General features: G+C 47.5%; 4 protein-coding genes and 1 pseudogene across 13 annotated transcripts; 2 read left to right on the forward strand and 3 right to left on the reverse strand.

The window, feature by feature from the left end:
• Positions 1-5,038: 5,038 nt before the first annotated feature.
• ADARB2 (adenosine deaminase RNA specific B2 (inactive)) lies at positions 5,039-369,254 on the forward strand. Its single transcript, XM_089906613.1, has 10 exons — positions 5,039-5,165; positions 261,950-262,036; positions 270,479-271,356; positions 334,756-334,870; positions 345,604-345,772; positions 347,527-347,678; positions 355,072-355,240; positions 363,604-363,785; positions 366,794-366,972; positions 368,069-369,254. Exons 1-10 carry the CDS (start codon positions 5,066-5,068, stop codon positions 368,243-368,245), a joined length of 2,208 nt encoding a protein of 735 aa, XP_089762739.1. The 5' UTR covers positions 5,039-5,065; the 3' UTR covers positions 368,246-369,254.
• Positions 369,255-385,227: 15,973 nt separating this feature from the next.
• Positions 385,228-444,387, reverse strand: WDR37 (WD repeat domain 37). Of its 9 annotated transcripts, none has more exons than XM_022554489.3 (14): positions 444,211-444,383; positions 433,332-433,509; positions 429,519-429,615; positions 426,106-426,201; positions 425,743-425,807; positions 422,308-422,443; positions 421,315-421,386; positions 417,231-417,275; positions 415,029-415,105; positions 403,927-404,167; positions 402,630-402,771; positions 391,167-391,301; positions 390,599-390,713; positions 385,228-387,705 (listed from the first exon to the last, which is right to left on the reverse strand). In XM_022554489.3, the coding sequence occupies exons 2-14, from the start codon at positions 433,467-433,469 to the stop codon at positions 387,574-387,576; spliced, it is 1,491 nt and encodes a 496-aa protein (XP_022410197.1). In that variant the 5' UTR covers positions 433,470-433,509; positions 444,211-444,383; the 3' UTR covers positions 385,228-387,573. The 9 variants fall into 9 exon arrangements, with proteins under 9 accessions (XP_022410197.1, XP_089762741.1, XP_022410196.1 ...); XM_089906615.1 differs by having other exon boundaries at positions 403,927-404,164; positions 444,211-444,382; XM_022554488.3 differs by lacking the exon at positions 444,211-444,383 and adding an exon at positions 443,769-443,906.
• Positions 444,388-447,617: 3,230 nt separating this feature from the next.
• On the forward strand, positions 447,618-450,239 carry LOC111164683 (isopentenyl-diphosphate Delta-isomerase 1). 2 transcript variants are annotated; one of them, XM_030763977.2, is made up of 5 exons: positions 447,618-447,972; positions 448,272-448,444; positions 448,570-448,662; positions 449,105-449,235; positions 449,876-449,963. In XM_030763977.2, the coding sequence occupies exons 1-5, from the start codon at positions 447,824-447,826 to the stop codon at positions 449,894-449,896; spliced, it is 567 nt and encodes a 188-aa protein (XP_030619837.1). In that variant the 5' UTR covers positions 447,618-447,823; the 3' UTR covers positions 449,897-449,963. The 2 variants fall into 2 exon arrangements, with proteins under 2 accessions (XP_030619837.1, XP_022410213.1); XM_022554505.3 differs by having other exon boundaries at positions 447,639-447,972; positions 449,897-450,239.
• A 2,766-nt stretch (positions 450,240-453,005) lies between these two features.
• On the reverse strand, positions 453,006-471,803 carry GTPBP4 (GTP binding protein 4). Its single transcript, XM_022554504.3, has 17 exons — positions 471,696-471,803; positions 470,629-470,799; positions 468,620-468,723; positions 468,399-468,535; positions 467,040-467,140; positions 465,785-465,877; positions 464,986-465,177; positions 464,840-464,905; positions 462,458-462,547; positions 461,859-461,969; positions 460,178-460,255; positions 459,845-459,896; positions 459,289-459,389; positions 457,293-457,490; positions 456,258-456,323; positions 454,520-454,663; positions 453,006-453,620 (listed from the first exon to the last, which is right to left on the reverse strand). Exons 1-17 carry the CDS (start codon positions 471,741-471,743, stop codon positions 453,468-453,470), a joined length of 1,905 nt encoding a protein of 634 aa, XP_022410212.2. The 5' UTR covers positions 471,744-471,803; the 3' UTR covers positions 453,006-453,467.
• Positions 471,804-536,789: 64,986 nt separating this feature from the next.
• LOC115803944 (U6 spliceosomal RNA) lies at positions 536,790-536,885 on the reverse strand (annotated as a pseudogene).
• Positions 536,886-542,920: the final 6,035 nt, after the last annotated feature.

Genomic DNA, 542,920 nt, shown 5'->3' on the forward strand with positions numbered 1-542,920 from the left:
GCTCAGGAGGGTTAAATGCCTTTTCCAGAAGTAGGCATAGTGCACAGATAAGTAGAACGTGAAGTCTGGTCTGGTGGTAGCAAATTTAGGATCTTTTTTTCTCTTTACCAGTATTTTCCAAGTATCCTTTAAACATTAATACAGAACTCAGGTGAGTTTTAGCTGGAAGATATACTTTGGTAAATTAAAATTTGTGATATTGACCAAGAAAGAAAACTCTGTATGCCAAAATTATTTGATCTAGGAGCTCACCTAGAAATAATCAGCAATCAGCAGCACATGGAACTCTGAAAAAGTATCTTTGCAAATCTGCTGTATACCAGGTTCCTTCAGGAAATTGAAAAGAATGCATTTGGTGTTCTCTCAAACCACAGGCATGCCTGGGAGGAGAAAAAGAACAAAGGAAATGATAATTCTAGTAGCAACATTGTATAAAGAGCATTCTCACATTCAGAGCTCTCTTCTGTGCCCAGACCTCTCCACACCCCTCCCCTTCTTGCCAAGTTGCTTCCACACCTTGGATGAGAATAAGAATAAGTCACAGCAAGTCATCCGGATGTGTTCTTTCCTAGTATTTGCAGGTCTCATGCCCAACTTCTTTAATGTGAGTTATTTAAATTGAAGAACAATGGCTGAAGATGAAAGAGTAAAAAAGCCCTCTTATGCTATTTCTCTGTTTGTGAAAAGTAATGATTTAGTGTCGTAGATGACGATGTTGTGAGTCAGCAAACATAGATCCCTCCAGGTAACACTTTGTCCTGCTATTTTCCACCTGGGGGAAATTGTCTGATGGGGGAGGGAAGATTAACTGAAATTTGGATGCTAAATAAGTCCAGTTTGTTTCTGTGGGAGTTATTTGTTTTTGGAAATCTGTGAGAAGCCAAGTTAACAACACTTCTAGCTGACTGGAAATGCAGACGTTGTGATGTATTAAGGAGAGAAGTCGTACGTTGGTACCAACCACCGATGCTGAGTCCAGGAGTCTAGCGGGGACACACAGGAAGGGAAAGGGGACTTGCCTTTAGGTGAGAAGGTGCAGTTACTGTGACCCTGTGTCCTGGCACAGGCCTCAGGTTCCTCTCCTGCAGAAATGGAAAGTCAGATTGTCCGTGTGAGTGTGAGTTTTCTGATCTGTGTTCTTCCTGGAATACATTGGAACGTTCTAGACGTCTTGGGTCTGCCTCTGTCTAGTGATATAACACTGGCCTAGACTCTGCCGCACGCTGAGCCTCCATGACCTCAGGGGGACACTAGGATGATAAGGTCTTCCATGTCCATACCCCAGGTTTGTTCTGAGAAGGAAAGGTAAACAGGGCCCTTGAGAGCCATCAGCACACTCACAGGTCCCTGCGGCTGTACTCGGCACCAGTGGATGTCCCAGTGCCACCGGCTCCTCACTCACACCGTGCACATCTGTGTCTGGATGCCCATCTAGAAAGAGGTGTCCAGATACAGATGTAACGATACACGTATATATAGAGAGAGCTGAGTTATTTCTGTATTTATAAATCACACACACATATACGCTCACTGAAGCTCAGAATCACTATTTCACATATTTTCAGCTCTCTCCAAGAAGACTTACAGAAGTTCACAAAGTTCCTGGGTCTCCAACTCTAGCATAAAAATGAGCAGAGGAAAGTGGTAAAAATCACAGTTGGAATGATCCCATTGAGAGCCTCCTTCTAACCTCGGTTAATTTGGGCAAATTTCCTAAATTTTCTGAGCCTCAGCTTCCTCCTGGGTAAAAGGAGGATTTGAGAAAATCTAACCAGACTCAGTATAAGCTCAGTAATGTGTCTTGAACCAGGGGCAGATCCGATCTGGGCTGGCTCCATGTGGTCCATGTGCTTGGACCACAGACCCGGCACGGGGGTCCCCTCACAGCTCGTAGGGCCTAAGGAGGGAGAGACATTTGAGGAACGAACAAAACCACCACCCAGAATAGCTATGCAATTACAGTCCTGATAAGACCCAGGATGGAAATCCTGGGGTGCTGGGAACAGCCCACGGGGACCCCATCCAGCCTTGACTGAAGCTACACCTTCCTCAGCACAAAGGCAGTGTCGGCATTAGGATACCGCTTCCCTCCAGGCTCTGCCAGCCCTCCCTTCTGTCCTTGTCCAGCTCCCCCGCACAGATACATGTGGGTCACATGTGACTGTCTGGGCAGCCCCGAGCCTGCTGGGGCCCCCCACTCCCAGCTCTTTGTTCAGGCTCAGACGGGCTGGAGACACACACCAGCAACATCTCCTGATGGCCAGTAGGGTGACTTGGGCGCCTGATCCTCTTCCAACTTCTGTGCAGCGTTTTAAGCTGCCAAGCTGTGCTGAAGTGATCTAGAAACAGATAAAAGGCAAAAAAGGCTCATAGGAAGACTGTGAGCACTGATCACTTCCTGCCGTCCTGTGTCAAAAAGTGTGTGATCCTGAGCCTCTTGTTCAAAGCCTTTCCTCCAAGGAGATACAACTTTATTGCTGCTGCTGGGCCTTAGTGTACCCTGCCTTACCTATTATGCATGATCTTATGCAAAATAAATAAAAAACAGAAAATAGCACCTACCTATGCAAAAATAACATTTGCATAAATTATACCCCCAAAATAACCAAGTTGGAGGGAACTTTAAGAAGGGTAAAGATTAGCCAAGATTTTGATCTTGACCAAGTTTCAAATCAGGATTTAAACTAAGTGTTGAAGTCCAGTTTTAGATTTTGCTGCCTTGACCAGCCCCCTCCCCAAGGTTGGAAGCTGGATTCTCCGATAACCACACCCACTCTCCAACAAAGGGGATTCAGTACACCAGAGCCTCGTAGGCAGCATCTTTGATGATGGGATGCGAGGGGGCCCTGATCAATGCAGACAGGCTGGAAGGTGCAGCTGTTCGTATTTCTCCCCAAAGCATTTTCCCTTGGCTTCTGAACTCAGGGACTGGTCTTTGGCAAAAGCCTATATAGGGAAACTCTGGGTTAGTACAGGTGTATTGTGGAAGCTCAGAGGTTCCACAGGGGGAGTCCTACAACTGTGTTTCCAGATAACAGTTGATGCTCTCCAATACCTTTTATGCCACAGAGAATAAGTAGGCGGGCAGTGCGCTTTTCCAGCATTCTCTAGAAATTAGCAGCAGCATTGAGCTGTGCTGTCGGTGGAAGGAAATGGCTGAACCTGGCACATAGAGGGACCCTGGTGTGACTGCATTTATCAGCCTGAAATAAGCCAGACAGTTAAACTCCTAAATGGAAAATACACAAGCCCCTGCTTTCTGAGCCCGACCTGTAATAATGTGCTCATTCTTTCAAAATTATTTATTGGATTGATTTACTAAATAATCATAAAGTGATTAGTATGCACCGGTCACTGTTTATACTGATTCTCAAGGATGAATGAACCTGAGAGGCAGCTTTGTGATTACCCCCATTTCACAGATGAGGAAACTGAGGCATAGTTTACATCACTTGCCCAAAGTCAGAGCAGTGGGGTTAGGATTTGAAATCAGATGCCCTCCTCTCTCCCTCTCTTCAGTGAGAACTGAGCCAGGATCCAGCAGCTCACCACATAGCAACATATCCCAACATTCTGATTGCTTCCAGCGTTCCTTAGAGAGAGTATTGTTACCTCATAGAAAATTATCTGGAAATTTCTAGGTCCATAAGGAGCTTGAAAATGGTGTATGTAAAGTAGGAAATAGAAGTATCTGTGTGCCATTTTCACATCATCGTGTTAATGCTAATGACTTTTAGAGTGGATTTTTTCCCAAACCGTTACTATTATAATTAATGGCTTATGTGATTTAAATGCAGAATGCAATGACGATGGCTGGATTACTTTCCTTTTTATATTTTACTTTAGATGTTTAAGGTTGCATAAGCATAGTCTTGAAAAAATAGGATAACCCTGAAAAAACTGTTCAAAACTAGTTCAATTTGCAATCCATCTCCTTGTAAATATTACTTTCTTCCAAATGTTACATTTGGCAATAAAACTATTAGATGAAAGCCCTCTCTGCCTTTCATTTCATTGTTCCCTAAATAGAGCAACCTACTGAAATCCCTCGCTTTAAAAATCAGACTCAGATCCGAACACCTACGTCTTATGCAGTATTTCTCTTGTGCAGAGGTAACAGCCAAGGGATATGAAGGAAGAAGCAAAACAAGCAAACAGACAAACATGCAGTTTCTGAAAAATGAATACCCCTAAGAGGCTGTCTCCCGGGGAACTGCAAACCTTAGCCCCTTTCTGAGGAAGTGAGAGCTTGGTATTTCTTAGAGAGAGACTTTCCCCTTGACACACAAGCATTATAACGGATTCACTAGTTAAAAACTGTTTGGTTGGAGATACGGTCTCTGCATCTTTCTGAGCGCACAGAGGGGTAATGCCCTGTCCCTTTGGTCTGAGCAGGAAGCCTGGATCTGGGGTAGATTCCTCTGCAAGCTGCCCCTCAGGCTTCTCCCTGAGAAGCTGGCTCAGCCTGCCTGTTCCCTCCCTCCTGTGCAATCTCCTTCCCTCTGCATGGGTCCTGGGCAGCTCCATCCGTCCAAATGGGAGCTGAGTTTGCAAGCTGACAGGGCATGCACAGGGCTGGTGGTGCTGATGTCAGAGCCAGCAGACAGTTGTGATTGGGTCTAATTAGACTTTGCAGCAGCAAATAGACAAGCTCCCTGCGTGATTGGCTTCAAAGTGGCTGGTGCCAAACAACTAGCAGAGGTGCCAAAGTAGAGCCCTGCATTTGGAGCCCAGATCAAGAGAGGCTGCCGGGGCAGGAGGAGGGGGAAGAGGAGGGGGGGGGGCCTGGGCTGGGCGCACCTTTCCTTCGCGGTCCCTCCGGCCCTAGAGCGCTTTGGTACTGGAGCTTAGATCGCGGCTCTCAGCCCAGCTGGAAACAAGTGACAGAGAACAATTAGAGAGGAGGGCGGGCGGGAGCGCTTGAGTGCTCAGTCCTAAAAAGTGAACCTGCTCCCTGATTTGCAGACGCATTTACCGGCGGCGGCGGCGGCGGGCGACAAGAACAGGAAAGGTGAAATTGTTTAAGAAAGGATTCCTGCCCTGTTCCACTTACCGGGTCCCAGCCATGGCATCGGTCTTGGGGACCAGCAGAGGGTCCGGAGGGCTGAGCAGTCAACTGAAATGCAAGTCCAAGCGGAGGAGGAGGAGGAGGTCCAAGCGCAAAGGTAAGGAGCTGGTTTTCTGCGCCGTCTCCCGCGAACTCTCCGCGCTGCGCCGCCTCCTCTTGTCTGTGGGCTTTGCCTGTTTCCAGCAGCTTCACTTCAGGATGCTGGTGGGATGTCGGTCGGTACAAAGCAGAGCGCTCGGCTCTCGAGTTAAGATCCCTTTGTAAATGCCGGGGCTTCCGCAAGCCCAGAGAGGGTGGCGAACCAACGGAGCAGAGGGCTCAGCAAAAGGCAGAGGAGAGGGGCTGAGGACGGGGCTGTTCCTTTGACTGGAGTACGGGCCCTCCCTGGACTCGCACTCCCTGGCCGCTGGCCACCTGCACTGCCTCTGACCCTCGCAGAGGCAACGTTAGCTCAGGGGCCAAAGGAAACCCTCTCTTAAGCCAGCATCCCTAAGAACGAGGGACGGGACCTCGTGCCAGCTTTTCCATGCAAACTGTCTTGGAGGAAGGAGTGGGCAAAACCCGGGAAATAGCGTCCCTTCGTTGGCTGACAGTTTCTATTTAGAGTGGTACCCGTTGTTTTGTAAGCACGAGGACCTGCAGAGAGAAACAGGGCTTATCTGGGGGGAATAAGCAGAAATTAATACATGAAAAGAGAAACAGGCATTACAGCTTGTTAGAGGTGAGAAAAACTGCAAACCAGAAAAGGAGAAAAAGCAGCCGATGACAGGTTGCTCCTGACACACCATCGTGTCTGTGCCTGGTTCCCGATCTGTTTGGAGAGGAGCCACCTGAAGTTAGTCCCATCAGTAGCCCAGGGCTCCCACAGGGGCTGGTGCACAGCCGGCCCAGCTCCACGGAGGAGGCCGGTCTTGAAATGTCATCCTAGCCGGTGTCCCTTCCATGGGAGGGTGGAAGGAGCCTTCCAGGGCTGCCAGCTCTTCCCCAGAGAGGAACTTGTTATCAGCAGCTCCTTATCATGAGTCTGCAGGAGAAAGTTCAGTTCTTACTATTTGAAATGAGGCGTGTTTTTTTTTTTTTAAGTGACCAGAGAGCCATAAAGAACAGTTGAAAAGACACAACTAAAATGTATCAGATTTTCCGGTTTCTCTGCTGGAGCGTGCAGAGTTAGATGTGGTTGAAGTTGTAAGTCCTCTCCCAAGAGGACTTCTGCCCCATCTTTTCCTAACTGCTCTCAAACAGTCCCTGAGTCCTTCCCGACTTCTTCCAATAATAGAAATTAGCCGGGCGGTTTGAAAACATAAATGCCAATAGCACACAGTCGTTAATTATGATTGTATGTCAGGGTGGCAGGGAGCAAGGCGACAACTTCCCAGGAAGGTTTCAGAGCCTTCCATGTCAAAGGGGGTGATTCTGTCATTCTAGTTTAACTCTTGAGCTGCTAAAATGAATGCCAGCTATTCACTTTGTTACCTGAAAATTTCACTCTGAAACAGATCTGTTAACGTCTTCCAAAAATAATGCTAACAGAAAGTGACAATGGTATTGAAAAAAATCACAGAATTTAATAATGAATATAAGTTTTAAAAGAGATAAAAAGGAAATGTTCTCTTGTGTACTTCAAGAGTTCTTATTTTCCAGTCTTTTTATTTAGTATATTTAAAACTGAAAAGCATGGAATAATATTTTGCAATAAAACAAAACCTATAGAAAGAAAATATAAGCTGATGGACATTTGTGCCTTTCTCCAAATTCATTTTTTGTACCTTTAAAAGTCAGTCATGCTGGCTCATAAGGCATTCGATTTCGGAAGGGAAGACAAGAAAATCTGAAGGAGGACTTCATTGGCTATAAACTTAACTATGACAATTCAAAATAAATTTTATATGAAATATTTATATGCTTTGTTTTCAATATACCAAGTCTCTTAATTTTTATAGCCAAAAACTGAAGTGGGAAAGGGTAATCAGGATGTGTGTGCTAATTCCTGTTATGCGTAAATTTATCCGTGGGGTGAAATTTCCTATGGCATCTGCCGACAGCTTATCATGGTCTATGAGTCAAATCAAACTGCTAAGTATTCACTTTTTAGGGGAAAGTTAACAGTGTAAGTGTGTGTGGTCAAACGAAAAGAAAACAGCAATGACAGAGCACTTTAAATCTTTATTTGCGTTTTCCTGGGAATAGATCAGTTTGTATATAATTCCCAGTTATTACGGATGCTTTTTTTCCCTCTTCTATCAGGACAATAGTGAATTTAAATTATGTTCTAATATCCATGAATCTTAATAACAGTAATTGAATAGCATAGCCTCAGCTTTTAAGCTTATCTAATAATAAAGCTCTATATTTGTCACAATTTAAAATCCACACGTGTATGGGTGGCTGTTAAGGAATTTTGGTAAGGCTCTACTTAGTACTAACTAAAGCCACTGATTGTGAGCACAAAGAAGGAGTTCCTTTTGTATGTGAATAAATAAATTAAAATAAATGTTCATTTTTTTGGCCAATGACAAGTGTATTTCCACCTGTTCTAATGAACAAGAGTCATTTTGAAGCTGCATCATAACTTTTAGTTTCCTGGAGCTGTCAGCCGAAGTACTATTGGCTGGCTATATGTATTCTCTAAAAGTGGCTTTGTTATGATTTCTTTATTATGCTTTTTATTGTCAAAATCTATGGGCTCCGAAATAAAAACTCTGTCGCTACAGTATAAGTGTGGAATTGATACCATACTCCCATTATTATTAACTATGATCCAGAGTCTCGGAAGTAAATTTTTTTCCTGTAGGAGGTATTTTTTAGTCACCATACCACACAGAAAGTAGTTTATATCATTAAAAGTCAAAAAAAACCTAAAAATCAAAATAAAACTTAGTCACAGAATATGACTTTGGGTATTACCTAGCCGAGACCTGCATTTGTCTCTCAGATAAACTTTCAAAAGGATACTGAGCAAGCCTCCCCACCCACCAATCCTCCTGTTATTTTATTAGGAACCAGTGCTGTCCGTTTCTCTCCATGTGTTATTTTTTAGTTGGGACTTTACCTTAGAAATTATTTATGAATGTTTTACGTTTTCTGTACAAACAAGAAATGTCAAATTTTAACGTTTTTATGGGGAAAAACAGGCAGTTAAAAAAAAATCTGTGAAAAGGACAGAGTTTTTTTTTTTTTACACATGTGGTTAAGGAGTGTTCACCTCCCCTGTAACATGTGAGACCCGTCAGTTTATTCTGCTTCTATTTCATGCAAAGGCTCTCAGAAAACCCTGGCAGCTCTTGTAGTTTAGGAGAGTTGACTGCTGCCTGCCCACACAAAATACCCACTTAGCTCATTTCTCTCGGAGAATTCTAGGAGACTGTGCTCTGCTTTACAGTTCTGGGTAAAATTATGTGGGGTGATTGCACACAACCACGTCTGTTATGTGGTTGTATTAGAGAAATGTCTGCCTGTATCACGAAAGAATTGAATGTGTGAATATTGTAAAAGGTATATACTTTAACCCTAGATAATAAAGGCAAAGGTTGAAGGGTTCTTAAATTAGTATCAACTCAAGCAGGTAGCACAAGAGGCAGCATCATCAAAATAGTGTAGTATATAAAGATAAGTCACTTAAATTTTTATCAGTTAATCTCTGGACCGTTGGATACCTCCAGGGTAATATGCCTGAGGAATTTCATAGGTGTATTTTTAATTATTAAAATAGTATATGTATTCTCTTTTGTTTCTCTTGATCTTTCTTTGGTGAGAGTAGTTTTCCAAAAAGAAGCTGTGTGTTGGCATGAAATGAATTTTGTGAATAAAATGTTTTTAACATTTGACCCATGAGTATATACAATGTATAAAATGACTGAAATTTCTGGAAATAAAAAAAGATTGCTCTTTCAATACAAACATATTAGGAAATGGATTGGGTACTGATACTAATTCAGTTGGTTCCAGGAGGTAAACAGGAAGACAAGGTTTTAAGTGAAGTGCGTCAATCATTAAAACAGAGAAAGGGAGGGAACTTTGGAGAACTATTTTAAATGCTGTAGAAACAATCATTTGGTAACTCGGTCCCCTTGAATTCAGCATCAACACACCACCTGTCTTTTTGAGGCATTTGACGGCAAACTAAGTTAATGCTTGAATTTCACGTACTGTTCCAGGGGGATCAGTTACACAGAGTTTTAGAAAATTGAGGGTGAATTTTGGAAGCTAACACACGGGTAAATCTCTGCAGAAGTAAGCTGATGAATCATGAGGAGGTAGGAGTGGCCGGTTGCTGAACGTGGGGAAATGCAGATAAAAAGTTGGCAAAAGGAACAGGATAAGTAGAGCAGATGGACTGCAGACACAGGCTTGTTGTGAAATGGAATTCCGTGCAAAGCTAATGAAATACAAAGATGGGCCAAGGATGAAGGTGGGAGGCTTGTGGCTCTCAGCCCCCGCAGCGGCAGAGTAGCTGGCGGGTCTCATCCTGGCTGCTGGGGACTTACTCCTGCATCACAGCCGAGCGTCCGTGCTCACCACTTGCCTCGCTCGCCCACAGCTCCAGAGGAAGGGCTGGATTAGGTGATAAAATTAAATTGATGAAACTGTTCGCCATCCTCTAATTATGTGAGGGCTTCTTCCTTTCTCTTTTTAAAATTTGTATTAGTACTTCTGGTTTCTAGTGACCCGTGTAGTAGCAGTAATTTGAGGTTGCTTCAAGGGCATTAGATATGATGAGTGAACTTGAATTTAGAATAAAAATATGAGGTTCATGTATCCATAGCTAAATAGTGGTGATTCGGTTATTGCAGAAGTGCTGTCCCAGAAGAGCATTATGTAAGGAAATGCAGAATAAGGAAATTGCATTTTTCTTTTCTTGAGGCATGGAGAGACAACTTATGCTCTGAAAGCATTCAATGTTCAATTTAAAAACCATAGATGTTTGTAGTTGTGTGTGTATACCTATATACATATATACAGAGTGAAGACAGTGGAAACATTTGAGCATTTTTTATGTCTGCCTGCTTTTTCTAAAATGCTAGAAAATGAAAGCACTGTTTTTGTAATATGGACAGTTTTGAACAACTCATAAACCCAAAAATAATTATACTACTCTGTTCTTCATCATTTAAAAATATTATCTCTAAATGCTGCACTGGTAATGGAGCTCTTAATTACTAGCAAACAAGATTTCTAAAAGGATAAATTTTCACATGATAAGCAAGATTTTAAAAGCACTTATTTTAGCCATTACTAAACTGAATAAAGAAAACAAGGTGAATGTCAAGTGAAATATGAAAAGCACGATGTGCTTCACAAAATAGTCAAACTGTTGAGTGTTAGCGTATCCATGAGCTTATACATCACGAGAAAAAGCCACACAGCCATGTACTGCCTGAGCGCAGCAAAGACCTGTTTCATGTTGTCGAGTCTCTGTAAATAGTGAAGCCAAATTAACCCGTCTTTTCAGTTAAATGGTTCTCCTGCACTGAAATACAGAAATACATGCTGTGAAATACTGGATTATGCAAAGAGAATTGTTTATTCCTCGCTATTAATATATTATAATTCCCTTAAGAATGTATCACTATCAAAGAAAGGGACATTACTTTCAGAAAGAGGGGAAAACGCCTGCTTAATTCTTGATCCACATGTGAATCTGATACCCTCCTGTGGGACTCCCAGAAACAGAAGGGGAGGGCACACTGAGAAATTTAAAACCTAGACTCTTGTACTTGCATATGTGACTGCCTTGGTTCCAAACATCCCTCTTGGGTGATTAAAATTTTATTTCCCTGTTTATTTTATTTAAAAGGAATGGGGACGGGGGCTATTGCCTCTGATTTCCTGATGTTTAAGCAACATCACAGCAAATGTAGCTCTGAGAGCCCTAAACCTCCATCCACAGATTTGTGAGTGAATCCATTTTCCCGGGAACCATATCCAAGAAATGGCAACCTAGAAGTGGAAATGTTTGCTTTTTAAGCTATCAGTAATTTTCCCCAAAATAAACTTGGCCACTTGCAAAGACAGCTGATTTTTTTCTTAAGAATGATAAATATTTGAAAATAAAGAGTTAATCTGAGTGCCTGAGTTCTCTCCATACACTGTGGACATTTAGTCATCTTTTATTATAGTTACAGGTGTTAACTATGAAGAGTAGCAGAATAATTTCATTTTATTATTTCATGGATGGGGAATGAATACAACTAGCATCTGGTTTCTGGTAAGAAAGTAGCTAGTAAGTGTCCCTTTGTGTCATAAAACACACACACACACACACACACACACACACAAATTCACTGTCATCTGTTTTAAATTATGAAAATTATCAAGTTAATGTTAAAAATTTTTTAAATCTCAAAAAGTAGCAAGCAGGTAATATAAATTTTATGTTCATACTAAAGAGGGCATTTTATGCTTGATTAAGAAATAGTGTCCAATAAATGGGACACTTATAATGATCAAGAGTAGCATTTAAGATGGAAGGGACATATCAGGTGACTTTTAGATTTTAAGACCTTTTTTTTTTTAATCCCTAAGAGATGAAATTTTAAAAGCTTTTTTTAAGCTGTGTTCACGTAAAATCACAGGACTGGAGGTGGCTTCATGTGGCTGCTTTGATGCAGAGAAGGCAGACAGAGGAATCCTGCTTGTATACCTACTAACACAGCCCCAACGTGAATAGTCACAGGGGCTGTGCCCTGCAGCTAAAAAGTTCCAGCTCATGTCCACACCGGCTACTATCAAAACCTCCCAGGACTGGAGAGAGAAGCTGGTGTGTAAACAAAAGGTGGAATAGGACAGTTATCATTTCCAGTGTAATTACCTGTTCACTTTAGCTAAAATCTGGTTACCCCCATTCCACTAAGCGCTTTTATAATGGTGCCCACAGAGAACTTTCTCACAAAAGAGATCGAAGCTTCTTTCTGCTGCTGTTTCACCATTTGAATGATAAATACAGCTAATATTGCTCAGAATATATTAGCCATCCTTCCTTTCTGGACTCTCTACTATACAGAGGTGACTCTTACATCCAAATGTTAGCTCAGGGCTGCCAGGTGATCGCACATAATAGAAAGTGTTCCTTTAAATACTTCAACTAGGATGTGCTTTGGAGACTTTTACAGATTTAATTAATCTTTGCCACTCCATTTATTTGAGGTGAAATCTCTAATTCTTGTTTCCTACCACCGATAGGCAGAAGATCTGCCTCATCATTGTATAATGTCTTAGGTGATTTCTCAAATATGGCATGAAAATAGGACAGAGGGGGACCCAGTTCTCTGAAACTGGAGCCCAAGTCAAATACTTTCTCTGTTAAAATCAAACAAAAAGTGGGGTGGTTCTGTTTCTCAGAAGCAGGACTTTGGAATCATGATAAAGTAGCTCACAGTGTACACCTAGGACACCAATAATTGATTTTAAAACTATTTTATCAAAGTCCATCGGAAGTACACAGATGTCCTCTCTTAAAAATTAATGCAACATTTCCTAAAAGTTTAATTGCTTTTGGAAAAGTCCAATTTAATAAACGTGACAGAAACGTCAGCAAAATAGATTTTGACCTCCTCTACCCCCAAGTCTGGCTGCGCTCACTCATCCCTGTCTGGAACAGATGCTCCTCCTGCATTTGGCTTATGGCTGTGGAATCTGTGTGTCCTTAAAGGAAACATGCTCTCTTTCTAGTAGACTGTGCTCGGACAGAAACGTAAAGGTGCACAAGCTCAGAGACTGCCAGCCATGCACAATTTTAAAAGATTTTTTTATAAGTTTGGATGTTGAGCAAAACAATATTGCCTTTTACTATTCCTTAGGTGAATAAAAGCATGGGAGGCCTACTTTAACCACAGACATAAAGATATTTTATTTGTGTTTTAACTCTAAATATTCACACTATGGATGAAAGTTTGTAAAGGACCATCCGGATTCTAACAGAATTCTAACAGAAAGTGACTTTTTAATTCAAAACATATGGTTCAAGGAGAAATTTTTTTAATTCAAATGAGTCCATGCTGCTAATTTTCTTTCTAAAGAAGAAGTGAATTTGAAATAAAAATCATTGCTTTGTCCCTAGGTTAAATAATAGCTTTAAAAATACTCTTAAGACAGTAGAACAGGAAATACAGTAACTTTGACAGCCCTTCAACGATACTGAGCTGAGAGCAAATACTATCCCCCTGACGGTGGCTTTGGTGGCAGCATGTGTGTCACTGTACCAGCCCTTCTCAGAGCTGCAGGGGGGTCTATTCAGGGCTGGTTGAAATCCAGGGAGATATTTTCTTCTTAAGCATTTAGTACGATAAGTTTATTCATTTTAGATCTAAAAAATGTGGAGTTCATATCATTTTATTGTCGTCACTTGAGAAACAAGTATTTTTTAGTGAAGTTAAATTTATTTGGGGCTTTTGTATGTAGATAATGAATAGAGTTCAAGTTATTAAAAATTGCACTTTCTGTAGACTGTTAACATGTACATATAATATATACAGATGACAGACTCAAGATTTAAAATACATATAAGCATTTATTGAAATAATGAATATTGAGATATTAAAAGATTCTCCATCAGCTGTCTGGAATAGCGGAAGTCTAATATATACTCATTTTTAGATAAACATTTAAAAAATTAAGTATAGAAAAAACCCTGAGAGCATAAGAAATAGTGAAAAAATGAACTTGGTTGATGATCATGCTTTTTAGTGTTGAGAAAAACATCATATTTTAAATTTTAAAATTTCTTAAAAATGTGAAATAAATCTTTTTTGTCTTTTCCTCTAATAAGACTTAATCTATCCCCTTACATCATAAAATGAGAGAAACAGAAACCATGGTGGTATGAAAGGATTTGAACAGAAGGAGAGGGGACAGGAGAGAGAGAATAACTTACAGATCTCTTTCTTCCTGCGCTCTGATCAGAGTTCATCTTCCTGCATATTTTCTGTATCTTCCAAAACAGAGAGGGCTCTTGATTGAAAAGTAGGGGACGTGAGATCCAGTTCTGCTCTGTTTGCAGTTTGCAGTTTGCCTTAAACATTGCATATGTATTCAAACAAGGGCTGTATTGGACCTGTGTGAGTACCTTTTATTCATTTGCAATTGTGTCTCCTTGGGTGCCTACTCTGGACTGGGCAAAGAACTAGGAACTAAAAAGATGAAAGAAAAAAATTCAACAGTGTCCTCCTTCTCTCTGAGCTTGTATTGAATTTGGGGATATAGACACACAAATGTAAATAAAATCAGGGAACAAAAACAGACCACCAGGACCCCAACATAGTATTAGGTCCTATGGGAATTTTTTTTAATACCCAATATTAGCATATATTTTACAAAATTGAATTTCTATTGTATTTCTTTTATCATTGCAGGTGAAACCTCCTGTATAAAAACTAAATCATTAAAATATAAACTCCTGTAGGTTTAAGCCTTTTTATCCCCTCCGCAGTGTCAAAACATAATAGCTGCTCAATTAAAATTCACTGAGAAAGTTGATTTCATTTTTGAAATCAGTTGTTTAAAGAAATAATCAGAATGTAGTAAAAGGGAGGCTTTTCTAAGGAGATTGGGTACAGATCACATGAGCTGCTACAGTTTACAGCAGGGAGCAAACCACATGAGGGGTGTGAGTGGGATGATATTCATGTTACCTTGGGGGTGATGACCGCTAGGGAAGGATGTGGCTTCTCCCATTCTTGTTTTGTGGAATTGTCTGAAGGTTTGATTGGCGGGCGTTTGTCTTTGTGCGTGGTGATTTCTCAAGGGGCCAGATGTACTTGTGTGGTCCCAGAAATTAGCACACAGGCTCTCTCATTGTACACCATCAATAAATGGTTGTTGCAGAATCAATTTATAAAGGGCACTGACTGACTTATTTTTAAGCCATTGCTATGGAAATTTGAATGTATTCATTCAACAAACATTTATGGGACATCTTTATGTGTCAGCCATCGTGCTAAATGGCAGGGATTAAGCAGTCACAGAAGCTCTGGAAAATGTTCTGAAAGAGCCAGACGGCACATCTGAACATGGCCCTGGCTTCTCCATAGTCCATGCTGAAGAGATAGTGCACAGTCCCCCCGCCGGAAGCTGGGGAGGCACATTTGCCAAACCAGCCCCACCAATGATCGTCACGCTCGTGGGCGTTCGTGTGGATGGGGTGAGGTGCAACCCTCAGACCCAGACAAATTCCCAAGGTGCTTCTCAGTGAGACTGGTGCCCCCCTACCCTTGACCCTGAGGAGTTCTTCTCCGCCTCTCCGTCCTGTACCTGCAGCTTGGGCACAGAGGCACACCCCCTCCTGCCTCGTGGGTGCACACGTGTCCTTGAATCGATCCTACCTGCCACCAGCGCCCGGACTCCTCCTTCGAGACAGGACCAGGCACCACCCCAAACTCAGCCACCATCCTGCTTCTCATTTCACAAAATTCCATTCTGTCCTCATGGCTGAGGGTAAACATTGTGTGCATCTGTGTAGTTCAGAAGTCTAGCACCAAGCCTGAGAAAGTGAGTAAACCAAGCGTCTAACTTGTGGGATGGTTGGCGTCTCTCTGCCTGGAGGTGATGCAAAGTAGGTACAGGGGTCATCCCAGCAGTCATAGGAGGCATTCCCACCGCCATGTCCACTCAATACTGTGGACACAAGATATGTTGTGGAAAAGATGAGCCATTGATCCTGTCCCTTGTTTGTGTGTAGATAGCATGTTTCTTGGTCTTTCATATCTCTTACCTATTAGATGACCTTGGAATGATCTCTCTCTCTCTCTCTATTTCACATACATTAATTAAGCAGGTGACGTGTGTATAGCACTAGGAGATAAAATTCTTTAGTGCATGACTTACGTGGTCTGCTCACTTTGGCTACAGTGATGCTGGCTGCACTAGTTAGGACTCGATATTTATCTATAATGATACTTAGGAAAGTCTCCAAACTTGAACATCAGGGAAACAATAAAAAATGCAAGTTGATAAAATTGAAACCATACAATGGATTGAATGCTACATCCCGTTTGTATATATTTGTAATAAAATAAATAGGAACTTGGTGTGAGATACTCCTGGTGTGACATCACTGGACTCCCTGGTCCAGGAGGGGGGGGATGTTGAGTTTACCCACATCCCAGGAAAAGCGTATGAACTAAACATTCATGAGCCTGGATGTGTCTATTTTACAGAAAGTTAGCCTCACCCAAAAGGTTAACAAAACACAAGGGAGGACAAGTCCTGAAAGATTCATTTAGTTGATACTCTGCTCTTGAGCTTTCAACAAGATTGTCTTGATTAGTCACGTGTAAATTAGCTCTGCTGAGGCCATTCAACCGACTGCCCATAGACAATGGGCCCATTTGGCCCATAGACAATAAGAACTAAAAATTAGTCACTAATATTTATTGAGCACTTAACACTGTTCTACTCCAGAAATTTCTCTCTGCTGCACCTACTTATCTATAAAGTAGGAACAATATCTGAACCATAAGATTGTGAGATATATAAATATATATTTCACATACATTCACGTACATATATGTGTGCATATATATACAGTCATTCAGTGATTAGCAAAACATCTTCATATTTAGGTGACCTATAAATGAACCTTTAAGATAAAATGTAGAATAGAGGAGTTTTTTTGTACTTATCAGTCTAAGTTAACCATACAAAAAAGTCTACATAGAGAGTATATTAGTCAGCTAGGGCTGCTGTAACCAACAGCACAAAAGAAATTTATTCTCTCCCAGTCCTAGAGTCTGGAGATGGAGGTCAGGGTGTCAGCAGGGCTGGATTGTCCTGAGGCCTGCCTCGCGCTGTGTCCGCACATGGTCTCCCTCTGTGTGTGTCTGTGTCCTCATCTCCTCTTCTTATCAGGACATCAGTCATATGGGATTAGGACCCACTCCAATGACCTCATTTTACCGTAATCACCTCGTTAAAGACCCATCTCCAAACACAGTCACATTCTGAGTCCTGGGGATTGGGGCTTCAATGTGTGAATGTGGGGGGGACAGAACTCAGCCCGTAACAGCAGAAAGCACTGTTCTTTTTACATTTAGAGACATTTCCTGAAACTAAAGCACACTGTTGGGTTATCAGTGCCCTCTTTCCAGAAGCATTACCTCCACCTCAATAAGGGCCAGAAAATTCATGTTCCATTTTCATCACCATGATATCTCTAGTATATAAACCATAAAATCTCTGGTGGATGAGAAATGCTTGTAGAATTGGACTAACGTTAGACTTGATTAAATAATGTCCAGAATATTTTTTCTTGATTATTTTGTCATGAGTGTTGCCATCTGATCTGATGATGTAAACCTACGTGGATTTTATTTTATTCGGCCTCTTGTGTCCTCCTTTCCTGCCCCGTGAAGATTCCCATTTCTACTTAAAGGTAGTGTGAACCGTGATGTTCCGAGGAGGGTTCTCTTCCACAGTGTAAGTGGTGGGAGGATCCCACAGATGCGTGCACACACACACATCCCACGGAGGGCTCTTTCTCCTGCTTGACTAGAATCGCCCTGTGCCTTTCTTACTGAGAAGTTAACTAAAGATCCTCTTTATTTCTGGATATTTCTGGATGAGGGGAGTGAGACTCCGAGACAAGTGGCTACTGCCGAGAGCTGGGTCGTGAGAGAAGCTGAATTGGATCCTGTGGTTTTCAATCAGATGCTCTTGGTGAGGACCTGCCGTCCTGCTGTGGAGTTGAGCATGCAGGTCCCTGGAAGGAGGGGACTTTGAGGGTGAGGTGACGTGGTCTCTGGGAAAGAGGGGCTCATTGCCACTTGGGGACCCCTGAGCAAACATCTCAGAGAACGTCACCAGTGCCCGTGAGTGCCGTGGCATGGAGCGTGACGTGGAGCATGACGTGAGGCACTTGTGGGGTCTGTGCTTCCCGTTTTCACAAAGATGCTGAAGAGCATGAAGCCAGCTCATGATATCGTAATGTGTGTGAGTGTGTGTGTGTAAGAACATGTGTTTGTGGGCATGTATTTGCATATATGTAAATACATACATAGAGAGAAATATTTATATACAACTGTGCTTTCATTTGCTTAAATAGCCTCAGCAACACAATTAATCTGATTTGAAGGTTAAAGAAACCCTTAGAGATGGTTCAACCAACTCAGACATTTTTCATTTTTATCTTCATGTTTCAGATATCTAAATAATACAAATTTGCTCCACAATAAATATTAATTGTTGTACAAGGCCAAAATATTCAACAACTACAATGAATTAATATTAGAGGTGAGGAAATTTTAAATTCGAGTTTTAAAAATCAAATACAAAAATAGAAAGCCCTAGTGCCGTACATACACAGCACCTGCATACACAACCACTGCCTACACAACACCTGCATACACAGCACCTGCATACACACCTGTATACGCATCTGCATACACAACATCTGCATACACACCTGCATACACACCTGCATACACAACTTCTGCATACACAACACACACAAAAAAGGTATGTCTAGATGAGCACACCGTTTATAGTGATACTCAAATTAGTTAATCTTTTGCGGTGAAAATGAAGCCCATTCTTCACTCAGTGTAACCCTGGAACCAAATCTGAACGCTCTAAAATGTTCTCATCATACTTAAATACACTTTTTGTTTACTGTGCTCCTGGATTTAAAAGGAGAACATTCTGAGCTACCTTGTGTGTGTCTGTGCTTGTGCACAGGGTATTTTTCATAAACTTTCATGTATAAAGGATACGTTTAATGTTCTCATTGCCTAGATTAAACTAGCTCAGAGTCTGCGCTGTCTGTACAAAGTCAAAATCAGCTTGAAGCCACAAGTAAACATATAGATTCTGTTTCAAATTCACTGAGTAAATGGATGAAAAGTGGATTACAAAACAAATTTGGGTAGAGGATAGTCAAATGGGACATCTGAACTCAGCATATGATTACTGATCCTGGAAGTATCAACTTTGAAACAAGACAGTTAAATAACGGTGACCCTCATAAGCAAGCAGACTGTTCCCACAATGTAACAAAGGAATATTAGCATTAAGGGAATATATGCAACTCCACTGGCACAAATGGACTAAAATTGCTCTTCCCATCTGTTCAACGTCTTATTTATAAAATCATTTTACATAAACACACACAGGTAGATTTCTGGGCTTGTAAAATTTCTTTGTAAACAAACCACCAGTTCTTGGTGACATTGTGTTTATAACTGGAGAATGAATCTGGATCCCTTACCTTCAGCAGTGAGAATGAGAGGCTGCCTCGTGCCACTGACTTTGAGAGGAGAGTGGCCTGAGCAGATTTCTTTAGACCCCTCCCCGATCATTTTGTGGAACTGACGGAGGCTCCAGACCCCGACCTGGAGGGGTCAAGGGAGGAGCTGAGGGTGGATAAAAGTACAGGCTATGTCCAATGGAAGGGCCTCTGAGCCCCCAGCCCAGAACAGGTCTGACACGGATGCAGCATTTCAACAGCATCATACCTGGGATTCAGGTTACGTGTGGCAGGCAGTGTATGCGGCTTAAACAGACTGAACTTCCCTGCTGATGGATGTACCAACCATGCATAAAATTCCCTATTTGCAAAAATATCTTCCAACTCCCAATTGACTTACAATAGAAGTTGTCCCTAATCTGAGTGTCTCCACGTGTGTGCATGTGTGTGTGTGTGAGAGACAGGGTGGGTGCAATTGTGTGCCTTTGCACACCATGTCACAAATATGGAAAAAGAAAAGCCAGGTCACTTAGTATAAGTAGAATCTTTACAGATAAAAAAATGCATGGGCAAATTTAGAAAGTACTCTGATAATGAGCTTATATTTTCAAAGTTTATTTTCAATACTTGTTCTTTCCTAATTCTTTTACATCAACATTAACATTTGTTGGTCTTCAAACACACCGTAAACTTTCGCCTCTTGCAGTATTTTGGTTCCTTTTCTTCTCTTGGTTGCCTTATTTTTTTAAGTGACTTTGCCTTTTTACGCAAGTTGAATGATAATGAATCAGTTACCCTGTAGTGGTCAGTCTTGAAGCTGAGGCCCCTCTGAGCTGAAGAAGGTAGAAAACTTGAGCTTGAAATTTAGGTTTGTTCATTAACGACTTCCTGCATTTCATTCACATGAGTGCTGATTTTTCTTCCAGTTATGTTCATTGTTTTCCTTATCAAGTTTCACAAAGGTACTACGCTTTTGGAATCACTTTCATTAAATCAATGGGAAAATCAAATGGATAATGTTCAATGTAGACTCGTTTAAGGAAAATAATGGATGCCTTAAACTTTCTGATAACCTTGCAAATGGAAGCATCCATGGTGAGCAAGTGTTGCCAAGAGACCAGGCACACATGAGCCAAAAAAGAGCAATCTATACACTGTTCATCACTCCTCTTCTTTTCATTGCTGTCTTAGCTGCTCTTAAAATGTGTTTTCAGTGGACTGTCAAGCCTTCGCCAACTGGTTGTTAAGGAGGGCACTCGTGTGCCCAGGTGTGCCCAGGTGGTGCCTGTGTACACCTGAGTGTAGGACTGATTAGACATGGTTCCCTGTTTCACTCGTGAAAGCATCCCGACTTAAGACGGCTAACCACGCAATCACATGCCCCATAACTTATGAAACAATACTGTTATTATTATCCCACTGCTCCTCAAAGACCCCCTCAAGACATCCTTCCCTCCTTTGTTACATTTTCCTGAGCTATGTATCACCATACATTTGTGGGTGTGATGTTCCTGCTTTGTATCTGTCTAATTCTCACTAAACTACAGTGTTGCTCGCATGCCACCCTGAGTTTGCATCCATGCCAGGAGAGACTGGAACCATTTCTAAGCAGGACTTCAGAGCCGGGGTGCAAGCAGAGAGCCAGTGCAGTGAGCCAAAGTCCCCGGTGGAGGAGAGGAGCACAAGGCGGGGGGACCACACCCATGATGCCCACGGTCAGGTGGGTCCACTGCTGGATGCTCAGCTGCCTCTGGTCCAAGAGCTGCCCCTTGTCACACCCCTCGGCAGCCTGACTCAAGGGGCTCCAGTGGCTGGACATCAGGCCCCCACGTGTACATGCTGGCGTGGTTTCTGCCCCAAAATCACTGAGAAATGAGACAAATCTTACATGCAAATGAAAAGAGCTAGGAGATTTTCCAAATATAAATCCAAAAACAAAACGAATGCAGAAAAGCACACCAAACCCAGGTGGAGACACAGGAAATGTTGCTGTGTAACACCTGTGTAGTGAGGCCATAAGTAAAGGATATGAGCAGAATCGAAGGAACATGTTTGACAAAACACACACGTTAGGGAATTTTAGGTGTGCTCTCAATTCCATATGTCCCAGTGTGAGTTTAAAAGACTTGGGTATAGCTTATAGTTATCCAAGGCACACGTGAACTTTGAGGTAATTTTCTAGACTTTAAAAAGTGATTATCATTTTATTTTAATATTCTCTACATTTAGATCCTTGACATCCATAAGAAATATATACTCAGAGATTTGTGAATCTTAAGTCTGCCGAAGCAGGTCCTTTCTCCCATGGCGCAAAGTAAAATCTCCAAGTGAAGTTCCTTACAGCGTGTGAGATGTGTTGTTGTTTTTTTTTTAAGTTTGGGATATTTTGATTTATATAAATGTAGCAGGTTGGTTTGCTGTGAGACTTCTCAGAGTCCAGTGCATTTTGAGAACATCCCAGGCAAGGAGAAGCATACAGTGTTTTCTAAACTTATTTCAACCTTGAAAACTTTGGGGGACAAAACATTAATATCTCAGCTAACACCAGCACACAGTGGGATAAAGCTTAGGGAATGCCCAGATGACTGAACATTACTGAATGTTTCACAGGCTCCTTCACAACGGACTCTGCCGCTAAGTAATCTGTGTAACGCTTTTGAATTTATGTAAAATTTCTATTTTCTTCCTAAGAGCCATACATTTCACGCCTTTATTACTGTCACCAGCCATATTGGACGTATGCTGACCAGATTTAGTGTTCTTGTCTGTACTCCAGCGGGATCTAAGTCGCCTTCCTGGCAGGGAAGCCTGCCTATTTCTGGGACCCTGGCAACAGGACTAGCCTGTGCGCTGGGGTGTGACACAGCTCCCAGAACCATGGACCTGCGGTGGCTTCTGCAAAGCAGAATGGGCAGCTGACCTCCTTGACGGCCATGTGACTGTCCAGGAAGGTGCCCAGAGCTTGGTCCAGCAGCTGGAAGAGGAGGGAGGGCAGTGGTGAGGGGGTCCTCGACCCAATGTCCAGCCTCCCAGTTCTGAGCCTTCCTGAGCACTGCCTGGCTTTCTCAGCCCCTGGCCCCGTCCGTTCACTTCTAATAAAGGCTGTTTTTTCTTAAAACTAATGGGTTTAGTTTCAACAGCTTATAAATAAGTACTAGCACATTATTTTCTTTTCAGGACCTTTTTAGAATAATATAGAAAAGCAAAAATGGAACCCACACTGGTGAGAAGTGGCTGTTAAGTCATTGGCCGGGTCGCCTCCAGCTCAGTTGTTTTACTCCTGGTCAGCATTCTTTAGGAGACGATTGAATTTTAAGATTGTGATACTTGCACGTTCCTACATTTCCTAGAACTTCGGAGTCAATTTTCACCCACAATTTTAAAAGAATTCTATTATTATATTTACTATGAAATAACCTTTAATGTTTCTCAACCAAGTAATCAAAATCTATTATTCATACAGTAAAAGACACTAAAGTGTATTTAGTGGCTTTAATTTTATTCTTAAACCCTACTTACTTTCAAAAAGAATATTACATAGTCACCATAAAACACAGAGGTACAGTGGACCTTTGCAGATAAAAATATACTTTCAGATTGAAAAGAACAGTCTGGGGAGACAGTATGACTACTGTAACTGAACATGAGATAAAGTGCTAAGCTTCCTGGTAGCCAAGGCAAAAAGGGAAAGAGTTAGAGACTTCTTTTCTAACAGAAGCAATCAGCTCAGGATGACAAACCACATGAAGAAAAAAATTAGGTTATTTGACTTGGGAAAAAATGGGAGAAGATATAATGTGCAAATTTCAATGAAGCATCTGGTTTTTAAGTAGCTGATTCCGACGGACTGTCCAGGCAGAGCCAGCTCTAAACATGTACCCAGCATCACTTCATAGGGTTCATGCTGATAGGGTTGTGTCAGGACCAGAAAAGCAAGAGAGTAAGTACCCAACTGAATAAAATCCAGCTCAAGTTATTTAAATAAAAAACGTAAAAAGTGGGTTAGGACCCAGACCTAGCTTTTGCATGTAAAGCTGAATTTTGAGGATCCCATTTTACATTCTGAACTGGATGCCCACCCAGTAAGCCAGCAATGAGAAGCAAAGGCCCAGCAGACTACAAATGCTCATTAGGTGAATTATCTTACTTTTGGTTTTTAAAATGAAACAAAGATTAGCAATTTGCCTTTAAAAACTTGTGCCTCAATTCTGTTTGCTCCTCACGCCCATTTCTGGATTGAGGGGCTCACACCTTGCTTATGGAGGTGCTTCATGGTGCCAATCATAAACTCAGCCTGAATTGTGTGAACCCCTCCTCCCAGAGCAAAAGTGACCTGGACCCTGACCTCTGATGCTTTCAAATTCTGGCCTCCAACTGTATATAGAAACTGCTTAAATTTTCATTTTTTTTAAAACTACCGCGATAGCCCAAGGAGAACTTTCCTTCTCTTAAATTTCCTACACACATACTGCTTAGCCATGTCATGTAGTTTTTTAAAGCAGTGGAATATTTTTACATTGAAATCATGTAGATCTCCTTATGCAAAAGAAAGCGCTCAGGTTTGTAAACCCTTAGACGTCTAGGAAACACGTTTTGTAAACCACTGGTTGACCAAGCATTGGACCCTGATGCAACTTGTAAAGTAGTTACCTTTTATAGTGTGTTCCCATGCTGCATCCCCCAGCTAAGCTGTCTCTATTTTCTTATGGAAGCAAGTAAATATAATATGATGATGGCCAGCTTGAAAATGACAAAGAGCATGACTCTTTTCTCTCCTTGTTCTCCACGAGATCTGGAGCCCAGAACTTCACCGATGGGGGGTGTTCAGTTAATGTGCGTACATTGAATTCTAGTCCACCTCCTTGTGGAACAGACTTCTGCACATAAGATGCTTAGGTTGACCTACAGTCTCTTTACATAAAGCCTCACCTGAAACACTTAATTCTCATTTCTTTCTGGCCAAACAAAAGAGCATTTTTGGCCTTAAAAATGATCCTTAAAACCTACCAGAAACTGAAGAAAACCTTGTAACGTGGTCTCGCTGTGAATATTTACACACATGCGGGACTTGCATGCCTGTGTTTAGGCACTTCTAAGTGCCCTGTACCTTCACAAGCTTCATGCCATGCTACTCACTCGTCAAATTGTAGACATCCCAAGAGCAACGTGGCCTGATGTGATTTTCTTCCCTAATTCTGCACACAGCCAGGACAGGTCTGTAGGTAGGTGAGTTCTGGTCAGGACCCTGGATATTTTGCTGGGACTCTGTGCTGTTCAGCTCAAAGCTTCTGTGAAACGGATCAGCCAGTGTTGACCTGCATCACCACCTGAGTGACCTGCAACCTCTGCGTGTGTGTCCTCCTCCAGGTCCCCAGGGTCCGCATGGCCCCCAGACGAGACTCCCACCTGCCTCCTTCAGCTCCACATTTTCCTCCAAAGGCCACTTTCAAAATCTGATGTCAACCAGTTGACACTGGAAACGATGTGATAGACTCTTACAGGGAGTATAAATGAAAAAAAAGTACAAACGGAAAATGCATTGTCACAAGTAGGGGGCTTAAGTGTTAGCAGGAAAACAGTTTTTGCCCAGTGCACATAGTAATGGTGGTGCTCAGCAGCAGCAGCAGCAAGACTGAGCGAGATCTTTCTGGAAAGGGTGAAGGGGAGCCTTCCCAGTCACACTGGTAGGCAGCCACCAGCTCTGCAGGCAGGAACCACACAGCATGCTCCCACCAAGGGCTCTTCATGCCCGCTTCTTCATGCAAAACATGCACAGAAAATGAAAGGAATGAATAATGTAATGCACCTGGTAATTTCTTACCTTTGTATATAAGAGTCCTTCAAACATAAGTAATTTTTGCTTGTATAAGAGCTGTGTGAATTCTTTCCAAATATATTAATTTTTACAGGAAGAGAAAGAGTTGCATTTCTGCTTGGAAAATGGCCAGTTTGCATAAATCAACAGTTTTGAGCACGTGTTGTGTGTCAGGAGCTGTGCAAAGAGTCAGTTACAAATAAGAAATGAGTCGCTGTCACTTAGGGCTCTGTCCTGGAGGGACTCGGGTGCATGAATTTTAACCATCTGCTTTAAACACGACTTACAGCACTATTGTTCTGTGAATTTTCTTAACGGATCTTAGGCATACATAATTTGGAAATTTCTTTTATTTGTTTTAATGGGTATATTTTCAGCAAAAAATCATGGGCAGTTTGAGAATCCTGGGAACCCAGAACTAAACATCAGTCTGACATGAATGGGGGCGCGCCCAGAGAAGGTCTCTAAGCTGGACTTTCTTTTCTGGATGCATTTGGAGGCACAAAGCACAGCTCAGAGTTGTATGAAATTCTAGGTGGCTGCAGGCAGTCTACCACCATCTGGAATCATCCAGAAATGCCAGAACCACCATTCCTATTCCTTACAAAGGTGGAATCTACACATGTAAATCTGCAATGACATGGGCAGAGAGGAAGCAGTTGTTTTCATGAAAAGAGGATCACACTCCTCGGTTTCAGAGCCCTAGTAATTAATGGTCACAGCCCCCAATTATTGGAACCTATAATACAAGACAGAACTGAGTTACTGAGAAATTAAGTAACTTGATTAAGATGATAAACTGGTAGATTAGCTCTGAACGTCTCCAGATTTCTTATCGCTGGCGCCTTTCTCCTCTGTCAAGTGTGGGCGGGCACCCTAGTGAAGGCTCCCTGTGATGAGGTGTCCTCCATCAGAGAGCAGAGTGACGCACACCTGCTGCTTAGCCGTGCTGACAGGTGCTCCCACCACTCCTGTGACCTCCCCGGCGGTTCCAGCTGGGCCTGGGCTGAGTCCTCTCCAGGGGGCTGAGTGCGTCCCCTTCCCGGTGAGACCTTGGTCCATCCTTGGCTTCTCACATTGACAGTGGTAACGCCAGCTCCCGTGAAAAGAACAGGAAGCGGGACAGACAGATGCAGCTATAGCTCTAAGACAGGAGCCATTTCAGGGAGCTGGTGAGCCCTGGACTGGCCAAGGCTCAGGTGACCACGCTGCCTCACAGCCACTGTCTGAAATCTCCCCGAGAGTTTGAGAGAACTGACTTCCAACACCGTGGGATGCTGCACAGAGCACAAACGTCTTTCCACACTTGCGCCGAGGTGTGGTGGTACCCAACACTGCAGCCTCCCCGGGCCGTCAGTGGAAGAGTCTCGGGAGCGTGTTGAGAGCCCTGCTCTTCTCCACATGGTCTGAACAGGTTGAGAAACGGTATCAGGAGCAAAGCTGAAGCCCCGATATTCTCTTTATGGCAGAAAAAACAAGGCTGGAGGGAGGAACAGGTTTGATTGCCAGAGTGGACGGCTGGGGACCGACGAGGAGGTGGTCGGTGGGCTCAGGTTCTCCTGGGGTCCGGCCCCTGGAAGTGAGGCAGACGATCTCATCACCCCCGAATTCAATGGGTGCACAGGTCTCCCCTCTTCCCCCAGGGCTGGAGTGAATCAGGCTGAAGGGACCTCTCCTACACCCACGTGAAGGTGAAATTTTCTAAATATCATCTTATTTGTACTGATCCAACCTCTTGTCTGCGTGCCAATCACAGATACAGTGTTCATGTGATCAGCACCAAACACAGAAATTCATATGTATTTTTCTTCTAAATAGTAACTTTTTAGGAGAAAGGATGATAATTATCCAAGACCCAGGATGCCCTTGGTGCCTAATTTAGTGCCTTGGGACACTGTCGTGGACCCAGATGATTAGGACTTAATATTAAGATTCAGAGATGACGAGGAGAAATACAGATGTACGCTTCTGGTCTGAGTATAAAGGACAATAAATACTGTTGACATGGGACAAGTTAATAACTAGTATAAATCAGGGATGACGAAGACACGGACTGCCCAGAAGCCCTCCAGTCTTCCTTCATCTTCTGATGGACGATAAACCTCCATACTCAGGGTGTGAAGGCCCAGGACGTGCTGTCCTCCACCAGACACCTTGGAGAGGAGACGCTCTCAGGAGAGCAGCACGTACGTAAAATGACCGGGGAAGGAGAAGGCCACAACTTCTCAAATTAGCATAATTAGTAATTATCTCTTAATAGCCCCACTTGGCTTCAGAGACTTGGCACTTGAAATTCTGCTTAAAGTTCAGTGAGAAAAAACAAATTTCATGCTGAAATGTCTGAGTAACACAGCTGAGCTGCCAAGGTAATTGTCTGCTTGAGGTAAAGGGAAGGAGATGAACAGGTGCACACCTGGGTCCTCCCCTGTAAGAACCAGGTATGCAATCACACCTATTTTGACAGAAAATACCAAATCTTCAGAATGCCCCCCAGTCTCTCTTCCTGTCTTTGAAGATACTTTCAGAATTTTCTCTCCCCGGGTAGCCCATGTCACCAGCCAGGTGCTAAGAACCATTCCATCTAATGAAACATAATATCGCTTCCCTTAGATCAAAAGTCTGTCCAAAATAAAGGCAGCATGGAAAAGAAAAATAAAATAGGAAGAAAGAAGAAACAAACACATCAATGTCATAGTCAGCAGCTAACAAATCTTACACCTTTCTGTTTGTCTGTTGGAACTCAAGTCCAAATAAGAGCTAATAACCCTGAAAGTTAATGTGTCTACAGCAAGGAAACAGATGGATTGTTTCTAATTCTATGAAGACATGTTTGGCAGGACATAGAAAAGAAATATTTACAGTTTTTCACAGCTAAATAGCATCTTTCTTTAGTCTGGGCAAGGAACACTTTGTGACTTGTCAAATCAATCTTTTGTTATTAATTAGTTGTAGTCATTTGTAGAAAGTCCACACTGTCACCTTATGAGGTTTGAGTGATAAACCACTGGACGGAGGGTTCAGATAGGAAGGTAAGTGGGTCTCCGGTTTGCAGCTGTGGCCGACACTGGTGCAGTACAGGAGCAAGAACCGCCCAAGGGATGTCATTCTTAGGTTAAGAGATCAGTGGTGTCAGGAGGTTGAGGGTGAAAATGATCGTCAGGATCTGAGACTGCTTCTTCTCGTTCCTCCATGGTTAACACGTTCCCCTTGACGAGTCCTCCTTCGATAACCTCAGTTCTTTCCTCTGCACTGTTCATAAACTTAACCTATTAAAGAGCACAGTTAATCATGTCACTCTGTGGATTCAGAATCCTCAGTGGGTTCCCCTTCCCAACTGATCTGACTCAAACCCTTGTTGGTGGGTCCAGGGCTGCACAATCTGACCCAACCATCCTTCCCCAAGGACATCTCGTCCCCATGTCACCCTTTCTCCATCATAGTCAGGCTTCTGGTGCCTAGCACACTATTATATTTATCAAATAGATAAGTTTTCAAATGTCCAGTATGTGGCCAGGCTTAGTGGATGCATCAATGAATAAAACAGAAAAAAAAAAAAAAATCCCAACCCTCTGGTAGTGTTCTGCCTTTTGGAAAATTCTCTTTTCTACCATCTCTTGCCTGACAATCTTGTACCCTCCTCTTGGGGTTTAATCTAATTACTGATTCTTGGTTTAAATATTTCATTGACTCTCCAAGGCCACACATTTAACTAGGACACTGGCTTTACAGGATTAACCACCTTGTGTTCTAATTATTCTTCTGCGTGTGGTCTCCCCACTGGGTTGGGAGTTCCTTCGGATGCTGTATTCTTTCATCACGGTGCTCTCAACACCCAGCATGGTGCCTGGCAAGGAAGAGGCATCTGTACCAATTTCACTTCTTTGTTGGCAAGCAACAGAAATCCAATCTAAGTAACTTAAATGAAGAATTTGTTAGAAATGTTCTGGGGGTACAGAGATCAAAGGGTAGTGAGATCAAAGCTGGAGGCGAACAATCGGAGCTCAATAATAATGACAGCTACCTAAGGCAGCTCCTGGGATGGACCACCAGCCATCAATTTTGAGTTTCCGTCAGGGGCTCCAGATGCTTCCCATTTTTTGGAGAAAGAATCAGGTTGGTTTAGTGGGATGAAGTACCTACAGAACAAAGGAGTAAGAGCTTGCTGAGGGACAGATGGTGCTCCACCCAGGAAGGAGGGCGCAGAGCAGGCATGAGGCAGGCTTTTCCTACCCCTGAAAATGGTGTTGTCCCACAAAACAGCGTGTGTTGTATTTAGCTCACCAGATAGTATGCTCAGAATAAAAGTCAAAATCATATTATAGTGAATGGGTACTCCTCTGTGTTTTAATGTTTCCTTTCTCTCTGCATCAGATATCCATAGTAAAGAATGGAGCAAAACACAGTCATACACTTCACCTGAACTGAAAGGTGAAGGATGAGCTATTAAACGTGTGTTACCAAAACACATTTAGATGAAACGTATTGTAACACCCTCCCCCGCTCAAAGCACGCCTTGAGTGTTGGCTGGATGGACCTAGTGACTCCCTCCTAATGGACGGGATGTGATGGAAACCATGGGGGAGGCCTCTTTGAGAGTAGGTGACAAAGCAACTGAGACTCCCACCCCCATGGTCCTCTCACTCCCGCTCTTTGGCAAATCGGCAGTGGACACGGGAGTGACTTTGGAAGTGGATCTTCCTCGGTCAGGTCTTCAGATAAGCCCTGAGGCAGAGGCCGAGCTGAGCTGCCCTGGGCTGCTAACCTGTGGGAAATGAGACAGGATGAGTGTCCTGCCAGTCCCCGGCCCCCACCATCCTACTGTCTGTCTATGTGGGTTTGACAACCCTAAGTACCTCATCTGAGTGGAATCTTACAGTACTTGTCTTTTTTTTGACCGGCGTCTTTCACTCAGCATAATGTCCTCAAGGTTCATCCATGTTGTAGTGTGTGTCAGAATGTCCTTCATTTTTACGACTCAGTCATACTCTATTGTATGTATGTATCCCATTTTGCTTATCCATTTGTCCGTCAGGGGATACTTGGGTTGCTTCCATGTTTTAGCTGAATAATGCTGCTATGAACACTGGTGTAAAAATATCTCTCAAGACCCTGCTCTCAATTCTTTCGGGCATTTACCCAGAAGTGGAATTGCTGTGTCGTATGGTAATTCTGTGTTTAATTTTTTTAAGAACCCCCATACTGTTTTTCATAATGGCTGTACTATTTTACATTCCCACCAGCAATACACAAGGGTTCCAATTTCTCCACATTTTCATCAACACTTGTTATTTTCTGAGGCTTTTTTTTTTTTTTTGGTAGTAGCCATCTTAATGAATGAAGATCAATGATGTTGAGCATCTCTTCATGTGTTTCTTGGCCATTTGTGTATCTTCTTTGGAGAAACATCTGTTCAAGTCCTTTGCTTATTTTTTAACCAGTGTGGGTTTTTTTGTTTTGTTTTTGAGTTGTAGGAGTTCTTTATGTATTCTAGATATTAACTCCTTATTAGCTATGTGATTTGCAAATATTTTCTCCCATTCTGTGCCTGGTCTTTTCATTCTCTTGATTATGTCCTTTGATGCAAAGAAGTTTTTTTTTTTTCCTTTGCTCACACCTACTCTTTTTTTGTCTTTTTGTCTTTTTTAATAGATCCTTATTGGAGTATGATTACTTCACAATACTGTGTTAGTTTCTGTTGCACAACAAAGGGAATCAGCCATATGCATACACATGTCCCTCCCTCTTGAGCCTCCTTCCCATGCTCCCCATCCCACCCCTCTAGGTCATTGCAAAGCACTGAGCCAATCTCCCTGTGCTATGCTGCTGCTTCCCACCAGCCAACAATTTTGCATTTGGTAGTGTGTATATGTCGATGCTACTCTCATTTCTCCCCCAGCTTCACCCTCCCACCCCATGTCCTCAAGTCCATTTTCTATGTCTATCTCTTTATTCCTTTCCTGCAACTAGGTTCATCAGTACCATTTCTTTTTTTTAGATTCCATATATATGTGTTAGCATATGGTATTTGTTTTTCTCTTTCTGACTTACTTCACGCTGTATGACAAACTGTAGGTCCATCCCCCTCGCTACAAATAAGTCAATTTCGTTTCTTTTTGTGGCTGAGTAATATTCCATTGTGTATATGTGCCACATCTTCTTTATCCATTCATCTGTCGATGAACATTTAGGTTGCTCCCATGTCCTGGCTATTGTAAATAGTGCTGCAGTGAACATTGTGGTACATGTCTCTCTTTGAATTATGGTTTTCTCAAGGTATATGCCCAGTAGTGGGATTGCTGGGTCATATGGTAGTTTTAGTTTTAGTTTTTTAAGGAACCTCCCTAATGTTTTCCATAGTGGTTGTATCAATTTACATTCCTACCAACAGTGCAGGAGGGTTCCCTTTTCACCACACCCTTTCCAGCATTTATTGTTTCTAGATTTTTTGATAATGGCCATTCTGACCAGAATGAGGTGATACCTCATTGTGGTTTTGATTTACATTTCTCTAATAATTAGTGATGTTGAGCATCTTTTCATATGTCTCTTGGACATCTGTATGTCTTCCTTGGTCAAATGTCTATTTAGGTCTTCCAGCCATTTTTTAACTGGATTGTTTGTTTTTTTGATATTGAGCTCCATGAGCTGTTTGTACATTTTGGAGAGTAATTCTTTGTCTGTTGTTTCATTTGCAAATATTTTCTCCCATTCTGAGGGTTGTCTTTTTGTCTTGTTCATGGTTTCCTTTGCTGTGCAAAAGCTTTTAAGTTTAATTAAGTCCCATTTGTTTATTTTTGTTTTTATTTCCACTACTGTAGGAGTTGGGTCAAAAAAGATCTTGCTGTGGTTTACATCAAAGAGTGTTTTTCCTATGTTTTCCTCTAAGAGTTTTATAGTGTCTGGTCTTACATTTAAGTCTTTAATCCATTTGGAGTTTATTTTTGTGTACAGTGTTAGGTAATGTTCTAATTTCCTTCTTTTATATGTAGCTGTCCAGTTTTCCCAGCATCACTTATTGAAGAGGCTTTTTCTCCATTGTATGTTCTTGCCTCCTTTGTCATAAATTAGGTGCCCATATGTGTGTGGCTTTATCTTTGGGCATTCTATCTTGTACAATTGATCTATATTTCTGTTTTTGTGCCAGTGCCATACTGCCTTGATTACTGTAGCTTTGTAGTATAGTTTGAAGTCAGGGAGCCTGATTCCTCCAACTCTGTTCTTCTTTCTCAAGGTTGCTTTGGCTATCCAGGATCTTTTGTGTTTCCATATGAATTGTAAAATTTTTTGTTCTAATTCTGTGAAGAATGCCATTGGTAGTTTGATAGGGATTGCATTGAATCTGTAGATTGCTTTGGGTAGTATAGTCATTTTCACAGTATTGATTTTTCCAGTCCAAAAACATGGTATATTTCTCCATCTGTTTATGTCATCTTTGATTCCTTTCATCAGTGTTTTATAGTTTTCTGAGTACAAGTCTTTAGCCTCCACAGGCAGGTTTATTCCTAGGAATTTTATTCTTTTTGTTGCAGTGGTAAATGGGAGTGTTTCTTTAATTTCTCTTTCTGATTTTTTGTTGTTGGTGTATAGGAATGCCAGAGATTTCTGTGCATTAATTTTGTATCCTGCAACCTTACCAAATTCATTGATTAGTTCTAATAGTTTTCTGGTGACATCTTTAGGATTTTCTATATATAGTATCATGTCATCTGCAAACAGTGACCGTTTTACTCCCTCTTTTCCAATCTGTATTCCTTTTATTTCCTTTTCTTCTCTGATTGCCGTGGCTAGGACTTCCAAAACCATGTGGAATAAGAGTGGTGAGAGTAGACATCCTTGTATTTTTCCTGATCTTAGTGGAAATGCTTGCAGTTTTTCACCATTGAGTATCATGCTTGCTGTGGGTTCGTCATATATGGCCTTTATTATGTTGAGGTAGGTTCCTTCTATGCCAATTTTCTGAGAGTTTTTATCATAAATGGGTGTTGAATTTGGTCAAAAGCTTTTCCTGCATCTACTGAGATGATCATATTGTTTTTGCTGTGTCCCATAGGTTTTGGGTCATCATGTTTTCATTGTCATTTGTTTCTATGTGTTTTTTGATTTTTTGATTTCTTCAGTGATCTCTTAGTTATTTAGTAGTGCACTGTTTAGCCTCCACGTATTTGTGTTTTTTACAGTTTTTTTCCTGTAATTGATTTCCAGTCTCATAGCGTTGTGGTCAGAAAAGATCCTTGATACGATTTCAATTTTCTTAAATTTTCCTAGGCTTGATTTGTGACTGAAGATGTGATCTGTCCTGGAGAATGTTCCATGTGCACTTGAGAAGAAAGTGTATTCTGCCACTTCTGGGTGGAATGTTCTCTAAATATCAGTTAGTTCTATCTGGTCTATTGCATCATTTAAAGCTTGTGTTTCCTTATTTGTTTTCTGTTTGTATGATCTGTCCAGTGGTGTAAGTGGGGTGTTAAAGTCCCCTACTATTATTTTGTTACTGTTGATTTCTCCTTTCATGGTTGTTAGCATTTGCCTTATGTATTGAGGTGCTCCTGTGTTGGGTGCATAAACATTTATAATTGTTATATCTTCTTCTTGGATTGATCCTATGATCATTATGTAGTGGCCCTCTTTATCTTTTGTAGCAGTCTTTATTTTAAAGTCTGTTTTATCTGATACGAGTATTGCTACTCCAGCTTTCTTTTGATTTCCATTTGCATGGAATATCTTTTTCCATCTCTTCACTTTCAGTCTGTATGTGTCCCTAGGTCTGAAGTGGGTCTCTTGTAGACAGCATATATATGGGTCTTGTTTTTGTATCCATTCAGCCAGTCTGTGTCTTTTGGTTGGGGCATTTAATCCAGTTACATTCAAGGTTATTATCAATATGTATGCTCCTATTACCATTTTCTTAATTGTTTTGGGTTTGTTTTTGTGGGTCTTTTTCTTCTCTTGTGTCTCCTGCTTAGAGAAGATTCTTTAGCATTTGTTGTAAACCTGGTTTAGTGGTGCTGAATTCTCTTAGCTTTTGCTTGTCTGAAAAGCTTTTGACTTCTCCATCAAATCTGTATTAGATCCTTGCTGGGTAAAGTAATCTTGGTTGTAGGTTTTTGTCTTTCATCACTTTAAGTATATCCTACCACTCCCTTCTGGCCTGCAGAGTTTCCACTGAAAAATAAGCTGCTAACCTTATGGGGATTCCTTTGTATGTTATTTTTTGATTTTCCCTTGCTGCTTTTAATATTTTTTCTTTGAATTTAATTTTTGTTAGTTTGATAAATATGTGTCTTGGTGTGTTTTTCCTAGGGTTTATCCTGTATGGGACTCTCTGTGTTCCTGGACTTGGGTGACTATTTCCTTTCCCATGTTAGGGAAGTTTTCAACTATAATCTCTTCAAATATTTTCTCAGACCCTTTCTTTTTCTCTTCTTCTTCTGGGACCCCTATAATTTGAATGTTAGTGCATTTAGTGTTGTCCCAGAGGTCTCTGAGATTGTCTTCAATTCTTTTCATTCTTTTTTCTTATTCTGCTCCTCGGAAGTTATTTCCACCATTTTGTCTTACACCTCACTTATTTGTTCTGCCTCAGTTATTCTGTTATTGATTCCTTCTAGTGTATTTTTCATTTCAGTTATTGTGTTGTTCATCTCTGTTTGTTTGTTCTTTAGTTCTTCTAGATCTTTGTTAAACATTTCTTGTATTTTCTCAATCCATGCCTCCATTCTACTTCTGAGATTCTGGATCATCTTTACTATCATTACTCTGAATTCTTTTTCAGGTAGATTGCCTATTTCCTCTTCACTTATTTGGTCTTATAGGTTTTTACGTTGCTCCTTCATCTGTGACATATTTTTTTGCCATCTCATTTTTTTTTTTTTTATGAGTGGGATTGTGTTCCCATCTTACTGGTTGTTTGGCCTGAGATTTCCAACTCTGGGGTTTGCAGGCTATTGGGTAGAGCTGGGTCTTGACGCTGAGGTGAGGAACTCCGTGAGACCTCACTCCGGTGAATATTCCCTGGGGTCTGAGGTTCTCTGTTAGGCCAGTGGTTCGGACTTGGAGCTCCCACTGCAGGAGCTTCAGCCGGACCCCAGGCTCGTGAACCAAGATCCTGCAAGCTGCTGGTTCACCTTGGAGTTCCTCCCATCTCCTTGGCTGTCAGAGTCCCTCACCAGTGGCCAGCAGGCGCCCTAGTTGTGGGGAGACGCTAACTCCACATCTTCCCACACCACCATCTTGACTCTGCCTACCCAAAGATGTTTTTAAGTAGTTCAATTTGTGTAATTTTACTTCTGCTGCATGCACTTTTGGTGTCATATCCAAGAAATCATTGCCAAATTCAGTGTCATAAAGTTTTCCCCTATGCTTTCTTCCAAGATTTTTATAGTTTTAGGTCTCATGTTTGGGTCTCTGATCCATTTCGAGTTAATTTTTGCATAAGGCATAAAGTAAGGGTCCAGCTTCATTCTTTCATATGTGGATATCTAATTTTCCCAACTCCATTTCTTGAGGAGATTGTCCTTTCCCCACTAAGTATTCTTGGCTCCCTTCTTGAAAATCATTTGACCATATATGCAAGGGTTTATTTCTGGGCTCTCTACTTTTTTCCATTGGTCCATATGTCTGTCTTTATGCCGGTACCATACTTCTAGGATTACTGTACCTTTGTAATAGTGTTCGTTTTTAGGCTGCTACATAATTAGTAACACAGGTTATTAGTCACACAGCAATAGACAGTAGCAAACAAGCAAAATCAATGATGGTTTACTGAGTCCTACCCACTGGCTGGACACTGCTTCTTATGGTTGAGTGCCATATGAGATTTCCACTAATGACCCGTGCTTGGCCACACTTAGCAAACTTTGGATCCAGTTGTACACTAGCAAATAACAAACAGTGGTCAAATGATTTTGGTGGACTTAATCTTTCCAAATCCTGCTTTAAATCTAATGCCCCTGGAAACCCTAGCTCGGCCTGCAGCCCTGACCCCTCTTTAATTATCCTTGTGCCTTCAGGGTCTATCCCTGCTCTCCACCCTCTGAAAATTTACCACTCAGACAGGAGGGTTTGTCTCTTTTCCTTTTAATTCATGTATCTCAAGAACCTAGAGCAGGTCCTGGCATACAGCAAGTGCTTAATAAATATGTATAATGAATCAATGAATATATCTGCTTTGCCATGCATTTCACCATCTCATATTCAAAATCACTCTGCATCTGTTTTTTGTTTTATTTTCTCCTTGTTATAAAATTACTGAAGGTTCTTGCAGAAATTTATGAAGATACAGAAAAGTACTGAAAAGAAAATTAAAAATAGCTTTCGCCCTGATGTGTGAAGATAACAGCAGCTAATATTTTACCAAATCTCCTTCCAGTCTTTATTCAAAGCTTATGACTTTGTAGCAAGTGGCTCACACCTTGTGGCCTGCATTCAGTCTGCATTTCAAAATTAACCGTATGTACATTTCATGATCATGAAATACTCTTCTGAAGGAGCAATAGTCAGAGTGAGTTGAAGTTCAAATGGATCCTATGGGCGGAGGGAGGGAGGATCAACCAGAACACCACAGGACCAAGTGTTTACTCCCAAGTACAAGCCTAAGGCTGGAGGGAGCCCCGGCAGAATATCTTACAGGGCTTTAGCAGGAGAGGGGTCACCGGTGTTCAGAGATGTTGGGAATAGAGGAACTGTCTTTGTGGATTAGCAGCCTCTGTTAGGCCAATCTGGATTTTAGTCAAGAGGGCTGGAGAGAGACAGGGAAGGGGTGGCGGCACAGAGGAAATTTCTGGGTCCCACCAACCCCAGGGTCTCAAGAGAGGAGAGAGGTCAGGGTCCCAGGGTCTCCTTTGCTCATTTCCCTGCCCCTGCAGCCTTCGTGTCAGAGAAGAGTTAGAAAACCTGCATGACACTCCATATCAGGAGACTGATTTATCATCCACTACTGTCCGTAATTCAGCGGACTTCAAACATGCTGCTTTTACGGAGTGCGCTGCAGTAATTAACCACCCGTGCTGAGGTCCTTATGTGTAAAAGCTTTGCTGCTCTTCCAACTCTGGATAGTAGGCATGTTTATTCTATTAGGTGTTGGATTCTCAGGTCTGATTACCTGGGTGATACCATCTCTCATTCTCAGTTAGAGGAGGGGTGTTCAAGGCCGGGTGATGCCTGAGCCCGATGTCTGCTCCCCTCCTCCCTCTCTCCGTCTCTTCCACAGCTTCTTCCTTTCCCCCAGCCGCACACATCCCACTTCACACGATAGAACGTATTAGGAAGTGACTGGTCTTTCAGAGGAATGGGGTCCTTGCATGTTGCAGGTGGTGGTGTATAAATCCCTGACTGATGACGTTTCTTGTTTGAAATTACTCCAGCATCATCCTTGACCAAATGAGGTGTTGAAAAAAGAAAATTTGAGAGAGAGAGAGAAGGGTCATGTGTCCCTTAAACAATTTTAACTTCCCTCTCTAATTACAATTAAACAAATTTTCTGCTCCACTTTTAACCCTTTCACAGTTGTGCCTTTTTCCAACATTAGAAATTGCTTTTTAAATCAAGTTTTTCCTCATACATATAACCATTCCTAACTGCAGTGTTAGCCAATGGCTGTTCTAGGGCTTTAGGGGGAGAATGTTTGAATCCTGCCACGTTCCATGTTGTGATTCTGACAGGAAATGGGATCCGCACTCCCTGGGAATTGGGAGGATGAAGCTTGTCTGTTTGCCAAGTGGGCAGCTTCCCCTGAGGCTGGAGGACCACCCAGCCTGCTGGGGAGAAGGTGGCATCACTGTTGGGCTCCCCTGGGCGCCCCGCCCTCACTAGGGTGGCCCTGCTCAGAGGAGGGAACCCAGGGGAGGGCCAGCTGCCCCCAGGTATGCGGGTCCCACAGACCCTGCTCTTTCAGGGGACAGTGGATTCACGCTCCCCCTGCAGGGCTGCTGGCGCCTCCCTTTGCTGATGTAGAGATGGAGGCTCAGGCTCGGGGAGTCTAACTTTTCCCAGGGTCCCAGCTTGCCTGAGCCGCCTCCTGACTAGATCTGGTTTTCAGTCTGTGGCACAGAATCCCAGAGGTGCTTTAGCTGACACCCAAGGTCTGTGACCCTGAAAATCCCCTTTGCCCTCACTGCCCTGAGAGTGGAGTGGGCCGGCCGCCCCCCATGTCACCCCTGCTCCTAGCAGCTCACCTGAGAGGGGCCCCCCACGCACACTCTGGTCTGCTGTCCAGCCGCCAAGGGCACATCTGCTGCTTCACCTCCGACTTCACCACCCAGAAGCCCACTGACCCTCCCCTCACTCTGCCAGGCCCCCTCCCGCCAGGGCCGCATCTGCCTTCTAAGATGGGCTGCAGTGTGGGTGTGCTTGGCCCATTTCTCTGATTGTCCAACACACACCTTTTTTTCAAAATATCCTCAACAGGACTGATGGATCTGAGCATTGATCAAGGTTCTGTACCCTGCAGCCCCACCAGGTACCACCTCTGCATTTGCCCCCCTGTGCTCTGCAGGCAGGTGAATCCTCCAGGACAGGAAAGTGCAGTAGCCACTGAGGGTGGTCTGTGTGCAGAGCTCATAGGCCACTTGTGTCCAGTTAGAGACCAAGCAAGTTAAAAATCAGCGTCCAGGAGACAAAAGAAGCATATGCAGTGTTTAACTCCATTGACACTGCGAAAGATGAATTGTGTACTCCACCTGACAGTTTGCAAGACAGTGAATCAGCTAAATATCATGTTACTCTAATTAATATATGAAATGGTTTGCTATTCACAAGGATGGATTTCAAAAGCTTCGTATTTCATACCAAGAAGTGAACCTTATCAATACTTCCTTGTAGCTAATACCTGTAAGAAGACTGTACGGAATATAGAGAAACACTTACTCTTTGGATTAAATCTGAACAAAAATATAATTGCTCTAAGAATAATCAAATAAATATGGGGAATTTGCATGCTGTGTACCCCTACAAGATATCTATTAGATTAAAGTAAAGGCTCTGAGAAGTCCTTCAGTGAAGAAGGGCTTCATCTTCCCAAGGCTCTTTGGCTGAAGAGTCATTTCCCTGTGCAGCTCTGGCTGCCACCATGGATGGGAGCCCCAGGGCATACACCTCGGGAACCATCTAGAGTGGGCGGGTACTGCTGCGTCGCCAGCCTGCTGAGAGCAGAGCCTCAGCTGATGATCAACTGTTTGAAAATAATTTTGGAAGAATAGAGACACTACACATGCAAGAATTCATTCTTCAAAGGGAATTTCCAAAAATGTATTATTTTAATATTTTATCAATAAAACTAAATATTTGAGATGACTTTTAATTTCAGCTTTTACTATTTTTCCTCTGCAGTGATGGTCTCAGGTCAGTATTGCCCAAGGGCCATCATATTAGCACTTAGGCTTTTATGACACGTATGTTCCATGGTACAAAAGTCAAGTACATTAGCGAATGAATGAATTTCACCATAATTTATAAGATTTTTATCACCTGTGATTCTGCCAGTATTTTTTCCTTGAAAACAGTACTGCAGGTCGTTCTAAACTGAAGTAATTCCAAATGGTTTCCAGTAAGAACAATATCTTAAATTATTTGGTTTGCTGACTTATTGTTTTGAGTTATATTTGTATCCTGTTACTAAATGGGAAAGATGACAAAAGTGAGGGAAGAGAGAATAGGAGGGATTTATGGGAGCAGTTCATCGGCTTGCAGGTCTTCCTTTGGTGCCCACTTTGCACCATCACGATAGCCGAGCGTTTGCCCTGGAGCCTGGGCACAGCAGCCTTGAGGAGCCACTATCTCCCCAGACCGCAGCTTCTTCATCTGGAAAAGGCTTAGCAAATCCCTGGAGAGCTCGCCCTCAGTGCTGGTGAGTTTCAGCTGAGTCAGTAGTGACACCCAACCCTGCTTCACTAACAGGGGACCTTCCAGAGACTGAGGACTCTGGGACTCTGACTCCATTGGGTCGAAATAAATGAGAAAGAAAGAGGGGAAATGTACTGACAAGCAGCTTGGTCAGCTCAAGAAGCTGTGGATGCCTAAGTCTTCGGTCTCAACCAACATACTAAAATATAACTCAGCTGCTTGGGGTGGGCAAATAGAAGCTGGAGATAAAATGCTTCAGTTCTGTGACTGCTGTACTTGGGATGTATTTTGGATATTCTTATCCCAATAGTCCATTTCCTTGTTCTCCATTTCATGTATTTGTTTGTTTGTGTATTTATTTATAGTTTTAAGGTGGGAAAAAAAGCTGTGTAGCCCCCAGCAGCCAAGCAGAGGAGCATTTGCTTTAGAGAAGCCTCAGTAGAAAGTCAGATGACTGTCGGACACATAGAGTATCTGAGGCATAGATTTGTCCCAAACCTCTTCCCCCTGTCCCCCACCACCTTTAATTGCTCTCGTGATGTTGACTATGTGCTCAGAAGCTGTCAGTGTTTTTATCAAGATCTTCCTGCTGGGTCCAAAACCATCCCCACTGGATTTGGGGATCTGAACACAGTCGTGGGGAGTATCTGCTGGCCTGACTCAGAGGTTGTCCGAATGCAGATCCAAGGCCAGGGGACTCTGTAACCCAGCAGATCTGGGCACTCGCCCACCAGCCACACCTGGCTCGTCTGTGCCAAGGGCTTCCCACCTCTGAGTGTCTTGGGGGTCGTGAAAACCAGTGTGGGGGAAATGATCACACAAAGTCATCCCATGTCGCAGATTTAATCGTTCCATTGGAAAGAGCCGAGTCTCTGCTATTAATCCTAAAAGCTGGCACAGAGCTTCACGTGATGCTTTAGAATTCTAACTCTCAGTGGAGTCACTCTTACGCGTTGCCCACCGCTGCCCTCCAGTTACGAAGGCCTTGGCTGCTGAGATCAAAGGGTCAGTCACCGAAAGCTAATGGGGCTCGATTCATTCCTAAGAATATTCTCCTCACAGAGCCTCACTGTCTGCGGGGCCATCTGCGCACTGGGGGTGCAGTCGTGACTGCAAGGTTTCCAGCAGCTGCATTAAGAGGAAGAAGAAAGAAGGAAACTAGTTTCAACAGTACATTTTCTTTAGCCCAATATATACAAAGATTATCCTTTCAACATTCACTCAGTATAAAACATTATAAATGTGATGTTTTATGTTATGTTTCTCATATTAGTCCGTGAGAGCTGTAAGAACAAAGGCTCCGAGGCAGAGACACAGTGAGTTCCAGGACTAAAAGGCCAGTGTCTTAGTGAGCTCGGTGAACATAGCAAGTGCCACAGAAGGGGCGTAAACAAGAGAAACGCATTGTCTCCTAGTCCTGGAGGCTGGGGTCTGAGATCAAGGCGTGGGCAGTGCTGGTTCCCCTTAGGCCTCTCTCCTTGGTGTGTAGACACCAGCTTCTCCCTGTGTCCTCAAGTGGTTGTTACTCTGTGTGTGTCTGTGTCCTCATCTCCTCTCATAAGGACACCAGCCGTATGGCATTAGGGTCCATTCTAGTGGGCTCTCAATTTAACTTCATTACCTCCATAAAGGTTCTGTCTCCAAATGCTCACCTTCTGAGGCCCTGAAGGTGAGCGCTTCACATATGAACAGGGGCTGGGGGTGGAGATGCACACAATTCAGCCATAACAGCCAGAGCGTCTGGGGCACATGTACCCGGATGGGAGGGGAGGTAGGCAGGGGCCACACGCGCCAGGTTTCATCCAAGAGTGTTGAGCAGCCAGGGTCAGATCTGCAGGAAAAGATCCTCTGGCTGCTGCGTGGAGAAAGGCTGATGAAGGTGGGGACTGAGACGAGGCCGTGGGAGAGACCCCGGAGAGGACATACCTCTTTGTGTTTGTTGGGCAGGAGGGATGGCATGTCCAGGAGTGTGGCCGGCGGGCCTGGGTGGCACTGCAGGTGTGGGGCATGAGCAATCGGGGTGACGGTCGACGTACAGGTGCAGGACGAGGCACCAGTAGGTGCTCTGCTCCGTCCCGCTCCCTCTCCCTTCGGCTTTTCTCTTTCCATTTCTTTCCCACTAGCACTCAGGAAACCCTTGCCTGTTAGAGAGACAGGAAACAAGAAACCATCTCTGATATTCTGACACTCGAGATTGAATCCTGGCATGGGGGCACTGCAGCTTTCCTCAGGACCTCCAATTTCCACCCCATCTGCACCCACATCCAGGGCCTCTGTGTCTAACACCAAAGCCTTGGATCAGCTATACCCACCACCCCAGACAAGTCGTGTTTACTGTCCTGAAGCAGACATGTTGTCAGTTGCCAACATCCAAAACAGCTTGTTGGCATTTAATTGGATCTCAAAACAAGGCTTTCCGGTGCTGTTTCTTCTGCAGGAATCACCCCTGTGCTGAGACTCCAGCAGTGCTTGTGCTCCTGGGGGCTGGGCCTCATGCTGCAGCGTGGCCCCGTGTGGCATTCCTGCAACTTCCCAAAGGAAGTTAGTCTCTCATTTGGTTTGGCATTTTGTGGTGCCTTTTGTCCAAGAATAACTAGCATACTCGCATGCAATGTTTCGTTTCCCTCTCACAGCCACCAACTGTTTGTATCAGTCTTGGGTTAGCAGGCTTTGTAAAGGAAGTTTCTTTCTTCCTAAAATCATTGTTTCTTCAGTAGTGGAGTTTCCAATTGCATTTTTCAAAAAGACACTTGAAAGACGTAGGAAGGGAGACAAGTACCTAATTGCTGTGAATGTTACTCAGTGGTCAGTTCAACTACAGCAAAACCCCAAACCCACTTAACCTATGACTCAGCTAGTCCATTTTAACATGTATGAGCCATATTTGCACGCATGCACATACATGCAACAAACGAGGTTTCGAATGAGTGTTTATGGCAGCATTTCTTATGAGGGCAAAATGCTGCTGAAGATGGCCTGAATGCTGTCAAGAGGAGATTTTAGTGCACCCATAGCATGGATTCTGATATACATAGGCCATTATAGACATATCGTGGATTTTGGTGTACACATCCCATTACGGTACAGCCGTACCGTAGATTTGGGAAACATATGCCATTATGGTCTAGTCGTACCCTGGATATACATAGGCCATTATAGCCATATCGTGGATTGGGGATACATATCCCATTATGGTACAGCCATACCCTAGATTACGACGTGTGTCCCTGAAAACAGTAGGGCAGGTCTACCCATGCTGATGTGGAACGTTCTCTTAGTGCGTTGTTGAGTGTCTTGTAGGGATGCCTCTTTGTATCACATGTCATGTGACTCTAGATGACCCTGTGTCCTAAAGGACTCCAGGGAGGGGACACAAGACACTGTGGGCATTAGTTCTAGGGTGAGGGGTGCTGAGGATGTGAGGTGCTTACTCTTCTATGTATAGAGATACTTTGATTCTTTGTGAATATGTTTTCAATTTACAACTAATACATTTTTTACTTTAAAATAATTTTAAAGAGTTATCCATCCCTCCACGTTGGTAACAGGAGTAGAAATAGCACAAAAGCTTAGAAGAACATTCTGTGATGTGGGAAAGGGCTTGGGAGCCAGCGCAGCGAGGTTACAGCAGAGGCAGTTTCCCTCTTGAGTTGAACCGGTAAATTGGAAGCTGCAGCTTCTCTCCAGCAGCATCATCTAATGAGAAATCACCCTCAGTTCTTTTCCATTTGTCTCCTTGCAGGAGAGGGAAGATTGAGGGAGAAGGGCTGACGGGGAGCCAGCATCGGGGAGAAGGGGGGAGGGTGTGGAAGGTTCCGGCTGCGTCCCTGGCTTTCACACCCCCTGCTCTTCTCGAAGCCCCCAGAACATGCTTCTTCCGAAGGGCATGTGCCTCCGAGCCGGGCCCAGGGCTCAGCATCTGGGTGACGTGTCACCTTGGGGGAGGCTCGGCCTTCAGGGCGCGGAGTGCCTCTGCTGCTCACCGGTCTCCAGCTCAGAACCAGACCCCGCCGGACTGAGCAGCGGCAAGGGCCGAGCGAAGGCGGCAACGGGGGACCACCAGGAGGACCCCGCGGGGTCGCTAGCGGGGAGCCCAGACCAGGCTGTGCAGAGGGCGAGCAGGACAGGGCCTTCTGTGGCCATAGCGCCAAACCCACCTGCCTGCAGCTTCCCCACAGCCATGTCGCCCCAGAATCCCACTGCCTCACATCCTCCTGGCCTCACCATCGGACAGCCCGGCACCTTAGGGCTTCGTGGCAGTAGGAGTAAGTTACATTGTTCCACTTAAAGTAGGTTTGGCTTTGAGATATTCTTCTACTGCACCTTAGAGTCATGACACTAGGAGCAAAGTACCATCTGCTCAGAGCCTTTTTAAAGCAGGCTGTGAATCTAAATGACACATGTGACATGCAGACATTTAAACCGATCCATTTACAACCGTCACTTCATACCCACTAGGAACTTTAATATTTTCTTATTCCAACGTCATTAATCTGGAAAACAGTAGGGGGTGGCTTTTCTGCCACCAAGTGTCACCCACACCCAGGCCCCCAGGCCTCCCATCTCAACTCCCCACCGCCTGGCCACTCGTCAACTCCAGGTCCAACGTGGACCCTGGGCTCTTTACACTCTTGACAGGAGCATCCTTATCACACACAAAAAATCTTCTTTGACAAAGAGAATGATATTATTATTTAAATTAAAACTTTACACATGTTATGTTGATTATTATAAATTCATTTTATGGCTCAAACCTATAATTTTGCCATCATAAAAAATCAATCAAAAAGAACAATACAAATATTTTGTAGCACCAAAGTTTAAAGCTGAGAATTTTAGCAACTTTTATTTTAGTATTATTTATTTTGTTTTTATTATTACTTTTTCATCAGCCTTACTCTTAGGCAGGCATTGGCGCCCACTGGATTTTGCTAACTTGTTTCAGCCTCCACCGTGGAGAGAATCCTGAGTCTGTGATACAGAGAAGCAGGTGATGGTGGTGGTTTCGTAGATAACCCAGCCTTCCCGGGACTCTCCCTTTAAACAGATATGGGAGGACCCCTCCTTCTGGAGCCCAAACAGCATCAGTTCAGGTGGCATTCAAGTGACCAGGCTGGGGGGAGGCGGGGACCCCACCTTGGGTTCAGGTGTGTCAAATGTACACGAAAAGTAGGCAGTAGGGTATTAATGCACATAAAAAATGATGATAATTTCTTCACTTTAGACTTCGATCATGATGAATTACCTGGAACTTTCAAATGTCGAAGTCCAGCGTGTTTATTGTTTGGGATGATCATTGCGAGCTTGAGCAACAATAACATGTGTTAATGTTAACATTTTATGAATAATGGCATTCTTAACCATCATAGTTAATACACAATATTGTCGTGTGCACACCACATAGAATGGTCTCAGGTAGAACCTCCAAGAGAAGCCATTGCAATGAGAAGCCCGCTCAGCGCAACAAAGAGTAGCCCCCGCTCGCCGCAACTAGAGAAAGCCCACGCCTAGCAACAGAAGCCCTACACAGCCAAAAATTAATAAAGAAATTTATAAAAAAAAAAATTAAAGAGGTGCTGATATTTATAGTTTAAACAACTCAAATCTTCCTCCTGAGTCGCCGTGCTTTCCTCTGCCAAATTCCTGCTGTAGACAGAGGTGAGAAGGTTAGTGCACATTGTAAAATAGAAAACAAGCCTATAGCAAGCACTTTGAGTTATATATTGGGTTCAGTTTTATGAGAATGAGAATGCATTGAAATTCGTTCCAGGTAAAATTTTAAATTTTTCTCAAGGATTAGGCACTTTAAGATAAACCTATTCTTTCATTCTAGGGTCTCTTCAGTACATGCGTGTTGTTGAGAAGGATTCTGCGTCCCTAAACTGCAGCATTTTGTCCCCAAGGCTGATGCCATTTTCTCCTTGTCATCCTCACGGCCCCACCCACCTGTAAACGCAGGAAAGGAGCCTGACTGAGACGCAGAGGGACCTGCTTTCCGGGTCAGCTCTGCTGCCCCTTCACAAAGAACCTCTGTCTGAACTTCCCAGATTGGAAAACCTTTTGGAGAAATCAGCCTTTAGTGTTTGCCAAAACCTGACCAGTCCCAACACCATTTAATACCTAAAAACAAAACAAAACGACAGCTTAGGGTTTATAAAGTAATCAGGAGCGTTTGCCACGGGAGTGGTTAGAAGGGGTAAAAAGCTATTCCCATTTGGACAGATACATAAACCTTCAGTTATGGGGCCAAGAGAAATAGGAAATGTAGAACTTTCTTTCTGCAATCAGTTCTGAGTTCTCAGGCTCATTCTTGGTGATGTCACCCAAAGTGTCTTAAGGAAACTGTCCTTATATTCCATTCACTCTTTCCATTGAGGTACACGCGTGCGCACACACACACGCGCGCACACATGTGTGTACATATATGTATATGCATATGAACACACGTATGTTTTTCCAGCACAAAATTCTACTTTGAATCTTATGACAAATGCTTTACACTTACTGCTTCTCTGAATCTGGCAAATATTTTTAAGGTTTCTTAGAGCTTCCGGAAGCTTTTTTTAAAAAGCCTTTTAGTAGCTGAGAAGGATGGCTTCAGTTTTTCACTTTCTTCTCAAAAAACATCTTGAAAAGAAGCCTATTTTTCTGTCATAGATTTCAGAAGACTCTCTTAGATTCAAGACCTTAGAACAGTGCAGAGGGATCTGACCTCTTTGCTTTGAAGAATCATTGAGAAGTTTACTTCTCTATTTAAAGTCATTAAATTACACTCTTCAGGGTCTTAAAATGCTCTTGTTCCCCCTAAAGAGATGCTTGATTATCAGCTCCTCTTTTTGAGCACAGCCCACGGAGTTCCGGGATTTTGACACGTGGACAGAGGAGCTTCACAGACCTAACTCACTCTGCCTGATCGCTGTAACACAGCCTAGGTCAGAGCAGGGTCCCCTCCCGGGGGAGCAGCCGCCTGCCGCCCTGCAACGCGCCCACGTGCTCCGGCAGCCCTGTTCGCCTCCCCGCATTTCTCTGCTCGCCCAAACCCAGTCCTCGCCTCCACGCTGCAGTTTCGTTAGGGATGGTGTCTTTTTCTCTCTTTTCTCTCCTCCTCTATTTCAAAATAATGATAGTTGTGTAAAGTTAACCCATCAAAATGTGTTGTTATGCTCTGTCTTGACTCCATGCTTTAAGCTGGTGAAGCTTTTCCCCCAACATCTGTGGATCTGAGAACAGATGATCTCCTTCTTGCTTCTGATCCCTGCTGGTCCCACGTGTTGCAGCCAACACCAAGGAGCATCCTGGAGCTGGGGGCCTCTCAGCACTGCATGACCAAAATCAGGTGTAGCCACACTCCAGTGGGGAGGCAAGCTCTGGGTCCAGATGAATGCTCACTCCTTTCCCTTCTTCGGAAACAAATTAGATATCATTAGTGGGGGTCAAGGTACGTTTTCCCTCTTTTGTGTCCTGCTTCTTCCTTCTGGAATCACAACCCAGAGTGCCACCAGCCAGGTCAGTTTGGGTTCCATATGAGAAACAACTTTAACGTTCTCACAAGTAAGTTTAGTTTAGACCCAAGAGGTGCATGAGTCAGAGTGGAAAAGTGAGTTGTACTTGGGATCAGACGTGCCTCCGTAGGAATTCTCGGGCTGCCTGTCTTGTGATGCGATGCTGAGCAATATCCACTGTCTTCATCTGTGAACTAGGATCTAGTGAAAAACACACAAAATTAAGTATATAGAGGTAATCATCTCTGCTTCCACTCTGATAAACCCACGATTAATTGCAACATTCAATGCTTCTGAGATCCAGTTCCGTGGTCCTTTTCCACCCTAAACTATTGGGCCCACATTTCAAAGAGATGTGCCCGTCACTGGCCTCTTCCTCCACTCTCTTTGGAAGGTGATTCTGAGTGCAGAGAAGTCAGTCAGCCTCAAGGCTCCTTCACTGCCCATTGCTCTGCATATCCTTACATTTTAGTCAACACATGCAAGTTAATTTCCAGAATCACATCTAACGCCCTCAAGCCCTCGGGAGATGCCCTTGGCGACTGGAGTTGGGAGGTCCCACCTGCATCCTCCCCGTCAGGCAGGCACGTTCTGAACCCGGAGAAGCAGCCAACTGAAGTGGCTAGGGTTGGGGACCGTGTCGTATTCAAAAATCATGCCTGAGCGTCAACTCCAGGCCAGATGGGAGGGGTGACCAGCCTAGACCACCTCATACTGAATGTTTTTTGGTTTTTTTGGCTTTGGGTCACTTTTTTTGTTTGTGTGATTGGTTGGTTTTTAAGACAGACCTTCATGTGACACCTTCTGTGTATACTTTCCTCTTGAAAATAATAATTCCTTGCTGGGCTGCTTTCTTCATTCACTGCTCATTCGGCAAATTCCCTGACTGTCACTTAGCGGCTCTGGGGAAACCCTGAAGGGAAGCCAGGCCCCTTGGCCCTCTTCTCGTGGCTGAGTCTCTGCCGCCTGGCGTGCTCTGAGCTTCGTGCTGGCGTCTGTCCATCTGTGAGGCCCCGTGCTCTTTTTTAAAATTTAATTTAATTTTATTGTGGTAAGAATACTCAACCTGAGACCTATGCTCTTAAATTCCCACAGTGCTGGGCAGAGATGACGAAGCTTGTTGTTCTGAGGGGGGCCGTGAGCCCATTGGTTAGAGGACGAGCTGTGTTCCTCCGTGCTTCTCCCTCTTCCCGCGGTTACCATCCACTTTTCCACACCTGACTCACCCCCAGTCTTCCTTCATGAGTCAGGTGGTCTGGGAGAAGGCACCGTGAAATCCATTTATATATCTCTGTACACAAGCACCAGAGTGCCTCATGGCACAGAGTCTTTTCTTTGTTGAGAAGAGAGTGAGAGCTTGGTGCTACCACCTCCTGTCCCGAGAAGATCCTGGGGGAACCCGTGCCCCTAGGATGTCCCCACGTGCTCTCACCTGCTGCCCTCTCCCTGGGGTTCAGTTGTGGGGAGGGGTGTTTGCAGGGAAGGCCTCACCCCCAGGCCCCGTGGGTGGGGTTCCTTGCACTGAACATGAGATAAGTGTGATCAGGCACGCTATGAAGGTGGCAGGTGGCCTTTTGAGGTAACAGAAGCCCCTCGTGGAGCCAGGAGGTCTTGGGAGAGGTGACCTCCCTGGAGAACTGCAGGACTGCAGAGCTCGCGGAAACCTTAGGGCCACTGGATTCTATCACCTCATTTTGCAGGTGCAGATACGATGACCCTGGGGCCAAACAATTTGCTCAAAGACACAGATAATTTATCGTGGTACAGACCGAGGACTAGAATCTGGGCCCTAAGTCCTGGTCTAAGGGCTATTGTGGTTTTTTAATTCTGTTACTCTGCCTTTTTAAGTTCTGGACTTTCCTATAAGAGAGAGAAATGAAGTAGTGACCGTCGTAATGAGATTTCTCGGGGCATTTTCTCATGCAGGTTGTTGGGGAAAGAACATGAAGAGTTGCAGAATGTGTTTTGGTGTAGGACAGATGGCATTGGGGTGGTGGATGGCGGGGAGATGGGTCTGGTCTGCAGGGCTTGGACATGAAGTTCGTTTCACTGCTAGTGTGGGGGGAGGCTTTTCCTCCCTGAGCAAAGCCAAGCAAGGGATTTATTTTTGTAAGTCTGGAAGATCAGAAGACCACCCTTCTCACGAGATGGGGCTGCCAGAGCTTCACATTTTTCCCAGTCTGGTGATGCCATGACATCTGACATTTTCCACTTTCTCTTATGGCATTTTTAAGTCATGATTCCAGAAGGGTCCCTATAACCCCTAGTAAATAGACAGCCATCACCATTTGCATGGGGATACCTGGTTCTTCTAGCAAAAAAAAAATCAAGATTTTTGTATGATCAATATGGGTGCAGTCCTCTGTTGTGGAGTTCATGGAGTAGAAAAGTTTTTATTTTTTAAATATATTTGTGTATCCTGAAAACTTGCCCACTGCCTGGTATAACCCAGAAGCACTTGTCACTTTGAGGTACCTCTAGCAAGGCACCCATATTAGTCACTCTACCCTGGCCTGCTCCTCTGGAAGTGCGATGGTCCTGGAGCTGTGGGGGAGGTGATAGGTGGAAGGTGGGCTTTTCTCTAATACAGAGGGGAGGTCTTCGCTCGTTCAGTGCGCCTTATGGGGAACCTTTGGCACAGAATGCTGGTGGGAAAATACAGTTGTCTCTGTCCTTGCTTTAGAAAGCGCAGGTACACACACACGGCACAGCGTGTGTAAAGGAAATGGCCTAGGAGTCCTGGCTGGGAAACGGGACCAGCCCTGGTTAAGATTTCAATAGGCAGAGATGGAAATGGGAGGAGGGGGATGAAGGAAAAGCACGCAGAATCGGGAGAAGGGCACGGAGACGCGGGTTTTGGAAATGACCCAGCACCAACCAGTTTGTGGGATTTATGGATTCCGCACAGGAAAGAAAGCGTAGATGAATGAGTTTCATGAAAACAGAGAGCGGGGCAGACTGTGGAGGGTCCGCAGAGCTGGGCTCAGCATGTGGGCTGAATGTGGTGTGTTTACTGGATGCCAAGTAGCCCCGTGCTCATCGGCCCCTGTGGGGGTCGACAAGGGTGCGGTGGGGGTTCCCACCTTCCAATACCTGAAAGTGGGAGAAAAGTGAAGCTGGGGAAAGAACTGTCCAGCAGAGAGTAAAAGTGATGACATTTGAGTAAAGAGAATGCTGCCCTCCTGGGTCTGATTTCCCGGCTGAGCCCAGGTGATAGAGCCGTGTAGGCATTTCTTAAATAATAGATAATCTTAGTGTGACTTACATGCTGCACGTGAGCTAGAGCAATCTGTGGCTCTAAAATCAGGAATTCAGAGCGGCCAGGGTGGAGCGTGAGCCAAGTATTGTAACTGAAACTCTCCCCTCAGTGGCCATAATGAGGCATTAAGATGAAAACGCTGCAATTAACCGGGTCACACAAGATGAGAGTTTAAGGGTCCAGGAGCTGCACTGGGTGATACCCCATCACCTCGGCTGTACAGATTTCAAGGCAAAATAATAGCACACGGGTAAATCTCTCATCAGTAATTCCCTTTATGCAAAATTCTAATTAGCGCTGCCTGAAAAGACATGTGTGCAGTGATAGAACGGGGAAGGAAATAAAACCTCCTTCCTTGGCTGGGGTGACACACGGCACAGGCCTCCTCGGAACAGGGGCTGATGTAATTTGTCATCCAAACCAGGACACCCTTGAAAGCGAAGGAGGCCGCTGTTAACACTGGTGCCAGAACTACAGGCACAAACGGGGCCCGTCCCAGGCAGCCTGGCCATGCGATCACCCTGCCTCCCAGGATCAGCCGCAGGACCTTTCATTTTCCAAAGGCCTGAGTTCTCTTTGGGAAGATGAAAGAGCAAGTGCCCCATATTTGTTGCTGGGAGCAGCCTCTCTGGAAATGGAGCACAGGACGACCGTTTCCTATTGTTAGACTCACCCGGATCGTGACTCATGGATGCTCGTGGGAGGATGAGGAGAAGGTAGCTGTGTTCAAGCTCAGCGGCTGTAGGAGCGGGAACCCCACTGGGCCCCTGAGAGGACATGAGCTCAGTAGGGCCAGGACCAGGGCCAGTGCTGGAGGGGAGGGGTGGGTGGAGAAGACCAGGCGGAACTGGAGTCCTGGAACACCCAGGGCTGTGGGACCCTGCGGGGAGCAGGTGAGGACAGACAGACGGACACCCACTCTTGGTGCTGGAAGCAGCGCCGCCCACAGTTGGATTTTCCTACAGCTGACGATGCCTCTTAAAAAGAAATGACCGCCCCCCACACACACCGTGATATGTGTGAACTTGAGAACGTGCAGGAGCCCTTGGGAGGGATTCCAGCGGGGAGAGACCCCCGGGGTGTGTGTAGGCTCCGAGCCTGCAGGGGCTGCAGAGAGGACAGAAAGGGAGACGCAGAGGAAGAGAGGGAGGCTGGCATCCCCACACCCTCTGCAGTCACTTCACAAAGAGCTGTGTGGTCTGTACCTCCGCTGGACTCATGTCACACCTCCCGGGTCACCAGCACTGACCGTGAGACCCCCTGGCCTGGGGTGCCCTCTCACCATCCACCAGCTTGTCACCTCCCCCGGGTTTCCTGGCTGCCCTTGTCAGAGACATTTGCAGGAGAAAGTGGAGGAAGAGGCAGCCACGTTTATAACCACTCCATAGGTACCTGCTGTCTGTGAAAAAACAGACTTGTTTCCTGGAAGCAAAAAGTTACATAGAAGTACAAGTGCCTCTGAGCTGGGACCGCCAGGGAGACCCAGGGAGCTGGTGCACTGGCCACCGGATGAATCTGGGGTGTGGGAGAGGCCAGCGGGGGGCCGTGTGGTGGAGAAGGCTGTGGACCAAGGGCATCCGTGTCCCGTGTGCAGGCACATGGCGACTGTGTGACCCAGAGGCCCCTGAGCACCAGGTGGGCTTCGGGAGTGAGAAATCCACCCAGACACACAGCACTGGCCAAAGCCAGTGCTGTGCCCGGGCATCCCCTGATGTACATCTGGGTCTAATCGGCCAATCACTAGACTCCAAGAAGGCGTGTTTGATTCGCGTCTGTGGGGACTAAGCTGTCTGAACGCAGGAAAGTGGGAGCCGCTCGGCGCCTGAGCCGCCACTCAAGGTTGTCAGGACGCCTATGCCTTTGATGCCCCTCCTCGGGGAGGGCGGTGGGGGGCAGCCTGTCAGCACAGACATGGGTTGCTGGGGTCAGTGGCCCTTTCCTGATTAATGAGTGCTTACAGCGTGCAAGGACTTGTATCACACACTGCTGCACAGTCCCTGGACTTAGTGTCGCGATGCCCTGGCTGTTAAAGATGGGGAAGCAGCTCAGGGCACGAGGGTGACCAGCCCTGGGCCTGGGTTCTGAGTGGGAGTCACCACGCGTCCCTGAATCCAAACCCAGCACCTGATGCCAAGGATACCATAGCACAGACGGTTTTGGGGAGCCTTTCTGATTTGAAGGTTCAAGTCACCTTTCCCCGGATCGTTCTAACTGTTGGACTCTCTGGGGCTGTGTTTTGTCTCCTTTACACTGGTCCTGACTTGACCAGTGAGTAGATTGACCTCAGGGACCCATCACGCCCAGGAGCAGTGTCACGGAGCCACCTGCAGACTGGAGATCAAAACATGCGGCCAAGTGCTCGGCACAGATAACTTGAGGCTTGGGCTACGATTTGGGGGCCTTTTACCAAATCCAAATGTCACAGTTTCACATTAGGTTGTAGCAGCTTTGGGTTCTGACTTTCCACTGCAGCCCACTCAGTCTTGGTGAAACCCACCTGATGACAGGTGCCACCACTGTAAAGTGGGCGCCGCTAAAACCCTCCCAAACCCAGCCACGGGGGCCAGGACCACGGCAGCAGGCAAATGCTGCGGCCGAATCTAGAGGCTCAGCTTAGCAGCCGCTCTCAGGGAGAACTCAAGGCCCCCACCCCGGCAGGCATCTAATGATTTTCTGTTACAAGCGGGGGAAGGAAGGCCCAGGGAGGTAAGATACCAGCCCTGGACGCAGAGCCGGGGCGCCGTGAGCGCTGCTACACAGCCAGCTCGGCGAGCGGCAGCAGGTCTGGGCGCACAGGTTTCGACGTTTCTGTTCATATTCTCTGCGGCATGGACGCTGCCTTCTCCCTGTGCAGCTCATCTTCCTATCAAGTCAGGCGTCTCTGATGCAGCCTGTGCAGCCAGAGACCTTGCTGCTTCCTTTCTTTGCTGCTAAAATGTAAAGAAATTACTTAGAAATAGTCATCATTTCATGCTTTTTCTTGTTTCAATGAGTTGGTTTCACAGATATTTCCCTTAAAAAAATTTATGAACCCTCGCTTAGAATGTTCTAAGTCTCAGATTTTGATAGGGAATTGCTGCTTACAAAGTAGCCACATATACACACACACTATAAATATATATATATTTTAAACTAAATACTTTGTAAGTAGCAATTCACTGTATCTACTTTATATATTTTATTTATTAGATATAATAAATATATATGTAAATATATAACATATATAAAATAAATACATGTATGTTTTTAAGCCTAAACATCAACTAATCACTTGTTCTTTATCTGATACATATTCACTGAAAAATATTCACTTTTTTTTTCTAATAGAATTAATGCTTTTAGAATTTAGTTGGGGGTTTCCAGTGCCAAGATTACAGTCCTCTGAAAGTTGCTGGTGGGTGGACTCCTGGCTGGGGATCCTGAGCCCTGGAGAAGCTCTGCCAACAGGAAGCTGCAGTGGCGGCTGCAGGGAGTCCCGGGGCAGGTCCGGCCGCCTCCCTGCAGCTGGTAGCAGCTCTGGATGGTCAGCCGGCACCGAGGGCTGAGCGGCGGGAGGGGAGCCCAAGGTTAAACGTGGGTCCCCGGGCTTCCCTGGTGGCGCAGTGGTTGAGAGTCCACCTGCCGATGCAGGGGACACGGGTTCGTGCCCCGGTCTGGGAAGATCCCACATGCCGCGGAGCGGCTGGGCCCGTGAGCCATGGCCACCGGGCCTGCGCGTCCGGAGCCTGTGCTCCGCAACGGGAGAGGCCACAACAGTGAGAGGCCCGCGTACCGCAAATAAATAAATAAATAAATAAATAAGTGGGTCCCCTCCCTGCCTGGTGACCTCCTGGAGTAATTGCTCTGCATTTCTAGCCCTGAGTTTTCTCATTCATAAAATGATTTGTCTTCAGTAACTTATTTCGTCAAGAAAACCAGACTGGGGCGTGGCTGGATCTGCACCAGCAGGAGGGCAGGGAGGGCCTGGCGCAGAGTCCAGAGGGAGAGGCAGGGCCGCGGGCACCCGAGTCCCATCAGAGGCAAACCCTCCTGGCCGGCGGGGTCTGATTCTCCTCTGTTACCTGCTCAGACAGGCCGTCAGTGTAATCGTAGACCATTCATTCTAGAAATATTCCTTAAGAGCCTGTGTATCACTTGGGCTTGATCTCACTGCGTGCTACAGAACCAGATAGAAGTGACGTGAACAGGAAGGAAGGAAGTTTCCCGCTCACATCCAAGTGTGAGGGGGCCGCGGTCAGACCTGGGGGCTCTGGGACGTCATTCAGAGCAAGGCCCCATCTTCCTGCTGCATCAGCCCCTGAATCAGGCTTCCGTCCTCAAAGTTGGAGCTTCAGCCCTTATGTCAGAGTCCAGGCCTGAGGCCGGGTACACAGGGAGGCCTGAGACGCCCTCCTTGGTCACTCGGTCCCCTTCAGCCTCCTTCACCCGGATCCCAGGTGACGTGCTCCAGTGTCACGTAGGCCATGGGAACGCCGGCTCACAGGAGGCGAAGGCAGTGCGTGTGGGGGGCTGGGAAGCAGAGGACGTGGACACCCAAATGTACTGGGTGCTAACAGAAGAAAAGGCAAGTTTGATGTGGACTGGACCACAGAGACGTTTCCCATCTGTTCTGAGTCTTTAGGGCTGAGGGTTCCCCGTGGCCGCACCATCCCTGCTGGAATCCCACAGACGTGCTGGACTCGGAGCCTCTGAACACTGCAGACCCCGTGCTCCTTGCTTCTGTCTGTGCGTCTGTGGACTGTGTGTGCCCCCTCCGCATGAGGGGGCGGGTGACGGAGGTCTCCAGGCAGCCTGCCTTAGCAAGTCCTCGGCCTTGGGAGCGGGACCCCTTTCCCTACTGGAATCCTCTCCAAGGACGCATGTGGCAACCACCCGGAGGGCCTCCCTGGGCCTCCGCATGGTCCTTCATGGGATGAAGAGTTGTCTAGGGACCCAAAGAGGAAGCTGGCTTGTAAGTCATAGAGGGGCTGGCCCACCACATGGAACAGACCTCTGACCCGTGGAGGATGGTCGCTCTGGAAGCTTCCTCTCTGGAGCCTGGCTGGTCTCATCTAGACCCAGAATACGAGGGCCCAACTGTGGTGCAGCACTCAGGATCCATCCCCCCCGCCCTGCTGGTGGAGGACTGGAGGCAGGCCTGGACTTGCCCCCTCAAAACCTGTCCCCCTCCCACCCCGGAACCTGGCTCAGGATCCATTTCCCTCCAGACTGACACCAAGACAGCAAAGAAGCGGGACCCCAGAACAAAGTGAGAGGTGGGCACAGCAGGCAGGTGCTTCTGTGGTTGCGAGGCCCACCTGGACTTAGAACGTGGTCGGAGTGGAGACAGAACCCTGAGTGTGGGGCCTCTTGTCCATCAGGTCATGGGAGGGTCACGCCCAGCCCCCCATCGCCTCCTGAGACAGTCCTGCTGCCTCACGTTCCTTCCTCACTGTGTTGCCGGGACCGCGCAGCTGGATCTGGGGGCAGAGGACCCCTCTTCCTGTCCCAGTTCCTCCCGGCTGCACTCCAGAGCCATGGCATGGGGGTGGTACTCCCCTGCCACCACTCGCTACAGTCCCGTCACACGCACCAGACCTGGGCTGCCAGGACCTCTCAGAGATGCGTCTTCCTGAACATAACAGAACCGTCCTGCTACATCAGAGCTCCCCTCTGTAAACAGCAAAATGGGAGACATCTTCTGACTTTAAAAAATTTAAGAGATTAAAATGCCTTTTGCCCACATGAAAAAGTATCAGAGACATAAATCAGTCTTTTCTTAGAGAGTCCAAGGTTCATCCTTGAAAAATCAGCTATCAGAAGATGCCACGGGACCACAGACACTGAACCTCTTAAAGTTTATGATCTTTGTCTCTCTGTTGTGTGGCCCAAATTGCAGTTTGTTATCTGAGTTCTCATCCTGGCTTTTCCTATGCTTTCTGTAACTTTTCTCAACCGTAAATAATCAATCGACACATTTCCCTACTATTAATGTGCCTTGGAGTCTCTGCTGCTTCTAGTCAGCAAATTTGAATGTACTGAGAGCCCGGAAACCAATAATCCAAGACTTTTCAATGTCTACCTAAAATACAGGTAACTTATCTCCAGATGTGTATATGAGCGGCTTTCCATTGAACTGAGAAGTTTATTTTGATGTTCTTAATGCCTCATTCAGGATAAACTAAGTCATCATCGTGCAGCTGAATTCTAAAAGCTAGTGTTTTAAGTGTGAAAGGAAATCACACCTGGCCAGCTAAACAGGCAGCAAAGGCTTAAGCCTTCAGGACTATCGCAACGGAGAGAGAGGTGAACTCACCCCCATAGGACCGGACGCTGGGAAGGGGGGCTTTCACGGCGGGTGGGGGATTCTCTATAAACTGGCTCAGCGGGCTTCTTGGTAAAACTGGGCAGGCTTGGCAGAACAAGACCTTGTCCTGAAGGGGCCCTGAGGAGCTGGAGCCAAGTGTGGACAAGGGAACCTTGTCCCTTACGAGTCCAGCACACTGCCCACGGCCACAGGGGAGGCCCCAGTCCACTGTGCGGCTTCCGGTTGTCTGTTGAGAGTTTTAGGATTGTTTTTATGAAAGGTTATTAAGCTGGAAAGATGGCTCTTGTGAAGTTCAAGAAGAGGATACAAATGGCACTCAGAATTCTATCGTCACATCAGAAGTCACTTGGGATAGCCCAGTGCCTCTAATTGGTAGCTTTTGAAGACAATTGAGCAGCTCTCTCCCTTGTTTATCTAAAGGGCTTGCAACAAATAATTTAGGACCTATTTTGAAGCCTGCTAAATGCGGGCTACTTAAACTGTCAAGTATCTTCCAATTATGGTAAACAACTCTTTGAATATTCAGCTGTGAAAACAAGGATCCCTTGGTTCCAGTGGAGATCGGAAAATTGCTTAGTTGGCTTCTTTTAAGTACTCGCTGTTTATAAATGCATGATTTATTTTCCTGGGACTATCTCCAGCATTATCTACAAAATGAAAACGTTTTTATTAGCTAAGATGTTTACAAAGAATCCCATTTGTAATTTGGCGTGCAGTTTTACTTACCCTGTATGATATATGAGTTCTACTTAAACATACCAAATTTGAAGGTCTGTATAGTCCTTAAAAGATAGCTAAATGAAATGTTCACATGTTTTATAACCCTCATAAACATGTGCTTCAGCCCTGATTACCTAAAGAAAAGAGAGAGAGAGAGTCAGATAGATCTTAGGTCTGAGCTCACGGCACGTGACTAATTATCATGTGACATTTAATTTAATGTCATCATCCTGAACTTTCCAATGAGACAAGATCACAAATTAAACTCTGTTTGGGACAATCTAAGCAAATAGTTTTTCACACAAATGTACCTCCTGTAAATGCAATAGCACTTCCTGAATTCAACTGCTAGTACAGATGTTAATTCTATAATAATAATTGAAAAAAAACCCAAACCCTATGTTTTTAGTAGAGTGCATTAGGGGTCTTTTCAGAGTCCACAGAAATTCTGAAGGTGTGTAAACTCACACATCTTTGCCAAAAATACCCATGTGAGCCTTGAGCAAATGGGTCTTAGCAAAGCTGGACTGTCTCTGGGTCTCAGAGGCTTGAGATATTCCACCAGAACGGTTGACATTTACTGATAGAACCTGTCTGCCGTGGATTCATACACTTCCAGTGCTCCGGCGTCTTTGCAGAACAGCAAGCTAAAGAGCAGATTTGGAATGAACGTCAGAAAACTGGGTGTTGTTGAGACTGTTTCCCAAGAAAGACGGGACAGGTAGGGAGACCCCGAGCATATCGGGAGGATGATGGTGTGTGGCCCCCTCTGCACGTCGGGGAACCTAAGCCATCACTCTTCTGTTCCAGGGTTTCAGCTGGTCCCCCCAACTGTCCATTGGCCCAGAACTCACGCTGGACATGGCCTGCCTGGGGTCATCCCTCCCAGGAAGCGCCTCACCCCACCACCTCGATCATCTCCTGGGATGCGGTGTGTCCCTCCTCCTGTGTGTCGCACAGGTGTGACGCCTGTAACTTGACATCCGCTTTTGTTCTGTCCTGAGTTGTTCTCGTCCTCTCCCTTCCCTGAGTCTGGGTCTGGGGTCTGGGTCAGGCGCGGGATTCTGCCAATCTGAGAAGCCCCGAGCGTCAGTGCTGCTGGTCTGATGCTTCCCTTTCTCTTTGGGAAGCAGAGCCACACACAACAGTCACCTCTTGGGGGACCTTCCCCGAAGAAGGCCCCTCCATCCCGCCCTGCCCCTCTCATCACTCCACATGCTCTGCCCCGGATTTCCTCAGCACCAAGGAGTTCAGTTCATCTGTGCTGTTTTGAAGCTGCTGACGCTTTCCTCCATCATGATATGGTCACATGGCATGGGGTGTTCAGCGGGCTGGGGGTGGCTTGGACCCAGCCACTCTCCGTGGAGGGGCTGGCCGTGCCACGCAGCCTCAGGTGGCTCGTGTGAGGGTGACTTCTGGAGGTCTGCTCCAGGTCCAACAGGGCAGGGGGCTCTGCAGTGTTCCCCTGCCCCGGGAGCCACACATCCAAGCCTCATGCTGCTTCGCTGCCCCATCCCCACAGTGATCAGGTACGGCCCCTGCACAATACTTCCCTCCGTGTGCTTTGTGAAGTAGCTGGAAACAGCTGTGAAGCTTTTATGTGTACCCTTACGCAGAGTTTTAAATATTAAGGAAAGATCTGGGGCAATGAGGGAGGAGCCAGGGGAAATCACCAAGATTAGAGATGCTCAAGCAATAGTTACAACAACCTAAGCTTTTCCTTTTTTAAATTATGATTGCACTGCTTCCTGTGGAAGACAGGGAGCTCTTAATATGAGTTCTGGCACCTCTAGGGCTTTTCATGACAAAACACCGGGGCTTCTCCCATGGTGCCCATCGAGGCACTCAATGAAACTTGGGTTCCATGACTGCTTTCCCTTTGGCTCTGTGCCCTCCCAAGCGTATCTATTGTCTTCTTTTTTTCTCCCTTGCTTCTCCCATCTCATTCTAAGCAGTTAAGCCTGCACAGCCCAACTGGGCACAACACTGCCCTGGACAGTGATGCAGAGGCATTTATGGACGTGTTTGTAATGCTGATGTGGGTGGAGAGATCGTCTGGGCGGGAAGAGCCTGGGCTCCAGAGTCAGCAAACCTGAGTCTCAGCTTCCCACCACTGCTTGCTGGTTGTGATCTTTGTAAAGTTCTGTGGCCTCCCCAGTCTTCAGTTTCTTATCAGCAAAGGACAGAGCATAGAAGGTATGTGCCCAGTGAGCCACTGAGATGACTAAAAGAGGTGATGGCTATGGAAATGCCCTGCACAAGGCAGGCACTGGATAGACAGTGACCACTTTTAGTAACTGATTGAAATTCATTAGTGAATGCAGTTCTCTGAGCGTGAGCCCTCTTATAGGGAAGCCCTGAGATCAGCTGTGTGCAGGTGCTTAACCTGGGTCTTTGAAGGATGTGGAGCAACAGGGACTCTCATTCCTGGCTGGTGGGATGCAAAATGGTGCAGCCACTTAGGAAGACAATTTTGTGGTTTCTTACGAAGCTAAACATACTCTTACCATATGATCCAGCAATTACACTCTTTGATATTTACCCAAATAAGCCGAAAACGTATCCATACAAAAACCTGCATGCAAATGTTTATAGCATAAACATAACTGCCAAAACTGGGAGGCAGTCGAGATGTCCTTCAGTAGGTGGTGGATAAATAAACTGTTGTCCATCCAGACAATGGAATGTTTTTCAGTGTTAAAAGGAATTGAGCCATCAAGCCATGAAGGACATAGAAGAAGTTTAAATGCACGTTACTAAGTGAGAAAGCTGCCTACTGTGTGATTCCAGTTACATGACATCCTGGCAAAACTATGGAGACAGTGAACAGATCAGCGGTTGCCAGGGGCTGGGGCTGGAGAGGGCTTATTAGAGCACAGAGGATTTTTAGGGTGGTGAGAATACTCTGGACGGCACTCTCATAGCAGACGTGTATTTATCAGATCCCAGGAGACTGTGTAACACGAAGAGTGAGCCCAAATGTATATTTAGTTGATAATAATGCATCAATATCGCTTCATCCATTGGCACACTGACAAGATGTAAATAATGGGGGAAAGCGTGTGGGAGGGGAGAGGGAGCATACAGGAACTGTCTGTTTTTCCTGCTCAGTTTTTCCTTAAACCTAAGCTGGCTGCTCTAAAGATAGCCTATGGATTTAAAAATGTCTGATTGCCCACTATAATAATTTATTAACTGAATTGCTCCAGTGTTAACTTGAACATACAACTAATCATGTGTGCACTACATGGACGTAAGCTCAGCTCTGCCCCAGTACTTCCTGATGCAGAGATGCTAGTTAGAGATGCTAGTTGGATGCCATCCAACTGGATCAGCAATTCCCAGGTCATCGCCGGGGTCCTGCTGACACTGTCCTTACCTGAACAAAAAACCCACCCAGCCGACAGCCAGGACACCTCTATGCCCGGCGAGGGCAAAGGCAGCTGTCCGTCCATTGAGAAAAGCACTGTCTCCTTCCAAACGGAGTTTCTACTGGGAGGGGGCTGTGCGGCCCGGACCCAGTTCCAGCCCCGGGAATCCCCGTGGTCATGTGGCTACTCATGGGCGGAAAACGAGCAGAATGATGTGAAGCCCCTCCAGGCCGGGGTCTTCAGAAGAATTTTCTTTCTTCCTTGACCAGCTGGAAGCAATGGATTTCAAGGGGCCATAGGTGACCACACAGCTCAACTCACCGTGAGGAGCTGCCGCCCAGATTTGACAGCTTCTTGAGCAAGAAATTGACTTGTTTTAGTTTCTACAGCTGTGGTGAAACTACCACCACTTAGCAGCTTTAAACAAGCCATTCATCACCTCCTGGCTCCATGGTCAGACGTCCGGCTCAGTGAGATGGGCTCTGGGCCTCTGTCCCCTTCCCGGCTCACGGGCCTGTGGCTGAATTCAGCTCCTTGAGGCTGTAGGACTGAGCCCCATCCCAGGCTGTCAGCGGGAGGGGGCAGTCTTTGCTTGCAGAGGTTGGGGATGAACCCCTTCTCATGACCCTGTGACCCCTGTAGCGTGCATCTCTCTGCTTCTGTGGGAGAAGGTTCTCTGCTTTGCTGTTACAGGTGGTAGGTTGGGCCCAGGTGATCCAGACCTGGGAAGATGAGCCGAGAGGATCTTAGGGCCAGGAAGGAGGGGACAGCCCCCAGGACCTAGGCCATCTGTGGACACTGGAAATCCACCTGCTCTATAGCGCAGCTGGGGAGCCAGAGGGGAGGTGCCACACGGACCGAGGGGGGACCTGGGTGGGCCGGTGAGACGCAGCTATACCAGGATCCCAAGTTCAAAGCAAAAGTGCCGAGATCAGGAAGCCAGGCAGCCTGGCTGGGGGATGGGGCCGCTGGGTTCCCTCCTCGGGGTCTGCCATTCCCTGAACGCTCTCATCCCGTAAATTGGATCCAAATGATGGATCCGGGAACCTTGGGGAAAAGCTGTCCTGAGACACCAGCCCTGTCTGGGGCCGCGGCATCAAGCCCAGGAAGAGCTTGTCAGGAGGGCTTTGCTGCCATGCCCGTCACACGTAGATCTGTGTGTCGTCCCTCCAGGCTGTGCGCCATGTGAGGACAGGACTTTCCCTCCGGGAAACAGTGGACACTCTGAGTGTGCTGTGGGAAGGTCAGGAAGCGGGTGGGAGTGAGAGCGTCGTGATGGGGCACCAGGGACCAGGGTTAGGGTCAGAGAAGGAGGGCCCCACCCTCGGAAGGTCTCAAGACCCTGGCACCCAGGTGAAGTGAGAATATGACCCAGCGCAGGGCCGGGCCCTGAGCAGTTGCAGATCTGGTTTCAGTGGGTGAGTTTGCAGAGGACAGAGTGGGGGTTATACAGATTTTAGAGGCCGAGGGTACCATCCTCCTACTTCGTGTGTCCGCAGGATCTAGCAGGCGGTGACACTGTGGACAAGTGGGAGTTCGGACCAGAGGCAGCAAGTGACGGGCCTCAGGGCTCCAGGATTGTTTCTGGAAAAGAGAGACCTTCCACTTTTACCATCTGAATGCGCGTGTCTGTGTGCGTTCAGGTTTCTGCTTTTCTTTTTAATTTTGCGTAGCACCGGGTGTTAAATGTTTTTCTTTAGCCGAGTTGCAGGGGCCTCTGCTCCCTGATGAACGGGGCCAGCTCTCTGTTGAAGGCTTCTCCTCCAGCAGATCTGTCCTGAGTGCTGGCTCTTGCCTTTCACTCTAGACACGATGGGATTTGATAAGCAGGGACACCCTGAGACTAGCCAGTGGCAATGGCCATTACCATTTATTAAGCGGGTGTTGAATGAATCGATCTTGTTATCGCAATGCAGATTTACAGTGCAGTAGGCGATCTGTGCTTCAATGCGTTGTGCTGCGCTGATAAATTAACAGATGCCGATTGATTTTTTCCCTCCAGTCGCCCGTTTACACCTGACAGGCCATACTTTATAGCTGAGCAGTTATTTGAAGTTATAAACATTATAATTAGCAATTTTTTAATTAGGCTGACAATTAACAGGAGATTTGCAAAGCTGCTAATTTGACATGTCCTACTCTCCGTAGTGTTTATGTTAACCACAACTCGAGTGAATTCAATTGAACAAAACCGTGGTGTCTGGAAAAAAATCAATCTCAGAAAAACCTTTTCTCCCCACTTGGTTGGTATCATGGCACTTCAGACAGAAAAGTGGCAATTCAGTGTGATCTCACAAGATAACAGTACAAAGACTACGCTGAACATGGAACAGTGGTTGCTCTGTGATGAGCTGAAGGCCAGGGTACCCAGTACAGAAGAGTCCATGTCAGTCCCAGGACCCTCGTCACCACTGTGTGCTGTGTTGAACTGTCAGAGCCAGAGAGAGACACGGAGAGAGAGACAGAGACAGAGAGACAGAGTGCGGGGGACGGGTTGCACCTCTGGGCCCCCTGGGAACTCCCAGCTTCTCTGTGTTTCCATCAGTATCTTCCAACCAAAGGGAGCTTTCCTGACTGCGCTCTGATTCTGGAATGCTGAATATTCCACCCAGCGTCAAGGATATAGTGCACTACATCCTCAGAAGTCTTCTGAGATCTGTCACTGGGTGACCACTTCCAGCCAAGGAGACGTCACCTGCTGTCGGGCCCCTCAAAAAACTTTAGAGAAAGGAGCTGTATGCCCTGGACGTTGTAGTTTTCTAGGAGACGGGAGAAACCAGGAGCTGAAGAGCTGGAATTCCTTGAGAATTCTTAGTAAGGTGAAGTGAAAGTGTTGCTTCTATTGTGATTTTTAAAGGAGGAAGGAACTTTTAAGCACAAAAGAATATGAATTTTTCAAATTCCATGAGTTATTCTTGCTTTCCTTTCCCACGGCTGAGTCTTACTGCCCATTAGCGATGAGTGCGCCATTAATTAGAATCAGCAGTGCCACCAGAAACGATTTATGGAGGCTGAGAGACACTGTCCGAGTCTGATTAATAGCGTTTCACTGCTTTCATGTTTTCTTGAAAATCTAGATCTGAAGAGACGTGCCACCTGGAGACCCCTTTGGATCTCTCGCCGACACTTTACACGGCGCACGGGCTGGAGAATATCACGCGTGGGGCATGGGGCGTGGAGCTGCCCCGTAAGACCCCAGCTTCACCTGCACCTTCGCTCAAAGCAGATTGGATAGAAAGCACTGCTTCACGGGCACGGGGTTTCTAAATTCTTTCTCCTACAGCATCTTGCTTGTAGCAGGTTGGCTTTGCTTTTCTCTGCCTGACCTGATGCTTCCATGTGGGAGAAACCCCAGTGTCCCTGGGCCAGAGGAGAGCTGAGCCCCAAGCATAATAATACCCCATATGACAAGTGCATTACTTTAAAATTACTAGTTCTAATTATTACAGTTAACTTGATACCAGAGAGCATATTTGTCTAAAGGAACTTAGTTCCAGTAAAATTCTACACTCATCCCACATACGGTACTGTCCAGTCCAGATCTTAGGGTCCCAATGTCAGGTGTAAAGGCCATTCACAAGGCCAAGTATTTCTAATATAGGGAAACAGTTTCGTCCAATTGAGCTTGCTCTGCTTCTCTCTCTCCCTCTCTCTCTCTGTCTCTCTCTGGATCCATGGAGGGGAGGCAGCAGGTGAGCTGAGAGTGATGTCTGCAGAGCCCCAGGGTCTGAGACTGACCGTCTGGGACCCTCAGATAAGCACAGATTGTCCTGAACACTCCATTAACCCAAAGGAAATTGTTTTAAAATGACTTTCCAAGATATTGGTACCCATATGGATGATCACTTGCCTTAAAAAAAGGCTGAATCACTATGTGTATTCTCCTTCGAAGGGCGGGCAGTAAGTAAAACATCCCAGAAATATATTAATAAAAATGCTTAAAATTTTCTACAGACTTTACTCTTGCGTGGGCTCGTTACAGTTATCTGAAAAAGTAAATCTGTGCTTTATTTTATGGGAGGCAGTAGATTTCACACCTCACAACAAGTGTTCCTGAAACCCACTAATTCATAAGCTCGTATGTAATGTAAACATGAAAAACAGGTCTCTTCCCTCCCCGGAGAGGTCATTCGACACCCACAGGACAACTTAGAGCGGAGATGCTGCCTACAACATTCAGGACAGGACGAGTCACCCGGGTGCTGACCAGCGTGAATTCCCTGCTCCGGTCGGCCACGCCTGGGGGAGCATCCGATTAAAAATGCATCCTCCAGCTTTCACTCTTCTTTAATTTCACTAGTGTTGTTTTCCACATCTGCTCTAGATATCGGGCAAAATGCCGATCTTTCACCCAGAGGACGGAGTATTTGAAAATACAGAAGATTTCGGTTGTCCTCTGTTTTGATGGTTAAACAAGCAGGGCATTCTTGCTGTGGTTTTCTGAGCACAAATGGCTAATCGATAGTGAATTCGTTATAATTAAATGTGCACTGCAGAGGTGTCGGATGCTCACGGTGAAGCGCTCACTTCTGATGGGCCCGGTGATCCCCACAAACCAGCCCGTCCACTGTCCCCTGCCACACCCATCCCGTCGGTGCAGGAAGGGGCGCTAACAGGCGCCTGCTCTTCAGGCTGCACCTCGTGTTTGTTTGGAAACCAACCCCCAGTTGTTCTAGGGGGTCCCTCTCAGGACGAGGCGGTCGGATAGAGCAGACAGCCGACGGACGCCCCTGGAGGGAGCCTGTCCCCTGGCCCTCCCGCCGTCCGCGGTCCCCTCCTGCCACCCATCCTGGTCTTTTTTTTTTTTTTTACATCTTTATTGGAGTATAATTGCTTTACAATGGTGTGTTAGTTTCTGCTTTATAACAAAGTGAATCAGTTATACATATACATATGTTCCCATATCTCTTCCCTCTTGTGTCTCCCTCCCTCCCACCCTCCCTATCCCACCCCTCTAGGTGGTCACAAAGAACCAAGCTGATCTCCCTGTGCTATGTGGCTGCTTCCCACTAGCTATCTACCTTACGTTCGGTAGTGTATATATGTCCATGCCACTCTCTCACTTTGTCACAGCTTACCCTTCCCCCTCCCCATATCCTCAAGTCCATTCTCTAGTAGGTCTGTGTCTTTATTCCCGTCTTACCCCTAGGTTCTTCATGACATTTTTTTTCTTAAATTCGATATATATGTGTTAGCATACAGTATTTGTCTTTCTCTTTCTGACTTAATTCACTCTGTATGAAAGACTTTAGGTCCACCCACCTCATTACAAATAGCTCAATTTCGTTTCTTTTTATGGCTGAGTAATATTCCATTGTATATATGTGCCACATCTTCTTTATCCATTCATCCGATGATGGACACTTAGGTTGTTTCCATCTCTGGGCTATTGTAAATAGAGCTACAGTGAACATTGTGGTACATGACTCTTTTTGAATTATGGTTTTCTCAGGGTATATGCCCAGTACTGGGATTGCTGGGTCATATGGTAGCTCTATTTTTAGTTTTTTAAGGAACCTCCATACTGTTCTCCATAGTGGCTGTATCAATTTACATTCCCACCAGCAGTGCAAGAGTGTTCCCTTTTCTCCACACCCTCTCCAGCATTTATTGTTTCTAGATTTTTTGATGATGGCCATTTTGACTGGTTTTTTTTGTTCTTCTTTCTCTAATTGCTTTAGGTGCAAGGTTAGGTTGTTTATTCGAGATGTTTCCTGTTTCTTAAGGTAGGACTGTATTGCTATAAACTTCACTCTTAGAACTGCTTTTGCTGCATCCCATAGGTTTTGGGTCATCATGTCTCCATTGTCATTTGTTTCTAGGTATTTTATTATTTCCTCTTTGATTCCTTCAGTGATCACCTCGTTATTAAGTAGTGTATTGTTTAGCCTCCATGTGTTTGTATTTTTTACAGATCTTTTCCTGTAATTGATATCTAGTCTCATAGTGTTGTGGTGGGAAAAGATACTTGATATGATTTCAATTTTCTTAAATTTACCAAGGCTTGATTTGTGACCCAAGATATGATCTATCCTGGAGAATGTTCCATGAGCACTTGAGAAAATGTGTATTCTGTTGCTTTTGGATGGAATGTCCTATAAATATCAATTAAGTGCATCTTGTTTAATGTATCATTTAAAGCTTGTGTTTCCTTATTTATATTTTCATTTTGGATGATCTGTCCATTGGTGAAAGTGGGGTGTTAAAGTCCCCTACTATGAATGTGTTACTGTCGATTTCCCCTTTTATGGCTGTTAGTATTTGCCTTATGTACTGAGGTCCTCCTAGGTAGGGTGCATAAATATTTACAATTGTTATATCTTCTTCTTGGATTGCTCCCTTGATCATTATGTAGTGTCCTTCTTTGTCTCTTCTAATAGTCTTTATTTTAAAGTCTATTTTGTCTGATATGAGAATTGCTATTCCAGCTTTATTTTGGTTTCCATTTGCATGGAATATCTTTTTCCATCCCCTCACTTTCAGTCTGTATGTGTCTCTAGGTCTGAAGTGGGTCTCTTGTAGACAGCATATATATGGGTCTTGTTTTTGTATCCACTCAGCCAATCTGTGTCTTTTGGTGGGAGCATTTAGTCCATTTACATTTAAGGTAGTTATCGATATGTATGTTCCTATTCCCATTTTCTTAATTTTTCCTTTCTTAAAAGTTCCTTCTCATGTGTTTCTTGCCTAGAGAAGTTCCTTTAGCATTTGTTGTAAAGCTGGTTTGGTGGTGCTGAACTCTCTCAGCTTTTGCTTGTCTGTAAAGGTTTTAATTTCTCCATCAAATCTGAATGAGATCCTTGCTGGGTAGAGTAATCTTGGTTGCAGGTTTTTCTCCTTCATCACTTTAAATATGTCCTGCCAATCCCTTCTGGCTTGCAGAGTTTCTGCTGAAAGATCAGCTGTAACCTTTTGGGGATTCCCTTGTGTGTTATTTGTTGTTTTTCCCTTGCTGCTTTTAATATGTTTTCTTTGTATTTAATTTTTGACAGTTTGATTAATATGTGTCTTGGCGTATTTCTTCTTGGATTTATCCTGTATGGGACTCTCTGTGCTTCCTGAACTTGATTTACTATTTTCTTTCCCATATTACGGAAGTTTTCAACTATAATCTCTTCAAATATTCTCTCAGTCCCTTTCTTTTTCTCTTCTTCTTCTGGAACCCCTATAATTCGAATGTTGGTGCGTTTAATATTGTCCCAGAGGTCTCTGAGACTGTCCTCAGTTCTTTTCATTCTTTTTTCTTTATTCTGCTCTGCAGTAGTTATTTCCACTATTTTATCTTCCAGGTCACTTATCCGTTCTTCTGCCTCAGTTATTCTGCTATTGATCCCTTCTAGAGTATTTTTAATTTCATTTATTGTGTTGTTCATTGTTACTTGTTTCATCTTTAGTTCTTCTAGGTCCTTGTTAAATGTTTCTTCCATTTTGTCTATTCTATTTCCAAGATTTTGGATCGTCTTTACTATCATTATTCTGAATTCTTTTTCAGGTAGACTGCCTATTTCCTGTTCATTTGTTAGGTCTGGTGGGTTTTTATCTTGCTCCTTCATCTGCTGTGTGTTTTTCTGTCTTCTCATTTTGCTTATCTTACTGTGTTTGGGGTCTCCTTTTTGTAGGCTGCAAGTTCGTAGTTCCCATTGTTTTTGGTGTCTGTACCCAGTGGCTAAAGTTGGTTCAGTGGGTTGTGTAGGCTTCCTGGTGGAGGGAACTAATGCCTGTGTTCTGGTGGATGAGGCTGGATCTTGTCTTTCTGGTGGGCAGGTCCACGTCTGGTGGTGTGTTTTGGGATGTCTGTGGACTTATGATTTTAGGCAGCCTCTCTGCTAATGGGTGGGGTTGTGTTCCTGTCTTGCTAGTTGTTTGGCGTAGGGTGTCCAGCACTGTAGCTTGCTGGTCGTGGAGTGAAGCTGGGTGCTGGTGTTGAGATGGAGATCTCTGGGAGATTTTCGCCGTTTGATATTATGTGGAGCTGAGAGTTCTCTTATGGACCAGTGTCCGGAAGTTGGCTCTCCCACCTCAGAGGCACAGCGCTGACTCCTGGCTGCATCACGAAGAGTGTTTCGTCCACATGGCTCAGAATAAAAGGGAGAAAAAGTAGAAAGAAAAGAAAGAAAGAAAGAAAGAAAGGAAGGAAGGAAGGAAGAGGGAGGAAGGAAGAAGGGAGGGAGGAGGGAAAGAAAGAAAGAAAGAAGATAAAATAAAATAAAGTAAGATAAAATAAAGTTATTAAAATAAAAAATAATTATTAAGAAAAAAAAATTTTTTTTAAAGAAAAAAAAAAAACGGACGGATAGAACCCTAGGACAAATGGTGGAAGTAAAGCTATACAGACATAATCTCACACAGAAGCATACACATACACACTCACAAAAAGAGGAAAAGCGGAAAAAATCATAAATCTTGCTCTCAAAGTCCACCTCCTCAGTTTGGGATGATTCGTTGTCTATTCATGTATTCCACAGATGCAGGTACATCAGGTTGATTGTGGAGATTTAATCCACTGCTCCTGAGGCTGCTGGGAGGGATTTCCCTTTCTCTTCTTTGTTCGCACAGCTTCCTGGGCTCAGCTTTGGATTTGGCCCCGCCTCTGCGTGTAGGTCACCTGAGGGCGTCTGTTCTTCGCTCAGACAGGACGGGGTTAAAGGAACAGCTGATTCGAGGTCTCTGGCTTAGTCAGGCTGGGGAGAGGGAGGGGTACAGGTGCGGGGCAGGCCTGCGGTGGCAGAGGCCGGTGTGACGTTGCACCAGCCTGAGACGCGCCGTGCGTTCTTCCGGGGAAGTTGTCCCTGAATCCCGGGACCCTGGCAGTGGCAGGCTGCACAGGCTCCCCGGAAGCGGGGTGTGGATAGTAAGCTGTGCTCACGCACAGGCTTCTTGGTGGCGGCAGCAGCAGCCTTAGCGTCTCCCGCCTGTCTCTGGGGTCCGCGGTTTTAGCCGTGGCTCGCGCCCGTCTCTGGAGCTCCTTTAAGCAGCGCTCTTAATCCCCTCTCCTCGCGCACCAGGAAACAAAGAGGGAAGAAAAAGTCTCTTGCCTCTTCGCCAGGTCCAGACTTTTCCCCGGACTCCCTCCCAGCTAGCCGTGGTGCACTAACCCCCTGCAGGCTATGTTCACACCACCAACCCCATTCATCTCCCGGAGCTCCGACTGAAGCCCGAGCCTCAGCTCCCCGCCCCGGCCGCCCCGGTCGGGTGAGCAGACAAGCCTCTCCGGCTGGTGAGTGCTGGTCGGCACCACTCCTCTGTGCGGGGATCTCTCCGCTTTGCCCTCTGCACCCCTGTTGCTGTGCTCTTCTCCGCGGCTCCGAAGCTTTCCCCCTGCGCCACCCGCAGTCTCCGCCCGCGAAGGGGCTTCTAGTGTGTGGAAACCTTTCCTCCTCCACAGCTCCCTCCCACTGGTGCAGGTCGCGTCCCTATCCTTTTGTCTCTGTTTATTCTTTTTTTCTTTTTCCCTACCCAGGTACGTGGGGGGTTTTTGCCTTTTGGGAGGTCTGAGGTCTTCTGCCAGCATTCAGTAGGTGTTCTGTAGGAGTTGTTCCACGTGTAGATGTATTTCTGGTGTATCTGTGGGGAGGAAGTTGATCTCCGCGTCTTACTCTTACGCCATCTTCCCCGGTGATCTGACTCTGTGATTTTTGACAACTGTTAAGTACCCTGCTAGTGTTGGAAGGTCTCCTGCAGAGGCGGGGGTGGCTGTGGCTCACCACGGGGACAAGGACACTGGCAGCAGAAGTTCTGGGAAGTACTCCTTCCCCATCCTGGTCTTGACCCTCCAGGGATGGAGCCCCCTCCTGAGCCCCCTGCCCCCCCCACCCTGGGCGGAGCCCCACACTGAGACTGAATCGGGGCCACGGCTGTCTCGGATCTACCAACACCATGACATGACATGGTAACGGCTGTGGATCAGCAAGAGACCCCAGAGTCGCGGAGTGGGGCTGGACGGTCCTGGGGATGCGGGCGAGTGCACTTGGGGGAGGAAGCAATGAAACAGCTTCCTGTTTCAGGAAGCTGAAACAGCCCAGGGCAGCTGGAGAAAGCCGTGTGGAGGGCAATGGGGTCAACTGGGAGGACCACGGCCCCTGGCCTGGGCACGTCTGACCCAGGTTTCTAAAGGATCCAGTGGCCTTTATGTTAAGATACAGGGTGGGGGTCAGTGACTCCAGGGCATGAGGGGCTTGATGTGCAGGGGGCTCTGGGTGGGTCTGGAACTGGGCCCACTTGGCCTTCCCGGTGGGCCTGGGGGGGGGGGCGTGGAGGGAAGGCGGCCACTGGGGGGAACCCAAGGTCCTGGTGAAGCAGCGGGAGGGTCGGGCCTCCTGAGCGGGGAGGCCGGCACGTGGGCTGATTGGGGGTCGGCTGGTTGGGTTCTCTGAGCAACAGGCACCAGGTAGAGCTTTTTTTGCAAGGATTTGGGGAGGGGACCACCTGAGGGAGGGGTCTGCTTCTCCCCGGTGACCACCATCTTGCTCCCTGTTACTAGGGAGCTGACTATTCTAGATTCCACATACAAGTGAGATCCAATACCGTTTCCTTTAGATGAGTGTGTACCTGGGCCCGGGGAGCTCAGGAAAGTGATTCCCTCAGTGCCCTGGGAGCATCATCAGGGCTGTGGAGGGCGCCCGCCGTCCAGCTTAGCGTCTCTGCGGGCCTCACCGATGCAGACCCACGCACCCGCACCCCAGGGTGAGCCTGGAAAGACCCCTGTCGGCTGCCTGTGGGAGCCTCGTAATGGAGCCGTCACACTCTCCCATGGCTGGGAGTTCAGTCAGGCCCATCTGGAGGGGCCGCAGAGGGGCTGGCGCAGCTCCAGCAGGCAGAGAGGCAATTTGTCATCCTGCGGCGGTGACCGCACAGGCCACTCCGAGGCCGAGCAGCCAGGCAGCCTGTTCCAAGTGTGACTGTCTGAAAGCTTGGGTCACCTCGGCAGGAGGGAGAAGGGCACGGCTCCCTGATGTCCTTGAGGTGACCTCAACTGGGGAGGCGGGTTCTGAAAGTCAGGCTGGGGCTGTCCTGCCGCCCGTCCTGACACGGTGGCCCATGCCTGCCCCCGTGCATAGTACGTGGGATCTAAGTGACTGCGCGTCAGCCTTTGCTGGAGGCCTCCCGTGTAAAGGAACACGCCCGTGGTCACTGAAGCTTGAACCGCGTGCGTCTTTTCAAGCACGTCGGGTTTTTCCCTCCGTATGGAACAAACGCCAGGCCTGTCTCACTGCAGAGGACAAATAGGGACTAGATATCCCACCTCTGAAAGGGTCTTTGCTGTTGGTCAGGGTCGGGGAGGTGCCAGTTTAATTGAGGAGAGTGAAGGACAGAGCAGACTGGACATTTTATGGGCCAGCAGCACGGATTTGAAACAGGTGGACCAGCAGCCGACTCCTTTATGTTGGGAGGTGATGAAGTTCACAGAGACTTGGGGAAACTTCCATTTTCACATTGTTGGTTTTTTCAGACCTGTGCTTCGAGTCTGCTTTCCCGGCTTATCTATGGGGCTGCCTCTGTCCTTCTCCCCCTGGCGTGTCTTTCCTGCATCGCGACCCCGAAAGCCCTCACGCTTGTCAACATGTGCTCACGGTGTTTCACCCTCTCCTCTCATGGATGCCAGCTGGAGGAAAAGCCAGCTCCCAGGCACCCCCAGCATCCTCCTCCTTGAGGGACCTGGACGGAGGGCAAGTAGGCATGTGATCTAGCCGACAGGCCCCCTCTGTGTCCATCTGTCACTTAACCCCATGCCTCAAAGAATGTGATGGAAGTGGTGACCGTGGAGGGTCCCAAAGGTGTCACAATGCGGGACGCCAGCACATAACTTGGCTTTCATTGTCCACCCACGTTTGACATTGTGAAGGTGCTCAGGGAGTCTAACTATGAAAAGGAACTATGAAAAGGTATTTCATGGGCAGTTCCTATCCACGTGAGCCCTTGACACCCTGAGGATTGATGAGAAACACCTCCAGGCCAAGCCCTTAATGCAGGAGTGACCACCACTCCTCAGGACATCAGCACCCACACGATTTCAGACACTGTCTCAGGTGATTTGGAGAGTAATTATGTGCAAATCACAGATGCAAGAACTTCAGCAGAACTTAATGGGCTATCCTGTCTGTGTCAATATATACTTTTTACGAAGATACAACTGATCCCCAGCAAAACCGTGGCTCAGGGAGCTGGAAAGTGGAGGGGGAACCAGGCCCTGGTGACCAGCCACCTCGTCCAGGGGCATCCGACTTCGTCACGCCTGGCTGCTCCAGGGAGCCCCGCCCTCCACACCATCTGGCAGGCTGACCCTTGTTACAGGATTATTTCTTGCAAAGTAATCAACAGATTAGAATTCCTCCTGCGGGCCTAAGCATGTGAGACACCCACACCATGTGTAAAGAAGCACTTGTAGCTGTAAAATAAATGTAAATGGTGCCAGTGGGTGCACGTTAGCCACCAAGTAAACAATGGAAACAGAGAGAGAAATCATTGTAGATTAGAACAGTCAAGAAAGAGTCAAATGTGGAAGAGGATCGGGGAAGATACGTAGGGGAGGCTAGAAAAGGCGATCTTCTGGAAAAAATTGTGAAACCCAGCGCCGGAGAGAGCAAATTAGGAGTCATATAGGACTCAACAAATCCGTAAGTAGCACCAAGTTATAATATGATCTCAAACTAGATACATACTGGGGATGTTTCAAAGACTATAAGAAGAATTCCCCTTTCTCTGAAACGTGTTGTATACAAGCCAGTTAGCTTGGTTCAATCAAACATGGATCAAAGGTTCAAGCTGATGTGGTTGGTTTCAGTCTGAGATTCGGGCCTGTGACCTAGTCACCGTGTGTCTGGGTACTGTGTTCAGACTCTCTGAGCTTCATCTGAGCACCTGCATTCTCAACATTGCTCTAAGCATCAAATAAAATAATATCCATGTGAAATGCTGCAGAAACTCAACCCGTGGAGACCTAACCCAGCCTGGGGGAAGAGGTGAAGAGCTGTCTGGCGCCTCACAACCTGTTCAGGCTTTCTGAGCCCAAGTGCCTCTGCAGATCGGGCCACAGCAGTGCCCTCCATGGCACACGGCGCTGACTATATGCCCAGGGCATGGAAGATGCTTTTAACACAGAAAGCATGTAAAAAGCACTCAGTAAATGGTCGCCTCTTTTGCACTGAGATACTGGTTTCATTATTACTACTTTGTTAGCGGTTATAACTCTAGACGTATCTTCTGAATGTGATATAAACTTGAAAGGCAACTGAAACAGCATCAGAGGCTGGTCGTGTGGACAGATGCTCCTATCAGGGCTCGAATCTCTAGATCGAAGATCAGTGTGGACCCATTCTTGGGCACACATGTTTTTTCTAGGTTAATAGCTCTCCAGGGAATGCAGCAGTGATTTTAGGCACAATGTGTTTATTTTGTAAAACTAGGGAAGTAGCGTGAGAAAAAGTGGAACAAATATTTCCTAGAAAATAGACTTTTAAAGTAAACTCTTCACCGAATCCTAATGTGTCTCTAGGCAAGTGTGAATTAATTCAGTTTATGCAGAGTCCTGGGGTGGCTGGGGAACAGGCTGAAAATAGAGCGTGCTGTGTGGCCCACCCCACGTCCGGGAGCTTCTGGTTGAAGAAAGTCACTTTGTGCCTGGGTTTGTGCAAAAGGGTCAGAGATAAATCCTGCTTTCAAGAGGTCGTTACTGAGGAAGAGGGATTATTTTAGGAAGCAAAGGAAAGAGTGCAGGACAGACAGGATATAAACCTCATATCATAATCTTCCAAAGCTCAAAAGGCCAGAGAAATTTTACACTTTAAAAAAGAAAAAAAAGCAGCAGAATCTTTTTAAAACTGTAAAAAATATTTTTGGCAGTGTCCTAAGCTTTCTGCTAATGTGCCTGTGTGTCTTTAAACCCAATCTTGTTGGATTTCCCTAAATTATTCCTTGGAGAGAAGGCATGTATATACTCATTTAGAATTTCCTGCATCTACTTAATGGCATTTCAGGCTCATAAATTAGAACTTCCAGATCTGGATACACCCTAAGTAAATAAAATGAAATATCTTTTTTTTTGTTTTCTCCCGGGGCCAGTGGTCGAAGAAACCACAGATAAAGGACGGCAGGTAGAAGCTCCTGCAACCTTGCAGCCCTTTTCTGGGAAGTTTCTACAGACAGCTCCAAAGCTTCCCTTCTTTCTAATGTTCCTGAAAAGGCAACGAAATGAAAAGGCCTCAAACTATTCATTTATCTTGGCGAGGGTCTCTCCAGTTATTTATCTTTTTAAATTATGCCTCAAAAGGAGCGTGGAGCTGCAATAAATAACATTAGTGGTGACAACAGAGGCCACGGGGCGCTGGTGGAACTTGGGTGCAGTTTCCCCTCTGGATTTTCTCCCCTGACATTTTCAGGCACTTTGCATTTCCCCGCCGGCTATCACTGTGCTTGTAGAATCGGGGCGCAGCAGCTTGTCAAAGCCAGCCTGGCTCTGACAGAGGCTGACCACGTGGACTTGGGTGCCCGTCGCCACTCAGGGCCTCATGCAGAACCCTCGCCCTTCACACACCCCTAGGTCTACACTGAGCCTGGAGCACCTCAAAGGACGCGGCACAGCCGCTCCCAGATACTGAAACAAATGAAGAGGAGGGTGGGGCTGCGTGGAGATGCCAGGCCTATGTGAGCAGAGAATTTAGGAACGGAAAGGACTGCGGCTGGAATTGGGAGGAGTCCGGGGACGTGGCCGCCTCGATCCCAGGGCTCTGTTGCCCAGGACTGGAAAGTTCATGTCTCTCTGCCGCGTCTCTCTAAGCTCTGCTGGCCGGCGGGCATCCCGCACCTGAGCCATCTCACCCCAAGTGGGGACCTACTGTAGGTTCGGAGCCCGTCCAGTCGACTAGGCCAGATGAAAAGCCAGGCCGGCAGGGCATCCATCCACTCAGCGATGAGTCCGTCCTTCTACTGGTCATCTTCTTTAGCATCCGCCAGCATCCGGATTCCATGTGCTGAGATTTTCGCCAAAATACCCGTTTCTTCTACATCCGCTAGGCAGGTGAGGCTCCTACTCGACCAGCAACTGGCCTGTATTCTCTGATCTCGTTTAGGTGTGTTTGCAGGGACGTTACGTGCATTTTCTAAAGTGCCTGTGAAAATTAGTATGACAAAGGCACACCTGAAGACTTTTTGAGAGTGAAGCCGTATGTCCTAAATGTAAACAATAATGAAACAAAATGAAAAATCCCAGACCAGAAAGAAGCTTCGATGCCAACGCAACCTGTCACTTTATCTGAGAGTCTGAAAGGCCTCCTGCTTCTGGAAAGTGTGAGCTGCCGGGCAGGGGACTCCACGGAGCTCCGCTGCTGCAGACAAGAAACCCTGCAGGCTCCCCAGCACTGCCACCGACTGTCCCCTCCGCGCTAGCACAGGCAGGACGAGACAGAGCTCATGGAACAGCACCTGGGCCGGCCTGCGCATTTCTCTGTCCCTGCCCGCATGTGCTCTTCCAGCATTTTCAAGGAGAAGCCGGCACCTTCCACTCCTCTGCCCTCGCCCCCTGCCCTCTACCAAGCCCACAGCCAGGCTAGGTGATAGATGGAGACAGCTAAAAAGAGTTTGTTTTGCATGTAACATACAAGCAAGTGAATAATTTCCTCTGTAAGCAAGCTGCCCGGGGACAGGCAGAGCTGGTGGCAGTGGCAGCCGGGGGACAGTGATGGAGTGCTGCTTCCCACGCAGTAAATCAGCAGTGGCGTCGTGTGGCACTGCGTGGCATTGTGTGTTGTCACGTGGCTCCCCAAGGCTGCTCAGCCCAGGAGAGGCACTCAGAGCCCTGGAGGAGTGCCGCCTGCATTTGAAAATTGTGCCGAGCTCCTTGTGGGCGACTCGGAGCTTTGATCCTTGGTCCTCAGCCCGTGTGAGGGGCGTGGTGAATGCTTCCCCACCCCTGCCTCTGCAGTGACCTGGCGGGTGGGGTCCCCTGAGCCGCGCCTCTGGTCTCACGTGGCTGGGCCAGTATGGCCAGTCCGTGGAGGGGTTTCCAGGCTGCACTGTCCCTACTGAGTTCCTGGTCATTCTCAGAACAGGGCTGGGATCCGAGTCAGGTTTCTGAAGAGCTGGTGAGTTAGCCAAGCGCCTCTCCTCAGCAGAAACTGGGAGACAAGAAGGAGGGTCTCTAAGAGGCCTCAGGGCCTCCCTCCCCAACCTCGTTCACGCACTTTCTCACCTTCTGTGAAGCGAAGTCACTGGTGTTTTGGAAATAAACTCACAAGGTAAACCAAGGCCCCACTGTGAGCCACCATCCCGGTGACCTGGCTGTGGGGATGACCTGCGGTTTGTGGTCTGGGAGCATCAGCGTGTGGAGCGCAAGACTCTTGTAGAGTGTGTGCGTGTGCGTGTGCGTGCGTGCATGAGTGAGCGTGCGTGTGTGTATGTGTGTGTGTATGCAGTGGGGTAACAGGATCATTCCCCTTCCACCTCCAGACGGCTACATTTATAGGTTCAAGTGCTTTGTATTAAAATTCTGCAAAGAATACATATATATGTATAACTGAATCACTTTGCCATACACCTGCAACATTGTAGATCAACTATACTTCAATTAAAAAAAAAAACTCTGCAAAAGAGAGAGTTTCAAAAACTACTTTACAAAAATCTTTCATGTCCTGCCTGCAAGATTTTGTTTTTTGCTGTTTCCTAGGGCGTATTTTACTTAAGATGTAGTGCACTGGTTAAAGCACACGGGCCAGAGTTTGTCAGGGCTGAGTTTCAAGTTCCAGCTCTGTGGCCTTGGGGTCTGACACCCTAGTCTCCCCATCTGTAAATGGAGATGATGTCCTGGGGTCAGTGCTGCAGCCCGTCTGCCTCTCACACTTCCGCCTGAAGGTCCGTGAGGCCCCTGGCCACGGGGCTGGAGGTGTGGGAGTGTGTCTGTTGAGGATGCTCCTGAGGGGGCCTGATAGTTTGAAAACCCAGAGGTAGGAGGCCAACTCTGAGAGATAGCTTTTCCTCTTGCATTTGTTTATTTTGTATACATTTTATCAATGTGGTATTTTTACTCTGATCAAAAGATCCGATTGGCAGGAACGTACAATTTGAGAAATGAGAGCTGGGAAAGGCTTAATTGTAACAAATAAATCCTTGAATGCATTGGCCAAAATAGCCATGTGTGACCTGGAGCCCGTTGACCAGTTTCACCAATATTTAATCACTCCCCACCCACGGAAAGTGAAGGAGGCCTGAAATCCTGTGCTCAGGGCCAAGAAGACTCAAAGCTAGAGGGTGTGGGTTCATGGTCCCCATCACTTGCCACATGCCAAGCATTGCTTGGGTGTGTTTGAAACAATATAGACAAAATCCGTGTCCTTTGGGAATTTATGATCTCACCTATGTTCTGACTTTGATTTCCGAGCTTTAGGGCCAAATTCTCAAAAGTGGTCATTAATGACACAAATATGGGGAATGAGAACTTTTGATCTAAAAAATCAAAAACAAACCATAATAAATGTCACATCCACACGGAGGTGAAGTGTATAATGATTTACAACCATCTGGAGCAGATCTTTTAAAGATTTATAGAAAAATCACCTTGGCAGGCTGACTGGGGATGCAAAGTGCGGCGAGGTCCTTGGGTGACCACTAGTAGGACATGTTTGGGTCTGGGGTCTCCCGGCAGCTCTTTCTAAACAAAGATGAGGGCGACACAGGAAACTGCCTGCAAGACGTAGCTCGTGCAGCTCTGCTGACTGTAGACCGTTTCCAGGGTGTAAAGCCCAATAGCTTCTATGCTCCAGAAGGAAATGCAGACCTTTTCTTTCCTTTAAAAAAACACAGTGGTTTAAACAACGCCCTGCATGGGTTTTCAGAACTGATGTCGGGCCGTTTCATCATTTTCTATGAAGTTACAGGAATGGCAGGTCCACATGGGAACAGACCCATTTCCTGGTGTTGCTTTGAGTGAAATCTGTTGGCTTCTGCACCCTTTTGGAGATATTTCATTCCTTGCCAATGCCAATTTAGATTTAAATGCTCCAAGATTATTTTATTGGGCTATTTTATATCAGGCACTAAATAATATAATGAGTGCTTACGTTGGTAACATATGGCTTCCATATTAACTACATATATTTTTTCCTTTGAATATGTATTTACAATTTATTGAAACTTTTCTTGGATATAGCTAATTCTTATCTTTCAGCAAGAATACCTCAGCATAGGATAAAAACAATTAGAAACAATCTTTTTTTTCCCTAAAAGCCTAACTCTTTCTGGGTTCATAGTATGCATTAACTGTAGCCAAGAATAGATTTTAGAATCTTGCTATTTTTGCCAGGCAGGAGTAAAGGGCAGCTTATTCCCTGTCAGTGTAAGCTGGGTTTACCAGGCTTTTCATTTGGATATTTCTTCTTTATTCCTTACTTTCTATTACTAAAGTTAGTCTCCCTTTAAAAAGTAATTTTCTCACTGATATATTTTTCAACTGACATAGACAAGGCAGAAAATAAGAAAGTATTTCTTTTTATAGTTGACTTGTGTTTCAGATCTCCCATAAAAATACGTATTGAAAGTACATTAAGTGTGTGTGTGTGTGTATGCACATATAAAATATGCATACACAGAATATTTCACACAGCTGTATGTGTCCCAGGCAACAACAGAATCTACTCTAGGTTGGTCCTTTATCTATAATGTTTGGTTTAGAGCCTCCACAGATTTTTGCTTTTCTTTGTCAATTGTGTTTGGTTCACACTTCAAGTCAAAATGCTGATGGGCCACTTAAGTCCCTTTAGCTGTGATAAACTTCGAGGTCTGACACCTGCTTTTAACCTTTACTAAAAGGTAGAATTTTTTGCTCATTTGTCACTTTTCACCCACTTTCTTTTAAACATCTCTAGTGATTACCATACTGAAAGGGAAAAATAATATTCCACCTCTCCCTTCCAGCTTGCCCCCTTTAAAGAACTGAGCATTTAAGAGTGAGCTTAGATTTAACCCCGTCAATCTGAGGAGTTAGACTGTGATCATCAACTGTAAATTAGGGAGACAGTTAAGCCGAGAGTCTACAAAAAAAGTCTCTAACGAATTACCTACAGATAGAATAGAGTTCCTCAGGAGGAACTGGAAACCTGCTTGGGAGGTAGTGAGTCCCCCATCACTGGAGGTGTGTAAGTGTAGCTAATGTGCCCCCTCGGCCAGTGGCATCCAAACATTTGTTAGCAGTGGGGTTTGACCATTCTTCTGACCCTGCCGACGCTGGTGCCCAGTGGGGTCCCAGGTTTCACCCTGAGGTAGAGTTGCGTTGAAGGCCCTGTGTTCCAAGGGCACGTCTGAGGATTTGAGGTGGTGCCGGGGCCCCTAATGTTACGATGTGGGACGTGGACAGAGTCGGTGTGGTAGCTACAGCTTCCTGTTATTAGTGTGGAGCAAATACTTCCTCATCAGCCTCCTCTCAGATGGTCCAGGGAGGAGAGGGGGAAACACAGCTGATAAAAGGTAGCCTGGACCAAAACTGACAGGTTCCCAGGGGCTCCCCTGGAGCTGGGGGGCGGCTCAACAGCCAGCGGCATCCACGGGATAGGCTCTGAGCCCAGCTCCCAAATGGCCAACACGGGCAGAGGGGAGGGAAAGCAGGTTGTTTGTAGGACCACAGTCTTATAAATGGGCTTCTCTCATTCTTCTGGAACTTTCTGACACTATCAGACATTTTTGGTGTCACTGCTACCTACCTCAGCTGCAAAAACCCTTTGACCCTAATGAGGGATAACAGCTCCTGTCCCAAAACAGAAACTTACTGAGACTGTCCCTTCCCACCTAGCACACTCTGTCGGGGCAGGTGGTGAAAACAAGGACCCAACACTCCCTGCCAGGTGGGTGCAGGCATTGGGAACACAGGAGAACCTGGTGACTGTGTTAACACATGGAATATGCTCAGACAATGACTGCTTGTTCTGCCTCTCGGCTTAGGGCAGGGCTGAGTGCCACGGCTGTGGACACTGGGTCCAGAGAGGAATGCAGCTCCTGGGAGAACTGGGCACCTTCCAGGAAAACCGGCTGGACCAGGAGACACTGTTTATGGATGTGTCCCCGCAGAAAAAATACTTAATCCAAAGCCTCACTTGCTCCCCTGGAAAAGGATGATAACACAACGAGCTGCCTCCTGGGGTTGTTGTGAGAACTAGATGATGCACCCAGGGCATAAAGAACAGTGTTTGTCCTGTAGTCAATGCTCGGTAAATGTTAACTTGAAATATATATCCTTTACTATAATTGGGCTGAAAAAAAAAAAAGACACTAATGAAAGTGGAACAACAGACTGAAGCTTTGTAAGGTCTCAATTGAGTAAAACTGTTTAAGAAACTGTGCCTTTAGCTACATTCATTATAGCTTTTATAAATGCCATTTTTATATTAATGCTAAAAGATTTATTTGACATCATGTTACTCAAATATATGTACTTTTGGCATTTAAATTAACTTCTTGTCCCAAACTCTAAATGGGGAAATATGTCACCTCTTCTCAAACAATCAAGGCTCATTGTTAATTCAAAAGTTAATGACATTTTGAGGCTATTTCCATATATTGAAGTGTAATATCTACATCTGTCACGCGTCTCTCCTGGAATGATTAAAAGTTGTTTCATTTATATTGCATGTTGAACTTGACAGGGTAATTCAGGAAATATACTGGGGACTGGTGGGAGCTGGAGATGAAACTTTTCATTGCCGTAAAGTTTCCTCCTGGTTAAAAACAACCTCCCGTGTAGAGGAGTAGAAACATAATGTTTATTCGTGAAACCTACCACGTTATAAATCAGTGTTAACTCCAATAAAAAACTTTGAAAATACCCCGTTCCCTGCCCAAACCTCAAAGGCTTGTCAGCTGGTGGGAGGACCCCTGTTTGTCCCTGCTCACACAAAATATTTATTGGTATTCTTTCAAAGACCCAAACGTTTGTCATTTTAATCTCTGTTTTCCCGTCTGGCACCCCTGATACAAATGTCTTTGGAGAAATGGCCAAAGAGCATCTGGACGCATCCTCACAGAAGGGGTCCTGCTTTGCTTGTAGGAAGGGGATCATTTTAAGGGAGAAAATAGTCATTGTTTAGAATTTCTGTGACACAGTAAGCTTCCAAAATAACGACAATAATCTGATTAAATTCTCACAATTGCTCTTACAGATCGCCATTTAAAATTACATATTCCTCTTTATAAAGGTGTATAGGTAGAGTCACACTTTCCTAGATGGAGTAGCTAGAGGAGAACGGAAAATACTTGCTGTTCCATATCCTCATGTAGTGTTACATTTTACCCACAACCTCCACCTGGTCAGGAGGTGACTCACTGAGAGGAGTTACAGCACAGCACCGCATGGAAACGTAACTCGAGAATGACAGCAAAGTTACATGGTACCCCGTTCTAGGAGGGGGCCTTGAGCTTATCCTAAGGGTCCTCTGGTAGAGGACAGAGGTTAACTTATCGCAATATTTTCCATCCTGCATGGATCCTGTTTAGTTTTTTAGTGTCAAGGAACAAATGAATTAGTTGATGTAAAAGTACTTGAAAACTTTAAATTCTAAGTTGAGTGTAATTACGTAAGAAAAACTCTTCCCCATCTACTCTAGGAAAGCACATTTGGTTTTCAAGAATATGTCAGCTTTCGTTAGACTTGAGTTTTTCTCCAGGAACCGGGATCCAGGAAGCACTGTGATTACAGCTCTGGCCAGGGAAGAGTGCCATCCTTAAAGGAGGATGCTGTGAGGGCTGCCCAGGTGGAGGTGCCACTCGTGACTCCTCTTTCTTCCTGCTCTGAAACTGGCAAGACATAGAATCTGAAGGTTTCCACAGGAGCAGAATTTATGTGTCTGATGTTGTGTACAGCAGAGCCATTTGTGAAGGAACCTCAATATTTTTAAATAAGACGGCTTATTCGGCAGGGACCCGCTCTGCTCAGTCATGTCAGGGACACCTTCCTATGAGATTTCAAACAATAGCTTCTCAATAATGAAAGAGTATTAAGTCATCATGTCATTTTTCAGAAGAAAAAGACCTATTCCTTTAAGTGCCAAACGTTAAACAAAAGTGACTAAAAATTGTTGGTTGGAAATTCTTTTAAAATATTATATACATGATATACATAATATATGTATATTCAAATTGAACAAGTTCAAATACTGTGTCTTTAAAGTTTTCTTCGACTACTTTGATGATCTTCTCCCCTCCTAGCGCTGTTGATGTGAGCCGAATGTCCCCACGTGAAATAGGCGTCGTTTTCTCCTGTGCTTTTTAAGCCACTGAGTCCGTTTTCACCAACTTCTTTTTCAGTTTTTCTCCCAGCCCTGCTGTCACTCGTCCCCCTGGCCCAACTTCTGGTTAGCTGTTTCCAGTATGATTTGTGCTGGAAAGCCATTAGCTAATATAAAATTACGCCTAAGAAAGGACCGCAATGCTCCAAGTCCATGTCTCAGAGCGCCCCCCGGAGAAGGGCGCGAATTCCACCCATGAACCTGGAGCAGTTGCCTTTGCACCACCGGGCAGCCTCTGTCTAGTTTTTACTGACTCAGGATTCTTCACAGAGTTCTTGGTCACCCTGTTTGCCAGGCGAGAGGCCTCCCCTCTGGGAAGTAGAGCAGTGCTTTAATAACAGCCCCAGGAATGGTCTAGAGATGAACACAGAGAGGCTTGGAGAGAAGCCAAAGCTGGGTTTGAGGGATGTTTTAGGGAAGATAAGGGGGCCACAATCACCCCACATGACATAGAGGGACATGGAGAGTCACTTTTAAATTCTGGGGGAGGAGTGTGGCCTGCTGATTCTGCCTCCGGAGGACACGGACGTGCACACAGTGGGTGGCTCTGAGCTCACGGTGAGGATTTCCCGAAACGGGATGCCCAGGGTGGGAAGGGTCACAGCAGACCATGTAGGGAGGCTTTTATTTGGAGGTTTTTACACACTGTGGGCAGAATCATGTCTGACTTGGACCTTTCAGGTTGGGTGCTGTCCACGGGTGAGTCTGACAAGAGGACTTTCTGAGAGGCCGTCCTAGGTGAGGGCCCTTCAGATGCTGCACAGGTTACATGTGACACCCACTAAACATGCACAGAATGGACCACACTCCCAGGCACCACGCCTGCCAGGGACCACCCCATCCAGAGCTTTGCAAACAGAAGGACTCCAAAATCTCCTAGTGAGTGAATTCACATATGAACATTTCATCTTGAGAAGTGGTTTAAATAATGAATGGAGATGATCCTTCTCAAGATAACCTGTTAAAATTATGCATAGTTTAACCTTAACAACCACAGGTGATAGAAGCATTGGTGTACGTAAGATAGACGAAAAACTGTAAAGATTCCATAAACTCTCAGTGTACCTTATGATCTTTTCAGTTTCACAAATACACTTAATTTAGTTAATATGTATTGAATCTGGAGAAATGTTTAAGTTTATACCCATCTTCAAGGGTTTAAAAAAAATTGACTTCTATAAATACAGATTGGTTTGCTTAACTTGCATCCAACTGTGACAGCAAATTGTCTAGAATGAAAATTGACCAGAAAAATTAACAAGTGTTTGTTCTGGAAAGTAACTACTGGTTTTTATGAAAAGCTTCTTAGAGCTAGTTAAAGCTGGATTATTAATGAATATTTGCACACTTATATTGCTTTCAGTTAACCAGTATTGGTTGTTCTGGTAATGAAACGAATTCAGTTCAAAGTGTTTTTATTACACATACATCTTTAATTATATCAACTGGAAGAATAGTGTGGGTATTGTGTTGCTTCTAAAGCTCCGGAGGTGACCTGAAATGTTACAGGAAACACAAATGAGTGCAGGAATGTCCCTGAGTGTGTGACAGAATTTGGCAGATTCATCTTTTACAACTGGAGTGAGTATAGCCTGCAAACTTCAGAAGAGAGAAAGTCCTTCCTAGGTGGGGGGCTCAGCCAGGGGAAGAACCTACTAGTTTGGGATCAGGGGCTATGCACTGTCTGATCGTGGATAGTAACTGGGGATCCATCTTAAAGATTCAGTGTTGAGAACAACCAGGTCTCTGAGGTCGCTTCTGTGACCTGCCTAAATTAGATGGGGACACAGAGAATTTCAGAGGAGTGGCCCTGTTGTGGTTTGGTTTGGTTTGGTTTTTACCAAACAGCATCTCCATGTGCTGTGTCTGCGCCCTGGTTTCAAAATAAAACATGCTGAAGTCGAATCTTGTCATATTTGGGTTGAAATTTAAACCGTGCACATGTGTGTGCATGTGTCCACTTTCATGTGCGTTTATGCGGTTGGAAAGCTCTACATTGTGTTTCTTCATATTTATCATCCAAGTTTATGGCCCGGCCCTAGGAGAAGTGTAGAAGATATTTGCTAAAAATCATTACGTTTCTACAATTTATAACTGAAAATCAATAGCACTTCATTAAAATGCCTTTCAGTCCTACTACTGCAACCTCACTTCTCTCTGCAAAGAGCAGGCGTGTTCCTGGGAGCACACACGCCGAGACCCTCCCTAGATCATGCTCACCGACCTCTTGGTAGCAGTTTCCGAAGAGGAAGTTGATCATTTTAAGGGAGAAAATAGTCGTTATTTAGAATTTCTGTGACACGATATGCTTCCAAAATAAAATAACTACAATAATCTGATTAAATTCTCACAATTACTCTTACAAATAGCCATTTAAAATTACATATTCCTCTTTATAAAGGTGTATAAGTAGAGTCACATTTTTCTAGATGGAGTAGCTAGAGGAGAACGGAAAATACTTGCTGTTCCATATCCTTGTGTAGTGTTACATTTTACCCAAAATCTCCACTTAGAAGATATCAAATAACCAGATCTGTCTATCCTTATCGCTCTTCCCATCCATCCATCCATCCTTTGGTCTATAAGCCTATGCATCTGTCTGTCCATCCCCCACCTTCCAGCCCAGCTTTGTGCGATTGTTCACTGGAGTTCTGTGCTGAGCAGACTTCGCTGCATCCTAACACGTACATTGGCACTGGGATGAGAGGAGCTGGCTCTGAGTCCAGGCCACAAGGTCACTAGGACTGTGGCTCACGGTGGCGTAAGAGCGGCTGAGCATGCAATGCATCGGAGGCAGGGACCTTGGGTGGTTTGCCCCCTGCTGGGCCCTCAGATTCTGTCTCCGAGGCAGCGGGTGCTCAACAAGCCTGCAGAATAGAGGAAGGAAGAAAGTAAGGAACGGAGTGAGGGAAGAAAGGGTGGATCTGCATGGCACAGCCTGGGACTCATTCTCGACTCTGGGTATAGGGTTACGTGCATCATAAATCTTAGTTTCTTCGTTCTCGGGAATCAAGGTGTCCCTGGGTGGTGTGTGGGTTTAGAGACCTTCCTCTTGCTGTGTTTTACAGTGGGAGGTGCCCCCACGGAGACACAAGCATTTCCCTCATTTCCTGCACATGCAATTCCCACAGCAGCCTGTGGAAACATGGGCTGACACGTGCCTTAGAGCATCACCTCCTTTGCCTAAAACCGCAGCTTCTGGATGGCACCCAACACTACCCTCCACCACCAGCTCAGGCTTGCTGTCAGCAAGTAAGACCCAGATAGTGAACCTATTTGAGGTAAAGACCAAGGTCGCTTCTTTTGATCCAAAATGTAAATGATCCAGCTCTTCAGGCTGAGGGTCTGCTTTAGCCAAAGCAGGGTGTAAAATGCTCTCCTCCACCAGCCCTCCCACGACATGCGGCGCAGAGGTGAACGATGTCACCAGCAGAGCTGAGCAGCCACCCAGGCCCCGCATCTTCATCCTCTGTCACTACTTCAGGTCAGGAACATGGAGTTATTTCTGTATCCGCATGTGTATTCACCCCACCCTCACCAGAAATGGGCTCCATCAAGGCAGAGCCCTTGTCTGTCTTATTCGAAGACCTGCAATGGCCCTTTGTGAATATTTGCTAAATGCTTGAAGAAAACGGTATCTCCTCTTTCTGGGTTGAAATACGTAATGCCAAACTACCCGGTGATCGGTCGTCTCTTATAAATGGACCGAAACTCCAACCAATAAAACTTAGGACCTTGGCTGGGTGATCCTGGGCATAAAAGTGCCAATAAAGTCCGGGAGCTCCAGGGCAGGAGGGTTGGCACAAGAGGCTTCCTTGGGGATGGGTGTAGATCAAATGCACAAAGGAAGGGGTGAGTGAGTGAGGTCAGCTGCTCGTCCCCCACCTCCCTCCCCTCATTCTCTGGGTCTCGCCTCAGTGTCTCTTCCACCCCAGCCTCTCAGGTGAATTTACTTTATTTTGGTGCTGTTTCATTCGGTGGATACTCAGTGGGTGCTGTGAGCAGGGCTGCTGTGCTGACTGTGGATTTCATCCCAGTCTTGTCCTGTGGATGCAGCTCCTCTGTCTGCCTTCCTGGGGTTTCCACAAGCACAAGCAGACGAACATCGCCGGGCAGGGTTTCCCCATCTCCTCTCCTGAAGTCACTGAAAAGACAAAACTCTCTGCTGTTTCGTGCTAATAAGTTGTGTGTCTCAGATCACAAGCCTAGAGGATTTTAGCAAACAGATGGCAACTGGGGACAGAAGAGCTTGAGGAAGATTTGCAGAGAAGGCGGGGCTGAGCCGGGCTTGCATGGGGTCTGGAAATGCAGGAGGGGACAGGGTAGAAACATCTAGACGTCTGCACAGCTCGTGGAGACAACGGGGCCACACGGGGTTGGGTTGAATGGGGGCGGAGACGAAGTTGAAGAAAATAAATGCGGATTCAAATGTGGACATCTGAACACCGTGATGAAGAGATTCCTGTCAACTCTAAGAGAATATAGCATTATAAGGAATAAACCACAGTTGTTTTAAGATTTTTTAAAAATGGCAAAACACCATGGGAAGAACTCCACTGCGGGAGATAGAAATCCAAGTTCCAGGCCCAGGGTCCCTGCGGACAAGGCTCTGGAGTCGAGGTCTCACGGCCTGGTTTTCTTATGTAAATAAAGGGGAAAGGGTTAATCAGATAACCTCAAAGATCTACACAGAAGCCAAAAATAAAAACAAAAACTAGACTTGCTGAATATAAAGGAACACGTTACTCTTGGACTCTTCGTATGTTTTAGAGACATTTGAAAGAAAATGCTCGTGAATAGCTCGAGCCAGTTCTAATTATGTTTCCTTGTGAAGGAACTTCTCCGTGTCAGTGATGACAACTTCCACTGGGTTCATTGTGAAGACTCAGAACATGTAGATTCTGCACTTTCGTCCTGTACTTGGTACTAATCCGAGTCTCCAAGTCCCTCATGAAACAAAATAAAATCCCAGCTCTTTGCCCAGTGCTCACATGAAACAAAGAAGCACAGGTTGATCTTGAATTAAAGCCCCAGCCTCCAGAAATACCAGTGCAGCACCTTGAACCATGCACAGCAACACCTGGGTACCTGGGAAGGGGTCACTGGGGCCTGGTGGGAAAGAACTGAGAAAAAAGTCATGGACGTAATTTCATTTTCTCCAGATGTATAGAAAGAAACAGACTCACCAATAAACACTCTCTATAACCATCCCAACTCAAGGAAGGGCCAGTAATGAGTGTTTGATTGAGAATGTAAAGATCTTGCTGCAGTATCTCAGGATTTGAATCCCCCCCCCCTTCATTCTGACTTACTTCATAGGCCCTGAGGGATTCTGTCCCACTTATGTGCAGAATGAAACTGGAATCCAAGGTTAGAGTCACTGCTGACATGCAGTGCAATGTTAGAAACACATTTTTTTTTGCCAGCAATGGCCTGGGAAGAAAAAACCATAACTAAATTATTTTCGTGTTTTAAAATATCTGTTCGTCTTTCTATGTACAACAGTGGCTTATTAAATCCCTCCCTGTGCCATCACTGTAGTAGAATTCTAAAATGTTTTGAAAACATTCCTTAGAGCCACACGACAATAATTAACAGCCTAGCAAGTGCTGAACAGCAAGTGGCTGATAATAACGCAGCCTAATGTGGACAGAACGCAATCAATCATGGAACTACCCACGGCGCAGACGATTTACACTTGGCTGTCATAAAGCACTGACGAGGCCCCACTGGTCCTTTACGATGTATGTGTTAAGTGCATACTTTCCCCCTAAGCATATCAGGAAGAGCAGAAGGAAGGCTCTGGGAACTCGATTTCCTGGGATGTTTACTCATATCCCATTACGGCCCTGCTCACCAGCGCTCTCCGAGGATGACCGTCTCATGGAGAATCAGCAGTGCCTCTGTCTTCCCGCGGCCATGGCAGCAGATCCAGCCCAATCACAGCGGGACTGACAAAAGCCTTCCCAGACCCAGAGCCCCACAGGAGAAAGGGTCCCTGCTGATGCAGGAAGGTGGTCAACCTGCTGGCAGTGTTGCCAGGGGGCTCTGGGCGGGCCGCCAGGCAGTGGGATTTGCTCCTCTACATAAAGTTTTCTCAGTGTGTGGTTTTATACTTTGGAATCAGGTCTGTGCAAAGACTGAGATTTAAGTGTAAAGTCAAACTGGTGTGTTAGACACTGGGCTCTGCCCTTTAATCTCCAGCAGACGTAAGAAGGAGATGAGATAGAAAAAAAAATTAAGGCAGAAAAGCAATCAAGAGAAACAGGGAGGCATTTCTGTCCTTAACTCATTGCAACCCTGGACACGCAGACCAGCCCTGCTCTCCAAACGGAATCAAGTGCCTCATGATCTCCAGGGTCCTTTCATGGCTCAGATTCTATGATCCAATCTCCCCAGACTCTAATCTTCAGTAACTTGGGCTAGAATAGCAACCTCTGAATCAATAAATCAATCCACAGCTCAGCTCATCAACCCCTTCTTGTGCACGTCGAGCTGTTAAAATGTATAAGCTCAGCCTGAGTCCTTGAGGGGCTAACAGTTTACTTGAGGGGTTGCCTGCAGGGCAAGAGGGGAGCCAGTCAGATGCACACAGCCCGGGCCAACGAGCACGCACTCGGAGAGGGCAGGCGGACAGGACACGGGAGCTGAGCCGCGGTGGTGGGAGGAGTGGGCAAGGAGAGGGGAGCAGGGCAGGCAGAGGAAGAGGCGCACGGTGGATTGCGATGCATTGCGATGAATGAGAACGGACGTAGACAGCCAGGGCAGACGCTTGAATCTGGTTACGCAAAATACATGATCGGGCAAGTTCAGAATATGTAGTTTACTTCAGGAGCGACTTTCAATCGGTCATAGGAAAGACAGACATCTATGTTGACCATGGCCACCCCCACCTTACCTGTGGCCCCAGCAAGCCATTCCCATTATTCTTCCCTGTTGAGCCCAGGTGTGGCCTCAAAATACCACGAAAGACAGGCAGTCACTGTTGGTTTTGAGTTGAAGTCAGTCCTCCATATATGGATGGCCGCAAACTCCTGTCTCTGGAGCCAGCTCCACGCAATACACAGAGGAGAATTCCCAGGTGGAAGAGAAGGTCAGGCGGTGAAGGGTCAAGACAGACTGAAGACAGTAGGCCAGGTGCAGAATCTTGTTGGAAGTCCAGTCCAGACCAATATCCACACAAGAGAAAGAGCAGGAAAGAGGCATCCAAGACTGAGGGGGGTCGGCATCCCAAGGAGGGGGGCAGGGAACAGCCCGCCAGCTTTGCGGGGATGAGGGGGAAGGCAGCTGGCAGCTAGAGAGGAGACGGGGTGGACAGACAGCGGGACGAGACGTTCGACCTGGGCCGTCTGGGCCCCAGGTTCTGAAGGCCATCATCCAAGATTGAGTCCGCTGTCTGCTTTTGACATTTCTCAGTCCCCTGTCCACTGCCAGCCTACTCTTGCTAAATGCCAACTTGATTATGCTGTGGAACTCTCACTGGCTCCCCGATTCCTAAAGAACATAAGCTTAGACTCATCAGAACACAAACCTGGCACCGACTCCTGTTTCCTTACTGATGCTTGACCCCTGCTGCCGGCGGTCCCTCCAACCCAACGGCGGCCAGCAGTCCAGACCACACTCCCCATAAGCTCATCCCTGCTGGGCCCGCCTGCCCTAAACCACCTCCACTCACCTGTGAGGGGTCCTTTGGTGTGGCTTCACATTTACTTCCTGTGTCCCAGTTACCCATGGAGAAGGCTCGAATGAGGGTAAAGAGGCGACTGAGGTCTCAGTGTAACACCCAGCCCAGCACCTGGAGCCGGGCCTGAGTTAAGTCAGGGCCAAACTCCTTGTCATGTCACAGAAAACAAACTGTAAAAATGTCTCTTGGGATTGGCTCTCAGGACTCATTAATTCTGAATAACGTATAGAAGTGTTTTGCCAATTCCAAACAGACACAGATAAAGTCACATTTTCCCAGAGAGCTCAAAAAAATAATCTAGCTAAAACAACAGTGGGAACAAAAGAGTTAGAAACCCCTCTACGTGTACATTTTTTAACTCTATTTTTATTGAATTATACACGTGTTTTTAAATTAGTCACTTGCCCCTCCTTAAATAAATATAGCATGACGTCTGTCATTTCCACTTTAGATTTTTTTTAAATTTCAAGTCAAGAAAGATCTCAAGTGCTTACAAAAACCATCTTCTCTTCCTAGCTTACTTCCTCTTAAAGTACTTTTTTACCTTCAAAGATTCTGAGGATGAAGTTAGAAGTCATTTTGCCCCTGCATTTTGGTAATGAATAATTATGCTTTCATGCGGTGCATAACTATTAATTAAACGACTGCCTTTTTATTTCAAGGAGTTATTTAATAATTTTTTAATAAAGAGTTACATATGTCAGTCTCTTAAAAACATATCAATCAACGTTATTTTCCGAGGTAGTGAGTTGTCATAACCTTGTGAAGACTCACTGGGTTTGTGATTATAGTCTTCACAGGTATGTGTGCTTTGCCGCTCCAAGAGCTGTCAGCCGTGCCTGGAAAAACAGCAATTCCCAGACTGTCCTGGGCTTGCATTTGGAAATGGCAGGACAGGACAGTGTGACAACTCATGATTGGCATGATTCAAATCACCTGTTGGAAAGCCACTAAAGAAAAGCTAGTGGTGCCTGTAGTTCCACGAGGAATTACGGGAAGAATCTGAAAGAGTCTTTAATGGTTTAAAGTGGAGGCTGTCTGGGTTCCTAACCGTTCCTGACTAGCTGAGTTACCTGGGAAAATCATCTTACCTTGTTGTCCTTCATTTGCATCATGCAGAGGACGAGCTGAACAGTAGTGTCAATCCCGTGGGGCTGCTTGAGGATTAAATGCTACGTTCATCTAATAGGCTCCGTGAGTATTAGTGAGGGTTAGGACCAGGCTTCATCCTCATGATGGATATGCTATACTCAAGGGGACCTTCCGTCTCTCCGAGGAGACACAGTATCCATACACAAAGCAGGAGACACTTCTCTAAAACTGCACATTATTTAATGACAGGGAAGAGCAAAACAGTACAGACTGCAAGTACTGTTGATTGGCATTATTCATGCAGATGGGAGCTGGGGTCAACACAGATGTCCATCAACAGTGAGGGATAAACAAAAGTGGAATGTCTATCTATCCCATGAAACACCAGGCAGCCAACGAAAGGATGGACTTCTGATACGTGCTACACATGGATGAGTCCATGAGTAGGGGAGACCACTGGCTGTGCACTAGCTCTGCTCGTGGAGAAGCCCGGTGGGGAGAGGGATTTGATGCCAAAGACGGAACTCTTTGGTTAGTAGCAAAAATACAGGCTCAAGTGGGCTTTGTGAAATCTGGTTTTGTAACAAGAATGCTCCCCAAATCACAGTTTATATTCTTTCTGAAGTGAAATAGAGTAAGTGGTATTCCAGCGGTAGACTAGAAACAACCAAATGCAATTCACTTGTTACAGAGTTACTGGATACATATCATTTATGTATCATGGAAATTCACCCATATTAAGTGTACAGCTCAATGATTTTAGGAAATTTGAAGAGTTGAGCAACCATCACCACCCAATTTTGGAACATTTCCACCACCTCAGCAAGTTCCTGCATGCCCACCCTCAGCCCTAAGCAACCACTAACCCACTTTCTGTCTCTGTATTTGCCTCCATGGAAGATTTCATGTAAATAAAATCAGGCAGTAAGGGGTGTTTTGCTTCTAGCTTCTTTCCCTCAGCACATTTCTGGGACTCATCCATGTGTAGCATGTATCAGAAGTCCATCCTTTCGTTGGCTGCCTGGTGTTTCATGGGATAGATAGACATTCCACTTTTGTTTATCCCTCATTGTTGATGGACATCTGTGTTGACCCCAGCTCCCATCTGCATGAATAATGCCAATCAACAGTCCCTTTGGTTCCTGTATGTGGCCCTGTGCTTTCATTCCTCTAGGCAGACCCCTGGGTATGGAATTACTGTGTCATATGGCAAATGTATGTTTAATGCTTTGAGAAACTACTGAACTATTTTCCAGAGTAGCTGTACCATTTTGATTCCCAACAGCAATGTGTGAGAATTCCAGTTTCTCCATATTCTATCAAATACTTGGAATTTTATGTCCTTTGAATTAGAGTTATTCTAGTGGGAGTATAATTATATCTTACTGTGGTTTTATTTGCATTTCCCTAATGACAAATGATGTTAAGCATCTTTTCGTGTTCTTATTTGCTTTCTGTGTATCATCTTTGGTGCCATGAATATTCAAAATTTTACTCATGTTTTAACTGGATTTATGTCTTCTTATTATTGAGTTAAAAGATTATAAGTTCTGGATACAAGTCTTTTATCAGATGTATAATTTGAAAATATTTTTCCAGTTTGAAGCGTATCTTATTTCCTTAATGGTGTTTTTTGAAGATCAAAAGTTTCAAAATTTGATGAAATATAATTTTTTGATTTTTTTATATATAGTGCTTTTGTGTTGTATTTAATAATTCTTTGGCAAATTTAAACGAATGAAGATTTTTTTCTATGTTTCCTTCTAGAAGTTTTATATTTTTAGCTTATTACCTTTAGGTCTGTGGTCTATCCTGAGTTGATATTTGTGTATGGTATGAGGTGAGGGTCTCAGTACATTTTTTTGAATACAATAACAGTAGTCTTGGAACCATTTATTGAAAAGACTGTCCTTTAGCCATTGAATTGTCTTTGCACCTTTGTAGAAATTAGTTTCTCATAAATGTATTTATCTCTGAACTCTCAGTTCTGTTCAGTTAATCTAGATTACCTTTATAGTAAGTTTTGAAATCAGATAGTGAAAGTTTTCCAACTTTATTCTTATTTTGCAAGATTGTTTTTGCTACCAGGCCCTTTGTATTTCCATTTATTTTTTAGGATCAGGTTGTCATTTTCTACCAAAAAAAAAAAAAAAACAAAACGTATTCTGGGATTTGAATGAGATTGCATTGAATCTGTAGGTCAATTTGGGAAGAATTGGTGTCTTGCCATTATTGAGTCTCTTAATTAGCAAACATGGAGTGTCTCTTTATTTCCTTAGATCTTCTTTAATTGTTCTCAGCAATGTTTTATAGTTTCCAAAATACAAGTCTTGCACTTCTTTTGTGAAATTTATTCCTAATTACTTATTTTTTGACGCTTTTTATGAAAGGAACTATTTTCTTACTTTCATTTTCAGCTTGTTTGTTACTTGTACATAAAAATACGATTGATGTGTTTATATTAATCTCGTATCCTACAATCTTGCTGAAATCACTTATCATTCTAGTATCTTTTATATTGATTCCATCAGATTTCCCACATAGACAGTGATGTCATCTGCAAATAAACACAGTTTCATTTCTTTCTTTTCATAGCTGGTACCTTTATTTTTTCTTTGTTTTTTTAATTGTATTATCACACTAGCTACACCCAGCAATGTAATGTTGAATTGGCACATGAAAGTGGATATCCTTCCCTTTTTCCTGATCTTGTGGGAAAGAACTCACTCATTCACAGTTAAGTATGACATCAGTTGTAGGTGTTTCATGTTTGCCCTTCTTCAGATTGAGGAAGTTCCCTTCTACATTGTTGCTGAGAGATTCTGTCATGAATGGGTTTGGACTTTTGTCAAACATTTTTTCCTGCATTTATTGTAATGATCAGTTGTTGTTGACCTTTATTTGATTGATATGGTGCAGTGCATTAATTGATCTTCATATATTAAGCCAACTTTGCATTACAGGCATAATCTTACTTGGTCTTGATATATACCCTTTTTTTTAAGGTGCTAGTCAGCTTGCTAATGTTTTGTTCATAGTTTTGCATCCGTACTCATGAGGAATATTGGTCTATAGCTTTCTTTTTTGTCATATCTTTGCACTTGGAATCAATATAGCATGGAACTATTGAATGAGGTGGGAGTTGCTTCCCTCTCCTCTATTTTATGAACGAGTTTGTGAAACGTTGTTATTATTTCTTCTTTAAATGTTTAATGATTCAACTAAGCCTGGACTTTTCTTTGTAGAAAGGTCTTTAATTATTAATTTAATCTTGATACTTGCCTATTCAGATTTTCTTTTCCTTCTTTAGTCACTTTTGGAAATGTGTGCACTTCCAGAAACTTCTTCATTTCATTTAAGATGTTTCATTTGTGGGCATAAAGATGTTCATAACATTCCCTTATGATTATTTTAATTTCTATAGGTTGGTGGTTATGTCCCTTCTTTCATTCCTGATTTTGCTGATTTGTGGCTTTTGTCTTTTCTTTGTCAGTCTGCCTAAAGATTTGTCAATTTTTTTGGTTTTTGTTTATTTTCTATTTCATTAATTTGTGCTCTAATCTTCATAATGTCTTACTTTAAGTTATTTTGCTCTGCTCTTTTGACTTTCTTCGGTCGAAGCTTAGGTTATTGATTTGAGACCCTCCTTTTTTCCAATAGAGGGGTTTAAAGCTTTGAATTGTCCTGTAAGTAACATCTTAGCTGCACCCTACAAACTTTGATATGCAATAATTTTGCCTTCATTCAGTTCAAAAGTATTTTCTAATACCCCTTGTGATTTCCTCATTGATCTATGGTTATTTGGAAATTCATTAACTTCTAAATATCTGGGGACTTCCCACATTTCTTCCTTTTGTTGATTTCTAATTTAATTCTATTGTGGTCGGTCAGTGAACATACTTTGTATGATTTCAGTCCTATTAAATTTATTGAAATTTCTTGTATAGCCTAGCATATTGGCTGCCTTGTAAAATGTTCCATTTCTGCTAGAAAAGAATATATACTCCCCAGTTATTATTTGGAATGTTTATATTTGTCAATTATTTTGAGTTGATTTATGCCATTGTTTAAGTCTTCTATATACTTGCTAATTTTCAGTCTAATTGTTCAATGAATTAGTAATATAGCAAATGTAGCTTTCTTAGGTTTACTGTTTGCATGGTATATATTTTTTCATTCTCTTTACTTTTAACTTATTTGAATCTATGTTGTGTGTCTTGTACACAACTTATAGTTAAATCCTTTTTTATCTCATCTTACAAACTCTGCCATTTTTATTTGAGTGTTTAGACCATTTATATATAATGTAATTATTGATATGGCCAGATTTACATTTGCCATTTTGCTATTTGTTTTCCATTTGTCTCCTGCCTTTTTTGTTTCTCAGATCTCTCTTTGAATGACTGAGTTGTTACTTTAATTCCTTTGTTGACTATTTCACATCATCTATTGCTACAAATGAGTGAGCCAGTGAGTACAGCCAAGAGGCTACAGGTCTTCACAGCTTGCCCTAGCCTGGCAGAATCGCCACCAGCTACAGGGAGAGAGGGCATGTTCAGTTTTATAGCTACTTTTTGAGGGAAGGGTTTGTTGATCTCTTCAATTGTCCATTGCTAGAAGTCCTGCCTGCAATTTATTTTTAGACGTTTTGTTTTTATTGTTGTTGTTGTTGAGCCTGCTGCAATGTTTTCTCTACTAAACAGTGCCCTTATCCTATTTGTTTAATTCATTGAACTACTGTCAGTCAGCAAGTCACAGATTTTAACCACCTCACTTAAAACTTAGTGACATTGATACCTGGAAAAAATGACTCACTGGCATAAAAATTACTTTGAGAAATTATGACAAAATTTTCTGATTGACTATATCAGCATTTCCTATAAGTATATGGGTTTTCAGGATTGATAGAATCTTCTCATTTCCTCTTTAGTTTGTTACTTTTAGAGGATTTGTTTAAAATTTTTGATAAACAATAAATGTTATAATATCCATCAAACAATTATTATCTTTAGTTGTTGAATGATGGTAAAGGGGTGATAGTAATGATGGTGGATATTTTTTTTAAAGAGCTAGAATCATAAGATCTTAAATGAGAAAAAAACTCATACATAAGCCCATTTTTCTTCAAATTTACAGAGAAATTATATGACTGGTCTATAGGCATGTGTTAGAACAAAAACTAGAACTTAGGCACACCAGTGTGGGCAGACAACACATGGCATACCCATAGGGGTAAATAAGGACATTTAATAGGGACAGTTCTCAGAGGTGTCGGGCACACTAGGGGAACTGAGGTTGTGAAGCCCCAGAAAGGGTAACAGACAGAAGCCCTTGCTTCAGGGAAGGGAGGGCGCTGAATCTGAAGCCAGGGAGGTCTGCTGCCAGGGAGAGGAGCCAGCAGGAGAAGCCTGGTCTCAGAGGGAGGAACCGAGGCTGGACAGACAGCTCCTGTGCCCCCCGCCCACCTCTGAAGTAGGTCTGCCTGATGGAAGCTGGATCCAGAGGTGAGACAACCCTGAGGTCAGGCTGCCGGGAAGTGGAGCAGAGCTGGACAGGCAGGTGGGGAGTGCCCAGCCCTGTTCATTCCTTCGGACCCCCATTCATTTCCTTTCTTTTCTTTTCTTGCAAGAGACATTCAAGTTCCCAACACAAGAGAAACACGAAATGTCATCAGCGGAGGTTAGTTTGAGTGACGATACCACACCCGCACTGGGGTCCTCTACTGAAACGTTAGCCACCCTCAGTGTCTTTCCTGTGGTGGCAGCAAACTGGGGAAACATATATTAATCTGCACAAAATATAGTTGCCACCCTCTTCACTTCGAAAAAGAGTACAGAGCATAACTGTGTACTCTCCCCCCACCCCCGTCTGCCACCGACTTTGTAAAACTTGCGTTCCGCTCTGCCAGCCCCCAGCCTGTTAGACACTGTAATGGGCAGAGTGGCCCAAGTTTCCTTCCTGCAGGACTCCATCCTGGGTGGTCTGCCCTTGTTGGACAGTCACCACCTCAGTGGACATCAGAGTGCTGGAGAATTCTGTGTATCCCCACAGCAGGCCTGCCCCACGGCTGGAAGCACTGGGACAGTGGCCTCTCTGCCAGGGGGTTTAGGGACCGAGGAGAGGCAAGTGTACCTGCAGCTCCCTTCGCCTCCCGTTAAGGGAATTGTGGCATCTTTTCTGGCAGACGGACACTTCTGGTCACTAACAGCTCCAATGACCACGCCCAGGGTTGTGGGTTAGGAGGAAAGACCCTTTATGTGAGGTACAGCGGTGAGAGGGGCTACGCCCACCGCTCCACCCACCCCCGGGGGCCCTGAAGCCTCTGACCTATCCTGCTTCCAAGTCAGGTGCCGCTGGGCGATGAGAAGTGAGTGCTGGGGTCTGAGCCCCAGAAGGCACTTCCTCCCAGGAAAACAGCTTCCAGGATAGCAGGTGGTGCTTGGACAGGCATTCCCGGAGTGCATGCCTGCGGGCGCCACGGGCCTCGCAGGGCAGGAAGGAAAGCCATCGCCTCCGCCGCAGGGGACAGGGCAGCCCTTAGGGCGGGGAACCCCACGCCATCTGCTCCCCCCAGAGCTCCCCTTCACCTTATTTCACCATTCCAGCTTCACCCCATCTTCTAATAACAAGAAAATAAAACAAAATATTAGGCCTCAGGAAAAAATTACTTTTATTGTTGCTTGTAACAGCAATCTGCCACTAACCCATCTGGGTAGACGAAGGCTTACAGGGGCCCATCAGCAGCTCTGTTACAAGGCTGCCCATGAAGGAAAAGAGCTCATCAACCCTAGAGGTCTGCTTGTTTGCCTGACCTGAGAGGAAAAGGATATTTTTATAAAATTCTTCCAAGAAATCCTGCAGTAGACACATTTTCTTCCTGCTGACACACACTGAAGGAACCTGCTCTCCTGATGAGAACTGGACAACAAAAGCCCGATGGCTTTTTCGCTCATTGTAAAACCTCGCAGCAACACTTCAGGTTTTATTAACTTTCAAACGTTGATCTGCCATTTAGGAAAATCATTGCTTTTTTGATATTTTCTGATGTTCCACTTAAAGCCATGGCTGAGGTTAAATGTGTTCGTTTTGCCTGGTTTTAAAAGTCTTTAGAAGAAAACAATGGTTTAATGATAAAATATTATTTATTTGCTTTTAAGACTTCAATAAAGTCTATTTTGATATTCTGATAATACAGTATAATCAACTTTTTTTTTAACTTGTCCTAAAACAATAGTTTTACCTTTTACCATTTTAAGTTGATGATATCTGTACAAAAGTACTCATTTTCTTCTCGAGAAGATGGAAACACTGTTCCTCCCTCTTTGACAGCTTCACCGCTTTCAAGCCTGATTTAACGTGTCTGTCTGTGTGTTACACTGATGATGGACATTTAGACTTCAAGGTATAATTTCCAGTAAAGAAAAGTCATTTTATTTCCATCTGAATAAGCACTCTATCATACCAACCAAGTCGAACAAAGTTATTATCTGGCTTTTCGCCAAGGCATGAAAAAGAGAAAGGTCATATTTTTAATAGCTTTGTACTCTATAGTAATCAAATTTGTAAGCCTGGAGAAATAAACTGCTTGAGTCTGTGGGTGCTGCTCAGCGTACTTAACCACTGGTGGGCTGTTCCTGGCGCCCAGCGCGGACTGCAGCTTATCTTGGCTGTGAGCTCAGGACACGGGGCCCTCGTGCTCTAATCGTAAAGCGGCAGAAACCAGCTAATCAGGACATGTCTGCTCTGCTCCACCTTTGAAGACGATACCAGAAGATAACCAGTCCAGTTCCAGCTCGTGGACCAGCAAGATTACAGCACATGAACCTGGACACACTTAGGTGTTAATGGATTACTCAAATCAAAATTAATTAAAACGAACACCTGCTTTAAAAGTGACTTTTGTTTCCGGTGGCTGCACTGTGTTCCTTGAGATTCTGAGCAAATTGCTCCAGGGTGTTGCTGCAGCTGACTTTTCAACTTTCTCTTTGAAATCTCGGCTAATCCTGAGGTTTGAAGAATGGCTTTGTGGATGTCAACAACAAAATAGTAATGATAAGAAGAACAGAAAAATGTGTATAGAGACATCCTGTTGAAGAATCATAAAATACATATTTTTGCTTAAAAATCTTTTCATGGAGTGATTTTGGGTACGGACACACATTTCAATTATGACCAGTGCTTATTTTCCCCAGAGGTTTCCAAGAACTGTGTTGCTGCTTTATAGGTTAATTGTAAGTGTCTTTCCCTGCGTATTTCTCCTTCCACATATCCCTATTCTTGAGATGTTAGTATAATAGGAAAGTTATTTTTATCTCTGGCGTACACATCCTGAAGAGCTGACATCAGACCCTTTATAATTCCAAAACGCTATAGATTTGCTCAAAGTCATTTAATCAGTACGCGCCGTAATAGGTTAACTCTAAAATTCACTCCTTGTTATCAATGGCTTTCATCAAAACTTCAGACACCCCTTTAACTTAGAACAAATTTTCTTTCAGCCACCAGCCACTATAGCCCAATAGTTTAAAATAGAGTTCAGCAGACTTTTCCTCAAGGTCAGGTGGTAAATAGCTTTGGGGGTCGAGAGGCAAAATCAGGATATTATGTAGGTATTTACAAAGCCATTTAAAGTTACACCCACTTAAAAATGTAAAAACCATTGTTAGCTTACAGGTGATAAAATAAATAGATAAATACACACACGCACGCACACACACAAAACGAAACAAAAAAATAGCTGGTTAGATTCAGCCTAAGGGCGTAGCTCGCCACCTCTGTTTAAGTAGAGTCTCAGGCAGGATAACTAAGGGTTAACAGAACAGCCTCTGAATTCAGGCCAACCAGGGCTGCAGTATTGCTCCTGATTTGAACAAGTTACTCAGCATCGTTTGGCTCTTTTTTTCTCCTCTATAAATGAGGACAATAGTAGTGGCTACCTTGAAGCTGTAAAGATGAATAATGTTAATAGTTGGTGATAGCTACCGAACAAGTGCTACCACTGTTGTAAAGTCTTTATTTCAACAAAATTTCATGAGCACCTTCTACTATTTTATGGGTTTTGGCCAATCGTTATTTTGGTGGATGCCTCGCATACCATCCCAGCTGCTGGAAGGTTGGCGGCCAACAGCTCCTGCTCAGTGGACAGCTGCCTTGCCCCAGGGCAGAGAAACGTGAAGATGCAGTCCCCACCCTCAATCTGGACAAGCTGGAGGATGCCCCAGCCCGTCCCTTCCTGCCGGCTGCCCCCCACCCCTGCTTCCTTTGTCCCCCCCGCCACTGGTGACCCTCAGAGCCTGCCTCTGGAACCAGCCTGTGGCCAGTGCTACAGATAATCTCAGACAGAGCAAAGGCCCTGCAGGCCCTCAGGAGGGACTGGGTGATTAAGTTCTGAAAAGGCCTTTCCGTTTCCACAGGCTGGGTTTGAGGAACCTCAGCAAGCCCTGCAGCCCTTTGAGATGCAGCCCTTCTTAATTTCTTGTGATGTTGGAGACAGGCATGGTTCAGCACAGGTGAAAACCGAAAGACAGCAGCCCTCCTGCCCTGTGTGCCGGGCAGGACCTCCTCATGCAGTGATAGGAGGACCAGGCGTTGCCAGGGCTTGTCTTTTTCATTTATCTATTTATTTATTTAAAAGTTTGTGGGGTTTGGGGTTTTTTTTTTGTTTTTTTGTTTTTTTACTAGTGCAAGGATTTCTCCCAGAAGGGAAAGGGTGGATGTGAGAGATACAAAAAAATCTCATTGCTGGGAAAATATATCAAGTCACCTTGAGCTAAGGTCATCTGGAATGAATCCTATCCTTCTGGGCTGAAATTATACCAAAGGCAAAATTATTTTTTTCTCCCTTCCTTCAGCCTAATGTACGTGTCATATTCCTGTCTTAAGACTGTCACACAAGGACGGCCTTGTTTCCAGGGAGAGAGGGACAGGACAGGGCATTTAGGACAAGTGTGGGGAAGAGGCGACAGAGGCCAAGTCCTACCCTGTGGGCCCTCTGCAAATCCACGTCCGGGGAGTGAGGTGCTCAGGGGATGTGGGTCTTGGTTGGTGACGCTGCGAGGGGAGAAAATCAATTATTGGAGAAAGAATATCATCTAGACAGGCGACTTCCAAAGGAAAGGGTGTGGATTTCCCCCTTGGAGCAAATATACTGTGACTGTCTAGGGTCTTAAATTGTTTGTTCTGAGGGTAAGTTGAAAGAGGAACCAGGTGGTACAGGTTTCAGCAGCCCTGGGAGTGCTGGCTGATTTATGGGCCGCGGGCCTGCTGACAGTCCAGAAGAAAAAGGGAAGTCAGCTCCTTTTAACATGCAGTCGTTATATGTGAGCCTCCAAAGTGGACTGAGAAGAACCAATGTGCGACTTTTCTTAGCCTTTTAGGAGAAGAGCTAGCCCATGGAGAAAAGTTTCCTTTTCCCTCTCCTCCTGTTTTTGCTATTTTTCTGGTACGTTTTATAACTTTACAAATAAAGGATTCAGCTTATTTTGTTGACACATAAAAAGCTGTGCATGTTTAATATATACAACTCGATGAGTCTGGGGATAAGTATACACCCATGAAACCATATGATCCCACTTCTGGGTATAGTATCAAAGGAATTCAAATCTGTACCTTGAAGAGATACGTGCACCCCCGTGTTCGTTGCACCATTATTTACAGTGGCCAGGGTATGGAAGCAACCTAAGTGTTGGTTGACAGGTGAATGGATAAAGAAGCTGTGGTGTATATATGATGGAATACTACTCAGCCATTAAAAAGAAGAAAGTCCTGTTATTTTTGACAACATGTGGACCTTGAGCACATTATGCTAAGTGAAATAAGTCAGAGAAAGACAAATACTGCATGATCTCACTTATATGTGGAATATAAAATAGTCGAACTCATAGAAGCAGAGAGTAGCATGGTGGTTACCAGGGTCTGGGGGAGGGGAATTGGAGAGATGCTTGTCAAAGGGCACAAAGTTTCCACTGTGCAAAATGAATAAGTTCTGGAGAATCTAATGGACAGCACAGTGACTACCGTTAATAGCACTGTGTTGTACACTTGAAGTTTGCTGAGATAGTGGATCTTATGTTATGCGTTCTTACCACAGAATCATAATAATAACGGGGGCCGAGGAAACTCTGGGAGGTGATGGACGAGTCTGTGGCCTTGACGGTTGATGGTTTAACACTCAAGGGATTCTTGAGTGGCTTTATATAGCAGGTGTTTTGTTGTTTTTACCTTTGAATCTTCATTATAAGGTTGGAGGCAATTTCCACAAACTGATGGGGACTTAGGATGCCCAGGGACCTTGCTAATACTAGGACACAAGTAGAAAGAGCTCTTGACCTTGAGGAGCGTGTGGACCAGAGGAGTCCACTGATCACTGGAAGACGGCGGGGATGGGGCTGCGAGGCTCTGGCCCCTCCTGCTGGTTGCGGCTGGAGTAGCAGCATCAGCTACAGCAGACCAGAACCAAGAGTAACTTGAGTAAACTGTTCCAGGTTACAGGCCCCTGGTCTCCTGATACTTTTCGTCAGCTTATTTTACCCAGAAAAGCAGCGCCAACTGCTGAAAATGCCCCTCCTTCCCTCCTTTGCAAAGACCTGTGTTGAATGTCCAGGGAAAGCCAAGCACCTGCTGGGGGTGGAGGACAGGGTTGGATGAGGCAGGTTGGGGCCCCACAAACCAGGAAAGGGGGGGGCATGTGAACACGTTACTGAGAAAAACAGACCCTGTTCTACATGAGCCGTGAGCGTGTGTGCAGACAGAGAACCATCCTGGGTAGAGGGAGCCAAGTGCGGGGTCCACAGGGGCTGCGGGAGGCGATGGATGAAACTGGCAGAGGAGGCTCGAGGGGCCAGCAGGAGTGGGCTGCGAGGAGGGAGGGGCAGTGTGTGTCCTCCCCAGTTCTCTCTCACTCAGCGCCCCGCCCCGGGCCCCCAACCCTAAGGCCTGTCCCAGGAGACGGCCTCACAGAAAGGCAACCCCTCCAAAGAGACTAAGTAAGAGGTTTGGGAAGGCAGATAGAATGGCAGGTTCACTCACTGAGATGCCTCCTCCAGCTTGGCTGGCAGAAGAATTGTGCGAAATCACGGGGACCTTGTTTGAGGGTTTCCTTTATGAATCCCGTGTGAAGCCGCACCTGGCTCCACCCAGACCTCCGTTCAGGCTGCTCAGAGGGACATTCATGAAATGAGTATAAGTGAGGTGCTCACCTGCACAGGGCCCCCACCCAGGCAGCCGGGCTTCCAGAAGGACCACAGCCACAACCCAGCCAGGATGAGCCCTGGTCATAAATCGCTGTGCGGTACAGTTCATCACCGTGCAATGGAATGTCTCTGACCTGTCGGCCCCCCCGCTAACAAAACAATCTCAAAAAGGAAAACAGGCAGTAATAGTAATAAAAAAAATCAGCCATCAGTTCAGCTGATGGCTGCCCAAGCTTGAAGGTCTCCGGGCACCTTCCCTTAAATAGCTTAAAACAAAATGATAATAAACGATTGCATTGCACAGCGCTCTGAATGCGCCTTGCTACACTCATAATGAAAAGGGCAGGTGAAGCAGCGAGCAGCCCTGCTATGAATTACTGGCCTTTCAGTGCTGGAGAAGTGTATTTAACCGGACACCTGCAGAGGCTGCTCACTAACTGCACACGTTATAATGACAATAGACACACGAGAGACAAACGCGTTCGAACTACACAACAGCCCTGCCATCCACACAAGCTAGTGTGTGGATTCCAGCCACACCCCTCTGCTTCAGCATCCAGTGTAGATGAGCAGATCCCAGTGAAGTGTCTTTTTCAGTCCCTTTTCACGACTCCAGGCAAAATCCCATGGATTGGCCTTTTAAAGCACACCGTTCAGAGTGCAGGGGACCCGGGGTGTTAAGTGTGACTATGGATCTCTCCTTTGTGAACCACAGAAAGCTAATACTCTGGCTCCAGACTGAAGATTTCTAATAAGGAGTGGAGTGATTTAGTGATTTTACGAGTGCGAGAGAGGAGAGACCGTGGGGCCAGTGTGCAAGCTTCACAGACTTAGAAGCCAAAGGCGCAGACAGGGCTGGGCTGGTGCCTCCACGCCACTGTTTGTGTCGCTGGCAGGGCCCAGCAGCAAACAGTTAACACGAGACAAAGCCCAGTGCGACCAGCAGGTCTCCTGCAACCATCAGCGGAACTAGCTATTATAGCCAATTTAATAGCTTGAAAATGAACTCATTAGTGCTCTTTTATCAGTGGAAAAAAGTCTATTAAATCCGGATGTGTGAAGCTGCTGCACAGAAGCTCATTTCCAACCCGCCTGTGACCTGAACAAATCCGAGCTGTGCTTTTCTGGGAGCAGCGGGGTCAGCCTCTGAGGGGAGCTGGGATTGCGGGGCCTCCCCGGCCCACGCCTGCCCCGGAGACACCAAGGCTCCTCAGGATAACACACAGCGAGTGTTTCTGTCCTTGCTTCTGGCCTCCCGTGTCATCCGCATGCAGCCCAGCAGCTTCTGGAGGCAGCAAAGAAGGGGTGCCGTCACCCAAGTGGGATCTGAAGTTACGTGTAACGGAGGACAGAATCGTCTACAAGGCCCCACGGTTCAGGATAATGCAGCTGGAGATGTGGTCAGCCCAGGGCTTTCTGTGGTCCCTCCCTCCCCTCCCCCTCCCCCTCCCCCTCCCTCCTCCCTCCCTCTCTGCCATCACAACTGGAGAGACTAGGAGGACACTTTTATGCTCTGCTCATTCTCTATTTCCTGCTGGTGATTAGATTTAGATTCTCTTGGACAAACGGTGCAGGCTGAGTGCAGGTGAGCTGACTTCATTAGCACTGGGACGGGGACCCGATTAGCATAAATCTATGGGATAAACTGTGGGGCAAATAGCAAATGTCCCCTCCCCATGTTTCCTCCCCACCATGTCCCACAGACCTTCCGGGCTGCGTGCAGACTTCAGCTCTTGGTTTTAAGCTACACCCTACATGGGTTGCTTTTCATTTGCACAGTCCTGTCTTGTGAGCACGACGACAAATGGTCTGATGGCAGAGACAGTTCCACTCTTCTTTTAGAGCTCCCACAACACGGAGATCTGAGATCACCCCAGCTGAGACAGGGTTAGCCCCTCAGGAGCTAATGACATTACGTCAGGCTGTCATTACGCTGGTGTCAGCGTGAGTGGCAGATCACAGTGTTTGGAATTACCAGGCAGAAGAGACGGTGGAGCTTACAGTAGCCATCGCTTACCTATTAGAAGCCACTTTTCCACTGAAATATCACCCAACCCCATACAGAAGTCAGTGAGGGGTACTCAGAGGGGCCAGAGTTATGAAGCTGGAGGCTGTGGTACCCACTGTCCCTTGTCAAAGCACAAAGACCCACTTTCTGTAATGGATTATCTAATTGCGTATAAATTAAAGGTGCAAGCCAGTGGTTACATGTCTTGTATACAGGTTTTATTGTTGTTTTGTGTTGCATGTGTTTTTAAGTTAACAACCCTCACTGCCCCTTGGAAGGTCCTAAGGGGAATACTTCACTCTTTGTCACCCACCACGGTCTGCTTGCCCCACGTTTGTCACAGATACAAACAAAACAACAGGTACAAGATGGTACAAAAGCACACGTCCTCTCCCTGAGATGGTTGGAGCCTCAAGTCTGACGTGTCCTGCACACATGTGTCGGCTCCTTGAGGCCTGGCTTCCCTCGCTGGCTTCTGCCAGCGCCGTCCCCTTGGGCTGCTGCCGGGGCACCAAGACAGCCCCCAGCCGGTCCCATCCCCACCTACCACCCGGAGTCCCTCCTCTGAGCCTCCGATCCAGAGAGAAGCATGTTCCAGCCGAAAGGACTTGTCCCTTCCTGGCCACCCCATTCATTCTTTATGTTGTTGGGCTCTGCAGCCCACCCCACCCCCCCGCTATCTATCTTGGGGTCTTGGGGGGCGGGGTCTTGGAGGGTCCATCCCATCACCAGTCCAGAGCCAGCCTCCTGCCTAAAAGCTTTGTTTTTTTCACAGACCCCAAACCTCCTCCCCTCCCTCCCCGGGAGCTGTTAAGTCCAGCCGTCCCAGACTACGGAGAGGAGTGGGCCTAAGAGTCCCTGGCCCTGCTCTGGTACCTCCAGTCACCTGGAGGACTTGGTGGGCACAGACTGGGGGCCTTCCCCAGGACTCCAGCTCAGGGGTATGACAAGGTCCCAGGGGACTGTTGAAGACCTCTGCACCCCGAAAGGTGACCACACACAGGGTAAATTTGGCAAATAATGTGCTGTATTCCTCTAGATGTTCCCTAACTTGTCCATAAATTCATGTTCTGGGTCCTTATATATAGAAGCCCTTGAGCATCACCCTTCATGTTACTGAGACATCTCACTGAGCAGGAACCCCAGTCCTCAAGATGAAGGTCCTCCTCAAATGCCAGAATCTCTGGGGTCCTCGTATCACATGGTAGTAGCTGGAGGTTGGCCTCATTATTACTTGTCCAGCTTTACCAAGGTGTAGTTGGCAGGTAAAAGTTGTATATACCCGAGGTACACAGCGTGACGGCTTGATAAACATACACACTGTGGAGTGATCACCCCATCAAGCTGACGAGCATGGCCACCCTCTCAGTCACCTTTCTAATTTTCTCCGTGTAATGAGAACCCTTAGGATCGACTCTCTTGGCAAATTTCGAGAACGCAGTACAGTATTGTTAGCCATTGTCCCCATGCTGTACATTAGATTGGGTAGTTTAAGAAAATGCATATAGTAACCGAAAGCTATTATGACTTTAATAAATAAAGTACATTTTCTCTACCCCAATAGAACCTACATACATTTAAAATAAATTACAAGTCACTGTAGGACTTGTTACTAATTCCAGTTGCAGAGAATTCTTTCTTGGCCAGCAAGGGGCACTGCAATTCCTCGGGGGCCAGGCCACTGGGGTAAGTGACCACCCTGGAGGTTTTTACTGAACCCGGCTTCCTCAGGGGAATCAGATTCACATGGAAGAAAGGCCAACAGGTGACATCTGGGCCATCTCCCCGCACCCCTCAATGCCGCTAATATAAGGGACAATGACATAATTAAGGTAGGAGCAGCACGTAATCCAAAAAGCCTGATTAAATTAGTGGCTGCAAACGTCGGAAGTTTCCTCTAACTCACTGAATGATGGGAAAGAGGCTTACGGGGACCCTGAGGTCACAGAGACAAGGTTGGATTTGCCAAGAAAAAGATGGGAAGGGAAAAAATCCGAGGAGCTGATTTCCCCCTGGGAATCTGTCTGGAAACAGCTTCTTGAACCTGGCTTTCTATAGATCAGATTTCCATCATCTCTACATTGCTTTCCCAATAGGAAAGCTTAATATACTATTTATTAGTATAACTCCATTATATAAATGGGCTTATTCTGCCATTACAAAAATAATTGCATGGAAAATTTGCCTTCTGAATTCTCTGACCATTCTATTTTGCCCTTTTTCTTATCTCAGTCTTCTGAGTTTTAGCTACGATATTGAGGGCATGGCCGAAAGAGCAGATAAAAAATGCCGTGCTTCTTCAGCGTGGCAGAAATGATAAAATTTGGAGGAAAGTGTAATTCTATTCAGAGCTTGATGCACACAAACTTTCTCACCAAATTTATTACTGGAAATGGTTGGACACCTCTGAATTTAGAACCCAGTGAAATATACCAGGTACTGTAGTTGGTTATTAATGTATTATTACATCCTCACTCATTAAGGAGGCATAGACTCAAAGGTGCAGTAAGCTAAAAAGAGGTCAGGATCGATTTATATGTAACAGATCCATGTGGGTTGTTTCCCTCTCATGCTCACAGTGAAGAGAATATACTATGTAGTTCTATATGAAAAAGACAGTTCCACCAACCAACTGCTTAAAAATTAATATTTCTTCTCACAGTTTTTCACATGCCACCCCCATGCTGTTCCAGAAAGGACATTTGGTGTAAACTGATAAAAAGATGCAGACTTACCTATGGACAGTGCTTGTTTTTTCCCTTTTTCCACATGCGTCCCCGAGGCAATCCCTAAGTGTGCTTTCAGATGCCATTATAAAATTAACTTTTGACTCTAGTGTTAAAGAGACGTAGCTGGTGTCCCAGTAATTAAAGACAGATTCACAAGACGAACAGGCAGAAGGGTATTCATGTTTCCCTCGTGTACACGTGGGAGAAGCTCAGGAAAGAGCAGCTCACAAAGGAGGTTAGAACTCAGGCTGCAGGACCACCTGCAGCTACAACCGGAAGACGGGTGAGGGGAGGCCGGTTGAGGGAGGTGACTCGGAAATGTACACCCACGCGGCTAACGTTTGTCACGCAGAAGAGGGTGGGCATCTCCACCGAGACTCCTCCTCCTGGTACAGAGGGGAGACACCCTGACAAGTGGAGGTTTCCCTCATGATTCCCTCCCAAAGGGTAACTTCTGCTCTGTTTTCAGAGTTCCTCTCACGTCTGCTGTTTCTCAAAATAATCCTTATGCCAAAGAGGCACATTCAGGGTGGCATCTCCTGGTCTCCTACAGTGTAACTGCACATATATATGTGTACACACATGTATGTGCACGTATACACATGCAAACATATGTATGTATACGTGTGTCTCTGATTCCAGCAATAGTATTGCCTGACATTTTTTAACAAGCAAAGCTTAGTGTTTCTTGCTTGTTGTCAAAGCTGAAGAGAACCGTGTGCAAAGGGTCTTCCTCCTTGGTCCTGGACAGGGCACCCGGAGGGTAGAGAGGTAATTGGGAAACACTGTTTCTCCCTCTCTCTCTCTCCCTTTCTCTCTCACACACACACACAAAATACAGAATCATTCAGTCTTACGTTTGAGTGTAAACTCCTGCACGAGGGCCACTGGTAAACACTTTTGAATAACTTCACAGAATAATGCTAGTGAGAAAAAAGTCAGCAGTATCTGAAGTCCCTTTTTTGTATTTCAAACGTTTTCAGAGTGAAACTTCCACGAGGGACGAGGGCTACTAGGGCCCCAACTATGGGCGGCTGTCATGCCCCCGCTTCTTAGATGATGTGGACAAGCCATGACAGGACCAAACCACAGCACCTGCTTCACAGAAACTGTTCTGAGCTCATGTGCACCGGCCTGCAGGTGTCCTGGGCACATGGAAAGACTCTAAAACATAATTAATCCAAGCTGACTCAAGCAAACTTGTTTTAAAGCTGTAAAACAATTTTAGAGAGTATGCCACACTGCTGTCCAGGTTTCAAGTAGTTCTACGTGCCCTTTGGGTACTAAGATTTACCCCGGACCTCAAAGATTACCTGACAGACTTCCTTGATTACCTGACTCATGGGAAGGGCTTTCAGAGGCCCAAGAGGGTCAGTCCCAAACCCAGACTTAGCAGTGGCTTTCGGGCCATTGTGCCTTCTTGATAATTTCACCTGCCAAGACTCTCTGGTGAGACTGGCAATATCGACTCAAGGAACAATTCCTGTGTGTGATTTCTGCCTTTGAATAATTGTGACCTCTTCAAAAACAGAAAACCTAACAGTGGTCCCTAAAGAGCACTTGTTATGATGAGACCAAAATGCAACCAGACTGTGGGGCTGTGACATTTTCTGGACATTTTCGTGCAAGACTGTGGCTTACCAAAACTACAGCACTGGGGATAGAGGCAGATAGAGGATTCAGAACACTGCAAAACCTGTATTTTTGTGTTTTTCCTCCCAATGGCTTGTGCTAAAATATTTCTAATTCTAGTGCATGAAAAGAAACTGTGGCCGAGCTAACAAAATAGCATTCAGCCTCACACACTCTCGGTAATTCTCCGTTTTCCTTGTCGATAAAGCATGGGGACCCTGGGCTTTGAGGTCAAAAGTCTCCACCAGCTACTAGCCTGCAGCCCTTTCACAGAGAAAGAACTCCAGCCTTCAACATCAGCTGTAGCAGTGAAAGTCAGGTCAATGTGGAAGAACTCTTGTAAGGATTAAAATGAGATCATAGAAAAAAGGCTGAGGGTGTATACCGCTTCCAGAGAAACTACTACTATTGATGCCACTTTATAGAGCCAGTGTCCTGGGAACTGAGGTGGGATTTGTCTCATTCCCGTAGTACTTGACCCAGTGGTATTTATCTGGAAAGTTCAGAATAAATATTGACTAATGGCTGGTTATTTTCATACCATAGTTTGCCACTAAGTCCAAAATTTTGGGATACACTTTCTTACTGTGTAATTTGAAACAGGTAGAACCACTGATCACAATTCTATAAGTTAATGCAATCACAGAATGTATGACGATTATGCATCCCCCAAAATCAATAAATTTGTGAGTTACAGTGTAAACTACAAATGTGTAAGTTGTAGTATCAGGATCACGCCCACATGGCACTGGGGAGCTGACAGTGTGACACCTGGGCGCTCAGGTTTCCCTGAGAAGCCAAGGAAATCCTTCTAATTCGAATGGTTTTTAGAAGCTGTGGCTAAGACGTTAAGGGACTCTGTTTTCACATCTGTGTCTAATGGGAAGCCTATAAGGCTGGCCCTGCTGGGAGCATGAAGATTCTGAAGCAAGTAGAATTGAGCTATGGTCTGTGTCCCCACCAAATGCCAAGTGCGTGTGTTGAAACCTAACCCCCATTTCTCCACACCCCCTCCAGCATTTATTGTTTGTAGATTTTTTGATGATGGCCATTCTGACTGGTGTGAGGTGATACCTCATTGTAGTTTTGATTTGCATTTCTCTAATGATTAGTGATGTTGAGCATCCTTTCATGTGTTTGTTGGCAGTCTGTATATCTTCTTTGGAGAAATGTCTGTTTAGGCCTTCTGCCCATTTTTGGATTGGGTTGCTTGCCCTTTTGATATTGAGCTGCATGGGCTGCTTGTATATTTTGGAGATTAATCCTTTGTCAGTTGCTTCATTTGCAAATATCTTCTCCCATGTAAACTGATACAGCCACTATGGAAAACAGTATGGAGCTTCCTTAAAAAACTACAAATAGAACTAACCACACGACCCAGCAATCCGACTACTGGGCATATACCCTGAGAAAACCATAATTCAGAAAGAGTCAGGTACCACAATGTTCATTGCAGCTCTATTTACAATAGCCAGGACATGGAAGCAACCTAAGTGTCCATCGACAGATGAATGGATAAAGAAGGTGTGGCACATATATACAATGGAATATTACTCAGCCATAAAAAGAAACGAAATTGAGTTATCTGTAGTGAGGTGGATGGACCTAGAGACTGTAATACAGAGTGAAGTAAGTCAGAAAGAGAAAAACAAATACCGTATGCTAACACATATATATGGAATCTAAAAAAGAGAAAAAAAATTGTTCTGATGAACCTAGGGGCAGGACAGGAATAAAGAGATAGACATAGAAAATGGACTTGAGGACATGGGGTGGGGGAAGGGTAAGCTGGGACGGAGTGAGAGAGTGGCATGGACATATATACACTACCAAATAAACAGATAGCTAGTGGGAAGCAGCCACATGGCACAGGGAGATCAGCTCGGTGCTTTGTGACCACCTAGAGGGGTGGGATAGGGAGAGTGGGAGGGAGACACAAGAGGGAGGGGCTATGGGGATATATGTATAGTATAGCTGACTCACTTTGTTATACAGCAGAAACTAACACACCATTGTAAAGCAATTATACTCCAGTAAAGATGTTAAAAAACAAAAGAACCCCTAACCCCCGAGGTAATGGTGTCAGGAGGTGATGAGGTCGTGAGGGCAGAGCCCCCATGGTGAGATCAGTGTCCTTGTAATAGAGATCGCAGAGCCCCCCACCAACCCCTTCTCTCCTTCCACGTGAGGACACAGCAAGAAGACGCCTTCTATGAACCAGGAGGAGGGTTCTCACCAGACACCGGATCTGCGGAGGCCTTGATCTTGGACCTCCAGCCTCCAGAACCGGAGGCATGGAATGAGAGTTTGCTATTTACAAGCCACGGGTCTGTGGTGTCTGTTAGGGCAGCCAGAGCGACTGAGCAGCCTCAGAGCTGGTTTTGCCCCAACGCTGCCTGCTCACATCCCAAGCCGTCCCCACACTGACTCTCCTAGAATCGCTCCGCCTTGCGCTGGGCTCCCCAGTTGCCTTACCGTGCAGACAGCTCCTCGAGGCGCCTTCCTGCGCGGCAGGGCAGCCGTGTGTCCGCTGCGTTATGGAGGTGAGGGAGGCAAAGGGGAGAGAAGGCACCGACGCCCCCATTCTTCCCAAGGTCTGCCCCTGGGGCTGCCCGGCTTCTGGAGGGCGTGGGGAAGGAGCTCACGTGGGAAGAAGCACCGGGAAAGCGGAGTTGAGGCTGGGGGACCTGAGACAGTGCCCCCCGGGCCGAGCACCAACCTTGTGAATGGCCTTCCCAGAGGGAAGCACCGATTAGCAACTGCGTCCCCAGGTCGTTGGCAGGGCGCCCGGCACACCTGGACCAGCATCTCACCTGCCAACGGCACGGGGGGGGGGGGCGGGGGGGGAGGATGGCACCCCGGCGTCACCTTGGGGCCCTCGGCCATGTCTCCCAGCTGAGCTGTCTTCTTCCCCAGCTTGTAGGTGAGACCAGCACACAGATCCTGTGAGCTCCCCTGCCAGCGGCTGCCGTGAGATGCCATCCCGAGGGAGGGTGTGCGTGACGCCCAGGCTTCCTCTACGCCCTGGGTGTCTAAGATGGAAGGGAGGCCTCCCTTGTAATGGGTTTTTTTCTTTTCTTTGGCTCCGTTTTCTTTGTAACTGTGATCTGTGAGGATTGCGTTAGGGAAAGTTCCTAAAGATGTCTTTGAAATACACCTGGAAGTATCCAAACACAGACAGCAGCCACTGAAGCTGTGTTCAGGGTGGGTGCCCAGGACCGGCCAGCCTGGCCCTCGTGAGTTACTGGCTGACTGAGCGCATGTCTGCAGTGTGTGCGCCCAGGCCCGGCAGAGGGCGCAGGCTCAAGAGGCTGACTGGGAAGGGCTGTGTCAGCGCGTGTGCGTGCGCGTGCGCACACACACAGACACACGAGTCCTCCTGACGACCCTTGTGACCAAAGGTACCGCGATCCCTGGATGACGAGAGCGCTGGGGTCTAAGATGCCGTGTAGACCCAGAGTTACTCAGTAAGCCGGGGGCCAGGGTCCTGTCCCAGAACTTTAATCCCAAGTCCATGTTCTTAAACTGTGATGCAAAGTAAGATATGCAACATATAATACGTAAAATATATGTAACAAATGTAAATGTATATAATGTAAATGTGTATGTAATGCAAACATAAAATGTAAAATATATAAATACAGTATAAAATATATAGTATAAAATATGTAAGATAAATATAGGTAATGACGAGAGAAAAATTAAAGATAAATTGTTGTGAGATTTTCAGAAGCAAGAATATTCTTCCAGCCTGGGGGGTAGGTAGGTTAAGAGGTGTTTATGAAGAAAGTAGGCTTTTAATCAGGTTGTTTCAGAAAAACTGAAAGCACCTGGCCAGGGTGGTATGGGGAGATAGATCATTGAGGGCGCAGGGAATGGTGTGAATGAGACCTCAGCGCGATAAGGCGGGCACGTTGGCGGGAGAATTAGATGGAAAGGAGGCTTAGAACCTGGTCGCAGAGGATCAGGCTGATGACCTTGGACTTGGCGTGGTGTCAACACTAGCCAATCTGCTCTGAGGACCCCAGGCTGAGTGCGTCGTGTTCATGGTTGCACGTGGTCCTGACAGAAATGGTGACAGAGGAACCATCACCATCACTGGGTTATAGTGAAAAGTGAGATGAAACAAGGCTCTGGAACATGGTGAATTTGCTGAGAGGCAGGGTTGTCGGGTGCAGCGCAGCCTGTGATGCGTGGACACACGTGCACTCGTTCAAGCAGGCCATCTGTGCGCTTGCAGTTGTCCGTTTCCTGACTGACCATCCATGTGTGCTCGGTGTTCACGCTGACACTGGATGGCGGAGATAGAGGAAGGCAGTGCATCCACCAGGAGCACCGCCGATGCCAGTTCCTGTAGGTCGTGCTGTGAGTTAGTTAATCCACAATTAACCCCTAATTGCGAACACATCCTCAAATCGCCACTTCTGCGGAAAGGTCCGTTCATTTCCTGCGGCTCCCGCTTCTGAGCTGCTTTGCCGCATGTGGCCTGCCCGCAGCCAGTCCTCATCCCAGCCCCCCTGCTCCTTCCTCCACGTGGCTGCGCGAGACCGTCAGCCCCACGCGGGCAGAACTGCAGCACCCGTGCTCCTGGTACACGGGCCGCAGGGCTACGTGTGTGTACGTGTGTGTGTGTAACTGGTGAGTGAGTACATACGTTCCATCACGTAAGTTCATGGGGCAGCAGCTGTCCAGAAACTTAAACCATTAACCAGAAATTGAGGCGCAATTTGTCCCAAATCCAGCACCCCCTTCAGTGACAGGTTTATATCCGCGGCTGTTCTTGCCGCCGCCAGCTGCGCTCACTGTTGGGAGGAAGTACAGCCGGAAGCATGTGGGCTTTTCAGTACCTAACACATTATTACCGTTGCTGTTATCGTTGGTGACATAAAACTCAGCAAGGCAGCGTGGTGAGTGGGCCCTCTTCCTGCTGTGATTTTCAGGTCAGTTGGGAGGGCCACACCTTGCAAAGAACAGTCTGTTGTGGGACCGAAGCCCACACTCTCCAGCACCTTCTACATCACCTGCAGTGTCGGGGCGTGTGCCTGCGTTACATACGGGATTGTAGGGCGTTGTGGTGGTGCTAACAGTAACAGTGTCAGTGGCCGGAAGGAGTTGTTGTGTGCTTGTGGGGCAGACAGTGCATTCAGCACTTTATAGGTTTTCTCACCTAATTTTCACAATAACTCTGTGGATTGGGATTATCGTCTTCCTCATTTTGCAGATTAGCAAACTAAGGCCATACATGAAGGCCTGCTGATACACAGTGAGGTCATCAGTGGTCTTTGAGGTCCGTTTCCCACGTACCCCTCTGTCCTGGGACCTTTGTCAAGCAAGTCGAAGGTGGTGGAGGATTGCCAGTGCCAAGTCAGAACCTGAGACGTCTAAGGTGTACTGTCTGCTCATAACGCACACTTCCTAGATTCATCAACACAGCTTATTTTTGGTGCTTCTGTTATCATCACCCCCTAAGTCAGGCCGTTTGCCTGCACAGCTCAGGAAGGAAGCGTGCGTCCAACATGGAGACCTCGTGTCCCCGCTGGGCGGCCATACGGCGGTCAGGCTCTGCTCTTGGGGGCTCACCCCCTTCATTTAGCGCGACCAGCATGGGTGGCAGACCAGGAGAGGAGCCGGCTCCGAGGGACGGTGTCCTGGCATCCGGCTCCCTGACGTGGCTCCCCCATCCCACCCGTGCACCCCGGGCTGACCACCTCCTCCCAGTTGCTCTGTTCCAGCCTGGGGACCCTGCTGCCACCTCCTGCCCAGGCCACCCTCTGGGGAGGAAGTGATTGCAGAGTGACTGCTGGGCTCCAGGGCTCCCCCTGCAGCCGGCTCCCAGGGGTCCCCCTGCACCGGTCTTCCAGGAGTGTCCTGCTCCGTCGTCCGAGGCCCCCGCTGCCCAGAAGCTTCTGCAGCTATTGAGCATGGAGCTTGCCGCCAGTGCATAGAGGAAACAGGCCCCCACCAATCTGTAGCACCAAGAAATTCACCATAAATCACTCACTTCTAGATGGGCTCCTTGTCTACTCATGGGCTTACAAGCAAGACAGGGTGATGGGGAATTGCTTTAAAGATGATTTAAAAAAAAAAGCTTCTTATCACAGTCTCCTAAATATTTGCTTTATTTTTGTTATGTACACATATCAAAAAAGGAGAAGAAGAAGAAAGAAAGAAAAACCCAGAGGGCTTGACTTGAAAGGCTTTATTTTCATTCCATTACTGTCATTTGCAGTTGTGAGCCTTCATGAAGGCTTCCAACTCTTCAAAAGAAAGGCATAAAGTATAATCACTTTACGCTGTTTGCTTATATGATCATAATTCCTTACTACTGTGGTTGGTTCCAGTGAGCATTCGTGGGTCCAGCAGGAGGCGCTGCCGTGGAGACAGTTGCCATGGTGACAGTCATATCAGGAGCTCCTCCATCACTCAGGTCTAAGTAGACCCTTCGGTAAATCACGTCTCCCTCCCTGCTGCTCAGTCACTTTCTCTGTTCCCTGAACCACGGGGACATCTCAGCCGTTACAGGAGCTGACAGGGGCCTCTGTCCGGCTGCGTGGTTCCTCGGGCCCTGGCTGACCCTCTCTGTTCCCGGCAGCCATCGCCCCTACCCACACCCCCATCCCCAGTTCCTGGGCCACTGCAGGGCTGATCCTGGGCCGGCTTCCACGCTGCCGAAAACCCCACCTCTCGTGGGTGTCTGCTCGTGCTTCTGCCCAGTTCTTGGCACAAATGTGTTAGTTAAGTGATACCTCCTTCCTGGTGTCAGATTTTCTTCTACCCGCTGGTGTCATGATCAGTGTCATTAAATCACTTACAGGACAATAATACTTTCAGGGAGGCAAAACAGATCCCTCTTTATGTACAGACTTGTCTTTATACTTCAGCTGTTTTGTCCCCAAACGAGATAGATTCATTGTGGGGTTTTTTTTTGTTTTTTTTGTTTTTTTGTTGTTGTTGTTGTGCGCGGGCCTCTCACTGTTGTGGCCTCTCCTGTTGCGGAGCACAGGCTCCGGATGCGCAGGCTCAGCGGCCATGGCTCACGGGCCCAGCCGCTCCGCGGCATGTGGGATCTTCCTGGACTGGGGCACGAACCCGTGTCCCCTGCATCGGCAGGCGAACTCTCAACCACTGCGCCACCAGGGAAGCCCGATTCATTGTGTTTTTAACTTTGTTTTCCAAGAACATGTGGTATAAGGAAAGTAGCTGTACTATTGGAATCCTTGGCTATCACTTTTATTTCTTGTCTAAGAACATCATTGTCATTGAGTACCGCCTCAGACCGTTATTGTCATTTTCAAGTATGGTTTCTTGGAAGGCAAAAATCCAAAAAAAAATGTGTACACCTCAGCTTGTCCCTGAAATCCAATCACCAGAACTACCTGTGCCTAGCAGTCAATGCCCACGCTAAGCGTTCTTTCCTGTTTCTCTGAACAAATCTTAATGGGGTCCCATGGAAGTCACAGCTGCACGTGCAGACAGACCACGCAGCTGCAGACATAAAGGCTCCTACAAAAACTTACCTGCTGGAGGCTTCAGAGCCTGTCACCAAGGGCAGCAGGTCCTAGAATCCAGTGAAACGTTCCTGGAGGTTTGCTCATTCCATCTGTAAGCCCCCCAGAAGTCGACTTCAGAAGTTTCAGAATACAGAGTTACTCCAGTCTCCATGGGTATCTCCAACAGCCAACTTCGAAATCAGTTACCATCAGTACCAAAATGTTTTAAAAATGCTTCACGTGGGATAATTTTGTCTTCTCAGCTGGACTGTAAACTTTGTGAGGACAGGTGCTGACCTGTGCACCCCCTCTCTGTTCCCTCTGGAGTCTTCACAGACCCACTGGATCCCGGGGCAGAGCATAGGGAAAACGGCCCTCGCCCGGAGCAGAGGTCAGGCACCCAGTGCCTGGTTGCACTTCAACAGCCACTCTAGGGCCTAGCCTCCCATCGCCAGGGCAGAAATGGCTTCCAGACCCACCCTCTTACCCCCAGTGGCTCCCCGTCAAGCCACCCTCCACACGATTTCTCTAATATTAATCTAGTGGTTCTGATTCCTCCCAAACTTTCTTATAAGATTCGTGTTTGGACAAAGCCCAGAGCCCGCATCACGTGCCCAGAGGCTTCCCTCCCCCCGCCCTGGGAGCCTCAGGCCCTTCTGCCCCCCATGGGTTGTCTCTGAACTAGGGCCCTCCCCTCTCAACGGGATAGGCCAGCGGTGGGCAGGCCAGCCTCCAGAGCACTTCTGGTCTTTAAATATCATCTTTCCTCTGAGGGCAAAGTCCATGCTTTTTCCAAAAGGCCCTGAGAAGCCTCCCTGCTTTACCAGTGGACGTTACTTCCCAGCTGCAGCTCCCTGGGCCCGCAGACCACGCTGAGCACCCTGTGTCATGCGTGCTGAGTGTGTGTGTCTGTGAGCAGTTCCACCCATCCCTGAGGAAGACTGGCTCACACATCCTCAGATTCTTCCCTACACCCGATTCCCAGCAGGTACTGAACAGTTGGCAGGTGCCTCATCGATGTTGGGGAGGAAATGCATAAACCAGCGAATGGACTAGTCTTGTCACAGGCAGGCCACAAGTTTCCCCCCAGTACAGTGACGACTGAGCCATGGGCTCCCTCATTTTCAGCTTCTGTGACTCTCTTTCACGGGGTTTTCAGGGTCTAAGCTCTGCTGCAGAGTGGCAGAGGCTCTGTACATGTTTCCCACACTCACTTCCTCCTGCTCCAGGGGCTGGAGCTGCTTTAGGTGCTGATTTTGGAAAGGAGTCTTCTGATCCACCCAGAGATGAACAAATGTTTCAGTAGCTTCAAAGGAGTTACTCCCAGAGCCTGGACTGGGTGGTGTTTGGCCCACTTGCAGAGTCTGGGCCATTTGATACATAATTAGCAGCATCAGCTCAGAGGCAGCATTCCTGCCCAAATCCTTTCCAACCAAACTTGGTGGAAAGCTTCAGCTCTTGGAGGCCGAGATGTAAATGGCCCCGTCCCTGAGGGCTTTAGTGAAAAAGTAAAGAGAAGCAAGTCGTGGCTGTGAGACTGAAGCCTGGTACCTCGGCAGGCTGTGCACCAAAAGAGAAACATGCTCATAATTCAGCAGAAAAGAAACGCTGGCCTTTCAGGTAGCAGGTCGCTGTGCGAGCCCCACGCCCGTGGCGTCCAGCTCCATGTCCCAAAGCTCTCAGGGCCCCAAGGAGATGGGGTGGCATTTAGGACCTCCTGTAGATGGTCGAGAATACTCTCAGGGACTATTCTTATGAAGTTTTCCCAAACTGTCCCACCAAGCACTATAGTAGGGAAAAAAAGAGGTAGCGGGTGGAGGTCAAATTTGTGGGGAAAAAAATGCACACAGTAAACCTTCTTGTGAATTCACTCCCATTTGCACGTTGACTTTTCTGAGGAGTCCCACATCAATAAGTGAACAAATAATCAATTTAAAGGAGACTCCTCCAAACTCTTAAAAAGACAGAATCCTCTCCCTTTTTTTAAAGCTGCCACTTAATATTTCACAGAAATAGTGTACAATGGAACATGCTCTGGAAATTATAATTTTTTAATTATCATCACTATTTTTATTTCTAATTGCAAGTTCCCCAAAGGATGCTTAATGTAAATTAAAGAAATTCAAGACTATCACGTGCCCTGGTGTGCCTGGCTCCATGTTGAAGCAGGAGGGGAAAATGAAAGGACGTAACTGGAAGGGGAGCCGTGTGACAAGACAGGACATCATGGAGGCCGGCCGGTCAGGGCCACTCCACTGTGTCAGAGCCAGGGTGGGGGCTGAGCGCGTGGCTGTTATGAAGGATGTGACGCCCCTCCCCGGGCTTCTGATGCTCTCCATGTCTTCTCCTGAGCCTCCCTAGACAGAATCTCCACCCCACCATGATTTGAGAATCAGGGGAAGACAAGAAGGTGTGAAACACAGCATGTGCCAGGTTAGACAGCGAACAGAACATCCCTCCTGGGGCCTCAGAGCACCCCCTCTCTTGGGCTCATGAATGGGGTGAATAATGTTGGCTGGAAGAATCTGATCTCGTGTTTCCCAGGACTAACTGGCGAGCAGATTTTCTTTCATTATAATAATTTATCACTTACAAGATACCAGAGCTACATAGAGATTGCTGAATAATAGATGAAGTTGTGCTGCACCAAGTTTCTGCCCTAAGGGGTTTTCCATGTCGAGGCATCCGTGGAATCATGTCGGACAAGCAAAATGCAATCCTGCTGCCTCCTCAGACAAGATGGGGTGGGATTCCTGGTGAGAGTGTCTGTGTGTGGGGGGGGCGGGTGGAAAGAGACAGAGATCAGAGGTTCGATTAGTGCAGAAGAGAAAACAAAACAGAGCGGAGCTCTGCCTATTGTTCAGACACTGAAGGTAAGAAGGGAGCAGAGCCACCTGCATGGGCGTGGGGTAAAGACCCCGCCCCAAATGTAACCCCACTGCCCGGAGCCCTGAACATCTTTGGGTCCATGCCGTCACCAACAGATGCAAACAGTAGACCCGAATCAGCTGACCCCTGTGCAGCGTTACTAGGAGTAGGACTCCGCTGGAGGAGGAGATGCATTTTTAGGAGGGAGAAAGAAGGAAGTAGAACAGCAAACACCACGCGGAGGCCCCCATGGTTGGAGGGCAGCCCTGACGCGTGGTCAGAGGGTGACGGTTGGAGCCCACATCTTCACGTGGCGTGTCCGGAACCCACCACACTCCCCTTCTGGGCTCACCCGACCCCAGAAAGACTCCCCCCTAACCCCGTGGGGCCTTCGAGACCAGGTTCTCCCCCACCCCACCCAGGCAGTGGTGGAGGAGCCTTTGGAATGGGGTGGGGACCAGCAGACGAGGACGGAGGGTGGGAAGCTTTAAACTCAGGGCGGCCGGTCAGTGTGCGTGGAGGGTGTTGCTGGAGACCACGGGGCCTTGAAGCCATGGAAGGAAGCATCTCGAGGGACTCCTGTTTGCTCATCGCAGTAGACGGTTGGGCTGATGGCCCACAGGGTCTGGAACGGTGATGTCGGTCCTTAAAAATCCCGAGACTTGGCCCACCAATCCTGTTCTAAGTGCTTTTCAGAATTCAGAGCTTGGGAGATTTTCAGATGTGAAGGAAAGTAAAACAGTGTAGGTCAAATGATAGCCCAGTAGAGTTTATGGAACCATATTAATAATTTGTGCATCAGATATGTGAGCATTCTGACTAAGTGGGATAAACAATGAAGAAAATAGCCTCACATCACTTCAGCTCAGGGTTTGATGCCGGAAGAGTTACGTAAAAGTCAAAGATGTGTGTGACGAAAGAATTTAGTTCAGGGCTGAGGATTTATTGATGGTCCTGCTTCTACTAGGAAGCTCCTTCCTCCAGAGGTGGTTTTATTTCTCCCACAAAACCCCCAGGGGCCCCCCGGTTCCTGGGAAGGAGCCCACCTGTGCTGACCAGACGGGCGCCCACCGCACGTGGGGCTGACCTTGCGCCGACCTCCCAACTGATCTCTGTGGGGTCCCAGCATTTCCAGGAGTCCTGGGCATTGGACTGAGGATGAACATCCTGGGCTCCCCCCAGCCTGAAGTGGTGTGGGAGTCATTCATCTCTCAGCAGTGCTGTTTTCTGGAAGCCCAGATGCCCAGGGGAGCCCCTCCTGTACCTGCAGGGAGGTGGGTTCTCCATGGCGTTTTGGGTGGGATTGGCTGCCCCCCTCCTTCAGCAGTGACCACATCATGGGCCCCCCCCAGCCCCATCTGGCCTCCCACTGCTGTGTGGTTCCTTCCCCGAGTCTCCCGGGTCCTGCTGGACCTGTACCCACGTGTTTGTTTCCAGGAACTGTGTCCAGACCCCCCACAGAGCCAACAATTCATCCCCCCTGGGCCATCACTGGTGTCCAAGGTCTGGAGTCCAAACCTTTCTGTAGGGCAGGTGGGTGAGCAGGAAAAGTGTATCAAAGCAACTCACCATGCCAAAGGGGACCAGTGGGGATGCTTTGGGACTTTGGAATTGGAAGTCACCATGTTCTTAAAATGACTGTGATTGGAGGAGGCAGGGGAGCTTCTGTCCAGAGTCAGCCCCAAATCTGGGAGACATGACAGGGTTTTAAACAGGGAATGGAGACAGCAGGGCCCCAGAGTCCACCCAGGGTCCATTCTGAGCCTGTGTTCAGGTTCAGGACACGAGAGAACCACTCACCTGAGCACTGGAGTTGGGCAGGGGTCCCTCCTCAGAAAACCCCAAATCTGCTGTCATTTGGAATTACCAGCTCCAGAATCTGGTCCCACACAGTGTAGAAAGGCAGTTTTAAGTTTTCAGTGTTGAAGGTTTAGAGAAGAAAAGTGAGTCCACTTGCCTGACCCGGAGAGAACTGGGGGGCTCCCGGGTGTCTTCGTTGTCTGGAAGCTTTAACGGAGACGTGGTTTCATGTCTGCTGGGGACACAGCCACGAACAGCGGATCCTGTGGCAGAAAGAGAGGCGGAGCCTGAAACCTACCCCATGCAAAGATCGCCAGCCCTGCGGACACAGTGCTTTTCAAATATTTTTCTTTATTTTTCAAAATAAGCAAGAAAGTCATACACTTAAAACGAATAAAACTGAGCTTTTCTGCTTTCTGGATGATGGTGAAGCTTCAGCAGGCTCTTCTCTGGCCAAAGGGACCCTTGAGGGTCCAAGGAACTCAATTAATACTCGGGAGTCTTCACCAGAAATCATTAATTTTTTGATGTTAAAACCATTGCTTAGGAGAAAACCAATTTTACAGCCAAATTATGTGTAAACAAGAAAGGAGATGAGAACCCTTGGTAAAGAAATCAGTATACTTGTAGTCATGATCATTCTAACCAGAATTTAAGACAAAATCTTTTGAGTGCCAGAAGACAGAAAATTTACAATTCCCCAGTGTAATTGAGTATAATTTTATAGACTTCTTTTTTGTTTTGGAAATTAATTCTTCCATAATAGAGATACGCTGGTTAATTTAAGTTATAATTAAAAACAAACCTAGCTTATATATTGATTTCGTTACATTGTATTTCATTTCTGTTTATTGTTTCACATTTTAACAAGTTAATAAAAGAGCCATTTTGTGTATTCCTTTACACCACTTACAAACCCAAAGTACTGCTTGAATAGAAATCGCATTTGTGCAGCACATTTTTTTCTCCACTATAATAATGACGGTGTTGTTTAACTGATATTAAATAATCAAGGAGAAGCCAGGAATCCAGTGTTTGTTCAGAAGGGAGTCTGTTCTCCTGGTTCTCCAGGCAAAATCGATTCCTGTTTCCATTTGAAAGATGAAGGTCCCGGGGAAGTTTCTAGTCACCTGACAGAGGACTGTGAGTGGATTAATTCCCTGGGACCAGATGTTTACTTGGGAAGGTGAAATCAGGACCATGGCCCCATTTGAGGGCATTTTCTAAATATCCACCCGTGTTAATCTTCACACGTGAAAGTTCTCACTTCTTTCTGAAGTGTCGCACTTCATTCCTGACCGTCCCACCAACTTGTCTGAGTTTCTTAAGTCCAAGACTCGGTGGCCCCAAACTGAGTGGCCAAGGCCACTCCCTGCGGCCGCCCGGCCTCCCATCCCCCCTGCCAGGCTCCTGGCTGTCCTCTCTCTCTCGGGACTGAGGAGTGGGGAATCTCAGCCTGGGTGTGGGTCCGAGTTCCTTTGTGACTCGGTTTTTGATCGTGGCGAGTCTTTTATTTCTCTAGGCCTCCGTCCTCCTCTGGGAAATGCCCCTCCACTTCCTGCTGTGGGCTGTCGTAAAGACCAAAGAGCACATTTGAAAGCCCTTTGTAAGGTGTAAAGCTCTGTACATGCTTAAGACCACATTTGGGTTATGAAGGCCCTGTCAGGATATGAAACGCGGGACACTTGGCCCATCTCATTGTGAGGCATTTTTCACTTACCTCCCGGGACACAGACCTTTCATAGCATTTGAGGTTGAAATGTGGCCTCTGTGGAGGTGAGCTTGGTCACCGGAGTTCTAAGCTGTAAAGCCACAGTTGCTGTAGTTCTGGTGAATCGTTGGGTCTTTCATTAAAACACAGCCCGACAATTACTTGGTGGTGACAGGTGGGGTCCAGCAGCCCCGGGAAAACAAGCGACACTGATCATAAGAGGCAAAGTGGTCTGTGGGCCAGAGAAGCAGGTGAGTCCCCAAGCTGGGACTTTCAAAGAGGACCCATGCTGAACTTTCATCAATTGACAAGCTCAGCAGAGCAGGGGAGGCTCTGGATCGGACCAGGGGCTTTGTAACTGTAAACCAGCCATGAATTCAAGGGCACTTGGTACAGCCTGAGCGCCACCCAAGCCTGGGGGCCGCGTTGGGTGAGGGCAGGGCCCTGACGGGAGAAAGGCAGCACTCGGCTTCAGGGCCGTGAAAGCACCATGGGCGTCGTCCTAGAACTCTGCATCGAGAGCACTGCTCTCCATAAGCGTCTGTGTATGTACTCTCTCTATATGTGTATATACGTGTATCCCTCTCGGTACACATATATACATATGTATACATATGTATATACTGTCATCTATGTGTGTGTGTGTGTATGTCTCGATCTCTAGCTAGATCTACATAGATGTAGAAATATATATATATACACACTTAATACTCAAAGAGATAACCCCTCCAGGAGGTACTATTAAATACTCAGAAACCATCCCCATGAGCAGTAGGTACTGTTGTTCCATTTTACAGACTCGCCCTGACGTTACTAACCTCTCCAAGGCCACAGTCGTGAAATGGAGTCACCGGGACCCAGCTTGCTGGCCTGGGGCTCGAAGCCCTTCTGCTCTCAGGGGAGGTGGCTGACATCCCTCTATGAGTAAATGTAGAAGAAGCCTGGGAATATGAGCATATTGGATGTGTCTGTACCTTCCTCTCAATTTTGCTGTGAACCTAAAACGGCTCTAAAAAATAAAGTCTTTAAAAAAAGAAGCTTTAAGACAAATTTCCTCATCCCAAAAAGGAATACCAGTGAAAAAGTGACTGTACCGGACCCAGATATACCTGCTCTTTTGGAGATACGGGGTATAATTTAGGCAATAAGAGTGCGTTGTCCGTAATAGATGATTTGCCTGTGTGTCTCGTCTGCCAATTGTAAGTCCTTCGAGAGTGGAGACGGTGTTTTTACAAACAGGGAATGCGAATGTCGCTTAGGTGGTGAGAGAGGCTTTCAGAGGGGAGGTGGCTGCCATCGGTGTCTGGACAGGGTTCCAGGTTCAGGGAGAAGAGTCAGCCACAGGAGACCCATGCAGCCCGCCTGTGCCACCCACACAGGGACTCAGAGATCAGGTGCCATGTAGCCGAAGGTGTGGGATAAGGAACATGGGTGATGAGGTTAGAGGTCTGCTGGGGTCAAGGAATTCTCCTTCTGTTGATACTCTTTCCCATATGAGAAACTCAAGACTTAGGTAACCTACTTGCTCTGACTGGAAGTTGTTATTTTATTCTCTGTGAAGACTTTCTGCTCTGTGTAGACATTGGATGCAGAGCATTTGGGGTCCCCTTCGAGCCTATGACTGTATCGAGTGTGACTGAGAAGCATCTGTTCCACGGAACACAGGCAACATCGCATGCACTTTGCTGCTACACAGCAAGCTCTCAGATACAGTCGACACAAAGAGATGATTAACTTCGAGTTATGAATATCCTATAATTTCCCCATGATCATCTTTTTTAAATAAAATTCAGAAGTTACATGAATTAGCTGCAAAAATAAGTGTGTGGCCAGACTGTACCCAGGCCCTTGTCTAAGGAAACTGATTGCTGTGTCTGCTGCCAGGTGTTGCCAGGCTGGGTCTGCAGGCACGTCGTCCCTCTTACCGGGGACAGTGCAGGAATGTGGAGGTGCTCCCTGCCTGACTCACCGGAGGAGCTGGGGAAGGGGCTGGAAGCAGGTGTAAACTGAGGGCCTCCATCCCTCGGCTCGGCCACCGCTCTGCCCTGTGTCGTCCCAGCTCCACCACATCCCTTCTGTGTCCCAGTCACACTCCTGGCCCCATTCACCCTCCTCAGCCGGGCTCACGGTTTCCCTACTGGGACTCCCTGACCTCGAGTCTGATCTTGGGTCCATCGCCACCTTTCCTGCAGTGGCTGGGACCTGGGTGTGTGTGTGTGTACGTGTGTAGGGGGTGCATAGTATGAGAAACAGGGGCACCTTGAGAAAAGCCTTCTTACGAGGGGATCTGGGAGGTTGGCTGCCCTAAAACGTCCCCAGCACCTCCAGAAAGCTTTTCACTAAGGTCACCCTGGGAAATCCTCGATGGCACACATGCCACATGCAACAATACGTGTGACCCAGTGCAAAATTGTACAGCAATACTGTTTTAACTTCAAGTTGCCCTGAAAAGAAACTCTTCGTTTAGGTTTCAGAGACGCTACTAGTAAAGAATTCGTTTTAACATTTCTTAAATTTAAAAACATCACAGTGCATATTTGTTGAAGAAAAATAAGAAAATTTTAGTAAGAAATATTTTTTAAATATTTATTGAAAACTGGGATAAAACTCTACATAATGTTTTGTAGCTTCTTTCTTCTGCCTCTGGGGCCTGGGATGGAGTCCTCTGGGTCACAGCCCATCTGTCACTCAGGGAAACGCATCATCTTGGTTTGCGTTTGTAGCGGGTGGCAGTTCCCATCCTGCAGGGCTGCTACGAGGGCTTTACCTGTTGTTTGCCTGAATTCACTTACCATGGGCCTCCTGGTCTTACTTCGAGGGTGGTGACCCCAGTGCTGGGCAGGGTTGGCCTGGTGGTAGCCTCTTCACTCCTCAGTGTTGCTCCAAGTGCTGTTTCCCTGAGTAGCTTTGTAAATCCCAAGGTGGGGAACTTCGGGGTCATGGGGTGACACCCCTCACAGCCCCTGAGTCTATTGAGGGACCCCGAATGAACAGCAATCTCCCAATCTTCTGATTGCCCCCCGCCTGCCCGCCCGCTGTGAGGGGGCAGGTGCTGGGCTCTCACCGCCTCCCTTAGGTCTCAGAGGCCGGTGGAGACGCCCCACGGCCTCCGTGTCCCAGAGGAGATGCTGAGAGTTGGGGGAGGTTATGGCCCAGAATCCCCCACAGTGAGAAGCAGAATGGGGCCTGGACGTGTGACCCGGGACCTCGTTCCACGAGTGCCACGAGCAGCTCGTCCCCAAAGACCCACATGGGGATGGGACCTATGGGCAGACGGCCTCACAAGACACAGGGCAGCATGGAAAAGACACACAGTATGCACCTGCCTGCTCGGGGTCGCCCAGGGGCCCCGTGGTTCCCAGATCCATGCACACACACGGTTCCCTGGTTGTCCCCCAGCACCGACTGGCATCCCAGGACCACCCCTGGGAAATGCCTGGTCTCCGTAAGATCCCAACAGCGGTTTTCAGGAGCCTCCAGCACCACCTGACCTTGGAGGATGAGACACAGCTCCTAGCGTCAGTGGGGAGGGACCCGATTTGCTCCAGGAAGGTGTGGGGAGGGTACCCCCTGCATAGCGGTGGCTTCTCTAGAAGGATACAGAGATGCCCAGTGCCCAAGTCGGGGCCTCCACTGGGCTGCACAGATGCACGTGACGGATGGGGTTGTCGGAAAGGCCCTGGTCTGGACACCAGATGTGTGGACCCTTCTGGTCCCACCTGTTACCTGGCCGAGGACACCACAGGTGGGAGGAGGTCGGGGAATGAGACCCAGATAGGCCAGCGTCGGGAGCAGAACCCAAAACCAGGACAACTCCAACGCGGGCATTTACAGGTGACCGAGAGCTTGTGATGTGTGTGTCAGGAAAGAGAGAAACAGGTGTCGTAGGGTTTCTCTGATCCAGAAGGTTCTCACTCAGAAGCGCTCTTGCCGTTGTTTTATTTCTCGATGGTCCAGCATCTTCAGGACCTGTATTCCCGTGGTTACCACCTGTGCACAAACGAGTCATCCGTTTCTCCCAACCAAGGGAGTGATCAGCAGTGAGACGACAGAATCAAACCTCTGGCTTTTAATGAGCCAAGCAGCCTGGCTATTAATTTACAGCAGCTTCTGAAGTAGCCAGGGGAATATATTAGTTTTAATTTTTTTTTTAAGAAACAAAACAGCAAAATTGCTCTGTTCATAAAATCCAATCCCGGGCAAGCTGATTCATGAGGGCTGAATTAATTAGCTCTACTTATTAAGGTTTTACTGCTGTTGATTCATCCTGCTCTATCAATAATCTTAATTCACCCACAAAACCAATTCAGTTTAATAACTTGTAAAGCGAAGTTAGGAAACTGAGGTGCCTGTTAAAATATGACCACCCAGAGTTTCTCATTTGGGCTCTGTGTTTCTCTCTGTCAGTGCCGGTCCTGCGTCTCCTACACCCCAGAAAACACCCCTCACCCCCCTCTTCCTCGCCACCCTCCCTCCTACCTCATGGCAGGTGTGACAGGCTGAGTTGTGCCCCCACTAAGTTCATATGTGGAAGCCCTGCACCCAGGACCTCAGAAGGTGACAGCATTTAGAGATGGGCCTTTAAAGAAGTGATGAAGGTAAAATGAGGTCACAGGGTGGGGCCCTTATCCCATAGGGTTGGTGTCCTTATAAGAAGAGGAGTTTAGGGCACAGACATGTGAGGACACAGGGAGAAGATGGCTGTCTATACCCAAAGTAAAGAGGCCTCAAGAGAAACCAGCCCTACCCACACCTGACCTCCCACCCAAACCCTGCTGCCACCCCTGTGCCGCACACCATCCTCTCACTCAAGACCGGGACATCTCCCTCTCCCCAGACTCACTATCCATCCCTCTTGAATTCTCTGGTCCCTGCTCACCTCCCTGGAATGTGTTTGGGGAGCACAACTGACCAACACGACTGCGCGTTATTTGTCAGGCCTTGCTGGGAGTCTAGTTTCTTTGCACGGACGGTCCTGCCTCCCTGGCCAGAAAGCCCGAATGTCCTCCAGGGCCCAGACGAGCATCCCACTGCTTCCTTCCCGTCTCCAAGTGGTGGCCTCAGCTTCATCCAAGGTAGCAGCACGTGGCGGGGCTGGTGTGCCTGGCGGGGCACTCGATCCTGCAGGATTTTAAGCTTGAACAAAGTTGCATTGAGTTGCCAGCCTTCTGGGCTCATTTCTGATGAATCCTTTGACCCTCAAGGACATCATCTCCCCACTGCCCAGCTGCCCTCCGGTGGCCAGACCCTCCATGGACAGGCCGTGTGGAGCCTGCGCCCACACCCCAGCGAGCGTCTGCAGCCAGTCCTCCTCCTGACCCCCGATCCGAGAGTTTCCTGGACCAGAGCCAAAGCCCACGCCTGGACCTACTGTCTGCTCATCATCTGGGGAGGTGGGTGGACGCAGTGGGCACAGGTCTGATCCCCCGCAAGACCCCTGCCTTGGGTTCTCCAGGACCCCAGCAGCCTCCATTGCAGTCAGGACTGGGTTTTGCTGAGTTTACTCTCCTTTTACATAAAGACAGAAGGAGCAGTGGGGCCCACCTCCCTGGCTGCCATGCGCAGTGGACCCACCTCTGAAAGCCTCTGAGGTCATGAGGAACACAGGAGGAGGTCAGAGCCATACCCGGGCATGCGGGTTCAGGGGCACTGGGCGGGGGCTGCAGCCGGGTCCCCCACAGACAGGGCCCTGACCCCTGCAGTGGCCAGAGGGGGGCAGTGGGAGGAGGAGCTGGCCCCATCCCCGGCTCTGCGGCTTCTCCATAAACGCTCCGGTGCCCCCGGGCGACACGTTCACACCACCTTTAATCCTCAGCAGGAACACGGCTCACATCCCGGTGGCTGTGCTGCTCTGAGCAGAATGCGCTGTTTCTCTATGTTTCATTTCCTAAACTTACAAAGAGAATATCTGAGAAATCAAACATGACAAATAAATTATAGTATTGCAAGCAAACACTCTGTAAATATTTCCATGAAATTGCAAACAAAATCTGTCGTACAGGCTTTAAAAAAAATAATAAAAGCAAATCAAAAGTTGCACTTCCAAAAGTACACTATTTTACTTAAGTAACAGTTCATTATGCTCACGGAGCTCTGCTGGGCAAGTGCATCCTCCTCTAGGGTGGACGGGTTTCCAAAGGCGGGATTCACGGGGAAGAAATCTGGGGACCTGTCTTTTCTCTTAAATGTACCTTATTGGGGGCACGTTTGAAGTTGTTCTTAGAAACTTGGTTTTTTCACATTATTCAGTATTTATTTACTGGAATAAAGAAATGGGATTAATTTGAGCGTATTATCTTATAAAACCAGCAGTGGCTTTACATTTTAAGGAAAAATATGATCTTAGAAAACAATTTCTGTGTCTAGAGAAGGAAGGTAAAGATGGTCAGGTTCATAGGCAATTAAATCCTTTACTGATTTGAAGACATGGCAAATGGATAGACAGGTGCTAAGGAAAACACTCATCTCCTCAGGCTCCCTCCTCTGCAGCTCCTCGGGGTGGAGTTTAGAGTAAAATCAGAAACTGAAGGATAGAACGCGTGGGAGCCCGGAGGCCACTCAGTCAGCCTCGTTACATGGCACACATGTCGGGTGCACAGCCGTGCCTTCGGGGATGAAAAGGACTGTTGTCCCCCAAGCAGCACTCCCGCAGCCCACGACCCACTCCCCCCATGAGCTGTGAGGCCTGGGCTCTGTGAGGGTACTGTAGAGGCCAGAACAAGCCATGGTCACTGCGGAGCCCGAGCGGGTCAGCCAGGAGTCCCTGCTCCCTATCTCCCTCCCTCCCTCTCTGTCTTTCTCTCTCTCTCTGTCTCTCCCTCTGTCTCTGCCTCTCTCTCTGTCTCTGTCCTGTTTTTCTCTCTCCCTCTGTCTCTGTCTCTGTCTCTCTGTGTCTCTCTCTCTGTCTCTCCCTCTCTCTGTCTCTCCCTCTCGGTGTCTCTGTCTCTCTGTTATTCTCTCTGTCTCTGTCTCTCTGTTTTTCTCTGTTTTTCTCTGTCTCTCTGTGTCTGCCTCTCTCTCTGTCTCTCCCTCTCTCTGTCTCTGTCTCTCTGTCTCTCCCTCTCTCTGTCTCTGTCTTTCTGTTTTTCTCTCTCTCCCTGTCTCTGTCTCTCTCTGTTTCTCCCTCTCTCTGTCTCTGTCTCTCCCTCTCTGTCTCTGCCTCTCTGTTTTTCTCTCTCTCTGTCTCTCCCTCTCTCTGTCTCTCCCTCTCTCTGTCTCTGTCTTTCTCTCTGTCTCTCCCTCTCTCTTGTCTCTCTGTCTCTCCCTTTCTCTGTCTCTTTCTCTCTGGCTCTCCCCCTCTCTGTCTCTGTCTCTGCCTCTCTGTCTCCCATCTTGCACGTTAAGGAGCTAATGTGTCCAAAGTTTAAGAGATGTTGGTAGAAATAATCTAGAAGCACTGGGTTGTGTCAGGTGTTTCTACAGAGAACTCAGAAGCCCATGTCTCGGTTTTCAGGTCAGACCACCACCTTCCAGATGTACACACAAAATTGTCAGCAGGTTTCTTTTTCTAGGGAGAGGACTCACACATTTCATGTGATTGTCAAAAGGGTTCTTAATCCCCAGCATTTACAGTCATTGGATTTAATGATAGCATAGAATCCTTCACTTTGTAAAATTCTTCAATTCTCTGTGTCTGCCCTAAGGTCTAAACTAAAGAGAATTCTTACTTGAATTCTATTCCTTTCACCCCGGGAATTTTACTTTCTTTTCTGAAAGGAGTGTTTCATATTTATGTATCTTCACGTCTGGTTTTCTTATTGCTTTTGAGTCAGTCATAGTCACATCATTATATGTTCATAAAAATCAATTTAGCTGCATTTTAGAATTTTTTAAAAAACAGGTTTTTTTGGAAGCAATTTTAAAAAAGAACATATAGCATTAATGTAATTTAAGTATTTATGAGTTAAAATGGTTGTTTATAGAATATACAAAGTGGTTATATATAGAACTTGTAAAAGTAAATTGTATATGACTTCGAACTCTCCGTTTAGAATGCAAATTGCCTTATCTACAAAGTGGCTTTAGTTTTAACTAATGGTTAGAGCTGTGTTTCCTCCCGTTGAATCAGCCATCTGCTGTGGGAAAGTAAACATCACTGAGACACATGACAATCGGTTTACCAGGGATGGATGTGCTTTTCTCTGCCCGAAGGATGTCTCCACTATATTCCCCATTATCTGTTCCTTTTCATGGGCACAGCTACTGAGGGGAGCAGTCGGGACTTCATGGGACCTGGTCTTTAGAGTAGCAACTGAAGAAAGAAATCAGGGTCGCCAAAACAAGCAAATTACACAGGCACCAGGGATGTAGACGCGGCCAGTCCCTAGGGAACCAGACAACCGGTCCCCCTACACACAGGGACCAAGGGTGAGAGCTCAGCGTGAAGGAAACCGACCTTACACATAAGCAGTGAACATTTCCAGTGACCTACACACACGTGCACAGGGCCGTGTGCACCTCAACCAAGAGGAGAAATAACCATCACAGAAGGATGGAGGTTCTTTAACTCCATCATTCTTGGACCAACCTGTGCATGGAGGCTGAAATCCTGGCTTTATCCCTTAGAACAGTTGAACAGAGATGGAGATGCAGGAGTTGGGGTCATAGGGTCTCAGGACCGTCACGAGAGTTAACGCACCCCAGCCGTGGAGAAGCCTGTTTAAGAGGATGAGCCCTCCAAGGCCAAGACTGAAACCCTCCTTTTGTCCCAGGACAATCGGACCACCCTGCATTTTTACCAAAAGCACACGCGTGGTTCCTTGAGCCAAATGTCTCCCAAACATTATTTGCACCACTTAAGAAGGACGACTGGGCAGCGAACCGTGCCTACTACGTGCACCTTTTTAGCTGTGTGGTTGAAGTCAACTCAGGAGTGAGAAGCAAGACAGACACAGGACGTGTGCTGAGAGGCACTGGGGGGACACGGCCGTCGGGCTCCAAGGAGGCGCTTCCTCCTGGGCCAGGGGCCAGTGTCCCATGGGGTCAGGAGTCAGAGAGACTCGGGTATATGCAGGGGGAAGAGGGAAGATGTGCAGGTCCCAGTGGGGAGGCTGGGCCACAGGGCAGAGGGCAGCCCAAGCAGGCGGACGTCTGGGTCCTGCCCTTAAGCGAAACCTTCATCTCTAGTACCGACTGGGGAAGAGGGGGCATTGGTGGGTCTTGTCAGGGTCCCGACCAGAGAGCAAAGCCCCCTCCAAGGATTCAAACAGGGGACATGAGCGCAGGGAGTTGGTTCCGTGGGCGAGGAAAGGGCTGAGAAGCCACGAGAAAACTGGGCACAGCCGGAAGTCAGAGGGGCCTGAGCTGGGGACAGAGGGGAGCAGGTAGGGTCCCAGAGCCCGGCCACCCTGCAGCGCCCAACCCGGGTCCTATCCTACAAGACAGAGAGATGAAGGGAGGGCAGAGGCAGGCCCTGCTGGGCACCCGGGAGGGGCCAGACCTGCCAGGTGCGCCAGGCCCCTCCCTTCTGAGCCCCCAGAACCGTCCCCAGCCCCAACCGCCTCCCAGCCAGCGCCCCCTTCCTCTCCCTCTCCAGTCATGGGCTGCTGGCAGGCGTGACACGGCCACCTCTGCCTTCATTTCTGTAATTTCAAAGTTCTCCTGGTCCACAGGGGAAAATGGACCTCATCTGCAGATAGGCTGGGCAGTGGAGCTCGGCTTCCCGGGCACACAAGTGTGGGTACTGGGCGCTCACGCCTCTGATCGCCTCGTGCAGAGAAGGAGAAAGGAGAAACATGTGAGCTTTTCAGCCGGGCTCCAAATGCCTCCTTTCTCCCTACCCCACTACGCCTCCCTCTCAAACGTGTATATTTTTAGGCCTCTGGGTAGAAAGGACTGTGGATTCCTCCAGGAATAGCCTGTTTGAAATCAAACAGAAGGAACGGAGATGTTTCTGAGCAGTGCAGACGCCTCGAGCCCATTAGAGCATCCTTTCTTTTGATTTCCATTTTCCACACAGGAACTGCAGCTCCTTTAAGGCTGAAATCACCTCTCTGATTAAAGGTGCTCTTCCTGCTTTCTGAACCCTCCCTCCTGGATCAGGCCAGAGGCTCCTGCGAGGGGCCAGTTCCTCTTGCTCTGCTGACCCTCGGGATCCAGTGTTTGCATGATCCAGGGCCAGTTCTCAGAGGTGTCAGTGCCAGTGGAGTTTGAACCAAGTCCAGAATGCATGTGCCGTGCAGCTTGGGAAAATGCAGCAATTAAAAGCCGCTAAAACTACGCAATTTATGACTTACAGATGTCAAGTTATGACAGAAATCACTGCATATACTGTACCAGCAAAGCGACATTTATTTGGTAATTAATGATTAAAATAGTAATTTCCCAACGTTACCAGCCACCTGGTGTCTGGTGGCAGTTAGAGAAGCACTGGCCAGCCGGGCTGTGCTCCCTGCGATGGCAGGACTGTCCCAACCCGGAAACTCAGTGCTCCGGGCTGGCTGCGCCGTCTCTACCCAGAATATTCCAGACAGGATGGGCACAGCCTGTGAGGCCTGTGTACAGTTTCTGCCTCAAAACTCCTTACAGATATTTGCTGAATGCGTGACTACATCAATGAATTAGTTAATGGTTCGATCCCATGGGAAGCAAAAACCAAGCAAATAGAAAATGTAGACCAGCAGCAGTACCCGCAGAGACCGCGGGGTCCCTCCCGTTTCGCTGCGCCAGGCCTGGCTGAGGTCCCAAGCTGTCGCCCCAGGGAGTCTGAAAGTCTGTCCTCCTCCTTCTTTGTAGATTTAGTCGTTGGTGTAAGAAAGATGTCCTTTGACCCTTACCTCTGAGACCCCCGGCCAAGTGCAAAGCAGATCACCCACTGCTCCCTGCATTGGCTGGGAACCCCCCCCAAGCCAGGGAGGTCCGCATGGGGTGCACAGGTGACATTTGGGCTCTGCCCCCTCCCCCGCTCTCAGAGGGCATCTGTGGATGTGCTGGCGTGTCCACAGCGATGACCCCCACTGCTCAGAGGAGGGCAAATGTGGGGAGGGGGACCAGGCTGCGCACCCCCATCAGAAGTCACCCTGACTTCTCACGTGGTCAGCCTGAGGGAAGCATCCTGGTCACTTGCTCACGAGTTTCCCCAGGGTCCTAGTGATGAAGGACCACATCGAGGGCCAGGGAAGAAGCCCACCAAACTTGTCCTCCCTCGGGGTGTCTGACGCCGTCTGCCCAAGCCTCCTGGCCTGAGGCCGGGCTCTGCTCCCCTGCCCACTCTCTGCCTTGCAGTGATGCTTTCACACCACGTCCACCGACCCAGGTCAGCGCTAGTTTCCTGTCTATTCGGGGCCTGATTCCCTCTAACCACCGGCAGCCCCGTGATCGATTTAGCCCGCTCCCCGGCTCTGCTTCTTCCAGGCCTCGTCCAACCCTGACCCAGGGGCTGAAGGAGGTTTGCAAGTGCAGGCTCCTGGGCCCTGCGGAGCCTTGGTGTGTCCCAAGGGCTCCTGCTTTATTTTTTCATCCTGTTCTTTGGAAGACAGACTTCTTGCTTTAAAAATGATGATAAAAGTTTAAGAAGTTCCAGAATCCGCCCCTAGTGGAGAATGTGGGCCCAAAGACATGAGGACTGGGAGGGGCCGAGCAGCCAGGGGTCCCAGGAGGACACAGCCAGGCGGGCCCATCGCTGGGTCCAAAACAGAGAAGGGCAGGGCCCAGCCAGGAGGATGGGGGACGGGCCTCAGCCCCTGCTATCCTGACTCTGACCGTTCTTCTGTGACAAGCAGTGAGGAATTATTTCAGTTTTTTGGGTTTTTTTAAATAGGACACTCAGCCTTTTTTAAGTCCATCGCCAAAGAGAAAATGTCTGCGATACACACGACGCTGAACTTCATAGAGAAAACATGACCAACGGCTACTAACACCCCCAGCTCTGGTGCAGGGGGAGGGAGATGCTGGCTTAAGCAAGGTGTCCCTTCCTTAGAAATGCACAGAAGAGGGAAATCCATTCATTTCTGCTCTCGTTCTTGGTCAGACAGCATCAGTTCTAACCCTCCCGCAGCGCAGTCCGTGGAAAGACCAGGTCTCTGAAGCTGACGGTTCCCAGAGCTGAGGTGTGTGGATCTGGCCCTTGTCACCATGCATCCAGGGTGTCCGAGGGTCCCCTGACCGGCAGAGGGGCGGCATCAGCACTGATGTGGAGCTGGGCCCTGAGGACCCAGGTCAGTCATTAGTAGACAGGAGGCTTGGGTTTGGCCCTGAGATTCCTCCACGTCCGAGGTCCTGTGATTCTCTGGGTTGAGGAGGTCATCTGACACGGTTGATGCATAACTGGCCCTAACGGCCTTCGGCAAACAGGGTGGTATCTTCCAAAAACACTCGGTAGTTTGTCCTTTTGGAAGCATGAGAGGCACTCATTCTTCTGTCTCAGTGGATAGGAGGAAGGTTGTTCTGGATACACAAACCTTCCCTTTCTGTTTTTCAAAAACCAGCCAGGGACAGAAAGACAGTTAGTGGGAGACAGAGAGCAGTGCCGTTGAGAAAGGAAGAGTGAAAAGCACGTTGATCGCGGTGGAGTTTTCCTGACTGAATCCGCCTGCCTTGGCATCTCTTAGGTCATTGAGAAGTAGTCTGGTTGGAAGGATTCCACCCCAGGACCTATTCTGAGTAATGTGCTTTCCTTTCTCAAAGCAAATGGAGTGTGTTTTGTGGACCCTGGATCAGTCTGCTCAGATGGCGGTGACACACAGCACAGCCTGGGGGTTTAAGCAGAAGTCGTTCATTGTCTCCCAGTCCTGGAGGCTGGAAGTCCAAGGTCGAGATGTCTGCAGGGCTTGTTCCTCTCGAGGCCTCTCTCCTGTGCATGTAGACATGTCTCCTCCCTGTGTCCTCATGTGGTCATCCCTCTCTGCACGTCTGTGTCCTGATCTCCTCCTCTCATAAGGACACCTGTCCTATGGGATCAGGACCCACTCTAGGGACCCCATTTTACCTTCATCACCTCTTTGAAGACCCATCTCTAAACACAGTCTCCTTCTGAGTGCTGGGGGTTAGCACATCCCATGTGAATTGTGTGGGGACACAACTCAGACCACAGCACAGCACTTTTCTATTGTTTTCATATTTTAAAAGCACGACACATTGAAGTCTCTGAATTCTGCACCACTTCACCCGGTTGTGACCAAAGCGGCTGCCCCGCCCCACGTGGAAAGAGCACGTGACTTCCAACTGGAAGATTGTGGTGGAGGTCGTAGCTCTTCAGTCTTCTAGCCTCGTTCTTTCCAAATGAGGGCGCCCTGGGGTCTTGGCTTTCCCATCTGTGGAGTTTGGGTAACTACCAGATGTTCCCCGAAGTCTCCACCGCTTCTGTGGACTCTGCAACCACATTATGCAATCAAGTCATTTAACCCTGAAGCCACACGATCACAGCAAGTGTGTCCCATGGAGGCTGTGTGAGGAGACACACCCGAGGGGACAGACTCGTGTATCCAAATCTCCGGGGAACAGTGGTGTGTTGCCCATTTGAGCCACTTGGCTTTAATCAGCCAGAGAGCTGATGCCCCTTCCACAAAGTCTTTAGCTGCAAAAATGTCTTGCCGCATTTTTCTTGGTTTTCAAAGGCCTGTGGTGCTGCTGAGGTTTCCAGAGCCTGAGAAATTAGTACAACAGCATTGAAACCCTTGAAAGAATGATCTTTCTTGGAAAATAGCTGGCGCTCTCCGTGGGCAGGTCAGAGGGACAGTAAAGAAGGCATCTCGGTGGTACTTTGAGGTCAGCGCTTCCAGGAAATTCAGGGAGAACAAAGCAATGAAGAGAAGGGCTTGGAAACGTGGTCAGAAGTGGGAGAGAGGAAAACAAATCCAGTGCTGTCGTGTGTGTTCACCGAGTGCAGCCGAGCTCACAGGAAGAGGTGGTGAGGGTGTGGCACACGGAGGAGGGGACGGGAACATCCAAGTCCAAGGGCATCCACGCAACCTCGGACAGCACCCCCTCGCTTGCCCCAGCAGCAGGGCGTGCTGTCCAGGATCCTGGCTCTCAGCTTCCTTAGACGCAAGAGTGCACTCTGCCAGTGTTCTGTACTCACACCGGCGATGTGACTGGCATGGCCGACGTGGCCCACAGCTTGGCTCCATGTCCTGCCCTTTGGAGCCTGGCCCTTGAGCCAGGCCCATTAGAATTTGATTCACCAAACCTCCCGGACCTCCTAGGGACCACTCAGATTCCTACTCTAAAAATATATATATATCTATATGTATGTATATATATGTTTACTTTTTATATATATACACGTATATTGACATATATATTTATACATATGTAGTATAGAATAATATAGACTGCATGTTATGCAGAGTCCCTGTGTTTTATAAACTCTATATGTTCTGTGACCACTACATGTTACACAGATGCCACATGTCATATAGATGCTACACGTCATCCAGCATCTGTGAGCTATGCAGACCCTACACGTCACACAGCCTTTCCTTGACATGCACCCTTAAGCGTGGCACGTGTCTGTGCACATGGACCTCCAGGCCCTGGCATCACCCTCCCCACCATGGATGCAGCACCAGCACCCACGCAGTCTTGTCCACACCCCCCTGCTGCCCTCCGCCCTTTCCTGTCCCGAGGGCCCCAGGCGGGCTCCAGGGAAGCCAGAGGTGCTGTCCCTGCGGCCGAGCAGCTGGTCGCACTGCCCGTCCTCCCCGTGGCTGGTGGCGGTATCGAATATACAGGTCCTGGAGGAGCCTCCCCGGATGCTGCTGTGAGACACCTGGACCCACTGTGGGCGTCCGCAGGCGACACTGCCGCATCCGAAGAGCCCCAAACACCCTGCATCACCCCTGGGCCTACGTGTCACTGGCCCCTGGCTCTGACCACCCAGCCTCTCTCTGATGGTCCTTCACAGCCCGGCGCTCCTGGAGGGGGAGCCCCTGGAGTGCACTGAGCTGGGACAGCAGGACCTGCCCCCGATCCGATCCTCCCATCCAGGACCACTCTGCTTTCCTCGTGGAAACCATCCCCTCATCATCAACTCTGTGCCTCTTCAAGTCTTGCTTTCAACAGGAGCTATTTGTGGGCTCCTCAGAAACACTGAGAAGCGCTATTTTGCAAGAGAGACGTTCCTGAAGTAAAGACAAAGTCCACTTGGACGGGACCAACTTGAGCTTTGTGACCCGGGGCCCCGCTTCTTCAGAGAAGCTGTAAATACACTTCTCCATGGTTTGCTCTCACAAGTAGCCCGGACCCCTCTTCCCGCAGGACGGATGGTGAACACAAGCTCCTGGTCATTCAGAGCAATACAGGCACGAATGTTCCCACCACATCATTTGTCAGAGGTACTTTGTACTTCAAAGCTCCCTTCATCCGTTGAAGAATGAAGTCGGTGACAATTTATCTTCCTTCTGATGCGAATGTTTCTTTTCCTCTGTGAATCTGCTCATCCTCAGAGGGTTTGCAGGAGACGCAAATAGTTCCAAAACAATAAATGCAACTCGCACACACATCGTCCACGCTGCTGTGATGTCTAAATTGTCCTCCCATTAAGTATGAGAGGTTTGTGAGAGCTTTAATTGATCTCTTTTTAGATACAATGAGCTATCAAAAATGGAATCTAAATAACAGGCTTTTTGTCTGCGAGCTGCTCAAAGGAGGAGGGAGGGATTTTAAACTGTGCTCCCAGCACTCTGATTGCACCTGGCCCTGGGTTCCGTCTGCAGAGATGCCTCGAGGACACCCTCTAATGGGCCATTCTTCCAGGGCTTGAAGGACCTGGCGCGGCTGGTGGGAGCTGGGAGGGCTGGAAAGGAGGGTAGAGGACCCTGAGCGTCAGCTTCGCAGGGTCCATACCTGACTCAGTTTCTCAGGCTAAGCATGTGATGGGGCTGCAGGGAACATTTGCATGTGTGAACCCACCTGCCCCATCGTCCAAATGGGATGGGACTCGTCACAGCCCCTGCCTAGCCTCGTCTCCACGGCCACAACAGCCCAGGACCAAATGCCAGGCTTGGAAACCCGAAGACCGGGACACCAGATCTAAACCATGTCTGGGTCAGGCCCTTCCTCCTAAGACTCACAGGGGAGAATCCCGTCCAACAGAGTATTTCACAAGGAGGCTCCTAGTGGCATAAACCAATCTTATTGACGATACATTGCCGTCCACACTGGTCCCTGAGATCTCTTCTGTCTCCAGGGATATCCGGGGATGCTCCCTCCCAAATCAGGGCCCACAGACCCACCCTCAGGACAAGAAAACAGGACCCAGCCTGGAATGAGGAATGGAACACAGTCCTCTTCTCATTTTTGTTGAGAACAGGGGCCTTGATTTTGTTCTCAGCTTTAAAAAAAAAAAAGAGCTGCCACTGTTCAGATAAAACCCAAACTGTCTGCTACACCTCTAATTATCAGCCTGCCTTCCGGATGAAATGGTACTATTCAATTACTGTTTTTTTGTTCACTTGTCAGCCACATTAAAAAAAAAAAATTATCACTCCTTTCAAACCAGCTAAAAGAACAGAAATTCTGCAAATTGCTTTCTCAACCTAGTTACTTCAGACCTAATACCTCTCTGCAGAACGTCAAAAATTGTATAATGCTATGTTGTCTGTAGATCGTGTTTAATGTGGCTGTCTCAGTGATTTGTTGTACATTATGTAATTTTATTGAAATGATTTCTTTTGTCACCACTTTGTATGTGGCTCGTTCTGACACTCCCCACTCATCACGTAAAATACACATTTGATCCAGGCCCTGTAAATAAGAGCGGAATTATCGCCAGGGCTGGGCGGCTTCACACCTCTTGGCGAGGGGAGGCCAGAGCCGGCTCCCAGCGGTGGGGGACGTGTCTCTGCAGGACCCACAACCCGCGGCCTCCCCACGTCCAGTGCTTCCGCTTTTCAGTTGTGTGTCCTTCCCTCGGTTTGAGAGAAATGGGGCCAGTTCCGTTAGGGTTGTTCTGATGATTCACATCCTGGCCTCACAGCGGCCAGGCCTGACATCCCGCGAGATGGAGGCCAGGGGAGTGGGGACGTGTCTGCACCAGCCCCGACTGGGTGAGGGGCACATGGCTGCTGGCCAGTGAGCGCGTCCGGCAGTGGGGGTGGGCGGTGCGTGTGCTGGTGGTGCCTCACCCCGGGGTCAGCTTTTCCATAGAGCACGTGCGGAGTGACAGGGAACAAAAGAGCAGTTTTTAAAAGGTTGAGGTCAGGAACTTGAAGTCACACGCTGGGGTCACAGGGCAGCTTCTCCAGAAGCCAGACTCTGTGCCCGCATCCCCGCCTCCACCCCCAATTCCATTCTCTGATGTTGTTACCCCTTTGCTGTGACTCTCTGGAGGAAACTGGCCTCAGGAGGCAAAGAGGCCTGTCTGGGCTTGACCTCACTGCCACGTGGCAGGGCAGTTCCTCCAGCCAAGGCGGTGGCCCTGCTGTACGCGACCCATGCCCGAAAGCTCTGCCGTGCACACTTACTCCTGCAGTTTCCGTGGGGCTCGGGCTCCCAGGTCTTACATCCACGGCCTGGTCAGGAGCACGTCCTGAGGCTCTCCTGGCGGCACCTGCGTTTCCAGGATAAAACTCACACCGACGTCCTCACTGCCAATGCCCATCTCTCTCCTCCCCAGGCCCTCAAGTGTTTGTCCTTTGTTTCTGAGCCTCCTGCGTGGGCACAGAGCCGGGCGTGCCGGGGTCCCGCCGGGGTCCCCACCTTCTGAGGTGCCCGTCACCCCTGCACTGACAACTACAAACGCAGAGAGGGAGAAAGACCCCCAGGGGCTGGATCCAGCGCAGAGACCACATCCTTGGCATCTCACCCTGTCAGTTGAGCCTCCAGTTTCCCGGGGAGGGGGTGGCGGGGGGGAAGGGGGGAGAGGAGTTCTGTTGCTCCTGTGACGTATTGGTGCCCTGTCGTGGGGTCAGAGCAGGGATCACACTTGCCCCCCTGGCAGCTACAGTTGGCAGTTCTGAATCCGCTTCCAATTTTAAAAAGTTTTAATCTCCTCATTTGCTCAATATAATTTAAGGGGAAAAAAGTTTTATTACCTGGTCTTTAAGGTCAGAGTTCCTTATGAATAAATGCATGATGTAGATGTTACTGTTGTGAATAATCCAAAGGCAGTGCCGTCGGTGAGATGGGAGGGAGGTGCCGAGGGAGGGGTGTTTCCAGGGGCTCTGCCGCTGGAGCAAAGGCAGGGGCGGTCCGAGGTCTGCAGGACGCTGAGCTGAAAGCAGCCACTGCTGGGACAGAATAGCACAGGTGGGGGTTAACAACAGACCTTGTTTCTCACGGTCCTGGAGGCAGGACGTCCATGGTCAAGGTGCCACATGTGGTCCTGGTGATGGCTCTCTTCTGATTCACAGGCATGTCTTCTCTCTGTGTCCTCACCTGGAGGAAGGGGTGAAGGAGCTCTCCGGGGTCTCTTTTATAAGGACACTGATCCCATCATGGGGGCCCCACCCTCATGACCTCGTCACCTCCCGGAGGCCCCACCTCCTGATACCACCATTTGGGCTTGGGCATCTACACTTGGATTTGGGGCCACTGCAGTCTGTGCATTCTCCCACAGGTCCTGGGCCTCGGGGGCCACATTGCTCCATTTTCTTTCTACTCTTCAAGGCCAGGATTCTGAGTCGTCCTGGAAACCGCGAGAGCAGAGGGGCACTTGCTTCCACTGGGATTAAGGAGACCAGAGGCCATGGCGGGAGGGGTGTGTCCACAGCAGGCGGCCGGGTCCTGTGACCCAGGTTCCACGCTGTCCTCCCCCCAGGACAGATCGGGACTGGTGGGGGCCAGGGTCCGAGACACGGAGATTCCAGAAGGTGCCATCCATCCAGCCCGAGGGAAAGTCACACCTCATTAGGAGGTGAGCAGGGCCTGGGCCGGTTCAGAACCCTGGAAAATGTGGCGACAGCTTGACTTATGCTGACAGGCTCCCCTCAAAGGGGAGCAAGTGTCACACGAGAGATGAAACATGCTTCCCTGTCACCTCCGCACAGAAAAAATGGACAGCCAAGCAGCCTGCCACCGTCGTCTGGGGAGAAAAGAGAGAGTTGAGTTTGATGTTATAAATCACCGTAATTTGTTACAATTTCCAAAGACAAATATGACAGGGTGGAATTACTTTGCAGGGCTGAGGCAGTCATTTGCAGAAGCCATAGAGTGCCATATAAATCTGGGGACGAGATACGTTTAATCTGAGGAAACAGTGTGGCATCAGCTCCGTCTATTGTGTTTACCAAGAGCTCGGATGCACTGATGCTGAGGGTTTCTCTCACCCGCATCAGGAGAGGTTCGCCGCTCCCGGAGGGAGGCTCCTGGGCACCCCACGCTTGCTCAGGACGGGACGGAAAAGCAGGGCTTCTCTCTGTCCTCCACGTCCCCCAGGACGGCGATGTCGCAGGGCCTCTGGAGCCAGGACAGACTGAGGAGGGAAGACAAGCGAATCCCCCAAGTGTACCGTCCCGGAGGATGGGGACAGGCACTGACTAGCAGCCACCTCGCTTCCTCTGAGTCACGGGGCCGCGCGCCAGCGGACAGGGGTGGGACCTGTGGGTGATGAGCGAGTCGAGAGGGTGCGTCTGCCCTGGAGGTGGTTCAGAAGCACAGAGGAACGAAGGGAGGATGAAACGAAGCTCCTCCCAGGACCTGAAACCCCGTGTTCCCACCACCAGTGTCAGGATTCACCTCCTGCCCCTGCCGCCTGAACCCTGCCTGCTCCAGCCCCTCAGCGGTGCTGCCAGACAGGCCCAGAAGGGATATGCCTCTCAAAAGACAGGCGATGTCATTACAAACGGAGAAAACCATTCTTGCCACTCTCCCCCAAACCAGGAGTGTGCAGTGCAAGGTCAGAGCAGCTGTGAAGGTAGAAGACGGCAGGTGTAACTCAGAGCCTCCTGAGATCAGGAGCCTGAGGACAAGAGGGCATCTCCTGTCCTCCCGTGGGTCGTGGGGTGGATGGGTTGGGGGGTCCTGGGGGTTCAGCGGGCTCTGTGCCCTGGAGGGACCACAACACCTCAGAAGAGCTTTCGAGATCCTAGTAACAAATGTGGGCTTTTCCCCAAGAGCTCGTGCCTTCCGGGTGGCTCTCAGCCAGTCCCGGACACGAAACAGCAGCAGACCTGGCACCTTTGGGCTTCAAACCATCCATGGGGGAACCCCGAGATCTCATGAAACCTGCAATACCCTCGGTGTCTCCAAGGACCCTGGGGTTCTCAGCTCCAGAGCAAACCCGAGGAACCAGGAGAGACTCAGCTTAACCAACTGGTCATCAGTCAGGGATCTCTACAGCAGCCATCGCCAAACTTTCTAAAGCTTTTTATCAAAGCGTAAGATTTGAAAAAGGCCAAAAATCATTGTAGTTTCACAGATGTCCACAGATTGAACCTCCTAGCGTGCCAGCACCCCAAGAACCCCTTCCAGTCCTGAGCCCCCTGGATGACCACTAGCCTGACTCCCAGCCACATAGATGAGTTTTGCCTGTTTTTCTCTCCAGACATATGATCACACACCCCATTAGAAAATACTTTTTTTGAGCAAGCACTTTATATTTTTGTGTATTTATGTATTTCTGTTACCGACGTGTACTATTTTAAATGTATGTATATGGTGTAGGTAATAAACATGTACACACAAAAATGAGATGCATAAATGTACAAACAGACATCCTAAGACATCCTAAAATCCTAAGATTTTCTCCCCATGTCCCAGTTGATCTGCTGTCACAGACACATGGGCCTTTCAAGACACCTGCTTTATGGGGGCAGGGGAGGCAAAGGGACATGAAAGTAGGGTTCTGATAAATGTTTGTTTGATGCTAATTACCTAGAATTTACCAGCCAAAGAGATTTCAAAGTTTCCATTTCCCAGGGGCAGAAGGACCCTGTCTGTTAGGAATAGTGGGACCCAAGTCAGGACCCCCATTGGTTGGTTGTAGGAAACGCCAAACACAAGAGCCTGCTCCTACAGGACACAGGTCCCCTGTGGTCTCTATGTGGCCTTCTGCTGCCTGGTGTCCCATCGGTGCCTCTACAGAGGGCATGGCGTTGTCTCCAAATGCCTGTGGACGGCTAGCGAGGCTTGTAGGGTGATGGGAAACCACACTTACACCCAACATCACACCAGTCACACCCCTGGGAGTCCCCGTCCCCACCGGTGGTTGTGATATCGACCACGGTGTGGGAAGGACACTGACACCAGTGACTGCAGGAGGACCCAGCTGCTCCTCCTGGGCTCCCTCCAGGGACCAAGTTGCCAGTGCGGTCCCAAGAAACCCCCCATCACCGGAGACATTTACTATTTGGTTAACTAAGGACAGTGAGTCTTTTTTTTTTTTTTTTTTGGCAGTGTTGGGTCTTCATTGCTGCCCGCGGGCTTTCTCTAGTTGCGGTGAGTGGGGGCTACCCTTCGTTGTGGTGCACGGGCTTCTCATTGCGGTGGTTTCTCTTGTTGTGGAGCACGGGCTCTAGGCACGCGGGCTTCAGTAGTTGTAGCACATGGGCTCAGTAGTTGTGGCTCACGGGCTCTAGAGCACATGCTCAGTAGTTGTCTTGCACGGGCTTAGTTGCTCCGTGGCATGTGGGATCTTCCCGGTCCCGGGCTCAAACCCGTGTCCCCTGCATTGGCAGGCGGATTCTTAACCACTGCGCCACCAGGGAAAACCCCAGTGAGTCTTTCCTTAAGATGCTTGCCTTTTGAAAAACTTTCCCTTGGGAAGTCAGGTTGCAGGTTGAGGTCACTTTGACCCAAGATCTTCACGCAGGCCAGAAGGAGAGGAGGGCTCAGGAGGCGGTGGCATCAGGGTTCCTGGCATCCTTCCTCCACAGCTGGGCGCCCCCCCCCCCTCCAGGCACCTGCACAGCAGAGACCCTGCAGTTGCCGTGCGTGCTCATGGCCTGGGCCCACCCTCTACGGCTCAGGGTGATGGGGAGTAGAGAGAGGCCAGCCCTCTGGACGGGCGTCTGCTCAGCCCGTCTCAGCTTCTCCGGACCCTCCGAATCCTGTGCACACCAACAGCACGGCTGCCCTGTTCCCAGTCTCACCACCACACACTCTTTACCTGCCAACATCCACATGTTTGTCTGCTCCCCTGCTGGACTGTGAACTCCATAGGGACCAGCCGTGTATCTGTCGTGTTTGAGATTTTCCTTTGTGTCCAGTGCACTGCTGGGTCCATAATGGCAATTTTTTAAAAAGCCGGGTGAGTGGTCAGCGTGAGCATGAGAGGCTTTTAGGGGGAAGGAGCTGGGTGGCACGAAGCGCAGGAGGGGCACACCCGGGAGGCTTCCTTCCCTGAGGCCAATGCCAGGCCTCTGCACCCCCTGACCTTCCTCCCCACGAACTTGACCCTGCGGAGGCAAGCTGTGGGGGGTGGGGAGCCCGGGGCGCCTTCACGACTTCACCCCATGATCACCCTGCGTCTCCCCAGCATATCGATCCCCCACAGACGGTCCCCTCCACCTGAAATTGCCCCTCAGTCAAACCTCCCCCTGATGGTTCCCACTCTCCTCGGTCACCAGCTCTCCCTGCCTCGACACGGTTCTTAAGAGACCAGGATAGAATCTGCAGGTCCTCCATCCCAACAGCCCTTCAGATGCAGAGATTGGCTCCCACCCCACCCAGAGCCCAGATCTGATGCTGGCAAGGCCTCCTCGACCCCTTTCCCAAAGCTAAGGGTCAGGTCAGGTCAGATCCGGACACTACCAAGGGTCAGCGCTGAAAGCCCAGGGTCTTTGGTTCTACGAGTCCTTTTCCCCAAGGGCCGCATCCACCCCCACCCCCCCACCCCCGCTCCGGGTCTGCTCGGCTCTGTTTTGTCTGTCAGGGTTTCACTGTCAGCTCTAGGCTAGTGGCTCTTGAGCCCGGGGGCCCAGAGGCCTCCATGCGGGCTGCAGGCCGCAGCCTTCCAGAACCACAAGGCCCATGCTCGCTCCATGTTGGCTACATGGAGGCTGAGGCCGTGTCTCGGGGCCCCACCCAGAAGGTCGAGCTGACTGTCCCCTGAGATCGTCACCTGTAACTGAGAGCCTGACCCCTATTCCAGCCTGGACACAGCCCTGGGCACTGCCCCGACCTCCCCGTGGCCTCTCTTGCTGTAACTCCGACCTTGGGAGCCGCGTGCAGCAGACCCCTGGGCACCGTCGTGTGAGCTTCGAGCTTCCTGGCTTTTAGACACTTGCTCTGACATGTGTGTTGACCCCGTCCACCCGGGCTGGTCTGATGGTATCACCAGGGCTGGCCACCTCCCTGGACTTGGGACTTGTCTGCCCAGTTTACCCTGCCATCCATAGACCCTTTGAAGTCCACGTGCCTGTCAGCAAATATGACAAAATAACAGGTCAGTTAAGAGCATGGACTCGGGGTGGGAGGCCTGGGCTGGATTCTGATTCCATCCCTTACTAAATGTCGAATCTTGAGCACCGTGTACTTAACTTCTAGACCCCTCGGGTGATATCTCCTAAGATCCTCTCAGACGGTCTCTGGTGGTTGTCTTTTCCCTCAAATCCTTTGTGCTGACCCTAACCATAACCCAGAGAAATCTAACCCAGTTTATCTGACCACCACTTAACCTGCTTAAAATCCCCTCCATGAGCACTGTGCCCTGTAATCTGACCCACTGTCCCCTGTGGCATCGCGTGTGCTGAGACCCGGCTCATCCTGGGCTTCTCGCAGGCACCCTGTGCGTCACGCACCCCTGGGCATCACCGTGTCTCGTGGGCCTAGAAGCCCCATCCCTCTCCTGATCAGGGAGCCCACACTGCCGTGTCTGAGCCTCAGCGGAACTGCCATCTCCCTCTGGCAGCCTGATGACGGCCCTGCGGGCTGGTGGGCTCCGTGCTCCGTGTTTCCAGGACACAGGGTTGGAGGACCTCTCAGACTCTCTATCAAAGCACACTCCGCCTTGAAGTGACCTGCTTAATTGTCCCCTGGAACAGACTTGCTGGTGCCTGGGACCCCATCCGCTTATTCACGTCTGCACCTCAGTCCCTCCAAACTGACACCCAAGCAGCCCGCGCTGGATGACGACACAGAAAGGACAGGGCCAGCTGATGAGGGGCATTCAACAGGAAAGAGAAGAGAATTCTGGTCTCTCAGGGAAAGACATCTTCTAGTGATGTTTGTGGGGTGCTCAGGGTCCTCCAGTGAACAGAACCCCCGGGTTATAAATGTGTATTATGTGTATGTCACGTATAGATATAGGGACACAGACAGACCTAGATGCGCTTACCCATCCGCGTGTCTGTGGGGCCCCCAGGAGTGGGGTGTGGGTGCAGAGCTGTCAGCCGGCCCCTGTTCCACACTCTCAGCACCCCAGGGACCCAGGCCCCTTGCACTGGGATGAACCTGAAGTCCAAGAGGCACTGCGAGGGGATGGGCCGCTGCGGATGAGGGGGTCAGGTCCCTGGAACTGCGTGCTCCCACCCTGGCGCAGGTGTCAGACCACACTTCCACCATGCCCAGGGCTGCCCCCGACAGCCTGACAGCCCCAAACTGCCTCTCAGGGCAGCCCAGGCCTGACAGGCCACTGTCCTCCTCTGATCTGAGGGCTCCTTGCTCTGCGCCCTCTTGGCACTGCTGAGGGAGAGGAGCTTCCTCCCAGCCCATGTCCACAGGCAGGGGAGGCGCTTGGGGCAGCACACACGCATTCGTGCACCTGTCTCTATACTCTCTGCCCCAGGCTTTCCCTCCCTGCCAGGGCTGGAGCGCTTTCTGTGAGGTCCGTTCAGACGAACCAGAGCGAGATCCAGCCTGTCTGCTGTTTCGCACAATTAATCCGTGTACGTCTCGTGGCTGCTTTAATTTCATGACAACTCCACGGAGAACTCCAGCCCACTCCCATTCTCTTTTTTCGTTTGTTCCTTTTGTTGACAGACCATGTGACCTCATCTTTTGTTTGGAAATAATGGGCAACATTTAATACTTTCCTTTGTTTCTCAGAAAAGGTGTTCCGCAGGCTTTACATTCCCGTGTTCCGAGCCGTGGAGGGGAGGCTGATCCTCTCCTCTAAAATGAGAACAAAAATCACAGGGTGATTAGCTTCAGGGTGTTTGTAAAACATCCAGGATGGGGCCCATTGGAGAGCAGGCACCACGTAGTTTAAGATTTCACAGGAAACCATGCAGTTTATGGACTCTTTTTCTCACCAACCTTGTAGGAACCTTGGTTCATATTTGTGCTTTGGAAAAATTGCAGCTCAGGACACGTCAGTGACCATGGTCCCATGTGAGTGATCAGGGACAGAGGCATGAAACGCTGCCCTGGAGATGCCGAGCCCCAGCCTCTGTGTGTCCACCCCGGGAAGAGACCACTGATAGCCCGGCTCCAGCATCCTGCCCGCTGGGGCCTCTTCGGGCTTCAGGAACGAGAGCAGCCCATTCCTCACTTCTGGTTCAGAGCAGGTGACAACTAATTGGAGGTCAAAACCAGCAAGCTCATCGACAAGCCCCAGACGTGAAAAAAGGAAGTGCAGAAATAATCACAACATCGGCTCAAAAGCCCCCAATCCAGCTTCCGAATGGTATTTCCCCAAGCTCATTGTCAAAGCCACAGTGTGCTGTCTGGTCAGAGGGGAATTTAGAGAATATGCAGAGAGAATTCCAAGAGTAGTTTGCTTTCCAAGAGTCAATAGCGTGTAACAAGTTCGCACGGTGCGGAGGGGTCAGACACAGGCCAGACGCAGACCCATGGTACCCGTCCCTTGTCATAGTTGGATAGCGACGTTCATGCTGCCTTCTGCTTGAGGACATGCGTAAGGTGACAGCTTCTAGCCTTGGGGATTGTGGAAAGAGACGTGGGCGGCATCTCCGTGCATTTACCTGCAGCTCCGTGGGTATCACGTGGGGCAGCCTGGGTTCTCCACCAGGAGCCCAGACGCCAAAGACAGGAGGGCTGGGCTGCCCAGTGGTCCTCACTACCTCTCCGGGGAGATGCCCCACCCGCCCGAAGAACCAGAATCCTCAGGGAGGCTGTGTCTCAGAGCATATGCCGACTTCCCTGACACGCACCCCAAATGTGGTCCAACCCCACATTTCTGTCCATGGCAGGAGGGCTCAGGGGGCCCAGGGACCTGCCTGAGTCCACCCACTGAGCTGAAGGGACCAGAGGACTTGCCCCACAGCCTGTGCAAGGTCACCCGTGGCTGAACCACTAGGTTGCAACATCAAGGGTTTTGCAATCGAATGCCCAAGTAAGAAAGACGCTGGAGGGGGTAGAGAGACTCATAGGGCCCCCAAGGGCTCGAAGAGGGCTGGGCCCATCATGTCCTGCCGCTGGACCTGTAGATGTGTGATGTCATCTACAGTGGGCCACAGGATGCACAGACATCTGGTAGAACATTATTTCTGGAAGTGTCTGTGAGGGTGTTTCCTGCGAGATTAGTATTTGAGTACTGCAGATTGCCCTCCCAAGTGTGGTGGGCCTTGTCCAATCAGGTGAAGGCTTGAATAGAACAAAAGGCAGAGCAAGAGAGAGATCTTTTCTCAGACCAACTGTCTTTGAGCTGGTGCATCCATCTCCTCCTGCCTTCAGAGGCAGATTCAGATGGGACAATAAGGATGAAGAGCTACTCTCTGATATTGGTTTTGTTGGTTTCCTAAAGGAAAAAAAATAATAGTACAGGGAATCAGAGATTGACATAATATTTTGGAGGAAAAAAACAGAGCATCCACATCACGCTCAAAGGATGATTTGTCTTCAGGGTAAGATGTGCTGCTGATATAAGAAAGTGCCTGGGGAAAGTAGGTGGCGTGAACAGTAATAATTAACTCTTTGGGGACTGTGCCCAGGGATATTTTGCTCTAATTCAAATTGCAGGCATAAAAGTGTTTGATGTAAGTTTGCAGCCTGAGAAGCCTGTGATGGTTTTTGAAAAAAGCAGAAAATACAGAGTGCTGGCAGGAAGTTGAAGCAATATGGGACATCAGACATGGAGTTCTTTCATTCTTTTTTTAGAAAGAAAACTTGGATTTGAAAAGTGCTATTACTGCTTGGCTAGAACAAAATTCAGCTGGTAAAGCTACCACCTCAGTGAATAAAATGCTCACTTGAGCTGCAGTCAGTGTGGGATGCTGGAAATCTGTGGTCCATTTGGGGCTGGACATGGGACTTTTCGTCTAGGAACCGTGAACAGCCAGAGGCCAGGAGGCACTCAGGTGTGTTCCGCAGGGTCGCTTACACCTTGCACGGGAGGGTCTCTGGGAGGAAGAGTGTGAGATACACACAGATCCTTGTTATTTCTGTCCTGTAAGGTTAGATTTGTAAGATGACCCCTGGTCTCTCAAGAAGAAAAGGCCTGTTGGTTTATTGCTTCGTCCAAGGCCACTGCCTGCGCCCTGCCCATGTGGAGTGCAGGGCCGGCTTCAGCCCGGCCTTGAGTCTGCTTATGACGGGAAGGCCACTAGGAAAGCTTCCAATTCGGGATCTGACCTCCATCTTTCGGGCAGGTCAAGGTGGTCAGGAGGGCTCTCTGAGAAAGTGACAGACAGACGAGCAGGTATAGGCAGGTGGGGAGGAACGTGTCGTGAGCACGAGAAGTGAAAAAAGAGGTCCTGGAGAGGCTGGGAGCCCCCAGACTGCAGGGACTATGCAGCTCTCATCAGGAGACCTGTGGGAGAGGACGGCAGGTACTGCAGGACCAGGAGTGGGGGCCGCTGGCCCCTGGTTTGTGAAGGGGGAGAGCGCTCTGGCTGCGGCATGAAGGGCGGGTCGAAGGGCAGTTCACGTGACATCATGGACCAGCCAGGAGCTGATGGGCTGACCAGGTGAGCCAGCACTGAGAAGGTGAAGGAGGGGCAGTGGTGAAGTGGCCTCACTGGGGCTGGGGAGATTGGAGGGAAAAGGATGCGTAAGTGATTATGACTAGACTTTGGCTTCCGAAACCAAGTGAAAAACAACAAGGAAGAGAGTGTTTCAAGAAGGAGGGAAAGGCCGTGCAGTGCGATGCCTTTGCTGTAGAAGCCGAGCAAGGCTAGACCTGACTGGGGTTGAGAAGGGGCCCTCAGTGGCCTTGGAGGCCGATGCTTCAGTGGGTGATGGGGCAGGAGGTCGACAGGTGAGCAGGAGATGGTGGGCGCAGGTGGGCACTTAGAACAGCTCCCCAACCTTGTACCATTGGCATTTGGGGCCAGTTCATGTTTTGCCATTGGGACCGTCCTGTGCATTGTGGAATGTTTAACGGCCTTCCTAACCTCTACCCTGGGAGCCCCCATGAGCTTTGACAGCCACGCCTATTTCCAGACACAGTCAGATGTCCCCTGGGGGGACCCCCCCGCCTCCCACTGAAACTGCTGAGTTACAATCTGGTGGTAAAGATGCAGTTGAGGGACGAACGTGAAGAGGGGAAGAGAGGAGTATCCCAGTGGAGCGGGACTGGGGATTCACAGAGCAGGTGGGCAGGCTGGCTGTCCACAGAGAGATGGGGCAGGCATGGGGCACGTATGGACAGGTGTGGACAGGTATGGGCAGGCCTGCGATGATGGCGCTGGTGAAGGGGGAGCACAGGGTTCTGCAGACTCTCACCTTCCGCCTCCATCCAAGGGTGAAACTTGACAGGAGCAGTGGACACAGCTCTGTCACCACGTGCTCAGAGGGAAGGCGTAATGAGAGTTTGCTGTGGCAGAGAGCTCACCAGGTGATGCGGGGAGGAGAGCACGGAGGTCACTCAGCTCCCTGCATCACACACGTCCCCAGAGCGACAGCCTGACCTGAACCAGTGTGAAGCAGAGATCTGGGCCACAGATGCTGAGATGTGAGCGCCCACGTGAGCCGCTCCATGGGAAATGCGCTTTCCAAATCCCGGCTCCATGGATCTTTGAAACATTAAGGGAACCATTTCCCTCTTGGGCTGTTAGGGCCTCATTCCACCTTCTGTTACTCAGCGCTTCACCAAATGGGGCAGCATCTATATATTTTGACTACAGAGGGAGAGCATCCCCGGGCCATGGAAAGACTTTCCTCACCCTAAGGACACTGATGGGGGAGCCGTGTTAGTGTTTGTAAACAGAAAACCCTGGGGAGGTGGAGTGGTGCAGAGCCAGGCCCTGTGGCCTCCCTACAGGCCCAGACATAGAACTCACTAAGTCTGTGCCACCGTTTACTAAGCCATGAAATGGGGATAAAACGTGAACCTCCTAGAATTGTTGTGTGCCATCCATGAAATAATTTAGCATACGTGTAACTCTTTTTTTTTGAATTTTATTTTATTTATTTTTTATACAGCAGGTTCTTATTAGTTATCCATTTTATACTTATTAGTGTATACGTGTCAATCCCAATCTCCCAATTCATCACACCACCACCACCCCCCTGCCACTTTCCCCGCCTTGGTGTCCATACGTTTGTTCTCTGCATCTGTGTCTCTCTTTCGGCCCTGCAAACAGGTTCATCTGTACCATTTTTCTAGGTTCCACATATATGCGTTAATATATGATATTTGTTTTTCTCTTTCTGACTTACTTCACTCTGGCATACATGTAACTCTTAACTGAGTGCCTGACGTGTGGAAAGGACTCAACAGATAATTGCTCACAGGTTGGATACTGTGAGAAGACTGAAATGAGGCCAGGCACTGTGAAAAAGAGACTCCAGCGTGGCCCGCAGGGACCCTAAGTGGAGGTGCATAATCCGCTATTGGTTGCAAAACCTGGGCAGGCCAGCGGTTGTAGGAGTGAGCGGCTGTGGACTTGCTCAGACGGAGGCCGAAGGTGGTACAGGCGGGATACAGCCCACCCTGCGGGTCTGACAGGAGGCTGCGTGTGCACCTAGGTTATTCACAGACACCTCGAGAAGAGAAGGGCCCATAAAATGTGGGGCTGTTATTGATGGTGGTGTGATTATATGTCTCTTACTGCACAGATATATCAGCCTGGCACTTTTTCACTTACTTCAGGAGTTTTATAAGGTACAGTTCAATGGCTTTCTTGCTTAGTGAGTAATTTTAATTTGTGCATCCAGAATGATAGATTTTTGAATGTTAGCGACAGCGAAGGCCCATCACTCATCTACTTCCCCCTGCTGCTGGGGGATCACCCGCTCTGCTCCGTCATCCATCTGATGTTCTCACCAATACAAGTCGAAATGTCTCAGCTGGGAGGCTTTCCTGCTCCTTTAGTAAAATACGCAATCAACCAGAAGGGAAATTATTCTAATATAATATCACACTCCCATTTTACCAAACCAAGTAGCATCACACATTACATTTTTAATTTGTAATCATCCTATATTTATATTGATGGGCTTTATTACCACTGACCTTCACCACAGAATAGAGTCCTTCCTGCCAGCTGTGTGAAAGGTTTAGTTTTTGTTGATTATTTCACTTGTGTGATTGATTTAAAATGGAAATCAGTGACGAAGAAGTTTTTAAACACCCTGAAACTGTTAAGTTGCTGCTTCCTGTACTCTTGGCATCCTTGTTTATTTTATGATTCTGTCAGTATAGTAAACACATCCTGTCCTTGTAGGAGCATTCTGTCCCTACGACGTGCATCAGTGTTTGCGATGCCCTTTCTCTCAAGGATGAAGCAAGTGCTGTCTAACATTATACTTTGATGATTTTATGGAGTCTGCTTATAGTAGCTTAATAAATGGGGATATTCAAAACCTGTTCATCATGGATTTTCATTTTAAATCAACCACACAAACATAATTGATGATAACTGAGCCCCTCTGGCTAGTTTCCCGGACTCGATAGTTGGCCGCTGACCCTCTCTTTCTGTGGCCACGAGGTTGATATCACCCCTAAACACTGAAGGTTCCAAAACCTGGGTAGGGTTTGCTGTGGAAATGACAGCTCTTGCCAATGACCCGTTTTCTGTATCTTATATAATTATTAACGGACGCAGATCCAAACGCTCTGGGAGCTTCTATCCGGGACTCGTTGGGGACGGGAGCTGGGACGGGCTTGTCAGCTCCCCTCTGTGCCACGTGGACCGTGGGAAATCCCAAAGCAACTGCTTCACTGGTCGTGTGCCACCCAGGAGGCCACGGCAGGGGACAGAGGGCCACCGTCCTGCTCACCGTAGGCCGGGCCTCCCCTCTCCTCTGCATCCTTCCCGCAGCTCACAGCACCCTCTCTGGGTGCAGCCCAGGGCTGCCCCACCTCCAGCTGACTCTGCTGCTGACAGGTGTATCTGAGCCAGCCCAGCGGCTGAGCCCCTTCCCTCACCAGCACTCACCCCACAGCAGGGGAAAGGGCTGCGGGCTGAACTGGGGGATAGTCACAACAGGCTGTTTGAAATACTTTGCTCTGTTGTTGTTATTGTTGGTGGTGGTTTTTGTTTGTGCGTTTAAAATACTTTGAATTGAAAGGCCCTCCGTGGAATTGCACCTTTAAGGTAAACTATGCAAAACAGAGATTAAAAGTGTTTCAGAAAAGCAGGAGAAAAATTGGAAGAAGGTTTTAGAGTAAAAAGAATTGTAGTAAGTGAAATAAACGTTCTCAGGTTTGAGGTCTTCTTCCAGACGGAATTATGAGATTTCTGAAGAAAAGGATAATGGCAATATTTGATCATTTTATTCTGCACCGTTAATTATGATTATTTTAAATTTTCAGGATAATGAGTTCTGCAAGGATGAATCTGTTTGTATCTTGACGTGTACACATTATAAGTAGAACCTGGAATTCCTCCTCCCCCAAAAGTCTCCAAAGGAAAGAAATTATTCAAGCCAGGGTGCTACCTTTTTCACAGCTGTTAGCACATAAAGTTTATCCTGAGGTGATCCCCTGATGTGAAAGTCAGGATTTATAAAATCTAGTCCTTATTGTGAAGTTATCATTATTTTATTACTAAAGCCCAACTCTAAGGCAGGGATGCTTACTTCAATTGGCAGTTAGCTGTGAAAATGGAAGGGTACAAAGAGATGGCACCATGTATTAGTGGATATAAATTAGCTTTAAATCTTGAGGCTCAAACATAGATCTGACTCTTCTATTCTCTGTGTATTTCATATCAGCCAGATTGCAATTTCTGAGACTGGAAATATTAAGCATAGAGTTACCAACCTTCACGTTGCCTCTGGCATCCACAGCCGGTGGTTCCCGGAGCCCCACAGTGCACGCACACGTCGCACGTGGACACATGCATGTGTGAGCACACAAGCACACGTTCCCTCGCCCTGACCCCTTCCACCACCTCCCTCCAGGTGGTCACCCGGCTGCACTGTCCTCTTAATCAAAGGCCAAGAGCAAGGAAGCATCTGACTGCAGCAAACACTCACAGAAATAGATTCCCGTGAAGACCAGAAAGGCAATAGAAAGGGGAAGTGGGAGATATTAAATTTTTCATTAGATCCACTGCTCCAAAGCTCTTAGGCTGCGGGCTCAGGAACACTGCTTTCTTGCTGACCCATAATCCAGTCTAGTTCAGGGAATTTGGCAAAAACTCAGAATTGGGATGCCAGTGGGTTTGAAAAATTGCCAAAAAGATCAAGGAAATGGATGCATGTTTGTGGTGGAAAAAAGTGATGATTAAGGAACCCTGATAATTTGGATTTAATTTTATATCTTTGCTGCTGAATTTTAGGAATGAATGGCTGTTACCTCCGTGAAGCTTGTAGTTAGTGATTCTATAAGCATGAAAAGATCTGCTGGACTTGAGTGCATAGGAATCAAAAACCCAGACCTTGTTTTTGCTCGATTGCACCTAATATATCCGTCGTACTTGAGAATTTGTTCCATCTTAGACGCTCCCGCAGAATTCTGTGAACCATAAAGATACTGGTATCTACCTATCTTTTTACCTATCACCTGTCTATGTATTTATCACCTATCTATCTATCTATCTATCTATCTATCATCTCCATATTCCTCAAGCATTGTCTGGAACTTAGTAAGTATGGAATAAATGAATGAAAATCTTAATAGAAATTAAGGAATAAGTGAACAGATGGATGACGAGTAAACAAATAAACCAAACCGATTGGGACAGCACAGCAGTTACTCAACACATGCATATAATACACAGGACAGGTGCTTACAGAGAGGAGATTAACCAGAGAACAGACTAGACGTGGAAATACTGAGGATCTGGGACGATGTGGTGATGAGACCGGGATATGGTGCATCTAAGGCAGTTGTAGAGGAGAGGGGATTAAACCCAGAGCGAAGCACCTTATTGCTGTGGTCACTGTTGTCACTGGTTGTGTTCGAGAAGGAAAGAGCCACCAGTACTTTGAGAAATACAAAGCTACCACATTCAGGGAGGCGGGGGATCTAAAGCATCTCTGGTCTGTTGGACCTGGATTACGGTCGAAATGCCAGACTTGTACTGGTAGAGACAGGAGGATGGATGCGAGGAACCAGCCAACTCTGCCGAAGACCCGACACAGACCCAGTGAGGAGGGAGGCAGGTCAGAAAGTGCAGAGACCGTGTCCTCCTTTACCTGCTGGAAGCTGTGTGACCCCACCATCACCCTCACTTCACGCACTGGTGTCCACTCTCAAATCTGTAACATCAGACATTAAGACTATGTCATCTTTTTGCTTACATACTTGAAAGTTATGACTTTTATTTAAAATTATAAAATATTATTCAGCTTATCTAACTGAATAATTTGTTATTATTGTTAACTAATTGGCCACCTGATTAAATACATTCATATATAACTGCCGTACTTTGCCCCGTGAAGAAAGCACAGATCTAAAGCTGACTGATACCCCAGCTAACTTCACATTTGTCCCTTAGCCTATCGGTTTGCCAACAGGCATGTTAAACAGGGCTCCTGTGAAGGAGGGAGGTTGGATGCCATAGAGGGGAAGCCGCACTTTGTCCATCTCAACCCGGCGCTGGCAGGGCCCTGCGGTGGAGGAAGATCAAGATTGGAAACATACCTGAAAAGAGAGCGTAAGGGCTCTGTAACCAATAACCCTGTAATCCTCACTCTTAAAAGAGTGAGAAGTAGTTCACACTGTGGGGAAAAATCGGCACAAATGAGGCATCTAGTTAAGAGCAGGTGACAGAGGCAGAGCTCCCAGGAGGAGCCCTGCCTGTGTCTCAGGCGCACGCTGCCCCCAAATGCACCATGTAAGTGTTCTGAACAGCAGAACTGGAACGTTCCACCGGGCTACAGAAAGCCAGGGTTCAAACACAACGAATTATGACAGTTTGAAGGAAGGAGAAAAACATGATTGCTGAAGGAGGGAAATTGCTGTAGGCCTTCACCAGGAGGTAAGAATCCTGTTTTGCAAGGAAACACACAAAGAGGAAGAGAAAGGAGCAAATGAGGTTCAAAAACGGGGAACTGGGACTTCCCTGGTGGTCCAGTGGTAAAGAATCCGCCTTCCAATGCAGGGGACGTCGGTTCGATCCCTGGTCGGGGAACTAAGATCCCACAGGCCACGGGGCAACTAAGCCTGCACGCCACAACTACTGAGCTCACAAACCTCAGCGAGAGAGCCCGAGTGCTGCAAACTACAGAGCCCACGCGCTCTGGAGCCGGCGCGCCACAACAAAGATCCCACATGCCACAACTAAGACCCAACGCAGCCAAAAAAGAAAAGGAAATTAATTAATTACATAAAATAAATATTTTTAAAAACTGGGAATTTACACGAGTCGTTGGAAGAGTCGTGGCTTGGAGCTTGAAAATTCTGGAGTGTGTGCTGACAAACTAAACATTTTGGTTTGGATTGTGGTCTTGCCTAACCCTCAGGAATGGAAAAGGTCAAAGAACCATCTGAAAAGTTTGCATCTTGCTGTCGTTATACGTAGTAAATACTGAAATATGACTTGATATCCTCATCATGTAGGAAATGGTGTCCTTTCCTAAGAAATGCCCGACAATCCATCACCCAGAAATGTGTGATGTAACCTTCCCTTAACTTTCTTTCTGTAGGACGTGATCTATATCCAGCAAAGATGAATGTAGGTTACATTAACTCAGGCGCTTTCAGGCCAGACAAGGTGGTTCTTTTCTGTCTGTGCTGGAACATCACCAAGTAGAGGCCCTCATGGTAACTGGGGAAAGCTCTCTGCACCCATTCAGCTTGGATGCATTACTTGTTATCATGTGTTGGAAAGGAGTGTAAGACCCACTGGTCTTTCTTCCTTACATTTAGTACTTCGTCTGGTTTTTAAAAATATAATGTGTGCCCACAGTAAAAATCCAGACAATTCATACAGATATTAAAAATGCAAGTGAAAAATCACCCACAATCCCACCACACAGATTTAAGTGGTTTTATCATTTTGGTTTATGTCCTTCTGGATATATTTTTATGCATACACATATATACAAAGTTATTACAAAAATAGGATCATACAATGATGTTCAATAAGTGAATTTTTGTTTTGTTTGGTTTGGTTTTTGGGGGTTTTTTTTTGCGGTACGCAGGCCTCCCACCGTTGCGGCCTCCCCCGTCGCGGAGCACAGGCTCCGGATGCGCAGGCTCAGCGGCCATGGCTCACGGGCCCAGCCGCTCCGTGGCATGTGGGATCTTCCCGGACCGGGGCACGAACCCGTGTCCCCTGCATCGGCAGGCGGACTCTCAACCACTGCGCCACCAGGGAAGCCCCAATAAATGAATTTTTAACCTGACGAAATTTATAGAAATTCCTAAGTAAAATATGTTATCGAGGTAATATGTTGCATATACTCCTTTGTATGGATACAACCTAATTTAGTTTCTGTTGAATATTTATAGCCCTGATATTCTTTTGATCTTATGAGAAACACTGGCATGAAAATTCACACACATTTGCCAATGTGAACTTATCCAATTACTTTCTTAGGATAAATTCCAGAGTGAATTCTGGGGTCAAAGACAGCATGGGCCCTGTTACCAAATAACATAATCTGTCCAGGGCATCTAAGCACCAGAGTTGATAGAATGTAGCCTGCATAGCAATTATTGTGAATATTCTAAAATTTCTATTTCAAGAGACCAAAAGGAGAAAAAAGTTACAAAATATATGTAAGATGGAAACACAGTTGGTTCTATGGTTTTGGAAACACACTACAAAAAGACCCAAGTCCCAAATGATGTGACCTTCTCATGGGCTAATAATAAAATGAACATAGATCAACAGAGGAGTCAGTGGAGACCAGAGGAGAAGAACACGGGCCAGTGGAGGGGTCGGTGATGCCATCTGAGGTCACTCAGGTCGTAGCAGGACCCTGGAGAAATGGTGCTTCTCTTCTGACTCAGCTTCAGGATGGCTCCTCCCCAGGGCTTTTCAGACACACATAGAGATGTGCAGGTCTTACACCCAAAGATTCTACCCAGTACTTCTTAGGAGAGACTCAGGAATAAGTATTTCTCTCCAGAAGACTTGATGTACAGAATAGAGTTTAAACAGGATCCTTGCTGAAACATTAAACAAACATGCTTTCAGAGATGCTGTAGGGGTTCCATGGTGTAGGACATACCAATGGATAGAAATTTCAAAATAAAATTTAGAACAATCATTAAATAACTTGAAAAGTCATCACTTGTCTTGGAATTAAATCATCTAGTGTTGTTTTAGTTTTAATTTGTTTTGTTTTTTTGAAGTAGGAATGGTGGTAAAATTAGGTAGCGGATAAATAATAAATGTGAGTTCATCTTTTTGAGGAACTGCTTCTGCTTCAGAGGAACTAAGTTTCCAAAGTTAGTCAATATGACATTTTGTGATTTGATTGGAAGGATCCTGTATCCATAACTTTCATTGCCAGAGTGATTTTTTTTTAATGGGCTGGTCCTTTACACACAAACTCAGTATCACCTGCTCCGTTTCACCTACCGTTTTATCCTTGAATTGACTTTACCCTCTCACTAAGAAGGTCTATTTCCTGGTGACTTAGGACTTAAAGGAATGTGAATCACGCCATCCTCAATCACTTAAGAAATACTGAGTAAGCACCTACGATGTCGTAGGCTCCATCCTCCACACTGAAGCTGCAGTTGTAAGGAAAACTACGTCCTCATGGAGCTTATAGTCTGGTGATTCAGATGGGGAAACAGAAACCTAATGAAATTAAATAATTTCCCAGCTGGCTGGCAGCAGAGCTGGGACCAATCTCATGATTCTCTTGAGTGTTCTTATTACTATTCTCTGTCACCATGGGCTGGGCTCCCGGGACCCACGCCATCCTGGGCAAGCAGCTGGGAAGGTTGTGTGCATCCCAGCACGGTTGCTCATTAGGGACCCAGGTAGCTTATGGTGTCAGCAAATTCAGTAGGTGAATGCAGGTAGAATGCAGGTCGGGAAAATGGAAAAGGAAATAGTAAACATAGAAACTTAGATCCCAGTATATGAAAAAGGCCCAGCATGTCCCTTTCCTTTCCTGGTCATATCAAGAGCTGATTTACCAAACCAGCAGCTGGATTCAGACCCCTAACACCCAGTGGCACCTTCTACGGACAATAATTGCTTTTCCTCAGGAAAAGTATAGCATTCCAGGATTCCTCTATGTCACTTTGCTTTCAGTGAGAATATAAAGGACAAGTAAAATTTGCTTTTTGATATTAATTTGCTTAAATGATCTGAAGGAGGAAAATGAATTAGAATCATTTCCTGTCCAATTCACCATTTAAGCAAATACTGCCATTTTCCAGTAAAGGATGGCGGAAAGCAAGAGTTCCTTACGGGGGCAGCATCTGAGTGACGTTATCTCTGTCTTGCTCAGCACAGCTGCCTCAAACTTTGAAATTTCCTAATGGAAATCCTCCCTCCAGTGGGCAGGGAGCCTGGCAGCCGGAATCGCTGGGATCAAACACGACTTCTCAGAGCGAGCACTCGCTCGGATGAAAACGGAGAGCACTGACCAGTGTGAGGGGTGACTCCCGATCTCTGCTGCTCCTTGAGATGAATAATGACTCCTTACACCGCGCACATGTCAGGCTGAGTCACAAACAAATGGGTTTAAAATAAACCGCCTGGCAGATCTCCCATTCGCTGAGACCTTTAAAATCCAAATGCCTCCACTGAGGCCACTTGCAACCCTTTTGTCATCATCCCGTCCATTATTCTCGAACGTGAACTCACGTCTCCTTATTTCCATCACGTCACGCTTGGAAGTGTGCAGCTGGGCTCTCGTGAAGGGTGCCCGGGTGAAGCCAGTGTGCAGCCCATTAAATAAGTGTTCCTTTCCTCGTCCTTATCACGGCCTGAAACAGGCTGATGTCAGCACAGGGGCCGGTGCCAACCTTCCTGTTCCAAAGCGTAGACCCGTCAACAGAGGTAAATAAGCAGGTGTCCAGAAAGAGGCGTGGGTGTCAAGAACCTGGGCTGGAGTGATGGGCTGGCCGGGGGCATCTGAATCAGGGCTCCATCCACCTCGTGAAAAGGGAGAAGGGAAAGGAAGAAGGAGGAGGTCGCCCCTGCTGAATCGGGGGCTGTTAGCTGCAGCATCCATCAGAGGACCCTGTGGCCACCTCCTCTTCCACAGGTGGGAGCAGATTCTCAGGCCGGGGCTGCGGTGAGCTGGCAGGACACACAGGCCAGACTGGGGGTGTGGGTCAGACAAGGAAGGAGGGTCAGCCTTTCGGGGCTCATCCTCAAGCCAGAGAACCGGGGCTGGGGGGATGGGCGGGGGGTTAGTGCACAGCTGGAGTTCATCCTTCTGGGGAAACCGGCCGTTGGTTCCATGTCAATTCAGAAACCTCAGAACCACACCCCTGGCTGTTCGTGCACCAGCCACTCCCCGCCCAGCGCCTCCAGGGCCCCTGCCCGGGAGAAAACCCCAGGCAGACGTGTCAGTGCGGGTGGGAGTTCACTTTGCCAGGGAACCAGGAAAGGCGAGCAGCTGAGTCAGAGCCCCACGGTGTCCCCGCAGCATGCCCACAGGAGGGATGCCTGGCATGAGCTTGATGCGGTTTTGCCCACCCCCCCCCCCCCGATCTGAGGCTGGCTCCGGTTCCAGACCCACAGCTGTGGGAACAGGGCTCGGGCTTGGAAGAGTCTCGGGGTTGTACATGCAGTGTTTGTGGCTAGAGAGCAAAACTAAGGACAAAAGCAAGGGCAGTATAGCACAAGCTTTCCCGAAATCTCGGGAAGGAGAGACGTTCTCATCAAGCGCTGTGTGAGAGTCATCAGGACCCGGCGGCCCCCTGCCTTTCTTAGGACTTGGATAAAGTGGTTTGCATCTCAAGTCACTTCCTTCTGGGCCCTGAGGGGCTCTGGCTGTAGGGGTGGGCGGGGCCTCAGCAGTTAGGAGGATCTGTCCTTGCACCGTGGAGACGGGCAGAGAGTGGAGGGAAAGCGGGGTCCAGCCAGGGCTTGGGGGTGTCCAGGTAGAAGCCGCCTCCCTTCTTCCAGCTCTCCAGGGAGCAGGGTCGCCATAAATGTTTGTGTCGGCCGCATTGTAGCCTTGGAAGGACGTCCTTACTGTCCAGTGACAGATATTTCCCCAGGTGTGAACTGGGATAGAACAGGTTCCAGTGACAGCCGGACACACGGGATTCCCCACGAGACCAACTGGCTCCGTGCTCCCCTGGCCGGTGCTCAGTGGCCTGAGCCCGGCACCCCATCAAAGAACCACGAGGCTCCGGTGGACCCCAGGGCAAGGCTGCAGGGGCATCCGGACCCCCTTCTCGCTGACCGAGGCCACAGCTCTGACGAGTCCCGCTGTCCTGCTCCCATTCCCCTCTTTTTCCTGGTCCTGCACTGTCACTGCTACAGCCTCCAGCTAAAGTTTAGTTTGAACGTAGAGTTGCTTTTCAGCCTTTATGAAACAAAGGTGTTGAATTCTTTTCGGTGATCAGCCCTTGATCACACTATGACCTTTCCATTTCATTCTTTCCCCTCATTCTCTGTTTTCTTTTTCTACCGTGTCCAGGACAGTCATCTCCTGCCTCGAGGTGTGACTTTGCCGAGGTTCCCGAGATCAGTGCTAAAGCCCACACTCTCCCTCTGGCCTCGCCATGAGCAGGGTGGGCTCCACCTTTGCCTGCAACATGGTCAAAATGAATAATTTCCTATGTGCTTGGCAAGGTGTCAATACGCCTGCAGACAGGATGTCTTACTCCAACTACATCAGACCCATCAGATGCATGAGCGACTGGACTCGGGAGCTTCTCGGTGGCGTCTTAGACATCTCTCTTAAGACTTGAGCTGGTGCAGCAGCTAATAGCCTCATGCGGCTCCTCAAATTTAGTAACAGTTAAAGAACAACATTAAAATTCGGTTTCTCAGTCTCACCAGCCACATTTCAAGTGTCCAGTAGCAAAGTGTGGCTGGTGGCTGCCGTGTTGGACAATCCAGACCCAGAACATTTCCGTTACTGCAGAAAGTTCTGATCGGAGCCCTGGTCCAGACGGAATATTATGCTACTGATGGATGAACATTAGATGGAAGATATTTTCCAGATAATAGACAGTAAAAAAAAACATATTCAGTGTCACGTGGTCATTGAAAGACATTAAAATCCCAAATTCATTTCACATTCAAATAATTGAAAAGCAGTTGGGAGTTAATGGTTGTTCCACTGAAATAGCTGTACAAATGTACCGGAGACTAACTCCTTGACTTTTGTTCCCAAACGTTAAGTCCCTCCTTCTGAGCACTCAGGAGCGCTCTGTATCAGCAACAGCAGGTATATTTTTATACATTTGTGTGTTTTGGCTAGTTTGTTTACACACCGTCTCATTCAAAAAATACTTGAGTGGCTTCCCTGGTGGCACAGTGGTTGAGAGTCCACCTGCCGATGCAGGGACACGGGTTCGTGCCCCGGTCCAGGAAGATCCCACATGCCGCGGAGCGGCTGGGCCCGTGAGCCATGGCCGCTGGGCCTGCGCGTCCGGAGCCTGTGCTCCGCGACGGGGGAGGCTGCAACAGTGAGAGGCCCACGTACTGCAAAAAAAAAAAAAATATTTGAGTGGCTAACTCATAGACACAAGAGGATAAGAACGGGGCAGGTAGTTGAGGTAGAACAGTACGAGGGAGCCAGAGAGAGTGGGCAGAACACAGAAGTATGCTCAAGAGTTAAGGGTTTTGATTGCGAATAGAAAGCTTCTCAGCTACCAACGCAGAGGGAGATGTTTGATCAGTGTCGACGGGACAAAAACGGTTCCGTCCCATGGCTCCTCCTCACCAAGCGAATCCAACCATTGCTTTTGCCACTGTGTCTCAGGTAGTCACGTTGAGTGAGATGCTATAAAATCATTGTGTTCCTCTTGCCAGGGCATCCTGGGTACACACTTCGTAGTGAAAGACTCTCCACTTACTTACAAACCACACCTGGAACAGCCAGAACCCACCAAAGTCCCAAACTCACACAGGCAAAAAGAGTTCCCGAGCCGAGAGGGAGAAGAAAAGCCACCTTGTCATACCCTTGAACCAGGGCGACCTGCACGGAGGGGCTGCTTCAGGAAGCAGCCTTGGTTTTCATCCAGGACCCATGCAAAGCCACGAAACAGCGAGCCCCCTCCCCCGCAGAGCGCACTGGTGGAGCGTGTTGAGTTACCTGAGTCATTATCAGTGGGTGTGTTGCGGCTCAGGATGAAACAGGGTCCTCAGAACCGGTAAACGCCCAGGTGAGCTGTCAAGTGAATTTTACAGGAATCGGCGGGGCAGCTTCCCTTCTGTTCAGCAAGTCCTTGTTGAATGTCCACTGTGCAAAAGGCTCTGCGATGGACACACAGTGAGCACCCCACGGACCAGCAATGTCTTCCCAGCATAATGGGGCAGTGGGCTCTTCCAGCATTGCTCGTCTCTAGTCTGTGGCGGGAGGTCCAGCCTGAGAGAAGGTGTCACCAGCCAGTGAGAGGGGAAGAGTGGAGGCAAACCCGGGGCTTCTGAGCCTTGCAGTCTAGAGGCTGCAACCCCGACCCTCTGCTTAACAACGCACGATCTTGATTTCTTCAGAAAGAGCGTCCATTCTTTGGACTTGAGATTTCTCGTCTATGAAATGGACACGGTGACGCCAGCTCTATTTGGCCAAACTGAGGATCTGACAGCCAGCCATAGGGCTACCTGGTATGGAGCCTCATGTAGGGACCACCTGTGCCATCTGTCTGTTCCCTCCAGGCTCAAAGGCCTCACCCGAGCCCCAGCTCTCCTGTCCTGTCGGTTTTGCTGTGTCCTCCAAAGGACTTGCTGCACGCACACGCACATGGGCACATGCACATGGGCACACGCACACGGGCGCGCACACACACACACACACACACACACACAATCTGCCTCCTCCAGCTGGAATTCGAGCTACGTGAGGAAAGAGATTCTGACTGTTCTGTTCCCTGTTCTTTCTGCGTGTGAGCACAAGGCCCCACCAAAGAGGAGGTGCTCAGTAAACATTTGGTGAATTAATGAAGGTCACTCCCACAAATCATCTCTCTCCTGAAATCAGCTACTCAACTTAAAGCCCATGTTCACCAACCTCTTAAGTGCACCTCGAGGACACCCCACCCAACCCCCAGGCAACACACACAAGCAAATAGAACAAAACAAACAAAAGAAAAAAGACCTGGGAATTGAGAGTTCCTTCTATAATGATATTTGATTATCACTGATTTTATGGCAAATGGTTTTAATGTCTAGTGCAGATTTAGGTCAGACTCTAATGAAGAAGTGACTGCTATTATCGATCCAGGATGAGAATAATTATTACAGCGTCATAAGGGGCCTTACGGCGGCATCGATTCTACCCTGCACCTCCCAAGAGCTCCAGATAGGTTTATTAATAGGAAATTCTAAAGAGAAACTGTTCCCGCAGTTAGCACGAGACATCTCTTAAATGTGAGTTTAGTTTGAAAATAATCATCTTCTGTGGTTGAAACAATAGAAACCGCCTCCGCGAGTGAGGGCTAGAGGTGGCGCGGCTCAGAGGCAATTCGAGCTTGAAGCACAATTTAAAAGGCCCAGCCTTGACTCGAGGAAAGAATAAAAGAGCCGCGCCCGTGGTTCTTCATCCTGGAGAGGGCTCTAGCCAACACCTCTTTGCATCCCTGGTCGGGAGCCTCATTAAATTCCCTTTCCCGTTTCACAGCTGTTACAAAGTTTTCCAAAAAAGACTCTGGAGCTTAATTTAGATTTGAGCACTTTCAAGCCCGTGAGGACCTAATGAGAAGCTGGGCGTCAGCAGTCTGGTGCCACTTACACATCCTTTCCTCAGACAAATAATCTAATACCTCTTCCTCGAGTCAATGAATTTATTAAAGGCAAATAGTCCCTCCTGCGAATCCTGCACAATCCAGCGTTTTGACTAAATGACATTTAGCCAAGTTGTAACTCTAATGGCAGAGAAAACAGTAGCGGCTCAGTCCTTAAACCTCCGTCCCAGGGTGGATATCATTTCCAATATCCTGCACAAATTCTTTGAAGGGTTTGTGCCAGGTGGACTCCAGAGGGCTTCTTCAGGATTAGTTAATAGTGAGAAAGCATCAGACTAAATTTATTGGTTATGGTCTCCCATGATTGCATAAAAAATAAAATTAAAAGGAAGCCCCCAAAGACTAGTTTATCAAGCGTGGTGATGGTACCTCTCTGACAGGGAGACCATAAAAGCATATCAGCGACCCCCCGATGGGATATGTTTATGGGGAAAGTCAACAAGATTGATCATTTTATCCAGGAACGGCATTTAGTTCAACGTGCTGCTGCCGTGAGCCTGAAAACCACGCTCATCATCTCATGCATGGCACGCAATAAAAGCAGGAAACGAGCAATTGTGGCGTCTGTATAGACCTGGCTCCTCACGGCACGCGCTGAAACGAGGCCTGTTTAGAGCGGCTCTTCCTTCCAGTCTCTGCGCCGACGGTTCACGGGGCGTCCTCCCCTGAAGGCAGAACAGGGCACGGCCCTCAGCGGAGCCTGGGTTCACATGGGACTTCTGGGAGCCCTGCAGGTCTTGATGTCGCTAAAGGCAGGACAGAGCTCACACGCGCTGCTGCCCCAGAGACCAACCTGACCCAGCGTTGCGTCCATACCGCGTGCAGGGCACGCAGAGACCAGCGTGCCGGGGAGGTGGGCTGGACTTTCCTCATCTTGGAGGTGAGGACACTGAGGCTGGGTGTTCCCAGGGACAGATCCAGGCCAGGATCTGCCAGCCTCCAGCCCTGCCCGCAGCTCCATCCTCCGGGGGACTTTGGCTGAGGTTCTGTAAGTCCCAGAGCTGGAGGGAGTCTCAGCACCTGCTCGGCCCTCCGTCCTCTAGGGCTCCTGTGACTTTTCTAATTAATCTAGTCAGCGACGTCCTCCAGGGCTCCTGGTTGTGCTGATCAGGGTGGTTCATGCATGTACAAATGACCTCTCCTGACCCTGAAGAGCATGTGGCATGGGTATTCGTACTTATCTCCGTTGTGCCGTTTAGATCCCCGAAGTCTGGCGACTCCTTGTCTCTCCTGGGCTCACACTTTACTGAATCGCGGAGCCCGGATCAAACACCTAAGATCCGAGGAAAGCTCTGACCACAGTGGCAAGAGCTGATGGGAGCCACGTCGTCTCCGCCTGCCCAGCCTCTAGGCCCTGGAGGGATACTGGGTCCAGCCCCTCTTCCCAGCGGTCTCCGCACTTTGCTGCTAATGGCCGTCTGCAGCCCCGCCCCCCGGGTCTCTGCCGGCCGCCTGTCTGGCCCAGATGACTCACCGCCAGGAGAACCCCCCCACCCCGAGACGGTCCTGTCTCCTCACCTGTCTCCCGAGCCAGCTCACGGGGCGGGCGGGGGAGACGTGTCCCTTCCCTGCACGAGCTGATGCTGAAGTGTGAGCTGCACTCAGGCTAATCCCTGTTGAAAACTGTCACCCTGATCAAGTGTGAACATCGCTGGGAGACACTCAAACTCCAGGGAACGTGGTTGTCAGATTAGCAGCAGGAGCTGAGGCGCCGGGAGCAGGTGTCGATCCATGATCTGGAGGGAGGGACCCAGGGGAAGAAGGGAACCAACCTTCTGCCCAGAGGAAAGCCTAAGAGGGGTCACCCCACCCACCCCGGGCTGTGTGTGTGTGTGTCTTCCAGCAGGTCCAGGCTTCCTCCTGCTGACTCCGGCCTCAGCCCCGTCCTTGCGTCCTCTCTCCTCCCCTCCCAGCACCCTGGACCCACGCTCACCAGCACGAGGCCCCTTCCACCATCCCACACACAGATTTAGTTGTCGTGGCTACTTTGCACTGTTGTCTCCTGCCCCTAATATCAGGAAGTCCCTCCATAAGGGTGAGTAAGTGCTTCAGCCCGGAAGAGGGAAGGGGTCAGAACATTCCAGCCTCACGTGCTTCCCAGCAGTTTCCTTGCTCCTAAGTTCCATGCTCCTCTTGTATAAAATGGACACAGTGATGAGCTCCAAGCCCGGAGCAGGGGGTGGGACCCAGGGGTGCACAGTAAATGCGCTAGGGTTACACCGCTGTCAGTTAGCGATGAGGTCTGGTCTCAGACGCGGAGACACCCCAGCTAGGGTTCGCCCCTCGGCTCAGAGGGGCTGGACAAGGTGACCTCTCGGCACCTGTACGCCTGAGACTCGATCATTTGGGACATTCCACAGGCATTCTAGCCTTTCCCCCCAGAAACCATAAATACTGTAGACAGAATTTCTCTATTTCAGAAGGGTTGCTGGAGGTGAACTGAAAATGAGCCACATGACCAAATTCAAACTTTTATGAACAAATTCATGTGTCATTAAATTTCTTCATGACCAATAGCACCATATTATTCATCTTTATGTGAAAAATATTCAGAGGATCCTCACAGCAACGAGCACACCTAATTTTATTTTACGCAAAGGTGCAGTAATATAGATTATCAGATCAAGCGTTAATGTATATTATCAGATAGTAAAAGAAATAACTGGTAACAGATAATTATCAGAATGTGTCCTGATTTTGATATCAAGGATGAGAAAAGCCATGAAAAAGGATAAAATTGAAAAATTATTTATTACCTCTTTTTTTTTTAACATGCCACACATGTACAGAAAGAGATAAAGGAGAGAGTTTGGGGTGTACTTAATAAAAGAAGTTGTCTGTTGACAAACAGATGGTGAGGAAGGAGAGCACAGAGCTGTGGGGTGCTGTGCGGCGGGGGCCCCAGCCAGCGGGCTCCCTGGGTCAGTAGTCAGAGCAAATGACTCAGGGCTAGAAGGTGCTTGGGTTCTAATTCAAGCAGAACGAGCTTTTCAGTGGGAAGGTGTGTGTGTCAGAGAAGCCACAGGGAGCTCACTTAACCTCCCTGCGATTCAGCTACCCAACCGTGAACTTCCTCGGAAAGGAAGGTGGCATGTGAGTCATTTGTTACTGCCCCAAAAGAATAAAAGACCTGCTTTCATATACTCGCATCGGCCTTGCCTTCACAACTGTGGTCCTTCTCAGCTTCATCATCGTTCACAGACCTTCTGATCGTGCAGAACACGAGTGCAGGTGGAACTAGGTGGGGAAAGCTCTGCAGGGAGTGAATTTATTCGTGGTGTGTCGTGTGTGTGTTTTGTAGAACGAGACTCCCAGGTTTGAGGATTGCAGAGTCCAGGACAATTTTGTTTAATGTTGGGCGAGACATGAGACTGTGACACAGTAGTATCTTCTGAGTAGCAAAAATAAACAGTAAAAATACCATAAAGACCGTTTTAGATATTGAAAAAATGTAGCTCTAAAAAAACGTACACAACTGCACATGTTTGCAAGAAGATAAGCACCAAGATAGTGTCAGAAGTTTCAGAGCCAGATGGACTGTTTCCCATCAAGCAGGGAGAGAAGTAAGACGTGAGCAGGGTTTTGGAGAAATGAAGGGGCCTCAATTGCTGGGAGAAGTGGTGTAATTTAATTAATGAGAGCGGAGATAGGGCATTCTTTTAGTTTTTTCTTGTAAGTTTTATTGTAGAATGTGTATGTTATGTATGCATTTAGGCTTAACCTTACTGCTGTTTTCTAACGTTTTTCCAAAAGTTATTTAAAACAGAATTAAGATAATATGCTCGATTGCAGCAGAAAAAAATAGGAAAGGAGTAGAATGGAGAGAGAAAAAGAATGGCACCATATGGTTATGTTATTACCCAGATCTACCCAAAACACAGACATCTTAGCAAGATTTATTGTAAAATCATTCCTTCTTGCTTGCATAAAGATTATTTTCATTCAATAATCAGACACCGTGATCCTATTTTTTTTCCTATTTGTCAGGGGTTGTGAGGACCCCTATCAAAATAAATGTTGCATTTATACAGGTTGGGAAGTGGATGATTTCAGCCACCAGGCCTGTCCCCGCACCCCCGGGTAGTGCTCGTGGAAGTGAGGTGTATTCAGACAAGTGCATCTACGGCGTGATGGAGCCCGCGGGAAGCAGGCGGGTGGCCCCAGCGAGCAGCGCGGGGCTCGAGGTTTGGGGTGGGTGTGCTGCAGCCTAACTCCTTCTCAGAGACAGATTTAGTAGATTTACTTCTTCCAGGGTTGCTGCGTCTGAGTCTCAGAGTTGGGAAGGGGCGACAGGAAGCCTCGGGGAGCACTTCGCATCTTGAAGGAGGCACGCGGTGCACAAAACCACATTGTCTCCCTCTTGAGAGAAAGAGGATGCGTGTGAGTGTGTATACACATGTTTCCCCAGAGTACAGAATTCAATCCCCTTTCTTGGTGTGTTTGCATGAAATAGAAAATTGTTAAATGCAGTGTGAAACATCTCAGGGGTCATGCAAGTGCTGTCGCGGGTGTAGGTGGTGCAGCACCAGGGGACCCCCAGGCATCGCCAGTGGGGGCTGGCGCATGAGTGGAAGTCTTCCTTGGTGAAAACAGTGGAAACGGGGTCAGTTCTCAAACGCTCCCAAGGAGGTGCCAGCCGCATCGTCTCCTGCCGACCACCCTGGCTGCAGGTCGCCGCCTCAGCTCCAGAATTGCCTCACGATTGCGGATTTAATTTCCCATCTCACCAGGCTGCTCCCCGAGTGTGGCGTGTATCATTGGCCACCTCAGGTATCAGGGAGGGTGATGACTATTCAGTGCGCAGAGTTCTTAGAAAGAAGAGAATAAAATCTTAATCCTGCCCTCGGCCGGCTGATTAACAAATCAAATGGCTTTGTCCTTAGTTGAGACACTGAATTTCTGGCCTCCAGGCTCTTGTCAGTAAAGAAAACCTTGAATTCTGTTTTCTAATCCTCCTGAAATGCCCAGTGGGGAGAAGTGATATTTATGGAGGATTGTCTGAAGGACATGAAGTCCATAAATTCCCCCGGCTAGTTTACATTTACCCTTGGATCCAAACAGGCTGCAGGAGAGCGATATATCTGCGCTGTCTTGATCGGGGCCTCTGTGGAATTGCTTCTTTGTAATCTGTTCTTCACTATTTTTTGTTTTTAATTGAATTAAGGATAGTTTCCAGAAGCAGATAATGAGTGAGTTTGGGTACTCACGTGCGTGTGAAGAAAAAGTCGTGATGTCGGGAGAGGATTCATGTGGGCCGTTTATTAAAATGCAGGTTCTTGGTCCCCCTTCGGTCATTCTGTTGGGGGCAGAGCCCAGGACCCCAAGTTTATCAGGTCACCGCAGTGACTCTGGCACAAGTGGTCTGAGGGACACATTTAGAAAAAGATTGCTTTTGAGAACCTGGAGGAAGCTCTGGACACGTAATGCTACAAAAATTAGTACATACACACACCAAATTCTGTGCCCAGTTCCAGGAGAATCAAGAGTATCTCCATGGATACCAAACTAAAAACTTTTTGTTGCATACATGTTTAAGCTGACCTACAGGACAGGCTAGCAATCCATCTCCAGGTTTCAGACTCTTCAAGACCAGTGCTTTTCCAGAACAAGCGGTTCGTTTTTATTTTATGATTATTGTGAATCTTGTCAGAGATCATAATTTCTTCGCACTGATGACAAGGAAGCTCTTAGCTACCTGTGCACCCACCTCTAACGGAGGGACAGGATTTTAAGATTATTGCAGTGTGCCTATTTTGACCCCTATTTTATTGGCCTGATCAAATTGTTCCTTGCTACTACGCACCCAAAATTTGTTTTTATCCTCTGTGTTGAAAGTATTTATGAATATAATTAGATATAATTAGTTAAATTTATTACTTTGAATTAGCAAATACATTAATAGTTGAAACCAGCATAGAGGTATCAAGACTTGGTTTGGGAATTTCCACTGTTTGTGCCATGGAGCCCTTTTTGACAGCTGTGGAAATGGAATTTCAACTGGAATCATTACCTCCCAGCAGTGCCAGTTCTACTCCCTATACCTTTCAAAAAAGACAGAAACGCATCAGCACTTTGGTTTAAGTAACCTGTAATTAGGTTAAAAACTCTGTAGAGCACAGGAAGAAAACCAAAATAACAAGAGGCACCAGGCGGACAATTAGACATGAGGGGAGGTGGTGGGGGTGTGAATATGGGGCGGGATGGGGACCCAGGGGACCAGACCTGGGAGGAGTCACTGTTAAGAAGTAGGGAACTGGGAATGATAAATAACCACAGTTTTTCTAAAAAGTCAAAAACCTTGCTTTTTTAGGTAGAAATATCCAAAAATAGCATATGATGCCACATAAAATGTGTCACGAATGTGGGTTGTCATTTTAAATACCTGCCAAATAAGGGTTAAACGATTCTAGAAGTCACTTCTTAGTGTAGACAGAGAGGCGTGAGTGACTGATGAGAGATGAGAGATGAGAGACAGGAGGCAGGAGAGGAGAACGAGGAGTGAGGGGTGAGGGGTGAAGGCCTGGGATGGAGAGGCTAGGCGATAATGACTGAGGAGCTAGTGAACCCATCGTCCACAGTGAATCACAGGAATTTATTCTTTTGGATTTCAAAATACAGGTGTTACATGATTTCCTGAATTAATGTTACGCTAAAGTGTCTATTTTGGTTTGGATGGGTCTTGACCCTGTGATTATACGTACGGTCCGAATCTAAATAATCACACTTATTCGTTAGGTAAATTCTGGAAGAATCACACAGGAGCTATTCATTGGTTTTTACTGTGACTGTGCGTGTTCTGAGAAACACTTTGTTAAAGATGTCTTGAGGGCTTCCCTGGTGGCGCAGTGGTTGAGAGTCCGCCTGCCGATGCAGGGGACACGGGTTCATGCCCTGGTCCGAGAAGATCCCACATGCCGTGGAGTGGCTGGGCCCGTGAGCCATGGCCACTGAGCCTGTGCATCCGGAGCCTGTGCTCTGCAACGGGAGAGGCCACAACAGTGAGAGGCCCGCGTACCGCAAAAAAAAAAAAAAAAAAAAAAAGGTGTCTTGAAAACTACCAAGAAGAACTCGATTTTCTCATTATTACAAAATAGTCTGTAGGATTTATTTTCTTCCATTTGCATTTTCATTTTGAAATCAGGACTAGGGAGTTCCATATTTTTTTCTCGATGACTTTTTCTAATGACATTTATACACGTTAAAAAGTTTAAATCTGATTTTTTTTCTGGCTCCATTCTATAAATCTTACCCTTTTATTATGAAAGTTTTAAATGTGTATTTGTAGCTAAGAGTTGAGCTTTATTAAAAGCTCATACGGGGAGATAGTGTTACACCTGCTTAGAAGTTGGTTTTGGTTACGGTTCACGGAGATTTGCTGTTGTCACCATGTGCTGGGGACCCAAGAGGTCTCTTCCCAAAGAAGAAGTCATTGATGAATTTTAATAACATATCTAAAAACGCATGGTTAATCATGGGATTTTCTTACAGGAGATGAGAAGAAGGGAGATAGCATCCAAAGTTTAGGCACTTTGGCCACATACAGCATCTCCACTCCTGCAGTAGTTACTGAACAAGCAGGAGTGATGAGAAGACTGCTAACTCCAGGCTAATGGGAAAGGGTGTGTTTGCCAGAAAATTTGATTAAAGATATAAGCCATTTGCATAGACATATAACTAGGTTTGTAAGAACCTACGTAAAGGCATTTTGGATATGCAATTGTGTGTGTGCGTGTCTGTGTGTCTGTGTGTGTTAGGGGGAGGACTGAGGAGGAGATGAAATTAAGGAAAGTTTTGACAAACGATAGTGATAATGTATCTCAGAACTCCTCCTGTCCATACATTTACCAAGTAATAGGATGTGTGTGATTTCAGATTTATTAGAAAATATCAAACAGTTTTCCAAAGTATCTACTGATTTCTACCACCACAGCAATGAACAAACATATACACACACATCTGATCTCATGAGACATTTCCATTTTGCCAATCAGGTCATGTTACTGTTCCCTATGTCTGGAAACATCCTCACCAGGCTCACTGTCGCCCACGCCAAACTCCATGTCCTGCAGGGAGCCTTCTCCACCTCATCAGCCAACAGTAACCCCTCCTTCAACTTCTATGGAATTTATACTCTGAAACAGTTACTTCTTTATTTAGCCAAATTGTACAGACTTGGATTTTCTAACCAGATATTTTAAGTGTGTATGTGGGATCTCCCCAATTAATTTATAAGCTGTTGAAAGACAAAAGTGATATTTATATATAATTTTTTATTTCACACTGAACAAGGTACTTTTGAAAGATGATTCCAGGTTGAAGAGAGAATAAGGAATAGTGTCTGAAAGAGCATAATTAGTGATTATGGGTGTGTGTGTATATATATATCTGTAATTATGTTACATAAATATATATAATATGTATATATAATTTATGAGTAGTTTTCTATCAATTATTTATATGAGAAAGAGGAAAACTAACTGTGTAATAGGACTGAAAGGAACTCAGGGGATGGATAAGAAAACAGCTTATAAATGGACCTTCATTTTAAATGAGCCTGTTCTAAAATCCATCTCAAATAAAAGAGTAAATTTTCTGCATTATTTCAGAAAACTTACCTAGAAATTTCTTGCTAGTCTTTAAAGTACAGATCATCAATAAATGTGCAGTATTCCAAATGATGGAGCCAATATAGGCAGTTGGTTAGGTACATGAATTCTCTCAACAGAAAGACCCCAATCCATACTCAGAGTGCGTTAATTGGTAGTTGTGATCCCTTGTGTAAGTTCCTTAACCTTAATGAGCTTGGTTTTCTCCTTGCAAAATGGGCATTTTGATGTTGTGTGAAATTCTCAACAACTTCTGAAGCAAGTAGTATTATTATTACTACCACATTTCGTCCATGAGACAAATTAAGCTTATGGAGTTTAAGGGGCATGTCTTAGATCAAAAGCCAGTGACTGCCAGGGTAGGACTAGGTCTGAGGTTCTCTGAGTCTGTGCTCCAGGTCTTTACCACCAGATCATCGTGTTATAAATACTAAATACTATTAATACTATTCTAAAGCTCCTTAATATTTGATTGTTTCTACTACACATCTCAGTCCAACAAGCCAAAGTACACAATAATGCACCCATTGCTCATAGCCCAGTGTGCATTGCTCTTCATCGGATGAAATTCAGTTACATGATGGTGGTGGTGACATTCATAATAACAGTGATGATGCTGGTGGTAGTGATGATGGTGATGGTGGTGGTGGCGATGGTGATGATGGTGGTGATGATGGTGATGATGGCGATGATGGTGATGGTGGCGGTGATGATGATGGTGGTGATGATGGTGATGGTGGTGGTGATGGCGATGACAATCGTGATGACTAGAAAGGTTTGTAATTTTCTTCAGACCCAAACAGGATTATGGGGTTCTAGTCTCTATTTCTGACTCAGTGACATGGAAAATGTCTCAAGCTCACACATCCTAATGCCTGAAGCCTGCTTCAAATCTTTTGTAAGACTATGTTGTACCCAAATGTAGCACAGGCGCTGGAATTCTCTTCCTCAGTTTAGGTGTGTATGTTCACCATTGCATAGTGGCCCTGGATTGGATTTATTTTTACTTGGCACCATAACCTCTGAGACATTTTCCATTGAATTTGGAAGCCATGAGTTCTCCTTTTGTCCTCAGCAAGGTAGAAATTCTCTGGGGGGTTTTATAAATGAATGTAAAAGTGACCTTCTTGATGTGAATTTTACATATTTGACATACAACTTGGATATTGCCTCCAGCATGGAGCTTCCAACTGGTTGCTTTTTACTGATAATTCTCTTAAAGTCACGTGCTGTAACTGAGGAAATATTCTTGCAAGACTCGTTTTGTAGCAAGACAAAACAATTCAGATTGCCAGTTTCTACTACTTATGCCAAAAAGCAATTTTCAAATCAGCCATATCATGCAAACTGTGGTCTAAAAACTATTTTAACCAAAATCAAACTGTTTAAAATTAGTGGGTGTTCCAAGCCTTCCTGCGCAGAAATATACAAGTTATACCTGTGGTTTGGTGGATAATTTAAAATAATAAAAAAGAGAAAGCCTAGAAAATCACTAAATCAGCACAAGTTTGGGGTTTTAACCAAAGATTACTCAAGAATATCAATATAGGACAGGTTTATAATTGGGGGGTGGGTAGTAAAGGAAGTGGCTTCTCTTGAAGCTGGACTAACCCACCAGGCGTACTTTTTACTAGATTATAAATTTATTTAGGGTGGTTTGGGGCATGCGGTGGGCCTTTGGGAGGTCAAAGGCCCCCTCCCACCCCTTGGCTCAGCCTGCATTCTATAGTTAGGAGTTAGACAGTAAACCTAATTCCGTTTGTGCGTATGGTTATTTAATCATTCTAAAACGACACTTTAATGTGGTCACTTGGCTGCAGTAAGGTTGCCGTATTTCAAAAGAAGTGGAGCTGAAGGAGTGGAACTGCCAGCAGTGGGTGTCCTGACAATAGCATTTAACAGGCTTTTAATCTACTGCCCGGGCTATCGGCCCCATGAGTGCTGTTTTAGTCCACAGATTTTAAAAATTAGAACAAAGGGTTATTTTCCCTTAGCGTTCATAGCTGGCAGTGTTATTATTGCAGTGTTAGTCATGGAGCAGGGGTTCTCTCGCAAGTGCAGGATTTCAGTTTACCACACACACAAATATGTCCGTATTTAAAGGTAAACAAGAAGCAGGAATCCAGACAGGACACTATTTCAATCAAAGGCAGCTCATTAACCTCAGACGCAAAGCTGATTTTCAGGAGACACGGCTACTGGCTAAAAAGGGGCGCTTATTCCATCAAGCTTTTAAAGTCTGTTTAGAGGAGAATTTAAAATGGAGTAAAATGCAGACCAAGGGCAGGGCCACACCTCTGTTACTGCATTGTCTTCCCCGTACCCAGCACCTCGTAAATACTTGGTAAATGGATGAACAAATTCATCAATTCATGATGAAATAGGTCCCGGCAGGTCACTGAGAGGACCACAGGCAGATCACTGGAAAGCGCTACGAGCGTGAATGAAGGTCCCTCATCCTTCCTTTACGACTTTCTTTGTGACTTGCAGACACAGAACATTCTGGCTTCATCCCCCACCCCCTATGTGTTCATTATCCTGACGTGAATCTATCACAGTCTAAAACTAGAGCATGTGGACTTACTGCAAAAATATACCTAGTGAAAGAAACAAAAGATGGAATAAACCTACTGTCCAGGAATTAGCCAAAAATAAGGAATTTAATTTTTTTCTCTAATGTGTACCACTTAATACTTCATAAATAGCGTGAACACTCCCATTATCAAATAGCAAAACTAAAATACTATGACTGACACTGTGTTGCCAAAAATGTGAATCCTGGGTTTTTAGTCTGGGGCCAGTTTTATTACTTACTTGGCCAAAATGCGCATTCGGTAGTCACTGTGGCCTGGTGTAAAGTTCTGATGAAGCGTTTTTAAATCTGTGTCGTGTCGCACAGCTTGTGGCCTGTCCAAGTCTGCGTTTCACAGCCTCACCGCATTTCAGGGTGTGTCAGGTGGACTGGTTTGCCCACACGGGCCTGAGTGTCTCCGTCGGGTCTGAGCTCAGTGTCATAAAAACCAGGCTCACAGCCCTCGCTGTGGCCCGTGCGTGAAGCTTAAACACTCATCCCGCCCTACTTCAGTCCTGGTCCCTTTCTGAAGTCCCCTCCCATGGGCCACGGGGACAGTTGTTCCTGGTTCACAGATTAACCACACCCCCCAGCCCCATCTAGCCTCAGATGACCCACCGTCACCGTGAGTCATGTCTAGCTGCTCCCAGTTCTGGAGGCCGGGATCCAAAACCAGGGTGTCTGCAGGGCCATGCTCCCTCCGAAGCCCCAGGGGAGGCTCATTCCCACAGGCCGGGCAGGGTAGTCTCTGGGTCTCCGTCTTCTTACAAGGACAGCGGTCAGGTTGGCTCAAGGCCCATCTGACCCCACTGTGGTCTCATTCACCCTCACTGATTTCACTTTCAATGACCCTCTTTCCACAGGTCACGTCTGAGCCCCTGGGGGTGGGACCTCCATGTATCTTTTTGGGGGACACAACTCCACCTATAATAACTACTTCCCTAAAGGACCCAGTCATTCTCATCGATGGCCCTGCTTCACTGCCACCTGCTAAGTCCTGCTCGTTCCCTGCTCGGTTTGCTCTCTGTCTCGAGCCACTAAACTATAAGGGCCAAGTGAGAGAGAACCTTTTCTGTCCTGTTATCTGCTCAGTTCCCAAAATTGAGAAGACGGCACTCAATAAACAGTTACAGAATGAGCATATATTTATATCACAAAATAAACTATCAATGACATGAAGGGCCAGTGGCATCTTGACAGTATACAGAGAAATAACAATAACCCTCATATTGCAGCATTTTACAGATGAAAAATAGCTTTCTCATGTCCTGTGATTTTTACAACAGTCCAGTTACCCGAGCAGGGAGCGTGTGGTCCAGTTATTAACATGGAAAGCGGAGGCTCGGGGAGGCGTTGGCTCAGCCACGAACAGCACAGGCGTGAGAACGTCCTGGGCTCTGCTTTTCTTCTCTTTTCTCCCTTCCTGAATGATGACTTCAAACCAGCTCCTCGCCTTGTGGAGGGCCGTGTGTTTATGTGAAAAGATGAGTGTGGACCACGGGCCCCATGTCCAAGGAGGTCTGAGCAGGTGTCCTCAGGACTGTGCTGCCCGTTCAGTCTGAGCCTGTTCATTCTATTTCGTTCTCTATAAAAACCGCATCTCCGTTGGGAATTTTTACTAGTTGGCCCTGTTCACCTTCAGGCAGAATGACAGTTGAGGGAATAAGAAGTTGGACCAAAGGGGTGTGCTTCCTGGGGGAACACACCACAAACGCTGCCCTTTTTTTCTCGTTATCAGTACTTACTTAACAATTCGAGGGGCAGCACACGACACGAATGGTGGGTGTCTAGGAGATCATAAAACTGGTTAAACCCAAAGGATGCATTTCCTCTGGCTGAATACCCAGAAGTAGGGTTGCTGGGTGGTATGGTAATTCTATTTTTAATTTTTGAGGAATCTCCTTTCTGTTCTCCATCGTGGCTTCACCAATTTATATTCCCACCACAATGCATGAGGGTTCCCTTTTCTCCACATCCTAACCAACACTTGTTATTTTCTGTGGTTTTGCTTTTTTTTCTTTTGGATAAGGGCATCCTAACAGGTGTGAGGTGATATCTCACTGTGGTTTTGATTTGCATTTCCCTGATGATTAAGGATGTCGAGAACCTTTTCATGTACCTGTTGGCCGGCCACCTGTATGTCTTCTTCGAAAAAATGTCTATTTAGTTCCTCTGCCCATTTTTTAATTGGGTTGTGATATAATAGGGTGTTAGTTACCACTACAAAGGCAATCATATTGCAAGATACAAATGTATCAAATCAGCCTGTCCTACACCTTAAATTCACACAATGTTACATGTCAATTATATCTCATTTTTTTTTAAAGGATACAAAATAGTCCTAAAAAGAAATTGCAAAATTGACGGGACAACAGAAGGCAATTCTTCCTCACAGATGTTCAGCATCCTGCCACGGGGGAGCTTTCTAGTGCCCATCCCTGAATTCTTGTGGATGTTTACGTTTTAAGCTTGGCCTCCCACCCCTGGCTTCCTGTAAACCCACTTCACAGCGTAGGAGGCATATTGGCTTTGGAAGCAGAAGAACCAACTTAAGCTCTGGGTTATCTGATTTCAATTTGTACATGACCTTCGGTGAGCCATCGGACTGGCTATAAAAAAGGAATGATAACCACCTCTCGGGATTTTTTTTTTTTTTTTTTTTTTTCTTGCGGTACGCGGGCCTCTCACTGTTGTGGCCTCTCCCGTTGCGGAGCACAGGCTCCGGGCGCACAGGCTCAGCGGCCATGGCTCACGGGCCCAGCCACTCTGCGGCGTGTGGGATCTTCCCGGACCGGGGCACGAACCCGTGTCCCCTGCGTCGGCAGGCAGACTCTCAACCACTGCGCCACCAGGGAAGCCCCACCCCTCGGAATTTTTATATAGATCATTTGAATTGATGGATTTGGACGTGTCTCATAAACAATGATGTGCTTACAGATGTAAGATTATCTTAGCATTTAACTACCAATACTTTATAATTATCTCCCTATAATCAGTAGCGCACTGCTGCCCGCTGTTACCGTCTGGTCACTGCTTCTCCTCCTCCGGGGCTGGGTCCCGTTGCAAGTCCAGTGCAGCCTTCCCCCAGTCCCCGTAGAGCAGGTCTCTGCTCGCTGGTGTTCTGATGCTGCTGCCGTTGACAGACTCGCCCCCGTCTCCCTGCGCCAGATAGCTGGGATGCTAAAGAAGGGGTGTCCTAGCCATCTTCACGTCCATAGCAGCGGCTTGTATAGATGGACCTCATCATATGAATGCTATATATATATATATATATATATATCCTATAGTATTTTCTCTCTGTCTCATTTAGTCTCACAAGGTATCACACTCAAGAAAGAGAAGCCAGGAGAGAGCATGTGTGTCACTCCCTCAGTGCCTCTATCCTGATATGCTGAAATCACCCAGTGTTTCTTCCATACAGACATTGTGCTATAGTGTCTCCTTCCCTAAATATCTTTATTCTGGACTTTTAAAGGTGCTACTTTGGGAAATTTAGAGTTCATCTCATTTAAGGACTGGTCAGGTTGAAATAGATGTGGTGGTTTTTACCCAAGAATTATTATTCAGAAACATGCTCCATATTCATGTTTTCCTCATGGTTAAAAAAGGCTGAGATTGATGTTGTCTTCCTTCTGCTAATATAAACAGGAAAATCTAAATCTGTAGATTTACTATTCCTGGGCAAACACATTATGTTGGGACTATGAAGATATTTGTTCCTCTGGAATCACAGAAAAAAATGCTCCATCAGAGGAAGCTGAGAAATGTGAAAGGTGGATTGATGTACAAATGCCACCAGATGATGAAGCAGAGCTAGTGCCCTGAGGGACAGAAGCTTCCAGGATTACATGGTCACATCCCACCAAGAGATGCAAGGTCGGATGAATCCTTGGGGTTCCTTAAGTAAATGAGATGCTAGTCAGGTGTCTCAGAGTTAAAATATCAGGGAATAGTTTTGGCTGAGGAATGAGCAGATTGGGAAACATTTGGCCACAATAGCTCACACAGCCCAGAGAAATCTGGAAGAAAGCAAACTGCTGATTTGAGCCGTGTTCTTGTACCGGCAGGCTCGCTGCCGGGGTCTGTGTGCTGTAAGCAGAGCGACCCATCTGTGAACGGGCAGAGGGTACCTCCCCGTGCTCCTCAAAACGGGGTGCAAACATCTACCGTGTGACCAGACCCAGAGTATGCTCTGAAATACAGGCCTGTCAGACAGCATCCTCAAACCCCAGAAGTATTGCAGCCTCTCCCACCTGGGGGAGAGCAGACAAATGCATCCCGGTCAGGACAAGAGGAAGATCAGGAACCGTGGTTCTCACAGTCAGAACCCTGTTAGGGCTGTGAACCCGCAGACAAGGGTGCACGCGTAAGACAGCGATATTTTCAACTCCCCCCCTCCCAGTTTTAACGTCTTCCTGCCTGCAGGTCAAGGCTAACTGAAGGGCCGTGCAGGCTGGCCCCACTGATGACAACACGATCTCTGAAGGGAAATGTGTATTCAGTGGGGTCCCACACTGGTGGCAGTTAGGCATTCATCTGTTTTGGCACCGATCTGGTAATGCACCCCTGGAGCACTCTTTAGGAAAGGCCTTAATTAAGATTGCTGCCTGGGGCAAAGTGTAGGACCCACAATACATCACGTGACAGCAGCCCAGATACAGATGGTTGCTACTCAGGCCTGCTCATGAGGTGTGAACAAATATTGCTGTTTTCATTTTGCTGAGGATCGCTTTTGAATAGGATTTAAAAAGGCAGCACCCACCGTAGAATTTTTGAACATCCATTTTTCTCACCAAATCTGAGATCGTGTCTGTGTCTTTTCAAAGAAACTACTTGCCTCAAAAGTCTATAATCTCTTATAAATTATGGAATAATCCTATGTTTAAGAGAGATTTTTTTATATATACAAAAAATAGAATGGATACTTCATATTAAATGCTTTCATGAAGCAAATCAAGAAATAAAAATATGACTCCCTCTTGTAATTTATGTAATTTTTGAAGAATGAGATGACATATTAATATTTATATTAGTACAATGGAAGGATTCCAGTCTGCTGTAAACTCAATTAATTCCCTTCCTCCTCTGAACTCACAGCAGTCTCCACTCAAGCTAAGGGCAATCCTTTTCACTCATAGGTGGAGAACCATTGCCCCTGCTTTTATTTCTCTGACCCTTCTCGACTCTGCAGAGATGTGAATCTGTACCTGTTTAGCACAAGCCTGACACGTGAATTGCACAAAAAACATCTTTTTTGTACATTTTATATTCTTTACGTGGATTTCCTAAAGCTTGCCTGTTGCAGTATATATACATGCTTTTTTTTAAATTCTGACTATGTCTTAGCAGTACGTCATATATCACAGCAGGGTCCTATGACCTCCAACTGGTGAAGTTATAGAGCCTGGGGAGTGGGGTGGCAGGGCAGGTGGTCCAAGCCCAGGCTTCCGGTGGCCCCTCCACCTCCTTCCTTTTGGGATCTGCAAATAATCCCACTCCTGAGCTGGACTCTCCCCTTGTTCCCGTGGATTTGCACCAGCAAGCATTTGCACCCCAGGGTGAGTGTGTGTGTGTGTGTGTGTGTGTGTATGTAATGTTTATTTAGTGAGGTGGGTGTGGGTGTTTTTTTTCTTTTTTTTTGCTGGTTTAAATCATTTGCAACCACAGAGCTCAAGCACTTTAAGTGTTGAGTCTTTCTCAACCTCTTACTTTGCATCAGAATCAACCTAGTACTTTGAGGACCTTCCCCCTGAGCCCCTGCCCAGTTATCCTGTTTGATTTTCAAGGTTTGCTACCCAAGGCCCCAGCGAAGGGACCCGACCCCGACCCTCTCCTGGGGCTCAGACAGCACCACCCAAGGGCTCTGCCAGTCTCCACAGCGCCCCTCCCCCGCCCCCGCCCCCACCGCCACACCCTCGGGATTCGGATATGCAGGGAGGGTTGGGAGCCACAGAAGTGCCAGCGAGCAAGGTCTAAGTTGAAAACTGAGGGAACAGTTCTACGTTTTCTCTCTTCCTTCCTCTTCCAGTCCCAAACCAACACACCCATGTTTATAGATGTAAATCCCAGCTACTTTCTTGGCATTTTACATCTGAGAATCCCACCCATACATCTGGATTTCTGGTTTCTCTTGAAATATCTGGCGGTTCTGGCCACATCCTTGTGGTGATAGGCGGCCTCGCTGACCCTTGTTACCCCTCCTTGTGAACTGTCTGTCGTTACTTCTGCGCTGGTGCTTTATTGTGAGGTAGATAATGACTCCTGTATACACATATCACCCTCAAAATAATAGAACAGAACACAGACCAAGAAGAATAGAGCCGAGCATCATTGCAGACGAGCAGTCCTGATTGTTCGTAGGCAATCAAATCAAATCTAAATTTAGACCCAGTTACCTACAGACATTTGTGTCTTTAAGCCCTTGACCTAAAGCTTTCAGACATTCTGTCTACTCAGTTCATCAGATGATTTACTCAGCTGTCCATCTAGACTTACCTATTCGGAATATAACGTTTTAGAATTTGGGGGGAATATCGTGGTATTTCAGAATTCTGCCTGTCACCTCCCAAATGCCAGAAAAGATCTCTGTCAGAGTTACCATCTAGAAAGCAACCATCACATGTGCACTGGTGCTCAGGAAACACACGCACGCACACACACACGCACACACGTTCTCTGGGGTAACAGGCTCAGGGACAAATGTCAGGTGAATGACCAGCTGGCATGGCACCTCCAGGAATTGTGCCTTTACTCCCTTAAATAAATAAGGCCTCAGAGGTACCAGAAACACAGCACCTTGGAGCTGAAGTAGATTTTAAGTCCTGGCCGGGCTTCTCAGACACTCACCTGCTGCAACCTGATGATGCAGCCAGAAGAGGGGAAAGTCACACATTTTGTTTCTCATCAGGAGAAACCTGAGCGCTTGGGGCCCTGTGTCCTGCTGGAGTTGGACGTGAACAGGCTGTGGTCCCAGCATACATGCTGTCCCAGAACAAGGAGGGCAGGGCCGTTGGGTGGACATGGGGCCTGTGGCCACCTCGGTTCTCACATCAGCTGTGTGTGAAATCTTCCCTGTGAGATGCAGCCTCAGTGCAGCCAGGAAGGCAGCGTCCCACTGCGTGGGCCAGAGGACTTGGTGCTGCCCCGTCCCCATTGCCAGAAGGTGGCATGAGAGGCTGGCGAGTAGGAATCAATGATCTCTGCCTGCAGCTGTGCCTACATGGGTGCAAACCCACCTGCAGCTGTGCCTACATGGGTGCAAACCCGCCTGCACCTGTGCCTACATACATACTTATATATCTATTCAGATACTTATCTACACATGTACCTACATGTGTACATACCTACATACCTACTGACTATCCACATATGTACCTGCATACTTACCTTCACATATACACATGTACATACATGCTTGTGTACCTACATATATACGTACCTACCTACGTGTCTATTTACATAGTTGTCTACATGTGCACCTACATACTTCATACATACATACATATGTACTTACATACATTCCATACATACCTACCTACATGCCTACCTAAGCATGCACCTTGACACATAAAACACATGTGCAGGTGCAGGTGTGCACACCTACCTACCTGATTACATAGAAAGCTTCCAGGTTTCGAGCTAAGCAGGGTGTGTTCACCTGAGTCCCCGCCAACTGAACTGTCAGGAGAATAAGCCGCCGAGATGCCCAAGTTTACCTGAAAATTGCACAGCTTGTGTCCCTTGAGGTGGTGCCGGGTCTCCCTGGAGCCGCAACTGGGACAGAGCAGGACTTCGCGGGGGACGGGGGTGGGGGGGCTGGCACAGCTCCCACCCTGAGTTTGGGGAAGTGAGGGGACTCTGGAGGACCCCCTCGACTCAGCTGTGGAGTGACTCTTCTCAATTTCTCTCACACATGAGGGTTGACAGACGGTCCTTCTTGCAAACACGAGTGTTTAAGACGAACTCTGCACACCAGGAATTCTAGTCCTGACTTTTCTGTGTGTCACTTTTCAAACCAATTTTCAAGGATTTGTTTCCTTTGCAGCTGAATAAAAGAAATAAAGTCTGCACATGAGAGATAGTATTGTCCTGGGGAAGTATCCAGAGGATTAATGTATTTTGACTGCAGCGAGCAGGAAATTGTGTTTCAGCTGTGCCTATGGGCTTATTGTGAACTCGTCACATCAAGAACAATTTGTTAAACAAGAAGTATCAGGAGTAGAAATAGGAAGGCAAAATAAATGGGGAGAGAGAGACCTGGAGCAGTTGTGATGTGTATCTGCGTCGTCAATAGATGAGAGGCTGCCTCTCACTCAGGAAAAGGCAAATCCCCCGACACCCAGCGGAAGAAGAAGAGATGTTTTCATCACGTTGCTTCCGCGTCGTGGCTGAGACTGGAGGGTCAGCAGTTCCCATAGCGGCGATTTGTAAACGCAGTGGGAGCTGAACCCGTTCGGACAAGCTCAGTTCTGCCCTGATTAGACGACACCGTATCGCAGCCGTCTGTGTATTTACCACCTTCTCAAACGCACACATGAGAAAGTGCCTCAAGGAAAGGCAGCAGCAGAGGACGACCCCAAGTCCTGGACAGTGATGACGACAGAGGCATCTTCAGGTCACCGCAGGTCACAATGACATCGGCAGCCCTGAGTGGGCTGCGTTGTTCTCATTTGTTTTGTTTTTTCATTAGTTTCTCTACAATGGAGATGGAAGAAGGCAGGTCATTTTTTAAAAATTTGTTGGTTATCCTGTAACAGTCAAAATGGCTTTCTTATTGTGTAAAGCACACCACTGAGAGATCAGAAAAGCAATGTCTTAGGATGGAAAGGACAAAAGGATCTCTGAGTTTTCCAGACGGACCTTTGTTTCTTCTCAAGCAAAACGCTGTTGAAAATTACTTGCTCACTAGAGAACTAAATACTGTTTTCTGCAAATATTGGCGTAGCGAGGACAAAATGGCTAAATTTTTCTTGGAATTACTGCTGAATTGTAAGTTGTCACTCAGGTTGCCGCAACTTATTATACCACTAGAATCCTGTTGTTTCAGTGATGGGGCTATTTAGATCCCAAAGACCTATGGCTAACAGTGTCCAGAAAAATAACTGACAAAGTAACTATGTTGTTTGGAGCAGAAGTGTTGAAAATGCCATTTTGAAATTTATTATTTTTCTCAGTTTTGCTCTTAGCAGCATTTGAATCTATAATTTAAATCTTCTAAGGTTTTTAGAAATAAGAAAATAGGAGAGAAATTGTCTACATTTAAGTCTAAGGACAATAGCGGCAAAGAAAAAGTTCCCTGAAAATTAAACATCGTATTCTCATCTGAAAGGAGATGCACAGGGTGACGCTTTATTCTGGCCTCCATGTGTTCATTTCAAAGTCGACAACCCCAGGTATTTACCTGCTGCTTCTCCTTGTTCTTGGGACCATCATCACATGGTCAAGGTAACAGTTCTTCCAATAAAGGACTGTGAGCCCCTCCTATCAGAGGAGGAGGGCAGGCTGCCCCAGTGCCTGCAGTGGGTGGATACAGAGGCAGCGCCATCCCGAGGGGCAGTGTTTTCTCAACTGGCAATATAATGTGCCTTGGGCTCCTGACCCGTGTGCTGGGGAAGCATTCTGGGGAGAATTACTATGATTTGCCCAAGATTACTACTCTTCCACACCTAGGCAGCCCGATACTGTTCTCTCTAATTGTTAAGAGACAATTAGAGAGAACTGTAAGTCATTCACGTACCTTCGCCTTCGCCGTTCCATCCACACAACAGGGGCCGAGTATCCAGGACCCTTCCAGGGGCTCCACCCAGCGGACGCAAGCAGAGGTGTGCGCTGTGGCCGCAGCCCCGGCCTCCCAGGAAGCCGGGCCCTCCTCAACACTCCGAGAAATCCCCTGGGCAAATGGGAGCGCTGGTTGCCAATGGCCTGTGTGATCCGGTAGCCATGGGAACGGCGGTCAGATGGAAGAGGATAAGGTAGGGAAGTTATAAAAAGAAGGCCGTCATTAAAACCTGCACCTTGTCTCCCAATCCTGTACGTTTCCATGGAAGCAGAGCAGATCCACTCGCCAGGCGCCATCCCAGCCTCAGCCTCCCGGACCGCCAGTCAGCTTCAGGCCTCCGCTCAGGAGCTGTCAGACCGCAAGTTTTATGAGGCCTTCACAACGCGGGACCCCCGAACCACCCAGGCCGGGGCGTGGAGCTCTCCCTCTGTGACACCGCAGGGCCTGAGGCTCCTTCCTGGAGCGTCCTGCTCCGAGTGGGTGCAGCCCAACAGGAGGGCTGGAGATGAGCAACTGGTAGTTTGGGGAGAAAAAGCAGGAGCTTAGACTCAAGTCTCATGCCTTCCATCACATTGCTTTAAGTAACTATGTAAGAGAATAAATCAATGAACCCCAAGGAAGAAAACTGCTCAGAAAACCTGTGAACCTGCCTGTGGACATGGTTTTCATTTCTCCCCATTGGTTATTTTAAACCCACAGGCCCCTGAGGACAGAGGAGTAGTGACTGCCTGGGCCCTTTGGGGAGGAGATGGGGTCCCCGGCTCCTAATCATGTCACCCTAGCCTCCCTGGGGGGGGACTGAGTCCTTCTCACTGTTCTTTAAAGTGCACGTATCCATCCATTTATCCCACAAGTGCAGACCAAGGCTGTAATTTGGGTAGCAAGCAAATGGGTGTCCCCACCTGTGGGAGCAGTTACTATCGAGGAGGGCAGGGACAGTGACAAATACACAGTAAACTGCAGAGTAAATGTGCAGGATCCTCCCTCCGGGACGCACAGGACTGGTCATTCTTCTCTCTGAAGCTCTCCCTCCCTGGCTCCCCAGCTCAGCACCTCTGGACACACAGGGTGAATCCAGCTTTCTGAACAGACAAGTCTTACTCTCCTGGAAGGTGTTTACCTCCACCCACCCACCGGGGTGGGGACATCTGTCCCTCACCTCCTGCCGCACCTGGGGTCACAGGTCAGCACTGTTTCCCCAGCCCGTGTGGTCACTGGCACGCGCCCACCAGGTGTCCTCGATTTCCTCCAGTCGTGCCCCCACCCCCGTGGCCTCCTGCAGGGTGGTTCAGACCCTTTCCCCTGCCATCCTCTCCCTCCCCGTTTCTGGCCCCCAGTCTCTGCAGACCTCCCAACCCCGTCTTTGTTGTGTCCCACACACGCTTCCACCACAGAACCGGTCCCTGGGTTGCAGGTTTTGCCAGTTAGCACCAATGTCACCTCCCTAGACTGTCACCCCCCGGGGGGCAGGAGCCGAGTTTTACACCCTGTGATTCCCTGGAATTTGCACAGTGGTGCCCAGAGTTCAAGGTGTGAGAGCAAAATGTGTTTTGTACACAAATACACAAAAGGAGGAGAAGGCATTAATCCGCCGGAGGAAAGGCTGGTGTGATGAGACACAGGTGTGTGTGTGAGGTGTTAATACAAAATGTAAACACGAGGCCCACAGAACAGCAGACGTCAGTGGACTCGACACAAGGATTCGGCATTGGAAGGCTGTGCCTTGTGTCATCCGGTTTCCCTGACTCCCGTAAATCATCCCACTACCTGTTTTGTGTTTCCACCTGGGTGACCCACAGGCACTTCAAAGCTCCAAAACTGAACTCCCCATCGTTCCCCGCTCCACAGATTTGCTGCTGTTTTTCCATTTTTTGTCCTGGTGAAAACCACCAGAATCCACTCAAATTGTCTGACCCCAAACCTCTCTCTCCCCTTATCCCATATTTCAAGTCAACAGGTCCTGTAAATTTATGTCCTAATATATCTCGACTCCCTTCCCTCCCCACAAACAAGGCTCTCTCTGATCTGAGGCCCACAGGGTCACACACACACAGCCCACACATGACCCCCCAGCAACACGGATCTCCGGGCCCCTCATCCCATTCCCTTATTTGGATGGCGCTTCTCCCTTGTGTTTGGGTAACTCCTGCTGATCCTTTAGGAAAGGTTCCATGAACGAGGCCACCATCATGGCCACCTTCTCGCCCACCCTGTCACCCCATGCATTCTGCCGTTGCACCTACTGTAACGTTTGGACCCACTTTCTCAAGTGTAGACATTATATCTTGTTCATCTCAGTGGTCTTATTATCTGGCACACAGGAGATGCCCAATATGTTTGTTGAAACCTTAGGCTGAATTGTTTTCGCTGAGGGCAAGATGATGACGGGTGTATTAAATTATAGCATAAATAAACTTGATTTGTAATCATCTAAATGACCACAGGCAAAGACGACCGCTTTGTTCAAATGGTAGTACGCAGAGGCTACTGCTCAGGGAAGAATGATGTCTAATGGGTAGGTGCGGGCACTATCCTTGGTCCTGCCTTATTCAGTATTTTTAGATGTGGAAATAGATCATAAATTTCTGAAGGCACACAGACCTGGAAGCATGGGTAGTGTAGTGGATGTTAGAACTGGAGGAAATTAAGCCACAGAAAGTTTAAAAAGAAAACATATCTTAGTTTCACACACATCCCCAAAATGAAAACCAGAATAAGAACAATTAGTTTTCTCCTGATAATTGAAGACATATAGAAATAGAATTCTCTAGCCCTGTGGGGTTTCAGAAGGAGGATAGTGGGTATATTTTACAAGGATGTAGATTATAATAATGTAAGAAAACCCTTCTGGAGAGCTCTGACTGTGGAATGAAATATTTTGTGGAAAAGTGAGTTCACATTCTTTGGAGGCTGAAAACTACTCCTTTGGGATCTTTCTGCCGTAGGGTGCAAGTCTGCTAAGAAATGTGAGGGTGTCTTTATTAAGTGTTCTCCTTTCTTTGGCTCTTAGAAGCAATTTACACAATAGATTTTATCTATATTTACATCTGAAGATCACTTACACATAATCTTCCATATGACATAAAATTTATAAAAAAATTGGTGTTCTGGAGTTAATAAAGACTGAAATTATGTGTTTATGATAAATCCTGGCTATTACACAGCTCCATTAAATATATGCACACACAGATAAGTGGGATTCCTGCAGTTTGTGAAAGGAATATATCTTTAATGCTATTTTGAGCTAGTCATGATTTTAAGTTGCTGCTTTTCATTCTAAGTATAAAGTTCTGTTCATTCAGCTTTAACATTTTCAGTTATCTTTATTACATGTCATTTGTTAACCCTACAGTGCCTATAGTGTATGGCAATACATATTTGCATCAGCAATATTTTGGCTTATAACTTCCAATCACTGGAGTTGGAAAGATATATGTATTGCATTTCAGATATCAGTAATCAATACCCCTTTTGATAAAGTAGATAAGCACATAATGCCCTTCAAATGTGCTTGTATTGGAAACAATTGTGGTTATATCTGAGTTATTTTGCTGCAGACAAACAGAAATGGATTTGGGAGGTGGCTCAGGGTACCTGCCCTGCTAAATGGACTGTGGCTGAGAAAGTCCGAGACAGGGTTTGTGCATCAGGGAGAAAGTTGGCTGCATAACCTTGAAGGGATTTCCAATGCTAAGTGTCCCAGCTCTCTGGCTGCCTTGCCAACGTCCAGACTACTCAGACTCACATGCAAGGTCCCACCTCACATCCATATGAAGTACATTTGCTTCTTCCAAACTAAACTGCTCATCATTCCCCATGCAAGTCCCATCCATTCTTGTCTCTAAGTGCCATACGATTCTGTTTTAACTTCTGCAGCTTTGTGATATATTTTGAAATCAAAGTGTAATGCTTCCATGTTTGTTCTTCTTTCTCAAGAAAAGAAAAATGCTTTGGCTATTTGAGTTTTTTGTGGTTCCATATGAATTTTAGGATTTTTAAAAAATCTTCTGTAAAAATGCCATTTGGATTTTGATAAGGATTGCATTGACTCTGTAGATTACTTTGGCTAGTATGGGTATTTTAACAATATTGTCTTTCAATCCATGAACATGGGATATCTTTCCATTTATTTGTGTCTTCAATTTCTTTCATCAGTGATTTGCAGTTTTCAGTGTACAAGTCTTTTACGTACTTGGTTAAGTTTATTCTTAAGTATTTTATTCTTTTTGACATAAATGGCCTTGGTTTTTAAATTTCCTTTTCGGTTATTTCATTCTTTGTGTACAGAAACACAATAGATATCTGTATGCTGATTTTGTATCCTGCAACTTTACTGAATTTGCTTATTGTTTCTAAGTTTTTTCATGGAGTCTTCAGGATTTTCTAAATATAAGATCATGTTATCTCCAAACAGAGAAAATTTTACTGCTTCTCTTCCAATTTGGATGCCTTTTATTTCTTTTTCTTGTCTATTGCTCTGGCTAGGACTTCCAATACTATGTTGAATAGAAGTGGCAAGAGTGGGCATTCTTGCCTTATTCCTGATGTTAGAGGAAAAGCTTTCAACTTTTCACCGTTGAATTTGATGTTAGCTGTGCTCTTGTCATATATGACCTTTATTATGTTGAGGTAAATCTCTTCTAAACCTAGTTTGTTGAGCTTTTATCATGAACAGATGTTGAATTTTGTCATATAATTTTTTCTGCATCTATTGAGATAATCATATGATTTTTAACCTTCATTCTGTTAATGTGGTGTATCACTGTTATTGATTTGCATATATTGAACCATCCTTGCATCCCAGGGATAAATCCCACTTGATCCTGGTGTACAATCCTTTTAATGTGCTTTCTTATTCAGTTTGCTAGCCTTTTATTAAGAATTTTTACATCTATATTCATCAGGGATATTGGACTATAGTTTTCTTTTCTTGCAGTGTCTTTGTCTGGCTTTGGCATTAGGGTGATGTTGGCCTCATAAGATTTGCTTGGAGAAGTATTCCTTCTTCATCAGTTTTTTGGGAAGAGTTTACTGCAGCATTGTTCACAATAGCCAAGATATGGAAACCATCTAAATGTCCACCGATGGGTGAATGGATAAAGAAAATGTGCATATACATACAATAGAATTTTATTCAGCCTTTAAAAAGAAGGAAATCCTGCCATATGCAACAACATAGATGAATTTTGAAGATGATACGCTGAGTGAAATAAGCTAGTCACAGAAGGACAAATACTGCATGATCCCATATGTGAGATGGTCAAACTCTTAAAGCAGAGAGTAAAATGGTGGTTTCCAGGGGCTGGGGGTAGTTTTTGTTCAAAAGGTATAAAATTTCAGTTAGGAAAGATGACTTAGTTCTACAGATCTGCTGTGTAGCATAGTGTGTGTATTTACAGTACTGTATTGTGCACTTAAAAAATGGTTAAGATGGTAGATCTCACGTAAAGTGTTCTTATCACCAAAAACAAGAGGGGAGGAGGGAAACCTGAAGGTGAAGTATCTTTATTATTTTGATGTGGTGATGGTTTCATGGGTATATACGTATCTCCAAACTCATCAAATTGTGTGCATTCAGCAAAGGAAACCATAAACAAGACGAAAAGACAACCCTCAGAATGGGAGAAAATATTTGCAAATGAAGCAACTGACAAAGAATTAATCTCCAAAATTTACAAGCAGCTCATGCAGCTCAATATCAAAAAAACAAACAACCCCAACCAAAAATGGGCAGAAGACCTAAATAGACATTTCTCCAAAGAAGAGATACAGATTGCCAACAAACACATGAAAGAATGCTCAACATCATTAATCATTAGAGAAATGCAAATCAAAACTACAATGAGATATCATCTCACACAGGTCAGAATGGCCATCATCAAAAAATCTACAAACAATAAATGCTGGAGAGGGTGTGGAGAAAAGGGAACCCTCTTGCACTGTTGGTGGGAATGTAAATTGATACAGCCACTATGGAGAACAGTATGGAGGTTCCTTAAAAAACTAAAAATAGAACTACCATATGACCGAGCAATCCCACTACTGGGCATATACCCTGAGAAAACCATAATTCAAAAAGAGACATGTACCAAAATGTCCATTGCAGCTCTATTTACAATAACCAAGACATGGAAGCAACCTAAGTGTCCATCAACAGATGAATGGATAAAGAAGATGTGGCACATATAAACAATGGAATATTACTCAGCCATAAAAAGAAACGAAATTGAGTTATTTGTAGTGAGGTGGATGGACCTAGAGTCTGTCATACAGAGTGAAGTAAGTCAGAAAGCGAAAAACAAATACTGTATGCTAACACATATATATGGAATCTAAGAAAAAAAATGGTCATGAAGAACCTAGGGGTAAGACGGGAATAAAGACACAGACCTACTAGAGAATGGACTTGAGGATATGGGGAGGGGGAAGGGTAAGCTGTGACAAAGTGAGAGAGTGGCATGGACATATATACACTACCAAATGTAAAGTAGATAGCTAGTGGGAAGCAGCCGCATAGCACAGGGAGATCAGCTCGGTGCTTTGTGACCACCTAGAGGGGTGGGATAGGGAGGGTTAGAGGGAGGGAGATGCAAGAGGGAAGAGATATGGGGACATATGTATATGTATAACTGATTCACTTTGTTATAAAGCAGAAACTAACACACCATTGTAAAGCAATTCTACTCCAATAAAGATGTTAAAAAAAATTGTGTGCATTAAATATTTCCAGATTTTTCTATATCAGTTATAACCCAATAAAGCTCTTTTAAAAATATGAAACATATAGGAATGAATAAATTATCATTTAAGTAACTACTATCAAACCAATCAACTTGATAAGTTACATCAGGATTCTCAAGCTAATTATTACCTCACTTGATCACCCTCTTCTTGTTCCATGACTCTATTCTAGAGGTCTTCATTCTTTGGGACTTCTCAGTAAGCCCCCAAATTTAACTTTTATAACAGCATAAAAGTGTGGTATTAAAAATTGGTAACCATCCATTAAGTGAAACTTGGAGTTTCTAATGGTTTTCAAAACTTTTTGCACTTTTTAAAGACAAATTCTAAGATCAGAATACTAAATAATAATAATTCCAAACCAAGCGAGGAACTAAAGATGGCGTAAGTCCAGGGCTTCCCTGGTGGCGCAGTGGTTGAGAGTCCTCCTGCCGATGCAGGGGACACGGGTTCGTGCCCCGGTCCGGGAAGATCCCACATGCCGCTGAGCGGCTGGGCCCGTGAGCTATGGCCGCTGAGCCTGCTGGCGTAAGTCCAGATGTGACTGCTAAATGTTATCTGAAAACCTTGCATTTTGCCAACAAAAGGAAGGTCGTGACATTCAGCGGCCTCGTGCAATTAACAGCATGTTCTAGACACAAGGAGAAGCAGGGGGCCCTCATCTGTACCTTCTGCCATGTAAGCGCCCAAGGTAAACCCAGCCTGCGGTCGTGGCTCTCATAGGAATGCCTCTTGCAGTGTCTGCCTTCAGCTGCAGAGGGAAAAGAGGAGCCGGATGCAGCTGAAGCCACCGCCTGCTCCTAGAGGGCCATCGGGCCAGGCTGGGTGGCCGGGCAGCACTGCTGCAGCAGAGGACCATGGGGGTTGGCGATTCAGCCACGGGTTGGCCCAGCTGGGGGCTTGGGCAACAGCTTCATCTTTCCAAGCACCGTCCTCTCGTTTGCGAAATAACACAATTTCAGGAGTCGCTCTCCTGGATTTCATACTCAGTAACTCAGGCAAGCCTAAAGGTGTTTCGCTATGACATGGATGTGGTTCTCCTGTGATTGTCCCAGCTCGTTTGGGGTGTCAGCTTTACACGATGGCTACTCCTGCTTGTGAAAAGGAAACTCACTTAAGTTCTGGTTCTGAGAAGCCAGGTCCCTTTCGTCCCATGATGAGAATGGGCTGCCGGGTCTGCCGCTTTGCTGGGGCTGAAAAGTCTGCTGGCCTCCATGACCCAGATCCTCTTCCAGCTCCTTAGATGTAGCTGGTATTTCCCCCACGAGCTGCTGGCTGCCTCTCCGTCCTAAAGCATCTGGACGCTGGAGTAGTACCGTGTGCCATGAGATCATCTAGAAGTGGACCCACCCAGATGGGCGGGCATACGTGAGCTGGGCATGCTTCATCAGGTGTGGACAGCAGGCGCTGAGCCCCAGTCAACCCACAGCACCAGGGAACAGTTTTGCCCAGAGCAGATGGCAGCTCCCACCGCAGACCTGGAGCGAGAGGCCCGAGTGCTGAGCAGACTCGCCTTCACTCCCCAGGGGTCACTGCCGGACCAGCTCAGGCCTCCGTCTGAAAGCGTTTCCTACAACAGACTAAATAGGCAACTGGGCCTGACTTTATTTTGCTTGGTGCTGTTTTTCTATTACTTTTCAGTTTCACGAATACTTGAATTTTCAAGTGATACTGTTATTTTCGAGGGAAAAACTCAGAAAAAAAGGATGGGATTGATCCCAACAACCTCGCTTGGATGACATATTAAAAACACATCGGCTGAGCAACGACTGTTGTAAATAGCTGGCCCTGTGTGCAGCACGTCAGTGTTAGACTTCCGATTCCACTCTAATTATAGAAAGAAGGCTGCCATCCCTGCAGCGGGGAGCACTTCAAATGACAGCAGAGGGAGTAAATTCCTGGGCCTCCGTGTCCCAGGCAGACAGACGGCTTTCATTTCACGAAGAGGGGCCCAGCGCTGTGTCAGAGCCAGCTACCCAGTGAGCTTAATGTGCTTTTAAATAAAAAAGCTCAAGATGGAATAAAGGAAGTAGAAGGAGACTTTGCCATCCGCCAGCACAAACATTTATTTTTATTTTCCCAACGCACGGAGTGCCGGAACTGTGTCAGGAACGCTGACATTATTCATTTTGAGTTTCGCTTGCCATCCCTGGGGAACAAAGCTGACCAGTTAACAGCCAGTGTGTGTTGGTTTCATGGGCACTGTTTCGGCGTGGGTTCAGTGCCCACACGAGGTGTCATGTCACCCTCTAATCCTGCATCTCCCTCAGGCGCCAGCAGTGGAAGCTCCATGGCTTTAAAGTCGACGCGGCCCGAACAGAAACAGTTGGAACAGCTCCCACCCGATGCGCCTTCCAAGCTCAGTCTAATTCTCAAGGCCTGAGAAGGAGAAAGTTATTTCTCACAAAGCTGCACAGGCCTTAATGAGTTCTTGAAAACCTAACCAAGCATTTTTTTTTTTTTTTTTTTTTTTTTTGGTTCACTCCGAAAGATGCTTGCCTTGAAGAACTGACAGGAGCTTGAAAACCAGTGATGCCTTTTTACACAAATGCTCTTCCTGAGTCCTGAGTCTCTCCAGTTGGTAGCGAAGAGCTAAATTGATAAACACTTAAACTGTTAGATACAGACAAAAAGTATTATAACTTTTATATGGTAGATATAATCCCAGAAATGGCTCTCCTGGTTTCTGAGAATGGATCATGGGAAAGGGAGAGAAAGAGACAGAGGGAGAAAGAAAGGCAGTAAATAGATTTACAGCCAAGATGGCAAGTCGAGGCCAAGCCTTCAGAACTGGACTGACACCCGCCTTAGCTTCCTTACTTTTCTTCCTCTTCTTAGAATCCCCTCCATTCTGTTCTCAACCCGCAAGGCCTGGGCCTGAACTTGTCCTTCCTCGGTCCCAATTCACATTAAAGTTGAATCTGCACCAAAGCCCAGGGCTCAGACAGCAGTGCTGATGGGCCACAGGACGTCCACCTTCAGGGACACGAGTCTGGAAAAGTCTGATGAATTCAAAGTGTGAGAATTGTGGTCCCTACAACACAGCCTCATGGAAAATGTTCTCTGAGTGGCTCCTCTGTGGAGAATGGGGGTGGCCTGGATCTATCTGCGGTGTGTGACCTCAGATACATCAACTTAACCATGAGGATCCCAAGAGGAGCAGATGGATGTTGTCTTATTCACCTGCATGTGTGGCATTTTCAAAGGATCTAGACCTGTTTAGGAAGAACTTACACACCTGTAAACACTTGGATGGAAACAGTGTGCAGTTGCTTAGGATGTCTCTCTGGGCCTCACACATGTGCCCAATCCACACCTGGGGGGAGGAGGGGGGTCTGGAATTCCTTCTCTCCATCCAGAGCTGTCAGTGGGGCCTGCCTCCCGGAATCCACGAGATGCCAGGATGACACAGGCATGGGACATCTCACAGAGTCAGAGCCGGTGAGTGACCCCTGTGAGGACCCCTCCCCAGGAGCTCAGAGGGTACGGACGTGCTCACCTGAGATGAGCGTTAAGGATATGGGGACTCCTCAGCACGGCTCCCATGCTGTCAATGACGTGCTGCTCGTCAGCCCGCAGTGCTGGCGGGCGAGTTCTCACCGGATCCACACACTTCCTAGGTTTTCCATCTGATCCCACCCTGAGGAAGAGGCCTGAGCTCAGGCCTGGGTATTAGCACAAAAGACAGATGAAAAATTATAAAGGAGAAAATGAATGGCCCTTCAGTCGGAACTCTGGCCATGACCTCAGGAGTGAATGGGACTCGGGCGGCAGCTGGCGCAGCAGCCAAGAGGCAACCACGGCTCAAGGGCCCAGCAGGCTCCTCGCCAGGATCAGATGCTGCCGTCGATGCAGGACCCTCCTGGGTGGGTGAGGGGTCCTGGAGGGTGGCCGGCCCCACCCCGGCTCCAGACCTGGACCACCTGTGCTTCCCTGGTGCCCAGTGTCCCTGGGTACCTGACACACCGACTCCAAGTTATGCCAAGTGCTTTCCAGGGACGGGGACAGCACCGCCCCCTCCTGCCACATTCCTGGGAGGCGTCAGTCAGACTTCATGGCGGGGGGCGGTGGGGGGGGCCGTGGCTGTGGCTCCTGGAGCTGGGGCTCTGGCTGGAGACGGGCTCTGCGGAGGGAGAAGGGAAACCAGAGACAGACGCCCTCCCCGCAGCCTCAGTGCGGCGCCCGCCACCCCGCCCCGACCCCTTCCTCACCGGGCGCTACCGGCCCTGGGCGCCGCCTGGCAAAGGACTCTCAGATTTCACCTTGAGGACACTGACCCCCAAACTTGCCCACAGCCCCCCCCACTCTTCAGGCCCCTCGTAGAAGGGGGGTCCCACAGGATTTGTCCTCTTGCGTCTGGCTTGTCTCACTGAGCAGAACGCGTCGTGGTTCATCCGGGTTATCCCGCTCTCATCACTAAAAATTAACAGGGAACGTGAAGAAGGTGTCTTGTCACTCTCTCTAATCCATCTGTGTCCAGAACTATCTTTTTGCCGCTCCCCCCCCCCCGCCCCGCCCAGAGGACACGGTTCTCCTGAGGGTCCTGTGAGGGCGGAGATGGGGATTGTCCAGCCAACAGCAAACCAAACCGTTACCACGGCAGCCGGGAGCTTCCGGCCCCCCTGCCCTGAAGCACCCCCATGCCCACAGGGAGGCGGGCACTTCACGCACTTTTTTGAAGTTTTCAAACTAAAAGAAGTCATGCTTCTTCCTTGGCCCCGCGCACAGTTTTTAAAAACCAGGTCAGTCGAGGTGTAACTAACACACAGGAAACCCACTCTTTTTGGTGCACATGCCTCAGAGCTGTGATGAGCACAGACGGTCTGCAAAGCACCATCTCCTATAAAATACCCAGAAACACTCCCCCAGCCCCGCCCCCGCTGGAGAACGTGGCAGAAACGACACCCCGCCTCACCCCGAGGCTGCCCCTCACACTGAGCACAGAGCACTGGAGTCAGAATCAGTTCTCTCCTTTTTGCTGCTGGTTTTTTTCCGTTACATGATGCGCTGTTGCTTATTTATCCTTTCTCACCGAGTAGAAAGCCTTTGAACTGTGTCCAGTTTGGGGCGATTATGAGTAAAGTGGCTGAAACAGTCACGCACAGGTTTTTGTGTGAAGGAAATGTTTTCATGTCCTCTGGGTAATTTCTGAGACACGGCATTGCTGGTTCACAGGAACTTGGTCTGTTTAACTTTATAAAAAAGTGATCAGCTCTCCGCCATGTCGTTTTGGACTCACACCGGTGCCACATGAGAGCTCCAGTCTTCTGCATCCTCGTCAGCACTTGGTACTCTCAGTTTTGTATATCGTTAGCTGTTCTAATAGGCATAGAGGCTCCACATGGTGGCTTTAATTTGCATTTCCAGACAACTCCTGACGTTCACTGATTATCCTCACCTGTATTGGTTTGCCCTCCAGTCTCTTCTTAAGCGAAGTGTCTGTTCAAACCCTTTCTCCGGTTTTTATCAGGTTATTCATTTTCTTTTTTAAAATATTTATTTGGTTGCACCAGGTCTTAGTTGCGGCTCACGGGCTCCTTAGTTGTGGCATGCAAACTCTTAGTTGTGGCATGCGTTTGGGACCTAGTTCCCTGACCAGGGTTCGAACCCGGGCCCCCTGCATTGGGAGCATGGAGTGTTATCCACTGCACCACCAGAGAAGTCCCTATTCATTTTCTTACTGTTGCACTGAGAGCACTGTGTATAGTCTGACGCTGGTCCTGTGCTAGTTGTGTGACCTGCAAATACTTTCTCCTTCTGTGATTTGTCTTTTCATTCTCTTAAAAGTGCACCTCAAAAGCACAAGTTGTTAATTGGCATGAAGTCACATTTTAAGGTGGGTCTGTGCCGAAAACTCTTCCAGGCACTCAAGTTCAGACGAATCATTTTGGTCGATTATAAAAAATAAAGCAGAACATTTGTTTATTATCTACACCAGAAAAGAATGAAGGCATTTCATTAATCAGATGTAAAATGACTCATTACTGATATGAGTATGCACGTTTATGGAGCCCCATTAACTACCTTCAGTAGGAGAGAAATAACATAAACCTGTTAGGACTGTCACTTGTGTCCCTAAGGAGGACAAGGGTCCTTAAGGGGGACAAAGGTCTCTAACCAGGAGGAAGGTCCCTAACCAGGACCTGGGTCCCTAACCAGGACCAGGGTCCCTAACCAGGGGAGCACCTCCCACTGTTTCCCACTTGCTAATTCACACACCGAGCGTTTCTGAGTGCCGTCTCTGTGCCGGGCCCAGAGCTGGGGCAGGTCCAGGCCCTCTGAGGACACATGTGGAGGCTGTGTAACAAGTGCTTGAAGGAAGCCGTCTCTAAAATGTGACCATGTCCCGATCTGCCCATCTCGGCTTAAAGACCCACCCAGCACCGTCACACACCCATTCCCTCAGGGCGGGAGCGGTGTCAGCTGTCCCCAGCACCCCAACCCCACTCACCGCCACATCAAGTCCGTCTCGATGGCTCACAAGCCACCCTGACCCCACTGCAGGCACCCCAGTGTAGGCCCTACCCAAGTGCCCTGCCTCCCGCCCAGCCCGGCCCTCACCCCGTTCCCCACACACACTGCTCCCAGGTGGCCTCTCCAGCACTGACGGTGCGGTGCCCTGAGGGGCGTCAGGAAGCAGGGCTGCACGGCGTTGCTGTGACCTGCTCGTTACAGACACTTAGATGTCTGCAGGGCGGGCGGGGTTCCATTTCTCATTGTAAATGGTGTTCACACTTATAAGTTACTTCACTGGGGCTGTATATGAGTAGCTACATTTACACACACTCGCACACATGCGGGGTCACTCTCCCTGCCACAGACCTGCATCCCAGGCTGCAAATCACCATCACCACCACCAGTCTCTGGTCAGGCTGTGGCCCAAGGGGTTGGCAGAGGCTGAGTTTACACGGTCATCCCGGCTCCTGCTGGAAGCCGTGATCATTTGTGCAGCACTACTGTCCCTGTCCACCCATGCAGCTCTAACAAAACACCGCAGGCCTGGCAGCTCATCAACAACAGACACCGACTCCTCACAGTCCGGAGGCTGGCGACCAAGATAGGGCACCGGCAGGTTCTGCATCCTCACCTGGGGGAAGGGGTGGGGGGTTCTGTGGGGTCTGTTTTATTAGGGCACTAATCCCATCCTGGGGGCTCCACCCTCATGACCTCCCAGAGGCCCCACCTCCTATTCCCTTCACATTGGGGGTAAGGACTCAACACATGGATTTGGGGGACGCAGACACTCCCTTACAGCTCCTGTTTACCAGGAGGTTTTCTAGGGACTTTTAGCCAGTGGGAACCACCACACTTAACACGAGCACACTGACAGAGGCACCAGCACAGCCCGAAGGGCAGCCCAGAGGCTGCTGAGGGTGGGGAGAAGGGCCCGGAGGGAACAGGAGCAGATGGAGGAGAAAGGCCCATAGGCCGTGAAACATAGGTCTGAAAAGCTGAAAGAAAACCTGAATAGTTTTGCTTTGGAAAATAGAATCCCAAAGGCAAAATAACTATTAAAGGGCTTCCCTGGTGGCGCAGTGGTTGAGAGTCCACCTGCAGATGCAAGGGACGCAGGTTCATGCCCCGGTCCGGGAAGATCCCACATGCCGTGGAGCGGCTGGGCCGGTGAGCCATGGCCGCTGAGCCTGTGCGTCCGGAGCCTGTGCTCTGCAGCGGGAGAGGCCACAGCAGTGAGAGGCCCGCATACCGCAAAAAAAAAAAAAAGCTCAAACTCTTTCCATCATCCCTGTCTCTCAACATATTTCATTAAAAACACTATATTAAGGTGAATTAAATGACAGCAATTTCTTTGAAAAAATTTTAAAAAATAACTATTAAAATAATTTCAAAATCATCTGTGCTCCTTCAAGGGAAAAAAGATTTAGAAATTCACCTTGGTGCTTAATTGGGACAATTATTTAAAGTCGATCAGAGGCCAGGGAATGCACAAGAGATCCATATCTTTAAAGAATCCCTCTTAAAAACGTACTTTTCCTCATCAGGGCAAATATCTTTTAACAATTATATGCAGGGAGAGAATTAGATAAATTGCCCTTGAAATTTCTCCATTCTCATTTGGCGAGAGATAAATCCTCCAACCCCATGATAAAGGGATTATGAGTGAATTCTCATTTCCTCACCCTGGGAAGGACTATAATTATAGGGACCATATTTTCTGAAGCAAACATCAGGACAGCTGACCTGACAAGTACACGTGTATTTATAAAGACGATGGGATGAGATATTTGAAATGGAAAATGGCCCACAAGCACTAGGGCTGCACTGAGCTGCTCTGACACAGAAATAATTTTGTTTTGAGGCCTTCCTCATGATGCCATTGATACAGCATTTTGTTGTCGAGGTTTGAAATGTAAAATTGTTGCTGAAGCGATTTCCTCACAGCCCCATCCATGACACACAGCAGATTCTGATTTTAAAGGAGCCAATGCAGTTGAGTCAAAAATAACCAGTTTTCTCTGTCTCAGTAAAGATAGTCAAAGCAACACAGTATATAATGTTCAAATTAGTGTTTTAATATGGCCATAAAACCTGTCTGCATATTGTACACAAAATTGCCTTTTTCACATTTGGTCCACTGAATATTGGGGTCTGTCCCACTTTAAGCAAATCTGATGTTAAATTTTAAAAACTATACGTTAAGGAGAGATTACGTGTGTTGCTGGACAGCTCTCCATCGCACAAAGCTTTCTCCACGAGGCTGATGGGATGTGGGGTCTCCCATCATTTAAGCGTTTATAGATGATTATCTGCAGAGTGAGGGGAAGGCAGGAAACGGGTGGCAAGGACGCCTGGCCGTGAGCGCAGAGACAGGGCCAAGGCTACAGTGTAAGGCTGAGCAGAGAGGATGCCAGACTTTTCAGGAAGGCAGGAGATGAGGCCCTTGAGACAGGCAGGAACCGTGAGCACAGAGGCAGCCCCTCTGGGTACCGCACAGGGCAGAATCACTCCTGGAGGGCCGACTGTTGGCAGAGCAGCAAGTGTTGGGGGCAATGCACTCAGAGAGCCCTCCTGGAGGGTGGGGTCAGCTCAGACACGGTAACAAGTGCCCCAAACGGGCTCAAACAGCCGACGGTCATGGTCTCCAGTCCTGGAGGCTGCAGTCTGAGATCAAGAAGTTGACAGAGCTGGTCCTCCTGAGGCCTCTCCCCTGGGCATGTAGACGCCGTCTCCTCCTTGCATCTTCACGTGGTGGTCCCTCTGTGGGTGTCTGTGTCCTCATCTCCTCTTACAAGGACCCCAGTCCTATGGGATCAGGGCCCACACACATGGCCTCATTTTACCTTCATCTCACCTTTAAAGACCCACCTCCACATAGGTTCTGGGGTCCCGGGGATTAGGCCTTCAACCTGTGGATCTGGGTCGAGACACTTCATCTCATAACATGGAGTAGAACCAGGCCCGAGAGGAAGCATGTGGAGTGGAAGGGCTGAGCCTGGAGAGGAGACACGGCAGACATGGTGACAGTGGCAGTGCTGGCAGGGGTGGAGGGCCTCCCAGGATGGGGGCACTGGGTTCGGAACGTCCACGCAAAGAAACACAAGAGTCCATCGTGGGGGCTGGGCCTTCAGCCCCAAGACGGGAGTTTCTCATGGGGACCCTGGGGAAGAAGAGCCCCCATGGTCCTCAGCAGGGCTTGCTTTCCTGCACTGCTTCCATAATCAATAACAACGTCCACTCAGTTAATACTGAAAAGCAAAGAAGCTAATTTCACAGATTCCCCTTTAAATCATTAAAGACGTGGTCTGTGTGAGACCCCAGAGGCTCACGTCCAGGGACTTTTACTCACTTACCATCAGTTCACTGTGGCCAGAAGATTCATGGCAACTGCAGTGTGCTTTGCAGATGGGACATATTTGCAGGAAATTTGAATGTAGACATACGCTGTTCTTCTACAGAGACTTGGAGACATTCACACAGCTAGATGTATAAATAGATATATGAATATATACACATCAGAGGCAGAGCAGAGAACCAGGAAGCAGCGTGGTGCCCTTCTGCGTGTGGCTAATGCCAGGTATCTCCCATCCCTGGTGGAAGGAGCATTGCGGTAGCAGCATCAGAAAAGAGAGTCTGGCCTGAGAAGTCAGCTTGAAGCTGGGAGAGCCTCTCCTAACTAAAGTTGTCAAGATCTCTCTAGATTTGGGTTTATAAAGGCCACACTCATACGGATCATTGATTTCCACAACTCTGAGTCCTCCTGGTTATTCATTTTCTGCAGCAAATCTGAATCCTTGTCTTTCTAAATTTATTTTTATTTCGGTTGCCAGACAATTATTCTCTTTTTTATAGTTTTCATCGGCTTTATTTCATTCAGGCAAAATGTGTTTTTTAGGGTGAAAACCTGAGATCTCCTGGGAAATCACGAGTTGCCATCTCTTCTTAAGAAAAGGAATTGCTCCTTCTCAGGCACTGAAAAGATCTTATCTTTCCTAAATAAGTTACAAGCTTTCATTTTACCCAAAGTGAAAGGTTAAATAGGTACATGTTGTGGGGAGGCAAGAAAGGGCTCCTGGGGCGGGGGCGGGGGGGGGATCTCTTTACCTCCTGCTGTGTCCTGAGTTCACCTTGATGATTCATTGTATCAGGTGTCACCTCCCCAAAAGGACCTCCCGGAAGATGCTGTTTGTTAGACTCGCTGCAGTGGGGGTGAGGGGGAACCCTCATCCTGTCGCTGTGGGAGATTAGGGCAGGATAGGGTTTGGACCTGGGATGGGCAACATTAAAGCAGATTTGCAAGCAGAGAATGGGCAGGGAGAAGGCAGAGCCCAGGACACAGCTTCACGCTGGGGGGCACCCCGAGGTGATGGTCTGGAAACGATCTTGATGAGAAGCTGCTGGAATTGATGAGTCAGCTGTTCAGTTGGCTCCGGGGTTGGGTGTTCCCTGGAGAAACAGCAAGCCTGGCCCAGCTTGGTCCCAGCATTTTTTCACGTAGATTAGGAATGACAAGGGCTTCTGTTCCCACTGGTGGACACGGCCTGAGAAGTCCTCCCAGCTTTCTCTACAAACAGGTCCCTGGGGAAATTAGATAAAGGGTGCATTTCACTGCTTTGAATATTTGGTTGTGCATGAAATTATACAACTACTTTGGCTCTGTTGTTACTTTGCCAGGAAAAGGTATACAAATAATTACAACAAAATTATTTATTCTGAATGTCCTATTACAAATGAAAATTTGCAGCCACTCTTTTATGAATGAGCTGGTCAACTTATGAACCGGTACAATCCTCTAAGTGATGTGTATTAAAGAAAAAAGAATTATTTTAGTGTAAGATTATGTGTTATTTCGTTTGCATTCACGTAACACATGTTTGTGTGGTGGTGGTTGAGAAGGGGAATAGTTTCCATACACAAATATTACTTTCTTTTGGTAAATTCTGTAATTGGATGAACTAGAAATAGATTTGTATCCATTAAGAAATTCGGAAATCGACAATCATAAATGACTCTATTCCCTAAAAAATAGTAGTAAGAATATTAATTTTCAAAGCATTAACAATCCCAATAGAAAAGCTTTTCTGATACTATGAAAAAATTGGATCCAACACATTAAACTTTTTCAGGGAATAAAAAGGCAAACCCCAAACATAGTGTTAGCTCTGACCAGAGCTTAACTTTCCATTTTAAAAAGTGAAATAGTTTTTATCTATGCATTATTGTTCAATCATTGCTTCTGTTTCCTTGTTTAAAAGTTTTTGTTTTGGGCTTCCCTGGTGGCACAGTGGTTGAGAGTCCGCCTGCCGATGCAGGGGACACGGGTTCACACCCCGGTCCAGGAAGATCCCACGTGCCGCGGAGCGGCTGGGCCCGTGAGCCATGGCTGCTGAGCCTGCGCATCTGGAGCCTGTGCTCCGCAACGGGAGAGACCACAACAGTGAGAGGCCCGCGTACCGCAAAAAAAAAAAAAAAAGTTTTTGTTTTGTTTTTGTTTTTGTCTGCTTAGCTGGTTAGTCCACAGACACACAAGTCATTCAGCATTCTCAAAGTCTGAATTAGCCAGCACCCTAAGTTAGTAAATTTCTATTTCCTAATTATTTTGCTCATCATAATCATTATAAATTAACATTTTAAATTCAGATAGTAACTATTTTTAAATACGTATCAAGCAATTAAACTTCTTCCAGGTGGCGCTTGATTTGCATCTGGCAGAAATCAGGGAAGCATCTGGTCCTTAGCAAGTCGCCTTGTCCTCACCTGCAGTCCCTCCTCACAAGCATCTGTCAGCTGCTTGTCCGTGGAAGCAGCACGTAAAGTTTGCTTTGTAAATAAATTGTACCTGTGAAAATCACGTAGTTCTGGGACAATGGAGTCACTCTTTCCATGGAGGGAAAAAAAGCCCTTGAAGATTTGATTCCCTCGCTGGGTTTTGTCAGCAAGGTTCTGATGTGATTGAACTCATTTAGAACTTCCTCTGTCGCCGGTCGATATGAAAATGGCAACATGGAACAGTCTGAATTCCAGCAGAATTTTAGGAGACAGGAAGGAATTGCTCTTGAATCTTGGCCTTACAAGGTTCTCATCTCTTTTCTTTTTAAAAAATTGTGATAAAATACACATAACATAAAATTTCCCGTCTTAACCATTTACACTCTGTAGCATTAAGTGCATTCGCTGCTGCGTATCCATCACTACCATCCGCCCACAGAACTCTTTCATCTTCCCAAACTGAGACTGTCCCCATCACATACACTCCCCTTCAGCACTTGGCAACCATCATTCTTTGTCTCTGTGATTTTGACTATTACAAGTATCTCATATAAGTGTAACTGTGAAGTATTTTTCCTATTGTGGCTGGCTTACTTCACTTAGAAAAATGTTTTCAGGGATCACCCGTGTTGTAGCAGGTGTCAGAATTTCCTTTATGAGGAATTATATTCCACTGTATGAATATGCAGCATTTTGTTTATCCATTCATCCTTTCATGGGCACTAGGGTTGCCTCCAACTTCTGGCTGTTGTGAATAATGCTGCTATGAACATGATCGTACAAATATTTCATGGAGTCCTTGCTCGCAATTCTATTGAGTTATATCTTATTTGGAGAAACGTCTATTCAAGTCCTTTAGACAAAAGTTCTTTGTTTTAGGGTTTTGTTTTGTTTTGTTGGTGTTCAGCAATAGGAGTTCTTTATATATTCTGGATATGAACCTCTTATCACATATATGATTTTCAGATATTTTCTCCCATTCTGTGGATTGTCTTTTCACCCCCTTGATTGTGTCTTTTGATGCACAAAAATTTTCATTTTGGTTAGATTCAGTTTATCTATTTTTTTCTTTTTTTTTCCTATGCTTTTAGAGTCATATCTAAGAAATCATTGCCAAGTCCAATGTCTTGAAGTTTTTCCCCAATGTTTTCTTCCAAGAGTATAATAGTTTTAGCTCTTACACTTAGGTCATTGGTCCATTTTCAGTTAATTTTCATAGATGGTGTTTGGTAAGGATCCAGCTTCCTTTTTGGCATGTCAATATCCAATTTTCCCAGCACCACTTGTTGAATAGACAGTCATTTCCACCATTGAATAGTTTTGACACCCTTTTCAAAAATAATTTGACCATATATGTGATGGTTTATTTCTGGGATCTCTATTCCATCCCATTGGTCTATATGTCTGTCTTTAGGCCAGTACTGCACTGTTTTGATTATTGTAGCTTTGTAGTAAGTTTTGAAATCAGTAAGTGTGAGACTTCCACCTTTGTTCTTTTTCAAGATTGTTTTGAATATTCAGAGTTCTCTAAGTTTCCATATGAATTTTAGGATTGATTATTCCATGTATGCAAAAAAGTGTCATTGAGATTTTGATGGGAATTGCATTGAACCTTTCAATCACTTTGGTTAGTATTAACATCTTAACAATATTAAGCCTTGCAATCCACAAACATGGGATGTCTTTCCATTTATTGCAACTTCTTTAATTTCTTTCTACAATGTTTTGTAGTTTTCAGTGTACAAGTCTTTGCCTTCTTGGTTAAGTTTATTCCTATATGTTTTACTCTGTTTGCTGCTATTGTAAATTGAATCGTTTTCTCAATATCCTTTTGGATTGTTCATTGTTACTTTATAGAAAGGCATTCTGTGCTTCACCATTGAGCATGATGTTAGCTATGAGCTTTTCATAAATGGTCTTTATTAGTTGTTGTACTTTCCTCTTATTCCTAGTTTGTTGAGTGTTTTTATCATGAAAAGGTTTTGAATTTTGTTAAATAATTATTCTGCATCAATTGAAAAACATGTTGGGTTTTTATACCTTTATTTTATTCATGGGGTGTATTTCACCAGTTGATTTTCAATGTTGATTCATCCCTGCATTCCAGTTAAAATCCCATTTGGTCATGGCATATTATCCTTTTAATGTGTTATTGAATTATGTTCTCCAGTATTTTGTTGAGAATTTTTGCATCAATATCATGAGGGATATTAGTCTATAGTTTTCTTTTCTTGTAGTCTTTATCTGGCTTTGGTATCAGAATAATAGTGGCTTCATATAAGTTAAAAAATATCCCCTCCTTTTCAATTATTCGGAAGAGTTTGAGAAGGATTGATACTGTTTCTTTTCTAAATGTTTGGTAGAATTCACCATTCAGAAGTCCTGGGCTTTTCTTTGTTATGAGTTTTTTGACTAATGATTTACTAATCTCCTTACTAACTATAGGTCTGCTCAGCTTTTCTGTTTCTTCATTGCGTTTTGTGTTTCTAGGAATGTTTCTATTTCATATAGATTATCCAAATTGTTTGTGTATAATTGTTCTTAGCTTTTTGTTTATAATCCCTTTATTTCTGTAAGATGAGTAGTAATATTCCTTTTTATGGGCTTCCCTGGTGGCGCAGTGGTTGAGAGTTTGCCTGCTAATGCAGGGGACATGGGTTCAAGCCCTGGTCTGGGAAGATCCCACATGCCGCATAGCAACTAGGCCCGTGAGCCACAGCTACTGAGCCTGCACGTCTGGAGCCTGTGCTCCGCAACAAGAAAGGCCACGATAGTGAGAGGCCCGCGCACCGTGATGAAGAGTGGCCCCTGCTTGCCACAACTAGAGAAAGCCCTCACACAGAAATGAAGACCCAACACAGCCAAAAATAAAATTAATTAATTTATTTATTTAAAAAAATATTCCCTTCTGTTTCTGATTTTAATTATTTCAATATTTTCTTAGTCTAGCTAAAAATTTGTCAATTTTGTTGATCCTTTAGAAAAACCAACTCTTGGTTTTATTGATTTTCTCTATAAATTTTACATTCTCTATTTTACCTCTGCTCAAGTTTTTATTATTTCTTTCCTTCTTCTAGCTTTGAGTTTAGTTTATTCTCCTTTCTCTGTTCCTTAAGGTGTAAAGTTAGATTGTTGATTTGAGATCTTTCTCTTTTTTTAATGTACTTGTTTACAGTTGTAAATTTCCCTCTTAGCACTGCTTTCTCAGCATCCCATACATTTTAGTATGTTATGTTTTTATTTTCATGTATCTCAGAATAATTTCTAATTTCCCTTGTGATTTTTTTCTTTCATATATTGGTTGTTTTAGAATATGTTGTTTAATTTTTATGTATTTATGGGATTTTATAGTTTCCATCTACTATTGACTTCTAGTTTCATTCTATTGTGATCAAAAACAATATTTTGCATGAATTCAGTCTTCTTAAATTTAATAATATTTGTTTTGTGGTCATTTTGGGAGACTGTTCCATGTGTACTTGAGAAAAATGTGTTCTTTGCTGTTGTTGGGTGGGGTTTTCTGTAATGTGTGTTAGGTCCAGTTGGTCTGTAGTGTTGTTCTGGGCCTCTATTTCCTTAATCTTCTGTCTGGTTGTCTATCCATTATTGAAAATGGAATATCAAGGTCTCCCACTGTTATCGTAGAGCTGTCTATTCCTCCCTTCAATTCTGTCAATGTTTGCTTCCTGTATTTAGGAGCTCTGAGGTTTAGTGCGTATATGTTTATAATTATTATATCTTCTTCGTGCATTGACCTTTTTATCATTATATAGTGTCCTTCTTTGCCTCATAACATTTTTTGACTTAAAGTGTATTTTGTCTGGGGTTAGTATAGCCACCCCTGATCTCTTTTGGTTACAACTGACATGGAATATCATTTTCAATCCTTTCACTTTCAGTTCATTTTTCTCCTTACATCTAAAGTGAGTCCCTTATAGACAACATTTAGTTGGATCCTGTTTTTTTATCCATCTGGCACTCTAAGTCTTTGGGGAGTTTAATCCATTTACATTTAAAGTAAGAACTGACAGGGAAAGACTTATTTCTGTCATTTTGCTATTTGCTTTTTGTATGTCTTATTGGGATTTTTTCCCCTCATTTCCTACGTTACTGCATTCCTTTGTGTTTAGTTAATTTTTCAGAGTGACAAGTTTTTATTCCCTTCTCACTTCCTTTGGTGTATATTTTATAAGCACTTTGTGGTTACCATGGGAGTTACATAAAATATCCTAAAGTCATAACAGCCTATTTTAAACTAACAACTTAACTCCAATGGCCTACAAAAACTCTACTCTTACATCACTTTGCCTCCACACTTTGTTACTGATGTCACAAATTACATCTTTATTTATTGTGTACTCATTAAGGTAGATTGAATCCTGTAAAAGAATGAAAAGCGGAGATAACAAACCAAAATTACATACTAGTGAGATTTACATTTGTCCATGTACTTATGTTTACTGGAAGACTTTATAATTTTCACAAGGTTTTGAGCTACTGCCTAGCATCTTTTATTTCAACCTGAAGTACTCCTTTTAGCATTTATTGCAAGGTCGGTCTACCAGTAAAGAACTTTCTCAGCTTTTATTTTTCTGGGAATGTCTTAATTTCTCCCTCATTTTTGAAGTACAGTTTTGCTGGATATAGAATTATTGGTTGGCAGTTGTCCTGGTTCAGGTGAGACAGAAATCAGCCATTTCCAGACAAGCCAGAGTGTCACAAACAACTTCCACTCTTTTCCTTCTGTCCGAAAGAGGAACCTGGAATTGGATGGCTTCTTCCCCTCCACACTGTGCTACACGGGGAAGGATGAGACACAAGTGAACAAAAACACCATAAAATTTCCTACTGCTGTGAGCATGACTCTTCCTTGATTGAGCTTTTGCTTGGCTGCTATGGCCCCTGCCTGGTTTTTGCAGCTCCCACAGAGCTATTTCAGTCGATCTGTTGGTGCTAACTTGGTGTTTCTGAGGGAAAATGGCAAGGGCTCAGAACTGTGTGGTCCCCTGTCTTGCTGACGTTACTCCTCCAAGGTAAAGGCCAAGATAGTACAGACAGTAGTTCTCAAAGTGGGGTCCTGACCAGCAATTCCAGCAACACCTGGACTTCCAGAAATGAAGGTTCTTAGATCCCCCCCACCAGCCCTACTAAGTCAGATGCTCAGGGCTAACATTTGAGAGCCACTGCCATCAACTTCCGTTTCTTAGAAATTCTTTAGGCTGAGAAAAAGAACTAGACAGGTACGGAGAGAGAGAAAGCAGACTTTTTTCCCCTCAATTATTCAAACACAGGACACAGACATGATTTCTATGGAACCACAGACTTAGATTTATAGTAGGTGTCACAATGGATCAGTGCTTTCACATCTGTTATCTCCCCAGATTTGCTAAGTCATCATGCCACCAGATTTCTGCAGCTGAAAAGTTATCAGCACACATTAAAGCAGACTTTGTTGTCTGACAGAGGCAGAGATCCTGCCTTTGAAGCAGCCTCTTGTCTGCCTGCAGGCCAGGCACCTGCGTCTGCAGCCAGGGAACAGCCCTCGGCAGGGAGCCTGGGCCCCGGCTTTCTCCCATTGTCTGCGAATCTAGGTTTCTTGTTTCATCCTCTTTTTCATTCATCTGTCCTTTAACGAACAGCTGAGATCATCTGTGACCTCTCTCTGAAAAATAAAAATGCAGAGTCATTCTTCTCCATAAGACTGTAAGCAAAAGGCCTAAATCTCCCATTCCTCAAACCTGTGAACAAGAAGAGGGCTGATTCTGCCGCGTGTCCTCGTGTAGTGACTACACGTCCTACTGGGCTATCCATCCCCATCTGCTGCACCCTTCTTGTGCACACGTGTTCCCTCCTTGTACACGTGTGTCCCCCCCTTGTCAGGCACGTCCCCTCCTGGCACAGTCGTGGCTCCCAGCCCACGTGTGGACCTAGGAAGCCACTCTGTTTCCAGTCAGACTGTGAACCTCCCATGGCCTTGTGAGCGCTAAGGGTCCTTGTGACATGAAGGTCCATGTCACTACTGAGAAGGCCAGTATGACCCTCAGTAGTTTTTCTCCATCCCTAGAGGATGACTGTTCCCAAGCATCCCAGGTTTTATGTGTGTTACCATCCTTCACACAAAATGCATTCACCTACCTCATTTCATGAAGCGTCTTATGTAATCTCACCAAGCGTTACCTGAAAAAAGTGTCTATCATGAGCTCTTTGCAGAAAATGGTGGTAGTTAAATAAAGTTACACAGGTCAGTGTTTCTTTTCACTACAGGAGTTCACAAAGCCTTTATTAAGAAAATGTTGAGACTCTCCAAGAGGTGAGAATATAATCATTTTCCAAATTTCATTTGAATACAAATCTTTTTGTTTGTTTTTCTAGAACAGTCTCATGAGAACACACTGCAGGCACTATCAGCTCCCCCTCTTTCCTTCAGCATTCAATAACCTCTTCTGTGGGAATGTCTGACTCTGTGTGAATTTTATCTAGGAACAGCCAACTAGAGGCTCAGGTGGTTGGCACCCCTACCCGCTAGCCACCCTTGTCCGTTGGTGGCTGGGGCAGAAGATGACCACCCCACCTCCTGTCTCTCCGGTGGGACGATGGGGCAGGTTCCATGCTGTCTCCCAGGGATCCTGGGGGCTGAGCCCCAGGGCCTTCCCCATCCCCCCACCAGGTCTCCTGGGAGCCCCTCCAGAATAAATCTACCTGTGCTCAGATCCTCGACTCAAAATTTGCTATTGGGGAAAAATATTTAAGACAGTGGATTCCTGTTCAGTCCCCTTTGTGATCAAATTCAAATAGAGAAGAGCCAGAAACACCCGATAAAGGCAGGGTCGGAATCATGTGTCAGAGGACACACATGGGGCAGCCAGGAGCCCACCAGCCTCGAATGGCTACCAAAGGTGTGGCCGTCAGGGCAGAGGCTCCCCGCCTGCATGTACAAGCCTCCTACAGCGCAAACAACACACAATCACAGCTACTAAAGAAAAGGCTTCATTTAGGCAGTGGAAAGCAAGGTGGGCAGAGACCTTAGTAATAATTTTCCCAGGACTGTGAAAACCTTTTAAATGGGGGACAATAATTAGATAAAAGAAGATGAATTGTCACCAACTTTTAAAAGCAGGAAAAAATGGGCTCAAAACTGAGGATGAAGCTCTGCATAAGGAGCTCCCCCCTCACGATGAAGAGAAGGGCTCGCCTCTGCTCGCCTCGCCCATGTGCCTGGCACAGAGGTTCCGTGAAAGCCCAGAGCCCCGTCCCCTTCCACAGCAGGTGGTCCACAGCGGGTGCTCATCACCACCACGCGCCCTCTCTCCTGGCTCAAGTCCTCCGTCAAGGTCAGCAGGACGCAATTAGAATGCAGAGGCCTCCGTGTCCACACCCTTGGCTAATTGAACTCACCCAGATGTTTTCTTTTCTGCTCAGTGAAACGATGACATTATTAGAGGTTAATAGTTAGGGGTTTATCTAAATGAGGGATCTGTAAAGTTCTTAATTTAGCCACTGAGCACCTAATAGAAATGAAATTGGACCTGAGATTCTGACCGTATTTCAATTTCATGGGAACTACTTTGCACGAAGCACCCAGGGCTGGGCCACTAAGAAGGCTGGGTCACTCTTTCTATACAATACCTTTCGTTTCTGCTAACAAAGACCTAATTTTATGTATCTCCGTGAGGCTTCTCCTTTGGGAATTCTCTTTCACCAGGAATCTGATTTCTGCTCTAAGAATCCTTAGCTGTGGATTTGCTGGTGTGGAGGGTCATGGGAGGAGTTAAGTGAGAAGAAACAGAGGTCACAGAAGGGGTTTGGGATAGAAGGGGAGGAAATGGGCAAGAGCGTGGATAAGTGACTTTTCCAAATATTTTACTTGGGGATAAAAGAGTAGCTCAACATATAAATGATGAAGGATGGACATCAGTATCTGAAGGAGCACAGGGTCCAAGTATGAAGAATGAGGGAAGAAAGGAAGCGATGGCTAAGGGCCGAGCATCGGGTGAGCATGGACAAGTGATGGAGTGCTGTGGGACAGACTGGGTGGTGTGGCGGCAGGTCACACGATGTTGCAGTCACGGGTGTCGGTCTGGGAGGGGACAGCCAGGGCCAGGCTGGGGCCGCTGGTGAGCCGAGTAGGGGGCTTCTGGGTGGTCAGGATTTGGGGAGCTGAAAGAGCACGGCATCGCTCCCTTAGGATGTATCCCTGGATAACGGGGATTACATGGTTTCTGGGATGCAACGTACTTGCACAGTGGAGATACCACCCTTAGTTCCCATTTGTTTTTCATGGTTTCTTTCTGCTGTTCTTTTGGTATTTTAACTGAAGCATGTAGCTTCCCCGGGAGGAATGCCTGTGCTGTGTCTGGTGGCAGGTGGGGGTCACCTGGAGAGGAAGCCTGACTCACAAAGACATACAGAGCCCTTGGCATGTGGTCAGACCAGTTGTATTTCTGCATCACAGCTCTGGGGCGGGGGGCTGGATGCTTGAAACAGGAAAATGAAGTGAAAAGTCGTTCAGTAAACTGAACAGTTTGGCTCGTAGTTTCTACTCTTGGCCATCTTCCTCACTCCAGAAACAATTGTTGTCATCAACTGGGATTAAAAATTGGGCCTCTAGATTCCTTAATAGTGTAGACATCCGTGTTTCTTTCTGAGCTGAAGCGAGAGGTACAACCATAAGCTTCCCATTCTCGGTAGTCTCTGAGGTCGGGCCACTTCGATCTATGGTCCCGCATCTCAGGAAGATATGTCACCAACTCCTGGCCACACCCTCAAGCCTGGTGCCACCAGGGAGACCGTTGGAAGGTGACTCCATTTCACCCCACCAGACAGGTGCTCCGTGGAACTGAGATGCTCCCAGAGGTCACGGCTTGTGCAGGGTGGGGGGCCCACCGCCCATGGGGACCTTCCGGGAAGGACTCTGAACAGCAGAGGAAAGTGAGCTCAGACCCTCCTTGTCTGGGCGCAGGTCCAAAGCCAGTTGGCTGCAAATGTAAAGTCTCTTTGAGATCTGCTGCCTCCTAAAAATCTGTGTGACCTTTTCATTCCACTCCATGTTATTTCCATGTTAATTTTACTATTAAGGTAGGGATTTAAATTCCATGATACTTAAATTACTTAAAATGCACCTTCTAAAGACTAGGATGGAATTTGCCCTCCAGGAGGCAGTGTGAATGTCTCCTGGGTCCCCTGGCCCCACGCCCCAGGGAGGAGGGTGGTTGACACCAGGGCAGCTTCAGTGGAGCAGCCCCAGAGGGGCTTCCTTCCTCCCTTCCTTCCTTCCTTCCTTCCTTCTTCTATCCAGACCCTTCCAAGTCTGTGATAATATCTTTATTTACACTTGTCTTCTCATCTGGTTCTTATACGCTTTGTCAAAAAAGGCAGTTACAGGTCACATATGTTCAAACATACACATTTTATCCAAAGTAACATTTTGCATCTCATTTTCTCTTACACCCAGTGCTCTGAACTATGTTCCTTTTATCAACTTCATCTTTCTCTTGTTATTCCATATTCCACTCTTTTGACAAGCTCTCTGACCCATTCACACATGCATGTGCCCCACAGCAATGCCCCGCCACCCTTCCGTGAGACCCTCCGCAGTGTTCTTGGCTGTCTCTCCAACCTGCCTTGTTCTATAGCTCTGTGAGCTGGGACCAGCCACACCACCCTTCTGAGTTGAATCCTGGCATTTTAAACTGGCTCTGCTCCTAGCTTTTCCCAGCGTTGTGTCCTGAAGAAGACTAACTCTGCAGCAAAGCTGTTATTGCTGTTGATACTGAAATCACTATCGACTGAGCAGCTGTTACTTCCACTTGAGTTGCAAATGCCTGGCGCTGTGCTTGGTCCTTCATGCTCATCGCAGGTGTCAGCTCAGCACCACCTCTGAGGGTCTGACTGGCATCACCCCCACCTCATAGATGGGAAGACTGAGTCTCAGGAATGTTTATCGAATTTCTCAAGGGAAGGGCAGGATCCTACACAGCTCAGGGTGCCTGCATCCCAGCCACAGATGGCATCCACGTTGGGTGGAAATAATAATAATAATAATAATAGTGAGAAGAGGCCAAGGGAAGGGAATAGCAAATTACTGTTTATCTATAGGAATGATTACCCTTCTGGAGAAAAGCAGTGGCCGGCCTCTCAGCCCCTACTGGCCAAGTCAGCCCAACAACTCTGGCAGCCGTGTGCTGGAAGCACGAGCAGTAGCTCCCATAGGGTGCGTGTGGGAGTCATTTGGGGAGGTTTTTAAAAATAGAAAAACAAAACTTCCATCCCCTCGAGTCCAGAATGGACCTGGTGCAGGTTGTGCACACGCGCTCCCCAGGCAGCTGTGGCAATGGCGCTGTCCCGGGCCACGAGCCCAGCTGCTTCTCCTGTGCAGCCTGCAAGAACCTCGAGACCAGGAAGGGATTAGTGTTGGGGGTCTTGTTTCTTACAGTTCTCTATCTGAGACTAAAGACTCCTTGTCACATTCTAATACTGCCTTACTACCCCCTTTTTATTATTCATTCCCCTTAATTATTTTTGGAATATCCCCACTCACCACTTTCTTCTCTGTGAGCACAGACCTTCTTGAACAGCTTCTGTTAAAATATCGGCTACCTCTTCTTTTGGGTCATGACCCTAGATGTTCATTTTTATCAGTTTCTCCAACACTGTCAGTTGCTCTTTTCTGTCTTCAAAATATTTCATTTAACAAAATAGCCACTTCCCACCGGACTGTTAACATAGCCAAGTTAAATGTGATGGTTGTTAACACAAATGTTGTATTTTCTCTTCCTTAAAATTGAAAACCAAAATGTTACCTAATAAATCACTTCACTTGGGTCATATCTAGATCTTTTTTCCCTCAAAGGGATGTACTTGTGTTACCTTCTGATTAAATGTTACTTGTCATCCTAGGTACTTAAAACAGATTCCCATCTATGAAAGCACACATCCCACCGGAAGAAATCATAGGTAAATAAGACAAAGAAAATTATTGGCATCAGAAGCTACTTGATCAGCCCATCTTATTTCCTAATAACTTCCAAATCTTTTATAATTAATTTCTTCTTACGCTACTATTTTTCTCATTTCATTTCCAGTACTCTGTCTCTCGCGGGTCTATCGTGAGTATTTTCTGGCCCTGCTTCTTTCTGTCTTCTGTACTTCTAATTTTCTCATCTTTTGCAATGCTTACTTAGTCCATTTTTAATTTTTTTACTGTGAAATATAATATTGGTGCAAATGAGTTTACTAAAGAATGTTTTTCCTGAAAAATTAATAAAGTGAAAATGTGCCTCCAGGTTGAGAAACAGAACACAGCCGTGCACTTGAAGCCGCACATGCTGGCCCTGACTGCATGATTTCCCTTCTCCCCAGAGATAAGCACCATCTTGAACTTTTGCTAATATCTCTGTTGCTTTATTTTATGTATCAGAGTGTGGCCCACTGACCTGCGGCACCAGCGTCTCCTGGTAACTTAACACATGCATTTCCTGGGTCCTCACCGTGACCTACTGACTCAGAGACTCTGGGCCCCGTGATCTGAGTGTTGACACGCCTTCCGGGTTCTAAGCAGGCTACTTTTTGAGCACAACGCCCTGAAGGATATCTTTAATTCCACATATCTTTGACCTTCATATACACGGAATTATTTTTTACCAATAGTAGATGACAGAGGATCCGGTTTATGTATCAGCTTGTTTATCCCTTCTAGAGTTCGTGGATATTTATGTTGTTTCCAGTTTTGTGTTAATATGAGCAACGCTATTCGGAATGTTCCTCCACACGATTAAAAGAGGCTGTGGGGTGTGACCCTGGAGCAGCATTGCTGACGGCAGATGGCAACACACTCTTCCAAAGTGGTTGTATCACCTACAGCCCGGTCAGCATGGAAGACACCCGCTGCCTCTCTCCATGTCAATGCTTTAATTTTCTGCCCGCTCCAGTGAGTTTGCTGTGATTTCTCATTGCATAATGTATATGACTGTGGATTCCGTGGGTTAGCTGAGGTATAACTGATATACGATCAGCAGCACGTCTTTAAGCGCACAACTTAGTAAATGTTGATGGATGCTGAATTCACACACAAAACTATCACTGTGACCGAGATGACACAGCCAGCAGCCCCAGGAGTTTCCTTGAGCCTCCTGAAATCTTCTCTCCTTTCACCCCATCCAAAACACTTCCAGTTCCCCTTTCGCTTTTTCCTTTGCTCCCTGGGTTACTGGGAAGCACACTGTTCCATCTCCAAGTGTCTGGGTTTTCTTCCTCCTGTTGCTGATCCTCGTGCTGCTCCATCGCAGCGAAAGGACCTGCTTGGCTTTGCTTTGAGTCCTTGTCAACACCCTGCGACTGGCCATGTGGCCCTGGCCCACGTCCAGCCCACAGGGAAGAGTCAAAGGTTGGGTCAAAGGTTGGATCAAAGGTTGTTTCCAGCTGTTCTATGAATTTTTGAGGGATGGGTGTTGAAATCTCAGCTACATCAGTAGATTTGTCTATTTCTCCTGGCAGTGCTGTTAGTTCAAAGCTCTGTTTGCTGCATAAACTTTCAGAATTATGTCCTCATAGTGAATTGACATTTTCATCAATAGGAAATGACTTTCTTTATCCCTGGTAATATTTTTTGCTCTAAAATCCACTTCGTCTGATACTAATGTAGAGATTCCAGCTTTCTTCTGCTTAGTGTTCGCACGGTATAGCTTTTCCTGTCCTTTTATTTTGAACCTATTTGTTCATATTAGGTTTGTTTGAGGCAATTGTCTTAGTCCATCCAAGCTGCTATAACAGAACCCCACAAACCGGGCTGCTTATAAACAAGGCATTGATTTCTCACAGTTCTGGAGGCTGGATGTCCAGGATCAAGGGACCAGCAGATCCAGTGTCTGGTGAGGACCCACTTCCTGGTTCATAGATGGCAGTCTTCACACGTGGAGTGTCCTCATGTGGAGGAAGGGGTGAGGGAGCTCTCTGGGGTCTCTTTTAGAAGGACACTAATCCCATCATGGGGGCTCTACCCTCATGACCTCATCAACCCTCAGAGGCCCCACCTCCTGACACCATCCCCTTGGGGGATGATTTCAGGGGACACAACATTCGATCCACGGCACGTCCTCTGCAGCCACATCCTTTCTCATCCAGCCTGAGGGCAGGTAGTTTGTTGACTCCCAAGGACCATGAAAGAAAATCATTTGATCCTCACAATATCTTCTGGAAAAAGGTATAAAAATCCCATCTTACAGAAGAGAAAACTGAAACCCAAAGAGGTTAAGTAACTTTTTCTCCAGCATAATCTCAGATACCCATAGAGGCAGAACAAGTGTCCCCTCTCCCAGCATCTAACCTGCAACCTTCCCCTGTAGACTGTCCTCTTCATGCTCCAAGCAGGCTCCTACTGACCTGCTCACCCAGAGATACCGGATTCAATCCCACCATTAAGACGCGTGGGTAAACCTGGCACACAAAATTACCCACGAGCTTTAATTAACTAAGAAGTCTCATTCATGTTTTACAATTAAGTGATTAAACAGTCAGTTTTCAAATATTTTCTTGATGAAGCCACGAGTTTCAAGAAACCAAGTGCTGTAATTAAGGCGAAGAATGAAATAGAACGTCTGACAACTGCATAGGTTGAAACCTTCTGAGACAAACATCCTTCCCTGAGTAGAAGTCAAGCACTTTGAAAGGAGTATTAGGGAGTGAAAAAAAGATTGCGTAAATACACGAGAAAGCAGCATTTATCAAAATCCGCCACGAACCCAGCAGTGTAATAGGTGAAACCCACACCTGTTAACATTAAACCCTCACATGAACACTGTAAGATAGAAATCCTCACTTTTGTTTTTTAAGCAAAGGAAGAACTTGAGCTGAGAGAGTTCAAGTGACTCCCCCTAAGTAGCACAGCATCCAGCTGACAGAGCAGTGCAGGGAGCCAATCCTCCGCCTCCAGGCCCAGAGCTGCCCCCGCAGCCCAGCCCCCCAGGCCGGTACCCCCGCACCCCCATCCCAGCTGTGCAGCCCTGAGGGCGCCGTTCAGCAGCTCCTCGGCTTCTCATCCGCTCAGAGATATCATCATCATCGTTGTAGTAGCATCTAGTGCATAGAGCTGTTGTAATGATCAAATAAACACACGTGGAGTCCTTGGAACAGTAGCCCACATGTTGTCGGTGCCAGATAAAGACTGGCCATTATTATTCTTCCTTCACCATCGCTGTATTTTGGGTGCTGTCTGGATAGTTTGAAAAGTCCTCTCCTATTCTCACAGCACTCAGTGGGGAGACAGAGGCTCAAAGGGGCCTTTTTGTGCAGAAAGTAGGAGAGCTGGGCACAGCCTAGCTGTCTCAGACTCCATGTCCTGTTCCACGACACAAAGAGCATTGGTCTGGTCATTTCACATTTTCCTCCCTCCCTCCCTCCCCCACCTGACAGCACTGTCTCAGGGAGCAGCGTGGTGCCTCACTGAGATCCATCTTCACGCGTGTCGTGGAGAATGTCCATCGAAAGATGCGGTCTCACTTCAGGGAGCGCGGGCTTCGGGTGATGAGAGTCCATGCAGAATAATGTTGGACTGTAATGTCCAGAAAATGTTCGTGGGGTTTTCACCAGTTTTATCTTTCCCCTCAGGTTTTGCCAATTACATTTCTGAAGTGTCCTGTCTAAACAGTCAACCTTACTTCTCCCTCTTAACAAACTTCCTTCCATCAGACTGGCCAGCTTATTGGTCCACAAGCTCTTTCCCTAAGCTCTGAAGTCACCTTTTAGCTGTCTTTTCTCTGACCATTACTATTCTGGGAATTCATACCACTCAAAGGATAGTCTCTTCCATTATTGGTAATTTAATTTTCTCAACTAAAGAAAAAACTCCTTAAGGGAATGGATCTGATTTCCTCACAGTGTGTGACTGACTAGTGAGCATACCCAGTGTGTAAATGATGGATGGGAGGTGGATGGACGGATGGATGAATAACATGTGTGTGACTGACTAGTGAGCATATCCATTGTGTGACTGACTAGCGAGCATACCCAGTGTGTAAATGATGAATGGGAGGTGGATGGACGGATGGATAAATAACACTTGGATTAACCTGCAGTTATACTGGCAGATCTGTATTCCCCCTTGCTAATTAGGAAAACTTTTTCCACTTCTCCATTTTTTCTAATATTCTCCAAGAAAAAATAACCTACTGATTTTGAGTTTTTCATCAATTGACTTCCTTAGTATTCTTAGATAAGTCTCATTTATTGAGTTTTACTCTTCCCCCTTTGAATCTCAATTAAATCTAAGCTGTGAAATGAGCTCAACTCATACTGATATCTGGAAAATGATAAGAAAGTTTCTTACTATTTGCAGTAGTTTTAAAACGTACCACTGTGACTTGAAAAGTGTTGGAATTTTCCATCCCTCTCTGATCCCACACACAAACAATTCCTCTGATAGAGAACCGATTGAAAATTGAAGGGCACAGTTAAACGCGACTGTTGGTTTGGTTTGTTGGGAGAACCAAAGTTGTTGTTATATGTGGCAGACCCTAAATCGTATAGCATTTCACAAGTGGGGTGTGTTATTAACGTGTAAGAATCAATTAGCTTGTACGATAGGGAAGGAAACCCAGGACACAGAATATATGAGGGGGAGTAAATGGCAAAGGAAGCCCTAGAGCGTGAGTGAGTTTTGGGTTCTGGACTCCATCAAGCCTCCCACGTGAGTCAGAGGAGGGCACTCGTAAGAGGAAATGGGTCCCAGGCAGAGGGCAGAGAGATTGGCTTTGGTTTGGGGGAGTTCTTTTCCCCGGGTCTCTGCCTACTTGGAGGAAAATTTTTAATTAGTTTGCACTTGGCCTTACCTTGGGAAGTTGGGTGTTCCTCTTCCACACGCTTCCCACCAGACCTTCCCATCATGGGGATTATTTCTATGTGAAATGTCTTCACCCACTTTGCTGTATTTTTGCCTCATCTGCACTGCTGTCCTCCATCAGCCTGGTCCACTTACTCTCCAGCTGGGCTGGGTGCAGTTGCTCATTTTCCTTGTTGTCCGTTTCAGTTCATGTGGACATTTTTCCCTTGAGCATCTCTCGGTCCATTTCCATTTCACAAGAGATCAGAATTCCCTTTGTTATCCTCCCAAGTTTTGTAAGGAACAAAAACAAAAGAGACAAAGCATTAAACTGAACTTTTCTATTTTCTCTTTTTATCACGTACAATATAATGTTTGACTGGTCTTGCATTGATCTTTTCAGTTAATTTCATAAGGGCTGAGTGTCTCATTCTCAAGAGGGCAGCTACTGGTTCTTTCATTTTATGGAAATATTCGTTGTCGGTCGGCCAGCAAAGGCGTGAGCCTAAAATAACACTGTCATCATTTGAACAGTTGCTATTAGATGAAAATGTTTGCTTTTTTTCAGTTCAGCTCAAGCACTGCATGGCCCTCCCTACCAAGCCTGCAGTAGGAGCTTAGCATCTAAAACAGAAAACACTAACAAATAGTAAAACAGAGGAAATTTGAAACTTAGATCAAAACATGAAATCAGCACATATTTAGTTGTGAAGGCACAGACAAGACACAACCGGGATGAAATGACAAGAGGACATCAGCAAACTTGCGACTCCAGAGAGAAGCCCTCAACTCTTACGATCACCTCAGAAGGCTTTGTGGAACACAGCAGGGTACCTGCCAGGCCAGGGTAGTAAGGAGATGTATAATGATATGATTTAAATTTCAGTTGCTTAATATAATATCCCCATATAGTATTTAACTTCACAGTTATGAGAAAGCTATGGAAAGATCCTATTTCAAGAATATTTTTAGTATGCATTGCTTAAAATTGATCCTGCCACTTATTTGAATTTTGTTTCATTTTTTCAATGTTAATGGGGCTGGTGTGTTGAGTATCCACACCATTCACTTATGAATTGACTTGCAATGTAAAATCAAATGAATAATTTCTTGTCATTTCCACAATATAAAAAGAGAATACAGAATAACAGAATTAGCACAAGTTACTTAATTTCTCTGAGCTCAGTCCCTTCATCTGTGTAAAATACAGAGAGTAAAATGCTGTTGCCAATGTCAAATTTGAAAATTAAAGGAGACCATCTGTACAAATGACTTAGCTCTCCAACAAATGTTAAAACCCCTTTTGATTATTACAACATTAATAAATTGCTACAGGGGGAAAAAAGTACAACTTAAATTTTCTTGGAAATAAATACAAATGATTGGCTTTACTCTGTGTAATTTGCATATGTGAAGAGTAATACCAACCTCATAATGATTGGATGTGAGAGTTCACTGAGGTGGTATGTATAAGGAGCTTAGGAAAGTAACGTTAGCTGTTATTACCATTATTATTAAAATTGTCCTCAAAAATTAAGAACTATGAAAACAATTTCCCGTAACAACTTTTCTTAGAGAAGTTGCTTCTTTATTCTGAAAGATTAATCACACAAATGCTTCTTCCCTTCAGATGCTAGAAAGCATATGTTAAAAGCAATGCATATGAAAAAAAATAATGAACACAGTAGACAGGACTATTGCTTTCCCAGAAAACAATTTTTTTCAGGCAATTTACCTTGTTGGAGAAAAAATATTTTCTAGAAGTATTTCTTTTCCTATAGTTTTTCCCCCTACGAATCTAAACTATTCCCCTCTGACTGGATGATAAAAGACAATTCAGGAAGCAGAAGTTATTAACTACCCAACAGCAAATAAAACTAGGTACCTAATGCCTGTGTCCAAGAGCTGACATCTGGTCTACCTGACAGCTGTACTTAGGACTATGATTTAGCTGATACTATCAAGTGAACTGAAAAAATGGTCTGACGTTGAACCTAAGAAGAAAGTATAATCACAAAATATTTCTGCAGTTTGCAAGCTATTCATTCCCTTAGGTACGGCAATGACTGATGGGCAGTGTATGCACAAGAGTTTCCATTGCTGCGTCTTTCACAGCCTCGACTGAGGCACAAAAACTAGTGTGAGACTTACCTAATTCCCATAGATCATGTTCTCCTGAAGACCCCATTTCTTGATTTAAAACAGAATCCCATTCCTGGTATCCCACTTATTTCTTCCATTGGACTCTGGAAAATACAACAGTTAGTATTTCACAATTAATATTTGGTTCATGGTTTGTTACCTTGGACTGGAGTGTGGCACACTCTTCATTGATTTACATTTGACAGTAGCCATTTCTTAGGAAATTAGTACAGAACAGCTTCTAGGACGGGCTACAAATAAATTAGGCTCTGGGAAACTAAAAATTAAAATTGAAAGTAAAATCCATAGCTGTCATTCATCATCATGACACTGAAACTGTGCTATAGTTTGGGGAAATGTTTGTGAGATGATGAGCTCCAAAGAGCAATCCGTGAAGCCAGGAGCTACATATTTTAAAGATATGTTGAGCTTCCCTGGTGGCGCAGTGATTGAGAATCTGCCTGCCAATGCAGGGGACACGGGTTCGAGCCCTGGTCTGGGAGGATCCCATGTGCCACGGAGCAACTGGGCCCATGACCCGCAACTACTGAGCCTGCGCATCTGGAGCCTGTGCTTCGCAACAAGAGAGGCCGCGACAGTGAGAGGCCTGCACACCGCGATGAAGAGTGGCCCCCACTCACCTCAACTGGAGAAAGCCCTTGCACAGCAACGAAGACCCAACACAGCCAAAAATAAATTAATTAATTAATTAAATTAAATTAAAAAAAAAAAAGATATGTAGTATATGCACCAAAAAAAGAAAAAGAAAAGGGGGAAGAAAGAGTAATGGAAATAACTCAAGCATTGGAGAAAATATTATGGAATATTAGAGATATGAGATAGAATATTACGTATAGAGTAGATATGATGAAAACCACGAGGATCAGAATGACTGACCCAAAGCCATTCAGCATATAAATGCCCAAGTCCAGTTTGGAATTCAGTCTGTCTTTTTTATTTAGTTTTATGTGGTTCGTTAGTGGTTGCAAACTCTAATGCTCATCAGTGATGTAAACGTACACTGAAGACTAGAGGAATCAGAAAGTGGATGATTGCCTCAATCCATAAAAAAAAAAAAAAAAAAATGGTGAAGATATTCTATGCCCCAAATCCAGAGTTGATATTCATCTGGGTCTCCATATGCAGCTCTGGCATTGCACTGCCCTGCCTTCCCCAGAAAGGAGGGAAGAGGGCCTCAGTCTTCGGGGAGAGAGTGAACGGCAGGGCTTCCTCGGAAATCTCAGTTCTCCTGCGTTGACTGGACCCGCCCAGGCTGTTGGCATGTGAGTGTGTAAAAACTCAGAGCTCAGGTCAGGAATCTCACATCAAAAATAAAGATAGAAATTTTCTTCAAAATAAATGGAGTTATTTAGGTTCTTATTTGCTTAAAGTATAACATGCATCTTATCTTTGGCTCATTTTAATCTTTTGCCGTTTTCCTGCACATTCCATGTCCATTTCACCTCCAAGTCTCTGCTCTCGTTGCTGCTCCAGCCTGAAACGCTCGCCTGCTCACAGGACACGCGTCATTGTCCCAAACCCCCTTCTTCCCCCCGGGGCTGTCAAAATCATGTTTCCACATTAAGGTCTTTCCCAGCGCTCGGAAGTTCAAATTTCTTAAAGACAGGAGATATCTCAAATAAGTGTGTTAAAAATGATCAAAGAAGACAATTTAGGTGACGCAAACATACTTGAGGAGGCAGATGGTCTGTTCTCGGAGAACCGTACAGTGAGGTGGGAAGTAGGAAGATTTTACAGGACAAAGAAAATAACTAGGAAGAGACACTTGACAATATCTGACTGGCTAGGGCCATCAGTGAACCCTGGACGGTGGGAAGACTCAGAGCCGCTCGGCCGGTGGGGCCTGGCCGACTGCCCTGCGTTTCCGGTCGAGCAGGACATTCACAGGGACACAAAGTTCACCTAAGTTTCCGTTTGCTGATGTGGCACCAGGCAGAAGCAGCTCCACCTCGGGCCTAGAAATTACTTCAACACATCTTCAAGATGAACATCTCTTGGATCAGCTCAATGCTGAGCACACAAATGCTGCACAGAAAGGCGGCTCGACTCATTGCTCATTGCTGGAGAGGGGCTTCTAACGTACAGTATCCACACTCCAAATGTATATATGAACTATAACCACATAGATACATCCTATAAATGTATATGACCTCTTACTGTATATAAACTAAAACAATGTGTATATGTATAAATTACAACTGCATATACATATACCCATGTATATACCCCTACGAATTTGTAGAAAAACGTTTCCTTATTTACATCTTTCACAAAAACAATTTCTAAGAATTTAACAGACTTTATGCATTTTTTTCTGGAAGACTGAAAAAGAATTTGTCGTTGCGGTGAGCGGGGGCTACTCTTTGTTGGAGTGCACAGGCTTCTCATTGCAGTGGCTTCTCTTGTTGTGGAGCTCAGGCTCTAGGCACGTGGGCTTCAGTAGTTGCGGCACACAGGCTCAGTAGTTGTGGCTCACGGGCTCTAGAGCGCAGGCTCAGTATTTGTGGCACACGGGCTTAGTTGCTCCGTGGCATGTGGGATCTTCCCGGACCAGGGCTTGAATCTGTGTCCCCTGCATTGGCAGGTGGATTCTTAACCACTGCTCCACCAGGGAAGCCCGAAATATAAGCATTCTCGCACAATGTCTTTAGAAGAATATTCTCCTTGAAAGAGAATATAGTCAGTACTAAATCAAAATGCTTCAGAGTTACATGAAGCAGATGAATTTTCATCATAGAAAATGAGAACTTTTTATTTAAATGAAATCATTTGTTTAGCAGAAATGTAAAATTTGAAAAGGCAGTTAAGGTAGCTTCTCTCCAAGGGAAATTCAGATGCATCTGTGTGCATTAAATTTTTTTTTTTTTTTTTTTGCGGTACATCGGCCTCTCACTGTTGTGGCCTTTCCCGTTGCGGAGCACAGGCTCCGGACACGCAGGCTCAGCGGCCATGGCTCACGGGCCCAGCCACTCTGTGGCGTGTGGGATATTCCCGGACTGGGGCACGAACCCGTGTCCCCTGTGTTGGCAGATGGACTCTCAACCACTGCGCCACCAGGGAAGCCCTGCATTAACATCTTTTAACGTTCTATTCCCTAAAAGCTTCAGAAGGTGGAAATTTTTAGAAAACAAAAATTAAATGTTCAGGATGTAAATGCTTTTTTTTATTATTATGAAAGTGTTTACAATACTGCAAAGCATTACATGAAGAATAACCCAATCCCAATCTTAACACTGTCACATGTCATTATTTTGTAATATCAAAGAAGCTTTTGAATGAAAAGCCATGCATAATTGCCTTTTAAACTACTGATATCACCAGCTTTTAAGCACAAGAAATAAATGTGTTCACTAAAATTCAGTAAAGAGTTTCTTTAAAACAAAAATTAATCTGGGCTAATTACAAGAGGAATAAAAAAATAATAGCTGTTAGGAAATTATAGGCTTCCCTTGTGAAGATTCTCCATATTGCAAAATTCTAGAAAATGAATAGGTGGTTGGTAACGGTGAGTGGTTTCTGAGGAGCTGCTACGTATGAATAAGGTTATTTATTCCGTACACACACACGCACGCGCGCACGCACACACACACACACACGCAGTGAGAACCTTGTCAAAGTGGTTTCTCTTATAAAATGAAGTTACATTACAGGAGGCGCTGGCTGGGGTCTGACTCTGAAATATCCCCCAATGTCTGAAGTTTGCAGGTCACCCAGTTCGCCTAGGCTGACATTTGTTTGTTAATAAGACAAACATTATCAAGGGGGCACTGGTGGTCCTTAGCGGCATGTCCCAACTCAAGTGACTTTGTTTTAAAGGTGTCCTGTGAAATTAAAGCATGATTACACATTTTACTGAATCTCCTAGTATGAATGATGTGAACGAAGACCTTCTCTGCAGCCCTTCCCCATCACCGTCCGACCGTGAGGGGACAGTGGCCACACACTGGCCCAGGGAGCTGGAGGAAGGGGACTCTGCAGAAGTGCCCTGGCCCTGGTCTTCATGGTAGCAGAGATTGTGGTCTTGGACAAGCTTTCTACCCCTGAAATAACCTGAGAGGATTAAAGCTTCAAAAAGTTTGCTCAAGTTAGTTTCACCCAAAGGCAGTGACTCAGATGCCACCATCACCCAGGCCCTGCTGCCCCTCAAGGACTGCTGCCTGCCATCTCACTGGCCCATGCTGCCCCTCGCCAGAGGCACCCCTGGTCTGGCCCAGGGTGGGCTGCGAGCCTCTCCTCTGTACCCCCGAGGCCTCCAGGGGAGCTCAGGAGTGTTGAGGTTGTGCTTTAACTTCCCGTAGGTCTGACTCTCATCCCCGATTAAGCCTTGGAACCAGGCAGGCAGAGCAAGGTCTGGGTCACCTCTGAATCACCGGCCGGGGCTGGGCCCTGGCACAGAGCAAGCCCTCATGAACGTTTGCTGAATATATGCATTTAAAAAAGATAAAAACAGTGAAAAGTAAAACATTTCCAAATTGCATTTAAATGGGAATTTCTGATACCCACCTCTGTTAATATCACCTGTTTATGTCATCTTAAATCTTCTTTCACAACCAATTTACAATCCAGCAGCTTAATCCAAAACATCTTCTTAATAATGTTAATGTTTTCTCTCTGATTACAAAAAAATCAGTACCTAAATATTACCATAGCCATGTTGTATCTGTCCAGTGTGCACTGAATAGTCAAGTGAGTAAACAATTGCACATTCAACCAGGATAATAGTTAACAGAATAACAGTCACGCTGTAATGTAAGGTAGACTGAGGTTTGTCTGAGTGGAAATTTTCTTCACTTTCCAAATTTCCTTTAGACTTATTTCTATAGAACTACTAAGGTTCTCAAGGAATCCTTTAAATTTGTCGGACATTCTGTGCACATCAGTAGAATAGCCCGCTACCCATCCTGTAGTTTATCTCTGTGTTGTATTTCAAACTTCTTCTTCTTCTTCTTCCGGGAACTTCCCCATCAGTGTGACGGGGCAGCTGCTCTGATGCCAACTCACAGTCCTGGGGGAAGATGTTGAGAGGGAGAGCTGGACAGAGTTGGGTCAGGACATTTGCCCACCTGTTCTCTCTCCTGGTGAACTTGGTCAAAGGACTTGGGTTCCACGTCTGTGAAAGAGGCAAAAGGACTTTCTGCACAGGGTGGTTGTAAGAATGACACGACCTGGGTGCAGCCAGTTATCTGTGTATTTACTCCATTTCCCTGGTTGCACTGTTTGCTGCCTTTCCCTCTTTTTCTCCTCGAATCACTTAAAAATCCATCACACATATGGTCTCCAATGGGGCTCATTAAGCAATAAGAATAGGACATTTTAAAGCCCTGCATCACCCTCTGTGCAAAACATTCTGGGGGACACATAAGGTACATCAATCTTGATTTGACTCAAACTGCCACAATTCAGAAAATGTGATCATGGTGACCTTGTTTCTCTTTCCTGATGCTCCCCCTTTCTCTTGCACAAGTTCTTCCTTTATTCTCTGTTAACTTTACTCCCTCTCTGATTATGATAATTGCCTTTCTCAAAGCTTACATCAGGGTTGAAATGTCGACTTGAATTTTTATGGACCAGAAGGAAAATAAAAGAATATGTTTTTTAACTTGGGCTGAGTTAGAAAGCAAGGGGTTTTTTTGGTTTGTTTGCTTTTTCTTTTTGTGTATGTCTATCAGTCAGCTTCATCCCTACCTAGGACTACCTTTAAAATGGATTGTTTGCTCAGTCATTTATTCATTTTTTCAAGAATTTTTATGGAGAGCCACTTGCTGTGCACAAAGGTGAGCATGAGACCCGTCCTTGCCCTTGGGGCTTCTCATGGTCAGCCCAGGCTTCCCTGCCCCAGGACAACTGACTCAGTGAGGACAATAATCAATAACAAAGGAAGACAAAGGAGAAGATGGAATCCTTGGGACCTTTTCATTCACTTCCGGTTTTTTTTTTTTTAGCATCTTTATTGGAGTATAATTGCTTTACAATGTTGTGTTAGTTTCTGCTGTATAACAAAATGAATCAGCTATACGTATACATATATCCCCATATCCCCTCCCTCTTGCATCTCCCTCCCACCCTCCCTATCCCACCCCTCTAGGTGGTCACAAAATTCATTCACTTCTGAGCAAATATTTCTTAAACCTACACTACGAGCCAGACAGCAAGGTTCTGTCAGACAAAGAAAATAGACTGTGATCTTGACCTTCGTTGGAGAGATTTGGAACCCCGTGTTTTAGGACTTTTCATTTGGAAAAGTAAGTGAGCACCCTAGATCAAATTATACTAAGGAAAAAATATTCCTAGAAAAAGTACAAATGTAAAAATCACAGTCATTAGCTAAGACTTCATGATAAATAAGACAAGCTCAGTATTTTGTAAAAATTTGGAGAATTAGGGAGCGTATGCTTTGTTCTTACCTCTATTGACTTTTGCTTTGAGTAGCTGGAGGGGCTGATTGTTCTTGGTAGCTAATGTTTGTCAATGACAAAGACATGCAAGTTAAACAAAGTCAGTTTTTATATTCTCAAGCAATTTCTGAGTAATAATGTAATGTCATTTCTGAGTAATGTAATGTCATTTCTGAGTAATATAATGTAATGTCATAATGTAAATAAGTCATTCTAACAGTTATGTTTCTACCATCCAAAGATTTCATTCATTCATTCAGTTAATAGCTAAGCATCTCCCATGAGGTATCAGGCATTATGCTGGGGAAACGTAGAAACAAAGTAACATAGTCATGGAATCTACAGGATTTTGAGAAAGAAACTTCAATAAAATAATCATATCAATAAATATAGTATTATAAATTGTGATAAGCGCTATACAGGAAAAGTAGCAACAGCTATGAGGGCGTAAAGGCACCTGACTGAATCTGAGGTATTGTGGGGGGTGGTGCCTAAATACTTATTTTATGGGGGCTTTTTAATTATAAATTCATTTCCTTTAATGCTATTCCATCTTGGTTGAGTTTCTGTAGTTTGTATATTTCTAGAAACCATTTCTTCCAAGTTGTTGAATTTAGGGACATAAAGTTGTCCATAATATTCCCTTATAATCTTTTTAATGACTTTTAATGGCTGCAGGATCTGTAGTGATGCCCCAATTTCATTCCTGAGACTGGTGACCTATGTTTTCTCTCTTTTTATCTTTCTCACTCTTGCAAAATGTTTATCAGCTTTACAGATATTTTTGAAGTTTGGTTTCATTGATTATCTCTGTTTTCCTGTTTTTAATTGCATTGATTTCTTCTCTTTATTATTCTGTTCCTTCTGTTTGGGTTTTTCCTTCTTTTTCTAGTTTCTTACAATAGGAAGTTATTATTGATTTGAGACCTTTCTTCATTTCTAATGTAAGCATTTAGGGCTATATAGTTCCCTCTTAGCATGGCTTTAGCCACATCCTACATATTTTGAGATGCTGTATTTTTGTTTTTATTTAATTCAGTGTATTTTATTTTCTTTGATACTTCATCCTTGACGCATTGATTATTTAGAAGTGTGTTGCTTAATTTCCAAGTGTTTAGAGACCTTCTTCTTGTCTTTTTAAGTTATTAATTTCTAGTTCAATCCCATTATATTCAAAGAACACACTCCGTATGATTTCAATTCCTTGAAATTTGTTGAGATTTGTTTTATGGCCCAGTATATGGTCTCTCTTGGTAACCGTGGGCACTTGAAAAATATGTGTGTTCTGTGGTGTTGGCTGAAATATTCTATAAACGTCAGTTAGCTCCTGTTGGTCAACGGTGTGGTTCTGTTCTTCTACATCCGTGTTGATTTTTAGTCTTGTATTTCTATCAGTTGCTGAGAATGGGGTGTTAATGTTACCAAGAACAACTTTGTATTTGTTTTTCTCATTTCAGATCTGTCAGTTTTTGCTTCATTTATGTCAATGTTTTGCTGTTTGGTACATATACATTTAGGATAGTTTTGCCTTCCCAGTAGATTGATCCTATTATTATTATGTAATTTCCCTCTTTGTTTATAGTAATTTTCTATGCTATGGAGTCTACTTTATCCCATCTTAATATAGCCACTCCTGACTTTTTTTTATCATAGTCACATGACATATCCTTTCCCATCCTTTTACTTTTAACCTTCTATGCCACAGTAATTAGAATGAATTGAAGTAAACAGCATATTGTTGGATCATGGCATTTTGTTGTTTTAATCCACTTTGCTAATCTCCGTCTGTTTGAGTGTGCTTTAGATCATTTATACTTAAGGTAATTATTTATATGTTGGGGCTTAAGTCTGCCATTTTATTATAATTCCATTTTAATTGGCCTGGGTTGTACATCTATAAAGAAAGGAATACAACAGGGTGAGCAAATAGCTATAGTTTAGTGCAGTGAAGTGAGGCCATAAGCAAATCATCAACAAAAAAAGAGCAAAACCAAACTCCACACACAGAGACACACCGATACCATGGGATAGAGCTCTGGCTTCCTTGACAAGCGTCAAGCATTTGAAGAACAAGGCAGAAATCGTGAGCTCCACACATGAGACGGAGCTTCCTTCCTAGAAGAAAATTCACATAAGGATACAGAACACCCTTTGTGTTAGAGGGAGTGGGGCTGAATGGAAAAATAGCAGGCTTTGGATTCAAGTGACCTGGGTCTTCTCCCAGCTCAATCACGTATTAGCTGGGGACACTCAACAAATGACTCTCTGGGTCTGTTTTCTCATCTGTAAAATGGGGATAATAATACCTTCCTCACAGGGTTGGCGGGAGGATTCAGCCTGTAACAGTTACCCGGTTACTGGTAACTCTTACTGTTACGTGGACAGCAGGAGAGGGTGTGCTCAGGGCTCCTGGAGCCTGGAGAGTGGACAGCTGGCAACAGGAGCCAGGAGAGCAGAGCTGGGAGCCCCACGAGGGGCCTCTTGTTACCAGGCAGGACTCAGGACAGGAGTTCCTGGGGACTGACCAGGGCTCCAGCTCTTTCTTTGCCACCTTTGTTTACTGGCCACCTCTGTATTTTGTCCAATACAAAACCACCTATTTAAGATTCTGCCCCAGGTCTGGTGGCGGGGTGTGTGTGCAGAGGGTATTAAAGGGACAGATGGTGTGGGCAGTCAAGCAGCCCAGTCTGCCTGCACACCAGCCATGCTGCTTCTCCCAGCCAGACTTCTGATCTTTCTCTTCAGCTCCCACCTCCTTGACCCCGTGTGCCCCTCCACCCGTCTCAGACCTCGGCTCCTTGTGCCCCACATCCCCCACAGTATTAAATGCAATAAACTCAGCCCCTCTCCTCGGGGTGCAGGCTCGGAGCTGAGCTTCTCTCCCTCCCCCCCCCCCCACAGTGGGCTTTGGGGTCGATGTGGGAGAGCAAGACAGAACCAGAGGGCTTGCAGGGATGGGGGGAGGATAGGAAAGGACTTCCACCTTCATCCCACCTGTGGAAGTGAATGTGTGTGCAGGCTGAGCACATAGCTCACCCAGTCACCGTGCAGGAGAGCTCTTCCATTTCATAGCAACAGCAAAGTAAAATAAAATAAAAACGGAAAGGAGACGCATTTACAAATGTTGATGCCCAGAAGTGGGGTAGACTTTTCCTTGTTTGTTTTTCTACTGTGAAATACCGGATTCATTCAAAGAAGACAGAATTGGTACATCTTGAAGAACTGTGCAGCCCTCACTTAGTGGCTCCGGCATCTGGAGATTTGCTGTCCTGAGGTACTGACCTGTCTGCCACATTGCTTCTGACCCTGGAACATAAATACCACCATCTGTTAAACCACAGGCTCTTCTACACATCAGATCTTGACTCCCATTCTCTGTACTAGTTTGTTTTGTCATTTTATATCAAATATAAAACATAAACGCAACCTCCTGGCAAACGTAGCACAGCTCACAGGACCTGCCTGGACAGAGGGAGGAAACGATATGGCGGTCCGGCCTTCCTGAGCAGCGCTGCTCTGTGGAGCTTGCCCACCCCACTCGGCCCACATCCAGCCGTCCTCTCCTCCTTCTTTGCACAACTTTCTCTGGCAACAGACTTGCAGTTGGAAGGTTTTGATGTTGGCGGGAGCTGATGTTTGCTAGTCTGTTCCAGCATGTGCACTACACACCATGAGCATCATGTAAGTCAGGTTGCACGTTGACCTGCTGACAAATGGAGAAGGATGAGAAAGGCAGGAACTGAAGGGTTACCAAGTCAAGAGCAAAGCTAGCTGTCGGGGGTAGGCACTGTAGGAGACCTCAGAAGACTGGCAAAGGAAGCCTCTCCTTCTTAGAGACCCCAATTGTCCTCTACAAGACACAAAGGAGAACGAACGTAGTACCTACCGCACTGCAGTTCTCCACAGGGGCCTACTGAGCGGTGACAGGACAGGAGGATGCAAAGGAATCTTTGGAACGTTGACGGGCAGCCCATCAGGTATAAACAGATTGGCACACTTCCTACCTTGTTGAAAGATAGAAATTTAAATTAATTCAATCCAAATAACATTTGTTGAGCATCCCTTGTGTTCCAGGACAAAACATAGTCTCTGTGCTCTGGGAAGATTAGAACTAACTACGGGAGACAGAAATGTAAACAAATGAATACCATTTAGCATCATATGTCCTGAAGAGCAGGTGGTGACGAGGTGCAGTGGAGTCAGAGGACGGGGAGCCATGACCAGATTATACCATTGTGAAATCAAACGAAGCAACACAATGAAATCTCAATTCTGGTTCCTGCAAATCAAGACAAATTATGGAATGAATGATGCTATGTTTCCTTTGACCAGAAAGCCTTAAAATAGCAAGGAGCAAGACAGAGGTCCCATTCTCTTTGAATTCTGACCATCCCATTCTATTGTTTTTCCAGCCAGTAATAAGGGTTAGTGCGTGTACACACACACACACACACACACACACACACACACCCCAGAACATGAGGAGAAATAGACTCATTCCCCTGTTACAGTGATGAGCTTTTTTTCTTGCAGCTGCTAAATGCCTTTGGAGAGATACGGTTGAAATTTCTGCTTCAAAAATATCACAGTTGATGTTACTTAGAACAGCTGGTGGTTTCTACCACTCCCTGGTGTCCACGGTTCCAATTTGTGGCTAGCCTTGTCTTCAAACATCTCGGGGCAACCGAAATACGACAGGATGACAGATTGTCCTCTCGATGGATACTGACAAACAAATTAGTGCAAAGATGCTTTTCGTAGCAGACCAGATGTGTTGAGTTCTATCATATGGAACAAGCAATGAGAAACTGTCCAGGCCCCATCTGTGCCTTTTATTTTTTATTTATCTCTCTCTCTCTCTTTCTTTTTTTTATCTCCTGGTGCACTGTTATGAGACACGAAGTGCTGAGTTTACATGTGCACTAAAAGAACACATTGGGAAGCTGACCTCACTGCCACGTCTGAAACTTTCCTAGGAGATGATCCAAGAAAATTAGACCAGCCAGTGATTGAGTTCTCCAGGGGCATATGGAAGTCATTTGTAAACACCCCACTAGAACATGAAGCTTTATCACAAGTCCGTAAACACCAGGAAGAGTCTGCAGAGTGCTCTGCCTCTCGTGAGGTTTGGAGCCACAGCTCTAAATGTAGACCCCACTTGGGACACACAGCATGTCTTCTTGTCCCCAGACAGGCAGACAAAGCGTCCACTAGACTAGTAGGTAATTAGGGGAATAACCCTAGACTCCTCTCACTCCCAAGTCACGTGAAAACATTTTAATATTCTCCTATGTTTCTCAGTTAAGATCAGTCAACAGAGTCTTTGAGAACCTACTGTATACTCAGAACCCCACTAGGTATGAAGACGTGTGTAAAAGATAAGTCGAGTGGTCTCCCCTCCCTGGAAAAGCTGAGCATCACCTTGAGGATGGTGAACGCCATGAGAAAGCCCTGCTGGTGCAAAACATCCTCTGACAAGGCTGGCTGGAGGCTGGAGACCACAAGTGTTTCAGGAGTGAGGAAGATGGAGAGGTGGCTACAAGCTCGTGCATGTCCTCAGAGAGGACACAGGGATCAGACTAGGTCTTAAGGACCGAGTGGGATCCAGGTGAGCGGGGAAGGGAAAGTGGCAGTAACTGTAGGAGGGGAGGTGATGAGCAGTGTGAGCAGTGGCTCGAAGCCGGAGGTACGTGTGTGCGCTGGGGCCTCTAACGTAGGGGGATGCAGCGGGGGCATGGCTGGAGAGGCAGCCAGAGACAGAGGTGGGGACCTGCCCCTGGAGACACAGGATGCTGAACGGAGAGAGGACTCATCCTGGCATCCCCGGCGCTGGCTGGAGGCTCCAGGACAGGCTGTGGAAGTCAGGGCACCTCTCTGGGGCTCTGTAAAATGGGGAGACACCCACATTCTGCCCTCGGCTCAGGATTGTTTAGCTGTGCGTCTTGTCAGCTGTAGATACCAGAAAGGTGGGTGTTGTTGTCATGTTCCAAGGGCCACACGTCTTCACTCCTCACGGGGCCCATGGCTGGGTAAGTGATTTCACTGCCATATCCCCAGGGCCTGGAATAGTGTCCGGCCCGGAGATGTCAATAAATATTTTCTGTAATCAAAGAGACCCTAGAGAAAACTATGTTCCAAACCCCCATGACCCCCACACTCCCCATGGCTTTTAGAAATTGGCCGATTTTTACCCAGAAATATTCAGTGGCTTCTGTGACATCACCGGGTAGCAATCTTGAAATTAAAACCGGGGTCACTTGAGCACCATTATTTTAGTTACGTTGAGCGTACCTGGAGTTCAGATCCCCAAATCCTAACAAGCCTCCTGGCCTGGAAACCAGTATCCCATGCAGATCTGCACAGGAGGCAAAGACTGCGGAACACACGGGCACAGACGTGTGCTGCTCTTGACCATAAGGCTGTGTTAGTCTGTTTAAGCTGCTGTAACAAAGCACCACAGACGGGAGCTTAAACAATAGGAATCCTTCCTCACAGCTCTGGAGGCAGGAAATCAAAGGTCAAAGTACTGGCAGATTCCGTGTCTGGTGAGGACCCGCTTCCTGGTTCACAGAAGGGGTCTTCTCGCTGTGTCCTCACCTGGAGGAAGGGACAGGGGGCTCTGTGGGGTCTCTTTATAAAGACACTGATCCCATCATGGAGGCTCCGCCCCCATGACCGCATCACCTCCCAAAGGCCCCACCTCCTGACACCATCATACTGAGGGTTATGCTTCAGCGTATGAATTTTTGGAGGACACGAACACTCAGTCCATGGCCAAAGCTTTGACTCTCACCTCCATGCAGAAGGTTCCTTTTGTCTGGATTAGATCAAGGCAGGTCCAAGGTGGTGTCCAAGCCCATTCTTTCTCCACCCAGTGTCCCACCCTAGTGACCTGGCCACCATCGTTGGCCTTGACTCTTTTTTTTTTTATTGAAGCATAGTGGATTTACAATGTTGTGTTAGTTTCTGCCATACAGCAAAGTGATTCAGATATACATCTATATACTCTTTTTCATAGACTTTTCCATTATGGTTTATCACATAATATTGAATATAGTTCCCAGTGCTGTACAGTAGGACCTTGTTGTTCATCCATTCTATATATAATAGCTTGCATCTGCTAACCCCAAACTCCCAATCCTTCCCTCCCCCACCCCACCCCTGTGGCAACCACAAGTATGTTTTCTGTGTCTGTGAGTCTTTTTCTGTTTCGTAAATAAGTTCATCTGTGTCATATTTTAGATTCCACATATAAGCGGTATCACATGGTATTTGTCTTTCTCTGTCTGACTTACTTCACTCAGTATGATAATCTCTAGGTCCATCCATGTTACTGCAAGTGGCATTATTTCATTCTTTTTTATGGCTGAGTAACAATCCGTTGTATATATATACCACATCTTCTTTATCTGTCAGTGCACATTTGGGTTGTTTCCATGTCTTGGCTGTTGTAAACAGTGCTGCTATGAACATTGGGGTGCATGTATCTTTTTGAATTATAGTTTTGTCCAGTTATATGCCCCGGATTGGGATTGCTGGGTGATACGGTAACTCTATATTTAATTTTTTTAAGGAACCTTGGTACTGTTCTCCATAGTGGCTGCACCAATTTACATTCCCACCAGCCGTGTAGGAGAGTTCCCCTTTCTCCACACCCTCTCCAGCATTTATTGTTTGTAGATGTTTTGATGATGGCCATTCTGACTGGCGTGAGGTGATCCTTCACTGTAGTTTTGATTTGCCTTGTTCTAATAATTAGCGATGTGGAGCATTTTTCACGTGCCTGTGTCGTTGGCCTTGACTCTTACCAGCGCTTTGGCCATAGGTGGAGGGTGTGGGGCTCTGGGTGGCTTCCCTGGCGCAGTGGGTGGAGAGCAGGGGGCGCGGAGCACAGCAGAGCAGAGAGGAGGGCCTTGGGTGCTTCAGGGATGACCAGACTCCCATCCCCATCTCCTCTGCAGACTCAGGGTAGACACGTAATGCAAGCTCCCGGGACGTCATAACTTATAGAGAGGAAACTTCAGTACCGGTCCTTCAGGACTGTATTCTGGTTTGTCTTGGGCGCTGGGCCGTGGTTCTGGACGCGGTCCTCCAGGATCGCCATTTGGCCCTGGTCTCCTTCCTCTGCAGCAGGCGGCCCCCACGTCTGAGAACACCCCACACCTCTGGCTATTTCACTTCCTCTGCCTTTTCTGATGATGCCTCTTTCTGGACAATGAGGACCTGCCATCAGCCATCAGTGATTTTATTCTTCATCGAGAAAAACTGTAGCCCAGAGGCCAGCTTCTCTTTGGTAGATAGAGTCAGGAGATCAGCCTAAACTCCAAATCTTTTAAACCTCTTATAATGAAATCCCCTCAGATGTAAATGTGCAGTCTCAATAATTAGATAAATACGACGAGCACTGGTTACCAGCATAGTGACAGATCTAATTATATTATTTCCCATGACTGTGCTGGTCTGACACTCCCTCATCAAACATCTGTCTCTGCCGCTTCTTGTCAGCCTTACACAGAGCTGTCGATGTAAAAATACTTATAAAAGTAACTACTCAAACATGAACATCTCCAGGCAGGACCTCATTAAACAGAGAAATGGCGTGAGCTGTGTGTGCTAGGTTAGAACTACAGACGATGTTTCCTGCTAGCGAGTGAGGTACGGGGCCTTTAAACATGATTATTCACATTTAGTCATGCACCGAATGCTCCTGCCTAATTGCTAAGTGTTTTCTCTTGTGCTTAAATTCCACACCACAGATTATTAAAACTTGACTTTACAATATTTATTTTACTTATCTTCTCAAGCCAGACTGGGCTTAGCCCATAGATTTTTGTGAATTATTAATTTTTAAAGGCAATTTGTGTTACATTTTACACTTGGATGATGTCCAGAGAGACACTGATTTCTAGTCCACAACTTACAGAACTGAATCACTTTGATTCATCTTTAATCTAAAGAGTCTTAAAGCGAGTACCAGAGACGGAGGAGCTGATGAATCCCTCCTACGTCGTGTGAAAGCTAACGAGCATGTACCCAACATGTAGATCTAGTGATGAAAGAGGAAAATTCCCACTTCAGCAGGCTGTCTGAGCGGTAACCTTGGACAGTGTAATTCACCGGTTATCTAACCAGAGCTGCTTGGAAGGAGCAGTAATGAGAAGTTATCAAAACTGCTGTGCCAAGATTATCCCCGCATCCCCCGTAATTCACCACGGTGGGTGTTCCACCAACCTTCTGGACTCGCTCTTTTCCCTCCAAAGAGTGGCTCTTGGTTTCCCTAGAACTCAGCCCACTTGGGTGAGAGCCCAGATAAACCTCTTATCCTGATTCCGTCGTGATTTTTTTAAGTGTATCATAGTGAGGGTCCATTCTCCATACACTAGATTCTAAATTTAAATTATATAGTATATCAAGCGTAGATTCCCAGATGCCAAAAAGGTGAAATGGTCAGTAGCCAAATGGTGTTACCTTGCATTTTCGTGTGCATATAAACCCCTGCTTTGGTCTTATTCTTCTTAAAACCAAGTATGTCTACATGCCCATCTCCTTAACCTCATTATTTGCCCAAAAGCCCGTGTTCAAGGTGAATCTTTTTCTTCCCTGGCTATGTAGTTACACTTACAAAAGGAGTGTAGGACATACGTGCCTGGTGTGTGGCATAAAGGACATGCAAGAGAAAAGGGAACTTTTCTAAAAAAATATTAACGAAAATGAGATGTAGATATTTTTCCCCCAGAGTATCTGAATGAGACAAGAAAATAAACAACTGTCAATGCCAGCATCCTGTTGGGTTTTTCTGAACGTTTTGAGAAACTTTAGAAGACTTGATATAGTTACAGAAATGTGGAATGCTCATGGTGCTTTTTTATTTTTAACTATTTTATCCATGTTGTTCAACCTAAGACTAGCTAGGGCACGGAGTAGGAAGTAATTTGGATCAGCGGTACTGTCCCAAACCGCTCTCGTCAGACACAGGGCTGAGTCCAGCGTCTGTGTGGCACATGATATGGAAAAGAGACCTGCAGCAGTGACACTTAGCACTTACCTAGATCCTTCCAGGTTGCGAGGGGCTGTGACATGGGCCATCGGCCGCTCTTGAGTTTGATCCTGTTATTTCCCGTCATGCAGAGCAGGAAACTGAGGTCTGGAGACACTCATTGAGCAGATTGTGACCACACACCTGGTAAGTGATGAAACCAGGCCTGATATCCAGGCTTTCAACACCGGAATCGCCCACACGAGGCCCCATAACTTAAGTGCCATTGGAGTTCTACCAACGTCCAGAGACCAGGGACGCTACTATTTTAGAGTTAATCAGGAAGACTGCCTGGAAGAGATGGCATTTAAGGAAGCCATAACTTCTCACATTAACTGACAATTATTTTCTTTTTACCCTTTCATCAACTGAGTCAAACAAATAACTTTTCCTAGTCTAGTTTTATCCTTACCAGAAATTGAATTATTGTTTATAATTTTAATAAACAGCTAATCTGCTCAATTGAAGTAGCTTATTTGCACAAAACCAACTGTATGAAATGATGAAGGAAAATCCAATCAAACGATCACTTTGTGACATATAAGCAACACACAAAAAAAGAGTGATTTAATTCTTAATTGGAGAGTCTCCATATTCCCAAATATATTCTTCCGCTCTGTTGAGGTGTAGTGTCTGTGTGTCTGTCATCCCCATACCCCTCTGTGTACCCACCCATCTATTATCCACCCATCTGTTCACCCACCCAAACATCCACCCACCCATCTATCCACACCCCCACCCATCCATCACTCAGATGACAGAGGAGATGGGCAGAGGGACAGTGGACGGAGGATGAGCTGTGGGGTGGAACCGCTGCTCCCCTGCTGACCCTTCATGCGTGCTTTCACCAGGAAGCCCACCGTCCTACCTCGTCCCGAGTCCGTATGCCCAGCAACCCTCCAAATCTCACAGGGCCCTGCTTGGTCCCCCAGGTTCACCCTGACACCACCTCCTGACTGAGGCCCCTCGGGGGGAGCAGGGCAGTCTCCCATGCCTCCAGACTATTCAGCAGTGGGATCTCCGCCAAGCTGCCTGCGGCCTCATCTGCTGAGAATCCAGGGTCTGCGGCCCCAGGGTCCATCCACCCTCTTGTGGTCACGAGACAGTGAGCAGGTCCCGCTCTCTGCAGGGTGGTCTCAAGAGGGGAGGACGGTGATGGGCTCAGGGGAAAAGGAACAGTCCGTGTCCCCAAATCTCGCCCGCACACCGGATGGCGTTGCCGTATTTGATGCTCATGACAATGCATGAGTAGCTTCTCCTTCTGTAAAAAGGGGAGAAAACTGGGGTTCAGAGGGTGACTGGGTTCAGAAGTGGCTTGGTAGGACTGAGCAGTCTGGGGGGACACAGCTCCACAGTGGGACCAAGAGCTGCTCCCGCATCTCATGGGGACCAGCGGACCCGCCAGACCCTGGAGCCGGGCACACCCAGCACCCGCTCCTCGGCCAGATTCCACCCCCAAGACTCTTCAGATCCTTCCAGTGCTCACGAGTGGATCCCTGAAGTTCTGTCTGTCCACATTCTCTCAGAGAGCGGGATTACTGGGGGCTTCATCATGGGCTCAGAAGAAACACTTTCTGCTGTTTTGGACTTTTTTGAATTTATATAATAGCTCTAAAGAAAAACGGAGAGCATTTTTAAAGCAGGAGCAAAGTCACAAACCCACAGAGCTAAAGCTCAAGTTTAATTCAGATTTGCATGCAGAGATTTTTAAAGTTCCTTTGTTCTGCAAACTCTCCTTTTAGCAAACATTCCTGGACTTCCTTTTCAATACACGCTTCAGGTGGTACAGGCAACAACAGAGAAGCCCAGCTCTTGAGAATGTTTTGCAACTTTCTTCAAAGATCCTAGAGCTGTCCGAGTTTGACCCCCTCAGGTGAGCCCCCCGGTCTCCAAGCTCGCGAGGGGTGCTGGGACAGGATGGCCCTCCACCAGGCACCCTCATCTCAATTGTTGCCTTTGCCCCAAATGCCTGCCATGCAGTCCTTGACAGTTTCTCAGAAAACAAGTGCTCTCCTCAAAATTCCTGGTAACTTGGCCAGAGCAAAGCAGAAATTAAGGTATCAGCCCTATTGGAGTCTCCATTTCTGTCGTGTTTTTAAGTCAATTCCAGGTAAAAGTTGTTTTAAACAGAAGTTTTAGAGTATTTACGTAGAGAAATGATACTGCCAGTGATGAGGAGATAGCTTCCAAACTTCAGTAAAAAAAAGCAGAAAAACAGAATAGCTTTTGCTGCAGAATGGATTTTTTTGAGCACGTAGGTGGCACGTACTGTATGCGGGCACTTTCTCACCCTGTAAGCAGCCTCCCTGCACACAGCAGCCTATAAGTAGCACGAGCGACACGGGACCCACGCCCAGGTCCAGCTGAGACCGGGAGCGGGGGTGGGCGGGTGGGCTGCCCCATGCAGCACCGTCCAGGACACCCCCGGTCTGTCCAGGCTGCATTGACCTTGGGTCCCCATTCCCACCTGTCCCATCCCCCAGCCCAGCACTGGACCCTCGGTACCCGAAGACAGTTACTGGAGGAGGAAAAGCATCAAATTCTTGGCTTCAGGTTAAAAAATCGAGAGTCTTAGTGTAAGTCAGGTAGGATTTAGGAAAATAGTGCACCAGGAAGTACTGATTCTTCCGGACACCCTCCCACCTGCCCACCCGGCCTGGAGGTCAAGGAAGGGCAGCTGGTGTTCCTGGCCGTCCAGGTCCATTCAGTGTTGATCCAGCGCCCTCCTAGCCAGACACACACAGCATCCTCGTGAAAGGCAGCGAAAACTCCCCCCAGAGGTGCTGGGATGAGGGACCCAGGCGCCCCTTCCAGTGTTGCCTGCTGAAGAGGGGGGACACTACAGGCCATCACCCCGGCTCCCTGGGGGACCGTGAAAGAGGGGACAGTTCAGTCTCAGAGGCTTTCCCACTGGGCCAGTCAGCACCGTTATGGGAGCAATACGTCTTTGTTTGATGAGGCCTCCCCACTACCCCAGCAGGGACTGATGGGCCTGTTAGTGGGTGTTCAGTGGACTTGGTAAGTGCTTGTGTGAAATGACACATTAATTCAAAGCAGGGTCACAGACATGGGTGGACTTTGTGGACGGGTCCCTGTGTGTCCTCCCAGCCTTCTGAGGGGGTTTCCTTTGGGGGCTCTGGGCTCGCCCCCTGTTTTGCACAGCTTCCCAAACACCCTCTTTGTCCCTCTTCCATCCATCACCTACTCAAATGAGAGAGCCAATAACGCAGTGTCCAGCCCAGGAGGTGGCAGGACAGGCCCCGGGCTGCAGGGACGGATGGGGCCGATGGGGCGGCAGAAATGGCAGGAGGCTAGGTCTGGTCCCCTGAGGGCCCTGGACTGAGCACAGTCCTTGAACCAGTCACAGAAGATGTTCGCTCTCTGTCCGGCCTGAAGCGTCCTCATTTCAGACAACCCAAGAGAACTAAGCCAGGGCTCTATCCACATTCCCTGTGCTCATTCTACTTCCCAACACCCGGCTTGGTCTGCCCTACGTCACCGTGGCCCACAAGCTCTGATTATCTGAGAGTTTCTCTGAAGTTTGAGACACCCACCAGTCCATGGGGGGCGGGGAGTCAAGGTCATATTTATTTCTGGGAACCCCCAGGGTCAGTGTCAGTGGACGGAGGTTGCAGAGATGAACGAGAAGGGGACGTGTAGGAAGACGAGCCTGAGTGGATTTCAGTCACCTTCCCCTCACCTGCCGAGAAGACCCCCTCGTCTGTTCCCTGTGTCCCGGGAGCTTGTGCTCACGGCTGCAGGACTGAGTTGAAAGCAGGTGTGACCATGTGTCCAGAGGTGCCTGGCAGCCCATGTCCGAGCAGCTGAGGGGGTCTCGGGCCTGGAAGACAGTGACACACGTTGCCTGATTAGCCCTGAGTGGGAGCCACCAGGATACGGCACCAGGACCCGGACCACACATTCAGTCCATTCAGCAGGATAAAAATCTATGCCTGTATCAAGGCTGGCGACTTTGAAAAGAGCAAATTGTAATCAGAGTCTATAGGCAGAGCGTTTAATAAACAGGTTCGTTTGAGGCATCGTGGAGTTTGGGTGTGTGACGGTACATTTCCCCAGAGCACACTGACTCTTGGGACCCCGATGAATGGAGGTCTCAATGGAGATGGTTTTTCTGTGGAAGCCGGGAGTCAGAGAGCCTGAGCTTGAGGAAATCGCTTAATCCTTCCACAACTCGGTTTTCTTATTGATGAGAAGGATAATAATAGCGGCTAACTCGTAAGATTGCCGTGAGCATCAGTTGAGGTAATACACCAAATTGATGCTTTATACCTTTTTCTTGAGACGTAGTCAATAAGCAATAAACACTCGGGTTACCAGCACCGAGCTGATTACAGGCACCGAGCACAGGGAGGACGTGCAGGGCTGTCCTCTTGTCGGCTGGCAGCTGTACCCCAGGTCACCCCAGGGGCTCTGAGGACCTTCTGGGGCAGGTGGAAGGCTCCCTGGGGATGGAAGAGGCAGGAGGGGGGGGTTCGCATGCCCACTCAGCTCTAACACCAGGAATTGTATGTAGGAAGCTTCTAACTGAAATTTAATTTAGTTAAATTTGGGCAAAAAGGGAGGTAGGTTCCTCAAAGTATAAGTTCTTGAACAATTTTAATGAGAAGAACTAGTAGAAAATATGAGCTCTGGGGCTTAACCCACTGATTCCTCGGGGATGAGAGAGATGGTCCTAATATATTTCATTCCAGCTCAAATTTGGGGGATCTCAAAAAGACTGTCCATCACTTAGCCTTTGGGAGTCTGGTCAGCATCCCTCTGGATCCATGGATTTCTCTGAAGCAATGCAAGTCTCTCTTGGAGGGTGGAGCTGGACGCTGGGTCCCCGGCAGCTCACAGCCCACGATGCTGCTGGGCGCCAGGAGAGGAGATGGCTGAATCCTGCAATGACGTGTTTTCACCGGGTGCACAGGCAACCGAAGTGGAGTCCACGCATCCCAAGCCCCCAGGCGTGGTGCTGACCTTGCCAGGCCCGCTCTGGCACACACCAGCAGAGCAGTGACAGCCCCACGGATGAGTGGCTCTGTCTTTGCAGAGTTGTCGTCCATCTCGAGACTCAAGGGCAGGCTGTCAGCTCACCGCCCGGGGACCAGGGCGCACAGTCCCCATCATCACTCCTGATGCATCTCGCAGAGAGGCAGGGCCTGCGGGAGTCTCGGAGGTGTGTCCCCAGAAGCTCGATGGGCCCCGAGGAAGCTCCTCGGCTGAGCCCTCTGCACACAAACCTCTCAAATCTCGAATACAGCATCCACAAGCTGTGGCTTTCTGCGCGGCCACCTTCACAGGCTGTTCCCGGCGACACTTGCTTAGGTCAAAGAAAGGATTTGCCTTCTGTTCCTCCTCCTTTGGACGAAAACACTTACGTTTTAATTAAATAAGCCATAGGGCACTCTGGAGCTTGTCATCAGGAAGACACGAACGGAGCGAGAGCCCATTACAACGAAGGTACCTCCGTCCTGGTCGGCCTCGGCCTCCATGCTCTGGAAATGAGGGTCATGACCCAAGTTCTCTCTGAGCCCTGAGGGTAGCCGCACCCCAAGCTCACAGGCTGCTGGTGCTGTGACACTGCTCCCCTAGCTCATCTCTGACCAGCTCTGCTGGGACGGGAGCTCCACAGACACACCTGACAACACACCTGACGACACACCTGATGACCCACCTGAGGACACTCTTGGAGCGTAGGAGCCAAGGGACCCGGGCCACCTGGAGGACACAGACAACGGGCGGCCCCTCAGAGGAAGGGCGTCGAGGCGCTGCAGGAGCCTGGGGGAAGAATGCACCCCCCAGATACCCCGCAAAATGAACAGGCTGTGGGTGTCAGGGAGGAGACGTGCCAGTCCAAGTGAATCCCCACCTGCCGCTGTGACAACACCTGACCTCTCCAGGTCCCCTGATGGGCCGGGCGGCCGCTTCCCCCAGAAGCCGCCTGAGTCTGTTCACTGTGCCAAGAACAAGCCCCAAGTGGAGGTGGTCCCTCCTGACTGTAGTAGCACAAAGTTCTTTAAAAAAAAAACACATCTCAATTTCAAGGAGAGGAGCCAGGCTTGTGACTCTCCCTGCATCTCAACCTGCGGTTCTAGCCTCGTCCACAACAGATGGGGGTGACAGCCGGCCAGGGTCCTTGTAGCACAGACACATGGAAGCCGACAGATGCCCCTGGTGGCGATCATTGGGACACAGACACTTCTGGCCAATGGGCCCCCGTGGAGCCTCTCACGTGCATGGATCCTGGGATGAACAGTGACCCAGAGGTATAGTGTGAGTCCATCTCACAGGGAAATGAGCCAACAGAAAACGTGTAAAGAGGCAGGTGGTAAGTGGGTTTGTAAGTTAGGACGTGTCTGGTTGCAGGGGTCAGACACCCAGCAGTAGCCTGTGGGCCATGCACGGTGGCCTGAGGCCGGGCTCTCCTACAGCTGCAGGGGATCAGCTCCAGGCTCAGAGGGCAGGGGGCTGCTCTTGCCCATCAGAGAAACGAGGGTCCTGGCCCGACCCTTCATGGTCATGCAGCCCCACTTGAAAGGCCCGCCCTTGGCTTAATCCTCTGCCGTCTCCATCTGGAAATCGTAATGATCCCTGAACAAGGACCCACGTTTCCATTTTGCGCTGGGCCCAGCAGATCCCATGGTCCATTCTGGTCAGGAGGGGGGTTCTGCTGATCAGGTAATGAGAGCCCCCTTTGGAGCTGAGAGGGGGGTCGGCCTTACCCAACCCGTAGGCCAGGAGTCAGGAACGGGCACCCCCCAAGGAAGTGGGGGAAGGAAAATAGGTGCTGAGTGACAATGCACCCTACTAAAGCAGGGGGCCTTTATCTGGCTCGTAGATGCCAGCTCATCTTTCAGCAGATGTCTGTGAACGATTAATATAGTTTATACTTAATCGTTACATGTAAAGGACACACTATTACAATCATTTCTCAGGTGTGTGTGGATATTAACCTTTGGACCAAAATCTGCATTGCTTGGTTGACAAGGGAAATATGTCTTGAGCTTAGACTGGAGTGTAAGTTCAGAGAAAAAGAACATTCTCTGTCCTGGACTCTCCCACAGACCAGTGCTCAACAGGTATATGTAGAATGGCTGTTGAACAGAACTTCAGAAATAACATGACAAGATCTTCTCTGACTAGACCACATCTTTACTCATTCACACCCACTTTTGTACCAAATACAGAATTATTTAGGTTCCTGTTCCCTCCCCCTCCCCCAGGCTCAGAAGTTCCCAGCCGTCACTTAGGAAATGCCCATAGGACTGTCCCAAGGACGTGGTGAGGCCTCTGCGGCCCCATCTGTCAGCTCGTCTCAGGTTCTGTCTCCTGGAAAGAAGTCCCTGTGATGCTGGGGGAAACGGGCTCCATGGCTGGGGAGCAGCTGTGCGCTCGTGGCCAAGATTTCCTAGTGACCTTAGCACGTGGTCCTTCGAAGTCCTCTGAAGCCCTCCAGTAAAGAAGTCTGCTTCACTTGACAGAACTTAGATTCCACCAGTGTATTTGCTCCTGGAAATGTTTGGGGTAATAATACCTGTCTTTGTTTAGCAGAACTGCTGCCCCAGGTCTTACTGCAATTCTCTAAAGAAAACCAGACGCAACTGTATGCTGACTTTGCTCGGAGAAAGGGCGGGCCACGTGCAGAAAAGTGAAGGGCAGGCGGGTCCAGCAAATCGTGATGAAACTTCAGCTCTTAGGGATAAATTGGGGACACAACGCTGAATAACGTACAGTCCGTTTCCCAGAGGCATTTACAATTCAGTGTGGTCGTAGGGTGCCACCTCAGCTGCCTGGTGGGGGCTGTGTGAGCCCGTGTGTTGATCGGGGAGGATGCCGAGGCTGGAAGGGGAGCTGAGGCGACTCGTGTACGGCACACGCGGCACCATTGCCCGTGAACCATGGTACCCGCGTGGTAACTGTGCTGCCGAGGGTCACGTCACTTCTCCCCACGCGACTTTCCTCTCCGACGTGGATGGGGGGGCGGGGGGGCGGTGGACATGGGAGGTGGACAGGGCTGTGAAGCAGGACGTCGAAAAGTGGTGACAATGCCACAGGTGCCGAGCATGGTGCTTCACCAATGGCATCCGTCCACCAGGATCCTGGGAAACAACTCCTGCCCCGCTGCCACGCAGAGGGCAAGGTCTGGCCTCCCCCAATCCACCCTGAAAGCGGAGGCCACATCCCTCCTGCTCCCATGGGCTCGGCACAATTTTCACTGCAACTCGTGGGAAAGTAGAAAACTGAGGTCCGGGCCCAGCCGGGTGCTGCCTCACCAGACACCATGCAGTCCTGTAAGCCTGACTGTCAGCGTTGGTGACACTCCGTGGTGACACTCGGAGCCTGGCAGGGCCTGGGGTCCCAGCAAAGAGTAACGTGGATTCTCCCGTCAGCAGGAGCTGACAGAGTTAGTGCCTGACAAGGCATTCTTGGAACTCTCCGACTTTTCAGGTCTTCTCAGAGCCCAAAACGGAGACACTTTCAGTTGAAGAAGCAACAATTCCAACCTCCACCCACTCCTGTGTTTAAGTGTCGGCCCCACCCGACCAGACTCAGCCCAGCATGCCCACCCCCAGCACCGCTGCCCCAAACAGTTCCTCTCTAGCACAGGGCCTGACTCCGAAAACACAGAAGCACGTCCTCAGGCAAATTAAACACATCCACGTGCCACATCTTATTACCAAACCATGTGGAATGCAAAATAAGAGTATTAAAAATGAGCCTCGCAGTGATGGGGGTGACTCACGTTGTATCCTGGGCACCGGCCGCTGGGAAGCTGGGTAACACCGGGTGCGTCTCCTCCAACAGACGCGCACAGAGCCCGCAATAACTCAAGGTATTTTATCACTGCATGTCCGCAGGCCAGGCATCAGATGGGAAAAACACTCTTGAAACAAAATTAAATAGTTTTAGATCTAATTTTACCAGGCTGAACTGGGTTGCAAATTGATTTTCGTGGAATCTAATAGAGAACACACACGTTGCCTCTTATAGAAAATCCACCTACCATGCCGCTTTCTACTCCACTGCTCGCTAGAAGTAATAAGAAACTAATATTTCACAAGGCAGTGTGTCTTGTTCTGTAAACGGCCTCTGGCTCTGAAGGAGCCGGGAGCGGCCTGTTGGGGAGCCCAGCGCAGTGGCCGCTCCGTCCGGCACCCGGAGTGCCCAGCCAGCCTGTGCTCACCGGCCTCACCTCGTCCTCGTCCGGCACACACTCGCTTTTCTGTTCATTTTCTCCTCTTCCTCTTCCTCACACCTGCCTCCAAACACAGGCAGCGTTGGGCTGTGACACAGAATGGGCATCGTCATATCATTGGACGACCTCTGCCCCCTCCTGGAGGGCTCCCTGACCCCTGCTCCCTGGGCAGGCCCCTGCCTAGTTCTCTCTCTGTTAAAGCATCCCTTATAATCCTGGTCACAGGACACAGGGACTCTCCTCTGCTTGGTCACTTCCCCAGTTTCCTCAACAGCAACTGTTAAGACTGGAGCATCTCCAAAACGATATCACAAAACCCCTGAACAGGTGAATACTGACATTTATTTACAAGGCAGTCTTAGGACACGATTATCCACACCGCACCACCATGACTCCTGCAGGCTGCCTGCAGCCCCTCCTGGATGCCTGAGAATTTGTTAGCAACTTAACCAGGAGGCTGAGAGGCGGGGTCCCGAGCCACAGACGTGGACGACACTGCCAACCGACAAGAGTTCACTCAGAAAGGAGGGAAAGGCTGCACTGTGGTGAAATCCAGGAGCAAAGGAAAAAGACCCTGTTGACCAAAATTCTGTTCAGTCCCATCTGACTAGTGCCCACGCATCCCATGAAATGGTCCTGTCTGCAGATCGCAGGATCTTATCATGAAAACAGAAGGGAATCCTCCCCCACATGAAGTCCACATTCTAGTCGGGAGAGGTGGGAAGTCAAGCAAGTGTGACACGTACTGTTGAAGATGCTGATAAAGGCTGTGCAGAAAATACAGCAGGAAGAGGGAGTTCTAGGCTGTTCTAGGCTATTCTGGAACATTCTAGATCCTGGGGTGTAGTAAGTGCTCCATCAATCTTCGCTGAATAAACAGGTGATGGAATCAACGACCTGGGTTTCCTCCCTGGGTTCAAGTAGCCAGACTGACCGGGGACAGTACTTGATGTGAAGGACATAGAGGCACAGGGGCAGGCGTGGTCGGGGGCTGGGAGGGAGGGGTCTTCTCAGCACTCTGTAGGACTGATGTCTGTCAATACGTGTGACCCCATTATGTGGGGTAATGGGGAACATCGTGGATCATTACACACGTCAGAACGGTGGAGGGCTGCTGGGGTCAGCTCCGGAAGGGTGATTAGCAGCCCTCACTTGTCCTGAGACGGTCTGCATAAAGAGACCAGTCCATTAGGGAGCTTCAAATTAATAAACATCATTTCATACATTAGCCAGGAGGTCCATTCTAAAGAGAAATAATTAAACTTGCAAATTCAGATACTAGCAGTTTGACCTGCTCTCTGAACAATTACTTATGTGATCAGTTGTTCTATTTTTGGTTATTGAAGTATCTAATTCTTGTAAGAGATAAGAAATTAGCCACATTCAAACAGCACTGAAGAAGAAAACGGTGTTGACAACCAGTCTAAACAAAGCCCGCGGAGGACAGGGCGACCTGCAGGGAGGTTCTGTCATGTCTTGTTTCTAGTTTCCAAATGAGCTCAACTCAGTACTTAAGTAATTAAAGTAATATTAGAAAATAAAATAAAAATAATACTGGATCCAGTGGCCTCTGGGAATGTAAGAGGCGACAGCATCCGCTCAAGGCCTAGAAAGCTGCAGAGAACGATGGTGCCCTGTGGCACGCTGGGTGGTGTTAAGGGGCAGAGAAACCTTTTTATAAAATGGAAATAGAAGGAGAGCTATAAAATAGAGGGACTTGTGGTTAGCATGTCTCCAAAGAAAAGAGGGAAGGGAGGCCAGAGGATGCCAGCAGAGGAAGCGCCAGACGTGTGAAGAGCCAGCAACATGGAAGGAGGACTTTGGGGACGTGAATCGCAGAGCCTGTGCAGGACTCGCCCCTCGCGCAGAGGGTTGTACCTGTCACCGTATCTGCAGGTCACTGACAACAGTTCTCGGAGGACTTGCGTGGGTCTTTAGGGTCAAATTCTCACCTCCTGAGAATTTCCTGCTTCAAGCTGGTTCTTTAACTCAATTCCTGACCTGAATCACAGGACCATCCCTCGAGGCCTCACGGGTCCTCAGAGCTGGTGAGCAGTGGAGGCTCCTGATTTCAGCCCCAAACTCCCTGCAGTTCAACCTCCCACTGGAGCCCTTGGTCACCTGCTCTCTCTGACCAGATGACCAGAAGCACCCTCCGCCCCTACCAGGGACCCCTCTGTGGACGCACGACTCACTGTGTCACAGACGAACACAGGAAACCGCAAGACAACAGGTTGTTCCTCTCGCCTTGGACGTTGGAGCTGACATCAACACCACCCCCCACCAACCGTGAGCGCCAGCAGCCCTGGAACCAGAGGAGACCGTCCCAGACCGTCCCAGAGGGGGCTTCCCACGGCAGACACCTGTGTGAGTGACATGAAGCAAGAACACATCTGTTTTCCTAACTGGAGAAACACATTTCAATCTGGGCAAAAACTTTGCCCAGAAAAGTCTACAAGACAGTTGCTACCAACCAGGGTGCTGCAGTCCAGGCACTCGGCACCTGGACAGACAAGGGACGTTTGCTGAAGGAGTGGCTGGTGGGCCTCGACCACACTGGCCAGAAGGAGGATCAGGAAGATGTCCTGGAAGCAACTCCGGCTTTCCCGTCAGGTCTCGGAGCCTGGAAAGGCCTTGGACAGCGTCACGCGGAGCTCAGCTTCCCACCTCCCAGGCCGTCCGCCACCCGTCCCCAGGTTGGCCTCTCCCCGCGTGATGGAGAAGGTGGCGCACAGCGTGTCTGGCCGCAGGGACATCGGGTCTGACACCACGCACTGTCCAGCAGGACCACTGTCCTCAGTGTGAGGGGCGGAGCCCAAAGTAGCCCTTGCACCCTGAGGTTCGTGGGGGACCCGAAAGGAATCTAGAGAGATGTCTACACTGGCGTGTGCACCACTCCCTATGGAGCATCAGAGGAGAGCGCAGGGCTTCCCAAAGGCCCTGAGCGCCCCGGTAAAGTGTGAACACACACCTTTAGATGCAGATTTTCTGCTGTTTAAATGCACTTTCTGACAGAGCCCCGTCCCGTCAGTCACATGTCAACCATCCCTGTCTTTGCCTGCTGTTCACGTAGAATGATCTGGTGTGAGCTGGTTTGTTTTAGGCTCCCACCCCCGCTTCCCAAAATAATCCAGGTGTATCTGGGATGTCTGTGTGGTCCTCAAGGCTGCTCACAGCACCGGGACCGTGGCCTGGGCAGAGCCCCCCAGGAGGTGGCCCATGCTGGCATGGGGAGGTCTTAGCCCATGACTTTGAGGGGAAGCTTCCCAGGAGGAGAACAATGTGCCTGAGAAATTAAACCACGAGGAAATGGTGGCTTCCATAAGAGACTTCTTATTGCTCCAACAACTCCTTGAGAGCCATGCTTCTAATTCCCGTGCACTGGAGGTCCTATTTTATAAGCATATTTATTAGCCGTCCTCCCAGTGGCAGGAGCTACTGCAACTCTCGCTTAGGGGATCCCTTCCTACGAAATTTGGGAGCTTTGAAGAGGAGTGCAGGCGTTGGATACTCCTGACTTCCTCTGAGTCTGTAATGGATGAGAAAGTCTCCTCCTCTTCAACCCCCATCCCAGCCCTGCACGAAGGGTCTCCCGGGTAAGCCCAGAGACCCCAGCCTCACACCCGGGCCAGGGTGTCGGCTACAGAGTCCTCACCGGCTCATTTGGAAGTTTCAGCCCCTTGGAGCATAAACATGGACGGTTATTGTGCTTTTTTCTGCTTTTCTTCTTTTAACCTCCTCTGTCCCCTCCTCCTCTTTGTCCCTCAGTGAGTCTCAAGCAGGCGCGTAACTTTCTAGTTATTTCCAATCTGTGAAACTCAGCCCAGATGGAAGTTGACCATCTCATAACCGAGTCTGAGCCCATCCAGGGAGATGGAAGGGGAAACATCTCTGTTTAATTGGCCAAAGTCGAGGTGTGTCCACTGGATATTTTAACTGACCCCTGTGTCCCCTCAGCCACAGTTTCCAGATGTCGGGTCTCCCAGGGGCAAGTGTGGGGTGATGCTGGGGACCATGTCTGGGCCTCAGACTCATCTTGGATGAGAGTTTTCTCTCCCCCTCCTTCTTCTTCCCTCCCTCCCTTTCTCTCTCTCCCTCTCCCCCACTCTCCCCTCTCCCACCATCCCTCCCACTCACCCCTCACAATCCAGAAGGTTTATGTTTGCTGCCCTCCAGCCCCCTGGGGCCCCCTGTTCAGAATCAAGACTCCAGGCCCATGGTGATGAGGATGCACCCAGACAGAGCTGCAAAGGTAGCCCCTCTGCCAGCCTGGCCTTCCCCTCCCCTAACTTGGGTCATCCCAGACTCACCTTTCAGTGGAAGTACGCTTGGCTCTGGAGCCAGACCTGTGCGCAGTAAGGGGTGGGCGGTATTATTAGCTACCAGGTCACCTCCTGCAAGATGCCCGCCCCCCCACCGACCTCCCGGGTGCCCCTGGACAGGCCAAGTCCCTCAGCACCGTTCCTTCCTAGCATTAGAGTGTGAAATTATTGGTTAGGGGTACAACTAATTTGCATTCGATAAAGATTTGTTGAGTGAATATATTAGTCTGCTCGGGCTGCCATGACAAAGGACCACAGACACAGGTTTAAACAACAGACATTTATTTCTCATAGTTCTGGAGGCTGGGAGTCTGAGATCCAGGTGTGGGCAGGGCTGGTTCCTCTGAGGCCTCTCCCCTGGGTGTGGACGCCGCCTTCTCCCCGTGTCCTCACGTGGTGGTCCCTCCATGAGTGTCTGGGTCCTCACCTCTTCTTTGAAGTCACATGGGATTACGATCTACCCTGAAGACATCATTTAATCTTAATCACCTCTTTAAAGACCCCATCTCCAAATGCAGTCACATTCTGAGGTCCTGGGGCTCAGGACTTAACGTGAATTTTGGGGGAGGACACAGTTCAGCCCATACAAAGAATGAGGAACAGACACAGGCTGGCTGCCTGTTTCAAGACCAAAAGCATGAGTTTTATGCACCTGGAAGTTTCCAGAAGAGCCTCACTCCTTGTGAGAAGCAGACCCTCTTATGTTACAGAACTCGGTGCAGACCCAGAGTCTTTCTTCGTCTGAATCCCCTTGTTCATAGATGGCAGCTTGAAAATGGCCTCTTAAAATACACATTCCTGAAAATCTGCGAGAAAATATCTTTGCCTTTCCTCCAAAACATTATTCCTTTCTCCTGCCTGCATGGAGGTTAATTATCTTCTTACTTCCCGAGGTCACCCACCTGTTCAGGCTGATTTGCGTTTGTGTTTGGATAGAAGCGGCATCCGTTCAAGACATACCTGTGTTGGGGGAGAAGATACAGTCAGGGAGGAAAGTGGGTCAAGCCTGAGGGGGGCCATCTGTCAGAGTGCGTTTTGGCAAAAGGAAAACATAAGAAGGGAACGTGTAAAGGAGGCTGTGGTTTGTAGCCCAAAGGTACTGACCGCGCTCGGCGGCTTCCAACTGTCACCCTCTTTCTGTTTCGCAGCTGAGCTGGGCTGGACGGGGCAGCGCCTGGCCCACAGACGCAGAGGACACAAGCACAAAAGCTCACTCCAAACGGCTGAAATAGGGCAGAACCCAAGTGCGTGATTGATCTAATTTTTTAAAAATAACCTATGAACTATTTAGTGCTTTGCAGTAGAAGATCAAATCCTTAGGTATTTTAGCAATTATGGTTTTTATTAAAATTTCCAGCAAACATGTTATTTCCCATGGACGGATTTTCCAGGTAACTGACATGGGCTCGTGCCACAAGACATTTTTTAAATTTTCATCTTACTTGGTAAAAACTGTTTCATAAATTGTTGATAAACACAACAGTCTGTGAAAGCAAACACGGCTTTCACAAAAGCAGGCTCCAAAACGTCGACATTTTCCGGCTCCTCGTGGGTAAACTGAGTCTCCGCAGCTGCGGGGCGTGTGGCGGGGCCTGATGCTTGCAACCTTCCGTGGCCCGCATCCCGCTCACGTGGGTTCTTGCTCCCTCTGTTTCCATATGTACGGCAGTCTGGACGTGAGTCCGAGGACCGCTCCAAAGAGCCTTATCTTTGAGAGTCTTCTTAAAGCCTTCTAAATACATTGGAGCTTCCAAATCTATAAAGTAAGCAAAAAAGAAAAAGATAAACCCACGTCCCGATAAGGGGGCCTGACTGCACCTACAGTTTACCTTTAGTCCCAGCCGTTCAGGGGTGTGTGTTGATATCTCTCTATGGTTTTAGTTTGCATTTCCTTAACGTGTACCACTGTTGAGTGCTTGGAGATGTGTTTATTGGCTATGTGAATATTTTCCTTTGTCAAGTTTCTGTTCAAGTATTTTGCCCGTATTTTTAATTTGAATTTTTTGTCCTTTCTTATTACGTTATAAGAGTTCTTCTTTTATTCTGGATAAAAATCAGTTGTCCTGATTGTAAATATATTATCCCAATCTGTGGCTTGCTTTAGTTTGCCTAACAGTGTATTTCATTGAGCTGAATTTTTTAATTTTGATGAAAATTATATTTTCTTTTATGATTGGTGCTTTCTATGTCTAAGAAATCTGCCAACACGGAGACCATGAAAGTAATCTCCTATATTTTCTTCTAGGAGTTTCATAGTATTAGATTTTATGATCCATTTAGTGAACATTTTCATTATGATACAAGATAGAGCTCAGAATTCACTTTTTTCCAAGATGGTGTACAGGTTTTCAGCACTGTTTGTTAAAAAGACTTTCTTTCACCTCAGTGTATGACTTTGAGATCTTTGTTGAAAATCGGTTGATCACACAGGTGTGATTCCATTTCTGAACCCTCCATGTTGTTCCATTTTTCTATCTTTATGTCATTACCAAATTGTGTTTGTTCTTCATTATCAATATTGTCGACCAATGGGATCTCATCCGTTTCCAGGAAACGGCTTCTGCCCCTGAAAATGCTTCCCCATGTGCTCCAGAGATATATGAAATCACATCAACTTGGGCCAGAGCCACTTATTTTGCAGTGAGCAATGAGGTTTATATCACAAATGCCCTGGACCATTGCAAGTAATTCATTAAAAACACCGTTAATATGATGGATGGTGACCAGAACTTCCCTAGAAACAACCCCTGATTGGAGGCCACCCCAGGTGCTCTCCTCACAGGGGCCAGTCCAGGTCACTGCATCTCACTCAGGCCAACATCCAGCTGGGCCCGAGCTGAGAGCCACAGACACAGCTGTGTGGCAGGGAGCACCCAGCCCTTCCAGCCACTCTCCCTGGAGGAAGACCCTCTCCTTCTTCTGACTCTCCAGTGAGAGGCTGGGAGTCCTGTTAACCAGCTGCTTTCAGCAGACCCAAACCAGAGCTGCGAGAAAGAAAAGCAGGGCCTCTATTTTCCATCAGTGAGTAACCGGCATGAAACCAGGTTTTCAAAGGTGACCGTGAGAAACACAAAGACCAGAACCAGTTGGCTACTGGGGCTCTGCTCGCCTGGAGCCAGTAGAAGTAGATACCAAACTGACAGGCACATGTCAAGGAAACAACTACCGAAAAAGTCATCGACAGCAAATATTATTTATTAGAATTTTTCTAAATAGAAAATGTAATTCCTCACCCTTTTTCCTAATGACCTTGTAAAGGCTCGGTCTGGGGGAATTCCCTGGCGGTCCAGTGGTTAGGACTCTGCACTCTCGCTGCCAAGGGTGCAGGTTTGATCCCTGGTCGGGGAATGAAGATCCCGCAAGCCGTGCGCTACGGCCAAAAATTTATAAATAAATAAATAAAGAGTCGGTCTGGTCCTTTCTTAAGAACAATTGTTTCTCAGTCAGAGGGTATGTGCCTTCAGGGTTAAACATTTCTCTTTCATGGAGTATCGTGGCAGGAGATGGTAGTTGGAGCTTCAGGTGGGCTGACTCAGCAGCTTTGGTGCTTCCTGCCTGGTTTGTCTGCTGGGTTTAAGCCGGCCCGTGAAATCCAAAATCCACCGAGGAGTGGATGGGGCAAGAAGGGATAGGGTTCACAGAAAAACCACAGGACGTCCAGTCAAATTTGAATTCTTTTTTATTTTTTAAATTGTAGTAAAACACGCATAACATAAAACGTGCCATATTCACCTTTTTAAGCATGTAGTTCAGTGACATTAAGTCCGTTTGTATTGTTGTGCAACCATCACCACATCTGTGTCCAGAACTTCCTTATTTCCTCAAACTGAAACTCTGTCTTCACTAAACAGCTCTCCCCCTCTCCATCCCACAGCCCCTGGGAACCACCATCCTCCTTTCTGTGTCTATAATTTCTACTTCTCTAGGGACCTCATCTACGTGGATCATACAGCGTTTGTCTTTTTGTGCCTGACTTACTGAGTTTAGTATAATGTCTTCAAGGTTCATCCGTGTTGTAGCCTGTGTCAGAATTCCCTTCTGGGAATTTTTAAGGACAAATAATATTCCCTTGTGTGTACAGATCACATTCTTTATCCATCCACCCATCCTTCCATCCGTGGACACTTGGATTGCTTCCACATTTGGCTATTGAGAATTATGCTACTGTGAATGTGGGTGTACAAATACCTCTTTGAGTCCCTACTTTCAGTTCTTTTGGGGTCTGTACCCAGAGCAGAGTTGCGGGTTTCACAGTGGTTGAACCATTTTACATTCCCACCAACAGTGCACAAGGGTTCCAATTTCCCCACATTCTCACCAACACTTGTTACTTTCTAGGGTATTTTTGATAGCAGCCATCCTAATGTGTGTGAGATGGTGTCTCACTATAGTTTTGATTTGCATTTCCCTAATGATTAATGACGTTGAATATCTTTTCGTGTGCTAATGGCCATTTGTATATCTTCTTTGTAGAAATGCTTATTCAAGTCCTTTGCCTTAAATTTGAATTTCAGATAAACAATGAATAATTTTTTTAGTGTATGTATGTCCCACATGATATTAGAGATGTATATACACAAAAAAGTATCTGTTGTGTATTCAAAACTCAATCTTAACCAGGTGTCTTGAATTTTTATTTGACAAATCTGGCCACCCTAGAAATCGAGAACTCTGATGGATGGAAAACAATATTTAAGTATTTCACAATTTGGCTAAGGTGAGCTCTGAATTCTTTTAGTGTGTTTTTGTGGGTGTCTGGCTGGTAGCCCTGCTTTATTAGAAGATTGTAATTTCATTTTGAGATGCTCGAGACTAAATCATTTGAGCTTCACACTCTTTCTGGGACATTATTGGGCTCCCTTAATGAAATTATAACTCAAGCAAAAGATTTCATTCTCGTGTAGTAAATTAGCTCGGCCATGAGGGTTTGGGGAACTGGGCCTTCCCTGGGCTTATTCTTCGTGTTCGGCAGAGTGAAGAGGTAGCAGGCCTTCTGTATTTGAGTTATTTATTGTTCTCCGAGTGAACATTGTATTGTTGCTCGTCCCTAACGGAAACAACAGCTGTTAACAGGCTCCTGAATGAATTTCAATGTGAACTCCCCTGGCCTCTGGAAAGCTCAGCTAAAGAGAAAACAGGCTCAGAATTGAAAGAAAAAGAGTAAGTTTCAGGCCTGAGTCTGGACACCTGGAGGCTGACTGCATAATAAGCGGCCAGTTGACGTTTCCAGGAGAGATCACACTTAGATGAGCCCCAAACCGGAGCTCCTTTCCTACGACAGAAGCAGACAACGGCAGCATGATGCACGGAGCATGTTAAAGTGTCCCTGACGAGGGACCCTGGACAACCCGGCCAAAGGCAGGGCAAGGGCAACCCCATGGCGACCCTGTGACACACTGGATGAGCAACAGGGATTCTGCCTTCTGCGGTTTTCTAAACATAGTCAAGGTTCACATGGAAAGTCACGAAGCTGCAGCCTCGAGGGGACAGAGCTGTGAGGGGCAGGGGTCTAAGCACGGCGGCTCTGGGGGTGTCGGGGCTGAGTTAGTTCTCCTGTGGACTCACTTCTGGTTGGGGTTAAGGTTAGGGTTAGGGGTTAGGGATTAAGGTTGGGTTAGGGGTTTGGGTTAGGGGTTAGGGTTAGGGTTAGGGTTAGGGGTTAGGGGTTAGGGTTAGGGTTGGGTTAGGGGTTTGGGTTAGGGGTTAGGGTTAGGGTTGTGTTAGGGTTAGGGTTAGGGGTTAGGGGTTAGGGTTAGGGGTTAGGGGTTAGGGTTAGGGTTAGGGGTTAGGGGATAGGGTTCGGGTTAGGGCTCTGATATAAGGAGCTTTCCTCTTATCCCTTCAGTAGTCATTCTTTCATTTCTCCCAGTTGGGCTTCAACCCACCTGTCCTTCGTCTCTGTTCAGAGGGAAATAGCTGAGCACGTTGGTCCCATGCGCCACCCCCTCTCGGGTCCAAGTTCCCCTCTGCACTGTGCTCAGGAGGTCTGCAGCCGGGACCACCCCCGGGGCTGCAGGCAGGGGGTCCCTGGGCTCCTCTCCCACTTCAGTTACCGCCCCCACTTCAGGGGAACCTCTAGGGCCCCTCTCCGTTCCCTCCTCCTGTTCAGTCTACTTTTGCTCAAACAAACAGTAACTATATTTTACAGGTTCCATAAGTCCTTTTTTTTTCATGCCCTCAAGCCCACAAATAGGTTCTCCACTACTGGGGAGAAATAGTCTTGGCTCTGTTTGCAGGACTCTCGTTTCATTGAGGCATTTCTTCACTGGCCTTAGCTCCTCTCTGTGAAACGTCCTTTGTCTGCAGGCCCTGCCCACCCAGCTCCCTGCAGGCTCAGGCTAGGGGGCTGCCCTGCAGATGGTGACTTCGTTTTGAGGGACATGGAGATGCCAAAAATAAGAAAAGAAGATGGAAATCATAAAGTTTAAAATTGAATGGAGAGGGGAATTTGATAAAATGCTGTCAGAAATTCAATAAAAGACTGAACCAGAATGAAGTGGCTAAAACAAAAAATGACCTTTCAACCTCCCATGTCCAAACCCTCAGTAATAAGAACATATGAAAGCACTGAGTTTTTCTGAAACTCGATGTCAAAAGTGCATTTCCTATCCTTCTTTTCTTTCCAGACAAAGTGAGCACGCTGTCCGCCTTCATCGCTTCCTTCAAGCACGTGAGCCCCGGGGCCGCACACACGGAGGATGAGGACAACCTCAGTAAGCAGACCCCCTTCCCCGAGAGCCAGGGTCCCAGCCCCACGTGCAGAGGGGGGACCCCAAAGGCTGAGACCCTTGGGGTGGTGGGGGGCACCACCTGGGCTTCCCAGAGCAGGAGGACCTGCTCCCACCCCCCTGGGATCCCTTCCCCGCCTAGGATCCCATCCCCCCTGGTATCCAATCCCCCTTGGAATCCCATTCCCCACTGAATCCCATTCCCCCCTGGAATCCCATCCCCCCCCCCAGGATCCCATCCCCACCTGGAATCCCAATCCCCCCGTGGAATCTCATCCCCCCCCATGGAATCCCATTCCCCCCAGATCCCATCCTCCCTGGAATCCCGTTCCCCACCCCCAGGATCCCATCCCCACCTGGATGGTAGGAAATATTAGCAGTGACTGTGTGATTGAGAACTCCAGGTTCTGGAGTTCTCAAGAAAAAAATCTAGTTCTCTGGGACCATCCCTTCTCTCTTTCCTTTATTTTTTCCCCTCCAAACCAAAAAGGGGAAAAAAAGAAAAGAAAAATGAACACAGCCTGTTTGAACAGTTTGTACAATTATTTAACAAGGAAAGAGCTGGACGGGTGCCTGCAGTCGAAACAATGTTTTGGCTCATGAAACCGGAGAGACAACAAAGCCGAGTGGGGTGGGGACTGAAAAGCCGGTTGGGGAGTGTGGAGGAGACCCCAGAGCAGACAGAGCATGTGTGCCGATGAGGGAAAGTCCAGGTGTGTCTGTCGGGTGGCGCACCCCCTCTTGCTTGTAGAAGGAAAACATGGGGGATGAAACAGTCCAAATGACAGGAACACCTCTTGCATTTCAGAATTACCTGACAGGTGGTTACCTTTGCAGCTGGAGTAAGGCCTGTGCTTGTGGGGAGCGAGAGACTACCTGCGGGTCACTGGTTTTTGGTGGGGCCAGGAAGCCACAGCAGGAGGGACTGGCCCTGGAACGTTGTCGACTCCGCCTCAAATTTTAAGAAACACGACAAGCTCTCATGAATATCCCCTTCCCACAAAACACAGTCACCAACAAGATGGGAAGCTGAGGCTGTTACCCTGACTGTTCCACAAAAGCAGAGTCACAGAACTGAGCAACCTCAGTGACCCTGTGGTTTGAGCCCTTGTTTCCTAGATGGAGGCGAGTGTGGAGGGTGTGGACAGGGTGCCAGTGGGTCAGAGCATGGCCTCCCCACTGCCCACAGGCCCGACCTCGCAGGTCCCATGAAGCTCCAACGGCTGGTTCTGTTCTCTCCTGACCAAAATTGGAAAGTTTCTAGGATTTCATTAACTTAGTTAACTTACTGGTAATTACTTCAGTAATGTGGAACACACATGCACACCTTGTCTTACCACCCTTCTATTTACTGCGCTTCACGGATACTATGCTTCTTACAAATTGAAGGTCTGGGGCCACCCCACATCAAGCAAGTCTGTCGGCACATAGTTTTGTCAGAAGTAATGCCACTGCACACTTTAATAGACTGCAGTCGAGTGTAAACATAACGTTTATGCCCTGGGAAACCGGAAATCCATGTCGTTCGCTTTATTGCAGTGGCCTGGAACTGAACCCACCATATCTCTGAGGTGTGCCACATGTACAGACACACACACATACACACACACACACACACACACATTTACTTACACATATAAAAATACACACGTGCCCCCAAGCTGACCTGGACGTGTGGACAAAGCTATTTGATAAGCACGTGGAATAGATGCCTTGAGGAAGAAAATCTTACTCTGTTTCATCCCCTTTCCTGCTCGAGCTGCTGGGACCCTGGCTGAGTCTAGTCTCCCCGCAGGAGCCCTCTCTCCCCATCCAACGGCAGGGGAGCCTGACGGCTGCAACACCAAGCTCCAGTTTCACAGCCTTGGGCAGTGAATCTATCCCTCAGGGCATCAGTGCCCGTGTGAGGGGCGGGGAGGGTGGCCTGGTGATAGAGTTGAGGATGGAATCAAGTAGGAGGATGATGCACGAGGATGTTTTAGGCAAAGACCTGGAGAAACAGGAAACGTGGATCAGGTTGGCTGACGCTAGTAATTAAGGCACTTCCCCTAACTCAGCTCACAGCTGAGAGGTAGAAACTTAGCGATGAGAATGATTTTTAATTGTTTATTACGTGTTAAAGTGCCTTTGAAATGCTTGGAAAACCTTATTTTCTATCAGGGGATTAGTCATCCCCCTTTGTAATATGTGCTGTTATTGAAGACCCTGTTTTCTTACATTCTTCAAAGATAAACCTCCAAATTAATGCACTTGTCGTAATACCTCTCATGAGCGTTGCCAGTGCAGCGCTATTAACGTGCATCCAGATGCCGTGGACGTCGGGGGAGGGGTGTGTGTGTGGTGTGTGCGTGTGTGGTGTGTATACACATCAGGGAGGAAGGGAGGTGACAGAAGCCAGGGTGATTCCTCCTGGAAGTCTCCTGTTTTATCTTCAGACCCTGAGGGTGGGCACCTGTGTTTGGTTGAAGTGAAGGCCCTGCCCCTCCCCATGAGGCCTCATCTCTCAGGACCACTGGGTTCAACCCCTGCAGCCTCACGTCCTGGGTCCGCATTCATCTCTGCGTGGCGCTGGAGCCTGAGCCCCAGTGTGAAGGGTGGAGCTAGGTCGGGGTCGGGCCGTCAGAGGCTCAGCCTGCAAGAGGATGGTGCCTGCGAGTCCACGCGCGGACCAGCCATCCTCAGGGTGGGTTTCGGCTGAGTCTACGGGAAGATGCAGGTTTTTCATTCTTCTTGTCCAGGAGGGCAACTCTGAATGCGATCTTCCTTGAATGCGGAGAAGGAGCCAGTCACTGCCCCAGCCCATAGCCCATCCCCTCCGTGCCCACCACTGACTCAAGGGCGTGATTGACTGGGTCACATGAGGAGGGGCCGAGAAGCCCACTCCCTGTCAGGCCCACAGAACAGCACTGGGGTCTGGAGGGAGGGAGGGAGACCCACCTGCCCCACTGGCCTGGTCCTTCCAGGACGCGTGGGACCCACCTGGGAGAGAGGCGTCTCCTGTCTGCTGCCGAGCCTGACCCAGGAGCTGTCAGGGTCAGGCCTGCGCCCGACCACAATGCCAGGACCAGGAGTCCCGAAGCCCGCATGGCTGCAGCTGCCACAGCCATCCCCTGAGCACCACCTCGGACCCTCCTTCCTGAGCCAATGGAGACTCCAGGCCCTGGGCTCGATCCCGCCGGCCAGGCCCATCCGATCTGGATGTGGCGGATCCGATGGCCGGTTCTCTGTATCTCCTACCTACAGACGTGGTGCCGGGAAGTCTGGCAGCGTGATGACCAGACAGATGCTGGCCCTGAGGGGGCATCGAGGAAGGAGATGCAGCTGGTGACACACAGGCACCTGCACTCACCCGGGGCCTGGCCACCCGGAGGCGACAGCCGAGGACTGGCCCCCGCGTGGCCCGTCCATGTCCAAGCAATGGCAGTGGGAAGCCCACCTTGACTTGGAAGAATGTCTCTCACCTGGAAAGTGAAAGCCCAGCCACTGCCAGGCCAATATAAAAGTCTGCTCTTTCCCCACAAAATGCGGTTCTTGTACGTGTTGGACCTTTGACTGTAGCACTGCCTGTGCTGCCGCTTTCTGTCGAGCAGGGTGGGTGCTCCCGGGGATCAGGAGAGGGTCGGTGTGACAAAAGCAGAGGGAAATAATTCCGTTTCACATTTTCCTCCCATGTCTCTGACTCAGACGCTCCCCTCTGTGCCTGGCGGTCTTCACTTTGCCAGCGATGGTTCTATTACTGCCGCGGGTGGTGTTTAGCTCATGTCGTTTGAGGTTATTTGCCTCTTTTTTTCCTGATTTCCGCAACAGAAGGACACGTGTGACTGTCTGGAAATCTGAGGCTGCCCACACGGACCTTCGACACGTGTGGTCATGGATGTCTTGTCGGGTTCGGCGAGGACAGGAGAGTTCCCAGGGCCAAGGCCACAACCACCCGCATGGACACAGGACACGTGGCCTCCGAGGCTGCCTTGAGGGAAGGCAGTTGGCATCCAAGTCACACGTTTTCTGGGGGGACTGTGGTGTGAGCCCCAGGTGGGGCACAGTGTGCCCCAGACCCCTCACACCCCCTGCTCCCCTTCTGCAGGGCTGAGGACCCTGCCCTGTGCTTGTACAGAGAGACAGATGGACAGAGACAGACAGAAATAGAGGGGCCGGGGCGGGGTGGGGGTGGGGCGGCCAGGTGAACCATTAAGGGGACTTCAGTCCACTGCTGACTTAATATGTGCTTCCCCCAGGCCGGCCCTTCACACACGGTGGGGGGTAGGTTTCCTGCAGAGCTACTCCCGGCTCTGACACGTATGAGCCTCTGAGCTACGACTGGCGAAAATAACAGTTATTTGGGGACTGAATTCCAGAGTGGGATTAAAGGACCCACTAATTCTTATACCCTCGTACGAACTGTCCCCTGGAACTGCCTCCAGTGTACAACACACACATTCTCAGAATCAGATTGCTTTTATCACACAGTAAACATTCTCTGACCAACTCCTGCACCCAGAACCCTGGGAGCACCCCCGCAGCTGGGCCGCCACTCTTCCCTAGGACTTAAAAAGGCAATGGCAGCTGTTCCCTCTTCAGTGGTCACGATCAGTCACCGTAACGCAAAGCACTCGATCTGGAGCCTGCAACGTTCACAGATTGTGCTGAAAGTTTTTGTTCATTGTCTCCACTGATCCTGGAAAAGTCCCGTGTGGCCGGTTCTGTTTGTGCACCACTCAGCCGCCAGCACCCGGAGTCCTGCCCACACTTTTCCCTCCCGCCTCTAGGGATGGACCACCTGGTGCAAACGCCTTCTGGAGTCGGCGGGGCCTCCGCAGGTGACAGGACAAAACCCACCCCTGGAGAGCTGGGGAAAAGCGTCCCCTGCAAGAACGGGCTCCCAACGATGTGGGATCAGCGTGACCTTTGCCACATGTGCATGAGAAGGGCCGTCTGTCGTGCTGGCCGCCGTGTGAGGCTAGGCGTCCAGTTCCCTTTTGCATGTCCTGTGCAGACACCAGATCAGCCCAGGGTGCCCCCAGCATACCCAGATAAAGGGTTAAGGTCGGCAACCTGCCCCAGGGGGACCCAGGGAGCAGCCAGGCCAGGAGGGCAGGCGGAGAGTAGGCCCTGCCCTGTCCCCACCTCAGGGTGAGCCCGGCATTCGGCCACGGGCTGAGGAGCAGAGCCCTGGACTGGGGAGATGCGTGGGTCCTGCAATGCCCAGACCTGAGCAAGCAGGTGGGGGGCAGCTTCCCCAGTCTTCCAGGAGCGAAACTTCTCAGCCTCTAGACTGTCCACCTCTGGGTTATTCTCTCTGACGCCGGGTGTGTGAAACCTATCAACTCAATGGAGGAGAAAATGAGAATCATTTCCTGGGTCGGGGAGGGGGCTGCCGAAGAAGGAAACGTGAACTTGTGGGATCAGAGCTACAGTTCTGTAAGAGGATCGCATGGACCTGGCAGGGACCTGGCGAAGGGGCGTGGGCTCCAGCAGGGCCAGGCTGGCAAACTTCAACAGCACCAGACTGGCAAGGCAGGGTCCCCCCGTCGCCACCCCTCCTCGGCCCGAGACTGCCTCACGAGAGCCCGTGTGTCTCCACCCCTTCTTTCTGGGGGTCCTGGAAGCCCAACTCATGAAATAAGCAGGGAGTTGGGCCTTGACAAGATGCAGCTTAGAAGTGTCTGCCTCCCTTTTTCCCGCTCTTTTCAAAAGTGCAGTTGACTCTCCTCAGTGTCAGGGGTTTTGCTAAGTCCTTTACGGGTGTCCTCTAGCTCAACCTCATAATAAGCCCTAAGGCACGTGCTACCAAAACCCACATTTATCCTCTTCAGAAAATGGAGTTCAGGCAGGTGGAGGGACTGCCCAAGGTCATACACACCAAGGTCGGGGGAGACTGTGACCTCTCACCTGCTTGACCCCAGAGCCGTGGAGTGACCACCACCCACCCTGCAGCTTCCCTGACCTCATGCAAACTCAGGAGGCCAGTTAAACGGAGCATCTGGGCCATGTTGGGGGAGCAGAACCCCTAATCTGCTCGTTTGCAAAAACCAGCATGTGATATCACCCCCAGATAGCATATCAGGATGGAGCCCAGAAGTCTGCACTCCCATCAACTTTCATTAATTACTGATCATCGAGGAAGGGGTCTTCACCCGCGCTCGGATCTCCGTGGCTCACTTTAAGGAAGACAGTCCTAGGATGTCGAAGAGAAGAGTGCAGAAGCAGTTTCAGTGCAAGTGGAGGGGAACCTGGGTCTGCCGGGCTGTTCCTCCAAGATAAACCTTCTCCTCAGAAGGCTCAGAGGGCATCTGACACGCCAGCCACTTTAATCACACTCACAGCCACACTCAATCCCCACGTCGTGGGAAATCAGTAAGAAATTAGAGAGCTCCCAGTGAGTTTCTGGGCAATCTGCTGTGGGCTTCTTGGATTGGGTTATTTTTTTTTCCATCTTTACCTTCGGTTTGGGAAACTGCATGGTTATTCCCGTCTACCACTCCTTGGCCTGAAATACCCCAAATGGCAGAACTCCTTGCTGTGTGTGCACCCAATATGCACAATGACCAAAAACAGAGGCTGAGACTCAGTGTTGATACATGGAAGGTAATTATTTCTACTGAAATAGACTGTAAACAAATGTTGCCCACCTCTAACTTATAAAACGCTCAGGTTCACCCCTTTGAACAAAACGACGTCTGCGAACCAACTGTTGTACAGAAGCAAACTGCTGGAGGAATCCTGATAGCCCACCTCGCAACTCAGAGCAGCTGAGGTTGCAGCAAACAGAGCTCTGAAGTCGGAGCCTGACGCTTTCCGTGGGGCACACCTGCTGGGGACAACGTGGTCGAGGAGGGCTGGCCCCGAGCTGGAGCCAGGACGCCTCTCAAGGGCACCGGACTTCAGCCTGCGCTGCGTGCCTGTGAGATGGTCCTTCTCTCGTGGTGACCACCCAGCAGCTGCACCGTCGGGACCATGTCACTGACCCAGCGCATCTTCCCGCTGCCGGCTCTCGGGCTGGGGTGAGGGAGACACGCTCAAAGTCTGCCTACGCGCTGTGGGCTGGCGGTAAAACCCCCTCGGGTTTCCACTTGCTGAATGAGTTCCTACGGAGAAATCTGCGGGCATCAAGGTCCTGCGTGGCCCCAAGCCTGGCCGCTTCCTCCCGCGTCCATCTACGCTGTCAGCAGAGTTCCCCTCGGCATCCTCCTCTCCCCAGCTCCGAGTCTGTGAAACGGACAATAAAGTGACCGAGTTGCCGTAAAATCACCTTCCCAGCCACAGCAGACGTGCCTGGATGCAGTCACACCTCCGCCGATTAACCGACTGTGTGTCCCTGGGCAGCTGTTTCACCGCGTGGGGCCTCAGTTTCCTCTCCTAGAAAACAGGGCCATAACCCACCCCAGAGTGCATTTTAGGAGTGAGGGGCCAGAGTGAAGGTGTGAGTGAGGTCAGGGAAGGGTAACCCACCGCCCAACACTGTCATCCTCAGAGCCTCTCGGGAAACCCAAGGGTCGGGCGTTCCAGAAGCACGTCAGCCAGGGCAGCGGGACGCACGTCTGTGGCCACGTGGGGACCCACGGCTGAGGTTCCCTAAATGGAACAGCTGTGTTGGAGGAGGGTGGTCCAAGAGAGCCAGACCAGGAAACGAAATTGTCATTACCCGCCTTCCTCACATACAGTTAGCAAATGATGACTTTGCTAAACTTGCTTCATACCTTTTTCTGCAAAAGACAGAAAACCTCACAGATGCAAACGAAGCCACCCTCTAAGCCTGTGTTCCTCCCTGTGTCCCAAGGGAGTTGGGACGTGTCTGAGCTTTACCACCTGTGTGGAGGCACGAATGCTGTGTAACCTCTGTGTTCTTATAACTTATTAACCATAGCCTCTGTGTATGATTTTGCAAGTTGCTTTTATCATCTAACATTATATTTTAGAGCTTCATCTACGTAGAGGCATCTAGATCTAGTTCACTAAGCCTAAGTGCCACCCAGCGTCCAGGGTGTGAGCACACGATTCCCTTGCGTTCCACCCCGAGGGCAAGGCCTCCCTGACCTCCGCGTCGCCCAAACCCGATGGAGAGAGAGGCCACGTGTTCCCTTGATTTAGGGGGTCTAGGGGCCTGTGCAGGGACCCGGCGGCACTCGGAGAGCAGCTGGGAATGGCCCTGAGTGGGAACACATTCCCCGTCTGCACCCACCCCACTCGGTCCACTCTGGGCACCTCACGGGGCGGGGTCCCCTCCTCTGGGCCCTAACCCCCACCTGCAGGGGTGTGGTCAGTTCTGCGGGCCTGTGATCCAAGGTGCTGCCCATGTGGTCTCCCCATGGCCTCCAGAGGGTGCCAGGCCGGCTGGTGTCCGGAGGCCGAGTGTTGCAGGGGGTCACCTGCAACGACGCCCTCGGTCGGGCCACAGCCACGGGTCACGCTGTCTGTTCTCACCTCCAGGTACCAGCAGCGCCGACGTGAAGGAAAACCGCAACGTGAGCAACCTGGAGGCCAGGCTGCCACCCTCCGGGGACAGGGCCCGAGGGGGTGCACCCGGCCTGAAGAGGAAGCGGCCACTGGAGGAGGGCAACGGCGGCCACCTGTGCCAGCTGCGGCTCCTCTGGAGGAGGCTCTCGTGGTCCGTGGCACCCAAGAACGCGCTGGTGCAGCTGCACGAGCTGCGGCCGGGCCTGCAGTTCCGCACAGTGTCGCAGACTGGTCCAGTGCATGCGCCCGTCTTCGCCGTGGCCGTGGATGTGAACGGGCTCACCTTCGAGGGCACCGGGCCCACCAAGAAGAAGGCCAAGATGCGGGCGGCCGAGCTGGCCCTCCGGTCCTTCGTGCAGCTCCCCAATGCCTGCCAGGCCCACCCGGCCCCAGGTGGCACAGCCCCGGACTTCACCTCCGACCAGGCCGACTTCCCAGACTCCCTGTTCCAGCGGTTCGAGCCCACGGTCCCCAGCGAGGGCTTCCCGGGCCGCCGCCCTGCCGCCCCCGACCGCCTGTCCACGGCCTGCCGGCGGGGCCGGCTACTGGGCCGCCCGCTGGACCTGGACCTGGACCTGGGGGGCCCCGCGGCTCCAGGTGCGAGGAACCCAGTGGTGCTGCTGAACGAGCTGCGCTCGGGCCTGCGCTATGTGTGCCTCTCGGAGCCCGAGAAGAGGCGCGCCCAGAGCTTCGTCATGGCCGTGAGCGTGGACGGGAGGACGTTCGAAGGCTCGGGACGCAGCAAGAAGCTGGCCAAGGGCCAGGCGGCCCAGGCCGCCCTGCAGGCTCTCTTCGACATCCGGCTGCCCGGCCACGTCCCCAGCAGGAGTAAAAGTCACCTCCTGCCTCAGGTGAGAGCTCTCCGGTAGCTGCCAGCGGGCGGCGTCCTCGGGGTGCGGGGGTGCCCAGGAGCGGGGACGGGGCAGCAGGAGGACCCCCTGCTCTCTCCCAGACAAGCCAGGCGCTGCCTCTCCCGCTGCGGCGTCGGAGCCGTGTGCCGACTCTGGGGAGAGAGAGCCTGGAAGCGTGTGAATGGAAAAACTGTTGGTCCCGACTTAGCAGAGGGAAGGGAGAGCTGGGCAGCTGGTCACCTTGGTGAGGGTGACACCGGCTGTGCAGGGGGCGGTGGGGGCAGCAGGGGTTTGGAGTGGCAGGGTTCCTGACCCCAGAGAGGACTGAGGGGCAGGAAGGCCCCTCAGTGACTATCTGTGGCTGGACCGAGGGAGCCTGCGGCGGGAACGCGAGTTCGGTGCCGGTTTGGGCTGCGTTTCTGGCTCCGGAGGCTGGAGGACGCTGCCTGAGCGGAGGGTCGGGTGGAGGGAGGAGCTCCGGGCTGGGCCTTGCCTCATGCTGCCTCCAGGGCCTCGTCACACCAGAGAACACGCGTGCTTCTCACAGAGCTCACCTCCCTCACTCAAGAAGTATTTTGTGCACCGTCCTTGTGTCGGGAAGTGTTCTTGTACCACTTTGCAAGCTCCTCCTTCCTATTCTTGAAACTGCTTATTTATGCAAATTATCTTTTTTTCTTACCATTTTGAGAACTATTTGTGGGCATCTCTAATGTATTAGTTACAGGAAGTTATTCTCTTTCACTTTTGGCATCAATGAAGGAGAGAAAGGTTTTACAGTTAAAGGCCTTTAGCCCAGCTCAGGATCCATAGTCAGAACTCAGCACTTGTAAGTCATTGCTCAGATCAGGGCATCTTCACCTCACAGCACCTCAGGTAGAATCCACTATTTGCCTCAGGAGGTCACGTGTCCACTAGAGAAAGCAGGGCACCACCCAGATTCAGGCAACTGGAGGGGTTCTGGACAGTGAACCAAACAAATGCACTAGGACAGAACCCTGTGTTGAATCACGACCAGGAGCAAGCATCCACCCCTCCATCCATCCACCCATCCGTCCATCCATCTGTCCATCCATCCATCCGTCCACCCCTCCATCCACCCATCCATCCATCCACCCATCTGTCCATCCGTCTATCCATCCATCCACCCATCCATCCACCCATCCGTCCATCCATCCATCCATCCATCCATCCATCCATCCACCCATCCGTCCATCCATCTGTCCATCCATCTGTCCATCCATCCATCCACCCATAAATCCATCCAACAAACATTTATCTGACTCTGGCAGGTGCAGAGCACAAACGGGCACAGCAGACGTTGGTCTGGTCCCCACAGCTTGGCTGCGTGAAGGTTCCATTGAACAGGGAACCCCATGAGGGGGGCAGCTGTTTCTCCTGCTACCTCTGCCCCAAATCATTCATTTATTTTCAAATATTTACTGCACCATCCAGGAGCGGGTTGGAGGGGGGTAGCCCATAACCTCCATGCGTCTTGCCTTTCGACCCACCCTCAGATAATACACAATCCAGGTAAAAGCGGGTGTGTGACGTTGACATGAGTCCCCGCCAGAAACACTGCAGCCCTGCTGTCCCTTCCTTACTCCTCCTCTTTTCTTCTCCTCCTCCTTCCTGCCTGGCGTCTCCACCCACCAACCACCGTCTGTAGCTCAAACCCACCAACAGCTCCCAAGGAAGCCCCTTTGCCCCCCGCGGCCTGGATGACCCCAGGCTGCCCTTGGCCCGTGTCCTCCCGCCACCGTCCCTGGAAGACCCCCCTCCCCGCGGGCTGTGGGCACCCCGTCCTCCTCTGCCCGATGCTGTTTAGCAAGAAGTGTCCTTCCTCCAGCTCCCACTGCCCCCCCCACCCCAACCCCCATGAGTTGAATGATGTCAGTGAGTTCCGGCCGTGATGCCTTTTCCTTTCATGTTGTCGACCCTGAGCTCTCACGACGCAGGAACCAGGCGGCACCACTACTTTGTAACAGTCATTTGACCCCAGAATGCAGCACATCAGTTAAAGCCACAGCCACTAAATTATTTTTCCCTGACAGTCCGCTAACGCCCAGACTGGATGATGGAGAGAGCGGAGCAGCGGGAAGGCCGCAGCCCGTCCATCACACCAGCCCCATCCTGGAGGCTCATTACCTGCTCCCCTCTCCCCTGCAGCAGGGCGGTGGGGCACACATGCCGGGCTCTCAGGACCAGGCGCCCTCTGCGGCTTTATTAAATTCGAATCCCACCTTGGACGTGGTCTGGGTTCAGGGACTGAGCTTCAAAAGAAAGATTCCAAGCGTCCCTGTAAATGTTGCTCTGCTTTCCTCCTCTGCCCCGCGCCATCTGCACTGCATGCTTCCTGCTCACGCAGGTCCTGGTGGCCAGAGGCACGACCTTTGTTACCTGTCTAACTGCGCCATCAGCACCTGTGCCAGGAGACAAGCCAGGCCCCCCAGACCTGGCAGGGCCCCCAGAACCGCCGTCCACACCCCCAGGAAGGGCAGCTCCCACCACTGAGCTGTGAGGGACCCTGCCCAAGTCCGGGTGGGCTGGGGGGAGAGGCGGGGGGTGGCAGCAGCGGTCACCGCTGGAGCGACACAGCTTCAGGACCTTGGGTCTCAAGCTCAGTATTTAATGCTCTCTGCCCGAAGTCTGGGTTCTGCCCCACAGGGTGGGCTTGGTGTGCAGGACACACCAGGGGTCTGCTTCTAAGGCTTGCTCGCCAGCTTCTGCCGCTGCAGAAGCAAATGAAGAGATGGCGCCTCTGCTCAGGGCTTTGAACCAAAGGCTCAGTCTCCTCTGAGTGAGGTGTCAGAACCGTCCCTGGGGGAGCTCCCCTATTTAAGTGATGAAAAATGAACAAAAAACTTCTAAGGTGTCGGTCGTGTGGGGAGCGTGTGTAAAACACCACTCTGGGCCCGGCTGCCGGAAATCCAGGACCAGGCTCCTGCCATGCTGATCCCCACGCAGGTGGGTCAGGACCTGCTCTGTCGGGGGCCCTGGGCTGTTTGGTCTCAGCCACAGAGCAGATCACGGCAGGGCCAGCTCGGTGGGTCGGACGCTCGCCCCGTAGTGAGGACAATTCTGAACAACATAGCCCCCCAGACGTCCCAAGAACCACCACCCTCGGCGCCTGGACATCACCTTCTGTGGACAAGTGAGGTGTCTGCTCGGCCAGGCAGAGGTAAAGTTTCAGCCTCCATTCTAAAACAGTTCTGAAGAATAACATTCTCAATAAAGATTAAAATCACAGACTTCGATTTCTGCGGTATCAGATTTCCACCATTTCCTCAACCTGGGGGTTTTCTCAGAACCAGGCTGATTCGCTCCTTCAATTTCAGGAGCTCTGACTTCAGGTCTCTTTGCCAGGGTGATGAGGACACGACTCGATTAAATTCTCTAACGGCGCAGGCCCAAGCGAATGGGCGCTCTGCGAACACCAGCTGACACGGTGAAAGAAGAGCCCAGGGGTTGGTGGGAGAGCCAGCCCTCAGATTTCCTTTAGGTTCACGGGAAACTTGGAAGCAATAACGAGACCGTGTCACAATATAAATGCTCATTACCTGGAACATCCTTGTTATAAAAAAAAACAAAAGTAAAATCACAAAATCTAGATCTCTGTGGTCTTCACTTCCCACCCCTAGAAAAGAGTTAATAACAGCGTTAAATTCAACCAGAAAGGCTTATCTCTCAGCATTTTGGCTCTGTGGAAACAGAAGAGCTCCCACGTGATGAGAGAAGAAAGTGACTAAAAATTTCGGTGATGCAGGAAGGGGGAGAGGTGGTGACAGGTTGCCCCTCGTTTGAAAACTACCAGGTTTATTATCTTGTCCCTGAGTCTCTCTTCACCCGTAGTGATTCCCTTTGTTTGTTTGGTTTTGTTTTTTTAATTTCCATGTCAGGCTGCAGTGGAACTAACAGTGTCTCAAAGATTTTGTCAAAACAACTGAAGCACTTTCTCCCTGAGGGTAAGAGGGGGATGCCTTCAAAACTAACCATGAAGCCTGCTTGCTTCTCAAGCCCTTTGCAGGTCCTTCTAGGGAGCGGACGCCCCAGGCCGGTCCTGGCCATTTGTCAGGCACTCGGCACACTTAACCCGCACCTACTCTGTTCCCTGGTGGTACAGCTCTCACTGCTGGGAGGGGGGGACCATGGGGACATATAACATAATGGAAATGAACAGTGCTTTCAGAGTTCAGCATTTTATAGCAAACTTGGATCAGAGCTCCCGTACGCAGTCCATTTCATAGAATCTTCCCCCAGAATTAGCTTCAGAATTAGACCAGGGGCCTGACTGTCACCTCGTACTCAACAGCTGCACTTTGGGACACAAACAGACCTGCTGTCCTTCTCCCAAAAGCCAGCGTGACCCCGGCCGCCCCGGACACTTCACAGGTTGTTTCTGTAATTTCACAGTCCTGCCAGTCTGTCTCCTTCAACAGAGGCAGCACCTTAACTGCTGTAACACAGAACTGTTAATATTGATGCCGCAAATTAGCGTTGGAGCTGTCTCCAGATTTTAAATGGGCTTGGATTACAAACAGTGTGGAAATCACACCTACTTGGCTTTGAGACGGTTTAACACTGTCCAAGATGTTCTACCCAAGGACACCCTGAAATTGCAGCAGACGCCTGCAGGGTCCCCCTCATGAGCCCGGGGGCCTCACTCTCCCAGACGCTTGGGTCGGCTCTGCCCTGGCCTCATGTCCAGCCCCGGCAATTCCAGAATGACCTCCGAAGGACAGCTGCAGCTTTACAAGCAGAAGGGGACAGTCCTGGGTCCTAATTATTTTCCTGAAAAGGGCTGACTTCTTTCTGCCTCAGCAAGGCGTTCCTCATGGCCACACTGTCTTGGCTGTTTACCTTCTCTTTCCCTGGGGGGTTGGGATTAGGACGGGACCCCCACCACATCCTGAGACCCACCAGCACAGCAGACCCCGACTTAGAGCCACTCTGGCCACAAAGAACCCAAGCTGAGGAGCTGAGCTCCTGTGCATCTCTAGACAGGGCAACACACCTGGTCTCTGGGGACCGCCCCTGAGCCCTGCAGGCTTTGGCAGAAGGTGCTGGGGGCCTGGGGGTGGGGTGGTGTACAGAACCCACCTACCTTCCCTGTCCTCCCCCTTTTCCACCTGGACGTGCAACCTCACCACCACGTTGCCCCAAAAGCCCGGACATCAGGGAATCGAATGTGTCTCTTCCCTTGGAAATCACTGGACAGGTGATCTCAACACCAGGCTAATTTTGGTGATGCTGGTTATAAAGAACAGGTAGAAATCCAGCGTGGAGAGGTTGTGGTTGGTGAGAGCCAGGGTGGAGGGTGGCCACTTGCCTGTGAGGATTTCTACTGAATTTGTGGGGAAACACAGAAACTGTAATATTCATGTTTTACTTTCAATGTGCGCAAAGTTGAAATTTAGCAATTCAGGATTTTTATAAAAGTATATCTCTGTCTTAGTCCATTCGGGCTGTTATAACAGAATTCCACAGACTGGGTGGTTAATAAACATCAGACATTGATTCCTCGTGGTTCTGGAGGCTGGACATCCAAGATCAAAGTGACCACAGATTCTGTGTCTGGTGAGAGCCTGCTTCCTGGTTCACAGACGCGTCTTCTCGCTGTGTCCTCACCTGGAGGAAGGGGCGGGGGCTCTCTGGAGTCGCCATCATAAGGTCACTAATCCCATCATAGGGGCCCTCCTGGCTCAGATAATACCTGGGGCAGACGCTGGCAGGGCCTGTCTAAGCTGACCCGGCCTGGACCCCAGTGCCCAGGGTGCGGTAGGTCCAAGGGAAGTTGTTACTTCCCACCAGCAGGCCCTGGGGTGTCCCACCCCTGCAGCAAGGCTCAGGACTCCAGCTCCAGGTCTAAATCTCTCATGCCGGGGTGCCCAGGTGCCCAGGGTCCCAGCAGCCTGTCTGCCTCCCTGTAACTGTTCTGCTGCTTGGCCATGGCCACTCTGCCCCCTGCCCAAGGCGAGCCCGTGATTGTTCAGGCAGCCTTCTTCCTTTCAACACCTCAGCTCCGTCTGTGTTCTGTGGCCACACACACCCTCTTGTGGTCCACGAGGAGGGAAAAGCAGCCTTTTACAGAAGGAAGACACCCACCCGCCCGTCCAGCCAGCCCTGACCTTCCCCACGTCGTCTCCTCGGTAGAGGCACTGACGGCCAAATGGGAGAGATGGGTCTCCACACGGCTGCCACACACGGAGGAGTCTCCAAAAATCCCTCTGCAGCGAGGGTGTGGAAGGCTCTGTAGATGCTAGCAATACACTTACGTACTGACACAATGTCCACACAATATAATTTATATGATACAATTTGTATAATGTGTGTACAATATATACACAGTACAATTTATATGATACAGTTTATACAATGTACACACAATGTCTACACAATATAATATATAGGAGGTAATTTATACAATATACACACAATGTTGGCACAATATAATTTATATGATGAAATTTATAAAATGTACACACAATGTCTACATAATATAATTTACATAATACAATTTGTACAATGTGTACACAACGTATACACAACTTATACAATTTGTACAATGTACACTCAATGTCTACATAATATAATTTATATGTTACAATTTACACAGTGTGCACACAATGTCTACACAGTATAACTTATATGATACAAGTTGTACAATGTACACTCAACGTATACAACTCACACTTATAAACATACACTTAAACATGATGGATTTAATGTACCATATACATTTATACAATAGCCCCCACCATCTGAATTCCTACTAAAAGAAGTTGGGTACAATTTAAGTTAGAAGAGTTAAATATGTATTTAAGCCTATATGTTCCCAATACTGTGTTTGGTGTCTTAGTTAACATGACTGTTGATCGATCAAGCAGAGGCTGTAAGCCAAGCTTCCCCAGTTACCTCATTATTCTACAGCCACGACTAACACTGGTGATGCCGGCGATGATCCATGGGGATACTAGGAGCTGGTATTTATCAGGCATTTACTGTGTCATGTGTTGTTTTACACGCTTTACATATAATAGCACATCTGGGCCTCACAGAAACCTGGCAGGTGGCACCACTCACATTCCCTGTACAGACAAGGATGCCGAGGGGCAGGAAAGCTCAGCCCTTCGGCCAAAGTTTGGCTGGTGAGCGGTGGAGCCGGGAAGACGGTCCCAAGGGGGGCAGAGACCCTCCCTCAGACCCCAGGCTGCCCTCCCCGTAGGCCCTGGCACTTTTACAGGTTGGTCGAGGAAACGGGGCAGCGCGTGGCCCCAGGTGATGGGAGCGACACAGGGGACACAGTGTGGGCAGGAAGCAGGAGGGAGCAGCGACTTGGAGGGCTGGCAGAGGAAAGGGGGCTCCTGGGGCAAGGGCCACCCGCACCGAGGTGGCAGAGCGGCGGGGAGCTCGCCGGCTGCCTCTCGGGAAGACCACCTTTGTCAGTGCAGAGGCTGCCCTTGGCTGTGTAGACAACAGGATTTGTCGGGATGGCCAGGTCCCCTCTTCCTTGGGGACACATTGTTACAGTGAAAAGGAGAGACAGCAGAAAAGAGATGACAACTTGGAGAAAGAGGCAGAGGAGGTGAAGAGGAACATCCCGAGGGGAAAGCGCCTCCAGTCCAAGGAGCCGTGGGGAGTGGGGGGAGACCCAGGAAGAAGGAGGAGGGCGGGTTCCCTTGGCCGCTTGCCTCTGCGCCTGCCCGAGGGACGGACATGCTGGGGGTGGGGGGTGGGAGGGAGCCCTGCAGACCCCATCTCCACACAGATCCTGCTCAGTCGCCCGGCTGTGCCAGGCGGCTGTGCCGTCCTCGCCCTGTAGGGCCTCTGGGGCTGGTCTCACTGGCCCCCTCTGCTCCCCCGAGGTCCCCAGGACTCACACGGGGTGGCTGTTTGTCCTGAGGGCCCTCAGATCGCGGGATGTTGAGGCTCCATGGGTGCCGAGTGTAGACCCACCACGCGGCTACTCTGACGAGGTTGACACTGGCCTGGAGCGCAAAGTGGGTCTGAAAGTTGCCCTTCAGGACCTGGATCCCCGCGGTTGCTGCCTCATAGCTGTAACACCCGCTTCTTCCCAGGTGGGTTTAGGTTGTGCAGCACAGTGATTCAGTTATACACACACATATATGCATATACTTTGCTTTCAGATTATTTTCCATTGTAGGTTATTACAAGATATTGAATATCGGTCCCTGTGCTGTGCTGTAGGACCCTGTTACACTCGGCTGTGTTTTTAAGGCAGACGCAGCGGCTTCCCCAGTTCTCTCCGGGCTGCGTTGGGACCTGTGTTCGAAACATCACCATCCTTCATGACACAGGAGGCAGAGAGATTCTCTCCGTTTGGAGAGAGATGCGCTCACATCCCCAGACCTCATCACCTCCCCGCTCCGTCTCATCACCCCTCATCCCCGCATGTTTGAGCCCAAATGGTGCAAGGAAAGAGGAACAATCATTTGTAGCAATAGCTCAACAATTAAACATTTTAAAAATGTGTTTTCTACATTAATGCCCTCTGGGGAGTTATCAGTTCACTCAAGTCCTCAAAATTATAAGCCTACAGGACAAAAGTTACAAACACCAAGCAGGAGAAACTTCTCTTTAATACAGGGCTGTTTCCCCAAGGTCGTGATTACAGCAAATCAGTGATAAAAGTCATCTTCTGCCAGCAGCGTCAGTCTCTCCGCATCTTAACCATGTTTCATTTGTGACCATTTCAGGAAAAGGACTCTGGGTTGCCTGGTCTTGGGTAGAGGTTTTATTCAGTTACCTAAATGGAGAACGTTGCCTCCGTAAAGCGCACGAGTTGGCCTGCAGCATCCGTGGAATGTCACTTTGGGTTCACACCAGGGTCGTGAAGTGAACAGGCAGGCGGAGGCAGAGGCGCTCGGCAGCGTGGCCTTCCTACCAGCACAGAGCTCGCCCCAGGCGTCTAGACAGGAAGATGACAGGAAGGCAAGCCCGCCCGGATCTCAGCAAAGGCCCTTTCTTCCTGCCAGCTCTCGGTCAGGTGTCCAATGGCCTAGCCACTCCAGGCCGTGGGATCCAGGTCCCAGAGCCAGGAACAGCCCCGGGGCCAGGAAGCAGGTACCCGTGGAGGACTCGCGACAGCAGCAGCTGGGCTGTGAGGACGGTGTGATGGGGCTGTAAGCAGAGCCAGTCGGGGTGGATGGATTCTGATGGAACTCGGGGCAGGGGGGGTGGAGCCTCTGCAGTGGGGTGAAACGTCAGGAGGACAGTAGGGGGCAGCTGTGTCGCAGCCAAGGAGCCCGAGTTTGCCATGTTTGCAGCTGGAAGGGAGCCAACAGCGGGCCTGGGTGGTTCCTGAAATACAAGCTTTTTGTAGGCTGCCCCCTAGCCTCCCCACCTGCAGCGCCCATGCCAAGCCGTGATGTGTGTGGGGAGTGGCCAGAAATCACGAGTTTGGCTTTAGGCAAAATTTGAGATACACGTGGGACAAGCACGTGGGGCTTCCCGCTGCCACCGGAGCCAGGTCGGGATCGGCGGCCTTGAATTTAAGTTCAGCTCCCACCTTTCCAGCTGGGTGCCCTTGGGCAGCTCACTCAAGCCTCTGGTTTCCGGTCTGCAACGTGGGTGGCTTCCCCAGTGGAAGGAGCTGCCTTGAGCTCACCCCAGCTTTGAGGGTATGAAATTGTGAGACTCAGGTGACCTGGCATCCATGAAAGTTCAGTTCATCTTGCTATGACCTTGGGTCTGGGGTGAAGAGGGGCCTCCCCCCAGCTGTGGTCAATGTCCACCTGCATCTTCCCAGGCACAGCGGGGAGTAGACAAGCTGTGCACCTTCTCGGTGCCACAGAACCCACCGTCTGTTTGCTCTCTTACCCTGGAAAGGATGAGGGGGAAGTTGGGAACATAGGGGCTGGGTGGAGAGGGCGACAGGCGGCCCTCTGTCTGGGTCCCGACGTGTCACTCACCAGCACGACCGAGGGCCAGTGTCCGAGACCCCGTTTCCTCTCGTGAAGCAGGGCTGGTGGCCTTGGCCGCACGGGTGATTTGGAGGTGCACAGAACACACTCGGAGTCTCCTGACCTCCGTTCTCTGCCATGTCCCTGGGAAGAAGGTCCTGAAGACCCGTCCACTGGCCTTTCTCCTCTGGAGGTGGAGGTGCACAGAACATCCCACTGCGGCCTCCCTCCGACACTGGCTGACCAAGTCCAGAGGCGTTCATCTGACCCCCACGGTCACCCTGGATCCAGGGGTCACTTACGATCGAGGGTGAATCTACTCAATGTTGTTCTTTTGGTTTGGCCGGTAAATCAGATCATTGCAGAATTTCAAAAGTGCCAACCCAGCCCTTATTTTATAGAAACGGTCACCAAACACTTGGAAGCTCGAGTCCTGCCTGAGGAGGCTGGGTTGACGGGAGGAAGGGGACCCAGTGCCCGCCTCATAGCAGGAGGAGTCCTCCTGCCAGCTTGGTTTTTATGAGGAAGCTTTCGATGACTGTGCAGTGAGAAGAGCCATCAACTGACATGTCTTCTGTGTGGACACCATTTCTCTTAATCCTGGAGTATCTTCTACCCTCGGCTTTACCCTTTGTGCTGTTAGGTTCCAAACAGATCATAACTAACCCTGTGTTTGGATGCCGTGCAGACTATGCCCGTGGCAACCTTCTCTGTCCAACCCAAGATCCGCAAAACTGAGACCCAAATTCTGACCCATGTCGAGAACGCAGCCAACTGAAATCCTGTGTTTGCAAGAACTACAAAAACAAATCTTTCTGATCACACAAACTTTTAAATTAAAGTTCTAATATTTTCCTCCCATTTTCCAGTGGATGGCTTTGTGGATTCTGTGAATTGGGATCACTTCCCTTCATGAACACAACCAAGACTCTTATTGTTGAGAAAGAGAGAATTTAATTTTTAAAAAAAAATGGCTAATGGAAAAGTCAGAATAACAAATGGTGGGAGAGATGGGGATTAGTAATGGCAAGATACCTCTTTTCCCACCAAATTCTCATCCACTGAGATACAGGAGCCAGGTCGACAGATCGGGACATCATCTGGTTACTGATGGCGACATGGGGAGGGTGGCCTGGGTGCCCCGACGCCGGGCTTCCTAACTGGACCCTGCAGACGCCCTTCCAGCCTCGCCAGCCCCAGAGCGTCTGAGAGCATGGGCCTCTCAGGTCTGGGATCCCAGAGAGCAAGGGGAGACCAGCCCCGGGACCCCCCATCAGGTGAATCATTCCTTCACCAGGAGGTGTTGGGGAGGACACAAGTGGGCAGTGGCCCCACTGCAGCCCATTGTGAGAAGGGAACAGTCCAGGAGTGGCGACAGTCATGCCCCAAATGACTTTGGATGCCACAACATTTAACGTGAGGGGAGAACACAGAGCGACAGGCGATGTGGTGACCACCTTTGAGGTCAAACCTTAGAATTTCAGTCCTGGTCCTGCCAGTGACCATTGGTGTGAGTGGACACATTACCTACCTTCCTGTGAAGTGGGATGTTGATAAAGGCGCCACATCGTAGGGCTGTTTTAGTGAATAAATGAGACATCCTGGCAGAGGGTGAACCTTCACGACAAGTTAGATGTTGACTATATATTTCCTCTTTAACAACCATATTTGAGAGTCGGCAGGAGAAACGGAGCACAGAGAACTGGGTCCTGGTGGGAGGGCCCCCCAGATGTGCAGCGTCCTTGGCAAATCTCACTTCCTGTTGTCCGTGGCTATGTAATTCCAGCTAAATCCAGGCCAAAATCTGGCTGAAAGAAGCATGAAGCACCACCTGATCAAGGAGCCTGGGATGCAGACAGCAGGAGGAGCAGTTAGAGGGCGAAGGTGTCACAGGGAAATAATTGATTGCGAGAGAGTGACATGTCACCCCCAGAAACAGTGCTGAGGACAGGTGGTCTTTTGGTTGATGCTAATTGGATTCTAGACTAATTTGGTGCTCAGCCTGTTCTGGGCCACAGAACACGTGAAGGTCAACAGTCACACGTATGACCTGCCCCTTATCTACTTGGCCATCAACATCCCTGCTTTCTCAGGGGACTCTGTCCGAGAGCAAGACAGCAATCATGCTGCCGCAAGAGCACATCTGAAACTAACACAATATATGTCAGAAGCGGATCATTCCAAACCTTGCTGTTCTGTGGTTAGGAATACTTTTTAAACGCCACCTGTGCGCTCAGGAGGGCGGCCACCTGTCATAGATGGACTCTCCATCCCTCTTAGAAAGGACCAGGACATCCTGTGTGGATAGAAAGCCCTCTTTCTTAACGGAAGTGTTGACATAGAGAATTTTTGGAGTTTGACGTGAATCCACTCTACCCTGGACTGGTTGGTATTTTTGCTTCATTTGGTGGTGTTTGTTTTTAATCCCTTTTGTAATCAAAGCAGATGGGAGGCAAGCAGGAAAGTGAGCCCGGGGGCCATGTGGGCGTCTTCACAAACTGTGAAACAAATGAACAGAGGCTCTGATTGGCTCCCAGAAGAGCGTGGCCCAACCACACAACCTCCACCTGCTCTCCTGGGTCAGCTCAGCAGCAGGCATGGCCGTGAGGGCAAGTCCACTCTGCTGCAGACTCGGATCTGGCCCACTTTTCTCCAGGGCAGCAGGGGTGGGATTGGGCTGTCCGGGAAGAGAGACCCTGATGGACAGCAAAGCCATGAGCCTCCCAGCTAAAAACCGGAAAGGATCTCCGCAGGGAACAACACTTCAAATCCAAAACATGGGGCCACAGAGCCTGCCGGTGACTGGACATGAGTCAGGACTGACGTGGCCATCGGGGGGGGGGGGGCGGTGGGTGCGCAGCTGACCGGCACACGGCCTCCACGCCCTGTAGCCCACCCGCCACTCCCGGGTCAGCTGGCGGGGAGAAGAGAGGACAGAGTTGTCTGCTTCCAGCCTCGAAACCCCTTGGCCCCACTGCACTGTCCACTCCGGGAAACGTGAGGGAGACATCCCGGAGGCTTGGACCGTCACCAGCTCCCGGGGAGGCCACCCTGAATGGGAAATTCACACAACGTAAAAATTCCACATCATTCTAGACATGACTTTGGATGACAAGTTGGACCTGATTCTCTTGTTTCAGTATTTTCCCTATGCGGGGCTTGGTGGGGGTGGGGGGGAGGCGGGGGAGGGGGGAGGGGCGGGAGGGAATGGCTAAAATTGCACATTTTATTTGACAGAGATCTGAAGAACAGAAATTGGAAATGGGGAAAGAATGATTTTAAAAATGTAGTTTATCTGTAATGTAGTTATTAGGGATGAGAAGCAGTGAACTGGTAACAGTCAATTGAAACTCTGCAGCCCAAGATAGCTGAGCTTCTGGTTGAATGAATTTAAATACGTAGGGCTGGACTTCTGAAGGAGCGTTTCGGTTAAGTACTTATCAGCTGGCATGGCGGGAAGAGAAATGTCTGTCACATTTTAATGGGCTTCCTGTTTTTAAGGAAAAACCCAGGGAGTTGAGAACCGTGGTTCTTCCCCTCCACCCCCTCCAACCCCTCTGTCCCCTCTGTGTGGGCTCCAGTGGGTATCTCTCATTTAAAATAGAGGCTTTTGTTTTGGGACATGATGATGCATGCCAGTGAGCCTGATTCACCTCGCAAAGTACCACAGCAAGATTAAATAACAATGATGCCCAAAAATAATAGCGCAGAGACAAAGCACACGTCAGCCCCAGCCCATGTGGGGTCTGTGTAGCTTCACCGCATGTGTGATTGGCCTGAAGACCATACGGTGACCTGGGAGGCAAACTCCACGGCCACCCAGCCTTGAGAGTAGGGCGTGCCCCATTGACAGCCAGCCAGTTACCGTGAAAGGTTCTCACTCACTCCCTTCACTTCTCCTGCTATTAGAAAATGGGAATTGAAACCAATGAAATCAATATAGTAAAATGGCCTGGATAATTGGGATGATTTAAACAAAAGAATGGGTGTCAGATCTCACTCTATCCCTTTCCCTCCCCGTCCAGGATAACGTTGAGGAGATTGGGACAGGTCGTGAGCAGTAAACTCCTGCCCGCAAGCGCACGGGTTCAAGGGCATCCCTGAAACTGGGCAGTTCAGAGAACCCAGACTCCTCTGCTGACCCCCAACGTTCAGCCAGCCCACCCAGTTCAGCCGAGGCCGTACCCCTTCCCTCGAGTTGGTACAGTTGTGCCTTTAGAGTTTTTAGTTAGAGTCTCAGTCCTGAGTGAAAGTCACTCTGGGTATTTTTTCTTTCCCAGTTCTTGATTATTTGAGCAAGTATTGGGATTTATTTTGCAAACGAGTACACAGACACACACACACTCCCCTATACCACGTGCTCATAAAAGTACTACATAAATCTACTTTTTTTCTCTCCCAGTAATTAACTGACTTTGTAAAATCAATTCTTAGTTATATATAAAACTCACAAAACAGATCTTTAAATAAAAAAGGGAGATAAATCTCTTGGAATTCCTTCTGAAATCACCCAGCTCCACAGTCTCCTGTCTGCTGCCTCTGGTGTCCTGAGTCTCGCTCTGCTGTCAGGCTACCTGCTCTGTTTCCGTGGGGAATGGGGGGGAACACGACAGAGAAGGGGGCTGCCGTGCTCGGTAAAGGCCACCGCCCCAGAGAACAGCTGATGAAGACCAGAAGTAATGAGCTAAAATTTCCCGAAAGTAATTCTTCCCAGCACTACGGACGATAATAAAACTCCAGTTGACATGGGTAACCCTCCGTGGACTGAAAATGTGTAATTTTTTTCTACAGAGAACTTTTGTGGTCTTCAGAGGGTGAGTGGGCTGTAGGAAATGTCTTTTCCACGAGGAGCGCCTCATAATTCATAAGCAGCTGAGCCTAAATGGAGTTGCAAAGGTCATTCTTATTTTATAACAAGAAGAAATACCCAAGGAACCTTCAAGCCCTTCATTTTCCTTCCACAGCCATGCAGTACCCATACATCATAATATAGAATTATCTACCTTCCTACAGCAAGGACATTCATTTAGTAAATACTTTGGGGGGTTCCCACAATGTATTAATAATCTGAAGGGATACAGTGATGGGCAGGAATCCAATAATGTCCTTTAAATGCTTAAATAAGCATTAAATAATGCTTAAAAGCATTAAATAAGCACCAAGTATTTAAGACCTGAATAAACAAAGATAAACATGATAAAATTCATTGTCACAGTGAGCATGAGAGACAGACATGAAAATAGTCACAATAATGAGATAATTGCCTTAATGGAGGTGCTACAGCATTCCATTGAGGTTATGTCTGATTATTAAAAGGAGTAACATTTTAAATGCTTTACAGAATCCCATTGTTTGGAAGCCTCCTCAGTGGATCCTATAGTAAAGCAAAGAATGGTTCTGAAATGAACTGGTGCTGAATTTATGCATTCCATGAAATTGAATGACTGCATATTGGAGTTTCTTAAAATGGGGTGCACATTTAGAAATCACTGGATTTTACAACCAAATTGTTTTTGAATAAGAGCTAATTATGTTTACGTTTGTAATGAAGATATATGGAAACATGCTATGAATGGTCATATTAACCACAACAGCCAAATGTGAAGACCTACTTAGCATTATTCAAATCCAAATTCAGTGTTGGGGCACGTGGAAGGCAGTTTATTTGTGATGCAAACACATCTCTGACTTGCATGTGCTAAATAGGATAAACCAAGCAATGAGCTAGTTGCAAAAACAGTGAGATAATCAGGATCTGCAAATTTTGCTTTGATGATTTTGAAATCCAAGAAAAGTGACAGAGTTTTTCCTATTTAGGCAGGAACTTATTTATTCTTATTTAAGACATATCAAAATGTTTCTTGAGGTTTAGAAAAGGCATAAATGACTGCCAAACTTTGTTCATAGTGCCACCAACGGCTTGCCATCAGCAGGCCCACTGGCAAAGACACTGGTTTCCATGTATCCATCTATCTGTCCATCTGTCCATCCATCCATCCGTCCACCCATCTATCTATCCACCCATCCGTTCATCCATCATTTTACACATATTTAATGAGCAGTACTCTGCCCCAGGCAATGTGCCAGGTGCTAGGAACACACAGAAGTGTATAAGATAAAGTCCTTGCCCTTGAGAATTACTCACAGCCAGTCGATGGGTTTTCCAAGTTGTGACCCAATAACTCTCTGAGCAAGATTTGCCTGGGCACCATGTTTAAAAACAGATCCTGGGCACTTACTCTAGAATTACCAAATCAGAATATCTTAGGCTGCGTTTTTAACAAGTACTCCAAATGATTCTTAGTCCTGCTAAAATTTCAGAATTAAACTCAGGGAAGGGTTTAAATGAGAACAATTACATTTTATCGTGCTGCTGGGGAGATGTGCTAAGAGTTTTGTACAAGCTGAGGAAAGGGGACTAACTCGGATCCCCCGAAATAAAGACCCTTTGTTAGTGATAGCACAGCTTGCATCCTACACACAGGAGCTGCACAAAGAAAGTCCACACACCCTGTAAAAACTCCAAACGGTAAAATAAGAAGTTAATTCTAACTCTTTACAACTGTGTTTGGCTTTGTGAAAAACAAAATCCTTTCTTATAAAAGGAAAGCTTCCAAATCACAGAAGATGATTCACCTTGAGATCTTAAAGATTCGTCTATTAAGGTTGCAAATCTTAAAATTTTTTTACTTTTTTTATTTTTGGCTGCGTTCAGTCTTTGTTCGGCTTTCTCTAGCTGCGGCGAGCGGGAGCTACTCTACATTGTGGTGCTCGGGCTTCTCATTGCGGTGGCTTCTCTTCACAGAGCACGGGCCCTAGAGGGCACAGGCTTCAGTAGTGGTGGTGCACGGGCTTAGCTGCTCCGTGGCATGTGGGATCTTCCAGGAGGAGGGCTTGAACCCATGTCCCCTGCATTGGCAGGCGGTTTCTTAACCACTGCACCACCAGGGAAGCCCCAAGGTTGTAAATCTTAACAACCCATATGAAAGTAGCCAGACTGGCAGGTGTGAATCCTAACTATAACTATATATATAAACATATATGGAAGATACAAGTTATTTTATATGTATGTATACACAGGTGCAGGGACACAGTCTTCCTTTCCTGAAGCCCATTTCTCTTTAAGAAGCCCTGGGGATTGGTCCCTGAGGCTCATGCGACAGCCTCAGACATTACATTACTGCTCACAGCACCCAAGGCCAGTCTCAGCAATCAAGGCATTTGATAAAATATTTTCGAATGCCAGACCCAAAAGAGGGCCTGATCTCTTTCATAGTACATGTCATTAATTTACTCATCAGGAAGAAACAGAAAAGCAGCCTGCTCGCTGGAGACCCACTGAACTCCTGCTCTGTAGCATCACGGCCCTCTTCCCCCAAATATTCCTACTCCACAGCTGACGCAGGAGAGACGAACCCCGCGCAGAGATAACTTCTGTTATGATTTCATCTACTTGTTACCACTTATTCAAGTGATAAATACGTCCGTTATGAGGTTTATCTGCATTTGTAAAAGGACCGCTGGGCTTTGCGGGGTCCGTTTTCCTCTTTCACCCAGTGGGGTAGCAGAGGCAGGAGGCGTGGTTTTGGGGTTTGGCTTCCTTTATGCCCCTGCGAATGGGCAGTCACTGCAGTGCTTGGGTTGAGCGTGAGGGAGTGGCAGTTCAGACAGAGGGGACAGACAGAGGGGACAGCTGGCCTCTGACCGCCATCTCCCCATCTCCATCTTCCTGTGCAGACAGCTCAGCCCCCCTCTCTCTGATGAGTCTTACCCTCTGCACTCGGTAACCTGCCTGCATCCCTTCCCTGGCCCAGCCTCCTTCTGCTGCACACCTCTGTGTTTTCCTGTGAACTTTTCTCTGTTAAACACACATGTGCTCGGGCTTCCCTGGTGGCGCAGTGGTTGAGAGTCCGCCTGCCGATGCAGGGGACACGGGTTCGTGCCCCGGTCTGAGAAGATCCCACATGCCGCGGAGCGGCTGGGCCCGTGAGCCATGGCCGCTGAGCCTGCACGTCCGGAGCCTGTGCTCTGCAACGGGAGAGGCCACAACAGTGAGAGGTCCGCGTACTGCAAAAAAACACACACACACACACACACGTGTTCTACTTGTTCAAAAGTATTAAGTATTACTGGCATGATGAGAAAAAGCACAGAGATGTGAGGACAGTCACCTTCTGAGACCAAAATCACCCTCAATGATTCCGGGCTCATCTGCTGTGCGGGGGGCGGCGGGGGCAGGGGCGGCACGGTGGTCAAGACCGTGGACCCAGGAGCCCGGCCTCCGCGTCTGACTCTTGCTCCGCCCGTTATGCTGTCTGCATGCCCGTAGGCCCTTTGCCCACTCCCGCTGCGCTGGGAGGTAGGGAAAGTAGGGGCTCCGACAGCACGGAGCTTGGTGAGGATAAATCCAGGTGCCTGGTGCACATGGGGACATGAGTGGCAACGCAAGGCTGGTCGGGGGAGTGTTGTGTAAAAGGGCAACGCCAAACTAAGCAATTATGGCACCAAAGTTCATCAAAACCATGGAGAAGGATAGCAAAAATTGAGTAAACTCAGCTAAGCCCGGGGCACGTCTAATGAGCTTGGCAGTGAGATGAGAGAGGGAGCCAGCACTTTCCTTAATGAGCTTGAACTTGAGCTCTGAGATGCTCACTTGCTGCTGGGGTGAGGGGCCCCAGCTGCCACCAACAAAAGTGCCTGTGGAAAACCCAAAATCTAGGGAGAGGGAAACAGTAACTATGTAATCAGATCAATGACTTTCAATCAGTAAATTAGCCAAACAAATCATCTGAAGGTCTGGGATTCTTTCTCACATAAATTCATTAGTCCTGTTTCAGTTCACTAAAGTAACCAGTTAGTTGTTTCTGAATTGAGCAGACACCATCACAGAACCAAAATCACAAAAATGTATAAAAGAGGGGGCAGGGTGGGTGGAAGGCTTTGGTCCTTAACTGAGTGAATCCTCTGCCTTCAATGGGCAAACACCTGTGCCATCTTAAAGTCCTTTGAATTCCGTGTCAAACTATCAAAAATACACCATTCTTGGTTGGAGTATTTTTTCATGAATCAGCAAAATGTATTTGACATCTATTAGACACCAAAAAGAATGCCACTGGTTTACAAGCATTTCCAGGCTTGCCTGTTTGCAGATGTAGGATTTTAACTCTCAAGGTCCCTAATCTTAATGTTTAAATGTGTTCAAGTAGAGAAACCACTAAGTGACATTCATGTCTAATCAAACCACATCTTATGCAGCCTCCTGATGTAGTTTTTCTGAAAGCAAACAGCCCAAATGGCGACCACCACGTCTCTGGGAAAGGAGATTTCAGAAAAACCCCTAAAAGCTTTGTAAATAATTCCAAATAGATAGGTCTATGGGTCCATAATTGATTAGCACAGTGTGTTAAAGTCCCCAAAGTGTGGAGTGTGTAGATGATTCATTGGATAAAAGAGAGAAGACAATCTAGACCTTTTAGAACTTTGTATTTTAATCTCATCATTTTATAACAATTTTCTTGTGATATAAATCAGGTACCATAAAATTCTTCCTTTTAAATTGGTTTTTAGTATATTCACAGAGTTCTGCAGCCACCACTATTATCTAATTTCAGAACATTTTCATCCTCCCTTAAAACCTATTAGCATTTCCCCCTCCCCAGGCCCCGGCCACCACCCACCTACTTTCTTTCTCTTAGGATTTGCCTGTCCTGGGCGTTTCATGCAAATGGAATCATACAATACGTGACATTTTTGTCCAGCTTCTTTTACTCAGCCCAGTGTTTTCAAGGTCCATCCATGTTGTAGAATGTATCAGTATTTCATTCATTTTTATGCCAAATAATGTTCCATTTTTATGGATATACCTGGTTTTATTTATCCATTTGTTAGTTGGTCCATTCAACATTTGGGTTGTTTCCACTTTGGGGCTACTATAAATAATGCTACTATGAACACTCATGTGCACCTATTTGTGTGGACATATGTTTTCATTTCTCTTGGGTAGCTACCTAGCGGTGGAATTGCTGTTTCAAAACGTATTTAACATTTTGAGAAACTTCCAAACTCTTCAAATTGGCGGCATCATTTTGCAATCCCACCAGAAGCGTCTGACGGCTCCGATTTCTTCACAACCTTGTCTTCTTTATTTTAGCCACCCTAGCTGGTGTGAAATGTTATGTCACTGTAGTGTTGACTTGCATTTCCCTCATGACTAAGGATACTGAGCATCTTTCAATGTGCCATTTGCCGTGTGTATATCTTCTTTGGAGAAATATCTATTCAAATTCTTGAACTGTTTTTATTTGGGTCTTTTTCTTGCTGAGTTATAAGATGTGTCCCCAAAAATTGGGTCTGATATGAGCTGTGAGCTTTTTGTAGATGCTTCTTATCAGGTTGAGGAAGTTCCCTTCTGTCCCCCATTTGTGAAGTGTATCTCATTATTTTTTAATTTGCGTATTTGTGTACAAGCTACATGAATAGAGTGGTTTATATCATCTATAAATGAATTAATACACATATGGGGAGTGAATGTTCAAAACGACTTCAGGCATAATCGTATACAGTCAGAAAGTTTGGAGATCGCTGGGTTCAGACACAGCATCTTCAAGGCCATGATGGTGACCAGCCCGCACCAGGGAGGCTGTCTCCAGTCACACGCTTCAGACTCTGCCAACCTCTGGTCCAGCGCCTGAGCAGAAACCAAGTGAGCATGTGGCTGAACAGACCCTACGTGCCCCTCCTGGCTGCAGGACAGAAAAGGATGGGGATAAGATTCAGCGATTATCCAGCCATTCCCTACTTTTACCACAGGGAAATACCCCAAGTAAAAAAGTGCCCTTCCAGGGAAGAGACTACTGAGCACCGATCCCGTCCCTTCAGTCCTGGGAAACACTCCAGTCATATCTACATATGTTTGAGGCAAACAAAAGAAAAATGTATTTTCTTTGAAGTAGCCGGATGAGTTCTAAGACCCCATGTCACAGGCCTCCATCCTGGGTCTTCTGAGCCTTGGACATGCCCAACTCCCCATGCTTGGGAACACTTCTGTCTCATGCCTGGGCTGGCCCATGACACTGAGAGTCTGGGCCGGCAGGTGGCTGGGATGCTCTCTGCCCCAGGCTGCCGTGTGCGGATCTCAAAGGGGGCAAAGAGGCGGTGCTCAGGGGGGCAGTCACTGAAGTGCCAGGGGGTGGGGGAGGCACACACTTCCAAGCGAGTGTGCAGAGCAGGGGTTCAGGTGCGAGCTGGTGGGGGCAGGAACCACGGCCAAGGACAGGGCAGGTGTGGCGTGGAGAATGGGCAGAGGAGATGCGGGGTCAGTGTGCGGGGTCTTCGCAGAAAATCCTGCTGCCTGGAGCCGCCACCTCCCTCACCAAGTCGACAGTGGCTCTCACACTGGAAAGTGTCAGGACGTTCTGTTTCCAGTCTGAAATATTTTGAACACATGATACATTTTAATAGATTTATTTTTTTAAACTCTTAACTATCACTGGAACAGATTTAATAGCAGAGGTTTTCTTATGATTTTACTTACACTTTCATTATTGTGAACACCTGGATTTCCACTTAGTAATAGTCTGACAATTTTTACATCTCAACTGGCAGCAGGCACAAAATAAGCGGCAGCTGCTAAGGGCTCTCTGTCACGTTGAAATGCAATATTGCGGCGTTTTGTTAAATCCTTTATCTACAAAGCTGCCACCGGCTGCAGCGTGAGAGCGTGAACTTTGTACCGAATCCAAGCGACCGGTCTGAACTCGACGGGTCATAAATTAGCACAGTGACAAACTTCTGGAGGCCCCTTTCTCTGGCGCTCTTTCTTGATAAGCAAAGCGAAATAAGAGTTTTCTGTGCAAAGCTCTGTGGGGTGATTTTGACACAGACAATGCAGGGAAAGGTGATAAGACATTCTCCCCATGTTACGAACAATCCAGGAGGAGCCAGGTCCTGCTCCAGGACGATCTGCCAAAAAGGATGATAATAGTAATCGTTGAAATACATAAGAAGGTTTGAACTGTTCAACAACAGCAACAAAAACACTAGCTGGTCTTGAAGTGAAGAGCTGAGCCTTGCTTGGTTTGTTTATAGTGCGTGTTGGGAGCACAGGCCTCGCTTTCATGAAGCTCCAACTACTGAAAGGACGCAAAGTGTCGGTGTCTGCTGATTCCCTCTCAGAACCTGGAACGGCTCTTTGAGGTTGAAGCCGTGTGCAGCCCTCCTTCCTCATCAGGGTTACTGGCATCCATCAAGCCCCACAGTGACTCCTGGGGTCCCCGACCCCACCCCATGAGGGGCAAACTTGTGGCCACAAGGGCTTATCTCCATGTCCGCAACATGGCATCCACTTTTCTGGGGTCCCGGGAACCTGGGTGTGGGTCCCCACTGTCCTCGGACTCGGTTATTGCAGGGCATCCTTGCTTTCGCCAAACGCTGCCGGTCTAATCTTCTAGATGTCACCCTGATTACGTTTCTCACCTGCTCAAAAATCCTTCCGTTTCTCCCTGTTACTCTCATCACAAAGCCGAAGGCTCCCGTGAACGCCGGGCCGGCGGCAATCAGAGCGCGGCGTCTGAACTAGACCGACCATGAATTTTCACGGTAATGAGCCCAGCCCCGTGTCCCCCTGACTCAGACGCAATGCCCAGACACTGCAGGTCCTGTTCCCACCCGGAACTCCTTCCCAACTCCCGACCCGCCCCCTGTCACCTGCCCATCAGCCCCCATCGCCCCCAGGACCACCTCGGCATCCCTTTCTGGCCCTGTGCGTCATCACTACCCACCTTCCTGCCTGTGTCCTCCAGGCAGGAGGGGGACTATCTCTCCCACCTCGCCAGCCCACCGTCTGCCACCTTTCTTAGCATAAATGTGGGCTCAACACAGGTTCTTTGGGAGGAAGGGATTAAGTCTCCTTCGGTTCTTGTTTTTCTCCTGTTTCTTCTTCTTGGCCTGTTCCTCCTCCTGCTTTTGTGAGAACAGTTCAATTGCACGTGTGGAATCCAGAGCACAGAAAAGTACAGTAAAGAGGTTGTAGAAAAGTAGTGACTGAGGTGGAATTAGAACATGGGGTATCTTCATCATGGGTCACCCTCATCATTTTGCCAATGTCACAGAAGAATAATTCTATTTTTGCCCCTCCATGGGTTCACTTGGGTTATTGGTTAACTTTGGTATTTTTCAAGCGAGGAAACTGAAGCAACTACCAAGAACATTGTTTCAGTCGTGACAATTAATGAATTATGAATTGATATCTGTTTAGCCTTTCGTGTTGAATAGCTCCTAAAAGTGTACTTTTTAACTCAAGGAAGTGATTTATTCTTCTCTGTAGTTTTAATTTTATTCAAGACACCAAATGGGTAAGTTTACCAAATGGAAAAAGTCAAATTCACTTGCATTCAATTCCCCAAGATTAGAATTTCTTAACATTTGCATATCTACTTGTTTTAATTTTTTATTGCCTTTCCCGTTCTGATAATTTTCTGGGAGAGATTTGACTGGTAAACTATGTCTTCAAAGCAAACAGTGTAAATTAAACTTACATAAATCACATTACCTGAGGCTCTAGAAGACTCCACCCTTCACCGGCCTCGTGGAAGGCCCCGTGCTCCTTCCATGGGGAGAAGGAAATTAGAGTGGTGTCCCCAGCACAGAGCCAAGTGGGGTTGTTAGAGGCTTTCTCTGGAGGAAGATGCCGGGTTAGTGGCCACAGTGGAGGACGTAGGTGGAGCCCGTGAGGCAAGGGGACCCGGGGTCCCATGCTGCTACTGGAATACAATTTTCTTATCTGTTCTCCTGAATGAGAGAAATATTAACTCAACTTCAGGTTATCACTTCAAATTCTACCCCAGTGATTTGCAGTCATTTTAAGAGGTGGTCCTGCTTGGATGTAATGACATTAGCCCTCATACTGCTTACAATTCGGTGGAGAACAAAATGCACTTGGAGGTGGGCTGCGGGATTGACATGCTGGGCTTGTGATGGGTTGGAGGTCCTCCCAAGAGGCAGTGAAGTCGTCATGTTATGTGGGGCATTTTCATTGCCCTGCCCTCGGGGTTCACGCACTAGGATGGACCCAAGGCTGGAAGGACTCTGCCAGCTGGGCTCCCAGGTGGTCTGAGGATCAGTGTCCGGCTGGGTCCTTCCACAGGATCCCTGCATAGCAGACACACACCTGGCTTCACTCCCCACACATTCAGATGGGATGAGGCCCAGAGTGCATGCGTGTGTGTGTGTGTGTGTGTGTGTGAACTCCACTTTGAGTCATAGACCATTTCCTATGAGGCACAGGAAATGGTCCAGGGGGATTGCAGGTCCCCTCCCCTGGCGTCCCTCGACGATGATGCCTTGCAAAACTACTGTGATGTTGGTCCCGATTCGATCCACCCGTCTGGCTCAGGTTTCCCCAGTTTCACTTGTACTTATTTGTGTGTGTTCGGTTTGTGTGATTTTATCACATGTGTGGGGTTTGTCCCCAAGGCTGCAGTCAAGACACAGAACATCCATCAGCATGAAGATCCCTCCTGCTGCCCTTTTAGAGCCATGCCCGCCTCACCTTCATCCTGGCCACCATGAGTCCCGTTCTTGTTTCTATAATTGTATCATGTCATTAATATTATATAAATGGAATCATGTGGTGTGCATTTGGGATTGTTTTTATCATTCACACTAGTTCTTCGGAGACTGAGGCAGGTTGCTGTATCAATAGATCCTTTTTACTGCTGCTCCTAGGTGTGGATGGACCACAATTTCTTTAACCTTCATCCAGTGAAAGCCGTCTGGGTTGATTCCAGTTTGGTGCGATTACAAACACAGATGCTGTAAGCATGAGCACACAGGTTTCTTGTATGAACACAAATTTGTATTTATCTGAGATGAATGCACAGGAGTGGCATTCCTGGGTCAGGTGGTAGCCACGTGTTTAGTTTAAAGAAATCCCAAACTGTTTCCCCAAGTGGCTGCCCCATTCTGCATCCCCACCAGCAGTGTACGGGTGATCTGGTTTCTCCACTGCCTCACCAGCATTTGGTGGCGGTGTTATTTCTTATTTTAGCCGCTCTGCTAGGTGTGTGGTAATAGTATTGCACATGGTTTTAACTTGCATTTCCCAGAAGTTGCACATCTCATCGTGTGCTCATTTGCCATCTGTGTATCCTCTTCGCTAGAATGTCTCCTAGTGTTTTCTGCCCATTTTCGAATTCAACTGTGTGTTTTAACTGATGAGTTTTGAGAGCCCTTCATATACTCTAGGTACTAGTTCTTTGTCAGATTGCGATTTGCAAATATTTCCTCTCGGTTTGTGGCTTGTCTTTCATTCTCTTAAGAGGGCCTTTCACAGGGCAAAGTCTTTCAATTTTGATGAAATCTAACCCTTCAATTTTTCCTTTTACAGGTGATGCTTTTGATGTCAAGTCTAAGAATTCTTTGTCTTGCTGTAGATCCCCCAAATTTTCTCCTAGGTTTTTCCTAAAAATCTAAGTCTATGATATACTTTTAGTCAGTTTTTATCCAAGGTGTGAGATATACATTGATGGGTCTGGGGGTCTGGTGGGGGGAGGGGCAGTGCTTATGGAGGTCCAGTTGCTCAAGAACCTTGTGTCAAAAAGGTGATTCTCCCTCCACGGAATTGCTCTGGAACCTTTGTCAAAAAACAGTTGGTCACATTTGTGTGGGTCTCCTTCTGGGCTCTCTATTCTGTTCCACTGATCTATGCATCTGTCCTTTCACCAATACCACACAGTCTTGATTATTATCACTTTCTAGAAAACCTCAATATTGAGTAGTGATTGCTTCCACTTTTTTTTTTTTTTGGGCTGTGCTGGGTCTTCGTTGCTGCGTGGGGACTTTCTCTATTTGCGGCGAATGGGGGATACTCTTCACTGCGGTGCGCGAGCTTCTCATTGCAGTGGCTTCTCTTGTTGCGGATCATGGGCTCTAGGCACACGGGCTGCAGTAGTTGTGGTATGTGGGCTCAGTAGTTGTGGCTCGCGGGCTCTAGAGCACAGGCTCAGTAGTTGTGCTGCATGGGCTTAGTTGCTCCATGGCATGTGGGATCTTCCCAGACCAGGACTCGAACCCGTGTCCCCTGCATTGGCAGGCAGATTCTTAACCACTGTGCCACCAGGGAAGCCCCTCCTTCTGCTTTTTATAAAATGGACATGTTAGTCATTCTAGTATGTGTGCCTTTCCATATAAATTTTAGGATAAGCTATGTACCTCTACAAACATGTTTGCTGGTATTACACTGAAAGCTATGTACCTCTACAAACAAGTTTGCTGGTATTACACTGACCTAGAGGTCAGTTTCATGAGAATCAACACTTTCACTGTTTGAGTCTTCCAATCCATAAGCAGCATGTCCTTCCACTAATTTAGGTCTTCCTTGGTTTCTTTCGCTAACATTTTATAATTTTCAATGTACAGATCCGAAATATCCTAAAGAATCTGTGAGGTGTGATAAAGATGATGACTATATTAACTGATGTTTATATACCACACACCAGGTGCTAAGCCCTCTTCTACATGTATTAGTGTATTAATTCACTTAACAAGACAAAGTAACCTCTGGAAAAGGGCTTCCCTCCTTTACTGACCTTCAATACTTATTGAAGCCCTGATTTACTTTTTAAACACTGTCCAGCATCTGACCAAACAGACATAGTATTTTCTTGATTCTCACACTATTATGAGTTTAGCAGAGTCTGAACTCTTTCTCTTTGTGCCAAATATGGTCGAGAAAGCTGAATCAAGTCTCGGTACTACTGATGTCATTGTATTTATCAGCATTATGAAAAAATGAAAAGTCCTACAACACTGAATTTTGAAATAATTGAAAATTATATATATATATATATATTTTTTTTTTTTTTTTTTTTTTTTGAGGTACATGGACCTCTCACTGCTGTGGCCTCTCCCGTTGTGGAGCACAGGCTCCGGACACGCAGGCTCAGCAGCCATGGCTCACGGGCCCAGCCACTCCACGGCATGTGGGATCCTCCCAGACCAGGGCACGAACCCACATCCCCTGCATCGGCAGGCGGACTCTCAACCACTGCGCCACCAGGGAAGCCCGAAAATTATATTTTTAAATGCCAAACTTTTAAAACTAATTTAGATAGGAATCATTATAAATGCAGTGCCTTTTCTTCTTAAAGAGAATGTACAAATTATATTGTTTCTAGAGCTTCCATCATTTTGGACTTTGAAGATGATATTCTGTTACAATCGAGTGAAGCTCTCAGGGCTGTTATGATTTGTTTGACTGTTTCTTATTTTTCCTTCACTACAAGGTCCCAAGTGGCTAAGTGTGTTAAATTTCCTTGCCTGTTATTTCTTTAACATTTCTTTCTCCTCCCTCAATATTAGCCTAATAAATAACATTGTTCTTTTCTCATCATTCCTCAACTTGGTGAAGCTCCCTAAACTAACTAGAATAATCATTATATTGCCTTAACCAAAAATTCGTGTAGGAAGTAATGAAGAAATCAACTCAAATACTCAATAAAGAATTAGAAAAAGCATAAGCAGACAGAGAGAGAGAGACCGAGAGAGAGACAGAGAGAAAGCAAGAGCAGAATTTGAATTCAAACAAAAGTCCAGCCACTCTGAAGCCCAGGCGTTTTCTTCCACCCTACACTGAGTTTTTTGAAAAAGACAAAATAGTTCTAAGACAGGGACTTCCCTGGTGACTCAGTGGTTAAGAATCTGCCTGCCAATGCAAGGGACACGGGTTCGAGCCCTGGGCCGGGAAGATCCCACATGCCACAGAGCAACTAAGCCTGTGCACCAGAACTACTGAGCCTGCACTCTAGAGCCCCTGAGCCACAACTACTGAGCCCGCGTGCCACAGCTACTGAAGCCCACGCTCCTAGAGCCCGTGCTCCGCAACAAGAGAAGCCATTGCAATAAGCCTGCGTACCGAAATGAAGAGTAGCCCCCTCTCGATACAACTAAAGAAAGCCTGTGCGCAGCAACAAAGACCCAAAACAGCCAAAAATAAATAAATAAATGTATTTTAAAAAAATAGTTTCCAAGATAGACAGTGTTCACCAAAGTTTTTATCAAATGGGTTTGAGTTCTTTCCACTAGCAAAAAGTGAGATTTAGCACCAAACTCAGGAGACCAGGTTTACGGCCCATCCTTAATGATCTCCTCCCGTCACCTCTCCCCACCGGTCAAAGAATCTCATCAAAGAGACTGAGGGATGCTGGGCTGCACTTTCCTCTGGAACCGAGTTACTTAGAAACATCACCAAGGATCCATTTGAGCCCAGTGCCTGGGCTGCTCTGAGGAGAGAGAAAAACAAATCAGGAGAGTCTGTTTCTGCTTTGAGCCTTCGTCCCACTTTGTGGGGGACACAGACCCTCTCTTCTCCCCTGCCCAGCTTCCACTCCCACAGCTACACGTTGGACACAGATGTGCACAGACTGGAGCTTGGCCCAGGAACCATCCCTGCCCCCTTCCTCTCATGTGGAGCCCTGGGCTTCCCGGGCCCGTGCTGTTCTCAAGCCTGTACGAAGGTCCTGGAGGCTGGGAAATTCTCCGGAGAACAGAGTGAGATATTTCTGTTTACAAGGATGTATTAAAATTGTAGCCTTACCCTGTGTCTGAGAAAAGCAGGTGCCTGAGTCTTTGCTCATGGTGAGACTTTCCAAGCGTTGCAGGCTGGGGTTCGGCCTTTGAAATAAGGAAGACACCAGGACTGGCCCGCTGCATGACTGACCCTGACTCCAAGGAAGGATGACTAGGACCCTGCAGACGGGGAAATGAGAGACCGACGTGGTCACAGTCACCTGGGGAGACCTGTAAAGAGCCAGGGGATGGGTTTTGGTTCCAAATGATTCATGTTGGTTTTTAACTACAGAGCCATGTGACACATCAGTCTGACAGATGGAAGTCGAAATGAAGCCTGTTGTCCAGGGGATGGGATTTTACATTTTTTAGGGCCATTGGAACTTTTAACAGTAAAATACATTCCTATTGAAAAACTAGCCCCATTAGCCTGTGCTGTCACGGCGTCCAATCTCAGGCAGCTCGGTACACCCGTGGCTACAACACCGCACCCACGTGCACACTGCCTGCCGTCCACGACACATTACCCCAGTGCCTAAAGCCCCGGACACAGATGCCAGCCCTTCTGTGCCCCGTGTCTCCTTCGGGGAACCATTTTCTCATCTGTCTCTTGCTTTGCAGTTCACCTGTCATCTTCTCCCGTCATGGAAAAAGGGATGAGTGTACAGGACCCAGCAGCCTGTCAGCAGACCTCATCTTATCTGGAAGAAGGACAGTTACAAAGTCAACAACAAAGTGACCAAATATCTCACCATGAAACCCCCTTCATAGGCGATGACTGAGCTGGTATAGTTTTGACAACTAAGAACGGTCAGCTGTACCTGGTCTGGTCATTCTTCTTGGCCTGAGCGAAGGCGTTCTGCCTTCACTAAGGTCAGTCCGTGCCTGGGCTCCGAGACTGGCCTCGGGGAAAGGCCTCAACCCCAAACCAAAATGACACCTGTGCGATGTCATCAGAGAGATGCAGGCACCAGCCGCTGAGTCTGGCTGATTTATTTACTTGGACAGATCACTGCCTTCTCTCTTTTAAAACCCAAACACTTCAGGAGCCACACTTTGCTGCGTTAACGACAACATTTACTTATTAACAGACACTTGCTCTGTTCTTCTTGGCGGGTGGGGGGGGTGGGGTGGGAGGAGGGGACGGAGAGGGAGCCTGCATGGGCCCAGCACCCACCAAGGGTGAGGTGCCCCGTGGTCAATAATCTCAGAGACGTTCATGCACATCCGTGCCGTGATTCCACCCTGGGAATCCATCCAAAGGAGATTATTCATATTGGTTAAGGAAAAGACAAGACGGTTCTATCTAACCAGCCAGGAATTCAACCACACCATTAGATTTTATGTACACTGTAATTCCCAGAAGGGCAGGGACGTGCCAGGAAGCAAGTAAAACAAGCTAAGGATAGGCGCAACGACCAAGTGCAGAGCGGCTTGGTGTTCAAGGCAGAGGGGAAAACGTAGCTGCCAGCGCTCCATAAAGGGAAAAATACCGGTTATCCACTCATCAGAAATAACACGCTTTTCTTAAGTCCAGATGTGAGAGGCATTTTTGCAGTGAGTTCTTATCAGCAGAGTTATTACGTTTATGATCATTTGGTTTGCTAATCCATCGTCATTGGCTGCATACATCTTTTGTTCCATTTTTTAATTTGATTATGGTGAAAGGTTTTTGAAACAGAGAAATCTTTAATTTCTCTGTAGTCCATCTGTTGAATGTCTGACTTATTCTTCTGCTTCTCTGCTTTGAAAGATCTTCTCCACCCCACCTCGAGAAGCTTAGTAAACATTCATTGCGGTTTGCTTCTGCTATTTTGATATTTTGTTCCACCCACCTGTAATATATTTTGAGGTGTGAGCCAAAGGCAAGATTATGCTTGCTTACCCGTCATCCTAAAAACCTTTATGAATAATCATTTCCTTCCTGCTTCTGATGGCTCTCCCCTCTCATGCATTTTTATACGTAATAAAGTCTGTTCTAGGATAACAGTCCTGGCTTGTACGTCTGGGCTTATTCTTGAGCTAGTTTCACATTGTTTTAATAGCTGTTACTTTATGGGGGGTGTCAGCCTCTGTCCCTCTTTATTCTTAGTTTCTAGGATTTTCTTTGTATTCTTCAACCAGTATTTGGGATGGAGCCATATGGCAGATATCAGAAGTCAAGGTCACTTGTCATGCTTCTAAGCTGTTAGAGCTGGTCCTGTCCATTCTTGATGATTTTCTGCTAAAATAGATGTCTGTGGAAGCTGCAGTACCTGTCGGCCACGCTGGGATTGGCAGGGGTGATGGGGAGACTCTTCCATGGTCAGGATGGGACCCGGGTTGTCCTCTTCTGCATGTGGTAACGGGAGGGTCCCCTCGCTTTGTCCCTCTTTCTGACACTTGGCAACATCTTAGAAGCCACAAAAGTCTCTCCCAAAGGGACAGCTGTGCGGAGTGAGGGAGCCTGCCCCCCAACCCTGTCGATGGGGGACCGATGAGGGAGAGGTCCCACCCGCGCTGCTCCTGCCAGGAAAGGTGCCAACACCCAGCAGCCTGTGCGAGTGTGTGCTGAGCTTTCAGTTAAAAAGCGGATGGAAGGGTGATGAGGCGTCCCACCCACGGCCCTAGAGGCTCTGCTGCCACCTCACCTCCCGGCCCAAGCACACCGCTCTCCCCTCCTGCGCTGGAGCAGCCGGTACTCGGGCCTCACAGTGGTTGGGGGTCACGGTCCGCTCTCTCGAGGCTGCGGAGATGAGCCAGTGGTCCCACCTCCTGCCTCTGGCTTTATGTCCCTGGCAACAGCAGGGACTCCTCACCTTCTCTGGGGACGGGTTTGTGTCTGTTCTTTGGCTCCCAGGAAACTCTCACAATATTAAACACTGGAAGGCGACACGCATTTCTCTTTGTCTAACAAAATTATGGTATATTCTTCACCGAATTCGTTGCCAGACAGAATGTAGACATGTAAGCCGCAAACATTTCAAACCCATTCGGACAGGGTGGGGGCCCCTCCTGATATTCCTGTTTTCCCGGGTTGGGAGTCAGCAGGAAGCCCGCACTGTCCATGGGCTGGTGGAGAGTTTCAGTGTGACAGGCCCCTCACTGAGGTGTGGCCAGGACTGGGGAAGCCACACCACAGGGAGAGCACATTCTGTGGAGGTGGGGATGCCGGGGGTAGTGGGGGGAGCTGCAGTGGACGGGATGCTGTCCACCACGGAGGCTGGAGCCGGGGGAGGAACAGACCTCCTCCTCTTCCAGGCCCCCAGCTCCGCCCGCCCCCACTGCCGAAGCCCCCCAGGGGATGGGGGAGGGCAAATGGAAGCTCCCAGCGATGCTTGGGGACTGAGGTTATCCAAAGGGCACCGAGAACTCCTGTAGAACCCAAACCTGAAGAGGACGCCCAAGAAAGGGACGTTTTCTGAAGGGTGAAATGACTTATATGAAAAGTCTTTCAGAGCCATTAAATCTCAGTCATGTTTACTCAGATTTTTAAATTTTTTCTTTCCCTGGAAATAATAAAATCATGTGAAATCCCCCCTCTGCTGGAAGCGTCCAGGTTGTGTGCGCACTTCGGAAGCCGGTTGCCTCTAGCTCTGGGCTGTTGGTGGTGTGACTCTTAGGGCCACACAAGTGGGTGACCACGGTCAGGTAGTAGGTCTCCGGGCGCTGTCTCATCCCAGGTACACAGGACGTGGTGTGATCATTTTTTAAAGCATGTCTGCCTGCCTCCATTGCCATTTTTCCTAATAAAAGCAGAAAACTAAGATGTAAGCACAAGGAAGAAAACTACAAACCACAAAACTAGGCTCCAGGGAAAAGCAAAGGCAGTCAGCAAAAAATGCTGAGAGGAAGGGGCCCATCCACCGACTTTCTAAAATTGGAATTATTTTATTTTGCCACGGCAATGCCCAGAAAAATGATTTTCCTTCCAGCACAGGGGGAAATGGGCCAGATCTTAGATGGGGGTTTAACAAGGAGAAAAATGGTGAGACTGCACTTTGCACACCAGCGCGCATGCGTGCCCAGACCTGCAGCCTGGGCGTCGGGATGCGGAGCTCAGCATGGCACTCGTTTGCAGCAAAACCACGGGAAAGCTGTCATTTCAGTATTTCATTTTCGGGGCTAAATGCAACAAAAATCTAGCTGAGTTTTAGCCAAATGCAATGAAAATCTAGCTGAGTTTTCATTAATGCAAACTGGAGACTTTTGAAGACCCCTCCCATAACTTTCTTTGAGCCCCGAGCAGGGTTCATGGGGAACCCCTGGTCCTTGAGGTTTCTGAGGCTTTGTCCGGTTCTGTGATTTAATGAAAGCAGCCCTCTGCTTCCCAAATACAAAGGATCTAAAGGTACAACCAATTTTTAAACACTCTTATTCGGGACAGAAGGAAAATCAATAACTCTCAGAGCAGTTGGGATGATTTTAGATCCTATGGCAAACAGGGGCTCACGCGACAATCCCACTAGCTCAGGGTGTGCACCAGCCTGAGGCTGCTCTCAAAGTCTGCCGCTCACCCACGTGTGTCACATGGCAGGCCTGTGTGTTAGGTGAGCAGTGGCCCCCAGCGCCGGGACAGCAAGTCTTCAGAGCCCCTTAACCATCGTGGTCCTGCCTCTGGGAGGGACACAGGAACGGACTCATAGTGGAAACGGATTCACTTTAGAAATAAAATAACAAGTGAGAGCATCTGTACTTTTCAGTCTGCGCAAGAATGAAATTGAGAACCGCAAAGTTCGTACTCGATTTAAAAAAAAAAATTAAACTTTTAACATTAATTGCTCCTGAACATTTGTGAGTGCCCAAAATCCTGACATAAAAGCTTTAATTTCTATGCAAAGCAGATAGGATGATTGAGTTATAATTAAAATGGTAATTATACCCTTAATGCTCCATATTTGACTTTTCAAAAAAATGTTATGCTCCAAGAAAAGCTATTTAAAGATCAGAGGCAAGTGTTTGAAAATGAATGTATTCAAGACATTTTAAATCTTTTAAAATCCAGTTATTGATTTTTACATGCTTTCAAGTGTAGTCTAAAACATTTTCTTCATTTATTTTGGTCGATGGAAATAATAAAAAATCATTGGGACGTGAAAAGCTTAAACGAAGGCAATATTCTGGAGGTTGATATTTAATGTGATAAATATTTGAAATGTTGGGTGTACCAGGGAGGGGCTCAGGCCTGACCCCCGGCCGCTGGGAACATCACCAATGGCGGGAGGGCCGGCCCCTTCCTGGTTGCGGAGGTGCCCCTCTGGGCTCAGTGCTGCAAATATGACATTTCCTTTGATCCTTCATCGACTGCTTAGAATTAAAAAAGAACACCTAAAGCCATAAATCAAATGTCAGGTGGAAGTCTGGTGGAACCATATCAATATTTCATGACGCATTGCTTGCTGGGCGCTGCAGGAACATGGGCCAGGCTGACGCTGGTGTCCAGGACACCGCACCCTGGGTGGTGGTCAGCGAGCTTGGAAACCAGGGGCCCCTGCACTCGGGCCAGCCTGACGCCAGCAGAGCCCCTCAAACGGTCCCACCCCCCGCCAGCTCGGGTGTGCGGAGACCCCGTGGGGAGACAGCCAGGACTGGAAGGGGTACCCTCCCAGGAGCAGAGCTGGGCGGGATTGCTCTGGAGTTTTCCACGTCGTGGGAGCGACTGGTCAGCTCTTGTCAAGGGCGATTTTGACGGATGGGGAGGAGAGGGAAGCTGTCTAAGGAACAGATGTCCTGCAGTCTCCCCGCCTTCATCTTCCTAGGTGGACGTTCCTTTTCCTCTTTTCATCATGAGGAGGAAGAAACCTATTCTAGAAAATTCTACTCTAACAGTGAAATACGCGAGCGCAAAGGGGCCCATGAGGTTTACTCTGAGCAGGACAGGGAAGCAGCCCAGGTGTGGATCCCACTGAGGTTTCATTTGTTTTTCCTTGAGAACCTCTGAAACTTTCAAAGATCTGAAGGAATTTCCATAGCTGCTGTTTTCTTGTTTGTGGGTGGACGTCATTCGTCCGCATGACGTGGGTTATCCACAAGTCCAGGGAAGCTCAGGTCAGGTCAGGAGCAGTCTGCACCCTGCACGTCTGCGCCTGGAGTTTGCAGCACCACACCCCACTCCCCAGGCCTCGCTGCGCAGGGGAGGGTGTCCCAGAAGGAAGGGGGCCGTGACGGGAGGGACGGCACTGGGGTGGAGCCCTGGTCAGCTGTTCACCCCAATTGTAAGGACTTCCACCCAGGCCTCCCTCAGGACAACAGTGGCCTCCACGCGTGGGAACGAGCAGGCTTCAGGCAGGGTGGGCACTGGGCGCATAGGGGAGCCGTCGTTGTGGAAAGGGGGGCATCAGAGGAACTGGCTGCTTCTCGGTACTGCTGAAAGGCTGGACCACAGTCCGTGGACACACGTGCGATCTTGCGGCGACTGTAGTGGGACCGGAGTGTCATGTTTGCAATCAGCCCTGAGTCAGCAGTCCTGAGTCCGAAGCTCCCCTGAGTCCTTTCCACGCTCACCATCCCTCCTTCCTTCGTCGTGAGCTGAATCGAGAAGCTGCCCTGAGGAACAGTCCAGACAGCTGGTTCCCAGACTGCCATCTCAGAAACACTGCCAGCCAAGGTCGTGCTAGGGTCTTGAGCATTGCCAGGTGACTGGACAGGCAGCGGGACCGTCGCAGGGATTTGGAATATCTACAAACCCCACAAGGAAGTAGACAGCAAGCACGTTTTTGTGAAAGCTTCACATAAACAGGAGTTTGGCTTCCCCAGCCGAAGGGCCTGGATGGAGCCTCCCCATGGTGTCTGCTCCAAGGCCTCCACGCACGCAGCTCCCTGGACCAGCGCCGGAAGGAGGCCCTGTGCTGGGCCGTCACCTGTCTGTCGTTTGCTTGTCTTTCTTCTGTTTTCCTAAAAAGCAGTGATGAAAGCCATGGGGTCCATCCTGCCTGCTGAAGTGCCCGTGGCCTTTGCTGGACAGCAGGGACCCTGCACCTGGAGGGACGTGTCCAGGTGCCACTTCCTGCATGTCAACAGGTGACAACTCACTTTAGTGCTTCACGATGCAGCCAGGAGGGCCTGTGACCATCCCCACCCACAAAAATCCATGCGCCACCAAAGTGACTGATCTCCCAGAGGAACCTCGGGAAACGGGCTACAGCTGGGTCCCCAGAGTCCACGAGCCCGGCTGAATGCTTTAGTGCAACTTATCGAGTGTCAACAAAGCTTTGACATCTGATCAGGATTGAAACGGAAATGTGAAGAAGTTAAGAGAAAGGCAGCAGCATAGCCTAGACCTGCCATAGCCCTCCTCCTGCCATGGCCCCCCTCCCACCATAGCCCCCCTCCTGCCATGGCCCCCCTCCCACCATAGCCCCCCTCCTGCCATGGCCCCCCTCCCACCATAGCCCCCTCCTGCCATAGCCCCTCCCGCCATAGCCCCCTCCTGCCATAGCCCCCCTCCTGTCATAGCCCCCCTCCTGCCATGGCCCCCCTCCTGCCACATCCCCCCCTCCCGCTGTGGCCCCCCTCCCACCATATCCCCCCTCCCGCCACATCCCCCCTCCCACTGTGGCCCCCCTCCTGCCACATCCCCCCTCCCACTGTGGCCCCCTCCTGCCGCATCCCCCCTCCCGCTGTGACCCCCCTCCCTCTGTGGCCCTTGTCTCTGGAACTGAGAGTTGGCCAGTGCTCCCCCCAGGTGCTGGCGCCTCGGGTCCTGGAAGACATACTGCGTTGCCTTTGTTTCCACAAAAGCACAGAAGCCACAACGCAGAGCCCACATCTGGCAGGAGCTGCCTTCACCCCTGTGTCCAGGTCACCATGAAGTCGCCTGCTCGCCACCCGGGCTCTGACAGCTCCGGACAGAAAGCGGAGGTCACCGCATCCGTGAAAAGGAGCCAGCAAACAGGAAAGTTATTTTGCTGTTCCATTTCACCTCCAAGTTGAATTATTGATTTCAATACTTTATTTTCACATGAGTTCATTTGAGCAACAGATGCTACTCAGGAAGCACCCACGAAGAAGAAATGAGATGCTGGTAATTAAGGATTCTGCCCAGTGTTGCAGAGTCACAGGGATTAGGCTGCTCGCTGGAGTGAGAACAGACTCGGGGGATTAGGACAGTGACTCAATCATTTCTTCCAGTTTCTTAAATTACACTTCAGTTCTCAGGAAGGCTTAAGATCCAGCCCATTGGTTCCAGAAAGAACTTCATTTTAACCACGCTTCCATCATTTTGGGGGAGCAGGGCCCAGGCCTGGGGATGGGGTCCCGGGAGTGGAGGACACAGGGCAAGCCTTGGGGGACAGGCCTGGGGGACCATGGGGATGGGGGGCTTGCTCTCGCTGAGTCCCTGATGTGACGGCAGTGGGTGGGACGGGCCTCCACGGGTTCCTCTCTTCCTCCTTACATCCGGAAGGAGCTCCAGCTGACCCCTGGCTGAAAACGGTCTGCCCTCGGCTAAACAGACACCAGTGGCCGTGACTCCCACTCTCCCAGGGACGTTTGCCTGGGAGAATCAGGTCAAACCCACACCTCGGGCTCGGAGACCCCCGGGCCTCACTGCCCCACGGCTGCCCTCCATGGCTGGCTCAGCCTGATCCCGGCCTCAGGTAATGGGCCAGCTACCAGCATCGTGCACTCCGTCCCGGTCACCTGCCGGACCGAGCGGCGAGCGCTGGCGGCAGACTCGCCGCGTCTGGCAGGAAGCGTGTCTGCAGGGATCCCGGGGCTGAATGTCCACAGTGTGGGCACGAGAATCCTCATCACAGACCACAACTCTGGGCGTGACTGCTCTCATCTTCCATGAGCTCCCAGAGGGTTCGCTGCCATGCTCTCAGGGAGCAGCTGCAGGAGGGGTGCTGGGCAGCACGAGAGCCCCAGGTCCAGATGCCCACGTGGGACGCCAAACCACAGCCAACCCAGGAAACGAAAGCGATGCCACAGCGTGCAGACCAGGTGGGCACTCGGGTGTATGCGGGGGCAGCTCTACGGAGGGTCCCCGGGCCACACCCTCCAATACGCCCCCGCTTTACAGACTGGGGTTCACATGGGGGACAGCGCCTACACCCGGTCCACCACCTCAAAGGCAAAGTTTGGGCTTGAGCTCAGATCTTCCGATTCGCCCCACATTTGTCACTCGCCTTACAGCGCCTCTGCAGCCCTGTTCCAGGACTGTTAGGATTGTCTCACTTTTCATCTGCTTGTAGACAAACCTAGATTGTTGATGGACCGGTGTCGACATCACCTGAGTAACTGACTGGCTCATTTTCTCCAGAGCACTCCCTTTAGCTACTAGATTGAAATACAGGAAATTAACATTCTTGTAAGTCAAAATACAGCCAATTTCATGTGGTTCAATTTAATACCAAATGAATGTAAAGGTTCACTTCAGGTTTTTTAGCCAAGGGACTAAAAGCTATTCGTTGACTTTATGATCAGTCTTGTCTCCTCTTCCCCCTGCCTCTTCCTCCAGAGGAAGTGAGGGTCGGGAGCAGGGGATGGAGCCGGGCGGGGGGCCACCCCTGCCCCCACCCATAAATGGTGAGGAATTGGCCCTCCCCCCTCATCCCCGCCCCTCCCCCCAGCTTGGCTCCATCCCTACCACTGGTCACAGCCAGCAGCTCCCAGAGGACAGTCCTGAACCACTGGGAGGAACGTGATCGTCTCCCTCACAGCTCCACCCTCCCCACCCCCAGCTCAGAACACTGCCTGGCACAGGGCGGGCCCTCAATAAATACCTGTGGATTAGATGAGTAAGTCAGTTTAGGATGGACCCTCTCATTGCTGTGGCCCTGAGGGTCTGGGGAAAGAGCTGATTCTTCTTTCTTCTTCCTCATTTTTCTTTCATTCAAGGAAATTTCTAAGAGCCGTCCACATACGCACACAGAGACAGTAGGAAGTTTTCCCCCCACTGGTCCTTAGAGTTTATCAGAAGCGTTTACCCTCCAGTGCAGACAATGCCCTACGTGAGGCTGAAATTGAGGATTGGTGAGTACAAGTATCTGCCAGTGTTTCCATCACTAGGTACCGAGGAAATGGGAACTCGCTCCTCTGCGTAAACGTAAACAGCTTCAGATCTTCCACACAGCCTAACCACCAACCACATCTTATTTCTGTCTGTACCCAGTACGTGGTACAACACTTGGTCCAAAGTAAGCCCCAGTAAACACTTGCCTAGTGAATGAATGAGCGACAGAGCCTCAGGAAAACCTGAGGGGGGGGGGGCGTCCCGAAATCAAGGCCTGAGAACCACATAGACGTTAATGAAGAGACGCACTGGGTTCAGACGAGAGCAGACAGGACCACAGTGAAGCGAGGGTGCAAAGGGCAGACGGGCTGGACGAACGGGAGGGATGGTGCGTCCAGTCAGAGCAGCAGGTACCGGCACAAGGTAGGACCTAGAGGTAGGCCGGGGACGTCAGGAACAGAACAGGAAGACAGGCCTGAAAACAGCAAGTGAGAAACACTGAGGGCCAGTGCCTGAAAGGGAAGCAGAGGCCACCTCAGACAAGACCTCCCTAGCTGCGCAGCCAAAATCTAGGATGACTGCAAAACACGGCCTGGGTCTGGAGCCCAGGGCCCAGCAGCTCAGCCCACTTCCCACATCCTAAACTGTAAATGCATGTGCTCAGGGAAATAAAACCATCATGTGTCATTTTACCAAAATCCCTGTTTTTGGAACGACAGTCATTCGTCCTGGTACATTTCAAAAAACTTTTCAAATTTTGAATCTAAGCCAGAAAAAAACCAAAACAGGAATCACTACTAATTGCGGCTAATTGTGCCACTGGACCCCAGCACGACCACCCCTGTGAGAGGCTCACGGGCCAGGCTGGCAGGTTCCCTGTCGGAGGAGCAGACCCAGGTCCACGACACGTGTCTGGGAACCACAGTGACCTCCACACCCAGCCAGCTGAAAACAACCGTGACCACAGACAGGTAGGTGGTCTGTGAGCAAACATAAGACTGAGCAGTCAAGGACCCAGTTGAAATCAACTCCACAGTGCTCGGCAATGGCTCCATTTTTTTCCTACATTCGTTGCTCAATATCTCCAAAGAGACAGCATTTATTATCACCCTGGACTTCCTAGAGGCAACCTCGGAAACTTCCCCAAACATCTTCCCTCAGTCAAATCCCTAAGATCACTAAAACTTCGTTGAGTTTACTACTGTGGGAGAGGGGTAAGTAGTCTAAATCAGTGAAGTAACCTAATTTTATACAATTATTATTGCCTGTTTTGTTTTTTCCATAGGACCTCTCAGTCATGGGCCTGATAGAAATCGATCCTTGCCAAAACCAGCTTATAATAAACCACATCTATTTGTCCTAGAAAACCCCTTTTATAACTTCCCCAGCTGAGAAAATTAAATTGAGAGAAGAAGCCTCCCATGCTCTCTCTATCCTGCTCTTCCAAAGAGAAAATTAAAAGAGGTGGCCCGTGGCTAAAGAGATCACCCACAAAAATAAATGGTATGCTCAAAATTTAGTTACCTAGAAATGCAATTTGAGAGCGAGATACGACCACACACCTATTAGCGTGGCCAAAATCTGGGACCCTGACAACACCAAATGCTGACGAGGATGTGGACTTGCTGGTAGGAATGCAAGATGGCACAGCCACTGTGGAAGACAGTTTGGTGGTTTCTTACAAAACTAAGCATACTCTTACCATATGATCCAGCTCCTTTGGTATTTACACAAAGTTGAAAACTTATATCCACCAAAAAAAGCTGACTTGGATGTTTACATCAGCTTATTCACAATTGTCAAAACTGGGGAGCAACCAAGATGTCCTTCAGTAAGTGATGGATAAATAAATGGTTACATCCAGACAATGGAGCATTGTCCTGAGCTAAAGAGAAACGAGCTATCAGCCACGAAAAGACAAGGAGAAAACTCAAATGCATATTACTAAGTGAAAGAAGCCAATCTGAAAAGCCTTCATACTGTATGATTCCAACTCTGTGGCATCTGGAAAAGGCAAAACTATGAAGACAGTAAAAAGACCAGTGGTTGCCAGGGATTGGGGAGCACAGAGGATTTTCAGGGCAGTGAGACTACTCTGTACGATACTATAATGATGGATCCTTGTCATTACACATTTTTCCAAACCCATAGAATGCACAAGACCAAGAGTGAACCCTGATGTAAACTATGGGCTTTGGGTGACGGAGACATGTCCATGTAGGTTCATCAATTGTAACAGATGACCCATGTGGTGGGGACGGTGATGGTGGGGGAGGAAGGGTACATGGGAAATCTCTGCACCTTCCCCTCAAATTTGCTGTAAACCTAACACTCTTCTGGAAAATAAAGTGTATTTTAAAAATGAGGGCTTCCCTGGTGGTGCAGTGGTTAAGAATCTGCCTGCCAGTGCAGGGGACACAGGTTCGAGCCCTGGTCCAGGAAGATCCCACATGCCGTGGAACAGCTAAGCCCATGCACCACAACTACTGAGCCTGTGCTCTAGAGCCCGTGAGCCATAACTACTGAGCCCGCATGCCACAACTACTGAAGCCCGCGCTCCTAGAGCCCATGCTCCACAACAAGAGTAGCCCCAACGAAGAGTAGCCCCCGCTCACCACAACTAGAGAAAGCCCAAGCGCAGCAATGAAGACCCAACGCAGCCAAAAATAAATAAATAAATTTTTAAAAACAAGAAATTTTATAATGATTTCTTAGGGTTACCTGATATTCACTGTAGATTCTAATTAGTCACCCTGATATTTAATCAGCCAAACTAATGAACCCTGAGGAGAAAGAGATACAAAGAGACAGAGAGAAACACCAAGAAAAGATGGATCTGCCCACGTCCATGTTAGGTTGTTTGTCTTGATGATTTCATGTTACACACTGGTATTCTATAGTCTAAAGTTTTTGCCTTAATAACACATGTAAGCTTTTCTCCGTCGTCAGTTTAGGCTCTGAAGCCCATCTTGTCGACTCTGACTCACCCCGTGAGAACTATCTCCGTGTGTCGGCAGCCAGAGCTGACAGCTTCTGCTCAGCCACTTAGTTTTGTCCGTGTCCATGACATTCAGAAGTTAAAGAGCTCTGGTTTCAGTTTTTAATGCAATTAGATATATAGCTCAGTGCCTTTGCCTTGTGTCTCTAACACCAGTGCAGGGTCTGTAATCTGTGCACCTGGTATGGCTGTGTCATGCAGGGGAAGTGCCTGTGAGCCCTCGTGCTGTCACCACCAGGGGTGGGCTTTCCACCAAGCGCTAAGTGTCCTGGGATATGTGCTTTGGACATCAGAGCCAGTGGCTTTTTTTTAATTCTATAGTGCTTTACAATTTTCAAAAGTTTCACACACTTGATTACACATAATCCCATAATAACCCTTTTTTCTCCCTACCCCATCATGCCCCTCCCCTTTCCCTGTCCCCACTGATCCCCACTAGTTTGTCCTCTATATCTGTGAGCCTGCTTCTTTTTTGTTTTATTCACTAGTTCGTTATATTTTTTAGATTCCACATATAAGTGATATCATACAGTATTTGTCTTTCTCTGTCTGACTCATTTCACTTAGCATAATACCCTCCAAGTCCATCCATGCTGCAAATGGCAAAATTTCATTCTTTTTTGTAGCTGAGTAATATTCCACTGTATACATGTACCACTTCTTCTTTATCCATTCATCTGTTGATGGACATTTAGGTTGCTCCCAGGTCGTGGCTACTGTACACAGTGCTGCTATGAACATTGGGGTGCACGTATCTTTTCAAATTAGAGTTTTCTCTGGATAGATGTCCAGGAGTGAGATTGCTGGGTCATATGGTAGTTCTATTTTTAGTTTTTTGAGAAACCTCCATCAGAGCCAGTGGCTTTAAATGGCCTGAGGACCAAGTGGACCTTGGTCTCCATGAGCCCTGATTCCATGGCTCATCACCCACCCGCCGGCAAGAAGGATTCATGTGTGCGTGTTGCTTTGCCTTCTGCCAAACACCTCTGCCTGTATCTGTCTCTTTGATCTAGTGTCCAGATCAAGGTGGAGGAGATGGACTGTTACGTGCATTGTGTGGATGAGCAGAAGGGTAAATTTTGTATAAAGCCACAGAGATGGAGCTTGGCAGAGCTGAGCAAACCCAACTGCCTTTTCCACAAATACTGATTTAGGCACCAGGAATTTTTCAAAGAAGACAAAATGACTGCCCTCGGGGAGGCAGCTAAAATAGTATTTTGGAAAATATAGTTCCCTGTGTTATACAGTAAGACCTTGTTGTTTAAAATAGTGTTTTGAATAAGTATTCAGTAAACAGTTATTGAATGAATGAGCAAACCACACGGTCACACCTGATGGGTAACCTAACAACAAAGCTAATTCTTAAATATCGTGGGCACAGTGGAGGGGATTCCTTAGTGGAGGAGGTGGCATCTCTCTGTGCTGGGTCTTCAGGAGGTGAGAGATGGGTCTGGGGAGGAGGAGAGAGGGGGCCCTGGGCAGAGGCAGGGCTGAGGCTCAGAGCCCAGTGAGTGGCAGGAGCAACCTGACCGGAGGACCTGCTGGAGGGCAGAGGAGCAGCGACCCTGGAGGGGCAGGTCATGCAAGACCTCCCCCGGCCCCGACCTCCACCTCCCCCATGGCCCACAGCTTCCCCAGGGACTTTGATCTACAGACCACATTACACCTGCACCTGAGAATGTTTAATCTTCCAGCAAAGCTAAGAGGGCTTGGGAGTCAGATGAGAAGCAGAGAGATGAGTGAAGAGGCTACTCTGAGCATATACTATTATATTACCACTCTTCTGAGAACAAATATGAAAATTCCTAGAGACCCAAATGGGGCAGAATCCTCTTCAATCACCTGGCAGGCACGGAGAATAAAAACCCAGCAGAACAGGCATCATCCCTCCATACAGGACGAGAGGAACCTGGAAAGGTGGCTGGGGAGATGGGAACAGCCACTCTGCATGGTCAGCCTGCCGCGGCACAGCCTGGCAGGAGGGCACTTAGGTCTGTCGTCAGGTGTCACTGGGATCCTGGGGATAAAGGCCACTTGCCAACAGTGCAGGACGGGCAGGGAGGAGGCTCAGGCCCTCCGTGTTCCAGGCAAGAGTCAGATCACATGCAGTGCAGGGCGGGAGGTGGGGGTGGACCGAGTGGCAGGGGAGGCAGCAGTGGGAGCCCAGTGGGAAAATGTCCCGAGTCAGAGTGGAGAAGGGCGCCCAAGCCAGGGCGCCCAGCAAGGAGGCTGGGCGGAGGTGCCTGGGAGAGGATTGCAGATGCGGGAGCCAGCCAGCCAACTCAGGTCCTCAGTCCTTGACTGCAGCTCCTCTGGGGGTGGAAAATGGTAATGCATCAGCTGTGCTCCAAGTCTGGGGTGGGGAGGCCCGCGAGGGCTGAAACTCGAACACTGAGTCAGTGCCCTCGTCTACACACTGCTCAGACTGTTGATCAGGTGCTGGGTGGCACCCAAGTCAACTCAGAATAACCCCAGAGTCCTCTAACACCTGCGGCAGGGGAAGGACCCACCCCCCCAGGACAGGTGCGCTATCTGCATGTCCCAGTGTAGGGCAGCAGCATCCCCAACCCCACAGCTCTGGACCCAGCGGGGAACCAGGGAACCAGCACGTGGGGAGAGAGGTTGAGTCTGCATGTCAGCTTCCCAGCATGGCCGTGACCAATGAACACACACTGAGTGGCTTAATGTAGCACAGACCTGAGAACCAGGGCTGCAGGCTTGGTCCTCCCGGGGGTCCTGGCAGGCCGGGGCATCTCTCACCTCTGCCTCTGCCTCCCACGTGCCCTCCCATCTGCTCCTGTGTCTGCGTCTGTTAGAGGTTCATGGGAACCCTGGGCTGATGGGGGGGAAGAGGTGGCCACAGGTGGTGGCCGCACCCACGGGGTCCCCTGGGCAAAGCGTTGACGGGGCTACAGGCACGGACACCCCTCCCGGCACTTCTGCCCTGGGCGGCTTGGAGAGCAGGGGAGCTCTCAGGAAGGGGCTCAGAGAGGGGGTCTCTCAGCAGCCTGGAGGGCTCTGAGTCAGGGCCCATCTCATCTTATGCACGGTAACAGCTCCCAGAGGGATTGTACGGCTCAAGCAAACCGGACGGTCTCTAAATATGCTTGTTTGGGGCTATTTTTAAGTTTCAAATGTATAAAATTTTGAGTTCAGCTCTGGCTGGCTTTAGAGCTGACGGGTGTCCACCTGCAGTGGTGCAGTGAACAGCCCAGGGGCCAATCCACAGAGGCCACCTCGGACTCATTTATAAGTGTCCAAATGTCCCTGTCCTTCCGTCGGTAAAGACACCAAGATTTGGATTTAGGGCTTTCTGTAAATCCAGTATGATTTCATCTCTGGATCCTTACCTAATTACATCTGCAAAGACCATGTTTTCAAATAAGGTTACATCCTGGGGTCCTGGGTGGACATAAATTTGTGGGGGGGACACTATACAGTTTGTTTAGATAATTATCTTGTGCTGGAGGACAACAAGAAATGACCACAAAAAGTACACAAACAGACAAAATGCCAGAGAGACTGAAGTCAGGAAAGATGGGCGTCATTTACGTGTGGGGGAGACGGGAGAGGATGGAATCAGAGGACAGCAGACAAGGAGACGAGTGATTTTCTGACGATGGGGGTGGGGGGCAGGGTAAAGAGGCAGTTTTGATGTAAAATAAGGGGAGTTAGAGACATATGCTTCGTAAGAGTGCTTCTCCATGAAGGAGGCGGTGGGGTCATGAGAATGAGAAAAGCCATCACCTACCCCGTTGGGGAGATTAGGGAGGAACAGGCATCCTGAAGAATCCCAAAGCGTCATTACCCAGAATTTAGTCAAAGTCAGAAAAGCCCGTCTGATTGTGATTTCACTTAGAAAAAGCAAAACTGAGGTCAAAGACCCCAGGTGACTTGAAAAGTTAGACCCAAAGGACAGCTAAGGTGGTTCTAGATCAGCACTGGGGACCTGTCCCATTCAAGTGGAGCCAACCATACTGGCACCATGATTTCCTCCAGTTCTGCTTCTCAGCTTGAAACAGAGGTGGTCAGGCGCCCTGCTCTCCACCCAGCCATGTAACCCAGGGAGTTTCAACACCATCAGATACGTCGTGAACGAAAAGACGTTAAAAGCAGAAAATCCCAGGCAAACTTGGACAGCTGCCTTGACCTCCCTCCCGCCACGTGACCGCGGGTCTGACCCTCTGTACCCCAAAAGGCCACGAGAGGACCTCCTTCACTAGACCTGTCATTCAACCCTTCCCCACCCAGTTGGTATCCCATTTGGGTGGCTCTTTGGAAAGGCACCAAATATACAAAGACTAAGGAGATACCAGTAGCCAGAACCCTTTTGAATCTTTCCTCTGGTAACGGTGTTGCAAGAAGGCTAAATTAATGAATGTCTGTCCCAGAAGAGAGCCAGCCATGGGTGGAAATTTTTAGCTCAAATTGCCAGGGCCTTATGTTATTCCACACTCTGCAGTAGCTAAGCCTGTAGAGACAGATCAGGTTATAAGTCAGTGAGGACTGACTTTCTCCTCCCTCCTCCATGGAAGGAGAATGCTTTCTCATCCCGCTGATGTAGGTCTCATACTTGTATCTTCATGAGGTCAGTGGGATTCTGGAGACCTGATGAGCAGAGACCTGAATTGGTTTGAGCAGCTGGACTAGACTCTTGCCCATCCGCCATCCCTGTGATGAGAACATGTCTCAGACAGCTGCTCACCAAGGAGGATAAGACGTGTGTGGAGCAGACCTGACCCCAGAGCTCACAGAAACCAAGCCCCCAGAGCCCAGCCTCCATCGGTCACTGGAGTGAACTATAAATGCTTTTTGATTAAGCCACTGAGTTTGGGGATGTTTTGTTACACAGAGAGCACTTACTGATACATCACACATAAAGCCATTTTTGCTACTAAAGTCTGTGAATTAACCAAGTTTTAAAGAAGCTATAGTTCTCCCATGTTAGGTGACACTAGAGATTATTCCTCTGAAGAATATTTTGAAATAACAAAAGAAGCCATTTATCACTGTTCCACATTTTAGAGTCAGGTAACTCAAAAAATCAAAAATTCTTAACAAGCCCCTTCACATACTTTCTGATATCTGAATAAACCAGAATTCTAGAGACAGAACCAGCCCCATCGAAGTACTTAGCAGGTGTAGAAGCAAAGGCACCCAGCATCCTGACAACCCAGACTAGTGCATCCACCCTGTTCATGGTCCTCTTCTGTCTCCTATTTGCATCGTGATCTCTCACACTGTCCCCGCTTTCTTCTAATGAAATTACAGAACCTTATCTTAGCGTTTCCTAAGTTGCTTTAAGAGGCCAAAAAGTACAAACCAATTCATTTCAGCGTCCTTGGCTGGTGTCCAAATGACACGCAATCCCCACCTCGCTTCCTGCTCCAGACTGCCTCATAGGCTTTTCAAGACTTTGTAACATGCTTGAAGGTCATTTCTTGGTTTTTCATTCTTCTGACTTTTCTCCCTCCTGGATCATATCCATGCCTCTGGCCCCCAGCAATCGGCCAGTCAGCATGGCAGGCGTCCCTGTGTCCGGGCTGCGTCCTACATGTTAAGACGTGACCCCAAACAGGAAGACGTTGTGCTGGCCTCCCTGGGACACTGAGGTGTAAACAGCTGAAAGGAGATGGACACACACCATGAAGACATTCAAAGCGCTTCCACTAGAAGCAAACGTGAGCTATTTACGTTCCCACCCGTCGCGCCCTCACCTGTTATAGTCGGTGCAGGCTGGTGCCTTGCCCTGGAATGCTTTTAAATCTCCCCAGGAGAACATAATATGCAGACAAGGAGGAGACCCACCGCTTAACACCAGGGTGCACACACGTCGGTCGATCGGGTGGAGCTAATTAGGGCTGGCCGTGGTAGAGGAAACACCCGACAGAGGGCAGGATATGGGCTGGCTGGATGCCATCGGAGGCTTCACAAAGCTTTGAAATTGGGAGTGAGAAAAGAAGAAGGCAAGGAAGCTTTACTCCGTGGTATCGCTGCTGGATGGGGTAGCTAGACATTAGTGTAAAGTAGGAAGGCCGCTGGAGATACTGTAGGAAAAGGCACCCCGGGCCCGGCATCGAGGGAAAGTCACTTAGGAGTTGGCCGCCTTCTTTGGGGCCGTCTCTCCAGCTGCAAAACAGAAGTCAACCCTACAGCGCATCTCTCCAGAGCCAAAGGCCTCATCCGCTAACTTTGCAAACGATGTCATCCACCCAAAATCTGCCAGCTGTGGCCAGCAGAGGACAGGAAGGAGGCGTCACTCGCTCTGCTGACGAGTGGGAAATGGGGAAGCCGGCCCTCCCGCAGCGCCTGGGCCATCTCTGTTCTTCCTGGGCCTCCAGCCCCACACTCAACGCTGATGATAAACGTCAGCGCGGCAGCCTCCAGTGGACGTCGGAAATGAGAACTCCCGCAGCGGACTCTGCAGGAGCACGGGTGCAGGGATGCGGCAGACACACTCAGCTGATCCTATCAGCGACGACTCACCTGCAGTGGGAGGGAAGTTCAGCTCTTCCTCATCTCGGATCATCCATTTTGGGGGCCATCTGCAGCTGACTTCAGCCGTCTCCCCCCTCACTCCCCGTCCCACCTGATGGAGTTCTCCTTCGCAGGAGACTGTCTTCTGAGAAGGTCTAAGATCTGTCCTTTGTTTGCTCTTCCCTTCCCAGGCACCCGCCAGCCCCTCTGCCCCCAGCCCCTCTGCCCCCAGCCCTGCCTGGAGCACAGATGCTGTCTTTTGTTTTCCATTTATGTTTCAAGAAAGGCATTGCCCTGCTGACACTCTGCAAGCGTCAGTGACTGCAGTCTGTTATCCAGGCTGCAAAGCCATCTGGACTTCCTGCTGAAAAGGTTGGACATGGTTTTAGGCAAGATTTTTATCAGATCTGAGAGGAAAACAAAATCTTGAATGCATTACCGTCTTCCAAGGTTGGTGTCAGATTTTTTTCCCTTGTCAGTTGCAAAACAAAGCACAAAAAGATGACAAACCAAAGGAGGAGAATGAAGATACACATCTCCAGAGGAAGCTTTGTCAAATGCAGTGGAGGATAAACAAAAAATAAATTAGTTCTGGTTTTATCAGAAACTGGACAGACCTCCATTGGCATAATAGTCTGTCTGGCATTTCCAAGCCTTCCCAAGGAGCGCCCTTAAAATGCAAAGGGGAAATCCGAGATGCTCACAACAAAGGCAAGATTGCTCTCCAAAACCTATTAACAGTTCTTTAAATGTGCACAAGAAGAAAGACAGAGGGGAAGAGGATAAAACCGACCCCTCAAAAAAGTAAGGCAGCTTTGAAATCTCTCTCTCATTCTCTGTCTCTGTCTCTATCTCTGTCTCTCTCTCTCTCTGGATGTGACACAGACTTTTCTAAAGAGGTTCAAATTTTCAGTCAAAGAATATTGGTTTCTTAGCAACATACCTGCTCCCAAAAGGCTTTGGGTTTTTTTCTCCCCACAAGTTATTGAAGAAAATCCAGGATGGGTCCTCGTGTCAGAATCATCCTCTTAACAAGGACCCTTATCTTGGAGAATAGGCTATGGCCCTGGTGCACACCTCGGTCTCTCAGTCCTTTATCTGGGCCCTCGGGTAGCAGACTTGCTGTGAGTGGGCTCACAGCCCGGGGTAGCTGTGGCCGAGACCTCAGGCAGAGGACCTGGGTTGCCTCCCCCCAGATGCACAATGTCCAGGGGGAGTGACCATGTTTCACTCTGCAGTGCAGCCACCAGTCCCATGAGGCTTTGCCACCACCCATTCAAGACGAACAGAGGCTTCTTCCACGCCTGGTGCAACGCAGCACCAACAAACACCCACTTCATCGTATCAGGAAAAAGAGAGAAAACTGCTGGGTTTCTAAGTATGTTATGATTTCAGACGTCTTCACAGAGAAGGACCACAGCCCGGCCTCAGAGCAAAGCACTTTGTCTAATCAGGGGGATGAATAGGCTTCACGGTAAAGTGGTGGTTGTTGAAAAAGTAACTTATGTAATGTTTCCCATTTCTTTCTAAACGTCTTTCTTTGACATTTGTCTGCTCTGTTCCCAGGCTCTGTGGGAACTAAAAGTGCAGGCCCTGGTGCTCAAGGTTCTCTTAGTTCAGTTGAAATTCCCTCTGGGACAGATTAGGGATCTCAGGACGGGCAGTGGGTGTGGACGGGAGAGCGGAGTGTGGCCAAGGTTCGGGGCACAGCTCGGACCCCGTGTTCTGGGCTCAGTGCCCCGACCCGGCAAAGCGTCCCGAGGATGGTGGCCCCAACAAGGAGGCCTGTGGACAGGACCCTGCAGGGCGCTGAGGCCAACGGGGTGGTGACAGGAGAGGAAGGACACCACCCATCCGGCCAGGACGATGTGGGACTGACTTGCTGCTGCGGGTCCCACTTCCTGCAGAGAACGGTGGGGTGCTGGTCCAGCACGTGGTCACCCGGCCCTCCTCGCCCCACGTGAGCCTTTCCTGCAGCTGGGCCGGCGTCCCCTCTCGCCAGCTCTGCATCCCAGTGAGGGGCGTGACCCTCACTCAGGGCTTCCACATATCAGCTGATCGTCCCTAAGCAAGGGTCCCCTTGGGCCCCAAGTGGCGCCCAGCAGGAAGGTGCAGGTGGGCAAGGCCGGAAGCCACCATCGGAGTAGCTCCTGACCCGGGGGGCCCTGGGGCGGCCAGTCTGTGCCCAGGGGAGTAAGGCAAAGGCCAGACTAAGTGGCTAAGTGTCAGGAAGGCCAACTGCAGGTGCAGCCGGATGCCCTGCGGGGCCTGGACACCTGCCTGGTGGCCAAGCAGCTCGGCGGCCAGGCCAGACCAAGGCAGACACTGATCGTCATGCAGTCTCTCCCCCTGGCCCCCACCCTGAGACCCTGACAGCTTAGCCACCCTCCTGAGATGCCCGCCAGGCCTCTGGGGACCCTGGGCCCTTTGTCCCCAGAGCAGCTACCGGACGTCTACTCTGCTCAGAGGAAGCCTGGAGGGCCCGGACCTCATCTACAACAAGGGCACTTTATCCTTCCTTCCGATTCTGAGGGACATTCATCCCGCGTGAGGAAGCCGGGGACGTGAAGACAAACTCCCCTTTCACTGCACATAAGAGGCCCTCAGTGGGGTTGTAAGTCCAGTTCCTTTCAGAGTCCAGGTGCCTTTGGCCCGAGCGAGCGTCCTGCCAGCTCTGTCCCACGCCTCCCTGGGGAAAGAACAGCAGCGAGGCACCTGGTGGACACCCACCAACCCAGAGGCTTGTCCTGAGGCAGACGAGCTGATAGCCTTAAAGTAACTGCACAGGGAGGGTCACCACCACAGTCCCCCACACCTAGACCAACTGGACACCCCTGATGCAGACAGAATTAAAGTCAGTATAGCACCTGAGACCCGCGGCCGCTGAGTGGGGTTGAGCCAGTCGCAGGGGAAGTCAGGGTGGATCACAGCAAACGCCCCCGTGGACTCAAACTCTGCATCTGTAACAGAAAAGGATGCGGCAGAACCACCGAATAGATTCTAGACAGCTCACAAGTGCTTTCCCTGGAGGTGGGCAGACCCCAGCACCAGCCGTGGGAAACTGTGCCATCCAGGCTAGGGCTCTGGGGGCTCTGCCTGAGCAGCTCGGCTTCTCGTCCCCAAACAGCCCAGCTCCTTGGTCATCTAGGCTGCTCCCCCCAACCCCTGTCACCACCCCACATACATCTAATAAGAACCTATCTACCATTCACTCCAAAGGGTTATCTTGTGCTTCCCCCAGAATACACCCACCCAAAAGAGCCATCTCCATGTCATGTTTGTTCTAAACAAGTTTGCAATGTTACCTGCCGCTTCTATTGTAGATTCCACATGTAAGTGAGATCCGGCTGAGGTGGTCTTTCTGTGTCTGCTTATCTCACTCAGCATAATGCCCTCCAGGTTCATCCATGTTGTCACATATGGCAGGATCCCCTCCTTTTTAAAGGGTGAATGGTATTCCAGTGTGTGTGTGTGTGTGTGCGCGCGCGCTTGTGTGTGCGCGTGTATGAATAACTCCCAAGCATTTTTGTAAGGCAGGCGTAGAGGCAATTCACTCCCTCCGTTTTTGTTTGTCTGGGAAAGACGTTCTCTCATCTTCATTTTTAAAGATTGGCCTTTTTCTTTCTTTCAGTGCTTTGAATATATCTCTGCTGGCTTGCAAGCTTTCTGCGGAGAAATCCACTGGTAACCTTATAGGTGTTCCCGTATATGTGATGAGTCACTTTTCCCTGGCTGCTTTCAAAAGTCTCTGTCTTTGACTTCTGCAATATAATTACAATGTGTCCTGATGTAGACCTCTTCGTGCTTAACCTACTTGAGATCCTTTGCTTCTTGAGTCTGTGTGACTATTTCCTTCCCCAGATTTAGGAAGCTTTTTTATCATTATTTACTTAAATAATCTTTCTGCCTCTTTTTCTTTCTCTGCTTCTTCTGGACTCCCATAATGCATCCATCGTTCCTTTAACAGTGTCCCATAAATCCCACTCTTCTTTATTCTTTATTCTTCTCCTCTGCCTGGATAATTTCAAGTGACTTGCCTTCGAGTCCACAGATTCTTCCTTCTGCTCAATCAAGTCTGCTGGCAAAGCTCTCTATTGTATTTTTTTTTTCATCACAGTCATTGTATTCTTCAGCTCCAGAATTTGTTTGGTTTTATTTTATGATTTCTGTCTCTTTGTTAAGTTCCTCATTTTGTTCATAAATTGCTTTCCTGATTTTGTTGAGTTGTCTATCACTGAGCTTCTTTAAAAACAATTGTTTTGAATTCTTTGTCAGGAAATTCATAGATCGTCAATACTTTAGGGTTGTTTACTGGAAATGTACTTCAGTGGTATCATGTTTCCATGATTTTCATGTTCCTTGTAGCCTTGCATTGGTATCTATGCATTTGAACATTCGCCCCTTCCAGACTTTAAGAACTGGCTTCAACGGGAAAAGACCTTCACTTGCTGATGGCATAGCGTGCCAGTTGGGTGGCATGTGTGGTGACCATTGGTGTGGCACTGGTTCCAGTAGCGAGAAGCACCAGGTCCAGGTCCCAGGTGTGTGCACAGCAGTGCTGAGTCCAAGGCGTGGGGGCAATGACTTTCTTGATTGTGGAAGTTCAGCTTAGAGAACACGCACCTTCCGAGCATCTCTCTCCCATTTGTCACGTACAGGAAATGAGCAGTGGCAGATATCTGGTGTCAGGTCTCCATGAGCTTGAAGAAACGCACAGCAACGGCCTGGCCGCAGCTTTAGTCAGCACTGCAGATGCAGTTTGGAACTATTTAGCAATTTTAACCTACTTTATTTCACCTCTGTGGAAACTCTTTTCAGGGTAAAGAAAGCAGATTGGGACCAAAGTCATAAGACAAAGGGGGCTGAGAGTTCGTCCTTTATGGCATTTGAAGTATGACATTGATGTCACTGATAATTTTGCAGAACAGGTATTAGCATCCCTTATTATTCAGGCAATAGCTAAACAACTGTTCTTGAATTTAACAAAAGCAAAGAAAGTAAATATTACTTCCTTTGAGGAACAACTACGTTACCTATTGAGAGTCTTTCTCTCTTGATGTGCTGAAATGATTCTTCTTGTTTACATCTTTTTAAATCCAGATGAACTCAAACAGCCATGAATCAACCCCAAACAGAGGCCCTCATCTGTGAGCATCCTCGTGTTAGTGCACTAATGAGAATTTAAAGATTCTAATTAAACCCAGATGCAAAATATCTCCCTGAGTACATCAGAAAGCACCAGTTCAACATAAAAGATATATCCCATTTCCAATGCGGTTTTAGTTCATTTTCTACATTTTTATTGTATTCTGACTTGAAGTTAATTGTTAAAGCAGTAACTGCTATTAATATGTTTAAACAGATTTGTGGGTGTCTAACAATTTGGGTAATTGTGAATAACTACAAATTTACTTAATCGATGTGTAGATACACAGGTATCTGTGCACACAAACTTCAATTCTCAATTATTCAAGTTAATGAACATGAGATCTTTATCTGGGGCTTTTTTGAAATCCTCGATTATGAAAAAACCCTTGGAAGTCACTTTTGACATTGTAGTCAGGAGCCCAAATATTGGAGCTACAATTCAAACATCTGGATGTGAATCCTAACCCTGCCACTGCCGGTTCCCACCGCTGGGTCACCTGTGGGAAGTCGGCTTACCTCTCCCAGCCGGGATCACCTCTTCCCTGCGGTGCTGGTCCCTCTGGCACCTGGTTCCCAAGGGAGGGGACCCCCCGCCGAGGTCAGCAGTAGCTACTGGGCTCCCCTCCTTCCTACCTGCACTGCTCCTAGTGACCCAGCGACCCTGAGCCCTCTGACCCTGCACTTACTCTCTGAGGGAGGAGCCTGAGAGCCTGACGACAGCCGACAGCCGGCTAATTCACCCATAGTCTACACTTGGCGGCCTGCTGGCCCTGGGGCTGTTTCACGAGTCCCATTTCCTGCAACAGTATTGGGTTGGCCAAAAAGGTTCATTCGGTATTTTCCATAACATCTTACGGGAAAAAATACTTATCCAAAGAAACTCTTTTCTTCATTTCCCCTGTTTCCTTTTGGTTTTTAATATCTATTTGTCTATCTATCTATTTATTTATTTATTTGGCTGCGCCAGGTCTTAGTTGCGGCATGAGGGATCTTCGTTGAGACATGCGGGATCTTTAGTTGCCGCAGACATGCGGGATCTTTAGTTGCCGCGTGTGGGATCTATTCCCTGACCAGGGATCGACCCCGGACCCCCTGCATTGGGAGCGCGGAGCCATAGTCCCTCCCCTGTTTCTTTAATGTAACTCATCATGTAGAATTTTTAAATGCCAACAGTACAAGATTTTAAATGCCTTCATGTTGATAAAATTGGAGTTTATGAGTGTGACCAGCTCCCTACCCATCTTTGTGAATCCATCATAGGCATTGAGGGGCCTCTTGTCCACAGACAAAGGGTTCTCCCATTTTACCAAGAAACCCGTAGCTTAGACACTGCCCCCCACCGCCAGGGGCGGGGAGACAAGATCGGAGGGAGCCTCACTGTTCTGCTCCAAGATTCATTCGGTGGGTTTCTGCGTTTCCAGGGTCAAGAGGGAGGGCAGGGGGCTTCCTCTGAGGGCTGAATTGGGTGGGAGTCTCACAGTAGCCCCGGGTGGTGTGAGGCCTGTGTAGACCAAAGGGACAGAGAGAGGAGGCCCAGCCTGGAGCCCAGCAAGGGGAGGCCGCCCGGCTGTGTAGGGGCCGCATGGGGACCGCAGACCAGGGATGACAGCAAGGGCTAAAGTCCCACCACACACATTCAGCTCAGCACTCTCGCACGGAGGTGTCCATCTGCCTGGTTTTCTGGCCCCAGGAGGTGTGGCAGAGCGACTGGCTTTCCTGTCACCATCATCTGGCCTGTCCCAGCTCCACCGTCCCCACCCACATCTGGCTTCCTGTCCCTCCCCACCCTCCCCCATTGCTGTTTCTGATCCCCTCCATTTTTTAGACAAGGTTAAGAAAAGAAATATTCAGTATCACTGTTAAAGCACCAAAAGGAAGAATTTATTCATGGGGAGGACAGTGGCGGCAGGTAAAGACCCCTGCAATGGCTTTGCAAGGAGGCATGGAGCCCAGCTCAGATCACAGTGTGGCCGGTGGGACTGCAGCCCAGGGCCGGGTGGGGCAGCGGATAGAAAACCACTAGGAGGGAACAGAAGGTCAGAGGGGTCTGGCTAAGCCGACCCAGAAGAACCCCCACCAAAACTGGACCAAGCCGAGAGGGACGGGGTAGTGGGCGGTGGTGGCTGAAAAGACAGGCCTGGCTGAAACCAACTCAGGGACCCTGTGCGATTTGTTCAGGGACAGCATCTTTGTCACATGTTGTCAAATGTGCTGTGTGTTAGAAGCATCTGAGCTCCAGCTGTGCTGCCCGGAAGTCTGATTCAGAGCATCCGCGACAGATGCCCCTGAGCAGCTCTCCTACTGGGAGGGGCCTCCTGCCTCGTCCAGGAAGTCCTCCGTCTCCAATAACCGGGGTCACTTCATGACTTGAGGCAGTCAGGAAACCCAGACTGGTGTAGGGGGCAGCGTTTCACTGCCCCCCACCCCAGCAGCCCTCTCCAGGCAGGACAGTGGTTCCCACCTGTGGGGGGTCCAACCAGACTTGCAGGGAAGTCTACTTCTTCCACCTCAGCTTGTTGGTCTGTGAACAGGGTAGCAACAGTGACCACCTCTGGGACGATGATGTGGATTAAGGCAGTTGTTCCCAGACTTTTTGTCACCAGGGACGGGTTTCGTGGCAGACAATTTTTCCACAGATGGCATGGGGTGGGGGGGTTGGTTCAGGCAGTAATGCGAGCGACAGGGAGCAATGGGGAGCGGCAGAGGAAGCTTCGCTCGCCCGCCTGCCGCTTACCGCCTGCTGTGCGGCCCGGCTCCTAACAGGCCGCAGACCAGTACCGGTCCGCGGCCTGGGGGCTGGGGACCCTTGGATTAAGGGGACAGGCTGCCCCAGGCACTCAGCACCTGGCGGGCTCCCAGCCCCAGACAGACGTCATGTCACGGGCTTCTCTCTACAGAGAACCCTGTCTGATTAGCCTCTGGATTTCACTAGTGTCTTGCTCAATAAATTTTGATTGATTCTTTTCCCCAGGGGACAGCTTCAGAGACGAAATAAGAATAGAAATGCTTGAGAAACAGCCTCCACTCGGCCTCTCCCCCGGTTTTTCTAGATACAGTGAGGTTTCCACGGCAACAGCTCCTACAGACCCCTTCCCAATCCTAACAATTGGGGGGTGAGGGGTGCTCCAGAGGCCCCAAAGGCGAATGCACACTTTGACTGGGGTGTATGTTGTGGGGGAGGGACGTTGCCGTTGCCAGGGTGACAGAGACGGGGCTCTGGTCCTCGGGTGTCAGGCTCGTGAGCGTGATGTTCATCAGTGACCAACCACAGAACACTGTGGCCCGAGGATGAAATCAGGGTGGACTGAAGTCCGAAAAATGAGTGGATAAGCCGGGTAGCCTGCAGTGCGGGTCCACCTGGCTCCAAACATTAATGTCCAAATGCACTGTCACTAAAGGGACTGTCTTCCAGATTGAACAATAATAACAAATTTAAAGCTGATAAAAGGGCAAGCGAATAATTTAACTGGTGAGCAACTCCTCACCCCAAATTGTCGTGATTTCACTAAAAAATGACTGCATGAAACATTGACGTGTATGTGATTTCTCCTTAAGATTGGACTTGGATCCAAAATACACACAGCATCCATGCCCAGGGGTTTAGATTAAGTCAACGCGCAGCTTTCCCAGTTCCTCATTGTTCACCTGTGACCCGGGCTCTTGGAAAGCCTGCCCGGCAGATGGTGCACCGAGGGCTCAGGGTTGGCCAGGCGGGCGGGGAGCGATGGCCCAGGGAAGCCACTCGGCACATGAGAAGTGTTTCTGGAACGGTGATCTCAACAGACACCGCTCAACACTGCCTGATGGCATCAAACGTGAACTTTAAACAGCTTCGTGCTGAGCAGACAGTGGTGCAGAGAAGAGCCGAGAGGTATCTCTGTACCGTCTGGCGGAAGCACTGTGTACACACAGTTTGGACGATAATAACAAAACACTTAATGCTGGCGGATTCGACACTGAGTTTTCAGTACCAGGTACTATTTTCAGCATCTACTTCTGGGCTCTCATTTCACCCCATAAAAATCCCATGACCCAGGTACTATTCCTGTTGGAGAGGTGAGAACGTCCAGGCCAAATAAGGTACGCAAAGTCAGGCTGCAGTTAGGTAGCAACGCCAGGAGTGGCCTGATCCAAGCCCTCTGCCAAACTGCCCATCACGGTCTAGCAGCACCTTCGCCACATCTGCTTTAGGCGCTGTCGTTGTGTCACAAACCACACCAAACCCAACAGCTCTAAACCACACCATCGTGCGTCTTGCTCTTGGGCTGTCATTTGGGCTGTGCTCCACAGGTCACTGCGGGCTGAGGACCCCCCCCCCCGGGGAAGCTCACCCGCGGCCTCTCCATGGGGCTATGCCCAGCTGCATCCCGAGAGGTCACATCCAGGACCCAGACACAGATGCGTGCGTTCACAGTCCACCGTCCCTCTCACTCCGCGGGTGAGACATCTCCGAGGAGAGGACCCGCAGCCTACTGGATAGGAGGCAGGTGGCAGGTGGAGATCACTGGTGAGAAGAGCCAGCAGCGTGGGAGACAAGGGCGCAGCCATCTTTGGAAAACACTGTCTGCCAGAATGCGCACCTCCTAGGCTCGGGGCCGTCCCACTGAAACACCAGAGCTGGGAACAGCCACAGGACACTGAGGGGCAGTGTCGTGCAGTTACCTCCCTGTTGCCCACGACAGGCGGGGGCCAACCCTGAAGAGGTCCTCCAGCCTCCGTGTACTTCCGCCTCCACGCAGCCCCTGGTGCCCATGGAGCAACTACTTCTGGCAACATTGGAAAGAAAACGTCATCCAGAAGTGTTCTAGGCGGATGCTGCAGGCCTGGGTCTCCCTGCTGAGATTCAGGATCATGGACTTCACAGGTAATTCTTACAGTGCCTCTTTTACAGAAAGGAGACCGAGGGCTCAGAGATGCTAACTGCCCGGTGGTGGTTGAACAATTCAGAGAGGGTGTGAAGGAACTCAAGCCTGTCCTCTGATGCCAGTTCAGAGCTTTTCCCATGATGCCATGGAAGGGGGGGTAAAGGGCTTCCATCTTTCATGCCTTCCTTCAAATTTGTTATTGGCCTCTCAGTAATTTGAGATATAGAAAAATTGAGTAGTCAGGTAACTTGAGTTATTTAGTGGGACACGTGTTCACCTGTCCCTGACTTTGAAATTGATTGAGGCTTTATTGCCATTGTCAACAAACAGGAGTCATTACCAAGACCTGGAGATGCGCTTTTCCCCGGACACACGAAGGAGTATTGAGATGGAAGGTGGGGAAGATCCTCTCCTATTCACTGGGATCCCTCTGAGCTGCGTACCGCTGTCCGGCGGCCGGATGACCATCCTGCCAGCGTTTCTCCTGCCTTCCCGGTTCTGGCCGCGTGGACGGCCAAGAAGGAGCACAAGTTGGCCGTGCTCTATGGAGGACGAGTCCCAAGAGCGGGGGCACATGGCCCCACTCCCTAGGCCCCCGGCATGCCCACTTCCAGGGAGCCCGCCCACCATCGTGTGCTGCAGACAAGGTTGACAGGAAGGGCACGGGGTGTCCCAGGTCCCGCCTGGCCCCGCCCATATGCAAATCTAACCTTTCTGATATTTCAGCACTATAAACCCAAAGACGGGATTTCAACAGGAAAATATTTACTGACGGCTCTCTCCCTCATAATCTATCGATTTTAATATCCTCACCACTTTGGCTGAATGTCAATTTTACCCTGAGGACTGCTACTGCAAATCTGAACACATTTTATTTACTTAAGCCTTTCAAAATATTAGTGTTGGAAATGAGTAGAGTTTGAGTCTTTTGGTGTTCCTATTTAAAGTTTGTTTTCCTATTTAAATAATGCTGTTAATTTGCCGTGGTAATTGGGCCGACAGGCAGCGTGCGGACCACAGCACGCCGAAGCCTGGGTAGGCTTGCGTTCCTGTTTTTCGTTAAGTACAGTAACACACAGCTCGTTAAGTGCAGGGCCAACCTCCCCACTTAACCTTCGGAAGCAGAAGCACTTGATCATCACCGTGATTTAACCAGAAGCCAGATCCTGACTCCTCTGATCGTTTCTGGTCCAAATGTCCAGCCTGTGCCAATTTCTGCATGAACAGCATTGACCAATTTCAGACCAAGGCTCATCGGGCCCCTGCGGGGACTTGGGGCAGCACTGCAGATTCTACGGCCCCCAGTCCCAACTACTCCACCTGTTCCTGCCCTGAGAAAAGCTGGGGCAGGGTCCTGAGGCCTCCAGGGGGAGGGGCCTTCAGGGGATCACACTTCCCCGCCCCTGAAGTGCTCAGAGAGGCCGTGACCAACTTGCGGAAGACACAATAATGCTCTCCTGCCACCAGGGGACCTTCAGAGGCATTTTCTAAATCCCTAAATCACCAGCAGTAATGAGTACAACTGGATGTCTCTCTTTTTCATATTTAACAAAGAATTTATGTTGCAAATGACACTTCATTCGGGACTTTTGGAGTGCATCTTTAGAGACTCCCTGCGTAGGGCTTTCGATATAACAAAGCCGGCTTCTCAACTGTCCCCAGGTCCAGCCTCTCCTGCCCCACCCAGGCCCTCCCCTGTTCACTGTCCTGATGGGCAGACCACCCACCCTGAGATTTCCAGGGGGGGCTTCACCACCACGACTCTCACTGTGCTTGTGCCCAAGGGCTGACCTAAGCCAGATGTGGGATCTTTGTAGGATCCCTCCTCTCCCACCCAGGATGGACTAGACCAGAAAGCAGTGATGCAGGACTGCTCGGCCTGGGCGCTCAAAAAATATGCTTTAAGTAGTTTGCTGTTAGCTGGGATGCACGTCTCCACCCTAGGAGACCGAAGGAACTCCACACAGCCTGCAGACGTGTCCTGGAATTTGAATTTATAAAAATAATTCTCGATGCAAGCTTGCTTTTGAGCATTTAGCTGCTTCTATGATAAACCAAGTGCCAGGTGGGGAAAAATCAAATTATCTCAGGGTTTGATTAGTTGGGTTCACAGTAACCAAAGTTGACTGTATATATTAAATCCCAAGTGATTAAAACATAAAAAATTCCTACTGTTAAATTAGACGGTAGGTTTGCGTCTCCCTACGTGAATTCCGAGTTTCCACCTGGCTTCTAACACCCCATGTAATCAATGACAACGTCACTTACATACACAAATCCAACTATGAAGAACTACATAGAGCTATAATCATGTATGTGATTTAATTAAAGCCAATCACTGAAAATAGCTGTGGTGCAGTAGATGGGGTGCCGGGGAGAGGCAGGGGAGGGGCGGGCTTTGTGGGGGGAAAGGGGGCCTCGGAGCAGAAAAGCTCGCAGACTGCGTTTCTCCAGCCTTTTCCAAAACCAAAAACTGTTCATTTCCCAAAGACTCCAGAAGGTCTGTAAAGAGACAACTCGGGTCCCTGTAATAGAGGAGATGCTCTTTTTCCAATGGAGATGGTTATTCGTGATTCTCTTCCTTTGACTTTTAAACCCAGAAAAGCTAAGGGTCGTAGTTCAATATATAAACATTCCATAAAATTCCCTATAAGCAAGACTTTTCAAAGCAGTCCTAGGAAGTAATACTGGTTAATTACCAGAGATAAATTTTAACCAGCTAAATACCCCTCTACATCTTAATTAGATTGTCCTTCACCCAAAGTAAGAAAAGTTAAAGAAATCTTTGCTTTTTTCTTTTTCAATTCACCTTTATAAAATGTTAACTGAGAAACATGCTTAACATAAATGTCAAGACCCCTAAAAAAAAGGATAAAGAAAAAAGGATTAAAGGGGAGGAGATGTTTAAAAAAAAAGGTCTTGATGGAGCATGGGTGGTTCAGAGGTGGAGGCGGGCAGCTCTGGTACTTAGCCATGGTCCCCTCAACCTGGGCCCAGGTGGGGCACCAGGGAAGCCCTCAAGGGCACGGGGCCAGTGGTGCTGGTGGTGGCAGCTCAGCCGACGGAGACAGCATGTTAGAGTCAGAAAATAACCAGAACGACGGGTGAAGAAACATCACTAGTTTTTTCCTGAAATGTCTACCCTCCCACCAACCAGTGTGTGTGTTCTGCCATCCCTGAAAAGGTCGTGGGTGCACACAGTCCTCCATCCGAAATGTGCGTCATCACTGACACATGCGGGACCACACGTCCACGGCAGGACAAAGAAAGTGTGAGATGCGTACAAGCCACACCCCTACCTCAAATGTACATGGAGTTGGGGCTCCGTCATTAAAAACATGGAGCTGCTGGGGAAGCACAAAATACAGACAAAGCCCCAAAGAGACGCTGCACGGGGTTCTGGCACCAGCTCCACACCGAGGGCTGTGGTGACGGAAAGCAATGTCCTCAGCCGAGGACGGTTTTAAGAGATGGGGCACAATGGACTAGTTGCAGGCCAGGAGCCCAACCCCAGGGTCAGGCCTGCTGGGACAGACCAGGGGCCTGACCGGCCGGTGGGGCAGCCCCCCAACCCCGGGCCCCCCTTGGGGTTGCAGCCCTTTCACGGGAGGTTTGCTGGGTCCGAGGTCATGTCCACTAGCAGAGGTCCTCATCACCCTTGGAGAGACTGGACAACCCAACCCACCTCCGTCCGCTGCCCCACCCGCCTCGCCAGGCGGAGGGAGGGGAGGGACCCACCACGAGAGTCAGGAACAAGCTCTGATTTGTTCTGCGTCAACTTCTCCTGGAATGGCTCCACCAGGGCGCCAGGCACCCAGGATGAAGCCGCCTGGTAACGCGCCTCCTCACGAACAGTGCTCAGCCCCGACTCCCTGTAGGCGGGCTGGTCCCGCTGAAGCTCCGCAGGAGAGAGAGCCACTTCCCCAGAAGCAGGGAGTGGGGCTTCGAGAGGAGGGTCTGAGCCAAGGCTGCTGGGTTGACATCCCATCCCTGCCATCCCGGCCACATCCTGGCAGAGACGTGGCTTCAGTAGTGAGAAGCACCTCCCTGCAGGCCGAAGCGGGGACAGCAAGAAGGCGGTGCTAGCACCGGGTCTGCTCTGCGTCCCTGAGCGAAGCGCACTGGCCTCTGGGTTTCCGCACGAAGCCGGCTTTTGTGTAATTTATGTCGTGTTCAGTGGTTTGGGGCGTCCTGTTCTGAGGCCCCACAGGGCCCCGTCCAATGGACACAAAGGGATGAGATAGATGTCTCCTCTGTCATGTTGTCGGTCTCATCACCTCCTGCACGTTCAGAAACTTCATTTTAAAAAGAAGGGAAAGGACCATTGAAGGTGTGGGGAAGCGCCTGGAAAGTTACTGAAGGAGGAAAGGGCACCAGCTCCGCCCTCGCCTCCTGGGGACGGAAGGCGACACGGAGGCGCCAGAACTCGATTCCAGAGCGAAAGACGGAGACGCCCCACGGCGCAGCCCGCGGATGCTGGACCACCCTGCCAGGGGGAACAGCGGGTGAGGGGGATGGTCCCGTGCTCACACCGGCAGAAGTGGCCCGATCCTCCAGATGGATGGGGCCCCTGCCTTCCGCACCCACAACCCCCGTGCGAGGTCAGAGGATATGAAACCGGGCCCACGTGGACGCACACCGGGGTCTCCGACTCCAAGCCTGTGAAAGTCGACTGAAAAGCGGTGATGGGGCCACTGCAGGTGCTTCAGCCGCGGGACCAGGAGCAAGGCAGGAGTCGACAGCCTAGCTCTCTGGGGAACACGGGCCTGCCAAGTCTCACATGTGCCACTGTTGTAGAAACACTGGTCATTTCAGAAAACTCCACAACCGGGATTACATCACCTTGGTGTTTGTGTGCGTGTACACATCCCATGTATCTTTGCATGTGTGTGTGTGGCATGTGTGTGCCCGTGTGTGGCTGCGATGTCTGAATGTATACGTGCATATGTGTATGCGTGTACACACAGGTGTGCATGGGTATGTGTGCCACGTGCATGGGTCTCTCTCTGTGTATGTGTATGTGCACGTGTGTACCGTGCATGCACGAGTGTGTATCTGTGTGTGTGTGTTTGTACACATGCACATGTGCAGAAACTTGAAAGGAGCAGGCTGTGGAGGAGCTGTGGGGAGCGGTCCCTGGACACGGGGGGCGGGGTTAGAATTGGTTCTGTGACACGGAGGAGAAAGTGGGAACCGATTGCTCAATGTGTGTGTGCAAAGCCTCTGCAAGGCAGGGAGGGATGTAGGGGACGGTCCCCGCACCCGAAGGTTCTGCATAGGCTCAGGGGCTTGTGCCCAGGGGCCACGCCGGGGGCTGAATCTCAGAATCAAGGCTTCAGATTTGGTGTCCCAAGGCCTGGGGGGCCACGGTGCCTGGGTGGCAGGGCGCCGCAGGGCAGGGGGACCTCAGACGCCCATGGGGTCGCAGCTTGGAGGAGGGAGGACATGGCAGCGGCGCAGCCGTCACAGAGGCCTGCTGCTTGTGTCTTTCAGGAATTCGCCGACACGGTGTCCCAGCTGGTCACGCAGAAGTTCCACGAGTTGGCCGTGGGCCTGGCGTCAGCGCACGCCCGCCACAAGGCGCTGGCCGGGATCGTCATGACCCAAGGTAATGCCTCTTGCTTTCCCCTCAGGCACCTCACCCACCAGGAAGGAGCGTAGGCTAGCGTGGGCTCGAGCTTGGGAACCAGGACTCTCTTTCCCACGAAGACACGGAAAGAAAAGCAGAGATAGGACCCAGACTCAGTGACAAAGTAGATGACCAGCTGCCCCAAAGCCGCCTCCACACACACAGAGGACTGAACACACTCCTTCCTGCCCCCACCCCTAACTGCTCACTAATGGAGTCCCCTTCTCAGGATGACAGAACGGGCAGGAAACAGTCCATCCAACCATCAAGGTCGTGGCCGCTCTTACAAGCCAGTTTGGGAGAAAGTGATGCTTAATTTTAAGCTGTCACTTTTGGTGAAAACACCTCACTACTAACCTACTACTAATAAATAGCTAGGTGGTTATTTGAATTCAACTGTTTCTAGTTCCAAAGTTTGGAGCGAACTGGTAATGACCTACCAGAGAATGATTATTGAAAACAAATAATTGACTTTTGGGCTAGTTAGGTTTCAAAGACACACACTTTCTCTGCCAGTGTAGACCAAGTCTAAGACTTGAAGAGACCATCTACCTGATGTCCAAAAATATGGATGTTAGAAGTCGACTAACAGCCAGACGACCGGCCCATTTTCCCCCTCATTCTGGATGCCCGGGGGCTCCTGCAGTGTCAAGTGCAAGGCCACTGGGGTCAGGACATATGACTTAACCCTTCCACTTTGGGCATCTTAGTAAAATGGAAATTAAAATGCCTCCTCACAATGTAACTTGGTGCCTAGGATAAAGTACATGAAAAACTTTGAAATGTAAAAATTACTCTATAATGGTCTAAGTCAAAGGCAATTCTGTTCCATCAATGATACTGTTGAATTTGGTGGCAGGCATCCCGCCCGATCCACTCACATTTGGTAACACCTGCCCCTTTGTAGAATAAGAAATGTCCCAAATTGAGGGCTAAGAGCCCCCTCAGTTCAGACCACGACTGCTGGAGGTGGCGCTCCATCCACGTAGCCACAGCAGCCACTAACCGGATGCGGGCTCCACTTTGCACACGTAAAGGGTGCGGAGGACAGACACGGCCCCCCCCGGGGACATGGTAACCAGGACCCAGTGGGGTGGCACCCAGGGTTGAACCCAGCAACTCCTGTGACTAGCGCTGTGACCAGGCCAGCTGGCCTCTTTGGGACTCGGTTCCCCACCTTTAAAAGGGGGTGATGGTCAAACCTACCTGGGGGTCATTGGAAGGTTAAGTGTGCTCGTGTACATACAGCATTTAGAGAGACGTGCCAGGTCTGTGTCCTCCGTAGATTATGACTGGGCATCTGCCGCGGCCGCAGACCCTCCTGGCTTCTGGGCAAACAGCAGAGAACAAAACAGATACAGCGCTGCCTTCCTGACTCTTAGAGTTTAGATACGATGTGAAAAGAAGTTACGTGCAGGGCTGGAGGATCACAGCCACAGACTTTGGCAAATTTTAAGATTTGGAGTGTCACGTGCATTTCTCTGCACAGATTCCAGGATAACATAGTTTAAATTAGCTTGGGCTGAGTGATGAATGGGAAGGAGAGAAGGAAGGATGGGGGGAGGGAGGGGGCAAAGGCACCAACCAACATTTCTTCTTTGTTGTGCAATGTACTCCAACCCCAAACGCATACATCAGTAGGATTAGTGAGTAGTTTTTCAATACTTCCCAGCTCTATAGCTGTGATTGTCCAACACCTTTCCACTTTTCTGGGAAATTCAATTCCAGAAAATCTGGAAAGCTACTCTCAGGCTTCCCTTGGAAAGCAGTGATGTTTCACAAAGACCGGTGGGGAAATGATACTTAATACACTGCTTTACGTTCAGGCAATTTATCTAAAGGAAGTAAATGTATTACGTGAAAGTGAGACTTTACAAGGTAAACCTACGGTGATTAGTAATTTATGAACATGGAAGGGTAAATTGCTGAAATTTACTTTCCTGTTATAAAGAGAAGATTTAATAAACGTGTTGATTAAAAAGAGATTAGGGAGGATTGTGCAAAATTACTAATAGAAATACTTTCAAATATTCACTTACTTAAAGTTGATGGGCGATTTAACCTTAATTCTTTTTTTTTTTTTTTTTTTCTGCGGTACACGGGCCTCTCACTGTTGTGGCCTCTCCCGTTGCGGAGCACAGGCTCCAGACGCGCAGGCTCAGCGGCCATGGCTCACGGGCCCAGCCGCTCCGCGGCATGTGGTATCCTCCCGGACCGGGGCATGAACCCGTGTCCCCCGCATCGGCAGGCGGACTCTTAACCACTGTGCCACCAGGGAAGCCCTAATCTTAATTCTTGTTCAGTTATTCAAGCAAATACCTAAGAAACTCTAAGAGGGGAGTGATGTGTCTTATTCTAGTTTTGATAATATATATCACAATGTTATAAAATTAAACTTATCTTGAAATAAAACATGACTCGTTGTCCCTTCATTTTTAGGTGGGAAGCCAATTCATACACATCAAGTAGCTCACGTAGGGTCCTTCTCATGAATGAGCCTAAGACCATTTTGTAACCGTTCTGAGAAATGTGATAGCAAAAATACATACTTATGAACAGAACAGCTTTTACTTTATGAAAATACTGCAGCCATTGGTAAGAACTCAAACAGAAGAGAACTTACGAATAACAAGCTGTATCTCCACCCTACCCTTGGCCCCGAGCAAACTCAGAAGCAGACATTTTAATCATTTTAAATTTTTGTTCTTGTGACTCTGAATACTATACTAGATTTTCTATTCTAAACATCGATTCGCACTATTAAAATTAGATATTTTATTTTTCGTTATTGTATCTATAGTATACACTTAAACCTTTGTTTTAAGTGTATGCTCACCCTGCCAAGTTTCGATGGTGCATCTTCACTTCCTGTTCTGTAAATCAGGGATGGCGGCCGTCACCCTCGTCTTTCCTAGCTGACTTCTCTGCACGATGAACGTATTTTTATACTGTCATCACCAATGACGTTTATACTCTGTTCTGTACCATAACTACTTTCTCTATTTCCCCTGTGCCGTGAGTCCAAGAGTTGAAACCCCTGGGCAGCATCCACCGCTCAGGACACTGTAAATTGCATAGCAGAGCCAGGTGGTTTCCTGGAAGCACGCAGCTCTCAGTGGCGGGAAAGTCTCTGCAGAAAGAGCACGTCCTCCCATGGGGTCACATCTGTCCTCCTGGCCCCCACCACCAGCTCAAACCACATCACACTGAAGGCTGGTTCAGCAGCTAGGCTTTCTTAAACGGCTTTGGGAGGTCACGTGACCTCCAAGCCTTCTCACCCACGGCGCAAACCGGCTTCCCCCACTGCTGGAGCCTCTGCCCAGCCGGCCAAGGGGACCCCACGCCTCCCGCCTGGACCACCATCCCCAGCATCCACGCCGTCCTCTTTCTGTCTCTAGAAGCACCATTAAAATGCACAGGAGAGAAACTGAATGTCCACGTCTCCCTAAGTGTCTTGACTTGGTTCTCTTGCTCCTGGAAGTGTTTGCTGGGGGATGCTGAGCTCAAGCTGACTTGCCCTCGGTATTTTCAAGGGTTTTTTCTATGATCTCTTATCTAGTATCTCTGACTAGAAACATCCTGTCTGACACATTCAGTTGCAGTGGTCGCCCCACCGCTGCCCACAGAAGGGAAGGGGCTTTTTTACTTGAATGCTACATAATTTCATAAGACTGTGCGGATGTCAGCCAGTCACCTTCCCTGACATTTTTTTCTTTTTGATTGCGCCGGGCCTTAGCTGTGGCAGGTCTGCTCCTTAGTTGCGGCTCGCCGGCTCCTTAGTTGTGGCATGCGAACTCTTAGTTGTGTCATGTGGGTTCTAGTTCCCTGACCAGAGATCGAACCCAGGCCCCCTGCATTGGGAGCACAGAGTCTTAACCACTGTGCCACCAGGGAAGTCCTTCCCTGACATATTTAAGCTGTTTATTTGTGCAGTTTTTCCTTATATCATTTATTTGTTAAATTCTTTCCTTCATTCACATTTTTGTCAAATTTTTAATATTCTGAGTTAATCCCCAGGCTTTTACCTTCCTTCCTTGTTGTTAATCTACCTTTTACTCTGTGTTCTTGGGAGGTTGGCCCAGTGGGGCAGCCATTTAATTAAAATGTAACTTGATGAGTCCTATCTGGGATGCAGGCTCTCGCCTGCCCTTGGCCCCGACTTGGGGCATCACGATTTCTCTGGGACACGAGTAGCCCCTGCAGCAGCTGGTCTGTGCTGGAACTTGGGACCCCTTTCCAGCCTCTGCATTTCACTCCTCTGCACCCCCAGGGCTTCTTCTCCAGCAGACTGTGGAGGTCAAGCCACCCTCCTCCATCGCGCCAGAGTCACAGATCTGCTCCCTCTGGAACCCTTTCCTTCCCATGGGGTCTGGAAAGGGAGGAGAAGCAAACCACCCTCTCGAACCCAAACCTGGACCACATTATTGAGCCCGTTGTCAAGCGATGGCTCTGACTGCTCCAGGCATTTCCACGAGGAAGAGATTCTTGAGGGGCTGTTAATAATGATTCTTATTTGATATGAAATTTATAATTTTGATAACATTTTCACATACATTAATCAGTTCATTGCTCCGACCCCGAGAAGTGGGAAAGGTGGGAATCTTTATTGTCGAATTTAAGACGTACAGACACCAAGACCAAGAGTCTGGGTGACCCTCACATCTTGGGGGGGCGGCGCTAAAATGTGGCGGCAGATTCCTGTCCTTCCTGCCCAGGTTGCCTCTGGATGCTGCTCCGGGCGTGATACTGAAGATCTGTCCATGTAATTGTTTATTTCTAAGGTTATTAAACAGCCAGAAAAAAAGAGTTTCCTAGTGTATATTTTTAGAAGTTTACATTTAAACCTGTCTTTTGCTAGCCTGGCCTGCAAAACGTATGCAGAAGCTCTGGCTTGTACAAACACTCTTTCCCATTTAAGTTAATGCGCAGCTTTAAACATACACAAACATCTGAGATTTATAAGTGCCCTGAAGAAATGCACGTCCCTTGAAGTCGGGCAGGAGAGAACACAGCCCAGAACAACCCCATCCAGAGCGCCAGATGCTCTGGGCAGAGTGTTCAGACCTGTCTTATTGGGGAAAATCGTAAAGTTAATCGTGAAGATTAACTCAGCAGTGGAACCTTAGCAAACTTTTCTGAGTCGTGAGTTGTAGGAGGTGGTTGCTGCGTGCGTTTTGCTCAGGTGAGCATGGGAGGTGGAGAATCTCATTTGCAGGGTCCATGCCGGGCTCTGGTTTGAGAAGCACGGGCACTTAAACACTGTTTTCCCACTTGCACTCGATAAATCCTGACAGTTTAAATACGGGTGAAACTTCTTTCAGTTCACCAGGAGCACTCGGGGAAGCCCATCTTCACAGAGCCCTTGCAGAAGCGGGATTCAGGAACTTTATTTCCCATATTCCAAAACTCTTTCTTTCCATCTTCTCCCTGAGTGACTGGAAATTACTTTGATCATAAAATTAAAAGCAGGCTCTTTTATTTATGCCCGGTAGGGCACAGGGAGATAAGCTGGACATGAACTGAACAGCAACCCTAAACAGAAGCCCTGGCTGTGACGAAATGAGAAATTATCATCTGGATTCCAAGGAATTAATCATAATGATTGCTAAGTGGTTGCCGAGAAACGTGAAGTTGACGCAGCATCTCTGTGGAGACACAGGACACAGGCTCAGAAGCATTAAGATCCATGGAGGCCGATGTACCCCACAATAAGGAGTGTGATAGACAATTGATTTTAAATCTGGGGTTTAGGGCTTCCCTGGTGGCACAGTGGTTGAGAGTCCACCTGCCGATGCAAGGGACACAGGTTCGTGCCCCGGTCCGGGAAGATCCCACATGCCGCAGAGCGGCTGGGCCCGTGAGCCATGGCCGCTGAGCCTGTGCGTCTGGAGCCTGTGCTCCACCACGGGAGAGGCCACAACAGTGAGGGGCCCGCGTACTGCAAAAAAAAAAAAAAAATCTGGGGTTTAAACTACTAGGTTTAAACCACAAAATGCAGGATAGATTTTCCACTGACCCCGCGTAGCACGCATGCTGACTTGTTTATGGTAAATGTCCCTCCTTAAAATAGAGGGGAAAATAACAATAGGCCCAGACAGCCCACTCCCGACTCGTGTAGAGATGAACGGTAGTCTAGTCTGGAAGAAATCACCAGGTGCCGATGGGTCAGAGCCCTGACCCTGGGCCACTCCCCCACGGAATGCCTTAGTTCCTCCTCGGGAAGGAGGTGCGTGTGAGGAAATACATAAAGAAAGGAGGAAGACAGAGTTTGCGCTGCATTCTTTTGAGATCATATCCCCCCATCAAAGCTGCTCAAATGCTCTGCTTTTGTATGATCATCAGGACATAACCCAGCATTTAATTGCCCAAAAGATTTCACGGGGGAAAAAAACCCAACACTATTTTATCTCGAGGCCATAAAACTAAGCCCATTTTTTTTCCAATCTCTTAAACTACAATCTTTTTTTTTTCCCCAGTGGAAACATAACGCTAAGTTTGTTAGTGAAAGAATAAAAAGAAGACACTAATACGTACTATTTGTCTTTGTGCCAGGGATTGTTTTGGGGTGTTTAAACCATGTCGTCTTATTCAACAAAATAGTCCACATTCTTCCTAATCATGAGTGTCAGGTTGTACATGCTGGTCACGCCTGCTTGTGAAAGAGGAGAGAGGGAGGGAGGAAAGAAGGAAGGGAGGGAGGGAGGGAGGGAGAGAGGGAGGGAGGAAGGACAGGAGGAAGGAAGAAGCATCAGCAAAGTTGCTGGGCACAGTCCTGTCCGTTAGCCGAGAATTTAATCAGCTCGGATCACCCCCACACCCCACATGGCTGCAGGTACAACAATATTCTGAAGGGTCGGAACTAATTAATGAGCAAATGTGAAGCTGGGTAAAGCTGTACTTTTAAGTGCTTTTGATTTTCAGATACATGCACTTAGGGTCCTGGTTTATACTCCTTTCTCACCCAGTTTCCCTATATTTACATTTTCAAGACTCATCCACCTGCTCAGGTGGCCTTGCTGGGACGTACATCCCAGAGGAGCACTTGGTGTCCTCCCAAGTGGGGGCTGTCACTGTAAGGAAACCCAGGCCTCGTGGTTTAACGGGGGAAAGCAGGGTCCTGGCTTCTTGCCGATGGCTTGGCCTCCAGCACCATGGCCCCTCCCTGCGGGTCCGCTCAGGGCACCTCTCAACAGTCCTGTGTCCTGCTCTGCTGGGCTTGGCAATCCCCAGGGTTTAGGGCTCTGGACACCCCGCCAGCAGGAGCCTGGGAAAGAGGACGGTCCCTGGAGCTGAGGCAGGTGGAGCTGGGTCAGTCCCAGGTCAGGGACCTCGGGGCGGAAGTTGAGCAGGAAGGCAGCTCCTGCGGATGAAAGGGTCGGGAGAGGGGAGGCGAGGGGGTGCCCATCTCACAGGGGCTCATACCTGTGTCATCACCTTGAGCGAAAGAGTTTTCACTAACCAACCAGATGGTCAGCAGCCACTGGAGCCAGAAGTAGCCCACGTCCCTCAGTCCAGAAAAGACTAGACTGCATCAGGAGGTTGGCAGCAGGGCACGTGGGGAGAGCTGACTCCCTAGGGCCTGCATGGGGTTCCCTCTGAGCTCCTCATCCACAGGGCAATGCACAAATCCCTACGCATAACTAACTGTCCTCCTAAAATTGGTGCATTTGCAATGGTTAGAGACTGAAAGCCCTGGGACACTGTTGTCTTCCGATTTGTGGAGACGCTGTAAATCAAGATCCCAGGGGGCGAAAGTCCCCCACCCCACCCCCATCAAAAGTGAAAATCTTTCCTGTCAGTCTCAGTCCTAGCACATCCGTCACAGACCAGACATGTCTGAGCCGGCTTTTTTTTTTTTTTTTTTTTTTTTTTTGCGGTACGCGGGCCTCTCACTGTTGTGGCCTCTCCCGCCGCGGAGCACAGGCTCCGGACGCGCAGGCTCAGCAGCCATGGCTCACGGGCCCAGTCGCTCCGCGGCATGTGGGATCTTCCCGGACCAGGGCATGAACCCGTGTCCCCTGCATCAGCAGGGGGACTCTCAACCACTGTGCCACCAGGGAAGGCCTGAGCCGACATTTTAAAATCCACTTGCTTTCAAACTGACTCGAGGAAATTTGGAGAATAGAAAGCTGAGAAGAGTAGAATACTGAATCGCAGGAAAAGACTGAGAATTAAACACAGACTTGGACCAAATAATGACTAGCTGTGAAACTGCAGGAAATTCTCTGCAAATACTCAGGGTGCAAACCCCAGGGGGTGCTGGGAGCCTGGGTGAGAGGGAAACAGTGCAGGAGCATCGAGCGGACTGTGGAGGAGGGTCTCCTGGCGCCGAGCCCACACTGTGGAAGAGCCTGGCTTCCCCCAGTGGGTGGTGGAAACGCTAATGCTTGAGTCATTACACTCACTGGACACGGCCCAGAAAACAGGGCGTCAGGACCAATCGAACAGCATACCATCGGGCGGTCTGCACGCAGGGTGAATGCCGCTCCGTTCTGTCTCTAGTTTCTATAGTTTGGGTATTTGTTTCTTTGACACTGGTTGGTATATTTTACCTTCAGTTTTATTCCTAGAAACTTGGTAATCATTTCCTCCATAGTCAGATGTAGTATTGTGAAAATCTATTGAGAGTTGGAAGAGGCTAAGAATTGTTTAGTCCCGGCTAAACACCTAAGAGTGCATTCCCAGAGATTTCCCAGAGTTGGAGGTGAGGGTGCATGCATGGCGTGGGAGTTCCATGCATCAGGTGTGGGCCAGCTGGAGAGCAAGCCGGCCCAGTCACCTTCGCGTGTGATGGGAGGCAGTTTCCCTGCTGGGGGAGAGAGGGTGGGGTGAGTCCTTTGGGGCATGAGCACACCAGTCCTCAGGCTGAGGAGGGCAATGCAGGAGGCCAGCCAGAGAGGGGCAATCACTCTCCCTGGAACGTTTCTTCGGCTGTGTTTGCAGGGAGCAGTCTCAAGGGGTGACGTACAGTTTTCCTTTGGGACTTGCTAACCACTGATGACGGAGAGGTGCCGTCCCCAAGTTCAGGGACCCCCGAGCACGGGCAGCACCCACAAGCCCCCTGCACACACCGCCTGAGACGGGCAAGGGCACCTAAGCAGGCACAAGGCTCTTGCTGCCGGCGGTGCTACGAGTCACAATGCCCTTCGTCTCCGGTCCGGGGATCGCGTGTCTTCCATGTCCTCGAGACAGTAAGCGGCTGACTTAGCAGCAGCTGGTGGTGGGCGGGTGGCTCCCAGCCCTGACCCACACCCCTGCCCTTCACAGCACAACGTGGGCTGTACACGCGCTGCTCCACACCTTGCTTTTTTCACATAACAATATCCCTTAGAAATCTTTCTATTCCTCCAGAGAACTTGTCTACAGGGGCCCAGTATACAGATGAACGTACTCCGCTCTAAGCAGTCCCCTACTGGTGGGTCAGTATTGGGTCACTCATATTATTTCACTTGCAAACATTGCGGTAGTAAATCACTTTTACATACATCACTTTCACACAACGTGCAGAGATACGACAGCCACACCAAACAGAAGGCCAGTTGCTTCGTTCTCACCACGAACCCGTGAGCTTTGCTAGGAAGCAGCTGTGCGCGGCCCTCGAAGGGACCAGAGGGGGACGCGGGGGCATGGCCCCTCCTATGCCCCCCATGGGGTCATAAGGATCTCAGGACGGAACTTGCTGGATGGAAGGGAGGCTGTATTGCCGCTACCTACCTCCCATCTGCCCTGCTGTTCTTTAGGGAAAACGGAGAGCCTGGGCCGTCAAATCAGAAAGCTCAGCACCCTCTCCCCGCTGCTGCCGCTGTTCTCAGGTGTGAGCCTGTTTTGGGAGCTCCTGAAATGCGGCCCCAGAAGCGAGGCCGGGGTCCCAGGCGGCTCCTGCTCTGCGTGGGGCCCAGGGAGGGGCCGCCCCACCAGGACCCCCACACCTCCTGTGAGAGGCGGTTCCAGAGGGACGCGCTGGCCTGGGCGTCCTGCTGTCTCTGCTGGCCTCTTGTGGGCGTCGAGAGTGGCCCTCGGCCCAGGCTGCACTTTCACAGGAGCCTCAGGGCCCAGACTGCCTGGTGTCCAGACCTCCTGCTGCTCCAGGGCTGGGCCTTGAGTCCAGACGCAGACATGCCCCAGCTTCAGGGCAAAGCCGCCGAGGTGAGCGGAGCAGAGAAGCAAGTGTCCCTTCGTGCAGGAATCTGGGGTTCTGAGAGGCGCTGGCTCCACGCAGGGAAGGTGGCCGATGGTCCTGAGTTGCCTCAGAGGCATAGGCGGGCGGGCGGGGACTGGCCTGCGGTCTGTCCTCACAGACATCCTTCCGTCCTGAGCATAAGGCCCTCCCGTCAGAGAATCTTCCAATTAAGGGATGAATCTTCCTCAACCACAGGCCTGCGTCCTGCCCTGTCTGGGTCACACACGTGGGGAGACACGGCCCTCAGGTCCTTCAGGCCAGGAATCGGGGTTCACACACTCGGGGCCCCACTGGGCTGGGATTGGGGAGTGAACGGAGTTCTGGGCGTGACTCCGGCCTCACAAGTGAGCCAGGTGTGCACACGCCCGCCCCCCCAGTACCTTTTGTCCCACTGGCTGGCTATTTACAGGTGAACTTGAGCCTTGGATGCAAGGGGGCAGGGGGGGCGGTGCCAGGTGAGGTGGAGAGCAGACCCACTGCCCCACGGGGAGGGCAGTGGCCGCAGGGCTCTCACGCCTCCTCTGTCCACCAGGCCTGGATGTCAGGCAAGCCCAGGTCGTCGTCCTGTCCTCGGGGACCAAGTGCATCAGCGGCGAGTACATCAATGACCAGGGGCTGGTGGTCAACGACTGCCATGCGGAGATCGTGGCCAGGAGGGCGCTGATCCACTTCCTGTATGCACAGCTGGAGCTGCACCTGAGGTGAGCGGGGATCCCGGGCGGCCATGCAGCCCCCGCGCCTGGTGTCCCTCTATCCCAGCAGACCCTGAACGTGCCAACGGCTATGCCCCGAAAGCACACCAGCCCCTCCCAGACTCCAGGTCGAGTCTGTTTCCCTCCCCAGGCCTCGTCCTGGGGCCCCCAGGCTCAACTGCCCGGACGAGCCCAGCCAGCAGCTCTGAGCCCTGTCCTGCTGTGTGGGGCGGGCTCTCCCTACACCCTGCCCCACAGCGGAAACCCTTCCTGCACCTGTTCCCCAGGCACCACGACGGAGGCGGCCAGTGATGGGCTCTGTCTCCCTGTTTCTGGCCTCCTCCTCCTCCCTGCATGTTTGCATCTTAAAGGGGGGGGTTCTGTAATGAAGACCCTGAGCAACGTGCCCAGATGTGGGATGCCTAGTGCTGTTGGGCGGCCATCAGGAAGCAGCAGGCTGTCCCCTGGGGGACATCTCCCTCTACGACCCCCTGAGCAGTAGCAGAATCACGGGTGGCTGTAGGCACAGCGTGTGTCTCTGCCAGAACCGCTGTCCTTCCACACCCTCCGGAGCAGCGTTCCTCAAACCCGCTAGCAACAGGGGCCTGGGGGCTTCAGGCGGTGACTCCCGCCTGCCCATGGCCTGTGCAGGGGCCACACAAAGGGAAGGCGGGTCCAGAGGTGCTGAGTAGACTCAGGAAAGCAATGCCTTCATACACTCAGTTAATTTCTGTCCGAGCCCCTGATTTGCAGGTTCCCCCTGGTTCCAGGCTGGCGGATGGTGCGGCCAGGGTTGAATGTGGGGAAGGGAGTTGGAAATCTCTCCAAATGTGGGAAGGGTTTCTCTCCTGAATATCCAACTGCCAGGTCAGAAATGTTTCCAAACACCCCTAACTCTGGATGTGTCACCGTGGCCCCAGGCTGACGTTTAGGGCTGGCTGTGTGCTGGCACCAAGCTGCAGGCCAGGGGCACCCAGGCCCCTGCCCTCAGGGGATCGGGGTTAGGGGACGGAGACCAGCAACGGCTGCAGAAAACCAGGGCCAGGCGTTTGCTCTGAGGTTTTGGGGAGGGCCTGGAGGGCCTGGCAGCAGAAGGAGCACAGTCAGGGAAGCAGAAAGGCTGGTGGGATGCCTCAAGGGTTCCCGGGGAGAAAATGTCTGTTCTGCTGCCTGCGTGCTCTCAGAATCCATCACCAATGGGGCAGAACGTGTAAAAACAGCAAGACCGGCGGGAAGGAGCCGCCCGTGACTGGTGAGAACGGGTCTGGGAGGGGCCACAGCTAGGCCCGCTCTGTGCAGGGGGTGCTCCTCACCGCCACTGAGAAGGGGGGCAAAGGGGGTGTCGTGTGGGGAGGACAGCCCTGGGGCACGGCCGAGGCAGAAGAAGAGGGGTCCCCGCGCCGGATTCCTCACTGGGCTGCGGCCGAGCCCTGCCTCTCTATCCCTGTTCTCCGTCTAACAGAGAACCATCTGCCCACGGCGGCCGTGTAGAGCGCAGCATCCTGCAGGCACACAGGGAGCATCGTGACCCACAGGATGGCCGTGTCACAGACACTCACATTCGGGGTCATGTGTACCGAGGACGCTGGGCTTGTGAAGGATGGGCTTGACCGTGGGCGGCGGGGAGGCCGAGGATGCAGCCTCTGTGGGCCGGTTGCTCTCACCCAGCTGCTCCGCAGCTGGTCCAGAAGGTTTCATGCAGGAAATGGACCGGGCGCCCCGGCCGGCCTCCCGTAGCTGACGGGGCCCCTCTCTGTCCCCAGCAAGCGGCGCGAGGACAGCGAGCGCTCCATCTTCGTACGGCTGCAGGAGGGCGGCTACCGGCTGAGGGAGGATGTCCTGTTCCACCTCTATGTGAGCACATCCCCCTGCGGAGATGCGCGGCTCCACTCGCCCTACGAGCTCACCACGGACCGTAAGCACCCAGCTTTCTGCCTTTGTGTTCGAACAGCCCGATACTCTCCTCCCTGGTTGGTGTGTCCCGCTGTCCGCTCAGACACCGCCTGCTTGCCTGGGTGGCGCGGCCCTGAGGGGCAGGCGAGCGCATCTGCAGCATCAGAATGGCATCCTCTAAAACCTCGGTCCAAGGGCCCTCATCTCTGGGGACAGCGTAGCTGGAGACGTGACAGAGGCTCTCTAATTGCTGGGGCCCCGTCGCTGCAGCAGGTCAGGCAGCCTGTGGCCAGGACACAGAACACAGGCTGAAGCAGCACAGAGGCGGGCCACGTGGAGGTGGAGCTGACCCCAGGGCTGCGTCTGCCTCCGTCTGCACATGGGGGAGGATAAAAACATCTTCCCGGGCGCCTGGCCTCTCCCACAAAGGGTGTGAAAACCCTGGGCGGGACCTGCCCTCTCGGGTATTTTAGGAGAGCTGGTGACCACAGACACAGTCGCGTCCACCCAAGAGGTGACACCATGGTCCTGGGGGGAGGACACCGCAGTCTCCTCTGTGCGGGTCTCATGGGGTCAGTGTCTCCCCAGGTGCCATTAGGAAAGTCTGTTACTGACGCTACGTGTGTGTGTTACACATGCTCGTATACACACCACACACACACCCGCACACACACGCAGACACATGCAGACACACGTGAACCCCTCCAGAAGCAGAATGAGGCAAATCTGACGAGGGCGGGGAAGTGGAGTATCTGTGTGTGATGAGGGGTCAGCCCCTTCTTAAGATGGTGAGGCACCCATGGCCCGTTGTGCTCGGAGGGAACCTACAGCAGAAACAGACAACACAGTTACTGAAGGCGTGTTTGGGCCCTGACCCCCCACGGAAGGTCCACTTGTGTTCTAATTACCAAGGGAAGGAGCGATGAGTACTTTCTGAATGCCGGCTGCATCCCGGCTTGCGGGGAGTGCCTCTACCTAAGATAAGGACGTGCAGGGAAATCGCTCTCTTTAAAACCCTGCATGAATTTAACCTATTTCTCTAATACTCAGATTGTATGCGGGTCCAAAATAATGCCTTCTGCTTTTACCAATGTTCCTCCAAGCCCATCGCTTTCCCCTCTGGGAAATGGTTGGACAGAGTCCCCTGTAATAGGGTACCGGTAACATTTTCATTGCTGTCTCAGCACGGGCTGCCCTCCTGAACAGCACAGGCTGGGTGGCTTATAAACTGCAGACATGGATTCCTCACGGTTCTGGGGGCTGGGAGTCCAAGATCAAGGTGCTGGTAGATTCGATGTCTGGTGAGAACCCGTTTCCTTGTTCACAGACGGCGTCTTCTCGCTGTGTCCTCACCTGGAGGGAGGGGCAGGGAGCTGTGTGGGGTCTCTTTATAAGGACACTGATCCCATCATGGGGCTCCACCCTCATGACTTCATCACCTCCTAGAGGACCCACCTCCTGACACCATCACCTTGGGGGTTAGGTGTCAACATACAGAATCTGGGGACACACACATTCAGACCATAACACCCACCTATGGAAAGTCAGTGGGAGAATCAAGTCAAACTGAGAGTCACGAAAGGGAACCTATTCAATGTCAGGGAACTTCCAGGGAGCTGCCCCAGGAGGAGAGCAGGCTGGGGGACCGGCAACGTGGGCAGTGGGCTTGGCCCCTCCAAAGGCCCCTGGGGTTGTGCAGAGTGTTCCTTCTGACCGCGCAGCCTGAGAGAGAGAGAGAGGAGAAAACATGAGAATTCATTTTCTCGGAGGCGCTTGTCAGGCTGGATCTACATGGTACCAATTCCCCACGTGAAATTGTGAAGTATGGTCCATTAGCTACTTGGAATTATCCTTCCATTTTCTCTCAGAAGACCTGGCATCATGGAGACCCAGCCAGGAGCCCTCCGATTCCAGGAGGAAAAGTCCCACAGAACTCTGGGGAGGCCCTGATACACCAGCTTCCTGCCGGCCGGAGTCGGGGTGGCTGAGTGAGGAAGGGGAGCCCGTCCCGCCCCGCCCCCCCGAGACTGCGCTCTCTGCCAGGGACGGTTCCAGGTCATCAGCCTCCCCGGCCTTAATTCCAACTTGCAAAGCCGGTGGTTTAGAAGAACAAGCAGATATGTTCTCAGTGCGCCCTGGGGTCCTCCTCCAGGCACAGACGTCTTTTACTTCGTGGTGTTTTAAGAAGTGGCAGGTGCAGGTAGAAGGGACCAAAAAAAGCGTTTTCCTCACATTTTTGCTGCAGGTGTGCCTACAGAAATTAGAAGCTGCTCCTAGGTTATTTCAGCTGGTGTTTCTCCCCAGGGTTCCCACAGGGGCCCCAAGCGGGCACCTGGTGGATCTGTCCCTCAGACGGCCAGCAAGTGTCCTGCATCACCTTCCTTACTCGTCGGCCAGGGCAAGAAGTCCCGAATGCGTGCCGTCCCCCATGTGGAGGACCTTTACAGGTGGCTCAGCCTTCTCCATTTGCCGAGGCACAAACGCCCCAGAAGTGTTTTGTTTTAGAGAGAATTGGCTAATGTGGGGACGGGGTGACTCTGCTGGTGGCTCACTCTCAGGGTGCCTCCTTCGCTGGACCTCGGAGGAGGGGGTGTGGGTGATGGGGATCCTTAAGGGTCCCCTCCAGGGCAGAGGTGACAGTGACAGGCCCCCTGGAGGCAGGGCCTGCCCGAGGGGCGTTTAGCAGGGATGGGCGCTCCCGCCTCCTGCAAGCCACCCCTGCAGAAGCCCAGCCTCACTGCCCTATGGCCTCAGGGTCCACGCTCCTGAACAGGCCCAGGGCACCCGACCCTGAAGGTCATGGCAATGTCCTCGCGTCCACAGATGCAGAGCATGACATGCTCAATCCTCTCCCCAGAGGGGTCACAGCCGGGAGAAGCTCTGGCCCTGGACAACGAGGCCTCCAGCTTCTCACCCACAGCTGCTCCAGGAGCCTCCCCTCCACCGACCAGCATGTCCCCTGCCGGTCCTGGTCACTTTGGCTGGTTTGATTGTCACCCCTTGCTTGGTCTGCAGGAGCGGTTGTACATCTTTCTGCACAACCCACAGCCATGGTGCCAGGGGTCACCCCTCCCTCTCTCACACACATGTACACACACGAGCACAAGCACACGGCACACACGCACAACAGATGCCTGACGTACGGGACCGCGGACACACCTGTTCAGTGATTAGGTCTAAGGGAAGTTCTCAACAGACTTGCCCAGATGGCCCCCTGTCCTTTAAGAGGGAAGGAAGGCAGAGTGAACCCCAGCAGAGAACCAAGTCTGACCCACCTGTGGCAGAGCCCCCCGCTGTCCACCAGGGACTCTGGCCTAAGCTGTCGCCACAGCCCTAAAGGTTCCATGAGTTGCAGTAGCCCCAGACCCCTGAGGCCCAGTTCAGGGGCTCTGCAGCTAAGGGACAATACACAACCCCACCCCCGGGGACGCCTGTGGCTCCAGAAAGTCTAAAGTCCCTGGGGTTGTTTCCCCTCAAAAACATTCACCTGGACAGATCGTAGGTTCTCCCTTCCTAGAGTCCTTAGAAATGGACTCAGTGTCCGTTGGCCAAGATGTCTGGGGTGGCGTGCTGCCTGTGAGCAGGTGTGCACAGATTTGGTTGTTTCCAAACCCGACTTAGCTACAACACTGCCAGGAAGTTTCTACAAATGCAGGTTCCTGTGCCCACTCTCCCAAGATTCTGGTGCCTCGGAATGCAGTGGGTCTGAGGGCCCATACTTTTAAAACTTCCCCAGTGATTCTGAGGATCAGCCATGTTCTGAGACCCCGGGTTCAAAACCCCCTAACCTGTCTCCTGCCCAATTGGTTTCCTATCCTCTCCCACCGGAGGGCGGGCCTGCGTGCAGACGGGGGACTGGTGGAGCGTCTGCAAGGCCTGCAGACATGGGGGCAGTTCTGATCATAACCCAAATGAAGAGATTAATGAAAAGACCCGGGCTGGTCACAGTGGCTGGGTGACCGTTCTCCTTCCAACCCACCAACACTCTAATGCAAATTCCTCTTGCTTGGCAGGTTCTTTAAATAACCTAGAAAATTCAGTCCTTACTGCCATTTTAGAAGAGTTTAGCAACTTAGTTCAAATCTCTGATCTATCTCCCACAAGAAGCCATGAGAAATAGCATGATTACATCACACAGCTATCTTACAAGTGTGAACTGAATGCCTGTACGTCTGAGCCAGTTCTGTTCTTTGTACATGACGGCAGCTCAAGAGATTGCTCCAAAATCCCATAGGAAGTCAGGGAATCTAAAGTACACTTCCTGACGCCCCGTCTTCTGATGTGAGCTACAGAGCACGCAACACGTGATAATATCCGTGCATTGTAGGGTCGATGCATTTAAATGCCTTCCTAACTCACATCGTCACCGTCACCATCCTCACCAGGTAGGACAAGAACACCCACGTGACCACATGACAAATATTGTAGATGTCATTATTACAATAAATAGTAGACCACATCATGGGTATACCTTCTGGGATATACCTTTTGAAGTTTATTTGGGGTTTAAAAATATTGTCTTCTTTCCTATACTTTTTTCCCATTTCTGGCTCTTTCTCTCCCCTGCACCACTGCAGCAACCATGCATCACATTTCAGATAGACCTTTGCTCCCTCGGTGGACTTCCTCCGTCGCCATCTGATTCTCTCCTGAAAATAGAATATTCACTTGAACAATTTTCTTAAACACATTACCAGCCGCACTTTATCTTGACATCAGGGTCCGAAAGTCAGGGTTTTAGATGAGCAAACACTACACTGAAGAGTCTCATGAGATGGAGTATCGGAAGTAGCTGAGAACATTCTTATGGGTCTGGGAGCATTTATGTATCCACGCAGGCAGGGTCTTAATGCTCCACACTTCCGCTGTCTAGGGCACACGACAAACCCACTGCAGATAATTTAAGGTCAGTTCCCTGCAGTTTCTGGTTGGATTGGCATTTCGTTCTGCTTGAAGTAGCATCTTCAACTCCCTCCTGCCTCTCGCAATTAGGCAAGAAAGAGCCAGGGTAAACGAGCTCTGCAAGATCGCGATGCTCAGAGCCACTGGGACACATCACACTGGTGGGGGAGCTGGAGGAGGCAGCCGAGACTCAACACCTCCGAAAATAAACACTCGTCAGGAGCATCTCATGCACCTGGCTCTTCAGGAAAAATTCATCTACCTGAAAACTTTAGGTTAACTCCTAGAAACCAGTTGTTACTCAAGCCAGGCCTCCGGGTTGTCATGGCCTTAACAGGCTACAAAGTCTGCTTAAGGGAAAGTTAGTTGCACAGAAGCACTGGGTAAGAATTCAGAAGAGCCTTACAATGTAATAGGTGATTTTCCAGGTCTGGAAAATGACACAATAGTTGAAGCATTGAGAGAATGGTGAGGATACTATTGAATATAATTACCAGAAAGAGGGGGACAGCAAGTACCGTATTTCCTAAGAAAGTATTCCCACACAGAAGACTTTAGTTCCTAACATTGTGGTAAATTGTGGAAACTGTTAGCTACGCCAGCCCTCCTTTCCCTCAGTGCCACCTGCCACAGGAAGTTGATGTGATAAAGACCTCACCTGGACGGTGTAAAAAGTCAGGTCAAACCAAAGTTTTGCTCAAGTATTTTTGAGTCAGGTGAAATATTTTATGTTCAATTGATTATCATCACCGTCACCATCACCATCACCATCACCATCATCACCATCGTCTCATCGTTATCACCACCATCATCACTGTCTCACCATCACCACCATTATTATCATCACCGTCACCATCACCATCAATCACCATCGTCACCATCGTCACCATCATCACCACCGTCACCATCGTCACCATCGTCACCATCATCACCATCATCACCACCATCACCATCGTCACCATCGTCACCGTCGTCACCATCATCACCAGCAGCAGCAGCATCATTGTCACCCGATTCCTCGTGCCATTTAAATCTGCAAAGAAGAGATTCAGGCTCTACCTAGGGGGAGGGCTGGGCATCCCTTGGCTCTGCGCCTCCCTCCCCCAGGCTCAGTCTCTCATCTTGGTTCTTCCTTCCATAGACAACTCATAGGCCAGTCCAAATTGGATCTCATCAAGGACCTGGTTAGTAGTATGGTCAATAAGCAATCTAAAACCTCTCAAAAGTTTACTTTCTCCACAGAGTACAGCAATTTTCTTCCCAAGAGATGGCCTCTAGGCAGTATGAATACATAGTGAAGGAACTTCAGTTCTTAGAAAGCATGAGAAAAGATACTGGAAATGACTTCAAGATCTGTAAGAGAAGGTGCCCATATAAACCCAAATGTTATTAATTATTTGGGTAATAATTTATATTAATAATTTACCCTCACTCCAGTGCAGATAAATGAAGGAGAAACACATTTTCACAAATTCTAAAACTTACATAGAAACCTTTTAAAGAAGGCATTTAGTGTTCATCCCACCATCGTGTGTGTCAACGTTGGTATCACTGTGGTAGTTCATATATAATTTGTACACAAAGCAGTTAAGCATTTCTATAATACATTATAATCCTGACTAAATGTACAGAACCTTTTTTTAAAAAAGAAAAATATAATAAATTTAATCTTCCTCTCGTTCAAGCTAGTTCTTCAAATAACTGGTGTATACGGGTGTGGAGGTGACTCTGGAAAGCAAAGGCAGGAGAGCAGTAACAGGGCATCGAGGCCCCCTACCATGGGCCGGTCTTTGGGTGTAGCAGATGCCCCCTCACCGGGACTCTCGGCAGCAGCTCTGGGGTCCCAGGTCCCATCTCATTTAGTCCCTAAGCCTAGGAGGGAGGCACCACCACTACCCCATTTTCAGACGAACTAACTGTATCACAGTAGTTTTAAGTAGCTTTTCCAAGGCTACGCAGCTAGGAAACCATAGAGCCAGGACTAAAATCTAGATGAGGTTTGCAGCCCAGCAATTGGGCTGGATCCCACCAGCCACCTGAGAACTAAGCATGGTTTTTACATGTTTTAATGGCTGGAAAGGGTGAGAAGAGCATCTCCTGACACATGAAGGTGACGTGGAACCCAAAATTCGGTGTCTGTAAATGCAGCTCCTTCCCTGGCCCGTCTGTGCTGAGAGCTGGGCCGCAGGTCCAGTGGTCGGACCGAGACCAAACGGCTGCAGAGCCACCAATGGTCACTGTCCACAGCCTTTTGCTGTGACGCAGGCTGAGCCTGGACCAGAGGGGTTGCTGTGCCCCAGCTCCTCCCGTGTCTGTACAAGTCCGTCCGCCCAGCACTTACCTCCAAAGCTGCTTCCTCATCCTGAATGCAGGCGGTGGCACCAGGGTCACTGGAGCTGCTTCCCAATGAGCTCCCCTCTTCTTCCCCTCCTCTCGGAGCCCCCCCGTGACCACCCTGTATCCCCCCCACCGTGTCCCCAGCCCCCGTGTCTCACGCAGCTCTCGTACCCTAGTGAGCAGCAGCAAGCACCTGGCCAGGAAGTTCCGGGGGCACCTGCGCACGAAGATCGAGTCCGGGGAGGGGACAGTGCCCGTACGTGGCCCAGGCACGGTGCAGACGTGGGACGGCGTCCTGCTGGGCGAGCAGCTGGTCACCATGTCCTGCACGGACAAGATCGCCAGGTAACGGCCCCTCTGTCCTCTGCACGAGTGCCGCCTGGGTGTGTGTTTGGCGGGGGGGAGGGACAGGGACTGTGGTCCCAGAGAGGGGCCTGGACGGGTGCTGAGGTGCACTCCAAGGTCCCGGACTCTGCCCTGTCGGCCCTGAACTCCACACCCGCCACGGGACGTGGCTGCCCGCTGCCCCACACACAGTTGTGCACCGGCCAGGCGCTTTCTGTACCATCACAGCCTCCCTGGAAAGCCAGACAGAGCCGTCAGAGAGGCAGGCGGGGCCGAGGAGAGGCAGACACCCAGGGACTCGGGAGCCAGGGCAGTGGGGACCCCAGCCCCTACCCCAACCCTGACCCGAGCCTGCATGTGGAGGGGCCGTGGCCCAGGTGCACTCGGTGCCTCTGTGAGGCTCCCTAGGCTACGGGGTAGGTAAAACCTCAGCCCTGGCGAACAGGGATCCGAAATCTCAAGGGAAATCACCAAACGGCTACAGGAGAAATAAGGCCTTTTACTCCCCTGGAGTGACTGCCCCCTGCCTGACTGCAATACAGCAAAGCACTGATTTCTGCATCAAAGAGAGCTGCCTGTAGTCGTCAACTAGCTCATCTCTCAGAAGGAAACGTACCCTCCTTTGTACTGTTTTCATCTATTCATGAAGTGGGGAGAAGCAGCAGTTTCCACCTTAACGGAAATTCTCTTGCTCTCCCAGGATTGCGCTGGGTCTCTAAATTAATTCTGACTCCTTAGCAAATGAAGTGAATGAATGATACAGAAGTTAAGTTTCACTGTCTCTAGGATCTTAAATGTCAATCGACAGAGAATTAAACTCGCTACAAAGCCTGGGTGATGTGGGACGTCAACAGTCCTGACGCTGAAAGCGCAGCACCTCTGCACCGGTGCCGAATCGAATCTCGGAGACAGACTTTTAGGTGAAGTAGAAAAGGACAGCTTTATTGCTTTGCCAGGCAAAGATGGACACAGCGGGTTCCTGCCTCGAAAAACTATGTGTCCCCACCCGGGAGGATTTGATGAGGGGTTTATAACAAGCCTTCAAGGGGGGGTTGTTGATGAGATCAGGCCATGTGCAGGGTCTTAGGGGGTCGGGTTTCCTGACCTTGATGGGCTTCTCTGGCCCCTTTAATCTCACCTCAGGTGGTTTCTTGGCTACTCCTCTTGATTAGCAACTGTTCAAATTGCCCTTTGGCACCCAGGGAAGGTCACGGAGGCTGCAGTCTGTTCCCTAGAAACAAGAAATGGGGGACAGAAAGGCTTTCGTGCCCAGGAGCCCATAGGCCCCCTGGTTTCATTCCCAACAGTGATGCTCTGTTTAACAAAGTCTACTTAGAAAGCACAGTCCACGTCATGTCCCTGGGCTGAGGAGGGTTCTAACTGCTTTTGAGGGGGGACATGCTGGGGACATTGTGATACCCGTGGCTCTGGGCAGGTGGGGGGCCACCCCACATTCATCCAGGAGTTGATGCAGCTCATGGGTAGCCCTGCCAGTCACCTGTCTAGTCCCCAAATCTGGTGGCCAGGTGAGTGGTGCCCAGACGGCGGGGAACACAATGGGGCAGGAGGGGCCTGGGGGGCATGGCACCAGGTCCCCTCCCCCCACTCAGTCCCCTGGGAGCCCAGCCCACCTTCCCAGGACTTTCCTCAGGTGTTCCCTGAACATTCTCCTCACTCTCCTCTGTCTCTGTCTCTCTCCCTGTCTCTGTCTCTCTGTCTCCCCTGCCCCACCTTCCTCCCTGAACAAGCCCACCATCTCTGCCTCTCTCCCTGCAACCCCCGAGATGCCCTCCCCCTCCTCAGCCTCCCCTCCCCCTGCACCCCATGTCCTGCACCGGAATCCTATTCACCCCCACCATCTGCTTCTGCGTCTAAGGTCTGACCCTCAGGGGATCGCTGGTGCCACTGTGAGGGGTGCGTGCGCAGGTTAGGGTCCCGTCTCTGCAGGTGGGCACCCATCCATCACCCAACGGGAGGCGGGAGCAGAGACGTCCAGCTCTGCAGGGGGCCGAGCGAGGCTGGACTGGAGCGGAGATGGGGGCAGGGGTGGGGTTTCCTTCGTGATGACGGCCGTGCTCAGAAACGCAGAGTCGGGGCGAGGCTTTCGTGGACGGGGCAGTGGAGGGGTGGCCCCTGACCATGCTGGACAGTGGGCAGGACTCACACAGGCTGAGCGGCTGGGTCAGACCTGGCCCAGGACCCAAGCATGTGGAAGGGGTCGACCCTATGGATGGAAGCTCTGTGCAACATTCCCACGAGTCCAGTGGTCAGGGTGGCCTCCCAGGGAAAAGGGCTGCGTTATGTGAATGTCATTATCAAACTCACTCCAAAGATCATGGGAACCAGGCCCAGGCTGCCCGCCCCCCTAAACCGGCGCACAGCCGACAGAGTCGCAAGCGCATGCAGGGCCCCAGGCTCCTGGGGGTACACCATGCTCAGCATCGTGTGGAAGCACACCTGTGGCGTCACCGGGAGGATGGAGAGTCTGACGGACCAGCACCAAAGCCAGGATGCCCAGCACCACAGACTGGATGCGGGCAGGACACCCCGGCCACAGAGAGAGCCTTCTCCCCCTTCCATGGAAAAAAACACCCAAGGCCGGAAGTGGGGATACACCAGCTACGTTTTTTCCCTTTAAAAATAACTTTGATGCTGACATAGCAGAAAACGAAATCTAATTTCTTCTCTTTGGAACAGAGTCGTTGGAATTCCCAGGAAAATTCTTGGGCCATGAAAGTCTTTTGAAAGTCAGATTTTTGGCCGAAAAGGAATTTTAGTTAAAGCCCTGGAGCAAAATACTATCTTGCAGATAAAAGCTGGTTCCAATGCTCGAGGGAGAGTGGATACCTCTCCCTTGGGTGAATGGTTTCCATCCAAAACAGAACCAAACCTGAGACTCTGTGGCCACAAGATCCTAAATGCACCTAAGGCCACACGTTCTCATGCCTCCAGATAAAGGGAAAGTGTGATGGGACCATCTAGTCACACCGACTGGTGGAAACAGCCCACAGGGAGTGGCATCACACATCTGAAGTTCCCCTCACCCCCCATTAAAACATAAGAGACAGTAAGAAACATTAGGAGACGTGAAAAGTAAAAAAGACGACCAGCCAGTATCCCAGACGTCACCGAAAACAGCAGGCACCTTGGCTATAAACGCCTTAACCTTTTTCCTAAACACAGGCTTTTTCCTGTCATCAGGATTTTGCTGCTTCGGGCAGTTTGCTTACAGTCCATCACTGAACACTATGATCCTGGCTCCTTTCAAAGTCACGGGCATTGAATCCACGTGCAAGGCTGGGGGCACCTCCCTGCTGCTGGATCCCTGGGTGCTCACAAGTGGTTGCTCCGTGCACCATGTTTCCAGAAATATCTCTGTACCGAAGCGTTTTTCCAAATCTCCGAGTACAGACTTAGGACATACTCCCCAGAGTGGGGTTACGGAGCCCAGGGTATGGGGTAAACAGAAGCAATGGGATCTCCTAATGCCCCATAGCAGGTGGCATGGGCCCAACAGTGGCCCCAAAAGATATCCTTGTCCCCAGACCCTAAACCCGTGAGTGTGGCCTTTCCAGGCAGGATTAAGCCAAGGACGGTGAGAGAAGGTGGCCTCTAAATGCAGCTAGTGTATCCTCGTGAGTGAGGCCTTGGGGACCTGGGGACAGAGCAGGTGCACAGGGGAGGCCACAGAGACAGAGGCGGGGCCCAGAGGGACGCATCCACAAGCCTCTGAGCGCCAGGAGAGTGAGGCCTGGGGGTGGGGTCTCCCCGGTGCCCCCGGGCTGCCACACCTTCACCTAAGACCTCTGCCTCCAGGAGTAAATTTCCGATGTTTTAAGCCCTTCCCCACCCACCTCACCCCCTGCCCCGGGACACCAATATAACAAGGTAGGAGACACCACTTCCACTCACTTGGCTCAACTCATGTGGTTTTTGCAAAATTACAGAACCAAAGTCATAGTGAAATCTATTCCTAAAATGCCACTGCTTATGCCAGGCTGGTGCAGACCCAGGGAAACTGCAGAATGTGGGTCGTTTCACCAGGTCCAGGAAACTCGACCTTCAACCCACGAGTTAAGGTTGGAGGTGCAACAAAGGGTTGGATTTTCCTGCAGCTCAGAGATAAAACAGACCAAGCCCTGCACCTCTGTGAGCCCAGGACAGATGACAAGTGTCACCCGTGAGGCCCATGTTCCCATGGATGTGGCCTGGCTTTCTGGACGTAAGAAGCCGATCTGAACAGTCACTAACAGGAAACACCGGCCACCTGAAAGGACAGGCGAAACAGGGAGGGGTTTTTGCTCTAAGAATCGAGAGGCAAGTAGCATATAAAAATCTAAATCTTCTGGAACTAATGTTCCTTTAGATATGGTTTCTAATTTTAAGCACCAGAGCTTGATTATCGATTGCAATGTGTTTTTAAATGAACAGATTAAAACTTTCTCCATAAAAATGAACTGTAAAGAATTACGGATGCTCTCTGGGAACCGAGGCCCCATCTGACTCCCCGCACTGAGATCTCAGGCTGCAAGAGTCCCCTCCTCTGAGAGTGGGGACCTGGCTCTCTGCCCAGCCCACCTGGCAGCCGGATGGTGTTACCTACAGCTCTGCTGAAATCAGGAGGGGATGTGTTCATGCTTCCAATCTCCAGATAGGGGTCATTTTAAAACCACTGCTCTTACTAAACACCCAGCCCCAAATGTTCCCAGCTTGGTGTCATAACCACTGCTCTTCCTTCACAGAAGACCGTGGTCACCTTACTGCGGCCTTTAGGGGAAACTTCACCCCATCTCCAGTGGTGAAGGTACAACCGTGTGTCTCAGATTGGGACTCGAACCTCACCAAAACCCATAGTCTTTTAACCGAGATCACACACCTGGTTTCAGGATTTAACGAAGCTCAGGTTCTTGAAGTCTCATCACAGAAAGCATTCAGTGATAGACAAAATGATAGGTAACAAGCGGATTTATTTAGAGAGAAACACACTCCACAGAGTGTGGGCCACCTCAGAAGGTGAGAAAGGCACCAGGGTATGGGGTTGTCAGTGTTACAGGGGTGGGTAATTTCATAGGCTAATGAGTGGGAGGAGTATTCCAGCTATTTTGGAGAAGGGGTGGGGATTTCCCAAAATTGGGCCACCACCCACTTTTTGACCTTTATGGTCTGGCCTTGGAACTGTCCTGGCGCCTGTGGGTGTGTCATTTAGCTCGCTGATGTGTTACAGTGAGCATATACTGAGGCTCAAGGTCTAGTGGAAGTCGACTTGTCTGCCATCTTGGACCCATTTGGTTCTAATCAGTTTATGTCATGTCCTTGGGCTATGTCATTCTTTTAAAAGTTGTGCCCTGCCCCTCTCCCTCCTGTTTCAAAGGTAGTGAGTGATAAACTCAGGAATATTTGTCCAACATAAGCGTGGTAACAGTGATGACACTCCCGCATCTGCTGCCTCTGCTACTCCGGCAACAATGCTGAGACAGGGACACAGGTTTGAGGTGGCAGCCATCCCTTGTCCAGCCCCCAGGACACTGCAAAGGGCTGAGAAGCTGCAAAACAAACTAGAAATTAGGTGACCAGGAGACATCATGAACATTGAGGGAAAGCAGAAGAGGGGCTAAGTGACAACAAAAGACACGGAGGTCACCTGGACCCGGTAGACTGACTCCCAAGTCCATGCTGCCTGCTTTGTGCATCACCCGGCTCACAATGGAACTGCCTGGCACGCTGGGAACGCTGATGCCCGCTGCACCCAGGCCAGTTCCATCCCAGTCTTGGGAGTCCTAGCAGCAGGAGGCTCCCAAAGCCCCCCAGACGAGCCCAGGGTGCATGGCGTTGTACTCACAGCTGTGCCTCAGCCTGAGTCACCCAGCTGCACCGTGACCTTTCTCAGTGGGTGTGACTGTGCCTCCAGGGCACGAGCAAACCTGCCCACGGACAAGGAGGGAAGTGAAGTAAGGATGGATTTGGTGATGTTCAGACCTCACTGTCATGTTGGACCCGCACCTCCTCCCGGCGGCCGTGCCTCGGGGGTGAAAACGGCAGACAGGGACCCCGACCACCCACAGTCCCTGCACCCATGCCCGCGGTTATCGGTCTCACGCCCCGGGCGCACAGGCCCGGCAGGTCTTGGGTGGCGCCCATCCTGGGACAGTCCCTGTCAGTCCTCGAGGTACAGAGATTGTCTCTCAGTTAAAGAAAACAGCCTTTTTCCAAGATCTCTCCCTCACTTATCTTTGGTATTTCAGTGATTGACAAACAGACAAAAATATATTTATTTAGGGATTATCTATATTGAAAACTAGACCTGGGACTTTTTTCTCTGTCAACACTGCAGTCATGTCAGCTGTTTGTATAAAAGGAGAGGCACTTTCCGTTCAATCCGGAATGCTGAAAACTCTCCAGTTTGTATTCAGGGCGACATTTGGTTTTATTGATGGTGTTGGCTGAATAAGTTAAACTCGTACAGCCAGGGAAGGAGAAGGCTGATTGTCTCTTTATTGTAAAGGTTATTAGGAGAAGACCAGATATAGAATTTGTTTGTCTTTAGACCTTCCTGCAGAGTCAGAGCCATTCAGATACGTTCCAGAAGTTTTGTTCAAAGCCAGTCCATGGACAGCCTGAAGCACAGGAATGTCTCCTCTGTAATACTCATCTCATCATTAGAGAAAGGGCTTTGTTATCGATGGGGAATGTCCATTCCCCTGCTTCTCATGCCTCCAGAAATGTGCTCCCCTTCAACACTTTTGGACACTTACTCTTTGGGAAAATCACACATTAGATCCCAAGGGCAATTCTCCACTCCTTTCTGAGAGACAGGTTGTGACTTACAGAAATGACCACAATTATTTTTTTAAGTGAAGTTATGCAAATCTGATAGACTAAAGTAAACGTTTCATAAAACCAATGACTGTTTAAATTGTAGGACTAAACTGTTTGTATATAAATATTACCTTTTATATTCCACTTGAGTTTTATGTGGGTGAGCACATTACTTTAATGACCCACACTTAACGGAGGGGGAGCCGTTCCTCAATCCTCGCCAGCCAGATGGCTGCCTCTTCTTGCATGAGATTAGAAGATGTTTCTCACTCACCTCAATGCTTCTGAGGCAAATTAATATCGCCAGCTAAATTGCTTGTGTTTACGGAATAAAATTTAAAGAGAATTTTTTAAGGCAATTGGTGTCACAGGTTCTCAGAGCAGACTGCTCTCTAGGTAGGCCTGCTGGTTTGAGCACTCGGTAATTAATGGAAAGAATTCTGTGTTAATTGACTGCTTCGGGAAAGGGAAATAGAATGACTCCTTATTAATCATGAAAGGAAATGTACGGCATGGAAGCACCACATTAATTGCTCTAACCGTGGAGAAATGTTAATTAATGAAAAGAATAATGATGTAAGAAATTAACTGCATAATGCTTGTGCTGATGGAGGCTGGATTTTAAGCATGTGGAAACCACAAAATGTTGCCTTAAATAACAGATACACGGAAAGTTGTTCCACTCAAATTTACAGGGAAATGTCTGACAAGGCTCCTGTCACCTTTGCTGGCAGAAGCAAACACTCACCCAGAGCCTCATTTATGTCAAGGACCACGGCCTTGTCCTCTGATCGGGGCTCCTGAAGTCAAATCACCCCCAGAGCCAAACAAGGTCGTTCATGTCACCACAGTAGGTCCCGCCCACTGCTGAGTTTGACAAAGGGGTGGGGAGGGAGAGTATTTTCCCCTAAACTGCAGTCAATTCAATTTCTGATATTTCCCAGGGAACATAAAGAAAAATTGCGATTCACTTTGGAGACAGAGGGTCTTTTTTATTTTTATTTTTTTTGCGGTACGCGGGCCTCTCACTGCCGTGGCCTCTCCCGTCGCGGAGCACAGGCTCCGGACGCGCAGGCCTAGCGGCCATGGCTCACGGGCCCAGCCGCTCCGCGGCACGCGGGATCCCCCCGGACCAGGGCACGAACCCGCGTCCCCTGCATCGTCAGGCAGTCTCCCAACCACTGCGCCACCAGGGAAGCCCAGAGGGTCATTTTTTAAATCTGACTTTAAGTCCCTGAGAGAATATGTAGCTTCCCCTTCACCCAACAACTCATTTTCCAGGAAAAGGATCCACGTTTATTCACACGCAGACCCACCGACACCCATCCCCCCGACGGCAGAGAGGGGCTCGGGGTCACCAGGGGTCACGAGGCCAAAGCCATGCCCGGTCCAGTGTGCTGCGAGCCCCAGGCCAGCTCCCCCCATCCCCCACCGCCAGCTGCACGATGGGGACAGTGACGCCTCGGGGACAACGGGGCAGAAAGGCCCCCCGTCCTCCCCCAGGTGAGGCCAGTGAGCCAGGGCGCTGACGCCCCTCTCCCCCCCAGGTGGAACGTGCTGGGGCTGCAGGGTGCGCTGCTCTGCCACTTCATCGAGCCCGTGTACCTGCACAGCATCGTGGTGGGGAGCCTGCACCACACCGGCCACCTCTCCCGGGTCATGAGCCACAGAACAGAGGACATCGGCCAGCTGCCCGCCTCGTACCGGCACAACCGGCCCCTCCTCAGCGGTAAGAACAGGTCCTCAAACGCACACACCCCTCCGTCCACAGGCCCTGAGGCCCCCAGGGCAGGCTCTCCCAGTCTGGCCCGTGGCCATTTAAGACTCAGCGAGCAGAACTGCAGAGATCGGATACTTGAAAGGTCAGCCGGGTGCGGAGCATCTCCAGACGACATTCCAGAGTTAAGGTGTAACAGGATGAGCCCCTCAGACATCACAGTGTCACTTTCAGGGCAGTGTCTGCGGTGCCCAGAGAAATCCAGGCAATAAACACACGTGTCCAACAGGGCAGGGGGGATCCAGGGCCATAGGTCGCCCCCACCTGATCCAGAAGCAAATTCCTGAATGTTCCCCCAGCACCAAACCTGGGAGGGGGATGCTGCCCCCAGGCCGCCAGGGCCAGGCCTGGGGTCGTGAGGACCAGAAGTCACACAGCCGTGAGCCCCTCTGGCGGCAGCTGACCTCTCAGCTCAGCGGGAGGGGGCATTGGGGAGGTAGCCCCACCCGCTGTGACCCCCGTAATTAACCCGGTAATCCACCGGGGCTCCCTCCTGGGCGGTGCCTTGTCTCTGAAGGGGCTGCAAGCCGTGATCTGCGGTGGGGGGCCCTGGGTGGTGGGCATGTGTAGACCCACAGCAATTGGCCAGTCCAGGGCTTAGACCAGATCCCCCGGAAGAGGAGAGAGAAGGTCAAAGAGCCAGTCAACAGTTGTGGTAAGAGTCAGGCCTAAGGGTTACTCCCAGGACCCTAAGGTTGTTCTTAGAAAACCAGGGGCAACGATGGTGCCCACGGGGTGGCGGGAACTCGCGGGGACAGCTCTCAGCCAGGCCAGCCCCCAAGAGAGCACACCTCCCCACTCCCTCAACCCTCCCACGAGAGTCACCAGCCAAGGGCAGCATCACGGACCCCAAAGCTCAGACAGGGTGGAAGAGGATGCTCCCAGTGGGGCTGGGACCACCCAGGGCTCAGTGGCTATGCCCCAGGTTTCTTTACACACCAGAACCTGTTCCTAAAATCTAAGGCCCTCTGCCAAATCCGGGGACCATGTCAGATTCCAGGGGCTCCCAGCGTCCAGGGAGGGGACTCAGCAAACTACAGCGAGGCCATGGGAGCAGGGGTCGTGTGCCCATCCAGGACCACTGCCCCACCTTCCCTTCCCGTGACTCGGGCCGACTTGTCGCGGAGGGGGTTCCCTCAGCCCCGTCCTCGCCATGAACGGTGCCTTCGGATCTGACCCAAAGCTGTGCCCATGGCTGTGGTGCCCTACGGCCTAAGCCCGGCAGGTGATGGCCACGTACAGCCTGTGGGTGGTTCTCCTGGGGGGTGTGTGCCCAGAGAGGCCTGATCTGCACGGTGCAGCTACTCACCCTCCACGATTCCCCCCCAGAGAATGGCTCCACCATTCAGGGAAGGGACCTAAATAAACCCAGCAGCCACTCCCGTCAACGTCAAGATGAGGCACACACCCTGTCACACCAACCACGACAGCTGCTGTTACCTCCATTTATAAATGTGGAAATAGACTCGCAGGAATTTAAGTGTGAAGATGCTCTATTTATCAACATGGAGCAAGGATTTGAACCCCGTTTAACCAGAAGGCCAAGTTCTCCCGACACACGCACTGTGACCCGTGGCAATGGCACAATTTCTTAACCACACAAGAATTAACAACACAAACAAGACCAGCTGAAGAGGTAGTGACATCCACCTCGTAGGAGCTGGGGATGGGAGCCTGAGACCCACGCCCGTCTCCAAGGGGCTCAGTCCTGACTCACCATCGTCAGGTGAGGGATGGGAAGGCTTGCCTCAAATTCAACGTCTATGAAACCAGAGTCATTTTCTAAACGGTCAATAATTTCAGTAATTCTGATAAAATATCACTTTGGGCCCAGTTTCAATGTCTTTCTTTCACTTTCCCTTTTCTTCTTTCTCCTGTTCTTTCTTAAAATGTTGAAGATTAATGACTTCATGTGGTTGAGCAGCAGAAACAGCTCTGCAGTGGCCCCCAAAGACCTAGAATTCCTGGTGTGGCGCTAAAAGCAAATGTTCAGGTCTTGGGTGTCTAAGTTAAATTTAATTTCCATCTATGTTGATGAGTCAGGTGACAACTTTTCCATGTGTCCAGCTCCTTGGGTTGCCACTTGCTTCCCAGCACCAGGCTCTGCTTCCCCGTGAGATGCTGCTGGGGCCCCTGGGCCCACCCACCCAGGGCCCTGAGAGGCCCCATGCAGCCGTCCAGTCTGTCCACTGGGGAACAGGAGGCTGGGAAGGGGCAGAGTGTGGATATGGGAGCAGCTGCTCAGGGGGCTGGATCCAGGGGAGGGATCAGGAGGGGCGGGTGGGTGGGGTGGGGGGTGGGGATCCAGGCTGAACATCCTGCAGCACTGTGGCCGTGAACACACATGAGACCAAGGTCCTTCTCTGCGTGACCCCAGTGGGAGCCGGGGTTGGGGGTGGAGCCAGCCCGTCAGCTGCGCGGGGAGTCGGGAGGCATGGAGGGCATGTGGCCGAGGCCCTGGGGTCAGTGGCCCTCCTCCCAGGCCACCATCCTGCACGGTTTAGCATCCTCGGCAGCCCCAGGGCTCAGAAAGACCCACTCCCGGTTTAACGCTCTGAGGTCCTGAAATTCAAACCAGGGCCCAGTCACCTTGCCGAGCCGGTGCCTTGCACCCTCAGAGCTCACTTGTTTTCACTCCATTTCGTATCTCGTCAGCCGGACTGTGATCCTGGTGTCTGCCCTGTGGGGAGCGGGCAGGCAGCAGATGCCCCGTAAACGCATGCTCTCAGCTGGCCTTTATGCGGCCCCATCTGTTCACCAGTCCACGCGACGAACATCCAGAGAAAGGGGGAAACGTGGGCAGTGTTATTACAGGACAGCCTTGCATTTAAAACCCTTCGAATCCAAGCCCCAGCGATGGCGCTCGGGCCGGCCGTCCCCCCCGTCCCACCAGCGTGGGAGCCGTTTCCCGCCCGCCCGGCCAGCAGCGCTCACGCCCGGCGCCCCGTCTCTCCCGGCAGGAGTGAGTCAGGCCGAGGCACGGCATCCTGGGAAGTCGCCCCACTTCAGCGTGAACTGGGTGGTGGGCACGGCGGACGTGGAGGTCATCGACGCCACCACCGGGAAGCGGAGCTGCGGCCGCTCGTCCAGGCTCTGCAAGCACAGGCTCTCGGCCCGGTGGGCGCGGCTCTACGGCAAGGTCAGTGGGGCTGGACACGGGTGGGGCCCAGGGAGCGGCCGCTTGGGCAGAGCCAGGGTGACACGGGACACGCAAACCAGCCCCCATGTCCCTGCCCGCCCCCCGCCAACCCCAGGTGTGGCCCCTCCTAGTGGGGCCCCTGACCTGCAGCAGGGTCTCATGCTGTGGCCCCAGAAATAGGTGGAAAGGGGCTCACTGGTGAACAGCTGTGGCCAGTGCAGCCCGTGAGAAAGTCCATAGAAACTTCGGAGTCCATGTCATTCCAGTCCAGACAGAAGGAAATGGATGCCCAGAAAAGTTAGGTGTTCCCCCAGTTACACGGCTGTGAGTGTCAGGGACGGACTGGCCGGCCAGTAGCCGGTGCTGCCCCCCACCGACCACTTTCCCCGCTCACCACACCCCGACCCTGGTGCACGGGTGGTGAAGCCAGGCCGGGTCCTGCCCCACTGGACACGGGGGCCAGTCCCGGTCCTCCCGGCGGGCTAGCAGGTGACTCCGCCTGGGACGCTGCCTTCATTCCCACGGCCCCCTCGGCCTCACCACCCACGCCGATTTGAGCCCCTATTCCTCCTCGAAAAAGAAAAAAATTATGCACAGCTTGTGCTGTTAATAGCAGACAAGTTCTGTGTCTATTTGTTTCATTAATCACTCACACTTCTTGTGAAGCAAAGTCTCCCTAATTTCTACTGTTACTCTCTTTCTTTTTTTGGAATTTTATATGAAATTTTATTTATCAATAGATCAAATTAGAGAGAATAGATATTTTTGTTACTGAGGCATAATTGGCATATGAACAGTGTATATATTTAAGGGGCACCACTGGATATTTTGATACGTTGTGAAATGACCCCAGAATTGGACTAATTGACTCACGCAGCCCCTCCCATCATCCATGTGGTGAGAGGACTTAACCTGAGATCCACCCTCTTGGCAAACTCCAAGCCCACGTGGTGATCTCGCTGCTTTTCTGTTTAAAGGAAGAGAGAAGGAAAAGTGACTGGCAGGCCAGTGCCTGCTTGCCTGGCTTGAGCGGTCCTGCTGGTCGGGGTCCGTTCCCGGTGAGGGCTCACCCGTCCTCTCTCGTTCTGCCCCACAGCTGAGCACACGGATCCCAAGCCACGGAGACACGCCGTCCATGTACTGTGAGGCCAAGCTGGGGGCACGCACCTACCAGGCTGTCAAACAGCAGCTGTTCAGAGCATTCCAGAAGGCCGGCCTGGGCACCTGGGTAAGGAAGCCGCCGGAGCAAGACCAGTTCCTACTAATGCTGTGAGGCCCCGGGCCGGCCCTGCGCAGCGGGCGAAGCCGTGTGTGGGTGTGGCGTGCCCTGACGGTGCTGATCTGTGCTGTGCATTCGTTTTCCTTTGGTGTTCAGAAACACACGCGTGTCTGAAGCTCAGATGAGCAACTAGCCTTGCGTTAGGGACACGCTGCTTCTCCGACGGCTGCTCCCAAGATGCCAGGACCGAGATCGCCCACCACACCTGCCTACGCACAAACAGTTCTCCCTCCTCCTTGTGTCCAAGGGAATTTCCATCTGGGCCAGAGGGTCTGAGTGGATGCCTTGAAAAGCAGTGCCGAGGCTTGGCCGGTGAGAACCAACCAGGCCCATCCCCGACGCTTCCCTCCCCGCCACGCACCTCCTGAGCGAGGGGTTCCCACGAGCACAGCGTGTGTGAGACTTCAGGATAAGCCACAAGTGAAGAGAAAAGCCATGGGCTCCTCCCCAAAGAAGCCAGTAAGGATGAGCTATCATGTTCATTACTATTTTTTTCACTCCACCTCCTTTCAGAACGATTTGAGACACATGGTGTTAAAGAGCCCCTGAAAGAGGGCCAGAGAGTGAGATCGTTCTTGCAGAGTGCAAAGGAACAGTTTCCGAAGCACCCGGGGGCCAAGATTTAGGGCGCGAAGAAACCACCGCTACACGTCCTGGTGACAAGGGTCCCAGACGCGCAGCCCCGGGCCCCACGCCCATGGCTTGACGCAGCTGCTTCCCTGGCAGATGACGACCCGACCACATGGACAAGGTCTGAGCTGATAGGGTCCCCCCCAGGGAATCAATCAGGAAACCAAGTCCCAGACCAAGTCCTGCCTTTTTAACTGAGTTTTATCAGAAAGCAAGCACAGAAACTCACAGAACTGTCCCCTTAGGCCTGAGGGGCCTCCAGCTCTCTCATCTCGGGTCTCTGTTCTCCATCCTGAACAATAAAAAAATTCACTTAAAGCAGCTGCAAAAGTGCAAGAGGCAGAATTCTGCCCCCTTTAGGTTCCCCCGAGCACACGGGGCGTCCGGGGTTGAGTGAGGGGCGGGATCCTGACCCCCTGTCCACGCAGGAGGGTGGCACCCCCGTGACATCTCGAGTCCATCAAATGCCCTGAATTGTTTCACCGCCCAGGACTCATTTCTGGCTCCATCATGCTGGTTAACCAGCCTCTCGTTCCTCCATCTAAAAGATCCGCATCTGAGATTCATCGTCCAGAACATAAATAGCAAAGCTCTGTAGCAGCCTGGGCACCTCACTTAGCCCAAGAAAGGCAAGTGCAGCATCACAAAGCTCTCATAACAACGGGGCAAAAGCAAAACAAAGTGAGTTGTAGGTATTGTCACAAGAGAACAAGAAGTAGAGATACTAAGTATGGAGAGAGAAACTTTTCCTGGGATTTAATATAAAGTCAAACTTACTCAAGTTCTTTTATAAGAGAAAACGGACCGGGTATTTGACAACTTCTCCAGCATAAAGTTTCAAGAGAGATGAAAATGGTTTTGCAAATAGATGACTCGTATTAATCTTTCATACAAATTGAGGAAATAAAATCTTAATTCAGCACAAAAGCTAGGATCAAAAGGCTAGTTTATGTTAGTGTCTGCTCATTTGACGTGCCATCAGGACAAAGCTCAGAGAACCAGAGGCCTCAGGGCTGGTTGTGATCAGACACTCTGAGCCCCGTCTCTGGAGCCCTGCTCTGAAAGCGGGAGGCACAGTCCGGTCCTGGCCGGAATCTGTGACCAGAAGCTCAGCTCACAGCACCCTGAGCTGTTGCTTGGAGACGTGGTCCATGCTTTGTATGAACGAGCTCCTACTACAGGGAGCAGATGGCAGGGAAGATGTGGGGGAGCCGACCCACAAAGGGGCACAGAGGGCACTGCCCATGGGACCTGGTTCTAGGGGCTTGGAAGGCGCCCACCCACCCATGATGAGCAGCCCACAGGGTTCGAGGCACTGGCTCTCCAGAACCACACAAACTTCCTCATGTATCTGCTCCTGGAGAAAGCCACCCCTAGGGCCCTGTTAGCACCGGCTTGGGGACTTGTCTGTCGGGTCAGGAGGGCACTTCTCGGAGGGAGAGATGGATGAGAGAAGAGTCCCTAGGGCAGCAAGAAGTCCACTTCAGGGCCTGGAGCTTTGCCACGAGTGAGTGGGAAACAGAGAGGGAGCTAGGGACGAGGGACCCCGGGCTCCGGGCACAGGCGGGTGGGGACGGGACAGGAGGGCTGGGACGGCCAGAGGCCAGAGGAGAGGACCCCGGGCTCGAACACGGCACCAGGGTAGCTGGAGGGCTTGGCTCAGGTCAGCCCGAAGCCCAGAGGTGCATCTCCCTTTGCTTCAGGCCCCCGGGAGCACCAGCACCACTTATGCAGGTCCACCTGCATCTTTCGATTAGAAAAATTAGGGGAATTCGAGTCCAGAGGAGCCCGCACACTTCCCCACCTGGGTCTCTGTGAGGAGAACAAACACTTGAGTCACCCTGAAATCAGGACGGAGCCAACAAAAGGGCCCCCCACCTGCCGAACCTGCCTCGACCACCATCCTGTGTCTCTGTGATTCACACTTGCCCTGTTCCGTGTTCGTATCCACCCTCCCACAATCTGCCCTCCCACTAACATCCAACTAAAGTCGGCAGCACCTCCATCTGCCTCCCAAGCCCACACCACTTCCCATCAGGGAGAAAAATGTAAGCAACGTACAGTTCCCAGCCTGGTCCTCCTGGCAGGACCCAGCCCTAGAGGGTCAGGAGGTCGGTGGCTCCGCTTGTCCCCTCCCAGCACATGATCCCACAACGTGTGATAGCAAGTTACTGGATTTAGGATTATCTTTGGGTTTTGTTTTTGCTGAGCAAATGATTTGCGGGTCTATTTTGCAGATCTATAACTGTTGTTTCCTTTTTGTTCCTTTCTAAGTCTGTATGTACCCATCTGGCCACTACAGTGTCTGATGTCCGCTGTTCCTCAGAAATGTTGACTTGAGTTGCTTTTCAAGGAAACACAGCTCATATTTTTCCCACATAATTTTTTTCACAGAATTCTGTTCTTACCAATAAAGTTAAATGTTTTCTTTCTTTCTTTCTTTTTTTCTTTGGTATAGTGTTTATCACGTCTGGAGAGCCATAAATAGTAAATACACGGTGTATCAATGCCCAGAATATTTTGATGAAATCCTATTTTTAGATTAAAATTTTCAAGATGTGTCTACAGTATCTTGTTTAAAAAAATTTAAAAAGACATTTGAAACTTAAAGTAGACATTTTTAATTTACAGAAACTTCTATACCCATTTTTTAAGAAGCCATTCTAATGAAAACATCGAATTGGTCCAAAATACAATAAATAGCACTTTCTAATAAGACCAAAGGAAAGTTAGGAAAATCTCTGTTTATGTACCACGATTCGATGGCTGTGACGTCTTTTGGCAGAAGCCTCATTAACACCCAGCAAAGCCCGGTGAACTCTGGCTGGTTTCCCTACCGCCCTCCCCATCCAGGAGCAGGGACCCACCGCCCCGCGCATGTCGAAAGGCTGTCCCAGCTGAATCCTTGCGGGGGTCAGGGGTGGAGTGAAATACCGAAAGCTCTGTGATTCAGGAGGGACAGACCCGCGCTCCGAGGCCCCTCCGGGCACAGTGACGGGCCCTCGCGGGGAGGGCGGTGGGGACGTCACGGCTGCCAGGTATCCACCGCTGTCCGCGGTGCTGACTCACCCCCAGCTGCAGCACGGCTGCTTCTGGGAACGCGGGGACACTGCCGGCTCCTGACAAGACTCCCCCCACAAATTCTGAATCAGATCAAGTAAAGGATGGCAGGGGGTGAGGGGATGAGGAAGCGGAAACAAGAGACAGAGGGAGCAGCCATCGAGGGACGGCTCTGGAAAACCACAGCGATGGGGCCACCGCGACCACGGCCCCAACCTACCTCTTCTCCCTCTTCTTTCTCCCATTTCCTCTCCCTGCCCTTCCTCCTCCTTTTTTCTTGGCTGACTCCCCATCCTAAACCCCTGGCTCCTGGTACAACCGAGCGTTAAGTCTCAGGCCCGTGTCCACCCCTGAGCCCCACTTCACTGACCTGAGGTCAGGCCTTTGCTCAGGACGAAGAGGTCCTGGCGTGTTCCTGTGACTTCTTGTCCAGAGGGACCTACCAGTCCCTTCAGCCCCCTGGAGCCTGTCCACCACAGGGGACACTGATGCCACAGCTCTAGAAGTTTAGACCAAATAATATCACTCCTGCAGTGACATGCAGGCAGCATCAATCCCTGGGGAAGGAAATACCTAGTTCTCAACTCATTTCAGAATCAAAGCTGGAGAGATGAAGCATCCTCTAAAGATAAAGACAAATGGTCTAGACTCTAGGGCCTCTTTTTACACAGGCACTAGATTTCTATCACTCTGCCATGTAAGCATCAGTAAAAAAGGGAGAAAAAAACTTTCCCAGCAGCACCCAGTTAATTTTCAGCATTTTTTAAGCAAAATGAACTTAATAAATAGTACTTCTTAAGTGAAGGTATGTACATGAAAAGCATGATTGAATGGCAATATTGTACCAATCGATGTACATTTGTAATATTTGTAAAACAAAAATCCAAAACCTTAAAATATGAATTTACACATGTTAATTTACCTCTAAGTTCTGTAAATTGCACTTCAGTGAAATCTGAGAAGTGAATGTTTCTGTTAAGCGAATAAAAATATCAAGTACAATTGTGCTTTCCTGGGGTGCTGGGCCTTTTTCATCAAGCAGAGTTCTAGGGGTTCAGGGTCCACGGAGGGTCTGCCCACCATGAGGAAATGACACAGTCCACTCCAAAACCTTTGTCTCCTTACAATGATTGTGCCTGTGCGCGGATGGCCCAGGTGCTGCCCTTATGGATTTACTGTCAGTGAACTACGGAGAGCATCCCAGGGCCCGGAGTGGAAGATGCCCCCATACCCCGACTCAGCGTCTCAGTCCCTGGGACCTTCCCTCTGTTTTCTCACTGCCGCATCCTCTTCCCACTGGTGCCCAGGGCCGCCCCTGAGGGGAACCAGGGAAGTTGTAATATTTCAGTGCTTCAAAAAACACTGCACATACTTAAGGTGTTCTGAGCGCTCCCCCCAGATCTGCACATGAAGTGTAGGTATGGCCATCGTTTTCCCGCAGAATACTAAGTCAGGTGGCTATCGGGGCATGGGAGACACCTAGAGCATCACCCAGCGGTGTCCACAGTCCCAGTTCTACAGGACTCAGCATGGGCTGGACATCCCAGAGTTCAACTGAGTGTCTCCCAACAACATTCTCTGCCCGTCCACGGGCTTGCGGAAGGGACTTCACTATTTTGCTTGTCACCCTAGGGCTGGAGCCAAACACGGGGCTGGTGAGTTGCAGTGTGATGGTCGCAGGTGAGCTTTTGTATCCAAAACAGTCTCATCCATCCGAGTCTGAAATCCTAACACACGTTCCTCCCAGGCAGGATGGGGATTTCTTAAAATGTTTTTCTGTCTATATTTATTTCCCATTAAGCACAGCAAGGGTGTGAGATCTCAGGGTGGAGGCGGAGGTGGGGGCAGAGGTAGGGGAGGATGGGGTGTTCTGAAGATTCCTTCATCCTCAGGTTGGGTGGGAGAAGGGCTGGGCAGCTCCTCACTTTTCAAGTCTTATGGTCAGTTGCCCAAATAGAGAGGACACTTAGGGCCACACCTACAAGCCAGGGGTCTCCAAAAAACAGACCCAATGGGACGTGAACATAGAAAGAGATTAACTTTAAGGAAGTGGCTTGTGAGATTGTGAGGGGAGACTCCCCCTGTAATCAGGTTTCAAGCAGAGGTCTGGAGGCCCACTCAGTCTGGAGGAAAAACGAGCCAAAGGTGAGGAAGGACACGTACAGACTAAAGGGGATGACAAATGGCCCCCTGGTTGCCCAGGACCGGGAAGGAGAAAGGCTGGAGGATCGGGGAGGAAGGTGGGTGGGGCTCAGGCTGGAAGCAGAAGGTGACCATCATGGTATCTCAGGTGAGGCCACGAGAGCATCCACGGCAGGCAGGTGACAGCCTGTCCCTCTGTCCTCTGACACTCTGGGGCCTCACAGAAAAGTTGCCACAGGGGTGCAGATGGAGGCATTGCATGGACCACAGCGTGTGGGTCCTTCCCCCAAGGCTGCTGCAGCCGAAGCTGAGCTGGGTGATCACACCTGCCAGCACGAGACCAGGCGGCACCCAGCAGCAAGTGGATCAGGTCAGGGTCCTTCTTCCCGGAAAGGCGGCCTGATGAGAGCGTTTAGTCTGGACACTGGTGCCACACAGGCACTGAGTGTCACGTCTCAGACCGAGGGACCCCCCTGACGTCACAGGAGGTAGGACGGTGACTACGTGACCCACCACGGACCAGACCACGGAGTGGTGAGGTGGCCTGGAAGGGGCAGCAGCAGGAGGCACCCCCAGGTGGGATGCTATCATTCACGACGTAGTACCAACTATAAACGGAGCCGTGTCCCCGTGGCGGGAAAATAGATTCTGGAAACCAAGGGGGAGGAAGTGGACCCACTTCCATGATTCCCTTGGGCACTCGGAGAATTCGCGTTTCTCAAACAGCCACTTGGGAGGATGCTTCAGCCAGGGCTCCCCATGCGGTGGACACACAGGAAGCGGGAAACCAACCCTTACTGTCGTGACTATGTGATGGGGCAGGAAGGAGGGCTGTCTGCCTCTTAGGTGTCTGCTGGGCGTGTCCTGGAGAACCGCCCCTGCCCTAGGGGCAGCCACAATGACAGGCGACAATGCAGAGGTCGGACCAAGGCTGACCCTCTGGCCTTGAGTCCCCGCAGGCTGGGGCTGAGCTGGACTCGCCCTTGTAGAGCGCACACAAACACACACACACACACACACACACACACACACACATTCGGCCCGCTTTCCTCCGTGACCCAGGCACACAGCTCCTGGCCACAGGCTCTGCTTCGGCACAGGACAGGGGGTGGGCTGTGCAGAGAAGTGGGTTCAGAAACTCGGTAGCCAAAATGAATAAAAATGTCCACTGCACTTGCTATTTACCTGTGGATAAATCTGAGGACTCGTTTGTTGACATTTGAAAAAGGAAACACTCTTTCTGCATTTGGAATTCGTTCTGCATTTGGATTCTCAGCATAGCAGGAGTCACAGACTCACAGACGGATGAATGATCAATTTTGCTGGGACTCAGACACTCGTGTCTGGAAGAGGCCAAGCAGGGACCCTGGGGACTCTCCTTACCAAGCTTTGCCCCAAACTCTGCTTCGGGCTGAGGAACCAAGTGTCAGTTCCGCCCAGCATGACTTCTGACCTTTGCCCCCGTCCCTGGGAGCTCCCAGGGGACAGAGGTGGAGGCAGAAGGGAACTGTAATTGCTATCTTCACTAAAAAGCCTTTGATTTACTCCCTGGGCTGAAGCAGTGAAGCTTTGATACCCGGACAACCAAGCCCAGGATGAAGGGGACACTCTTGAGGCCTCCTGGACCTGGCCTGGACGTGGCGGAAGGACCATCTGAGGCAGCCAGCGATGAGCCTTCGCACCTTCACGGTGGAAGCAGCTGGGGGCTCTTGTGAATGTTTGCCTGATGCACCGAGCAGCCTCCCCCCACCCCCAAGATGACTGTGAAGGGGCTGCATCTCCAGAATTAGCAGGGTGGAGCCGGAGCTGAGGACAAAAGCGCATGGTTGGGAATGAGGCTACGTTCCAGCTCCGGGATGTAGTGACCTCTGTCCACCTTGGCTGTAATGCCTGGTTTTCATCTCCTTTCCCACAAGCATCCAAACTGCACGCTCTCTCTTTGAAGGAATGTGTCGGGCACCTCGTGCAGGGATTTAGTGCTGCCCTCGCCCTGCCAGCCACTAAGCTTCTCCACATAAATCCAAAGACTCGAGTCTCAGAACTGCTGGCTCCTTAGCGAGGACTACTTTGCATTTCAAAGAGAAAAGTACTCTGGACACTGAAATCTCACTGAAAACAAGGGCTGCTTTGCGGACAGCCTGCCCCTGAGGTCCTGCCGCTGACCCACCCAGCAGGGGACCCGGCTGCCCGCCCCGCTCCGGGCGCCGAGGACCCGAGAAGCTCTTTGCACTGATCTCAGCCCATCTGGGCACTTGGCTGAGTTGCTTTTCTTAGTGGGTGGAGGCTGTTTTCACAGAGATTTTGGCATCAGAAAGACCCACATTCACCCCACAGCTCTGAGCAAGGCAGCTTCTGCATTTGAACCCCAATCCCTCATCTTTCAACAGAATCATACCTGCAGTGAAGGATTGTGATGAGAATTCAATAAGTATGTAAAGGGGAAAGTGCTTACTTTTGGTAATAACTGGTCATAATGACGACAGTTATTCAAGTCAGGAAGGCTTTTCCATGCTTCCCACCATTACTGGGATTTCAGCCGCTCACTGAGAGGGAGTGTCAAAGTGATCACTCTCTCCAGGTTCTTCAATAAATAATATTTATTGAGACTTGTTATGAGCAAGTCATTGTGCTCTATCCACATACGTGCCACGATCTCTGGTCCCAAGGAGCTGACGCGCTAGTTGGTGGAACCGAACACAAAGCAATTTAAAAAGAAATTAAACGGTGTCAACAACAGTAAGAGTGGTCACCAGGTTGAACATAATTAGCAGCTGGACAGCAGTGCTTTCAATTGAAGCAAGGGGGCCGCAGAGTAGGGTGACCTGGCAAAGCCAGTGCCCGGGGGACTGAATAACCAGGGGGAGGTAAGGGCACCTGGCAGGGACGTGAGGATGGTGTAAAGTCAGAGGCCAAGATCATCCTGGGCAAGGGTCCATCAACAGGAAGGGTCAGGATGTGAGACCACAGCATTTCTGCAGACAGAAAAGGGAAATGCAAGCCATCCTGCCTCAAGGAGAGATGTCAGAAACCCTGATTTATAAATGCTTGTAGTTTCAGATCAGGAGAACTATTTCAAGAAGCAACCACTGGGAGAAGTGCACAGAGGTTTGGAGAAAACGTCACGGACACTGTAAAGGAACTAGACCTGATACATTCACTGCCCTTCTCTCCTGTGTTGTGTACCTGCTGCGGGACCCTGGGACAGGGGTGTGCTGCACTGCTCCTGGACACCCCGCAGCTCAGGGGAGACGCCCACAGAATGGCTGTGCCCAGGCTGCAGGTTGGACCCAGAAATGACTGTAGGGAACAGCCCATGATTCTCAGGTGTGGTCCCCAGAGCTGGGGGAGGGACACTTCCCCAGGGAAATGTGGAAGTCCTTGGAAGCAAGAGAGAACTTCGAGGGGGGGGAGGGCTTCTGTGTCTGGCAGCTTCGCGGGGGTGCTGCGGGCAGCACAGAGCAGACAGGCTGAGGCAGGGGCAGGAGACATCCCATCTGAGGCAGACGTCACCCACCCTGTCCCCTGGGAGTGACACATGTGGACGTAGTCAGGGAGGAGCTCCGCAGAGCGGGGGCAGGGCTCTGAGCTCGTGCCCGTCAGGATGGGTGCGGGGACCAGGGGCGGCCAGAGGCGCGGCTGCAGCCCGGGAGCCCCAGGGGCCAGGTGGGCAGAAACCCAACCCCAGTGTTGGGTTATTAGCGCCGTCAGCACCAACCCCAGAGCTGAACTGTTGCAGCCAGAACCTCATTCTTCCTCTTCCCATCTGCGGTGAGGCACTGGGAAAGGACCAACCCACCTATAAAACGTGTATGATAATCACACTACTTCCCTGGTGGTCATGAGGCTCAATGAGCAGCTAATACACAAAGCACTCAGGACAGTGCCCGGGACAGGCTGTGCAGCCAATTCCTGCTTCTGCCTCGCAGACTGGGACGTTAATTGTTGACACCTCGAGCCACAATTTAAGAGGTTTGATTTCCCTGAGGTCATCGTGCTGTAAGACCAGTCCACGCAGGTATGCAGCTTCTGAGCTGAGCCAAACTTTTCTGTCAACCCAGCTCAGGTGCCAGACACACAAGAAGACACCTGCAGATAATTCCAGAGCTCAGTCTTCCAGATATTGCAGAGGAGAAAAAAAGTCATCTTTGATACGCCCTTTCTGAACTCCAGACCACAGAATCTATGAGCATAATAAATGATTGTTTTGTACACACAAAAACACACTAAATATTCATCTCCACTCTTTTCTTGCTTGGTTTCTGATGGAAAATCTGATGTTATTCTTATCACTGTTCCCTGTAGGTATGCTGTATCTTCTCTGCACCTTTCAAGATTTTGTCTTTGGCGTTCCACAGTTTGAATATGATGTGCTCGAGTGTTGATTTTCTGGCATTTATGCACTTGGTATCCCCTCAGCTTCTTTGATTTGTGGTTTGCTTTCTGTCATTAACTTTGGAAAATTCTCAACTATCATTAAATCTTTTCCTTGCTCCTTTCTCTCTTCTCCTGGTGTTCCCATATGTAGATATCACACCTTTTGTAATTGTCCCACAACCCCTGGATATTGTTTTTTTTCCTCTTTGCATTCCTGTTTGGGACATTTCTATTGACCCATACTGAAGCTTTCTCGAGGTCCCGTCTACTGAAAGACTCCTCAAAAGCATTTTTCATGTCTGTCCCGGGGGTTTTGATCCTTGGCGTTTCCGCATCTCTGCTTACACTCCCATCGCTTCTTGCGCACTGTTCACCCTTAGCATGTTAATCACCCTTGTTTTAAAATCCTGGCAGGATAACTCCAGCACCTCTGCCATGTCCAAGTCCACTGCTATTTTACAGGAGCCGGTTATGTGGTGGTCAGGCCGGGAGATGCGAAGTGTTCTGAAGACCTGGGATTAGGCCCATCTTTCAGTGAGCCTGGGGCCTTGGGCTGTGACCTTCACAAGGGACAGGAGGGCTAGAGGGGGCTGGGGCCGAGTCATTCTTCCCCACGTCAGACACGGCTCTGGGGAAGCGTCTCCCTTGGCGAGGAGGCGTCTGTGGTGGAGCTAGCCCTGGGCTTATGACCAAAGGTGAGGGAACTTTCCTCTGATATTCACGATGGGAACTTGGAGCTCCTGGAAACCTAACCGGTGAAGTGCGGTGGCCCCTGGGGTCTTTATCTCAAGCCAGCCCACTCTCAGCAGTTCATCAGGTTACCACTTAAGGGCCCAACTCATCCAGCTCCAGAAGCTTCTGCTTCTCGGAAGTTGTGATTCTCTGAATCGCCCGTCTGTCTTTCCAGTTTTTGGAGCAGTGGTTTGCCCTCTGACCCTCAGTCCTCTACGAGACCTAAGAAATATCAGTGACTTGTTTGTTCACCTTTTATCTTGCTATGTGGGAAGGAGAGACAATCGCCAAGCTCTTTACATGTCAGAGCAGAAACCAGAGTCTCCAGTACAACCACTTTGGAAAACTGCATGGGAGTTTTTTAAAAAGCTAAAAATATTCTAACCATATGGTCCAGCCATTACACTCCTAGGTATTTATTTACCCAAGAAAACTGAAAGTATATGTGAATACAAAGACTTACCATAAATGTTCATACCAGCTTTATTTGTAACAGCCAGAAACTGAATGGATAAACAATGTGACACATTCATACGTGAAATACTACTCAGCAATAAAAAGGAATAAATTATTGATACAGGCAATAACACAAAATAATCTCAAAACAATTTTTCTGAATGAAAGGCAAAAACAAGTAAATAAGTACAGACCATATAACTGCATTTATATAAAATTCTGGGAAGTGCAAACCAATCTTCCTTCCCTTTCCTTTCCTTTTCTTTTTCCTTTCCTTTCCTTTCCTCCCTTCCTATTTATTTATGGCTGCATTAGGCCTTCACTGCTGCACACGGGCTTTCTCTCTAGCTGCGGCGAGCAGGGTCTACTCTTTGCGGTGCACGGGCTTCTCATTGCGGTGACTTCTCTTTGCTGCAGAGCATGGGCTCTAGGCGTGCGGGCTTCAGTGGTCATGGCACGTGGGCTCAGTAGCTGTGGTGCATGGGCTTAGTTGCTCCGCGGCATGTGGGATCTCTTCCTGGACCAGGGCTCAAACCAGTGTTCCCTGCATTGGCAGGCGGATTCTTAACCACTGTGCCACCAGGGAAGTCCCTCAAACCAATCTTTAGTGACAGGAAGAAGACCAGTGGCTACAGGGATGGGGGTATGGAGGCACAGGAGGCAGGGAATGCACAGGTATGAGTAAACCTTTTTGGGTTCTAACTGCACTACGTTGATTGTGGTGGTGATTTAGTGGGAGAATATGTCAAAATATGTTCAGTGTATTTTACACAGTTAGACCACAATAAAATCTTTTCTAAAAAAAGGAAAATCAGGTTCATATAATACCAGAGATGGATTAGTTTTAGAATATATACAATTAATTTTATCACTGAAAAAGAAAATTAAAAGTTCACCAGTAGGGGGCTTCCCTGGTGGCGCAGTGGTTGAGAGTCCGCCTGCCGATGCAGGGGACACGGGTTCGTGCCCCGGTCCGGGAGGATCCCACATGCCGCGGAGCGTCTGGGCCCGTGAGCCATGGCCGCTGAGCCTGCGCGTCCGGAGCCTGTGCTCCGCAGCGGGAGAGGCCGCAACAGTGAGGGGCCCGCATACCGCAAAAAAAAAAAAAAAAAAGTTAACCAGTAGGACATTTTTATTTATTGAGAACCAATTCAGAGCTAGAAGATATTAGTAATGCATATACATTATATTTATAAACTGATTATATTTCAGCAAATATACCAGAACTTACCCACCTAGCCAAATAAACGCTTCTTTCCCCAAAACACAGACTGTTGAGAATAAAAATTCTTATTCTGACACGTGGCACCTGCTCAACACAATTTTTGGACTGTCTCCTAGATTTGAAATTACCTTCAGTCCCCATTTTATGAGCAACATAAGAAAACTTTTATTGTTTTACGATCACACCTGGTAAATGAAATCCTTATTACATTTCCCACTTTAAAGCCAGGATTTCCAAAATGTATTTGACAACAACCCAATTTTGACAGCATAACACTCTGCCTTTTGACAATTTCCTTGGTGACGGTTGTTTTTCAAGAACATTATCTTGGAATAAAATTGGCTTTGCGTTTCCTCCCATGGAAGGTACACACTGACTGAAAATCAGACATTTTAGAATAAAACTACATGTTTGTAAGCGAAAAAAGAAAATAGGGTTATGCAATAAGCTTGAGACTGACATAGTCAAAAATATTACTCCAAATTTCCCCATTTTACCAGCATTCACTTGATCCATCTCTGGAATAGCACACACTTTCTCTTTAGAATTGTTTACATTACTCTTTTGATTATATGATATTAGATACACTAAAGGAATATTTGTAGAGATACTTAAGTTATAAAGTGTGAAAACTGGAACACACACTTGTGTGTCCACTGTCCAAATCAGGAACTGGACATTGCCAACTCTGGGCCCTTCCTGATCCCACCCTTTCCTCCTACCCCACCCCCTCTCCTGGCCCCAAGACGACCATTTGGAACACTGGGTTTTCATCACATGAAATACTTAGCCATCATCACACGCGTGTGGCTGGGCTGACTCGTGCCTCACAAGGTTTCATACATATCAACAGTTGCACGTAGCTGCATGTGGGTCACTCATCTTCTGTTACATAATATTTTGCTGTGTAGACGTACCATGATTTGCTTGCCAGTCCCTGTTGATGTGTGTTGGGTTGTTCCGTGTTTGCTGCTACGACCTTGCATATGTCCCCTGGTGCACAAGTGCAAAAGGTTCTCCAGGACGGCAGCTCTCAAACTGCACAGGAGCTTAAACAAACGAAAGCCTGTGTAAAATGCAGCTTCTTAAATCCTAACCCAAGAGATTCTGAGTCAGTGGCTCTGGGGTTGGACCCAGGAATCTTCATTTCAATAGACAGGCAAGGACTCCCGACATGACACTTGTGTCCCTACTACACACCGAGTGACTGCACAAGTCCAGACATACAAGAGAGTGCTTCTGATTTGCCATATCCTTTCATACCCAAACCAACAATATTTATGTTTTCTCTCTTGTGACGTACCTATTCACATCTGCCACCCAGTTCCCCCACTCTCTCGGATTCTGTTGTGCGCTGTCTGGGATGCTAACCCTTTGTGAATTATATGTTGCAACCACTCTGTGGCCTAGTGTTTCAGCCTTACATGGAGTCCTTTAATACACAGATCTTTTCATTTTTCGTGTAGTTGAATGTATCAATCTTTTCTGGTATTGTTAATGCATTTTTAGATAGCTGTTTAATAAACACAAAGTCATAAAAATATTTTTTTTTTAATGTTCGTGTTTTGCCTTTAACATATAATGCTGGAATTGATTTTCTTTTGGTGTGAGGTAGGGATCCGAATTCCTTACCTTCTTCCACATGAATAACCAGTAGTACTAAAACCATTAATTAAATAGCCACTTTCTCCTCACTGATCTGTGATTATATGAGCTGAAATATTTCAGGTTTTCATATACGCATGAATCGATTTTGATTTCTTTCTGCTCTACTGGTCAATCCCCCATCCTTGTGTGAACCCCTCCGTGTATTTACTGTAGCCCTGCCAGGCTTGAGGTAATCTTTTTTTTTTTCCTTCTCCTTTCTCACCTCCTCTTTTCTCTTCTTGAGCATCTTAACTCTGGCCTTTGTTCTAATACATTTAGGAACCAGATTGTCCAATTCCTCAAAAAACCCTGGGGTGATTTGGATTGGAATTGCATTGAATCTACTTGCCAGTATGAGGAGAACTGACATTTTTACAATACTGATTCTTCCTATCAATGAACATGATGGTCTGTCACTGTATTTGTCTTTTTTAATGTCTATGTTAAAGCTTTAAAATATTCCCATGGATGATTTCAAGCCTCTTTTTGTCACATTTTTCCCAATAGGTACCTTATGTTTTTGTTGCTAGCATAAAATGGGAACTTTTCAGATACTGGGTGATATATTTCAATGGTTCTGAAATTTTTAAAACTACAAAAAGAAATACGCTAAAAAGTCACTTTTGCCCAGTTCTTATTTACATTTCCCAGCCCCTTACAGTAACTTTTAATCATTTCTTTTTTACCTTTCTTAAGTGTTTTTTTTTCTTTGTGGTTACCCTTGAAATGTCTCTATAAATATTTAATAACTTAAAGACTTAATCTTTCAAATCCCCAGCCAAACAAAAATGGACATTTAAACCACAAGCTCCAGTCAGGCGTAATTTGGCCCAGATGTCCGCCGGCGCACTGGCCCATTTTGAACCATTCCTTCATGACTTTTTCTTCTTACGGTTCCTCCTTGAGAAGTTCCCTTAGAGAAGGAGTACTGGTGAAATCTGCTTTTGTTTATTCCCCAAGCCATCATTGCACACACATTCCTCAAGGAAGTCTTGCCGAGCACAGAATTATAGTTATTTTCCCTTCACACTCTGAAGCACTTGGCATTATTTTCACGAAGATGAACTACTGGAGAGAGACGGACTTTCTCAGTTCTAGTTCCAAAATTTCCCAGGAGGGATCCTGACGGCCCCGTTTGGGTTAGTGGAGCATAAAACGACGGCTCACTTGGCACCCAGGTGGGAGGACACAGTTGTGGGGCGGTGGTGACAAGGGGCCCAGCAGTAGGGAGTAAAATACCTCAGTCTCTAAACTGTGGCTGAAATTTCCCAACACATTCCCATACCATTGGGGGCGGGGGGAGGATTCTTGTCACACACTTTAGCGTCCTTTAGGTACCACGGGATGCCTGTGTGCTCGCAATGACGGGAGCCCGTGAATTGTCCTGACTGTGGGATAAAGAGCCCTGCCCTCCCCACCCTGCTGCCCCAGCTCACCCCTCAGCACAAATCCCGTGGAACCGGACCCCCGCCCCATCATGCCAAAGTGCCTGGCGCATGTGGAGTAAACCCGCTCTTCCCAAGGCCTGTTCAAGCACCTCCATCAGGGGCGCCCTCCCCCACTTGTTCTCGCCCCCCCTTTCATTTGCTGACACTTTCGTCAAACTTCAGGCTCCAGTTTGAATGTCATCTCTCTGGAAACGCCTCCTGGACAAAACTGACTGCAGCAGCCCCTTGTGACTCTGCCACAGCCCTCAGGGTGCCAAAGGGCTGCTCAATCTACTTGCATTTTGACCAAAAGATCGTTTTAATAAATTTGATTTTAAACTCACAGCATTTTTATGATTTCCTTTTCAGCCTCTTCCCATGATATGGACTACATATCGTATGCTGCATATAAAACAGAGGTGCTCCCGATTTTTGGAATAACTTCCTTGACTTCTAACTTATTAAGGGAAAACAGAAAGCCTATAGATGAGGGAGACACGTCTTAATGGCATTTTGATGAAATCAAAGCAAGTCTTGCCTTCTTAATTCTTTACACTAATATGCAAACTTTTAAATGTAACTGAAGATATAATTATGAAATCTAGACAATACTCACATGTTTTTGAAGAGTAAGGTGAGGGAGTAATCGTGGAGAATTTCTGCCCTCTGGGAACTGAACGTGCCCCTGAGGCCCATGCAAGGTGGGTGGCGAGGCCTCCTGGTTCGAGGCAGGGCTGGGGCAGGCAAGAAACGCCAGGCAGAACCCTGCCACCTGCTGGGGCTCCCAGGACAGGTACGGCTCCATCCACATGGGTGAGAACAGAACGGTGAACAGGCAGCTGCAGCCAATCCTAATTTGCATTCTCCCATGGAAAACAGGCCTATGTTCTCTTACTGCAATTTTTTTTCAACTTTCAAACAAGCTTAACTGTAGTAAGAACAGGACAAGCATCTTATGAAACTCTGAGGAACGTTGGCAAATGCCTGTATTTTGTCAAATTGTTAACTCCCTTCAGAAATTTTGGGGTGGTGATGCAGGAATGGAGAAGTGTAATGTGGATCATTAAATTATAGCATAACAGATAGAAAATATAACACAATTGAGCTTTTAAGTCTAAAATTAAAATTTTTTAAGTGGGCAATACTATAATTAATTTGTTTACCTTCTATATCATTGTGATGTTCAATAGCCATTAACAATGCTTTACCAAAGCAAAAACATGAAAAAAAGGCAAAATAATAAAAAAAAGAGACTCCTAATAACAACACTTTTACAACAGTAGTTACAGAACATGGATTTTTAATGAATTTCATACTGCACTGAAGACACTGAACACTTAAAAACAATTACATCAACACAATGAAAACAACTGCTTCTATACAACACTGATAAATGCACACCTTCTCCCCAAAAGAAACTTTTCACAGATTTAAGCAACAGATGACTTACATAGGATTCTTCAGATTCCAAAATAGGTACAGATTTTGGCTCTGCATAAGCTGATGTGCAGTGGTTGAGAAAGGGCGCCCCTTCATCCAACAACATACCTCTCGTGAAATTCTCCATCAACACAGTTTTCAGTAACCACCCATCTCTTTGTTATTAAATGAAATTCTGGACATGTCGGCACATGGACAAAACCAATTCCACTTCCAAACACTATTTCAGATATGATCAAGGCAGCTGGTCACACAGCTTCATTTCAGGCACACACATGCACAAACCTGCGGACACTCACACGTGCACACACACACACTCACTACCCCCATCTCCTTCACGATGCCTGAAGACATCCCTCTCAGCCATGGCAGCGGGTCCTGCTCCTGAGAAGGGCCGAGCCCTGGGCAGGAACAGGGAGGGGGCAAGGGAGACACAGCTGCGAGCGGAGCCTCGTCTGCACAGGCCACATGGCTGCATACACATGTGTTTACACGCTTCCAATTTTTTAATCCAGCAGAGATCTGGTTCTTTAATCTGGCTTAGCGACCTGCAGACATTTCCCAACGTTTCCAAAAGTAATTCTAAGACACTCAGACGTGAGACTGAAGCAGAAGAGGAGCTGGCATGTGCGGACAGCCCTGCTATGGAGACCCCAGAAGGGCAGGCGGCAGCCTGCGCCGTCCTGACCCTGGCGTTGGGGAATGTCAGACTCTAATAACCAGCTCTTGAGCTGCTGTTATTATAAAGCTGCCCTAAAACTCTTGCTGTCTGTCCCTCGCTCTGGTTCTCCCCGGCCCCACCCTCCTGCCCAGCCAGGAGTCATCTCAGAACCAGACCCGACGACCCAGGGCAAGAGGCCTGAGATGGTCTACCGCAGGCCCTGAGGCAAAGGGAGCCATGGGCAAGGCACCATCTCTAGTGCCCGCGACACCACAAAACGGAAGCGGTGACCAGGACTGGGCCATCACGATCATTTCCAATGTCACCCTCCAGTGCCTGTCCCAGCGCTGGCCTCCAAGGGTTACATATGTGAGGGGGGGCACTGAGATGTCTCGTTATCAGACTGTAACTCAACAAGAAACATGGCTCACGAACACCAGGTAGAAAGTCCCAAGAAGGCGAGACTGACAGACTCCCTGGCAGAGGGGGCACCGAGAGCCACCCGCCCCCTGGGAGCTGGCAGCTAGTGAGGAAGGAGCCTTTCCTCTTCAGGTACGTGGGCTGCGCTGGCCTCTCCTGCCTTCTGAACGAACTCATGTTCCAGCTCTAGATCAAAAAGTGCATGAACCAGGTAACAGTGACACCCCAAGTTTTCCAAATACTTTGCTTTTGAGGTAGTACTCATTTATTTGCATTATTGGCTCTCAAATACCACCCAGAAAGTGAACCCACTTGGAAACATGCAAACCCAAGGTGTAGAAAATAAATAAGGTTTGTTTTCAGGCAGCAGGGCCTTCTAGAAAGGTCAAGTCACATTCAATGGATAAGTCATTTGAAACTTCTAAAAACTGTTTATAACCATAGCTATAAACTAAAGTGCTTTAAATTTTGCTTAATACCTGGAATCAGTGATTAGAATCATTAAATTTTAGAATTTGCTAGCATGAGACTTCAGGAGATTGAAATGATTTTCTATAAAAAGAGCAGAAACTCTTTCCTTTCAAAATAAACTATCCAAATGTTGCAAATTCAACATTCTATGCTTTTTTTAACTTCTAAAATCCAAGTTGATTTTACAGAACTGTAACAGAACACAGACGTGAAGCTGAGTTAACACACGCTGGAACCCCATGCAGACCTGAGCATGAGGTCCCTGCTCGCTCCTGCCAGGATAAGGCAGAAGCAATCATCGTTCCAGAAACGTGGAGACCACTGACACCTCCCAGTGAGAACAGGGTTCATGTTTCACTTGCGCAGACACCACGCCCTCCTGTCACCCCAACACACCCAGGGACTCAACACCAACAGCCGCGGGAGGGGCTCCACCTCTACGGCCCGTGATGCCAACACACACAACACAGAAATAAACAACAGGGGCACACTCTGGACGCTTCATGCAGGCTGGGTACAGCTTGGAGAGAGCACACATCTCCTGCTCAGCATCCACCACCCACAGCAACGGCTCCCCAGCGCCAGGCGAGCCGGCAGTCGCAGTCCCTGGCTGCCGAGGAGCCTCAGAGCGGTGCCCTCACTTCTCCTGCAGCAGTGCCGGGATGTTGATGTTCCAGCCGATGGCCTGCCGGTCAAAGCCGCAGGTGAACAGGTTGCACACGGGATGGTCCTCACTCCAGGCCGAGCCGCACACCATCCTCCTGTGGCCCTGCGACCAAGCACACAGCACAGTCAGAGCAGGGCTCCCCAAGCAGGACCAGATGAACCACACATGCCCAAACGACCCAACGGAAATGAGAGCCATGAACACAATTAGTCCAAGTGACACCTCCTGTGTTGCTGGTGGAGAAGCCTCCACGAAATGAGGGGTCGGAACACGAATGAACTCATTGAGGCTCACCAGCGCCTCAGGATTCTTTCTTCAAGAAAGGAGTCAGGGCTTCCCTGATGGCGCAGTGGTTAAGAATCTGCCTGCCAATGCAGGGGACACGGGTTCAAGCCCTGGTCCAGGAAGACCCCACATGCCGTGGAGCAACTAAGCCCATGCGCCACAACCACTGAGCCTGCGCTCTGGAGCCCATGATCCACAACTCCTGTGCCCACGTGCCACAACTACTGCGCACCTAGAGCCTGAGCTCCGTGACAAGAGAAGCCACTGCAATGAGAAGCCCGTGCACCACAACGAAGAGTGGCCCCCGCTCGCCGCAACTAGAGAAGGCCATGTGCAGCAACAAAGACCCAATGCAGCCAAAAATAAATAGATAAATAAATTTATTTTTAAAAAAAAGGAGTCAGATCACAGTCAACAGGAAGAATACATAAATGGTCACTTTGGAAAATTTTAATGAATAAATGAGGCTGGGTGACGTGGGAAACAGTAAATAAAATTCACTCAAAGACCCCAAATACCACATTAACAAATAATCGGCTCAGGTAATAAAGGAGCTAGAAATATACCTCTGGTGCCAAATAAAACAAGGATAAAATAGATGGCCTTTCAAGTAGATTCCCGCCACCTTCAGGGATTCAGTTAAATATCAGAATGTTGGAAAAAATATTGCAGTTTACTTGGAAAGTTTATAGCAGATACATACACTAACATGTTACTATAATATTATACAACAGGTACAAGAGGTAGGATTCAGAAAAACTGACAGAAATTCTATAAGTAAAAGAAACTCTCGGGACTTCCCTGGTGGCACGGTGGTTAAGAATCTGCCTGCCAATCCAGGGGACACAGGTTCGAGCCCTGGTCCGGGAAGATCCTACATGCCATGGAGCAACTAAGCCCGTAAGCCACAACTACTGAGCCTGCGCTCTACAGCCCGCAAGCCACAACTACTGAGCCCCCGTGCTGCAACTACTGAATCCCGTGCTCCACAACAAGAGAAACCACTGCAACGAGAAGCCCGTGCACCGCAACGAAGAGTAGCCCTCGCTCGCCACAACTAGAGAAAGCCCGTGCGCAGCAACAAAGACCCAATGCAGCCAAGAAAAAAAAGAAAGCAAAATAAATAAATCTATTTCACCTACCACTTTAGGAGGAAATTAATTCAAGCACAACAGAATTCTACAATTCCTACAAGGCTGAATGTTTACAGACAATTAAAAATGAAACTGTCTCCATGGAATTAGTACCACGAAGAACTGCTTGGAACTCCCTCTTTCTTGAGGGAGAAGATTCTCAAAGCCATGAAGGGACCTGGGCTCCTGGGTCAGAACGCAGACCTCACACGCTGTACAGCTGTTCTATTTAACACTCAGGCCCACCTAAGAGAGAGAATCCTATCCAGTTAAGGTGCAGCTTAGGTGCTGCGTCGGTGACACCCAGCAGTTCGCAAATGTGAAGTTGCCTGGACAAGCAATTCATGGCTTTGTTGGGGTGGTGAAGCTTTCCTGAGTTATTCTAATTTCGTGAGTAGTTTGTCTATGAAGTGCACTCAAAGAAAACAAAGCTCCACAACTAACTTGGGACGGTACACGTAAGAGCTGCAAAAGGGAAGACACGGCTTTGTCTGAAGGACAGAGGACCTCTGGGAAGCTGGTGCCACTTACAGCAGAGATGTCTTCCCTGTCTACCAATCTACCTGCCAGCCTGCCTCCAAAACCGCCCTGGGCCCGCGGCTCAGCAACTGCTGCGAGGTTTTGCCCAGGACAAGGCGGAGGAGCAGCGGAGGAGACTGGGGGTGCAGACACACTCACTGACTGCACAGTCAGGCACAGACCCTGTTGGAAACAACAAGGGACTGGCTGACCCACCACACAGCTTCCACTGTGAATGTAGAAAGGGCCGAAGGAAGCCAGGGAGAGAGTGGTGTGTGTGGGCTCCATGGAGCAGAGCCTGTAGGTGCTGCCCAAAAGCAGGGGCTTCGTCCACTATAGCTCCACCTGCTGCCCCCTGGCGCTGAGACTGGGCCCTGAACTTGGACTTGCCCAGGTTCCCAGATGCCCCCCCCCACCCATATGCTGACTCAGCAGGTCTGAGCTGGTGCTGCGGAGCCCCAGGCTCCCCAGCGAGTCCGGCTCCTGCACTGCACCGTCCGAGATGAACCAGGAGCAACCCCTGCCTCACGAGAAAGTGCATCTAAATGGAAACATGACCGCCACGGAAAGGTGCCCCCAGGACCCACGACCACCGCCCCCACAGGACAACGACACATGCCTGCCCGGCGGTGAGTTCAGCTGCTGTGCCCAGGGAGTTCTGAAATGCAGCGGGGAGACCAGGAACTGAAAGCCTGATTATCTCAGTTTAAACTTAAAAGCTGCTACTCAGCTCAGGTATCAGGTAACGTTTCCAGCTTTCAATTTTATGCACTCCAAATACAGACTAAGTACTTCCAATGGAAACCCAGCAACCAAAGGCTTAGTAAGAAAATGGGTGTAAAAATCGTGAATATTTTTCTATTGACTATCTGTTGAAATTATGTTATTTCGGATGCATTTGGTTAAATAAAATACACTGTTAGAATTAATTTTTCTCTTTTTGTGAAGGGCTATTGGCGCACTGGACACGCCCAGACTGGCTGGGAGTTCCCATCCATCAGTGATGCTGGGCCCAGGACCCCAGGCTCCCTGTGAACAGACTCGGCCCCAGCACGTACCTGCCGACTGCTGCGTGGGAGCCTCGCCAGCCGCACGCCCGACATGTCAAACAGCCTCACCTGGCGGTTGTCGTGGGGGAGGGCAATGATTTTTTGGCCAACGCACACATTGATCCTTCAAAGAGATAAAATCAGGTTACATACAAAACAATGACAGCACAAGTTTCTGAGTTTATAGATTATGATGCAGTAAGGGATTTCATACTATTCACACTTCAAGGCAAATCACACCAGCAAACCACAGGTATTATCTGCCTAGGGCATCAGGAAACAGGCCAAGTTACTTACATGTAACTTACACGTATGTACTGCTCAGTAACCTTTGGCCATAAACGGCTCATTCCTATTCTTACAAAGCTCAATACACCAACATGATTCTACACCTAAGTTTCAGTATTTATAGATACTGGATATGCATTAGAGAATCAATAAAAAATACTTTCCCGGGAGTCTAAACCACTTTTCCCAGGGCTCTACCAAGTAAACACAAATTTACATGAAGCAGACACAAGCCACAAGGCCCCCTTCAAGCCACACTAAGGGTTCACATGAGGAGGACCACTGTCACCTGTTGATGGCAGAGTCCGTGCGGATGGTCGCGATGGGGGACCTCATGTTCTTCAAGTCCCAGACCTTCACGGTGCGGTCGTCGCTGCCGGAGACCACGTTATCTCCTACGGTGAACACGGCAGAGGTCACGGTGCTGCAAGTAAAGGACACAGGGTCAGAACCTCGTCAGGAAGTTCCCGTCCACACTGCGTAACAGACACATGCTCTTGCTGCCAGAGGCCCTGGCAGGTGGGTGGAGATGTGGACGCTGCGAGTCGTGTACCCCGCTCACTGGCCCTCCCGCCTAAACCTCCACTGGGCATGCAACTGAGCACAGCTGACCTCTCCTACTCAACCTCAACTTCTCCAGGCAACGGAGCAAGGAAAGGCTCCCAGAAGAGATGGACTAGATTAGACAGAACCTGCCAAAATCTCTATACAGCAGACGATTAAAAAAAAAATCCATCCCAACTGCAACTTTCAATCAATTTAATCAGAACACGGGAAAAAATATTCCAACAAGAACAAAAACCAGTTTAAAAAAAGATATGAACAAACTCTTCTCCAAGAAAGGTTTACAAATGGCCAATAGGCCCATGAAAATTTGCTCAACATCATTAATCATCAGGGAAATGCAAATCAAACCAAAATAAGCTATCACCTCACACCTGTTAGAATGGCTGTCATCAAAAAGACAAGAGATAAGTGTTGGGGAGGATGTGGAGAAAAGGGAACCCTTGCGGGAATGTAATTGGTAAAGCCACTACGGAAAACAGTGCGGAAGTTCCTCAAACAATTAAAGACAGAACTACCATGTGATCCAGCAATTTCACTCCTGGGTATTTATCTGAAAAAAAACAGAAACACTAATTCAAAAAGACACATGCACCCCAATGTTCATAGCAGCATAATTTACAATAGCCAGGACATGGAAGCAACCTAAGTGTCCATCGACAGATGAATGGATAAAGAGAATGTGGTATATATATATATATATATATATATATATATATATATACACACACACACACACAATGGAATGTTTCTCAGCCATGAAAAGGAATAAAATCCTTCCACTTCTGACAACGTGGATGGATGGAGGGCACTATGTTAAAATCAAAGACCACGCGCGCCACAGGGAGAAAGGCAGAAGTGAGGGTAAATCCGAACAGCAACCTGACGACCCACCCGAACTCCCTATCTGAAGAACAAGGACACCGTAAGGGCTTGAGCAGAAACGAGGTGTTGCTGCCCCTTAGGGCCGAGGCACAGCACTGTCTGAGCAGCTCGGCCATTGGCCAGGCTCTGGGGGCAGATGCCTCTGCTGCCTGTGATTTCTCTGTGGACTCGAGGCCTCAGGAGGTTTGGCCAAGTTAAATTTCAGTTAACATTCTGCTAAATTAGTGGGAAAAAGTCCCCACAAAAGCTCGTCTAACTCTATGTTAACGAAATGCTGAAAGACGTCAGGTTTTCAATAAATCACGACCCTGACAGGTATTGTAGGGCATCAAAGGGAGAAGCTGGTGAGGCCATCCTTCTAAAGGCCCCTCCGACGCAGGTCCCTCAGGGGCGGGTGGGAAGGCTCGGCTCCGCCAAGCTCCCACTGCCTCATTTATCTTGCTGCCGAGAGCAGCTGTGTGTGTGCCTCCAGCTGACGGCGCGGCACCTACTCACCACACACACTGCACAGCCTGGAACGTTCCGCTCCCTCCATGGGCCTCAATCAACAGAGCGTCCAGAGAGCTCGCGCTCCTCTTTAGGACTGACAGCTGTCCCCCCACCACACAGAGACATGGCTGCTTTGTGTAACACTCTGCTGAAATTTTCTGGCAAAGTAAGGAAATACATGATGTGGAAAATGCCAGCCTGGGAGACACGGAGGCAGCGAGCGACTCTTCTGGCTCCACGCTGGGCAACGTCTGCAGGGCTCCTATCTCTAATTCTTAGGACGTAGCTTCCGACGGAGCAGAGTGACACTTTCCCACCTGAAGTACAAGCCAGAGGAGAAAGTGCTCCAGAAACAGGGACCCAGGCTGAACCTTTGTGGCTCTTCCACCTTTGGGGAGACCCCAGGAGGCATCAGGTGGCTCTCGCCTGCTTAGGATCGCGGCAGGGCACGTGAAGTGCAGTCCCACAGATGTGACATGACACACGGACCAGAAGGCCTTTCCGCACCCGCACACAGGAGACCTGTTGTGACTGGTGCTGCTTGCAGGGGCTCGGGCCACCGCCTTCCTTCCTGACCACTGGCTTCCAAGCTGTGTCTTCCAAGCTAAACGTCCCACAGAGTAACAGTCTTCGGCAACACCCAGGGTCTCAGAGAGCACTGCCCTTCCGATCAGGAGTGCTCTTCAGAAGTTAGAGACTCATGTCTCCTGTGTTTCAAGATCTCTGATGCATGAATGAGAAACAGAAAACTCATCTCCAAATGAAACACACTTCTGGAGAATCCTTGAGGGCCGGCTCCCAAAAGAGCAGACCCTGAGATAAAAAACATTCAAAGTTTTAGTCAGTTTTGCATCACACATAATTTTTCAGGACTTAAAGTCCAACTGCTCCTGGAAGAAAGCAGGTAGCGCACATAGCGTGCAGGGCCTCGGTCTCACTTGTTATTTTCTCTCCAGCCGCCCTCTCCAGGGTCAGTCGAGAGTTTCCCAACTCACCTCGCAACAGGCCTGAACCACAGAACTGCTTCCTCAACAGACTGCACACCTCTCGCGTGCCTGGTCCTGCTTCCCACAAGAGAACACGCAACAGAGGGGGCGTGTGACAACGTCCCCACAGCCCGCGCTGGCGGAGGACACAGGTGCGCTGCAGGGCTGGGCTCCGTCCTAACACCAACACTCCCACCAACGGCACCCATGCCAGAGCTCTGGGGACGTGCCCGCCATGGCCACAGAGAGGGGCTCCAAGGGGTGAGTCAAAACAGCACTGCTCTTACTAAGCTAAATTCTCCTCAGCATTTTATTAACCGAATTAATAAGAACCTTCTCCACAGATTATTCAAAGATGACAGGTCCACACAACCTGATTTAAAATGATTACAGAGAAGTTAAAATCAGTAAGGTTGATATAATAACTTCACACTTGCAGTATCAAGGGTCACGACTCTGATTTCCTTTCTGTGAAACCTGGTCGTGATTTCATTCTTACCAAACAATGTGACAGTCAACCATAAGTCAGATTTGAGTGCTGCAATTATATCAATAATTTAAAGAAATCTGAGAGGAATGTATTCCACTTAAATGAGGGGGGGGAGGAGTGATCTCCCTCAAGTTTTTTAACGCTCCATCCCCTGATTTTCTGAGTCCAAGAGTTTATCTGCTTACATGCTCATCAATTAATAGCCAATGTCCCAGTATCAATGTGACATGATTCTGTGCATAAAAATTGGGAAGTAAAGAATTTCAAAGGTTTATTTTTTAAATCTTCCAAAAGGAAAACATCTGTTCATAAGTTTTGAAAGTAATATGATATAAACAAGCCCTATTCATAAGATAAAAGTCAGGAATATATTAGGAACTACAAGATTTTTACTCTCAAATACGTTAGTAGGTTGGCCCTAAATTGCAAAGTTGGAGCCAGAGGGCCCAGCCTGCGTCTGTGGGGATGGTCCGGGGCTGGGAAGGCACCTCTCCTTCGCTGGTAAAACGAGGAGTCCACCGAAGCGTCTCTCCCACCAGAGCGTGGGGTGACTCCCTAACGCTGGACAACAGGTGCCAGAGGGTCCTGACAGCCCGAGGTCGTGTGCAAATGTGCCTCAGAACCGTGTGGAGTTCCCAACAGAAGTGACACAGGCTGCACGGAATATGACGTGTGTGCAGAAACATATACATGCACGTGTAAATGTGTCTGTCCAGAAGTGTTACAGGCTGCACAGACCATGATGTGTGTGCAGATACGTGTGTGTGTGTGTGTGTGTGTGTGTGTGTGTGTGTGTAACGTAAGCCAAGACTAACCTCCCGCCGTCACTACCACCTCCCAAAGCCAGGCTCTGCCCGGCAGCTGCCCCCTCCCCACTCTGCTCACTGCTCGCCGTCGCTCAGGGGGTCCTGCCAACACCTGTGTCAGGTCCAGACGTGCCTCGGGTAGGTCTCAGTGAGGCTGTAACAACGCAGTCGGGAAGGTGTCCATCTGTGTGAATAACCTGACGATGCTGCTCTGGGTCACCTCAACGAAAAGTGAAGCAATCAGCTCACAACAAAGAGGCATTTAAATGCACTAATTTCCTTAAGTCCTTATTTTTATTAGTTACTAATCAGCCCTTCTTCAATGAGGAATTTTAAAAGGATAAATGGAGAAATATTAAATCTCCTCTTACTTTTCAAAACTATCTCTTGAATTTCAAACAACTTTTAAATGTATCACCAGGGATCAGTAACTAAATTACTGTATATCCACTACCTACCTTCTAAAGCCAAGGTGAGCGAGCAAGAAGGAGATGGCTCCTCAGCCGCTGACAGAGACACTCCCAAGATCTTTCCACACAGTGCCCACGTGTGCGAGGTGCACATGCCCACCCGGCAGCTGCCGCGCACCACCACTCATGCCCTCTGCCCATTTCCATGACAAGACAAACATCCACTGATTCATAACCACTGCAGTCAGATCACATTTCTGAGACCATGGCTGCCACTCCAGTCTCTAACAATTTGAGCAGAGTCTTTGGGCAAACAGAGCTGAGAAAATCGGAAACGGGGCAATTTATGGGGAGTTCACGCTGTCAGCCTTGGCTTGATGGTAACCTCAGATATCAACCATCTATTGCCAGAAATTACATAAGTCTCTACACTTCCCCAAATGAAACTGTTTACAATCTACCCAAGCGAACAGAAGACAGAAGCAGACTCCCAGGCATGTGGAGAAGGGGCTGTAAACTGGAGGGAGTTCAGGTTCGAGTTCTGAGGCCCCTGTGGTGCCCCGGGCCTCTCCTTCCTCCAGCAGTCATTGCTACCCCTGTTCCTCCTCCTCATCACAGACGAGGGCTGAAGACCAAGACCAGGAATGACAGACTCTCAGCCCAGCGCAGAGGTCTGCCAACCACCCCTACCTGCCACCCGCCTCCAGCACAGGCCTGCACACACACTGTGTCGCTGACCAAGCACAGAATTCAACAGTTAAATCGAACCACCACCCAGTTAAAAGTATCACACTGTCAAAACACTTTTCCTCTTTAAACCTTAGCATAGGGCTTCCCTGGTGGCGCAGTGGTTGAGAATCTGCCTGCCAATGCAGGGGACATAGGTTCGAGCCCTGGTCTGGGAAGATCCCACATGCCGCGGAGCAACTAGGCCCATGAGCCACAACTACTGAGCCTGTGCGTCTGGAGCTCGTGCCCCGCAATGAGAGGCCGCGACAGTGAGAGGCCCGCGCACCGCGATGAAGAGTGGCCCCCGCTCGCCGCAACTGGGGAAAGCCGTCGCACAGAAACGAAGACCCAACACAGCCAAAAATAAATGAATTAATTAATTTAAAAAAAAAAACTAGCATAAAGAAAACTGTCAACAGCACGACACAAAATTCTAAGCTACTTTCACCTTCGTAAGCATAAGATCTAGAATTTAGATCTCTGGGTATCTGGCAAGAGAAGCATATGAAAATGTCATAACTTTAAAGCAATCATTATAATCTCTAAACTTTTTTAAACCAAGTTTTTGTTAGATGCCATGTCTTACTTTCTTTAGACAAGAAAGTACCTAAGTTCACATTTGGGGGATGAAGTTAAAATCATATGAAAAGAATTAAGGCAAAAAAGAAAGAGACAAAAAACTTTGCAGTCTCAGATATTTTACCCGCGTTGAGCTAATTTCAGATATTTTCAATGCCAGAGCTTATTCGCACGTGTAAATACTGTCAGCTGGGTACAGACTGGAGTCATCGGCCACCCACAGGGGAAGCTTAATGACCAGTGACTGCCTCAACTGTCAGTCCCTTTTTATAGCAATTGAAACAAAACAAAATGAATCTAAAAAACGGGGGGCGGGGGGTGGTGACGACTCTACCAAGCTCCACAGGAGGCAGCGGTGCTGGGAGGAGAAGGATCAGGAGCCTCCCTTTAGAGCAGCAGTCCCCAGCCTTTCTGGCACCAGGGACCAGTTACATGGAAGACAATTTTTCCACGGGGCGGGGAGGGGGGCGGGTTTGTTCAGGCGGTAATGGGAGCGATGGTTCAGGCGGTAATGGGAGCAACGGGGAGCAGCAGATGAAGCTTTGCTTGCCCGCCGCTTGCCTCCTGCTGTGCGGGCCGGTTCCTAACAGGCCGTGGACCCATACCAGTCTGCGGCCCAGGGGTTGGGGACCCCTGCTTTAGAGGACAGTCTACACGGGCATCTCTCAAGAGCAGCAGTGGTTTTAACCTAAGTATAGGCTTTGTTATAGTAGAGCCACTTTCAGGAACGTCTCTGTATCCACAGCCCACAAGGTCAAAGTCCAGCCCCACCGACTGAGCGCAAGGTACGCAGAGGAGCCGAGGCACTGTCCCCACCAGGCTGTCTTGAAGTGGCTCACTCCCTGAGTTACACTGTCAGGTGGAAAACATATGAATACATAAGGATTTAGCTCATTTCAGATAAAAAGCACTGGATTTCAATTCCAGCTGATGACAGAAATACATAAGACAGAAACTGCCAATAGTTGAAATTCCTGTGACATTCCAAATTTTTCCAATTAAACATTTCTATTATTTCCAAGAATAGTACACATTACAATTCCCACTATTAGGAAAAGTTTGTTATATAAGATTTCTAAAATTACTTTTCATGCAAATTGGTACACCTTGGACCACTAAAAGCTAGTCTAATAATACAGCCCCCCAATTCCACTAAGTATATCCTGTTATGTTAAAATTCCTAATATAATGAAGAAATTTCATAATACAGAGTGAAAATAAACATAACATACCAAAAAAGAAAAGGGTTAATTTTTTGTCTTTTCTAAAAATTTATGAGGAAAACCTTAAAACAGACCTTCCATCTGGGAGCCCTCTCTACCCACCAAAAATAATGCAGCACAAATCTCAAGGGGATCCATTTGACTAAAGATTTTTATCTTACAGTGAAGTGTAACATCTGAAACCCTACTTTCTCAAAAAGGCATAGGGGACTTCCCTGGTGGTCCAGTGGTTAAGACTCCGTGCTCCCAAAGCAGGGGGACCGGGTTCGATCCCTGGTCAGGGAATTAGATCCCACATGCCACAACTAAAGATCCCACACCCAGTAACGAAGACCTGGTAAAAGAAAATGAAAAGGGAAAAATAAACTCTCCCCCAGCTCCCAGAGAAATTGGACTGCAGAACTAAGCCAGTCATGTTGAAGCCTATACCACTACATCTTGCCTTAAGAAAACGCAACACAGAAAATTCAAATTACCCATATAGGTAAGTGAATTATTCACATTATGAAAGATGTGAGAGTCTAACATACTTTACTAAAGAATTTGTGCTTAGTTCCTATAAATGAAAATATGCACTAAGATAGGCTTTTCCAAAGTGTGTTCCACATCATAGTAATGTGAAATATGTGGTCACGTAATTTTAAGAAATACAGCCTCTGTTTAAGTGACGATCCACTGAAAACATTCCACGTGGACTTTTTAGGGTGACACAAGGAAAGAACAGCAACGCTCCTGAGAACAGCATTTCTGAGTGTTGCTTTTAATGTTCAGAAAAGAATCGGGTTAAAAGGATCAAGAAAACCATCCCAGAAAACTCAGTCACCTCCCAGCCCAGGAGCAAGCTCTGCAGGCACTGAAGTGAGCTCCCGAGAGGTCATCTCAACTGTCTCTGGCTGGAAGTACAGGCAGGACAGCCAACGCTGGGGCCGGTGGACAGATGGGGACAAGCACGGGGGGTCATGGGCATCCCTACAGATGTGAAGGGAGGCAGGACACCCGGAGCTGCTTGGAGATGTGACTGATCAAAGTGAAGAGCGCTCCCTCTACTCTGGTTTTGATAACGGACGCCTTTTCGTGGGTCCACACTTACATCCCCGTGCAAAGGGAGTACATTCCATGGATAACACGTGTCATATGGCTCGACCCCAGAAGACCCGTGCCAGACACAAAAAGGCAGCAGTCAAGTCTGGGACTAGGAAGAGTCCTCAACTGAAAGCCTGTAAAATGTCTCACTTCCTGCTTTTCCAAACTGCAGTCATTCCCAGAGGCCTACAGATGATGTAACATGGGATGGTGGTTCCAAAAGGGAGAGAACAGCCTGCAGCCCCATCTGCTGACCACACGGCCTGTAGCCTCTGCAAGGCCTGTGGGCCCCAGTGCAGCCGCAACCGTAAAGTCGACAGGAAACACAAAAGCCAGTCCCTCACCCGGCCCACCAATTCACGAAGGCTTGAAAAAAGGTGAAGATTCCCCTTCTCTGACACTTACTGCAGGAAATTAGTGCCAAAGAGAGAACTTTTTAAAACTGATGTTTGTATCTACACATCAACGAAATATGCTAGCTCATCCTAACAGAGCAAGAAAAGAGAAAACGTAAATACTCTAAGTAAGAGCGGTACTTTACGTATATTCTATTACCATCCAAAAGCTCCTGTGTCCTCGTAGTAAAAGTGAACTCAAGCGTGAACCGACGTCTCAGGTCGGGGTTGGGAGAGGCCCCCAGGGGTGGACCCAGCACCCTGTCAACTCTAAGCCACTCCTGATCCCATTAGAAAAAACAAACCTAAGAAACTGTGTCACATACTGGAAATAAGTCCTTCATCCCCAGTTACGCTCCTCATGTCTCTCTCCAAAACAGCCATCATTTTACACACCTACCAGCTGCAAAAACAGACCAACAATTAAACAGGTATTTTAAACATGACACAGTACTTGCTACCCTCCACAATCAGAGAAGACAGGTGGGAACAGGCCACTGCTACCATGCTCTCAAAGCTACACCAGGCTCTTCCATCGACTCCCAGTAAGACAAGTAAGTTCTTGGCTTTTTGTGCAAAACAAAAATAAAAACTTTCAGAAGTTAAATAGAGCAACTGAAAATAGAATGTGACCAAAAGACCCTTCAAATAACATGGAGACAGAGCTCCCTGGAACCAAATTCAGAGTCCGGCAATCTTGAGGACCCTGCTTCGGTTTACCCACGGACGGGCAGGAGGCCATCAGGACTCACCGAGTCCTCACCATGCTCCACACTCACCAGGGGAGCCTCCTGGATTCTGCCCCCGCAGGTCTACCCTACCCCGTGCGGCAGAGGAGGCTCAAGCGAGCAGGGCAGAGGCCCGTGCGCCACAAGACAGACTGCCTGCCCTCCACGCGAGACTCCTCCACCCGCCCTGGATCTCCGGCCAGATTCTGCTCGGTCCAGGACCACCAGCAGGGCCAGCTCAGTGAGGAGACTGGGGCGGACGGCACAGGGTGAGTCTGGACAGACGCCTGCCGGGCCAGGGCAGCAAGTTGGCCGAGTGAGGGTCTTGTGGAAGAGGAGCCATGGGGCGCTCGGCGGCGAATCTGGCACAGCCTGAGCGTCGCTCATACTCACGGCCACAAAGGCCCATCACCCTAGAGTAGGAGGGTCTGCGAGGCTGCACTAACTCTCAACCATGCCAATGAATAAAGCGCCAGCTTACGCAGGAAGAAGAAAGGACAGAATCAGCAAACCCATCCTTTCCCAACTCTCGAAGGAATAACTGATTCAAGCAAGGACCCTTGATGACATCAGACCTTTCACTGGGTGGAAGGTCGCTGAGAAACAAGATGCACCTCAACGTGTCAACCCTCACGGTCGCGGGGACACCTGGCAGACACCACCTGTGCTCCAGGCCAGCGTCCCCAGTCGTGCAGTGATGGGTGGGACGCGGCACACACAGCAGTGGCTATGAGACTTCCGGCAGAAAGGAAGCCACAGAAGAAATGCAGAGGGTGCACGTTCCACATGAGACTGCCTTGCATTCCACACACAAACTCGACGTCACAAAAAATAATGATAACAAAATGGGTGGAACTGCCCCAGATTAAAAGAGACCAAGGAACATAGTATCTAAATGTAATGAATGAATCTCAATTAAACCTTAAAAAAACATAAAAGATTCTCTGAGGACAACAGGGGTAAATGTGAACATAGGCTGGATGTCAGAAGCTGTCACAGGCTGTTTTTTATTTTTCTCAGGTGGAAACAATACCATGATATTTAGAGAATGTCCTTATTCTCAAAGACACAGGCTCAGCCAAAGAAAGTACGAGTGCGTGCTGTACATCCAGCCCTTTGCACATGTGTCTGCAGAGACAGAGGCAAATGTGGAGAAATTAAAATGGGTGATCCTAGGAGAAGGGTAATTGGGGATGTGCTGACTATTCTTTCAACTTTTATGTTATGCTTAAACTTTTAAAATGAGGAACGTGGAAAAAAGACGTGCGGACTAAGGAGTAGGGCTGTGTGGGCAGAGAGTCCTGGCTCGTCCAGCGCACTGTGACCAAACGGTCCCTTCTGGTCCCTGGGCCCTGAGTGACTTGCCTGAAAAGCAGGGAAGAGCAGCTGCTCCTAGGCCCCTGGGTACCCCAGCAGGATCCCCCCTCCACAAACAGGACCGGCCACAGGAGGTAGGGACTTGGGGGAGCCCGGGGTCCCCCTAGCAGGAGCGCGCCCCTCCGACAGACGAGGGCCTTCCTACTGAAGCCCACACTCAGCTGGGCAGGCACTGGGGCTGCACACACCAACCTCTTGACCTCGAGCTTCCGGAAGAACACTGTCCTGGCTTCCTTTTGAACATTTATTAATTTTGAATATTAAATCTAAAATTTAGTACCTAACATTAAACACAGAAAATGGATTCGTTTACAGGACTGTGTGACAAAGACAGGAAATCAGACTGGAGCAGCCGACAAGCAGGTTCATCTGCCAAGAAGCGTTCGCTGATATGGCTGCGATCTGGCCTTTACGGACACGCTGCTGTACAGGAGGAACCCTGCAGGACAGCGGGGGCAGGTGACAGGACGTGGTTGGGAGCTGCGGGTGACAGGAGTGCCAGCGGGGGCTGCACAGGGCCGCCGGGAGAGGGCCAGACTGCAGGCCGAGAAGCTGGGAGGCTGGGCATCACTCAGTGGGAAGGTCACATGGGGTGAGAAAAAGCATGTGGGGGGCAAGCTGTCGGGATGCAGCTCTGCCCACCAGGCAGGGGGTGGGACGTGGGGACTCTCCCGGAACAGCCCTGCAAACATGCGTGATGTCAAGACTAGACAAAAACGAGCCCAGCGCGAGGACGAGGAGGGGCAGGGAACCGCTCTGATGTTCACGCCACGACCCGAGCGTTTCCTGGCCCTTCCCTGCCTCCTGCCCACCTCCAGTTTCAGGAGGGGACATCAGTGAAATCTTCCAAAATGGAGCTAAGTGTTTTGGGAAAGAGTAGCCATTCTGAAAAACGGTGGAGTTGGAAATTAACACTGAAAATTAAAATAAGAACTGAGTCTTAACGTCTACCTGCAAAACTGCTTTCTCGAATAGTTAAAAAGAGACATCTAAGCAACTGAGACTCACTCCGTATGGCCCTGGAAAACATTCACGGAGTGGATGGAAGGGTCCCTGAAGTCCCACAGACGGAAAGTCGTGTCGCGGGAGGAGGTCACCACCAGCCGCTGGGTCGGGTGTGTGCAGCAGTGCGTCAGCTCCTGATCGTGCCCTGCGACAGAGATGAAGGGCAGATGGTCACAGGGAGGCAGGCCCCTGCTATGCTGCCAGTAAGAGGAGTCGTGGGAATGGTGTGTGGGGTTGAGGTGGGACCCGTGTCCCTTCCCCTTGTGCATTTGGAAGAGCAGGACAAGTATGGGTGGGACACTCCTGACCCCGATGGCTGGAAGGTCAGGCAGATCTCCAACAGGCGGAGTGTGTAAATAAGTACAGTTCCAAATTCCACACTTGCAGAATAACCTCTAATAATACACAGGTGGAGCACTCGGTAGAACACAACCTTTATCACTCAATGAGGAAAGGCACTCACCGATAAACACGCACAAAGGCCTGTGATGGGCAGAGCTCTGAGACAGCCCAGAGATGCCCAGCCCTGGTACACACCCTGCAGGATTCCTGCCCTTGTGTTTGGGAAGAACCTGCAAATGCTCTGGTAATCTCGGTACATTTTTAAAGCAAAACAGATTTTGAAGATATAACTAAGGCCCCCAAATCACATGGCTTTGAGTTAATCAAAAGAAAGATTGTCCTGGATGGGCCTGACCTAGTCAGGTGGACCCTTTCAAAGTGTCCCGGCAGAGATGCTCTCCTGCTGGCCTAGAAGAAAGCCAACAGCACATGGTGAGATGCCTCTGGAGTGGCCACGGGGGACTGAGGGCAGCCTCTGGATGCTGAGAACTGCCCCCAGCTGACAACAGGCAGGAAAACGGGATCTCAGTCACGGGCCACAAGAAGAGGAATCCTCCCAAAGGCAGTAAGAGGACCCCAGGTCTCAGGTGAGAGCACAGCCCCCACCAACACCTTCACTCCACCCATGACACCCTGAGAACCAGAGGGTCAGCGAGCATGTGCCCAGAACTCCTGACCCAGGGGCACAATGTGATAAATTCATGTTATTTTAAGACATTAAGCGTGTGGAAGTTTGTTACAAAGCAAAAGAAAACTAATACAACAACCACATTCAAATATCTGGATACTGCATGTATCTAGATGCAATTAACCCCCCCCGAAGATAAGATAAATTTAACTACCAACAGCTCTATTAATCATAAAGGAGCTCTGAAAATCACAGCTGCACCAAGAGAACCAAGAGTCCTTCTAGACGAGACGTCGTCTGCACACAACCGGGAATGCAGTGCCTGCACACCTGTCAGGGAGTGAACAAGTTCCGACGTCTCCACGTCATACAGGTTCGCCGTTCTGTCCCACGAGGCTGTCACCGCCTGCTTGCCCCCGACCAGCCAGTCAGCGGCTATGACCACTCCCTGGTGGCTCTTAAGTGATGTCAGTGGCGCTCGGATGGTGGGACAGTCGCTGGATGCGTCCGCGTCTGCATCGGGCTCGTCCTTGTCGGAGCACTCCACCTCGTCCTCGCCACAGAGCTGCTGCTGGGGGAGAGCAGAGAGGCGGTTCCCTGGGAATCCTGAGGCTGCCAGACACGGCTGCACAATTGCACTGTTACTGTCTGTTCTTCTAGGACTTAACCAACGTTACGACCAACACCAGTGGGTGTCTGGTACTAAGTGGTGCTCAGTGACTGTGTATCAACTTCACCATCTCCTACTTGGCTAAAACCCTGGGCCAAACATAAGAAGAAAAAATGAGGTAGCTACAACATCAAATGAGCTACAGTTCATTTCCACTAACCAATAAAAGGGGAAAATAAAATGATTTTCAACATTTTAAGTTTTCACCACAGATTAGGAGAAATGTAATAAAACTAAACACAACTAAAAATCAATAATTTGTCACAATAAAAAAGAACATTCAGTTCTCAGAAGCCTATTTAAAACACGTTTAGAATTCTATTGCTATGTTAATAGACATGAGAGTTCACTTTATTTTCCTACATTATCAATAATCTTTTGTCAAAAGCTAAGGATAAAACAAAAAACCTAATAGTCACCCTAGGCTTCAGGTCTTTAAGAAAATACTGTGTATTCATTCAACAAATATTTATCAGGTGCTTACACGGTGCCAGACCACATGCTGGTCACACAGCAGAGAAGGGGAGATGGCCGCTGCCTGGCATGTCCACGTGGAACTCGTGTAGGAGGTGATGCGGGCCTGGGGCCCCGCCTCACAGAGCATATGGGCCAGCGGGAGGCAGACACACATTGGGCACAAGTGCACACACATGGGTATGGGAGCAGATGTCATAGGTATGGAAATACATGTCGTGCATACACACACATGGACACACACAGCGCACGGATGTATGTCATGTATACACACACAACAGAGGGGTGTAACCTGAGCCGAGACTGGCCAGCAAAGCTTAAGAAAACCAGTGCTGCCCATCCAAGCACAAGGCTCGGGCTGGGCAGTAATGAGGGAGCACCACCTGCTCTTCCTTTCATGGCAGATCGCAGAGTGGTCCCAGCACCGACCACACCTCAGGTGCATCTCAAATTCAAGCTGGGGCCCCCAGGGAACCTCCAAGCCCTGAGGCAGCAACTTTCAAGCAAGAAAAAGTCCCTGCATCCAACACAAACAAAATCCTAAAGAAAATAAAGTCAACCTTACATTCTAAATAAACTATTAAGTTTTTTAATCTAAGTATTATATGTAATATTCCCTCTGACAAAATTGGTGCCTTTTAAATTTTATCTGGAAAAGGAAATCCATACAACGTAAACTCATTTTCTGAGCTTTCTGAGCATCAGTCTTCATGCACACCTCTGCCCCGTCCTTCTCCAGTGCTCAGTGTTTCTTGAGTGAACGCGTGCATTAAGCACAGCACATGACAGTTTGGAAATTCCACGAGGGAAAAATCTGTATTAAAATTAAATACATAATACACTGAATTAAAAATGAATTGTTAAGACCACTTATCTAAAGAAAACTCATTCCTACTCATTACTGAAATTCATTAATTACTTACCCCATCTCTAAATAGAACAACATTTAAAAGGATTAAAAAGAGAAAAACTAAAGGAATATTCACAGGCAGAGATATGAAAACTGGAAGATTACTATCATCCTCTAACAATTACAGCCAAAACGTAAATGGAAACCTAATGTTTGCTCGACTATATGAAATCACTCAGCGTCCTCTGTCTGGCGAAACTTCCCCCCGCAGGAGCAGCACAGGGAAGGGCTGAGTGTGTGTAGACTCTACAGCAAAAAGCCACCTTCAACAGAAACTAGGAAGATCAAGTCACCAAAAAGGATAACTAAGACCCTGCGTGATTATCCAAAGAAGGTGCATTTGTATCCTACAGGAAAAGCAAGCATGTAACTGAGGGGTTTGTGGTTTAAACCTGTGGATTCATTCTTCTCAACATGCAACCTCTTTTGTTACCAACATTAAAACTTTACACACATGAGACATTCACAGAAAGATAGACAAGATGTAAAGGCAGAGGGCTATGTACCAGATGAAGGAACAAGATAAAACCCCAGAAAAACAACTAAATGAAGTGGAGATGGGCAACATTCCAGAAAAAGAATTCAGAATAATGATAGTGAAGATGATCCAGGACCTCGGAAAAAGAATGGAGGGGACTTCCCTGGTGGTGCAGTGGTTGAGAGTCTGCCTGCAGATGCAGGGGACATGGGTTCGTGCCCCAGTCCGGGAAGGTCCCACATGCCGTAGAGCAGCTGGGCCCGTGAGCCATGGCCGCTGAGCCTGCACATCCAGAGCCTGTGATCCGCAACAGGAGAGGCCACAACAGTGAGAGGCCCGCGTACCACAAAAAAAAAAAAAAAAAAAAAAAAAAGAATGGAGGCAAAGATCGAGAAGATGCAAGAAATGTTTAACAAAGATCTAGAAGAATTAAAGAACAGAGATGAACAACACAATAACTGAAATGAAAAATACACTAGAAGGAATCAATAGCAGAATAACTGAGGCAGAAGAATGGATAAGTGACCTGGAAGGCAGAATGGTGGAATTCACTGCTGTGGAACAGAATAAAGAAAAAAGAATGAAAAGAAATGAAGACAGCCTAAGAGACCTCTGAGACAACATTAAACGCAACAACATTCGCATGATATGGGCCCCAGAAGGAGAAGAGAGAGAGAAAGGAACAGAGAAAATATCTGAAGAGATTATAGTTGAAAACTTCCCTAACATGGGAAAGGAAATAGCCACCCAAGTCCAGGAAGTGCAGACAGTCCCATACAGGAAAAACCCAAGGAGAAACACGCCAAGACACATAGTAATCAAATTGGCAAAAATTAAAGACAAAGAAAAATTATTGAAAGCAGCGAGAAAAACGACAAATAACATACAAGGGAACTCCCATAAGGTTAAAAGCTGATTTCTCAGCAGAAACTCTACAAGCCAGAAGGGAGTGGCATGATATACTTAAAGTGATGAAAGGGAAGAACCTACAACTAAGATTACTCTACCCGGCAAGGATCTCACTCAGATTCGATGGAGAAATCAAAACCTTTACAGACAAGCAAAAGCTAAGAAAACTCAGCACCACCAAACCAGCTCTACAACAAATGCTAAAGGAACTTCTCTAAGTGGGAAACACAAGAGAAGAAAAGGATCTACAAAAACAAACCCAAAACAATTAAGAAAATGGTCACAGGAACATACATATCGATAATCACCTTAAACGTGAATGGATTAAATGCTCCAACAAAAAGACACAGGCTTGCTGAATGGATACAAAAAAAAGACCCATATATATGCTGTCTACAAGAGACCCACTTCAGACCTAGGGACACATTCAGACTGAAAGTGAGGGGATGGAAAGAGATGTTCCATGCAAATGGAAATCAAAAGAAAGCTGGAGTAGCAATACTCATATCAGATAAAATAGACTTTAAAATAAAGAATGTTACAAGAGACAAGGAAGGACACTACATAATGATCAAGGAATCAATCCAAGAAGAAGATATAACAATTATAAATATATACGCACCCAACATAGGAGCACACCAATACATAAGGCAACTGCTAACAGGTATAAAAGAGGAAATCGACAGTAACACAATAATAGTGGGGGACCTTAACACCTCACTTACACCAATGGACTGATCATCCAAACAGAAAATTAACAAGGAAACACAAGCTTTCAGTGACACAACAGACGAAATAGATTTAATTGATATTAATAGGACATTCCATCCAAAAACAGATTACACTTTCTTCACAAGTGCGCACGGAACATTCTCCAGGACAGATCACATCTTGGGTCACAAATCAAGCCTCGGTAAATTTAACAAATTGAAATCATATCAAGCATCTTTTCTGACCACAATGCTATGAGATTAGAAATCAATTACAGAGAAAAAAAAAACGTAAAAAACACAAACACATGGAGGCTAAACAATACATTACTAAATAACCAAGATATCATTGAAGAAATCGAAGAGGAAATCAGAAAATACCTAGAGACAAATGACAATGAAAACATGACAATCCAAAGCCTATGGGATGCAGCAAACGCAGTTTTAAGAGGGAAGTTTATAGCTATACAAGGCTACCTCATGAAACAAGAAAAATCTAAAATAAACAATCTAAGCTTATACCTAAAGAAACTAGAGAAAGAAGAACAAACAAAAGCCAAAGTTAGCAGAAGGATAGAAATCATAAAGATCAGATCAAAAATAAATGAAAAAGAAATGAAGGAAATGATAGCAAAGGTCAATAAAACTAAAAGCTGGTTCTTTGAGAAGATAATCAAAATTGATAAACCATTAGCCAGACTCATCAAGGAAAAAAGGGAGAAGACTCAAATCAATAGAATTACAAATGAGAAAGGAGAAGGAACTGACATTGCAGAAATACAAAGGATCATGAGAGATTACTACAAGCAACTATATGCCAATAAAATGGACAACCTGGAAGAAATGGACAAATTCTTAGAAATGCACAACCTTCCGAGACTGAACCAGGAAAAAATAGAAAATATGAACAGACTGATCACAAGCAATGAAATTGAAACTGTGATTAAAAATCTTCCAACAAACAAAAGCCCAGAACCAGATGGCTTCACAGGCAAATTCTATCAAACATTTAGAGAAGAGCTAACACCTATCCTTCTCAAACTCTTCCAAAATATAGCAGAGGGAGGAACACTCTCAAACTCATTCTACGAGGCCACGATCACCCTGATACCAAAACCAGATAAAGATGTCACAAAAAAAGTAAACAACAGACCAATATCACTGATGAATATAGACGCAAAAATCCTCAACAAACACTAGCAAACAAAATCCAACAGCACATTAAAAAGATCATACACCATGATCAAGTAGGGTTTATCCCAAGAACGCAAGGATTCTTCAATATACGCAAATCAATCAATGTGATACACCATATTAACAAATTGACGGAAAAAAACCATGTGATCATCTCAATAGATGCAGAGAAAGCTTTTGACAAAATTCAACACCCATTTATAATAAAAACCCTCCAGAAAGTAGGCATAGAGGGAACTTACCTCAACATAATAAAGGCCATATATGACAAACCCACAGCCAACATCATCCTCAATGGTGAAACACTGAAACCATTTCCTCTAAGATCAGGAACAAGACAAGGCTGCCCATTCTCACCACTATTATTCAACACAGTTCTGGAAGTTCTAGCCACAGCAATCAGAGAAGAAAAAGAAATAAAAGGAATCCTAATCAGAAAAGAAGAAGTAAAGCTGCCACTGTTGGCAGATGACATGATACTATACATAGAGAATCCTAAAGATGCTACCAGAAAACTGCTAGAGCTAATCAATAAATTTGGTAAAGTAGCAGGATACAAAATTAATGCAGAAATCTCTTGCATTCCTATACACTAATGATGAAAAATCTGAAAGTGAAATTAAGAAAACACTCCCGTTTACCACAGCCAACAAAAAGAATACATAGGAATAATCCTACCTAAGGAGACAAAAGACCTATGTGCAGAAAATTATAACACACTGATGAAAGAAATTAAAGACGATAAATAGATGGAGAGATATACCAAGTTCTTGGATTGGAAGAATCAACATTGTGAAAATGACTATACTACTCAAAGCAATTTACAGATTCAATGCAATCCCTATCAAACTACCAGAGGCGTTTTTCACAGAACTAGAACAAAAAATTTCACAATTTGTATGGAAACATAAAAGACCCCGAATAGCCAAAGGTATCTTGAGAAAGAAAAACAGAGCTGGAGGAATCAGGCTCGTGGACTTCACACTATACTACAAAGCTACAGTATTCAAGACAGTATGGTACTGGCACAAAAACAGAAAGATAGATCAATGGAACAGGACAGAAAGCCCAGAGATAAACCCATGCATATATGGTCAACTTATCTTTGAAAAAGGAGGCAAGAATATACAATGGAGAAAAGATACCCTCTTCAATAAGTGGTGCTGGGAAAACTGGACAGCTACATGTAAAAATGAAATTAGAACATTTTCTAACACCAAACACAAAAGTAAACTCAAAATGGATTAAAGACCTAAACGTTAAGGCCAGACACTATCCAACTCTTAGAGGAAAACACAGGCAGAACACTCTATCACATAAATCACAGCAAGATCCTTTTTGACCCAGCTCCTAGAGAAATGGAAATAAAAACAAAAATAAACAAATGGGACCTAATGATTAACTTAAAAGCTTTTGCACAGCAAAGGAAACCATAAACAAGACGAAAAGATAACCCTCAGAATGGGAGAAAACATTTGCAAATTTAGCAACTGACAAAGGATTAATCTCCAAACTTTATAAGCAGCTCATGTAGCTCAATATCAAAAAAACAAACAACCCAATCCAAAAATGGGCAGAAGACCTAAATAGACATTTCTCCAAAGAAGATACACAGATTGCCAACAAACGCATGAAAGAATGCTCAACAAGAATGCTCAACATCATTAATCATCAGAGAAATGCAAATCAAATCTACAATGCAATATCATCTCACACCAGTCAGAATGGCCATCATCAAAAAATCTACAAACGATAAATGCTGGAGAGGGTGTGGAGAAAAGAGAACCCTCATACACTGCTGGTGGGAATGTAAATTGATACAGCCACTTTGGAGAACAGTATGGAGGTTCCTTAAAAAACTAAAAGTAGAATTACCATACGACCCAGCAATCCCACTACTGGGCATATACCCTGAGAAAACCATAATTCAAAAAGAGTCACGTACCACAATGTTCATTGCAGCTCTATTTACAATAGCCAGGACATGGAAGCAACCTAAGTGTCCATCAGCAGATGAATGGATAAACAAGATGTGGCACATATATACGATGGAATATTACTCAGTCATAAAAAGAAACGAGATTGAGTTATCTGTAGTGAGGTGGATGGACCTAGAGTCTGTCACACAGAGTGAAGTAAGTCAGAAAGAGAAAAACAAATACCGTATGCTAACACATACATATGAAATCTGAAAAAAAAAAAAAAAAGGTCATGAAGAGCCTAGGGGCAAGACAGGAATAAAGATGCAGACCTACTAGAGAATGGACTTGAGGACATGGTGGGGGGGATGGGTAAGCTGGGACAAAGTGAGAGAGTGGTAGTGTATATATGGACATATATACACTACCAAATGTAAAACAGATAGGTAATGGGAAGCAGTCGCATAGCACAAGGGAGATCAGCTCAGTGCTTTGTGACCAGCTAGATGGGTGGAATAGGGAGGGTGGGAGGGAGGGAGATGCAAGAGGGAGGAGATATGGGGATATATGTATATGTATAACTGATTCACTCTGTATAAAGCAGAAACTAACACACCACTGTAAAGCAATTATACGCCAATAAAAATGTTAAAAATAAATAGAGTAGCAAAAAAAAGAAAAAGAGAGGACTCAAATCAATAAAATTAGAAATGAAAAAGGAGAAGTTACAACAGACACTGCAGAAATACAAAGCATCCTAAGAGACTACTATAAGTAACTCTATGCCAATAAAATGGACAACCTGGAAGAAATGGACAAATTCTTAGAAAGGTATAACCTTCCAAGACTGAACCAGGAAGAAATAAAGAATATGAACAGACCAATCACAAGTAATGACATTGAAACTGTGATTAAAAATCTTCCAACAAACAAAAGTCCAGGACCAGATGGCTTCACAGGTGAATTCTATCAAACATTTAGAGAAGAGCTAACACCCATCCTTCTCAAACACTTCCAAAATATAGCAGAGGGAGGAACACTCTCAAACTCATTCTACGAGGCCACGATCACCCTGATACCAAAACCAGACAAAGATGTCACAAAAAAAGTAAACAATAGACCAATATCACTGATGAATATAGATGCAAAAATCCTCAACAAAACACTAGCAAACAAAATCCAACACATTAAAAGGATCATACACCATGATCAAGTGGGATTTATACCAGGGATGCAAGGATTCCTCAATATACACAAATCAATCAATGTGATACACCATATTAACAAACTGAAGAATAAAAACCATATGATCACCTCAATAAATGCAGGAAAAGCTTTTGACAAAATTCAACACCCATTTATGATAAAAATTCTCCAGAAAGTGGGCACAGAGGGAACCTACCTCAACATAATAAAGCCCATATACAACAAACCCACAGCAAACATCATTCTCAATGGTGAAAAACTGAAAGCATTTCCTCTAAGATCAGGAACAAGATGAGAATGTCCACTCTCGCCCCTATTATTCAACATAGTTTTGGAAGTCCTAGCCATGGCAATCAGAGAAGAAAAAGAAATAAAAGGAATACAAACTGGAAAAGAAGAAGTAAAACTGTCACTGTTTGCAGATGACATGATACTATACATAGGGAATCCTAAAGATGCTGCCAGAAAACTACTAGAGCTAATCAATGAATTTGTAAAGTTGCAGGATACAAAATTAATGCACAGAAATCTCTTGCATTCCTATACACTAATGATGCAAAACCTGAAAGAGAAATTAAGCAAACACTCCCATTTACCACTGCAACAAAAAGAATAAAATACCTAGGAATAAACCTACCTAGGGAGACAAAAGACCTGTATGCAGAAAACTGTAAGACACTGTTGAAAGAAATTAAAGATGATACCAACAGATGAAGAGGTATACAATGTTTTTGGATTGGAAGAATCAATATTGTGAAAATGACTATACTACCCAAAGCAATCTAGATTCAATGCAATCCCTATCAAATTACCAATGGCATTTTTTACAGAACTAGAACAAAAAGTCTTAAAATTTGTATGGAGACACAAAAGACCCCGAATAGCCAAAGCAGTCTTGAGGGAAAAAAAAGGAGCTGGAGGAATCAGACTCCCTGACTTCAGACTATACTACAAAGCTATAGTAATCAAGACAATATGGTACTGGCACAAAAACAGAAATATAGATCAATGGAACAGGATAGAAAGCCCAGAGATAAACCCACGCACCTACGGTCAACTAATCTATGACAAAGGAGGCAAGGATATACAATGGAAAAAAGACAGTCTCTTCAGTAAGTGGTGCTTGGAAAACTGGACAGCTACATGTAAAAGAATGAAATTAAACACTCCCTAACACCATACACAAAAATAAACTCAAAATGGATTAGAGACCCAAATGTAAGACCGGGCACTATAAAACTCTTAGAGGAAAACATAGGAAGAACATCCTTTGACATAAATCACAGCAAGATCTTTTTTGATCCACCTCCTAGAGTAATGGAAATAAAAACAAAAATAAACAAATGGGACCTAATGAAGCTTAAAAGCTTTTGCAAAGCAAAGGAAGCTACAAACAAGACGAAAAGGCAACCGTGAGAATGCGAAAAAATATTTGCAAATGAATCAATGGACAAAAAATTAATCTCTAATATATATAAGCAGCTCATGTAGCTCAATATTTAAAAAACAAACAACCCAATCAAAAAATGGGCAAAAGACCTAAATAGACATTTCTCCAAAGAGGACACAGATGGCCAAGAAGCACATGAAAAGCTGCTCAACATCACTCATTATTAGAGAAATGCAAATCAAAACTACAATGAGGTATCACCTCACACCAGTTAGAATGGGCATCATCAGAAAATCTACAAACAACAAATGCTGGAGAGGGTATGAAGAAAAGGGAACCTTCTTGTACTGTTGGTGGGAATGTAAATTGATACAGGCACTATGGAGAACAGTATGCAGGTTCCTCAAAAAACTAAAAACAGAATTACCATATAACCCAGAAATCCCACTACTGGGCATATACCCAGAGAAAACCATAATTCAAAAAGACACATGCACCCCAATGTTCATGGTTGCGTTATTTACAATAGCCAGGTCATGGAAGCAACCCTAAATGCCCAATGACAGACAAATGGATAAAGATGTGGTACGTATATACGATGGAATATTATTCAGCCATAAAAAGGAACGAAATTGGGTCATTTGTAGAGATGTGGATGAATCTAGAGACTGTCATACAGAGTGAAGTAAGTCAGAAAGAGAAAAACAAATATATATCAACACATATATGTGGAACCTAGAAAAATGGTACAGATGAACTGGTTTGCAGGGCAGAAATAGAGACACAGATGTAGAGAACAAACGTATGGACACCAAGGGGGAAAAGTGGCGGGGCGGTGGTGGTGTGATGAATTGGCTATTGGGATTGACATGTATATACTGATGTGTATAAAATGGATGACTAATAAGAACCTGCTGTATAAAAAAATAAATTAATTAAATTTTAAAAAAAAGGAAGCAGGCACACAAAAAAAAACTTTACCCACATGCAAATGATATCACATGCACCAGTGACATACAAGATTTATCTCACATGAAAGACAGACAAGTTGTCTAAAATCAAATACATAAAATATTAAGAAGTATAACTTAACCATAAAATTTTAAAGAAGTAATGTAAACGTTTAACATTTGTGAAAAGGAAAGTGAAAGCAAACACACCCGGATACAAAGACTCGGCCCTGGTCCGCTCAGCAGCCAGGCTAGGGCCAGCACTCTGGCTGTGATGAGTGCTCGCGTCCTGGCTGGCAGGTGTCCTCACGTGGCCTCTCCTCGGTGCGTGCAACGAGAAGGTACAGGGAGCCCTCAGGTGCCTCTTCTCCTACAGACACCGATCCTACTGGATCAGGGCCCCACCCTTGTGACCTTATTTGACCTTAATGACTTCCTTAGAGGCCCATCTCCAAATACAGCCCCATGGGGGGTTAGGACTCTACTCTAACCTATGAGTTTTGGGGACACACACATTCGGCCCACAACACAAATTGTAAGTTTATCCTAAAACTCACAAGCATCCAGAACCTACCAACATACCCCATATCGTGCTTTCAGGGTAAGTAAATGTGCTGCTTACACTAGTGTCGGCTGCAGGCTGAGGAGTGGGCAGCTGAACCGCATACCTCCAGACATGGGCCGTCTGATCTCCAGAAGCTGAGGAGAGAAAGAGGGGAAATTACCCGAGGTGCAAACATGCGCTGGCTAGGCTCCCGCTAAATTCTGTACCTGAGGGATTGCAAGTGACTGACTATACTTAAACAGCTACTTCTGAGACTATGTAATGCTACTGAGAATAGCAAAAGTACACAAAGATAATGATTATCTATAAAAATAACCCCCCTTCATCTTAGGGAGGAAAGCTGTGAAGGTTCAGAGAAAATTTACAAGTTGCAGATTTTATTTTCCATCTGGCCAACCTAAGAAAACAGAAACCCAAAATAACTCAAGGGCACGTTCCCATTCACTGAACCTGGATGCACCCCACAGCTGGCTATGCAGCCCCTGGTACTGAGACCTTGCTATCACCAGCCAGGCCGCAAGGCGATACTTGGACTTGCGAAAAACAGAGGACAGGTGAAGGGCACAGGCAGGCCCGCAGACGTGCGAAAGGGCCACCTCCACTGCCCCCATGACAGCACTGTCTGAACCCCACCTTCTCTGCGTGGCTGCACAGCTTCCCCAAGGCAGCAAATGGCGGCACGTGTCTTGTGGCGTCGAATGGCTTTAGTGCCTGACCTGCCCATCTCCCTCCGAGTCAGCATCCTGTCCAAACCCCCGTCTGGCGCTCCACTCTCCAGGCCACTACTTTATGTTTCCATTTCCCAATGCAGCTTCCTGACGTGTCTCGATTTCATCCCCTTCATTCCAGCCTGGTTGTCACTGGTCTCCGTCTCTTCCCAACCACAAAACAAACGGCCCACATAACTAGGTTAAACTCCTGGCCTCCTTTACTCCCCAGATGTTGATTCAGGCATCCACTAGCTCTGTGGGGGAGGCCTGTTAAAACTGGACCCTCAAAGGACCCTGCCACCTGATTGACTTGAGTGTAAGAGCACTGATTAGTCCCACTTCTGTCCTCTGTCCTGGAGTAAGCAGAACTGGCCCATGGGCCAAATCCAGGCAGCCACCCACCCTGTAAACACAAACAAGGGTCACTGCCTACTGCCATATCCCCTCCTCCGTGCACCATCTCTGCTGCTTCCGTGGCAACGGAGCTGAGCAGCTGTGACTCAGACCATGTGGCCTCAAGATGAAAACAGTTACTTCTGGTCCTTTACAGAAAAGCTTGCTGACCTCTTATCTAGACAAACACACGTCCTTCAGGTTACCATCCGTGTCCCCAAAACACCATGGGGGTCCAAAGGTGTCAGACAGTTTTATGGAAAAACTCAATATGATAAGGTGTCATTTTATTTTTTCTTTTTATTTTAATTTATTTACTTATTTATTTTTGGCTGCGTTGGGTCTTCGTTGCTGCACACGGGCTTTTTTTTTTAAATTTATTTATTTTTGGCGGCAATGAGTCTTCGTTGCTGCACGTGGGCTTTCTCTAGTTGCGGCGAGCAGGGGCTATTCTTCGTTGCGGTGCACGGGCTTCTCATTGCAATGGCTTCTCTTGTTGCAGAGCACGGACTCTAGCTGCATGGGCTTCAGTAGCTGCAGCACACGGGCTCAGTAGTTGTGGCGCATGGGCTTAGCTGCTCCCCAGCATATGGAACCTTCCCAGACCAGGGCTCAAACCCATGTCCTCTGCATCGCCAGGCAGATTCTTAACCACTGTGCCACCAGGGAAGTCCCTATAATCAAGGTGTTTTTAAACTACGTGAAATGAAGACAAACCCAAGGTACCACAGCTCTTTCCAGGAGAAATGCCTGGGAAGGAGTAAAGGTGCGGGCCTGCAGAGAGCCCGACTCGGGGCTGCTAAATTCCTCATCTCTGTGCCGACGGCGTCAGAGAAGCGAGCACATTCCCGCGAGCAGGAAGAGCGGGTGGCAGGGTCAGGCTTTGTAAAAAGACCTCCAGGAGAACGCAGCCGAGTTCAAGCTGACATTAAGTCAAGTTCACCTAATTCGCAATCCACTACTCATTTTTAAAAAAAGTACCCCTCAGTATAGTTTTCTTTATTCATTTCTCATGCAATTTGTAAAATGTCTACTAACGACTAACTTCTGTGAAAGGTGTGGCTAAGCCTGATGCTACTGATGAGAAAGGAATGAAGACAGCTGTTTTCAGATCAGCAATAACTGTTCAATAAATAAAAAACCAAAATCAACATACCGGTGAGAGCCAACTGTTCTGATGGATGAAATTTAATGGAATTTACTGCAAAATAAAAATATTACAGAAACAGGTTTAAAATAAGAACATATCATCAATATTTATTATAATTACAGCATGTATTACAAAGTTAAATTTAAAAACTAAAGGAACTATGATAGTTCAATATTAAATATCCTAATTCAGTTAAACTATGAATAAACATGTAAGTTAAAGAGAACAGAGGTAGTGCCACATGGCATGGCCAAAAAAAAAAGAAGAGAGGTACAATACAAAGCAACTAAATATGAATAGGATTAAATATTCTGCTCAAGAATAGGCTACACAGAAAAAGGATATTAATAATCTATTTTTTATACATAGGGAAGTCACCTAGAGTTAAAAATAAACCAGGATGAAAAAAGAAAACATAATTATAACAAGCAGAGGCAGATTATGGTGGTGCACACTGTTTATTGCCTACCCAGCTGCCCACAAGCCCACCCTTCCAAAAACCCAGTCTGTTCTGTTCCATAAGACTCAGGAACTCAGAGAAGGCAAGCCCCTGATGGCCTAGGGACGGTTCGGATTGGAATGGATCGGGACCAGATGAGGACAGTTATGATACCCTCCCAGTCTCCTCTCCAGATGCAGGAATCTGCCCGAGGAGTCCTGGGGAGGCTCCGGCCCCATGACAACACTGCCCGGCGGCTGACCGGTCCTGAGCCTGCCTGCCTGCCAAGGAGCTCTCCTCAGGCAGACAACGAGAGGCTGGAAGGGTGGAGGTCACTGTTCCCAGTCGGCAGCTCCCTGTCACCCCAACACAGGCCGACCCAAGGCACTGGAGAGCCAGCCCACACCCCCCACAGCCCAGACACAGGACGTACAGGGAGCTTCCCAAACCTCAGCAAGTTCTCTCTTCCACTAAGACTCTGTCAGGTACGCCATTAGATTGATACTTTTCTAAGAATCTGAAAAATGCTAGAAGATGCTCTTTTACCATTAACACTAGACCAGAGAGAACTGTGGGAAGAGCTGGTGAAAACTGTGACTGCCTTAAAAATGTTAAATAGAAAATGCCCCAAACAAACACTACTAACAAACAGTATTAATGCTCCCAATTTCAACCATCAATTGTTACTTTCTGGTGTCTATGTGAACTCCAGCAAATCAGTGTTGCAAGCAGGAACATTTGTAATACTCACGGATGACCACAAGGTTTAAGTGAAGAACGCAGGCAACGTGCTTAGCCAAGAATCCGGCAAACAGTGGGCGCCAATGACCACCAGCTGCAGGGCCAGTTTATTCTCAGTACTGTTTACACAGACGTTAACAGCACAACATCACTACCTGGGGCGGGGGGACCCCAGCATGTGTGGGTGCAACGAGGCCTTAAAGCCCAAAGTCAGCGGGTCGGGCCAACCCACAGCCCCACCAGCAGCTTATTCACAGCACAACTAATGTCACTCACAGCAGCCACATGAGGAATAGAAGAGAGGGGGCCAGAGACCACAGTTCCTTATAACAAGCTCTAAGATCGTGTGTGTCTAACAAGACACATGCCCCCACCCGGCCGGCTCCACTCGGCTCCCTAACGCCAGGGGTTAGGGGGTGCGTGGGGGGAAAGGGCACAAACCTCGGGCACCTGCTCTCTGCAGGCAGCTCCGCCAGTCCACAGGTGGGTACATTCTGCTCAGAGGACCCAAGAGGAAGGAGGCAGGCGCTAGGCACGTCAACCCACCTGCAGGGAGCTGTGCTGATTAAAAACCCCAGGGCTCCACACTCCCGTTACAGTAACTCAGTCACACAATCAGCACCACCAGGTGGAAAAGGCAAAAGCAGGGCGTAAACAGGACAAAGACAGTGCCCAAAGCAGCCTGTGCTCTGCTCTCTCCTCAGACTCCTCTAAGTGCACGACAAGTCTAGAAAGAAACAGGCACAAACTCATAGCAACAGAGACGGAAGACAGTGAGAAGAGGCACCCGGGAAACGCCAGGGTGCAAACACACGGGTGACCACAGGGGGCCAACAGGACACAGGGGTGATGGCACCTGAGTGGACACAGGGGTGATTGCAGGTGACTGAGTGGACATGGGGGTACATTTCTAGACTGCCAAGTCCCACCAAATGTCCAACACAATGCTTTTTTAAGAAGACCTAAAAGACAAATCCTAAAGTCTTCCAGAGACAAATATCCAACTACCTATGAAGGACCAAGATTCAAAAGAGCATTATTAGACTTTTAATATCAATCCTGAAAGCTATGAAAAAACAAGTCAGGGACTTCCCTGGTGGCGCAGTGGTTAAGAATCTGCCTGCCAATGCAGGGGACACAGGTTCAATCCCTGGTCTGGGAAAATCCCACATGCTATGGAGCAACTAGGCCCGCATGCCACAACTACTGAGCCCACACGCCACAACTACTGAAGCCCACATACCTAGAGCCCGAGCTCCGTAACAAGAGAAGCCCCTGCTCACCGCAACTAGAGAAAGCCTTTGCGCATCAACAAAGACCCAACACAGCCAAAAATAAATAAATAAATAAATTTATAAGAAATAAAAAATTTTTTAAAAAGAAAAAAAAAAAAACAGGTCAGCAGAGCACTACCTTCATTTTCAAAGAAAAGTACTTCCTACATAGAAGACTATACTCAGCCAAACTACCCATCAAGTGTAAAGGTAAAATACATTCTTCAAGCATTTTACAGTCTCAAAATTTTTCCTGTAAGGCCCTTTAAGAAGGAAGCTACTGAAAGACAGGCTTCCCTGGAGAAAGAGAAAGAACAGGGTCCAGAAGACAGGAGGTAACAGAGGACAGAGGTGGAGAGAAAGTCCAGGAGGACACAGGAGGTAGACTGCAGGCATCTGTGCTACAGTCCTGGGTACCAACTGTCAGAGGGAGGGGAGGCTTCAGGGAGGGGCCAGAGTGACAGCAAAGGAACACAGACATGCAGGGAATGCCACACTTCAGGCAGATCTGCACGGAACAAGACCAAAATAAAAGGCCACTTTTCCCTTCAGAGGAAGCAAAACTAGGGATTGCAAGTAAGGTACGTGCTTGGGAGCTGTGAACTATATGGATGCAGCCACAAGTAGGTAAAACCTGAACATCCATTTAAATGGAAGTTGAGCCGTAACCATTTCACGATGACAAGGAGCACAGAGGGAGGGAGGAAGCAAGCCAATCTCCTTCTCCTTAATAAGAGTCACTTCCTTGTAGAAAACTCCAAAATTAAGAAATAATAAGATAGACTAGTTTTTTAAATGGAAGAAAAAAGCAAACTCTTTAAAACTGTTAAAAGTGGTCACCTTTTGAAAAGTGAAAATGAGGAGTGAGGAGGGATGAGCAGGAGACTGCTGTGAATTTTTTATACAGGTTGGCTAACACTTTAATTTTTAGGTTGTCTATTTAGCCTGTCACATCCACTGCAGGCAGCAGCAGCCGCCCAGACACAGACCTGGGGGAAGACAGTGGGTCCCAGCTGGAGGGGACGGCAGATGAGGCAGGAGTGTATGTGGGGCGGGGACATTCCATGTGGGAAGGTAGGAGCTGGTTTTCACGCTGAGGCGACAGGGACAGACAAGAGCAGGTACCCTAAGAGAAGGAGGAGCCTGGCCACAGCCCTGACAGGACAGCAGGTACTCCCTCCCCCAACAGGACGGAAGACACGCAGAGGAAGTCCGTGGGGGACACGCCTAACCCTGGAGGCGGAGGGCGGACACCACTGCCAAGCCTGTCAGCAGGGGTGAGGGGTGAGTGGGCCGGGGGGCAGCGTGGCACATGGCCTGGAGCCGGGGCGCTGGGAGGAACAGAGACATCTGCCCACCAGTGCCCACAGGAAAAAGCCCCACATCCACACCCACCAGGATCCCAGGGGCTGACACACAAAGCACCTCCGCACCCGAGGCCCCTCCCAATGGAACACAGTTCATGATGCTAGTGCACATGTTCCAGCTCCAAAGTGTGCACAGGTGGCCAGCTTTCTACGCCACCCTTGGGACAACGCTGTTCAGGGAGCTGAGCTGCCCTCCGTGAAGCTCACACAGTCAGAGGCAGAGGCCCGGCCCTCCCTGGGAGAGGACGCCCAGTGGTCCCACTGCTCACCTGACCCCACGTGGCCCGTGTACTTGGCGAGGCTCCGCCCCGTCTCAATGCTCCAGAGCAGAGCCGTGTGATCTGCAAGATTGAAACGAACATGAGTGAGCTGCCGATTTTATGGTCTTTTTAATAAAAGAGGAAGATAAAAATTCTAAAACTGAAAAGTTACATCACCACCAGTACCTCGTGCAACTGTGCTCAAACTTCTCTGTGATCCAACTGATCCAAGAGGATAGGAGGCCGGTGACCCATCCGAGGCCACAGAACCAGCAGGGGGAACCTAGAAACCTGAATGCCTAGGCACTGTGCACTGCCGGCACCAGGATGGGGACTTGGGACACAGGGGTCACTTGAGTCAAGGGCTCATTATTTTGTTGAAATATTAAGACTTTTCAGAATATCAAAAGCTATATTCAAATGCAAGTAGCATCCAAATCCAGTTACAAATTATTTGAGATAATACATGCTCTTTGGACCTCTCCTCTCTGGGCAGAGTAATAAAAAGATAAAAAGGAGACTTAATAAGGGAAGCCTGAAACAAAATGCCGATTATCCAAGTGAGATTTCAGAAATATCAGAAAAGGGTCTCTGTATTCTTTTCTTAAACTGTAATTTCCAAAACAATCTGGGGTGCTCACATATGAACACAGTCTTAAAAGAACTTTCTTCATCATTCTAATGACGTTAGCATTTCCTATTTCCACTATAAAAGGTAGGAGCTAGTGAGTGAGTAACTTTTCACAGGCTGGCAGTCATTTTCCACAAGTGAGCACATTTTTAATTTTAGGAATTTTTTTCTGAAGGATTATTAGGTTACGCACCTTAACTAGCTCTCAAAAGCATCTCCTCTCCAATGAGGAGAAAGGGGGGGTCTCTCTAACACCACCCTGGGGCTCCTGACGGCGGACTCCTCTACATGCTTAGGTTTCAACGCCACTCGGCCACTTCTGCTTCCAGGGCAGGCCACGGCTGCCAGCAGTGAGGCTGGTGTGGACTCACCGGCAGATGCGGTCCCCAGCACCACAGGCTGCGTCCTCGCCACACTGACGTCCCAGATGCCATCCCTGTGGCCGATGTACTCCTTCACGAGCTGGCACACTGCCCTGGACGTGGTGGTCTTGAAGCTGGAGACGATCTGAAATTGTGATGGTAATTTACTGAGCGAATGTGTTTAAGTTAAAAAAAAATAAGACAGCATGTCTTGAAGATGCATAGATCACTGAATAGAAAATTTTAAATGTTACAGCAACACAACATAGGTGCAGCTGGATCTCACATAGCAGGAAGAAAGTCCTTACGAAGGCCTCGGAAGAACCCCACGATCCCCCCACTTCCAATGCTTGCCTACCTGTGTACCTTACACGTCCTCTCCCACAAATCCAAACCATCAGACAAAATATCCAAATTTTCAAAAAAAAAAAAACTTAGGAAGGTATACCCCAAACCCTTAACGCTAATTATTCTTATTACTTGGGAACTTGTGCTTTTTTATTTTTGGTAATTCATACCAACCACATATTATCAAGAGGAAAAGACTCCAAGGCAGGGGAGGAAACAAAAGACAACACTTGTAATAGATGAGGTTACTGAGCATGGGCTCAGCACCGGCCCTGCACTAGGAAAGGGCTGTCGCTCTGCTCCTGTATGACACAAACAGCAAATAATTCTCACTTTCTTTTATAAGTGCACGAGGAAGATGCTAATTAAACACAAAGAGTTTGGTTTCTAAATTGTCTAAGATAAAAGATGGCTTTTCAGCTTTTAATTAAATTAGAATTAAATTAATCAGAATACTGAAACCGTAAAATCAAGTGAAAAAGAAAAATGGGTGGTATTACAGAGCTGTTTTAAACACTGATTTATTAGCAAAGCCCTAAAAATGTATCTTAATTTATTTTTAGTATAAAGGCTTAAAACACAATCCACTGTTCCACCACCTCAGGATGAGCCTTCAAATGATTCCTGATACAGTGAAAGACTAAAACAGATGCACAACGGAGAGACCCACTCTTCCACAAGTTAAATAAACAGGCTCCACTGACTGGGTTTAAATTTAAAAGAAGGGCAGGATACAATATGAGCTTCCAAAAGAAAGAAGGCCTTGCTCAACCTCACACCCTCACCTTCCTCTTCCTTCTGAAAGCTCATATCCCACCCAACCCGGCAACGCGGTCCCTCCACAAGGAAAAGTGCTTTTGTGCCTCTGGTGCCCTTCAGACGCCTTTAGGAGGGGCGGGGGCAAAGCGCACGGTGAGTGGTGGGAAGCTTCCCAGACAGCACTGTTACGAGACACAAACCGCCCTGACTCGACCAGCAGAAACTGGGGTTACGGCCAACACTCGGTCACGGCCAAGACTCGTGCCGACTGCATTTCCAGAGGAGTATTGGGAGAGGGCATGCAGTTGATGATACTGAGCAAACGGTCTCAGGTGCTGCTTCCAGGTGTCCATCATACTCTGACCGCCTATGAACTACTTTAAAAATGTGGACTCAGACACAACTGCAAAGAGGCCCACAAGACAGACTGAATTACTCCCAGGGAACATTTGTGATGGAAAAGCAGAAGGATGCTTCTGAATTATTCTGCACTGAGATACAACTTAAAGTGCTCTAAAAAGCCAAAACAGGCTTTTTCACAGCAAAAGATACTTATCTTTATAAAAACCTGTGTGAACAATTTCACAAGTTCCTGTAAAGTGGTTTGCCGGTTAGAATGTGGCGCTGCCCCAACAGGCCTTAGAGCTGAGTCCCAGGCCCCCAGGAAGGGTGGGTCTGCGGGGGAGTGAGAAGCCTTCCCGGCTCCACTATGAGAACTCATGCTGTGGCCAGGGCAGAACACGCCAGATCTCCATGTTCACTTTCACTCTTTAAGATGGGTGCAGAGTGCTATGAAGATGGTTTTTTCTAATCCAGATGAATTTTTAGTTTCTAAAATGACTGGGGCTTTAAATATGTCTAACACATTCTTTTAAAGCAATTATTGTACATATTTTTACCTTTGCCCAATTCTTAAGTTTTACTACTCATGGTAAGGGGTAACTCTATATAATCCTTTCTTCCTCTACTTCAGAAATGATCACAGGGAATTCCCTGGTGGCAGAGTGGTTAAGAATCCGCCTGCCAATGCAGGGGACATGGGTTCGATCCCTGGTCCGGGAAGATCCCACCTGCCACAGAGCAATTAAGCCTGTGTGCCACAACTACTGAGCCTGTGCTCTAGAGCCTGTGAGCCACAACTACTGAGCCTGCATGCTGCAACTATTGAAGCCTGCACACCTAGAGCCCGTGCTCCTCAACAAGAGAAGCCTCCACAATAAGAAGCCCGAGCACCACAACGAAGACCCAACACAGCCAAAAATAAATAAAATTGAAAAAAAAAAAGGAATGATCACAAAGTTTTGGAATTCTAAGACCATACACTGTATACATAAACTGGAATAAACAATATAATTCAAAACAATATAACAAGAAGTTAGATAAGGAAGAACATAACCCCACCTGACATTTTAAAGAAGTAGTTTAATGTTAATTTATTAAAAACTGCAAAACTACTAAGTGTAAGCTAGATAATACAGAATAAAAAATTTTAATTAGCCACTTATACTCTAGAGTAATCAAAGGAAACACAAAAAGTCAGCAATATTCAGATTTTTAAACAACAAAAAATTACCAAAGACTTTCAAATAAGCAAAAATAGCATAAGACTGAAGCTGCTCCTTGAATTGCAGTTCATCTCACTGTAGATATCATAATAAGTAACTTTAAGCTGAAGAGAGCAAATTGGAAAAGTAAAAAGTTAACATTAACTATAGCCTTCACAGCAGACTCACCACAAATTTCAACTTTTTTCTAAGGTTTAGCAAAAGTAATGTACACTCATTAAGGTTAGGTAATTAATTTATCTTTTGTTTATTCCAAACACTCCAAAGTGGTGATGCACACAAAATTACCTCAAAATATTACCTCATAACAGTACTCCCCCATAGATAAATTAATTCCCAAATAATTAAATCTTTGCCACTTTAAGCAGGTCAGAAGAAGATAATTTTTAAAAAAGCAAAATATGACAAATATCTCTATTTGCCTTGGACACAGACCTTCACTTCTTGATCATACTTAGAAAATTAAAGAAGCGGTGAACTAAAATGTAACTATACCTCAGAACGTAAGTTCCACTGCTTTATATCCATTTATTACCTTCTCCAAATTCAGAATCTCCATATCAAGCCAAATAACAATACAAAATGTACTTTCCCACAAAAAAAGCCACACTAACACATAATGTATCAACCGCAGTAACAAAGGTAACGTCCAGGTGTCTATGCACTGTGGCCACTTAACATCAACAATACTCCTTTTAAAAATTAGGTTTCTCTCTATTGCACATTATGTGCACACCCTACATACACGTGACAGGCTGAGAGCCACACGTACCTTGCTGGTGGAGGCCTTGTAGGTGGTCTTCAGTTTCTGAGAAAGCTGGCTGGTACTGTGACTGGCTGCAGAGACATAGAACCAACCGTTAAGACAATCACACAACCAAAGCACCATGAACGTCAGAGCTGGGACAGGGAGACAGCTCGCCCCACCTTCTGTTCCACACAGGAGGACAATGCAAGCCAGGGGCATGGGACACGGGGCTTCCCGAAACCTCCTCTTCCTTCTACACCCACACCCAAATTACATTATTCCAAGTCCTGATGACTGCAGAAAGGAAGTGAGTCCTGTCCTCCACTAAATTCCAAACTCCCTCCAAGCGTAATGTGTAGGGCGAGCCCTGTGGGAAGGCAGCCTTACCTTTGGTTTTGAGCTGGCCCTTACTCAGCTCTGCCCCATCAATTGCTTGTCCTTCGGCAGCTAAACGGTCATTAAGAGTCTCGATTTCTCTGCGCACTGAAAAGTAAAACATGTACTTTTGATGTATATTCACCAAATCCAAAAGTGAACACATAAAAATGTTATACATTAGTACTGTCTAAACAAACACAGGAATGATACCCCAGTAAACAAGGTCACATTTACAGAGTTCCAAAAAACTCAAGACATCATTCCAAAATTAAAAAGCCCACCACACTTCCCACACCAGAAAGACCTTGTGCTATCAGGTCCTCAAGCAGGGCTCTTGGATTTCAACATAGTTCGTGTCCTTTGTACTTTATTCAATGCACTTAAAAATGTTATTCTGACACTGTCCAAAACTCAATGAAACACTTACAGTCTAGCTGAGAACACTGAAATTGGGGGAAAAAACATACAATAACAAAACCTAACTATTGCTGCCTGGCACCACAGAGCACAGTGAGGATTATATACCTCAAAGATTAAAAATTCAAGGTGGGGAAAAAAAAAATTAACATTTGGGAGCTCCCTGGCGGTCCAGTGGTTAGGGCTCGGGGCTCTCACTCTCAGGGCCCAGTTCAATCCCTGGTCAGGGAACTGAGATCCCATGAGCCGCGCATGCAGCCAGCACTTGGGCTCTGTGCCTGCCACCACCCAGGCTGCCCACGGTGTGCTGAGGCTACAGGGAGGGTGGGGAGGGTGGTGTGGAAGGAAGGCCGAGGGCAAAAGGCTCAGAACAGATCCAGCCTGAGCATTTGGACATGTTCACAGGCAGCAGGAAGCCACCAAAACCATTAAGCAACTGACAGTGTAAACTCCAAGTACCTCCAGCATTAGTCGTTTGTAACCCTATAGTTTTTCTTGAACAAACTGCATCAACTCATAAAACATAAGACCTTAGATCACAATGGAAATTCAGTAATACCTGGGTTGCTACAACTCTGATAACAAACCCTTAAAATCAGATGCAGTACACGGTACCTAATTTTTATTTGATAAAAAGTTGGAATAATTACTCACTCTGTAAATTTTCAAGGTGGACTTATAAGAGAATCCAATATTAAAACATTAAATTTTCCAACAGCAAAGCTTAAATGACACAGGATTACACTGTCTTCACCACTGATCCACACCAATTACTTCCAGAGTGAAAAATATTTTAACAATGCAAATGCTATTTATTAGTATTCAATTTTTGGAAACAACTTAAAAAACATGAAAATCCTGATTATGGTTACATTTGCATAATATAAATTTTATAAACACAAGCTCTATAAAAATAACAAAAACTGGACTTTCCTGGTGGCACAGTGGTTAAGAATCCGCCTGTCAATGCACAGCACACGGGTACGAGCCCTGGTCCGGGAAGATCTCACATGTCACGGAGCAACTAAGCCCGTACACCACAACTACTGAGCCTGCACTCTACAGCCTGCGAGCCACAACTACTGAGCCCGCGTGCCACAACTACTGAAGCCCGCAAGCCTAGAGCCTGTGCTCCGCAGCAAGAGAAGCCACTGCAATGAGAAGCCCGCGCACAACGAAGAGTAGCAACTAGAAAAAGCCTACACACAGCAACGAAGACCCAACGCAGCCAAAAATAAATAAATAAATTTTAAAAAATTATTTAAAAATAATAACAAAAACTGAAGATAATGGAACAGTGAGAGGGTAAAGAAGGACAGGTTCATTTCCCAACGCTTGACAGTGAAGCATGAATGCATGTGGCCTAAGGCTGACATGGCTAAAATAGAAGATTATTTCAATTTACAAAAATTATCATGACCAAGAAGCCAAGGCAGCCCACAGACGGACCCTGCCTTTCTGACCTCTGCTTTCTTAATTGTGGCCGTGGATGCCTGGCTACCAGCTCCAGAGACACATGGAGAAAATTCCCCGTCCCTCCTCTTAGGATTTGATGATCTGGCTGCCAGGACAGGACGACATGCAGGAGAAAGGAAGGACAGCTGCGTGGGGAAAATCATTCCCAGGGAAAAGCAATTAGAAAAACCTTTCATCAAAAACTGCTATGGGGCTTCCCTGGCGGCACAGTGGTTGAGAGTCCGCCTGCCGATGCAGGGGACACGGGTTCGTGCCCCGGTCCGGGAAGATCCCACATGCCGCGGAGCGGCTAGGCCCGTGAGCCATGGCCACTGAGCCTGCGCGTCCGGAGCCTGTGCTCCGCAATGGGAGAGGCCACAACAGTGAGAGGCCCGCGTACCGCAAAACAAACAAACAAACAAAAAAAACTGCTATGGTGAATGACACAGGTAATGGATCAGTCGTGCCAGGGACTTCCCAACCTGCCCAACTCTAAACTAGCATCCGGGCAGCATCCCTGGATTCAGAGAAAGTGTAAGTCTCTGTATCAAAATCACTGCTTAAGTGTTAAGGCTGGAAAGTTGGAAAGTATGTCCTTAAAACTTAACAGACATTTAAAAAAAGAGGATAAAGTCCAAAACAAAACAAAAATTATCGTGAGAAGGACTAAAAGCAAAATATGCAGAAAATGTTTTCCTTTGCAGTGTGGGATGGGCCTATAGGCAGGGGGTAAAGGTACATCTTGCCTTCTTACACTGCTTGACTCTGTAAGCAAATGAATGCATTGTTTCTAAAATTTTTTTTAAAAATCTAAAGCCAAGCTAATTAAAAATTCTTTTGATTTACCTTTAATAAGTCAAACAGATAATACATTTTAGGAAATTCTCTAAACACAGTATATTTTAAAGAAATGAATCAATGTTTTCTTAATTTACAGTATACTTTGTGTAGGGAAAGTTATAAGATGCATTCGTTCTTCATAAAATCATAATTCAGATTGCCAGGTGTGGTCAGCAGAATACTGCCTACCCCAAAGATAACCTGTGAACACATGACATGGTGGCAAAGGAGCCCTGCAGGTGTGACTGAGGTGAAGGACCTCTGATGGGAGATGATGCTGTGTGGCCCAGGCGGCCCATCCTTCCCACGTGTCCCTAGGAGTAAGTCAGAGATGGACAAGGAGGACTCTGCCTGCCACTGATGGCTTTGAAGATAAAGAGGAAGGAAGGCCATCCAGCCAAGGACAGGGGGAATGCCAGCAAGATGGGGGCCTCTGTCTTCACACCACAGGGAACTGAGATCGCAACCCAAACCAGCAGGAGACACACTCCTCCTCATGCTCCAGAAGGAGCACAGCTCTGCCAACACCCTGCCTTGAGTGTGCAGAGCAGGCAGATAATAAACGTGTGCCATCCTGAGCCCCTAAAGTTTGTCAAAGCGGAACAGAAAAGGAATACAAAGGTGAATGTCTACCCACAAATTAAACTCTCAAATATTTGTATGGAGAAGTGAAAAGTTATAAAAGTATTTAAAATAAGAGAGATACTCACATTCTAAGTTTTCAATATAAAGGTTTTCAAATTCTCTTTCTATTTGACCAAACAGTTCCAAAAGGGTACTGCGAACCGAGGAAGGCAGTTTAGAATCCTGCAGAAAAAGAAGATTCTGCTTAAAAGGAACGAATGAGTGAACGAGAAACTCTGACACCAAGCACCAATGTAATTTTTCCAAAGTGAATTATTTAAACTCTTATTTTACATCTTTACGTATTTTATTTCTTATACATAAACACTCAAAGAACTTAAAGTTTCTAATTTCTACAGATGAAACTAAAATCACATTGTATAAATGGTTACCCAGGATGGCATGAGATTTAAGACCAAGCATGTCTTCAAACATGTAACTTCCTTACACAAGGAAAGAAACAAGCATACCTTATTCAAAAACTCCCAAATTTGTAGAAAATGAAGTTATAAAAAGTCTTTAAGCTCTAGCATATGGTATTATAAATTAATTTTAATAAGCTGTTTACTAATAGAAGATGTACCTTACAGTCCTCATGTTCACTGTGCTTCAAGCAAAATAAACTGGATCATTTCCTGTAACTCTACTCAATACCTAGAAGATTGTTATAAGGAGGGAAAAGAACCCTCAGCTGTAAGAGCAAAACGTGTATCGGCTAAATGAAAACACCCATGTGGAAGCTCCCAGGCCTTCGCAGGTGCTCTGCCCACCACCAGCACCCTGCCCCCACCGGGCGGGAAGTCAAAGGAAGCAGCAGCAGCAGCTTCCTGGGCCCGGTGTCCTAAGCACCAACTGTGTTCTCAGGCACTCACTTTCCAGGCACTGCTGGTACTGACAGAGGCTATGCTCCACTCCAACCTCCTGAGGGTGTGGCCTAGACAATATTTTGTATGTGCCCCACCCTACCACTTAAGAGTTATTTTCAAACAAAATTCTTAAAAGATATTTCTAAAATAATGTTTCAATGGTTAACTGATGCCAATGTAATTTTCCAAGTGAGTTTTCAAATTTATATGCAGCATAAACTTTTTGATGTTTAATGAGTTGCAAATACAAAAATAAGACATAATGTTTATTAAATCCTTTCTCAGATTAACTTCTTAGGAAGACAGGAATTTTAGGCAAAATGATCTGTAATGATACCAACGTTTAGCAACATGTTTTGAAATAATCACAGAACATGAACGTCAACTTTACAAGCTACTTAAAGATATGTGACACCACTTGTTTAAAAATTCAATCTGGGAGAATTGGTGATAAGCCTCTCTCAACAACCCTCTAAAATACCAATGAAAATCATGGAAAAAAAAGCCTCTCTCAACCCCCCCTCTAAAATACCAATGAAAATCATGAAAAAAAAAAAGAAATGACATCTTAAAATAACAATGAATGCAAAATAAACCATCACAATTAACGTCTGACACCCTGTCCACCTGCCTGTGGCCTCCCCCTGCCCGTTCTCCCGCACCCCTCATCCACTTAGCCCTCCTCGAGGGGCGGGGGCGGCACCGGTTGAGAGCCTTGCGGGCCCCTCCCAAGGCCAATCTCCTCTTCCGTGTATCAATTCCTACTCACCTACCCTCACAGTATTTAATGTTAAGGTCATTATTCAGCAACTGAAACGTTACCTTTACTTCGAATGGTAAATGCAGCTTCATGTAAGATATAATTGTAAAGGGAGACAATGTCAGCATTAACTTCACTTGATAAAATAAAGACAATCAAGAAGGAGACGTGCAGTGAAAGGGGAACTTGTCGACCAGAGGCAAGCGGAGCACAGCCCAGCTCTGCGGTTGCCCCCAAGTGAGAGGTGCTGAACTTCTAGTATCATTTGAGAAAACTCATGACACAAAAGCTAGGATTCAGTAAAGTTCTAAAAGAATCTGTGTTTTGTCACAGCCGACGTGAAAGAGGAGGCAGGAGGCCCCTTTCCCGGCCTCAGTTGATGCTTCCCGGTGTAGACACGGGCCTCCCACCTCTGAGCCAAGCACCAGTGCCTCAAATGCTTCCGACTCGTGAATCCAAGACACAAAATTCCCGTAAAGATTCCCCAAGAACTGACAGCTTGACTGCAACCTTGTCTAGGGTAATGACCTATGGCTCCACTCAGATGCCCTGATCATTGGCCTCTCGCACCCGAGGTCTGCCCCTCGCCTACCATGCCAAGTGCCCATGCCCAACGCCGTCACCGCTGTCCTGCTGCCACGGAACTGGGCAGAGCACCCCCACCAGCCCACAAGGGAGTTCCTCGTCCACCAGCAGGCACCACCCGCCTGCAGAGTTCTGAATGACCCTCATAAAGGGTTACCCCGAGATGCAACTACCTGCTGGCTCTACATCACAACGGGGACAGCGCAGAAGGCCCTGAGAACATGGTGTTACCAACAGAAGATGCCAGCAGAGGCGGCTGTGGAATTGTCACTGCTTGAAATTAAAGTAAATCTAACAACTTAAAAGTATCTTAGACTACCTGCACTATCCAAGGGGGTAGCCAACAGACACATTTGACTAAATTTAAAAGTAAGTTAATTACAATTTTTTGAATTCCTCAGTCCCATTAGCCACATGTGGCTCTTGGTTCCCATATGTGATAGCACAGATCTACAACCTTCCATCACAGAAGTTCCACTGCACAGCTCTGATTCAAACATTCCTTATGAGAAGAGATCAGAACACAGACACCCACAGAGGGGCGACCTTGTGAGGACACAGGGAGAAGATGGCATCCACACCCAGGAGAGAGGCCTCAGGAGGACCAACTTGCCCACACCTGGACCTCCAGCTTTCTGCCTCCAGGACAGGGAGTAAGCAGTGTCTGCAGTTTAAGCTCCCAGTCTGCAATGCTTTGCTACGGCCATCCGAGCTCACGAAAAACATCAAAGCCATTTTGGAGGCTCCTTAAATCTATGATTTTATTTCCAAATTTAAGTTAAAATGCAACCATTTCATTTATTCATCCAGTCAACACATAAGAGGACATTAAGTGAACGTTTACCACGTGCCAGAAAAGGCGGCGCTAGGCTCCAAGCACACACAGCTGCCTCCTAGAAACACATCCTCCACATCCCGGCTTGCTTCTAACAAAGTCAATATGCAAATGAGCCAGTTTCTCAGATTTAAGCCGTATTTTCCTTTAACATTATGGCTGATGAATTAGTTCTAATTGCAAAAGAATGATTATAAATTTATATGTATTTATTTTTTTTACGTATATACTTACGCCTATGTAAAGATACAGCAGATGTAGCTATAATTTATTTTATCATAACATGTATTTTATTTAGGCTTCACGACAATGTTCTTTTAAAAATCTAACATTTTCTTCATCATAAAGTAACTAGGAAAAGTAAAAGCAAACTTATCAATAAAATATTAGATCATTTAATCAAAGGTGGTACCAAATTATCAGAAAGACATAATGTAATAAACAGCAGATAACACACTCAACTACAGCAAACACAGGATAAAGCCAAGAAAAGTTACTGAAACATCAGATTCCAAAAACTCTGCAGAGAACAGAAAGAGATCATTATACCTGATTCTCTTCTCTTCTGGAGACTCTGAGACAGAAAACCTAACTACACTGTCAATTCACCTGTACAAAGAATAAAAACTAGTCCAAACTGTCACACCCACATTTTTTATTAAGTACTGTAAACACATTAACCTGGAAACCGAATTCTGTCTCTGTGTAAGCTGTTGACAGCAGTTTTAACTGGTTTATGAAGGAGGCTGTGTGTTTTGGTAACCCACACTTTTTCTCTACTTTGGAGACCTGCATATATTTGGCTATGTTTGAAACACTGCAAACATGATCCACATCTTCACCAGACACTCACTTGTCCCTCTAACATGTCTCTCGGCAGGCCAGTCCTCTCCTGCTCTGAGCTGTTAGTTCTTCGTATGGAAAGGCTGTGAGATTTGCGTTTCTGTTTTGCTTGGCGAGCAGTTGAACAACTCCCGCTTTCTGTGGGCATTACTTCTGAAAGGTGATATCCTGGTCACTCCTGCAAGAAGCTAAACAGGAGCAGGAAAAACAAGTACTTTATTTCTGACACAGCAAACTGAAATGAAGGAAAAATAGATGATTACTTTTCATTGCAAATTTCCTTACTATGTTAACATTTATTATGTAAATTAGAATGTGATAAATTATCATGTTTTAAGATAGAGACCACAGCCTTTATTAAAGAGGTAACTTTTTATCAAACTTCATTAACATCCTTTAAAAAAAAATCAAACAGCAAAGAAGGGCTTAAAATAACAACTCTCCCTTAGCCCACTCTCGGCAGACTCAGCCTACTCCCCAGAGGGAACCAATCCTAATTGAATTTTCCAGGCTACAGATTCTAGAGCAATGCCCTCCAAGAGAAATCCAATGCAAGCCACACATGTAATCATAAATTTTCTAGTAGCCACATTAAAAAAAAGAACAAGTGAAATTCTAATGATCTAACCCAATATGTTTAAAATAATATCATTTTAGTCAACGTAAAAAACGCAAACGGGGTATTTCAGTTCGTAAGCTCCCCATTTTCCTTCATACTCACAATGCCTCTTGCTTGGAACCAGCCATGTTCCCAGTACACCTGTGGTCAGGGCCGCCGTTACACAGCATACCTGCACGGCATTCCAATATCCACATAATGCAAACATTTTCCTTTACCCATTTTGGACATTATCTACTCATTTCCTGCTATTATCAATTCCTCCTCCCAATATAATCACATCACTGTTAGCTAATTATTTTTTTTTTTCCGCTGAGCCATGTCTTAGTTGTAGCACGCGGGATCTGTCTTGCCACGTGCAGGATCTTTAGTTGCAGCATGTGGGATCTAGTTCCCTGACCAAGGAACGAACCCAGGCCCCCTGCATTGGGAGTGCAGAGTCTTAGCCACTGGACCAAAAGGGAAGTCCCAGCTAATATGATTCTAAGAAATATATTTACACATGAGATTTTCCTTCTTCAACTGCACATTTACGTCTTGGACGTTACCTACTCATTTTTTGCTCTTATTGGTCCCTCCTTCTCCCAATCTATCTATTTTAGTGCATGTAATTTAAGTATGTACTTATGTTTCTTCCTTCTTCAACTACTGACAGTATCTTTGGGTCCTCACTCTGTAAGGTGTAGAGCATCCCACCTTTTCTGAAGCCCACCCCACAGCCATACATCCCCCAACTTTGCTGTCGTAGAACGTTATACAAATGCCAAGCACAGAGTATGTGCCCTCTGGAGATTCTGAGCTTAGCACTCACAGGACCCGTCCCCTTGCCATGTGAGCCAACAGCCACCTCCTTTTGATTGCTGGTGCTGTTCCAGTGTGGATGGAGTACAGCTGTCTTAACCGTGCAGCTACTGCAAAAAATTCTGGTGCTTTCCAGTTTCTTACTATTGTAAATAAAGCTACTATGACAATAATATGCAGGCTTTTGTGTGAACTTAAGTTTCTACTTCTTTTGGATGAAGGCCCAAGAGTGAGACTGCTGTATGTTTAAAGAAAAAAAACTAAAGATTTTTAAAAATCTTTATTGAGATATAATTCACACAAACTCCACTCTCCCAAAACTTTTAAATTTTGATGAAGTCCAATTGATCAATTATTTTTCTTCTAAGAATCATAATTTTAGAGTCATGCCTAAGAACTTTTGACCAGTCCTAAATCCCAAAGTTTTTCTATGTTTTCTTCTTAAAATTTTAGTTTTATAGGTTACATCTAAATTTATGAGCTATTTTTGGGCTGATATTTTTATAAGATGTGAAGTTTAGATCAAGGTTTTTTGGGTTTTGTTTTTGTTTTTTTCTGGTGATATCCAATTATTCTAGCACCATATGCTGAAGACTATCCATCCTACACTAAATTGAGAAAGTTTGGCATCTTGATCGAAAATCAATTGGCTTTATTCCTATGGGATTATTTCTTGGTTCCCTATTCTGTTCCGCTGTTCTGTGCTGTCTTGAAATTAGTGATTCCTATCACTTACAACTTTTTCAAAATGTCTTAGCTATTCCAGTTCCTTTGCCCTTCCATATAAATTTAGAATAATCTTGTCCATATCTACAAAAATCCTGATAGGATTTTGATAGGAATTGTGTTTAATCCGTTTACCAATTTGGAGAGAATTGGCATCTTTATTATGTTGAGACTTCCAATCTATGAACACGGTATATAGGTTTTAGATCGTCTTTGATTTCTTTCCTCAGTTTTGTAGTTTTCCCATAAAATTTCTACACATACATTCTAAAATTACCCTGAAGATTATACTTTTATTTTTGAGCAATTTTAAATGACACTGTATTTTTATTTCCATCTCCACATGTTAATTGCTGGTATACAAAAATACAATTGATTTTTGTGTACTGAGCTTGAATCCTACGTTCTTGTTGAGCTCATTTATTAGTTCGAGATTTTTTTGTAGATTATTTGGCATTTCCTCTGTAGACTATTATGTCATGTAAAAAAAGAACAGTTTACTTCTTCCTTTCTGATCTGTATGCCTTTATTTCCTTTTCTTATCTTATTGATCTGGCTAGAAATTCCAGTACTCTGTTGAATTAGAAAGTGATAGCAAACGCCCTTGCATTATTCTGATCTCAAGGTAAAAATATTCAGTTTTCACCATTAAGTATGATGCTAGCTGTAGGTTTTGGGTAAATATTGTTTTATCAAATTGAGAAAGTCCCCCTCTATTATTCATGTTTTGAGAGTTTCATAAGTGTTAAATTTTGTCATGTTTTTTCTGCATCATTTAATATGATCACATGGCTTTTTTTTAAGGTCAATTACACTGATGATTTTCAACTATTGATCTAACCTTGCATCCATGGAATAAATCCCACTTGGGCATAGTGCGTAATTCATTGTTTGTTCTCTCATTTTGTTTCTTTCTTCTGCCTTCTTGTAGGTTATTTGAACATTTTTTAGAATTTCATTTTGACTTATCTAGTTTTTGAGTTTCTCTCTTTCATATAATTTTTCTTAGTGGCTGCTCTAGATTTTCATTAACTCTTTACAACTTATCACAGTCTGCTGATCATCAACTTCTACCAGTTCATGGTAAAGTGTAGAAGCCTTACTTCCTCTGTGTCCCTTTGCCCTCCCCATTTATAACACAATCATCTTTAGTATTTCCTCTATACACACTAAGAACCACATCAGATGGCTATGGTTCAACCTTCAAACCTAATTTCAGATAAGGAAGTCTACTGATTTACCAATTTATTTTTTCTTTCCATTGTTCTTCCTTCCTGGTGTTCCCACATGATTTCCTTTCTGTTTAGAGAATTTCCTCTACCTATTATTTTAGGGTAGGTCTGCTGGTGACAAATCATTTGAAGGATGTTTTCACTTGATAGAGAATTCTAAGTTGATAGTTCTTTTCCTTCAGCACTTGAAAAATGTGCTACTTCCTTCTGGCCTCTGTAGTTTGTGATGAGAAATCCACTATAGGTAAAGGAACATTTCTCTCTCTCGCTGCTTTTTCATCTTTGGTTTCAGAAGCTTGACTATGATGTGTCTCAGCATAGATTTCTTTGAGTTTATCTTGCCTGGATTTCACTAAACTTTTTCAATCTGTAAGTTTATGGCTTGCCAAATTTGGGAGATACTCAACCAGTATTTCTTCAAACATATTTTCAGCCTCACTATCTTTCTCCTCTCTTTCTGGGACTCTGATGATAAGAAAGATAGGTCTCTTGTTAAAGTCTCACAGGTCCCTGGGGTTCTGTTTACTTTTTTCCAGTCTATTTTCTCTCTATTGTTCAGATTGGGTAATTTCTATTGTTTTATCTTCAAGTTCACTGATTCTTTTCCTCTGTCCTCTCCATTCTGCTGTTGGAAGAATGGAAAGGACAGGAAAAGAATCAGTGAACTGATTCCACAAGCTCATTTACTGTACTTCTCAGTTCTAAAATTTCCATTTGTTTCTTCTTTATATCCTATATTTTCTTCCTGAGATTTTCTATTTTTCATTTGCCTCAAGTGTTAGTATTTCCTCACTGAAAAACTTTTATGATGGCTGCTTTAAAATACTTGTCACTTAAGCTTCAATATTGTGGGCACTGCTATCAGGCGTGGGATCTGGTTTCAGTCTTCTATTACAGCAGGCCTCTTCTGACATTGCCCCAGCAGGCAAACAAGGGTGCGGTCTTGTTTCTGCCAGGTGGATGTAGAAGGTGGAGATGGAAGTGAGGGCTTCCCACTCAGCTTCCACTCATCTGGGTGGAAGTACTCCTCGTTAATGCCAGGCGGGGTTAGAGTTCAGCCTCTCCCTTGGCCTCTGCTCGTATCAGAGGCACTGAACCAGGGGTGCTTTGTTACTGTGCCCTACACGGCCTCATTACCACGGGTGATGGTAAAACTCCTGAATCTCTACTAAGTTTCTTCTGAGGCCATCCCAACAGGAAGAAGGAGGGTGTTCTTTGTTACCACCCAACAGAGATGAAAATCCCAGCTCCGTACTGACACCACCAAGCACAGAGTGTTGTCTCAATACAGACTGTCAGGGGTAAAAGTCTAGATTCCCCACCCTGCCTTTGACAGTAAGGGTGAGACAGGGGCTACAATGTTTTCTAAACATGTCCTGTCTGGCAGGCTGTCTCTTTCCTGGTCTTTTGGCTTTTCTTGGGGCTTGTCTGAGCCCTTTGGTGTTGCTGGGTTGCTGGTTTCTCCAGGCCCAAGGCCGGGATGTATGGGGCAAAAAGAAAACCCAGGAAACTCAGCCCTGCATCATTTCTCAGGTCCCCATACATCTAGCCAGTCTACTTTCTTCTCTCCACTTTTCAGTCTCATATTTCTTCTGTATTTAATGCCCAGTGTTTTTAGCTGTACTTGGAGGAATAGGAAAAGTACATCTACTACAAAGGCAGAGATCTTTTGAGTCTCAAATTAGACATGTATAGGCCTTGGTTTAAAATGGCAACAGAAAAGTAAGTCTTGTTTCACAACCCACTAAAAACATTCAAATTGGTCAATTCTGTGTGTTTAGGTTTAAAAATCTGAAATCCATTAATCTATTAAAATTATCACTTACTTTTTGTAGCATTATATAGACAAAATTTAACTCTCAAATCTTTTTTTTAAAAGGACACTTAAAAAAGGTTGCTTTTTTATCTCTAAAATTCTCATTAAAAAAAAAAATCTTCCATTCCCCTCACTTTTTTGGATATTCAATTTGTCAAAGCAGGTCACAAGGCCAACCCAAACTCAAGTAGAGGGCTGAGCCCACCTCTTGATGGGAGAATGAGAAAGAATTTGTGTAATCCATCACACCTTATTTCACTCACTAGTTTTGGTTATACACTGAATAACATTCTGCTTCCCTAAAAAATAACAGTGACTGGAACTAAATAGTTTTGCACTTCAGATATTTAGTAGAATAACATGGATATAAATAACCCAATTAAGTTAAACACCCACTCAGAATAAAATCCATAGAAGAGCCCAATGGTTAAGAACATGAGTTTGGGAGTCATACAAACCTAAGTCCCCCCCCACCCCACACCCCAACCCCTCAAAGGGTTGGCTCTTTTCCATCATGAAGCCTCAGCTTGACCATTACTTCCTCAAAATGGCCTCCCTTGACAAGCGCTAGTCACAGCACTTCATGATCCTCACCACGCTTGTACTTAGATCTTATTTATAGTTTGCTCACTTAATGAATGTCTCCCCCGCTACACCATCAACACAATGAGGACGGGGACACAGTTAACTGGGGCCACTACTGTATTTGTTAGGCTTGACATAAACACATCCTCAAATATTTGTTGAATGTATGCATGAATAGAAATGGATGAATGCTACATCTACCACTGACGGGCTGTGTAACCTTGGTCTAGTTACTTAACCACCTTCCTAAGGCTTAACTGTGTCATCTTTAAAGCAGGGATAATAACGGCATTATTTCATTAAGTCACTCATCAATAGTCCTCTCATCTGTAGATGAGCTAGGTACTGGGAATGTTGTGGTGAAAGAACAGGCTTGGTCCCTACCCTCAGGTTGCTTAGAGTTGAGGTGGAAGACAGACATTAAACACACAATCTCATAACTTATTACAGAAGCCATAAATTGTGATGAGTGCTTCGAAAGACATATGCAAAAATTATGAGGCCAGCTATTAGCTAAAGAGTTACAAAGGTCATTCTGACAAACTGGCATCTAAATCAGGACTGAAGAATTCCTAAGAGTTAACCATGTGGAAAACAGAAAAGGGAGTAAATATTTTAAGGACAGGAACAGCATGTGCAAATGTCCTGAGCCAGGAACGAGACTAGTTTATCAGAGATATTAAAAAATAAATACTATAGCTACAACACAGCAAACAATGGAGAGAATGGTGCAAGATAAGTGGAGAGACACGCTTAGAGTCTGTTCTTTCGTGTTTATAGTTTATCGTAAAATAAAAAGGAAGCTACTTACAAGTTTTTAAGCAAATAAGCAACACTAGATTGGCTGCTATGCGAAAAATACATGGAAAGATAAGATGACCATGAATGAAGCCAGTTAGGAAGTTACTGAAACAGTCTAGGCAATAAATGACGATAGTTAAGATTAGAGGCAGATGAATGGACTGGATGGGGGGGTGCTGGGGGTGGGAAGAGAGAGGTATCAAGGATAGCCCTTGTTTCTGAGGCAAGAGGTAGGTGAAACGGAGATCAGATTACTGAGATGAGGCAGCAGATATGGAGAAGAAACCAAAACCTAATACTGAATATATTATGTTTTGGCAATGTCTTTGAATATCTAACATACAAGGAAGCAAGAGGTGTACGGGTCTAGAGATGAAAAGAGAACTAGGCAGCATGTATAAATCTGGGAGAGGTCTACACAGACAGTAAAGATGGTCAGTTTGACTCCATCATGCCTCCAGGTCCAATGCCTTACCATTATTACGCTTCTTCGCAAGAAGGGAAAAAAAGGTTATATTACTGGTAGATACAGACAACAAAAAATAAAACTATCAGTCCCCTTACATGATATATGGAAAAATTAATTTCGATTAATTTTTGACAGAACAAAATGACAACGAATCTTTTTCATGAAATTTATCTGAAAAATCTGAGCTATAGAAATTAGAGATAGTTGAAACAAAGGTATAAAGAAAAACTCACAATGGCAGAATCTGTGGTTGGTAGAATTTTATATACACAAAAAAAGATACTGATATTTAATTTGAAATGTTTGAATATAACAAATTTACGTTATTAAGCAACTCCTATGATCCCAGTGAAGAATATTCCAGTAATTTTTTAAGGGAAACATTTAGAGACTATTTAAGTGCGCCATATACAAAAGCTGACCAAGAAATCAAACTGATTTAAAGGAATCTTATGCAGAAATTATATTCTTCATAAAAAAAAGGTCGATATAATTCTCTTTTTCAGTGATTATACATATTAAATTACTAACTTCATACAGCATCTCAGTTGTCAAGATTTTCAACACAGAGATTTATCATAGTCACCTCGCAGTTTATAAGTTATGTTTTTTATAGGAACAAACATATCAACACCCTGTGAAAGCTCAAGAAAAAAGGATACTATCTTTAGACATTTCAATCAAGGAACAAACATATTAACACCCCATGAAAGCTCAAGAAAAAAGGAGACTACCTTTAGACATTTCAATCAAGCAAATAAAGGAGCAAAGAGCTTCTCTTTCCTCCCTTAAGAACTTCATCAGTAGCAAGTTTATGCATCTGGTAAGCATAAACTGGGAAGTTAATGCATTCCCTAGATTCTACAAATTGGTGATAGGAACTGTGAAAATTGCAGTATCAACCCTCCTTTCACCTCAACAATTGTGTCCCTTAAGTATCACATCACCGGCATTTCCAGCCTCTGTATCTTCAGTAGGAAATAAGCAGTCTTCTTCACAACTAACTTAAAATCCTCACCTTCTGCCTGTCCCTAAGCCTTTAACTCCTCCCTCAACCCCATGAACCACATGGTGTTGTTCTGGGCTTTGCCTGCTTTTGTTGGTCACTTCACAAAATAGTCAATACACTGGTCATCTTTTCCCATTGATCAATTTCCAACCAAACACATACATCTCAAACAATTATAAATCTGGAAGAGGTTTTGGTTCCCCAAAACCTGGCCTCAAATGATTTTTTTCATACTGATTTTCTCTCTTAGTAACTTTCTAAACTGTGAAGTCATATGTCAATATGGGTTCATAATGCCTATGCCACACACTGTGTTATTAACATTCAAAGATTATCTGGCTAATTCAATTTCTGTCTCTTCCTGTAATTTCTTCAGCTAAACTTTACCTGATTTCTAATTCTTCCAAAATTAGATCTGTAGGTTTCTCTAGTTCTTCTAACATCTTTTAAATTTCTTTTTTTTTCTGTTAATCTATCACAATCTTTTTCCTGAAACTTTTTAAAAATTTTACTCTTGCCTCTTCATTCACATCCTCCATCTTGTTCCCCACAGTCTTCACTGGTCCCACCACCACTTCCTTCCTTCCTTCCACAGCTCACCCTGGTGGAGAACAAGCCCTTAGCCCAGGAAGGGACGTATCTACCGTGTTCACCTCAGTCCATGGGTCAGTGTTAGCATAAATCTTATTTAAATGTCTGATAACACGTTGAGGGGTTTTGCAGGATGACATTATGGAGAATGGAGCAGGTTGCAGGTGTTTGTAAAAAGAATACTGAAGTGATGTAGCGTGGAACCTAAGCTAGACAAGAAGGGAAATACAGACAAAAGAAATGATGGAGAGATACTGATGGGTTGGGAAGTCTGTGGTGAGGCTCAAATGGATCAGTAACTACAGAGTCACTAATACTCACAACACCTCTGTGAGGTACAGTTCCCGAGTACTTAACAGACTAAACACTTAGTCAATTGGCCATGGAGCTGTAAAAAGAAAACTTCTTCACACAGGTGAGTAAGCTGCTTTAACCAATATGCACTGTTTCACCTCAATACAAACTAAAACAGAAGCCCGAAATTCCAAGATAACCATCTTTCTTCAAAACAGTCATACTAACCCTGTATCACAGGGCATATGACCACTTTAAACAGAAGGTTTATGTGACTAAAAGGTCCTACTGGTTTTTTAAACACATTCAAAAAAGTATAAATAGTCCCCTCCAAAAATCCCACCTCCCTATCCTATCGGTCAAACAAATGAATTTAATATAAACTCTCCTTCTGTCCAACTCATTTGTCCTTGCTATATACTGCCACATGCCTATTACCCCCACCTACAAAACATTACTCACAATTCCATATCCAGTGGAATTTTTAAACACTTTTCTTTTAGCAAGAGAAAAACACCTGCCTGAATAGTAAATGTCATGAACGTTAATCATGTGTACAAAATGGTTAAAGGATATAATTTGCATATGGCACTTAAAAATACAAAACGTGACTGGACTTCCACAAAAAGGTCGGTAGAGTTTTTCATAGCATTTCATTGTGTAAGCACCGTTACTGAATTCCTGGAGGCAAACACCAAACTCTACTGCTGAGCGACATCAACCAGAGACAGCCCCGCAGTCCACCCTCGGTCAACCCGGGTAAGGTGTCCTATCGTTGACCCAGTCGAAGGCACGAAACACACGCTCACCAGCTCTGGACGTGAGACGGGACTGGGGACATGTATAACCGGAAAACAACCAAGACTGTTTAAAGACCTTAATTGTTAAGGTCCTCGAATCGCGGACGAAATACGTAACTGTGAAATCTTCTTAGTAAAACCAGGACTAGGGAATTCAGAGGGCTGTCGGTACCCCTGGGGGAAGGGGCTGGGGTGTCAGCTCAAGGCCAGGACACAACAGGTGCGCGCGGCTGTCCAGAGCTCTAAGAAAGGACACTCGCCGATGCCTCCGTGCGAGCACTCTGCAGGACGCGAGGCTGCACACGGACCCGCGGCAACTCCTGCCCAAGGTCGCGGCGCCCCTCCCGCGGCCCCACACCCGCTAAGGGGCCCACGGCCCCCGGGCTCCTGCGCGCTTGCGGGCGGGAGACTCCCGGGCACCTCGAAGGACCCGCCTCACAGGCCGCTCTGGGCGAGGGGCGCGCGTTCCAACCACGTCAAGACCCGGCCGGGCTCGGGGTCGGAGGGGGACGCGGTCCAGGTCGGGGCGCGGGTTCGGGGGAGACGCGGTCCAGGTTCGGGGGCGCGCGGTCGGGGTCAGAGGGCGCGGGGTCCGAGGGCACTAGGCCGCCGGCCCCCACAGGCACGCCCCGCCCGGCGCGAGGCCGCTGCCACACACAGAGAGGCGGCCCGTCCCGGGCTGAAGATGGCAGGCCGGCACTCACCTGTCACGCCGCCGCCGAGCCCGCCACCGCGCAGTGCCAGCCGTGCCGTGCGCTGCCCGTGGGTTCCCAGCCACGCGGCGCCGGGGACGGACGCAGACGCACAGCTCTAAGACCCGGCAGCCCGACGCCCCACACTTCCGGCGCCGGAAGTCGCGGCTCCCCCTCAGCCCCGCGCCGGCAATCCACTACACGCAGGCGCCGCAGGAAGTCCCGCCTCCGCCCCAAGCTAGTACCGCCGGAAATCCAGCCCCGCGAAGGAAGTCCCGCGCGCTGCCAGTGCGGTCAGGGGGTCCTAAGGGGGTCGCGGAGATGGTGGAGGCGTGGTGTTGTTGTTCGACCCCGAGACCGCCGGGGCCTCGACCCGCGAGGTCGGCGACCATCTGGAGACGCCGCGAAGGCCCGGGAGGTGGGGCGGGGGCGCTGAGGGCCCGCGGGTACTCACGGCGGTGGGTTACTGCGGGCGCCCGGGTCTGGCGCAGGTCGGCGTCCATCGGGACCCACGTCGGGCATGTGGGAACGGCTGCTCCCAGTCAGAACCGCCGGGTGTGCCGGGAGCCGTTTCCCGGGGCGTCGGGAGCGAGGTGGCTGCGCGCGGAGCCTGGCGGATCTGCGGAGGGTGACTCACCCACTGCAGCCTCCTGTCTGAAATGTGTGTTAGCCATTGGCTGCAGAGAGGAAACAAAGGCAGCCTCTCGCCGCGGAAGGTGGGACCTGATGGCCTTCTTGTCCTTGTCCAGGTTGGAAAAATTACAGGGTGCGCAGAAGGCCTCGGCTCTACGAACAACCAGCTGGGCGTTTAAAGCCTTAAGTAAAGACGAAATCAGACGTGGGAGCATTTTTCTTTTAAACAGTAAAGGTCATCATTCGGAGTCAAGCACTAGTATGATTGCTGCACAAGGAACAAACTTGACGTTTTTTGGGATCCAAATAACCAAGAAGTTTGTAGAATAAAACCTGAAGTTACTTCAGCATTGAGTATAATAAAGCTTATTACTAAAATCAATTATATAAGGTGTGGGACTTCCCTGGTGCTGCAGTGGTTAAGAATCTACCTGCCAATGCAGGGGACAAACCCACGTTCCACAGCTACGGAGCCCTCGGGCCTAGAGCCTGTGCTCTGCAGTAAGAGAAGCCACTGCAAGGAGAAGCCCAAGCACCACAACTAGAGAAAGCCTTTGCACAGCAATGAAGACCCAATGCGGTCATAAATAAATAAATAAATAAATTTTTTAAAAAATTGTATAAGGGGAACTGAGGATGTCACACTTGGAGGTTGTGGCTATCATTCAACAAGAAATTCTATTAAAGACCTATGCACAAGGCATTCCGCTGGGTGAGGGAGTACATAGAATTCCTGATTAACCACAATATTGGCTGCAACTGATTCACATGCTAATATGTGGTTTTGTTTTACAGCACATCATCCACAGTTTGGATGAAACTTAGGGTATTGTTAATTGGGGTAACATTTTCTCTGATATACTTAGCAGTCCATAAAAGTCACTGTAAATAAAATGATTGCATAAAGTGTCAAAACTAAGACAGGAAAGGAGTCAACACTCTGAGGGCCTGTTGCATGCCAGGCAGTTCACAGCTTTGGTAACTTTGATCCTCAAAACAACCCAATAAATTTAAAATTATTCTATTAGAGAAATATAAATCAAAAGTGCAATGAGGTATCACCTCACACTGGTCAGAATGGCCATCATCAAAAAATCTACAAATAACAATGCTGGAAAGGGTGTGGAGAAAAGGGAACCCTCTTGTACTGTTGATGGGAATGTAAATTGGTACAACCACTATGGAGAATAGTATGGAGGTTCCTTTAAAAACGAAAAATCGAGTTACTGTATGATCCTACAATCCCACTCTTGGGCATATATCCGGACAAAACTCTAATTTGAAAAGATACATGCACCCCTGTGTTCATAACAGCACTATTCACAAGAGTCAAAACATGGAATGAAAAAAAAAATGGAATGAACCTAAATGTCCATTGACAAGATGAATGGATAAAGAAAATGTACATGAATACAGTGGAATACTACTCAGCCATAAAGAAGAATGAAATAAGGCCATTTGCAACATGGATGCACCTAGAGATTATCATTCTGAGTGAAAAAAGAAAAATATATATCATACGTGGGATCTAAAGTATGATACAAATGAACATATTTATAGACCAGAATAGACTCTGATACAGAAAACAAACATGATTATCAAAGGGGAAAGGTGGGGGGGTAGAGATAAATTAGGAGGTTGGGATTAACATATACACACTAATATATATAAATAGATAACAAGGATTTACTGTAAAGCACAGGGAACTATATTCAATATCTTGTAAACCTATACTGTAAAAGAATTGGAAAACTACATGTATAACTGAATCACCTTGCTCTACACCAGAAATTAACACTACAATTTAAAAAAAAGAAATTATTCTAAATTGAATTCTAATTAAGGGTAAGAATGTTAAAATTACTTGTCAGGGCTTCCCTGGTGGCGCAGTGGTTGAGAGTCCGCCTGCCGATGCAGGGGACGTGGGTTTGTGCCCCGGTCCGGGAAGATCCCACATACCGCGGAGCGGCTAGGCCCGTGAGCCATGGCCGCTGAGCCTGCGCGTCCGGAGCCTGTGCTCCGCAATGGGAGAGGCCACAACAGTGAGAGGCCAGCGTACAGCAAAAAAAAAAAAAAAATTACTTGTCAAAAGCAACCTAAGTGTCCATCAACAGATGAATGGATAAAGAAGATGTAGCACATATATACAATGGAATATTACTCAGCCATAAAAAGAAACGAAATTGAGTTATTTGTAGTGAGGTGGATGGACCTAGAGTCTGTCATACAGAGTGAAGTCAGAAAGAGAAAAACAAATACTGTTTGCTAACACGTATATATGGAATCTAAAAAAAAAAAAAAGGTTCTGAAGAACCTAGGGGCAGGACAGGAATAAAGACACAGACGTAGAGAATGGACTTGAGGACACGGGGAGCGGGAAGGGTAAGCTGGGACGAAGTGAGAGAGTGGCATGGACATATATACACTACCAAATGTAAAATAGCTAGTGGGAAGCAGCTGCATAGCACAGGGAGATCAGCTCGGTGCTTTGTGACCACCTAGAGTGGTGGGATAGGGAGGCTGTGAGGGAGATGCAAGAGGGAGGAGATATGGGGATATATGTATATGTAGAGCTGATTCACTTTGTTATAAGGCAGAAACTAACACACCATTGTAAAGCAATTATACTCCAATAAAGATGTTAAAAAAATTACTTGTCAAGTCAGAAAGCTAGTATGCAATGGAGCAAAGATTGGATTAAAATCCAGGTCCACATCAAAGTCCACATTTTCCACAGTGCATTCCTTTGATAGGGCTGTTGTAACAGAATAACGCAAGCTAGGCTTAAACAACAGAAATTTATTGTCTCAGGTCTGGAGGCTTGAGGTCCAGGATCAAGGTGTCAGTGTTACATTTTGTTTGTGTCAGTGTTGGTTCCTTCCGAGACCTGTGATGGGGAATCTATGCCATGCGTGTCTCTCTCTCTCTCTCTCCCTTAGTTTCTGGTGGTTTGCCAGCAACTCCGAATTGTAGAGGTCAAGTTTTCTAATTCCTTTTATTCACAATTTTAAGTCGCTACACTTCCGGGTGCAACGGCTCACGCTTACCGACCGATATCAATTTAGTGCACAGAACGGCCGCGAGCAGGCGCCTCCCCACGCCTCAGAACCCGAGCGTGCAGAGACGCCTGACATCAGCACGTCACCAGCGCAGGGCCTCGGGCGCCTCGATTGGCTGGCTCGGCCAGGGCGTGACTGGTGGGCGGCCGCTCTCCCAGGCCCCTTCTCTCCTAGCTCACTCTGTCAGGTAGCTCCGCAGTCGAGGAGCCCCCCCGCCACTCAGCGGCACAGGGAGGACGCCGAAAGCACCTGCGCTTCGGCCTGGGGGCGGCTCTGCAGCTCACAGCCCTGGGAGGAGACGCCTCACGCTCCGGGAGTGGCGCCACCGCGCGACCGTGACGTGAGGCGCGGCCGGCGCGCCATTGGCCAGCGGCAATGTGGCGCTCTCTGGCGCGGGCGCGGGCGATTGGGCGCGCGGCGTTGGGAGGCCGGGCTCGGGCCGGGGGCGGGCCCTGTGCTCGGCAGCTAGGCCTGCAGGAGACGAGCGTTGCGGAGTGTCGTCCCGCTGCCGGTCCGCTTGTGAAGTAAGGAGTCTGGGTCTCTGAGGGGAGGCGGGCTGGAGTCCCGGGCTCGGCGCTGAGGGGCGGGCCTACTGCCTGTTAGTCGCGTCCTGTGAGCTCAGGGTGCTTTTTCCTCTTAACTGTTTTGGGGAGAAGCCAGAGGGCGGAGGTCTATGCGGCGCGGGAAGCGCGTGGGGTCGCCGCCGGGCTGGGTGGGCGCAGGCCGGGAGGACGGCGCGGGGTAGGTGGCGGGGCGGGCGGAGGGAGGGGCACGGGGCGGCGGGCTCAGCCTCCAACCCCCGGGTCCCGACCTCCCCCGCCAGGTCCCCGGGTAGGCGCGCAGGCTGGGCCGCGATGCCCGAGGTGAGCACTGACGAGCTGGACGAGCGGCAGGTGCAGCTCTTGGCGGAGATGTGCATACTCATCGACGAGAACGACCGGAGGATCGGGGCGGAGACCAAGAAGAACTGCCATCTGAACGAGAACATCGAGAGAGGTGTCCGCGGGGGCGACGGGCGGGCCGGGTCCCCGGGCGGCAGCCCCGCTTCCTTCGGACCACAGAGCAACAGGCAAGTAACTGGCCTCTTAAAACTCAATTCATCGTATTTCTTTTGCTTTCAGGATTATTGCATCGAGCTTTTAGTGTTTTCTTATTCAACACTGAAAATAAGCTCCTGCTGCAGCAGAGATCAGACGCTAAAATTACCTTTCCAGGTTAGTGTGCTTTGTGTAGTGTTTTGTTGGCGATTGTATTTAGTTTGATTTTGTCACGTGGAACTTCTGGTAGCCAAGGTCAAAAAAGAAATCTTGTGAATGACTTAGTTTTATATTCTTCATACAAAAAACTTATACGGCGGTTGCAACCTAATAAGACGTAAGGTTTATCCTAATAAAGGATAAAAACTGCTAGGTATGTGTAGATTCATATATAACTTTCTAAACTGTATCTAATACACGTTATCATCGCTTTGGTTAAGAAGGCGTTCATAAAAACTTATCTACCCAAGTGTCACAAAATGGTTGCTGATAGCTTATTATAACAGATTTAGAAATCCTCAACAATCATTTTTTGTTACTTTTAAAATTTAAAGTTTTCTTAACCTTTGAGACCTGCTTTGAAGAAAAGTTAATGTACATCTATATCAACATGTTCCAGGTTGTTTTACTAATACTTGCTGTAGTCATCCCTTAAATAATCCACGAGAGCTTGAAGAAAACAATGCAATTGGAGTAAGGCGAGCAGCACAGAGGCGTTTAAAGGCTGAATTGGGAATTCCCATGGAAGAGGTAAGCAGCCATACTAGCTGAAATCTAGAATACTTTGAAACAGTTTTTAGTAAAACATTAAATTTAGGTGTAGCTTTCTGCTTTGTTAATCTCTTGCTTTTTTAGGCCAAGAAAGCCCATTGGATAAAGGTTAAATTTTGATTTCATAATACTTGTCGATATTTAACTCAGTACCAAAATGGATTGATCTGTTAACCAGTTTATAAAGTTGACTGTTTTATAACTGATCAGATCAAAGATGAATATTTTCTTGTGAACCTCAGATCTGATTGGGTGAATTTAAATCATCTTTTTTTCCCTGGAATTGTCTCCTTTTAATAATACACGAATAAATAATCTCTCATTTAGTTAAAATGGTAAATTTTTTTCTCCCATTAATATGTGAGGCAGAATGGCACACTTCTAGTTAGAGTGACTGCTTTTCTTTTTTTAATACAGTTTTCAATAAATCTACTTCTATTTTTGGTCCTATGGGAAAAGTGTCAGACACTTGAAACTATTTAATATTATTTAATACTATTTCCATATATTAATAGGAGACTAATGTTTCAAAAGTTGTCACTCTAACACTAGTTCTGTTGTTCAAGGTATTACTGAAATGTAGTGGGTTGATTTAGATTACTTTATTGATATTTTGGAGGTTTTTGGGTTTTTGTCCTAGGTTCCTCCAGAAGAAATTAATTATCTAACACGAATTCATTACAAGGCTCAATCTGATGGTATCTGGGGAGAACATGAAATTGATTACATTTTGTTTGTGAAGAAGAATGTGACCTTGAATCCAGATCCCAATGAGATTAAAAGCTATTGTTACGTATCAAAGGAAGAACTAGAAGAACTTCTGGAAAAGGCAGCCCATGGTGAAATTAAGATAACTCCGTGGTTTCAAATTATTGCAGAGACTTTTCTCTTTAGGTGGTGGGATAACTTAAATCATTTGAATCAGTTTGTTGACCATGAGAAAATACACAGAATGTAGATGTGGTGATGAATGATTACTAAAGTACTAAAGAATTTCTCTACTTAGTAAACTTAAGATGAATTTTTAAAAAACCTGGTTCCCCGTTAGAACTCTCATTGGAAATACTGATACTTTACAACCAGAATTCGTGTGGAAAAGAATTCTTGATTTGTGTCATACAACCCATATATGTTAACTGCAATTTGTAAAAAATATTTATGAGATTATAAAAAAGAGCAAATAAACTTAACCTATCTAAACAGATGGTTATGACAAATTTGAACAAATAAGTTCATTTTTTTTATACATTATGATAAACCTTTTCAGAAGACTTGTAGAGCACTTTGCTGTTTGCCAGGTGCTTGATGTATCTTTCAATTTTTATCATAGTCCAGAAGAATGTGCAATGGAAACTATTTGCTTATCTACTTCAAAACAGTTCAAATTAACTTTTCAGATTGAGATTAATATAGAACAGGTTCAAGGGAATTCAATGGTATATATCCTGATTTCTGTCATTGTTGATGTTGTGTTTTGATCATTCTGAAGTATTTTGATACTTAAAGTCAAACATTGTTTTTGGTAATGACATTGGCTAGGTTAATTCATTTAAATAATCGTTGCTGATGAGCAAAGCCTGTGGTTTTCAGAGTTACTGGGAACAGACAGGCTATTTGTAAAATGGAACTTGGGTCAGTTGGGTCATACTCTACAACAGGGTATTCTAACCTTGGCACTGCTGATGTTTGGGTTGGATAATTCTTTTGGGGGCTCATCCTCTGTGTTGTAGGATTTAGCAGCATCCCCAGGTTCTACATAAAAAAATGCTGTTGGCACCCTTCCCCCCATGACAGCCCCAGTGACACCAGATGCCAAATGTCTCCTCAAGGACAGCATCACCCGCAGTTGAGAACCACTGTTCTGCTGAGTCAGGCTGTGTTGTAGGGAAATTATCAGAAAGAAAGGCTAACGTTCGTATTAAATAGACTTGGGTTATGGAATACGTGTGTATTAATATTTAAAGTACACTTTGACTAATGTACTTCTTTAAACTCTTGCCATAGACTTCTCAGATTTGAAATCTTAAGACAGCTTTATTATCTTTGAATGCTGTGTATTAGTAAGTAATGAAGAAAAAGATAAAAATTTCTTACAAAGCTAAATGTTTTATAAATTCAATAGAAAAATCCATTTGTTAACCCTGAACAGTTAATTTCAGGCAAGACTGTGTAGCTAATAGTAACTTTATTGAAAAATAAAAACAAAACTAAATTACCACATTTTCATACTGTTGTCTACTTTGTTAAAACTTCAATACAGTACTAGGTAAACCTGCCTATGGTAGCTTAAGTGATAAATGACATAGAGTTTCAAAATGCATTTTTATATTGTTTCTAGTTCTTTAGTAGGAACTTTTAGGCTAAAAGACACATGTAACCAGTTACTGGGTAGCTACAGTGGCTAGTGGTTGCCATATGGGCCGTGGCGTCTTAGACTGTTAGATGCTGGACAAACCATTGACAACAGGTACAGAGCAGAGGGAGCCATCTATAAAACTTTATTCTCTTTATTGGTATTCCTGGTTTGTTCATTGTTTTTTCTGACTTTGTCCACGTCTTCCTTTAGCTCCTTGAGCATCTTTAAGGCAGTGTCTAGTAAGTCTGTCATGTCTTCCTGAGGGACAGTTTCTCAGTTTTTTCCTTTAACGGACCACACTTTCCTATTTCTTTGTATGTGAATTTTTAGTTGTTGGCTATCTGTACCACCTGAGGTCTTCATGTCTCTCACTTCCCTTCTGACTGTGTGTCTTTCCCTGGACACAGACATGCTGACTTTCTAAATTCCCCTGAGCCAGCAGTGCTTTCTTAAGTCCTAATCCTCACATCTGTAGCTCTCCAAAGGGGTAAAAAATGAAAAATGCAAGGGAAAAAGAAACAGGCACTGACCCTTCAAATTCAGCTGATGGGGATCCATCTCTGTCTACACCTCTGCCATCAGAAGGAGCAACTGTCAATCAAAACAAAATCGTAATATTTGGAGAACAAGGCCCTTAGGGCCCAATCTGAATCCCACAAGCACCTCCAGAAACGCAGGTACCGTGACTGCCACAGGGTTTGGGTGAGAGGTCAGGCAGTTGCTAAGCCACAGGGGCTAAAACTGACAAACTGGTTTACCGTGGAGCCTTTCCCTGGAAGAGGTGAGCCTTTAAAGACTCTGGAGTCCCAAATATTCAATAGTTACAGCAGAGATTCTGCCAGAGCCACTGTAACCTGGGAGGAGAGGGACTCTGGTGCTTCCTACTCCGTCTCACCTGACACTCAATGGGTTTCTCTTTACGTAATCTTTCTCAGCGTAAACAAATGAAAATTTTTCTTTGGATCCCCAAAATGTAATGCAACTTTCAAACACACCTTGAATTACACTGCATGACACTGGAAAACTCCCACACAGGTGCACTTAGAGATGCCACGAGTCAGCAGAGGGGATGCTTGAAACCGCACATAAAGCGGTGGCCACGGCAGTTTTGTGGTCGAGAAGTGACGTTTTAATCACTTAATATTCTAAAATGTTAATTTCCTACATTTTACTGGGCCTGTACCTCACAATTTAATTTTCAGCAGTGGACACAAGCAGCAGGTGCCCACATTTAACTGCTGTAGTAACTTAGGCAACATTCTGTTCCACTAAAAAGTATTTTGCGCTTTGAAAACAAAAAAGAATTGCCATTTACTTTCTCTTCCCTTTTCATCTGCCCAAACTGACGGTGATTTGTAACTAAAAAAAACAAAAAAAACCAACTAAATAAAACTGCTTTCTTTTGGAAGTTTATTTTGGATAAAATAGTTGAAGACAGTACATCGTACAAAAGGACTAGAAGATAACTTAGTCCTGGCATCCTGACATCTGTAAGCTTTCACCAGCTAAGGACTCTTCACATGCAGTGAAACCAAAGTTCCCTGTTGCACAAGACAGTAAGATTTTTCTCCATCAAAAACAACGTAGTCACATAAATATATCCTTCCAGCCCTGCAAGTCTGAAGCAACCAAAACTCCATAAATGAGAAACCACTGCCTGCTCAAAATATCTGTAATATTATGCAGCAATAAAAATCCCCCACACCTGGACAGTTACCGGGTAACCACAGCTTTCAGCCAAGCAACAAGTGCTTGAGTTATTCCATTGTCACGTTCAGTTTACAGATCACGACTCCAATTCTGTGAAACCAAACCAGGAAGAAGTCGAGCCAAAGCGCTTCAGCTGCGATAGACACTATCTCCTGTCCTTTTTACCAGCTTTCCTCTTTCCCGATAGCAGGTGCTTGGGTTTCATGTCAAACACATGTCTGTCTGCCTCCCCTTTCCTCCCCAAGCGATTCATCTTCTTCTGAGCATTCTTCATCATGGTCTTGGCTTTCTTCACCATCTATAAAGGAGAAGAAAAACACGTCAGCTGTGGAAAATCTAATTTCCAAGCAAATTTCCATTACCTGTTAACACACTGTCTGAACGGTCCGGGTCTGTGCTGTGAAGAGAAACCCTGGTGAGTCTCACTCACACCATGTTCCCGTGGATCCACCACAGTACCTGCAGGAGCTCAACCAGTATCTCCAAGATGGAAACTACCCAGACAAGTCTCGTACCTACAGGGACCAGATACACTGAGACCTGGACTTCCTCTCAGACACACAGGGACACTGAGATTCCGGCCCATGAAACTACTCCCATCTGACTGACAAGTGTCAATGCTGGTGTTAAATCCAGACTACCAGATGGAGGCGGTGTGGTGGAATGGGAAACTCGGGCTCCCAAAAGGGAGACTGCTTCTAAGTTTATACACAAACTTTCTCATCTGAATTTTCAAAATGCTAAAACTAATCATTTTTGTGTTTATTTAAAAAAAAGAAGTTTCAGCAAAAGAGACAGTATACATCCAAAGTGTCTTTCCCAAAAGACTCCCAAACAGCTCTCTATGGGCTGGCTCCCCACATGGGCCTGTGGTGGGTGATGGCCCCATGTCCAGGTTCTGAGCAGGACCGCTTCCTAGCACAGCCCTGAGCGGCGAGGACAGAGGCTCAGGCTGTGGTGCTATTACCACACGCTGCTCTGTCCACCCCAACAAGGAACACATGCACTGAGGGCAAAGGTCCAGGGACACCCGGCTGTGCCAGGCCCAAGCCCACCTCTCGGGGTACAGCACACAGCCAACGCCCACTCCCCCATCCCCACCCCACAGTTCTTGCAGATTCAAGTGTGTGCCCTGAACCCTCATGCGATCAACAACAGAAGCTACCATTTTATTAATTTCACCTTACAAGGACTAACCTTGACATCCCGGAGACCAGAGACATCACGTGGGGTCCGAGAGCAACTGCGAATCCGGGCCACAGACGTGGGTGGGACAGAGTCTTCCCGCTTCCTTTTCCTTGTGACGCTCCGAGCCCTTCTGGCCTGGACCACATAATGGGCCTGAAACACACAGAAAGCAAACTTCAGTGCCTCAGAGTCCCAGCCTTAGGGACAAACATGAAATTATTACAACGAGGGGAGAAGGCACATGGAGGGGTTTTTAGAACCATCGTCAAATAAGTTAAATACATTTAAAATACACATAGTTAACTTCACATTAATTATTGGTCAAACTTTGCACGGGCTTTCTCTAGTTGCCGTGTGCGGGGGCTACTCTTCATTGTGGTGCACGGGCTTTTCATTACGGTGGCTTCTCTTGTTGCGGAGCACGGGCTCTGGGCGTGTGGGCTTCAGTACTTGTGGCACGCAGGGTCAGTAGTTGTGACATGCAGGGTCAGTAGTTGTGGCACGCGGGCTCTAGAGCACAGGCTCAGTAGTTGCGGCGCACGGGCTTAGTTGCTCTGCGGCATGTGGGATCTTCCTGGACCAGGGCTTGGACCTGTGTCCCCTGCATTGGCAGGTGGATTCTTCACCACTGCGCCACCAGGGAAGTCCCAAATATTCTTTTTCACTTCCATAGCTGCTTTAAGTTACAGAGCTGATTTTAACTCCATTTAAAAAACTTTACTTAGAGCTGCCTGTTCAGCCACATTAGCAGCGCAGTTTATGTAAAGAGCTGTCTCTCCTTCATGCCCCGCTTCCAGGATCATCCGCCTGAACACAGTGACGGCCGCCTTGTGGGTGCTGAGATCCAGCTCTGCAAGCCAGCAGCTTGGCACCCGGCCCGTGGCGCCCCCTCATGTTACTGTTTTGAAATAAGATGACACAATGATGTGAGAGGCAGGCACCCTAGAGCCCAGCACCTGATAAACAACCCAAAGTCAGAAGCCATACATGAACATGGAAATAACACCCCATGTGAGCAGGATACGCTCACGCACTGCTGATCAAAATCTGAATTAGTCTAACACAATGTCATCCTTTGTTTCGGAAATTCCACTTCTTGGAATCTGTTTTTGTTTTTTTTTTTTTTTTTTTTTTTTTTTTTTGCGGTACGCAGGCCTCTCACTGTTGTGGCCTCTCGCGTTGCGGAGCACAGGCTCCGGACGCGCAGGCTCCGCAGCCATGGCTCACGGGCCCAGCCGCTCCGCGGCATGTGGGATCTTCCCGGACCGGGGCACGAACCCGTGTCCCCTGCATCGGCAGGCGGACTCTCAACCACTGCGCCACCAGGGAAGCCCTTGGAATCTGTTTTGAGAAAACAATCCAGAACATGAAGATGTTCTTTCACACAAAGATGTGCATTCTCCAGAGTAATTCATCAAGCAAGAAAAACTGGGATCCTGAAAAAGGTATCTGAAATGCCTTCTAACCTCTGGGCTCCAAGGAACAGCTTTGAGCTATTTACAGCCTACGTAACTCTCACGCCAAGAAACTCCAGACCACCTCATGTTTACCTGGTGTCTAAACTGAAGCTCTATGTGAAGACATCAGTCACCAAAATCAAAGTTGCAGCTCAAGTACTAAAAACTGCACAAAACAACATAATTCTCAGCACAAACCCCGGAAGTGCTAACTCCTCTGTAACCCGCTCCTGCCCTGGTTCCCAGGACGGCGCTGCCCCACCCATGGCTCTGAGGCCGTCTGCACTCACGCTGTCTTTGTTGTCCATGTCGACACCAAGACTGCGCATCTCATCCTCCAAAACCTTCCGCTGAACCTGAAGGCGGAAATGGACATTGTTTTAAGCAAAATTAGCTTGATAAAATGTTTAAAAAAAAATTTCAAGGGAAACCGTACCTTTTACAATGATCCACGATACACTTATTTTAGAAATTCTTTTACTTGGGCTCATGTGTATGTTTTTGTACAACTCATTAAATAACATGAAAATTAACATATCGTGGGCAATTTTTCTGAGCGGGACGACGTACGTGTTGCCCCTGGATTCCGCTCAGCTCCCCGGGGATTCCCACATGCAGACCCCAGAGGCCAGCATCTCCTCCCAAGCATACGGAGCCCCACGATGGGGGGGATACAGCGATGGCCACGTCTGTCAAGAGACAGTCATTCGCCACCACACAGAAACAGTATTTCGAACACATGAATATCCTCCATGGAGAGGTGCCCAGCATCCGACATTTTCCCTCCTGTCCCATCTCACTCTAACTGCCCTGCACACCATCCTCTTTCCCTGGGGAGCTGTGCCTCCGGACAAGAGCACGGAGCAGGAGGAAGAGGCTAAGAAGATGGACCTGAGAACTGGAAGTACCCTGACACCATCTGATCCACCTGTGCCTCAGTGTCAACTTCCCCGTCCTAACCAGTCACAGGGCCCAGTTAAATCACCTTTGGCCCTAAGTTAGATTGGGTTAGTTTTTCTGTAAATTGTAAAAGATGACTCCTAATAAAGAATTAAAGAATAAGAATGTGTTAATTGATGACTTTACCTCTACAAATTTATGCGTAACTCACAATCTTCATTTGTACAGCTACAAAGGGGTTGAATCCAACAGTGAAAGTCACCAAGAAGGGGTATAATACTCAGAATATGAAAGATCAACACTCACTCAACCTCAAAAGCCAACTTATACCAACAAAACAAAGTGAAGCATGTTTAGCATGGACCATACAAGACTCCAATACATAAAGAAATAGGTGACGCTCTTGGACATGACACGACACTTGCCTTCTTGGCTGTCCGAGGCATCCTGGGTCCCTGTGTGTCCTTCTCTCTGGACTGCAGAATCTTCAACTTCTTTTTTTCCCTAATCTGTTTTGCCAGCTGTTGGATTTCCACCATTTCTTCATCTTCAGTTTCAGATTCACTGTCATACACTCCAGCAGCTGTTCTTAGCTCTTCTTCCTTTTCCAACTCTTCCAATTTCTTTTAAAATAGTCACAATTAAACAAAGCCAACAATGAAAAACTCATAAACAAGTGTAACAATCTTTATAGAAACCAGGTTTCCCCTAAGCCTTTCGGGGTATGATGAACACCCGGGTCCAGACTCATGTGGGCCTCGCCCTCTGTGCCAGGGCTCACCTCCCCACAAACAGGCTCCGTGCGGAGATGAGCACAAAGACTAAGCCGACAGCCACAGACTATTCTGTGCCACTTCTTTTCCTTCTTTAGAAACAACCACTCCCAACTCTGAGGTTAAAACGTGTAAAATGTTCCCCTCGCTCCCAGCAGGTACATGAAAGACCCTCCATTCTTGAAGAGCTGAGAACATCAATCTGAACTGGCCCTGGACCACGACAGCCCGTGTATCCATCCCAAAGCCATCGAAAACACAAGCTCGTTGGCCATACAGTTAATAAAAATTTTAAATACATATAATGAATAAACCTTGACAGGAACCCGAGTCAGAGGTATCCCCATCAGTACTAGCGTGAAAAGGCATAGGGAGGGAGGTTGGACGGGAAGGCCAAGTCAGGCCATCTAAGCCCAGACTACAGAAACGGGATGCCACAGAGTAAGAGACAAAGCAAGAGGCACAACTGAAGAGATTAAGACATGAAATATAAATTAAGGATGCCATTTGAGAACTGAGGAGTGAATAACAAGGGAAACAAGGAACATATGTTGCAAATATTTATAAAATATTTTTTTAAAAACTTGGCTGGCAGTTCCTCAAAAAGTGAAACATAAAATTACCTTATGACCCAGCAACTCTACTCCTAGGAATCTGCCCAAAAGTGTTGAAAACAGGCACTCAATACTTATCCATCAATGTTCATAGTAGCACTAATCACAATACCCAAACAGTGGAAACAACCCTATGTCCATCAACGGATGAATGGATAAACAAAATGTGCTACACATATACAATAGAATATCACTAAGCAATAAAAAGGAATGAAAGCTCTGACACATGCTACAACATGGGCGAACCTTGAAAATATTATGCTAAGTGGAATAAGATCAACATATTGTAAGACTCCATTTATATAAAATACATAAAACAGGCAAATCTAGAGAGACGGAAAAGAGATTTGTGGTTGCCTGAGGCTAGGGGGAGGGGAGACTAGGAAGTGATTACTTATCGAGTACTGGGAGTTACTTTGGGGCTGATGAAAAGGTTCTGCAACTACACAGGGGTGGTGCTTGCACAACACCATAAAGGTACTAGATGCTACTTAACTGTACACTTTAACACATTAAAAAAAAAAACAACACTTGACTCAGGAGAGAAAGGATAGCAACTAAAGGAGAACACAGGGTCTAAGAAGTTTTTGTTTTCTGTGGACACTCATATGTTAAGAAACAGCAAACAAGGAGAGGACTGAAACAGGAGGCAGCTGTGTGTGCCGGGGCAGAACTTGGGGAAGACAAGGGGTCAGGCGGGGAGCGAGCAGCACCTGCAGCCAGAGGGGCCCACATGGGGTGGCGACGAGGGCGTCCACGCCCCGGGGACTCCCTTATGAAGTGAGGTGGCCCCTGAGACCAGCACAAGAGCTCGGGCGGGAGGTCTAGGAGGAAGGGGAGAGTCTGCACCAGCACCCGATGCAGGGACACGGTGCTGCGTGTGCAGGGCCCCAGGAGGCAGGGCCCCTGGGGTCTTGGTGGGCGTAGAAGGAACGAGGGCCACGGACAGAGGTGAGTGGAAAGTTGTGTGCGTGTCTTTCGGTGGTCGTGTTAAAGAGGAATAAAAGTCACATAATTTAACGAGTGACACAAACCTGCATGATGTCAGGATCAATATAGTCGGCTATGTTATGGCCTTCCCAGATCTCAGGTACCTTATCATGTTTCTCAGATGAATTCATTATATCCCAGTACTCTAAAGGTCAAAGAACAAAAAGTTTATAGTTGTTTTTAACATCAACTACTGTGTGCCCCAAACGAGCCACCACTTACACAAGTCCTACACCTGTGAAGACAACAGAGCACTTGTGTTCAACACTAGGTAAGCAAGGTAACGTGCTCGACCAAAGGATTGCTCCAAGCACATCCTAAGACCCATCAGTCCCTCAGGATCAAGTGTCCAAAGGCATGAACAACAGATTATCAACAATATCAGCCTGGTCCAACACTTACATGATAGGTAAGCTACAGAAATGATCACTCACAGAAAACTACCTGGAAGGAAGAAATCTCAGAGTCCTGGCAGTATGCAACCTCTCGCCTTCAAGAAATTAAATTAACAAAATGCTGGAAGACTTGCACCCATTAATGCACTTTCACATTTTTCACACAACTGGCATCTGAAAACAACTATCACATTTGAGCCCTTACTTTGAAGATCCAGAATATAATCATCTCCCATTTCCAGCTCAATGTCCCGTTCCTGCAATGAAAACACAGTTTTCATCAGCACTATTTGACCTTCAGATCCAGAACTGCTGGGCCCCCTCCCTTCCCTGTGGAATCACCCCTTCTCCAACCGAAGAGCCAATCCTTTCAGCACCTGAGGCTCAGCACCCATTTCTGGCGGGAAAGCTGTTTCTGCCACTGGCGGACCTGGCACCTCCACCCAGGAGGGTGTCCAGGCCCCAGGGGGTTTATGCTCCAAAGCCCTGCCCCACACACGCTCTCCAGCGCAGGCCCATGGGCGCTCCCGTCACTTACCCGCCTCCTCTTCGGCTCCCCAAGCTCCATTCTCTTTCTGCGTGCCACGACTCCTTCAGGGATGAATGGGGGCCGCTCCTGAGAAGACATGAGTGGAAATACCTACATGAAATGCCTTGCTAAATCAAAACACAAAGATGAAAAACCGCAAGCAAATTCTCCATCTGCAAGGGAAACACAAAACCACACCCAGACCAACTAAAAACCAAGATGATCTGGGGAAGAGGGGAAGGTGCAAGGCCAGTCTGGGCAAGGAAGCTGGGAAGGCTCCGAAAGCCGATTCTAAAGTTTATTTAGAAAAAACAAACAGTAAGAGAATCAAGAAAAATTATGGATGAACAAAGCAGTACAGGAGAAATAAAGCAGATCAATGAACAGGAGAAATTCAGACATAAGCCCAAGCACAGAAGGGAATACGATGGGAAGACACACCATCCAGCCATCAGTCCTGAGATAAACGATGAGCTGGGTGAAGACCACCACCTGTTTCCCATGAACAAGATAAAATCACAACTAAATGAAGACTTCTATTTAAAAAAAAAGGTAAAATTTTAAAAATTGAACCATCAGAATACAGAAGAAAAAATACCTTTGACAAAAAGAAAACAAATCTACAGAACATACAAGAGTCTGATTTCCTTAATATAAAAATTACAAATCAGTAAGAGATAACCTAAAGAAGTGAAAAAGCAAGTATGTCAATACCAAGATACATATCCTGTTCCACATGATGTTCACTAACTGAAAACAATCATGTTGAATAATCACTGAGTGTGACTGCCTGAAACGACAGTGTAGAAATATCACTTCTTATAATGTAATTTCCACTTTATTTTGGGGAAAAAAAGTGTGGTAATGAAAAAAGCTGAAAACTGGTGTAACTTTTTGAGAACAAATATGATAAAAATCATTAACAACGTCACTGACAGTGATCTTTACCTGTATTGTTAATGCCTAGACTAGCTGCCAAAAATTACTGTTGAATGAATAAATATATAAGAAACATTAAAATAAATAAAAAGTGGGAATTCCCAGGTGGCCTAGTGGTTAGGATTCTGGGCTTTCACTGACATGGTCCTGGGTTCAATCGCCGGTCGGGGAACTGAGATCCCACAAGCTGTGCAGCACAGCAAAAAAAAAAAAAAAAAGAAAAAAGAAACACATCACAACAATCTTTAGTCCGTCACACTGACACAACAGGAAGCGTGCATTCTCAAACCTTCAAAAGTATAAACCTGCAAGGCGTTGTTGGAGGACAATGACATTTTCGATGCCATGCCTTAAAATTCAGTCTACAGATATATTTGCAATTAAAAACAGAGACCTATGTATGAAAACGTACCCTTGAGCACTAGTTTTTAATAGCAAGAAAATGAAAAACTTGAAAGAAAATATATTCCTGTGTTTAAAGTGTTTTAAAAGAAGGTTATGTGCCAAAATGTTTCTGGACAAATAGACAAGCGAGAGTTACAGTAATAGCCTCTGGTGAGGGAGCATGTTTAACCCGGCTCTTCATACTCTTCCTCTCACCGCTTCGATTCTTCCTGACATACATGGCATAACTTTCATTCTGAGAAAGATGTGAGAACACCCGGGAAATCCACTACCGGGGAGGCAGGCGCGTGGGTCCCCACCAGCCATTGCAACCCCCTGCCTCAAGGGCCTCCACAGGCGGCTTTACCTTGTCATCTCTTCTGCTGGGAACAGCCAAATGCAGTCTGTTCAGCACCTCGTTCACTTTATTTCCTTTCATTTTGGTTTCAACTCGATGAGCCAAAAGCCTGTCACAAGCCTAAGGTGAGAAAACGTGGCACCAGGTCACAGGGCACCCGGCACAGCCTCATGTTGCCTTCTGGAAGGAACCAGGAACCAGAGCCCCCATAACCAGAGGATGGTCCCCAGGTTTGGAACCTGCTACGCTTTTCCCTCAGAGGTAGCATCTGATGGCTGAGTGCTGGGACCCCCAAGGTCCAAGTAACTGCCCTGGGGCAGACCTCACGCTCCGGGATGGGGGAGGGTGGGCCGGCTGCGGAGGGGACCTCTCTCTTCCTTCCCGGGTCAGGGTCAGGCCCAGCCCAAGGAAGAACCCTGAGGCAGCAGGACTAAGTGAAAATGACCTGTGCTGGGAGTGTGAGCATCTCTTCACATGTTCACTGGGCGGGTGGGGGCCCCGGGATTCATCTCTCAGGCGGAGCTACTAGCACTCAGGGTTGTTAACACTCAGAGAGAAACATTCCTGTCAAGGAAAGGGATCAACCCTGCTTGTGAGGAAGCACTGACCTCTGTCTTCACTTTAATAACCCCTTCCTCCGTCAGGGTGCTGGTCTCCACCACAGAAAACCCTTCAGCCTGCAGATCTAGAAATATTTTCTGGGAATACAAAGGACAAATGAGAGCTGCGTTTATCCCCAGTTCCCCATGAACAAATCTTACTTCTCCTCAAATGGGTGCTATAAATGCTAATTATAATTAACACATCTGTGGTTTTTTAATTCTTTTGAAGGACATCTCCCCAAAACAGCTATTTATTTTTCCCTAAATTCAGCTGTGATTAAGAAGATACAGGGGCTTCCCTGGTGGCACAATGGTTAAGAATCCACCTGCCAATGCAGGGGACACGGGTTTGAGCCCTGGTCCGGGAAGATCCCACATGCTGCAGAGCAACTAAGCCCGTGGGTCACAACTACTGAGCCTGTGCTCTAGAGCCCGTGAGCCACAACTACTGATCCCGTGTGCCACAACTACTGAAGCCTGCGCACCTAGAGCCCATGCTCCGCAACAAGAGAAGCCACTGCAATGGGGAAGCCCGTGCACCGCAAAGAAGAGTAGCCCCGACTCACCGCAACTAGAGAGAGCCCGCGCGCAGCAATGAAGACCCAACGCAGCCAAAAATAAATTAATTTTTTTAAAAAAAGAAAAAATATACATTACGGGGACGATCAAATCAAACTACAGCAAGCAAACCAGAGGCTCTCTGGAACATTCTGTGAGACCTACCCTTCTGAAGAGAACCTTGAGAAAATTAAGATACAGATTTTCATAGAGAATATTCTCAATGCTGTTTTTTATAAAATACCTGGCCTCCACAGCCTAAGATAATTCCTTAGAAAACGATACAGCAACGTGTACGAATCCAGCTATGAACAAACCACCAAGACCCCAGGACAAGGGACTTCATTTGTGCCTCCACCAACGCCACCCGACACCTTGCTGCCGGCCTGACCATGTGACAACGCTCAGACACAGGTGGCCAATTCACAACAGTCAAGCTTCTCAGGAATGAGTTCTGCTCCCCTCACTCCCTGGAAAGACCAGTCATACCACCTACCAGCATGACCCGCCTAAGACACCGCACCTGCCGCCACGTGCCTTGTGCGAGCCGGGGCAAAACCTGCACTGCAGCTCCAGAGACATCAGTCACCGACCGACTCAGGGCAGCCCCCACGCAGTGCTGACCAGCGTTCACAGCACCCGCAACCCTGCTTCCCAACCCAGTGATGCAACTGTTCCCACCACTGAAACTCCATCACAGCTGGCAGTGGGGGCAGGACTTGGGCGTGTCTAACCCCAAGGGCTGAGCTTCCGGCACAAGGATCACTCCTGACCTGCCCTCCCCTCCACACTCCAGTGCTCTTAGCCTGAAAAACTGAGATCACCGAGTAAGTATCTGATCCTTTCAAAGAACAGAGAATTCTCCGACATCAGTGTTTACACCATCAGTAACGTAGAGCACACGGCAGTGCCCAGGGACACCAGCATGGCTGCTTAAACACACCACGTTCTCACCAAGGATTAAGTGTTCAAACAGCACCAGAGAGAGCCAGAGACAAGAGCACAGCCCCCCTAGAGACCCTCTGCTCAGGCCAGACAAGCGCAGCGCCTCTCACACCAAACGGGGCCTTGCAAAGCGGGCTGCTGGGCCTCCCAGAGTCCGACTGCGGAGGCCCGGGGTTCACCCTGACTTACGACACATTACCACCGAAAAGCAACGCCAACACTGCTGGCGGGGCCACGAGAAAGAACCACTGGACCAGCGCAGAGCTTCTCGAAGCATCTGTCCTGAGAGATGCCTCCTGGGGACGGATACAGGGTCAAACAGCTTGAAAACCTAAGGCTAACGGCGTTACCTGCCACCTGGAAAATTACAGCAGACACGACAGGGTCACAGTTCTGGAAGGTCTGCAGACACTCCTTTTCCCTCACTCACTCAGTCCCCAACATCTCCCCACAGAATCTGTGAAGCAGGTACTCCAGTAACACCCGAGAAACGCCTCCCACTAGACACTTCGCTGCAGGTGCTGCTCCAGAGCAGCCAGCAGCCCAGGCCCAAGGAGCTGAGGCGAACCTTGGGGTGCTTTGCTCGTTTTAAGGCCCCAACAAGAGAGGCAGCCCCTTCCAAACGAGCAGTCTCCTGAAGGCTGCTGTACTGAACACACACACAGCCCGCCCCACAGCCTCTGAGAGAGTAGGAACCAGGAAACCTCATGGTCCGTTTGCCATTAATGGGCTTTCATAAGGTCATGTCGACTCAATCAGTGAGGATATTATCTCAGCTGCAAAACAAAAACCAGACTAGCATCGCTAACATTCCTTTTCAACTCTGATTGTGTAAGACGAGAGTCAGAATTAGTAGGAAATATTGAAAACATCAAGGTGATTTACCTGATCGTCCTCAGAAAGTTCAGCTATTCTCTTCACGTCACATTTGTTTGCTACAATAATAAGAGGCTAGAATAAGAAAGAAAAATAATGAAATTACTACCTTCACGCTGCAGGTTACAAACTAAAACATTGGTCCCCACACTCACCTTGTTGACAAAGAGCGGCCTGATGTTCTGGAAGAGCTCCAGCTGCTCCCCAAGTCCATGCCCACACTGCTCAGACAAATCCATCACGTAGAGAACCGCGGCTCGCAGGTGAGCCAGTGCAGTGATGGCTTGCATCTCAATGGTGTTGCGATCCTCCAGAGGGTGGTCCAGGATCCCCGGAGTATCCACCACCTAAGGTCAGACTCGTTACTCCAGAGCCCACGTCTGCACAAGCTGCTTGCCCAGCACAGGCCGAGGGCGCTGACAAACCCAGACCAGCTCTGACAAAGCTGGTAAAGAAAATGCAGGGCTCCCAACTGACCACGGTAAACAAACAAGGCAGCAGGGGAGAAGGACAAATTAAGTATGAAAAACGGGGGAGGGGGCTGCAGAGCTCACTGAAGAACGAACTTGCCAACAACCCTGAGAAGAACCCCTCTTTCCATTAGTGACAACACAGAAACACTGGGATAACTGCTCCCACATGCTAGGAATGACATCACCTCTCATAACATTAAATTCAACTATGGAAACAGGCTGCGTCACGCTTGTAAGTGGTTTCTGATGACCGGCCCATCAGAAGCACCACCATTAGCCAAGCGCAGAAGGCTTGCTGGGAGCTGCCGCGTCCCCTGAGCTTGGCGGAGCTTTTCCACAGGGACGTTCCCGGTGACCCCCCAGCCTTCCCTGTGACCCTGCATGCACTGGGACATGGGCAGACACTAACTAGTCTGTGGGAATCCCCAGAATCAAACTCCAGGAAAAAGGCCACGACTGTCCCAGCTTAGACAGCTCTCACCTGCCAGCGCAGATACTTGTAATCCATGTGCCCAACAAACAGAGACTTGGTGGTAAAGGCGTAGGGCTGGACGTCCACATCTGCTCTCGTCACCTGGAACAAACCACAAGTCCTGTACCGCGTATCCTCTGCAACAGAGTAAACGTGGCACCTACGTGTTATCGAGACTAACTGCTGGCGTAGGAAAAAAACAAAAAAAACCCCACGAGATTCAACCTCACAGGATTCAACTCTGACAGGAGCCAGCCCCTCAGCAGGCGGACGGGCTCCTCTTCTTTAGGACCCGGGCTGCAGAGGCAGTGTATGAATCAGGCATCAGGGAGCAAGGAAGGCCCAGCACCTGCAGGACACCAACCAGCTCCTCCTCTCACCCATCCTGGCCCCAGCGACGCCCAACAGAACTTCCTGTGATGACGGGAACGCTCTACAGCTGCACCCCACAACGGCCCGCAAGCCACGCGGGGTCCCTGAACTCCTGAAATGTGGTCACGAGACTGAGGACTGAATTTTCTGTTGTTGTTTAATGTTAGTTAATTAAGCGGCCCGTCTTACCCCCAAGGCCTGGCTCACAAGCCCTGGAGAGGTCGGCTGAGACACTGCAAAGCTCAGCTGACACTGTGTCAGTGCCACTTGTAGACAAAACAAAAACCTACAAATCTGCAGGAGTGTTCTTAGTAGCAAAGAGCCACACATGTAACCATTGTTTTTTTGGCACCTGGGCTGTTACTGGTTGTGAGCTGACACTTTAAACACAGTTTCTACTCCATTCAGGTCCCTGAGCTCAGCTAAGGTGCTGCGTTACTGAAACAGTTCCTTTAGCTCTGATAATAAACTAAGTAAAGGGCAACCACTTCCCACTACACAAACCAAATAGTTTACATGCAAGTTGACACAGCAACCCGGGTGACATCACCTGAAAAACACCTCTGGAGCCTGGGAAGGCCAGTTCAGCAGGCACGGTCTGCACGGTCAACAGTGACTCCCTGGCACTACTGTTCCCGGGACACGCATGTCCATGTGTTAACAGAAACGTATTTAAACGTCTCAAATCCCTTAGAAATTTGTAGGACACACACAAAACCCAAAAATAAAATGGTCCCCATAACTGCAATATCCATCCAGGTTCAGGGTCGATCCTCGAGGATGGGAGGAAGAATGTTTTGGGCCCAGGGCAGTGCCGACTAGAGGACTGACTGCAGCCAGCCTCACCCCAAGCAGTCAGGTCCTTGGTCACTGCGCCGTCAGGCGGACCAACCTTATTGATGAAGCTGGACTTGCCGACATTCGGGTACCCACACAGAAGCAGGGTCCTTGTATTCGGGTCAATGGTCGGCAGACGGGACAGATGCTGACGCACTGTGAGAAGTTTACAGTAAACGTGCTTAATTTCCTAAGAAAACTTAAACTCAAAGCTGAAGATCTGCTCAACTTAGCTGTGCACTCCAGGACTGTGGTCATATCACCCTCACTCCAACATTTATCATGTACGTGACAGAGAGAATACGAATGAACAGAGAAGGGACCAGCTGCGGAGGCACCGGGCATCCAGGCTGTACCAGGAATCCTGCTCCCAGGCCCGACAGCATAGATTCCTATCCGACAGGTACAAGATGGGGCCCAAACGACACAACCCAGACAACTGAGTATGAGAGATGATATTTGAAAGAGCACTTTCGAGCGAGTGTATGTGCCATCACTTCCTGGCTGGGCAGCAGGCTACTTTCACGTAATAAGAAACCCTCAGGGGCGTCGTCTGCTCCAGCGACACCAGTGGGCCACCCTGATGACCTAACTGCTCACTGGAAGCACTGTTAAAGCAGCCCAGTGTTACAATCTTGTCACAAATTATTTGCAAGATGCTGGGAGGGGTGGGGGGGGGTCCAAAACCAAATCAGTTAAAAACACTTGAAATGTAAAAATATATGCATGCAAAAAGGCAAAAAATTGTTTCAATAAAAGTCCTACTACAGGGCTTCCCAGGTGGCGCAGTGGTTGAGAGTCCGCCTGCCGATGCAGGGGACACGGGTTCGTGCCCTGGTCTGGGAAGATCCCACATGCCGCGGAGTGGCTGGGCCTCTGAGCCATGGCCACTGAGCCTGCGCGTCCGGAGCCTGTGCTCCGCAACGGGAGAGGCCACAACAGTGAGAGGCCCGCGTACCGCAAAAAAAAAAAAAAAGTCCTACTACATTAATTAAGAAATCATCCTACTGAAAAAACCTACCAGGTAACAAAACTGGAGTAGCAGTTTGATGCTAACACGTTTTACAAAGAAATGCACCATATTGTCAGTAACAGGTAAAACTATGGGTCACTTTATTTTTATATGTTTTATTACTTCCCCATGATTTATAACGTACATGCCTTACCTATTAAACTTAAAAAACATAAATTTTCTTAATAGTGCTACTAGTGTGTAAGCATGTTAAGTGCTAGCTGCTTTTTCAGTAATATCTAACCTGTTAGAATTTCTTACAGGCTAGGCTGGGAAAAATAATTTGATCCCCTTATCTCTAAAACAAAACAAAAATAAACATTTTAAAAATAACTTCTTGGCAAGGATCAAGTAGTTAACAGAATGCACTAAAACCCGTTTTCGCTGATGCATAACACGTACCCTGTTCCAAATATTCCAAACTCTGCTTCTGTCTTTTGATAATAGTACACATGCGCCCAAGGGCCGCACGTTTCAGCTGCTTGCAGCGGTAGAGAGAATCACCATATTTCATAAGCCGCACGTAATCTTTAGCAACACTGAAAGACATAAAAAGAAATGTGTAAGAGTTTTCTCTCTTTTAACAGTAACTTAAAAGATACTACATTAAGAAAATATCTTACTTGTCCACTAAATTTTTGGCGATATTTATTTGTCCTAGAGCCAACTTGTAATGATCCTTGTCATACAGAATGTTCATCAAATCAGCATAAAATGGATGAATATCCTATAACAAGAAAAACAAAGTGGTCATTTTGCTCCAGCAGTTTCTCCTCCCAATATATGAATAACACTTGAAGAATAATTTCCTCGGGAAACACATCGCACCTCTTACTCTTCCTCACCCCGCCAGGATCTTCTCTCTCCTGTTCAGTGACTGTTTAGTTCACAGAGAAAAATGGAGTCAGCAGGGCAGCCAGGCCCATCTCCATCTGAGCACCAGAGCCCGCGCCTCACCACCCAAGAACTGAGCTGGAGAAATTCTTCCCTGTCCCATCAACCTTACGCTATTATTGCCCCAAAACTTTTAAAAAGTTTTAAAACTCCCTTGAGCCCACGATCCGCCCATCTCTGCTCCTCTTCTTGGCAGACGCTTCTCAGCTCCTCAGCTCTGGAGCCACCAGTGCCCTGGCGGCCGTACTCCCCACCTAGTGCTCTCATCCCCACAGACCAGTCCTCCTTCGAAAGTCAGTCACAGCAAGGCCAGGGAGACTGGTCCCAGGCTCCACTGCAAAGGCCGCTACACAAGTCGCCTCGCCCCACCCACACCCCCTCCGACCCGCCTCCTGGACCTTCCTGTTCCTTGAAGACACCAGACTCTGGAGCCCGGGGCCTTTGCACTTGCTGTTTCTGTGCCTCAGTGCTCATTCCCCAGGTAGCGCACAGCTCTCGCTTCCTTCAGGGCTCAGCTAGCGGCCCTCCCTCTTCTCCATACCCATATGACACACATGTTTTCATGTTTATTATCACTTCCCCCCCACTAGACAAGAATAGGGGCTTTAAAAGTGACTGCTGAACAGACACAGCAATCGTTTAATGAATGATAATCTACTCCAACCTTTTACTCGAAAATTGTTCTCAGATAACTTTAGTTTGAAAAATAAAAGCCAACAGGAATAGAATGTTCATAAATTTGAACCCCTAATGTATATTAAAAAAAAAAAAAGATACCAAGGATAAAAAAGATAAGTTTTTTTTTACAAAGAACAAAATTCTGGTGTTGATTAGATCAAAGTATTTTCTGTTTGCTCACATCAGGTGTTTCCTGGTGTCTTCATCTCATTCTTACTGCCCTCTTTATCCCCAGGTACTTCCTGAAGTACACGCACTTTCCCAAGAAACTACACCCTCATCCAGCCAGTAGTCACTGTGCACCTATCAAGTCCCAGAATTTTGTAACAGCAATTTCTGTCACATAAACCAATCTCTTCTCACTGCCTTAACCCACCTTCAGGGACTGCTGTAGGGCAGTGGCACATTTAGGCTCTCAGGCTGTACTGCTGATCCCACATCCATCACCTCCTCAACAACCCTGCAGCAGCATCGCCCCACACAGGGACTCCACAGGCAGTGTCCTCTCTTGCATCCTACAGCTAAACACACAAGCAAACTGCTCTACGCAGCAGAGCTCAACCTTGGGGGCTCAATGTAGAAGGCGGCTCCCCACGAGACTGTTTCTTGCCCATGAAGAAAGTACACAGTCGTTAGCTGATGAAGCAACAACATCACAAACACTGCTGGGCCTCAAGCCACTGGCCCAACTTGAGGCCACAGGAAAGGGAGCCTTGGAAAGAGGGAGGAGAGGAAGCACACAAGCCGCCAGAAGCTCGGGCTCCTGAATTCAGTCCACAGCTTTCAGAGCTCGGGTTGGCCCCTACAAGTTTAGAGGTTACAGAAAAAGCCCGAGCGAGGCATGCTCTGGGCCCTCGTAGATGGAGTTTGACCGGGGGAAAAAAGATACTAAGGAATCAAAACACCTGTACTCTGTTCCCAGTTTTGCCACTAACTCTCAGAGGAAACTTCAACAAGTCAATTATTTCCTCTTTCCTTCATTATCTCTAGACAGACCTTGTTTAACCCTGTCTGAAGGCTCATATTTACATAATCACTTATGTTTCCCAGAATCACTTACATCCAATTTGGGGAAATCCGTCAGAATCTGTGAGAGTCTGTCATGGTAATTCTGCTGAGTAAATTTGACTTTCCTCATATAAAAGTGTCTAATGCGATGGATTTGATAATGTTTATGGATAACTGTCGGAGTCTTTCGTTGCGTCTTCGACAATGTTAAATCAATAAAGTCCTGCAATTAAATAAAGTAAGACACAGTTACACCAAAAACATCTACCTTCACCCACTTATTTGAAACCATCTTAAAAGACTAATATTTAACAATACGATATATTTTAAACTACAAACTCATTTTCTAATTAAATCTTCAATATAAAACATGCTCAACTTTATAGTTCCTGGCCTTTAAGAAACACTCAGCAAATGGCTGCAGAAATAAATTTTATCCTACGCTTTCTTCACGTTATCCTAATTTACAAATACCTAAGAACCTCTGAAACGTAAGTAGCCAGACAACTCAAGCATAAATTAGAAAAAAAAATTTTTTAATGAGAAACAGGTCTACTGTTTCAGTTTGCGTATCTGTGGCTTTGAAAGTACATAAAGTAACATATAAAACTAACACCCACTATATACAATTTCCTAAGGTAAGGTGACTAAGGCATGTAAGGTGACTACCAGAGGATATAAGACTTCTGCATGAATTCCCCAGTGCAAACTAGCCAAGAAGATAGGTGCCGGCAACACTGTTAGCTCCGGGAGGGACGCCGCAGTCCCGCCTCTGACCGCGACCCCGCTTCCATCTGGCAGAATCCACGAACCCTTTGGAGACAGTTCAAAACCTACCTACTTCGTAAAGTTTGCCCTGACTCTCCCCCCTCTTCTCTGGGGAAGACCCTAACATCTGAGGAGGGACCGTAACCCCGGACAGCCCTAATTTCTGAGGAAGGACCGCCACCCTCTCGGGAGACCCCTAACCCGGGGGCCCTAATCTGTAGAGAACATGGTCTAAGACGGGAGCCTGGTGGAGGAGGCGACCCCTCTCAGCCCAGCGTTACAAACCGGACCCTCGATTCCCATGACCCGGCAGAGAAAAGTGTGAGCGGAAGGGCCCTCGGGGCCGCCTACCTTGGCGGACGGCACCACCGTGATCTTCTTGAAGTTGTAGTGCGCCATGCCTGCGATCAGCCACGAGGGACGGCGGCCCGGACTTCCGCCGGGGTGGGTAGGGGGGAGGGCCAGCGGGTAGGAGGAACTTCCGCCGAGGTGGACGGGACTTCCGCTAGCTTTGCGTTACTTCCGGGCGCTCCCTACGTCCCCCACGCACGGCCTCGGCGTCGCACAGCGCCCCCGCCTGGCCGGAGGAGGGCTCACGGGGCCGGGGGTGGCGCGGAGGGCGCGCGGAGGGCGGGAGGAAGACCGCGGGGAGGAAGCGGTTTTGAGGTTCAGTCCCTGACCCTAAAGGAGAGGGTCCTGAGAGGCCTCCCTGGGGGTCTGTGCTCCCCCCGACGGTCACCGGCTCCAGGGCCCGGCCGCGATCCCCTCCCGGCCCGGGTCAGGGGTCTCGGGAGCCTCGGGCTGTCGGGGTGGTCAGAGGGGCTCGGAAGGCTCCGGGGGCCTCGGGGAGTCTGGGATCTCGAAGGGCCTGGGGGACTCAGGATCTGAGGAGGCCAGGGGCTCTGGGCTCTCAGGATCGGGGAATCTCGGGGGCCGTGCGTCGCGGCCGCTGGCGGGGTGAACGGAAGGTAGGGGGGCGCGAGGGTCTGCGCTTTGCGCGCTCACGCCACCTCTCCATTTGTGAGCGCGATAAATCTTATTAAATAAACGCCGTTGAGGCCGAATCGTCTGCAGAGAAGGGGCCCGTCTCCCTGCGGGCCGGAGTCCGCGCTGGCGACCCCACCCCCGGCCCGGGCCGCGACCCGGGCCCTGGGCCCTGGGCCCCTCCCGACCTGCCAGCCTTCCCCTGACCTGGGCCCTCAGCCGCAGGCCCTTTGTCAGTCATCATTTTCTCTGCTTCGCGTCTTCTTAAGACCCTCTCTTCTATCCCGTGGCGTCTGTGACTCTGGCTCTTAGTCTCTCCGCGCCCCTGACCTTGGCTGACTTACCTGCCCGCGCCTCGCCCTAACAAGCTCCACCTGGAGCTTTTGCCCCCTCCCTTTGCTCTGCCTGCCGGGGTCTCACCGAATGCTTGTATGGACTAGACATTTCCAATCAATTGTGTAATGTCCACCTACACGATTCCAGATATGGCAACGCAGCATTTCTGAAAATCAAACTCTAGGTCGGTCCATCCTCAGCGCCCTGGGCGGGAGGGCAGCCCCTCCCCCTCCCACTGAGATGCCAGGAGTGTGAAACAGGCCTCCTCGGGTGAGATCATGCAGAAGGAGATGGCCCCCAAGGCCTGTGAAACCCCACGGAGGAGGGGCCGGGGGCTGCAGCTGGCTCCGCACGTACCCTCTGGAGTGCACTGAGGAGAAGGTGAAGGGGCTGGGGCACTGGGACACTCCCCACCAGCCCAGGACCACATACCTGGTAAACTGTACCTGCGTGCGTGTGACCAGGTGTGGAGCACTATTCACTAGCCCACATGTTAACTCGTTTCATCCCTACAGCAACCCTGTGACTGGACGGGAAAACCGAGGCACAGCACAGGGGTAACTAGCCTGGTCACAGCTAACAGGCAGCAGTGGGGCTTGAACCTGGGTGGCCTGGCCCAGCATCTCTGCTGTCCACCAGCAGCTGCTCTGCTTCTCAAGCATCTCGACTTCTCAATCATCTTGACTTCTCAGATCTTTTTAACAAGTCTTCCCATTCTTAACGTGAAAATGCCTCATAAACCCCCCAAATTCCAACACCAAAAATAATTTTGAGTCACGATTCTCTCATCTGTTATTAACTGTACTACCCGTTTTTGTGTCATGGGTTAGAAAAGCATGCCGCCTGTGTCTCTGTGGCACTTCTCAAGGAAGCCTCTGGGGTAATTAGGATTTGCTAGAATCATTTGCTAAACCCCAGACAGCTCTGCGCACCATTCCTGAGATGCACGGAACCGTGCTCACACCCCTGTGTCTTCCTCAGGTACCTGCATGTCCTTCAACCTCTCCCCCTTCCCTCACTCTTATATGGCCGGTTCCTCCTCAAAAAATACAGTATTTAGGTAAGTTCAACCAATCCTTTGCTTCGGGCAAGCAACTATCCTTTCTTTAGCTTTTAACTCTAGGCAATAATTGAACAATTTCTTACATTTGCGTAGGACTTTAACATTTACAAAGTGCTTTACTTTTTAGTATCAATAATATTCTCAGCAACTTTGTGGTGCAGCACTAAACCAAGACCAGAGGCTTGCTTCTCCCCAAGGATGCTCCAAGTGGCAAACAGGACCCCAGGCTCTGCTGAGGACCAGCATCTTTTCAGCTGTCCCGTAAACACAATCATGTATATAGGCAGTGTATGGAGTGGACAGAATTTTTTTAAATGATGGTAATAATATAAGATGTCAAATATGTGATTTTCTTGGTTTTACAAAGAACAGTTGAAGTCTGCTTGTTCAATAGAACAGAAGAGAAACCATTCGTTAACCAAAAAGAGGACCCTTGACAAAGAGGAAGTGCATTAACATTCCTGTCAGAGAATAACGTCAGGACTTTATACGTCCTGTCAATGAAAAACGGACAGGTCTTTGGTATTTTTACTATTCACCCATGAATTTGAAATCGTGTTTGCCTAAAAACACTTAATAAACACTTGCCCTGGTGAAAAGCTCTGCACCTTACAGATTTGTGAGCCATGGCGAGTGACAAGTCCTCGTAGCCCTGGTTCCTCTTTCACAAAATGGGGGAAATAAAGCCCCCCTCCAGAGGATTGTTTATGGAGGCTAGTTAAGATGTGTGCAAAAGCATAAGGTGTGTGCAAAAACATAAGGCGTAAAGTAAGAGGTACTAGTATAATGACCACCATGAATCAGTTTTATATGAAAACCTTATCGGGGCAGCACAAGGTCATGCTCTGAGCATTGCCATGAAATGTATCAAATGCCTAATTTCTCGCCAGGGATTCTCGGTTCCCACATGTGGCAATAAAATCACCCCTTAGAGAGCGCAGTCGTGCAGAAACTGAGCTATTTGCCAGCCTTCAAAGGAAAAGAACTAGCACATGAAAAGAAGAGACTAGAAACACCTCCCCTCACTGTGTGTCTGTGTGACAAGTCCACCGGCGGGAGCTCTGTGCTCGGCCACCAGGCCTGTCTGAACGAACACACAAGCGTCATGACTTGTGGCGCGTAGAGCTGCACGCCCAGGGCGAGGAACGGAGCACCGCACACCGCCTCCTACCTTCTCTGCTCCTCTACCCTCACTCTGCCTGCCTGAGTGCAGCTTCCTGGGGGCAGGTGCGCGTCCCAGACCACACGTCCTTGGACACACTGCCGGGCTCCTCAGAAGAGCTGGGAAGGCAGATGGCCAGTTCTGGAGCCGATGGTGACAGTGTGGTGGGATGTTCAGTTACCAGGACTCCTCAGACCGTGAGCCTGGTGACAGGGACAGGCAAGCCTCGGCTGTGGTGAAGGACACTCTCGAGGGCGCCCTGCAGTGCTTTCTGGCAACTTCTGTCAGGGCACTTCACAGCCAAAGGACTTGTTGCTCAGACCTCTATATTTTGTGGAATTGGTCTCCTCTGCTTTACTTTCTTGTTACTATAAATCTGATTGGTGAAAAGTACATCTTGCAGCAGAATCCGTGCCAGGAACTGTGACCAAACTTCTTGTCTAAAAGGAGCCTTTGTGTGGGGATTAGTACTTGGCCGTAGGTCACTCAGGGCATGGAATTAGCAGTTGTCAGGACCTGTGCATCCAGCAGTCATTTCCCTGCATCCCCAGAAACTGTGTTCTGGGAACTCATTCAGCATGAATCGTGTGTCCCCCTGGGTCCAGCTTACTTCCCGAGGAGGTGGCCCCTCCGAGGGCAGGACCGTCTTGTCCTCCTGACGTTTCCCTCATCAGAACTCAGCTGACTGAAAGCCTGTGCAGCTGGGCGGCGACATTTGCTCTCTGGCTTCTGTGGTGCTCGGGGTCCCACCTCTTTCACAGCTCCATCTGTGGTACCGGGCCTCCAGCTAACAACAGCTGGGGAGGGGCCTCGGGGGGCGCCCAGACGCCTGTCCCCTGGAGCCGCAAGGGACACAGCGGGCCTCGGGCTCTGAGGCTGTGCCCCCTGATCCTGAGAGGCAAACTCTCCCCCGAGAAGCTGCAGCCAGCAAACCATGGGACTGCTGCTCCGGCCCGTCCCATGGTGGAGGGAGACCTGCTGCTGAGGACCCCACGGAGCAGGGTTGAGGAGGGACACCCTGAGCCCAGTCCCGCCCCTCGGCCTCCTGGCCTGAATCAATGGTGCCTCAATGCTGGACTGGGGGACCTAAGCCAGGTCCACACAGCAGAGGTCTGCAAATGTGTGTGTCTTTCAGTTGTTGAAGTGATTGGTTATGAAAAGATCTCACTGAAGAATAAAGAGATGAAAGGTTTACTCATTATGGTTTTCCTTTAATATGACACTGAAAACTCAAGAGAAGAGGAATTTTACTTTAATGACATTACTTGGTGACTTAGCTCAGGCTGCTATAACAAAATACCACAGATGGGTGGTTTAAACAACAGATGTTTATTTCCCATAGTTCTGGAGGCTGGCATCCCAAGATCAAGGTGCTGTCACGGTCACATTCTGCTGAGTTCGCAGACAGCACCTTCTTGCTGTGTCCTCACTTGGTGGTGCGAGGAAACTTTGGTGTCTTCCTCTTCTTATAAGGACACTAATCCCATGATGGAGGCTCCACCCTCCTGACCTCAACTAATCCTAGTCACCTCCCAAAGGCCCCACATCCTAACTCCATGAGATTGGGGATTGCGGCTTCAACATATGAATTCTGGGGGGACACAAACATCTGGTCCATAACACTTAGCAAGTGGATTTTGCTAATTTAACAGTGTCTGTCAACCCAACTCTGTCAGTCTTGTGGAATCTTAAATGTAGCTATGGGACAGATGTCATCTTAATTTCACAGAGAGATGACTCCAACAAGGATATGCCCTCATTCCATGGAGGGCAGTAGCAGCATTAGAGACATCCTCAAAAGTAGCAACTGGGAGCAACTGGCACAGTGGTTGAGAGTCTGCCTGCCGATGCAGGGGACACGGGTTCGTGCCCGGGTCTGGGAAGATCCCACATGCCGCGGAGCGGCTAGGCCCGTGAGCCACGGCCACTGAGCCTGCGCGTCCGGAGCCTGTGCTCCGCAACGGGAGAGGCCGCGACAGTGAGAGGCCCGCGTACCGCAAAAAAAAAAAAAAGAAAAGTAGCAACTGGGCATCTCTTCAGAGCTACATAATAGTGCAAGAGTGGGCTTTTTTTCGAGACCTTTCTCTGCCCCATGTGATCTTGGGAAAATCTCTTTATTTCACTAAGCCTTAGTGTCCTCCCTTGTAAATTGGGGGTAATAATAATGCCCACAGAATAGGGTTAGTGTGAAGACGATAAGTGTAGAATGTTTATCATAGAGCCTGGGGCCCAGCAACTATGCGGAAAGATCCTCTATCATTAGTAGTAGTGTTTTTTTGTTTTGTTTTGTTCTGTTTTTTGGCCGCACTGCGAGGCTTACGGGATCTTAGTTCCCCGACCAAGGATTGAATCTGGACCATAGCAGTGAAAGCGCCGAGTCCTAGTAGTAGTGTTATTTACGTCCTTACTAAATGCTTAGCTACGATAATAGCCCCTAAATTTTGGTTCTGTTCGTAAGTGCTCACTGGACCTGACATAATAACTACGGTGCAGGGAACCTCTGCTACATGCCAGGTGACTGTTTATTTCTCACAGTAGCTCAATGAGGTGGCCGCGGCTGTCTCTGTTTGACAGATAAGAACACTGCTTTTGGAGAAGTGAAGGAGTTTGCTCCTTGTCACACAGCTGCCGGGTGGCACAGTTGGAAGTGGAGCCCAGGGCAGTTGAACTCCAAAGCCACTTTTCCTATTGCATTGCCTTCTAAGGGTAACTTTGCTCTTCACTTCCTCAGAGTTCTTACTTTTTTGGGTTTCAACTGGAGGTGCATGATGGAATGTACTGGAAATAATCCCCCAGAAGCGCTAATCGTGCGTGTACATGGGTAGGGTTTCTTCTGCAAAATTGTGCTGCTCCTGTCACTCGAACACAACAGACAGGCAGGACATTTGCCGCTGTGCCGATGAGCTGACACCCTCGCTCATGCTGCCAGCTGTTGACAAGGGACAGTTCCATGCATTAACTACAGCACCAGTATATGAAGCATCCTATTGCATGACCACACTGCTGAAAACACTCTTTCCATTTTACAGGTCCCAAAAGGACCTTTAGTTTTGATGAAAATCTTGCAACCTGTTTTCTAAGAGCAAATAAAGGGTGATAATAAAAGGTTTGTAATCTGTGTACTTATGCTTCTATGATGAGTTTGCCAATGATTCTAAATATCTACAGGCAGAATCTCTTAAGATTAACATAGTGTGCGACACCCAAAAAGACTCACAAGGCTCATGTTGCAACAGGCACCTGACTTCTTGGTGTTCAGGAAAGCTGGCTGAGCAGCTGGCTGTGCTGGCCACCCCTCAGGGTAAAAGCAGCAAGAATATAGATTCTGACAATGTTATGGTCCTGTCAGCAGTTTAATTATTGACTATGAAGCTCTGCATGAGGAAAGCATGATGTTTTAACAATCTCAGTTTTCCAGAGAGAGGAAGTTTAAAGTGCCCATGCCAGCCCTGTGACTAACTTTTGTAGTGATAGCAAGCTACCTGCCTTCACCACTGTTTGAGTTAAAAGCATAATATTAACTTATCAGTCTGTATAGTCTAGGTGATGCTCTGGTAACAAACAGCCCCGAATCTCAGCATCACATTGTTTTTCTCTTGTGAACCATGCCCACCCTAAGTCACAGGGGACTGTGTCCTGGATGGTCACTGTGGGAGCCAGCCTTCCCCAGCAAATAGTGCCAGCTGCTACGCTGGGGAAAAGAGAGAGTATGACAACGACATGTTTCAGCCTCAATTCATCGACTGGAAAGAGTCACATGGGACAGGATGTACAAGAAAGTGGGAAGAAACAGAGTTATTTGCAAACGGTACTGATGTCCACCCCGTGAGCCTCTGAAGCAGTTTCCCCATAAGTGTATGTTCAATCAGTAATTCAGACATTGCACATAAGATAATTTCAAAATACTATATGAACAAGAAAACTTGAACTTCTAACCAAACATTTAAGGAACCAGCAACAAGCCCTTTTCTGATCATCCGTCTCGGGCAGTGATGCCCAAACCTCAGGCTGGAGGGCAGGTGAGGGAAAAAGGTACCAGGGCAGCCTCTCCTGCTCACTGCTGCTGGGGCCTCCCTTTGACCTTTGACCTAGCCCAGTGGCCAGAGTGCAGCAGAGCCGAGGGGACCAGCCTGTAGGGTCACTTCCTGGACACCGTGTGGGGCAGAGAAAGAACATGGGGGGATCTGGGGCAGATGGGAGCACATGACACAGAGGCCAAGAGATATGAAGGAGGTGGACTGAGGAGACCAGGATGGCTGTCTAACAGGAGCTCCAGGAGGACCTGGGAAGGAGCAAGGGGAGGAGGCATGACAACCAGGACTGCCCCAGAGCTGACAGAAGGTAGCAGCCCACAGATTCCAGAGAACCAACAAGCACCAGGAGATTAAACAATAAGAAATGTACTCTGACTATGTACACATAGTCAGAGTGTACATAGCAGAGACAAGAACAATCTATTAAAAGCAACCCAAAGGAAAAACCTGGTTACCTTGAAAAACCAACAGGTGGTGAGATAGTAATGTTGAAAGACAGGAGACAGTGAAATGATATCTTCGATATGATGAGGGAAAAAAACAGTATCAGCAAACTGGAATATGGTGACCAAAGAAAATTTCCTTTAAGGACCAGAAAAAGAAAAACTAGGAATTCCGACCCTAAGTAGATGACCCTCTCTAAGGGCAAGTCCACAAAACATACTTGAGGCAGGAGCAGTGACCAGAATGAAGAGCAAGAAAATGTATAAACAGCAACAATAATAATATTTTACTGAATTTTAACACATAATAAAGTATATGAATTTAAAAAGTGATAGATTTCTAGGTCCTATTTTCAGAATTAGGGTAAAAAAGTACCGATGAGTGCCAGACTTTGATGAACTAAGTTTTCATGTTATAATTTTTTAGGGTAATGATTTAAACTACAGAAATAGAATGTATAACTTCCAAATTATTAGGAAAAAAGCAGAATGCTTAATAAAAGCTAATAAAATGAGAGCAAGGAGGGAAAAGGAAAAGCACAACAAATGGAAAATCACAAATAATATAGTAGATTTAAATCCAAATATATCAGTAATTACAATGGTTCAATTCACAAAAAATGTAATTTCAGAATATGAACCTAGTAACATTACCTTGAAATACAGAACACAAAACTGATGGAACTACAAGAGAAGTTCATGTCTCTCAGTAGCTGATAAATAACGCACACATGAGAGGATTAAGGATATAGAAGATGTGAACAAAACAATAAAATTAACTTAGTGGAGATATATATGTTACTGCATCCAAGATTTGGAGAATATGCCCTCTTTTCAAGCACACTCTGAAATATTCATGATATTGAGCACATGAAAATCATGTCAACAAATTTCTATGGATCTATATCATAAATTGGATTATTTGAACACAGAAAAATTAACTAGAAATTATAACAAAATCCTAGAAATATACAAAGGCTTGGAAATTATAAGAATACACTTCCAAATATAGTATAGACCAAAGAAGAAATTACAATGAAAATTAGGAAATACTTTTAACTGAATGATAAAAATTCTACATGAGGGACTTCCCTGGTGGCGCAGTGGATAAGACTCTGCGCTCCCAATGCAGAGGGCCCAGGTTCGATCCCTGGTCAGAGAACTAGATCCCACATGCATGCTGCAACTAAGAGTTCACATGCCACAACTAAGGAGCCCGCATACCGCGACTAAGGAGCCAGCGAGCCGCAACTAAGGAGCCCTGGAGCTACAACTAGGGAGCCCACCTGCACAACTAAGACGTGGTGCAAACAAATAAATATTAAAAAAAAAAAATTCTACATGAAAGACTGAAAATTGATGACCTAAGCATCCATTGTAACAAACTAAAAAACAACAGCAAAATGTAAAAGAACAAATAAGGTGGAGAAATTAGTGATGTATAAAACAAAAATTGGTAATGAAAAGACTATAAAATGTCAAACCTGGGACAAGACTATCAAGAAAAGCAAGAAAAGGTACACATAAAACAGTGTTAGGATTAAAGACCTAGTATCATTTACATTAGCACCAAAAAAACTGACATATTGGGGGATAAATCTAACAAAATTTGTACAAGATGTACATGCTGTTCAGGCATAAAGCTCGAGAGGGAGGTCCAGGGCTTGTGAGGCATAGCTGAGAGTCAAGAGCGTCCTGGTGGTAAAGAGGGGATGAGAGGAGTGGGCTGAACAGAGAACCCTGGAAACACGGAGGGAAGAAGGGTGGCCGAGGAGGAGGACCCCATCAGCGGCCGAGAGGGAGGCCAGGGAGCAGACGGTGGTGCACCGGCTGCGGCCTCGGGGGAAGCAAGGACTCAAAGTGGCCCGATCATCTCGGTATTTTTTCGGCGTTTTTTACCTTTTCTCTCTCTCTCTTTTTTTTTTTTTTTTTTTTGGTTTTGCTTTTGGCTGCGCCGTGGGGCATGCTGGATCTTAGTTCCCCGAGCAGGGAACCCGCGCCCCAGCAATGGAAGCGCGGAGTCTTCACCACTGGACCGCCAGGGAAGTCCCCATCTTGGTGTTGGAACTCTGCTCCGTGAAGTGGTGTCGGCCGTGCGCCCACGCCCCCCAGGGCTGCGCCCCCGCCCTGGGGGGCATGCGGCCGTCTGTTTGGGGCCAAGACATCGAACCACTGGGGGGCGCCCTTCCTACCAATGGGTCTGGGGGCACCCCGAGGAGAGCAGAGCGCGGCCTGCGGGTAGTGAGCGGTGAGAGGCCGAGATCAATCCCAACCCCCCATCCGGGAGCGTGATCCTGCCGACGCGGACGCTGACCGTCCCCTCTGCGTCAGGACGCAGGGAGGGAGGGACCGTGACAGCGTGCCCACCTGACCCCTTTCTGGGGGTGGGTCCTCACCTCCTGCGATTGCAGACGAGGTCCTCCTCGGTGTGACCTGATCCCCGTCACCAAATCCGCGCGGACGCCTGTCGGGTGTGTGTGCTCCTAGCAGCCCGCGCAGAGCGAGCCCGGAGGCTCGACGTCCCGGTGCCAGCGGCCCACCCGGTAGACTCGTCAGTGGGGCCGCTTGCGCCAGACGCGATCTGCAAACATAAGCGGAGAGATCCAGCTGAGAGTCAGGCCCAGGTCCACATCTCTAGAGAGCGGTTCTGAACACACCCAGCGACCAGCGATGCTGCTGCTGGTTCCCAGGTTCTCTGCCCTGAGTGCTGCCCAGGCGCAGGGTGGGGGTCGGGGTCGTAGGGTTTGCATTCTGGCTGTGTGGCCTGGGGTAAGTTACTTAGCCTCTCTGAGCATCAGTTTCCGCCTCTCATCACAACCATGAGCTAGAACAGCGCGTGCATGGTTCCTGGCACACGGAAGATGCTCCGTACGCGCAGGCGTACCGTTCAGTCCCGGCTCGGTTCTGATTCCTCCTTCTCACCTTCCAGGTGCCGGCGCTGCGCTCTCCTGCACCAGGCTCGCGGCGTGGAGGAAGCGCTGTTCACTGGGCACCTGAGGTGCCGTCGACATGAGGCAAGTCCTAGAGCGGCTTTTCTTCCCCGGTGCGCACAGCAGACACCCGCCGTCAACTCCCCACTACGAAGGGCGCCTTGTGTTATCTTACCTATCTTTCTCTAACCCAGCGGTCAGGGCCCCACCGGGCACATGCTAGCACGCCACAGCGCCCCGCAGGGTCCGATACAGCCGCACCCCCCAAGAGACACCATTTGGTTTTGCCCTTGTCAGGCCCAGCCCCATCTCCCAAGCTGGGCGTGGACTCAGAATCGGGCTGTGTAAGTGGAAGCGGACACAAGCCCTCAGAACCTCTAGCCCCTGAAGCCACGGCCTTCCCCGCTGCTGTGTCATCGTGCTGACACTAACGGCGCATTGTGGAGTCGTTCTCCAGGCTGCTGCCAGGGAGACACAATAATTCTTATTGTCCAGGAAGCAGTACATTTGGAAACTCTAGTAACTGAAATGATGATTTAGTTTAGAGGGTGAGGGAAAAGTGGTGGTATAAACAGAAAATGACACAATTGCTAACAAGACAATATGGTAAAAGTTAGATTGATTAAAGGGAGTTTCCATATCAAGGTGTACGTATTTACATTGTTATTTAAGGAAACTGCACTGCCTGCAGAGCACCTTGGTGGGTGTGGTGTGCCAGCTCCTGGGCACTCATGGTCACGTGACCCTGAGGGGAATTAGGTGGAAGATGGGAGGGAGGGAGGAAGGGAGGGAGGGAGGCGGCCCTACCAACCACGGAATACACAGATCCGTCTCGTTGTAGCCAGTGGCTTTCCCTCTGCCTCTTGTCCCACCTCCCCAGCCAACCAGAGCTCAGGACTGTTGGGGAATACACCGTCTGGAGATGCTGGCGAGTCCACTACACAGAGCAGGAGGGCTGCTCTCCAGCGAGTCAGCCCTAACCTGCACCTGGAGAGCCTACTTAGTGCAGGACATGCCCCCAAGACCCTCCAAACCCCTTGTCCTGCAGGCACCTCGAATCCCTGACTCCACCCAGGGCTTGCGGCTGCGAAGTCAGACTTGGAACCCGCTGGGCTCTTTAGCGGCTCTCAGAACAAGGCTGAGTCTGAGTGAGCTTGGGGACTTCCCCTTCTGAGGGTCCCTTGCCCACCCCTCCAAGCTAGCACGGGCCTGTGAGCAGGACAGGGATGGCAAAGGGCAGCTCCCCTGCCCTGTGGATCGTCCTACACGTTCCTGGGACCTGCTCTCCTTGCCAACAGAAGTGCAGTTAGAGGGGACACCCCTGGTGACTACAAAGAAGGAAAACAGTGCCAGCATCCGGGCAGGGGCTCCAGGAGGGGAAGGAACTGGGCCTTTTCATGATGTAAGGGGTGGAGGCCAGAGCAGAAGACGGAGGCTCAGGCCTTGGCCAAAGCGTACCTGACCGTTCCTGTTTGTTCCCTTACAGCAAAGCCATAAGGGGAGATGGGAAGCTAAGTGTGTTTGTTGGGGGAGTGGGGGGAGACAGAGGTCCCAGCACCTCCGTCAGGGGTTGGGGCAGCGCTGAGGGTCCACAGGAGAATCTGTGTCCTTGGGACAGCTGCAGGAGGTCTCCCCCTGGCCCCAGACACCACCATGAGCACATTCTGTTAAAGAAGCAACATGGGGACTTCCCTGGTGGTGCAGTGGTTAAGAATCCGCCTGCCAATGCAGGGGACACCGGTTCGATCCCTCGGTCCAGGAAGATCCCACATGCCGTGGAGCAGCTAAGCCCGTACGCCACAACTACTGAGCCTGTGCTCTAGAGCCCGCGAGCCACAACTACTGAGCCAACATGCCACAACTACTGAAGCCGGCACGCCTAGAGCTTTGTGCTCCGCAACGAGAAGCCACCACAGTGAGAAGACCGCTCACCGCAACGAAGAGTAACCCCCGCTCACAGCAACTACAGAAAGCCCGCGCGCAGCAAGGAAGACCCGACGCAGCCAAAAAAAAAAAATCAATGTGGCCTCACAGGCCGCTGCTGCCAGAAGCAGGGGGAGTGGGGGGGGCGGGGGGTAGGGCAGAGAGGAGGCTGGAGACTCGCGCATCCCCAGCCCCTGCTCCTCCTCCTCCCCCAGCCCCCAGCGACTGTTTAACTTCTGACTCACGTTTCCACCCAGAAATCACTCAGTGCAGTTGCAACTTGGGGGCTGCTCTCTGTTTGGTCTGCTCATCTCTCCGCTGGCGGGCTGATCCCGACACAAGTCCTTCCAGCCAAAGGGCTGGATTCAGACCCTGCTCCCCACTCAGTGGCTGCCGAGCCTCAGGTGAGCTGTTTGCTTCTCTGTACCTCAACTTCCTCTCGATAGTAACAGCACCTACTGTGGTAGGAAGAATGGTGGCACCTGAAGATTTCCACGTCCCCACAATGGGAACCATTGTGGAAAGGGCTTTGCAGGTGTGACTGAGGTTACAGGACCTTGGGATGGGATGATTATTCTCAATTGTCTGGGCCCAATCTAATCACACAAGTCCTCAAAAGCAGGGAATCTTTCCCCACTGTGTTCAGAGATGTGACCATGGAAGGCAGGGCCAACAAATGAGGTCGCCACTGAGAAAGGTGTGGCAGGTGTGGTGACCAAAGCCATCTCCAGACATTGCCAGACATTCCCTGGGGGGACCCCCACGGCTGAGAACCACTGACGTGTACGTCAGCTGTTGTCTGCAATGCCAGCAACACAAGACACCGTGCTGGGTGATTAATTTGATTTCTTTTGCGAGCAACCGTGACTTAGGTAAGAATGTGTGTGGGAGGGTTTACAATTAGAAATGCCCAGAATTCAGTCATGTTAACCACCGTCTGATTGCAGTCTGGGTTGTGACCACCAAGTAAGTCAGATTATAAACCCAGGAGCTATGTCCATGCTTTGTGATTTGTCGAACCCTCAGTGCCTAGAGCATGTTGGGTCCACAAAATAAGAGAATTCTAGAGCTGGAAAGGGTCTTTCTGGTGGGTTTGTTCTACCATAATAAACAATCACCAGACACTTGATGGAAGGGTGGGTAGGTGGCTATTTAAGGAACTCGAAGGACCTATGACATCATGGAGTTTACGTATAACTGACCACTTAGATGTTCTAGTCTCATACAACACAAAATTCTCAAACTCAGTATTTAACTCAGGCAGGACCTTGGTTATTTTTAGAATTACAGCCAACTTTTTGATTATCTATGGCTTGTACAAAGACAGGGAAAGAGAAATGGAAGAGAGAGATTGAACTCTAGTGAAAGGACTGAAATTATAGATTAAAAAAATCACACAAATATCACTAAACCTCATTTTAGGCTGTCTATTCTGTCCATGCATCCATCCATCCATCCATCTATCCATCCGGCCTGGGAATGCACAGGCCCATACAGACCCTCAAAGGGGAGGGTGGGGAATTCCACAGGTTCACCTGTAACTCATCTGTCAAACCAAATGATGGTGACAATGGGGTGGAGGGATTGAGAACCCTCGGGTGGTTCAAGACTAATTCACGGGTTGACATACTAGAAGAAACGACAGTCGAAAATATTGCCCCCAAAATACAAAATGGCAAGGATTCTGAAGAGTGGCAATGGAATCATTCATACTGAAGAGAACCAAACTATCCTGATTTCTGTTACTGTTGTGTTGTCACCACACCTCTGCGCCCCCCTTCCTGTTCCTAAATTGGGTCGCCAGGAACCCCAGTCATGGCTGCGACTCTCTTGAGCATCTCGGTAAGTGGCGCCCTCTTCAGAAAGGGCTCTGAACAGGCCACGCCCACGGGACAGGAACCCCTCCGCGGACAGGGTCTCCTAGAAGCCCTGTCACGGACTCGCCTCCTCCGTGAGTGCAGCTGCCTCCCAACGAGTGTTGTTCAGTTAACTAACCTTGTGGGGAGAGGAGCTCAACTACAGCTACTCCAGAAGTGAAGGTGGAGAAAAAAAAGGGGGCTCAAACGCCAGCGATTAGCAGACATTTCCATGGAGCATGTATATTACATGCGAGGCCGTAAGGTAGATGTTTGTCAGAAAAGCAAAAGCCCTGGAGGCTTTGTTCTGTCAGTGCTAAGAGAAATCACGGCGCTGGACACGCTGGCGTGGTCCCAGCAGGATGTGATCTCTCCCTAAGGGCCGACTGGCATCTAACCATGAGCACATTGGCTATCCAGTGCCACTTAAACGCGGCCTCCTTTCTCAGTCGAGGAAATACGATACAGACGTTCACAACCCTCTACTTGTGAATGCCGGGAAGCATCTACCCACAGCCCACACTCCCTCACTGCTGTGCAGAAGGGTTGTCATCGTGTCTGGAGTGACAGCAGGGATTTCCCACGCGTTTGCTCCTCGCTGGCGGAGCGCACTGGAGGGAGGAGGCCAGCAATGAAGATGAGGATGACCAATGAGCATTTCTGTATATCTTTACGGCCTGCCTCCTGGAACCGGGAACTGGCTTGCTGGCCCTGGCAGGCTCCTGCTTTCTGCATTTCTGGGGTACTTTCTGCATTTCCGGGCCGGGGTGGGAGAGGAAGCATGGCTGACCTCCGAGGCGCCTGACAGCTCTGCTGTTCCACTCTGTAGAATCCTCCTCCTTCACTCTGTCCCTCTCTGGTGCCTCTGGTTCCAGCTGGCAGAGTTGCTGCTGGTTCAGTCCTGTCTCTGTCCCTGTCTTTGTTGGGGATGGCAGAGACCTTTTCAAATCTTCAAGTTCTGGTTCCTTTTTGCTGAACAGTTCCTTCTGCAAGTCCTCTCTCTCCTCTCACATCTTACTCTAGCAGCCAGGAGAAACCAGCCTGTTCCCTCAACACTTTGCTCAGAAATCAACTCTTCTGTAGACCTCGAGGGCAGTAAGTCAGACAGAGAAAGACACATACCGTACGATCTCACTTACATGTGGAATCTAAAAAACAAAACAAAACGGAACAAAACACCAAGCTCATAGTTACAGAGAACAGATTGGTGGTTGCCAGATGTGGGTGAAATGGGTGAAGGGGGTCAAAAAGGACAAACTTCCAGTTATAAAATAAATGTCATGGGGAAGTGGTGTACAGCATGCTGACTATAGTTAATTATACTATATATGCATATTTGAAAATATGCATTCCAAGGTATGACATATTTGAAAGTTGCTAAGAGAGTAGGTCTTAAAAATTCTCATCACGTGAAAAAAATGGAACTATGTGTGGTGATGGATGTTAACTAGACTTGCTGTGGTGATGATTTCACAATATATACAAATATTGAATTATTATGTGGTACACCTGAAACTATTATAATGTTGTATGTCAATTATACCTCAATTTAAAAAAATGAAATCTCCTCTGCTAAATATACAAGTTTGTTACCCACAAGTTCATGCCTCACAAAACACCAGAGCACAACCAGCCGAGTGCTTTGCCACTTTATAACAAGGTTGCTTTCCAATAACCTGTTCCTCTTTCGTGTCTGAGTTCTCACCAGAAGTCCCTTTAACGCCCATATTCCCACAACAGTCTCTTCACGGTCCTCCGGGCTTTTTCTAACAGGCTCCTCAAGACGTTTCAGCCCCGGCCCTCACCCAGTGCCAAAGACACTTCCGCCTTTTGGGGTGTTTGTTACAGCAGAACCCGTGCTCCTTGGTACCAAATCTGTAGTCAGAGTTTTTCAGAGAAACAGAAGCCGTGGGACGTGCATACACTGAGGGAGAGACTTAGGGAACCGGCTCACGGGATCATGGAGGCTGGAGAGTCCAGTCTGCAGGTGGAGCCCACAGCACCTGCTGGCAGAGCTCCCTCTTGCTCAGGGGAGGCTGGTTTTTCTGTTCTATCCATGCCTTCAACTGGTTGGACGAGGCCCACCCACACCCACAGCCTCACCTCGACGGTCACCTGCTTCACTCAAAGTCCACCAACCTCAATGTTAATCTCCTGCAAAAACTGCCTCACAGAAACATCCAGGATATTATCTGAACACATATCTGGGCACCGTGGCCTAGCCAAGGGGACACATAAAATTAGCCATCACATCCACCAAGCCTCCCTTTCATTTCTTTTTCTTCTTTCTTTTTTTTAGAAATAAATTTATTTACTTTTTCTTTATTTACTTTTGGCTTCATTGGGTCTTCGTTGCTGTGCAAGGGCTTTTTCTAGTTGCGGCGAGCAGGGGCTACTCTTCATTGTGGTGCGCGGGCTTCTCATTGCGGTGGCTTCTCTTGTTGCGGAGCATGGGCTCTAGGCGCGCGGACTTCGGTGGTTGCGGCATGCGGGCTCAGTAGTTGTGGCTTGCGGGCCTAGTTGCTCCGCGGCATGTGGGATCTTCCCTGAATAGAGTCGAACCTGTGTCCCCTGCATTGGCAGGTGGATTCTTAACCACTGCGCCACCAGGGAAGTCCCACCTCCCTTTCATTTCTTTGTTTTCTTTTTCACCATTATCACAGCCATTTTCTTGTTAGCACAAAAGAGAAGTAGAAAGCCAGCCGGGGGACTGGCAGTGCCGGCCCCCAAATGAGGCAGCTCAGCTGCCGGGACAGACAGGAGCATGGTGGCGTGTTGCAGCTGGGGTGCCTGCTCCTAGGGGCTGCGCACATCTCTTCCCAGGGATCTAAGGAGACTTCGGGGGTCCGGAGAGAATACTTCCGCCACCACCGAGGCTTTATGACATGGCAATGACAACTGCGTGTAAAACCCGTGGAATTCATTCAGCTTCCCTTAGGTGAAATCTGAGAGTGGCGTCAACAGCTGATCAAACGACTTTATCAGGCAAACAAGCCAACACCCGTGGTGCTGGGGGCAACGTTCTGCCTGCCCTGCAGAGTCCAGGAGCTCCAGGAAGTCCGGAGACCTGGCGCCTGTGGTGTGTGGACTGCGGCTCCACACTCCAGAGTGTGCTCCGTCCGCTGTGTCGTCAGTCACCTACACGCCCAGCGAGTGTGGCACGTTTGCGAGCATACTACCAAGTCACTTCTCAGCCACTGAAGAGTGAATCAGGGGTGAGCTAACTAGTTAACTGGTTTACTCCAGGCAAAGATAAACATAAAGCAATTTTTAAATGTTATTAATATGGCTTTGCTGAATGAAGATTAATATTGAAACTGTCTAATCTGTCTTAACCTTAAAAAATGAAACACTCAGGGTTGAGACATTAGCAGGAAGGTAACTGGTTGCGTCGATCCTGACCCCAATCTCCTGGCCTGCGACCACTGGGCTTGCATCAGGAGACCCCTGGTTGAAGACGACCTTGACTGGAGTCTGCTAACAGGGGCACCCTCCTGCCGGCACGCTCGGAGCCACCTAGAAGGCCTTTGTCCCAAGGGATTAGCCTAGGCACTGCTGCACCGGGCAGTCAGTGCGATCACTGACCTGGTTAAGCCACTAGACTGTTACCTTGTCAGCATCTAGCACTTTGCTTGCCCATAATCCAGGCTCAATGAGTACTGGTCGAATGAATAAATGTATTCGTCTACGTTTAGACAGCAATGTCTGTGCACCAAGCACTGCTTTAACTGCTTTACAAATTGTTAATAGTTTGATTCTCATAACAACTCTATGTACAGGCACCATTACTAACCCCTTTTTACGCGAGGGGAAATTGAGGAACAGAGCACTTGAGTCAGCTGCCTACAGTCACACAGCTCGTCAGACTCAGAGGTGGAGTTCAGACCTGACTGCCCAACTCCAAAGTCCAGCCCTTAATCACTATGGATGAATGAACAGGGAATGAATGGTCTTTCCAGAGCCAGGCTGAGCCTCCCAGGTGACCTGCAGCTCTGTTACTGGACAGAAGCTTCCCTGCCCCAGAAGACATCCTTGGTTGTGGAGTGGACCGGGGTCTTGGGCAAGCAGCCCCCAGATGACTGGCTGCCAGCAGGTGCAGGCTCACGGCTGCACCCCAGTGTGGGAGAGCAAGGGGGACTAGGGGAGCGGCACCCAGCTTTCTGGCTGAAATACACAGGCCACCCCCCAACGGCGCTGTCCCTCGGACCCAGTGTCCGCTTGCAGCTTGTTAAAATCAACACTTCACGGAGACCAGCACTGACAGCTCCCCAAGCAGACAAAAACAGTGCAGCCACACAGGCAAAGCTTAATTCTGTTTTTGCGAGAGTAACTTCACTCCTTGTTTCTGCCTCTGGAATCATGAGTGAAACTTAAACTGCTTCCTGAGGTTGCTAGGAGGTCACCTCTGGCCAATAACCTATTATTTAGGAAAATTCTAACATTATAACCAGTCACTGTGAAGAATACAGTCACCACTTTCTCACTAGATAAGCTGCGTTATAACAACACACCCCTGAGCCTCATCCCGTTTGGTTGGAGAGCTCCCAGTTTTTTTCTTTTTTTTTTTTTTAACATCTTTATTGGAGTATAATTGTCTTACAATGGTGTGTTAGTTTCTGCTTTATAACAAAGTGAATCAGCTGTACATATACATATGTTCCCATATGTCTTCCCTCTGTGTCTCCCTCCCTCCCACCCTCCCAACCCACCCCTCTAGGTTTGCCAACCATTTGGTGTGAGCACAACAAACGTTCACTGATCACTACTTCCCTGATCACGGAACACTGCACCCTCTGCTTCAACTGCCCCCCATCCCCGACCCCACCAAAGTCAGCAGGTGGCAGGATGAAGCAGGACACCCCTCGGGGGACGTGCACCACAGACAGATCTGCCAGAACGGGCTCAGGAGCAGGTCGGGGAGACACACGCAAAGGGCAGATTAGAGCTTCCAGGACATCACAAGTGACATTAGAAACCCCAGAAGCAGCCAGGAGCTACTCGCTCATTAGTGGGCAAGCCTCCTCTCTGGAACCCTCCGGTTTGAAAGCTCTGATAGTTTTAGATGTTACCTTTCCTCTTCCCGAGCCCAAATCTGGCCCAGTCCTCAAGGAAAGGTACTCAGTGACTGTGGAAGCAGGACTCTCGGCAAGAACGTGCCAGTGGGCTTCCTAATGCGTGTCCACTCCTAGCTAAAGCCCTCACCACTGTGGCTCTTTTCAAAATAGAATCAGAACTAAAATACAGTCACTTAAAAATAGCAATTTTGATAGATACTTTTAAGTAGTTGAAAGACATTTTGATATTTTTGACAGATAAATACTTTTAAAAGATATGGATCTTAAATAATTATCTCCAAATCCTAGTGTTAACTACATCCTGGTGCTCCAAACTTTCTTCCAGAAGTTTATGAAAATGTGTCTTTCCTTTGAGAGTAAATAGTTCTTTTAAAGGACTTTGTGGAGAAGCCCTTTATCTTATTCTTAACACTCATCAAGCTATTAGTTACCTGTCCTTACAATACCACCAAACAGGAAGTAAGAAGAATTTAACCCAGAGAATGGGACCAAGCCTCTTTAATGGTCTCAAACAAGGAATCAGGCAGTGGAGGGAGAGGTGGACACATCAGAGCCCGCTGAGCCCCGTTGGTGATGCACTCACTCCATCAGCCAAACGGTGGCCTTAGAGGGTAAGGCACCTGCCAGCTGAGAACTGCACGGCGGTGTCTGGAGGGCTGCGCGGAGGAGGGACGCGGCTCAGCCCGGGAGGGGAGCCGGGGAGGGAGCCAGGGAGAACCCCGCTGGAGCCCGGCCAGCCCGGCTGCGGGTGACAGTGGAGGAAGTGCGGTGAGAGCAGTGAGAGGTGAGAGGTGCGGAGTCCGGGGAGTCCGAGGTGAACAGAAAGTTTTGCTAGGTCTGGACTGGGGTGTCTGAAAAAAAGAGGAGTGGAGGTGACTCTGGTTTGGGCCTGAGCCACTGATTCACTGAGAGCATCAGGCGGACCTGGCGCAAAGACAAGATCGGGAGCTCGGCTTGGACGCGGTAAGTTTGAGAGCAGATCAGACGCCCGCCCCAGCGAGGCATGAAGGAGGCCGCTGAACAGGAAAGTCTGGGACTCGGTGCAAAGGCCCGGGCCAAAGGTGGACATGTGGGAATCAAGGATGCAGATGACATTAAAGCTCTGAGACTGGATGAGACAACCACAGATATGAGCAAGGAGAGTGGGAGGAGGCGTAGAGAAGGGAGGCCGGTGCGGGGGGTGGGGAGGGGATGTGAGGGAGAGCGAGGATGGAGCGAGGTTCGCCCTGTACCCCACACTCCGGTCTGGGACCCCCGCCCTGCTGCCCTGGCCTGGTCTCAGGAAGTGCGAGCCTTAATCTTGTTTTCCTGCCCCACGCTCTGACTCCTGCCCAGGGTTGACGTTTGGCCTTAACCCGCAGCCTGTTGGGCTGGAGTCCTGAGATCTGCCTTGGTCCAGCCTTGCCCCCAGAGGCCTGGAATCTAGCTGGTTCTGAGAAGAGGAAATGGATTCTCCAGGACGTTGAGGAGACCCACTGTGAACACACCTGGCTGCCCGGGAGTCTTCCCTGCGCTGATCTTCTGAGGTGCATCCTTCCCACCTCTCACTCTGCATGAGGATAACCTCTGGATCTTTGGGCCCAGGACCCATTTACAAAGCTGACGTGATGACAGCTCTGTGGCCCAAAGTCCCCTGGTGTCTGTAAGAGGGAGACTTGTGGCTGAGGTTCTGGGGTCTAAGTGTGAACCCAGGTAACGCTGTGGTGGAAGGAAGGAAGAAGATCCTAGGACTGAGCACTTGGTACACCCAGCACTTTGCTAAATGTTTTTCTGATCTTCTCTAACTTAATGCCCACAAAATCCTATGACATAAGTTGTATTCCTATTTAACAGATGAAACCTGGCTTCACAGAGGCTGAGCAGCTCACACAGTCCCCTGCCAGCGAGTGAGGAGCTCAGGCTTAAACCCACCCCCACGGCCTCAGGAGGCCTAGTTTACACTGACAATGACAGCCATACTGCAACCTGCCCTCATGACACCTTCCACCCTGCCCAGTGGTGTACATGCACTTGAACTCCAGTCTCTCCTTTAATCCTCGTGTCAATCCTATGGTTATGCCCTTTCATAAATCAGGGAACTGAGGCACAAAGCGATTACATATCTTGCCTAGGGTCCCGCAGTGAGCAGGTGCTGGAGCCAGAATCCCACTCCAGAAGAATACCAGTTACACCATCAGCATTATTTAATTTTCTTACGTATCGATGTCTAGATGTATAGCCTGTCCTGTTCTTAAGAAACATGAGGAAAGTTATGGAAAATATGCTCTACCATAAAATGAGAAATATACGAAATATGAAAAATCCAGGACAAAGGTAAAGTAAGAAGAGAACAGGAGACCACAGAAAAGTTATGGCCGAAGGTGTGCCGTGAGGTCTCAGTGACCAACCTGGGCTGGGGGGGAGGGGAGCGGTCCTGCAGGACAAGAGCCGTGTCAGGTAAGCGCGAGCAGCTCCAGCACATAAGGGCTCCAATCCAGCTCCCAGTGCCGCTGTGCTAAGTACTCAGTAAACGGCCTCCGGCTGCTGAGCCTCCAGGACAAAGGCCAGAGGACGCTGAAGGAAGAAACTCTGCTTCTCTAGTTGCCACCCCCCACAGAATCCAGACAAGGCGAGAAGTGGGGACCTTCTCCCCTGGAGTCAAACCACTTCCTTAAGTCTGGGAAATAACAATGGCTTCAAAGAAGCATCCCATTAACCATCCTTCTTCCAGCAGCAAGTGGGAACAGAATGGCTTCTTGTGCTGCTACCTGGATTTGGCCAAATTTCCAATGTTTCAACAGTGAATCGGTGGGCTCAGCGGCTGGCAATGGGACCAACTCTATAATGGAGGAGACAAGACATTTACTGAGAGCACAGGTGGCCTTCTGGTCTCTGGAAGGCTGGATATTTGAGTTTGAGTGAACCATGCGGAAGGTCCCACACCTTGAGTGCGGCCTAGATGAACTAGACACACGTGCCCCCAGGACCCTCATAACAGCCCCTCTACCCCGATGCCAACTCCTGTCTCACGTTCTGAGCCCAAAGTGTCTCATGGGGCATGCCCAGGTCAGGGGGGCTGCTCCAGCTGCAATAGAGGCTGAGGAGGGATGTACCTGGACCTTGGGTCTAAAGCAGGAAGAAGGCTCCACCCCCATGGACACCTGTGTCACTGTTTCCATATGACACTTTGAATCTAGACAACACTTCCTGTGACATGGAGCACAGTCAGCTCTGAACTGAGGAGGGGCTCCCTCGTTTGTCCGTTTTCCCCTCCCTCTCACATCCATCTCTGTTAGGGAAGTGGTTCTCAGCTGATAGCTGAGGCAATGGCTTTCTAAATTTAATCTAAACCCTGTCTGTAAAAGGCAGACTTAATTTTCAAAGGTGCTGGTGTATAGACTTGGGATGTAGATGATCCCGTGGGTCTCTAAGTAGATGTTATGTGCCACAAATACATCCTCCCATCATACTCCCTTCCAGTCGCCTCTTATAATAGGAATATTGAATGTTTCCATCATCAAAGGGCACTGAATTTTGTCAAATGTTTTTCTGCATCCATTGAGATGATCATGTGCGTTTTTTCCTTCATCATATGAATGTGTGATACTATGTAACTAATTTTTGTATGTTGAACCATTTTTGCATTCTAGGAATGAATGCTACTTGGTAATGGTGTATGATCTTTCTAATATGTTGCTGGATACAGTTTGCTAGTATTTTCATATTTATAACAGTTGTTTTAAAGTCTTCATCTGCTAATTCCAACACCCGGGCCATCTGTTGATCTGCTTCTATTAACTGATTCTCTTCTTGATTATGGTTCACGTGTTTTGGCATATCTAGTAGTTTTTCACTGTATACTTGACATTGTGAATGATACCTTGTACAGACTCTGGAACACATTTTTATCCTCCTCTACAAAGAACTGACATTTACTTGTTGTTTTTCTCAAAGGCAGTTAAACTACTGGCAGATTACCTTGATCTTGTGAGGTTAGCTTTAAACTCTGTGAGGACAGGTCTGCTTTGGTTTTCTTCTTTGCTCTAGAGTATACCCTTTTCTATTGTTTCTATTTTTAATTTTTTGTATATTATGATGTTTTGACACCTTTAAAACCTTTCTGGCTGGGCAGAGACTGCCCGTCCCAGGGCTAGCCAATTCTTTTTTTTTTTTAATTTTCAGTACGCGGGCCTCTCACTGTTGTGGCCTCTCCCGTTGTGGAGCACAGGCTCCGGACGCGCAGGCTCAGCGGCCATGGCTCACGGGCCCAGCCGCTCCGTGGCACGTGGGATCTTCCCGGACCGGGGCACGAACCCGTGTCCCCTGCATCAGCAGGCAGACTCTCAACCACTGCACCACCAGGGAAGCCCTAGCCAATTCTTAAAGATACTAAAAGGCTCAGCTGGAAGCATGCCTCTGATCTGCAAACTAACCAATCTAGAGCCAGACCTCCTCTATCTGGGTCATGTGCCCCAGGAGGCAATATTCCTCTGCCTTCATCAGATCAGAGCCAGGAACCACCACGACAGCTTAGAGCCTGCTGGAATTATTCAAACCAGCCAATCCTTAACTGTTTACCCTGTTGTCTTGCCTTTCTCTCCCACAGAAAACCCAGGAAAGTTGCTAGCCTTGGCTTTCCCCTCACTCCTGACCTCCCTGGTGTCTTCCCCATGTGGCGCCGCATGGCATGACATGCCTCCCATTTCTAGGACCATAATAATAAATTTTGTTCTTTCCCAAGCTTCTCCTGCATCTTCTCTTGTGACTGCACCTGACTATTACATAAAAGAACACAGAACACCCTCAGTCCTAGAATGTGACCAATATCCCAAAAGGTGTCCCTTCTGGGAAAGCCATGGTGTCCCCTGAGCCCTTCCAATGTGATGACACTGGACTCCACACTGTGTCTCTTGCACTGGGCAGCCCAGTGCCCCTCAGCCCTTTAATTTTCCCGCTGCTGATTTCTTGGTTGGGGGGAAGTTCCTTGGAGTCTCACCCCACGTGTAGTTAGGAGCCAGTCAAGATTGCAACACATGTTCTTACACAAATTCAGGAGATGCCCAAAATATTTTCCCAATGTGCAAGTGTGTTCAGATCATTGAATAATGTGAAATCAAGATCACACATTGTTACAAATTGAGAAAAAACTTATTTTCCCAACTGTTGTTACAAAATAATTTTGGTCACCTGTACGTCCAATTTTTTGTATTATGTAATTTAGGGACACATTCTATACTTAAAGAGCAATAAAATAGAGTAATTTCTTCCTCATTTACATCTTCTCTTTTCCTGTGTTTAATATCTGTGACACTACATAGAACTTGCTAAGAGTTCACTCAGAGGGCTTCCCCGGTGGCGCAGTGGTTGAGAATCCGCCTGCCAATGCAGGGGACACGGGTTCGATCCCTGGTCCGGGATCCCACGTGCCATGGAGCAACTAAGCTCGTGTGCCACAACTACTGAGCCTGTGCCCTAGAGCCTGTGAGCCACAACTACTGAGACCGCGTGCCGCAACTACTGAAGTCCACGCGCCTAGAACCCGTGCTCCACAATGAGAGAAGCCACTGCGATGAGAAGCCCGCGCACCGCAACGAAGAGTAGCCCCTGCTAGCCGCAACTAGAGAAAGCCCGCGTGCAGCAACGAAGACCCAACACAGCCAAAAATAAATTAATTAATTTAAAATAAATTAATAAAAAACGAGTTCATTCAGAGTGGCAAAAATAATTTTTATAAGCCTGTTAAAAATAGAAAGGAAAAAAAGTTACTTTTCTACAGTTTGAACCAATATTTGAACTGATGGAATTCTTGAAGTTTTCAATAAAATAAAAAATAATTAAAATGAAAGACAAATTTCTGTTTCCAAAGCTTGCTCAAATAACTCTTTTCTAAATGATAGCTTGGGCTTGAATACCTGCCAAGGAACTGGGCATGAACACTGTGTGGGCAGCTTAGCACATGCGTGTGTATGCATGTGCACTAATGCCACTTTAATCGGTTTTGCAAACACTGACAACTTCGTCTGACACACAGCACAGCGATCACTGGAGGACAGTCAAGCCAAGCCCAACATTTGGAGTGCTAAGACAGCCTGTAATAAAACTTCTAGCCTGGCTTGGAAATGACACTTGCAACCTTTCCGTTCTTTCTTCTCAATCGCTATCTTTCATTTCCTTTGCCCCTAATTTTTCCTGTTGAGCTTCCAGTTTTTACTTCAAATTTCTTCTCTCTTGATGCTCGGTGTAGTCTTATAGTTACCATTAAAATAAAGAAAGGAAAACACATTCCTTAGACATCACAGAAGAGAAAGATACACCCCAACCTTGAGAAGAATCAAAGCTGACACTGCTGTCTTTTCCCTCTATGCCTGTTCTAGGAGCCAGAGTAAAATTAGCACTTGAGCTGTTCTTCAGTGCAAGTGTTCTGACGCAGAAGTCCCAATCACTGCTTTCAAAGGACTCCTGTGTAAATATTTACCAGCTACTTAGAATCTCAATCCTGCTCCCACATTTGAGCCAAGGATTCCAATGACTCATAGAACCACAGAACTCCAGATGTGGAAGGCATGGCAGAGATCACAATCCAATTTGCACCACCCATCATGACATTTTTCTTTAAAACACCCCTGAAGGATAGACATCAAATTAAGTTTCCACTTATGAGCAGAGCTCATGGTTTCTCAAATAAGTCCATCCTACTGCCAGGCAGTGTCAATGGTTATAAATGTCTTTCCTGAATTAACTAAAATCCTCTTTCCAGAACCTTCGATTCATTGGTCCTTGCTTTGCCACGGAGCTATACAAATGTAGAGTTATCTAGTCCATAAATACAAACATGCCAGACACTGTAATTCCTTTCTTTAAGTCAACTTACATCCACACCCGAGCCTCCTTCTGGCAGTGTTGGTGGTAGTATAGTAGACAGTATTTAATCACAGTGAGTATAGAGTTCACAGCCACTACCCAATAAACCCGGCCAATGAAAAGGTCCGAGGGGACGATGCACAGGCATATGTTCAGGACTTTCCTGTTTTGACCAGCCCATGCTCATCACCACTGGGATGCTCATGGTCCCTTAACTTCCATGTCCCATTTGGGGCTGTTGTTGGGGAGTGTAGCCCCTGGCACGCCACTCAGCGTCCCTGAGGTCTTCCCACCTCCCTGGAAAGGGAGTCAGGTGCCTCTAACTGAATCCTTCTTTTTCTCCTAACTCTTAGAAGCATCACTCCTTTCTCTATCCTACCACTTGAAACTGTGTGTTTGATTTCTTCCACACTTTTATCATAGTCGAGAAGAGTCCTTGTCATCAAGTTTCCCCACAAATACCCCAGCCAACAAAACTCAGCCAGAACACTTACCTGAAATGTGTGGCGTGGCAGGGAAGACAAACAAGGAAGGTAAATGCACGTTGTAACGGCCACACTTGGTGAAAATGAATCATTTTCTTAACCTCCTTCCAAATATTTGAAAATATCCATCATCTTTGCCTAAAATCCTGTCCAATTCAGAAACTACTCTTGTTTCCTCCAATTATTCCCCATAAAACAGAGTTTCTGGGTTTTTTAGCCTCATCTTAACCTGCTGTTATTTGCCCAAGTCTTCCCTAAAATACGGTGCCAAGACCTAGTGCCGAGACCTAATGCCCAGACGCGGTCTGCGCTAGGCAGAGAAGCGGAGCCAGGAGACCCTTGCTCTGGGCATTAAGATAATGTCAGTCTCCTCCCCAGACACACCACCCTGTTGGCCCACCCTGAACATGCAGCCAGGACAGGACTGCATGGTCTCTTCCTAGCACTTTCTCCAGAATGTGTACCCTGACTTGGAAACAGCCCACAGGTCAAGCGGCTCACTTCCATTGCTTTCTCCACAATTTCTCCAAACGTTTCCATCACTTTCAGTTCATCAGCCAAGCTCTTCTTTGTGTTTCAAAGGGATTTCCGCTTCCTGAGAGATCCTCAGCAAAGCAAGTGAAACTGTGAGATACTGGGCTTTTAGGAGAATCAGATTTACAACTAGCTAGGAGTCAAAGTCTCCATCCTCGGTGACTTGTCTTTATAAAGTGTGTTTTATCAGAGGAGCCTCATTAAAATCTTCTATCTGCATCTATAGTTCAGATGCCCACATGGATCACAACCCTATCAACTTAGGCTAATTGGAGGAAAGGCCAATGGAATTAGTGAAAAGTCAAGTACATTTAATAGCCAAAAATATGCTAATAAAGGGCTGCTAAGTAGAAAAAATTCCTTTGGAAACTATCTCTAAGAATCCCTTTAATTAGCATACAAATTGTTTGTATGGTACATCTATAATGTTTGACCTCAATTTGCTCTCAAGTAACATTACTTGCTTTAAAGAGCCTTTTATGAGCTCAAAGGTAAACCACAGTTTGAGTCCAGTGAGATTATTACAAATTACCAGGTTCCAATTTAATGAGGTTTTTATGCTGTAAGGCTTATAGGGTCTGGGAGATAGAACCTCAGCGGGATATTGAATCTAAATTTCTATTCATTGCTAAAAGCCCCTGCTTGAATATTTTTCCTGAACAAGGACTGTGTGATAGAATATGTTACATAATATATGGGGAGAGGGAGAGCAGAGAGGGAGAGGGAAGACAGGAAAAAAATGCACTTGTTTTAGCGAAGCCAAAACCTTTGCAGGTTAATTTCCACCCCCATCCCCCCACCCCCGCCTCTTGTGATTTGCTTTCTGAAACAATGTGCAAGAAGGCTGCAACACTCCCCTCTGATGATATTTTTTTCACCACAGGCTAGATAACATTAGTCGCCTGGACCAGGGGTGGGGTCCCAGACCTGCCCAGCCCCCTCACTCCTTATGCATCCTCCCCACGGTGGCACCCCATCCATGCAGCACACCGTGGCAAGATGAGTATCTTCTGAGTTGGGCGACAAGAGCTTTGATCACCTGGCTTTGAACCAGCCTCTCAGCAACCCGATCCTTACTTTTCTTATCTGTGTGCAAAGTACCTAATACTGTGCTTGGCACATAAAGGTGATCAGTAACTACTGATTATCCCTTCCCCTTCCTTTCCCAATCAACAGAAAGGACAGTGGGATGCCTACACCCAAGAGCCAGACATTCTGCCTCTCCTAGAAGGAGCTTAAGGGGGAAGTTCAGTGCAGCGCTGAGTTGGTGGCCCAGATTGACTGCAGCCTCGTGGGCCCACGGGCAATCTCTCTTCAGGGGTTCTTAATTTGAGCTGCACATTGAATCACCTGAGAGCTTTAGAAACCATGATTGGCAGGCCACACCCAGACCAATAAATCCAACTCACCGGATTTATCTTGGAAAAAAATGGTCCATAATGCTACCTCTTGCTCCTTTTGTTTTAGTCATTATCCATTGACTTTCATCTTGTGTGCTGGGGTTTCAGCTACTCACTGCAGGCTGCTGCTCACCACCAAATACACACGTGCACATGCACACACACATCCCACACGTGCACACACACGTCCCACACACACACACGCACCCACACACTCCAGGCACCATATTCTCAACATGCTCTATCATAAATATTTGTTTATTTGACTTGTATGTAAGTAAACATTATTCACATGGAAAACTATGATTCTGTTTCCTTTCTTCCACACTCTTCCCCCCTAAAGTGAATAAATTGCCTGGGTCTTTCTTCCAATTGTTTAACTTTCTATGTGCCTGTTATGAATTCAGCCCCAAACTCTCCCATGAACATAAATCTCCTCTCCTCTCGACACCAACAGCACATCTGGCATCCCGTCTGTCTCTTCTGGGTGTCGACCTCCTGGAGGCCTCGGTCTTCCTCTCCAGTCTGCACTGGTTTTGCTCGGGATCCATACAAGTGATCCTGGGGATTTTTCCCTTTTTCCTGTGCTGGGTTTTCTTTCCTAGATCCTGTGTGTGTGTTTCTTGTTTACTCCCTTATTGAAGAGGACACATCCTCCACTGGCTTCCCGAGGAAGAGTGCATGAGAGCTAAATGCTTTCAGACCCTACAGGCATGAAAATCTTCACTCTCCTTGGGACCTTGTTACATAATTGGATAGGTGGAGAACTCTGGAGGGAAATGATACGTCCTCAGAGTGCTTGAACTCCACCAGCTCCTCAAGTCCGGCACTGCTTTCAAGTCCGGTGGAATTCGTTCCCAACTCTGACTCAAAAGTGGGAGGAGGATTGAGATTCTAAGTAGCTGGTAATTATTTACACGGGGGTCCTTTGAAAGCAATGATTGGGACTTCTGCGTCAGAACACTTGCACTGAAGAACAGCTCAAGTGCTAATTTTACTCTGGCTCCTTAGAATGGGCACTGAACTCCTTTTACAGAGGAAAAGACACCTATGTCAGCTTTGATTCTTCTCAAGGTTGGGGTATATCTTTTTCTTCTTTGATGTGTAAGGAGTGTGTTTTCCCTTTCTTCTTCTTCTTCCTTTTTTTTTTTTTTTTTTTGCAGTACGTGGGCCCCTCACTGTTGTGGCCTCTCCTGTTACGGAGCACAGGCTCTGGACGCGCAGGCTCAGCGGCCATGGCTCACGGGCCCAGCCGCTCCGCGGCATGTGGGATCTTCCCGGACCGGGGCACGAACCCGTGTCCCCTGCATCGGCAGGCGGACTCTCAACCACTGCGCCACCAGGGAAACCCTTTCTTTTTTTTTTTTTTTTTTTTTTTTTACTGATAACTATAAGACTGTACTGAGCATCAGATACCAGAGGATTTATTAAATATTCATGCATCCAAGAATCACCTGGTGAACCTGTAGAATATGTAAAAACCCCGGCTCCTGTGCAGGTAATTCTGATTCTGTGCGTCTGAGGCAAGGCCTAGTGATGGCCATTTTACCAAGATGGGTGGTCCTCAGAGCACACACTGAGAAATAAAAACCTGGGGAATAAAGAAGGAGTATGAGGCAAGTAAGAAATCCAGGGTCATCTCTGAATTCAGCGTCTGAAAATCAAGTTTCATGGACTTGACCTGCCCCACTTAGAACATTCATGTGCATTTTACTTTACAAGATTGAAATGGCACCTATGGGGTCCTCTCGGTCTGCAGAGCTCAGATGTGTCTTGCTGGAGAGGAAAAACTCTTCCTCTGCCCCCTTAGCTCCAGTAACTGTGAATTAAATGACAAGAGACAGAGTTTATCTACTCATGCACAGTGCATACACACAGAGATTCAGGGATGAATAACTCAAAGTGGTGGTTAGAACTTGGGGCTTATGTACCCACCTTAGTAGGGGAAAGGAGAGTGGAGAAAAGGTTCCTATGGGAAGAATAAGCACATTTCTTTAGGAAAGACAAATGGGTTTTTAGGAAAACAAATGGGAGATAAGAAAGTTTTGATAATGTTTGTTTGTGCAGGTGCAAGTGGTCTTACTGTCTTCTTCATGGCCATTGGGCTCCCCCAGAGAGGGGGCTTATGGTAGGTTTACTCTTAGTATTTCTGCGGGGAGTAGAAGCTGCCCCAATGAGGGAGCTTATGGCAATTCTCATTTCCCTGAGGTAGCTGCCTTTAGTTAGGTAAGGGGAGCTTTGAGAAGGCTTCTTTCTATGCCTGTTGAATGAAATGTTGTGAGTCTAAAGTAATCTGCATACCAACTCTGGGGTTCTGAGTGGATTCCCAACAGCCTTAAACTCTTTCTTGGTTTAAAAATAAAGGCAAAAATTTGAAGCCTGTCAAGAGTATAGTTATTTTCCAATGACAGCTCAGTGGCTGCTCCCTAGAAAAAGATACTTATTTATTTCAAGTCATGTGACTGAGACAGCTCTAAAGCAACATGGAGCACTGCTATCTCACTGCAGATAAATTGATGGCAAAAGCTATCATACAACAATTGAAAGTATGTGAGAAAATGAGCTCACCATGTGAGCAAGGGCATTCATTTCTTTTTTTTTTTTTTTTTGGGCATTCATTTCTTGATAGGAAAATTGTTATCATCCTACAAGATGAGAATTAGGTATTTAAAATGTCAGTTTTCTGCCTTAGAAGGGGAAGTTTCCTTATGATTGCCTGGGTGGGGTCAGTTTCCCCATCTACCTTATCTTCAGCATCCTCCTAGCACCATCCATGCAGAAATACACACAAGGCTTTCAGACAAATGTACATCAAACAGCCCAGAAACCCCTCTGTTGGGCAGGTACAACTTATCTCCCTATGGGGGGGGCCTGGAAATGGAAGATAAACTTCTCTTTATCTTTAATGAACAGAAGGCCCCAATCCCGTTTGAGCTCTGACTCTACCTGTGGTTCTCAAAGTTCTGCTATGTTAGAACTACATCTTTGATCAGCATCAACCAAGGTGATCACGTGACTATTGCTGGCTTTGTTGGGTCTGCTGTAAACAAAGTATTTTAATACAGAAATGAGAGATCTTGCAAAGCCACAGGGTGCCAAGGAGAGAACAGCAGTTAAAGTCAGAAAGGAAAGAGGCAAAGCTTGTGCACTGCTGAAGATAAAAGGAGCTAATCCACTCCATCATGAGACAAACCTGAAATGACGTCAGGGACAGAAGACGTGGCTTCAGAAGGAAAGCCACCCTATTGGCATGAGGACGCCTGTGTGAAGGGGCACAGCACTGTCTGCTCTCAAGTCTTCGCCTTTTTTCCCCATCAGCAACCGGAATGCTCAGTACTGGACCTCAAAACCTATCCGACCAATTCTCTGACAGCTGGTTACTTGGCAGGTAATCCAAGCATACAGCTAAAGCCTACCTTTCCTTTAGTGAAGGAGAGGAAAGGAAATAAGATGGAGAGAGGGTAGCCCTTCTCTTTCCCCTCAGCCTCCAGGAGCAGGTGAAGCATATATGTCCAGAAGGAGCAAGAAACGAAGCACGAATACATTCCCCATTGTGGAGCATTAAGAAAATCTAAGGGAGAAGCAAATTAGGAGAAAACAAATGGTATTACAGCTGTGGAAATGCCATGCTAACACATGCAGAAGTCGAGAAAGTGAAAAATACATGTTGGAAGAGGGTAATTTAGCTCATGGAAAGTATTATTTATGCCCCACAAATAAAGAAATTAACTGCAGATGAGAAGCAAATCTTTTCCTAATCCTCTTAAGCATCAAAGTTCTAACTCCTTGCAACTTGGGGTTTTTTTTAACACCTTGATCTTACTATGTGTTTGATCCTTTGATTCCTTTGTCTCTTCTCAACTTATAATCAGACCTGTACAAAAACTGTCCTCACTGAACACTCCCTTTTTACTACTTTTAAAAATTTTGAAGTACAACATACATATGAAAAATGAATAATTAGGAACATCCATGTAACAATCCCTCAAGGCAAGAAATAGAACATTAGCAACAATTCCTGGGTGCCCTCCTTTTATATATTCCATCTTTTATCTTCACTTTTCACTTTACTTTTGGGTGCTTTGTTGTTGAATCTACACCGTGTTTGGAAGCTTCACCTCTCACCAGAGGGGCAGTAGCAGTTAAGAGCTGGTCTTTGAAACTGGATTGACCAGATATCAAACTGAGACTCAATGACTTACCAACTTGTAACTCTGGGCAATTTACTTGCCTCTGAGCCTCAGTTTCCTCACACATAAAATGGAAGAAAGAATGCCTATCTCATGAGCTTGTTTGCTGATTATGTAAATTGGAACCCAGCTTCTGAGCCTGAGCAGTAGGCCTGAGATACAGAGTGGAATTCATGATTTTTAAGCGCTCTCTTTTGTTGAAATATCTTACCTTCTCCATCCCCTTGCTTACTATCAAAACCGAAACTAAATTATTATAGAAAGATAGTCCAAAGATTTTTGATAAGGAAGTGTTTTGTAAAAGGGTGGAAGGGTTTTGGTTGTCATAATAACTGGAAGCAGTGCTGGCTTTAATAGAAAGGGAACAGGGTTGCAAAACATCATGCAATATGCAGCACAGCACCGCACGGAGGAAAAGGGTCACATCCAAAATGCCACTAGTATTCCCTTTGTGAAAAAAAGCCGTGTCTTAGAATCCAGAAGGAAAGAAGGAAGGATTGAACAAGTCTCTGAAACAAGTCTATCCATGTTTATACTCTTTATAGGTAGTTTCCCCAATGTCTAAATTATACCACCTTTGTTACACTTTAAGACCATCTTTTTTTAATCCTATTTGCAGAAGGAAAAAGAACAGCTGATCCTCAGTTTTTGTGTTTGTAGAAAAACAAAAGTATATATAAAATAAGTTTGCTTAGTGAAAAATTAGAGTGGGAAATGTCCAAAAATAGAGTATTGGTTTAATAAATTGGGGTACTCATTCTTAAAGAGCTTATTAAGATCTATATACAGCCATAAAAATAATATTATAGGAAAATCTTTTATTGACATGGAAAATATTAATGTTATGTTGCTAAATGAAAAAATAAAGCAGAATAAAAACCAGACGTTGCAGCTACAAGACATGCAAAGGAAAGTATAACCCAGGCACCAAAATAAAAGAAAACATAAGCAACAAAAAGTGCCAGTGAGAGTGACCTGACGTTAACTATGACTTCAAAACAGCCATTATAAATAATGTTCAAAGAACTAAAGAAAACCATAAAGAAGTAAAAAAAAAAAAAGGTATGATGACAATGTCACATCAAATATATTATACCAAAAAAGAGAGGGAAATGATAAAAAATAGAACCAAATCAAAATTCTGAAGTTGAAATATAAATAACTAAAATGAAAAATTCACTAGAGGGGCTTAATAGTAAATTAGACTGGCATTAGAAAGAATTAGCAAACTCGAAGCTACAGCAATAGAGATTATAAAATCTAAAGAACAATAAAGAAAAAATAATTAAGAAAAATTAACAGAACCTTGGAAAATTTGTGGGCCACCATTGAGGGCACCAACATACTTGTAATGGAAATAGCAGCAGGAGCAGAGAGAAAGGAGCAGGGAAAAGTACTCAAAAATCTAATGGCTGGGACTTCCCTGGTAGCACAGTGGTTAAGAATCCACCTGCTAATGCAGGGGACATGGGTTCAATCCCTGGTCCGGGAAGATCCCACATGCCATGGAGCAACTAAGCCTGTGCACCACAACTACTGAGCCTGTGCTCTAGAGCCTGAGAGCCACAACTACTGAGCCCACATGCCACAACTACTGAAGCCCATACACCTAGAGCCCAGGCTCTGCAACAAGAGAAGCCACGGCAATGGGCAGCCTGCACACCGCAATGAAGAGTAGTCCCTGCTCACCACAACTAGAGAAAGCCCGTGCACAGCAGCAAAGACCCAATGCAGCCAAAAACAGAAAAACAAAACACTAATGGCTGAAAACTTCCCAAAGTAATTGAAAAACATTAATCTCTACATCCAGGAAGCTCAATTACCTTCAAGTAGGATAAATACAAAGAGTTCCACAACAAATACAACATAATAAAAATGCTGAAAGCCAAAGACAAGGAGAAAATCTTGAAAGCAGAAAACAACTCATCATGTACAAGGGAACCCCAATAAGACTGACAGCTGACTTCTCATCAGAAGAAGGGTGAGGGACTTCCTGGTGGCACAGTGAGTTAAGACTCGGCACTCCCAATGCAGGGGGCCTGGGTTTGATCCTTGGTCAGGGAACTAGATCCCACATGCATGCTGCAACTAAGAGTTTGCATGCCACAACAAAGAAGCCCACCTGCTGCAACTAAGGAGGCCACGTGCCTCAACTAAGGAGCGGGTGAGCCACAACTAAGGAGCCTGCCTGCCACAACTAAGACCCAGTGCAACCAAATAAATATTTTTTTAAAAAGAGAAGAAGCTATGGAGACCAGAAGAAGAATATTTTCAAAGTGCTCAACGAAAAAAATGTCAACCAAGATTCCTCTATCCAGTAAAGCTATCTTTCATAAATGAAGGTGAAATAAAGACCTGCCAAAATAAACAAAGCTGAGAATATATTGTCAGTGGGCCACCTTACAAGAAATACTAAGGGAAGTCCTTTAGGTTCAAAGCAAGTGACCCCAGATGGTAATTTAAATCCACACACATACACACAAACAAATAGTACTAATAAAGATAATTATGTAATTGTAATAGGCAGTATAAATGCATATTTTCCCCCTTTCTTTTCTTGATTTAAAAAGCAATTGTATAAAACAGTATGTATGTATTGTATTGTTGCGCCTATACCATATTAGAAATGTTATATATATGCCAACAAAAGAGATGGGTTGCAGCAAAGCTGTATTGAACTAAGGAAATGATTCCATATGGTAACTGGAATTCATAGAAACAAATAGAGATAATCAGAAATGATAAGTAAGAAGCTAATATAACAAAAGCTATAAATATATATTCATTCTCTTATTTAAGCTTTTTAATAAGACATAAAATTATATAAAGAAATAATTATAGGGACTTCCCTGGTGGCGCAGTTGTTAAGAATCCGCCGGCCAATGCAGGGGACACAGGTTCGAGCCCTGGTCCAGGAAGATCCCTCATGCCACGGAGCAGCTAAGCCCATGCGCCACAACTACTGAGTCTGCACTCTAGAGCCCGCAAGCCACAACTAATGAGCCCGTGTGCCACAACTACTGAAGCCCGCGCACCTAGAGCCCGTGCTCCACGACAAGAGAAGCCACTGCAATGAGAAGCCCGCGCACCGCAACTAGAGAAAGCGCACGTGCAGCAACAAAGACCCAATGCAGCCAAAAATAAATAAATAAATTTATTTTTAAAAAAAGAAAGAGTTATAACAATGTCTTGTTGGGTTTGTAGGATTTATAGAAGTAACATGTATATCAATAATACCACAAAAGGGACTTCTGTGGTGGTCCAGTGGTTAAGACTTCATGCTCCCAATGCAGGGGGCCGGAGTTCAATCCCTGGTCAGGGAACTAGATCCTGCATACCACAACTAAGACACAGTGCAGCCAAATAAATAAACAAATATTTTTTAAAAATAATGCCACAAAAAGGAGGAAAAGAAAATATAACTATATATGAGGAAAATTTCTGTTTGTCACTGGAATTAAGTATGAATCCAAAGCTAATTCTGATAAGATGTATATGGTAAGTCCCTTTTCACCAGAAAAGAAGTGCAAACTAGTCTAAGGCAGGCATAAAGAAGGAAATAACAAAGATTAGAGTGAAAATGAATGAAATAGAAACTAGAAAAAAATCAATAAAATCAATGAAAACAAAACCTGGTTCTTTGAAAAGATCAACAAAATTGACAAGCCTTTGTCTAGATTTAACAACACAAGAAATACTCAAATTAGGGAGGCTATTATGACTGACTTTACAGAAATAAAAAAGATTGTAAATGAGTACTCTGAGTGATTGTATGCCAATAAATTAGATAACTTAACTAAAATAGACAAATTTCTAAAAGCTACAAACTACCAAAACTGACTCAAGAAGAAACAGACAATCTGAATATACCTATAACAAGAGATTGAATCAATATTCAAAAACTACCCACAAAGACAAACCCAGGTCCAAATGGCTTCACTAGTGAATTCTACTAAATACCTGAGGAAGGATTAATACCAGTTCTTCAAAAATTCTTCCAAAAAATAGAAAAGGAAGGAACACTTCTCAACTCAATCTGTGAGGGGAATTCTACCCTGGTACCAAAATCAGACTAAGACATCATGAGAAAAGAAAACTACAAATCAATATCTCTTATGAATATGTCAAAAATTCTCAACAAAGCACTACTTTTTAGTAAATGGAATACAAAAACACATACAAAGAATTACGCACCACGATCAAGTGGGATTTATTCCAGAAATGTAAGGTTGGTTTAACATCTGAAAATCTATTAATAAAGACTTTTTTAAATTAATTAATTTATTTATTTTTGAGCCGCACCTCGCCGCAGGCGGGATCCTAGTTCCCCAACCAGGGACTGAACTCGTGCCCCCTGCAGTGGAAGCTTGGAGTCTTAACCACTGGACCGCCAGGGAAGTCCCGAGGACGTCCACTCTTGCCACTGTTATTCAACACTATACTACAGGTCCTAGCCTAAGGGCAATTAGAAAAGAAAAAAAAAAAAAAGGCATCCAGTTTGGAAAAGAAGAAGTAAAACTATCTCTATTCACAGATTACATGATATTGTATACAGAAAATCTTAAGGAACCCATTAGAAATAATAAGCGAATTCAAGGTGCAGGATATAAGGTCAATATACAAAAATGAATCATATTTCTATATACTTGCATGGAACAATAAAAAAGTGAAGTTAAGAAAATTCTATTTACAATAGCATCAAAAAGAATAAAATAGTTAGGAATAACATAAGAAGTTCAAAATGTGTACTCTGAAACTTATAAAACCTTGTTGACAGAAATTGAATAAGATCTAAATGGAAAGATATCCTAAGTCCATGAATTGGAAGACTTAATATTGCTAAGACAGCAATACTCCCCAAATTGATCAATAGGCTCAATGCAATCTTTATCAGCATCTCAGTTGGCTTCTTTTCTTTTTTCTTTAAAAAAACCCCTCATTTTTAAAAAATCTTACATTTCTCCATAAATCAATTAACAAGAATCTCCTGGCTGCTAAATCCAGAGGACGTTTCTGCCTCTATCTTCGTTGCTTACTTACATTGAACACCGCTGACCATTCCCTCCTTCTTGAACCTCACCAGGCACAGTGTTTGGCACATTGTAGATGCTCAGAAAGTACTTACTGAATAACTGAAGTTTGAGTGCTTACTGGATTGAGGATTTAAGACTCTAAGGCATATGGAAAAAATAAGAGAACAAAGAATATAATTTAGTGCTGTATTTTCTAGTTTGTAGCACCAAGTGCTGTTTCATAAATGAAAAAGATTAAGGGGAGAAAAGCAATCAGTATCACTTATGCCAAATACACTTCACGGATGGAGAGATGCAGGGGAGGAAGGTTCAAGAGGAAAGAGGATTTCGGCTGCCAGACATTTTTCACTCCTTCCTGGAAGGAGTCTGTGTTCTAGCCAGAGTGGTTTCTGCTTTCTTTCACTCATGCCAACCCTCCTCTTTACATCACTACTGATGAGTGGAATATCCTTTTTTCTGATGTCCACCTGTCAAGACCTGATTCTTAGCACTGATGGCGTCATCCCATCTGTCCCGTGTTGTTGTTGTCCTTGTTCTCCTCTGAGCAGATTTCTCCCTTGCCTGAAGCCCTCAGTTCTACCCTGACTCTGTTCTTTTCTCTCCACCCCACCCACTGCTGGGCTCATGCCTGGAAGGCCTCTGATTAGCCCTTGTTGGCTCCAGTCTGTGTGCTCCAGGTGGAAAACCACATCATTGGTGAAGAAACAGCATTTGTGAGAGTCTGAAGTTGAGCTATGTTGTGCCCCCTCGAGAAAAGGAGAAGTGTGACATTCAGGAGAAAAATGGGTATTAGTGAGTGTGAAGAGGGAAATGGAGTCAGACCAGGAAGGGCTTTGGGTGCCCTGGGAAGGAGTCTGGATGCCCCAGACGGGCAGCAGTAAGCACATTTGTGTAACATTTCCCCTCACTGCTGAGTGACACAGCATTGGGATGAAGGGGTGTTGGTAGATTACATAGGAGATGAGTGTAGTGACCAGGTGAGGGGTAAATGGACTAGCAACAACGAGTACAGTGTCCAGTGGAGAGAACTGGTAGGACTGAGCATAGGGGCAGAATTGGTTGCTAGTGCCTCTCACATAGGCAGGTCAAAAAAAAGGAGCAGGGACTTCCCTGGTGGTGCAGTGGTTAAGAATCTGCCTGCCAATGCAGGGGACATGGGTTCAGTCCCTGGGCCGGGAAGATCCCACATGCCACGGAGCAACTAAGCTCGTGCGCCACAACTACTGAGCTGGCATGCCACATCTACTGAAGCCTGTGTGCCTAGAGCCTGTGCTCTGCAACAAGAGAAGTCACCACAATGAGAAACATGTGCACCGCAACGAAGAGTAGCCCCTGCTCACCACAAATTGAAAAAGCCCACACGCAGCAACGAAGACCCAACGCAGCCAAAAATAAATAAAATTAATTAATTAAAAAAAAAAAAAAGGAGCAACCTGAATGTTAACCTGAACGAGAGTTTTTCTTCAGCCTTCTGGGAAGTGTTGTGTAGGTAGCTGGGTACACAGAAGTTAAGTTCGGGGTATATACGAAGGCTGGAAATTTGGTTTGGGTGTAATTGGCACAGAGAAGATGATGGAAGGTCCCAGATGAGGTGGGGAGAGTGAGGAGTCACAGCAGAAACCTAGGACGTACCACAAGTTAGAGAAGAAAGGAAGAGGACCCTAAAAAGGAAACAAAGAAGGATCTGCGGAGAGAGAGGAGACCAGGAGCCAAGGGAAGACACTGCTCAGAAAGGAGGGTGTGGCCAACAGGGATGCCATGGCTTGAGCACTGAAAGCTGTCTAACAGCTTTGTCCTTTGGGAGGCTGTCAGTGACCCAGCAGGAGCAGTCTGCACAGGTAGAGGGCAGCTTAGGCCAACTGGCAATGGGCTAAGAGGATGACGAGAAAGAAAGGAACCGGGGGTGCCAAGTGCAGAAAACTCTTCCCAAAAATGTGATCAGCCTTACCCAGGAAGACCTTGCCTATTCCTAGGAAACAAGAGGCTCAAATGCAGGTGAATGTGTAGATTCTGTGCCAGGGATCAGAGGGAGTTCTTGTATGGTAGCTTTTATTTTCTCTGAAATTGAAGGCAAGGTTGTCTGCCAAGGGACATCCCTGGTGGTCCAGCGGTTAATACTCTGTGCTCCCAATGCAGGGGGCCCGGGTTCAATCCCTGGTCAGGGAACTAGATCTCACATGCATGCCACAACTAAGAGTTTGTATGCTGCAACTAAGGACCCGCTGAGTTGCAATTAAGGAGCCTGCGTGCCTCAACTAAGGAGCTTGCCTGCCACAACTAAGACCCGGCGCAACCAAATAAATAAATAATTAAAAAAAAAAAAAAGATTGTCTGCCAAGAGTGATGAAGGGGAGGAAGCTCAGTGGTTTGAGGAGGATGGAGAAGACCTGAACCAGCATCATGGAGAATGGGGGAGAGTGGCAGGCTGTGGAGCACAGCTGAGTGGACCCTAGAGTCTGTGCTTCTGGTCTCTGAGGTCACCAGCTCCCACCAGCAACACATTCAGCAGCCCTGGAGGAGGGAGCAGGGAAGCAGTGGGTTTAGTCCTGGGCTGAGATCTTTCCAAACAGTGGTGACACAAGAATGCAAGGGCAGGGGAGCAGAATGTCCTGTAAGAAGAGCTGAGACAATGTAGCTTTAACATGGCTTTGGTAGAGAGGGAGTTCTTCATTTTCTACTGCTGCACAGCAATACATCACACACTTCGTGTTGAAAACAAATCCATGAATTATCTCAGCTTTGAGTGTGGCTTAGCTTGGTCCTCTTCTCAGGGTCTCACGAGGCTTCAGCCAAGTTGTCAGCAAAGCCTACAGCCTCACCCGAGTTCACTCAGGTTGCTGGTAGAATTCGGTTCCTTGAGGTTGTATGACTGAGGTGCCAGGGTTTTGCTGGCTGTTGGCCAGTGGAACACTCTGAGCTCCTAGAAACCACCCCTCTCAACAGACAGGCACCTCTTGACACAGGTTTTTGCTGTCTTCCTCTGAGGCCTGCCAGGAATAAAACCTCTGCTTTAAAAGAGCTCACCTGACTAGGTCAGGCCCACCCAAGACAATCTTTCTTTTGAGGAACTGATTTGGAACCTTGATCACATCTATAAAATCCCTTTTACCATATGAGGTGGCCCATAGCATAAGAGTTACATCACATCATAGGTACAGATCCTCCCACGCTCAATGGGAAGGGATTATACAGGGGGCAGGGGTCATTAGGTAAAGTCATCTATGTGCAAAAGAAACCTAGATTTGCATCTCAAGCCCTGACCACTCCACTCTTTTACGGGCTGAACTGTGTCTCCTCAAATTCATACGTAGAAGCCCCCACCCCAGTATAACTGTATTTGGAAATGGGACTCTAAGGAGGTAATTAAGGTTAAATGAGGTCATAAGGGCGGGGTCCTAATCTGATAGTGCTGGTGTCCTTTTAGAAAGAGGAAGGGACACCAGACACCTCCCTTCTCTCTCCACATGCACAGAGGAAGCACCACATGAAGATATAGTGAGAAGGTGTCCTCCATAAGCCCTCTATAAGGGAGGCCTCTCCAGAAACAAACCCTGGAACCTTAATCACGGACTTTCAACCTCCAGACGTGTGGGGAAATAAATATGTGTTATTTATTTATTAACCAACCCAAGAGTGTTGGTTTGTAGCTGAGAGAGGAGAAGGGATATTTTCAGATCCACTAAAATGACCAGTGTTTACTCTCCCATTGTCAAAAATGTTTACAAACAGTCTGGAGTGTTGTTAGGCTTGAGACTTTAGGTTTAGTTGTATTTTGATTTGGAGTGTATTCCATTCAAAGAATGATAGACTCTAAAGGAATAAAACATGGATTACAGCTCAAGCTACAGATGAGGCCAGAAATGTAAATACCAGGATCTTGAAAATGTTAAGCTCTTCTTTCAGTATTTTTCTACATAATAGGTCCATTCTAACACTTTCCTTGATAAAGAATTTGTAGAGTCTCCATTTCCCTCAATGCCTAGCTCCAGGTCACACTCCCCAGGCCTAGGAGCAACTTTCCTGTTGGCTACAAGGGGCCGGGGTTCTACCATAAGCTCTGGGAGGCGGCATGCTTACCTGCTGCCTACAGCCCACCATCAATAGGGAAGTAGTCCAGTTGGAACCTGCTTAGTTTTTGTCATTTTAGGCTGAACAAAATAATAAGTTAAAGATTTTCTGCCTTAGACTATGCACCTTAGTGTCTCTTAGATGTAGGGGTAGTCTTGGGCATGTAGACAGGAGCCCTATAAGTACTCTGGTAACATAACTACATAGTTGTGGTGCAAATCAAACTCCAAGCTGCTATTACATTTCGCTGTAGGGGTTGGTGCATGTATAATTTGATTGAATCTCTCAGGGTTCATGGGGTCAGCAGTTTAAGAGCACAAAGTTGGTCTGAGTCAGCTCCCAGGACAGCTGCAAAAAGAAGCCTCTGGTTTGATGGGTACACCAGAAACCTAGCCTGGAGCCTCTTTTCCTGCAGAGTGGTGTGTGTGACTCCCCTTCTATGTAGGGCTGCTGGGCAGGCACAGTGTGTACATGAAGTGGGAGAAGCATATTGTGGGGACCAGAGTGGGGAGGGAGCGATTTCTCAGCCAGCCAGGAACTGTCTGCATCAGACAGGATTAAGAAGAAGAAATTAAGACCCAAGGTTCTAAACACCCTCACACATTTCCTTCTTGCCAGGGTTTCCAAAGTATTATATATATATATATATATATATATATATATATATATGTATATATATATAAAATATATATGTATATAAATTTATTATATATATATAATTATATGTAAAATTATATATATATAAATAAAATTACCAGTGCAGTTTCAAGTTATTCCAGCTAAGAGAACAGTGCTTACTTTGCTTATTTCCTGTTACAACTTAAAGCAGAAGAGTATTAAGCTCTTCAGATTTTGCAATATGTCTTGCAGGATGGAAAGGCTCTTTTAAATCCATGGAGTAAGGAAAATAAGCTACACATTCTAGGCAACAGGTAAAGATACATGTTGCCTAGACAACAAAATATTTCATTGAAAAGACAATGACCTGAGTAGAACCTTAAAGGTTTATCAGTCATCAGTATTGTTTAGTCAGCATCAAAACCACAGAAAAAGGAGTCAGCTCAGGGAATACAGAAGTGCTTGAAACACATTTCTTATCTCATGAGGGGTTGGGGCTCAGAGAAGAAAAACCTGGCAGTGTATTTAGGTACCTGCCTAACCTTCCATCACACAGCACACCTGGCGCCTGTGGTGTGGGACTCCCCCACTGGCTACAGTACTAGCGGGTTGATGTAAGAGTAGGGATGCAGGTGATGTCAGCAAGATGGTGGACTAGGAGGGTCTCAGCCCTTGTCCCTCCACAAAAACAGCAATTTAACAACTATCCACAGATGATAATATCCTTGGAAGAGCTCTGGAGTACAATTAAGAAATTGTAGCAACCCAGTGGAGCAGAAAAACTGAGGATGGCCACATAGGAAAGGCACAGAAACGTTTTACCTTTGTCACCCCATTCCCCAGACTGGCACATCTCAGTGCCAAAAGGAATCCCCTCCACTGTGAGTTCCATCACAGGGGAAAAAAAAAGAGCAGGAGGACCTCAGCAGCCTTCTTCATTGAGGATCCTGCAGCCCTTGCTAGAGACAACCAGAGCCCACACCATTGTGCCCCTTTGGAGATGGACCACTGCTCATCCCCCAGAGATGGCACTGTATCAAATCAAATTCAACAGCACATGAAAAGGGCTATACACCATGACCAAGTGGGATTTATCCCTGGGATGCAAGGATGGTTTAACATATACAAATTAATCAGTGTGATACACCACACTAACAGAATGAAAGATAAAAACCATACGATCATCTCAATAGATGCAGAAAAGGCATTTGACAAAATCCAACTTCCATTCATGGTAAAACATCTCAAAATAGGTATTGAAGGAACTTACCTCAACATAATGAAAATCATAAATACAAAGTCCACAGTTAACATCATAATTAATATGGAAATACTGAAAGCTTTTCCTCTAAGATCTGGTACAAGGCAACTTCTATTCAACATAGAACTGAAAGTCTGAGCCAGAGCAATTAGACAAGAAAAAGAAATAAAAGGCAACCAAATTGGAAAGGAATAGGTAAACATTCCTCTGTTTGTAAATGACATGATCATATAGGAGATAACTCTAAGACTCCATAAAATATTATTAGAACTGATAAATTCAGTCAAGTTGCAGGATGTAAAACTAACGTACACCCCTGCGGTTGCCCTGCTGGCTGAAAAGTATCTCTAGGTGTGGAATTCTGGACTTCGCTACAACCAGCACAGAGTGTGCAGTGTGCACGCCAGTCAGGAGCCAGCCCGCCCAATGGCCCGGGGCAACAGATATGTCAGAAACTGAAGCAAGGAAGTACTCAGCAGAGGGCAGAGTCAAGATGGCAGACTAGGAGGATGCAGAAATTGTGTCTCCACGCAGCTAGGACACCTACCAGGCACCGGTAGGGGACCACTGACAATTAAGGGGATGGGAGGAACACCCAGCGACCAGCTTGCAGGATCTTGGCTCCCAGGCCAGAGGTCGGGGCCAAGCTCCTGTGGTGGGAGCTCTGAGTCCAAACTGCTGGACTAACAGAGAACCTCAGACTCCAGGGAATATTAATCAGAGTGAGGCCTCCTGGAGGTCCTAATCTCAGCACAAGGACCTGGCTCTATCCAACTGCCTGCAAACTCCAGTGCTGGATGCCTCAGGCCAAACAACCAGTAAGCCAGGAATACAGCCCCACCCAACAACAACAACAAAAAAATGAAACGACAAAAAAATATGTTACAGATGAAGGAGCAAGGTAAAAACCTACAACACCAAATGAATGAAGACGAAATAGACAACCTACCTGAAAAAGAATTCAGAGTAATGATAGTAAAGATGATCCAAAATCTCAGAAACAGAATGAAGAAAATACAAGAAACATTTAACAAGGATCTAGGAGAACTAAAGAGCAAACAAACAGTGATGAACAACACAATAACTGAAATTAAAAATTCTCTAGAAGGAATCAATAGCAAAATAACCAAGGCAGAAGAATGGATAAGTGAGCTGGAAGATAAAGTGGTGGAGATAACTGCCAGGGAGCAGAATAAAGAAAAAAGAATGAAAAGAATTGAGGACAGTCTCAGAGACCTCTGTGTCCTGCGGCCCCAGAGAGGACAGGGATCCAGCCTGAGGGCTGCAGAGGTTCTGGGCCACCCGAGGCCACACAGCTGGGATGCGGTCTCTGCAGTGCTGACTTGCTCCCAGCCTTGGGGTTCAGCTCCGAGACAGTCTGCAGATGGCTACACCCAGGCAGTCCTGGGCGCCTTACTCCCGGGTCAAAGCCAGCTCCACCTTCTCAGCCCCCTCTTCCCCATCGCAAGCACGGAAGAGCTGAAGCAAATTCCCATCTTTCCCCGGATCTTGGTTAGTCCTTATATGTTTTCCAGAAGATCTTTAATATGCTGCCTCTTCAGGTGTTTTCAGGGAGTTCTGGGCAGATTTACCCATTCCACCATTAATGGAAGCAGAAATCCTCTCATCCTGTCTCTGTGATTTTACTGCATGTTCTAGATTTCCTCAAACATACCCTGTACCTGTAGTTTACATACTTGAGTCCATTTTGTTATTAGGTTGGTCCTTTGTATTTTGTAACTTCTTCTAAAAATTATATTTTATTCCCACTCCCCATGTTGAATATAAAGTATGTAATAGAGGATTTTTGTTGTTGTTTTTCAAACCAAGAGTTGATTAGCTAATTTCGAAGGCTGCAAAAATAACCCATAAAACCTATTTGTTTAAAAAATAAACAAAATTTATAATAAAAAAAATTAACAAAATGAACACACACAAAATAAAAATTATATTTAAAATTCCCTACAACTCTTTCTTGTACTGGTGTTCCTCCTGGCAGTCTATTCGTGTTTCATATATACAATGCTGTCCTGAAAGTCTCTGAAAGTTCTATTAGTTTAATATTTTTAAAGTTCTTTCCTATTTCTGACTTTAGCACCACTGCATCTGGGGCTGATTATCCCAGTTCTACCTGTGGTCCTTCTGTCCTTACATGTCTTAGGAGCCTCGGAGGCCCCTGGATGTCTGTCCAGGTTTTTACGTGAAGAGCAAGGTTTATGAGTATTTGTTGCTGACATGGATTCCTCTGCAGTCTTGTGGCTCTGTTGTACCTGCTATCTTCGTTCTCCTTCATTCTGGTCTAAAGGGTAGTGTTATCTTCAGTTTTGAGGGTCACTTTCCATTGGTCCTACAAATCAACTACAGGCAAAGATGAAAATATAAATAGATGAAAAAACCCGAAGATAAAACTAGAGGTCAGGGTATTAATGAGGTAAGTGTTTCTGGATCATGAACGAGTCAGTGTTTATGTTTCAATTCCGTATTCTTTCTCACTGGGCTAACTCTTTCTCTCTTTAGGTGGAATTCTAGAAAAAAACCAGTCACAGCTAGCAGGCATAAAGATGAAGAGGAGGCTCTTCCTTTCGATCACCATCCACACAGCCTGCTGCAGTACACAGTCCTCTGCAGACACAATCGCCCCAGAGGAGCTAAACAGCAGTGCTGTGTATCTGTAGCTGCAAGAACACGATAAGCAAATACCACATATTTTCTTCAAGCAGCTCCCACTGACAACAAAAATATAAATGTGTCTGCTCAGTGCAGTTTACTATTATGCTATAATTAAATGAAAAGCTGTAGTTTACTATTATGCTATAATTAAATGAAATGGCCCTGCAGGAGGGCACAAAAATCCAGTCACAATATTTTCAGCAGCTGGTGAGTCACTATTCTCCAGGAATAAACATGGCCCAAGGCAGAAAACTGTGCATGGCCCCTTCAGGCAGAACTCTTTGCAGCGGTGCTGAATGCAGTCTCTTACGAATAGGAAGGAGCTAGGTTACTCTCTGAGGCTTTCTATCTCTGAAGGTGGCATTTCCTGACACACTGCTCCGGGGGTCCTCAAGTTACAGATAAGTCATAGTCCCAAAGCTAATCCACATATGATGTTTGGAATAATGTCACCAATGGTAGTTCGATTCTCAGCTGACTCACCAAACACAACCGAGGGCAAATCCAGTATCTTTTCAAAATACCTCTGTGCATAAGTTATACCAAGTATCTAACATACGGTGATGCTGAATTAGATAATAACAGTGTCGGTTTGGGGTGAATAAACAAGAGCTACTATTTACTGAGTGACTGCATACGTCAGCTGTCTAACTCTGAACAGCCCTGTGAGGCAGATGGTATGATCCCCATTTTACAGACGAGTAAATTGAGGTCTGCAAAGGGCGAGAACTCAAGAGTTCACATTTGAGGTCAGTAGCTGAGGCAGGGCAGTGTAACCTGCCACACCAGGCCCTCCCATGGGGCCTGGTTGCTCATCCATATGTAAGGCTCTGTGATGCCCCGGCCCAACGTCGGGTCCTGTGGGTGGGGCTTTGAAGCTCAGGGAAGTGGTGGCCAAGGGAGAGTTCCTCTGCCCCCTTTACGCAGAGCTGGGCTTGAGCACAGCATTGTGACCCAACTTTCTTTCGTGCACATCTTGCATGGGTGCCGTGCCGAGGTCCCTCCCACAGTGGCCATGCTTGTCCCCACCCCAAAGCGCTCCGTTTTCCTTCTCCCCAACTGTCTCCTTCCCCTGTGGCTGCCGGCTCGCCAGGCTCCACTGGACCTTCCTAGAAGCGTGGCCACGTGGTAACAGTGTCTGAACCTCTACAGTCGCTGGCCGCGCACCTGGTGAAGTGGCACAGGGGCTGCGGTGAGCAGTGGAAGAGTCCCTTCGAGGTATTTTGCGTGTGTTTTTCTCTGAAACCACCGGCTCTCCTAACATTTCACATTTGTCCAACACTGTGGCAGCTCCGAGGCAGCCCCAGCACCGCGTCCTCCGCTGGCTCCCGGGCCGGGGAGCTCACTGTCTATCATCACAGCAGAAGCTGGAGTCCTGGTGGTCCACGAGCCGGACCAGCGGGGCCAGCCCGGAGGAGACACTGATTCCCCACAAGTCTACTGAGATGTTTTGTAACTAGAGACCCTGGAGTCTCTAAACCAGGTTGTGGTGTGTGTTCCCTGTGGAATTCTAAGCAGAAATGCTTCAACTTCCCACACAGGGGCCCTCTATGCCCTTTTCTAGAGCAGGGCAGGGTCTTCGGTTCCATTTTGTGGTGGTTCTTTATGATAATGTTTGTTTTTTAGTAGGTAGATCATTCTGTAATGGAGCTGCTTGCTTTTACTACCTTGAAAGCCTGTACTTTTTAGGCAAATGTAAGAGTCTGAGGTTTTCATAACCAGAATCTTCAGATCAACAAGGTAAAGCTACATGTTCACATAGGATATTTACGTATACAACTATTCAGAATGTACATTAAACACGCCACGCACCAGATTTCTGCTGAACGCTGGTGTGTCCAGCATCACGGACCCACAGCAGTAGCAGAAGCCTTTTGTGACTGCAGTTGGCTGAGGCCACAGCCTAGACTCCAACCCCGCCGTGTTGACTCAGAAACCTGCCGCCCACCCCGGCCTGGTCCACATTCTACCCAGGCCATGTATCTATCCTACAGGCTGTTGGAGTGGGAATCCCCCGATTAGTCTAACAAAAATGTCAGTATTTCCGATATTAGAAATTGGGTGAAGAGGATCAAAATGCGACTTTTAAAAAGAATAATATTTTAAAATCAAAATAAAGATTAGATTGTAATGCAGTAAATACCAACTTCTGTGAACTTTGAGGATTTCAGTTTCAAGAGATTTTCTGGTTATTATCAATTCAAAAAGGAACTTCTAGTGACTATCAATGAGCCTACTACAATAGGAGTACTTCAGGGCTTCATCCTGTGTCTTTTTGGTTCTCTCCTTCTAAGCTCCCTAAGCAATCGCATCAGTTTCGATGGTTCCAAAACCACGCGTATACTGAAGACACCAACATTTAAATTTTTTTATTAATTTTTATTGGAGTATAGTTGCTTTACAATGTTGTTTCTACTGTACAGCAAAGTGAATCTGCTATACGTACACATATATCCCCTCTTTTTTGGATTTCCTTCCCATTTGGGTTCCCACAGAGCACTGGGTAGAGTTCCCCATGCTATACAGTAGGTTCTCATTAGTTATTTATTTTATACATAGAAGACTCCAACTCAGTCCTGACATTTCCTTTGAACTTCAGACAGCTGACTTGACATCTGCACATAGGTGTCTCATGCTTTTCTTGAACCAAACACATCTAGACATAAATCTCGACTTGCCCATCCCAAACAGTTTCCCAGTTTTCTCCACCTGGATAAGTAACACCATTGTCAGAAACCTGGGACTCCTGCTTGATTTCTGCCTCCATTCCAGACATGCATGATCCCATCAGCAAGTCCTGCTCTCTACGCTCCTGATGTATTTGGAAGATGTCCACCCTCCTCTGGCTCCAGCTGCCAGCTCCGTCCACATCCCCCCAGACAGCTGTGGTAGGTCCCTGCCGCACCCACTCTGTCCCGCAGCAGCACAGCTGGCATTTGGGCCGGATGATTCTCTGTCACTGAGCAGAGCCATCCTGTGCACTGTAAGGTGTGAGCAACATTTCTGGCCTCCACCCGCTCCAGACCCACAGCTCCCTCCCCACCGTCCCCTTACCAATTGTGATAACCAAAAACATCTCCAGACACTGCCAAATATCTACTGGGATAAAAATCTTCATGGATTGAGAACTACTGCTCTATTCCAATCCATTTTCTGCCCCGAAGAAATATGAAGTAATGATATTCTTCAATCCTAAACAGATACTTTTACGCTTTTGATTTAAAACACTCAGTGATTCTTTACTGGATGAGGAATCAACTCCAAATTCTCCACCATGAGATGTTTCAGGCCTTGTATAATCCAACAAGGGCGGGTAAAGGTGACCCACCATCCCCAACCTGTCCCCCTCACTCACACCTTCAGCTAGTGCTATGGGCCAAATATTTGTGTCCCCCCCCGACCAACTTTATATGTTGAGTCCTAATCCCCAAGGTAATGGTATTATGTGGGGGCTTTGGGAGGTGATTGGGTCATGAGGGTGGAGCCCCCAAGAATGGGATTAGTGACCTTATAAAAGAGACCCCACAGAGCCCCCTCCCCTCTTACTCCACGTGAGGACACGGAAGATGTCGTCTATGAGCCAGGAGGGGGGTTCTCACCAGACACAGAATCTGCCAGCACATAAAACCCCTGACACCTTGAACTAAGATCAAAATACGACAAATAAATGGGAAGAAAAGGAAAATGTTTCTGGGATTTTGAATGCCAGCTGGACAAGGACGATGAATAAAGCACCTCATTTTGCTCTGTTATTGCTGAGTGGGTGTCAATGTTGACTTTGTCAAGGGCTTTTTTGGGGTGTGGATAAGAGAGGCCACAGTCCAAGCTCTAAGTGGGGATTCAAACTGTTGTTCCACTGAAGGGCCTTCAGGTCTGTGTTGTGCGAAATAACAAAAAATCATGGGTATTTTTCTAGGGAAAATGTCCATCACTTCCCTCAGATTTTGAAAGAGGGCTGAGACCTCATCCATTTGCTGAGACCCCCCCCCAAGGTGGGCACAACCCAGAGAATGAAACATGCTTTGCCTCACCCTAAATGTCGCCAATGTAGTCAGGAGGCTGCAGTCCATCTGTGTTAAAGTGTGTTCTTCAGACTCACACTCATTAGAACTGTAGGTAGAACCCAAAGGCCCTCCAAAGTGGCAGACCCGGAGGCCATGGTTCCTGGAGACCAGGCTGCTAGTGTCAGCAGGGCCCTGGGATAATCTCACAGCCCAGACCCTGCAGTTTCTGATGTTCTATGTGTTGACCTCCCAGAAGGACTGAATCCGAGTATTTTACTTGAAGGTTAGTAAAGAAAAAGGAGAATATGTAATTGAAGAATATTCCAGACATTGGGCAACAGTAGAGGCAGAGAGGTGTTTTCAAGTCAAGAAATAGAAAGGGTTTTATTGTTTTTAAAGAAAGGAGCGATAGGAAGTAAGAATGCTTATCTTACAAATAAGATAAATAAGCAAACAGGAGCAGGCTTTCTCTGGGCATCTGTGCAAAGCACACAAGGGCAAAACCCTGCAAGTTATGTAGGCCATGTACTTGCTGTCAGCTTTCCCAGTGATTTTCTAAGTAACAACATTCTTGAACTTTCCTAAATGTGGAAAGAATGGTGGCATCAGCCAATTGACATATCTTGCTGGAACTATTTGATTTCCAAGAAGGAATATCAAAATAAACAATGGTCTTACTTTAAGACTTTTCTCATTGGATGTTCCATTTTTATTTCTCTCTTGATTACTTTTAGGAAATGTTTGTGAAAATATTTACCACATACCACATTTTCTTACTTAAAAAGCTGGCTTCTCTCTGCAAAAATTAAAAGTTGAAGTTTCCCATCGTCCAGGCCAATGTGAGGAGAGGATGTCCCCTTTGCCCAGAAGGAACCAAAAGATAAGATTTGGGGCAAAGGGGAAAGAGCCAAAGATGAGATGTTATTATTTGTCAGTCTCCTTGCCTATCAAACATCCTGTGTATTGCTAACAAGAAAAACTGTCATCGTACTATTATTGTCCAGAACCCAAAGCCCTTCCTGAAAGACCCCTCACTCCACCTCTGCATGCACGTCATCCATCCAACACAGCCTCTCACCTTCCCCAACTGACCCTCGCCTCACCAGCCACATCTCCAGTCCCCACCAAACACAGCGGCATTCACACGCACGCAGATGTGTCTATTCCTCTGTTGGCAGGAAGCTTCTCTCTCCTCCTTTTGCTCTCAGAGCCTTCTACCTTCCTTCTCAATATGACCATCCCCCTCTTTAAATTCAGATCACCACAACACCTTCAACTCTTTCTAAGTTCACTCCACCACAATTATTCTTTCCTTTAGTCAGTAAATTCATTCAATAAATTCAGGAAATACATGACCACTTTTTCAAATGCAGGACATTATGAGGGGTATAAAACACATAAGAAATTGTCTATGCCACTTACAGATTAAAATCTGGTAAGGAAAAATAAGATGTTTTTGATAACTGCAATTCAAAGAGACAGAGCAAGGGCCATATTAACAATGTTTCCAGCAACTTAAAGGAATGAGATGACTTTTACGCTAGCAAAACCTGTGTTGGCTCAGTTTCTACACACGTTGGGACCGTGGAGTCACTGGCCTTGGGGAAGTGAGGAAGAGGAGGAAACAAGGATCTAGGAGGAGGTTTTGACCCAGAGGACAGTCCAATATGCAGTATTCAGACTTGATCTAGACAGAAACTCACTTCCTGGAAGAGTGTGACAAGAATATGGGCCATACAGCAAAAATAAATAGTGGGTTATACTCAAAACTGCAGGGAGGCAACAGCATAGTTCCAGGAAAGGAAGGAAAGGGGAGGAAGGACCCAGAAGGGGGAGGAAAACTGGCACAGGTGTCAAGGTTTTGGCCAAACAGGCCAGGTTTCTGGGCAAGACTGATTTCAGCAGGAAGCTAAGATAGAAGCCAGCCTAAAGTGAGGCAGCAAACATGAGGCAGAAGAAGGCTGCAGCCCAAGAGGGAGGCCCTTCGCTTAGCCACCCAAAGGTCCCAGACTTGGACCTGGCCCCGGGACCAAATGACTTTTTATACAAATACTTTAATTTGTGCTACTTTATTAATGGAAAAAAGAACTGTGCATATAAGCTAAAGTAAATACAAGCCATTCAAAATAGTATATAATAAAATATCAATAGTTGAACGTGGGTGGTGGCTATATGGATGTCACAGAGACCATTCCTTCAATATTTCAATATATTTGCAAATGTTCATATCAAGTGATGGGGAAGGAATAAATCAAACCCCCTCAAAGCCCCACTGCCAACTCATCTCCTACCCTCTTTCCTGCCAGGGACGATCATTGTTTAGGCACAGCTGATGCTTGCTCCCCTCATTAGGATGACTCAAGGACAAAGTTGGTAGAAGGGAAGAGGACTTTCTAGGCAGAGGTGAGAGCCAGGTTCTGAACGGTTGCGAGAAGCACGAGGCACGCACAGGGCACAGCAAGGAGACCGGTTGGCCTAATGCTGGCCTGTGCATTTCCTGCAACTGACACACAGAGTTGGGAAGTGAATAAACTTGTAAAGGATGGGATCCCAGAACCCAAGAGTTTATTGTCAAAATGTGTGCAGCAGCACAAAGCAGTGCTAATGATACTGTTCAGAGGCAGGAAGAATGCCATGTGGAGGGGGCTTCCGGAGGAGAGAAGATGTGAGCAGTATTTGCAGGATGGGTAAGAGTCAAATAATCTGAAAAAAGCAAGTAGAGCCTTCTGAGTGTGTATGTGTGTGTGTGTGTGTGTGTAGTGGAGGGTAAGATGGTGTCAGGTAGTATTTCCTGGCTTTCCCTCTCATTTTGTGGAGCATAAATAGCACTACTGACTACTTGCTTATCTTCCTCATTATCTCTATCTCTGGGCAGTGGCAAGGAAGGCAGGTATTGGGGTGAGGAGAGGCTGTATGTGGAGGGAATAAATGGAAAATCTGAAGCTCTCTTCTCCTACTTCTTGCCCACCTCCAAGGACCCTCTCTACTTATTAGACATAGTAGGATGCCATGGTTACAGGTGGAGTAAAAACCGTCCAGATCTCCTTTCACAATATATTTTTAAAAACCTGCCTGTTGAAGCATTAAGTGCCTTAAGAACCTCACACCTGTTGGAATGGCCATCGTCAAAAAGACAAGAAGTGGGCTTCCCTGGTGGCGCAGTGGTTGAGAGTCCGCCTGCCAATGCAGGGGACACGGGTTCGTGTCCCGGTCCGGGAGGATCCCACATGCCGTGGAGCGGCTGGGCCTGTGAGCCATGGCCGCTGAGTCTGCGCGTACGGAGCCTGTGCTCCACAACGGGAGAGGCCACAACAGTGAGAGGCCCGCGTACTGCAAAAAAAAAACAAAAAAACAAGAAGTAGTAAGTGTCAGTGAGGGTATGACGAAAAGGGAAGCCTCATACACTGTTGGTGAGAATGTAAATTGGTGCAATCACTATGGGAAACAGTATGGAGGTTCCTCACAAAACTAAAATAGCACTACCATATGATCCAGCAATTCCACTCCTGGGTATTTATCCGAAGAAAACTAAAACACTAATTTGAAAAGATATCTGCACCCCAATGTTCTTAGCAGCATTATTCACAGTAGTCAAGATATGGAAGCAACCTAAGTGTCCATCAACAGGTAAATGGATAAAGAAGACGTGGTATACACACATACACACACACACGCACACACACACACACATACATAAATACATACATACATACAATAGAATACTACTCAGCCACAAACAAGAATGAAATTTTGCCATTTGTGATAACATGGATGGACCTGGAGGGTATTACACTTGGTGAAATAAGACAGAGAAAGACAAATAACTGTATGTTATCACACATGTGGAATCTAAAAAATAAATGAACAAATATAACAAACAGACTCACAGATATAGAGACAAACAGGTGGTTGCTGGTGGGGCGGGCAAAATAGGTGAAGGGGATTAAGAGGTACAAACTACTAGGTATAAAATAAATAAGTTACAAGGATGTAATGTACAGCCCAGGGAATATAGTCAATATTTTATAATAACTTTGCATTCAGTATAATCTATAAAAATATTGAATTACTATGTTGTATACCTGAAACTAATATAATAGTGTGAGTCAACTATACTTCAGTTTTTAAAGTGCCTTGAGAATTTGCTTCTATAAAGTAACAACTAGGAAAATTGGCTTTCACAATCACACTTCTTTATGTTCATTTGCCTTTTCTCGGATAGCTTAGTTTATTTTAAAAAATTCGAATCTAATGTAATCTCACATTTCCCATCATGAAAAAATCTGAGCGCCAAGCTTTTCCTTGCTCTTTCTTAGCTTATTAAGTATACTTGGATGAGTCATTCAAATTTTGAGCCTGTTTCTTTAACTGAAATAAAATAAAAAGGTGAGAGTAATCCTGCCCCATTGAATTCACAGCATTGATATGATGATCTAATGGAACACGCATACATAAACAATAACTCACTGTATAAACTGTTAAGAATTATTAAGTTAATACATGCCAACTTTATATGATTCATTTTTTATGAGTGTTTTTCACTGACGTATCATCAAATCATACACAGAAAGCAAGTACTTTGCCCAAAGTACTAAATCTCCAGGCCCAGATAATTTCACTGCAGCATTCTACCAAACATTTAAAGAATTGACTCCAATTCTACATAATCTCTTCCTGGAAACAGAATAGGAGATGACACTTGTCAATTCACTTCATGAAGCTGATACCAAAACAAAAGATGGTACGAAAAAAGAAACGTACAGATACAGAAATTTGTAACAAAATAGCAAAAAGAATTCAGCATATATGAAAAGGATTCTACACCATGACCTAGTTTATTATAGAGATAAATAGAGCTGGCTCAACATTCAAATGTCAATCAATGTAATCTACCACATTAACACGTTAAAGAAGAAAAGTCACATGATCATATCAATGGATGCAGAAAAGGCATTTGACAAAATTAACATCTACTTATGATTAAAAAAAGGAACTTTCAGAAAAAAAAATAAAAGGGATCTTTCTCAACTTAATAAAACACATCTACAAGAAAACTTACAGCTAATAATATATCTACTAGTAAAAGATAATGTTTTTCCCCTAAGATCAGGAACAAGGCAAAGGGGTCTGTTCTCCCCATTGTTATTCAACATGGTGCTGGAAGTCCTAGCCATTGCAATAGGGAAAGAAAAGGTAATAAAAGGCATAACTATAAGAAAGAAAGAAAACTGTCCCTATTTGCAGATGAAATGATTGTCTACAGAGAAAATCCCAAAGAATTTACCAAAAAACCCCTAAAACTAATAAGTGGATTCAGCAGGATCACAGGATACACAGTAAACATACAAAAGTTAATAGTATTTATATATACTAGCAATGAATACACTTCAAGTTAAAAATACAATGCAATTTACAATCACTCAAAAAGAAAAAAAAAAGAAATACATAAGTGTAAATCTAACAGAACATGTACAGGATTTGTATGCTGAAAACTACAAAATGTCAATGGAAGAACTCAAAGAGGATCTAAATAAATGGAGAAATATAGGGTGTTCATGGATTGGAAGTCTCAACACAGTAAAGATACCAATTATCCCCACACTGTTATAATACAGATATACAGATTTAATGCAATTCTTGTCAAAATGCCAGCAAGATATTTAGTATAGAGAATTTTAGAATTTATATGGAAAGACAAAGCAACTAGAATAGCTAAACCATTTTGAAAAAGAAGAATAAAGCAATGGACTCGGTCTACTCTATTTCAAGATGGATTACAGACTTAAACATAAAACACAAAACCACAAAACTTTTAGAAAAAAAAAGGAAATCTTTGGGATCTATGGCTATGCAAACATTTCTTAGACTTCAGACCATCAATATGACACATGAAAGGAAAAAATGATAAATTGGATTTCATCAAAAATAAAACCTTTTGGATAGTTTTGCAAAAAACCATGTTAAGAAGATAAAAAGACAAATGACAGACTGGGAGAAAATGTTCACAAACTACATATCCAACAAAGGACTAGTATCTCAACTACATAAAGAACATTCAAAACTCAACTCAACAGTAAAAAACAAATAATCCAATTAGAAAATGGGAGAAAGATATGAAAAGACATTTCACCAAAGAGGATATGCAGATGGCAAATAAGCACAGGAAAAGATGTTCAACAAAATGATATTCAGCATAATGAACTATTAGGGAAATACAAGTTAAAACCACAATGAGTTATCACTGTATACCTACCAGAATGGCTAAAATAAAAAATAGTGGCAACGTCCAATGCTGGTAAGGATGGGGAGAAACCTGGCCACTCATATCCTGCTGGTGGGGATGTAAAATGGTGCAAACACTCTGGAAAACAGTCTGACAGTTTCTTAACAACTAAACATACAACTAACCGTGCAACCCAGTAATTGTACTCCTGGGCATTTATCCAACAGAAATGATGACTTACGTTCACACAAAAACCTGTACACAAATGTTCACAGCAGCTTTATCTGTAATGGCCCAAACTGGAAACAACTCAGATGTCTTCCATGAGTGAATGGTTAAACTGTGGTCCATCCATACCATGGAATAGTACTCCATAACAAAAAGGAACTAAGTACTGATATGCATACACAACAATCTGAATGACTCTCCAGAGAATTAGGCTGCATGAAAGAAGCCAATGCCAAAAGGTTACATACTGTATAATTCCATTTACAGAACATTCTTGAAATGAAAAAATGAAGAACAGATCAGTGGCTGCCAGGATTAAGGAGGAGGTGGGTGTGCCTCTAAAAGGTCAGCAAGAGGGTCCCATGCTGATGGAGTGCTCTGCATCTTGACTGCATCAACGTCGGTATCTGGTTGAGATGCTGCACTCCAGTTGTGCATGATGCCACCAATGGGGGAATTGGGGAAAGGGACATGTGACCTCTCCACATTACATGAGTGCATGGGAAGCTACAATTACCTCAAAATTAAAACTTTAATTAAGAAACAGTAAGTCAGTGTGCCTTCTATATTTGGAGGCGTTTTTCCCACTGTATTGCTGCACACAGCATGTCCAGAGTGGAGGCCTGCCAGTTGAAACAGGAAACATACTGTCACAGACCCTGCCCTCAAGATGTCTTTCTGTCCTTCTCCAGTCACTGTAACACTGCCAGCCGTCTGACCACGCCAAGACTGAAAACATTTTTGTTTGATTCATTAGCTTTTAAAAATTGTATAATTAAGTTCATGATTTCGGAACTTTGCGGTACGCGGGCCTCTCACTGCAGTGGCCTCTCCTGTTGCGGAGCACAGGCTCCGGACGTGCAGGCTCAGCGGCCACGGCTCACGGGACCAGCCGCTCCGTAGCACGAGCCCGTGTACCCTGCATCGGCAGGCAGACTCTCAACCACTGCGCCACCAGGGAAGCCCTTGGGAGCTTTTTACATTTAAAGAAGAAACCACTATTCCTCAGTCAATCAAGAAAATCTGAGACTTCTTAACCTCCCCTTCCAGGCCCACAGCCTACTTCCTTCTTGGTTCTACCGGGTCACAGACTTCCTCCCCAGCTCCTGGTATCTCAGTGTGCACCACCACTAACCATGGCCAAGGTCTAACACCCTCTGATTGGAACGTGTGGGTCACTCACAGACCATCTGCTACACAGAGAACCACAGAGCCTCTGCCACTTGTACTATGGATAGAACCGAGTCATATTTTTTCCATGCCTGAAAGAAGCAGAACAAAGCGTTTTTTTGTTTGCTTGTTGGCAAGAATTGGCAAGATACACTGGTTTTGATGATGAAATGCTGGTTCTTGCTTCCTTTTCACCCCCAAAGTATGTTTACTTCTGGAGCTCAGCAGATAAAAGTATTTCAGAGTCAAAATTATGGCAGTTTTCATTTCCAGTTAGCTTTGATTGAAGTCATTACCCTTAAGTTTTTTTTTTTATGAGGAGTATTTTTTGAGTGTCTTTTTTTAATCTAATGTAGCTGCTTTGTTTAGTCATAGTATAGTTTCTCGTTCAATCCTTTGATTAAGCAAATGGGGGAAGTGAACCCCAAAGGGCTGAAATAACTTGTTGGACGTTACTTAGAACTGGGGTCCACAGTCCTGCACTCCCTACACTCACACTACCTTCCCTTATGCCACCACATGGCATTAGAAGACAAACCTTACAGGAAATGTTTATTTCCCTGGCTTTTTAAGATTCTTTTAATAACTGGAGGAACGTATGCTAATTGCCTTAAAAGTTATCAGAAAAGCAATTGGGACAAATGTGTATTTAGTTATAAAAATAACAAATATTCCCTAATTTAACTAATTAAAAATCTTTATAAATCTTTATATTTTCATTTAAAAACCAGCCTGTGTAATTAAGAGCTGATATAAAACACACAATCAGTGAGGAGGGTAAGGGATATAAAGGCCTTTTGAGAAATTTTCATACAGAATGTAGAAATTAAAAGTTTATTTTTAGTAGTTGATTTTCAGTATTCTATAATGTGATGTTAACTGAGAACAGATAACTTGGGAAAAGTACCAGGAAGCAAGTAATATTTATGGAGAGACTTTTCCCCTAGGGATCAATTCTTTCATAATTGCATTTTTCCTGGCCTTAAGTACCATAGACTGGGTGGATTCAACAGTAGAAATTAATTTTCTCACAGTTCTGGAGGCTAGCAGTCCAAGATCACGGTTCTAGCCAATTCAGTTTCCGGTGAAGGCCTCTTCCTGGCCGCCTTCTTGCCCTGTCTTTACTTGGCGTTTCCTCAGTCATACCTGAGGAGAGAGGGTGCCCCAGAGCTCTCTGGTGTCTCTTCTTACAAGGACACTAATCCTACTAGATCAGGGCCCCACCCTTATGGCTGCTTTGAACCTTAATCATTTCCTTAGACACCTCATTTCCAAATACAGCCATACTGGGGGTTAGGGCTTCAACATATAAATTTTGGATAAACATATTCAATCCATAACAGATAGTAGTGCTAAAATGTCTTCACGTTCAAGAATATAATCATATAAAATATGAATTATAACCATAGTTAATATACACTTACTTTTATTTTTATAATACATGAAAAATTGGAAACATTTAAGAACCTAGAAACATAAGAATCAACAATATTTAGTGAATTTCAAATTCTGTCACATATTATCAACAATTTACTATCCACTAACTATGCATACAACTTGGACTATGATGTACCCCCTGCAGCTTAAAGCATCAGAAAAGCAACCTTCAGATACTAACTTTTAGGAAACTGATTATGGGCTGATTTCAATTAGACATCAAGGAAGAGCACCAGAAACAGAATCTGGAACAGAACAAAGCACTTCAAAATCAGACACAGGACTCAGAGTCAGAACATATGCAGCCATGGCCAGCAGGGCAAACTGAGTGGAAAGCAGTACAGGGGCAGGGCAGGGTCAACGCACACAGGAAGGGCCAAGAATAAATGTCCAAAGCCCAAGTGTTACCAGGGAGGGAAATTCATTTTTTCCCTGAAACTGACTGAATGACAGGCACTCGTCCATTGAACTGTTATGAGATTAAGGCTTTTGGGGCAGGGACCAGCGTGGAAGTTGAGATTCAAATCCAAATCCATTCACTCCAAGACTCATGCCCCCTCCCCAGTTTTCTAAGGGATGTAACCTCAGGCCAATGACGCCGAACAAGATTTCCACGTTCACCCTGTAGGGAAAAGAAATTGGCCAAGCTCTGATACAATTGTATTAATATGAAAATTTTGATTTCCCTTCTTATGATGAGGCAACCTGTCCAATCACTATTCATGCCACTCTTCACAAATTGGTAACAAATGAATTTTGAAGTTTAGTCTTTAGTGACATAATGATAAGTGTGTAAACAATGAGTTCTTCCAATGTTCAGAACTTTATTGAGAATTCTAAGGAGATGCAACCATGCAACCATGTTGGTGGAAAAGGTGGACTTCAGAATTTAATGTCCTTCTGGCTCATCTTCTCCTAACTCACATCTGTCCTATACCAGTAGGACTGACTTTGGGGTCATGTACCGTCCTCACCATCAGCCCTCCCTTCCTTTCTCCTCTGTTTGCCCTACTTCCCAACTCTAGATGCTCTCCTCCTCCACCAGGAATGTCAAGTGACCAACTTTTACTAGTACTCCACCCACCCACTGCCCTCGGGGTACTAGGAGCCAGGGAATGCCAGGGGCTAGGGATAAAACCATGTCCCTGATATCATGGAGCTTACACATAGGCCAAAAAGAAGATAGGAAACAACTCATTACTATTCAAGTGGTATTGCTTTCCCATAGGTCTCCTGATCTCCTGCAGCATTTCACGCATCAATCCTCAACACTCCATTACTCCTACTGCCCAATTTCTCCTACACAACTTTACCAGTAAAAGGAAAAAAAAGACTTTAAAGTGTCAATCTTAGCTCAACCAGTTAACCCGCATCTTAAAAAATCTGATAGAAATCATTCCCATTCAGGATTAAGGCTGAAAACTGGCTTCTGATCTGTATCCTTGCATATGTTCAATGTTCTCATGGGAAAAGGCACCAACATGCATCTCACAGTTAGAAATAAGTTAAAGAAGGAGGAAGCTGATTGAGTCTAACCCTCAGAATAACACAGAACCAGCAAAGTTCCAGTTTACCATTTCAAAAAGGAGTCAGGAACGTGGGATAGGCTTAGGTGGGTGGTTTTCATGCAGGGCATCCCATGAGGCTTGGCTGGGGTTGGAGGACCCACTATCCGGAAGACCTCTATGGCTGTGGGCAGAAGGCCTTAGTTCTTCCCCACAGAAGCCCCTCCAGAGGGCTGCTGGCATGTCCTTATGACATGTCAACTGGCTGCCCTCAAAGTGAGTGACCCAAGAAAGGGGACCATGGTTCTAAAAATATCACAGGGTCATGAAATTATCAGAACTTCCCATATTTATGATGCTCTTCCTGTAGGGGTTCCCCATTCATTCAAAGCTGAATATTAATAATACTCCTACTATTAGGACGCTATGTCAATATTTTCTTTTTAAAAGTGAGATATGATAATCCACTGTTTTCCATGCTTTTCAGAGGCTGTTCCATCTGAAAGAGAACCAACTTCCAGGACAAAGCCTCTTTTGACCTCCTGGCTTAAGTGTGTGCAAACAGAATGTTTGGGAAAGAAGATCCTTGTTAAAATAAATCATTTGGGTGGAATGGGGATCTGGACAAAAGGCTCTGGCCCAGAGAGAAGTGGAGGGATGGGGAGAGCATATGGAATCTTGTCTTGGAGGAGATGAGGGGGTTGGGCTTCTAGGGGGTCTAGGAGAAGCTCCCTCCCCTTCTCTACCTTTATCTCCCTATTTTCCCAACTGTACCCTCCTGTGTTTCTTAACATAATTACCCCACCCCCTATTTCTAAGCTGCCTCCATCAGAGATGTCTCATAATAAATCTGAACCTAAACTGACCAAGGGAAAATAGAAATGACTAACAAACATACAAAAATGTGCTCACTAATTAACATATGAAGTGCGCTAGTTAACATAAGAAATGTAAGTAACAGCAAAAACAGATACCTTGGAGAATTTGTAACAGTGGAGAGATATGGTCAGAATGTCTTCTAAACATGGGCATGATTTTCACCTCCAGATTTTAATCAATGTATAATTCCCTAGATATATTTCAAGACATATATAATTCAGATTTCAAAAAAATACATCGTGAAATAATGATGTAACACAACAAAAGCACTGCTGTTTCAGTATTTAAGCATACCATGGAATACTGGATGACACCAAATGGAACTGCAATCTCATAAAAGGAATAACAAGGTTACAGGGAATTGGGACTCTCCCTGCTCATCCACTCTTAACAGGAGAAGGAGAAGGTCAGGGCAGGAGGAGGACCTCTATAAGCAGGATAGGTGACAACAGTAGACAGGAGAGAAAAGCAGGCTGAGTGTCTACAACCCACACAGCAGACTTAGCAATAAAGAGGGCATTGCCAACACTCATTTTCTTCCAAGCGCATTCCTCACAACCACTTTTACAGACTGTCTCACTTCTCCATCCGGCTAGTCAACCTCATTTTCCCAAACAACCTGACCTGAAGTTCTGGGGTCTGAGCCCCCCCAGCCTTAGAGGAGCAAGGTTCTGCTTCTTTGCCAACACTAACCTCTCCGCTTGTTCATTAAGCCAATAATTTTGTCAAGATCTTAAGGCCCACCTTTCCACCCAATATTCAATTCTTTCTCCGTAGTATTGAGATTGACCTCTAATTGTCACCTAAATTGAACAATTTCTAAGTGAAATTCTAAAACTTAATCTTTCCAAAGTCTTCCAGAGCCTTCAGGATCCAGTCAAAACTCCTCGGTTTGGTGCTGAGTCACAGCCTGGGACCAGCTTACATTTCTCATGTACCTTTCACTACATCCCCACCATCCACTCTCTGATCCATCTAGTCTGGCTTTCTCCTTTCTTCCCACTGAGGGAAACCTGTCAATCCTTGAAGTCCCAACACTGCTAGCTGAATTGTTTCCACTCCCCCTGGTACCCACAGCACTTATTTTCAGTATAACACATTTTGTGTTCTGATTATTTATTATATATTGTTTTATATTTAAATATTCAAATATATTTATATATATATATTCAGCATTTGTTATATATTGTTTTGTTCATAAATGTCTCATCTCTCTCCAAACACTGTAATAACTTTGAGAACACAGCCCCTAACATACCTACTATTTCTTTTGCATATTTACAAAAAGGAGGCATTTTGTTGTATACTGCTTAATAAATAACATCATACTCAAGATCAAAACAGGAACTTTATAAGTGTTCATTAAATAGTTCTGTTTTTTGGGGAGTGTGGCTGAGGAAGCATATCAAGAAGAACCATGCTCACCTGCAAACACACTAGGACATGGTGATAGAACCAAGATCTCAAGACTGAAAGAATTCTAATTTCAAGTAGACTTAAAATAACTCGTATCTTCATTCAGCAAAGGTTCTATAAACAGAGCTGGACCTGTAGGACACGTTAATGTCTTCCAGGAGGAATGAAGCTATTCTTCTCTGAGCAAAGGTGTCACAGTCTGACTGAATTTTATCAGAGAGCAATATAGTAAGTCTGGTTAATTCTTTTTTTTTTTGATAACAATTTGTAGTAGTTTTTTTGTTTGTTTAATTTTTATTGGAGTATAGTTGATTTACAGTATTGTGTTAGTTTCAGATGTACAGCAAAGTGAATCAGTTATACATATGCATATACAGTAAGTCCCCTACATAAGAACAAGTTCTGATCTAAGAGTGTGTTCGTAAGTCCAATGTTCATAAGTCCACCAAAGTTACCCTAGGTCCCCAACTAACACAATCGGCTATATAGTACTGTATTGTAATAGGTTTATAATAATTTTTTTTTTTTTTTTTTTGCGGTATGCGGACCTCTCACTGTTGTGGCCTCTCCCGTTGTGGAGCACAGGCTCCGGACGCGCAGGCTCAGCGGCCATGGCTCACGAGCCCAGCCGCTCCGCGGCATGTGGGATCTTCCCGGACCGGGGCACGAACCCGTATCCCCTGCATCGGCAGGCGGACTCTCAACCGCTGCGCCACCAGGGAAGCCCGGTTTATAATACTTTTCACACAAATAATACATAAAAAAACAAACACAAAAAGAAAACATTTTTAATCTTATAGTACAATACCTTGAAAAGTACAGTAGTACGTAAAACCGCTGGCATACAGGGACTGGCACTGAGTGAACAGGCAAGAAGAGTTACTGAGGAGGAGGGAGAGGAGGAGGGAGGAGGAGGGAGAGGAGGTGGGAGATGGTAGAGCTGAAGGATCGACAGCAATAGGAGACGGAGAGCAGCCTGCAATTTCACTCATGCCTGATGTTGATGGCACAGGTTCTGGTTCCTTGCTGGATTCAATTCTATCAACCCTCTTGAAAAAAATGATCCAGTGATGTCTGGGTAGTAGCTTTTTTTTCTCGTCATAGATGACATGGTAGCACTGGTTTGCATTCTGAAGGGCTGCTGCAACCTTCGTGTGCTCTTCTACGTTTGGGTCCTGTGCCTCAAACTAACAGTGCCTCTTCAAATAAAGAAAATCCTCTTGCCATTTCCTGCATCGTGAATCTCTTCAATCCTTCAGTTACTTCTTCTTCCTCTTGTCACTCCACTGTCTCAATTATTTTCACTTTTTGTTTCCGTCATTGTCACTTGGCGCTTCCTAGAAGAACCAGCTATATCACCGCTGCTTTTACACTTGCTTCCGGACACACTGGGCTTGAAATAAAGGTCCTGTACTACTATACTCTATACAGTACTGGACAGTAAAGTACACAAAAGCACAACCACTTGTAGAGGATGCACGCACGTGACAATGTACACCAGACACGTGAACTAACTTACGTGACTGTATGTGCGAACACACGTTTGCGTCTTTGAAAGTTTGTAACTTGAAGGTTCATGTGTAGGGAACTTACTGTATCAACTCTTTTTTAGATTCTTTTCCCATATAGGTCATTACAGAGTATCGGGTAGAGTTCCCTGTGCTATACAGTAGGACCTAAAAATATGGAATGCTTCATGAATTTGTGTGTCATCCTTGAGCAAATCTTTTCTGTATCGTTCCAATTTTTGTATATGTACTGCCGAAGCGAGCACAAGTCTGGTTAATTCTTTATATAGAAAGTTATTTGTCTTCCACTTTGTCATGTTAAGCAAGGTGTAACAAAAAAAAATTCCACCTAGTGAAATGTGAGATTTCCATGATAGGACCTCCATTCTGCTGACAGAGAACACAGTACACGTTATGGGATAGTGGAAATTGCACAGAATCTGGAGTTCTAGTCTGGCTTTCTACTCACTAGCAGATTATTTTACATCTCTGAGTTCACTTTCCTTATCTTTAAAGTGGAAATGGTGATAATTTACATTCCAGTGTCATTTTAGGGATATGAGATTGTGCATGTGAAAAACATCTTATAAATTCAAAGTGGTAAAGAAATGAGAGTCATAATTATTAATATTATATAAAAGCACTTTGGAGTGCTGGATAAAATTCTATAATATGATAAGAACTACAAATAACATCTTCATCAATATTAATATTATAGATCCAAAAGCAGGATCGCAGCAGTTCTGTATACTGCTGTGGTGTTTTCCATGCTCTCATTCTGTACATTCAAGTCTTTTCCATCTTAAAAATCTCTCCTGTCACTCCATGGTTCCTTCTTGAACCTACTATTTCTTTTTCCTTTGTGGCCTTTATGGTCAAACTTCCTGAAACAACTGTCTGTAACCAAGATCTCAAACACAGGCTCCGGATCACTCCTTTGTGGACATGGCAGTTTGAGTGTTTGTTTTTAACAGAATGTGAGTGCCTCCAGGCTGGGCAAACTCCCTTTTATCACTCCAGCCAGTTCACACATTTGTGTGAAATGTCTGGTCCCTAAAGGCATTTGCATTTATAACCTCTAGCACTAAAGATAAAAATAATAATCAACAGAATCACATACCTACAAATGTCAAACTAAGGAAAGGAAGATTTGCAAATTAAGTTATAATTTACAGTTATACAATTAAGTCATATTTTCTAAATATGGCCCCAAGCTCGGCCTTCAAAAAGAGTGACTTATACACACATATATAGGGAATTATTAGCTTGCTTTTACTCGTTCTTTTTTTTTTGCGGTACACGGGCCTCTCACTGTTGTGGCCTCTCCCGTTGCGGAGCACAGGCGCCGGACGCACAGGTTCCGCGGCCATGGCTCACCGGCCCAGCCACTCCGTGGCATGTGGGATCTTCCCGGACCAGGGCACGAACCCGTGTCCCCTGCAGCGACAGGCGGACTCTCAACCACTGCACCACCAGGGAAGCTCTACTTATTCTTTTTAATTATGCTGTTTCAAATGCTTTGGAAAAGCAAAGTGCCCAGTAAACTGTGAAAATGGAGTGAATAAGTTTCAGCTTCCTGGCCCTCAAGTCAGCATTTCAGCAGGCAGGTTGTGACCACAGTGAGTCATAAATCAATTAAAAGGGTTACAACTAGAATTAACAAAAATAAAACAGAAGAGATCAGAGAAAATCTCACAAGGTCAGGGTAAATATTATCTCATGAAACTTTAAAAAACTGTGGTAAAATATACATAACAAAATTTACCATTTTAATCATTTCTAAGCACAGATCTGTGACATAAAGCACATTCACAAATTTGTGCCACCATCAACAATATTTCATGAAACTTTTGCTTTGTGTGTGTGTGTGTCTGTGTGTGTGTGTGTACTGAGCTGTAATATAAAATGTATTTCTTACTATGGGTCTTGGCTTTTTTAAAAAAGCATGAAAACCCTGCATTAGCTCACTTTTCCCATATGTAAGACAATGGATATTCCACTAACTGTGACTTTGATGGAACTTGGGTGTGAGAGAAATACTCTAACCCTGCATGTGAGGAGATACTTCCAAAGAAAAAGATAAATTCAAACATTTGACAAAATGAAAAATTCGAAATGCGTATTTTTTATGTGTGTGTTACATATTTGCTCACATGACAAATGTGTGCAGATGGTATGTTCAAACAGGGTAACACCCCCAGAGTTAGGGGATAAAGTCAGAAGATGTTACCCTTTGAAGGTAAAAAAGAATGGACATGCACTGGTTTAGATTCACTTTCTCGGTGGTGACTCCACCCGTGGTGACTGCTGTGTTTCTGACGAGACTAAGTGTTGCGCTAACTGGATGAAGGAAACAGTGTCTCCTAAGTCTAATCAAAGTGGCTAAAACATATCCAGAGGAAACATGATTGTAAAAATGCTGATGTATGGAAAATTATCACTCACTCAACTTCGGTATATGGTATCTAAGGTTATAATGTCAAAAAAAAAAAACAAGGGAACAAAAATAGCTATCACCATGAAATCTAGGAAAAAAACCAAAACACCAAGTGCAAATGATAAGAATTCCAAGTCTACTAGATTCACTATAGTGAATGGTGTCAAAAATGAAAGCAGCTCACTAAGAATTGACAGAAACCTCTCAGAAGTTGGTGGGTGAGCTAGCAAAGTTGGGATGATTTCAGTTCAGCAAACATCTACTAATGACCAGTCACTGTGAAAAATGATGAGGATAAATAAAGCTTCTGCCTTTGCAAAGTTCATAATGAGCAGGAGATAAACAACAACACAAACTGGCACTCCTACTCAACTCAGCAAGAACTGTGATAAAGGTACACCCTGGATGGGCCCTGATCCCGCCGGGGATGGGTTAGGAGGGAGGTATTCAGAGAAGGCTTCCTGGAGGAGGTCAAAGTGTCTGAGTTAAGCTGTGGAAACTGTGGAAGACAACTGGCCAGAAAGAAGAGGGGAGAGACAGAGGGGGAGAAACACAGAGGTGGAGTGGCTTAGTGTGCTCAGGAAACTCCAGTCAGTTCCAGGATCAGGGAGGGAAATTTCAAGCCCCTTCAGGCAGTTGTAGTTAGGGTTCAAAAACAGAGCATGTTGTTGTTCAGGGGCTCCTTTCCTCGACCTTGACAGCTCATCACCAGTAGGGAGCAACAGGAGCTGCCCATCTTGGATTACTGGGTGGGTGTGCCCATTTCTTAAAGTAATGAGGTGGAGAGTCCTCATCAGAGGAGCCTGGGGGAGAGAAGCACACTTCTCAGGAGACGCCTGTGAGCCTACCAAAGGGCACCTGGCACTAGTGCTCCATCCTAGAGCGTCTGGGACCAACTCCAGCTTTGAGAAGAGGGGCCAGGAAAGCAAGGAGTGACTGCATGGAAGAAAACAGGAGAGTGTTTGGCAGTTGCCATGCATAGTCTAGAACTTTGAAGAAAGGCAATGATGTCTAGCCATCGACCTTCTCTCCCATTAGAGGAATGTACATGGATGTTGGACTGAAAAGAATGTCCACTTTGCCAGGTCTCCAGGAAGTTAATTTTTCTCAATCTAATAAAAACAACATGCTTATTAAGTCTGGTTCTCTGCCTGAAACATCCAAACTGGGAAGTCTCTCCAAAATGTCTCTTATGACTCATCAACTCATCCTTCTTTCTATGAGAGCTACAGGCAGGCAGCAATCATGGTGAAAATGCAATCTTTTTTGAGGCCTAGAGTAATACATTTGCCTCATTGCAGAGGTACTATGTAGGTCAACTACCCCAGAAGATATCTGCCAGCAATAGTACAAATTTAAGCTGCCATCCCAGGCAGCACCCTCCGCCAAGAAAGGAGTTGCTTTCGAAGGAAACACGATCCAACTACAGAAGCCTTGAAGGACTAGCCAGGGTCTTTACTAGGAACTAGCCCTGGGGTATTACAAAGCACACTACACAAAAAAGTTTCTCAGAAACTCTCTCTAGATATGGTTCCTGTTTCCAACATTCATGCAAACACTGCATCTCCCCTACAGGCCCTCAGGCCTCCTCCGCCTGGGCTGGCACCTGCCAACACAACTTTGCCCCCCTGTCCTGGTCTCTCAGCTTTGAGACCCAGAGGTTTGGCCCCTTTGTTCCTCCAGCAGGAAGGCTGTGGAGTGTCCTGGGAAATGTAGTCCTCCTCTGTGACTGCTTTTTGAGCAATACATGTTCATGGAATATCTCTAATGAATTAAAACCCTCCGCTTCATCACTGTATTTCTATTATCATGAGGAATTTAAGACATATACAAAAGCAGGGAGAAGAGTTTCATGAACCCCCATGTATCCATCATCCAGCTTCAACAATTTTCAACACACCAGCTTGTCCCATTATTTCTTCTGTATTCCAACCGACCACCTTCCTTTAGGTTGTTTTGAATCAAATGTAAAACATACATAATATCATGTCATTCATAAACACTTCAGTATGTATCTCTAAAAGATAATTCTCCATTTGAACAGCTTCATATTTACAGGCAAGTTGCAAACACTTACATATCCCACACCTAGATTTACCGATTAATGTTCTGTTATATTCTCTTCCTGTATAAGTATGTGTGTGTGTATTTCACTAAACTATTTGAAAGAAACTTGCAGATATCTTGATCCCTCACCTCTAAATACTTCAGTTTATATCTTCTAAGATCAAAGACATTTTCTTACAGAGCCATAAAACAATTTATAAATAAATCCAATTTGGGAAATTTAACCTTGATTATAAGACTGGAATAGAGTCCATATTGAAATTCTAATAATGACCCGTATAGCAAATTTTACTCCAATCAAGAATCTAGTCTAGGATTACATATTGCATTTAGTTGTCATGTCTCCTTAGTCTCCTTAAATCTGGAAAAGTTCCTTAACCTTTCACTGTCTTTTATGGCCATGCCGTGAAGCTTGTGAGATCTTAGTTCCTCAACCAGGGATAGAACCCAGGCCCTCAGCAGTCAAAGTGCCAAGTCCTAACCACTGGACCACCAGGGAATTCCCAAGCCTTGATAGTTTTGAAGAGTACGGGTTTTTGAAGAGTGAGAGTTTTTGTAGAACGTCCTCAGTTTGTGATTATTCCTCATGGTTAGTTTGTGGCTTGACAGGAACACGACATAACTGACATCACGTGATGTCAGCAGGCCACCATTATTGGGGATACCAACTTTCACCTCTCAGTTAAGATGGGGTCCACCATATTTATCCACTGTAAAAATACCTTTCCCCTCTTTGAAATTAATAAGCAATAAGCAATTAATAAGCTATGAAACAGCATTCACAACTTTTATCCAATGATTTTTAGCATACATTGATGACCCTTGCCAGAATAAATGCTACGATAGTTGCCACATAGTAATTTATAAAACAATTCTTTCTCATTCATTAGTCAGCCTTCTACTGTAAAGAATAGCTTTCCCTTTTCCTTCCTCATCTCTATTATTTTTTTTTACTCACACATTTGTTTATATTTAGTAAGAACTCATGGATTCTTTTATTTTCCAATGTATTCTCATGTATTACTGTCATTTTCATTTTGATACTTCCACCTAATTTGACTAAGTTAGTTCTTTATTGCATTTCTATTTGGATGGCTTTTGGGGGCCAGAGATTCTCTATGAGCTTAATACCTTTTATGAGCCCTCTCTTACTTTCTAATACAAATCTTGACTCACTATCGAATTCAAACATCATAAGTGCTCGGAAGACCTTTGGGATTCTTGCCTTGCTTACCCCTCCAGGCTCTCATGCCCTCCACTCACCTTACCACATTGGTTTTATGATCTGTCATGTTCAAATACTTCCTTCTCTGACCAGGACTGGCCTCTCCCTCCCTGCTGGAAGGTGTGTTGGCAGCCCCTCCACTCTGGTGTCTTTGGCCTTGGCTCGGTCATCTCTTTCTTTGATTCCTTCCCAAGCTGGCTTCAGACCCTCCCATGTGCTTGCTACCTGGGCAATCTGCACACACTCCATAGCAAACCTTACTCCTCTTTATCCCCCACTACCTGTTCACCTGTCTTTTGGTCGGTACTGCTCTGTGCCATCTCCCCAGCACTTAGCACCGCCCCTAAAGCGGAGCAGGGACTTGGTGAGTGCTACGAGTACCCAGAAGGGAAACCGATTGTCTGAAAGGAAAAGATATAAATGGCTGACACTTGAGCTGTAACTGGAAAAATAAGCCAGATTTTGCCAGAAGTGGAAGCAGAGGATGACCCTTCTGGCAGAAGGAAGAGCACAGATGAAGGACACTAGAGGACCAAAGTGTTCAGAAACGAAGACACTCCACACACAACTTC

The sequence above is a fragment of the Delphinapterus leucas genome, chromosome 2, assembly GCF_059928025.1.
Source record: "Delphinapterus leucas isolate spDelLeu-1000000601 "Yukka" chromosome 2, BTC_Dleu_Yukka2, whole genome shotgun sequence".
Classification (NCBI taxonomy): domain Eukaryota; kingdom Metazoa; phylum Chordata; class Mammalia; order Artiodactyla; family Monodontidae; genus Delphinapterus; species Delphinapterus leucas.

Coding starts and splice junctions, on each gene's coding strand:
- ADARB2 (XM_089906613.1), top strand. CDS start 5,066: ATGGCATCGGTCTTGGGGACCAGCAGAGGGTCCGGAGGGCTGAGCAGT. Junction 262,037..270,478: donor GGAGGATGAGGACAACCTCA/GTAAGCAGACCC, acceptor TCTCACCTCCAG/GTACCAGCAGCGCCGACGTG. Junction 366,973..368,068: donor GGGCGCGGCTCTACGGCAAG/GTCAGTGGGGCT, acceptor TCTGCCCCACAG/CTGAGCACACGGATCCCAAG.
- WDR37 (XM_022554489.3), bottom strand. CDS start 433,469: ATGCCCACAGAAAGCGGGAGTTGTTCAACTGCTCGCCAAGCAAAACAG. Junction 429,616..433,331: donor GAGACATGTTAGAGGGACAA/GTGAGTGTCTGG, acceptor CTTTTTCTGCAG/GATTCTAAACTGCCTTCCTC. Junction 391,302..402,629: donor GTTTTCCAGGGCCATACGGA/GTGAGTCTCAGT, acceptor CTTTACTTGCAG/CACCGTGACCTCTGCCGTGT.
- LOC111164683 (XM_022554505.3), top strand. CDS start 447,824: ATGTGGCGCTCTCTGGCGCGGGCGCGGGCGATTGGGCGCGCGGCGTTG. Junction 447,973..448,271: donor GCTGCCGGTCCGCTTGTGAA/GTAAGGAGTCTG, acceptor CTCCCCCGCCAG/GTCCCCGGGTAGGCGCGCAG. Junction 448,663..449,104: donor CGCTAAAATTACCTTTCCAG/GTTAGTGTGCTT, acceptor AACATGTTCCAG/GTTGTTTTACTAATACTTGC.
- GTPBP4 (XM_022554504.3), bottom strand. CDS start 471,743: ATGGCGCACTACAACTTCAAGAAGATCACGGTGGTGCCGTCCGCCAAG. Junction 461,970..462,457: donor TTATTAAAGTGAAGACAGAG/GTCAGTGCTTCC, acceptor TTCTCACCTTAG/GCTTGTGACAGGCTTTTGGC. Junction 456,324..457,292: donor TGCCTCGGACAGCCAAGAAG/GCAAGTGTCGTG, acceptor TTCCGCCTTCAG/GTTCAGCGGAAGGTTTTGGA.